Source organism: Carcharhinus amblyrhynchos, chromosome 23, assembly GCF_965287045.1.
Source record: "Carcharhinus amblyrhynchos chromosome 23, sCarAmb.v2.hapA, whole genome shotgun sequence".
Taxonomy (NCBI): Eukaryota; Metazoa; Chordata; class Chondrichthyes; order Carcharhiniformes; family Carcharhinidae; genus Carcharhinus; species Carcharhinus amblyrhynchos.
Genome location: NC_137346.1, coordinates 30,118,108 through 30,653,171, shown reverse-complemented (window position 1 = coordinate 30,653,171; position 535,064 = coordinate 30,118,108). Strand labels below are relative to the sequence as shown.

The following is a 535,064-nucleotide window of genomic DNA, read 5'->3' as shown; positions in this document are numbered from 1 at the left end:
GTGAAAAGGGGAAGGAAGGTGATGGAAAATCTCGTGTATGAAATCACCACACATTGTGGTACATTATTTTAATCGTGGAAATTGAACACGCAGTTAAAGTGCCAATATCACTTCTGGTGGAAAATATAGTAGAGACAATGCAAATTTGGATCAGACTGCAGTGAAGCGAGTCCACAAGCCATTTGGACTTCTACTGCAAATTAACATACTATTCAACCCATCTTATCTTGCCGCCTCTTTGAAAGAATTATCCCATTTCTTCCACTTTTCCTCATAGCTCTTAACATTTTTCCTTTTCAAATATATTTCCAGTTCTATCTAATAGAAGAATGAATTGTGTTTTCTTAGTCAGTGGTTCATTTGCATAACAAGGATTTTTAAACGTGTATCGAATTTTATTCTCGCTGAGATGTATATTTTTCTAAAAGTCCGCTCTCCTTTATGACTGTGTATCCAGCCTCTTCGATTAAACGTGCAGAGTAATTTTTCTCTACCTGTATGGTTTTATTGCCTGTACAAACAATGAATATTTAAGAGGTGGTTAATGATCCCATTTTCACATCTGAAAGTGCTGATCTGTTACTGCTCATCTAAACTGGGTCACTTTAATGCCTCATTATTCACTAACGACAATAGTCTAGCCATTGTAAATGTCAGATCTTTAAATGCTTGCCTATTACTGTGGGCAAAAAGCACTTCACAAAATCATTTTTTTTTTGCAACACAGCATATTTCATGATCTATTTCTTTTAGATTGGCCCTTATGTCATAAATATCAAACTAGCAGCATTTGCTGGAGTCCAAGTTGAGCAGCTATCAGACTATTTGAAAGAGCAGGAGTCCTGAACTCTGGGATCATCCCTAATATTCCATTTACATCACAATTATTCCCAGCTACTTTTTTTAGTGCCAGGCTGAGAATGTTATTAACATAATCATTCTCAAAGGCAGAATGGACCAATCAAATATACTCTGACTGACAGTATCAGGACCTCTGTTGCTGATACAAAGTAAAAAGTCTGACAACACCAGGTTTTAGTCCAACCTATTTATTTGATAATATACTCACAAGCTTTCGAGGGGACTGCCTCTTCGTCACCTGACGAAGAGGCAGTCCCCTCGAAAGCTTGTGAGTATATTATCAAATAAATAGGTTGGACTAAAACCTGGTGTTGTCAGACTTTTTACTGTGTTTACGCCAGTCCAACGCCGGCATACCCACATCATGGCTGATACAAACCCAGCCAATAGATGAAGGTAGCCCAAACCTGTGGCTATGTTCAGGAGCTCATTGCTGTCTGCATACTGGCCTCAAAAAGACATTCCCAACTACAGTGGAAAATTCAGTTGTTTCAATGTGAATCTGGTGAGCCTGGACTGTGCTCCTGCCCATCTTGTTCCCCTCAGGTTCCCGGGACCTCCTGTGACCCATATATCTTTTGTCCAATCTCTCCCAGCTCCCTTCCGCTCCAGCTATTCCACCCATTATATAATCCATCACACTTCTCCCTCTCTTCCACTCTAAACAAGAGTCATGCAGACTCAAAATGTTAACTCTGTTTCTTTCTGCACAGATGCTGTCAGGCCTGCTGAAATTTTCTCGTATTTTTTTTTATTACAGAATAAGCCTGTTGCTCCTGAGTATGTATTGTTTCAAACTTTCTCTCTGGAGGGAGAGAGAGCCTATCACATGACTGACTGATGTCAGTGATACGTCACCATTTAGCACATCCATCCTGTTAACCTTTATATTATACCTCACCCCAAGTATGCTACCTACGTTTTAACATCAATATGAAACTATGGACGAAAATTTCCTGGATATCTGTGAAGACCAAGAATGGAATGGCAAAAGAGGGTTGTCAGCACTTTCTCTGCTGTATTGTCCCAGAATTAGCCTGAAAAACATAAAGGGGTGGATTCCACAATGTAAAACAAGCAGGAGAGAGTCTAATTAAACTTGTCCTGCCAACAACTTAGTCCCTTAAAGATTGGGCTGCCATTTTTAAAGACCGTCCCAGCGCACAGTAGTTCACAAGGAAACTCCCCCCACCCCGCCCCACCACCCTAGCGCTGTACGGGCATTGCCCACTGGCTCTGATATCAGGTTTTTCTTCACTCTGCTGTGTTTCCGTTGATGGCACCAATGCATTTTTACATTGACGTCTCCATTGCTGTCATCATCTAGACGCTCCCTCTGATCTGTAGTTGTTTGGTGTGGTTCTTGGTTATTGAACAGAATGTATTCATACTCTGAAAGTTCCTTAATGCCGTTTATCGGTACTACATCTAAACAGGTTACAGAATTGACATGTTGCTCTGAACACTGTATGTTCCAGCATCTCTCTCTTTCGAGTCTAACGCTTGACAGACTGATCTCGGTGATACATCGTCATCTACATCATATATTAGCATATCCATCTGTTAATCCGTCATACTGCACTTAGGACAGTGTGACTGAATCCAGTTATGTCCTTCTGGCCCTCCCTGACACCCTGACATGCACACTTTCCAACCATTGCACTAACCCAGAGGGTTCTTGAGGTCAATTTTAGTGTTTCAGCTGATATGAAGCAGCTTGTTCTATACTGAGCTGGTTTTATAGTAGGAGGCCAGATTATTTCTGATAGTGGGTATGGCTGGAGCAAAGACCCTGCCTGTGTGTCCCTTAAACAAGAGACTATTGAAAATCTCAGCAACTGTTTCTACTTTATACCGTAAAAAACTGCCAGTTCCAGTATTTTCTGTTGATCTGCTGATATAGGAATAAATTCACCTAAAAGAAGCAGTAATTAATAGTCAGGTCAAACATATACCACCAATAAGCTGTTTAATACTCACTTTTAGAGCAGTTTCCCCCTCCAGTCAACACTGACTATCATATTTCTAATGAGGTTTGGTGACAATTTAGTGTCTGCAATTTCAGTTTGCTTTACCTCATTATATTTAGTGTACTGCAAAATGGCAGAGAATTAAATGGATGCTTAATTTTATAAATAAAATATGAATAAACGCTAGTCCCTTAAGAGAGATAAAAGTAAACACTGAAAAACCGAAATGAAAAATAGAAGCGACTGCTGTAGCTTCAAGTTTCTAGGTGTTCAGATCACAACAACCTGATCTGGTCCCTCCATGCAGATGCTATAGTTAAGAAAGCCCACCAACATCTGTTTCTCAGGAGGCTAAGGAAATTCAGCACGTCCGCTGCGACTCTCACCAACTTTTACAGATGCACCATAGAAAGCATCCTTTCTGCTTGTATCACAGCTTAGTATGGCTCCCGTTCTATCCAAGACCGTAAGAAACTACAAAGGATTGTGAACGTAGCCCAATCCATCACGCAAACCAGCCTCCCGTCCATTGACTCTGTCTATAATTCCTGCTGCCTTGGGAAAGCAGCCAGCGTGATCAAGAACGTCACGTACCCCGGACGTTCTCTATTCTACCTTCTTCCATCGGGGAAAAGACTTTTGAATGGACCCACTATATATTAAGCTGATCTTTCTCTACACCCTAGCTGTGACTGTAACACTACATTCTGCACCGTCTCCTTTCCTTCTGCCCTGCGTTCTCAATGAATGGTATGCTTTGTCTGTATGGCACACAAGAAACAATACTTTTCTCTGTATCCCAATATATGTGACAATCATAAATCAACTCAAATGCTCCCTTTTTCTCTGAAGCGCTGACCGATATTATAGATATTTCTGTCAAATCGCTCTGTACTTCCAAAGAGTGTTGCTCGGGACTGTATTTCTCCTGCTATTGCCTCATCACAATCCCCAAATTGCAGATTCCAAACTTACTATAGCGGGAAGGACTATCCTGAATCTTAAGTAAAGGGGTGTAATTGAAGCCAATTAGAAAACAAATTTCCACCTCCAGAGCTATTCACAGCTAGATCTGCCATGAAGACAGAATCCACTGAGGAGGTGTGAAAAGAAAGTCGTACATCTATATAGCACCTGTCACTTAGGGCATCCCAAAGAGGATTTCAAACAGTGAGGTACTTTCACAGAGTATTCGATGCTGTGACGTAGGAAGCCAGATATTGTGCAAGGTCCCACAAGCAGCAATGTGATAATGACCAGAAGACACGTCATTCAGTAAAGTTTGTTAAGGGATAAATGCAAGCTAGGACTCTCCAACTCCTCTTCAAACTAGTGCCGGGGGACCTGTCACGTCCACCTGAGAGGACGTAGCGGCCTTAACTTAATACCTTGTTCTGAAAGACGGTACCTCCTCAGGAGTGAGAGAAATGATACACAGTAACACACATTCAATTAGGAGCTCAAGGAAAAGACTCTGTTTTACTAAATACTGCAGCTCTGTTTAAATGTGTGCTATTTCAAGTGGGTGAATGGTATTGTTACTGTAATTTTAAATTTGCAGTTGAATCTCTGCACCTTCGTACATTCTATAATGGTGGAAAATATATTTTCACATCTGCCTGTGAAATGGGTGAGTGAATTGAAGTTTACTGGAATTATGATCATGAGTATAAAAATATGCTTCTCTGTGCTAAAGTATTGATTCTATAACAGGAATGTTGTATGTATGCTTTAGCTGTATATGAAAATACCCTATATCTGGGTTAAGTGGTCGGTTAACTGCGCAAATGATAGTTTTGATACTGTTAGCAGAGTATAAAATATTTAGAATAGTTCTTTTGCATGAAATATTTCTATGAGTATTAAGCATGCAGGCACTTTATAGCTGGTTTTTGTGAAGTGCCTTTGATCTCTGCTCAAAGGGATTTGGCCACCCTCCAAATGCAAAGAACGTGGATAACAAAGGAAAGAACAGACCTCAGATCTCGACAATTTGTCACAAAGCTAGATTAATTTTCCCACTTTGAAAATTGGGGCCATTGTAAACACTATAGAGATTGTGGTACATGTTTTATAGCACCTACTTCACCATCTGCGGGAGCGAAGAACATTAACGCCATGGAAGGAAGCCATTCGGCCTGTTTACCTGTGCCGATCAAAAAAAGAGCGATCCAATCTGATCCCAGTTCCTGTAACCCTATCGGCTACAGAATTTACATACTGTTTTAATCACAGTGAGATTTTCTGTCTCTACCACTGTTTCGGGCAGTGAGTTCTAGATCCTTCCTACCTTCTGGATAAAAGAATTTCTCCTCAATTCCCCTCTAACCCTTTGACGGATTGCTTTAAATCCAGCCCCTTCCCTATTATTGACTTCTCTGTTAAGGGACATAGGTCCTTCCTATCTGCCCCATCCAGGCCCCACATAATTTTATACACCTCAATTAAATCTGCCCTCTGCATTCTCTTTTCCAAACAAAACAGCACTTGTCTATCCAGTTTCTCCTTATTGCTATATTTCTCCAGTCCTGGCAATATCTTCGTGAATCTCTTTTGTACTCTCTCTAGTGCGATCGCACCTTTTCAGTAATGTGGTGACCCCTAATTTGTGCGTGCGTGTGTGTGTACGTACTTGTGCGTGACTCTTTTTATGGGCCTCGAGGGCGTAAAGTTGTCTCTCCGGCTGTGAAGACGTCCACTTTTGCATTATCAGAGGTTGCTCTCGTAGGTCCCTTACTAAATGGAATCGGGTATGAGGAAAAGAGGAGTTTCTTTAATTCTCTTTCGTGGAACTGCACGTGGCCCTTTTATTAGTTGCGTTGATTAGTCTCCAAGCATTGAAGCCCTCCTCTGCTTCTTGGCAGAAATATGGCAAACGGTGTATAATGTGGGAAAATCTGAGGTTAGCCGCTAAAGATAAACATTTATTTAAATGTAGAGAGACTAAAAAATGCTGTGGGGAGGTGATAACATAGTGGTATTGTCACTAGACTATTAATCCAGAACCTCAGCTTATGTTCTGAGGACCCAAGTTCGTATCCTGCCCCAGCAGATGGTGGAATTTGAATTCCACCAAATATTTGCATTAAGAAACTACTGATGACCGTGAAACCATTGTCAATCATCATAAAAACCCATCTGGTCCACTAATATCCTTCAGAGAAAGGAATCTGCTGTCCTTACCTTGTCTAGCCTACCTGTGACTCCAGAGCCACAGCAATGTGTTTAACCTCGGGCAACTGAGGATGGGCAATAAATGCTGGCCAGCCAATGACGCCCATGTCCCACAAATGAATAATAAAAAAGGTACAGAGAGATCTGGGTGACCACTTACATGAATTACAAAAGATTAGTATGAAAGTACAGCAAGTAATTAGGAAGGTGAATGTAATGTTGGCTTTTATTGTAAGGAAGAACAAAAGTAGAAGTCTTCCTACAAGTGTACAGGGCATTGATGAGACCACGGCTGGACACTTTTGGTATCCTTTTCTCAGCAGCAATATATTGGCATTGGAATCAGCTAGATGATTTTCAGTTGGTGAATTCCTGAGTTGAAGGGGTTGCCTCATGACGTTTGAGCAGCTTTAAAAGAAAAAGTGGTGATCTGATCACAACATTGGATCTCGAACTTGCGGACAGTTTCAGAATAAGGGATCCCATTTAAGATGGAATGAGGAGACGTTTCTTCTTTCAGATGGTCATTAAGTTTGGCATTATTTGCCCCAGAGAACAATGAAGGATGGATCGTTGAAAATATGCCAAGCTGAGCAAGGTAAATTTTCAATCTACAATAAGGGAGTTGAGGGTTGTGAGGGTAGCAGGCCACGGTTAGATCACCACAATTTTATTGAATAGCAGCAGACTTGAGGGGTCGAATGGCCTATTCCTGCTTCTATTTCCTATGCTCTTATTTGTCAGTAACATTATAGTAATGGGACGTAATCCATAATTCAAACCCTTCACACTTTTCCACTAAAGACTTGGTCATCACGATATGAAATCTAAAAGCAGTGGCACACTTGACTCCAATTACATGTTTAGAAATGTGTGAAAAATCACATTGCAACAGATAGGCACCACATCTCCAACTGTACGTGAGGAAGAAGATAACCAATGGAAAATTGTGAAGGACTTATGAAAATAACCAATTCATAATGATTAACCACGAGAAGCTGCCAGTAAATCAAAGCTGTCCAAACAATCAAAGTACTTTTTGAAACTGCATCTGTCTTTTTAATTTAATCGACTTAATTTCTGATGTCCAAAATAAAGTTTCGACATCATAAAACATTTAAACATCACATAATTCACTCTGATGTGACCAAAGCCACCTATGAAGTTGTATTTGTTTTACCCGAGTAGCTTCACTAATGTTTCACAGCAAGACTTCAGACTCTGCCTCTGGTTTTTTTTGCCTCAAGCAGTCGCTCTGTTAGCATTGGGAAAATAATGCAGTTTCGGCATGTGCGAGGTTTCACGCATTTCAATAACATCTGAGGTAAGCTGACTCACAACTGGGAAGGGTTTACCATCTGATGGAGCAAAAAGACTTCCGAGTTTCTGTTCAGTTTTGCCAAACTATTTAAAAACATAATTAAGGGTCGTGATTCTCCCATTCCGCAGCATCTGGTTCGTGCCCCACTTGCATCTCCCAGTGCCGGACTTCCGGCAGTGACTGCCTTTGGCCAGAAATAGGCAGGGAGTCACACAGATCATTTAAATGGCTGTTATTTTAAATGTCATTAGTGGGCCTGGGACTGAAGTCTCCGGACCCGCTTAAGTCTCCCACCCCGCCAGAGTGTTTCACTCCAGTGAGGATTACGTAAGAACATAAGAAATAGGAGTAGGCCGTCTAGCCCTTCGAGCCTGCCCCGCCATTCAATAAGATCATGGCTTATCTGAAGTGGATCAGTTCCACTTTCCTGCTTTCTCCCCATAACCCTTAATTCCCTTGTCTATCAGAAACCTATCTATCTGTGACTTAAATATATTTAGCGAGGCAGCCTCCACCACTTCAACGGGCAGAGAATGCCAGAGATTCACCACCCTTTGAGTGAAGAAGTTCCTCCTCAACTCCGTTCTAAACTGCACCACCACCTCCCCCCCGCTTATTTTGAGGATTACACCAGCTCCCCACTTTCAGGGAGTTAGCAGCTGGAGTGAAGGGCAGAGAATTGCCCCCACCTTGAGGGTTGGTCAGCAGGGGTGTGGTGCACCCTGGACATTGACCCACTGACAGTGCCAGTCTGGGCTCCTGGCACTGCTCATGGGACAAAGTGCCAATACCCATTGGGCATGGGGCAGTGCTAAGGGCGTAGAGTCTGTGGGGGGAGCAGGGCTGAGGAGGTGGGGTCGATGCGGACGAGACTAGGGGGTAATCAGTGAAGATGAGAGATTCTTGCTGCCGCTCGGCATAGGGATCAGTGGGGGGGAGGAGGGAAGCCAGTGACCAGAGCGGGCTGGGGGATGGGGGAAATCGTCTTTGTTGGGGGGGGGGGTGGGGTGGGGAGCAGTACTGTGGGGGACAGGGGGGTTGGGACTGCAGGGGGTAGTGATCGGGGTGGGCTGATGGGAGTTTGTGAGGCTAGGCCCAAGAATGGTGGGGGGGGGGGGGGGGGGGCAGGAGGCACGCGGGGAGGCTCGTGATCAGGCCATGTTGGGGGCAGAGACCAGGCATTTCAGGGACCACGGACTGGCCAGTGATTGAGCTGGCCAGCAATCAGGGGGCTGGCAGTACGGGGGCACTGTGCGTGCGCCAATCTCGGCACTGACAGGTTGGTGCATGCGCAGTAGCCTGCACAGCACACTGATTTCAATCTCTTCAACGGGGATAGACCCCATCCTCTGAAATTTAATGATATTCACAATGGTGGCCTCTGCAGTGCACAGAGTGTGGGAGATTCTTCTCTGAATTTCCATTGAAAAAAAAAACAGCATGAATTACTCCTGTTTTCACACAAATTTGACAGTTTGATTTTTTTTTGGGAGAATTCTGCCCCAGGTGTTGTCAAATCAAGTTCATTGTTGTTAGCGTAGTCTGATAGTACAAGTAAGATATGCTTACCCAATCAGCTAGAAGGAGAAAATCATAGAACTTAACAAAAGGATTTAACTCTGCTAATGATGTGTTTGTTGATGCTTGCTATTCAGCTGGAATTGTTTATTCACATTTTCTGACCTTTTACTGTTGTGGTTCAGAACAGAAACTCCAGAGTGTTTTTATGGAGCCTGCCTGGATCATATGTTTTGCACCTTGAATTTAGCTAGGATAAGTCTGATATGTTTCACCTCAGGTATAAGTCAATTGACCCACTAGGGAGTTCTTATCAAACAAAGTTTATTTAAGAATATAGTTAACATATAGTAAGAATATAAGCAATAAGTGCTATCAATTACAAACGAAACAGAACAACCACAATAATGTATTATCCGGAACAAATATATCCAAGATGTTCCAATCAAACCAATCCCACAAACACAACTCTTCCATAGGTTTAACACATCAAAGACTAATGCTCACGTGTTACTGGAACTGAGTCCTTTGGATGACTGCTGCTGTTCTCTCGATAGACTCAGAATAGTTTGAAGTCAGAACGGCTTCCCAGAACACCAGGGAGACACTCTGGTCAAGCCACCAACAGCAGATTTTCTATTGCGGGAAGGCAAGAAGCCTTGCTTTCAGCTAACCAGTAGAACTTCCAAAACCCAGGGAGAGAGAGAGAGAGCGGAAAAGGGATACTGCTTTCAGTCTGAAGTCCACTCCCTTCTAAACTAAAACTAAAGACTACTTAAAGCTGAAAATGAAAGAGCTCTTGCCACCTGACCTGCTAACCAGTTTTCACCCAAACGACGCAGAGCCGTAAAACAACTCAAAGTTAAAATAAACAAACCACATCTAAACCACTGAAGGAGCAATACAAAGACTCCTGCAGACAACTCAGCAGCAATGAGAGCTACAGAGGACATGATTTAAAAAAAACTCTCAAAGGTACACTAATGTCACATATCACAATCTTTCTTTAATGTTATGGACAAGTGTAGGATCAATTTAAATATCCCACATTTCTCCTCTCTCTACCCATCTATAAACCAAAAGGCATCTTTTGTTTTGGATTTCCCCCTTTATAAGTGACAATGAATGTTCCCCAACCCCTTAGTTTGGAGTGTTCTAAACCTCTGTGAATAACCCCACAGCAAACACGAGAGAAAAATAAGAGGGTTGGTTTATGTTACACACACAAATTGTGGGAAAGAGGTTTTGCACTCATACAGTAAGAGAGGGATAAAGGAAATAGAAACAGAAGACAGGAGTACGAGGAAGACATTTGGCCCTTTGAGCCTACTCTGCCATTCATTATGATCGTGGATGATCATCCAACTCAATAGCCTAATTCTGCTTTTCCCCCATAACCTTTGATCCCATCCTATATCAGCTGCCTCTTAAATGCGTTCAATGTTTTGGTATCAGCTACTTCCTGTGGTAATGAATTCCACAGGCTCGCCGCTCTTTGGGTGAAGAAATGTCTCCTCACCCTCCGTCCTCCTCACCTAGTCATCAATGGTCTACCCTGAATCCTCAGGCTGTGACCCCTGGTTCTGGACTCCCCTACCATCGGGAACATCCTGTCTGCGTCTATCCTGTCCAGACCTGTTAGAATTTTATAAGTCTCTGAGAATTGCCCCTCATTCGTCTGAACTCTAGGGAAATCAATACTAACCTCGTCAATCTTTCCTCATACGTCAGTCCCGCCATTCCCAGAATCAGCCTGGTAAACCTTCAGTGCACTTCCTCGAGAGCAACAACATCTTTCCTCAGAAAAAGAGATCAAAACTGCACACAATACTCTTGGTGTGGCCTCACCAAGGCCCTGCATAATTGCAACAGCACAGCCCTGCTCCTGTACTCGAAACCCCTCGCAACAAAGACCAAAATGCCATTTGCCTTCTTTATGCCTGCTACACCTGTCTGCTTACCTTCAGTGGTGCACTAGGACACCCTGGATCCCCTGCACACTCTCCTCTCCCGATTTATAGCCATTCAGGTAGAAATCTGCCTTCTTGTTTTTGCTTCCAAATTGAATAACCTTACAGTTGTCCATATTATACTGCATCTGCTATTGATTAGCCCACTCACCCAACCTGTCCAGATCATTCTGAAGGATCTTTGCATCCTCATCACAGTTCACCCTCCCACCCAACTTGGTATCATCTGCAAACTTTGAGATGTTACGTTTTGTCCCTCAAATCATTAATATATTTTCTGAATAGCTGGGGTCTCAGCACCAATCCCTGTGGCACCCTACTGGTTACTGCCTGCCAATTTGGAAAGCACCCATTAATTCCTACTCTTTGTTTCCTCTCTGCCAACCAGTTTTCTATCTATCTCAATACGCTTCCTTCAATCCCATGCGCTTTAATCTCGCACGATAATCTCTTGTGTGGAATTTTGTCAAATGCTTTCTGAAAGTCCAAATATATCACGTGACTGGTTCCCCCTTGTCAACTCTACTAGTTACATCTTCAAAGAAATCCAACAGATTTGTCAAACGTGATTTCTCCTTCATAATTCCATAAAGAAAGGGGTACAGATTAAGACCACAATAAAATATGTTATCATTTTATATGAGTCCAGAATGAGAATTCCAATGGCGTATTCCTTCCAGAAGTGAGGATTTCCACAATGGGAGAGAACATGTTTAGATGTATTAGACCTGAATATAGATTCAGAAGTTCCAATGTTCCAGTGGTTCACAGTGTAGTTGAGGGCCAGGCAATTTGCCTGGACAGAATTCTTTCTGCTGTTACCTGCCCGTTAGTTAAGTGGCAAACTGCCTGGTTCAGTTCCACATAGAAATATTAGAGGGTCTAACATCTAAAGAATGTCATGTGACATACCTCCCACTTCCAATTCTGTTTTTAGGACAAAGGATGTAATTGTTAAGGTTGGAAATCTTTCTTAGGGGGCCAGGGTCCCTGTTTTCTTTTTCAGACACACTGGGCAGGATTCTCTGATGTTGTACGTCCCATCACACTGCTCACGAGAATGGAGAATTTGGCACTCCCCACCTATCGAGACGAGTTGGAGCAGCAAAGAGTCTGAGCACCTGCGAATGGCAAAAAGATGTATGAATCGTGGAGCTGCCCGGGCACCTTGCACAGACCTGCAGAATCTGGGCTTTGTGGTCACACACAATCTGAACTTCCATCGAGTGAAACCCCTTCCTGTTCACAAAGGCTCCCAGCTGGCTGGCTGGCAGCTTGATGGCCTTGTGGGTGCAGTCAATGGCACTCTGGCTGCGGGAGAATCCTGTGACGGCTGTGGGTCCTCTCGCCACTCAGTCTGGCTGACCTGCTCCGTCCTGAAATGAATGAATCCTCTCACGTGCCTGAACAGGATATCAGTGACCAGCCTGACAGTTGTGTGCACTGACTGAACGATGCCACATAGGTCACCCACAGTGCCCTGAAGCAATCTGGAGGCGCAGAGGCTTAGTGCCACAGTGACCCTCAGAGCCACGGGCTTTATGTATCCACCCACACGATTGAAGGATATCTCCAGCCCAGTCATCTGGCAGATGCTCGTGATGGCTTTCGTTGAATCGTAGGATCTCTACAGTACAGAAGGAGGCCATTCGGCCTATCGAGTCTGCACTGACTGTAACGTCACCAAGGCGCTGTCCCCTTAACCCCATGCGTTTACCCTAGCTACTCCCCCGACACTAAGGGTCAATCAACCTCACATGTAGATCTTTGGGCTGTGGGAGGAAACTGGGACACCTGGAGGAAACCCACGCAGATGCAGGGAGAAAGTGCAAACTCCACACAGACAGTGATGTGAGGCCGGAATTGAACCCAGGTCCCTGGCGCCGTGAGGCAGCAACGCTAACCACTGTACCACCGTGCCGTCCCTTTCCTTGACAGCCAGAGCCTCCTTTGGAACTGGATCTCTGTCACGTCAAGGTCGTTTGATCGCTGCCTGTACACCCTGGCAGCTGGGTAGAGGCATCCTTTCTGGGGCAGGTCTCCTCTCCCTCTCTACTGCTCCTGATCATCCCTTGCCTGGACCTCTGTCGGTTTAGAAAGCCTGCCAGGCATCCTCACTCTTTGTTCCCTCTCCTCCTCAGAGGAGTAGGTGCCCCCTGCCGAGTAGACAGTACCCAACTGCGGGTTGACAAACTGAGCTGACCTGGGCCCAAAGGGTGCCGGAGGAACGCAAACCTCTGGTGCCAGAGGGCAGAAATGTTCGTGAGCTCCACACTGTAATGAACCCAACATAGAAATCACTCTCTCAATACTCGCAGTGTCTCCTCACTCCTACAAGTGCTGAACTCTTCAGCTAGAATTTGCAATAGGCCCCTTCATCCCATGCTTGCGTGCAAAAAGATCAAATTTGATTGGTCTGCCTGCCCGTGCAGCCCACGTGATGAGCTTAAAATTGCGTGGGCAAAGTAAAATCGGTTGGGGTTTCAAGCCCCTTAACTACCTCTATTACAATGGCTGGGCACGTTTTTCAAGGGCCTTTGTCGGCTGAGATATCTGTAAATGCACGATGTCAGAATTTGAGCCCAACATCATTACACGTGGTTTAACGGTTTTCTGGGTCAGCTGCTCGCTGGGCAGAGTTACGTTCTGCCCTGGCCGACACTTACCAACATCATAAAACAGACAGCCAATTATTATTGCTTGTAGGACCTTCCTGTGTGTAGATTGGTTGCCACATTTAGCAGCAGTGAATGCATTTGAAAGAACTTCATTGATTTTGAATATCCTAAGGTCATGAGCAGCACACACATATTTAGTCAAGTCTTTCCTTATGTACAATTTAATTAGCAACTAGAACAGAGGTCCAATTATCACAATTAATTCTGAAATCAATCAACCCTTGGTCACAGAGACATCTGCTTCCAGGGTTTCATTTTGAAATTGGAGAAGAAAATTTTAACACCAACTTTCTCAAACTCTAAATGACTGTTCATCAACCATGTAGGTTATGCTACTATTCTCTTATTCATTTTTAGACAAGAGAGTAATTAGCATGTCAATTGTAGACTGTTACTTGAAATTGTATGCAGCTGGAAAGTGTTTTAAAGTTTGTTAGTGTCACAAGTAGGCTTACATTAACACTGCAATGAAGTTACTGTGAAAATCCCCTCGTTACCATACTCCAGCACCAGTTTAGATATGCTGAGGGAGAATTTAGTATGACTGACGCACCTAACCAGCACGTTTTTTGGACTGTAGGAGGAAACTGGTGCTGTGAAGCAGCAATGCTAACTGTTGTACTACCGTGCCACCCGACATTTTCCCAACAAATTCTGGGCCATTGTGTTTTGTTTGATAATGATGCTGTCCAGTGAGATATTTTTAATGTTTAACAGCAACTATCTGATTTACTAACACACAAACATCATTTCCCTGATGCCCTCTACTTACCATTAAGCCTCTTATGTAATCCTAATGTGCCTAACGTACTGAGTATTAAGACTACATTGCTGTCCACACCAGTTGCTAAGTGCGCTCACTGTGCTCTGAACAATTCTTCACCTTGGAATATTCTGCTTTCTGCATATAACCTATGAAGTTAGAAATTATATTTATAATGTCTTCACCAAGGTCATTAATAAATAAAGGTTATAGGATCATTTCCAAGGGGTGAAACTGCTCACAACTTCTAATTAGTAATGTCATCAATGTCTACCTTCTGTTTCCTATTATCTAGCCAGCTAATTATCCAATTTGCAATCTTGGATCTTGAAAGCTTTCACTGTAGTCATATGTCTCCTGTGAAAGGCTTTGTCAAGGGCTTTCTGAAAGTCAAGATATATAATATTCACCATCTTACTCATCTGTAGATCTGCTGTTTCGTTGAAGAATTCCAACATATTTATTCGATACAACCTGCCTTACTAATGTTGCCTGGAACTTAATCATCATTCTTGTCGAGTGCGGTTGAGTTTATTTTATTAATGGACTCCTTTTTAATGTTTCACACCACAGGTGTCAAACAAAATTCTAATACATTTCCTCCTTTTAGGATATTTAGTTTTCAATCTCCTTTTCAGTCTTATTATCTAACACAGTTCCTGTCAAAGCGTGTGGAGATCTGTCACTTGCTGTCAAGCCTTTAATAATATGACTAAAAAACACACTTCGAGCTACTTGAGAGTAGTCCAGGTAAGCAGTGTCGTAATGATGAAAGTGATGCATTTCGCTTTACATTTATGTTTTTACGCCTGAGATTGATAATTCAGTGTGTGGAAGATCACAGGCATGTCTCCATTTTCTGTTCATGGCAGATTATCTTCCTTGTGCCACTACTGCTTGAAACTATGATAGTTGAAACATTTCTCCCAGTTTGATAAGCTTGCATATAATTCATACTTGCATTGAAATAAGCAATCCTGTTTCCTCTGTTCACTCTTCATTCTTCGTGAGCTCCTGTGGTCCATACATTTGAATTTGCTTTGATTCGGTTTATTGTCACATGTATTAGGACACATTGAAAAGTGTTTCTTGCGCGCTATACAGATTAAACGTACCATTCATAGAGTACACTAAGAAGTCTCATAACACCAGGTTAAAGTCCAGCAGGTTTATTTAGAATCACGAGCTTGCGGAGCACTGCTCTTTCTTCAGATGAACGGACAGTCACCTGAGGAAGGAGCAGTGCTCCGAAAGCTCATGATTCCAAATAAACCTGTTGGACTTTAACCTGGTGTTGTCTGACTTCTTACTGTGCCCATCCCAGTCCAATGCTGGCATCCCCATCATTCATAGAGTACGTAAGGGAGAAGGAAAGGAGAGGGTGCAGAATATAGTGTTGCAGTCACAGCTAAGGTGTAGAGAAAGATCAATTTAATATAAGGTCGGTCCGTTCGAAAGTTTGATGGCTGCAGGGAAGAAGCTGTTCTTAAGTCGGTTGGAACGTGACCTCAGACTTCTGTATTTTTTTCCCAATGGAAGAAAGTGGAAGAGAGAATGTCTGGGATGCGTGGGGTTGTTGAAATGTTAAAATCTCTGATTCTTTCCACTAGTTTACTTATTCCAGTGTTTACCCCGGTGCCCTTGTTTGCAAGATGGACAAAGGACAAGCACATGTAAAGGTTCAACAAGTTTATTAACAATAACACTACTAACCCTTAAATTACCCACATAAAGCAAGAGGATACCCCAAAATCAGATATACTACCCACAAAGATGGTTTGGTTAAACTGCAGGCTTGATTCTCTGAGTCCCTCTGGTCCGGCGTCACGAAGGTGAGTCTCGATGGCAGCTTCTTCCTTCCTTCTTCTCTGGTCAGTCTTCCGAATGGTCAAGGGTTGCCTCCTTCATCGAGTTTTCCCGAGTCTTCCCTGTAAGTGTGTTCCTTTATCCCCTGCCTGCTTGCCTTTCCAGAAACTTCTCTGGCTTCCAGCCAATTAGGTCCCAGGAGGGGGCTCCAATACCCAGTGGGTTTCTTGATGCCTGCCTGACAGGACACCAGGGTCCGCCCTCAGGTGTCCATCTCCATCCTGCTGCTTACATGTAACCTGTTACCAGATTAAGCCAACTGCAGGAACTCTTGGTGACAGAAAGCCTGGCCCGACCTGGGCTTCTAACAATAGGCCGGTGCATCTCAATGGGGTGCAGTGATCTCCTGCTAAGTATCAGCAAGGTGCAACGACCTTTGATAGGAGGTTGATGAGTCAGGCCCAGACAGGTTTGTGTATTGTACAACTGGCCTGCCTGAGGTTTGACTGTGTTTGATTTTTAATATGCCCAATTCTTTAATTTAGGATATCCAATTTTATCAGCCTTAAAACTAGGCCCTGTTTATGTTACAGGATCTTTAATTATGCTGGCTGCTTTTCCCAACGAGTGGGAAATGTAGACAGAGTCAATGCACGGGAGGCCGGTTCGCATGGTGGATTGAGCTACGTTCACAACTCTTTATAGTTTCTTGCTGTCCTGGGCAGAGCAGGAACCATACCAAGCTGTGATATATCTGGAAAGGATACTTTCTATGGTGCATCTGTAAAAATTGGTGAGAGTTGTAGCTGACATGCTGAATTTCCTTAACCTCCTGAAAAAGTTGAGGCTTTGGTGGGTTTTCTTAACTATAGTTTGAAAGCAGCATTGGAACCTGGAGAAATATTGAGGCATATCTTCCCCATTTCACTATTGTTTGAGAACAAGACACTGTAAATGTAAATACTCATACTCGCTTTTCCACTAATGTTAATGGATAATGAGAAAGAATTTAAATAACATTTTTGTAAACAATTAATTATTTTGAATATGTAATCACTGTGCCGGATAAAATGCAACAAGCAGTTTCTGCACTCTGCAAGATCCCACAAATAGCAACTGAGACAAAAGACAGAAGTACTTGCATTTGCACAGTGCTTCTCATGACCTTAAGATATCTCAAAGTGCTTTACAGCTAGTGGATTAGTTTTGAAGTGCTGTTACTATTACAATGCAAGATACCCAGTAGTCAACTTGGGCAAGTAAGTCAAAGGCAACTCAGCTAGTCCTGCTCCCTCATTTCTTCCCATAGCCCTGCAAATGTTTTCTCTTCTGATAATTGTCCAATTTTCTTTTGAAAACCATGATTGAATCTGCCTCCACTGCATTCTCAGGCAGTGCATTTGATCCTAAGCAGTTGCTGCATACAAGGTTTCTCCTCAAGTCGTTCTTGGTTCTTTTGCCATTGATCTCACGTTGGTGTACTCTGGTTCCTGACCCTTCCACCAATGAGAACAGTTTCTCCGTATTGACTCTGAACAGGCCCTACGTACTCTTGAACACCCAATCTCCTCTCAGCCTTCTCTATTGGAGAACAGTTCCAGCTTCTCCAGTCTATCCATGTCACTAAAGCCCCTGAGAAGATTGTCATAAATCTATTCCAAACTCTCTTTCATGTCTTCATATCCTTCCCAAGGTCCAGTGCCCTGAATTGGAAACAATACTCGAGTTAAAGAAAAAGCGAGGTTTTATAAAGGTTTGCCATAACTTGTTTTTTTGTACTCCATGCCTCTATTTACAAAGCCCAGGACCCCATCTGTCTTCCTCAACCTGTCCCACGACCTTAAGCATATACACTCCCAGGTCATAGAAACATCGAATCCCTCCAGTGCAGGAGGCGGCGGTTCAGCCCATCGATTCTGCACCGACGCCAATCCCATCCACTGGTTACCCTACCAATCTCCCTGAAACATTTAATATGGCCAGTCAACATAACCAGCACATCTTTGGACTGTGGGAGGAAACCAGGGCACCCAAGGAAACGCATGCAGACGCGGGGAGAACATGCAAACTACACACAGCCAGTGACCCAAGCCGGGAATTGAACCTGGGCCCCTGGCACTGTGAGGCAGCAGTGTTAACCTCTTTGCCACCATGTCACCCCTTGTTGAACAACGTAGGATAAAGGTCCCTCTGCTGTCATACTTTTTAGAATTATTTCCTTCTATTTCATATTGCCTCCCCTCATTCTTGCTAACATATTTCACTGCATACTTCTGCACGTTAAAATTCATCCACCATGTGTCTGCCCATTCCACACCCTCTGTATCCTTTTGAGATGTACCACTACCCTCTTCACAGTTCATAATGTCTTCAAGTTTTCCCTGATCTGCAAATTTCATTCCACACCCCTAGTCTAGGTCACTAATGTAATTCAATGAAATTAGTAACCCTGGACTGAGCACTGGAACTGCATATTCCAGTCCGAGAAACAACCATCACTCAGCCACCTTCATATCCATGTTGGTATTGCTTCTTTTATTCCACTGAGTTTAACTCTGCTGAAAATCCTGTAAAGTGGTGCTTTATCAAACACATTTTGCAGAAATCCATGTATACTACATCAACTGCACTCACCTCATCAATCCTCTCTACTAACTCATCAGAAATCTTGAGTAAAACAGTTTTACTTCTAAGAAACCTGTGATGGTTTCTCTTAATCAATCCACGTTTATCCAAAGCACTATTAATTTTGTCCAAGATTATAATTTCCGAAAGTTTTTGCCACCACTGACTGGTTGCAGTTTCTGACCATATCCTGAAACCCTTTTCTGAACAAATTTCCTATCCTCTGGACCAACCCTTGTATCTCAAGAAAGTTGGAAGATTATAGCCAGTCCATCTGTAACGTTTACCCTTTCTTCCCTCAGTGTTGTGTGATGCATCTCATCTGGTCCTGGGGACTTAACAACTTTAAGTGCAGCCAGCCTGTCTAATCCATCCATTTCATCAATTTATTTCAGTGTGTGAAATGTCTCACCCAATTCTTCTTCTGCTGCGACTCCTGCAGCCTTGATCCAAACACGTGTACAATACTTAACAACTACCTCAGCCACGCCTCTTGCTTCTTTGCACAAATCCCCATTTTATTCTCTAATTGATCCATCCCTCCTTTCTCTATTTCTTTGCATTCGGAGGGCTTTTGGATTTCCTTCATGTTAGTTACCAGCCTCTTCCTTTTGCTTCTCTTATTAGCTTTTTAACTTGCCCTCTGTGTTCAGTAAGGTTCTCACTTGTGTTCTTAACCTCGTTGTGATAATGATGAGAGAATCTGATTTTATTGCTGCTGTTTGAGGTAGAATTGTTTGTCGGGACAGCATGAGAACTCTCTGCTTTTTTACACATCATACAAAGGAATCATTTATATCTTTCTGAACAGTTGGCATCTAAATTTAGTATCTCATTTGAAAGTGAGCGTATCTCACAATACCGCTCCATCAGTGCTCAGCCTCAACATACAAATTCTCTGACTTAGAGTTGAGAAGGTGACTAGTAAATCAAATTGGCACTTAAGCTGGAAACGTGTAGAGCCCTGGAGCAAAGCAAAGCAGGGAAGATGTCATCAATGGGCTTGAAGAAATTAAAGAATAAGAGAATATGAAGATGGTTTTATAAAGAATGGTTACTGACTTGGTTGTTTTATTTTTCAGCACACAAGGGCCAAATTTTTCCAGCCCGATATGCTGATGGGATCTTCCAGTCCTGCCAGTAATGAGCCCTCATGTCCGTTCCCCAGAGGCAGAGGGCACGGGGCACAGAAAACCCCATAGATATCGGCAAGAGTATTCCAGCGCTGGCCATTAGCTGTCTCTGCCAAAATACATTGCGGGGGGGTGGGGATGCAGAAAGTCCTGTCTAAGGTATCTTATATTCATGTGATTGTTTCACCCTTCGTATTTGTTTAGTTAAATGTACAAAAACATATCGCATGATAAAAGATGGAGTCATGTAGCAACAACATTATATTTATATTGCACCTTTAATGTAATGTAAAAAGGTTAAGCACCAAGCTTCATCAAGACATACAAAGAAAGATGATCAAAAGCAGGTCAAAGAAGTGGATTTTAAGGCGCATCTTAGTGTAAGCCAGTAAGTTGGAAAAGAAGAAACGTTTAGGGAAGAAATTTCGGTGCCCAAGGCCGAGGCAGCAGAAGGCACATCTGCCAATGATAAAGTGATGAAAATCGGGAATGTACAAGAGGCCAGCATTGAAGCAGCCCAGAGATCTTGGGATGGCACAGTGGTTAGCACTGCTGCCTCACAAGGCCAGGGACCCAGATTCGATTCCCAGCTTGGATCACTGTCTGTGGAGTTTGCACATTCTCCCCGTGTCTGTGTGGGTTCCTCCGGGTGCTCCGGTTTCCTCCCACAGTCCAAAGACGTGCAGGTTAGGTGGATTGACCATGCTAAATTGTCCCTTAGTATCAGGGAGACTAGCAGGGTAAATGGAAATCGGGCCTGGGTGGAATTATGGTCAGTGCAGACTTGATGGGCCAAATGGCCTCCTTCTGCAGTGTAGTGATTCTATGACCTCAGAGGATTGTATGGCTGAAGGAGGTGACAGACATGAGGAGGAGTAAATCCATGAAGCGATTTGAAAATTTGGATGAGAAGTTGCCAACATGGTTAGGGAGCACAGGGGCAATGGGTGAATGGGACTTGAGGGAGAGTTAGTGTAACACACAACAATGTTTTGAATGAGCTCAAGTTTATTGAAGGTGGACGATGGGAGGTCCACCAGGAGAGCATTGGAATAGTCCTGCGCTTGCTGACCTGCATTGGCAACACTTCAGGCAACAACTTAGTTTTAAACTTCTCATCTATATTTTCAAATCGCTCCATAGCTTTTGCTCCTCTCTTTAAAGGTAACAAAGACATGAATGAGGGTTTCAGCAGCCAATGACCTGAGGCATAGTAGGAGTCATAGAATCCATCATATCCCTCCAGTGCAGAAGGAGGAGGCCATTCAGCCCATTGGGCCTGCACCAACAACAGTCCTACGCAGGTCCTATCCCATAAATCCATATATTTGCCCTGCTAATCCCCTTGACACTAATGGACAGTTTAGCATGGCCAATCCACCTAACTTGCACATCTTTGGACTGTGGAAAGAAACCAGAGCACCCGGAGGAAACCCACGCAGACACCGGGAGGACGTACAGACTCCACACAGACAATGACCCAAGCTGGGAATTGAACCCGGGTCCCTGGCGCTGAGACACAGCAGTGCTGACCGCTGGGCCACCATGCTGCATGGTGCTGAGTCAAGTGCTATTGCAGAGATGGAAACAGACAGTGTTGGTGATGGGGCAGATATGTGACCTGAAGCTCATCTCCGAATCAAAGGTTATAAGCAGCCTGGAATGGCTTCGTGACAGTCACCAGAGAAATGGATGAAGTCAGTGACAAGGGGGCAAAGTTTGTGGTAGGGGTGGAAGATGATGGGTTTTGGTCTTTCCAGCATTTAGTTGGAGGAAACTTCCCGATAGTAATGATGGTGGATACATGTTTATTTTCTTTATAAATCACTAATCCTAGGTTTAATGAGTAATTCACAAACGTACGCTGTGTGTCTCAGCTCTGCATCCTGTTTACCATTCACAAAGCATCCAAAGGCAGTGTATTGTGCGTGCGGAAACCAGTGACCCGAATCTCCGAGCTGTGGAAGGAATCCACGCGACTGCAAAAATGACCTTGTTGAGAAAGATTAATTAAGCATATGATTCGGATACCAATCCTGATCTGTGATAGACCAAACTCTCTCCCTCCTCCCCCCGCCCCCCCAGTTAAAATAACGAAAGCTTTTGTCATTCTGGACACAGCTTGATTCTTATTTTTCCATCAGTTTGATATGCAGAGGATTACACTGGAAGAACTGAAGCACATATTATTTCACGCATTTCGGGACCATTTGACAATGAAAGATATTGAGAATATCATCATAACAGAGGAGGAGAGTCTGAATGAAAGTTCAAGTAACTGTCATACCGAATTTGAAGGTAAGCCCATCACACACGCTGAATAAAGATTGAGTTTATTATTGTTTCTGAAGTTCACTGAATCACTCTCTGAAGAAATACAGAATCCAGATTAAGGGTGTTTCAGATTCTATTTAAAAGTATTAATTTAACTTTCTGCGATATCTGGGCAAAGTCAGTAATCATTGTTATTTTCTTCAGTGTGGCCAACAGCTGTCCTGTTTTATTTGATGCCGCAGAGAATGTCACATTTCAGATTGTTCCCCTTATTTCAGCCAGGCAAGACTGGTTTACTTCCCTGCCTGCTCAGTTCAACATAGATCACAAGCTAGGGAAATAACTTTATTGGCATCAGTAGCCAGTGATGTCCTGTGAGTGCAGCACGGTGGTTAGCACTGCTGCCTCAGGGTGTCAGGGGCCCGGGTTCGATTCCTAGCTTGGGTCACTTCTGTGCGGATTCTGTACATTCTCCCCGTGTCTGCGTGGGTTTCCTCCCACAGTCCAAAAAAATGTGCTGGTTAGGTGCATTGGCCATGCTAAATTCTCTGTGTACTTGAACAGGCGCCAGAGTTAGGCGACTAGAGGATTTTCACAGTAACTTCATTGCAGTGTTATTATAAGCCTACTTGTGATAATAATAAATATTATTCTTACCCCTTTGTGATTGTTGGGTGCAGATTGAACTTGGAATTTTTAAAAACCAGGAAATGCTGGAAGTACTCAGCAGATCAAGCAGCAGAAGGGGAGGTGATGGTTTAGTGGTAGTATCACTAAACTGTGAGTCCAGAAACTCAGCTAATGTTCTGGGGACCCATGGCAGGTGGTGGAATTTGAATTCAATAAAAAATATCTGGAATTTAGAATCTACTGGTGACCATGAAAACATTGATCGTTGGAAAAATCTATCTGGTTCACCGATATCCTTTAGGGAAGGAAATCTGCCGTCCTTACCTGGTCTGGCCTACCTATGACTCCAGAGCCACAGCAATGTGGTTGACTCTCAACTGCCCTCAGGCAACTAATGGGCAATAAATGCCGGACAGTCAGCAATGCTCATATCCAATGAATTAGCAAAACGAAAAAAGGAAGGATGAATGGAGCTAATGTCTCAGGTCATGGAAGGAAAATAGAAACGTAACAGGATTTGAGCAATGGAAAAGAGGGGAGGATGAAAAAAGGTTGGAGGGCAGGACAGATTAACTGACAAAAGATTTCTGGAAATAAAAAGGCAAAGAGAGTGGTAATTGTTGTAGTGAAGAAATAAAAGATTTGTCCAGAGTGGGCACAAATGGTAGAATAATGAATAGTGTCCAATAGTATAGTGGTGAGGAGATGGAGGTGAAATGGCAGCTGTTCCGTGTGCTCTGGTTTCCTCTGAAAGATGTGTTGGTTAGATGCATTGATCATGCTAAATTCTTCCTCAGAGTACCCAAATAGAGTGAGGCGACTGGGGGATTTTCACAGTAACTTCATTGCAGAGTTGGTGTAAGCCTATTTATGACACTAAGAAAGAAACTTTAAACTGTTACATCTCCTGTATTTCAGTGGAAAGGTGCTGTGGGAAGGGGGCAAAATGTTGGGATGGCTGAAGAGTGGCGCAAGATGTTATGAAGAGAACAGTTCTTCAGAATGCTGCCAGGGAATGGGAAGGTGTGTTTGGCCTCACACTGGCAGGAATGACAGAGAATGATCCTTTGAGTGTGGAGATTGGTGAGATGAAAGGTGATAATATGGAAAGCTATTGCGGTCCTGGGAGGGAAGGGGAAGGGTGAGAGCCTAAATGCAGGAATTAGGTCAGACCCACTGAGAGGCCTCTTAATTGTAGTGGAAGGGAATCCTTGTTAGGAAAAGTAGCGTGAGTGAAGACAATGGAAGACGTATCAAAGGGACTGGTATGGAAGATTACATCATTGGAAGGGTTGTGGCGGAGCTGGAGAGATTAGGAGAATGGAATGGAGTCCTTACAGGAAGCAAGGTCTGAGGAAGTGTAGTTGAGATAGCTGTGGGAGTTAGTGGTATTGTAATGAATATTATTTGATGGCCTAACCATAGAAATGAAAACAGAAAAGTTGCGGAAGGGATGGGAAGTGTGACAGTGTGAATGTGACAGTAGGATGGTAAATGGAAGCTACGTTGAGGAAGTTTTTGAGTTCGAGTTGAGATCAGGGAATGGCATTGACGCAGTTATCAATGTACAAGAGTTGGGGGAGGAAGCCTGAGCAAAACAAGAACAAGAAAAATGTTGTATATCTTTCAATAAGGCTGGCATAGCATGAACTCAAGAGGGTACCAATAACTATACCGCTAATTTGGAGGAAGCGAGATGAGATAAAGGAGGAATTTTTCAATTTGAAAACAAGTTCAGCCAGGCAGAGGAGGGTGATGACGGATTGGGACTGATTCAGAAAAGGAGCAGTGAGTTCTGAGACCTTCCCAATGGGAGATGGAGATGTGCAGAAAGGATCACCTCAGTGAAGTGGATGGCAGTTCTGACCAGGAAACTGGAAATTGTTGAAAAAAAGTGAAAGGTGTCAGAAGATTAAATGATGTAGGTGAGAGAGACAGGACAAGGAGAGAAAAAAATAATCAGGCTTTGAAGAAACAAGTTGAGTGTGACAGGTACAGACCGCTCAGCTTCAAACTGGAAAATTCCACCTGTGGTCAATGGACTTTTCCATGGTCTGCCCCTCACCCGGAGCAGGTGGAATGGGAAAATTTATCCCAACAAGTCCATAAGAACAGTTTGTGGATTTTGGGAAGAAGGTATGAGATGGTTGGAGAACAATGAGATGGGAAGCTGTGAAGGGAAGTTCTCCCGAGGTGATGGGGTCAGTGTAAATCCAGGAAATAATGGCTTGATCTTTTGTGGTGGGATTACGGTCCAGAGGGAAGTGAGAGGAAGTGTCACAGAGCTGGTGGTCAGCTTCTACTGGGCAGAGGTGGATAGGGCAGACACCAACAGCAGCACCTTTCTCAACAGGTTTATTAATAACGTCAGGTTTGGACCTGAGGGAACAGTGCAGTAAATTATCGTGTTATAACCGGATGAAGATGAAGTGAAATGACAGAACAGGGCGAGTTTTAAGATAGAGTGAGCTGGTGCTGATGGAGCGAGATGTTAAGAACGTGCATGTGGAGATGCATGGGCACAGGGTGAACCTAGTAAGCAGGGATATGGTGTGAATGGGAAAATGGAGTTGGCGCCAAAGGTCAGTCGTGATTGTTTTGAATGATGGAACAGGCTTGATGCGCCATATGGTCTATTCCTGCTCTGATTACCTGTGTTCTTGATCCCGTGTTGAAGCGTTTCTACACTTTGATACATGCTGGGTGAGAACATATTGCACCACTCCATATTGGTCAGGAATAGGATCATCATTCTCCTTAGTGTAGAGATTCGGGGCCTATGCATTCTCACTACTGAACTAGCTGAGATTAATAAACAGGGATTGGATCTGGAAAGAGCCCAGGGATTACTTTGCCACGAAAGATAGCTATAGCTATCTCTGCCGTACCATTCCCCTCCCTTTGCCCATGAGCTCCTCCTAAAGATCCCCCTGCTCTAACACTGAATTGCCCTTTTTCTCTGGTATCTATTTCCCCATGTGCCCCTCTGAGCTCACGTTTCCCATGAAATTCATCCCCTGCTCTATCAGCTCCATTTTCGGTAAACTGCGAATATGCCACCGTTCCTTCCTGACACCAGACCCACCCTGATTCTAGTTGATATTGTAAATGTTTTTTTCTCCTGAGGTTCTGGCTCCCTTCCAAATCCTCCCTCATTATCAACTTCTGCAATGAACGCATCCTCAACCCTACCTTGCAAACTACCACTTTACTCCAACATCCCTGTTCTTTTTGCATCTCAAATTATAGAGCCCCTACGGTGCAGAAGAGGCCACTCAGCCCATCAAGTCTGCATCGACTCTCCGACAGACCATCTTGTCCAGGCCCTCACCCCCACCCTATCCCCTTCACACCACACATTTCCCACGGGTTGATCCATCTAACTTACATATCTTATGACACAAAAGAGAAATTTAACATGGCCAATCCACTTAACCTGCACATTTTTGGAGTGTGGGAAGAAACTGGAGCACCCAGAGGAAACTCACGCAGACACGGGGAGAATGGTGACTATTTGTGTGCACTTTGCACAAAGACCAGAATCGAACCCGGGTCCCTGTGGATCCCGAGCCCACAGTGCTAGCCACTGTGTCACCCAACTATCCTGCAAGCCCATGTTTGATCTTTTGCAACAAGATTTCTCCTGTCGCAGCACTTCAACCAAGATCCCAATTTCACAGTGGCTCTCTCTTTATCCTTCTAAATCCATCTGGAGCCTTTCACTCAGTTGACCATACTCCATGGGCAACACGGTGGCACAGTGGTTAGCACTGCTGCCTCACAGCACCAAGGACCAGGGTTCAATTCTGGCTTGGAGTCACTGTGTTGAGTTTGCATGTTCTCCCCATGTCTGTGTGGGTCTCCTCTGGGTGCTCCAGTTTCCTCCCACAGTTCAAAGATGTGCAGGTTAAGTGGATTGGCCAAAGTAAAATTGCTCCATAGTGTCAGAGGATTAACAGGGTAAATATGTGGGATTAAGGAGGTAGGGCCTGGGTGGGTTGTGGTCGGTGCAGAGTCGATGGATGGAAAGGCCTCCTTCTGTAACGTAGGGATTTCATAGACATGAACTTAGAACACTACAGCACAAACAGGCCCTTCAGCCCTCAAGTTGCGCTGATCGTACCCCTACCTACCAGGCCTATGTATAACCCTCAATCCCATTAAATCCCACGTACTCATCCAGAAGTCTCTTAAAAGACCCCAACAAGTTTGCCTCTACCACAACTGATGGCAGCCGATTCCACTCACTCACCACCCTCTGAGTGAAAAACTTACCTGACACCTCCTCTTTAACTTATGATTCTATGACTCATTCACAATTTTTATCTGATTGAAGGACATAGGGAATTTTAATACTTTAAAGGTGCTATTTAAATGCATATTAAATAAGCAGCAAAGCTTTTCATGGTAACAAATACACACAATTACAAGCTGGGTTTTTGGGTAATGACCGCAGCATCTGCAGTTCAGGATATCGATGGAGTACTGTACTATTTAAATAGAATGTATTTTGGCATGGGGGCGAACTCCATTTTAAGATATTGACTTGGAATCCAGCTGTCATTTTATCACCAGCCACAAAGTATTAGCTCAGAGCACTTCAGTAAGCACAAAGGATACTGAAGGGATTGACTGAGACTCATATCTCCAAAGTGAACTACAAGAGGCACAGACAAAATGGATATAGAAAACGTGCTTTTCTGCATCAGCTGATCCTCTCGTAGCTCACCCTTTCACAAATAAATCTGGGGAAGATACTGATGAGTCACAAAATTAATTAATATTTCTGCCAGCAGCCCTTTGAGATTAAGTACGATTGCTGAAAAAAAGGTTCCTCAGTTATTCAGAACTGTCTGACGCACATTGCCTCCAGTTACAGGATCATGTTCATTCATGGCTTTAATACATACTGATGTTGTCAGTTATGTAATGCTGGATTTTGGAGTGATCTTTGTATTGTAGACTCAAGCACTTTTATGTTGGAGTGACTTTGAAAGCTTCTGCTGAAGGTTATCAAATCCCAACCTGACCAAGTTGAGGTAAACCAATCCAGGCAGGGACATTCGGTGAATTTTTTCGAAGATACAATGACAGCACTATTGATTTCAGTCCTGTCCGGACCCTGAGATGTTATAATCTGATTTAAAGTTTATTTATTAGCATCACAAGGAGGCTTACGTAAACACTGCAATGAAGGCACTGTGAAAATCCCCTTATTGCCACACTCCGGTGCCTGTTTGGGTACAGAGAGGGAGAATTTAGCATAGCCAATGCACTTAACGATGCACGTCTTTCGGACCGTGGGAGGAAACCGAAGCTCCAGGAGGAAACCCACACAGACACGGGGAGAATGTGCATACTCTGCACTGACAGTGACCCAAGCCGGGAATCGAACCTGGATCCCTGGCGCTGAGAGGCAGCAGTGTTAGCTACCATGCCACCCCAAGAGTAAGATCAAGTGACGTGGATTGGAATGCCAGATGGCTATCCTAGAATTTTCTTTCAAATTGACACAACAGCTTTATCTCCAGACTGATACCTCCCTTCGGAATTTAAATATCAGTAATCCCCAGCTCTGTTCCGCAAACGGATTCCTAAAAATACATGAAGCTGTATCTTTGCTGCCCTCACAGAGGAACAGAAAAATAGAAAGCTAAAGCTCATCAGATGCAAGAATGGCCGAGTCATTGGAGAAATCAATTGATGGGAGTCTGGAAACAGGCCAGTGATGTCCTGGCCAGGGAATTGTATGAGTAGACATAAAGAGAAGGGACAAAATAAAGCAGATAGAACACGAGGTGAAGAATTTACCAAGGACTTATCATATTTGGATATTGTTGTTTATCGTGTCATGCGTTTTATTTGAAGAAAACAATGCCTTTTTCTCCGGTGAGCTGTCTCTACCAAGGTGAACACAGAAAGATGCAACTGCTTGCCCATAACTGATTCCAATCAGCTACTCATTATACATGCACCTTGAATAGCGACTATCAGAATGCTATTCAAGCGTGTAAGGTGTCACAATCAAGCTGTTATTTTCTTGGTTCAGCATCCTACTTTAGTTCAAGCTCTCTCTCTCCATCCACTCAGGTTCACAGCACAAACAGTAGTTCCTAGAAGCAGGCCCAAGTTTCCTCTGATTCAAAACACACAACCTTATGGGTGCCATGCATGCCAGAATCATTGAATGTGGCCGTTTGACCCAAGGTGATGCCTGTACCAGCTTATTGCTGCAGCAATCCAAGAGTAATTAAGCTGATTTTCTTGTTTGCTCTAGCTCAAAGTTCCCCACTCCCTCAAATCAGTACTGACTGCTCCCCTTCATTGTGCAATAGTCTCTACATCAACTACTTCCTGTGACAAAGCATTTCCTGTTTGAAAAGCTCCTTGTATAAAGAGATGCTCCGTAAGCTCTCTGCTTATCATTCAAATTGACACCCCTTATCACTAAATGCCCTGCCAAAGAGGATGAGCCTTCTCTAATCAGCCAATTGTTCAGCCTTTTCACTAATCGTTTACACCTTTAAAAATCTCTTTAAATCTTCCCTTTGCCTTCCCTGCTCTTCTCACAACACCAGCTTCCATCTTGGATATGGACTGGTCGATATACCATTCAGTGAACTTTCTACAATCGAATCCTAAAGTGGCACAGCACTCTAAAGTCTGATTGCCGTGTACACACTTGTTACTCCTTATTATCAGACTATAATGCACCAGTCACCCATATGTATTGGTCACATGTGTCTGTCCACTTCGCAGGATGCATGGCACAGTGGTTAGCACTGTTGCTTCACAGCACCAGGGACTCAGGTTCAATTCCAGCCTTGGGTGACTGTATGTGTGGAGTTTGCATGTTTTCCCCACGTCTCCATAGGTTTGCTCTGTGTGCTCCAGTTTCCTCCCACAATCCGAAGATCGTAGAATAGAATCATAGAACCCCTACAGTACAGAAGGAGATCATTCGGCCAGTCGGGTCTGTACCGACCACAATCCCACCCAGGCTCTATTTCTGGTACTGCACACATTTACCCTGCTAATTGATTTGAATTGATTTATTATTGTCACATGTATTAGTATACAGTGAAAAGTATCCCCCGACACTAGGGTCAACTTAGCATGGCCAATTTATCTAACTTGCACATCTTTGGACATGAGCGATTTGGGTGGATTGGCCATGCTAAATTGCCTCTTAGTATACCAAGATGTAAATTAGAAGGATTAGCGGGGTAAACATGTAGGGTTACGGGGATAGGGCCTGGGTAAGATGCTCTGTCGGAGAGTCGGTGCAGACCCAATGGGTTGAAAGGCCTCCTTCTGCACTGTGGGGATTCTATGGTAAACCTCATGGTGTCATCCTTACAGTACATTAAGTTACAGGAATTATTAATTAGAAGCTAAGTAATAATGGCAAACAAACAACAGTACAGTTCTTGGCTTGCAAATCACTTTCATTGGTGGAACATCATTATTGTAGAAGGATTTCACAAAGCACTTCACCAAGATGCAATTAAACATGAGGAAGCTGAGACAAAGGATAAGTTTCAATGAGGGATGGCCAACAGTTGGCTCAAACGGGTTTAAAAATGATCCTCAGGGAGGAGAAGGAGGTGACAGATTGGAGGGGTTTGAGGAGGTAGTGCCAGAGAGGGGAGCGGATTAACTGATGGCTGTCAGGTTAGATTGAAGGGTTTGGATGGAAAAGGGAGAGGCAGAGGCAGAACAAGGCAGAATGCTGGAAGAGGTTACAGGGATAAGGCCGTACAATTTTGTTCCCAAAGCCAAAGGAGCAATTCAAAAAAATTTGGAAACAATTTTGTAGCATATTTTGCCCTGAAGGACGATATTACATACACTATAGTGATTCATCAAGTCTGAGATCGACTTCCACTCAGTACACACTGCCATCAATGGCCTCTGGCCGACTGAATCCCCATCTTAGCCAAGTGGCATTGAAGAGAATTTCAGCACACTGACTGCTACATTCTAAGAATCATCGAGTCCCTACAGTGCAGCAGGAAGCCATTCGGCCCATCAAGTCTGCACCAACTCTCGGACAATAATTTCACCTAGGCCCTATCTCCTTAACCCCACTTTATACCCTGTTAATCCCCCGAACATGCACATTCTTGGATTGTGGCAGGAAACCGGAGCACCTGGAGGAAACCCACACAGACATGTACAAGCTCCACACAGGTAGTCACCCAAGAATTGAACCCGGGTCCTTGGCACTGTGAGGCAGCAGTGCTAACCACTGTGCCACCATGCTGCACTTGAGCATCATCTACTCAGCACCTCATCTGGTGATACACGTACTTCCAAGGATACTGGTGAAGTTTTACGACTCAGTCCTGCCCAGAACATCCTTACTGTGTACAGTGAACTCAGTCCTAGCTAGTTCAAGGTGCACAGAACTGTTTTATGTGCCACCTCCTTGGTTTCACAGTACCACCCGTGCTGTCCTTTGTTCCAAAAGCCATAACACCAACATGTGAGCATTTACAGCTTGCAGTGGACATTGAACAGAGATGGATTCAGAATGCTACTCTTACCATCTGCCCTGCTACTCCAGAAGAGGCCTGGCAGTTCTTTTTCTGGTTAAGGGAGATGGTGAGGTTGGGAATGCCAGGGTGGTGTTAACTTTGCCAGAAGGTCAAAGTGGACCGGGCATGGCGAGAGTTTACTTGTGGGAATGGAAGGAGAGTGAACACTCCTCTTGAGCTTGAGGGAATAGTAAACGTACTGGGTAGCCAGCGGCAGTGCCTTTAATGGTCTGTCGGTTTTAAGTATGCTCTGTGTTGATCGGCACCTGGAAATTGCAATGGGTTTGTATCAGCAAAAGGCCCAAATGAAACACCCTAAGGGACAGGATTCCACACCTCCACAGTGAGTTTTCCAATGGCGGAGCAGGGTCGCCATTGCCTAGCATAATTCATACCTCTAAAAATCTCTTTAAATCTTCCCTTTGCCTTCCCGGCTCTTCACACTCTCCTCATAACACCTGTTTCCGTCTTGGATATCATACTGATCGATATACCAGTGACCTTTTTACAATGGAGTCCTAAAGTGACACAGTATTTCAGAGTCTGATTGCCTTGTACACAATTTTTACTCCTTATTATCAGACTATTAAGCAGCAGTGACCCAAATCTATTGACCGTGCGTGCATCTGTCCACTTCACAAGATGGGTGGCACAGTGGTTCGCACTGCTGTTTCACAGCACCAGGGACCCAAGTTCAATTCCAATCTTGGGTGACTGTGTGGAGTCTGCATGTTCTCCCCATGTCTCCATGGGTTTCCTCTGGGTGCTCCTGACATTGCCAGTGAACAATGCAAAATGCCTTGACATGAAAGCGGGGGAGGGGAAACCAGAAGATCCCATCATTGGCCAATGGCAAGCCATCTCTGCCACCTTAAAGCCACTGCAGAAAGTAGGGAGTGTGGGGCAGGGGGGGCGCGGGGTGCAGCCATTACAAAGACCTCATCAAAATGTTGGCAGCCTGGCCATTAGTGGGTAATTGGGTTTTAGTGTTGAGATAAAATTTTTAATCACATGATCCAAAAATCAGGGCGAATAATCAGCTGCTTATGTGTATTCATCGAATATTCAAATACATTTCTAATTTCATTCACAACAATAAAGGAAAATACACTTTTAAATCCTTTAACCACTAATTAGTCTTTTCCCTCAGCTCCCTGCTGATTTTCCTTTCTATTTTTCCCCGCATCTAACCCCCAAAGTCAGATTTATATATACCATCATTATTCTCCAAACTTTGATTTTAATTTGGTTTGATTTATTATTGTCACATGTATTAGTATACAATGAAAAATATTGTTTCTTGCGCGCTATACAGATAAAGCATACCATTCATAGAGAAGGAAAGGAGAGAGTGCAGAATGTAGTGTTACAGTCATAGCTAAAGTGTAGAGAAAGATCAAATTAATACAAGGTAAGTCCATTCAAAGCCTGATGGCAGCAGGGAAGAAACTGTTCGAGTCGATTGGCACGTAACCTCAGAGTTTTGTATCTTTTTCCTGATGGAAGGAGGTAGAAAAGAGAATGTCCAGAGTGCGTGGCATCCTTAATTATGCTGGCTGTTTTGCTGAGGCAGTGGGAAGTGTAGACAGAGTCAATGGATGGGAGGCTAGTTTGTGTGACTGACAGTTTAGTCATTTAAACCTCCTTCTCTGCTCACCTTTCTCCCACCACACTATTGCTTTACTTTCTCATTATAACCCCAAACTCCAGGATCTTTTATTTATGAACTGGTCTTTCGCATAGTGTACCCTTCAATGAATTAATTTATATAATATGTTATTTCACGGGGAGGTGATGACCTAGTGATATTATCGCTAGACTATTAATCCAGACAGAAGCTCAGCTAACGTTCTGGGGACCCGGGTTCGTATCCTGCCATGGCAGATGATGGAATTTGAATTCAATTCAAAAGAAATCTGGTGTTAAGAATCTATGATGACCATGAAATCATTGCCGACTGTTGGTAAAAACCCATCTGTTTCACAAATGTCCTTTAGGAAAGGAAATCTGCTAAATTTACTTGGTCTGGTCTACATGTGACTCCAGCGCCTCAGCAATGTGGTTGATTCTCAATTGCCCTCAGGCAACTAAACGGACAATAAATGCTAGTCAGCCAGTGACACATGTCCCATGAACAAATAAAAAAATGAGGAATGCTGGATTGCAACAACATTCCTAATGATACTGTCTTTTCACGTCTGCTGCACATTTCTGCCTTATCATTGGTTAAGAAGGAAGAGGAAATCATGCTCCTTTTTGTGCTGAAGATAAGTGGAACCTGGTACCCTTTGGGTGACAATACATTGACTTGATGGATATCAGCTCTGCAAGTCCCGAACTAAAATTAAATACCACTCTATTTATTTGTAACGTCCTTTTTCTGTAATAAGCCAGGATTTGTGTCTATTTTACAACAAAATAAAATACAATGCTCCTCCAACCCAGACACAGATTTAGTAAAATCAATGTCTATTCCTGTTTTAATAAACCTATTCCTTCTTATTAAATGGAGTCAGAAATTGACACTTCTTGAAAACCATGGTCTCTGTTTAAAATCATAGAATCCCTACAGTGCAGAATGAGGCCATTTGGCCCATCTCTCCAGTACCAACAACAATCCCACACTGGTCCCATCCCCTGTAATCCCACATATATACCTACCAATCCCCTTGACACTAAGGAGCAATTTACCATGGCCAATCCACCTAACCCATGCATCTTTGGAGTGTGGAAACAAACCGGAGGTCAGTGTTTAAGAAAGTTAATAGATTTGGATTGGGGAGCAATTCAAGTGGACTTTCTGGGTAGCCATTATTGTAGTTAATTGTAAACGTTCCGCACTGTTCCCTTTCTTGCTCTGTGTTTTAATGTTTCATTAAAATTGTGTTATTGAAATCATTTACAACAAGACTGATCCTTTCCTCATCAGGTTGCACTTCTTTCCTCACAATTTTCTCACCACATTTGTCCCTATTTATTTGGCATGAAGTTTTGCCGTATTAGTTTCTCTCCCTCAATAGAGCCAAACACACAAACTGAATGGCTTCTGTGTGGTACGTGAGGGTTTGGAATGGGTAGGACAAGTGAGTCTGGTTTCTTTTCCTTGTCAATGTTTTTATCAACTTCCTGCTCAGGGTGTTGGGTCCAGGCACATGCTGGTACTTCACCAAGAGACCATTCTTCATGGCAGACCCAGTGAGCATTGGCAGGCTATTTCAACCATAAATTATCATAATCATGCCAATGTCCACATTTGACATGCATGTCAGAATCATCAGATCATTATTTTGAGCAAAGCTGATTCTCCTCATTCTGACCTTCCAAGTCAGCAGGAAGTTTGGTCCCCAATGCACTGTGCAGAGTTTGCACAGTCTCCCTGTGTCTGCATGGGTTTCCTCCAGGTGCTTTGGTTTCCTCCCATAGTCCAAAGATGTGCAGATTAGGTGGATTGGCCATGCTAAATTGCCCCTTAGTGTCCCAAGATGCGCAGATTAGGTGGATTAGCGATGGTAAATGTGTAGGGTGATGGGGATAGGGTGGGCCTGGGTAAAATGCTCTGTTGGAGAGATGGTGCAGACTTGATGGGCTGAATGACCTCCTTCTGCACTGTTGGGATTCTATGGGGTTCTATGCACTGGGTTAGACCAGTGCAGAAATGGGGTGATCCTTCTGGTCTCTACAGACTAAGTTCTCTACAGCTGGACTGTGCGCTAGCAATGTGATTCACTCTAGGTGTAACTGCTTTCTCTAAAGGAACATTATTACTATTTGTAACTTAGTGTTGAAGTACAAAAGCCATTGGAGAACAACTGCTCCAGCTGATGACTTTGGTGCTGTCTTCTGACACTGGTGGAATAAACTGGATTCTTCACTTAAGCCCACTCTGTACCAAAAAGGATTGAGTGCAAATATGTGTTTTTTTCTTTATTCATTCGTGGCACATGGGTGTCGCTGGCTGGCCAGCATTTATTGTCAATCTCCAGTTGCCCAAGGACAGTCGATAGTTACCCACAGTGCTGTGTGGCTCTGGAGTCACAGGTAAGCCAGACCAGGTAAGGATGGCAGATTTCCTTTCTTAAAGGATATTCGTGAACAAGGTGGGGTTTTCCTGACAATCAATAACAGTTTCATGGTCATCAGTAGATTCTCAATTCCAGATATTTTTCATTGAATTCAAATCCCCCCCATTTGCCATGATGGGATTCGAACCTGTGTCCTCAGAACATGAGCTGAGTTTCTGGATTAATAGTCAAGCGACAATACCACTAGGCCATCACCTCCCCGCACAAACCTGCAGCTTTACTGACGCTGTGTTTATGTTGAAAACATGGCGTGTACCTCGTCTGGCCTAAAATATTGACTTTACAGTTTTATTCTTTCCTTTCGACAGTGCATTCGCAAAAGAAGAACAGACAGACATGCGTGAGGAAGAGCCTGATCTGCGCGTTTGGTGTGGCTTTCATCATCAGTGTCATGTTGATCGCAGCGAATCAGATTCTCAGGAATGGCATGGAGTAGCTTCCTAACCAACCAGCCGCCTGTTGGCATGAACTGGTCACGTATGACTCTCATTTCAGTGGGTGCACTACAATGGACTCCTGGTGAAGGAACACAGGGTGATGTAAATAAGAGTAGAATATATTTCTACCAGAGAACATGGAGCCCAAAATGGAAGTGATTCTTTTTAGGTTCACACAATTAGAATCCCATACACAAGGGATTTTTTTTTTAAAAAAAGGGCTGAATTATTAAAGGCTGCTTTTTATAACGTGACTGAGTACTGAAGTTCTGAATTACAGCTATGACTGCTAGCAACAACATGAGGGAGATAGAATGAATGATGATGATTTTGGATTTCCTTTTCTCCATCTGCTAATGTTAGTGAAACATTTGGCTTAACTCCAAACACTAATACTGATGTTGCTTTCCAACATTAGTCGGCAGAGGAAGACCAGACTCTGGAGGTTAACTTTTGTTAAGTGAGGGGTACTCAGTGAATCACTATCGGTTACACGTTCATTATTAGCGAATTATCACCAGGAGAAGTAGATCCTTCCCCAGCTTCTGGTGCTGTGGAGTCCACCCTGTTTGCGTTGACAAAGCCATAGATTCATGAACACGTAAGCACTGAAATAGCAGTTTGAGATTTCAATTGTACCTGTTTGACCAATGCTGATTAAACATAGAACTTAGAACAGGACAGTACAGGAACAGGCCTTTTGGCCCACAATGTTGTGCCAAACATGATGCCAAATTAAATGAATCCCTTCTGCCTACCTTTCATCCATATCCTTCTATTCCTTGCATATTCATGTGCTTATCTAAAAGCCCCTTAAACCATCCCCATCACAACTGCCTCCACCACCATACCTGGTGGCACGTTCCAGACACCTACTGCTCTCTGTGTAAAAAAAACGTGCCCCTCACATTTCCTTTGAACTTTCCCCCTCTAACCAGACTAACACTGGCCTCTGCTGGTGCAGAGTGGACAGCCTAATAATGGCTAAAAATAAAGATTAACTCAAAAAGGAGAGTTTATCTTTTAACCGTCTGCTGCAGTGCCAGTAGAATCCAGTGATCCTGGTGTTTCCACCAACATCAACATTCCCTGATTTACTTCACAGTGCTACGAATTACATCAGTGTTGTCATCAGTGACACAGCTAAGGAAAATTGCTTTCAAGTGTTCCTGATTAGAAGTAAACCTCCAGGGATACTAGGGAAGTATTAGTATTAACATTACTCATATACGTATTTATTGTATTAATCATCAAATACTCATTCATTCGTGTACAGATTGTCTGGTTTTGGCTTTTACCAGTCCTACCACTCCTTATTCTTCACCAATTACCAGCTTACCTATTTCAACAACTTCACTGTTTCACATTGCTGCCTTACACTCGCCCTTCTTGTTCATCACTGATTGATTTCTGTCTCTCACACACTGTTCCTCTCTGTTCTCTCTTTCTGAATTGCTGCTGCCTCTCATTGCTTTCTCTCACTCCCCTGTTGTCCCATGGCTGTTCTTCAGTGTTCTCCTGGGTTAATGAGGGCATTTGGTGGAGCATAACAGACGCATGGGATGAGTAGCTGGTCCTTCACTTTGTTTGCCCATCCTAAGCCACGTGACTCTTGGAATGTCTTTTATTATTTGTTTGAAGTTGAAACCTCCCTTCCTGTGGACGCAAGTGTGTAGGCCAGTAAGATATGGTGAGCCCAACTTAGGTGTTGCAAAAGTGGGCATATTATTGAACACAGCCTAGTTTTTCACCTGTTTAAGACACAGGTCTGTCACCTGGGACACTCTTTCAGCTCATTTTGCTGATTTAACATTTTTGAAACACAATAGGAACCAAAATACAAATCTGTCAACCGTACATTCATCAGGATGGAGGAAATGAAATATGACAGATTAGTGATTTTGCAAAAATGTAAAAAAATACAGAACCATAAAAATAAAACAACATCTGGACAACTTTGGCATTTTACAATTCACAAACTCAAATCAACAAAAACCGTTGTCAGACAGGGCCAACCCCACACTTCTCCCGCCCTAACTCCGAGTGTGAAATGTTTACAATGGTGCCTTCAGTTTTGCCTGAAGTGGATTTGAAAAGTGAATATCAGGGAACATTGGAAAGGGTCTCAATTGCGCTCTGTGCTTGTCATTGTCAAATCAGCCCCGCACAGCCCACTGAATAGCTGTGAAACGCAGATGCGGTGCTCTGCTGCAGGGTGCTGAGCTGCCCTGCTCTGTCATCCTCAAAAGGAACTTGCCATAGGAAGAAAGTGGCCACACTGGGAGCTAAATCAATGTCTTGGTGAAGTGCTCCACCTAGTGAGCAGCTGAGGATAAACACAGCTCATTCCTGACTCATGGACACCTGCAGTAGCTCTGGGACTGAAATGTGCAATCATTTTGCTTGGGAGGTGACTAATCAACTGCATGCCTTGATTTACAAACATTTCTTCATGGGATTGGGGGGGGGGGGGGGGGGGGGGCAGCATTTATTGCCAATCCCCCCGAGAGCATTTAAGAGTCAAACACATTCCGAAGTCACATATTAGGTCAAATCAGGTAAGGGCAACAGGCTTCCCTAAAGGACAATAGCGAACCAGATGGGTTTTAACGACAGTGTATCCATGATCATCATTAGATGTTTAATTCCAGATTTTTTATTGAAATCAAATCCAGGTCCCCTGAGCACCAGTCCAGTAACAATACCTCTGCCTCCATCACAAGTCAATTAAAATGCCAAAAGCAGATATCTTCATTACTGTATATTAAAACAGAACAAGGGTTGGATGACCTTGTTTCCCTCTTTTTCCAAATGTGCCACTTTTAGCTTCCAAACTCCACCCATGCCCCGTCATTCGCACAGACATGCATCCCAGGAATGTGCTGACATTATTCCATGAAGAGCCATTGAAAGAGGTGTAAAATGGCCAACAAGCTCTAAATCGTCAGCACTGGCAATTGCTCACAAGCCTCGTAGTTTATCAATGTATAAACTTGATGTGCAAAAGCAGGAGACTTTAAAATATAATGGTTGACTGCTGCAATAATGGTGATCTAGCACCTTCAGTAAAGGGATGCAATTAGTCTTCACCTCTCAAGCTGGACTCACTTGAGGTGCGGTCAGAAAATAAGATACCTTGGGACCATTTGTTTGACGCCATAACAAACACACAGCACCGCACTAGTGCCACTTATAAAAGAAGCAGAGAAGACTAGAAATGTTCAGCAGGTCCATATTCTCAAAGTACACATATAGGTTCCTTAATCACATTTGTGGAGAACCTTCCTTAAATTTAATACTCCCTTGAACTATTTTAATCATAACACCACCACAAGTTGTAAACTATCTTTCCAAGAGAGATTTTGATGCAGTGATCATTTGGAAAAACTACACAACAACTAGTGAAGGTGCAATAAGGTCATAAGGATGAAGCCCCAATTTTTGTGTCCAAGTTTGGCAAAAATATACAAAATGAAATTCTTTAAAGCCTTCCCTTTCCCTCCCAAAGCAGCCAACTTTACAGCCTGGATATTAATTAAGGACGGTATATAGTTGGGAAGGTGGAGTTTCAGAGGCTATGGAGTCTTAACTATGCAACGTCTGCCTTAACAGGGTCTCTGCACTGCTGTCAGTCTGATTGGCGCACTTGGTTTCCAGTAGGGTAGGGAACACTCTGGAATAGGCCACAGGGCCAGATAGATCCAAGACCCCAGGGGAAAAGGGATAGAGGCTATGGGTGGCTAGCAGTGGTAGGATTCTCACTTGATTCTTGTTTCAGGGCAGCATGGTGGCACAATGGTTAGCACTCCTGCCTCACAGTGCGAGGGACCTGGGTTCGATGGAGTTTGGGTGGAGTTTGCATTTTCTGCATGGGTTTCCTCCAGGTGCTCCGGTTTCCTCCCACAGTCCAAAAGACGTGCTGGTTAGGTGCAATTGCCATGCTAAGTTCTCCCTGAACAGGTGCTGGATTGTGGTGACTACGAGATTTACACAGTAACTTCATTGCAGTGTTAATGTAAGCCTACTTGTGACACTAATAAATAAACTTTAACTTCAATGATGTTCCTTCTCCTGAAGTTCAGTTATATCTGCCCTCTCCAGCTGTAAACTGTATTGATAAGGGCTGAGCCTTGGGCCTCTCTGACCTGTGTGCCTCAGTAACACACTAAGCAACAGATCTACAGCTTAGTGAATGGGGAGCTCTAAATAGGTTACCTTTAATAGACTCCTCAGAGGCAAGAAAAGATGTAAATGTATCTGAGTTGAGAGGAAATGTGCTGCACCTAACCAGCACGTCTTTTGGATCATGGGAGGAAACTGGAGCACCCAGAGGAACCCATGCAGACACGGGGAGAACATGCATACTCCACCCAAGCCAGGAATCGAACGCGAGTCCCTGGCACTGCTGAACGTCATATATGGAGGGACCAGTGTAACATTGCATTCTGATTTATGAACACTGCACATATGTCATGCATGGTGCGTCGTTCCATTCTCATCTACCCATTAGTTACTTCTCACCAAAAGAGTATTAATTTTGTCACTGTGTTGATGTGGACCATCACTGCATTATCTTACCAATTGTTTCATAGAAGCTGGTATTACCCAAACACTGAGTGATGCACGTTATTATTGTGGCACCTATTGCATTACACTATTTGAAATGTAGCAAAAAAAAACTCATCACTGTGAACTGAAGGTGGACTTTCATGTGTAGACCATCGATTCTGAGCTCCACAGTTCTCCAGAATGACTATAATTCAGAACTTCTGTGTGTCAGGATAGTTACAAAGTACTTCATTGTTTCGGTAAAAGAGAACTACAGGACAAACTAACGTACAATTACTGTAAATATTAAGTATATAGTAAATTTTGGCATGCTTTAATAAATGAATAACATGAGAAAATACTATTTATCGATTCTAACTTATATCCACATTCTCATAGCTACCAAAGTTTACCCCAATTTAATCACATACCTCTTGTAATGTGCAATTCCATCACTTTGAGCAATGAAAACATTTGTCTACTTCCCTTCAGTGTGGCCTGTTTCACTACAAGGCCTCTTCCAGTAAGAAAACAGTTAAAGCAACAACATTTATATTCTAATTTTGAAGTAAAATTTAAATTATTTTTGTATTATTTTGGATATGCTGCAGTCTCGCGATTGTAAAAGCTACATGTTCTTTACCAATGAATGAAGATAGCCATGCTTGTCCATGTTATAACCCATAGCGTTTTTCTTTTGTTTCGTTTTCTCCAACCCTCTCGCCTGTGACTGTACAACACAACAGCAAAGATGTTGTGTTACACAGATCTTGGGGCGGCGCGGTAACACAGTGGTTACACTACTGCTTCACGGCACCAGAGATCCAGGTTCGATTTGGTTTTGGGTGACTGTGTGGAGTTTGCACATTCTCCCCGTGTCTGCGTGGATTTCCTCCGGGTGCTTCAGTTTCCCCCCCACAGTCCAAAAGGTGTGTGGGTTAGTGTGCTTGGCCATGATAAATTGCCCCTAAATTATACATAACTAGGGTAAATATATGGGGTTACAGGGATAGGCCCAGGTTGGGATTGTTGTCAGTGCCGGCTCGATGGGCTGGATGACCTCTTTCTGAACTATAGGAATTCTATGATGTGCAGGTTAGGGTGAATTGACCATGATAGATGGGGGATTAGCAGGGTAAATACGTGGGGTTACATTGATAGGGCCTAGCTGCAATTGTTGTCAGTACAGGCTCGATGGGTTGAATGGCCTTTTCTGCACTGTAAGGATTCTATGACTAACAGGGAGAATTTCCATGGATGATTCTCCCCATGTCAATTCGGTGGAAACATCCAGTGTGTTTACAAATTGGGAGGACTCACCCGATACCCCACCCCAGCAAAAGAAGACAGTCAGCCCCACGACATCTTACTTCCTTTTTTCTCCTCCAAAGCATAGTCGCACCAAGCAGCCGGAACTCGTGCAGAGTAGTTTCTGTGACGAGGTGAAAGTGGCCCTCAGGAGGGCCAAAGTGGTTCGTTCAGAAAGCCGGTGACAAAAACTGAATATGATTTTGCGGCTCAGCACAGTAAGTTACACTTCCCATGCCTTTAGATCAGGTTTGACGCCCAGCTGTCTCACACGCTCAAAGGTTTCTCTCCTGAGTTTCACCCAGTCGCAGTGGCACCACTAGGTAACATCAGTTGTTGAATTGTAATTGGCGATAGAAAAAAAGTAAGTATAATTCCACTGCTCCAGTCCAGCTGTCTCACAGCTATTTGTTTTGGTGAATGGGTGAAGGGCAGGTTATTGATTCTTCATTGCTGTACCATTTTCAGTGACAGAGCCGGTGCTAAGATACAGAGCCAACACCTCGTATGGTGCCTCCACCCACCGCTTGTACCAAATATTGAGCAGTGCAAAACATTGGAATGTAGGTAACCCACAGGATTGCCAGCCATCCAGAATGTTCCCTGCAGTCAACATGACTTAAAAATCAACTTCCTGGATACTTTAGGAGTTCCAAAAAAAAAAAAATTGCTTTTTTAAGTTTAGATTTAAATAAATGGAGCCAATAGGTCATATAATCAATATTCTGATCTAGAGATGGCCATGTTACTGCCCTTCTGGAATCTCCTCACTGGTCCACAGGACAACTTCAGGAGGCCACCCAGTAACTGAGTACAATCATAGAATCCTTACAGTGCAGAAGGAAGCCATTCGGCCCAACAAGTCTGCACCAACCACAATCCCACCCAGGCCCCATCCCCATAACCCCATGCATTTACCCTAGTTAGTCCCGCTAACACTAAGGGGCAATTTAGTATGGCCAATCCACCTAACCCGCACATCTCTGGACTATGGGAGGAAACCCACGCACACACAGGACAACATGCAGACTCCGCAAAGACTGTAACCCAAGCCGGGAATCGAACTCGGGTATCTGGCATTGTGAGGCAGCAGTGCTAATCGCTGTGCCACCATGGTCCAGTTTAAGATAGCCTCCCCTGGAGCTGGCGCCAAATTACTTATCGGACCAGTGTTAAGGAAAAGTCTTAACTATGTTGCTGGGGGACAGACTAGATCTTTGGCAAGTTCAATACTGAGCTCATATAATTTAATGGAAGGGGTGTGTTGCACCATCAAAACTAGGACGTGGTCCTGTGATCAAATCATCAATGAGGATAGAGTCTTGCCTGTATTCATAGGAGATATGAAGGGAGAAGCCGGGTTACCACTGTTGAGTAACTCCAGTAGTTGGAGGTTTGGGAATAATGACAGAAGCAGAAGCTGCAGAGATGGGCTTTCATGGGTATCACAGGGGCCATTTTGGCTTTGTGCAATAATATGAAACGGGTGATTTTGAAGTAATCCTCTTTACATCGCTCCCTATTTTCAATTCGACTGAAGTCAGCCGATATTATACAATGGAGAGACTGTAACGCATGCAGCTGACTGGTTGGCAGAGTATGGCACAAAGTCCAAAATCCACCTCCCACTGTGTGCCCCTTGCTACGAGCACCCCATTTATAGTGGAGCGACAAGTTTATACAGGAACTCTGAATTTGTGACAACCAGTATTAAACGTTTGAGGTATGTAAGCTGTAAGCTGATTTTGTCCATCTGGTTAAGACTGATGGAAATAAAAATTCTTACTATTGACAACGAGCTGGGTTGCACGACAAGAGATTGAAAGCAGATTGGTGTGACTGGCTGATGTAACAGAAAAGCGTGTGGGCTTTCAGTGCACCGGGTCAGTGTGCAACCTGAATTGGAGCAATCCTCAGTAACAAACCTCGCAAGACAGGATTCAGGTCAGGCTTTGCTGACTTCAGGCCTCATCAGCAGCTGCCGTGTAAATCGAGTCTGCAAGCATGTGTTCAGCCCTGCTTAGACAGCCTATTAATCTGAAATTATCCGCAGCCCTTCAAAAAAATATAGAAAACTGAAAAAAATGTAGAATAATGTATGCAATTGGTTTCACCAGGAAATATCACTTCTCTCCCAGCAGACTATGCATGTCTCTCTATATTACTATCACATATGCTCCAGAGGATTCAAAAGCACTTGTAGACCGAATTAATTATGTCTTTTCAGAAGCAAAATGTCTTTCTGTGTACAGTCATTTTGAGAACATACTGATAGACCTAATTGTTATTTGAATTGACCTGCTGAGCATGCCAACTATATTGTACAAATCTGTAAAACAAATTTGTTTATGCATTTGTTCATTTTTTTTATTTTTACTAATATTTCTCAGGGTTTTGTCAAATTATTTATGTTAATAAAATATTCAGAAGCTTAATTTGTGTTCCAGATTGTTTGGAATTATTAAATCATTTTGTACACACACAAATAAGCTTTAGTGTTTTTTTTCCCTTCTGGTGAGTTTTGTCAATGTTATTCCAACACTGAGGTTGCACATATATTATGTATTTACATCTGTGCATACTTTTCTTTTTGTCCAATTTCTCTCCTCCTTTGTAGAATTTGGCCAATTTTCATGCGGGGACTTTGACTGTAAATGGGTTGTTCGGTTATGATGGGACATCACGATGACCCCCAATCCAGGCCTCATCCGATGCCTGTGGACATCAGTTGAAATGGTCAGAATTCTACCAACCCTCTGGAGACAGGTTTCGGGGCCGAAGACCTGGTCAGTGTCGGGAGGCAAGACTGATGGCCATGACATTACCTGCTGTTCACGACATGCTCCTGCTGCAGTGAGGTTGAAGAATTTGTCAAATCATCAGCAAACTCTCTGTTTGCTGCAGCAGGAAAAATCCTGCCAGCGTGAATGGTGGTAAGATTCTGGCCATCGAGATCTTCCCATTAACGCAGTCAACAGCGGTAATGGCAAGAGTACGGCTGCCTGCCAGTTGGAGGTGGACGGTTAATTAAAGGTACTTCGTAAGCCTGGTAATAGCTACTCTTTGCCCTATTGGCATTTGACCAACACCAGAAAGGCACCTCATCAAGGCAGCCTCCCTGCGACTTCACAACAATGGGGAGTTCCCTTCCTTCCTGTCTGCCCCATGGTCCATGGAGAGGTTCACCTCCCCACCATGACCCCGAAACCACTGCTGGTAAGTTCAACCCTTCAGCCACCTGCTTGGTCCCGCCACATCATTATTCTCATGTCAGCCTTTCAATGGTGTGTCCATATGGAGGCACCCTCCAGGGGCCAAAATATATATTTTTTTCCTCACAGGCTCTTCAAGATTTTTTTGCAGTTTACTTTGAGTATTTCAGAGGCTACTGTTTCATTCCCACAAACTCCTTTTTAGAGAACACAGCCACAAGGTATAATTACCTTGGGTATTTGTGTTGCATTTTCTTTTCGTATTTCCTTCCTTCTTAGAAGCTTACAAAATTCTAACAGGGTTAGACAGGATAGATTAAGAAACAATGTTCCTGATGGTGGGGGAATCCAGAACTAAGGGGGTCATAGTTTGAGGATATGGGGGGGTAAACATTTTAGGACTGAGGTGAGGAGAAATTTCTTCACCCAGAATAATGTGAATGTGTGGAATTCACTATCACAGAACGTAGTTGAGGCCAAAACATTGTCTGATTTCAAGATGTAGTTAGATATAGCTCTTAGGGCTAAAGGGACCAAGGGACATGGGGGGAAGGAGGGATCAGGATATTGAATTTGATGATCAGTCACAATCAAAATAAATGGCAGAGCAGACTCGAAGGGCTGAATGGCCCACTCCTGCTTCTAGTTTCTATGTTTAAGATTAGGTAGCACAAATATGAATGACTGTGTATGTATTATTAAATCTTTTAACTAGGAATTTGCTGAAACCCTCACTCATGCTTTCATTGCCTCTAGGTTTGATGATTCCTACACAATCTTGGTTAATTCTGTCCTTATTAATCTTGAGGTTGTCCGAAACTCCACTCTTTCTGCCTTAACTAGCACCAAGTTCTGTTCCTCTACCATCCTTGTACTCACTGACGCCCAATAAAATGAAGTCTTGATTGTAAATGTTTTATCCACATGTCCAAACCCCACCAGAGCCTCACCCTTTCCCATCACCCCCAACTTCACCAGCCTCCAAAATACCTTAGCCTGCTCTGAGCCCCCAATTTTAATTGCTCCACCATTGGTGACAATGCCTTCAATTTCCTATACACCAAGCTCTGGGATACCCTCCCTACATCTCACTGCTCCTTAACCTCACTTCCCTCCTCTCAGACACTTATTTCAGCAAGTTCTTTGGTTATTTGACCTACTGGACAGGATGTAGCGGCTACGCTTGCACAAAAATCCCACCCAAAGTCAACTGACCTTTTTGTGTGGTCAGCTCCCCACCCGCTCCGATTCTCATGGCGGGCAGGACAGGAAAATTTCCCCGCCATCTCCTTAGGTGGCTCAGTGTCATACTCTGTTTTAAAATTAACATTTTAAATATATGAAATGTTCCCATGAAGCAGCTTGGAATATTTCATTATATTAAAAGTGCAATAAAAATTTAAGTTGCAATTTCATTTACTCAGATTTAAGTGCCATTTTGGAGCGATTTTACTATTTTGATTCTAAGTGCTGAATCTGGCCACAATTCAGGTCTGACTGGGAAACCTGTTCTCAGGCACCCCCATATGCACTCAGCCTGAAGAAAAATTGCGAGCCTGAATCGCGCCATGGGCGGGGCTTATCACACCATGGGCGGGGCTTATCACGCCTGAAACACTGCTGCTCCAATTGGACCCTTCAACTGCACATGCACAGTAAAAACACAGTTGAAGGGTCCGATTGGAGCAACAGTGGAAAAATGCACCCCTGTCACATTGCTCCCGGGCCGCAAAAAGCAGATGAAGTGATTTTTGGTCAACTTTAGACAGATTAAAACCAGATGCAGGTCGTAACGTTACTCTGATAAGGCTGGGATCTGAGAGCTGTGATCTGAAGCTTCCTATGTTGGTCAGATAAGGAAAGTTGTTCACATTAACCCAGACAACGTGGCTTCAGTTTATATGGTTGCTATGTGTGGAACATGCAGTTTGAACTAAACACAATGATGTCATTCACAAGTAATTTCACCAGATGTTCAAGCCATGTAATTGGTTCCTGGTTACACAGATGGATGACAGAAGATTTTCTTGAAGCGAATGGAGGATTGTGGTAAAAGACATGCGCTGCCTTTGTTTTCCAGTGACACCTTGAAGAGACCAACCATCGCAAGAAGACCTGTACCCTGAAGGATACTTCAGAGAAGAAGCCTCGTTGCAGAATCTAGCTATCTCTTGGCCAATGTTTTTCTTTAACTGAAAATAGGTACAACCGAGTTTAACAGTTAAAGTTGATGTTCAGTTAAAGTTACAGTTGAGAGTTAAAGTTCAGTAAAGACTTAATGAGTTGCAACTGTTTATGTTTGAATTGGTACTAGAAGTGTTAAATAAAGAATTTTTTGAAAGACTGTCCTTGTTTGTCTCACTAAACTGAATGCTTGGAAGGTGTTTAAATTAAAAGCCGAGTAAAGTGGGAGTTGGAGTCGGAGAGAGAGCAAGGTTTTCCAGTCTCAATCCCAAGGAGATAAACCCCTCTTACTGTGGGTGCCCCTAGTCCAGCACAGAATGGACAGCAAGTGAATCCAATAATGTGAAGGCTCCTTTCAGAGCCACCCACAGAACCTGTGAAAGGGCTGGTTACTGTGGGCAAGAGTAAGAGACAGATTGTAACAATGGACTGATCTCATTCTGATCTCTTCATACTGTTTAGTTATCGATTGCATGCTGCTTCTGTCTGGTCCTCGATGTGGAGCTGCTGGATAATAAACCTGTTGGACTTTAACCTGGTGTTGTAGGACTTCTTATTTTGTCTGGTCTGCCGCAGCAGACCTCTCCTGAACTATTCCTGCTGCTTTCCATCATTGTAAGATCTGCCTGTGCACTAAGCACCTCCCTCACCCAAACCCCTACTCTGCCAACATGCTTCTTATTTAAATTTGTCCCCAAAACTATGTTAAAACTCAGAAAATTAGGTGACTATTGAAATAAAAACTAGATGCTGGAAACATTCAGCAGGCTAGTCTGAAATCTGGGGAAGAGTTTCAGATTGATGATCTTCCATCTGTAATGTCAATTAGTGTCTGTTTAGGACCCACCATTATCCATATTAGACCTATAGTGGAAAATCTAGACTCACAACTCATCATTAAAAAGTTCAAGGAAGCATCAAAACATCCATAAAACCTCCTTGATTTATGGTCATATAAAAGACACACTGTGATTGAAAATATAGGCAACTAATTGTGCTCTCTCTTTGATTTGTTCTGATGGTACTTTCATGGTCTTGTTACAAGACCCTGTTTGCTTCAACAAATCTCAGACTGTCTCATTGACACATTAGAAGAACTATACCTGTATAAGATGCTGTTTTAATAGACAATTCCAGAGATCCATCAATTTATATAGTGTTCACAGTATGCCCTAATAAATACCGTTTATTTTATCATTTTATTTAGATGATGAAGAGGTTTGCTAACTGTTTTTTGCTTACTTGGCAGGAGTCATTAACTACCATATAAAAGCTGATTAAAATGTTTTATCAGCAGTTAATGGCATGAGGTATTTTTATGCCTAAATGGTTGCTCAATGAGGCAGCATTGTTTGGGAAAAAGAATTCAACCCCAGGTTTCATACATTTGCCCCCCACGATGTTTCCAGCACTAATTTGCTGGTGCAATGGCGGTCGGCGATGTCCGGTTCAGTTAATGGGTGGGATGGTGGGGAGAGCAGCCAACCTCACAATAAGAATAGGCTCTGCTCCTCCCCCTGCTGGCGAGAATCATATCTGGGCTTTTTCTTAAGTAAGGGCGCAAGATTGCGACTGGGAGTTTGCCTAAAAAATTCAGTGCAACTGTTTCCTGTTTTCACGCTCGTTTGGCATATAGAATTTTTTTTGATAAGATCGCCCCCTTTGTCTCTGGAGGAGCAACAAGATCAAGAGCGATGGAATCTGTGATTAGAACTTTTGTTCGTCTGTCAAATTGGCCATCATGCCTGGGATGATTCCCACGGTTGTTGGGACAAGAAAACTTGGGCCCATCTCTCCCACAGACAGAGGTGATTTTTCTTTCATTAGTCATCCAGATGATTGAATTTTCCAAGGCTTTTTGGGGCTTTCAAGGATGGAAGAATACCCCTGTGTATTTTGAACTCCTGGTATACTCTCTCTCCCATTGCAGCTTCAGGACCAGCTATCATTATTGGCTACAATGCTGCTTGCCCTCTGATTGGTGAGACAGACAAGTTTATTTATTAATCACAAATAGGCTTACATTAACACTGCAATGAATTTACTGCAAAAATCCCCTCGTCACCACACTCTGGCACCTGTTCAGGTACACTGTTCCCACACTCCTAGCTTTGATAACTGCTTCCTTTTTCTGTTTGACTACGTTCACAATATCTCATTAACTTAAGGACGACACTTATCTTTATCCATTAGTACCTTAAAGTTTACTGTATTGTGGTCACTGTTCCTGAACTGCTCCCCTACTGAAACATCGACCACCTAGCTGGGCTCATTCCCCAATATCAGGTCCAGTATGGCCCATTCCCTAGTTGGAGTATCTACATACTGTTTCAAGAAGCCCACCTGGATGCTCCTTACAAACTCTGCCCCATCCACGCTCCCAGCACTAAGTGAGTGCCAGTCAATGTAGGGGAAATTAAAATTTCCCACCACAACAACCCTGTTACTTTTACACCTTGCCAAAATCTGCCTACACATTTGTTCCTCAATCTCCCGCTGGCAGTTTGGTGGCCTATATTAAACCCCCAACATTGTGACTATACCTTTCCTATTCCTGAGCTCTACCCATGCTGCATGAGCCCTCCATGGTGTCCCCCCAGAGTACAGCTATGATATTCTCCTTAACCAGTAGTACAACTCCCCACCCCTTTTACATCCCCCTCTATCCCGCCTGAAATATCTGTATCCTGGAATGTTAAGCTGCCAATCCTGTCCTTCCGTTAACCAAGTCTCTGTAATGGCAACAACTTTGTAGTTCCTGGTACTAATCCAAGCTCTAAGTTCATCTGCCTTACCTGTTACATGTCAGGCATTGAAACAAATGCACTTCAGTCCACCACATCCTCTCTCATTAGTAACCCCACCCTGCCCGAGGGCCCGATTTTACCATTTTCATTTGAAGAGTTGAATCTGAGCGTAGTTCAGATCCCATCTAGAAATCTGATTTCAAGTGCCCCCATACACACACAGCCCGAAAACAAATCACCAGTCCCATTCACACTGTGGGTAGAACTTAGCATGCCCAAAACGATCAGAGCTCTGAACCGCGCATGCACAGTTAGAAAATAATTTGAAAAAGCGCGAGAGTGTCAGATCACTCCCGGGCCACAGAAAACAGAGAAAGCAGTGTGGGAGCAAAAATCAGGAGCAATGGCCCCCACACACACATCACTGTCCCCCTTATCCACCCCCTCACACTACCCAGGCCGATCGCAACTCCCTTCCCCCAACAACCGATCACCCGCAGAGTGGCAGCAGACGCTCCTGCCTCTCCCCCCACTCCACCCAGAGATCCATCTGCACCCCCCCCTCCTCCCCACCAGTGAGCGATCAAGCCTCCTCCCCCCGCAACCAGAGATCTATCTTAGCCATCTCCCTCTTTTCACCCTCCACCAGAGCGTGGTCCGGCCTCACTCACTCTGTCCCCGGAGAACAATCTGGTCTCACTGCACCCCCCCCCTCTCCAAAGAGGGGGATCTGATACACCTCCTCCTCCTCACCAGAAAACGATCAGCCCTCCCCACTGCCAAACAATCGGGTCTCCCTCCGCCCCCGCCCCACCGGAGATATATCTGACCCACCTCCCCTTCTCTCCCCCACCAGAAAATGAAAAGGAATTACTTCTGGGTAGTGGTCACGTGGATTCATTGCTTCTGCTGCGACTTGGAACTATTCCTGCTTTTGCACTGCTGCTTCAGGCCTGTGTTCGCTGCTGTCAGGTCTCCAGGCCTGTGTCCCCGCTTGCGTCTGCTGCTCCCATGACGTTCTGGCATGGTAGGCTGGTGTGGATCAGATTGGTGCCAGCAGCCTACATGTGACAGGAGTCCCATGGCAAGGTGGCTGATCCTTAACTGGCCTTGGAAATGGCTGGGCAAGCTATTTAGATTGAGGGAAATAAATTTTGGTTTCGCCTGCAGTACTGAGGTACCAAAAATGTATAAAAAAGGATTCAAGTGGATTCGAGTACACCCGAATTTCTGTGCTCAATGTGGGGGAGATTGAGGTCTTCCTTATTAACCTGTGATCTGCTTTATTAGTGTTTAGAATGCTTGCATATCATTTTAATGTTAATGATTAAAATATTAATCTCACCTCCCATTTTTCTCACCTTACATATAAAATTACAGCCATTTGTCTAATTTAAAGTAATGTTGGGCTGATTTTGCGATACCTGTATAGCTGGGGGAGCCTTACACTGCTTGTACGGTCAACCATGTGATTTGGGTCATGGATGATGCCAGTAGCTGTCAGCTTGATCCTTATGATAGGTGCGGGGGATGGGGGTGTTCAAGGCTCACTTTAGGGCACATAAGTTAAGATAGTGCTTTAGAACTATACTGAGGCAATGCAATAGTATCTAAACATGCCCAGTTCAAACAAAGCATTTTTTGTTTTTATTTCAGATTTCCCATGGCTGGGTACTTTTCCTTAGTACCCAGACAAAGGATCCATTTAACTTTTCCTAGTGGATGTAAGAAGGTTCCATGGACCTGTTGAAGAGCAAATGGGCTTCTCCCAGTATCGTGGCCAACATTTATCCTTCAATCAACATTCAAAGATCACATGGTCATTTATCTCATTGCTATTGGTTGTGCACAAATTGCCTGGTCTGTTGCCCTCTGCACCAACAGTGGCCCTTCCTCAAAAGTAACACGCTGGCGGTTTGTGTTTGGGGATGCATTGAGGGTGTGAAGGGTGTTATACAAATGCAAATTCTTTTTGTCAAACCTATGTCTCAATAAAAGGGTTACAAAAATGAATACCTTTCCGTTTCCCATCCCTGATTCTTCCGACAAACTGAAAACCAAGGGCTGGAATTCTCCAGCCATTCACGGAATTCTCCAGTCCCGTCGGCAGCGCACCACCGTCCGCGGGTTTCCTGCTGGCGTCAGGTGACATCAATGGGAATTCCCATTGACAGCAGTGGGATCAGAGAATCCCGCCGCTAGCAAGTGATGCACCATCTCCTGCTGGCGGGAAACACGCAACTGGGAGCTGGAGAATGTTGGCCAAGAAGTTTATACCTTGCCATTTCCTTACATGTAGCATATTTTTCTCTTCTTCTCAAACATGGTCATTGACATCGCTAAAATGTGTTCTCACAATTTGGCTTTCCACATGGAACAAGAATATTTGGTCTCAAAGTATAAGTGGCACGTTAGGCAGAGTCTCATTGGGCAATAATCCACCTGCTGTGTATACAGTCCAAGGTTTCCAAATAAAAACAAGATTTTACTTGAATTAAGATGGTTGATAAATGTTCAGCCAATAAAATTAGAGGATAATGTTTCCATATTCATGATACTAATCCAATTTATATGAAGGAAGGACAGGCAGAATGGAGAGTAATGCCACAAAATTGTAAACATATGAAATAACATTGATGTTGTGCTTCATAGAAACATAGAAAATAGGAGCCGGAATAGGCCATTTGGCCCTTTGAGTCAATATGATAATTCAATATGATCCTGTAACTCAAGGCTACATTCCCACCCTCTCTCCATACTCATTCTTACCTATGGTCTCCAGGGATTTACCTATTTCCTTCTTAAATATATTCAATGACTTGACCTCCACAGCCTTCTGCAGTGGAGAATTTCACAGGTTCACCACCCTCTGAGTGAAGAAATTTCTCCTCTTCTCGGTCCTAAATGATCTACCCTGTATTCTGAGCCTGTGGCTCCTTATTCTGGACCTCCCTCCCAACCGGAAGAAACACCATCCTGTGTCCAGTCTGTCAGAATGTTACACATTTCAATGAGATCCCCTTTCATTCATTAAATTCTAGTGAATGCAGGTCGAGTCTGGTGAACTGGTGTGGCAACAATAATCTCTCCCTCAATGTCAACAAAATGAAGGAGATTGTCATTGACTTCAGGAAGCATGAAGGAAAACATGCCCCTGTCTACATCAACGGGGATGAAGTAGAAAGGGTCGAAAGCTTCAGGTTTTCAGGTGTCCAGATCACCAACAACTTGTCCTGCTTTCCCCCATGCCAACACTATAGTTAACAAAGCTCACCTTTGCCTCTACTTTCTCAGAAGACTAAGGAAATTTGGCGCGTCAGCTATGACTCTCACCAACTTTACAGATGCACCATAGAAAGCATTCTTTCTGGTTGTATCACAGCTTGGTATGGGTCCTGCTCTACCCAAGAAACTACAAAAGGTCGTGAATGTAGCCCAATCCATCACGCAAATCAGCCTCCCATCCATTGACTGTCTACACTTCTCACTGCCCTGGCAAAGCAGCCAGCATAATTAAGGGCACCCGGGACATTCTCTCTTCCACCTACTTCCATCAGGAAAAAGATGGAAAAGTCTGAGGTCACGTACCGACCAACCCAAGAACAGCTTCTTCCCTGCTGCTGTCAGACTTTTGAATGGACTTACCTTGCATTAAGTTGATCTTGCTCTACATCGTAACTATGACTGTAACACTACATTCTGCACTCCTTCTTTCTCTATGAATGGTATGCTTTGTTTGTATAGCATGCAAGAAACAATACTTTTCACTTAAAGTATTATTGTCACATGTATTAACATAATAAGTCAAATCAAAATCAAATCAAATCAGTTAACCCAATCCTTCCTTTTACAATAATCCTGCTATCCCAGGATTCAGGCTGGTGAACCTTAACTGTACTTTCTCAATGAGAGGTACATCTTTTCTTAGATAAGGAAACCAAAATTGCACACTATACTCAAGGTGTGGTCTCACCGAGGTTCTGTACGGCTGCAGTATGATATCCTTGCTCCTGTACTCAAGCCATTTTGCTATGGAGGCCAACTTCCCAATTGCCTTCCTAACTGCTTGCTATACCTGCTTTCAGTGACTAGTGTACAAGGACACCCAGGTCCCTTTGTACATTGACATTTCCCAATATATCACCATTTATATAATTCTCTGTTTCTCTGCCTGAAGTGGCTAACTTCACATTAATCCATGCTATATTGCATCTGCCATGTGTTTGCCCACTCACTCACCCTGCCTAAATCACCTTGAAGTCTCTTAACATTCTCCTCATCACTCACATAGAACACTATAGCACAGAAACAGGCCTTTCGGCCCTTCTTAGCTGTGCCAAACCATTTTTCTGCCTAGTCCCACTGACCTGCACCTGGACCGTATCCCTCCACACCCCTCTCATCCATGTACCTGCCCAAGTTTTTCTTAAATGTTAAAAGTGAGCCCACATTCACCACTTCATCTGGCAACATCCCCAACAAATTATGTGTCATCAGCAAATTTTGAAATATTATGTTTGATTTCTTCATCCAAGTCATTGATATCTATTGCGAATAGCTGGGGCCTAAGTTCTGATCCCTACAATACACCACTAGTCACTGTTTGCCACCTCGTAATAGACCCATTAATTCTTACCGTTTGTCTTCTGTCTGCTGTTCAGTTTTCAATCCATGCCAATATACTGCTACCAATCCCACATGCTTTAATTTTGCACACTAATCTTTTACATGGGTTTTATCAAAAGCTTTTTGAAAATCCAAGGATACGATGTCCACTGATTCGCCCTTACCTATTCTACTAGTTATGTCCTCCAGAATTCCAGCGACTTTGTCAAACATGATTTTCCCTTTGTAAATCCATGTTGACTTCTGTTTAATTCTCTTGCTATTTTCTAAGTGTCCCGTTATCACGTCCTTGATAATACACCCAATTTATGTTACCGAGTAACCAACATTAAATTGTATTTGCAGATTAATGGCCAATTTATTTGATTAATTTTTAAGAGAATCTCAGTTTTGTTTCAGAAAGAAATGCCTGAGGTTAATACATTTGTCTAATTGTAGTGGCAGGCAATGCATCCCATATGAATTCCAATGTGTGTCATAAAACACCAACACCTAATTATTGTGTGAAACAGCTCGTTTACCTGTATCCTGTTTAAAGGGAACAGGAGCTCCATCTGAAATTCTTGTTTTAATCAACCAAACATTATATGGGGCAATAAAAACATTAACGATCCAGCACTTTGCCCAACTGACATTATTCAGTTGCAAATCACCCCACTGAGTGTTGTCAAACTACCAAACAATGGACAGCATCTTAACTGAGCATCAATTGTCCCTGTCAAAGTCCATTTTGTAGTATAGAGGATTAAAAGTTATGATAATGGAATAGCGCTGGGTATCGTGGAGTAACAGTAAGATCAGCAGTCGTGTGCTCGAGTCTCTGTAGAGCAGATGGAATAGTCTGTACACAAAGGAGATGCGTTCACCTAGTAACTCATCATATGTATTGTGTATAAAGTGTCAATAGAGTCGTTTTATACCAGCCAGCCTGAGTTAGACTAGAGTTACTCATGATACAAGGAAAACCTTCCTGGTGTGGGTTAAGCCACAGAACAAACTGCAAAACATGGTGGCAGCCATCTAACAATGATTTGATGCCATCGACAGATCACTCACAAAGGGAACAAAACTTGTTCATAGCTAGAATCTGAAGACAAACCTTGGCAAGGTGTATGCTGAGAATTAGTAATGATGTCAGCCCCCGTTGAACAGTCTTTGCCCTTTTCCATCACCATTTGAGCTTTGGAGATATTCCAGCGAGCCATGTCATGCATTCTGGAAGGAAAACAGGGAGTAATTTGTCACATGTATAACGTGCTTATCAATAGAATCAGAAGACAAGATAATTATCAAAGCATTTGTGAGTTCTCAAAACATTACTATAGTCAAGTCTCACCTTGAATGGGAAATGTAAATTTATAAAAAACTACCAATGAATTATCAGGACGGATCATTCAACGAAAGAACATAATGGTCAATCCTTAAAAAGCAAAAGCCCTCTGACTTTACACAACGAAAGTTATAGAATCACAGAATCATATAGCGCAGAAGAGGCCCTTTGGCCCATCAAGTCTGCACCAGCAGACATATTAAAGTGTGGACTGATGTCCAGAGGTTTCTTGGAATGGTCACGCAGGTTGGCAAATTTAACTATCATCTTCAAAGGACCAGTGTAATGCAATGTGCACCACCTTCGCCAGTACAAAAGTATATCTGAGTTTCAGATGGCGCAACTATGATTCAATGGACGCCATACTGGTAATGTTCTAAGTCCAGTGTACAACTTCACTATAGTTGGAGTTGTTGAGACTATGAAATGAATCTGAGTAATTGATATCTAAATGTCATCACAGTGATAGGCTTTACTGATTCCCATGCTGTTCCACCACATGAATCAGAACTTGTTAAACACCACACAACCATTGACCTTAGACACTTGCCCAGAACAAATAAATCTGATCAGCATTAACATTATCTTCTGTCTTAAAACAAAATAAATCCCTTTGTTTGTCAAATCACACTCATGGGAGTCTCAGCGTAAATTGTAATCATCTTCCTTGCTTTCATTGTCAGAAGCTGCCATTAACGATGAGGTGAATCTGATTGCAGTTTCTGCTTGGCTGCTTTAACCATAATTGAGATACAACAAGTTAATTAAGTGTTCCATCACCCATGAAAAAGATTTCTGAAATGTCCCGGAGCATCTGCCATGGAGCTAATTGTAAAGGCTCGTGGCATTCCAGAGTGTAAATTGAGACTGGGTTAATGACAAGAAATCAACAATTGGCTTCACATCATCTCAGAGAGTCAATTGATATTGGGTTAATCAACAGCTTCAATGATTATTTCCAAGTACAATTATCCAGCAGCAGTGGAGTAGGTCCCCTCGAGTTTCTAATTATAGGAGGGCTGTGATACTAGGAGCCAGGTTCAGGGGTGGAAGGGAGGCAAGCAGGATCTCCCATCTGCCCTTTTAATATATGGTAAGGGATACTTTTTGGGCTGCTGGCACTTACCCACACGCAACTACTGCTCTAATGGGTGGGAGAAGGGAGCAGACATTTTGAAAGCAGATTAGAGATTCAGGAAGAAAGAGGATCGTGTTTCAAACTTTAGATAAATACACTGATAGATAAATGGATCCCAGAAGAATCCACAAGGAATTTACTGATTGCTTTTATCCAAAGTCCTGAACAACTTCGGCGCACAAAGTTGTGCCAAAGGGCCTGTATTGTGCTGTAGTTTTTTTCTATGTTTTGAAAAGCACTATTGGATCTATTTAAAGAATTCCCAAGATAAACCCAGAAAACCCTCTAGACATCTCCACACTGTGAAAAAAGGTAATGTTTATTTATTAGTCACAAGTAAGCTTACGTCAACACTACAATGAAGTCATCATGAAAATCCCCTAGTTGCCACAGTCTGGCACCTGTTTGGGTACACTGAGGAAAAATTTAACATGGCCAATACACCTAACCAGCATGTCTTTGGACTATAGGTGCAAAGTGGAGCATCCAGATGACATGGGGAGAATGTGCAGACTCCGCACAGACAGTGACCTAAGACCACAATTGAACTTGGTTCTTTGGCACTTTGAGGCAGCAGTGCTGACCACTGTGCTAACATGCCACCCTGAAGCAGGGGCAATGGCAATAGAGTTACCTGCTCTTAACTGAGCAGTGTCTGTCGGAAAGCAACTTAATAAAATTTATTTTCAGATTAATAATACAATAAATATCAGTAATCCTGACTGATGAATCATGACAGCACTGTGGCCTCAGAATCAGAAAGCTGGACCCAGGACTTGAGCACAACTCATGGCTGACACTCCATGACAATACTGAGAGAAATCTACACTGTCAGGAATTTATCTTTTGGGTTAAGATATAGAATTGATCTGGGCTATTAAAAAGTCCCGTATAAGTGCAAACACTTGCTTTAGCTTACAACACCAATGAAAGCTTGGTATTTGTTAGGAGATTTCTCAGTGACACTGCAGGGATAGACCACTTACAAAATTTCCAGGAATGTAAAAGCAATCCCAATTTTGGAGAATTGTTTTTTCCATGTGGATAATTTTCAGAGAAATAGAAGGCAACATCCAGGATGGAATATTTCTAAAACACAGCAAAGAGAATGAACTTTAACTGCATTTCTGTTTTCAACATTTCTCCGATTTTATTTTGTAACCTGTGTGTTTGTATTTTCTCTCATTTATTTTAGGTCACAGTTTCAATTTCTGTCTCGCTTTATGTTTTCTCCCCTTTTAATTCAATGCCTTCATCTTTATCTTCTGAAAGTGCCAATTAGACTTGCCCAGGTTTTGGGTTTCCTTTTCCTAAACCTCATTATGTTCCTACATGTTGTTCTTTAAATGAACTTTTAGTCCATCTTTGAGTGCCTAGTTGTGACTTTTGTCTGATAACTGTTCTCAGCAGCACCTTGGGACATTGATGATGGGTGGAATTGTTATCACAGACTGCTGGCTGAGGCTGGGGAAGGGGGTTTCTGACGTCGGGGCGGTGGGGAAACATATGACATAAGGAAGACTTTTGATTGTGTTATAATTTTGTAAATGAAGAGGTGAGAACCTCATTACATTACGGCGAGGACTGAGGAAAATAAGAAAGAGACCTGGCCAGCGAGATCCTCATTTTCCAAATTGTGCAAGATTTTGCGCCCACGTCACTATTTGCACTCATGGCGAACATGGGTGCAAAATCACCCCCAATATGAAATGGAAGCTGCTGCTGGGGCACAGTTCCACAGGTGCCATTTTCTCCCTGTGCAACCCTGAGGGTGCAATCAGGTGTATTGAGGGACATTCGAGGTGTATTTACTGCTAGATTTCATCATCTTGTACTTTCAATAAGACGTTATTAATTTCTATCCAATGATTGTCCTTCAATTTGTATGCTCAGGGCAGGCTGGCCCCTTTCTCTAGAACATTTAACACATATGATGTCAGAATACCTAATGTATTTGCAGGTGGTGACTGCCTTTTGGCTTTAGTCGATGCATATCCCAAATACTGGCATCTACTTTCTACACAACTGCCCAAAGTAGAGTTATTGAATGTATTAGCTGCATGTTTGTAACAATAATGAGCAATTCTATATTCTTGTCCTTTATCCATCTTTCCCTCTTTATGTCAGTCAGTCCTGGAATGATCTGCCCAATTTCATCTTCAAGGAACAGTGACATTCCAAAACACCAACCTATCTTTCTCTCCTGAGATGCTGTCGCACTTACTGTGTATACCCAGCCCTGAAACTTTCTGGAGGTGCCAAGTGACCTTTCCTTAGAGTAAAGATGGATGATGAAGACAACGCATGATGAGAAATCTAACAGGGTGTATTGCTCAATTATTTTAGCTGTCGGCACAGCACTGAGTTGTGGATGTGTCATCCTTGTGCTATCAGCAGAGCTCCTGAACATAAATGACCTGACCTGTGTGGAGTCAAGGACTTTTGTCATCACATTCCTAGAACACAAGCTGTAACAAAAAAATAGCCTGAATGTTTGTCTTCCTGTTTCTGGTTTTGAAAAGTTGATGATTCCTGCTCTATTTGATTCACTAGTAATACATCAGGAATGCTCTCCTTTCCAAATCAATCCTGAAGCTGTCTATTTCAATGATGCCTTACTGTATTCATTCTTCCTTCTTCTCCAGGTTATGACAATCTAATGCATTAGATCTTTGTAAAATTAAGCTCCGATTCACCCGATCACTTGCACTGATGCAAGACCTTGTCTAACTCACCGTTATCTGCCTTATTTACCAAGCTCTGAACAGTAGAGATAAAAATGAGCTTGTAGTGTGATAATTGCAGACTCATCTTCCTCCAATAATTAATGCTCTGCCCAATGATATTACAACTCCCAACAGCATTTTCTGACCTTGTCCCTAATCTCCACCTGTACTGATTTTCTTTCTTGACTTTGAGTCAAGATCCTTCCTCACTAAGGTCCTTATTGTCATGAAAGCAAGGAATTAAAATATTTTTATTTTGGTAATATCACTGTCATATTTCTTACATAGTGGAAGACAAGCAGTTGGGCATTGTAATGATGGTAACTGGAGAAAGAAACAGGGTGACCTGAAGTGCCTAAACCAACAGTAAGAAGTGGCTTTGATATGTTAATGAACCAAGTGATAATTCAATAGGAATTTTATATCAGTCATCAACAGGAGTAGTTTTGAAATGGGCTGTAGACATTCCCTTTGGAGATGTGCAAGTTGTAAAAGGTGGAAGGAAAGAAGGTAAAGATTGGGAAGTATACTTGCAAAATATAAGAGCTGAAGTAAAAAAAAAAGTTCAATCAATTCTGGGAAGAAAGCACTTCAGAAGAGTTTGGTTGAAACAATAGAGAGAACAAAGGAAAGGAACACATTTAAGGAAATACAGAAGGGTAATTGCTTAAATCTTCCAGAAAACAGCAGGACAGCTAGTTAGAACTCCCAGAAGACACTGTCAACAATGCCAAACTTGGGAACCATTTGCTGTCAGGGAAAAAGGTCATCCTAATGTGCTAAAAAAAATACTGGATTTCTATCAATTTAAAAATCTGTCATGATTGTTACTTAAATAGAAAAGGGGAAGCTTAGTTCTGAGAGTAGTTTAAGGTCAGATCTTTTTGTTTAGTTTAGTATTGAACAATTGTTTACTGTGTGAAGCTACTCTTGTGTTTTAGTGTAATTTTCTTTGTTTTTTTAAATAAACATGTACTTTACTGTTAACTAAACATGTACATTACTGTTACTAGAGAGGCGGTGCTCGACAGACTGGAGGGACTGATTGTGGACAAGTCCCCAGGACCGGATGGAATGCATCCGAGGGTTCTGAAAGAAATGGTGGAGGTGATAGTGGATGCCTTGGTGGTTATTTTCCAGACGTCGCTGGATTCCGGGGAAGTGCCGGAGGATTGGAAAACGGCTAATGTTATGCCGTTGTTTAAGAAGGGTGCCAGGCAAAAGGCGGGGAATTATAGGCCGGTTAGTTTAATGTCTGTGGTAGGTAAAATGTTAGAATCCATCGTTAAGGAGGAAATAGCGAGGCATCTTGAAGGGAACTGCTTGATAGAGCAGACGCAGCACGGTTTCACTAAAGGGAAGTCGTGTCTGACAAATTTACTGGAGTTCTATGAGGATGTGTCTAGGGCGGTGGATAGAGGAGAGCCGGTGGATGTGGTCTTTCTGGATTTTCAGAAGGCGTTTGACAAAGTACCTCACAAGAGGTTATTGCAGAAGGTCAAGGGACATGGAGTTGGGGGTAGGGTGTTAGCGTGGATAGAGGATTGGTTGTCAAATAGGAGGCAGAGACTGGGGGTCAACAGGTGCTATTCGGATTGGCGGATGGTGACTAGTGGAGTGCCCCAGGGGTCGGTGCTGGGGCCTCAGCTTTTTACCATTTATATAGATGATCTGGAGGAGGGAACCGAGTGTAGGGTGTCGAAATTTGCTGATGACACCAAGATTGGGGGAACGGCAAATTGTGCGGAGGGTATGGAGAGTCTGCAGAAGGATCTAGATAGGCTGGGTGAATGGGCCAGGAAATGGCAAATGGAATTTAATGTTGGCAAGTGTGAGGTGGTCCACTTTGGTAGGAATAATGGTAGGAAGGATTACTACTTACGTGGCGAAAAACTGCAGCAGGCGACGGTGCAGAGGGACCTCGGGGTCCTTGTGCATGAGTCGCAAAAACCCAGCTTGCAGGTGCAGCAGGTGGTCAGGAAGGCGAATGGGATGCTGGCCTTCATCGTGAGGGGGATTGAATATAAAAGTAGGGAGGTCTTGCTGCAGCTGTATAGGGCATTGGTGAGGCCGCAGCCGGAGTACTGTGTGCAGTTTTGGGCGCCGCACCTGCGCAAAGATATTTTGGCCTTGGAGGGAGTGCAGAGGAGGTTTACTAGGCTGATACCGGAGTTGAGGGGGTTGAGCTATGAGGAGAGGCTGAATAAACTAGGCTTGTACTCGTTAGAGTTTAGAAGAATGAGGGGAGATCTCATTGAGATGTATAAGATGATGAATGGGATGGAGAGGATAGAGGTGGAGACACTCTTCCCGCTCAGAAAAGACAGTAGGACTAGGGGGCACAGCCTCAAGATAAAGGGGGGGTGGTTTAGAATGGAGTTGAGGAGGAACTTCTTCACTCAAAGGGTGGTGAATCTCTGGAATTCTCTGCCCGTTGAAGTGGTGGAGGCTGCCTCGCTAAATATTTTTAAGATGCGGGTTGATGGGTTTTTGATAAGAGAGGGGATTAAGGGTTATGGGGAGAGGGTGGGACTGTGGAACTGAGCCACGACAGATCAGCCATGATCTTATTGAATGGCGGGGCAGGCTCGAAGGGCTAGATGGCCTACTCCTGCTCCTATTTCTTATGTTCTTATGTTTACTATAAAGTCATCACATAGTCAAGGACACAATTTCTTGATTTCAGAACCTTCCCTCATAATATACAAATTGCAAAACCACTTTGGCAGCTTTTTTAATTTGGGCAGGATGATAGTAAATATCAGCTAGGGTAGCGGAGATGGGTCGTGTTTCCCACTGCGGAGACCAATGGAAAACCATGCCATATCTTTTGACCCCAACCTTGTTAATTATGCATCTAGGGGTTTTTAGCACTGTATTCTGCGGCAGGGTGTATTTTATTACATAAGTCCCTTCATCATATCTGGATGCCATATCAAAAAGGCACCCAGCATCACTGTCCCACCATTAAAGAAGATGGACCTCCAGGAATACACTGGGGCTGGCAGATGGACCTCCTTGATGGCACTGAAAATAGAAGATCCATCTGATAGATACTCCCCCCACTCACTGCTGTGGTGGCTCACAGTCCATCCTGAACTCCAGACGCAGCCCCATACATTCTTCATGTATGTCCAAACTCCTGTACACCATGTTGTTCCAGATGTTTTCTGCACCAAGGTACTTTCCTGCTGGTTGCAGGAAAGATTCCATTTGGCCCTTCATCTGCATCCCATGAGCAAGTTCAAAAATCATAAATCAAAAACCCTACAGTGCAGGAAGAAGCCATTTAGCCCATCAAGTCTGCACTGACCACAATCCCACCCAGGCCCTATCTCCATATCCCTACATATTTACCCGCTAATCCCTCTAACCTACCCATCTCAGGACACTAAGGGACAATTTTAGTATGGCCAACCAATCTAATTGTAATTCAATTCCATGTGGGCCTCAACAGGTTTCTCCATCCTTCCTGTGGGAAACTCTCCACCCACCTGCCATCAAACCCACCAGCAGGAGCATTGGGGGATTCCACCCCTGTGTCTTGGGAATCACCATTACAAAAGAATTTTTCCTTGAGATTTCAGAACTTCAAATTGAGTTTAAAAATAAATTATTTTTGGGGTGTTTTACTGATGGAATAGAAAATTCATGAGTTAGCAAGAGAAACTTGCTCAGAATTCTACATGGAAACCTATTCCCAATGTTTTCAAAGCCCAGCACAAGCTCTTCATTGATTCAATTCCTTCCTGGTTACTATCTGAGGCTAAACCATGTTATCTAAAACTTTGGTGTCATATTTGGGCTTGAGCAGAGCTTCCCACCCATTCTCTGCCTCTGAGGACTATGGATATACAGTTGTTGAATATATTCAAGACTGAGAACTATAGAATTTTGGTTATCAACGGATAGGGGGAAATCAGACAGGAATGTATACCATCGACTATCCAAATCCTTTACTGGCCAATCTCTCATCTTTCACCCTCTGAGAACATCAGCCCATTCAAACTCTGCTACTCTGCACCAAGACCCACTTGACTCTCATGACCACTCTCAATGACTTACAGCAGCTTCCAGTGTCACAAAACTGAATATGTTTATCCTCATGAAAATTCCTCAATGTCTCACTCCTCGGTATCACTTAAACATTCTCCAGTCCTACAATCCCACCCTTCAAACTTAACCCTCCCCTGATCCTGGTTTCTTATGAAACCCCCTCACTTTGTTTCCCACTTGGTGGGCATGCCCTCAGTCCCCTACTTTAATTCCCTTCAATTCCAGGGCTTCTTTGCCCTGGAATTCTCTCCCTAAGCCCTTCCGTCTCTCCAGTTTCCACCATGCTTTTTAAAGCCCTTCGTAATATCTCTTTCAATTCAGCATCTAACCCATCATCGTGCTCCTGTTATAGTCTGAAGCATTTTTCTGTTTTTAAGGCATTTTCTCACCCCAAGTTTTTGCTATTGTTTAAACAAATTGTGTTCAAATGAATCATAGCAGGGAATGGGCAGGAGAGGAGTGAGGGTGGGGAAGGGGTGTACCAGGGAGGGTGAAAATTTCTAAAATCAGCAACAGAACTTCAATTCACCTATTGCCGGTTTCCACAGACACCCAAATGATATCCCGATGCTGCCAGCAACACTCTAATTGGACCCCAGCTTCAAATCCATGGCCTCATCCCTGATTTTACATTCACATTCTCTCTTCTGACTTCATATTCCCACTCTCACTTTGACCTTATATCCACGATCTTGCCCGGACTTTCTGGTCTCCCTCCCAAGTGCCCATAATCTCTCCCTCCTTTCCACTCCCTGACTACCAATACAAGTCTTTCCACATGGCAACAAGCTGATTTGCAAATGTCGATTGCATGGGAAATGCCATGGCAACTGCAGTATAACATGGATAAATGTGAGGTTATCCACTTTGGACAGAGAAGCGGAATGGTAGAGTATTGTTTAAATGATGATAGATTGGGAAATATTGATGTACAAAGGGACTTGTGTGTTCTTGTACACCAGACACTGAAAACAAGCATGCACGTACAGCAAGCAGTTAGGAAGAGTAATGTCCGAACTATGTTAGCAGTTGTGGGTTTTACATAGGAAGAAAATACTCAGTTTGCACATGTGGAATCAAACATGTTATTGGAAGAGATGTTCTCTGCTCTACACAGATCACAAAGCTGAAAGCAAAACAGCAGCCTCTGCAATCACCCAAATAGCCAGGTAGAATTCTCACCAAAAAGTTCTAAGTGCTGAATTTGCATTAAAACTGGAATAATTCCCGTTGTTTTTTTTTTAAAAATGTCAGCAGGACTTTCAAAATGAATCTCCCACACTCTGTGATGCACAGGGAGCCCGAGCTCTCTGTGAATCAGAATGAAAAGCTGTAGGTGAGGCCTATTCCCATTGGAGAAGCTGCAGCGTAATGCTGAGCGGGCTGTTGCGCATGTGCCGATCTGTCAGCGCCGAGATCAGGACAAGTGCAGTAGCCCCACACTGCTGGCCTCCCGATCGCTGGCCAGTCCTCTGACCCTGCATCGCTGGCCTCGTGAATCCCCTCCACCACCCAATCACTGGCCTTCTGGACATATCTGGGCCAGCCCCAACCACTCACCCACCCCAAACCCCCACTGGTCCATCTCCATCATCCCCCCTGCCCCAATCTCCTGATTCCCCCTCATCACCAGCAGCCCCTAACGTCCCTGCCCAACCCCCCACAGTCCCAATTCCCCTAGCAGGCCAAACCCACGTCCTTCCACCTTGATGACCCTCCCTTCCCTCCTTCTGTCTGCCCCCGATAGGCCCCACCCCCTCTCACCCCACCCCTTGGCACTCCCAATGTCTGGTGAGCAGTGCCAAGGTTCCCTTGGGCAGTGCTGGGGACAGGCTGGCATTGCCAGTCTGGCAATGCCCAGGGACAATCCCTTACCCCTGGTGTCCTGGGAGGCCTCCATGGATCCCCTTCACTTCAGCATTCTCGGGTCACCAGCTCCCCGTTAGTGGTGGGGGGAGGGGAGGTGGGAGCAGGGGGTAGATAAGCGGGTCCAGAGACATCAGTCTCAGGCCTGCTAATGGGATTGAAATTCAAATTTAAACATTTTAATCAGCTCCACACCAATTTCCAACATGGAGCTGACAATGGCAGAAATCCAGTGGCTGGAGACGTGCAGAGATCATGGCACCCGGTGAAAAGTCTGCCACACGGCCTCCGCTTATGTCTCCCAGCCTGGCTGCTGGAGCAGCAGGGTGGGCTGTGTGAATCACCCCCAGCATCATCATCTAATCATGAAATCAGCTCTTAAAGCAACCTGCAACTCTTTCAAATACGTAACATCCCTCCCCCTTTACTTCCATAGTCATGGCAACAAATCACTACGATCTTATACATGGGATCATAAATACTCGAGACACAGTACGATGCACCATTCACTACTGTACATAGTCAATAAGAAAGTCAATCAGGGATACATCTATGTCTCTTTGGTTTTATACAATGCTCTGGAACTTGAATATCCTTGATCCTGGAAGTATGATTTGGAACCTCAGTAGATACTTCCTGTCTTGGGACTGATTTTGTATCATTTTCACTCAGTGTAGTAGCAAAGACACAATCACTCAGTTTGAGGAAACTCAAATTCAACTAGTCTTCCGTAGTAATATTCACAACACTGGGAATAAAGATATTGGTACTTAGAGAGATGATTCTGAGAAACCATTTTGAGAAGACAACAATTGGCCAACATGGCGTGGCCAAACCAATCCATCCACTGCTTGAACCATGAAAGAAATTGGATCTATTTTTGCAAAAACTACAGCAAAAAACTACTATTGCAAAAGCTCATTTCTCACTCATGGCATAATTACACATTAACATTCCATCTCCTTATTGAAATAAGTGCTGGTTTTGCCCTCAGGTCTTGTCTAGCAACTTGAGGTTGTTGCTGACGCACTACTATCTCTGAAGTTTCTGGAGATAATAACAAATCATGTGTAGTTCTCAACTTTTTGTAATGCAGTAGCACTGCAGCAAAGATCCTCGGATAGCAACTTCCAAACCCATGACCACTTCCATCTAGAAGGACAAGGGCAGCAGATACACGGGAGCATCACCACCTGCAAGTCCCCCTCCAAGCCACTCACCATCCTGACTTGGAAATATATTGCCATTCCTTCGTAGTCACTGGGTCAAAATCCTGAAATTCCCTCCCTAATGTCATTGTGGCTCAACCCACAGCACGTGGACTGCATCGATTCAAGAAGGTAGCTCACCATCACCTTCCCAAGGGCAACGAGGCATGGGCAATAAATGCTGGCCAGCCAGTGATGCCCATCTACCATGAATGAGTAAAGAAAAAGGTTATCTTTGGGGAGTCGCACGAGTATGTTTCTATAAGATGCCAAAAGCTATTCACAAAGAGATAATGAACCTGGCTCTCCTACATGACTTCTGCCTCAGAGAGGACTCCACCCTCTGGGGTGATGATCCAACCTCAGTCCCAATTGGTCTGCCAAACCAGGTGACTCTTTGGTTTTTTGCCCTTAAAGGGGAAATTATCACAAATCACACTGGGTCACAGTCTCAGGATATGGGGTAGGCCACTTAGGGCTGAGATGAGGAGAAATTTCTCCTATCAGAGGATGGTGAACCTGTTAAATTCTCTCCCACAGCAGGCTGTGGAGGCCGAATCATTGAATATATTTAAGAAGCAAATAGATTTACTTCTAGACTCTAAAGGTAGCAAGGGGTCAGGGAAAAGCACTGGAGCATGGTGTTGAGATTGAGGATCAGCCACGATCATATTGAATGTGGGAGCAGTCTCAAGAGGGCTGAGTGACCTACACCTGCTCCTATTTTCTACGTTTCGAATCTTCCAACCTGGCCAGACAGCTTATAATGAGTTTCTGAATTTCAGCGTTTCCCAACTGCTAAGATTCCACCAATTCACCATCTCACTCTCCAGCTACCTGTAAATATTGTAACCATTAAACATATGACAGTTTTTGTATTGAAGGGGGATGTTCTCCCGGTGAATTGTCTCCGGTGCTGGCAGCGTGCAAGGGAATGCGAGAGTGCTCCCTCTGCTGAGAGTGCTGCAGTCTAACTTTTCACATCAAGTGTATGTTTTCTACTCAGCTCAACTCCATTGAAACCGATAATAGGCTTTGAGATGGTTCTAGGGCTCCATCTGCTGACACGTTGGCACCTTGGTCTGTGAGACACACATGCCTGTTGTTACAGACATAGATGTACTTAAACTAAGTTCGCTGTAACTCTTGCTAACTCTGTTGGTACAAAACAACATTCTATAATGATGGGTAACAGGTCCGAAAATCTGACCTGATAAGAATATCCACAGAATAATGATATCTCATTCATCCATTTGTGGGACGTGAGACGTGGGCATCGGTTGCTGGCCAGCATTTATTACCTATCCCTAGTTGCCCTTTGAAGTGGGAAATTCCTAACCAGTTAATAATGTTTTTAGACAGTATGCCTTAAGGCACTGACTAGACCACAGTAAAGAGATTCTTGAAACAAGTTACCAAGCTAACAAGAGTGACTGCAGTTAGTGAACCAAACAAGTGAATATAGTCTCAAAACATATATGCTGATATTTTAAATGTATTTTCAGTATTGTATGAATCACTATTCACTTCAGCCGAAAGCTAGTTACTGGAAAGCTTGATGGGAAAGGCGAATAATTCAGAGCCAAAGGCCTGGGAACCCCTGTAGTGAGCAAAATTTCTATCAAAGTTTCCAATGTGGCAACAGAGACGGCAACATTATGAACAGGTTGATTCATTGTCTAGCCTTTGGATAAGGATGTGCCTGGACGCAGGATCCCATGTTTATCCAGCGTGGCAATGATCCAGTGGGAACATCCACTCTTACCCCTGTAGCAGGCATCTAGGGTAACCAGGCAACAAGGAATGACTTTAGCCAAGATGGGAGTTAATGTCTGGATTAAATGGATGAATAAGATATCATTATACCAGACATAGAACGCAACTAGCTGAGGTTGATTATTATTGATGTGTGCATACTAAGGGTAATTGATTTTAAACGAATATAAGGCACGAATAATTGATAAGAAAAACTGCAAGTGATCTGTTTTTGATTGCAAATGTCAGATTCATCAGAGAAGATCAGTTTCTCTATTTCAGAGCTACTTAACCCTTTTGGTGATCTCCAAACATCTGCTTGTTGTCTTATTTCTTTTAAATAAATGTTATGTCTTTACCTGCCTAATGAGCTTTATATTATCTATTGTTAAGACAGTACCGGTCATCTCAATTAGCCCCACAGCACCCTTGGAGGGCAGTTGAGAGGCAACGACATTGCCGTGGCTCTAGACTCACATATAGGCCAGACCAGGCAAGGGTGGTAGATTTCCTTCCCTAGAGGAGATGATTAAACCAGATGGATTTTATGACAAATAACCATGTTTTCATGGTCTTGGTAGATTACTAACTCCAATTGGCTGGAGTCACTCCAAGAATAAACATCCGACCTAAGCACTACACAAGTTATTAAATTGTGCAATATTAGTTCTAAAACCTACGGCTATATAAAAAGGTGACTTCATCACAAGCAGGTCTGACAGCCACACCAGTTGACAGCCACACCAGTTGACAGCCACACCAGTTGACAGCCACACCAGTTGACAGCCACACCAGTTGACAGCCACACCAGTTGACAGCCACACCAGTTGACAGCCACACCAGTTGACAGCCACACCAGTTGACAGCCACACCAGTTGACAGCCACACCAGTTGACAGCCACACCAGTTGACAGCCACACCAGTTGACAGCCACACCAGTTGACAGCCACACCAGTTGACAGCCACACCAGTTGACAGCCACACCAGTTGACAGCCACACCAGTTGACAGCCACACCAGTTGACAGCCACACCAGTTGACAGCCACACCAGTTGACAGCCACACCAGTTGACAGCCACACCAGTTGACAGCCACACCAGTTGACAGCCACACCAGTTGACAGCCACACCAGTTGACAGCCACACCAGTTGACAGCCACACCAGTTGACAGCCACACCAGTTGACAGCCACACCAGTTGACAGCCACACCAGTTGACAGCCACACCAGTTGACAGCCACACCAGTTGACAGCCACACCAGTTGACAGCCACACCAGTTGACAGCCACACCAGTTGACAGCCACACCAGTTGACAGCCACACCAGTTGACAGCCACACCAGTTGACAGCCACACCAGTTGACAGCCACACCAGTTGACAGCCACACCAGTTGACAGCCACACCAGTTGACAGCCACACCAGTTGACAGCCACACCAGTTGACAGCCACACCAGTTGACAGCCACACCAGTTGACAGCCACACCAGTTGACAGCCACACCAGTTGACAGCCACACCAGTTGACAGCCACACCAGTTGACAGCCACACCAGTTGACAGCCACACCAGTTGACAGCCACACCAGTTGACAGCCACACCAGTTGACAGCCACACCAGTTGACAGCCACACCAGTTGACAGCCACACCAGTTGACAGCCACACCAGTTGACAGCCACACCAGTTGACAGCCACACCAGTTGACAGCCACACCAGTTGACAGCCACACCAGTTGACAGCCACACCAGTTGACAGCCACACCAGTTGACAGCCACACCAGTTGACAGCCACACCAGTTGACAGCCACACCAGTTGACAGCCACACCAGTTGACAGCCACACCAGTTGACAGCCACACCAGTTGACAGCCACACCAGTTGACAGCCACACCAGTTGACAGCCACACCAGTTGACAGCCACACCAGTTGACAGCCACACCAGTTGACAGCCACACCAGTTGACAGCCACACCAGTTGACAGCCACACCAGTTGACAGCCACACCAGTTGACAGCCACACCAGTTGACAGCCACACCAGTTGACAGCCACACCAGTTGACAGCCACACCAGTTGACAGCCACACCAGTTGACAGCCACACCAGTTGACAGCCACACCAGTTGACAGCCACACCAGTTGACAGCCACACCAGTTGACAGCCACACCAGTTGACAGCCACACCAGTTGACAGCCACACCAGTTGACAGCCACACCAGTTGACAGCCACACCAGTTGACAGCCACACCAGTTGACAGCCACACCAGTTGACAGCCACACCAGTTGACAGCCACACCAGTTGACAGCCACACCAGTTGACAGCCACACCAGTTGACAGCCACACCAGTTGACAGCCACACCAGTTGACAGCCACACCAGTTGACAGCCACACCAGTTGACAGCCACACCAGTTGACAGCCACACCAGTTGACAGCCACACCAGTTGACAGCCACACCAGTTGACAGCCACACCAGTTGACAGCCACACCAGTTGACAGCCACACCAGTTGACAGCCACACCAGTTGACAGCCACACCAGTTGACAGCCACACCAGTTGACAGCCACACCAGTTGACAGCCACACCAGTTGACAGCCACACCAGTTGACAGCCACACCAGTTGACAGCCACACCAGTTGACAGCCACACCAGTTGACAGCCACACCAGTTGACAGCCACACCAGTTGACAGCCACACCAGTTGACAGCCACACCAGTTGACAGCCACACCAGTTGACAGCCACACCAGTTGACAGCCACACCAGTTGACAGCCACACCAGTTGACAGCCACACCAGTTGACAGCCACACCAGTTGACAGCCACACCAGTTGACAGCCACACCAGTTGACAGCCACACCAGTTGACAGCCACACCAGTTGACAGCCACACCAGTTGACAGCCACACCAGTTGACAGCCACACCAGTTGACAGCCACACCAGTTGACAGCCACACCAGTTGACAGCCACACCAGTTGACAGCCACACCAGTTGACAGCCACACCAGTTGACAGCCACACCAGTTGACAGCCACACCAGTTGACAGCCACACCAGTTGACAGCCACACCAGTTGACAGCCACACCAGTTGACAGCCACACCAGTTGACAGCCACACCAGTTGACAGCCACACCAGTTGACAGCCACACCAGTTGACAGCCACACCAGTTGACAGCCACACCAGTTGACAGCCACACCAGTTGACAGCCACACCAGTTGACAGCCACACCAGTTGACAGCCACACCAGTTGACAGCCACACCAGTTGACAGCCACACCAGTTGACAGCCACACCAGTTGACAGCCACACCAGTTGACAGCCACACCAGTTGACAGCCACACCAGTTGACAGCCACACCAGTTGACAGCCACACCAGTTGACAGCCACACCAGTTGACAGCCACACCAGTTGACAGCCACACCAGTTGACAGCCACACCAGTTGACAGCCACACCAGTTGACAGCCACACCAGTTGACAGCCACACCAGTTGACAGCCACACCAGTTGACAGCCACACCAGTTGACAGCCACACCAGTTGACAGCCACACCAGTTGACAGCCACACCAGTTGACAGCCACACCAGTTGACAGCCACACCAGTTGACAGCCACACCAGTTGACAGCCACACCAGTTGACAGCCACACCAGTTGACAGCCACACCAGTTGACAGCCACACCAGTTGACAGCCACACCAGTTGACAGCCACACCAGTTGACAGCCACACCAGTTGACAGCCACACCAGTTGACAGCCACACCAGTTGACAGCCACACCAGTTGACAGCCACACCAGTTGACAGCCACACCAGTTGACAGCCACACCAGTTGACAGCCACACCAGTTGACAGCCACACCAGTTGACAGCCACACCAGTTGACAGCCACACCAGTTGACAGCCACACCAGTTGACAGCCACACCAGTTGACAGCCACACCAGTTGACAGCCACACCAGTTGACAGCCACACCAGTTGACAGCCACACCAGTTGACAGCCACACCAGTTGACAGCCACACCAGTTGACAGCCACACCAGTTGACAGCCACACCAGTTGACAGCCACACCAGTTGACAGCCACACCAGTTGACAGCCACACCAGTTGACAGCCACACCAGTTGACAGCCACACCAGTTGACAGCCACACCAGTTGACAGCCACACCAGTTGACAGCCACACCAGTTGACAGCCACACCAGTTGACAGCCACACCAGTTGACAGCCACACCAGTTGACAGCCACACCAGTTGACAGCCACACCAGTTGACAGCCACACCAGTTGACAGCCACACCAGTTGACAGCCACACCAGTTGACAGCCACACCAGTTGACAGCCACACCAGTTGACAGCCACACCAGTTGACAGCCACACCAGTTGACAGCCACACCAGTTGACAGCCACACCAGTTGACAGCCACACCAGTTGACAGCCACACCAGTTGACAGCCACACCAGTTGACAGCCACACCAGTTGACAGCCACACCAGTTGACAGCCACACCAGTTGACAGCCACACCAGTTGACAGCCACACCAGTTGACAGCCACACCAGTTGACAGCCACACCAGTTGACAGCCACACCAGTTGACAGCCACACCAGTTGACAGCCACACCAGTTGACAGCCACACCAGTTGACAGCCACACCAGTTGACAGCCACACCAGTTGACAGCCACACCAGTTGACAGCCACACCAGTTGACAGCCACACCAGTTGACAGCCACACCAGTTGACAGCCACACCAGTTGACAGCCACACCAGTTGACAGCCACACCAGTTGACAGCCACACCAGTTGACAGCCACACCAGTTGACAGCCACACCAGTTGACAGCCACACCAGTTGACAGCCACACCAGTTGACAGCCACACCAGTTGACAGCCACACCAGTTGACAGCCACACCAGTTGACAGCCACACCAGTTGACAGCCACACCAGTTGACAGCCACACCAGTTGACAGCCACACCAGTTGACAGCCACACCAGTTGACAGCCACACCAGTTGACAGCCACACCAGTTGACAGCCACACCAGTTGACAGCCACACCAGTTGACAGCCACACCAGTTGACAGCCACACCAGTTGACAGCCACACCAGTTGACAGCCACACCAGTTGACAGCCACACCAGTTGACAGCCACACCAGTTGACAGCCACACCAGTTGACAGCCACACCAGTTGACAGCCACACCAGTTGACAGCCACACCAGTTGACAGCCACACCAGTTGACAGCCACACCAGTTGACAGCCACACCAGTTGACAGCCACACCAGTTGACAGCCACACCAGTTGACAGCCACACCAGTTGACAGCCACACCAGTTGACAGCCACACCAGTTGACAGCCACACCAGTTGACAGCCACACCAGTTGACAGCCACACCAGTTGACAGCCACACCAGTTGACAGCCACACCAGTTGACAGCCACACCAGTTGACAGCCACACCAGTTGACAGCCACACCAGTTGACAGCCACACCAGTTGACAGCCACACCAGTTGACAGCCACACCAGTTGACAGCCACACCAGTTGACAGCCACACCAGTTGACAGCCACACCAGTTGACAGCCACACCAGTTGACAGCCACACCAGTTGACAGCCACACCAGTTGACAGCCACACCAGTTGACAGCCACACCAGTTGACAGCCACACCAGTTGACAGCCACACCAGTTGACAGCCACACCAGTTGACAGCCACACCAGTTGACAGCCACACCAGTTGACAGCCACACCAGTTGACAGCCACACCAGTTGACAGCCACACCAGTTGACAGCCACACCAGTTGACAGCCACACCAGTTGACAGCCACACCAGTTGACAGCCACACCAGTTGACAGCCACACCAGTTGACAGCCACACCAGTTGACAGCCACACCAGTTGACAGCCACACCAGTTGACAGCCACACCAGTTGACAGCCACACCAGTTGACAGCCACACCAGTTGACAGCCACACCAGTTGACAGCCACACCAGTTGACAGCCACACCAGTTGACAGCCACACCAGTTGACAGCCACACCAGTTGACAGCCACACCAGTTGACAGCCACACCAGTTGACAGCCACACCAGTTGACAGCCACACCAGTTGACAGCCACACCAGTTGACAGCCACACCAGTTGACAGCCACACCAGTTGACAGCCACACCAGTTGACAGCCACACCAGTTGACAGCCACACCAGTTGACAGCCACACCAGTTGACAGCCACACCAGTTGACAGCCACACCAGTTGACAGCCACACCAGTTGACAGCCACACCAGTTGACAGCCACACCAGTTGACAGCCACACCAGTTGACAGCCACACCAGTTGACAGCCACACCAGTTGACAGCCACACCAGTTGACAGCCACACCAGTTGACAGCCACACCAGTTGACAGCCACACCAGTTGACAGCCACACCAGTTGACAGCCACACCAGTTGACAGCCACACCAGTTGACAGCCACACCAGTTGACAGCCACACCAGTTGACAGCCACACCAGTTGACAGCCACACCAGTTGACAGCCACACCAGTTGACAGCCACACCAGTTGACAGCCACACCAGTTGACAGCCACACCAGTTGACAGCCACACCAGTTGACAGCCACACCAGTTGACAGCCACACCAGTTGACAGCCACACCAGTTGACAGCCACACCAGTTGACAGCCACACCAGTTGACAGCCACACCAGTTGACAGCCACACCAGTTGACAGCCACACCAGTTGACAGCCACACCAGTTGACAGCCACACCAGTTGACAGCCACACCAGTTGACAGCCACACCAGTTGACAGCCACACCAGTTGACAGCCACACCAGTTGACAGCCACACCAGTTGACAGCCACACCAGTTGACAGCCACACCAGTTGACAGCCACACCAGTTGACAGCCACACCAGTTGACAGCCACACCAGTTGACAGCCACACCAGTTGACAGCCACACCAGTTGACAGCCACACCAGTTGACAGCCACACCAGTTGACAGCCACACCAGTTGACAGCCACACCAGTTGACAGCCACACCAGTTGACAGCCACACCAGTTGACAGCCACACCAGTTGACAGCCACACCAGTTGACAGCCACACCAGTTGACAGCCACACCAGTTGACAGCCACACCAGTTGACAGCCACACCAGTTGACAGCCACACCAGTTGACAGCCACACCAGTTGACAGCCACACCAGTTGACAGCCACACCAGTTGACAGCCACACCAGTTGACAGCCACACCAGTTGACAGCCACACCAGTTGACAGCCACACCAGTTGACAGCCACACCAGTTGACAGCCACACCAGTTGACAGCCACACCAGTTGACAGCCACACCAGTTGACAGCCACACCAGTTGACAGCCACACCAGTTGACAGCCACACCAGTTGACAGCCACACCAGTTGACAGCCACACCAGTTGACAGCCACACCAGTTGACAGCCACACCAGTTGACAGCCACACCAGTTGACAGCCACACCAGTTGACAGCCACACCAGTTGACAGCCACACCAGTTGACAGCCACACCAGTTGACAGCCACACCAGTTGACAGCCACACCAGTTGACAGCCACACCAGTTGACAGCCACACCAGTTGACAGCCACACCAGTTGACAGCCACACCAGTTGACAGCCACACCAGTTGACAGCCACACCAGTTGACAGCCACACCAGTTGACAGCCACACCAGTTGACAGCCACACCAGTTGACAGCCACACCAGTTGACAGCCACACCAGTTGACAGCCACACCAGTTGACAGCCACACCAGTTGACAGCCACACCAGTTGACAGCCACACCAGTTGACAGCCACACCAGTTGACAGCCACACCAGTTGACAGCCACACCAGTTGACAGCCACACCAGTTGACAGCCACACCAGTTGACAGCCACACCAGTTGACAGCCACACCAGTTGACAGCCACACCAGTTGACAGCCACACCAGTTGACAGCCACACCAGTTGACAGCCACACCAGTTGACAGCCACACCAGTTGACAGCCACACCAGTTGACAGCCACACCAGTTGACAGCCACACCAGTTGACAGCCACACCAGTTGACAGCCACACCAGTTGACAGCCACACCAGTTGACAGCCACACCAGTTGACAGCCACACCAGTTGACAGCCACACCAGTTGACAGCCACACCAGTTGACAGCCACACCAGTTGACAGCCACACCAGTTGACAGCCACACCAGTTGACAGCCACACCAGTTGACAGCCACACCAGTTGACAGCCACACCAGTTGACAGCCACACCAGTTGACAGCCACACCAGTTGACAGCCACACCAGTTGACAGCCACACCAGTTGACAGCCACACCAGTTGACAGCCACACCAGTTGACAGCCACACCAGTTGACAGCCACACCAGTTGACAGCCACACCAGTTGACAGCCACACCAGTTGACAGCCACACCAGTTGACAGCCACACCAGTTGACAGCCACACCAGTTGACAGCCACACCAGTTGACAGCCACACCAGTTGACAGCCACACCAGTTGACAGCCACACCAGTTGACAGCCACACCAGTTGACAGCCACACCAGTTGACAGCCACACCAGTTGACAGCCACACCAGTTGACAGCCACACCAGTTGACAGCCACACCAGTTGACAGCCACACCAGTTGACAGCCACACCAGTTGACAGCCACACCAGTTGACAGCCACACCAGTTGACAGCCACACCAGTTGACAGCCACACCAGTTGACAGCCACACCAGTTGACAGCCACACCAGTTGACAGCCACACCAGTTGACAGCCACACCAGTTGACAGCCACACCAGTTGACAGCCACACCAGTTGACAGCCACACCAGTTGACAGCCACACCAGTTGACAGCCACACCAGTTGACAGCCACACCAGTTGACAGCCACACCAGTTGACAGCCACACCAGTTGACAGCCACACCAGTTGACAGCCACACCAGTTGACAGCCACACCAGTTGACAGCCACACCAGTTGACAGCCACACCAGTTGACAGCCACACCAGTTGACAGCCACACCAGTTGACAGCCACACCAGTTGACAGCCACACCAGTTGACAGCCACACCAGTTGACAGCCACACCAGTTGACAGCCACACCAGTTGACAGCCACACCAGTTGACAGCCACACCAGTTGACAGCCACACCAGTTGACAGCCACACCAGTTGACAGCCACACCAGTTGACAGCCACACCAGTTGACAGCCACACCAGTTGACAGCCACACCAGTTGACAGCCACACCAGTTGACAGCCACACCAGTTGACAGCCACACCAGTTGACAGCCACACCAGTTGACAGCCACACCAGTTGACAGCCACACCAGTTGACAGCCACACCAGTTGACAGCCACACCAGTTGACAGCCACACCAGTTGACAGCCACACCAGTTGACAGCCACACCAGTTGACAGCCACACCAGTTGACAGCCACACCAGTTGACAGCCACACCAGTTGACAGCCACACCACGCAACAAACCACGCGCGAGTCTCTATCCCGACCACAGAACCTCCTGTCCATGCCTCCGACCATTGAGTCCCTTATCTCTACCGTTCTCCTCTTCTTCCTCCCACCCTTTTGCATTGCAGAACCAGACTCAGTATCAGAGTTCAGGCAGTCGCACCTTGTCCCAGCTAAAGCATCCCCCACAACAGTATCCAATTCAGTATACCTGTTGTGGACGGGTATAGCCACAGGGGAACCCTGTTCTGCCTGTCCTTTCACTTTTCCATTTCCTCTCCTTACAGTAACCCAATTTCCTGTGCTCTGCTGCTTAAGTGTAACTACCTCCCTAAAGCTACTGTATATACACACTTCTCATTCTCCCAAAGTAGAAGTTCAAATTTATTGGGGAAAAAAAAGCCTTCACAGGGGTCACTGGGGCCTACTTCCTGTTTTACACTCCCAATTTGAAAAAAAAACCTCCAAAAAAAAAAGTAAGGTAAAATTCCCTTGTACCTTCAAGCTTCTTGTAATGAGTCTCCACTCCAACTTCTCCTCTGGAAACAATGAGGTTGAATCCTCTGAGGCAAGCTCCTTTTAAAGGGGAAATAAAACCTTCCCAGGGGTCACTGGGGCCTACTTCCTGTTTTACACTCCCAGTTTGAAAAAAAAACCTCCAAAAAAAAAGTAAGGTCAAATTTCCTTATACCTTCAAGCTTTTTGGAATGACTCTCCACTCCAACTTCTCCTGTGGAAACAATGAGTATTTCCAGTACTTTTTTGTTTTTATTTCTGTTTTCCAGCAGATGCAAAATTTTTTATTCAACTTATTTCTCTGTTGTCTTCTCCCCTTTGCCTTCTTAAAAACTACTTTTTGTTGTAGACAAATAGTTTTTATGCTTACCACTTGACAAATAAGGTAGATGCAAAATGGGCTAATTTTCCTGCTTAGATCACAAGTTTGGCTGTGCACTGGTTGGTCAGCTGATTGGCTCCAGAGTCTATGGGTGGAATTTAGCCTGAAAATGGGAGAGTCCCTGATCCAGTTTTTGGGTGTGTTTTCACTTAGTGATTGAAAATACAGGCTAGACTGTTTCCAGCTGCTGCATGCAGTGGGCTGGGCTTCATTCACCAGCCAGCCTATAGAATGAGCTAATGCGTGTGTGCAGACTTTTGATGCTGCACATGCATAATTTCAGTGGCAGGGATCTGACAGACAGAGGGAGAGCTGTCAGCCTCCTGCTGTTGGAGCCAGCCTAAACCAACACCTCCACCCACCTGCAATCCTGGGGGCCCACAGCCAATTGTGAGCCGCACAATGCATGGACACCTAGCCCAATGCCCCTTGCCATCCAAACTGTTTGCACCCCTCACCCCCCAGCCATTCAATCCCGTTACAGTGTGACGGTGGGCCCTCCCCCACTCTGATCTGGGAGAGGAGAACCTGGATGTAGCTTAAATAACATAAGAAACATAAGAAATAGGAGCAGGAGTTGGCCATCTAGCCCTTCGAGCCTGCCCCGCCATTCAATAAGATCATGGCTGATCTGTTGTGGCTCAGTTCCACTTTCCCACCCTCTCCCCATAACCCTTAATCCCCTCTCCTATCAAAAACCCATCAACCCGCGTCTTAAAAATATTTAGCGAGGTAGCCTCCACCACTTCAACGGGCAGAGAATTCCAGAGATTCACCACCCTTTGAGTGAAGAAGTTCCTCCTCAACTCTGTTCTAAACCGCTCCCCCCCCCCCCACTTTATCTTGAGGCTGTGCCCCCTAGTCCTTCTGTCTTTTTTGAGCGGGAAGAGTCTCTCCACCTCTATCCTATCCATCCCATTCATCATCTTATACGTCTCAATGAGATCTCCCCTCATTCTTCTAAACTCTAACGAGTACAAGCCTAATTTATTCAGCCTCTCCTCATCGCTCAATCCCCTCAACTCCGGCATCAGCCTAGTAAACCTCCTCTGCACTCCCTCCAAGGCCAAAATATCCTTGCGTAAGCACGGCGCCCAAAACTGCACACAGTACTCCAGCTGCGGCCTCACCAATGCCCTATACAGCTGCAGCAAGACCTCCCTACTTTTATATTCAATCCCCCTCGCTATGAAGGCCAGCATCCCATTCGCCTTCCTGACCACCTGCTGCACCTGCAAGCTGGGTTTTTGCGACTCATGCACAAGGACCCCGAGGTCCCTCTGCACCGTCGCCTGCTGCAGTTTTTCGCCACGTAAGTAATAGTCCTTCCTACCATTCTTCCTACCAAAGTGGACCACCTCGCACTTGCCAACATTAAATTCCATTTGCCATTTCCTGGCCCATTCGCCCAGCCTATCTAGATCCTTCTGCAGACTCTCCACACCCTCCGCACAATTTGCCGTTCCCCCAATCTTGGTGTCATCAGCAAATGTTCATTGTTTCCTTCCAAAGTTTTGTAAGTTGGCCATAGGGTCTTTAAGACTGTGCAGTGAAGAATAAGACAGGATGTGGCCGGCAGTCTTACAGTCCAGAAGAAACCCTTGTAGTTCCAGAGCAGGTTCAATTACTTCATCATTAGTGGCAAAGAGATGATCCCACAGAATGAACCCATATACTCATTGGCAATCTCTTCATTTCCCACATTCCTGCTTGTTCTTTTTGCTTTCCTGTGTATACCCCACGTCATTTACTTTGTACTTTCCAGTCTCTCCATTGTCCAGCCAATTAGCTGCCAATGCCTTCCATGACCAGCACCTATAGCTCATAACAGGAGGCAGATATCCACAGCAAGAGGAACAATAACTTCGAATCCCATTCTAGGAATAGATCTTCCAAGAGCAGCACAGTGGTTAGCACTGCTAACTCACAGCACCAGGAACTCGGATTCAATTCCAGCCTTGGATAACTGTCTTTGTGTAGTCTGCACATTCTCTCTGAGTGCACTGGGGTTTCCTACAGTTGGTCTGATTTCTTCCTACAGTCCAAAGATGTGTAGATTAGGTTAATTGGCCATGCTAAATGCATGGGATTATGGGGATGCGGTGGAGGGGCACAGCAGTGTGGGGTGCTCTTTCAGAGAGTCGGTGCAGACTCAATGGGCCAAATGGCCTCTTTTTGCACTGTAGAACTTCTATGATTTCCACAGAGACAGAAGAAAATGGCCTGTTCATTTATTTTCAAGCATTTATCCTTCCATTATTTCATATTGAATTATACAATCTCTGACAAACAATCTGGCATGCACCAGTAGCTCCATGCTAGCTATTTGTTGGAAGGCTATTTTTCAGTCGATATTTAAGAGGATAATCTCATTAATACTTTTTGAGGTCTTCAGGTCTGACAGAATAAGCTGGGTCAGAACTCTCATATCTCAATGAAAACACCTGGGCACCTAATCACTCAACCTTACATTGCCCAATGCTAATGCAGATCCAGCTACTCCATGAGGTCTAGACAGTCAGGTTAAGGCCAGGACACTGGGTTTTCTGCAAGATCCAACAGTGCAGGATCAGTTGGAGATAATTGAGGAGAAGTAAGAAGCATTCCTCTGGAGGGTGAGGCTGATAGACTTATAACTGCAGGGCATGGGAATCCTGATCTCTGGGTGCATCTATTCGCAGAATGTTGAAGTTGCAGCATGAGCTGAGAATTGAGTATTTTGGTCGTAACCCAGAAATTTGTACAAGATGGGCAGGATTTTGGTTGGGGAACAGAGGTTGTCAGGCCTGAAATTTCCCGAACCTGGCTGACACGTTCCAAATCCCAGCTAATTTTGATATCAGGTCAGAGGGCAAAACAGCCACCTATCCGCAAGTTGTGATTAGTCAAGAGGGCCTGTTAATCCCCCCTTTCACACACAGACTTGAATTTTCCAATTAGCAGGCAGGTTTCCAACAATGGCTGGCCTTTTGGCTAATGTAAAACATCAGGTCAAGCCCAAGATGGCTTACCTTGTCAGCTTGGATCTTGTTTGTCTCTCTTGTGAGACAAACCTCCCTGCCAAAAAAAAAAGACGAACAGATTATTCTGTTGATTATTTATCTGCAGATGGATCAGTCTCCTCTCCCCTGGGTTTTGTACTGTCCTGGGTAAACAAGGATCCTACCTGCAAACTCCCAGCTCCAGCTGCCTAAAGATCACTCAGCAGACTCCTACTGGGGCTGCTGTAACCAACCAGAGCCACTGCAATACAATGCTTCATTTACCATTCGCAAGTGAAGCAGCCACATCCAGTCTGAACATTCGGCAACATTGAAGACACATTGAGGACAATCATAAGGCCCCGTATACTTGTGCACCTCAAGTGTCAGCTACTGCATTAAAGACCCAAAAAAGCAGATATGGGGGAACAACCTTCTGCCTTGGCAAGACTGGTTTGTGTAAATGTGAATTGTCTTAGGCTGCACTCCCTTCTTAGCTATTTGGAAATTTTTTTATTACTCTTTTGTTTACACTTCAGCCCCATGTTCCTGATCTAAGGGCACCTGGTGTAGAAGGAGGCAGGGAAGGCAGAGGAGCTCCTCGTGAACCTGTTCCTGGGCCTTGCCAAACTTGCCATAAACAAGTCCAAGCAGCAAACTACCGAGGGGATCATCTGACCCAATTGTCTGCCCCTCTACCGCAGTTATATTCACGGCCAGGTGTCCTGGGAAAGGAGCATGCAGTGTCCATGGGCACCGTTAAGACCTTCCATGTTCGTTGGGCACTGCAGAGACTGGCGTACCATGTTGACTACGTTAATCACCTTTTGATTTCATGTTTTAAGTTTCATTCATGCTTTGTTTTTGTTTCGGGAAGTCCCCCTTTAGGAGGCTGCCTTTCTTGCTTTGTCCCTTAGTTTGTCTAATTTAGGTTATTTTGTTTTGTCAAAAAGAATGACAAGGCAGGCCTGCAGGCCCGCTCCCTGCACCACTGATTGTTGCGGTTTAAAATCTCGCGGAAGGCTTTCTTTAGCCACTGGGAGATTAATGCCTATTCCTGGATACTTCCGGTCATTCTAGGAGAGTTGGAAACCCTCCTCCCAGTCACCCCTCCCTTTAATCATGTGACTTGAATGTCTTTTAAATTGAACTTGAATTAGAATTCAGGTGTCCTGACTTTGGCCCTAACCGGATTCTGACTAGGAATGTGTGCATGAAATGAAAAATGAGGTGGAAACTATAAGCGAGCAGTTCTGCCTATTTGCTGTATGGGCAGCATGTGGTCACAGTGCCAGAGATCCGGGTTTGATTCCCAGCTTGGATCACTCACTGCCTGTGTGAGTTTGCACATACTCCCCATGTCTGCAGGGGGTTCCTCCGGGTGCTCCAGTTTTCTCCCATAGTCCAAAGGTATGTAGGTTAGGTACATCAGCCAGGCTAAGTTCTCCTTCAGTGTATCCAAACAGGCGCCGGAATGTGGCCACTAGGGGATTGTCACAGTACCTTCATCGCAGTGTGAATGTAAGCCTACTTGTGACTAATAAATAAACTTTACCTCTTCATCATGCTTTGCATATAAGTGGATATGGAGTGTCGTGTAGAAGAAAACCACCCCCCATCACATTTTTCCACACAAAACCTTGGTGCCAATGATGTCATGTGCAGTTTTGTAGCAAGTTTATACTTGCAGTGGTGCTTTGGAAAAATTTGCAGGACTTTTCACTTAATGTTTTCCAACTGTTTTGTATCTTTTAGTGGCTTTGCCACATCTTTATTTCACTTTTACAACACACACGGACAGTAAATGCAATACTGATACAAGGAAATTCCTGACAATGCTATTTAAAAATTTGTTCTGGTTTGCGGCTGATGTAGTCAGTTTACCTTCTGATCTATGGCATATAGGATTCCATTTCATTTAATTCTGTTTCATTGTTCCAATTTTTCCCTTTTGCAAAGAGATTATAGTGATAAGAGGATCGATGGTATCCAATGATGAGACATGACAAATGTTTAATCATTTGCATGGTTTTAGAATCATTTGTTTTTACCCAGGTCAGAGACAATGGTACTATAAAACAGTGAACACATTGAGAGCAGGTTTAGCACAGCCAGACACAATGCAGATCTCTCCATCGCTGCATTGTCAAGTATTGTAACCTTGATTGCAGATCAACCTAAAATGCATCAATGCTGTATTCCCATTCAATATGCCATTTTAGTTGATGTAAATCGTACCAGTCCTTGATGTTTAATGTGTGTCGAATGCGAAGGCAGTTTAGCACTTATGGATTCATGCACATCTGGATGACAACGGCAAAGCTCAGGAGCACACACAACCTTCAAAGTTTGAGGATCAACATGAAACCCAACATGAAACAAAAATGACAAATGGTTGTCGAGAAGTTATAGCTGTACTTATTTCATTTAGCTTCACGTATCAATGGTTAGCTTTGACCAATGCATTTTACAGTGTGTACTATTCCATTTTTAAACACAGAGAATATTTTAAGTTATTGTACAGATATTTCCGAACAGACCTTTCTTTTCCATCTGATAATATATAATGTTCAATAAAATTGTGTATTTGTTTAAAATCAGAAATAAAAATAAAATAAAAATCCACGTCTGAAAACATAATCCAGTTTGGATTTGCATTAATCACCCGAATGATGTTGGAGATTTAAGGCTGTTCCCATTTCCAAGTCTATAGCACGTGTTTTGAAGTTTTCAGTCTTTTGCAGCCCAAAGAAATCCAGCTTCCTTTGCAGCATCCCAACCCATGACTAGATAGCTTGCTTTAAGACATTTTTAATTGTCCATTTTTGTCCTGAGCATTGCTGTAAAACCAGCTCCATTCCAAAGTCAGTCTTTTTGCTATTCTCCACCTCCAAACAGCGGCCGGTTTCCAGGTTAAGGATCGATCCATTCTGAGGAGGCAAAAAATGAGTTTAGCTGGCTGTTGCAATAATCACTACATTTTAAAAAATAATAACATCTACTCAACTGATCTGGCGTGTGATCATTATCACCCTATCTGTCCTTCTGGTCACCTAAGGCCGTAAATTAGAGTGAATTGAAAGGTTTATTTTTATATGCTGGGAACGACTGGCTCAGGTCAAGTGTTGTATCGACATGCTGTAATTGGTTGGTCATTAGGTTACATTTTAGCTTCACTTGAAGCAACTTTTAAATGCTGCATCTCGGCCTTTTGGCTAAGATGCAAATGATATCAAGCCCTGGAGGAGGTGCAATGCCTACTCCGATCAGCTTGGGTCATGTAGATCAAGCCCAAGGCAGAGGTGAGAGCCCTGTCTTGTCAGTTTGGATTGGGAATGTTTCAACTTGTTGGGACTCCGAATTAGACTTGACTGGATTGAATTGGATTTAAAAAAAATGCTTGGAGCGTGCCCCTTACAACAGAGATTTCAACCGGTGAAACTCATTTCACTTCAAATCTCTGCAGTTATGAGGGAGAATGGACTTCTGATGCAGCCTCCATGTGAAAGTACATGAAGAAACTTCCAAGAGACAATGGGCAGGATTTTCCGGCCATGCTCGCCCCAAGGCCGGAAAATCCCATGAGGTCAACGGACCTTTGCATGGTCCTGTCCCGCCCGCTACAATTCTTGAATATTCTGCCCAAGGAGTCAGAATGACACCCCGACACTGGAGAGATTACACAGAGATTGTTTGCAGGGTACCTTTATTTAGTTCACAAGCATGAACACCGAGATTGCTGTCACCTATCATTTTAATTCTTCACTGCACTGCCACTCTGATCTCTGTCTTCAGCTCCCTAGCTTATTCCAATGACGTTCAATGGAAGCTTGAGGAACAGCACATTAGCTTTCAATTAGACACTTCAGGGTTCACCGCTGATATCAACAATTTCAGACCATAATCACTGCTCCCATGTGCTTGGCAGATGTTCTCAAGGTTTTCAAGGGAAGCACAAAGAGAGACAGGGCCTCGGTGCAACGAGGAATGGCTGTTAAGTCGGGAATTTGATACAGGCAGGAACAACTTGGTGCAGAAGTGAGGAAAGAAGAGCTCCTTTTTAATATCATTGTTTCGCCTCCAGTCGCTGGTGAGTGTTCATCTTTTGCCTCCAAACTAAGAGAATTTCTGTCACTTAAGCTGTATAAAATGATAACAAATTGCCTAATTAAACATATATGGTTAGATAGACATGGCAGGATTGGTGGTATGCCATGACTACATTATGCGGGAATCTCTGGAATGAACTGCTGTCTTGGTACATGTCAATGGCTTTAGGAACTTTGACTCAGTTTTGCTGAGCTGGAATATGAGTTGCAGACAGTGTGGATCATCAGAAGAGAGAAAAGGGTAAAATTAAGCAGAGTGGGACAGGAAATGGCAGAGAGTTTAACAATAATTGTGCTTCAATGAGTAAATTCATGCAGCAGATGGTAAAGAAGGCAAATGGTATGTTGACCTTCATAGTTAGAGATTTTGATTACGGGAGCAAGATGTCTTACTGCAATTATACAGGGCCTTGGTGAAGCCCCACATATTGTGTGCAGTGTTAGTCCCCTTATCTGAGGAAGGATGTTCTTAATGTAGAGGGAGTGCAGAGGTTTATCAGATTGATTCCTGGGATGACGGGACTGAGGAATGAGGAGAGATTGAGTCAGTTAGGATTATATTCACTGGAGTTTAGAAGAATGAGGGGGAATCTCAAAGAGACTTATAAAATGCTAAGGACTAGGCAGGATAGATATAGGAAGGATGTTCCTGATGGTGGGGTGTCCAGAAGCAGGGATTTTAGTCTAAGGAGAAGGGATAAACCCTTTTAGGACTGAGGTGAGGAGAAGCTTCTTCACCCAGAAAATGTTAAGCTTGTGGAATTCACATCAGAGGAAGCAGTTGAGGCCAAAACATTGTACATTTTCAAAAAGAAGTAAGATATAGCTCTTGGGATGAAGGGGATCAAAGGATATGGGGAGAAGGCAGGATCAGGCTTTTGAGTTGGATGAGCAGCCATGATCATAATGAATGGTGGAGCAGGCTCAAAGGGCCAAATATCCTACTCCTGTTCCCATTTTCTATGTTTCTATGCCGTGAATATTATTAAAGAACAAAATTAAAGGTTCTTTATCATGCAGACAGAACAGCAAAGCAGAAAAGACAGACCTGATAGTAAAGAATGACCATTAGGATATTCATGAGGAAGGATCTTGACTCAGAAGATGATGAAATAAAATATGTATTGGTGGAGATTGGGAATGGCAAGGATCATAAAACACAGGTGTGAGTCATTCATAGTCCCTTTAACAGTTGTTATACTATTGGATGCAGCATTTATCAGAGCCTGTAATAAAGGCAATGTAATAATTGTGAGGGACTATAATCTTCAAACAGAGTGGACTTCTAAAATTCTTGGGATGGGTTTCTATGATGAGTTTGTAGGGTATTTTTGTGATAATTTCCTAGAGAAATGCATTGTGGAATCAACTCGGTATCAAGTTATTTTAGATTTAGACTTAAGTAATAAGGCAGGGTTAAATAGTAACCTCATAGTAAAAGATCAGCTGGGAACTAGTGATAACATAACTGAATTCCATTTTATGTTTAAAAGTAATATTCTCCAATCATAAACAAAAACATTAAGCTTAGCAAAGCTGCTAACATAAAAGAACTGGCTAAGGTTGAATGGGTAAAGAGACTATAAGGTACTGTGGTAAATAAATAGTGGGAAACATTTAAAGAAACAAATCAAAATGTTCAGCAAAAATACATTCCAATGAAAACTAAAAATTCAACAAGAAGGATCAATCTGTGGATTGCTCAGGTAGTTCAGCAGAGCATTAGATTAAAAAAAATCACAATGTTGCCAAGTCTGAGGATTGAAAATATTTTAGACACCAGCAAAGGCCGACCAAAAAAGTTGATAAAACAAAATAAAACAATAGAGTTAAAAATTGAGGAAATTAGATCATTAATATCAGCATGGAAAAAGTACTGAAGAAAATTAAAGGACTAAATCTGACAAATCCCAGGACTTTGTGGCCAACATCCCAGCATTCTAGAAGAAATGGTTGCAAAGATGAATGCACTGACTATAATTTTCCAAAATTCCTCAGATTCCCCAATAGTCCCAGCAGATTGGAAGTTAGCAAATGTAACCTGGCTATTCAAGAAAACAGGAAAAGCAAAAAAGGGGAACTACAGGGATGCTGGCTTGATATCAGTCACTGGGAAAGTGCTGGGATCAGTTATGAGGGAGTCTTAACAACACAATTAGAAAATTACAATATGATCAGGCAAAGTCAACAGCCAGGATTCTCCAAGCCCACTGCATTGCTTGAACAGCGGAGGGGGTTGGGAGACATTGGGGGGGGGGGGGCGGTGTGTGTGGCTCTAGCAGGACTCATAACTTGCGTCTGGCTGATCATGAGTCCCCCAGGCCCTTCTTTCTTGCTTAATCAGAGGATTGGTTATTGGAGAGGAAGCATAGAAAAGGCATTTTCAAATTGGCAGTGAGTGGAATGCTACAAGAATCAGTGCTGGTGCATCAGCTACGTTAATGACTTAGCCAAAGAGGCAGAGAGTAATGCATCTACATTTGCTGATTATACAAAGCTAGGTGGAAATGCAAGCTGTGAGGAGGATGAAGAGAATTAGCAAAGAAATAAAGCCAGGCTAAGTGAGTAGGCAAGATGGAGTATAATGTGTGAAATGTGATGTTATTCGCTTTGGTCATGAGGAATGCCCTGGCATATTGGTCTAGTAGTACAGGATTAAATGAGTCTAGTTACAACTGTACAGTGCTTTTGAGACCACACCTGGAATGTATGTGTGCAAATTTGATCTCCATTGTTAGGGCAGGCCAGACTTGCATTGTGAGCAGTACAGTTATTGTTCATTAGATTGATCTCTGGGATGAAACAGTTGTCCTTTTTCTAATTATTTATTCTTTGGTGGGATGTGGGCATTGCTGGAAAAGACCTGTAATTTTGCTGGCCTAATTCCCTTGAACCGTGTCTCATATTAGGCCATTTCAGAGAGCAGTGAAGGATTAACTATATTATTGTGGGTCTGGAGTCACATGTAGGCCAGACAAGGTAAGTACAGCAGGTTTCTTACCCGAAAGGACGTTAGGGAACCAGATAGGTTTCAATGGTATTCAATGATAACTTCATGGTCACCATTACTGAAAGTAACTTTAATTCAAGAACTATTAAGTTTTGAACCCTTATCCCCATTAGCATAGGCCTCTAGGTTACTATTCCAGTGACATTATCACCAAGCCTTCATCCTCCCCCTGACCTGTCCCTTGAGGCAAGGCTTATAAATTGGGTTTATATTCTCTGAAGTTTACAAGAATGAGAGGCAACCTTATTGAAACGTATGAAGATGCTAAAGGGCTTTACAGATTAGACACTGAGATGTGATTCCCCCTGGCTGGGGAATTGGGAAATAAGCTGTTGTCTGTCTTGGGTTCATGAATCCTCTGGCCCAGATTTTCAAAGGGCCTATGGGGAAGGGGGTGGGGGTGGGGTTGTGGAGAGAAGGAGGGAATGGAAAATACTAATAGAGGCCCATTAAGCACCCTAAGGAACTTATTATGGGGACTGTCTGGTGCAGAATGTTTCTTTAAATCTTTTTTTTGGCAAACCTGAACAGTTTGGTGCATGTTAGTGCACAACTGTCAGATTAATTGTGGGGACATCTAAAGTTGCTTTGAAACTATGCAAGACTGAATTTTGATGCAGGTTCAAGCCTTGTGTCCACATCAAGCTTAAATAGCCACTTTCATTGCTTTTGCTAATATTGGGCCTTTAAGTGGCCTGTAACTCTCCCTGGTAATGCACAGGACAGCCCCCAACATGGCTGTTATGTACCTTTGCTGCTGCGCAGGCAGCTCCCACCTCCTGGAAGCGCTCAATGGCACAATTGGGTGTTGAGCTCACCTCCCATCCAATCAGGCCATTCAAATTTAAAAATAGCTCCACCAGAGTGACACTTGGGGTTTGGATCTGGAATTCACCAGCTCCCAATCCTGCTTTGCAAATCCAGTCCATTAACTTTATTTCCCTCTCCACAAGTGCTGACAGACCTACTGATTGCTTCCAGCATTTTCTACAAGCCCCTTCTACATGCCAGAATATCCATCTTATCTGTTCAGCTAATCGACACAATTTCCCTCATTCTAATTACACTCTGTTCCCTTGTCTCACTCGACCAAAAAAAAACAGGACTGGTTAACAAAAAAAAACACAACAGGTAAATGGCAGAGATATAATTCTTAATAACTTGTTAATACTGGAAAGAGCTTTGGTGGGGGAGACCCCAGAGCAAAATGTCTAACTGAAGACTTTTAACAACAATTTCCCACCCCCACCCCCCCCCAACCGAGAGCAGGGCCTTAATTCTCAGGCCATTCATGCCCCGCTGCCACTATAAGCGAGGGCGAGAATTTGGAACTCACCAAATCTCCGTTCACTGCAGCGGGACCGGAGAATCCTGCTGGCATGAACGGCCAGATAGCTCCAGGAAATAACAGATACACTCCCCATGCATGGGGATGCCCCTCCTGCCAGCTGGATATTCTGATCCAGCTGAAGACACTGGAATTATGAAGAGCCTGTCCTATTTTACTGCCCCTTAATCACTCCCTGCTCCTACCACAACAAGGCTGTTCATCTCTATCCATGGACTGATGCTGGAGGGATCTTTGTCAATCACCTCTGGTGCAGTTCCACATTTAGATGCAAACATTGAGAAAATTAGCCCCCCCACTGTGCCAGCCCCTGTCCTGATTGAACATAAAAGGTATTTGGGTCTGCACCTGAACTGCTGTAACCTGGAAGGCTATGGACCAGGCGCTGGAACGTGCAATTAAAATAAGGCACTAGATTCCTTTTCAGCTGACGCAGACACAATGGGCAGAATGGCCTCTTTCTGTGCTTTAACTTTTCTCCGCTTCTCAGATGTTGGTTATGAGGTTTAGCTTTTCAGTGGTTGAGGGAGGAAGTCCAAACACAGGGTTGCTTCAAACTAACCACTAACCTGCACAAAACGCCAGGACTTCTGGTAAACATTTTTCACTTTCTCACAATCTAGAAGCTGAGGAAATCGGCTTTTCTTGTTGTCCACCAGGCAGCGTGTATCTGGCAGCAGGATGGTAGACCCCAGGGATCCGAGGTACAGGTATCTATCTGTTGTGTACCTCACCAGCTGAAAAAGGAATCACATAAATGCTCATTTCAGTGGAAAAAGGAGGTTACAAAATAACCATTGCCTATCAACAATGTCCATTTCATCTCAACTGGATACTGAAACATAAAATTCCCCCCATTGCTCAGTGAGGCATTCCTGTTGTTTGCTTAACCACGTAAAGCAGGAATATCAGGGGAGTCGACTGCAACAGGGCCAGCTGCAGCAAAATGGCAATTGACCTCAATTCAAGTTGCAGGGATAGGAAGAGGAAAATAAATCACATTCCAACTTCATTGCTGTCTAATGATCCCTGCTGGAATCACACATTTTGGTTAAGGGAAGCATCAGGCTTGGCTGTGATAAGGCAGCAGCATTGAATAGTCTTTCGGTGCTCAATGCCAAGGTTTGCCTGCGAATAACAGTCACAGCCAAGGTACTGGAGAAAGCCCAGCCTGTGTGTAATAATGGGGGGGATTTTGTGCTCCTGTTTTCAGGAGGTGGGATTGGCAATGGAGGCAGACAATCCAGCTGGAGTCAAAACGGGTTTTACACTGTGCCGGTGTGTAACGGGCACCCTGACTTTGAACGTTGGGATTCCCATTTGAATATATTTAAATATAATTATCAGGCCTTGGGGAGATGATGACCTAGTGGTATTATCGTTAGAATATTATTCCAGAAACTCAGCTAATGTTCTGGGGACCAGGGTTCTCGAATCCCACTGGGCAGATGGTGGAATCTGAATTCAATAAAGAGTATCAGAAATTGAGAATCTACTGATGACCACGAAAGCATTGTTGGAAAAACCCACCTGGTTCACTAATGTCTTTTAGGGAAGGAAATCTGCCATCCTTACTTGATCTGGCCTACGTATGATTCCAGAGCCACAGCAATGTGGTTGACTCTCAACCGTCCTCCAAGGGAAACTAGGGACGGGAAATAAATGCTGGCCAGCCAGCGAAACCCATGTTCCAGGAATAAATAAAAAAAGAGGCCTATATGCTTGATCGTGACACGCCGGTTATATTGTCCATTCCCATTGGCATGAGGGTAACCTGACATGAATCGTGACTGGTGCTCTTTGATGTGCACCTGGCGAGCAGAACCCACCAGAGGTGCACAGGTAAGTACAGTCCCAGAGGAAGAGGGCCAGGCACAGTCCGGGCACAGTCCCTGACAATTCCGGGCATACTGTCAGTTGTCAATGCCCTGAGGGCAATTCCAGAAGGTTTGTTGTGTCGGAGAGGGGGCTATTTGTTGTGAAGGAAGTGGGTTGGGGGAGGTTCCATTGCCGGGGAGGTGTTATTCAATTCTACTTTTATCTTTACAGGATTAATTGGAGCCTGCCTCATCAATGCAATGTCACGGAACCTGCCCCACTGAGTAGCTAAGACACGGCTGAGGAAACCATCTATTGGGCCAATTGCTAACACATCATTCTTCTGCCTGTTGCACCACTCTGCAAAATAATGAGAAAAGAAGTAAGGTGGTGGCAGCTTCAGTCAAGGCATTTAAGGGGGCACTGGGTGGTGACTTTAATAGAAAGGATGTGCAGAGGTACAGGGAGAAGGGCAGGGGAATGACACTAAATCACAGTGTTCATTTGGAAAGCTGATGCTGGCACGCTGGGCTGAATGGCCTCCTTCTGCACTGTAACAATTCTGTAAAAGGGAACACTGGAGGCTGCTCAATAAAACACAGTACAAAACCCTTGTCAATGCTAAGTGCTACTGTCAGCCTGGACTCTTTGCTCTTGGCTTTGCTGCCTGCCCAGGGGTCTGGAGTTGCCCAGGCTCGATCAGCAAGTTGCATTAAGATGCCCATTTGGTACCAATGTGTTGCTGCTACCATTAAAGTGAGACTTGGTGCTGGAATTGGACTGGCACTCAGTAACATAGAAACTAGATGCACTGGATAAACATTCTTACCAATACAAAGTAAAACAACAACTCTATTTACAAGATCGATGAACAGCTAAAACAGTAAGTGAGCTGTATTTTTCCCTATTTCAGTTGATTTGTGTAAATACCTCGCTTCCTTTCTAAACCAGGTCCCTAAAGCTGAAGACCTGGCCGAGCTTCACCTGGACAAGTTGTTTTGGCATTTTAAAACACAGAGAAGACCATTGCCTCCTGGCTACAAAATTCACACATGCCCCTGCTTTGTTCTTGAGAAATACTGAGTTGAATCTGAACAAAAGACAGTTTCTGCCCTCCAGCTGTCAACCACAGAGGACCCTGTCCATTTTTCAAAGGTCTCAGAAATGACTGAGAATCAAAGCCTACCCCCAGGTATCTGACAGTTTTTGCTTCAGGGTCTCCCAGAAGCCTATATGTTATGATGTATGAACTGATTAGAAAATAATACTACAAATGGCAATGGGTACTTCTATGGGAAAACAGGTTGCATTTTTTAAATTCTCTCATGGGATGTGGGTCTCACTGGCGGGTCAGCATTTGTTACCCAATGACAGTAGGATAACATATCTGAGATTGAAAATAATACATCTTCCCCATCCCCTCGCCAGGATAATTAGTTGCTGAAATTTCTTGCTGACAAGGACACTTTAGGATCAGGAATTAACCCAACACCTGCTACTTTTGATTATGCAAGTTAAAATCCAGCACATAGCCAATAAAAACATCATGCTTAACATGAAAACAACACAAGCTGTGTTCAGTTAATATTTCATTATCACACATGTTGGGGGGGGGGAACCTTACCAAAGAATGGCAGTGTTGTTTCCAGCAAGAAAAGGGGCATGTTTATCTCCAGCGAAACATGTTGGCTTTCTCTCCAGTTTTTACCACACTCTGCCTAAAAAAAAATCAAGGGAGCGAGTTTCACACCGTCCTGCAAGGGGAAGTGCCTCAACACGCTGGCAAAACCCGGCTGCACTGAGATCGTGGCACCATCTTTAAAGGGCGCCCCGATCAGAACAGAAATAAAGCTTTCTTGCAGCCTACCATGGAGGTCTCGGGGGCTCCGCTCTCCACCCGCTCTCGGCATTTCTCTCACTTCAGCCCCCCCATCTACTGTCCCAATCATGGGCCCCTTCCACCCCTCTTCCGATCATCAGCTGCTTCCATCCCTTCTCCCCAACGCCCTGCAACTTCCACAGTCGGAGCTGGCACAAACTACCACCACCACCCCCAACGGGCATCCCCTGCTCCTCCGTCTGCTCCTGTCCCACAACCAAGTCTGAATAAACCCCACCCACTCACCCCTGCGAGGCTCCAAATGGGGCCTGCCCCATGGCAAGGTCGGCAGTGCCACGTTGGCATGAGCATGGTGCCAACCTGTGCCAAGGGGAAGTGCCAGGGAGCATTGCCAGACCATTTTTTTTCCAAAAATATACTTCATTCATAAAAATTTCAAATAAACCATTGCGAATCTACATGTCTTTGCATTGCCTACAGTGCAGAATTAAACCTTTTTACAGTTCTATACAAATTACAGTCATGACATTTCAAACCTGACACCTACATACATGACTCAAAAATTACTGTGTGCCGTTATTGCTCAGATTGGCACACAGGTACGCAGGTCGAGGGTGTTCTGCAGTTCCCGGGCCCTCGGTCTGCCTCTATTAAAAGGCCTTACAGTGTGGCCTTTCCCAAACCACCTTTTTTCCAAAAATATACTTCACTCAAAAATCTCAAGCAAACCATTGCAAATCTACATGTCTTTGAATTGCAAACAGTGCAGAATTAAAACTTTTTGCAGTTCTATACAAATTACCATTGCCTGGCTACGTCCCTCTCCCCGGAGCGTATACTCACCTTTGCACCAACCTCCCAAGGGAGACCCTCACAACAGGTTCACGTCTAGGTGAATCTGTTGTAAAAAGTGGTGATGTGATGTCACATGGGCACCCGCTGGATATTGTGGGGGGGGGGGGGGGGGGGGTTGCAGAGCGGAGGAGGAGGGAAGGGGCAGAGTGGTGTGAGCGAGGTCCTGGAGACAGTACTTGTTAATGATACTCTAATGTATTAAAATGAGCTTCCTGGGGTCCTGCGACATGTTTCACATTACTCCACCAACAAGGGGCCGGGAAGATTAGAACTCGGAAACTTGCTGGCGTGATTTGCGCTTGCTGGATTTTGACTGTGCTGCCATACCCCTAGACAGACAGTGCGAGATCAAAATCACCCCCACGTCCATCATCATGAAGTGCTTCAAAAGGTTAGTCATGATGCAAACCAATTTCACCCTCCCAAATGCCTGGATCCACTCCAGTTTGCCTACTGCCGCAACAGGTCCACAGCAGACGCCATCTTCCTGGTCCTGCACTCAACCCTGGAACACCTAGATAACATGGACACCTATGTCAGACTCCTATTTATTGACGACAGCTCAGCCTTCAACACCATTATTCCCACAAAACTCATCTCCAAACTCTGTGCCGGGGCCTTGGTTCCTCCCTCAGCAACTAGATCCTGAACTTCTTAACCCACAGACCACAATCAGTAAGGATAGGCAACAACACCTCCTCCATGATCATCCTCAACACCAGTGCCCCACAGGCTGTGTTCTCAGCCCCTTACAATACTCCTTATACACCTATGACCATGTGGCCAAATACCCTTCCGACTCGATTTTCAGGTTTGCTGATGACACCATCGTGGGTCAGATCTCAAACAATGATGAGACAGAGTACAGGAATGAGATAGAGAATCTGATGAACTGGTGCGGCAACAATAATCTCTCCCTCAATACCAACATAATGAAGGAGATTGTCATCGACTTCAGGAAGTGTAGTGGAGAACATGCCCCTGTCTACATCAGCAAGGACGAAGTAGAAAGGGTGGAAAGCTTCAAGTTTCTAAGTGTGCAGATCACCAACAAACTGGCCTGGTCCCCCCATGCCAATACTATAATTAAGAAAGCCCACCACGCCTCTACTTTCTCAGAAGACTAAGGAAATTTGGTATGTCAGCTGCGGCTCTGAACAACTTTTACAGATGCACCATAGAAAGCATTCTTCCCTGGTTGTATCACAGTTTGGTATGGCTCCTGCTCTGCCCAAGACTGCAAGAAACTACAAAAGCTCGTGAATGTAGCCCAATCCATCACGCAAACCAGCCTCCCTTCCATTGACTCTGTCTACACATCCTGCTGCCTCGGCAAAGCAGCCAGCCTAAATAAGGACCCCATGCACCCCCGACATTCTCTCTTCCACCTTCTTCTTTCAGGATCAAGATACAAAAGTCTGAGCTCACGTACCAACTCACTCAAGAACAGCTTCTTCCCTGCTGGTGTCAGACTTTTGAATGGATCTACCTTATAAGTTGATCTTTCTCTACACCCTAGCAATGACTATGACATTACATTCCACACTCTCTCCTTTCCTTCTCTATGAATGGTATGCTTTGTCTGTATAGCTGCAAGAAACAATAATTTTCACTGTATGTTAATACATGTGACAATAATAAATCAAATCAAAATCAAATCAAGACAACCATTTTGAGAACTTGACAGTTGATCTCTGTAGTGTGCACAAGTTGGCATTAGAGGGCAGCATTGGAGCATTTTACACGAAGGTAACAAAACTTCTGACTTCTGCAAAGCCTTACGCGGTAACCTCGAGAATTACATCTTGTTAGCCGATAAGTTACATTTTTGGCTGTGAAAGTACACCATGGGACAGGTTACTGCTGCGTCATTGACTTTTTTAAACTTGCACGATCATTTTAAAACACCCAAGTTGGGTGCTGCAGAATTTCCCTTGAACAGCATTTTCTGAGTTAGGACAAAAACGGTCTCAACTCCAAGACTGCTGGAATGTGAAGCGTTTGAGGATAGAGATGCAAGAATGAAGCCCACACCCCCTATGCATTATTCTGTAGCAGCTGCCATTACATCTTCCATTGATCTGATGCTATTAGGGTTTAGGGCACTCGGGGGGGGCGGAATCATGGGGGTGAAATCCAGCTTTAGTGCAGCAAGATCAGCCATTTTACATACCACCATTGGTTTACCTGGAAAGGAAGGCTGACTACACTACTCATTAGAAATACTTGTTTAAATAACATTTTTCACTACTGTCCTCTCCTTGGCGTATTCATAGTAATAACTTGTAATTCTACAGTATTCCTGAAGCACATATGGAATCATATATATCCTCCCAAACTTGAATTCTGATTTCCCTCTGATCCTTTATCGCGCAGATATTTGCAAGCAATTATTCTCACAAAATTGAGAGAAACTAGATATAGCTCTTGGGGTGAAAGGGGTCAAGGGACGGGGATGTGGGGTGGGGGGGGGGGCGCGGTGGGGGGGGATGCGGGGGGAGGAAGGGGGGAATCGGGATATTGAATTCGATGATCAGCCATGATCAAGATGAATAGTGTAGCATGCTCGAAGGGCTGAATGGCCTGCTGCTTGTTTTAGTTTCTACGAGAGACAGTCGAGTCTCTGAATGGACTGTCTGTTTTTGCCGCACTTAACAGCATGAAGCAGCAGTCGACAAATATATCACTCAGCTTTGCCTCTGAACTTTACTACTTCAGCTGAGACACAGGGGAGCAGCCATTGCCCAGCACTGAAGGTGGGTGATCTTTCTACCCTTTATTCCATTCAACTCTTTACATCAGAGTCCTCTTCTGTGTCCTGGATAATATTTATTCCTCAACTGGAATAATCTATCATTCAGCAAGCTATCCAACTCTTGACTTATTTTGTACACCTCTATCAGATCACCTCTAAGCCTATGCTACTCTGAAATAAGTAGACCCACGTCCTAGAGCCTGGGTAACTGAGGACCTATATCTAGGAATCATCCTTGTAGCTCACATCTGAACATTTTCAAAGCTACCAAATCATGCATCATGTTAGGGAATCGAAGCTTGACCCACTGCTCCAGGTATAGTCTGACCAATGACCTGTATTTCAGTGGCTTTAAGTATTCTGCGTAATCTGAGGTTGTGTAAGGCCCAATATGGATGCAAACTTTTTCTTCATAATCTTAATAGTTTTTCTTCGTGAGATAAATAAATCAATGCTAGTTGGGCCAGCACTGAACTGAGAAACCTTAATAAATTTACACTGTTGGTTAATATAACCATAGAATCCCTACTGTGCAAAAAGAGGCCATTTGGCCCATTGAGTCTGCACTGATTCTGCAAAAGAACATCTTACCTTGACCCCCAACCCCACCCCCCACCCCCCCCGCCGCCGCCCATCCCCATAACCCCACACACTTACTTTGGCTAATCCATTCAATCTACACATCTTGTAGATTGAATGGATTAGCCATAATCCATGGCTAAGGGGTAATTTAGCATGGTCAATCCACCTAACCCGCGTATCTTTGGACTGTGAGAGGAAACTTGGGGCACCTGAGGGAAACTCATGCAGACACAGGGAGAACGTGCAAATTCCACATTGTCACCCAAGGTTGGAATCCTGGTGCTGTGATGCAGCAGTGTTAGCCACTGAGCCACAAATTAAATCAATCTTAGATAAGATTGTCCAATGACCCATGTGTTGAGGTATAGCCTTAAATGTGGATTGTATTCAGTGCACAATTTTCAGGAACTGCCTTTTCGAAATATAATATATTAAAAGATTGCTAAGATGACTTCTGAGGGTCAGTTGGCTTACAACTTTTTCAGAGTCAGAAGAATCGCAAGTCTCCGGAAAGTTTCTAATTTAATGAGCACGGGTAGAATGCTTCCCTTGATTGAACTTACCAATATGAAACAATTTGTGGAATTCACACCTCCTACTGTTTGTGGACTTTTTCCACAATGTAATGACAGGTGACTGTATTCATTGCTTGTATGCTGATATCACCAGAACCCATTGAGGTCTTGCAGCCCTTGCAAAACCCCAGCCCAGGAGTTGATGGCCATGGAAGGAGTGTTATGATGCAGTTCAACAGGTTGGTAATTAGAAGCAGCCTGCTATACTTTGTAACTGAGTAAGGGGCCACACTGTTCAGAGGGAGGTGCCTGCAGGCCCATTAAGTTTACACAATTAGGTGTTAAGACAGAAAGGAAGTTGAGGTCAGCTGGGAGTAGGCTCATGTGGCACATGAACACCAATGTGCAATGTTGTGCTAAATGGCCTGCTTCTGTGCTGTAAACTCTATGTAACTGTGTATCACTAGATGTAATTTGTGAGGTCAGAATATATTATTATCCATTCGTGATTCCATGGCACAATTCTTCTGTAACATGGGGGTTGTGCGCTACAATGCAAATTGCAAATTGTAACTTTGAAAAGTAGACACTGGCTGAAGATTCCAGCAGCAGGTTGGAGAAACAGTAGGTAAGACAGCAAGTACTTGGCAGAGAAAGCTGGCTTTCTCCTTTCTCCAGAAGGTGCTCACTGTTTGTGGATTAACTTTCCAACACTGTTGGCTCCAGAATATCTTGACGTAAGTTCCCAGTATTCATTTGTGATCTTGGATGGTTAATATTGACTGGCAATTCCACTAAAAGGACATCTGAGCCAAATCTGCACTCCTGCCACCACCCCTCCATTTTCAACCAACATCCACATTTTCTTTTCAGCACTTAATGATTTAGGGTGATAACACTGAGCTGATGTTCCCCTCTCTGACCCTGGGGCATAGAGTTCAATTATAGATCCCCAACATGATATCTCTTGTTGAGATGAGCTGAATCAGTAATGTTTTGAGATTAAAGCAAAATACTGCGGATGCTGGAAAATCTCAGCAGGTCTGACTGCATCTGTGCAGAGAGAACAAAGCTGAATGTTTCGAGTCTGGGTCATTCAGACTCAAAACCTTGGTTCTACTATCTCTCCCCAGATGTTATTGGACCAGGTTTGACATTAAACCTACCTAGTGCAGTCCAGGGTAGCATATTTGACTATCTTGCCCATCTGAAATGTATTAACATTGAGGTAATGCCATTGAAGCACAGGAGGAAAATAGCAATTGTGTGCTTTATATTATTGCTCCTATATATCTCAAATAGCTACGAGAAGATTCTCTAATGGTTTCCATATCTAATGATATTCCCTGTTTATTTTCTCATATATGGCATCTACACAACAGTGGGGAAAAGTTTTTAGTTCCTGAAAACTGACGCAGGAATCATGATGCATGATTTTTGTTTTCTTCTAATGTAAGCAGCACAAAACTTTGTGCTTCCTGTTAATTTACATGCCAAGTTCTGTGCAGTCCAGCACTCTGAGTGGCTGCATAACTCAGCGGGGACCCACTTTATATGAAGTTAGTGCCACTTAACAGCAGCCTGTACCATTTAAAATCAGCCTGCACTTAAAAGGGAAGGTGCAGCAGGTGCTGGGTATCGTTGAAGGATGAAAAACATTGATTAATGGCATTGCAGGCCAGACACCATGTTCCACAAGGCCTTGGTGCAGGAGGTGGATGGGAAGGAAGACATCCTCTACCCACAGGGAGTCAGAAAACCCTTCAGGCAAACTTTGAGAAGGTAGTGGGAGCAGAGAGACATCACTGTCAATACAAGAAGTGCAAATCTAAGAATACAGTGCTGCAAGAAGTTTAACGACCTCACATGCAGTGACATCAAGGTCAGAGAATTCATCTTCATATGCCATAGCTTTACAGTTGAAGTAACAATCTCACAGGCTGCTCGATTCACCATTGCTCCCTTTGCTCACCTACCAACAATCCTCATCAATCACAACTCATACCTCACATTTGTAGTTCCACCTCACCTCTGTACACATACATCTCACAGCTTGCACACACTACCAGCTCACTGGCAACACTCCCTCTGTGCTGGTGCCTAACTGGGGGACAGCAGCACCGAGGGAATGGTGGCTAACTTCATGAAAAGGCTTGTGGACCCAGCCATGATTCAGTACCAGAGGGCAATGGCCTCAGCTTCCATTGCAACACAAACAGAATGCACTCGAAGTCACCCAACATCTGGGTGCCACATTGGAGTCTCAGGTTGAAGTCAGCCAAGTGTAACTTGCTGCTATGTAAACTCTGGCTGATGCCATTATAGCAGCAGCTACCAGAGCACAAAGAAGTTTGCAGAATGTCACAGTAGTTCAACAATCTGTCCCCCTACACATGGCTAGGAACAATAAGACATTGGTCGGGAGGAGAGGTAGTGGCACACGGGAACAAGAACCCGGTATCCTCGCTCAGGAAAACATCAGTTATTTTTCAGTGCTGTGGCTCTGACAATGCCCTTGCTGCTGCTGCTTGTCAGCCAACCAGCCCAGACCGCTGTTGCCACACTGAGATGAAGCAATCTGAAGCTTGGCCTTGCAGAGCCCGAGCTCACTGAAGCCATTCTGAAGGCCATGTGCCCACCTGCCTTGCTGCAGTCACTTGGTTAACATTTGGTTAATATGGGTTAACATTATGTTAACACTGGGTTAACATTGAGATAACACTGGGTTAACATTGAGATAACACTGGGTTAATATTGAGATAACACTGGGTTAACACTGGATGGACTGGATTAACAGAGGGATAACAGTGGGTTAATACTGTGTTAACACTGGGCTAACACTGAGATGGATTGGGTTAACACAGGGTTAACACCGGGATAGCATTGGGTTAACTCTGAGTTAACACTGGGTTGACACAGGGAGTTAACACTGAGTTAACACTTGATTAACACTGGGATAACATTAGGTTAACATTAGATTAACATTGGGATAGCATTGGGTTAACACTGAGATGATACTATGTAGCACTGGGACAGAGAAAGGAACATGGAAAAGAGGCAATTCTTTATTGGATGGTTTTATTTAGACGTTTGCTTTGGAATGTTTAATTTGTGGTGGTTTTATTTCAGTATTGTAGCCAATATACACCATGAGGGTGAGAGCAGAGAAATTGAGAGTTGTGGAATTATTATTAGGAAAAATACTGTGAATGCTGGAATCTGAAGCAAAAACAGAAAATGTTGGAAAATCTCAGCAGTTCTCACAGCATCTGTGGAAAGGGAATAGAGCTACTGTTTTGAGTTTGTTAAACAGCCTCGAAACTTTAGCTCTATTCTCTTTCTACAGACACTGTCAGACCTACTGAGATTTTCCAGCATTTTCTGTTTTTGGGTGCAATTATTTTGTTGGATGGGGAATTGGGCTGTGATTTCTGGTACTGTAGTCGGATCATGGACAGCCCAGCTAGAAAGAAGATGTGTTGGTAAACTCCTGCCTTGCTACACTCTCACTCCTCAATGGGTTGCTCTTTCCCTGATGGCAAGGGGTGCCCTCAAGACGACAAACTTGTTCAACATGCAACAGAGCAGGAGGAACATTAACACACGCTCTAGCAAGTACTGCAGGGCTGCACCAGAGTACTCTGGGCAGCAGAACCGTTGTTAAAGCACCCTATCACATTTCTTGTGGCAGCCTGGCTTTTGTTGCACATGTACTTGGAGGCTGCACATGAACTACATGGTCAGTAGTTAGCCCATGCCACCCATTTGTCACACTCTGGCTTGTTGTTGCTCACATGCAGATGGTAGAGAGACTGCTGCAGCATGAAGGCACCATGACTGTTACCAGGACTCCAAGCATCCGCCTGCATGATATTCTGAGGATGGCCACAAACCAGCTGGACATTGAGGGAAGGGAATCTCTTTTGGCTGTGGTACATCTCAATGTTCACTATGCTACATGCAAAGTGTCATGTATCTAATCAACGACACCCTGTACTACAGGAAGCCTTCAGTTCTCGAAAAGTCATGTGCTTGGTCCACCTAATGTTCTCTGTCCTGAGAAAATTAATAATATTCAGCTCGCTTTGCACACTGAGCCTCAGTGACTTCCCTTATGTGACAGTGGATGTGAAAATGTTGTAAATATCTTGAGGAAGGAACCAGATGAATAAAGGTTCACAGCACTGGCCACTTACACAGGCAATGATGTCCTCATCACGCTCTGTAGCTGCAGCAGGCAATTTCAGTAAAGACGTCCTCACTGAAGCAGAAACATCTGACAAACTGTTTCTCACTAAGGACAAGGCAGGAGAATTGTTCTTTGATAATCCTGGATGGATATGGCTGTTGCTGAGAGACTTTCCCCAACTCCTCCTCCTCCCTCTTCCAGCAGATTGTTTCACCTCTGTTCATTCTCCCTGTCATGCTGTAGGCCAAAGGAGACGCATCCTACTGCACCCATGTCCAAATCTCTTAACGTCAGGACCAAGGCCTTGAGAACCAGGGACAATGCTCCTTGTGGAGTCCAGCAACTTGAAACAGATGTACAAATTTCCAAATGCTTCAACACTACATGCCAGTGTCAGCACAACGACTGTTAAAAATAAAGCCTTGGTACCCTTCCCCTCCATTTTGTAGTTCTTGTGTTTAAAGACTTGAGATCATCATTTTGAAAAGGAACTATGCAAATTGCTAAAGCCATTTCACTTCCTGCCTCACATTCATTTAACTGTTAACTAGTTCATTAAGTGAACAGTATCGTTGTTATGCAGCACAGTAACTGAAAGCTTTGGGTGTGTGCGGCTACTCATTTATTTTTATTTCTACATCTGGGAACTGGCAGCTTTTGAACAGCATGAGCTCCGGTTCCAGCAGAACCTCCTGCAGCCACACATTTACAAAAAGCCCAAATGACTATCCGTGCCAACTAATCCACCAGCTTTTCAGAGGATTGTTTTATTGTTGAAATACCCTCGGCCTACAGCGCCCATGAAGAAAAAGCTGCACATATCGTGAAGGAAACTTAAATTTCCCTTGTGTTAAGTGCCAATCATAAAGGCCCTTACAGGGCTCATATGATGCTCACGTGTACAGAGAGTTAAGGGCAGCTTGAATTTCTTCTTTCACAGAGTTTTCAGGGGACGGCACTGGAAAGCAGGGGGTTTGTCCTGTTCCATGGAGAAGGCCTTATTAGGACCACCTCAGTCTTAGGGACAAATGTGCAGCCCAGGGTGGAATTTTCCATTGCACTAGAGTCCCTGTAATAACCCTTCCCCACTGCACATAGATGTTGGGGATAAACCCACCTTCTTCTGGTGGCCATTCCCAGAACAAATTAATGGTCGATATATCATTAATTGGCTGGAATTGGGCCTTCCGTACCCATCTTGGGAGCAAGTCCTGCCCCCTGGAATTTCTGGCCAGTCAAACAGTTGGAAATTCTCATGTGCTGGCAGTGCCACTGGGAGCAGTGGCCACAGATGGGACTGCAGCCAGTCCCAAATGGCGATTGGTGCTGGAGCCAGACATTGACCTAAGTGGGAAGAGGGGCACTATTGCTGGAGCCAGGCTGGCAGTCACTGATGAAGGTGACAAGGAGGATTGTTGGTGGGAACGAAACCTGCCCCTCTCTTACCCATCACCAACATTAGCAGTGACAGCTGTCAGGTTTCCCACTAAGTGCAGACTACTACGGGAAAATTTAATTGGGCACTTCAAGGCCTCATGGGTGGGTGAGCTGCCCAACAGCACGCCATCACATGTAACACTGCAGCAGAGGTGACAGAAATGGGATCCATGGCACTCTGCCAAATTTTACATCTCCTGTCTGCCCACCCAACTGGAAAGAGTACACTGCAGCTCAGTATCTTTCTCAGAATTCACTGGAGCGACAGCTTACCTGGTCAATACACCAACAACTACTTAGCTGTCTGAAAAAGCGGGAACGTCTCAGTACGAGAATTCTGGTTCCAAACTCTCATTACTGGCACACTAATCTCACATAACCTTATGGTCCCCTTCTGTAAACGATCCTCTATGAATGTATCATGTGCATAAGTAGAAGGGCGCCAATGAAATAAACATATTATCAACGCTAAGTTAGGGTGTAAATATGAGAAATGTATTAATGAAAAGTAAATGATACTTGAGTAGTCCAAGTTTGTTGTCATGGTACTTTCCCTTGGTGACAATTAATGGTGGGAGCCAGTGTCAGTGCTTCCTCCAGTTACTACTGTCGTAAGATGAAGCAACGATAAGGCAGCTGGTGACTGGGAATGACTACTTCTTCGCGAGCTCAGAAGACGTTCCTGCAAGTATATGCACTATTATTGCCGTCGTGGTAGCTGCTGTGATCCAACCATCCTTCTGACTCCTCACAAATCCACTGCGTGGAGCAACTAGATGGCAGGGAAGATGAGTCAATGTGACAGATTCTTTGCTCTGCCAAGCTACAGCTGCTGAATACCTTTCACCATCTGGGCGGGCATATTGTGGAGGTGATCTGAAGTTATAGAAGCCCTGTGCTTAGCCTTGTCCAGATGATTTTGCCACAAAACCAACTCCCTGTGCCTGGATGAGTTTCATGCAGATGCTCCAGTTTTCTCCCACAGTCCAAAGCTGTGCAGGATAGGTGGATTGGCTTTGCTAAATTGCCCATTAGTGTCAGGGGGATTAGCAAGGTAAGCAAATATGTGGGGTAAGGGGAATGGGTCTTGCGTGGGATTGTTGGTGGTGCAGGTTTAAGGGCCGAATGGCCTCCTTCTGCACTGTAGGGATTCTATGGTTCTATAACTCGAGAAGATTGGAGCCCAATGAATCCAGTAACATTAATTTGAAGCTTCTGAGGGAATTCACAGCTCTACTCAGAACCTCTGTGAAGGTGTGGGGCAAGGAACAGTACGTTCCCTATTGATTCTCCAGGTTGTCTTTGTAATTCCAAGCTGCAGTAAAATATAAGTGTGGTGAAATTCTTCCCCACTTGGTTGGCTGTCTTTGCCCACTCAGAATGAATTGGGAGAAAAATGGCTGAAATCACAGTTCCAAATGTATTCCAGACAAGAAAAAAAAATCCAGATTCCTTTTCTAAAATTCCATTGCACATAACTGAGCAAGTGAAGATGCCACAATGTGGCAATATTGCTGTGTTATCATAGTGCCTTTCATGACTTCAGCGTGTTTACAGCCAATGAAGTAGTTTTGAAATAGAGCTATTTTTGTAACATAAGAAACATGGCAGCCAGATAGCAGACTGCCAGCCCTCTCCCACAGTAATGATCAAATAATCTGTTTCAGTGATATTGGTTATTGGTCAGGAAGAACTCTGCAATCTCTTCTTCAAACCATGCCCTGAGATCTTTAGTATAACATCTTCTTCCGAATGGCACGGTAGCACAGTGGTTAGCACAGCTGCTTCACAGCTCCAGGGACCTGGGTTAGATTCCCAGCTCGGGTCACTGTGTGTGCGGAGTTTGCACATTCTCCTCGTGTCTGTGTGGGTTTCCTCCGGGTGCTCGGGTTTCCTCCCAAAGTCCAAAGATGTGCGGGTTAGGTTGATTGGCCATGCTAAAATTGCCCCTTAGTGTACTAGGATACATGGATTAGCGGATAAAATATGTAGGGATATGGGGGTAGGGTCTGGGTGGGATTGTGGTCAGTGCAGACTTGATGGACCGAAGGGCCTCTTTCTGCACTGTATGGTTCTATGCTTGTATGGTTCGATGGATGCACTTCAACAAGGCAGGAATCCCTCAGTATTGCGCTGTAGTGTCAGCCTGGGATGTGTGCTCAGGTTTCTAGATTGCAGCCACAGTTTGCCTTTGGAAGTGGAATCGTAGACTGTGCCCAGGTAACACGCAGCCCTGTCGTCTCACTCGGAAGGAGGCATCACCTGCTTTGCTAATCAAGCTGTTAAGCTCACGGGAGCCTCAGCTAAGTTGTAATCATCTTGCTATCCCCATTTGTCAGAGGCTGACATTAATGATGAGGTGACTCTGATTGCAGTTTCTGCTTGGCTGCTTTAACTGTAATTGAGATACAACAAGTTAATTAAGTGTTCCATCACCCGGGAAAGAAATTTCTGAAATGTCCTGGAGCAGCTGAAAGGAGCTAGTCGCAAGACTTGAATCATCCTGAGCATACACTGAAACCAGGTTAACATCATGGAGCCAACAGTTGGATTTGCATCATTCTTTAATTTGATTTGATTTATTATTGTCACATGTACTGAGATACAGTGAACAGTATTGTTTTTTGCGTGCTATACAAAGCATACTGTCCATAGAGAAGGGAAGGAGAGGGTGCAGAATATACTATTATAGTCATAGCTAGGGTGTAAACAATGATCAATTTAATTCGAGGCAAGTCCATTCAAAAGTTTGATGGCAGCAGGGAAGAAGCGGCTCTTGAGTTGGTTGGTACATGTCCTCAGACTTTTATATCTTTTTCCCAATGGAAAAAAGTGGAAGAGAGAATGTCCTGGGTGCTTGCAGTCCTTGATTATCAATGCCATTGATAATTGCTTCATAATACGTTTCCACACCAAAACTATTCAGCAAATAGTGTAGACTAGGTGGTCACATGGATACTGGGATGATGCAGGTCTGAGCAGGAGTTCTTCCCTGGGCGCAGCAGGCACACAGCATGTTTGAGCTGTTCACTATTATCAATAAACCGTTATGTTGTTAGTCCCTGGTCACTATTTACGGTAACCCAATACTTCCACTCAAAGCTTTTTGATTTGATTGATTTATTGTTGTCACATGTATTGGGCTGTAGTGAAAAGTATTATTATAATAGGGAAGAAGATGTTCTTGAGTCAGTTGATATGCATTCTCAGACCTTTGTATCTTTTTCCCAACGGAAGAATGTGAAAGAGAGAATATCCGGGGTACATGGGGTCCTTGATTATGTTGGCTGCTTTTCCGTGCATAACCAAGCAACCCGAGCAGCGGGATGTGTAAACAGCGTCAATGGATGGAGACTGGTTTGCATGATGGATTGGGCTTCATTTACAACACTTTGTAGTTTCTTGCCTCCTTGGTCAGAGAGCAGGACCCATACCAAGCTATGAAACATCCAGAAAGGATTTTTGGATTTAGGTTTGACCTTAGAAAGCTGGGACTTGAAGAGATAAGTATCAGTATTAAATACACATCTCCCATTTTGGATAGGCATGTGGAAGCCACTTCTAGAAAACTTTATCCAAGAGCTCAATCAGAACTTGTGCATTCTTGCAAAGTACAAACACTGTTCAGAATGTTAAGAAATTCAGTCTGTGATCGTTTTGATAGTTTACATGTATAACAAGGATCAAACTCACAGGAGCTCCAGACAACCAAAACATGAATCGATGAGCTTCCAGTCAGACAAGGATGAGGATAGCTGTTCTAGTGTTAAATTCCTGAAACATTTCCTCAAACCAAAAATGCCCTAATTGGTTTTTAAATTCCACAAATGCCTTCAATGCACAAACTACATAAAACTAATTGCTGATATTCAAAGTGAGAATTAAAGCAAACCAAATACATTATTGCTTTAAAAAGGCAAATGGGTTCTTGGCATTATACATAGAGCAATGAATATAAAAGCAAGAAACTGATGTGTAATTTGTACAAGACATTAGTTGGGCCACAGTTGGACGCTTCCCATTAAAAAAACGGGATATTAAAACCTCAGAATGGATACAATGAATATTCGCTGGAATAATACCGGGGGTGAGGGATTGCAGTTGTATATATAGGTTGTAAATGTGATGTTTTTCCCCACTGGGGCAGAGAAAATTAGTGGAAGTTCTAATAGAGTTTTCAAGATTATGAAATGTTTGTAAACCTAAACAATGGAACAGAGAGAGAGAGAGAGGGGGAGAGACAGCACCAAAAATTGCTGTCACTAGAGTAAGGATAAGAAGAGAGAGTGGGAAGAGGGTACAAGAACTGGGACAAGAGGTGGGGACGGAAGCAGGTGCAGGAATCGGGGGAGTTTCATAAATAAACACTTTGACCCTGGCTGAACCTATCCAAGTTTCCAGGGTCAACTTTTTTAAATACATTGGGTAAAATTTGTAGCAGCACAAACCTAACAGCAAATTGATGCTTGTTGGCTACTCTCAGAATCAATAGCGAATTGGACCTGTTAGATACAAACATTACAAAGAAACTTGCCTGCTTTGGGAGGGTGTTAGTGCTGCACCATCCTTTGATCTGAAGAGGTTGTCCTCTTCAAAACAGAAGCCTGTCTGGGTGATTCCCAGGAACATTTTGTCAGAGGAATTACGATCGTACTTCATTTGCATTCAATTTAAATTTTCCAACCTGTTTCTCTTGGATGCCTACAGTGCCGATGCCCCAGGAAATATGGGGTAAACATCAACCAACAAAGCTCACTGGATAAGAAGAGGCATTCAGCTCATGTTGCCTATGGCTGATCTTCACTGGAACGATCCAAAATGAAACATACTGTCTTGTTCTCTCCTTTCCTTGATGGTAAAACGTCTGACAACACCAGGTTTAAGTCCAACTGATTTATTTGATAGTAAACTGATTTATTTGATAGTTTACTATCAAATAAATCGGTTGGACTTAAACCTGGTGTTGTCAGACTTTTTACTGTGTTTACCCCAGTCCAACGCTGGCATATCCACATTATTCCTCTATGGTGTCAGCCATAGCTCAGTGTTGAATACTTGCCTCTGGGTCAGAAAGGTCTGGGTTCAGATCCTTGAGCACATGATCTAGATTGTACTCTAAAGTAGTACTAAGGAAGAGCTGCATTGTTGGAGTTGCTGTCTTTCAAGATGCGATGCTAAACTGAGGCCTATCTGTCAGTCGGGATGACAGAGAAGATCCCATGGTATTGTTATGAAGAAGCCCAGGAGAGTTATTCCAAGCTTCCCGATCAATATTTATATTTCAGCCAACATCACTAAAATTGATGACCTGGTGATGATCGCACTGCTATTTGGGGACACTGCTATGTGCTTACTGTATTACCTACATTAATACTGTCACAACATTATATAAACACAAGTTCATTCTCTTCATTCTCATAGACCTGCACCTTCCCCTCGACAGCAATCTATGTTTTCAGATCCTCGGAGAGGGTCCAGAGGAGGTTCATAGGAATGATCCCAGGAATGAAAGGAGCGTCTGAGGACTCTGGGTCTGTACTCGATGGAGTTTAGAAGGATGAGGAGGGGATCTCATTAAAACTTATAAAATAATGAAAGGCATGTATAGAGTGGGCATGGGAAAGATGTTTCCATTAGTGGGAAAGACTAGAACCCAAGGGCACAACCTCAGAATATGGGAACGACCCTTTAGAACTGAAATGAGGAAGAATTTCTTTAGCCATAGGGTAGTGAATCTGTGGAATTCATTGCCACAGAAGGGTATGGAGGCCAGATCATTGAATGCATTTAAGACAGATAAATATGTTCTTGATTGGCAAAGGGATCAAGGGTTATGGGGAAAAAGCAGGAGAATGGGGTTGAGAAACTTATCCACCATGATTGAATGGCAGGGCAGTCTCAGGGCTGAATAGCCTAATTCTGCTCCAATGGTTTTATGGTCTTACCTCCGATCCAACTTCAAATCCCTAAGCACTGGAAACTGAAGCACAGAGAGAAAAATTGGGTCCTTGTTTCTACAATATGAATTGATAAGGATGAGGGCCAGGAGCAAAACCTTGGAAAATACAAGAGATGGCAGCAGACACTTCAAGTCTATAAAATCTAATTATCTTGTCAAGAACATCTTTGACATCAATTCCCAATTATTTTATGTTTGTTTTATAACGTTTTTGCAAAATGGCAAATTTCTTACCTTGTTCATGGCTCTCATTAGGTCTTGATATCCCTCTTGGGAAGCAGGAACAAGATTACAAAATACTATGACTGGTCTATCGCATTCCCAACCAATTCCAACAGTCCCTCAGGTGATTGCCTTTGATGCGGAGAAGTATTATTAAATTCCAACAGAAATAGAACTACTCAGAAAGTAATATATTTTCTTCAAATTTAATCAAATAGATGTAAACTTTTTTTGTACTTAGTTCTCTCAGGTCAATCAAAAAGATACAATTATAGAATCATAACATGGTTACAGCACAGGAGACCATTTGTCCGGTCATGTCTGTGCTGCCCCGCTGAAGGGATAATTCACCTAATGCCACGGCCCGCTTTTTCTCATCGCCCTGTAATGTTTTCCCCTTCAGATAATAACCTGATTGCCCTTTGTAAGCCTCAGTTGATCCTGTGTCCACCACACTCTCGGGTAGTGCGTTCCAGATCCTAAGCACTCGCTGCATGAAAAAGCTTTTCCACATGGCTCAAACGCTTCTTTGATCAATTACGTTAGATTTCTGCCAACTGGTTCTCAATCGTAATACCAATGGGAATAGTTTCTCCTTATCTACTCTGTCCAGACCCACTCATGACTTTGTATACTTCTTTCAAACCTCCTCCAAGCCTTCTCTTCTCCAACCTCTCTAATCTTGCCACATAACTGAGGTTCCTGACTGCTGGAACCATTCTCTTCAATTTTAACTGCATTCCCTTAAATGCCTTTACATTCTTCCTAAATGTGGTGACCAGAACTGGATGCAGTCTTCCAGTTGAGGCTGATCTAATGTTTCATATAAGTTTAATGTAATTTCTTTGTTTACATAACTATTTGATTCCCTGAGTGATAAAGCCCAGGATGACCTATACTTTATTAACCGCGTTCTCAACCTGTCCTGCCACCTTTGATGATGTATGCACACGCACACCCAGGTCTCTTTGCCCCTGCACCTCCTTGAGAATTTTATCCTTTAAATCTCTCTACTTTCTCTCTACTTTCTTCCAACCAAAAATGAATCACTTCACACTTCTCTGTGTTAAATTTCATCTGCCACTTGTCCACCCATTACAACAATCTTCTATGTCTTTTAAAAACTCTGAACTATCCTCTTCATGGTTCACAATAATTCCAAGTTCAGTTTCATCCATAAACTTTAAAACTACCCACCATAAAGGTCATTAATATATAAAGAGCAGAGCTCCCAACACCAATCCTTGAGAAGGTCAACTGTAAACGATTGAAAAACAATTGCTTACTACTACTCTTTGTTTCCTAGTCACTCGGCTAAGTCTGCAACCATGTTGCTGCTGTCCCTGGTCCGCCATGAACTCAAACTTTGTTCGCAAGTCTGTTGTGTGGCACTTTATCAAATGTTTTTTGAAAGTTCATATAAAGCATTAGCCTCATCACCTCTCTACTATCTCATCAGAAAACTTGAGGAAGTTACTTAGACATGATTTTCCCTTGTCAAATCCATTCTTAAATGACTCACATTTTCCGGACTAACTATTGATTTGTCCAGATTTATCATTTCTGAAAGCTTCTCTAGCATCAAGGTTAAGCTGACTGGCCTGTATTGCTGAGCTAATCATTGCACTTTGCTTTGAATAACTTTTGCAATTTCCCAGTTGACTGGCACTCCTGAGTCATCCAGCCCTGGTACCTTAGCAGGTTTAACGACAGACAAACAATCCAATACCTCCTCCCTGTCTGCTTCGCGCTCCTCCCTGTCTGCTTCGCGCTCCTCCCTGTCTGCTTCGCGCTCCTCCCTGTCTGCTTCGCGCTCCTCCCTGTCTGCTTCGCGCTCCTCCCTGTCTGCTTCGCGCTCCTCCCTGTCTGCTTCGCGCTCCTTCCTGCCTCCTTCACCCTTCTCCTTTTCTGCTTCACAATCCTCCCAGTCAGTTACACAGTCTGTCTGTATTGCACACTCTCAATTCAATATTTACATATTTAACATAGGAAAATATTTCTTATTCAAACTAACCAAGTTCCTGAAGTGCAAACGCCATCACAGTGAGAGGCCTTTATCATTTCCCATGCTGTCGCACCTATATGGATCATAAATCCCTACAGTATAGTATAGTACAGCCCATCGAGTCTACACCAACTCTCTGATAGAGGGTCTCACTCAGACCCTATCCATGTAACCCCACATATTTATGCCGTGAATCCCCCTAACCTACACATCTTGGGACATTAGGGATCAATTTAACATGGCCAATCCACCTAACCTGCACATCTGTGAAGTGTGGGAGGAAACCAGAGCACCCAGGGAAATCCCGCTCAGACACGGGGAGAAAGTGTAAACTCCACACAGTCACCCAGAATTGAACCCAGATCCCTGGTGCCATGAGGCTGCAGTACTAACCACTGTGCCACCGTGGATATGCATTGGAAACAAGGGCCCAAGGAACCTGAGTATGGATGACTCTGTTGAGTCCTAAAATTACCTTCATTTTTAAAGTCGCATATCAGGTAAAGAAAGAAAACCCTTTCCAAATCAAGGAAATGGCAACAATAAAATATTTAATAAACTGATAACTCCGTGTCCAACCAAGCATAAAATGAACCTGCTGGCAGAAATTCTTTTCTCATTTGATTTCTTTTCAGTGTGGGTTGTAATTTTAGTTGTGGGTTTTTCTAATCTAAGTGATGTAAAAGTCCTGATGTGTTTGTCTTCCTCTGTTGAAGTCTCATTACCACAATTACAAACATAAAGTGCGGGATTCTCTGGCCGTGCTCACCTGAAAACCTGAGATTCCCACCCGACTTCAAGGGATCTTTACATGGTCCCTGGGTGTCGCTCCCCCCGCCCCCCCCCCCCCCCCCCCGCCCCCCCGTACTCCCATTCAACATTGGAATTCCAGCCAAATGGATTAGAAACAGTTTTCCGGTCTGTGACCATTCAGCCAGTGAAAGGGAACTGGGGGTGGGGAGAAGAAGAGAAGGGAAGGTTTGTGATAGGTTGGTAAGGAGGAAATGTTCGGAATACTCAGCGTTGTCTACAGTAAAAGAAACAGCAGCAACGTTTGAAGACGATAACCTGTCATCCACACATTTAACCACTGGAAATTGGCAGGAAATTGAGGAGCAAATATGTAAGGAGATTACAGATAGCTCCAAGAAAAATAGGGTGGTAATAGTCCTAGATTTTAACTTTCCCAACATTGACTGGGACAGCCATAGTATGAGAGGGTTGGATGGAGAGAAACCTGTTGAGTGTATTCATTTAGTATGTGGATGGCCCAACTAGAGAGGGGGCAAAACTTGACCTTTTCTTGGGAAATAAGGACGGGCAGGTGACAGAAGTGTTAGTGAGGGATCACTTTGGGAACAGTGACCATAGTTCTATTGGTCTTAAGATAGCTATGGAGAATGATAGGTCATTGGGGCAAGGCCAATTTTGATGGTATCAGGCAGGAACTTTCAAAAATTTATTGGGGGAGTCTGTGGGAAGGCAAAGGGGCTTGTGGTAAGTGGCAGGCTTTCAAAAGTGTATTAACCAGGATTCAGGGTAAACATATTCCTCTTTGAGTGAAGGGCAAGGCTGGCAGGAGTAGGGAACCCTGGATGACTTGGGGTATTGAGACCCTGGTCATGAAGAAGAAAGAGGCACATGACATGCACAGGCAGCTGGGATCAAGTGAATCCCTTGAAGAGTATAGGGGATGTAGGAGTAGAGTTAAGAGAGAAATCAGGAGGGCAGAAAGGGGACATGAGATTGTTTTGGCAGAGATGGCAAAGGAGAATCCAAAGAGCTTGTACAAATACATAAAGGACAAAAGAGTAACAAAAGAGAGAGTAGAGCCTCTTAACCATCAACAGGGTCATCTATGTGCGGATCCACAAGAGATGGGTGAGATCCTAAATGAATATTTCTCATCAGCATTTACTATTGAGAAAAGCATGGATGTTAGGGAACTTGGGGAAATAAATAGTGATGTCTTGAGGAATGTACATATTACAGAGAAGTCTTAAAGTGTGTCAAGGTAGATATATCCCCAGGACCTGATGAAGTGTATCCTAGAATATTGTGGGAGGCTAGGGAGGAAATTGCAGGTCCCCTAGCCGAGATATTTGAATCATCAATAGTCGCAGGTGCCTGAAGATTGGAAAGTGGCAAATGTTGTGCCTTTGTTTAAAAACAGCTGCAGGGAAAAGCCTGGGAATTACAGGCTAGTGAGCCTCATATCCGTGGTGGGTAAGTTGTTGGAAACTATTTTGAGAGACAGGATCTACGGGCATTTAGAAATACAAGGACTGATTAGGGACAGTCAGCATGGCTTTGTGAGTGGAAAATCATGTCTCACAAATTTAATTGAGTTTTTGAATGGGTAACCAAGAAGGTAGATGAGGGCAAGGAAGTTGATGTTGTCTACATGGACTTTAGCAAGACCTTTGACAAGGTACCACACAGTAGGTTGTTGCATAAGGTTAAGTCTCACGGGATCCAGGCTGAAGTATCTAAATGGATACAAAATTGGCTTCTTGACAGAAGCCAGAGGGTGGTTATAGAGGGTTGTTTTCAAACTGGAAGCTTGTGACCAGCAGTGTGCCTCAGAGATCAGTGCCGGATCCACTGTTATTTGTCATTTATATTAATGATTTGGATGAGAATATAGGAGGCATGGTTAGTAAGTTTACAGATGACACCAAAATTGGTGGCATGGTGGACAATGAAGAAAGTTATCTCCGATTGCCACGGGATCTTGATCAATTGGGCTAGTGGGCTGACAAATGGCAGATGGAGTTTATTTCGACAAATGTAAGATGATGCATTTTGGTAGACTGAACCAGGGCAGGACTTACTCAGTTAAGGGTAGGGCACTGGGGAGAGTTACAGAGCAAAGAGATCTAGGGGTACAGGTTCATAGCTCCTTGAAAGTGGAGTCACAGGTGGGCAGAGTGGTAAAGAAAGCATTCGGCATGCTTGGTTCCATCAGTCAGAACATTTAATATGGGAGTTGGGATGTCTTATTGAAGTTGTATAAGACATTGATAAGGCCACACTTGGAATACTGTGTGCAGTCCTGGTCAACCTATTATAGAAAGGATATTATTAAACTAGAAAGAGTGCAGAAAAGATTTACTAGGATACTACTGGGACTTGATGGTTTAAGTTATAAAGAGAGGCTGGATAGATGGGACATTTTTTCTCTGGAGCATAGGACGCTGAGGGGTGATCTTTTCAAGGTCAATAAAATAATGAGAGGCATAGATCAGCTAGATAGTCAATACTTTTTTCGCAAAGGTAAGGGAGTCTAAAACTAGTCAGCATAGGTTTAGGGTGAGAGGGGAGAGATACAAAAGTATCCAGAGGGTCAATTTTTTTCACACAGTGGGTGGTGAGTGTTTAGAACAAGCTGCCAGAGTAGTAACAGAGGCGGGCACAGTTTTGTCTTTTAAAAAGCATTTAAATAGTTACATGAACAAGGTGAAATAAGAGGGATATGGGTCCAATGCGGGACAAATAGAATTAGCTTAGGGATTTAAAAAAAGGGCGGTATGGACAAGGTGGGCCGAAGGGCTGTTTCCACGCTGTAAACCTTTATGTGCATCTCAATGTGCACTGGATGTGGAAGGTGCTGATGAGACGGACCTCATTTGATCTCACTGGGGTATACCAAACAGTGCTTCAGTAACATGTTTATGAAGGGGAGGAGCAGTGATGCACTACCTGCAGCTAATGTGCCCATTGTAGGTTAGAACTGGTTGTAGCCCTAAGGATTTCCTGGATCATTAATAATGGTCGAATTTATGGTGTTACCAGAATCAGGTTGTCCTTCTTGCCAGCAACCTTGAAAAAAATGGTATGGAAAGACAAATATCTCTTGTTTGTGTGCAGTGCAATATGTGTGATCTGTAACCTTTAGGTGGCTTCTGTGCAGCCATGGAAAGTATGTCTGAGGGATGTAGCATAAGCTTTTTCCACGGGTTAAAAGACTGTAAAAGATTAACAACAAAGAACAAAGAAAACTACAGCACAGGAACAGGCCTGTCGGCCCTCCAAGCCTGCACCGACCATGCTGCCCAATTGAACTAAAACCTCTTCCCTTACCTGGGACTATATCCCTCTATTCCCATCCTATTCATGTATTTGTGTTGATGCGCCTCAAAACTCACTATTGTATCTGCTTCCACTACCTCCCCTGGCAGCGAGTTCCAGGCACCCATCACCCTCTGTGTAAAAAAACTTGCCTCATTCATCTCCTTTAAACTTTGCCCCTCGCACCTTAAACCTATGCCCCCTAGTAATTGACTCTTTCACCCTGGGAAAAAGTTTCTGGCTATCCACTTTGTCCATGCCTCTCATAATCTTGTAGACTTCTATCAGGTCACCCCTCAACCTCCGTCGTTTCAGCGAGAACAAATGAAAATTAAGGCCCATTTATGACATGATATTATTAAACCAGAAAGAGTGCAGAAAAGATTTACTAGGATGCTCTCGGGACTTGATGGATTGAGTTATAAGGAGGCGGAATAGACTGGGACTTTTTTCTCTGGAGTGTAGGAGGCTGAGGGGTGATCTTATAGAGGTCAATAAAATAATGAGGGGCATAGACAAGGTAGATAGTCAATATCTTTTCCCAAAGGTAGGGGAGTCTAAAACGAGAGGGCATAGGTTTAAGGTGAGATGGGAGGGATACAAAAGTGTCCAGAGGGGCAATTTTTTCACTCAGAGGGTGGTGAGTGTCTGGAACAAATTGCCAGAGGTAGTAGTAGAGGCGGGTACAATTTTATCTTTTAAAAAGCATTTAGATAGTTACATGGGTATGATGGGTATAGAGGGATATGGGCCAAATGCAGGCAATTGGGATTAGCTTAGGGGGTTTTTAAAAAAAAGGGTGACATGGACAAATTGGGCTGAAAGAGCTATTTCCATGCTGTAAACCTCTATGACTCTATAACAGAGAAATGGTTGTAACTACTATTCAGTGCGGGTTCAATAGCTGAAGTGAATGCACACTATGATGCATTCAAATTAGGCTCCCACCCTTCTCTGGCATATTCTGCATTAGTCTGCTGGTGAGGTCAGCTCAAAATCAGGAAAGGCAATCTCACCAGCAAGAATCACGCTTTTCCGAGCTCACCACATTTTGCACCCATACAGCCATTCCCACAGAAAAGAGCTCAAGATCGTGCCCCATATTCTCTCAAGTTTAGAAGACTAAAATGGAATATGATCAAAATGTTAAAAGGAATAAGTAAGGAACACATGGATTCTTTCCATTGGTGAGGCTGGCACAGTGGTTAGCACTGCTGCCTCACATTGCTAGGGGCCCAGGTTCAATTCCTGACTTGGGTGATTGTGTGGAGTTTGCACATTCTCTCCGTGTCTGCATGGATTTCCTCCGGTTTCCTCCCACAGCCAAAGATGGGCAGAGTAGGTAGATTGGCAATAATAAATTGCCCCTTGATATCAAAAGATGTGGGAATTAGGGGGTAAATATGCGTGGATTCAGGGATAGGGCCTGGTACAATGCTGTGCTGGACGGTCAGTGCCTACTCAATGGGTGGGGATTTCTGTCCACACTCACTCCGAAATGAGAAAATCCTGCTTGAAGTCAATGGACTTCTCTATGGTTCGTCCTCACCTGCTCCGACTGGTGGTTAGCACTGCTGCCTCACAGCGCCAGGAATCCAAGTTCAATTCCCAGCTTGGGGTCACTGTCTGTGTGGAGTTTGCACATTCTCCCTGTGTCTGTGTGGGTTTCCTGCAGGTGCTCCAGTTTCCTCCCACAATTTGTAAGCCATGTTGGTTAGGTGCATTAACCCGAACAGGCGCAGACCATGGCGACTAGAGGAATTTCACCGTAACTTCATTGCAGTGTTAATGTAAGCCTCACTTGTGACTATTAAATAAACCTTTTGGAACTGTGGCAGGCGGGATGGTAAAATTCTCCCTGATAGGCACAATGATCTCCCTCCGTACTGTAGGGATTCCATGAAACCAAAGACATGAAGTCTGATCTCAAGTGACAACTAAATATATGAAGTGGGAGATTGGAATAAATGTTTTTGTGCAAAATGTCATTGAAATGCTTTGCCATAAATGATTGATGGTAAATCTATGACAAGTCTCAAAGATGCTTTGGGTATTCATGGAAAAAAGATTAAAATTAAAAGATGCAACAATAAAATGGGTACCTGTTAAATCAGTCCTCAAGTGGCCCTGAATTCAGCACACATGACATGGTTTAACGTCCCTGTGCTAAACTTTCGATATTAAAAAGTTGGCACAAGGAGTTATCTTGTGCATCAGAAGAGAAAATAATTAGGGAACCACAAATGGATTACAATTGCAAACATCTCTGGTGTAGCAATTACACTGCATGTTAATTTATCGCCATTTAATTTCAAATTAACTCTCAGTGTATTTATTCAATTGTTTTAATTGATATTAGAACCTTTTGCAATCCCATTCTGGCAATGGAATTACAGGTTCTTCTTGATTGCTCACTTCAAATAATAGCCTAGAGATATGATGCAGGACGCTGTGCATTCAAGGCGCATTTTTATTCTTTATTCATTCATGAAAGGTGGGCATCACTGGCAAGGTCAGCATTTACTGTCTATCGCTAATTTCCCTTGCAATGTGGTCTCTCTATGCTGACACTAAAATTAAGAAAGCCCACCAACACCTCCACTTTTGCAGAAGGCTAAGGAAATTCACATGTGCAATACGATTCTCAGCAGTTTTCATAGATGCACCATAGAAAGCATTCTTTATGGATACATTACAGCTTGTTATGGCTCCTGCTCTGACCAAACCCACAAGAAACTAAGGGTTGTGAATGTAGCCCAGTCCATCACACAAACCAGCCTCCCATCCACTGACTCCATCTACACTTGCTGCTGCCTCAGAGAAGCAGCCAGCATAATCAAGGACTCAACACACCCTGGACATACACACTTCTTTATTCTTCTGTCAGGAAAGGGATACGAAAGTCTCTTTTGACTTTTGTGGGTCAGAAGTCCTACAAAACTTTTGTAGGTCACATACCAACCAACTCAAGAACAGCTTCTTCCCTGCTGACTTCAAATTTTTAAATGGACCTACGATATACTGAGCTGATCTTCCTCTGCACACTAGCTACGACTGTTACACTATATTTTGCACTCTCTCCTTTCCTTCTCTCCTATGTATTCCATGAACAATATGTTTTGTCTGTATAGCGCACAAGAAACAATACTTTTCACTGTATCCTAATATATGTGATAATAATAAATCAAATCACATCAAAATCACTTGTTAAGAGTCAACCACATTGCTGGAGTCATATGTAGGCTAGACCGGATAAGTATGGCAGATTTCCTTCCCTAAAGAACATGAGTGAAACAGATGGGTTTTGACAACAATTGATGATAGTCGCCATTGTCACTGTTAATGAGACTAGCTTTACATTCCAAATTTTATGAATTGAATTAAAATTCCATCAGCTGCCGTATTGAATTTTGAAGCCATATCCCCAGAGCATTAGCCTAGTTATGTGCATTACTAGTCCCGTGACGTTCCCACTACTATCTCCTGTTGATTAAGGTACACAAAGGAAATAATGTCCAGTGCTGAGCTTGTTTGTTTTGTTGGACATTGCTTCATACAATAAATGTGGCTAAATTCTTCCATTTAGAAATGTGCAAGGACAGGAGTTCTGACCATCACTTCAAACCTCCCAGAACCTGTCTTATTTTTCTTCATTTTAATGTTGTCCGTGATCTTCTGGTACATTTATGCCTTTACGGGGACTCGTCACTGGTAAGCGTGAGGGAGATCAGTGCTACTGCAGGTGCAACTGGCTGATGAAGTTCCTCAAATGGACATGGCAACCATTTTGCGAGCCGGAGATGTCTGTCTGAGGCTTCTGTACCAGGACATGTTTGACAACTGCTCAGTAGTAGTTTAATACACCCATGCAAAGTACAGGAAGGAGCAGTTATTTAGCACTAAGGTAAGAAGCCCAAACAAAGGGATGGCCCAACATGATGGAAGAATGTGACTCAGTAAGCGATGCCAACCCCACCAACCATAACTACTCAGTGTTGCCAGAAGTTCAATGATCATGCAAGCTGAACCCCACGATAAATTGAGGGAACCACAGCTTGAACTAATTGTGGTAATAATTGCAAACATTTGTCACAGAATCAGTCACATTGCCTTCTCTGTGTTGAATATTATATACTAATGCCCTGTAACATATTTTTAAAATATTTTATTCCATTCTAGAAGTTACAAAGCCAATGTGCAGAGTTGACAGGGAAAGTCCTTCATTCACCTTTTTGCTCGCTTCAAAAAACAATTTAAATTGAATCTAATCATGATCTCCATAAAGAGACATACAGGTGAATGGTTCTCCCCAAAAAAATCCAAAGTGCTGAATTGGTGGGAAAAATGGTATAATTCACGACTGTTTTCTCAATGGGAGTTCACACTCGAATTTCCCACACTCTGCAATGCAGAGATCTCAATCGTGAACATCATTAAAAGCTTGGGGGGGGGGGAGGAGGACCCTCGCAGTACTGTCCCTCCCAACATTCCCACGGACCGATCACAGCCCCCACAAGCATTCCCAAGGTCAGCCCCGACCCACCCCCATCATGGAGCACCTCGATCTCCAGCGCCCCTACCCAGCAGTGAAAATCCACCCCTCTAACCCCTCTCCATCCTGGCAGACACCCTACCCCCAAGGGAGGCAGAAACCTCCTGGCAGAACAACCCCCCTGCCCGCTCCGATCTCTGGTCTCCCTGCAGCCCCGACTGATCCCCACGCAGAGTGGCAGCGGGACCCCTCACTCCCACTGATCGTCCTGCCCTCTAAGCCCTGCTCCTTTGCCCCACCCACAATAGGCCCTACCCCTTTGTCACTGCTCCATGCCTGATGCCTTGGGTAGTGCTGGAGGCACAGGCTGGTACTGCCAGGTGCCCATGCCCAGGGGGCATCACCCTCCCACTGCCCGACTCTTTGGGGGGCCCTGATTGCCCCTCTTCACTCCAGTGAGGTCTCCTGCTAGTTCCCCGAAAGTAGGGAGTTACTTTAAACCCCACCGGAGTGAAATTGTACTGGAGATGCTATTGAGCCTGGGAAATTCAGTCCTGGGCCCGGTAATCACATTTAAACAACACTAAAAATAGGTTAAAATTATTTACCTGGTCTTCCTGCTGGTTTCCTGCCTGTTTTCCAGTGGTGGGAGTGCATGCGTCAGGAACGCATGTGCAAATGCTGCAAATCAGCACATGCGTGTGTCTCCCGACCTGACCCACCAAAAAACTAGCGGGCTGGAATGGGACAATCGCCCCCACAAGATCCAAGGAAAGGCATCATACCCCATCTTGTACTGATGCTTGATTTTAGCCAAAAGGTCGAGAACTCCCTGAAATATATATAGTGTACCAAAATACCCTTCACAAGCTCCTTCTTCCCAGATTTCCCAATATGAAGGATAATAGGAAACAGCCTTCCCATTAGGGAAAATTTACTAATATCTAATGGGGTCTTACACTTTTTTTTCATAAAGGAGAAAATAGACCACAACCAAAGACAGGAATCTGCTACAGTTGGATGGACTCTGGTCTCATGTCCTTTAGAAGGGTAGGCACATGAACTCCTGGTGAAGTTCATTAAGAAATCAAGAAGTGAAAATGTAGAAAAGGGAATATGTGCTGCTAATTGATCACAAAACTTTATGAATTATGATATTCAATTCTAGGTGCTCAGATGTAATTCTGTCACTGCAATACACATTAGCCATTAAGTCATAACTTGTTCTGAAAATATACTGGCTACCGACCAGTTCATCTTATCATGCTATTTCCCTTCTTTTCCTGTCCTCCTAGGTGTGATACAGTGGCTGGCTGAATGACTGCAGCACAGGTGCCCCACACCTCCCCTCCAACCCTGCTCCAAGAACACCAACTGCCAAACCCATTCTTGTACCTCTAACTTATATGTAGCCTAAAGACAGTTTTCCAGGGGTAGCTTTGTCAGTAATACAGAAGAGATGGTGTCGTGCAAGCTGACATTGCCAACAGTATCTGGGATAGAACAATCATTGCTGCTGGAGAGATAGGAAGTAATTGTCCTTTAGCCGAGACCTCAGACTCAGATCTTAATGAGTTGAATATTTAAAAGAACAAGGATTGAATATTCATCTTGGAAGTGGGAGTTGGAAATCAGGAGATTTACCAAAGTTGCAATCCCACCTCCTGAACAGTAGTGTCAGTCATGCTATTTTCTTGGCAGTGTAGCAAGCATGAGATAGAGACAATGGCAAGCACAGATTAAAAAGACATTGGCCCAGTTTGGAGACAAATGTAAGGTTCTAAGCCCACGAAAACTTACTTCCCTCAACCCTATTACACCTATATCTCTCTCACCACATACTCCCCTCAGTTCCACACACCCCTATACCGACCTATGCATTGTTCACTATAAAAATAAGGAATGAGTTGTATAATAACATTGGGAAGCTCATACAAAGATTAGTTGGTTATATACTTCAAACTTCACCACAATGCTCTTTGCACCTCATAAATCACACTAAACAGACATTACTTGAATGTCCACTTATCAAATGCAATCACCTTAACAGCTCATTAATCTATCAAAATAACGAAGCTCACCTTCCCATTGACAGCATGTCAACAACCCTTGCTGAGCAGAATCTGTTAGTAACTTTGGAGTCAGCCAAATATTCATAATGGGATTCCACTGCACAACTTTATAATCAAAACTTTATAAACAAACTCTGCTGAGCTGAATCCATTAGTGGGGCTGGAACTCAGCCAAGCATTCATAAAAATATTCAATTGAATAACAGCATCATCAACACCATCCCCTGATCAAGATGAATGCATTAAAACCTTTGAAAATAGCCAGAAACTCAGCCAATCAGATGGCTGGGCTGAACTTCAAGGAAGAAAGTCAAAGGAGTAAAGACATTTCACAGCATTATATCTGGATTTTACTGCTGTACAATACAGAATAGCAGTTAGTCAATTGAATAATGTACTCTAATGTATCTGAAGATGTTTCCAGTTTCACAATATCGTGTACTCCCTTAACAGCTTGCCAAATATCAGAAGTGACTACTTGGCAAACATGTACTTAATGGTCATTTATCATTTCAAAACAAATCCTTATCATCACTCATTGTATTAAAATCATATGTAAGCTTATGATTAAGCATTTCATCATGACATGTGAAGCTGGCAGCATTTTTTGAACTTATCTTTCATACAGTTACTATTTCCAATCTATGATTCACAACACCTAATTTCCACTGTGTAACACATTGCTTTCCATAACTGGTCCCATTCCATAAAGATTGTGAAAGGCTTGAAATGACCACTTCTGCAATTGTGCCAAAAATATTAAGTCATCAGCATGTGGACTTGTGACTCTCCCTTTATCCCCCTCTGATGGAGGCATCAATAACAAGACAGGAATGCCAGAGTCAAATTCCAGTCGCCATTTTTAAAGTCTGTCTGATATGATTTGGCCTCGCATCAGGCCAGGAAAACCTGTGTGATTTCTTTCAGAGCATCAAATGTGAACATGGCCTTGAGAATATGCTGTCGGTGCTGTCTTAGTCACAGAAGTCACTGTCCATACCTGTAGTAACACGGTGGACATATGTACCACCACATGCAGTCAGTGCCATAGTTAACTGGGGAGATTCCCTTGTAAATGATAAAAATAGCAAAACTGCACCACAAAATCACCTCTGCTGGATGTGTAAATGGGGCTGGTCAGTATTCCTCAACCTAATTCCTCAACTTATCTAAGAACAAAGATGGTTTTTGCTAATACCAATCCTGAAAGTTACACTGGTTAAGGTTTTTTCAAAATGAAGAGTCATTCCAATAATACCGTGCTTGCTGTAGGGAGACCATTCAGGCTAATACAGAAGTTGGTCTATTAATGTCTAGTCAATTACATTGTTAAGGCTAAGAGAAACAGGTCTGGCTGTTAATAGCCTTTGAGCACATGAAAATAGGTGATAGTTGGGACACTGTGTTGAGTGGGAGAGGGGCCATTTGACTGAAGACAATCAATGATCTCAATAAACTAAGGTTCTGTGCTTTGGTTTTGGCTTTACCAGCTGGTTTGGACCTATTAATATGACCACTGACCAAGCTTCCTTTGAGCTCTGCTGCTGAAGGTGGCAAAATTATATTGCTTTGTTTTAATGACTAAATGACTACTATTGACCACTGTCAATTCTTGTCAATCCTTAACTATTTCACTAACATTGTATTCACTCAGCTTGCTGTGGAAGAAACACAAAGTAGAGCCATCTATTGGCAACATGAGCCTTGGTTCCATACAGTTAACCTACCTGAGGAGACATCCCGTGACATGGATACAAAATGGCTGTGTGGTTTTCTGGTGGACCCTGATCGAGGCAAAAATCTTTTGCCTTGTTGTTATGAACCTACATGGGGAACAAATTATTCCAGTGAGACAGAAAATAGGGAAAAAAAAATCAGCAAATAATAACTTAAATACAGCATGCACGGCAAGTCTTTGCCACAGAAATGTAAAGTTCTGGCATTTTGTAGTTCAAATGTTTGAGAACTGTCTAACCTGGTACTAGCAAAGCTAATTCGTAACGTATTGAGCTGATTCCATGCAACAATCATATACTCCCAGCATATCTTTGGCTTGGAGCCAGCAAATTGCTGGATTGGCCTATTGGAAAATCAGGCTAGCAGCTCAAATTTAAAGGAATAAGTTTAAGCTTAAGTTTATTTATTAGTGTCACGAGTAGGCTTACATTAACACTGCAATGAAGCTACTGTGAAAATCCCCGAGTCATCCCACTCCAGAGCTTGTTCAGGTACACTGAGGGAGATGGCAATCAGCACATCGTTTGGATTATGGGAGGAAACTGGATTACCTGGAGGAAATGCATGAGAAATGGGGAGAACGCGCAGACTCCAGGAATCAGACCGGGTCCCTGGCATTGTGAGGCAGCAGTACTAACAACTGTGCCACCATGCCACCCCCATAATTTCACTCCTAAGTGTCTACACAAGAGACCACATGGTTTCAGCTTTTACGACGATTCAAATAGGGTCTCAAATATTTTGCACTGATGTTGGGGAGAGGAGGAGAGGTGGACAGAGGCAGGATGCTTAAAGGAAACACTGGCAGTCAAAACTGAAGCTTAAAGGGCTTAAAATATACTGGAGTGCGGTTCGGTGGGTTCTGTCTGGTGAGGGTCGGGACGGGCAGTCGAGGCGACTGAAGGGCATATGGGAGGTGGCCAACAGTTGTGGGGGTCCCCTGGGATTTAGTGGGCAATGGGAATGTCCTGTGGGGCTGCAGGTGTGGAATGGGAAGTGTCCCCTGAGAGAAGTCAGGGAATCTTCTGGTATCTTGTAGGGAGGTGAGAGGAGTCCAGTGGAGAATTGTGTGTGTTTGTACAATAGCCACCCAGAAGGATAACTATTTAAATAGCACTTTCAGATGGTTCCTAGTGCAGGATAATTATCATCGGAGGCTTGCACTTTCTGCCATGCAATCCCCCTACCTGGGAGGGGGCGGTGGGGAGGATGCTCAGTACATCTTTGGTTTACCTCCCCAGTTACACTGCACCAGAGTTTGGAAGTTATGGCTCCGTGCAAAGCAATGGAGTCCAGAGTGACAGGATCCATAGTTTACAAATTCAATTGAGCAGAAAGACAGGAACTTCAGATGGAATGCATTCCTGCCAAGTTTCACCGACATGGGTTTTGACAGATGAATGTTGGCATATGTTCTGGTAGTTCCACTCTCTCCTCTTACATTTTGGAGTGGGGTGGAGTGGGGATGGTATCTGACAGGATCCTAGGCTCCCCAGAAACCTCACCACATATACCTCCTGCCTGATTATAAGTATGCCTTCAAGATACTGGCCATATGGGCTTATATGTGTGTCTAACCATGCCATGTCCAAACAGTTATCAGCCAGCGAGCAAGCGTCAGGAAAGTAGGTTAGAATTCAGATCTACAATCACGTGCTGCTGTATACTTCCACCTTGACAGATGGTCAAAGTAACCCTGCTGGGCCAGTGGCTCCTTCGATTGCTGCTAATATTTAAATCCTCCATCTGCAGGATTTGGGTGGGATCACAGCGAGGCCAGATAGCTGGAGGAAGCCCTACTCTGCCAGAATTTTTATGTATCATGATCTATTCAAGACTGATGAATGATGAAGGGATGAACACAAACAGAGGCACCTGTGCCCTCAAGAAAACCCTTTGATTTCACACAAAAATAAATCTCTTTTAATAAAGTTATTACCTCACCATAGGCCACAGTATTATTATATCTTCTCATCTCTGGATACACATTGTCCAGGTACCACTGGAAATTCTTGCACTTAAGATGCTTTCTCAATGCTACTCTTTCAGAAATATCACCAATATCAATCCCAGGATTCTGGAAAAGATGCATTAGAAATTACAGGTACTCGTTCTTCTTTTGCAAAATAGAAATAGCATTTGCAAGCGTGTATGCATCTATTCATAAACCTGCAGCATTCTGATCAGTGCATCTGCAGTAAAGCCTCTTACTTACCTTATGATAGGACATTATCAACAATGAGCAGTTTAAAAAATATATTGGAACACAAATTTCATATTTTATACTAGCCCATAGAATAAATATCAGACAAGATGTTTCTGCTCACGTTGATTTGGGAAAGTTCAATTGTCAAGTGTAGACTGCTACACGAGTATCATGGTGAATATATTTTTAAGATTGCCTTCAATTGGCATTTTATGTTGTTTTCAATTTATATTTTATGTTTTATTGAACATTACTACCATAAACTGCAACAAGCTGGAAATGTTGTATGGTGATTATAGTAGAGTGCTAGATATTAGAAGTGATACATTTGTAATTGTGCAGTCAGTGTTGAACAGTTGTTTAGAACAGATACAGTTATAATGCATGTTGTGCATCATAAAATGGTAATTATCTGCCATATTAATTCTGATGCAATGCACAGATCAGTGTTACCTTGCATAGGTCACTTGTATTATTCTGGATGTCTGCGACAGCGCCAGTTACCCGGGTTTGATTCCAGCCTTGGGTGACTGTCTATGTGGAGTCTGCACGTTCTCCCCGTGTCTGCATGGGTTTCTTCTGTGCTCCAGTTTCCTCCAACAGTCCAAAGGTGTGTTGGTTAGGTGGACTGGCCATGCTAAATTGCCTCTTTGTGTCCCAGGATGTGTAGGTTAGGGGGATTAGCAGGATAAATACATGGCGCTACAGGGATAGGGCCTGAGTAGGATCCTCTGTCCAAAAGTCAATGTAGCCGTGATGGTCTGAATCGCCTCCTTCTGCACTGTAGAGTTTCTATAATTCTATGACTTCACGTTTTTACGGATTAAACTGCATCTTGTCAGTCCAGCCTGGTTATGTTTTTCTGTAAGTCTCCCTTGTTCTTGCTGGAAGTTTGCTACTTTTAATCTACGCTGCTGGCTCCATCAACACCTCCCCCAACCTCCGCCCTCTGACTGGGACCCACTCGTTGGGTGATGCCATCAGGACTTTTGAAATGAGTGAGATGCCTCTGGATTTCAGGCATTTACAGCTTGCTCAAAGTATTCAAGCGAGGCCCAAGGCTCGGCTAAGATGCTTTGAAAGCACCTATTCATCGAGGCTGGTGTTCAATTAAATTGAGTTGACAAGAAAACGAGCTGACGAAAGTTAGGTCCTCACTTCAATTCACTGAGCAGAGCTGCATGCCAACAGCTGTGCCAGCAGGTGTGACTTGCACATTAGACTTCTTGGCACAGCTTTTGACATGGCTTCAACAAGGATACGAATTTCTACAGACTTGGGGCCTTGTACTGAGATGACAAGGATTGATTTATGTGGCGTATTCAAAAACGCCAAATGTTAGACAGGCAGGAGATACATTAATCTACCGTCAGACCACTATTACCACTGGGTATCAGTGAAGCCACTATGTTTTCAAAGGTTGTACTTAAAAGACTTTTGTGAAACATTTGTAACACTTCATGCATAAATTTAGTACAAAAATCGAAAGCTCTTTTTTGTTGGATAATCATGTTGCCTGACATGTGGCTGGTTTTTAATCATCGAGGTCTGATGTGGGGCACACATTGCAAATCATGTACTCGGACGGTGTGTCAATCTTCCAAGGTCTGCGGGGCGCACTGGAATTTTGAAAGGGGGGGGGAACTTAGAAATATAGAAGCTAGAAACAGGAGTAGGCCATTCGACCCTTTGATCCTGCTCTGCCATTCATTTTGATCATGACTGATAATCGAATACAATATCCTTATCCCCCCTTACCCCACATAGCCTCTGATCGCTGGTCTCCCTACCTCTGTCACTGATCCAGAATTGCAGCTGGACCCCTCGACCCCCACCTATCACCCCCAGAGGCCCCGCCACCCTCTGGCCTCGCCCTCTTGGCACTGCTCAATGCCCAGTGGGCAATGCCACTTTGCCCTTTGGGCAGTGCCAGGGGGCCAGGCTTGCATGGCCAGTATTGCGAATTTCAATTGGTCTGGTATGTGCGCTTTTTGAAGAGTTCCAATTTTCCATTACCTGCTGTGTCAAAAAGTGCTTCCTGATTTCGCCACTAGTCTATCGCTAATTTAAGATTAACGCTTCCTCTCCTTCCGAATACCCTAACCTGAGGATTAACTTACATGTCCACTCCCATTGAATGCTGTACCACTTTAAAGGGATTGATTAAATTAGTCCTCAGACGTCTAAACTTATGTGACTACATGCCATGTTAATGCAACTTGTCCTCATGACTATTTGAACTCCAGTAACATTGGATGGGATTTTCTGGCTTTTTCCATCATCAGGAGCTCCCAGTCCTGCTGAAGACGAGCCCCCATGGCAGATTCCCCGGTGGGGTGGCTGGCGAGCTACGCAAATGGCCATTCACTTTTCATGATTGGAAGACGCTGCCAGTGGCCAATGGCAAGCCATTTTCACTGCCAGAAAACCCAGCAGTGTGGTTAATTAGCATTCTAACACCTCCAAGAAAAATATATCATTTCTGACTGAAATAGGAGAGGGAAAAGGAAGGAACAATAGAATTAATGAAGGCATGGAAGGTAGCAGAAATGGTGGTGGATGATCGACTGAATACAGAGACTAATGGAGTGGTCAGTGAGGACAAAGGGAACACCATCATGGTCCTGGGAGGGAGAAGAAGGAATGAGAACTGAAGTGCATAAAATTTTACAGGCACAGTCAAAAGCCCCGTCACCAAAGTGGAGGAAAGGGTAAACCGCACTTGTGAATGAAAAGTCATTGACCTGAAATAGTAATTCTGTCCCCTGCCCTCCAGAAAGAGAGAGAGAGAGATCTGGATCTGCGGGTACAAGGGTGGGGAGGGGGGCACGTTCTAAGAGATAGTTGCTGTGTCCAATCTAACTGGATGTGAGTGATATTTTGCTGGGTCTAATTTAAATGATATTTGCCACGGCAAATTTAAGAGCTTTTTGCTGTAGTGATTTGAAAAGACATCTGCTGTATTGATTATGGGTGATATCTCCTGTGGCCAGTTTAAGTGACGTTTGCTGTTGTTAGTCTTTTTTTTTGTTGAAACATGCTGGAATATGATCTGGGGGTGGCGGGGAGGGGTGTTTGGTGCCAGTCCTGGTGCCAACAAACAGATAGTTTCTCTCTTCACAGAAGTTGCCAAACCTTTGAGTACTTTCAGCGTATCCTTTGTGAGGTTCAGTGCCTGGAACTGAATACCATAGCCCAGATAGGGTCTGATTACAGTTCTTTGGAACTGGAACATCGCTTCTGCCTCTTCCTATTCCAATCCCTTCCATTAGTCCTTTTGACTACATTTTGGACCTATGCACTAGCCGTTGGTGATTTCTGTACACGGAACTGTAATTCCCTCCATAGGTCTTGGTCTTTCACAATTGAAAACTGTTCACATTTGTCTTTCTCAGGTCCTGAGATTCTCAGAACCTCACCCATCCTGATACTGACCTTCATCTATCGTGCGTATGTTCCATGGCAACTTCCTGCTCCCAGCTACACAACTTACTATATGCCTTCTAATTTGCATACAATTCTCTATTCATTCATCCAGATCATTAATATTTATTGTGAAAAGCTGAGGCCCCTGTACAGATCCCTGGAGAACATCACTTCTCACATCCCCTACTCTTCTTAGTGGGATCTTGTTGTGCCCACTCAACGGAACTGCCTCATTTAATATTTCAGTTTATGAATATATTTGAAGGAAATCATTCATGGCAGCATGTCAAAATTTAATTAAAAACTGCCTGAAACTTTATAATGGGCACATCTTTGAAAAATTACGAGTGCGAATGACCTGCTGTTGGCAGTGAAACTCAACCGTCGCACTGTTCTTCACAGATAGGAATCATTCAGGATCAAAATTTTGATCATTTGCAGTGACTTTTCCCTTGTGATTTGTGGACTGAATCATTTGTGGACTGCAGCATTTCAAAACGCACTCAAAGTCAGCCAAAGATCTGAACTTAAGGTAACTCAGACTTGGGGCCCGATTTACCATTGTGTCGCGCCTGCTTTCAGGCACAAAAACATGGTAAAGTCGGGCGTGAGGCCATTAACATGATCCGCGGCCGCGGGGATGCCGACTTTACCGACACCCGGGAATGGCCATGATCCGATTCACACCCGAAACGGTTGCAATGGCGACTTAAGTGTATTTGCATGCATTTTAATTGAATTAATGAGCTGCCCGCCCAATTTTAATCAGCATTTCCCCCTTTACCACCGCGTTCGTGTGCCCAGATTCGGCGCAAAACAGACATGCTCGGCAAAAGTTTGTTTTGGGCGCTCCAGCTTCTGAAGAGGTAAGTTTAGTGCTTCCAACAGCTCCCTGACTCAGATCGGTGGTGGAATGGGGGAGGAGAGGTGGGTCAGATCATTCTCTGGTGAGGGGGTGGAGGGGGAGGCGGGCCAGGTGTATCCCTGGAGGATTGGGGGGAGGGAGAGGACAGATCGCTCACTGGTGAAGTGGGGGGAGGGGGGCAGGGGGAGGCCACGTTGTCGTCTGGTGGGGGAGGGGGGGGAAGGGGGAGCGGGTCCGATCATTCTCTGGTGGGGGTGGGGGAAGTTGGGCCTAATCATTCTCTGGAGTGGTGGGGGGGTGGAGGAGGAAGTGGGTCAGGTGTATTTCTGGTGGGAGGGATGGTAGGGAGAAGGGAGGCCAGATCGTTGTCTGGTGGTGAGGGGGAGGTGAGGGAAGCCCAATCATTCTCTGGAGGAGGGAGGCCAAATAGAACTCAAAGTGAGTGGGTGTGAGGGGGGCAGGGGAAGGGGAGGCATCTGCTACTCTACAGGCGATCAATGGGGGAAAAGGGAGCAGAGGGTCGCGATCGGTCTGGGTAATGGGAAAGGGTGGGTGGAAAAAGCAGACAGTTATGTTGTGGGGTTGGGGTGATGTCTGTGGGGGCCATCACTCTTGGGCCACTTTATCCGCTTCTTGTGGCCCGGGAGCGATGTGACAGTGGCGCGATTTTCATTTTTTTTCCTCATCGCGCATGCACAGTTCAGAGCTCCGATCATTTCAGGCACGCTAAGCCCGCCCACTGCACGATTCGGGCTCGCAAAATTTTTTTCAGGCTGAGTGCATATGGGGGCGCCGAAAGCAGATTTCCAAGTCAGGTCTGAATTGTGCCCAGGTTTAGAATGAAAATGATAAAATCAGGCCCTTAATGTTGTAACCATTCCTGCATCCGATTTTAAAGAGTCTACTTACATCCATGGGGATATTCCACGCAATATAAACATGGGATTTGTAATCATCCATCCATACTTCTGCCACCCGGAGTGAATTTCTTTTGGTGTAGAACCCAATATCATTGTTGTATGGTTTTTTCATGCGCTCTATGTGAGCCACCCTGGAGCAAGGGAGCACTTCCATACTTCCACCACACAGCCAGACCTAAAATAACAGATAAGGCAACAGGAGGTGAGTCAGAACTGCACAATCATTTCTTGCAGTTATGACAACAAATTCCTGCAAATTGTCAAACGTAAATTGGATCATTTCAAGCGTTGTAGATAAGCTCAGGAGACATCAAAATCACCCTGGTTACTAATGTCGAGACAATGAGGAAAATTTTGATACATCCAGCCATCCCCCACAGACAAGCAGTTAAAAAGAGGTGACACCATTTCCCAATTCCTTTGTGTTGACCTGCGATTTTACCACCGCCAGTTTCGGCAGTCGGTGAGGCATCCGCTGAACTCAGCTAGGAGCTTCCTGTATAAAATGCAAATCAGGGTCCCAGGGAGTTTGTCCAGCGCTGATGTTTTTATTGGGGCCTGAGTCAGGAAGTTATTGCTGCTTTCCCAACAAGTCCAAAACTAGACTGAAGAACGCAAGCCATGAGTGAAAAGATTTCCTTTATGGGGCAGCTGAAACAGGAAGTTTCTTGCAGGCCCTGCTAGGAAATTTGTGGTCTCTCCTGCCCCACACTTGGAAGCTAGTTGGTCGAAATGACTGCCTGGTCTTTGCCTACTTACCTGGAAAGGGCAGAATACTGAATGACATTTAAGTGAGGGCTAAGTGTTAAAATGATTGACATGACTGGATATTATTTGAGTGGCAGTTTTATGCCTCTGAGATACGATGAGAGAACACACCATGTGTGTGTGTGCAGGAGTTTTATTTGCAGGTTTACCTACTCACATGCAGGCAACAGATACAAAACACACATAATCCACACACGGAACAACTGAACAGCACAAACAGGAGACTGAGAACTGGGATAAATAGGAAGGTACACTAATTGAGCAGTGTCCTTCTAAGGATTTGAGTTGGGGCTTCAGTTATTCACTGCATTTGGGGATAGCATGGTGGCATAGTGGTTAGCACAGCTGCCTGATAGCACCAGGGACCCAGGTTGGATTCCTGGTTTGGGTCACTGTCTCTGTGGAGTTTGCATGTTCTCCCCGTGTCTACGTGGGCTTGCTCTCGTTTCCTCCCATAGTCTGAAAAATGTGCTGGTTGGGTGGACTGGCAATGCTAAATTCTCCCAAACAGATGTCGGGGTGTGGCGAATAGGGGATTTTTCACAGTAATTTCACTGCAATGTTAATGTAAGCCTACTTGTGACCAATAAATAAATTTTTCATTAAGACCTCAGATGATAGGGTGGCCCAATGGCTAGTATTGCTGCCTCACAGTGCCAGGGATCCCGGTTCAATTCTGGCATTGAGTGGCTGGCTGTGTGGAGTTTTCACATTCTTCCCATGTCTGGGTTTCCGCCAGATGCTGCAGTTCCCTCCCACAGTCCAAAGATGTGCAGGTTAGGTTGATTGGCCAAACTAAATTGCACATTAGTGTCCAAAGATATTTAGGTTAGTGAATTAGCCATGGTAAATGCATGGGGTTGCAGAGATGAGGTGGAGGAGAGGATCTCGGTGGGATCTAAGGGCTGAACAGCCTGTTTCTGCGCCGTAGGGATTCTACAGTTCTATAATAGAATCAAAAGCCACATATCTAAATTTACAAAGATAGGAAGACTGTATTGAGGAAGCAAGAAACTGCAAAGAGATATTAACAGATTGATACTTAAGTAAAAATAATGGCTCTTTTTAAAAAAAATCACAAGTCATTCCTTTGTTGATCTATTTGGTCATTCACTATCATAGTAAATACTGGATTTACAACTTCTTTACCACTCTGCTTTCCAACTGGAAAATAACTCTGCCACAATATATCCATAATTTCACCGCTGCTGGATCAACATTCTGGTGTCCCCTACCTAACTGCATCATTGTCTAAAGAACATAACAGTTCAAAGGCTGTCGCAGCTTTTCAGAACAACTAGGAATGGGCAATACACAAAATCTTGGGAAGTTACTTACATCCACTCCTCAAAACAGTCCTATAAAAAACGTCAATGGTGTGAATGATTTTTCATGTAATCTAGGAACAAAACTGATGCTTTCTCTGCAATTTGCCAAATAAAATGTTCCAACACTGGTTAAAGGCATGCTTTGACATTGCTGATGGTGACCAGATTTCTTGATGACTTCTAACCTTCTGGCAAATTTTCCAGCAACTGCACCACTTGCTCGCACTGACATTAGTCAGGTGTGATTACCGAAGCAAATGATTGCAACTGTAGAGACAAGCATCTCAGAAGGAAAATTAGTCATCCAGTGTAAGATGGAACAGAACAGAGAAAACTTTACCATCTTTGGTGACCTACACAGCAGTTGTTAAACAGCACAAACCAAACCATGGTTCTCCGCATTATGGTTCTTGGAAAGAATCTATTGCAGGCAGAGGATGTTGATTTGAGAAAGAGTTAAGGGAGCTTTCTACTGCACCCACTATACTGTTGCTGGGGTATTGGATGCTGTTACTGAATGCTCAATGTGGAAACACATTCAAATAGAGAAATGTCACCCAAATAAACATAAAAAGGACAATAAATAATAATATTGCATCACTCTTGCAGAATTAACATGAAGTTATTGCAGCTTGAAGTACATTACAATATTTATATAGAACCATTCAAATGATAAGGGCTACTTTCACAAAGAAGTGTAGTTACTGCTGTTTTTCAGGCAAATTATTGCCAACTTGAGTGCAACAAGAACTCTCACTCAGCAATGAGGTGAACATCCAGTTAATTTGTTAATCGTTGAGAGATGATTGTTGGCCAGGAGACTGGGAGGACTTTCACTTCTTCGATAAATTGCTAAGGGATCATCTATGGTCACCTGAATTTTAAGATAGAGCTCCAATGTAGTGTCACAGTGCATCAAATTCCACCTCCAAAAATGCAGCGCTCTACTGAACTGTCATCCTATAATGTGCTCTCAAATCTGAAGTGAAGCTGGAACCCACAATCTATTGACCCTTTGAAAAGAAATAAACTTCAGCAATCATCTAGGATTGTGATCAAGCATTTCCTAAGTCAGCTCCAATATATTTTACACCTAAGGAATGAGAGGGGGCAATCTCAGCACCTGAAGCGATGAATCAAAAGATGACTTAAAGGGGAAACCACTTTGATAGTAACAGATTTATAGCATTTGAAACTTATCTTCAAAATTACTGGACTGGATAAACACAACCTGTGGGACACAAAGGGATTAGTTCAATTTGCTATAGACCAGTGTAAATTATTGAATTGGATTATAGATTTACTCATCATAGCGGTCCAATCTTATCGTGTTTAATGAGATCAGAATACAGACATCACTGCCACAGCTTTGTGATGCCGATCACGCAAAACAATCACTTTTTCCCCTAGGAGTCACACGTGACATATCCATGATTCTGTGGTGAGATTAAAATGAACTCCTCATCCTGTTCTTAGTGATTTTTTCTTTGGTAGCCGGACATCTACCTTGGATTTCTTCATTAGGCCCTGACACTTTAATAAAATGATTGGCAAATAAGGAGTGGCATTCTCCCAAACAAAATTCTAATGTCGAATTCGCAACCTGTTGGTTTTTTCAGCGGGGGTTTCAAGAGAAATCTCCCATATTCTGTGCATTAGTATGAATATTAATAAAAAATCAGCGGATAGGACCTACTCCTGCTGGAGGGCTGGCAGCATGATGCTGAGCAGGTCACTGCACATGCACTGGTCTGTCAGCGCTGAGATTGGCACATGCACAGTAGCTGTACTCTGCTGGCCTCCTGATCGCTGGCCAGCACAACGATCCCACAGCACTGGCTCAGCGACCCACCCCACCTCCTAAACACTGGCCCGATCTCCCATTCCCACCCCCAACCCCATCGGCAGGCCAATCAACCACCCCCCTCGCATCCCGTGTCCAGCCCCAAGCCGACTGCAGAGTGGCAACGAGATTCCCCAGCCCAACGATCTCATCCCCAGAGGTGATGCCTCCTATAGACGCTGACCCAATTTGGCCCCGACCCCTGCCACTGCCCAATGCCTGGTGGGCAGCACCAAGATGCCCCATTGGGCAGTGCTAGGGGGCTGGGCTGGTTGTGCCAAGCTGACATTGCCCAGGGGAACACAACCATACTCCCAACTTCCAACAGGGTCAGGCCACCAACTCCCCACAAGTGGGGTGGGGGGAGACTCTAGCAGATCCAGAGACTTCAGACTTGGGTCTGCTAATTGCATTTAAATGACCATTTAAACAATTTATGGAACTCTGCACCAATTACTAGCACAGAGCTGATGGCGCTGGAAATCCGTGGCTGGAGACTCGGAGAAGCCATGGCGCCCAGTGAGCAGCCTGTTAAACAGCCTCCGCTTGAGTCTCCTGGCTGTGAAACTCACACACAAGGCATTTACTCCAGCAACAGACAATTAACATTTAATGCTAAGAATTCAATGTCACACAGCGGTTGGGGCAAACAGTTGGTTGTCTGATGTTGCATGTGGCTGTATGCCATTGTAATGTAAAGATGTTTGGCACAGCAAACGTTAACATGGGACTGGACAATAGCACCATCCACAGTATTATGCATAGATTCATATGGTAATAGACTGAGAGAACAGCCTACAGAGGATACTCTGGAAGCAGCCAACATTCATGGAAGTAGCACCATGCATGACAGCAGTAACCATGATCTGTAAATAGTTAAAGGCTAACAATAAAGGGTTCATATTTAAACAAACAAACCTTAAAATCTCCCTATTTTACGATATCTAGAGAACGCATATTACAACATTGTTATGAACGGTGGAATCTTCAAAAAGATATCACCTCAGTAGTGATATGAAAGGTGGCATTTTAAATGATGAACCCAGGACAGTGTCTCACAATATGAAAGGATAAAAGTAGCTGAAACCAGACCGGAAAGATGAGCACTCACAAAAAAAAATCAAAGATAAAGTTGAAGAAGCTTTGTGACGGACATAGAAGCTGTGGAATTCAGCAGAGGGGGAGGAAGTCCATTGCATGACCGCAATGTTCCGACTTCCAGAAGGAAGCCGAAAGCTACAAGAAACAGACTGAAGAGGTGAAGCAGCAGTTTTCGGAGGAAAATTCGAAGGAATTTAAAGGAAATGCGGGAACACTTTCCAAGCTGTGAGCAGATAATGAAGTCACCAGGAACATAATTACAGAACTGAAAGAATTTAAGGCTTTGCCAGAGACAGACAGAGACAAACAGTGAAACCAAAAAGGAGGGGAAGGCCAAAGCTCTATTGCAGACAGAGAAAGGACAGACAGGAAAATGTAAATCCACCAGGGAAGCACAAGGCACTAGAAGAAGAGAAAGCTGAGCTGAATGGAAAAATGATTTGAGGATAAAACAGAAACAAATCGTTGGCTGAGATTGGGAAGCAAGTGGAAATGAAAATTCCATCTGCAACATATCAACGCCCAACAAGGACATGGCAGACATCATGGAAAAATAAAATTTGAGTGCACTCAAAGAATGAACTGAGTTTACATTCCCTTCAGAAGGTACATGATGAAGCACAGTATCCAAAAAAAAAATCCTATGAGTGGTAAATAAAGAAAAATGCAGCTTGAAGGAGTGCAAAAAAGTGAATCAAATGGAGATAGCCCAGTACCAGAAACAGAGTACTGCTACCATTCCTCCAAACATAACAAACCAAGATACAGAAGAGCTGTCATGTCTCAAGACTGTCTTAATTTATGAAGTCAGCGACTTGAGATAGGGGAGCAGAGGTAACAAGTAAAGATTGTATTACAAATAATTGTGCTGGAAAGTTTTCTTTGGGGAAGAAAGCAGGGTGTTGCATGGTGTGTATCTGCCTTTATGCCATTGCAATGTAAAGGTACTCAGTAGAGCAAGAGCCAACTGGTCCTTGACTCCAGTTCTCCAAGGACTGGAGAATTAAATTGCCCATGGTATGACATACAGAGTTACATGGTAATAGACTGAGGGAATAGTCTAGAGAGAACACACTGATAGCAGCCATCTTCAAAAGAAGCAGAACCATGCATTACAGTAGTAATTTGGATCTATAGATAGTTGAAATGTTAATGTAAACAGCTCATCTTTAAACATTCAAACGCCTGGATCTCATCTTGAGACATTTAAAGAATGCATATTACAACACAATTCAGGCTCTCATATTTCTTTTCAAATGAAGACTGTCACATTTAAAATTAAATCCAAACTTCATTTACCACAAAGAACAACTGGAGTCAAGCCAATTTGCGACTATTGATTTCAATTATTGCTTTTCGCAACTAATGCCTAATTTGCCATACTCGGGTCAGCTTAAATTACAGATAAATAAACTAAACATCAAAATGTTTTCCACTTGAATCATTCCAATCAGATAATGTGGAGAACTTACTCCACCCCCTCACAGCAAACACTTTAGTAACAAGAGCCTTCATTAAGAACCAGTGAAGTGGTTCAAAGAGATGTGCCCAAGAGTAGGAGTCTGAAAGTCGAGTTTTATGCAGTGTCCTTAAAAGACAAGGCTTGCTTTTTCCAGTCCATCACTTTGTTTAATGATCTGCAGAGCCTGTGCAAATGTGAGAATGAGAATTCGAATGGGGAGCTTCCTATTTGGGAAGTCAATGATATTGTTTTCGAACAAAACTTATCACTCATTTAACATAGGAATGTAATTGCTATTACTGTGCGATACACTGAAAAAATATACAGAGGTACTTTGGCTCTTTTTGACGCAAAACCAGGATGGATTGGGGTGGGCACAATTTTTGTCCTGCTGCCATCCTGATTTTTGGTAACAACAATTCTGGGTGGTAGGAGTAGGATCATTTAAAAAAAACTAATGCTGCAATTGTGTTTGAGGTCGTTATACTATTGTATTAATCATAATGTTATGGACAGGAGGGGTGGGTTAATTTAAACAACCCTGATTCCTCCTCTCATTACCCATCCATAAACAGAAAAGTGATTTTTCATTTCCCCCTTTGTAAGTGGTGGTGTATTTTTCCCAATCGATCAATTAGGAGTGATTGGGTCCTTTATGAATAACCCAGTAACAAACCTGAGATAACCCAGCAATAAACCTGGGTGACACAGTGACACATTGGTCAGCCTTGCTGCCTCACAGCGCCAGGGACCTGGGTTCAGTTCCTGGCTTGGGTCACTGTCTGTGTGGAGTTTGCACATTCTCCGTGTGTCAGCATGGCTTTCTTCCAACTGCTCTGGTTTCCTCCCACAATCCAAAGATGTGCAGGTTAGGTGGATTGGCCTTGTTAAATTGCCCCTTAGTGTCAGGGGGACTACCTTGGGTAAATAGGGTTAGGGCCTGTGTGGGATTGTGGTTGGTGCAGATTTGATGGGTCAAATGGCCTTCTTCTGTCGGAGTCTATAGGATAAAATAATAAATCAATTTGTTTTACACATGCACAAGACACAGAAAGGGATTTTGCAAAATCCATCCCTTTTGCACATACAATTAGCGAGGGATAACGGAAAGAAAGTAGTAGAAGGTAAGTGATAAAAATAAGAATTATGGGCCCATAACTTGGATACCCCAAAGGTAAGGATTCCCAGGTAAGGATTTACCAGCAATTATCCAGAAGTGCTAACTTCCTTTGGACAACTGCGCTGGGCACCATTCAACAAAGTGATTTAAATCACTACCATAGGATAGTTGTGCCAGTTTTATACCAACTGTTACTCTGAAAGAGTTAAAAATTTCAAATTTCTGAGAACTATCCAGTGGAAAGTTCCATCAGTAGGACATTCACAACTACCACACATCACATTGTTTTCTAGGATTCATTGGAGCCCTAGTTGGACAATTGAAATGTTCGGTTAGATTAGGTTACATTCCTGCTTCTCCTGGCTTGTAAGTGTCATGTCCTGTTAACCTCTGTGATAACTATTTCCATGCACCCAAAGGCACTGACCATCCAAGATGGGATCAATAACACAATAACATAGCTTCTTTATTCAAAGATGGTTCAGCCATGTACAGACAGGCCTGCATTGCTCAGGTTTCTTCTTCAGATTGCCAGTGTACAGAAGTTACACAGTATGTAACATTGCATCCCTTGCGCTACTGTACATTGGAAACAACCATGTATTTAAGGTGTACCATGATAACAAACAGTGCTGCTTCTACTTTCCTTGCCTCCCTTTAGCTGTTGGGTTTCCTGGCACCTCGAAAACCTGGCTAGCTATTGTCAAAATGGTTCATATTTGAGCTGCCAGATCACCCTTTATTCGGCCTCCAAGTGAGCCCAGATATGGATAGGTTAGACATACCTTCAGGTCAAGTTTGAAATATTTTAAATTTTATCCTCTGACCTGACTCCAATCCATCCATGTTCTGGGGTTTAAATACATCCCTCTCTCGATGGTGATAGATTTCCAGTAACTTCCCCACAATTGATATTGAATGATTTGTTGCCTCCTTCCCCCTCTCCTCAAACGAAGGAGTAACATTTACAATTTTCCATTCTGACGAGAAATTTCAAGAGCGTTGGAAAATATGGACTGATGCACCTACGATTTTCTTACCATTCTTTTAGTCCCGTGGAATGGAAACTATCCATTGCTGCCTAACACAGCATTATTTTCTCATGGTATTTTCACCCTTTCTTCCAGTGCGAAAGTGAATACAAACTACACATTTCTGTCATTTCCTTAGTGTCTATTATATTGTTTTACACCTGTATTTAATGGTGTGTTAGCACGGAATAAAGAACCTTTATCATTTCTGCTCAGGACCCAAATATTTCTGGTCAAACAGCATTTGGTTTATTTTAGATTCACAACCAAAATTCAGCAGCTTTATCTCACCAAGAGTTTAAAGGAGTGGATAATACAATAACTGGAAAACTGTTTGCTTTGTACATTACGATTTTGTCTGCAAAATGACTAAAATGAAGAAGACAATTAAATTATATCTATTGCATTTGTACGCAATTATATTGTCTGACAATAACAATATAATGAATTCATTCCCATGACATGCATTTCAATGCAATGGATTCCACGCTTGAACAGTAATGTATTTGTGAAAAATATTGGGAACTTAAAGTTAAACTTTGTTAGAGGCTCTTCAGCACTTCTTTAAAAAATTGTTTATTCACAGGATGCGGGCATTGCTGGCGAAGTCATTGTTTATTGCCCAGCCTTGGTTATCCTTGAGACGTGGTGGTGAGCTGCCGTCTTGGATCGCTGCAGTCCACGTGATGTAGATACACTCACAGTGCTTCAGGTTTCAGGTTTTTGACCCAGTGACAGTGAAGGAATGTCAATATGGTTTCAAGTCAGGACGCTGTGTGGCTCAGAGTGGAACTTGCAGCTGGTGATGTTCTAAAGCATGTGCTGCTCTTGTGCTTCTTGGTGGTAGAGATTGCAGGCTTGGAAGATACTATCAAAGGGGCCTTGGGTGAGTTGCTGCAGTGCATTTGCAGATGGTACACATTGCTGGCACTGTGAGTTGGTGGAGAAAGTGAATGGTTGAGGCGATGGTTGGGATGCCAATCAAATGGACTGCTTTGTCCTGGATGGTGTCGAATTTCTTCAGTGTCGTTGGAGCTGCACTCATCCAAGCAAGTGGAGAGTATTCCATCATACTCCTGGCTTGTGCCTTGTGGATGGTGGAGGCTTTGGTGAGACAGGAGGTAAGTTACTCGCTGCTGAACTCCTAGCCTCTAATTCGCTCTTGTAGCCACAGTGTTTATATGGCATGTCCAGTTTAGTTTCTGGTCGATGGTAATCCCCAAGATGATGATAGTGGGGGCTCATTGAATGTGAAGGGGAGATCGCTGTTATTGGAGATGGTCATTGCCTGACACTTGTGCGGCTTAAAAATTACTTGTCACTTGTCAGCCCAAGCCTGGATGTTGCTCAAATCTTGCTGCATGTGGAGACAGATTTGTTTCAATATATGAGGAGTTTCAAATGGTGCTGAACGTTGTGCAATCATCAATGAACTTCCCCACTTTTGAGATAATGATGGAAGGAAAGTCAATGAAGATGGTTGGGCTGAGGACACTACCCTGAGGAGCACCTACAATGATGTCCTCAGATGACTGACTTCTAAATACCACAGTTATTTTCCTTTGTGCTGGATATATCTACAACCACTAGAGAGGTACCCCTGATTCCCACTGACTTCAAGTTTGCTAAGCTCCCTGATGCCATCATCAGTTAAATGCTGCCTTGATGTTAAGAGCACTCCCACCTCACCAGTTGAATTCAACTGTTTTATCCATGTTTGGGCTAAGGCTGTAATGAGGTCAGGAGCCGAGTGGTCCTGGTGGAACCCAATCTGAGCATCAGTGATCAGGATATTGCTAAGTGCTCCTTAATGGCACTGTCAACAACACCTACCATCAGTTTGCTGGGTAGATTAATGGGTTGGTAATTGGCCAGATTGGACTTGTCATGCTTTTTTGTGGGCATATCATATCTGGACAGTTTTTCACATTGTGACATTGATGCCACTGTTGTAACTCTACTGGAATAGATTGGCAAAGGGCGTAGCTAGGTCTGGAGCTCAAGTCTGCAATATTATTGCCAGAATATTGTTAGGGCCCATAGCCTTTGCAGTATCCGATAACTTCAGTCATTTTTTGATATTACATGGAGTAAACTGAATTGGCTGAAGATGCTGGAGACTCAGGAGGAAACTGACATGGATCTTCTACTATTCACTTCCAACTGAAAATGTTTTCAAATATTTCGAGCCTTGTTTGCTGCACAGTGCTTGGCTTTCCTACTGAAGATGAGGATATTTGTGGAGATGGCTCCAATATTGAGTTGCATAATTGCCCACCCATCATTCGCAACTGGATATGACAGAATTATGGAACTTAGGTCTGCTCAGTTGCTTATAGGATTTCTTAGCTCTGTCAATTACATGCTTCTTCTGCTGTTCAGCATGCAAGTAGTCCTGTGTTGTAGCTTCAGCAGATTGACACCTCATTTTTAGGTTAGCATGGTGGTGCTGCTGCTGGCATACTCTCCTGCACTCTTCGTTGAAGCATCCCCCCCCGCCCCCACCCCCAATTTGATGGTAATGGTAGAGTGGGGGATATTGGTGACCATGACATTACAGGTTGTGGTTGTATCTAATTCAGCTGCTGCTGCTAATGGCCCAGACCCTCACAGTGTACAGTTTTGAGTTGCTAGATCTATTTGAAATTTACTCCATTTAGAATGGTGGCAGTGCCACACAATATCCTCAATGTGAAGTGGGACTATGTCTTCACAAGGACTGTGCAGTGGTTATTCCTCCCAATCCTCTCATGGACAGATGCATTGATGACAGGTAGAATAGTGAGCATGAACTCAAGTAAGTTTTTCCCTTTTGTTGATTCTCTCACCACCTGCTAAAGACACAGGGTGGGATTTTCTGGCTGTGTTCACCCCAAAATGGGAAAATCCCGCCCAAGATCAATGGACTTTTGCATGGTCCGCCCCCCACTCACTACAAGTCCTGCGACAGCCAGGCGAGAAAAATCCCCCCCCAATCCGGTCTAGCAGATATGTACTTTAGGATTCAGCCAGCTCCATCAATAATGGCACTGCCGAGCCACTCTTGGTGATGGACATTGAAGTCCCTCACCCAGCATACATTCTGTGGCCTCGCCACTCTTGGTTCTTCTTGCAAGTGCTTGCTAATTCATTACTATGGCAGTGGGCAGAGGCAGGAGGTGGCAATTAGCATGGAGTCTGGAGTTGAGGGCTCCCAGAGAAACTCCCATACAACATACACCTGCCTCATCACCTCTGCTGGGTCTGTCCTGCCATCAGAACAGGATATCTTCAGGAATGGTGATGCTGGTGTCTGATAATTATCTGTATATGATCCAGTGAGTATGACTAAGTCAGACTGTTGCCTGGCTAGCCTGTGAGACAACTCTCCCAATTTCAGCACAAACCCCAGATGTTAATAAGGAGGACATTGCAGAGTCAATGGCACTGAGGTTGCTATTTCTGGTGCTTAGGTCAGTGCTGGGTGGTCCATCCAGTTTTATTCTTTTTTAAAACTTTGTCATGCTTTGATAGATTTTGTGGCTTGCTGGGCGATTTCAAGCCATTTTTTTATTTTGATCCCAGTTCCCGCCACCTAATTGATTGTATTCCTATACAATTTCCTGTTTCAACATTTTCTTGGATGTGTTGGGGTCGATTTCAGGAAGGGAACTCCACCCTGGTTCATTAGGGAATGCAGAGACATAGCTAGATAGCAGAATTAATAGCAATACATATCTTGGTGCTGAAACGTGGACCCCTTGCAGAGTAAGATTTAATTTGGAGATGTTAAACCAGACACTAAGGGCAGAATCTTACCACCGTTCACACCGACGGGATTTTCCCATTCCACTGCAGTAAATGGAAATTTGGCTGGACGCTTATTTCCCCGATCTCGCTGCAGCGGAAGCATGGTGTGACTGGCAGATAAGATCCCGTCCTCAGGGTTAGACTCATTTAAAATACAAACAGGGATGCAAGAAGAGAAGCAAAATAACAATCTCTCTCAAAACTCGGAGTGCTAGAAGGGGTTATATTTACAGGGCCACAAAATGTCTGGAAATTTACAATGGATGCACATTAATATTTAGTAGATCTCATCTCTGTATGTTAACAGCTAATCAGGAGCTATTAATATGTACCTTAAACCTATTGAAAACGGGATTCTGCCATGTACCATCAATGAATGCATAATGGTAAATGACACCCGAGCATTGTACATGCTTCAATGTAAAAGTCACACTACACAACCTCGGTAATGGCCTTTCTCTGCAGGGGTGGTTCTTTCTGAGAGTTCACGGCTCTCATTTAACGATATTAAAATCTGCTGTAATTCTGCTGTCAGTGTCATCTTGTTTTCTTTGTTTCTCCAGGCCACCCTCAATTTGGCAAGAGCAGCCCTCTCTAAATTATAAACACTAATAGATTTTCCCCACAACAGATCTGTTTGCTTTCACGAACTTGGAAGAATTGTTTCAGGAGTCAGAAATCTTTTATAGCTGAAATTCTCTCCTTTTGCAGTTGCACTTGCTTCTGTTGGCTTGTTGGGATTAACGCAACTTTGTTCCACAAGTCTTGCAAACGTAAAATAAGTGACAGCAGGATGAATTTCTGATTGCAACCTTGGTGCCTGCCACCTGGGCACAAGCTCAGTTACGCTCCTATTACTTTTCTGGTAACCTCTGTTCTCTCTTCAATTTTCCTGTTGCACAAATTGGCTTTCTCTCCACAGTTTCTGCTGCCTCTTTGTTTGCCTTCTGGTTTACCTCCTTCCCTGCTGTGATTCACTGCCAATTCTCTTTGTTTCTCTTCCATTCCTCACTGCAGTCTCCTTATGCTGAATTCGCATGATTGGGTACAGCAAGACATTATTGAAGATGTCCGTTGGGATGCTCCACCATGTTCCAAGTCATACAATGGATTGGGAAGCCATTGTGGTAATTTGGAAGTGAAATGGAAAGTTCATGGGGGAGACTGGCAGCAATTAAAATCTCTTATTGTCGCTATTGTGGTCTGTACGTCAGGGATACGCATAGATGGCACTCTCACCAGGATCGATGTGAGAACAGGAGGTTTATTGTAATGTTTTTAAAATGGCCGTTTTCTTATGCAGACTGCTCGTTTCAGCTTCTCTGTGATTAACAGCACACAGCACCGTGTAAGTTGTCAACAGACACACACAATCAAACACTGAACAACTGAACACAGCAGTTTCCATATAATACAATGGGTTCCAACAAAATAACAATTTCAGTTTATCTTCCTCAGATGGCTGAAACAATTTAAAAGATGGCGTACTGATGATTTAAGAGCTCAGAGATAACAGAATAGTACAGCTTGAGAACTGTATGTACTGAGGAGCATCTGGAGAGGAAAAATCAGATGGTGAATCACCCCAGGCTGGCCTTGCGCTCTATTAGCCTGAAAATGGTCTGTGGTGGTGGAGAAAACTTAAACATAAAATGAAATAAAAGAACAAAAATATGTTTAAAAATATGTAAGCAAAAAAATTCTCCACTTTTCCTCAAAATCAGTTCCTGGAACTACAAGGACCAATTTATTAATGTTTCGGTATTTTGTTATATTTGGAATTGTTGCTGAAAAACCCACAGTGGGGACAGGGGCTGCACGATGGCACATTGGTTAGCATTGCTGCCTCACCGCACCAAGGACCCGTGTTCTATTCTTGGCTTCGGTCATTGTCTGCGCAAAGTGTGCTTGTTCTCCTTGTGTCTGCGTGTGTTTCCTTCCACTGTCCAAAAGATGTGCTGGTTAGGTGCATTGGCCATGCTAAATTCTCTCTCAGTTTACCCCAACAGGTGCTGGAATGTGGCGACTAGGGGATTTTCAAGTAACTTCATGGCAGTGTTGATGTAAGACTACATGTGACACTAATAAATAAACTTAAACATAAGAAACCTAACTATTTCTCGCTATCCATATTATTCAATGGTGCAGAGGTAGTCACCCAACATACCGTACGTGAGTGGTTGTCCATCATCCCGGTGAGGGCACAGCCATCCTGTGTGATTCCTCACAACACTAATTATTACCCGACTGTTGTTTAATGATCCGGTTCTGGCACAATGGCTGCGGTGATGGATGGACACAGACAGATCTGTATACTGCGGGGGAGAAACAACAGCTGGCCAGCATCAGCCACCAGAGCGATTTTGTACATGTAAATAGAAGATGCTTTTGTAAAACAACAGGAATTTTGGAGGATTAATGTTTTGGGCACAGTAAGTATTTTGCCATTAAAAATTAAGCCACATCTTCCTGGTAACAGAACCGTCTTCAATCTAACTGGGAATAGACATACAGCTAAACAGTTCAACAACTGAACTTTGTTGACATGTTTTTGAGTATCTGAGAGAACAATACAGTCTAAAAATTACTATTGGTGAAACCAGCAATGAACACTTAGCATAACTGGGAACTCATGCCAACGCTACTTCGATGCAACCAAGAACTTATAGTTAAAATAGAAAATACAGGAATATCATAACATGCTTAAGCAATCATCTGCTAATATCAACAATATCAATTTTAAGGCTTATGTTTATAGTATTTTTAAATAACTATTCTCTTGATACTACACTCTGACAGATTTGAGTTTATCACTCATCAATAACGAGGTGGTAGCATAGTGGTATAGTCTCTGGACTGGTAATCCAGAGACCCTGGGTAATGCTCTGGGGACCCCCCCCAATTCAAATCACATCATGGCAGATAGTGAAAATTGAAGTTGATTAAAAATCTGGAATTAAAATGACCGAGAAGCCATTGTCGTAAAAACCCATCTGGTCAGCCTACATGGCGGCAAGGTAGCATATTGGTTAGCATTGCTGCCTCACAGCGCCAGGGATTAATTTCCGGCTTGGGTCACTGTCCGTGTGGAGCTTGTACATTCTCCTTGTGTCTGCATGGGTTTCTTCCCAGTGCTCCGGTTTCCTCCCACATTCTGAAAGATGTGCTGGCTAGGTGCATTGACCCAAACTGGTGCTGGAGTGCAGCGACTAGGGGAATTTCACAATAACTTCATTGCTGTGTTAATGTAAGCCTTACTTGTGACTAATAAATAAACTTTATGTGACTCTTAAATGCCCCCAAAATGCAAGCCATGAAACTCAAGAGCAATTAGAGATTAGCAATAAATGCTCACCCAGCCAGTGCTGCCTAAATCCCATAATAAAAAAATCTATTCATCTATCTTACCATCTATTTTCAAATACCATTCATACTATAGGAGTAAACATCTTTAGGTCATTGCTTGGACATGTCCCTCTCCCCCGGGGGCTATACTCAAATTTACAATGCCGGGAGACTCCCAAGACAGGTTCATGTTTAGTTGAATCCAGTGAGGGGGTTAGTCCCAGAGAGGAAGCCAGCTCATCACTATGCTAATGTATTTAAATGAGCTTTCTGCAGTTCTGCGATGTGTTGCACGCCACTCCACCAGTGAGGGGCCAGTAAGATCGGAACTCGGAAACTCGCTGGCATGAATCACGCTCTCAGGATTTTGATCACATGCCGCCACTCCTGCAGACGAAGATTGAGGTCTCAAAATCCCCCCCCCGAGGATGCTGAGGACAGATTTAAATGAGGCATGTAAAGTTATAATGGGGAGAGATAGAATAGGGAGGAAGAACAAATTACCATTAGCAGACAGGTCAATAAAGAGGGAGCATAGATTTGAAATGATTGGTGAAAGGATTAGAGAGGTGTTGATAAGTCATTGTTTTTACCCAGAGGGTGTAGCTTCCGAATCTCAAAACCTGATCACATTTTAAAAATATTTGGCAGAGACTTCTTATACTTGGGATATCATAACCTGCAAGGCAAATAACGCTTCTATAGCTGACATGAATGTGACAGCCTGAATGGTTTCCTTCTGCGCCATAAATCTTTCTATGTTTCCAAAGTCTCCAGGTTCAACTCACCCTTTAACCAGCTCTACCAACTCTATAGAGTCCCTTTCCACCCCTGCCATCTAAGCACCAATCCTTACATTCCTATTACATCACCTTGGTTCCCCAAGCCAATATCCCCAGTACCCCTTCCCCTCCCAAGTCAATCTCTAACTCCTTAATCTCTCTGTCTCCATTCACCCCATCCAGGTCTCAGTTTAAATCTCCAAACCACTAGCACCCCCAAGCCCCATCCCCTTCCCCTCCAAGCTGAGTCTCAAACTCAGTCTCCCATGCCTGTACCTCCATGCCCCTTCTCCCTCTTTCCTATTTACCTCAATGAGTGCTAGTTCTCTGTGCCTGAGAAGGGGAGCTGCATAGCAGAGCTACCAGCCATCCAATGCCTTAAGGGATCCATAATTTCGAGGGCAGCCTGTGGGAAACTGGGCCTGGGAGTTTTCATTAATTTCAGAGGGACAAATGGGATTAGTTCAGTTTATGAAACATGGTCAGCATGGACAAGCTGGGCCGAACGGTTTGTTTCTGTCCTGTATATCTCTATGACTGCAAGTCTGTGAAAAGTCCAGTAGAGATATGATAACGTTGTGGCTCCACAAATTGTAGGTTTTGTTTGCTTTGTTCGCACCCTCTGCTGCAACTCGTATGGTCACCAACAATCCCGTTCCCCACTTCCCGCTCCCATGTTGAAGTGTCCCTTGCTTTATTTCCTAAGAGTTGGTCACATTGGTGCAGAGTGGATGCAGGGGTAACATCATTGGTTGGCAAGTAATGACACTGAGTGGATGGTGTCACAGGGAGGGGGAATAATGTCACAGACTGAGAGATAATATAATGGAATTCGGGACTGATGTGGCAAGCACAGCAGAAGCTCGAACGTTGCAGCAGCACATCCTGCTCCATGGGCCAGCCAAGAACACAACAGCAGAGGGAGCCCTATATCAGTTTAGAACAGACTACGAACACATAGCTCGTGCTTAAAAAATCCAACTGAAATAGAAAATGCAACTCTGTTGCAGACACACACAAGACTGATTTCAGGGACTGTCCTGTAGCACTGTACTGTCATCATAATACCTACTTAAACTAGTGAGATGCTTCCAGTTCGAGGTGCAAGTCCAAATGGACAGTGAAGACTGACACCTTGGATAAAAACAATTTCATGGAAACTGCTTGGCTACTAATGAGGAAGCAGTTCTCCATCCACTCATCTCCCCTCATTGTAGGGGCACCAACACCATGTATCCACAGTGATACCGGCCAAAATCTACTACAAAGGCATTGAGTAGCAATACTATTGGAAGTAGAATCTGTCCTCATTCTTCCAAGGTATTAATGCACATTCTTGCAATGATGTTTCTGATTGACCATGATAAAAAAAATAATTGATAATGCTTGACAATAGTTGAAGGAATGTCAATGAGTCTTCTGATCAGACAGCATGCAAACTTTGAGTTGTCTGTCAGTACCATGAATGTAACCTTTAGCCAGTGCTACACGGGCCCCTGATTGGTTGCATGTCTAAGCAGGGGTACAAAATTGAGAGAGGCAAACACCATTTAAAGTCAGCTTGCACTACTTTAAACCACTTGGTTCCTCTTTATGGGGAGGTACTTTTCAACAGGAGTGGCTGCTGGAAGCATCTGGAGAACAGTGTGTGAGAGATGGAACAAAAGGGCACAAAGTCCTCCAATATAGCACTGAAGACCCCGTTTCAGAAGCTGGACAAAGGGAAAGAAAAGGAGATCAGACCACCCTTCAGACATTGCAAAGATGGTGGCAGCAGATAGCCATCAAGGTCAATGTCAACAGTGTAGTGCCAACCACTCAGATGAAATGCCACAAGAAGTTTAACGACCTCATATAAGTGATTAAGGTCAGTGAATGCATTTTTAAATGCCATATCCTTGCAAATAAACCACTGACCTCTCACACTGCTCAATTAGACACAGCACCTTCATTCACCTACCAACAATCTTGACTAAGCATGGATCATTTCCCAGAGCTTCACCTCACATTCAAACTGTTGCAAGCTTTAGAGCCAAATTTCAGAGATTAACACACTGTCAGCTCTTTAACCATGGCAGGGGCATCACCCAAACATGTTGCACTATACTCACTGTATGCTATTGAATGCTCCCACTTCCCAGAGTTGCATTTTCGGGATATCTGGGAACCTTTGGTAAGGTGGGTGATTGTGGGATAGAGTCCCACAGTTTCCCTGCTACCACCTCCTCACTTCCCACCTCCTACCACACCACCCCCCCCACCCTGTCAAAGTCTTGGACAGAGTGACTTTCCTGCTCAAATGCCAACTGAAGCTCTTAAGTGGATAATTAATGTTCATCTAAGGGCCCCAACCCATGTAGGGAGACTGTTAAGCAAACTCTATTGGGACGAGGAGAGTCCATCGTTCAAGACACCCGATATCTGATTGAAGGACCCAGTATCGAGAGGAACCCCACTGGCCTTACCTCTGACCCCATCCATCCCTGTGTCACTGCCTCAGTGACATTGAGAGTGGCTCTCTGAGGTCATGAAGTGTATAGGACCGCCTGCAAAGAGGTGTTCTCTCCCTGTCCCTCTCTCTCATTGGGCAGTTTGCGTCTTCTGTGCCACGTCTGCTCATTTTGAAATAGCTCATTTGAAAATAGCCAGTTTTGCCAGTGTTATATCATTACGGGAGAAATTCAAAACTGATCAGTTTGCATCAGCAACCTCAGATAGGTAAATGAGGAGGAAAGTTGATTCAAATCTAATATGTCTCCCTAATTCTGGCCAGTTCAGACAACATTTTTAAAACAAAGACAGAGGCTGTGAGACTGGGAATTTATTGTGATTGTGTGGAATTAAAAAAGGGCATAATCATCAGATGGAAGAGTTGACATAGATTTTGGTTTATTTTCTCATTTTACTCTGAATCTTTCTTACACGTCTTCACACCTTCTCCTGGCTGAGACCCTTTCCTCTAGCCTACACATTCTGCGTGTGGCCCATTCCACACAACTTGCTTGTTACGCTGCTCTTAATACCCAACATTAAATTTTGACTCCTGTTCCCTGCATGTCACATTTTAATCCCTGTGTCCAAATCCTTTTGCTGCTCTGAGGCTCTGTACCCCTCTAACCTCCGCAATTACCACTTCCCCCGCCCCCCTCCTCCTCCTCAGCCGCTCCCACCATTCTGGTGACTCTATCCTCTTGTGCATTCTTCATCCTTTTACCTACCGTTAGTGGCCATGCCTTCAGTCACTAAGCTCAGCACTCTAATTTCCTCCTGAACTCCTCTCCCTCCACTTTCATGCTCTCCATAAATTCTGTCTGACTGACTAAACTGTTGGCACAGCATCTATTTTTTGACTGCGCCTCCATGACACCCTGAGGCATAAGTATTGAGGCTGCAGTGCTAACAAAATAAGAGGCGTAATTAATTCATGAGAAGGTCAAAGAAAGCAGCAAAAGGGATATTGAGAACATGGAGGGTTATGCTGAAGAGCAAAGGGTGGAATTCAGTGCCAGGAAACGTGACGCGATACATTTTGATGAAGATAAACAGTAGTAAGTACACTCCGAATGGCAATTATACAGAAGAAGGGGGACTTTGGGGTTCAGGTTCATTAAAGACTGCATGCCAGGGGGATAAGGCCAAAATAAAAACTAGTGGGGCTTTACAGACCTGCAACATCGGTTTACCAACATACTGCCTGGAATGTGGAAACACAAATATTGCAGCGTGACCTTGTCTTCAGCACCCATCAAAGAGAAGCCAGAAGCTGGACTCTGCTATCGCTTGTCTGCAGATTCATGAATTTCCTTTCATCCTTTTCTGCCACTTCTTAATCTCCTACAAAGCTAACCTTAGCAAAGGCAGCTGCTAGGCTGAGATGGCATTTATCACTGATGAGAAGCTTTTCTGACTCCATTCCTTCAAAATATGACTGGCACAAAATTTTCCATTAGTGCTGTCATCCCAAGACTTATCTCCAGTTATGAATAAATGCGGTTGGACTGGAAAAATAATGTGTTACCTACAGCAGCGAGTCAGGCAGCTCTCAAGAACTGAAAACCAGATGAAAACTGATTTACACCAGCAAGTGAAATGTTGCTCCAACAGGACAACATTTCCCTCAGCATTGCTTGGGAGTGTCAGCTTAGATTTAGAAGCTAACGGGCTGGGTTTTATGTAACTTGGTGGTGAATGGCAGTCTGTTTTAGAAGTAAGTGGCTTGCCAACTCCCACTCCTGCCTTTAAAAGTCAGCCCATATAATACAAAGCACCCAAATAATGGCTGGCCAGCGGGACCTTAACTGGGCTGCATGCCCAATGAGCTGATAGTCCCGACATAAGGGTGACAGGCTGTGACCAAGAAAGAGGTCAAGGCCACTCATTTAAAGGGATCCTTGGCATGGGGCTGTGCCAGCTGCACCAGGGGTCATGGTTTCCAGAGAATCTAAAGTCCTTTTGAGAATCGAAATAATCTGAGCCACTGCAAGAGGTGAGAGTAAGATGTTAACTATGTGTGTCTGTTTTGGCAGCATTTGTTAAACTATGACTATCAGAGAGGGTGTACACTGGAGAGATCCACATGATCAGTCAAGGCATTTAGAAACATAGAAACACTGACAATAGGTGCAGGAGTAGGCCATTCAGCCCTTCGAACCCGCACCCACCATTAAAATATGATCATGGTTGATCATACACTTTCAGTATTCCAATCCTACTTTCTCTCCATATCCCTTGATCCCTTTAGCCACAAGGGCCATGTCCAGCTTCCAGCTGAACATCTCTAACAAACTGGCCCCAACAGCTTTCTGTGGTAGAGAATTCCACAGGTTCACAACTCTCTTGAGTGAAGAAGTTCTTCCTCATCTCAGTCCTGAATGGCTCACCTCTTATTCTTAGACTGTGACCATGGGTTCTGCACTTCCCCAACATCAGGAACATTCTTCCCACATCTAGCCTATCCAGTGCCATCAGGATTCCATATGTTTCTAAGAGACCGCCTCTAATTCTTCTAAATTCCAGTAAGTATAAGCTCAGTCGATCCAGTCTTTCTTCATATGTCAGTCCTGCCACTCCAGGAAGCGGTCTGGTGAACCTTTGCTCGACTCCCTCAAGAGCAAGAATGCCCTTCTTCAGTCTAGGAGACCAACAATGTACACAATACTCAAGCTGTGGCCTCACCAGGACCCTGTGTAACTGCAGCAAGACATCCTTACTCCTATGCTCAAATCCTCTTGGTCTGAAGGCCAACATGCCACTAGCTTTCCTCACCACCTGCTGTATCTGCATGCCAAACTTCAGTGACAATTCCACCATGACACCCAGGGCAAGTTGCATTTCCCCTTTTCTAAAACTGCAACCATTCAGATAATAATCCTCCTTCCTGCTTTTGCCACCAAAGTGGATAACCTCACATTTATCCATATTATATTGCATTTACCAAGTTTTTGCCCCCTATCTAAGTCACCCTGCAGCCGCTTAGCACCTTCTTCACAGCACACACTACCACCCAGCTTAGTGTCGTTTGCAAATTTGGAGATTTTTCATTCAAGTCCTTTGTCCAAATCGTTAGCGTATATTGCGAACAACTGGGGTCCCAGCACTGAACCCTGCGATACCCCACTAAACCTCATCTTCAGCAAACCATTGATCTACTCAATAAGGGATCGGCATGGGCCATAGCTCTAGTGGTAATGGTACTCAGTTTCTATCCAAGCAATTCCAACTGATATTCTGAGCCACCTTTCAAAGACAACCTTTATCCCCAAGCAGCCAATCTTTCAACAAATCTGGTCTGTTAAAAAACCCAAGCATCAGAAAGTGCCAGAAGATGTAAGAGTCATAGCTGCTCCCTGGGTACTTTGCACACAACTGTACGAAACATTATTGGTGGTTGCCGATCTGGACACTGATGGAGTGATACTTCTTTCTGTTCCTAAAACACCCCTGGCTGCCCTGCTGGTGCTTTCTTGGCGACATAGATGCAATCAATAACACGTTGCATCCTTGAGAAACGTAGCCATTGCTGCAAACCCTCTGGCTCTTCCCACAGAGGAGGTATCTTCAAGAGAATATATGATGCCCATATTAGACTGAGCAACAATGATATAGTGATGGTCGAATACAGGGTTAACAAATATGTTTTCACTATAATGAAGTACACATTGATAAAGTTCAGAGGTTCATGTATAGTAAAGATTTCCCAGAGAAATGCCTGTCAGCAGCCCCTTCACCTAAAGTCAGACACAAACCCACCTCCAGTCTTCACAGTGATAATGAAGAAAATGAGGTTCCCTCCTAATGGGTTTCTGTGCAGTCACCAAATTATGGCTTTGGAGGAGTAATATTATAGTCATTTGGACTGCTAACGAGCTTAAGGAGACATTAATTTTCAATTTAAAGTGAGAGACGAGCTCCCAATTTTGGAGTCCACCCTCATCCATCCCATTACTGCAAAACTGAAATAATGATATTGGGAATATGGATGTAAAATTCAGACCCAAGTTTCTATGGCAGGAGTTGAACCCAACCCTTTTGGCTCAGAAGCACACTGGGGGTCAGTTTAACTCAGTTGGCTGGGCAGGTGGTTAGTGATGCAGAGCCAACAGCGTGGGCTCAATTCCTGTATTGGTTGAGATTATTCATGAAAGCCCTGCTTTCTCAACCATATCATTTTCCTGAGGTGTGGTGATCCTCAGGTTAAATCATCACCCATCAACTGCCCTCTTAGAGGGGAGAGCAGTCTGTGGTCATTTGGGACTATACCTTCACCTTTTACCATTGCCAAACTAACTTGTGCCCAAATGAATAGAGCTGGCATCAAACTTTGAAAATTTTAAATTATTGATTAATATGTTAAAGTTTGTGTTTGCATCATAAAAATGCGAAAGGTATAACATACACAGATAAACAGGGTTCTTTATTCACCTAATGTATCAGGTTTAATGATCCAATATATAACTTTGTTTTCCGCTGGTAGACCTGTTTTTTTTAGCTGCACTGCATCCATCTCCAATGACTGATTCGAGCAACTGGTGTAGTGGAAACTACAATAAATAATCCTCATACTGAATTAAGTATGAAATTGCAGGAGTTGGTGATTTATGTTATTTACTTAGAGCAATAAGCTTCTCTTATACTGAAAATGATCAATTCATCTCTCTTGATCTAAAAAAACCCTACATTTCAAAACATAAGTCAATGTCCATACACATGGTAATGAGAGAACATGTCCTCTACCTGCTCTTGCTGTTGTCACTTTGCTGTTCCTCTCTGTTCATCTACAGCTGTCTGTTTCTCTTTCTTTAACTCCCTCTCCTGGCAGACAAACAGCTTGCTGATGAAAATTTAAGGAGGGATAGCATTAAAGGTTCCAGGAGTTAAAATCTCTCCGATAGGAAAAAATGCTGTGCCCCACCATTATCTGCTCAATTGTGCATCATCATTGGCCTGTTTCCCCACTTTCACCAGGCTGAGAACGAGTAGTGTGGTTGAAAGGTCACATGCAGCACGCAGATGAGTTTCTGAGAGCTGCTACCCCACTGTGAAAGCTCCTTCCTAGGAGCATAAAGTCAGGAAATAACATCGCAAAATCACATATAACCAATTGCAATTCTATTTATTTTGCAGAACCTCAAGAGTGAGCAATTCCTCATTGTCTTCCCTGTAAAAATCTACAGGCTTTAAAACAAAAAGCAAGCTTTGCATCTTTTAGGTTGACAATTTAACACAATTCTCTTTCATTCAGAATGTTGGTTTTCTTCTGCCCAAATAGCACTGCAAATAGAATGCAGAGAATGGGCAGATCTGGACAAAAGCGTCCCCCACTAACTTCAGATTTCTGAACTGCCACTGAGATGGATCATTATCCTTCACACATTTTGTGCAAAAGGATCATTCTTTGTTCAGTAGAATTAATATATTTCAAATGTAACTGTTAATATTTGACAGTTGGCAATAGTCCAGTGCCCCAATGTCCCCCATCCTTCGAGTTTTTGAAATATAGCTTATGCAGACCAAGTTAAACAACCATGGGTTCACAGCTGATTAACTTAATCATCCGAACATGCCAAGAACCAGAACTGTTTTCTCACCACCCAATACTAGGCGCTGGCTGCACTCTGCTCCTGTACCGCTTAGCTGTCATATGTCAACTGAAATAGAAGGGATCATATCACGATCAAATTGGTGCCAAATTCCTATTTCCCGATGCCATCCTTCATGTGCTTCCTTGTCATGTCACCCTATTCTTCCATCTGCTGGTTGGCAATGCTCTGATGTACCAGTTCATTCCAAACATGTCCTCAGCTAGATGCTGTTGCCCAAGCCATGACACCTCAGCAACAACTCATACACAAGGATTGGTACTTTTAAATTCACAGGAGGGCCACCCTCAATTCACAATTAAATATCCATTTCTCACAAGACTTCTGAAGGTTCCAGATACGAAATCCTGCAAGGAAACAAAGATTTGACTTCCTCTCTCACCCCTTGGGGCTTAATCTTTTAATGGTGTTGCTGCCTTTAAGGATCATTCTGTTCCTGTGCCCAATATTGCGCCTCTAGCAGGATTCAATGCCCACTATCTCCATGGTGATGAGGGCTGGCAGGAAGTTAACTGAAAAAATAGTAATAACTTTCTTTCATAAAGCACCACATCATCATCCCTCCAGATATTCAAAATGCTTTTGAAATGCAAAATGCACCAAAGGAACACCTTTTCAATACAATAACCATTGCCCTTTAGCAAAGCAAGCAATTTTCACACAGCAAAGGTTCACATATTGCAAATGAATGAACAAGCAGTTGATGTGTTTTTGGTGGTGTTGGTTGAGGAGTTAATATCTGCCAGGACATCAGGAGAACCTCTTTTTATCTATTTTTTATTCACGTCACAAGTAAGCTTACATTAACACTGCAATGAAGTTGCTGTGAAAACTCCCTAGTTGCCTCACTCCTGCGCCTGTTTGGGTACACCAAGGGGCAATACAGCATGGGCCCAACCAGCACATCTTTGGACTATGGAAGGAAACCGGAGCACCTGGAAGAAACCCACACCGGCCTGGGGAGAACATGCAGACTCCGCACAGACAGTGATCCAAGCCGGGAATCGAAACCGTGTCCCTGGCACTGTGAGGCAACAGTGCTAACCACTATGCCAAGTTCTTCATCAAATAATGTTATAGGATCATCAAAGCCCAGAAATAAACCCAAGAGATTTGTTATGCTGCAGATCCCTGATCTATTTGAGAACAAAATTTCGGCTGACAGTCCAGTGCGGTACTTAAAGGGTGCTGCATTGTTGCTGGTGCCACCTTGCAGATGAGACATTAAAAACAGTTTGCTCTCTCGGGTAGATGGTAAAGAACCTAGGATTTACTGGAGATGAGTAGAGGACTTCTGGTACATTTGCCATTTCACCTATATAGTGAACCAAAACCAGTCTCTTAATTGTTTAATTCATTTTCTTTTCATCTTTTTCAGAGATGTCCTCTTGTTTCACACATTCTGTTATTTGGAAATCACTATAAATTACTGATGAGCAATGCAACTTAAAAGGAACAGACTGTATCCATCAGAAGATAACAAGAGTTTAGCAAATGTTAAAATTTGCCTGTTGTTTTAGCTTCCAAATCATCTCAGATAATTGGAGCATAAATAATACAGTCTAACGGAATGCATTATTTGACATTAACAACATGCCAGTTATAATTTATTTATATATATTTAGAACACGCTCAGCAGTTAATATTAAGATTTTAATAATTGAAACAACAACTATATTATTTATAATCGGCAGATAGGGAGTATTTCTGTAGCTGAAGCGTTGCAGTATATTTAGATCTGTTTGCTGTTTTATTCAGGCAATTTCTTGCCCAGAAGTGTACACTGATCAGCAGAATAGTAGGTTATCTTACAGTACTGTATCCCCTATTCCATCATCACCCCACGAAACCCATGTCTATTCCTCACATCATTGCTGTATCTACTGTAAATATACCTTCTTATGACCTGAATGCGACTTTGTATACGCACATGGGGCATTTCATAGACTTGCAGATACAGAGACCCTTGAAATGTGATTTGTACACTATGCTGAAAATATGGAGGTTTCATTCTCTGGGATTCTCCGTGTTTACACTCAAGAAACATTCTCAGCTTATTTCTGGAGCTGAAGATCAGCAGGAGTGAAGTTTGAACCTGATGCATACAAGCACAAAAACTTTAAGGTAACTCTCCAGGGCCTTCCTGAGAGAAAGATTACAAGGCTTAAGGTGCACAAATAGTTCAAAAATTCTGACTCAGTATTCTCTGAAAATCAAGTCCCAGCGTTCAGCAAAGTCAAGCTATCAGCATGCACCACAACACATTCAAATTGTTTTCTGCATATGGGTACAGCAAGAACATTATACCATAGAAGGAGCAATCCATTATCCACCCTCCTTATAGTGGAGCCACCTGGCCAAGCAGCTAAGGTGAGAGCAACTTTGGTTATCCCATACAAGAATTACTAACAGATCACAAGTAGGTCATCGATATAACCTACCTCGAGATCTGCTATTGCTTCTCCCACCATTTTCCATTTGCCTCCCATTTAGCCTTTTCACTGAAGTTACACAGAACCAAATAATCCTTTGGAGCGTAAAAGAGTTTGTTGTTTTTAAAACAAAAGTATCACATGAATATCCTTTTTGGGAGCTGCAATCCACCGCCAAATGAGATACTGGCTTCGATTGTGTGCCCACAGGAAAACTTATGCTGGGAATTGCTAATTGCTGTTGTAATGTGACTTTAAGGGACAACAGCATGACATCACTAGAAGGGAAGTGTGTCGTGTGATCTTAGTTTCACTTTTGCTTTCTGAACAGAGCACACGCATATAGCTCTTCTGCTGATGTCTTCAAGCTTTCTGGCCATGTATATCTGTTCTCATGTGCCTCGTTTTAAGAAATGAACTCACAACACATTTACATAGTCCCTTATGAGTGATTAGCACCTTTATATCCGAATAACAATGCAAGTGGTTCCATGTCGAAACTAACCCACAGGACATAAAGCTGACAACAAATACTGTCAGCTCAGGTTACGAGAGTAATTTTCAGCATAACTCTGGCTAGCTGAATAGCGCAGGCAGAAAACAGTTTGAAGGGTTTTTTTCTATTCTTTCATGGAGAAGGATAGAAATGGCAGTATTTCCAGTGGTTTACTTCCATTGAGACCAAACATCAGGAGCACAGAACAGCATGTTGTGGAAACACAAGCCGCGATTCTCCCATCCTGCTGCGCCAGGAGAATCGTGCGTTCATTCAAGGGGTTCCCGCGAATGTTCACACTGCGCTTGTGTCTCCCAACACTGGATTTTCGACGCAGTCTTCCCTGTGCTGGAAATAGATGGGAAGATGCGGAAATGATTTAAATAATCATTTCCCTGCAATTTAAATGAGATTAGCAGGCCCAGACCTGAATTCTCCGGGCCTGCTAGCCTCTCCCACCTCGCGAGAATGTTTTACTCCAGTGGGGATTACACTAGCTCCCCATTTTCGGGGAATTAGCAGCCCGATCCTGCTGGAGTGAAGGGAGGGCAATTGGGGCCACCCCAGCAGCCAGGCAGTGGGGGTTGGTGCCCCCTAGGTATGGGTGGCACCTTGGCAGTGCCAGCCTGGACCGCTGACATTATCCAAGGAGCAAAGTGCTAGTGTCAAGGGGGCACCTTGGCACTGCCCACTGAGCATAGGATAGTGTCAAGTGGGCAGGGCAAATGGGGGTGGGGCCTAGGGGCAATTGGTGGGGTGGGGATCACGGTACTATTCTGCCACTGGGATCGATGGATCAGGAGGAAGGCCAGCAACTGGGGGACTGAGGCATAGTCTGCCAGGCTGGAGATGTCTGTTTGGGGGAGGGTGGGGGGGGGTGCCTGCCTGCAGAATATAAGGTTACAATTAGACGTTCGTGTTTGTAGAAAAAAAGTCCCAAAGTTTTGTGAAAAGAGTTGACATTTCACACTGTGCACTGCAGGAGTTGGGGGGGGGGGGTGGTTTGGCAGTGTTGGGGGGGGAAGAGTGGGGCTGGAGATTGGGCGGTGATCAAGATGGCCAGGAAATAGTTGGCTGACAGTTCAGGGCCACTGCACAGGCCTAGAAGCCCACTGGTTTCAACCTCTCAAGCAGGAATATGCCCAGCCCTCTGAAATCTATTGATAGTCATGCAGATGGCCTCTGCAGTGCACAGAGTGTGGGAGATTCTAGTCTGAACTCCCACTGAAAAAACGCCAGAGTGAATTACTTCAGTTTTCCTGTGAATTCAACACTTTGAATTTTTTTTGACAGAATTCTGCCCACAGCCTTTGATTTATTGCCCATTAGGATATGATGTAGCATGTTCCCTCCTTTTAAGGTTGACTGTGAAAGACAGTCCGCTTATCAATTCTTGTGTAGTGTTTCTTCAGAGCCCGTTAGTTATTATCAGGCTCACATGGGGCAATTTTAACTAGGTGCGATTCATTGACCTGATACCCATTCTTTATCGGTGCTGATTTTATTCTACTGAAGTCAGTTTTTTATAAAATCGGGTGGAGACTAAAATAGAAACCTTGCCCAAATTCAGCAGACAGGTGACTGTAAGCAGACTTCATAGATTCTGATTGATTGAATCCACAGCTTATTTTTGTCCATTTGCATGAGGAACACAACCTCTAGCTCATTGTAGCTCTAGATCCATTTGTAGGTGATCTATTTGAAACTGTTCACTCCTTCAAAATAAGGGGCCACTCATTTAAAACAGAGATTCTTTCAGAGGGTCATAAGTATTTGGAACTCTCCTCCTCCAAAGGCATGGGAAGAAGAGTCTTGAATATTTTTACGGCAGAGCTTGATAGATTCTTGATTAACAAGGGGATGATAGGTTATCGGGGTAGGTATGAGAGTGAGAATGAGATCAACCATGGTCTTATTAAATGACAGAACAGGTTCAAAGAGCCGAGTGATCTGCTCCTGTTCCTAATTCATATATTTGTAAATAAAACCTAATACGGATCCACAATGTGTGCAGCCTGAAGATACACTGACTGAAACTCCATCCTGACAACCTGGCCCTTCTCCCTGCTAAGTATATATTTGTTCCTTGGTTCTCCCAGTTTGGGTCACACCAAAACCTCAAAAGAGGGTGGATGCAAGATCACGTTGCAAAACCTTTGCTTTCACTTTTGCCAAATTGAAAATCTCAATGAAAAAAGATGCTTTTGTGCTCGTGAATATCCATGTTTATCTCTCTTTCCCCCAGTATGACTTGGTTTAACTCACCCCTCTATCTGCAGGCTTGCAGGAGCTAATAGTTAAATATTTAAATTCCCTGGTGTGCCCCACAGTTTGAGAAGCACTGCTGTGCACAGCAAGAAAAATGTATGAACAGATATCTACACATGCAGCTGGACAGCATTTACGGAATGTATATCTACATGTGACGAATGGCTGAAATGTAAATTTAAATGTATATCAGGTGAAAAGTGGACACCTGTGTATCTGTACATGCAAATAGAATACATTTGCAATAAAATGTCTTGGCGCATTTCCTTTAAATTTAATTCACAAATAAGAATCTGAGTTGCTGTAGAATTGCAAACCAAAAATAATTAGTTGCAAGAGTTCAAAGCATCCATATGAAGTATTGGGTGGAATGTTCCCTGCTGGATTAAGAGAATTTAATAAACTTGCTGTCAAGTCTCATCTGAAATCTGATTTGATGCCTCGACTTTGGGAAGATGTTTGATAACTTAACAGATTGAGGTTGATGGAAGTCTTTTCGAAAGTAATGATCAGGCTAGTTTTTGCTTCTTAATCACGGTATCACTGAGATTAATCAATTCACTCAGAACAGGCTGAAGTCAAAGCTGGGATTTTCACGCTCTACATAGCTCCTCTTTGCACAGGCTGGCTATCAGTTACCAGCTAAGCCACTATGAGAAATTTGGGAAAAAAATTGTTATTTGTTATTACCACCCTGTCTTGAGCTAATGAGCGGGTTAGGTGGATTGGCCATGCTAAATTGCCTCTTAGTGTCAGGGGGACCAGCTTAGGGTAAATGCATGGGGTTATGTGGATTGGGCCTGGGTGATTGTGGTTGGTGCAGGCTTGATGGGCCAAATTGCCTCCTTCTGCACTGTAGGATTCTACCTATCTATCCATCAGTCCGTCCACTTCAAATTTCTTGCCATTTTATGCCAGTTTACCAATTTTCAGTGAATTGCTGCTAAGCTTGAAACTCAACCCTTTCACATTATATCCCATCTTAACCTGCATTGAGATTCAAATGCCTCCATAAAGCAAGTGAGGGCTTCATATATTGATTCAACTCAAGGTCACGGTATGTTTGCAGAACCCAAGGTCATTTTACAGAGCCTGCACATATGGGAAGAAGTGCTATAGTTTTACTGTCAGGCTATAGCAGTTTTGCACCAAGAAGTAATACTCCAAGAAAAGAGCTGACGTTTCAAGTCTCGATGATTCTTTGGCAAAGCCCTGACAAAGCTTTGTCAGCTTTGACAAAGAGTCATCTGGCCTCGAAACATCAGCTCTTTTCTCTCCTTACAGATGCTGCCAGACCTGCTGAGATTTTCCAGCGTTTTCTCTTTTGGTTTCGGATTCCAGCATCCGCAATAATTTGCTTTTATCCAGTGACATATCTTCCTGCCTTCCTTTAGTGCCAGCTTGCAGTTTCTGACCTCCAGAGGTTCTTCACTCACTCACCAGCTAAGTTCATCTGTCCATCTTGAGTGGGCAGCTGGCCAGTGAAATAAGTAACGGAAAACCCAGAGATCAAAAACATAAACCAGCAACTTTAACAAAGGCTATTTAAATGTCTGGGTTAACATCTCAATTAGATGAGGAAAAAGCATGTGTTTTTTTTTATTACCCTAGGCCTTCATTCAGCTTGATGACTTTGCTAAGTCCACCACTGCACATAAGCATCTGAAAACCAGCTTCACTGACAGAGATTCTGCATCAGATTTACTCGATACACCGGGGATTCCCATCATGGTACAACACGGAGCTGGTAGCTGAAGTAATGCGACAAGGGTTCTCTGTTCATTACTTGGGTGTGATCCCAATTTCAATAAGTTAATAGGACAGATGAATATACACACTTCAATACATGAAGCTGGGTCTCTCCTCAGGGTATTCTGAGAGGCAAATGTCCAAAAGAATAAGAATTAAAGGAAAAAGTAAAAGATGTCCAAAAGCAAAATAAAGCAGTAAAGTCAGTTAATGGGTGGAATTCTCCCATTTTCAGGCAAAGTGCCCAAGCTGGCAGGAAAATGGGAATGGTCCTCAATGGCACTGGCAGCATCTGTCAAGTGGGATTAACCGACCTGAAAGATGTTAATGAGCTCACCTCAGGGAACCCGCCAACCAGCCCCGCTGTTCAGTGATTGGCTTCCCTTTTTAAAGGGGACCACAATCTTCATTCTCGGAGACAGATTCCATTCCACCCCCCAACAAAAAAAGTTGAAATGGTGCTCTCGCACTGACCAGGGGAGCACCAGCAACCTCTCACTAGGGGGGCATCCTCCCCAGCACCCACAAATAATGGATAACCCCACCCTCAACACCATGCAGAGATAAGGGTGACCCGATTCCAGCCCCCCCCACCCAGACTTTCACCCTTAGACATCCATTCCAGCCCCCTTCCCCCGAGACACCCCCACTCAGGTCCCTTTCCCTCCCTCAGACCCCCACCACTCATCCTTCCTTTCCCCTCAAACTCTCACCCCCACCCCACCCCCCCCCCACTTCCCCTCAGACCCCCACTCAGGCCCCACTTCAAGCCACACACCCTGGCAATGCCAATGGTGAACTGCCCCCTGGCATCCCGGCTCTGACATTCTGGCCTGGAGCCTTTGTCTTGGGGGGAATTGAAGAGATATTGCCGTTTGCCCTTCTGCCGCTGCAAGGCTACAGAGGAAAGGTGGCCCAAGAGCTCTGGGGGTTGGGTTAGCTCAGGTTGAAGGCAATGGGCTGACCTCAGCACTGTCCCCCAGGATAGGGGATCTCAAGGCTGGACTGCCCCTGCTAACCCAGGCAGACCTGAAGATTACCCTGGCATGGTGATTTCAGGCAGCCCTGTGATCAATATCTGTATTCCTGCCTATCAGCTCTGAAAGTTTGTGGTGGCCAGGCCACTTCATGCCCCTCGGTCACCTGGCAGGATTTTAAATAAAGACGCTTTTGAAGAAACCACAGTTGTCAATCAGGCTTAGAGTCTTTGTAACTTTTGCGGTTAGGAACAATGGGGGTACTTGAGATGCATTCGAGCATGACGAGAAATGAAAATAAACACAGCTGGCTGGAGGCTGAGTTGAAATTCATTAAGCTGTCAATGGGAGCCTTTTTCAATGTGCTGCACATTGGAATTGACAGTGATCAAAGGTTTCTAATGGAATGGAGAGGGTTTCAAAGGTTTCGGCTTGCCACAAAATATCAGAAACTTCAAATCAAAGCTGTGTCAATATAGCGGTGCTGAGTACAGCTGAGCAGAATGGAACCCCCGCCGAACCTCTCACCCTATATGAAATTGACATCTCTCTGTCAGAGGACTTCAGAAGGGTCTGCTCTCATCTGCAGCTCCTACCAGGGAGAAAGAGAAATTTCTTACGCAGAATGTGATGCTAAAATGATGTAGAAGCCTGCCAGACGACCATGGAGATATAAGTAACCTATTACTTCATAATTTCCTTTGCAGTTTCTACTGGGGGGTGGGGGGGGCGGTGTGGGGTGCATGGCAGGGAGCTGGTGAATGTGCTCCCAATAATTATCAGACTATGGGCAGAAATCCGATCAGGGCCAGGGGGGCTGGTGACTGGTTTGGCGAATCCTGATTGCCTTGATGCCCATTGGGAACCCTGATTTTTGGCTGATGCCCCATTCAACGGGGCACCACGATTCCCGTGGGCTGAGGCTGGAGAATCCAGCATGATATTTCTTTCCTTTTTTTTGCAAAACCAAATCAAGCGAAAGCAATTGGAATCTATGACAATGGGTTAAAATTTTTTTCCAGAAAAGAGCTGATTTTAAGAGATGGCATGACAATGCTGTGTGCCTGAATGAGAAGCAGAGTGACACTCCATGGGTGGGATTTTCCAGCTGCACTCTCCCCGAAACCGGGAAATCCCATCCGACCTTTTCACGGTCCACCCCTCGCCCACTACAATTCCGTGGTGGGCGGAGAGGGAAAATTCACCCCCTTGTCTTGTTTTCCAAAATATGGCACAGATTAAGAATATATAAATGTAGCAGACTTCAGACCCAAATTTACGGACCATTCCCACCAGTAGACCAGAGTGGCCCAAGCAGACAAGGCAGGAAAATTGGGCAAGAATTTGTTGTTTCACCATCCTGGCAGGCAACCGGGGTACTGGTAAAGGGGGGAGGTTTGCCACAACGAGATAGTAGGGGAGGTGATGCTGTGCGAGCGCAGAGGACTATTGTGGGAAACAAGAAATCCATCCCCCTCAATTTCTATTTTCTGGCACTCTGCTTTTTCCTGGTCTTGACACTGGAAGATGTGCTGTGAGCTGGAAAACAAAATCTCCTCGGTATGTGTCAAAGCATACTGATGAAGCTTTTCAGATACTCTCCTTTGGGCCAGCAGCAGTTATGAAATTAAATATATGGAAATTAGATAATTAGTAGTTTCCACGTTCAACCAATTATCAAGACTAATTTCCACAGCTTAGAAAGCGCTCTATAAGGCCACCCGTTCAGTACAGATTTAATCTTTGAACTGAAGCAACTTCATACATTTGGGAAAAGTTAATTGATGGAAGCCATAGAAACACACAGCCAATTACGATGGGCCTGAATAAGGGCTGAAATAATTGTGATCATATATTTTGATAAGGCATTTCGAGCGAACAAGTGATTTTAAGAATTCATACAGACCAAATTAACTATTATATTCCAAGGATACTGCAAAAATTATGATTGTAGCTCTTAATAATTCCTTGTTAGAAATCTGGGCTGGCTGTAGATCTTGTTTTGCTATCAGTGGTGCTAATCACTCTTGTAAATCATTTCTGCAATTTATATTCAGGAAGATGCCTTGATATCCAGTATCCAATCATGCAATATGCCTTATGACCTGACTTGGACATTAGGTTGTTTGCGAGTATTTCTGCGTATTTCCATAAACTTTCAATGGGTAAGCAGAATTACTTCAGTGAAATGAAGTCAGATTGGTTACTTTACTCTAGCAGTGAGTGATCACTCCAACTGCTGCTTAAAATCAAAACACAACCTTTCTAAGTTCAGAACTCTTCTCAAAGACAAGGAGCATAATGAAAATACATCATACGATCTTTATCGGCGCGCTCACTTAACTTCCCCTAATATAACCTTTTGGTCATGGCTTCATGGAATCATAGTATCCCTACAGTGCAGGAGGAGGCCATTCAGCCCATCAATCCTGCACTGACAACTATCCCACTCAGGGCCTATCCCCGTAACTGCACGTATTTACTCTACTAATTCTCCTCAGAGTATTGCAGCATGGCCAATCAACCTAATCCGTAGACTGTGGGAGGAAACCGGAACAGCCGGGGAAAAACCACGCAGACACAGGCAGAACGTGCAAACCCCACACCGACAGTCACCCAAGGCCAGAATTAAACCTGGCACTGTGAGGCAGCAGTGCCACTGTGCTGCTTCAGCTGAGCAAAATGAGCTTTCACTGGATAAGGCATTAATGCCAGATCCGGGCGATTAAATTTTCATGCCTTTTCCCATTGCTTCTCTGCACACATTCACAGGAAGTAACGCTTGACGCCTCTGACTCCTTCTTCATCCAGGGATTAGCCAACAGACTTGTTAACCAAATCAACTATCTCTTCTCCTAGGAGTACATTATGAGCAGACACTAGGTTCACATGGCTAGAGTGACCCTCACTATTATAGAAGTGGATGTTTACAAGAGATAAGAGATTAGCTGCAGTCCCCTTTAGAAAATCCTCAAACTCTTTTCACCTTACTGTGGCTGCAAATTCACTTTGTTTTTAATTATTTTTAAAAAGTTTAAAGTTTTTATTTATTAGTCACAAGTGAGGCTTACATTAACACTGCAATGAAACTACTATGAAAATCCCCTTGCTGCCACAGTCCGATGCCTGTTTGGGTCAATGCACCTAACCAGCACATCTTTCAGATTGTGGGAGGAAACCGGAGCACCCGGAGGAAATCCACAAAAACACGGGGAGAACATGCAAACTCCACACATATAGTGACCCAAGCTGTGAATCGAACCCGGGTCCCTGGCGCTGTGAAGCAGCGGTGCTAACCACTGTGCTAGTATACGTCATTCCAAATCCCTCCCAGGCAAAAACAGTCCAAAAATTTTGGAAATGTGACAACCTTTAACATTGGCCTTGTCAGCAAATGACAGTTGACTCTCATCTGCATATCTGAAAGTAAGTTAATTGCTCCTTCATTTTCAAATCAGCTAAGAAGCAAATTATTTGATCTGCACAAAATTAGCAAGCAATCCTAAAGTTGTCATGACAAGAAGCAGAAGATTAGAAATTGTAATTTTCTTTCTTGTCATTCATGATATCTTTGCTAGGGTTATTTCATGAACAAGCACATCCATTTTACATATGCTGTTACAGATTCACAATGTGAATCCCAGTGGAACGACAGTATTAATGTCAAAACACCGCCTGAGGCCAATATTCCTTTTTTCTTCCTTCTTCTTTGATCTTTATTGTTTCAATGAAAGAAACATTACTAGGCTATGTTCCATTGGAATGGTAACAATACTGAACCTCAGTTAAGTAGTCATTCTTTGTGCATCAGCCTGGTCAGTAAGTGTTAACTCACCACCACATCATCTTGTTTTGATATAATGCTTTTAATGTACAGAAAGTCACAAGGTACTTCAACAAACAGAAGTGAGGTAAATGCCCTTTACATACCTGCCTCTGATGGTATTATACCACGGGCATGAGGTACCCCACTAGGGGTACTTCTTTCAGCTTCTGATGGTGTTATACCAGAGACATGGTGGGGTACTTATTTTGGCCTGGATGTGGGCTCAGCAAGGGGTGTCTGCGTGGTTGTGGGGGGTGGGAGCTCCTGTTTGAGAACCCTGTACCCAGGAGAAGCTTTCCCCAAGTTGGTGGCTACATCCACCTGTTCAAACCCCTGGCCTCATGAACTGTAGCTCCCCTCACCCCTCGCCAGGACCGGCCTGACTGGCCCAGCCTCCATGTGGACTGTAGAGGCAGCGCTCCAAAAGCTAGTGGCTTGTGCTACCAAATAAACCTGTTGGACTTTAACCTGGTGTTGTGAGACTTCTTACTGTGTTTACCCCAGTCCGACTTCTCTACATCATGACTGTTGCATTAACAGTGGTGGCCAACACAGCCTGGTGGCACTGCTGAGACTGGAAGGCCACCAGTCATCTGATGGGCCAGCAGTTCTCTTAAGTGGGACATCCTTCCAGATACACGTTCTGGCTATAAAGGGGCTGGATAGGAACAGGACTCCTAAAATGCAATGTTTCTCTGTTGCACCGAAACAGAGTGGAGTTGGGTTGGAACATCTATCCAACTAAATTATAAACCTAGCCTTTCTGCTCATGTATATAAACTGGTTTTATAGCTGAAGAATTTTCCAGATTAGCCTAATGCCATCAGCAGGCTTCACTTATATTTTCCATTGGCACAATAAAGTTGGAAAATACTCTCTCAAGAACATAAGAAATAGGAGCAAAAATAGACCATAAAATGCTTCAGGCAGTTCCTGCCATTCAGTACGAACTTGGCTCATTTCTGTCTCAACTTCACCTTCCTGCCTACTCCTCAAAACCTTTGGTTCCCTGAGAGATCAAAGCTCTGTCTCTCTCAGCCTTAAAGGTCATCTGGTATTGCTAACGGCACTGGCACGGCGTCAGATGGCTTTGTTGCCATTGGCATACCTTGTGAAGCAAATGTCTGTCTCTTTATAATGTGAGCAAGAATTTGGACTGACATTGTGCACGTACCTCAGGGGAAAAGACACATCAGTGCAGTGAGCTGTCTGTGCAGCAGCCCTTCGATCTATGTTTTAGTCATACCGGTTGGAGCTGCAGCTGATAGGAGCCCAGTTGGTGTTATTGCAAACATCACTTTTAACTAAACGATATGACAATTTAAATTAATACATAACTGAATGTGGTAGGAGGGATTTGCAGAATCTCTCTGAAAAATTCCTGACTATCTGAACTGACAACTGTGTGGAAAGAGAGAGGATCAAGCTTTGTAAGCATACTTGCTTAATATCTTGCCATTGCTGGAATAAAATTTAATGTATTCTTTAGCTGCTTGGATCACAGAAACAAGACCAAATGTTTCAGCTCCAACAGTGTTTGAATTAGAAAAAATGATTGCACCTAGAAATTTTCATGAAATGAATCATACAGAATACTGCTTGAGGCAATAAAGTTAACTCTCCTGAAAATGAAACAGCTTCTATGTCAAAGAATTTTGCACTGATGTTTTGGTAGTGCTTAGCATTTCAAGATCTGCTCCTTGGGTGAACGTACATTCTGAGACATCAGTGGTGTCTGCGAAATGTAATTAGGACAAACTGAAATTAAATCATTTCTAAACTTAAATAATATTTTAACATTATTTTCTCCCCTTGCGATTGTATCCGAAGTCAGACACCATTTACTAGTTGATTCAACTGGACTTGCCAATACTACTTCTGTTCCTGCTCAAAGTTTGAGACAATGGAGATTGCAGATGATGTACCAAGAGGAACTGTGTCCACGAGTCCATCTGCTACAACTCTGTGAAACTCCACTTGTTCATCGGTCCTTCTTAAATAACCATTGCACTGCAGTTAAACAATATCGACCAATTCTCATCTCGGTTTTTGCGGGGGAGCCGATCAGTACAGCAGGCTGAAAGATCTGGCTCAGAATGTACTGCCCTGTTACCACCGATGTCTGTTCGCTGTGATCCTGGAGCAGGCTGGGAAATGAATGAGTAGTGCTCCTGTTCAACCCCAGTAGAACCCTCTTCCAATATGCAGATCAGGCTGCTCTGATACAATTAAGGCCCTTACACAAGCTTGTCCCCTACTGGTGAAGCACACACCGTTCATCCAAGTGGAAATGAGCCAGTAGTTCTTAAAGGGACTACAACAGGATGTTGAGAGTGTAATGATTTGCCAGTGATTTTTCTGTGACCAGAAGTATTGGGGTTTGGGGGTGGGGGTGGGGGCGTGGGACATGGAATACTCTCCACCTGCCTGGAAGAGTGCAGCTTCAACAACACTCAAAAGATTGACCATTCAGGTCAATGCAGCTCACTCAATTGACACCCCTCAGTGGCACCAGTGTGCACCATCTCAGTGCACCAAGGCTCCTTTGATAGCGCCTTTTAAACCTGTGACATCCACCATGTTGAAGAATAAAGGCAGTGGGTTTTTGGGAACAACACAACCTTCAAGTTCCTCTTTCACCCACTCACCATCCTGATTTTGAAAGATATCGCCATTCTTTCACCGCCACTGAGTAAAGCTCCTGGAATTCCCTCCCTAGCAGCACTTCAGATGTACCAACACCACACGGACAGCATTAGTTCAGAAAAGCAGCTCATCACCACTTTCTCAAGGCCAGTTAGACGTGGACAATAATGCTGGCCGTGACAGCCATGCGTGCATGCTGTGAACTAAAGCAATGATTTTTTTTTAATCTAATAAGTTGTAACTACTGCAGAAATTTGCCATTAAGTTGCTGCAGTCATTTACTTCCCATTAAATTGCTGTGGAGATATTTAAAGTGTTGTTATATTTACATCAGAAAATTAAAAATATGTAAGCAATAACATGCATCAAAATAACTACTCTGAATATACATGCTCCATATTTAGATAAAAATGCACACATGTAAGAAAAGCAAAACCTTTGGGACTGAACAAAATGAACTCTTTAGAAACAGTTTCAATTCAATGGGAACATCAAAGAGAATCATAAAGAATTTTAATGAAACAAGGAGATATTCAGCGAGTCAGGCAGCAAGGAGAGAAACAGAGTTTTTTGACAAGTTGCGACCCTGATGTGAGAACTTTACATAAGCCTTGAGCCCAGCAGTGACCAAGAGCAGCCCATCTTCATGACCTTCCAGGGGTGGACAATTGAAAGGCTGCCTCCATGAACCCCGCCCAATTAAATTGGTGGACAGGCTGCACAGGTGAGAAAATACAAGAACACAAGAAGTAGGAAGGAGGAAGAGGAGTCGACCATTGATCCTGCTCCACCAATCCAAATGATCGTGGCTAATCTTGGTTTATGGTGTTTTCGTAGAATCCTACAGTACAGGAGGCCATTTGGCCCATCGTGTCTGCACCAACCACAATCCGACTCAGACCCCAACTCCATTACCCCAGGTATTTACCCTACCTAGTCCCCTGGTACTAAAGGGCAATTTGGCATGGCCAATCTATCTCATCTGTGCATCTTTCAACTTACTTGGACTGTGGGCTTTGGTTTTACCAGGTGTTCATTTGGTCTCTTATCATAGTCATGGTGGGAGATTGGTAAAACCACTGGGGAGATCAAAAACCTCTTTCTTTATAAATTATATATATTATACTCTAGATGAGACCATTTTCTGGGGCACATAGAGCCTCTGGCAGCACAGAAGATGGGAATGATGGGAATACAGCACTTGGTATGGACAAGGTGTGAGCTTTAGCATATTGATTGAGTCATAATCTGTGGAGAGTAGCGTGAGTGGGAGGACGGCTAAGGGACCATTTGAGATGATGAGCTTCCATATGATGAGGGCATGCAGAAGAGTACTGAAATGATAGGAGAGAGGAAAGAGTTCTTGATGGCAGAGTGGACATAAGGAAGCAAATATACCTTGGGTTCAAACTCATCAAGATTCTGGCCCTTCTGGCTCAGTCTAAGTGGAGCCAGGGTGAGCAATGACTCAAGACCATTGGAGCCGATATAGAAGATGTAAACTGATGCACCATCAAGCGAGAAGATGGGTTTGACTTATCCAGGTTTTACTGTCAGATAGACAATGCTTACCTTTCTGTCCTTACAGAGATCTATTAGAAACATTTCTCAAGATTCTTTCATTGGAGCTAGAGGCTCTTCACCCAGCCTTCCCCTCTCCTTGCAGTCCTGCCTGCCTCACTGTGATAACACCATGGAAAATTCACAGGTATTCAAAGAAACAATTGGATGCAGATGCTACTTTTGTTGAATGCAATGCAAAACAATAATGCTGGAAATTTTCCATTCTGCTACCATAAAACCTCAGGGAGTATGTGTCAACTTCAGTGGAGGTGGAATATGACCAGTATTGGATTGATCAATCACTCGTCTCAATTTTCCTTCCCACTGACTTCAAAGGGTTCACAAGCCAGCAAGGGCTTTGCTGTTTGGCCCATCTCCAAATTCTACAGAATGCGACACTGGTTTAAACATTGAACAGAGTGTAAATGCCCAACAAGTGAAATTGGTAAACCATCCTGAATGCAACCTTTTCATTGATGACTGAGCTCCTTACGACAACCACTCTCAAAAGAAAAGATGGGCCATTCAGCCCTGCTCCACCTATCAATGGCTGATGTGACTATGATATGGAGATGCCGGCTTTGGACTGGGGTGAGCACAGTAAGAAGTCTCACACCAGATAAAAGTCCAACAGGTGGCTCCCACTCACCTGATGGAGGAGCAGCACTCCAAAAGCTCATGATTCCAAATAAACCTGTTGGACTTTAACCTGGTGTTGTGAGTCTTCTTACTGTTGTGGTTGTGGCAAGAACTCCACTTTCCTACCCTTGGTAACAACTGCACAGGTTAGACGTGAAGACTTTTTTGTCAAAATCCCTGGAGAACTGAATTACAATGCATCACCATTATATGCTATTAATGATACACACAAACCTGCCAGCATTTTATCTACTCATCATGCAGTGGATAATTGTCCTTATAAAAGTGCAAATCATACTATACCTCTACGTTACATTAATTCAAAAATGGACAATCTGTTGTTGCTACATTTGAGGCACAAACTGGACACATACACACCAAGACAATATCCCAAAACACATTCCATGGACCAGTGTGAGAGTGTGGAAGTACGATGGGGAAGGATTTCATTACTGTTGTGACTATTGTGTTGTTATGATGTCATGCCTAATCACTTATAATGGATTCATTTATTGAGACTCATTACATGAGAACAATTACACATAGGACTGAATTTTACCCTAGGTGTGCCTTGCCAAGTCAGTGAGGCTAGAAGTGGATGCAAACCATGTTCCCAGCCAAAATCTTCTTCACGTAATATTAGATTGGATGATCGAATAAGACCTGCCCAGTGTGAAACATGTCTGCTGATTGGATGTTTGGTATAGACGGATGGGGCAGGGTGGTGGGAACGTTTCAGAAGCTGAGTCTAATGGGGACCCAACAGAGGGTTTAAAAGCTGCAGACTCCACTCCCTGATGTCATGGGGAGGATGGCGTAGCTGTCTGGAAGGAATCAACTAACTGTCCTGTTGTGCAGTCCTAGCCACAGTATCTGACAGCCATGGAAGATAGGAGGGCATGTCTGGTGGGCACTCTGCCCGCATCCTGTCCCCCCCCCATTTCTCAGGTGAGTGTCTGGGAGTCCTGAAGGAGGAGGTCAGTGCCAGCAATGGCATTCCCATGTCCAGGCAGGCAAGAGAAGGCCACCCCACCTGACCAAAAAGACATGAGCAGAAGCTCTTTGCTCATTTACATCAACATAACCATTTATTTAAGCGGGCTGAGTTGGCTTGATGGTTGCAAAAGTTGACGGATGAAGAACAGGATTGTAATGGTATTGTGTTGAGTTATGTTGGAGCTTTCAGTTGGTCAAGCAGATAATGATTACCTATAAAGGAGAGAGAGCCATCTGGATGAGGAAGCATCAGTTCCTTGGAGGCCTAACTGAAAGTGTGCATTATCAAGGTCTCCTTGGTTTCCCTGCCTCCCTGAAGGTTCCTCTTGTCTATCTCTATGTCTTCATCCTGTACCTCCCCTAGCTCTTGATCACACCCCTGGAATCATCTTCCCTGGCATGTGGAGCTGTCTCGTTTTCATCAGTCTGCATTGGATCTCCCGCTCTTGCCACAGCCAGATTGTGTACAGTGCAGCAGGCAATGACTATAAAGGAGACACACTCTGAAGGATACTGCAATGCTTCCCCTGATTAATCTAGGCATCTGAAATACATCTGGAATGTCCCATTGGTGCTTGATCCCCAGGGAAGGCTCCCCAGTGGCCTGCAAAGTGGCTAATTGGTGGCACGATGGTTGGCACTGCTACCTCACAGTGTCAGGGACCTGGGTTCAATTCTGGTCTTGGGTGAATGTCTGCGTGGAGTTTGCACGTACCCCATGTGTCTGCGTGGGTTTCCTCTGGTGATCCGGTTTCCATTCCATGTAGTCCAAAGATGTTCAGGTTAGTTGGATTAGCCATGCTAAATCGCTCCTTAGTTTCCCAAGATGTGTAGGTCAGATGGATTAGTCATGGGAAATGTATGGGGGTATCGGGATAGGGTGGGGGAAAGAGCTTGGGTAAGATATTCCATCAGAGAGTATCAGTACAGACCTGATGGGCCGAATTGCCTCCTTCTGCACTGTAGGTATTCTATAATGTGGTGGTCTTGCCCAAAAAGAGGCAATGAGGGGATCTCACCAGCTGTCATTCTGGTGGCTGAGACCCCTGTCACTACCAAAAAGTTCAGCTCTCAGTGCTTTTAGTAAAGCAATAGAAATCCAACAGATTTGAGCTGTACATCAGACTTGGCCTCCTCCCACCCCTACTATTCAAATTCTTTCAATGAAAACTCAGTGTTACATTTTTCAGTTTGAAACAAATTGGTCTTGAAATTTGGCAGCCTCCATTTTTGAACATGCTATCTGCAGAGTAATAATAGTCCAAGCTCAAATGAGGAGGTCTGAGAAGCCCAGGAGTTTGGGCCTGCCTCTAAGCTTATTGTTGGGATTGCTGTTGGAGAGACCTGGGAAATTGGGAGTGAAGTAAAGGAACAGAAGCAGTGGTGACTATGTTGAGGACCCATTTGATTTTCTATTCCTTGCTGCCTAGCTTTGGTCTTCCCCAAGATGAAAAGTTGCAGAAGGTAATGGGATTTATGCTTACTTCGAATTGAGTGAAGGAAGTTTCTTATTTGACCTTTAATAAAAGGGTGCTTGGCACATCACATACCTGAACTGTGTGCGCGTGGCATGGGTGCCATTTTGGATACAAAATAACACTGGATACACAGGCTTTGCACAGAGCTAGATTACTAAGCCGTGTTTTGAATGATTTCCTCGTTGGTTGATTGCTTATTCTCTATCTGACAACACTGAACATTATCCCTGAGGTTTGAACAAGTAGAAAAAACAATCTCATAAAAGGGAGCTCAGCATTGATCACACTGGCTTACCTTGGTATCTCTGCCTCATTTAATTGGAGCGAATAACCAATGTCTGTCTTCTAACATGCTGTTATCCACATAATTGATTCTGACTAAATACTCTGGTGTACAGGGAGTGAAGTGGTATCAGCATGCCTATTCCAGCTGAAAGTACACAACTACAGCTGTCGGAAACAGAGATCAATATTTCCATCATTGCCTCAATGTTGTTAAGAAGATGCAAGCCGATGTGTTTTTTTGTGGTAGATGAATGGTTCACTTCCAGTGGTCAAAATCTCTTGTTGGCCTGTGAAGATGCCACTTCAGTAAGAAGTCTCACAACACCAGGTTAAAGTCCAACAGATTTATTTGGTAGCAAACGCTATTAGCTTTAGGAGAGCTGCTCTTTCGTCAGGTGAGTGGGAGATCTGTTCACAAACAGGGCATATAAAGGGTCTTTATATGCCCTGTTTGTGAACAGATCTCCCACTCACCTGATGAAGGAGCAGCACTCTGAAAGCTAGTGGCGTTTGCTACCAAATAAATCTGTTGGACTTTAACCTGGTGTTGTGAGACTTCTTACTGCGTTTACCCCAGTCCAACACCAGCATCTCCACATCAAGACTGTCACTTGCCAGCAAGTACCAAGACAGGCTGCGTCTTAAATCTTAGGCTCAGCATGCATGCATAATATTGGGCAGACGAGGGCAGTTCAATTTGCCATTGGCTGTTCATACCAGGATGGGGTGAGAGAAGGAAGACAGCATTGGGAGGCCATGGCCCAGTGGTATTATTGCTAGACTATTAATCCAAAAACTCAGCTAATGTTCTGGGGACCCAGGTTCGAATCCCGCCACGGCAGATGGTAGGATTTGAATTCAACTTAAAAAAAAGTATCTGGAATTAAGAATCTGCTGATGACCATGAAACCATTGTTGATTTCTGGAAAAACACATCTGGTTCACTGATGCCCTTAGGGAAGGAACTCTGCCATCTTTACTGGGTCTGGCCTATATGTGATTCCAGAGGCACAGCAATGTGGTGGACTCTTAACTGCCCTCTAAACAAGGCTGGGGATGGGCAATAAATGCTGGCCAGCCAGTGATGCCCATGTCTCATGAATGATTAAAAAAAAAGTTGGGTTGGGAGAATCCAGTGCCGCTGTAGCATTTATAGTCTTGCAGCAACTTAAAGGGGCAGTCAAAAAATCTGAGTAGGGAGCTGGTGTCACACATTAGCACCCCCTTTTTGGACTAGTTACATTCACTTTATGGCAGTTTATCATCCATACTGGGTCAGCAAATCAACCCGGCTGTCGCCACGCCACTTCAGTGAGTGAAAGAAGGAGCAAATAGAGAGAGAAGGAACAGCCAGTTCTGCACTTCAGGAAAGGATCCGACTTCATACTCCCCTACTTCCTTGAAACTTTCTCCCTAACAGGACTGTAGATGCAGCTACACCACACGGACTGCAGAGGTTCCAAAAGGCAGTTCACCACTACTTTCTCGAGGGTGATTAGGGATGGGCAATAAATACTGCCCTAGCTAATGATTCCCACATCAATGAACAGTTAAAAAAAAGACACTCTCCAAGGCTTTTTTGACATCCTTCCTAAAGTGAGGTGGCCAATATTTTCTGAAGGTTTATACTTCATCTCTATTTACAAATCCGAGAATCCCATCTGCTTGCTTAACAACCTATAAGCTTGTCCTGTAACCTTCAAGGATTACGTATGCTCCTTTGCCTCCCTGTTGTTGCACCCCTTTTAAAATCATACCATTTAGTTTGTATTGCCTCTCCTCGTTTCTCTTACCAAAATGAATCACTTCACACTTCTCTGAATTAATTTCATCCACCATATGTGTGCCCATTCCACCAGTCTGTCTATAGCTTCCTGAAGTCTGTCACTGTTCTATTGATTTCACCATCTGCTACAGTTCCAAGATTTATTTTTATGCAATCTGTTAAAATAATGCCCTGTACGGCCAAATCCAGGTCATTAATGTGTGTCAAAAAGTACGATGATCCCAATAATAACTTTGTGCAATTCCACTGCACAATCCCCTGCAGGCTGAAAAAAATAACTGCTCGCCATTATTCTCTGCTTTTTGGCTGTCTGTACTCATTCAGCCACTGCTCTTTGATCCAATGGGCTTCAATATTTGCTAACGAGTCTATTATGTGGTACTATATACACAACATCAATCTCACTATCCTCGTCAATCATCTGTCACTTCATCAAACAATTCAATCAAACATGATTTATCCATTCCAGGTTCACATCTGTTTTTACTTAATAAACCTATAATTTTCCCAAGTGTGAACTAATTTTGATCAGGTTATCGTCTGAAAAAAGAATCCTCACCACCAATTTACGACTGACTGGCCTATAGTTGCTAGTTTTATCCATCCCCACACTCCCCCCCCACCCGAACAATTACTGTTATTCTGTTGAAGGAGGTTTGGATGAATGTGGCCAGAGCCCCTGAACATTCCACCCTTACTTCCCTCAGCAGCCAGTGACAAGTGCTGGTAATACTGTCCCTTCAGAAAGCATAAGTTTGCAAAATGGGCAAATAATTGGCAAATGAAGTTCAAAACTGGTAAACCTGAAGTAGCACATTTTGGTAGAAAGATTAGGAAGGTGACTTGTTACTTGGGAAGCGTAGCTCTAGAGGAGGTGGAGTAAAAATGGGATCTCTGAACACAAATGCATCCATCATTAAAAGTTTGGCGCAAGACCATAAAAAAATTCAGTATTATTTTTAGAGGGACAGAACAGGAAATTAGACAAGTTATTCTAAACCCGTATGGAACCTGCACGCATCTCTGGTGGAACATAATTAAAAGTATACAGAGGCATTGGAGAGATTGCAGAGATATACAAAATTGATAAACAGTGTTCTTGGGTATGTATCTATCAGGAAAGGATTGAAAGAGTGGATCTCTTTTCTCTTGCGCAAAAAAGGTTGAGTGGCGACCAAATAGAAGTCCTTAAAATAGTTTTTGACAGAGAGATTACAGAGAGAATGTTTTGGCTTGTGGGCTGGAATGTAACTGGAGGCCATCAATTTCAGACCGTCACCAGAAAATTGAAAAGGGAATTCAAAAGAAACTTTTTTATCTGAAGAGTGACGAGAATGTGGAACTCGCTACCACAGGGAGTGGCTGAAATGAATAGCGTAGATGCATTTAGGGGGAAGTAGACAAACATATGAGAGGAAGAAGGGAAAGTTTAAAGTTTATTTAGGCTTACATTACCATTGTAATGAAGCTATTGTGAAAATCCCCGAGTCGCCACTAAGGCATCTGTTTGGTACACTGAGGGAGAACTAAGCATGGCCAATGCACCTGACCAGGACAGTGGGAGGAAACTGGAGCACCTGGAGCAAACCCACACAGGGAGAACGTGCAAACTCCACACAGACAGTGACCCAAGCTGAGAATCAAACCCGGGTCCCTGGCGCTGTGAGGCACCAGTGCTCCCCACTGTGCCACAGTGCCATGGGAAAAGATGGTTACGATGATGGATTATTTCTATGAGGATGATGAAACATAGAAGAGGCTCAGTTGGAGCTTAAACACCAGCATGGACTGGTTGGGCTGAATGGCCTGTTTATGTGCCATGTATCTGATGTAATCCAATGAATCTTCCACTGAAGTTATGGCGGATGAATAGGGGAACCCTCTCAGACGTTCACTGCTGGATTTTCCAGATCTCTCTATCTTGATCCTGTCGTGACTGCCTCTTTGTTATCTTAGGAAAGAGGAGGGGCTCTGCACCACTGAATAAAGTTGCTTCAAAGGAATGATGAGGGCTGAATAGCAGCTTTATTACCTTGAAACCATGCAGCAAGCCAAATATTTTATTGCTGTTCTCTCCTGGTAGTGTTTGGATTCTGTGTAATTACTTTCTTTGTAAATAAATTAAGATAATAGTCATTTACTGAATTCATAAATGAGGCTGTGCAGCTTGTCCACACATTTCAGAATACTGTGATACAAGTGTTACTGTTAGTCCTGTGGCACTATTCCATTCACTCCACACAAAGGCTGCATATACAATTCATGGGAAGAGCTGGCCTTGTAAAAATTCTCTTTTATGTTCTGAGCCACATCTTTGTATTGTTCCAAGAAAACACACTCCAGTACACTGTCTATCTCATACTCCATACATTGTCCCATTCTGCAGTTTTCTCCTATGAATTCCTGTCATATCCAAACTCATCTCTTCAATAGCTTGCTGTTCAACCAACCACAAAAATACTTCCTGACATATCAACAGTTCCCATTGTTATCAGACATCCACTGGCTTCTCCACAAAAAGCGGACAAACAACCCATCCATTCTTTCCAGCTACGTCTCTAACTTCCCTTTACTTTTCATTGCCCCAAATACCATTGGCATTCAGTTGTCTGCCCATCTCTCCCAATCATTTCTACTCTGCTTAGCATTCTGGCCAATATCTTAAATGGCATCTTCTATGTCCACTTCACAATGTAAGAACAAAAATCAAGTATGAGGAGTGCTGCACTGTCAGATGTGCTGTTTCTCAGGTGAAATGCTAAATCAAGACCCTGAGCTTCTCTCTCAGGTGGACATAAAGGATTTCATGGCACAATATAAAAAGGAGAACGGGAGTTTTCCCCAGTGTCTTGGTCAATATTTATCCTGTAAGCACACACCACAAAAACAGATTACTTGGTCATTACAGCACTGTTCATAGCGGGAGCTCGCTGTGCACAAATTGGCTGCCATGTTTTCTACATTACAATAGTGACTACACTTCAGAAATAATTCATTGGGTATGAAGTATTTTGACAAGTTTCACCATTGTGAAAGATGTTATATAACTGCAAGTCTTTCTTTCTTTCAACTAATCGTCCTGGTCCTCATCAACCGTGCATCACTGTCAACCGTATTACAACTCTCCATCATTTCTACCCCCTTGTCCAACTCCACACACTGTCCATAAATGGTTCCACATCTACTGCTCCAATAGTCGTTTGTTTCCAGCATTGGACTTTTTTTTCTCTGTCTAAAGTCACTTCAAGAACTCAATTTTTCTATGTGCTTGCTGTTCTGCCATGTTCCATCATCAATAAATAATTTGTCTAAAATTCAATCACTCGCATTCTGCACCAAACTAAGTTTCACTTGTCCATCTCCCCATCCTTACTAACCTATACTGGCTCCTGTTCCTCAATTCATTGAAACTTATAACCCTTGTCCTTTTCACAGTTGCTTCAAAGTCTAATTATCCTACTTCTACATCTCTTATAAGATTACGTCCTCTCTCACATCACTGCACAAGTTCTTCAGGGTAGTATCCTAGGCCTAAACATTTTCAGCTATGTAATCAATGACCACTCCTCCAACATAAAGTCAGAAAAGTGGGGATGTTTGCTGATGATTGAACAGTGTTCAGTTCCTGTCACAACTCCACATATATGAAGCAGTCTATGCTTACACTTAGCAAGCCTTAGGTAACATTTAACCTTGGACTGTTAAGTAGAAGGAACAATCATGTCACACAAGTGCACAGACCATCGCCAACAAGAGAGATTCTAATCATTTTCCCTTGATAGTCAATGGCATAATCATTCATGAATGCCCCAACATCAGCATTAACTGTTTGTTAATGTTGACCAGAAATTTAACTGACCCAGCAGACAAATTATGTAAATACTGTGGCTACAAGAGCAGGTCATTGGCTGTGAATTCTGCAGAGCGTATTCACCTCCTGACTCCCCAAGGCCTGTCTGCTATCTACAAGGCACAACTCAGAGGTTTAATGGAATTCTTCCCACTTGCCTGGATGACTGCAGCCCCAAGAAGTTCAACAGCATCAGGAAATCACAGTCCACTTACTTGTGCTGTTGGTCAAAGATGCCTCTGAGACCAGTTGTGAGTCAAAGCTTTTGAATAAAAGCTTATTCAAAAGCTTTTGGGAGATACACCTGGTGCCTAACAGTGGTTCCCTCAGGCTTCTCTCCGAACACAAATTAAGAGCACATATTTATACCTCCCCCAGCACAAACGTGTTTTCCCATTCTTGGCAGCTTCCCAGGCTATGGCTTGTCCTCCATCACGTGAACATGGCTGCCTCAGTGGTTTCTTCATGGTTATTTCAAGGCCACAATTGTCCTACATTGGTGTGATTAGTTATTAGCTAACATACTGACCGGCACAAACAAGCTAACTGCACACAAGGTAACGGGGCCAGTACGACAACTTTATGTTCATAGGAACCTGTATAGCAAATAATATATCAATACATAATACATAAATAGTACAAAACAAATATATATGAAGGCGTGCATGTAAGCTCCACCATGTTAGACAGAAGTGCATAATATTAAAAACACAAAAATAGATACGAGCTGGGTCAGCTACATTTCTGAACACAATTAGCTGGGAAAATCATAAACTTGTGTACAACAGCAGGAATAGCTGCTTTCTTATCTGTCTGGGATACATGAAAACAAGTCTTACAATACTTATTTACGAATCTCCAAGTATTACAAAGTTAATTAACCCATTCCCTACTTCACTTGATACTCCAGCTATGACCTTAAATGATCAGCACCTCCACTACCAATGCTCAGTAGCAGCAATGTGCACCATCGGAAGGATGGACTGCATCAACTCCCCGAGGCTCCTATGACACCAACTTCTAAGCTCACAATCTTTGTCACCTAGAAGAACAAGGACAGCAGGTACATGGGAACACCACATCTGCAAGCTCCACCCTCCTGTCCTCCGTTTTAGTCTTCTGGCAAATTCCACCGTACTCAGTTTACTGTAACATGAGATGTTTCAAATTTGTCAGCCCTGCTTTCTGCCTCTATGTAACTCTATGGACAACATTTTATGGCCTCGCTCGGGTGAGACCGGAAATTCCTGCCTATGATCAATGGAGATTTCTGTTGTCAGACCCTCACCTGCACCGATTCCGTGGCGGGCAAGGTGGTAGAGTTCCGGACTATGACTTCAAAAACCTTCTAATAACCCAGTCTTAAAGCCAAAATTTCAATCATCGCTCCTGACTCTTCAATTATGGTTTTGTACCCATTTGGTTTCACTTTTCCCTCTGTGAAAAGCTAGAGAACATTTTTCTCCAATTACATGTTGCTGTTGGGAACGTGGGTTGGGAATTGTAACAGGGCTAATTGTACATCTTTTATTGGACAAAATGCATGTTAATCAGAAAGCAATTTCAAGGGTCAAATCAATTTAAAATTGAATAAAGTCAGAAGCAGGCATCAACCTGATTTCAATTTAGATAAAGGATGCAATGTTATGACCTTGTTTTAAAAGCTCAGCAGAACTGAAATAATGATTTGTTCTATGAATGTTTTTTTAAATTAGCATAATATGATATTTGAATAATTATTGAATATATGCAATTTTTGCTGTTTGTTTAAGTTGTCTGCCTGCAAAGATGGGGGAAGATGGTAGTGAGATGAAAGAAGTATCCCAGATCACTGTTGCCAAAGATCTAGGATTAACATTTAATGCAATGGCCGTTCAGCGTATTATGGCCGGCATTCTCTGATCTCGTTTGCCCACCATTGCTGCCAGTCAGAATGGAAAACTTGATGCTCAGCCCAAACTCCATTCATTACAGCAGGACTGGAGAATCCCATCTGGATAAGGTCAGAGAATTCTGGCCAATGTGCTAAATGACTGAAGGAACTCAAAAGCACGTACCATCATTAAAAAACCATTTCTCCTTTTATACCCTGTACTTTCAGCTGATCAAACCTTTCCGTCAAGATAATGTTCGTTGTATTGTTTTGTAGATAAATAACATTTGCACTTCTAAAAGCAAGCTGTATGGATAATTAGCAAGGAGATGGTTACAATAATGGCAGAGCTATCGTCTAAAATGCCGCTTTACACTGAATCTGAAATGGAAGAAAATAAATATAAACATGGTCTTAATATAATCAAATGCCAGTCCTGGAACATGGCAGGAGAGCTTCTTCATCAAATTGGAATTCATTGAAAAAATAAAATTTGCATTGGTCCCATTTCAGTTTGTAATGCATTAAGCATTATTAATTTGGAAGTATAGAACTATAATTAAAATAGATGTATTCAGTTCCTGTGAAGATCAGATTGTTTACAGGCTTTCACTGTTTATTATCAAATTGTAGTGATCTGTGTCCAACCTGCCACAGGGATTCAGCAGTGAGTGTTCCATGATGTCATGGCAGTTGGATGTATTGACTGTCTCCCCGCATTTCAGAGTTTCCCCAGTTGACAGGTTGGTGTTTGTATATCTCTCTTTAATTAAAGTCAACAGAAATGAGGTAAGGAACAAAAAGCAACCCAGCTGCTTACCTCTGCCAGCAGCATCTGAGCTGGAGTTCTGAGCGTTTGAAACACTGACAGAGGATTGAATGGATAATCAAAGGGACAGGGGACTCCACCTGCCACATTCACTCATAACATGCAGATGTGAAGGCACTTGGAGCATTATCTTCATGCAATTAAGGATGCTACAGCTTATCATTTAAAAATAAATGTTTTTCAATTGTCTGTACTCCAGTTAAGTAAATCAAGACCAAATAGCCAACTTGGTGTAATGTCTCAAGGGCTATCTGAGATTATTTTGGCTTTGTTTCTTTAATACTTCAATCTACATTTGGTTATTATGAGAGGCGCTTGGAGCCAATTGGATCAAACGTGCCTGTTTTCCTCTTCGCTCTTCAAGAGGAGGCAGTGGTGTAAGTGGAACTGTCACTGGACTAGTAATCCAGAGACCCAGCACATCCTGATGGAGACCCGGGTTTGAAGCCTACCACGTCAGTAAAAATCTGAAATTAAAAGTCTCAAGATGACCATGAAACCCATCTGGTTTGCTAATGAGGAAATCTGTCTGGTCTGACTCCAGGCCCACAGTAATGCAGTTAACAGCAACAAATGCTGGCCTTGTTAGTGACACATCCCATGAAAGAATTTTTAAAAATAACAAGAGCAAACATTATTTATATGCTACAAAAACAGGAAATGCTGGAGAATCTCAGCAGGTCTGACAGCATTTGTGGAGAGAGAGTAGAAACATTTATATGGTGTCTGTACAATATTAACAGGTGAAGGAAGCATGGGATTTTTATAAAGTCACAGTTGGAATAACACAGTATTGCAGTAGAGCTGTTAGGTTGAAAGATGTTACATATTTAAGTGGTTGCATGATTGCTTTAAGAACTGGTCACATGATTTGATGGTGATGTCACTGGGGTGTTTTATAGGCTCCTGTTTTAGTATCACTTCCTACTCCTTATAGGCAATAGCTCTTACATTAAACCTTGTTGTTGTTACTTCGAATCTACATATGCAAACTGCATCTTTTTACTTTTGTTTAGAACCTACAGCCGTGAAGGTAACAGCGGATCAAAGGCCATTATTCAAGCAGTCCAATTTCCTCCTGCCAGCACCCTCATTAATGTTGATTTTTGTCCTGTAATTTATACGTCAATCCTCCGACTCCACCATGAGAAAGAGGGAGGACAACATGCCTGTTGGAGAATTAAATAAACATTTTTTTTTAGAACTGGAAGGACTTGGACTGAACCCACGACCACGTGATTGTAGCGTGGATGTAGAATTTCACTCTATTTGGTTCCACTCAGTTATGTTGAATTGAGATGTAATTAAGAATGTCATTCATCCTGAAAATCAGAAACCAATGGTCACGCTGAATCAATGGAATGGGACAAGTTAAAACGAAAAGTGCCAGCACCAGGTTCGACATATCATAAACTATAACAAATTGAATCAGAAAGTGAGGAAGTCTGGGAATGTCTCTCCACTGTGCTTTGCAGCCCACAAATGTCAGCTTCTTCACTGCAATGAGTGGACATTCAAGGCTGGACAATGCAAGAGTGGAAATATATGTATAGTAATGACTCAGACTCGGATATATTGGGAAGATCAAAGAAACTCAGAAATATAGCATTGAGGAAGATAGTAACAGAGTTCAGGTGGACTCAGGAGAAATGGGCAAGCACATGGCAGATAGAATTAAATGCAAATGTGAGTGATTCATTTTAATAGGAGGAATGAAGAGATTTTATGTAAATAAGATGGTTCCATTCTAAAAAGGAATATAAAGACCTGGGGATATATGAAGATAGATCTCGAAGGTGGCAAGACAAGTTTAGGAGATTGTTAGAAAGGCATATGGAGTTCATATAGAGATAGGGGTTCGAAATTTTAAATTTTTTTAACCTTCAAATGCCACCATTAGGCACTTTATATTCAAATGCAGATGTGTTTATAATACAATGATTCATCTTAGAGATATGCTCTGCGAGGTTGAGTTGTTGCATACATTAAGCAGCAATGTGCAATTGTTTGCATGCATTATAGTACTTTTCCATTGGAAAAAATATCTGAATGTATTAAAGAAGTTAAAACAGTTATGCCACATTTTTGTGCTGAGTTAATTGAATGGGCTAGGTGCCTATTGTTTAAAGAAAACTTGCTTTTGAAAGTAGAAATAATGATCAGTACCGGCTGCCCTTTTGCCTTGGTTGATAGGCACTCTACTTTGAAATGGAAATGGATAATTGTTCCATTAGTAGGGCTACAAGACTTTGGGTAGAATCATTTCAGCAGTTGGATGATGTATGGTATTAGTTGAGTAAAGTGGCATCTGACCAGCCAATGGTACTGGCAGCTTTTCACACCATGTTGTGTGGCACTTTGTATGAAGAATGCAAAGGTACAGGTTTCATGTCTGATCATTGGCGGGCATCCTCTGATTCACCCTCCCTTCCATTTCACTTTGGTGCTTCAAATATTTGGACACCATGTTTAAAGCCACCCCTGCACACAGTTAGCACTCTTCAAGTCAGAAGAAGTCATCAGGAAGTCATGGCTGACAAACCTGGGAAGCAGACTATCTGGGGTTCCCTTCCCTTCCATCTCTTGTCCCCAGCACCACATGGATGCCACAAAAAAGCTGCTGTGCAGACTTCCCTGTAAACCCCTTCCCCCCACTCCCCCTGAAGATGCAGAGTCACTTGGCAAGCAATGTGCCAGACTGAGTCAACTCATCTCCAAGCTCATCTCAGAGATCTGTTTGCCAGGTGCACGCCTTTTGAATCCAGTCAAACATAACATCACCCTGACATCACTCTACTGTGGGGCGGCATGTTGGCACAATATTAGCATTGCTGCCTCACAGCGCCAGGGACCCAGGTTCACTTCCTGGTTTGGGTCACTGTCTGTGCAGAGTCTGCACGTTCTCCCCATGTCTGTGTGGGTTCCTACCGGGTGCTCCGGTTTCCTCCCACAGTCTGAAATAAGTGCTGGATAGGTGTGTTGGCTGTGCTAAACTCTCCCTTAGTGTACCCAAGCAGGCACTAGAGTGTGGCGACTCTGGGATTTTCACAGTACCTTCATTGCAGTGTTAATGTAAGCCTACTTCTGACAGTAATAAATAAGTTCAAACTTAAGTATGATGTGGGGTTATGATTCTGTCATATGGAACTGATAATGAGATGTAAATATATTGTAATTAGATTCCCGACATTGGACGGGGGAGAAAACGTCATTGACAAGGGAAGCAGCAATCACATCCTGCGTTTATGCCACCAGAAAATATATCCAGGGCCATCTCCTGATATTTTCCAGTTGCTCTGCCAAACATGTCCATCATGAACAAGAACAGAAAATCTTGGCTCTGTTATCACAGCTGTATCCATTAAGAATGTTTGTCCGGGTTTCAACAGCTTCAGCTCAGTAGGTGGTCTTATTCATCTGGGACCTACTGAAACTTTAACAAGGCTATAATAACGGAATATGTCTCTGGTGTGGTTTCTTGTTTATTCACAACCTAATTAAACCCTTTCTCTTGGGCTTTTTAGGTCTATATTCCATGATAGTGGCTGAAATTTTCTGGTTCTTCCCAACCAGCAAAATCTTCTGGTCTCACCGATGGCAATCCCTTGCGGTGCGTTCCCCAACAGCAGAGGGTGCGGGGGCACGGAGAACCCCGCAGACATTAGTGGGAGCAGAGGATACTGCTGCTGGCCAATAGCACGTCAGCCTCGGTCACTGAAAAATAAGGGGAGGGGGTTTTGGGCTAGTGAAATATCCCACCCTGAGAGCTTGAATTCAAGGATTCTTAAGATTCTTACAGGTTTAATGATTTTCAATTATATTTAAAATAATTCCCATTGTGAAAGGATGGCTCGTGAGAACTGTTCATACTGCATACTGGATGAGTAACTATGGAGGATACATGAGAGGCATGGGTATGCTGCAGTTTGGCAGGGGGGAATGTCAGCTGACATAGGGTGGGGTGGAACGTTGAGGAGGTATGGGGTAGAATGGGGTGATATTAAGGAATATGGGGAGCCATGGCTGGCATGGAGGTGAGTGTTGGTTCAGTGGGCCTTTATGTGATGTTAGAGTTGGGCTCCTGTGTTGGAGAAGTAAGGTGGGCCTTCTAATTGGCCCACCTCCGTATTCACAAACCTCATGAGCTCCATTGCAGCTTGTAAGATGCATTGCGAGCTCGATCTCTGTGTGAAAAATTCTTCACAGAGTCACCTGTGAGTCAGGTGTGCATCTTTCACACCATGAAGCTGCACAAGTCAAGTCTTCCTGAGCCCAGGCAAAAACTGACCCATAATGAACCAAGGTAAGGAGGTTATGCTGACTATTTATAAAGGACTAGTTAGGCTTCAGCTAGAGTACTGTGGCCAATTTGGGCTTTAGGAAAAATGGCAAGGCCATAAAAAAGACGCAGAGGAAATTCTATTGGACAATGGTATCTGGGCTGCAAGACTGCATGTTATTTTAACTCCAGACAACAATGTACTTTTGTTTTCATTTTTCTTTAAGTGTTATGTTATGGTTTCATAGAATTATTGAATAATACAGCATCACCGGAAGCTACAGTGGGAATTTTCCCGTCCTGTCCGCCAAGGGAATTGTAGCGGGCAGGGAGACGGACCATGCAAATGTCCGTTGCCCTCAGGTGGGACTTTCCAGTTTTGGGGCGAGCATGGAAATCCCGCCCTTTGTGTCAATTCTTCGAAAGAGCTATTCGATCAGTCCCATTCCTCCGCTATTTCCTCATCACCCTACAGAGACATCAGTAACTAGATAAGATAAATTAAAAGGAAGATTTGATCGAAGTGTTGAAAATCACAGAATCATAGAATCCCTACAGTGCAGAAGTAGGCCATTCAGCCAATCAAGTCTGCACCAACTCTCCGAAAGAGCATCCCACCCTATTCTCGTAACCCCGTGTATCCAACCCTGTAATCCTATGTATCTTGCAATACTGAGGAGCAATTTACCGGGGCCATTCCACTTAACCTGCATATCTTTGGATTGTGGGAGGAAACTGGAACACAAGGAAGAAACTCCACACAGACCCAAGACTGGAACTGAACCAGGGTCCCTGGTGCTGTGAGGCAGCAGTGCTAACCCCTGTGCCACCATGCTGCCCAAAAGTCATGAATAATTTTGTCAGAGCAAGTAAATAAAGAAAAACAGTTTCCAGTGGCAGAATGGTCAAGAATCAGAGAACACGGATTTAACCTAATTGGTAAAAGCACAAGAGAAACCACAACCCAAAGAAAATGCCCAGTGAGTTGTGACAGTCTGAAATGTATTGCCTGAAAGGGGAGAAGGAAGATAATTCAACAGCAATTTTCAAAAGGGAATTGGATAAAAATGTTTTCAGGACTATGATGAAAGAGCAGAGGAGTGGAACTAATTGGAAAGCTCTTTCAAAGAACTGGCACATATCCTCCAGATATACTGTATCAATCTGTGAAACTGTTATCACAATTAAAGGAAACTGATTGTTGTGTGGAGCTTAAATAGAGCACGGTTAGAATTTTTCCTATAATTCTTACTGCATTGTACTACTTTCAGAAAGTAAACAAGAGAATCCATCTTCGAGGGATGTGGAAAGTAAAAAGGGCAGAATTTTGCCATTTCTTTGGCAAAGTGTCATCTCCAATGGGAAAAGCAGAGGGTAGCTTGCCAACTGTGCTGATGGGTTTTCCCACCACATTTTTCAACACTTTGTCAAAAGAAATAAAAGGAGCAGGACCCAGGATGCCACGTGGAACTAAACCAGGGCACCCCGATGTAGGTTAATATTGAAACAACCCCCTCCTCATGCAAACCACCCCCCCCCCCACCCCGCTCCCACAGTAAACACCCCAACTCCCCAGACCTATCCTCTAGCACTCTTCCCCAACAGATCAGCCCCAACAACACAATCATCTAGCTCCACCCCCGGCACTGCTCGTACTAGGGGGCAATGCTGGGGGAAGTGCTGGGGCAGAGTCCAGACCTGACGCCCTCCCGCTAGGGGGCTGTTCTCATCTGTGCGCCTCGGCCAGATTCTGCTCACTAGGTGCATGTGATTCAAGTCAACGTGCCCACATGCCAACGTGAATGGACAATTTAACATGGGAGGACCAGGTGCTGATACTGATCTATAAATTGATGCAAATGGGAATCGAGACATTTAAAATCATTGGTGGGAAGTCAGGCACAATTGATTGGGGAAATCCCAGCAGTGTAAAACCTGTTTTGGCATTCTCTTACCCCCTCTGCTATTCCAACCCCCTGAAAACTGGAGTGGATAATCACCTCCCTACAGAGTTCTGAGCAAATAGTATCCTGGGAGTTGAGGATACACCAAGATAGCCATTAATAGAGTATTGGTGTATCCACTGTGCCTGATTGTTCTAGATCATTTCTATGCTTTTGGGGCGCTCTTGGTGCCATGATATACATGGGGCAGCACAGTGGCAGGCACTGGTGTCTCACTGCCAGCTTGGGTCACTGTCTGTGGAGTTTGCACATTCTCCCTGTGTCTGCGTGGGTTTCCTCCGGGTGCTTCTGTTTTTTCCCACAGTCCAAAAATGTGCAGGTCAGGTGCACTGGCCATGCTAAACTGCCCCTTAGACCCCTGGGATCTGTAGATTAGAGGGATTAATAGGGTAAATATGTGGGGTTATGGGGATAGGGCCTGAGTGGGAATTGTTGTCGGTGCAGACCCGACGGGCCAAATGGTCTCCTTCTGCACTGTAAGGTTTCTATGATTCCTATGATTTTCTATCTGAGAATATTGTACAGCCTTGGAAGCCAGAGGAGAGGCCTGCCTGGAAAATGAGACACAGGAGGCCAGCAAATATGACAAGAGTGACGGAGAAGAAATACTTAAAAATCTACAAATAACCTCCACTGAATAATGTCCCATCATGTGCTGCGTAGGTTCCACAGACTGGAATTCACTCCACCTACCGCTCCTTCTATATGGCAAGTTATTGTTTCTGATCCCTATTACAAATATAATTTATGATCTAATTATGAGTTAAACCTTGTTGGTTTACAGGTTGTCAGCAAGAGTTCATTAAACTTTGACCAATGACAGCTTTGGAGGCTGTATGATGCAGATGGACTAAATTAGGAGGATGTTTCTATGCACTGGATGCTGTAGCTACACTGGAGTATGTTAAGATCATTGGGGTGCAGAATGTGCTTTGCATTATTGACCCATATTTCTATCAGCAAATTCAACAACTGTTTACTTGATAATCAGTCTTAATACCTCTCTTGCTAAGGGACAAATAGACTAATAATAATAGAAGGGAAATCACTGAAGTATCAGATCTATAGGCGTTTAAATTAGTTGAACTGACCTATTAATCTCTGGAACTAACCAATAAAGGTATATCTATTTGTCTGGCTTACTGTTGCACACAAATAATTAATTCTGCTCTGAAAGGATTGAGTTGGTTTCAGTGTTTTCTATGTTGCCTACATACATGCCATGCTTAATGCTTGACCTGACTATATAGTTCTTGAAGTTATTTCCAGTTACAAGCTCAATGTTTGTACTATTAACATTGATTTAAAATATTAAATGCAATTATGCAGACATCAAATACAAAATATGCAAGCGTTCTTCAGTGGGGTGGCACGGCGGCACAGTGGTTAGCACTGCTGCCTCACAGCGCCAGGGACCTGGGTTCGATTCCCGGCTTGGGTCATCGTCTATGCGGAGTTTGCACATTCTCCGCCTGTTTGCGTGTGTTCCCTCCAGTTGCTCTGGTTTCCTCCCACAGTTCAAAAGGCATGCTCTTAGGTGCTCAATTGCCACGCTAAATTCTCCCTCAATGTTCCTAAATAGGCTTCAGAGTGAGGTGACTAGGGGATTTTCACAGTAACTTCGTTGCACTGTTAATGTCAGCCTACTTGTGACACTAATAAAGAAACTAAACTAAAATTCTCCACTTTGAAAATAGGGAATACAGAAATGTCAATCCAATATCAGGCTAATCAGGGATCCAAAGGACTCTCAGTCCTAATGCAATAATTGATGGTGGGTTTTATATATAGACTGTTAGGGTATTAAACAGTGCCAAGTTTGAACGTTCATGTTATTGAGATATTGCTAGTGTGGTGAGTTGACTGGCTCTTAAGATTCCTTGGGAGTTGTCCAGATCTCCAATCACAACTTCAGCACAAACTCAACAGAACTAGAGGATAAGCACCATGAATCACCATTTATCAGCCATTTACAATGCTCTGCCAAACCCCTACTAAGATTACAGTGAGAGATTGGTACAATTCTCATGGAAATTTGGCCCACTGTTCTTCCAGGTGTCCTTTATTCTCACAACACAGGCGAAAGAGAGAACAGGCTGAAACTGAAAAGTCTCTCTCATCACTAAATGAGAAAGGTTGGCTCATGAGTATACCTTCAGGTAAAAAGAGCTTGCATTTATGTACTTTCACCTGCTTAAGACACCTTAATATGCAACACAGCGTATATATTTTTTTTGAAGAGTGGCCACTTCTCTCATTTAGTCAAATACAGCAGTCAAATTGTAGGGGACAATGAAATGCGAACAGAAAATTAGATCAATAGGTAAATATGATGCTTTACTAGAAGGGTAAATGTTGACACAGGCAGCAGGAGAACTCTTGCAGCTTTACATGAGAACATTTCATTCAGCCTTGAATATGTTTAATGATTCAGCCTCCACTGCCTTCTTGGCAGAGATTTCCAAAAACTAACGAGAAGAAAAACCTAATCAACATTCTCTGGACTGCCTCCAATGCCAAGTATATTCCTCCATAAAGAAGGCAAACAAAACAGTACACAGTACAAGGTGTGATCTCACAACGCCCTATAGCAAGACTTTCCTGTTTTAATATTTGCCTTCCTAATTACAATGGCTGTACGTGCATGCTAACATTATTGTGATTCATGTATGTGGACACCTAGATCCCTATGCATGACAAGCTTTTGCGATATCATTTCACTTCAATTTTATTCTGCTTTCCTATTGCTCTTATCAAAGTGGATAACATCACATTTTAGTTTTAAGTTTATTTATTAGTGTCACAAGTAGGCTTACATTAACACTACGATGAAAATCCCCAAGTCACCATATTCTGGCATCTGTTCGGGTACACAGAGGGAGAACTTAGCATGGCCAATGCACCTAACCAGCATGACTTTCGGACTGTGGGAGGAAAGCCACACAGACAAGGGGACAACAGTGCAAACTCAGCACAGATAGTAATCCAAGCTGGGAATCAAACCTGGGTCCTTAGCACTGTGAGATAGCATTGCTAACCACTGTGCCACTGACATTCTACTCTATCGGCTAAATTTTTGCCCACTCACTACTTGCTTTCCTACCCATCATCAACAAACTCAGCTACAATACAGTCACACTTCAACCAAGTGATTATTACAGACAGAAAATAATTGAAGCCACAATGCTGATCCCTCCGGCACACCACCAACCTGAAAATGACCCATTTTCCCCAACTCTCCTTTTAGTTCGCCAATCCTTCATCCATGCTAAGAATATTATCCCCAATACCATGAGCCCTTATCTTATGTTGTAACCTTTAATGTAGCAAGTTATCGAATTAATAAACTTTGGAAATCCAAATACACAAATTACATCAACTATCTTTGCTTCGTTCACCCTTCTTGTTGCACACTGCCCTGGGAACTCTCATATCCACATATAAGGCACAAATGTTTCTAGCCTACCATCTCATCTAAAAGTATTAATTAAATACTCCCCGAATACTAGATCTAGCCCTAGAGCACCCTGAACACACAGCATTCTGACTCAAGGATGTTTGTGTAAAGTTGAGCCAAGCTGAGTCCTCAAAAGTCAACTGTGAACTAAAAATCTTTGTAATCCATTAACATCAATCTGAAATGCCCAGGCCTGTGTTTTTGTGGAATCAAAATGACTTTGGAGCTATAGAAAAATGTCGGTCAAGACCTGATTCGGGGATTTCCCGACCTGAACTACCTACGTCAGTAACAAAAATTCCAGTCCTCAGTTTCTGAATTGCACATCCATCCAAAAAATAACGAAGTTCCACGGTCCGGTCGTGACTATTTGCTGCAGCCATAAGTCAGATTTGCTGAGCACTTGGCTCACTTTAACAGAAGAGGATCAATAATAATATTCAAGCAGCCTGGGATAGGTGTAGATGCTACTTTTTGCCTGCCATCAATGTGCTTTGATGATTTAATCAGCAAATTACAGCACAGATATTGAACATTGTTCTTTCAAGAAATACTTCAGGCTCTTATTAATGAATTTGCACAAAAATGATCTCCTAACCTGAGATGATTTGTGTTGATCAATTTAATTGCAATGTCGGAACAATGGAAACAGTATTGTAGATTCGCAATTTACACTCACTGACACAGCTGGGCATCATAAAGTAGCCGAAGTCTTTAGATAACTATGTGACTTTGAGAAAGGATTAGTTGGCAATTTAATTGTGAGAGAACCCTTGGGGATGAGTGACTATAATATGATAGATTCTTTGTCAAAGTGATGCAGTTGACTCTGAGGCCAGGGTCCCGCATCTCAATAGCAGTAACTATGATGGTATGAGACACAAATTGGTCATGATGGATTAGGGAACATTAGTTTCCTGATCCATCATGAAGTAGTGGGAAGTTGTGCGTGGAGCCTGAAGAGATAGAAGAGGCACTAACTTTTCGTCAGTATTCACGCAGGAAAAAGTCAATATAGTCGAGGAGAGTACTGAGATACAAGCTTTTAGACTAGACGGGATTGAGATGAATAGGGAGGAGGTGTTAGCAATTCTTGATAGTATGAAAAAAGATAAGTCCCCTGGGCCAGATGGGATTTATCCTAGGATTCTCTGGGAGGCTAGGGAGGAGATTGCAGAACGTTTGGCTTTGATCTTTGTGTCGTCATTGGCTACAGGTGTAGTGCCGGAAGACTGGAGGATAGCAAATGTTGTCCCCTTGTTCAAGAAGGGGAGTAGAGACCATCCTGGAAATTATAGACCGGTGAGTCCTACTTCTGTTGTGGGCAAAGTTTTGGAAAGGATTATAAGAAATAGGATTTATAATCATCTAGAGAGAAATAATTTGATTAAGGATAGTCAACATGGTTTTGTGAAGGGTAGGTCGTGCCTCACAAACCTTATTGAATTCTTTGAGAAGGCGACCAAAGAAGTGGATAAGGGTAAAGCAGTTGATGTGGTGTATATGGATTTCAGCAAAACGTTTGATAAGGTTCCCCATGGTAAGCTACTGCAGAAAATATGGATGCATGGGATTGAAGGTGATTTAGCGGTTTGGATCAGGAATTGGCTAGCTGATAGAAGGTGGTGGTTGATGGGAAATATTCAACCTGGAGTTCAGTTACTAGTGGTGTACCGCAGGGATCTGTTTTGGGGCCACTGCTGTTTATCATGTTTATAAATGACCTAGATAAGGGTGTAGAAGGATGGGTTAGTAAATTTGCAGATGACACGAAAGTCGGAGGAGTTGTAGACAGTGAGGATGGATGTTACAGTTTGCAGAGGGACATAGATAAGCTGCAGAGCTGGGCTGAGAGGTGGCAAATGGAGTTTAATGCGGAAAAGTGTGAGGTGATTCACTTTGGAAGGAGTAACAGTATTACAGAGTATTGGGCTGATGGCAAGACTCTTGGTAGTGTGGATGAGCAGAGAGATCTCGGTGTACATGTGCATAGATCTCTGAAAGTTGGCACCCAGGTGGATAGGGTTGTTAAGAAGGCGTACAGTGTGTTAGCTTTTATTGGTAGAGGGATTGAATTTTGGAGCCGTGAGATCATGCTGCAGCTGTGCAAAACTCTAGTGCAGCTGCACTTGGAGTATTGTGTACAGTTCTGGTCACCGCCTTATAAGAAAGATGTGGACGCATTGGAGGGGGTGCAGAGGAGATTTACCAGGATGTTGCCTGGTATGGTGGGAGGGTCTTATGAGGAAAGGCTGAGGGACTTGAGGTTGTTTTCGTTAGAGAGAAGAAGGTTAAGAGGTGACTTAATTGAGGTATACAAGATGATCAGAGGATTAGATAGGATAGATAGTGAGAGCCTTTTTCCTCGTACGGTGATTGCTAACATGAGGGGACATAGCTTTAAATTGAGGGGTGATAAATATAGGACGGATGTCAGAGGTAGGTTGTTTATTCAGAAGGTAGTAAGGGCATGGAATGCCCTGCCTGCAGCAGTAGTGGACTCGCCAACTTTAAGGGCATTCAGATGTTCATTGGATAGGCATATGGATAATATTGGAATAGTTTAGGTTAGAGGGTCATTAGATTGGTTCCACTGGTCGGCACAACATTGAGGGCCGAAGGGCCCGTACTGCGCAGTAGTGTTCTATTACTAAAAGGAAAGATCATGGCAGGCATTTAAGTAATGAATAGCTGAACTCAAGAAGTTGTTTATTCCTGTTTGTTGAAAGAATGGTAAAGAAATCGTGGCAAAATTATGGCTTACAAGAGAAATTAAAGACTTCATCAGATTCAAGGAAGAAACATATAAATTGGCAAGAAAAGGCAATAGACCTGAGGATTAGGAGCAATTTAAAATTCAGCAAAGGAGAACCTAGGGATTGATTTAGAAGGGGAAAATGGAGTATGAAAGTAAGTTAGTGGGAAACATAAAAATGAACTGTAAAAGTTTCCATAGGTACGTAAAGAGAAGAAGATTGATAAAAACGAACATAGGCCCAATACTGTCAGAGACAGTACTTAGGGAACAAATAAATGGCCGAGGAACTAAAATTCGTACTTAAATTCGTACTCTTAAAAACCCTTTGACACGGCTGTGCAAGTCTCTTAGTTCAAGGGAAATTAGGAATGAACAACAAGTGCTGACCTTACCAGCAGTGTCCACCTTCTTATGAAAGAATGAATAATTAAAAATAAGGAAAAGAGAACAAATTTCTCAAAAAATGTATGGTTTCTATTATTATCACAAGCTTTGTTACAACATATACTGCAACGGAAATATTTTAAGACCATTTGCTGTAAAATTACCAATTGCTACAACTATTCTACTCATGCTACAGACTGCTCATTATGAACCAGAAATGTACATGTTAAGGAACAAATATTTAACACCTTTTGATTCCATTTTATTTTCCAATCTTCTAGTGAAGGGATTACCACACTATCACTTAAATTAGCAGAGAACATTCATCTGAAGGCAATAGGGATTTATCTACTGATAGCGACAAAAGCAAATTTCTCAGTGGTATCATCTGGAATCTATCAAAAGCTGACTGCCTTTTCGGATAAGACAGTTGGAGCGATCTTACCAGAAAATGGCAGTGTTGTTTCGAGTGAGCAAACCAACAAGATTCTCTTTAGAGAAACATTGATCTTCTCTCCAGATATTGCAACATTCTGCCAAAATAAATCAAGAGGACATGTCTCAGGCTGCCATGATGGGTTGGGGGGGCAGGGGGGGGGGGGAATGGGGGGCAGTGCTCAACATGCTGCCAAAACCTGGCTGCATTGAGACTTGGGTGCCATCTTTAAAGGGCGCCACAATCAGAACAGCATGGAGGTCTCCGGGGTTCCCCTGTGTGACGGTTTACTGCCTGGCCATGTCCCTCTCCCCCAGGTCCTATACTTACTTCTACAACCTCAGGGTACTGCCATAACAGGTATATTTCTACGTGGACACGAACCTGGTTATGTCGTCAGCAAGGGGTGACGAAAATCATAAGTCTTGATCTTGACGGCGAGATTCATTTCATTTAGCTCTTGCCAGATATTGAACTCCCTCTGCCGATCCCATGGTCAGTGAACATGGTTTCAAGATTCCACCCAATATTTTATCAATTACCACTGAGGCTGGTCAGGGTTTAACTTCACAGCAACTGAAGTGCTACACTGCTCTGAAGATCACAGACAAATACATGCAATCACTCCAAAACATGGGGAAACCATTGATGGATTATAAAGTTAAATAATTTATGAGGATTAGTTTAAATTTTGCCCCAAAAGGCAGCTTTGCAAATTTCGGACAAAAGGTTCAGAAATGTACATTTTTCAATGAAACCTATTACATTGTGGATGAGGTGACAGATATACATTGCACTCTGTGGGGGTGGAGGGGGGATTAATTTAAATAACACTAATTTTGCCTCTCACTACTTGTCCATACCTGAAAGGTTTTTTTTGTTTTACTTGCGCCTTTTCAAAAATGGCATATTTCCTCAACCCTTAGTTTTGCTGTGATCTGATTTCCTATGGCTAACCTCACGGCAAACTTGAGTTAGGATGAACTCAAAGGGTTAGTTTATTTGCACACTTCACACACGGAAGGAGGGTTGCAATGTTGCAGCTTGTGCATTCATACCATAAAAGAGGGACAGGGAAAGTAAAGGTTAATGGGACAAAGACCACACAGAAAGGAAGTAGTGCTTCAGGTGGGATCTAGAGGCTAATGAGGTATTCCTTCACTGTGGTCAGTGGGCTGAAAACTGATGCCTCTACCACCTCCATATACGCACCACTTTCTGTATGCTGCACTTCTCATTGGGGCGCCACTCAAACAGTGTCCTTTGAGGCCAACAGAGTTCCCTCCTGATCCTCAACACTCTGGGCTGGAGTGGCTTATTTACTGCAATGCAAAAAAAATGTCGGTCTCCAGGCCAAAGGTGGTGTAGAGAGATGGGAAGAGAATGGTGCTGGTAGTGGGGGTGTGGGTGCTTTCCTATCTGGGTCATCCTGTTTATCTTTCCAATGTTCACGGGGATGGTTTGGAAAAGGTCTGCCTGAGCTTCCAGATCGATGGGCAAGATCATATCTGACCGCTGTTGCTGCCCCATTCCTGATTGAGGATTCTCTGCTCCCCTAAGTGCATCCACAGATTGAAGGGCAAGCAATTTTTGAATTCCTCCAGCAATATTGACTCCTACAACCTCTCACAAGTGCGTGGGATTCTTAGGGCATTTACGTATTGGTCAAATGCTATCTGCTTCAACTGTTCAAACTTGATGTAAATACATGTGAGTTTCTTATATGGGTTCCAGAATTCTGGCAATATGTCTCCAGGACTAACATTTAAGCTCTCAGGATGGCATTGTACTCATAACTGATGGACACATCAGGGGGCAGCATAGAGCAGACATCTCAAGCAACTGCCCTTGAAGTAAAAATCTCCACGACTCCGGTGGTCATTTTAGCTGTCCTGTTACTTTCCCAAAAGTAGCAAAAAAACCCCTCACACTACTCCAAATTTATGAATTCTCTCAAAGTCCTTCACACTTGAGAGACTTAGAGACTGGTTCTGGGTTAAGAAGATAGGGGATGCTACTCAGTAGAGAGAGATTGTCCCTCACAGCTTCCATTTAAGAACATAAGAACATAAGAAATAGGAGCAGGAGTAGGCCATTTAGCCCTTCGAGCCTGCCCCGCCATTCAATAAGATCATGGCTGATCTGAAGTGGATCAGTTCCACTTTCCCGCTTTCTCCCCAAAACCCTTAATTCCCTTGTTATCTGAAACCTATCTACCCGTGACTTAATTATATTCAGTGAGGTAGCCTCCACCACTTCATCGGGCAGAGAATTCCAGAGATTCACCACCCTTTGAGTGAAGAAGCTCCTCCTCAACTCCGTTCTAAACTGTCCCCACACCGCCTCTCCCCCTTATTTTGAGGCTGTGCCCTCTCGTTCTGCTATCCTTTCTAAGCGGGAAGAATCTCTCCACCTCTACCCTATCTCGCCCCTTCATTATCTTGCAAGTCTCTATAAGATCCCCCCTCAGCCTTCTAAACTCTAACGAGTACAGACCCAGTCTATTCAATCTCTCTTCATGAGCTAACCCCCTCCTCCGGTATCAGCCTGGTGAACCTTCTCTGTACTCCCAAGGCCAACATATTCTTTCGCAAATGTGGGGACCAAAACTGCACACAGTACTCCAGTTGTGGCCTCACCAGTGCCCTGTACCGTTGCAGTAAGACCTCCCTGCTTTTATATTCTATCCCCCTCGCTATAAAGGCCAACATTCCATTCGCCTTCTTGATCACCTGCTGCACCTGCAGACTGGGTTTTTGCGATTCGTGCACAAAGACCCCCAGGTCCCTCTGCACCGTAGCATGCTGCAACTTTTCACCCTTTAAATAATAATCCCTCCTACTATTATTTCTACCAAAGTGGATAACCTCACATTTGCTAATGTTACACTCCATCTGCCAGGTCCTCGCCTACACACTCAGCCTATTCAGGTCTCTCTGCAGGCTTTCCGCGCCTTCCACATCTTTTGTCTCATCTCTCTCTCTCTCTCTCCCTTTGAGCTGCATGTCCATTTCCAGAGCTGGAAATTCTCCTTTCCTTAGGTTCTCTCTCTCTTTCCTTCTCTGAAATTCTAGCTTCAGTGTGAGCTTTCTGGGCTTGGGCGTAGCCAGGGGAAGAGATTAGGAGTCATGGTTGAGCTCTACATCTAAGTACCCTGTCAGTAACGCAAAATCCAAATGGTCAGCTCATTTCTCTTCACTTTACTGAGCAATTTTAACACGACCGCCCTAGCTACAGCTTTCAGTTGCTCTGTGCCAAGGGCTGCTAATTTTTCACAGTACAAGTTTCCTTGCTGGACCCATATCTGGGCAGGAAATGTTGGCATTTTCTCAGTGTGAGGGAAAAGGAATTTGCTGTGGTAAGCTGCAGTGGTTTAAAATTCATTCCAGCCATTGAGATATTTCCCGTTTGGTTCGCTATTAGCTCTTTTATATCAGATTTGGCTTGTGTCTTACCTTGGATTCTGGTCAAACTCAAATATCTGATCCTGAATCTGAGCACAAAATTTTTGTTTTGGACAGGAGGGCAGTTAATTTGAAAAGCACTAATTTGTCCTCTCACCAAGCATCTGTAAATCAAAAGGTGTTTTTTTTTTGTTCCCCACGTTGTAAGCAGTGGTGTATTTTTCAAAACTCAAGGTTTTGGCATGATCTAATTTCTATTAACACCCCCACAGCAAGCTCAAGATAAGATGAACACAAAGGGTTAATTTATTTGCCCATTGTCACAACACGGGAGGAAGGTCACAATGTTGCCAGCGATGCATTCATACAGGTAAAAGAGGGATAGCGAAAACAAAGATTGACAGTGATAAGCTTGGTCTCTAACTTCCTGGCTCCCCAGCATCAGATTCGGGGAGGTCCCCAAAGCTTTCATGTGGAATCTGTCTCAGAGGTTCTCAGATATACATTTGCACTACAAATGTCCTGAAGCGTTAGATTCCCCAGGATAACTGTGTTGCGTTCTGAACTTTCCGACAGCAATTTAAATCACTAACTTTGGATGGTTCTACCAGAGTTACGCTAATAATTACTCTGAAAAAGTTAGAAGTAAAAACACTTCTAACTTCAGCCAAACTATTTTAAACACACAGATCAATTCTGCATGGGACTCCTCTCTCCCCCTGCAACACTGTCGGCCCCATAGGGAACACCCCCCTCACCCCCACCCTACACCACACCTCCACATTATTCCCAAACCACACCCCATCCACGTGATTCCCTATCCTCCTCAACTGATTCTTCAGCTCAACTCGACCTGGTTAGATCCCCCCAACCTTGTCCCGACTTGTCCCTGCATCCCCCCATCCGGGTATGCCCTGACTATCCATCCCATCTCCTCCCCAATACTGCTATCCCATTCTGGCTGCATCCCCTCCACCCGGTCTCAACCCAGTCACCTATCCATCCCCCCTCACCCACAGCACCCCCAGCTTTCCTAAGTAACTCAACTGGATTCCCTCCTATGCCCCCATCTCCCCAGCACGATCTTGATTTGAATCCCACTCTCATGACCAAACCCATCTGGACAACCCCTCCTATAATGTCTTGACCCACATGACCCCACCTCCTACATCAGCTGGCAGGACTCATCTGCTTGACCAGACATGATGCCCCTGACTCAACTTAACCTGACCTGACCCCACCAGCCTGACCCAATATCTGAACTCTCCCCCATTCATCTGATGTCTGACCTACCCCCCACCAAGCAACACTCCCACCCACTGACCGCCCCTGATGCCCATCCACTTCCCCCCACCCCACCCATATCTGACATCCCAAATCCTATCCACTTACTCAAGACAATCTTCCTGACCTGTTATTTTCAATGGGCCATTTGAACTTGCCTGCTTTACAGCAGCAATTGAGGCTGGACTATGGCACTGGGCCCAGGGCTGCACTACATTGCCTGAATCTCACCTGGCCTAAGCCTGAAAGGTTGACCGAGACAAGCATTGATGAAATTTGGCACAAGTGAATCGGTACAGAATGGCATCCTATGCTGACTGCTGCTCCGAGGAAGTTATAACCTGAAGTATTGTTTCATATGGATTCCAGAGCCAAGGTTCAAAGTCTAATGAGATCCTTCAACATGGAGGTCGACGGGCTAAAAAATTGATGCTGGTTAATTCACTTTTCTGGTAGAGTTGTCCACACATGGTGAGATAGGCATATAGAGATGAATCATTCTTGTAGGCGATGGTATAGAATTTCCAATAGAAGCAGTGTAGATGGGGCAAACCTGGGCCAGAGGCTCCTTTTCTGTGAGGCTGCTTATAGGATGCTAAACAGCAGATTGAGTTTTCAGTTCCACAAGGCATTATTAATGATTCCACAGCCAGAAGTCCATGCCATATGACTCCCAAGTCTCAACTTGAGCTTTGTAAAGAGATGTGCCTCCGTTGTCTGGATCCACGAGATTGTTAAATGTCTCAACAATTAAGGATCGAGAGGAAGGTTGCAGATGAGTAGACTCTGGTTGGCCAGTCTAGGTTATAAAATGCAGTGGTCTTTGTATGTCTCTCTTTGAATTTGGTCTGTGCAGCCCACAGGGAAATCATTAATGAGGCATACATTTCTCCGATGCGGCGAGGTAGCTCAGTTTGTTCAGGCGTCACCGACAGAGATATTTTAGAAGGTCTTTGTCCAGTTTTTAAAATTTTAGAAACAAGCATGGGATACCAATGCACGCTTCATAAAAATATACAGTGTGAGAAGTTAGTCTCCTCACTTATATAAGATAATACCATAAAAAGATAATTTTTTTAGGTCATGCTTTGTAATCTGTTGTTTTTCTGTTTGTTCAAACATTATTAAAGGAATACATTTTGACAGCATGAACGGGGAGGTGGCAGGTACATTAAATGGCAAAATTTAAAATTGAAGAGCGGGGACTTGATGCGCAACTAGTTCAGCCATTAAAGGGGGCATTGGAAGTAACAAACAAAGACAGTCCAAATGGAGTCTTTGGGGTAGAAACTTGTTCAGATAATGGCTACATAGACTCAAATTAAATCCCCCAGGACAAGCAGGGGTGCTAACAACATAACTCTGCAGCTTTCTTCACTGCCATAATTGAAAGAATACAGCAGGTTAGGTGTAAGGATTCGCATTCTAATCAGTAATCTCTAAACTGTCTGTGCTTTATATGCTCTGTCTGAGGCCAGAACTCTCCATTCACCTGACGAAGGGACTAACCCCGAAAGCTTGTGAGTCTATTATCAAATAAATCAGTTGGACTAAAACCTGGTGTTGTAGACTTTTTACTATAATTGAAAGACACACTCAAACTGTGTGGAATGCAGCCCACTGTACTGCCTGCCTAACTGGCTATTGGAGATAAGTCTACGGAGTGCTATTCAGGCAAATATCACTCCATTTGATTTTGTATTCGAAGGCATAAATAAATGTAAGGCAGTTGAAGTACTATGCATGGTTCTCAGGACTCCAGCGTAAGAGCAATGGGAGTGGAGCAATCTACATTCACAGGGATGAAGGGTTAGCTTATGAAGAGATATTTGAGAAGCAAGTCTTTGCTCACTGGATCACAAGAGGCAGGAGTGGCCTGATTGATTCTTCAAACTTATGAAAGGTTACCATCAATGTAGATAGCCCTCGGTTGTTTCACTGATTCGTGAGAAACCAATGAGACTTTTTAAAGATCATAAGTGTTAAGGGGTTAGTTATAATTAAATAATATTGCATATCATAGTTACAAGAAATTTTCTTCAAACACAAGAGTGGATAGAATGGTAGAATTCTCTGTCACAAGCTGTTGTTGAAGTAGTCTATAAATTATTCCAAAAGGGAATTAGGTGGTTGCTGAAAAGGAGGAATATTGAAGTGTTTGGGAAGTGAGCAGGAGAGTTTTGCAGGTGCATTAGACTCGAGAACTCTTAGAATGAAAGAGCTGCACCAATCTGATGGACCTGTTTCTGTGGTTATGGCATTCTGAGTTGTAATCAACAGGCCACTGGTGCCTTATGAATTTTCAACAGCAAAATAAGAGTTCATAGAAGATGGTTAGGTAAACTGCCAATTCATCCTTGTCCATGGATTGCAAGCTTTTCAGTTAAGTAAATCCAAATCAGTTTACAAGCTACAAGGGAAAAAAAAATCAACTTTCTTAATAGTGCATAAGCAACATTTTCAAAAGAGGACACCGACTAACCTTAATCCCCAGTTCTATGTTTTCCCCGCCATAAACATCCATCCCAGGGTCCAACAGGCCGATTTCACCAAAAAACAATCTATTCACCACAAACGAACATCCAATCATGGCCGGAGTCCTGAAAAAGAGCAAGAGATATATTATTCTTTGAGGAAGACCAGAAAGACCGCCCTAGAAATTGCAGCCTGACATTTGTCCTCACGTTTAAGGAAGGTTGTAGTGAACCAACTTAAGGAACGTAAATTCAGCAGAGCAAGTCAGTAAGACATTCTGGGTGGAAGTCAACGCTGACAAAGCTTTTTGAGAAAATGTGAGCTTCTGAATGAAGAAATGTTCACGGATACTGCTTAAATTCAGTACCTCTGCAGAGAAATTTAGGCCATCACTCAGAAAGGATCAAAACAGGTGGGTAGTTGGCAAAGTGGATTGGCAACTGGTTGGAATATAGGAGACAGGGTGATTAGGATGAAACCGTGTTGGAGTGACAGAAAGTGGCAAATGGAGATCTAAGGGATCAGTGTTGAGGTCTTTTGAACTGTAAACCAATGCTTATAAAGTGGAAATATGGATAAAACCGTCAATTGAGAGAGAGCAGGTTGATCAGAGGCAGAGTGATCTCAACAGATGGGGAAGCTGGACTTGCTGGGGGAAACTTTAATTCATTGTTGACAGCATAAAAATGTAGGACAAGGAAAGATTGAACTTGGGGGTCTATAAACAACACAAGAAAAGGATTTTAAGGCATTGGGAGATAATAACTGAAACTATCTGTATTGTATTATAAGTAGGGCTAATAGGGTATTGGAACATGCACAGAAAGTGCAGGAAAATCTCACCAGGTCCGACAGCATTCGTGGAGACAGAATAGGGCCAACATTTAATAGAGTTAATGTTTTGAGACTTGAAAGGTTGGCTCTATTCTCTGTCCACAGATGTTCCAGCATTTTCTGTTTTTGTTTCAGATTCCAGCATCCACTGTCATTTGCTTTTATAATAGGATATTGGGTTGCATGGTGAATTGAACAAAATGCAAATTGCAGGATGTGATGCTGAGCCTATGCAAGGCATTTGACCATCCATGTCTACAGTAGTGTGTGCAACTCTGGTTGCCATATAGTGGTAAAAAGGTCCAACACATAAGTTGTAAGGAGAGGCTACAGAGCCTGCCCCTTTGCATCAGAGCAATGGCCAAGTTTAATTCAGAGATATTGTTTATCCTGCACCCAAGAGAAATAAATCACATTGAGGTCCTACTGAGCTGCCTCCACATATGCATTCAAGTCACGCGAGTGTTGTGGTAATGGGTTTTGATAGCTGTTTGTCTGCAAGTTAGTGAATGAAGGACTACAATGACAGGAATGGACTCCAGCAGCTTATCACAAATGCAGCAGTCCTCCTTTCATTCCATTTCATCTCGTGACAACAAATAAGCATTTTTGTCAAGGATAGAATACTTGCTGGACTCTTTCCTGCTGACGGCAGCACACAAAGGGTTAAAATTAATTTTACTTATTTGTGTCACAAGTAGGCTTACATTAAGAACATAAGAAATAGGAGCAGGAGTAGGCCATCTAGCCCTTCGAGCCTGCCCCACCATTCAATAAGATCATGGCTGATCTGAGGTGGCTCAGTTCCACTTTCCCACTTTCTCCCCATAACGCTTAATTCCCTTGTCTGTCAAAAACCTATCTATCCGTGTCTTAAATATATTTAGCGAGGTAGCCTCCACCACTTCAACGGGCAGAGAATTCCAGAGATTCACCACCCTTTGAGTAAAGAAGTTCCTCCTCAACTCCGTTCTAAACTGCACCCCCCTTATCTTGAGGCTGTGCCCCCTAGTCCTGCTGTCCTTTCTGAGTGGGAATAATCTCTCTACCTCTACCCTATCCATCCCTTTCATTATCTTATACGTCTCTATAAGATCCCCCCTCATCCTTCTAAACGCCAACGAGTACAGACCCAGTCAATTTAGTCTCTCTTCATAGTCTAACCCCCTCATCTCCGGTATCAGCCTAGTGAACCTCCTCTGCACTCCCTCCAAGGCCAAAATATCCTTGCTCAAGTTCGGCGACCAAAACTGCACACAGTACTCCAGCTGCAGCCTCACCAATGCCCTGTACAGTTGCAGCAAGATCTCCCGGCTTTTATATTCTATCCCCCTCGCTATAAAGGCCAGCATACCATTCGCCTTCTTGATCACCTGCTGCACCTGCAGACTGGGTTTTTGCGACTCATGCACAAGGACCCCCAGGTCCCTCTGCACCATAGAATGCTGCAGCTTTTCACCCTTTAAATAGTAATCCCTCCTACTATCATTCCTGCCAAAGTGGATAACCTCACACTTGCTAACATTATACTCCATCTGCCAGGTCCTCGCCCACTCGCTTAGCCTATCCAGATCCCTCTGCAGACTTTCCACACCCTCCGCACAATTTCCTTTTCCACTCATCTTTGTGTCATCAGCAAATTTCGTCACCCTACACTCAGCCCCCTCCTCCAGATCATCTATATAAATGGTAAATAGCTGAGGCCCCAGCACTGATCCCTGCGGCACTCCACTAGTTACCAATCGCCAATCAGAATAGCACCCATTGATACCAACTCTCTGCCTCCTATTAGACAACCAATCCTCTATCCACGCTAACACCTTACCCCCAACTCCATGCCCCCTAACCTCCTGAAGCAATCTTTTGTGCGGCACCTTATCAAATGCCTTTTGAAAATCGAGAAACACCACATCCACCGGTTCCCCTCTGTCTATCGCACTAGTCACATCCTCACAGAATTCCAACAAGTTTGTCAACACGATGAATAAATTCGTCAACACGACAATAAATTTGTCATTAACTCTGCAATGAAGTTATTGTGAAAATCCCCTATTCGCCACACTCCAGTGCCTGTTTGGGTACACTGAGGGAGAATTTAGTATGGCCAATGTACTTAACCAGCATGTCTTTCAGACTGTGCGAGGAAATTGGGGCACCCAGAGGAAACCCACGCAGACACAGGGAGAACGTGCAGACTCTGCACAGACACCCAAGCTGGGAATTGAACCCAGGGCCCTGGCGCTGTGAGGCAGCAGTGCTAACCAATGCGCTGGCTGTTTCCACAAGTTGTAGAGAGTATATGTCATGGATTGTATATTGAAAGCATTGATACACATGGTTCACTTGCTATCATTGTCCTTGGATGGAGATTCATCTTGCAAAGCTTTTGCAAACAAATCAATAGGTTTCTGAGAAGAGAATTAAGATTCCATTCAATTACAAGAATCATGCGAATGGCTCACTATCTAAATCAATTAAGAAATACAAGCTCCAATTTTTACCCAACCCACCGAATGGGTCGTTTTGACTTCGAAGCCTGTTTTACAACCCACCTCATTAGCTCTTCTGTGACTTTATACTTTATGACACTAGCAGGACTGTTGAAATACATTTTTAAATTAACATGGCGAATATAGTTTCAACTCAGTCAAGAGTTTCAAATAGGCTTCTTGCAATATTCTAACTACCCACAGAGTCCTGGGCCTGTGATATGGAGCGAAAACCCATTTAATGTAATTGGATACAGTTTCAGACAAAGTCTCACCCTGACTGCAAAATCTTTTTCATTAAAACCTGAGGAAAATGTGGCACTTCAGTAAGAAATACATAAATCCCTGAGCCAAAACCTAATGGAAAATTCAGCCACTTTCCAGCTCCATTTGAAAAAAAAGCTCACTGAAAATCCCAAAGGTCAGTTTTTAAAGGGTAGAGCTTGGTGGCTTGAAGCAAATTACTTAAACTACTTACATGCTGGAAATTACTTCTCCTTAGGATGTTACATTAAATACAGCCAGAGAGTGGCTAATTTTTTTTCCTCTGTGTATAAATGCTGAAGATTTATTACCTGGTGCCACTAATGTACCACCAAACTGCAGAACATTAGACTGTTTCGTGCTGAGTTCAGTAACTACCGAGGAACTGCAAAAACACTGGCAAAGATTAAATATGACCATGCGCCATTTCGCTCTTGGGCATTATGCTACTGTTATATTGCACATCCCAACTTATTGCTTCTTGATATTCCTTGAAGTACTGCTTAATATTTCAAAAGCCATGAAAGTATTAGTTCATGGCAATGTTGCTCCACATTTAACAAAGGCCACATCAAGGGTTGCATCCAGCTATGCTCCAGGATGCTGTTCTGTGGAATGATAGGAGTCACAAGGCACAGCTCTGCAATTGTGATAGCTCACAAACTAACCTCAATTTCAATCACATGACAGCCAGAGACTGTCAAGTGTACTTTTCAATGTCGCTATGGACAACGGGAAAGTTCCTGCCTCCTGGGTGATTGAGTTAACCAAGGGATTAGAATAACCCCAATTGCCAATTCTAAGGGGCGACCTTCCCTAAAAATTTCTCAGAGTCGAATTTGTGTAAAAACCGGAGTAAATCAGTGGGAGTTTCAAAATGAATCTCCCACACTCTGTGCACTGCAGAGTGCCTCAGCATGAACCCCACTGAAAATCAATCTACCAGCCTCCCACTAGAGAGGCTGGCAGCATAGAACATAGAAAAAAACTACAGCACAAACAGGCCCTTCGGCCCACAAGTTGTGCTGATCATATCGCTACCTACTAGGCTTACCTATAACCCTCAATCCTATTAAGTCCCATGTACTCATTCAGAAGCCTCTTAAAAGACCCTATCGAATTTGCCTCCACCACCACCGACGACAGCCAATTCCATGCACCCACTACCCCCTGAGTGAAAAACTTACCCCTGACATCTCCTCTGTACCTGCTCCCCATCAGCTTAAAACTGTGCCTCTCATAGCAACCATTTCAGCCCTGGGGAAAAGCCTCTGAGAATCCACCCGATCAATACCTCTCAACATCTTATACACCGCTATCAGGTCACCTCTCATCCTTTGTCTCTCCAAGGAGAAAAGACCGAGCTCCCTCAACCCATCCTCATAAGGCATGCCGCCTAATCCAGGCAACATCCTTGTAAATCTCCTCTGCACCCTTTCAATAGCTTCCACATCTTTCTTGTAATGAGGCGACCAGAACGGAGCACAGTACTCCAAGTGGGGTCTGACTAGGGTCTTATAAAGCTGAAGCATTATCTCCTGACTTCTAAACTCAATCCCTCGATTGATGAAGGCCACTACACCATACGCCTTCTTAACCACATCCTCCACCTGCGAGGCCGATTTAAGAGTCCTGTGGACCCGGACCCCAAAGTTCTTCTGATCCTCTACACTGCTAAGAGTCTTACCCTTGATATTATACTCCTTCATCCCATTTGACCTGCCAAAATGGACCATTACACATTTATCTGGGTTGAAGTCCATCTGCCACTTCTTCGTCCAGTCTTGCATCCTATCTATGTCACGCTACAACTTCTGATTTCCCTCCAAACTATCCACAACACCACCAAACTTCGTTTCATCGGCAAACTTACCAACCCATCCCTCCACTTCCTCATCAAGGTCATTTATGAAAATTACAAACAGCAAGGGTCCAAGAACAGATCCCTGGGGCACTCCACCAGTGACCGACCTTCATGCCGAGAAAGACCCATCTACAGCCGCTCTCTGCGGGCGAGATCCTTGGATCCCACGCCCTCTCACTTTCTCAAGAAGTTTTGCATGGGAGACCTTATCGAACACCTTGCTGAAGTCCACATAAACCACATCTACCACTTTTCCTTTGTCAATGTGTTTAGTCACATTTTCAAAGAACTCAATCAGTATTGAGTGTTCAGCGAGACACTGTACACGCTCTGTCAGACCGAGATCGGCGCAGTAGCCCACACTGCCAGCCTCCCAATCGCTGGCCAGCCCTGTGGCCCCCACATTGCTAGCTGTGCGATTCCCCCCACGCCTGATTGCTGACGCCCTGATGTGTCTGGGCCAGCTTTGTCCTCCCCCGCCACCTTTGATCTCCACCTCCCCTCCCACAGTCCCAATCTCCCAATTCCCCCCCTCACTGGCAGCCCCAATCCCCTACCCGCAGTCCTAACTACTCTCTCCCTGCAGCCCTGACCCACCCTCCCCCAGCAGGCTGACCCCTCCAACCTGATTCCCAGCTCCAATTGGTGACCTCCCTCTCTCTGTCACTCAGCCCAAATGTAGATTGGCAGCGGAACCCCATTAAGCCCCAGCCTTTTGACAATGCCCGATGCCTGGTGGGTAGTGCCAATGTGCCTCCTGGGCATTAACACTTTGCCTTTTGGGCAGTACCAAGGTGCCCAGGCTGGCATTGTCAAGCTGGCAATGCCCAGGGGCACCACCCTGCTGCCCGGCCCTCTGGGGAGAGTCTCGAATGCCCCCCACCCCCCCCCCCCCCACTCATTCTGGCGGGGTCGGGCCGCCAGCTCCCCACAAGTGTGGAGCTATAGTAAACCAAACCGGAGTGAACCACCCCTGGCAGGGTTTAGGGTGGGTGGGTGGGGGAGGGGGGATTGCTAGCCAGAAATTTCAGTCTTGGAGACCCATGGAGGCCATAGTGTCCAGCAGGAAGCCCATGAAATAGCCTACACTCGAGTCTCCCAACCCGCTGCATAACAAAAGCACCACAGTGGGCTGGGAGAATCGCAACTCCCCCCAAGACTCTAGCACGTTACTGCACATCATCAAGTTATTGAGTCCACCACAATGAAATTCTTCACACAAGCCAACTACTTGAATTCCATTCTCCTCATCAGTTTTAAAATTTAGATTTGCTTTTTTCAAGCAACATGAACCTATTTAAAACAAGTTACGTAGGCAATTCTAACCCTGACCAGCCATTCTGAGGCCTCATGCAACCAGAGAGCTGAGAGCACCAGCTCTTAGCCTTGGTACAGCGTGCTAACTATCGGAGGGTGAGAATACAGCTAGTGTACTATGATAAGTCAATTGACAGTCAGAGTTTGGGGTGCAGAGGAATTCCTATGATTGCCTAAATGGTGCTGGTAGACCAGCAGCTCTCAAACTGTCGTAGCCCCAATTGCATTTTCAGAAACAATGAAGGGGCTCGTGAGTCAAATGTATCCACACAACTTAGTATGTCCACGGGCTGGATTTTGCAGATCTATTCGCTGCTGGGATCATCCAGTCCCAGAGAAGTCAATGGGCTAGCGTTACGGCAAGACCCACCACGGCACAGCTGGAAAATTCAGGTCCATGTTGATGGCATTTCGAATCTACAGCTGCCAAAATTGTTAAAGGCATATCGGTGAAATTCAGAGACTAACACAATTAATATTGTAGATTTTAGTTACCAGTTATTTTCTCTGACTGACTACTGACTCATGGCATTGTTACATAAATGTTTCTGGATGGACATCCCTGGGGTGAGCAAGCTGGTTGTGGGTTGGCTGTTTATACAAACACAAACTGAGTTGATTAAACCCACACACTTGCAGAAAGAAGGAATTATTTTCAAATTAATGATCCAAACGCAACGCTACAAAGACTGAATCAGTAGATAATCAAAAATAGAGGCAATTACTTTAGAAATAGAAGAAATAGGAGCTATAGATTAAGATTTAATCATATTCTAACTATGGAGAGGATCACGCAGACAAATCTCCTCAAGAATTTATGCACAATTTCAATCCTAAAAACACTGTTGATTATTCTGCATTATCCTTGAATGTGGGGAATCTGACCCCACACAAACTATCCCAAACTATCCCTGGTCATTATTTAAAAACTCAGCGACCAAAGTGAATGAGTACATCACTATAGTAACTGACTTCATTAGTAAGTGTGTGGAAGACTGTGTGCCAAAAAAACAAATCTATGTGTTTCCCAACTGGAAGCTATGGATGAACAGATATATCCACTGCTTGTTAAAGTCCAGGTTGAGGCATTCAAGTCAGGTGACCCTGAATGTTTCAAAAAAATCCAAAAATCCTCCTAGTGAGCTCAACACATTCTATGTCCAGTTTGAGCAGAGAACAGCAAGAGCACACCTTCCACCGTGGAAGCTTCAGTTGAACTGGTATCCGAGATCACCATTGCAGACATCAAATCAACCTTAATGAAAGGTTAACCCACAGAAAGCATCTGGCCTGGATAGAGTACCCAGACGAGCACTTAGATCCTGCCCAGACCAACTGATGGGGGTGTTCACAGACATCTTTAACTTCTCTATATACCAAAATGAGGTCCCTAATTACTTCAAGCAGCCAACCATCGTCCCTGTATCAAAGAAAAGCCAGGTAGCATGCCTTAATGACTATCGTTCAGTGACTCTGACATCCATCATTATGAAGTGCTTCAAAAAGCTAGTCATGGCACAAAACAATTCTGGCCTCCCAGATTGCCTGGATCCACTACAGTTCCCCTATCGCCACAGTAGGTCCACAGCAGATGCCATCTCTCTTGCCCTACAATCAGCCCTGGCACACTTGGATAACAAAGTCAGACTCCTATTTATTGATTACTGCTTAGCCTTCTTCCTACAAAACTCATCTCCAAACTCCATGGCCTGGGGCTCAGTTCCTTCCTCTGCGACTGGATCCTAGACTTTGTAACCCACAGACCGCAAACAGTAAGGATAGGCAATGACACCTCCTCCACGATCATCCTCAACACTGTTGCCCCACAAGACTGTGTCCTCACCTCCTTACTATACTCTTCATACACCTATGACTGTATGGCCAAATTCCCCTCCAACTGATTTTCAGGTTTGTTGATGACACCATTGTAATGGGTTGGATCTCAAACAATATTCAGACGGAGTACAGGGAAGAGACACAAAATTTGGTGAACTGGTGCTGTGATAATAATCTCTCCCTCGACGTCAGTAAAATGAAGGAGGTAGTCATTGACTTCAGGAAGCGGAGAGGACATGCCACTCTCTACATCAACTGGGATGAAGTGGGAATGGTTGGGAGCTTCAGATTTCTAGGTGTCCAGATCACCAGCAACCTGTCCTGGTCTCTCCATGCTGACTCTAGTTAAGAAAGCCCACCAACGTCTCTACTTTCTCAGGAAGTTAAGGAAAATTGTCCATTACGACTCTCAACAACTTTAACAGGTGCACCATAGAAAGCATTCTTTCTCATTATATCACAGCCCGGTATGGCTCCTGCTCTGTCCTAGCATGCAAAATACTACAATGGCTAGAGAACAAAGCCCAGTCTATCACTCAAACCAGCCTCCCATCCATTTCTGTCCTTACAGATGCTGCCAGACCTGCTGAGATTTTCCAGCATTTTCTCTCTTGCTTTTCTCCCACCTATTGATTCTGTCTACACTTCCCATTGCTTTGGAAAAACAGCTAGCATAATCAAGGACCCCATGCATCCCGGACATACTCTCTTCCATCTTCTTCTGTCAGGAAAAAGATACAAAAGTCTGAGGTCACGTACCAACTGACTCAAGAACAGCTTCTTCCCTACTGCCACCAGACTTTTGAATGGACCTACCTCATATTAAGTTGATCTTTCTCTACACCCTAGCTATGACTGTAAACTACATTTTACACTCTCCTTTCCTTATCTATATGTCGTATGCTTTGTCTGTATTGCATGCAAGAAACAACATTTTTCATGTGTACTAATACATGTAACAATAATAAATCACATCAAGTCCAATCAAAAACAGACCAATGATTATTTCTGTGCCTTCACTTCCTTCAGTGTTTTCAAATGTCTATATTCAGTGCAATCACTGCATCAGTGATTGCATTATGCAGTGATTGGGCCAATCTAGAAGAAGAGCTCATAGTTTTAGGATAAGGGGTGGCAGATTTAAAATAGAGATGAGAAACTACTTCTCTCAAAGGGTCATGAATCTGTGGAATTCACTACCCTAGAATGTGGTGGACGCTGGGGCATTGAGTGAATTTGAGGAGATAGGCAGATTTTTAATTAGTAATGGGTTGAAGGGTTATGGAGAACAAGCAGGAAAGTGGAGTTGAGATGGAGAGAAGATCAGCCATGATTTTATTGAATGACGGAGCAGGCTCGAGGGGCTGGATTGCCTACTCCTGCTCCTAGCTCTTATGTTCTAATTGCCATAGCCTACCAACTGCTCAGTACATCACATCCCACCCGCTCACCTTCCAAAAACTGGCACCAATCACAACCTATAATTCACATTCATAGCTTTACCTCACTCTCTCATACTTCCACTATAGCAAGTTTTCAACCCACAATCACAGCTTTCACACACTGTTAACTATTAACCATGGCAGCCACATCAACCAAACACACATTGACATATTTCCCTCGTGCCTGCTGGACTAAGTTATAATGGATGAGACAGCTCTTAACTAGTTTGGGACAGACTGTGTGGCATTACCTCTGCATCACTGGTGAGGCCTCAACTGCAACAAGACCAATGGCAGTGTTGCGCCAACAGAAGATGAGGGAAAGCTCATATCTCAGTACATCCCATTGTCCCTCATTCTGCAGTCCCTTCTGATTTACAAGCTGCTGATTGTTAAGCATGTACCTCCTGCTTTCTTCCCCTTCCCTCTCCAGAACCTGACCCTTAGGCCCTACTCCTTTCAAAAAACTGGCTGAAAAAGCAATAATCTGGTAATTATCTCAAGTGGCCCACAACTACTGGTCTCCAGGTTAGCGGAGATGGGATGTACATTGATGATGAATGTCAGACCATGTGGAAGTTTGGACAACAGACATATGCGGAAATTGCTCGGGAAGCGTAAACTTCCAATAGGCTGACTCCCTGCTGCCTGGGACCCTGAATGAATATCTCCAACCCTGAGCTCAGGGCAGACACTTCCACATATCTACTATTTTTACCGCCTTTACATGGCAGCTTAATTTCTCTCCCAGTTACCACAACTGAGGAATTATTAGCAGATATTTCCTCTCCCGTTACCCTCCACAAGCAGAATGCCACCCATAGCACCAAAGAACTGGAACTAAATATTAAACAATTTCTAACAAATGTGCAATTTAATTAGAAAATAGATTCTACAGCCTGTTTGAGAGAAGCTTATGGATCTTTTTGCATTATGATCTCGAATACATTCCAGGAACCGTACACGCTGCAAACTTCCAGATTCATGGAATTTAGCTGCATGTTTATCCTGGAAATGTTAGTTTAAAAGCTGGGGTGGAATTTTCTGGCCTTTCTGGCCAGCAGGATTTTCCAATCTCACTGAAGCTGCTGGGTGTTTGAACGGCTCCCTGCATTTTAAGGCCCATCCCCACCATGATTGGGTCATAAAATCCTCCCCCCACCCCTCACTCCTGTCTATACTACCAGAGGACATTACCAACAAGCAGACTAACACCATCACCAAAATTGCATCCAGCATAGCTCATACTAAAGGTTTCTCCACGTGCCACAGCTTCTTGGGTTGTTCTGAAAAAGAACAGCAGCATAGCAGCAAAGAACTGAAACTAAATATTAAACAATTTCTGATAAATGTGCAATTTAATTGGAAAGTAGATCCAACAGCCTGTTTGAAAGAAGCATATGGATATTTTTACATTATGAATTTAAATGCATTCTGGGAACCGTGTGCACTGCACACTTTCAGATTAGCCAACAGAATTATATTTTCCACAGGGGGATCTCTTTTTCTGCAGGGTTGCTAAAGAAGAGGATAGAAGAACTGTTAATCCCCAAATCTGTTTTATAGGATCAATGGTGTTTTATTACTGAGCTATAAAATTCCGTGAAAGAAAACACTGGGTTATCTTAAGAGTTTGGGACATTAGTAACATTTATAAGGCATTTGGACAGATACATGGATAGGAAAGCATTAGAGGGATATGGGGCAAATGCAAGCAAGTGGGATGGACTTTTTGGTCAGCATGGACCAGCTGGGGCTAAAGGGCCTGACTCTGTGCCGTTCATTCTGTAATTCTATGACTCTAGTTGTCAGCCATTCACTTGAGCATGTAGGCACTGAGGGGCATGCCTTTCATCACATTTTTCATGTGACTGACAGTCGTAACATATTCAATGTACTTTCTGTGTGGTGTTTACACATTCTCCCTGTGTCTGCATGGTTTTCCTCCGGGTGCTCCGGTTTCCCCCCACTGTCCAAAGGTGTGCGGGTTAGGTGGATTGGCCATGCTAAATTTCCCCTTAGTGTCAGGGGGAATTAGCTAGGGTAAATGCATGAGGTTGTGGGGATAGGGCCTGGGAGGAATTGTAGTTGGTGCAGAGTCGATGGTGAAATGGTCTTCTGCATTATAGGGATTCTGTGATTCTATGATTCTGGTTCAAGAAATTAAATAAGTTGTGCCAATTGGAACAAAATAACATTATAGTTTCATGAAAACTGGAAATTCTGTAGTCATCGAGATTTCATTCAACTTTCACGCTGCATATCATCCCATAAAATGAAATTGAAGATGAAAAGGGAGCCATGCAATTTGCATTTATACAAGAATCTTCAATGCAAAGCTATGTCACAAGGTGGCCCATAAGAGGTTTAATGTGGTCCATCAGGGTGTGGAACGAGTTCAATTGGGTTCTTGGTAATTAATTAGGATATAGCGATTCTGACAAGGATCCGACGTCCTAGATGGTGGAAGAAAGAGAACTGAAAGGCATATCCCATAGCCCCTTCCACGCTCAAGTGAATGGCAGACAACTCTCAACATAACCCATTATCATAGTTTTACATAAGTTATCTTATGCAGATTTCTATCGCTCAGGAACAAAATATCTATGATCCTATAAAATAGAATTGGAGGTTAACGATTCTTCTATCTTCCTCCATAGCAACCTGACTGGAAAACGCTTGTACAAGGTAATGGGAGAGGAGGTGCCCTGCTAGCAATATCTTACTTGGGGTAACTGGGAGATATAATTAAGCTGCTGTGTAAAAGCGGTAGAAATATTAAGTATATGGAAGAGATAATACTTAAAAATAAGGAGACAGACTTCCCTATCCCTATATATGGCGTTATTGAATTGGGGCAATCTTCCCCAACGAATTCCTGCTTTCACCTTGTTCATGATCCACAATTCCAGGGTTCTGGGCTCCAGTTTTGGATTGAATGTGAACTGAGTGATTGCAAATTATTTGCTCCAATTGCTTATCAGGACAATAAGATTTTATATTATTGAATGAAAATATCTTAAGCCAAGTGAAAGGCAAAGCACATAAGTGAGTTTTGTTCATGATAGTCAACAGATCCTGTGGGCATATTAAGAGTATAGATTGAAAAGTAATTATCAGCACTTAACTTGATGAAATTCTAAGATGTATACAGATGCATTCCCCAACCTGCCCACTAAATTTAAAATTGTATTTAGAAAATTATTTCCACTTTTGGGCTTTAAAAAATAAAATGCTGCCAGTCTGAATAAATTTGTATCATAAATCTTTACTCACTGAAGTTCAATGGTGTTGGGTTGAATGCAAATTAAGTATACACTTAAATTGATGCAACAAAATACAACACAGTTCCAAACAAAAGTAGGGCAGCTGAATTAACACTTGTGTAAATTTAGGAAGTCTCAATTTAGATAATGTTTCCATCAGCAGGAAACCAAGGTTCAGCAATTAAGTTGCTTCTTGACGGAACCCAGAGTTGGGCTACAGAATATGAATGCACTCTACCATATTTATGTTTCAACTACACAGTGGCAGCAGTATGTACCATATATAAAATGCACTGCAGCAAGTTGCCAAAACTCATTTGGCAGTGCCATCCAAACCCACAACCTCTACCAACTAGAAGGACAAAGGCAGCAGATGCATGGGAACATCACATCCTGCAAGTTCCTCGTCCATGCCACACGCCTACTTGACTTGGCATTGTGTTGTTGTCTCTTCACTGCCACAGGGTCAAAATTGTGCAGTTCCCTCTCTAACGGTGGTGTGGATATACCTATAATCACATGGGCAACAGCTATTCAAGAAGGTGCCTCACCATCCATCTTAAGGGCAACTTGCAATGGGCAAAAAATGCTAACCTAGCCAGACATCCCACAAAAGTATTATAAACAATCTGTTCAACTTTCCAAATTGGGCATGACATTTTGGCTACTGCGCAGAATGCCACCATCATTATGTTAGGAGGAAGTGTCACCTCTAGGTCTATACCTGTTTTCCTGTCACTGCCCTCTGAACATGACATCGGCAGGACCGGAGGGAGCAGCACAACCAGCATCCAATACATAAAGGATTTTTCTTGTCATAGCTCGTCCAGTGAGTTTAACTAAACTTTGCCGTACGAGACAGATGCATCAATATAAAGCGAGCTGAAAGGCTACCAGAGCACACTCAAAAGCATAAAGACCAAGTCCGGAATGTTCTGTCATTCACACTGACGGGATTTTCCCATCCCACCACACTGAATGAGTGGTTTGGCTGGGTGCCAATTTCTCCAACCTTGCTGGAGTGGGAGCGTGGTGTGAGCGGTTGGTAAGATTGCATCCTTAGATTTTTAATAGGGGATTGGTTTTCACTTATAGGAAATGCTCATCAGTGTTGAAAAGCAGTAAAGTCCCTTATTTAAAAGAAACAGCTGAAAAATTACAATGGCCAGCAGTTCAATAATCATTCAATAAACATATACAACACTCATTTTCAAATGTAAAGCCCTATTGAACAGCAGCTATTTTCATATACTATATCTGTAAGAAATGTTTCTACCTGAAAGGTGAAGGGAAAACTCTATTTACCTGATTCTAGGGACTGGGTTGGTCCAAAAGCCATGGGGAACACAAAATTCAGGAATTCCGTGTGTCAGTGACATCACTGCAATAGGTGTGTGAGGGGGGTGGGGGTCCTCCATAGGTGGAGTGTGGGCCAATCTAGCAGGGGATCAATTGGGGAGGGCAATCGGCATGGGCCAGGATGAGAAACAGGTTGAACGGGGGCCTTAACCAGTGGGTCAACCAACTGGGCTGCTGATACTGTGGAAGGAGGAGGGTGGGGCAGGGAACTCAGTGACCTGTGGTGAGAGACACTGTAAGAAGTCTCAAGTCCAACAGGTTTATTTGGTAGCAAAAGCCACTAGTTTTCGGAGTGTTGCTCCTTCGTCAAGTGAGTGGGAGTTCTGTTCACAAACAGGGCATATAAAGACACAAATTCAATTTACAAAATAATGGTTCTTACAACTTGGCCAATGTTGTCTACCTGATACGCTGCAGGAAAGGATGTCCCGATTCATGATACACTAGGGAGACTATGCAGACGCTACGACAACGGATGAATGAACACCACTCGATAATCACCAGGCAAGAGTGTTCTCTTCCTGTTGGGGGACACTTCAGCGGTCACAGGCATTCGGTTTCTGATCTTCAGGTAAGCGTTCTCCAAGGCGGCCTTCACGACACACGACAACACAGAGTCGCTAAGCAGAGACTGATAGCCAAGTTCATACATGAGGACGGCCTCTACCGGGATCTTGGGTTCATGTCACACTATCTGTAATCCCCATGACTTGCCTAGGCTTGCAAAATCTCAACAACTGTCCTGGCTGGAGACAATACACATCTCTTTAACCTGTGCTTAACTGTCTCTCCACTCACATTGTCTGTACCTTTAAGACTTGATTACTTGTAAAGACTCGCATTCCAACCATTATTTTGTAAATTGAGTTTGTGTCTTTATATGCCCTGTGTGTGAACAGAATTCCCACTTATCTGACGAAGGAACAGTGCCCCGAAAGCTAGTGGCTTTTGCTACCAAATAAACCTGTTGGACTTTAACCTGGTGTTGTGAGACTTCTTACTGTGTTTATCCCACTCCAATGCCAGCATCTCCACATCATGAAAGACAATCACAAGCCTAAGGATGCAGGAGCCTTGGCGGGGGCTTTGATAATGGCATGTCTCAGTGGTAGGGTGGATGGAGGAAATGGTGTATATAAAGGAGTTTGGAGACTAAATAGTGGGGCGAGGGGTAATTGCAAGTCTGGGTAAAGGATTGTTGGGGGTCTGCTGGGAATTGGAGATCCAGGGTCTCGTTTGGAATTGGAGGGCTTGGGTTGTGGGATAGGGTATAAGGTGATAGGGATAGGGGCTTTGCCCAATCATAGAGGCTTGCTTCTCAGGTAGGCACCTAGATCCAGGATACAGGTGTGATTGGAAGTACTTGAGATGTGGGGAATACTTCCTGGATCCAGCAATTCCTTGCCTGGATGAAGCTACTGGGTTTCCCATTACTCTCAAACCTAGTCAGCAGCAGCTAAAGTTGAAAACTAGCATGGCAAAGATACTCACTATTGGATTCAAAGTTCCAACCCATTTCCCTCAGGCCAGCTGGCCATTTGCCTAATTTCTGGCTTCAGTTAAAGCTGGGTATGGGTGAACGAGAGGCAAAGTCTACAGATTTTGCAGACTTTTAGCATTCCCAGCCTACCCAACTCCCTTATTGTTTAGGTTACAGTACAGCCTATGAGCTTGGATTCTCTCTGCCCCCGTTGCTACCTGCTCCACTAAGTATATCCAACATCTTCCGCAAATAAATAACATCTGTCTTTGGGCTTCTCTTCAGATAAGACTGGGATCTGATGCTGGGTAAAAATAAATGCAGAGAGCTAACTCTACATAGTTGAGTCGGATGTTGTCATTGAGGTCCCCTTGACGTCTCAGAGCTCTGATACAAATACCTGAATTATTTTAGTGATCTGGAGTATCACCAATTTCACACAGGCCAGTGATATCAAAAAAATCCTGCAACATACTCAGCACAGCATTCAGCAATCTACCACTTCCGAGCGCCCTAATCTAATTTACCGCATAAGAGCCTTTAAGAGTCAAATGCTGACTGTAGGACTTGAAACAAAAATTGAAATTGAATGACCTTTAATAGCAATAGGCCAGATAGATCTGGCAAAGAATAAAGAGGGTATACTTATGCTTGTTATTTTTTTAAAGGAACAATGTGACTGAATTTATATATTATATGAGATCACTGTTGTGCAAACCAGTTTAAAATGAAATTTTGAAGTGACATTTTGAAGATGAAACATAGAATGGAATAGTCTGGGTTTATGCAAAAAAAATTAACAGTGCTTTGCTTCATGATCCACAGATTTGAGTCCCTGGGCTGACTGATGAGGACGGGCATTGCATTAGAATCAGAAATCCTAAATAAAATGTTCCTGTACACAGAGATAATGTTATTTTGGATGTCCTGCCCATTCTGCTCCCTGCACCTTCAGCTATGAAACCACGGCAACACAGATTACTCTCATTTTTCATTTACTGAACAAAAAAAAATGTTCCACGACAGATCAATGCAGGGCTCCGGATTTTAAGCTTTGAAACTCGATCTCAAGAAATGTCCAGCCAAATCATAAAAACGCTCAGCTTTAAATGTCCTTGGAAAGAAAGTCAGCTTTAATTTAGGAATCGAAGCTTTGCTGCTCATGCATTTCTAATGGCCACTGGTGTATTTTAAACACTGATTGAATAAAGCACACGTCTTGGCTTCAAACCAGTTCCCGATATGTGTCTCACCAAATCTCCCATCAACTGATGGTCAATTATTTTCAATGCGACATCACACAACCTCTCTCAGACCTCATTTCATAACTTGCCTAAATGCTTACATTTTCAGTAGTTCACAGCACATAGCTCCAAAAAAGCTAAACAATCTAAAACGAAAGTCCAGCGCTATTTCAATGTCACTAATGCACCAGAAATGGCAATTAAATTCACCTCATAAGTTTTTCCCAGGGGTGACATGATGGGGCAGTGCAGATTCTCAGTCTGCAAGTTACTGCCAATAAGGTGCTACCAACCTCACCATATCCAGCTGCGCACGAAATCCCACGAGCTGCATGGCCTTCTCCTTGACGTGGCAGCCTGGCTTGCCTGTGGAAGATGTACGGCAATATGTCTTACAAGACAATCCCGCAATTGAGGGTAAGAAGTATATACCAAGGCAACAAGTGTGAAGAAGGTGTAAGCTGTTACTTAGCAACCTGGGGCCACCTTCAAGTTAGGAAGACTGTTTGAGTTTGTTTCTTAACTGGGTCCAAGGCAGTTGAAGCTTAGCAACTAGAGATGAGACAGCTCTCACAGCTCTGCCAGAAGCAGAGGCAAAACAATGGACTAAATGGGGAGAAAGCAAACCGCAGAAACCGAAAAACAGCTAGTTCTAGAAATCAAGGGATGGAAAGAGAAGTCCCCTTAAGATTAAAGTCAAAGGGACAAAAGGAACTGGAATGTCCTGTTCATTCAAATTCAAGTAAAAGGCAGAGAAAGGACTCTGAGTTAAAGAAACAGCTCCAAGAACCAGATTTAAAGTGAACAACCAGAGGTAAATCAAAAGTTTGAGGACATTTTACTACAGCTTGTAAAGCAATAGAATTCTACTGGCACGGGTGGATGCCTGAGAGATTGCATGGAAGCTTGAAATGCATGAGGATTTCGATGTAGAGGAATACTGAAAGGAGAGTTGGAAATCCTGGAAGTGGATTCTTGCTACAAACTGCTGAGGGAAAGTGTTGTTTAGAAGAAGATTCTCAGGAGGTCTTTTTGAGAGTGGAGTTTGAAAACACTCATGTGACAATCATCTGGGTGGAGTTGAGGAGAAATCCACATAAGCGCAATTGGATTTCAGAGTGGGGTGTGTTAGACCACACTTAGCCTGTTGGTTTACAGCTACTACATATTTACTGAGAACATTATAGTGTAAGATAGATTTTATAACCTGTGTTATCCTTAAAAGCGGTGTACATTTGATACTAAAATAACTAAGAGTGAAGTAGCACTGTATTATAGTCAGACTTTTCATGTTTAATAAAAGTTTCTTTTCTGTTCTTAAAAGCTTATTGGCAGTCCAGTAACTCTGTTCATCCACATTTTCTAGAAGAAAAGTAAATGCTACTTTTGAGCTGCGGTCCCATTCTGAGACCTTCCTATCCAGTAGCAACAACAACTCAGATCATAACAATGGGTATGAACATCAGAATCACAAGTGTGGTGCTCTTCACTATCAAAGAGCTCACTGATATTCACTGCATTGAATCTTATGCTCACTGGCTTGCAGAATTGCAAGTGGGAGGGTATAAAGTTCTGCAGTTATCCTTGCCACCATCTTCCCACCCTTCTTGATCTCGCCAGAGTAAGGGGAGTGGGTGGATCTTTACAGGGTGAAGGGAGGGGGTGGATAAGGCATAGGATGGTATACATTCAGCCCAGTTGAAGGTACTCAGGGCTGTTTCCCATCTAACCACAATTTTCAGGCTGGCAGGGAGAACTCAAGGACTTGGGGGAGGCTAGGCAGGTGGTCTGCCCAGGTCCTGGGGTAGGAAGAAGGGGGTGCCTCCCTCACATGTCCCCGTTCCTAATCACGGACTCTGCCCCTGCAGAGTCCACCTTCTCCCAGCCTCTGCAACCTACCCTCACCCAACAACCACAGCCCCCTTGCCCAGCCCAGTTCCCCATCACCCCAACATTCTGGAGCCTCCTTCCCAGGAACTGGCAAGAGACCCCAATACTCTACATCTGATGTGAACTCTAGCTCTTCTTTGATGAGACTGGATGTAGTTCCAGCAGTGGCCATTGCTCCTGGTGGCACTGCTCGAACTAAAGAGCAACCAGCAAGTCTCTGAGGCAGAGATTCCTCTACAGGTAGAGGTAGAAGGCCGGCTTCTAGCCAATTAATGCTCCTCAAAGCATTAAATAACTGCAGTGCAGTATTCAGAAGTGAAAAAGGGTTTTCTTTTTACTTATTCATTCATGAAAAGGAGGCATCAATAGCTAGGCCAACATTTATTGCCCATTCCTATTTGTCCTTGAGAATGTGGTGATGAGCCGCCTTCTTGCACTGTTGCAGCACAGGTTCCATGTGGTGTAGGTACATTCTCAGTGCCGTTGGGGAATGAGTGCCAGAAAGTTAATCCAGCAACAGCAAAGGAACAGCAATAATTTCCAACTCAGGATGGCGTGCGGCTAGAGGAGAATTTGCAGGTGGTGGTGTTGTTCTAGAGGGTAGAGATCACTGATTTGGAAGGTATTGTCTGAGGGGCCTTGATGCATTGCTGCAGTGCATCTTGTAAATGGTACACACTGCTGCTACCAAGCATTGGTGGTGGAGGGGGTGAATGCTTAAGGTGATGGATGCTACTACCCACCGACATTTTAGGCCATCTGTACAATCCTGCCGAATTTCTTGGGTCAAAACTGGAAAAATGCCGAGTTGGTTCCTGTCGTGGAAGTGAGAAAACCCAGGTGGGCAGTGTGGAGATGTTGGTACTAAACACACACCTCTCCCCCATACCCCACCTCACTTCCAGAACCTCCTCAGGAAAGTTACGATTCCACTGTCTGGGCTCACACACCACGTGCATCCTTTGTATGAAAAACTAGGATTTCCCCCGAGCCCACGGTGTCTTATCCCGTGGCATTGCCCAGGGAAAACAAACGAATGGCAGGAAAAGATATTTCATATCTGACAAGATTCCTGGGGAGGTTTCTGAAATAACCATGGTGCAAGAGGCAAATGGTGAACAAATCTAAACATCTAACAGGATGTTCACTGTCAGCATAACAAATTCTAACAGCGCACATCCTGTCTGATGCTCATTGCTGACCTTTATTCCATTAAATCTAATTTATGCATGCTTATGTGCAGACACCAGTGAAGGGCACGATTACAGCAGCACCCATATATTACCAGCGCTGACAGCATTGGGATTAAGATCCTATTTATAGGTTTTATGATTCGCAATTGAAGTTCCCAGTGTACTGGTTTTGTACTAAATATCAAACATTAGTGCAGGACAATTCCGCATTTTAAGAGGGACTTAATTTCTGGTTAGCACAGGCTGAGTATTAATCACCTCAGTGCATGCATTGTCGGCAGGGCAGTGAACTATTACCACAGATCCAACACAGCCCATGTGTGTTGATTAATAAGATTCAGATTAACTGTTGGCACAGCCACACCCATTATTGTTTAGACTAGGCAACTGGTAAAGTAACAGCATTTACACTAGTGTTAGTTCTTCAACTGAAGCAACCTGCTCAAATGCTATGTGCCCACCTTTATTCCATTTAGGGTCACATATTGCAATATTTGAAATCTCTTTATCTTGTCCAAATAAACATTGTACAATTGACAGAATCAGAGAGCAAGAGTTGTTAATCAAGCAATATTTTCCCTGGGGTGCAGCTGTTTCAACAAACTAATGGATGCTTGAGCTGTCAGTCATGCTTTATTATACATTCTTGGATGAGAGCCCATTTTGCCATTACACTTTTGGAATTATTTTTCTAAACATTTCCATCTTACTGCACCTACATTGGTAAGGCTCCTTGAAACATATCACCTCCAATGCACCTTGGCTGCCTCCTCCAATTTCCCTTCTACTGCCTAAATCGGACTCCCAACCACAAAGTATGCTTGGCAACTACATGAGAGGCACTGTAAAATAATAAATAGTTGTTTAGGTAGGATGTTCCTCAGACTATGATCTGCAAAACTCCTCCATCTTCTACAAGTTGACAATTCATTCTGATCCCTGATTATCTTTTAAATAAGAAATGGGATTGAATCTGCCTTAGGGGCTAAGAGGGTAAATGTTGTACCTGCTTTGACACTGAGCCATTTAGTCCATGGAAGATCCCAAGTTTCAGCTCTGGTCTTTGCTGAGCTAGCTGCACTTAAAGCAAAGGTAATAAAGGCAATAGCAGGCTTTGGTGTCCAGGGCGAAGGAAATTGGTGGGGTGGGAGGGGAAATGTGGGGTGGAGAATGTGGGGGCAGGTACGGGAACAGCCAAGGACCTTTCATTCCTGATCACTATCCACTGTAGAGGTAGGGTTCAGGTTAAAATCAAATAAAAATTAGATACCATTATGGACAGATTGTACATTAGAACTCAGCAAAGACCAGAGCTAAAAGTTAGAAAGACCAAATAAGATAAAGATTTCTGCTCTCAGGTCAGGTGTACTGAGATGGGAGAATTCCCAGTTCTCTGAACTTCAACTTAGTTAAATAGCCTCCCTGAGGTCAGATTTTCATTCTGGGATGGGATGGGCTGGACTGAACATGGGACCCACTGTCCCAAGGGCACAGACTGGTGGGCAAGGCAGTGCACTGTGCGGGATGTCCTGTCTCTGGGCTCTGGCACTACACTGAGTTAATTTTTTAAAAAATTAATAAAACAATAAACACTCTCCGGCAATCAGTCCTCAATCCCGTTCTTCCTTTCCACACACTCCTCATGCCCCATCCATGCTAACATATGCAACCTCATGCATTGCACTCATCACCTTAGCTCCTCATACATCCTATGCTAATCCATACTTTATCACCCAACCTCTATGGGCTTCACATCCCTATGCTAATCCATATCCTAGCGATCCCTCATAGCCTCATATAGCCTTGGCCCATTATAGCCCAAATGCCATCTGAGTGCCAACTTATGTCCCCACTCATTACTCTTTGCCTTTATCCCCTCCATGCCAACTCACCTAGTATCCATTAACAGCTCATTGACAGCTTTGACAGATCCTTGACAGCTTGGCAGCACATTGGCAACTTGACAGTTCTTTGCCAGTTCCTTCAAAGCTTGACAGCTCCTTGTCTGTTCTAATGACTTTATATGTTTATTATGCACAACCATATTTACTTTTATCAACCACAAAGGATGCCCTACTTCTCCGAAATGGTGCCTTACCTCTTCCAAGGGGTAGCAAAGATGTCTCAAAACCAGAGCCAAAAAGGTGCCATACCTCCCAAAGGGGCACCATGGCTACCCATACAAATCCACCAAGTCTAGACCTCCTCTTACCTGGTCTAATCTGCACATTCCATGTTTCATAAGCCTGGCCAACCAATATTCTGTTTCACTGGAGGCAATTAGTGATTGAAATGCCCAGCTGCATCCATAAAGCATGAATGTGGGGACCTCCTTCCGACTGTAGAACCGCACCCAGGAAAATGGAACTTGCCACGTTCAGGGATGAGATTTAAGATTCTCAGCCATTTCAGAAATTTTTCGCCGCAACACGCAAAAATGTGGGCCTGCATTATGTAAATCTGTGCTCAGCTACGATGCAACAAACAGCTTGGTCTGAAGTAACTGATCTGTGAAATTTTTAAAGTAAGCAATGATCTGACTGTTGCATTTATTCTTCATTGCATCCCTTTTCAAGCGTAGTTGAAGTATGATGTGATTCAACTGAGCAGACGCCTGGATGTGCGAATAGGACCTGTGCCAGTGAAAGCCCCTCAGGTATTTACCAAATTTATTCAAACATACTGAGCAAATCCTGAATGGCACCTGGGAAGACAGGAAGCTGTTTATCTGCAGACTTGCGATTAACGAGATGGAAGATGCAGAAACCACTTTGTGAGAAGGTATTACACTAATAGCTGCACTCAATTTCAACCATTTGATGCATCTGTTAGTACGAGATATCCTACAGCAATCAATAGCATTGTGGAATATTACCATATCTGTGCAAATTAGAAAAATAATGACAAACTAGAGTCACTTTCAGAAATGAGTCCTTAAGTTAGATCAGCAAATTGCTGTTGAAATAGCAAGAACATTGTTTTTATTCATTCATGTGATGTAGCAGTCGCTGGCTGGGCCAGCGTTTATTACCCTTTTCTGAGGGCATTTAAGAGTCAACTGCAATGCTGTGGATCTGGAGTTATATGTAGGCCAGACCAGGCCAGGATAACAGATTTCCTTCCCTAAAGGACGTCAGTGGATCAGATGGGTTTTTACAGCAATCGTTTCATGTCATCGTTAGATTTCTAATTCCAGATTTTTTTATTCAATTCATATTTCACCATCTGCCATGGCAGGTTTTGAAGTCAGGTTCCTAGAGTATTACCTGGGTTTCTGGATTACCAGTTCAGTGACAATACCACAATGCCACTGCCACTGTCACCATTACACCTGTCTTAAAGCAGTTAGGTAGCCAGATCGGCAATAGTGGACTGAACACAATCATTCCTGTTTAGTTTTCTGACTCTTCAAAGTTCCTTACACTGTTAGATAATTCATGCAAATATCTACCAAATAGTTCTTTTTTTAAAAAAAACAAAAAATGGTGGAAAATCTCAGCAGGTTTGGCAGCATCCGTGGAGAGAGAACAGAGCTAATGTTTGAGAAACATTGGCTCTGTGCTCTCTCCACAGATGCTGCCAAAACCTGCCGAGATTTTTCAGCATTTTCTGTTTTCATTTCAGATTCCAGCATCTGCAGTAATTTACTTCTTTAGCTCTTTTTAAAAATTAATGCAGGGGTGGCATGGTGGCACAGTGGTTAGCACTACTCCTTCACAGCAGCAGGAACACAGGTTTGATTCCTGGCTTGGGTCACTATCAGTGTGAAGTTTGCACATTCTTCCTGCGTCTGAATGGGTTTCCTCTGAGTGCTCCAGTTTCCTCCCACAGTCTGAAAGATGTGCTGGTTGGGTGCATTGACCCAAACAGGCGCCAGACTGTGGCAACTAGGGGAATTTCACAGTAACTTCACTGCAGTGTTAATATAAGCCTTACTTGTGATTAATAAATAAACTTTATAAACTAAAATTAATTCACAGAGTATGGGATCTCTGGCTAGGCCACCCTTTATTGCCCAACCCTAATTGCTCTTGAGAAGGTGGTGTTGAGCTGCCTTCTTGAGCTGCTGCAGCCCCTGTGGTGTAGGTATACCCACACTGCTGTTAGAAAGGGACTTCCAGAACTTTGACTCAGTGAACAGAAGAGGAATGGTGATATAGCTCCAAGTTGGGACGGTGCGCTGTTGGAAGAAATTTTGCAGGTGGTGATGTTCCCATGTAACCGTGGCCCTTGTCCTTTGAGAGGGATGAAGTCACTGTTTTGGAAGCTGATGTCTAAAGAGCCTTGGTATGTTCCTGCAATGCATCCTGTAAACACTATGGTCACAGTGCGATAGTGCTGGAAAGAGTGAATGTTTGTAAATGGGGTGTAAATCAAGTGGGCAACTTTGTCCTGAATGGTGTTGAGCCTCTTGAGTGTTGTTGGAGCTGCATTCATCCAGGCAAGTGAACTATATTCCATCACACTCCTGATTTGTGCCTTGTCAATGGTGATCAGGTTTTGGGGCATCAGGAGTTGAGTTACTCTCCACAGGGTTCCGAGCTTCTGACCTGTTCTTGAAGGCACAGTGGTGATATGGTCCAGTTCAGTTTATGATCAATGAAAACAACCAGGATGAATATATATAGATATATTCCAGACAGTGCAAGTTCAAAAACCTAAGACAGTATTTGTATAATACAGGATCTTATTTTAACTTAGAAGTATTCAAATGTTGGACTTAAGCTCTAACCTAGTGCAGCCTCATCAGAACTCATTAAAGGGCTTCATGTTAAAGAGAGGCTTTTGCACAAATATCCATTCAATTCAGGGATAAAAGTCTCAAGTGACCCAGCACCCATAATCTTTTGAGGAAATATCATTTGTGTGAAGAAATGCTTCCGAATTTCACTCTTAAATGGCCCAGGTCTGATTTTAACTTTCTCACAGGGTTAGCCATAGTTGCAGGCTTTGAACAAGGAAATATCAATCTCATAGAATCATGGGAATAGAATCCCTACAATGCAGAAGGAGGTCTTTAGGCTCATCGAGTCTGTACCAACAACAATCCCTCTCAGGCCTTATCCCCATAACCCCACTTTTTTATCCTGCCAATCTCCCTGACACTAAGAGGCAATTTAGCATGGCCAACCAACGCATCTTTTTACTGTCAAATGATGATTTTCCCAGTGCTTCATCATTCCGCACTCTTATGAAAGCCAACTCTGCTATGATTGTTTGATGAGCTGATGTGATAGGTTTGGCCAATCTGGAATTAACAGTGTGGAATTTCAGCTGATCACATATCATTCTGAGGGATTTTCCATTCTGCTGGGGTTGATGACTTCAAAATCACTGGAATTTTGTGTCATCTGAATTTGACTCATTATAATTTCACTGTGTTCTCCCTTGTTCTAGATTCCTTCCCAATGGATTATAACTTCACAAAATCTACTCTATAGAACCCCCTCATCATTTCTTTGGGTAACAATTTCAGCCAAGCTAAGAAGCAAGCTTACCAGGACAATCTCTGGTCTGCTGACCTGGCTCCTGAAAAAAAACATGAAAAGATCCTATTTTAAATTCTCTGATTGGAATTACGGATTCAAGAGAGGCCTGATAGTGGCAAGATACAGCAAGTGCCTCCCTTTAAAAAGTAAGCACTGTGAAATTACAAGGTGGGACAGTTTACTCAATCAAGTTGAATGAAAGAATACTGAATGAAATGAAAAAGTAAGGTGAAGGTTAATGAAATAAAAGATCCTTGTGGTACTTATGGGGCAGAAGGCAGCCTGCAAACCAATAGACACAAAAGGCTCAAGTATCATCTGGAAGGAAACCTCAGCACACTCTCTTTGAGGGTGCCGGTGATTCTATGCATCCTGGTCCAAGGAACACTGGCTTGAATTTTTTGGCTGCTGAGATCTCGCTTGCCACCATTCAAGGAGTCAGCAGGGAATTCATTCCTGTCAAATCTAAGTGCCCCACAGCCATTTGATGCTCGAAGGGGAACTACGTGGCTGTGGGGCACTGGAGGCAGAGGCAATTTCAAGGGGTCCGAGGCGGAGAGGGTAAGGAAGACCTGAGGGAGTTGGAGGTGGTAATTGAGGTAACAAGCAAGAGGACATGGTTGGGGGGAGGAGGTCCAGACACGACCGGACCTTAAGAAGTGGATGGGAGGCATGCCTGACTTCAGAAGGAAGTTTCTGAAGTGACCCCACCCCATCACACCCCATCCAAGATGTAACTCTTTTGATTTTCAGCCTTCTCCATGCAAGTTCAAGAATTGAGGCTGGAAACGGCCTTGAAGTGGCCAGTTAGAGCCTCAATCTGAGAAAGGGCAGGCATGCCATTCAAGTCCTTGCCTACTGCAGTGAAAGATCACAGTGTGATTAGGGGAGGCAGGAAACCAAAGGGAATTTAAGTTCTGGCCACTAGACTTGGCCAGGCTGAAGAGCAAAGCCATCGGGAGGTCTTTTAATCTGTCCACCCTGTGCAGCACGCAACCCAAAATAAACTTTATCAGGACCTCTGCTGGCAAAAAAACAAAAAGAGAAATGTATTTGGGGGTGATCATTGATGACATCCTGAAGACCAGCAATCACATTACTTGATGTATGTTATTACAGAGGTAAACTGCTGTGCTGAACTACAACAATTGAGGTTATCCCAGGGCTATGGGAATACTGCTGGTGGAGTGGTTGATGACTTCAAAATAACTGGAATTTTGTGCCATCTGAACTTGACTCATTGTGATTTCACCATATTCTCCTGTGTTCTAGATTCCTTCCCGAAGATTATCGATTCTTCGTTATACAAACTGATAGTAAATAAGGTCAAACAGCTTTGATTATCCAAACTCATAGCCTATCCTCATTTTTCTCTGCTGTCAGAATCTTGACAATGGCCTTTGGATTATGGCCAATTTGACCACAATGACCACAGCAACAGACAAAGATACGCCAGACTAACTCTACGTTACATACACAGTACACTTTGTAAGTCTGTGTCACAAAACGGGTTAAGATGAATTAGCAGAAAATCAATCTCCTACATTTCACTTAGCTTTGTACTGAACATTATTTCAGATCAGATCATAAAGGGTAATCACTCAACAACCACAATTTAATCTCAGGTCAAACAAAACATGGCAAGCAAAGGCTTAATAATAGGGTGCAATAAAACTGTTTCAATAATCCAAAACCAGGAATGTAAAGGAAAAAAAAATTTTATGCAAGTTTCTATATTGGCAAATTATTGGAGTTTGTTTTCATTCATGAGACATGGGTGTCACTGGCTGGCCAGCATTTATTGCCCATTCCTAGTTGCCCGAGGGCAGTTGAGACTCGACTACATTTTATTGAATTCAAATTCCACAACCTGGATGGCAGGATTTGAACCTGACTCCCCAGAACATTAGCTGGGTTTCTGGATTAATAATCTAGCAATAATACCACTAGGCCATCGCCTCCCCTGTGGAATGGAAATGTGTAAACTCAAAAATATAAAGGAGGCTAAATTGGACAAGAGCAATTTACATTTAGACGGTACCTTTAACACAATAAGATGTTCCATGATGCTTTACAGAGGTGCAATACAATAACATTTGACACTTAACCACATAGGACGTATCAGGACAAATGACTAAAGCTTGAGTAAAGAGGTGGGATATATAGAAATTTCCCAAAGGAGGCAGGAGTAGTAAAGAGGCAGCTAGATTTTAGGGGAGAATTCTAGAGTTTAGGGCCCAAGCCACCAGTGATGCAGTGATTGAAATTCGGAATTCTCAAGAGGGCAGAAGTCTAGAGGCGGTTGTACAGTAGGAGGCAATTACAGAAGTAAGGAGGATGCTGCCAATGGACGGTTTTGAAAACATGTAGGGTGAAGTTCTTGAAGCTTCCTCTCAGTGTTTTTGTTGGTGGCGGGAGGAGGCACACCATTCATTTGCAGCAGTGTTTTCTGGTCCCACCACAGTCAGAGTTTCCACTGAAGCCACCCCATACCACCTGGAAACCAACGGCAGGGACTGTACCGCTGGTGGTTCCGGAGGGTCCCACCAGCATGAACGGCCAGAAAATTCTCACCTTTAACTCTTGTATCTCTCCACAGATGCTTCTGGACCTACTGAGTTTTTGAAAACCCAGAGACAATGGAGGGATGAAGTATTGTCAGTGTACATGTGGAAACTGGGACCATGATCTAAGGTGATACTGCCAAGGATAAATCAGGGGAGTAAGGAGGGGCACAAGAGCTGTTGGTGCAGGAATAAGAGGAGGAGTCATTGCAGGCGATTCTCAAGATAGAACTGCATGGATAAACATGATTTGGCAGTTTAAAGCCTTCTGGGAACAGCCATAAGATTATCTCCTTCTCTTTCCATAGATGCTGACTGACCAGGTAACTAAGTCCAGCTTTATCTGTTTTCATTTCTGATTTCCAAATCTAAAGTATTTTGCTTCTGTAGATAATCTTCAGTGACTTATCATCAGTGATTTCAGCATCTACCCACTGAACATAAGGCAGAGGGAAGAAAACAGTGGAAATATCTCAGTGAGAAATTTGGAGTGATATTTGGATGGGTGATAAAAAAGGTCGAGGTTAAATGAGTAATGAAGGATAGCCAGAGGAAAGGGAGGTGGGGGTCATGATGCATGCTACACCAGTTAATCTAATGTAAAGTGTGCCAAAAAAAAGAATTTATGGAGTTGGAGTCATGTGCCCACAGTGTCTGAGTGTAGTTCAAGTGGACGCAACTTTTCCATATTGAAGAGAGTTCAGTGCATGTCCTCTGTCCATCCTTTGTTTATAATTTAGATCTTTAGATAGCAATGGCAAAATATTCTGACTATTTAACCCAAGACAGTCTAGAATGAGTCTCTAAGCAGTTTCTAAATCCCTACTCCACGTACAACATAACCGACATGCAAGTTACCACCTCAGGTTCTCACACCATTTTCTCACCAGTCAGCCCAGGGCCTGACTCCAGATTTAAACAGCAACTTTAATGGTGCAATGGAGTGGAAATTGTTTCACAGTCACTGACAAGATATAATATGAAGTCACCCAGATTTTGGGTTTTATGTCCAAATCTATGTACAGTTCAATACAATAGGAGTGATCAAGTTTGTAATCCATGTGAGAGCGGTCCTCACACATCTTTCTCACAATCTGAGATGGCGCAGTCATCCTCTGGAAAATCCCAGCTGTAACCCCACATTACAGTCTTGTACACCACATATTGGTCAACTACACAAAGTGGCTGTCTGCTACTTACGGTTAATTGCATTGATTACGAATGTCTAACGTATAATTTGAGCATACGGAACAATGACTTATATTCATGTAGCAAATCTGTTGAGGAGAAAACAAACCTATTCGGGGGCTGGTTCGAGGTTTCATCAATGGGTCTGAGATGTTAGAAGGCTTTGAAAGATTGTGCAAGAACTGAGAAACAAAGGTATCAGCAAAGGAGTTCCAGAGAATGGGGACTAACTGATTGCTCTGCTATTGCTAATGGACAAGAGAGATGGGAACACACAGAAAGCCAGAGTCATGGGACTAGAATAGTGTTGTAGAAAGATGGCTGTGTTTGCTGCCAATAGCATACATGTACAGTTGTTTGCCATCTTTATGGCGCAGCAATGTGCAGCAGCACACATGCTCAATGAACACTGGCTCTATTACAGGACCGGCAGCAGATATCTTCAGGGGTCCCAAAGTTTTATTTGATTTTCTTAACATTTTTAATGTTTTTCTTTCTCTTGTTCTTTTGGGAAGGCAACTTTCTTCCAATAAACCAACTTGTCATAGCGGTAATGGGTGGCATGACATGGTGGTACAGTGGTTAGCATTGCTGCCTCACAGCACCAGGGATACGGGTTTGAATGCAGTTTTAGTTCACCATTCTGTGCGGAGTTTGCACCTTCTCCAAGTGCTCCAGTTTCCTTCCACAGTCCGAAAGACATGCTGGTTAGGTGCATGGTCATGTTAAATTCTCCCTCAGTGTACTCAAACAGGTGCTGGAGTGTGGCCACTCAGGGATTTTCATAGTAACTTCATTGCAGTGGCTAATGTAAGCTTATTTGTGACGCTAATACATAAGCTTAAACTGGTGTGGAAGTGATGCCATGCAATTAAGCCTGTCTTCCATCACCTGCCTGCTCTGTTGCTGTGTAAATGTGCTGTGCGGGACAAACAAGACCCAGGGCTGCAAACAGAACTGCAGCTATCACTGGGTGCATCAGAAGCTTCCCCATGCTGATCTACGCCCTGCCTGTACCCCTGTAGGGCTGAGAAATTGGGTGAAGAGGTTACAACTGGCACTAGGTCTTCAGCATCTGAAAATGTAGAATTCTGCTCATGTACATATCAGGGATCGGAGGCCATCTTGCATTGGCAGGAGCACAGTGTAGACAGACTGCATCGATAAACATAAAAGTATAGGGAGGATACAGTTCTGTGTAGCACTGGACCCTTACGGCTGATTTGCATGTGCTTGGTGTTCATTGAGCTGATTGACAATCAGCAGCTCTGCTCTGTAGATCATACATGTTGCGGTAGCTTACTGTGACAATGCGGTCAATTATGAAAAGCTAAGAGTTCTAATGACCCCAAACATCATTAGAAACATCTCTCTGTGCTCACACACTTCAATCCTCAGATAAAGAGCATGCAATTAAATACGCAGCATGAAGGGCGGAATTTTACCAGCATGTCTGGCCAAGGTTTGTACAATCCCACCGGAGGCCAATGGAGAATGCCGTTCTCCGAGAATCGCCCGCCCTGGAATTGGGTTGGGAATGCCAGTAAAATTCTGGCTGTAGATCTATCACCGTATTCCCTCAAAACAACATGCCTTAGTCATGGCTTTTACTGAGTCAGAGACGTCTGACTTGTCAGATGAATTCCTTATCTAACATTTAGTTTTAGGCAGCAGTCTAGATGAACCACGCAAGTCGTGGTTGGCCTGGGGGATTCTGCTTCTGAATATTTGTTAAGTGTTTCAGACTTCATGGAAGAATAAATAGAACAGGGCCTTAGGCCAAACTGAGAATTTCCCTCCAAAACTTTGCTCAGTCAGAAGCATTTGTTTATGCCAAAGGCAGTCTCTATGTCATTCTGCATCTGTCAACATCAGCCTTGCATTGTACATATGATTTATTTGTATGTTTAGGGCTTAAGAAATCTTCAATCCAGCATTCAACACAACTTACGTTTTATAAATCAAGAAATTTGTGCTATTTTGTTTATACTGTCTATTAAAAAAAAAGCTGCATTCTTCTAAATGAAAAGAAATACTTGTATTTATATAGCACCATTCGCAACCTCATGATCCCACAAAATGTTTTAGATCCAATTAAATACTTTTGAAGTGCAGTCATAGAATCATACAATCCCTACAGTGCAGAAGGAGGCCATTTGGCCCACTGAGTCTGCATCAACAACTATCTCACTCAGGTCCTATCCCCTTAACCCCAAGCATTTACCCTGCTAATCCCCCTGACACCAATAGGCATTTTAATATGGCCAATCATCCTGACCCGCATATCTTTGGACTGTGGGAGGAAACCGGAGCATCTGGAGGAAAACCACTCAGACATGGGGAGAAAGAACAAACTCCACACAGACAGTCAGTCGAGGCCAGAATTGAACCCGGGTGCCTGGTGCTGTGAGGCAGTGGATGTAACCACTGAGCCACACTCATGTCATAATGTAGGGAACACGGCAGCAAAATAGCACACAACGTTCCACAACAATAATAATTGACCAGATAATCTAAAATAAAACTAAATAGGGGATAAAAACAAATGTGTTCCATTTGTGAGTGCTGATCTTTAATGTACCAGTGTTATCTCCCAGGCTCGAGTCTAATCCTTTCTCCCCACTCTCACCTCAGAAGGTAAGCTCCATGAGTGAGCCCATGCTCCTGATATTGACTGCTGTTCAAATCATATGAGAAGTCATGTGGAGTTTAGTCAGCACCTTGTTGCCAAATTTTATGAAGGTTGATGCCAATTCTTAAATAATTTCAAAGGTTGGATAACATCAGCCATACCAAACGGTGCATCAATAACCATATTATTCAACACAAGCAAAAGAAACTGGCAATGCATCAGACAATATTTTAACAAACAACAATTCTGGAAATTGCTTGCCAAGTCTTGAATCAAACAAGATCTGTGGAGTTTTTTTTTACAGGGTTTGAGATGAAACTTGCTCCTCTGTGAATGCAGAATACAGTTTTATTACACAAAATTGGAAAGGCTCATTTAATTCACCACCATGCGACAAGTAAGATGAATCGATCTGCAGACACAAACAAAACACACTGTTCATCATGATCATAATCCCTTCGAAGAGCAGGCTTCGGCTTTCAAAGGCGGCTGAACAACATCACAGATTTTACTAGGTATTGATGCAAAGGCAAATGAATTGCCATGTGGGATATTTGATAAGGATTGCAAATATGCATTCCTAGAATCATAGAATCCTACAGTGCAGAAAGAGGCCATTCAGCCCATCTAGTCTGCACCGATCACAATTTCACCCAGGCCCGTCCCCAGCACCCTATGTATTTACCCTAGCTAGCCCCTAACACCATGGGGCAATTTAGCTTGGCTAATCCACCTGACCTGCATATATCTGGACTATGGAAGGGAATCAGAGCACCTGGAGGAAACTCATGGGGAGAATGAGCAAACTTCACACAGTCACCCGAGGCTGGAATCGAACCCAGGTCCCTAGCACTGTGAGAATGACACAGGGAGAATGTGCAAACTCCACACAGATAGTGATCCAAGCTGGGACTCGAACCTAGGACCCTGGCTCTGTGAGTCAGCAGTGCTAACTACTGGACCACTGTGCCACCCTTTAACATACCGTCCTGCTCTGGGTTTCATCCAGGATTCACAATTGTTCCATTCACACCTGGTGTAAAACAACCTTCTAACCGACCAGATCTGATCAAGAGCACGTGCTCATCTTCTCACAGCTATCTTAAATTAGTATGTCAATGAAACCCTATTTCAGACATCTCACCGACCATGGGACCTCCATCTTGCGTGTGGAATTTTAAAATTGTCTGAAAACATACTTAAGATTTCAGATTAAGAAGCTTAAGTGTTATATTTAAATCCCTGGTCTCCTTGTTCCTCAAGTATGACCTTCACAGCTGTTCAATTATGAATCAGATCAAAGAATTGCATAGCTTAGTGACGTCAGTATCAATTAAATGGGAAGAGATGCCAAACTTAACAGTACTCTGGAACCAGACACTTCCACATCCTGCCCCTACCATTACCCTTTCCCTGGATAAGCAAATCTTAATGCAGCCATGATCCCAAATAAATCTGTTGGATTTTAACCTGTTGTTGTGAGACTTCTTATGTGCTCACCCCAGTCCAACGCTGCCATCTCCACATCATGGCTAAATTATCCAACTGATAATCTGACATCCAGTACTGGATGAGCACAAATCTCCCCCAAATAAATACTGCATGGACTGAAACTGTTGTTTGAAGTCTCCACTCCAAACTCTACTCCCTCGATTATCGCAGTATTCTACACTTCAGAAATGTTTCATTGGCCATAAAGAAATGTCCAGTGGTTGTGAAAGACAATATATAAATGAAAGTTTTTCTTTCTTTCTGCGATAAGGTTTGGCCCTGATTTTTGTCAGGATGGAGAAGCTTCCCATCATGTCGGAAGGCTTGGAAATGGACAAAAATGCAAAGATCCAACATTGAACACAGCTTCTTTCACAGGGGTGGGAGGGGACTCAAGACTGGGGTTCACACATGCGCACTTTAGGGAGGTAGCTGGCCATTTTAATCATTAGCCATCTCCCATAAAGAAGAATTTTGGTAAGCTAGGAGAGTGAAACTCAATGTGTGCAGATTAGACCGTGTCAGAGACAGTCTGAATTTGCCGGATTCGTTTGATTGCTAGGAGAGGTAAAGTACACTCTTGGATGTGATCTTGGGACATCTGGTGTACTCATCCACTGGGCGAGGCACCACAGCCCCCAGTTTCTTGCCCACCCACACCACCTCCCTGCCCCACCCCGCTTCCCCCGCCGTCTCCACTCCCCCCACCTCCCCCCGCCCCCGCCCAAACAAACATACTTTCACTCGGAGACAGCTTTCCGCTTATCTCTCATGTAAGAGTTTGTAGAAGATGTTGGCTCCACTAATGGAGTGACTGATAATGAACTGGAAAGAATACCAAGTGCAGACTTACAAACTTGCCTGAAGTGAATTTGTTTGGCCTCCTGCTTGAATGTTCATCATATTAAAATTGTAACTTAATTCCATTTGAATCCATCCAGAGAATCGCAAAACTCTATTTGTCCTCTGCCTTCCCCCACCATCAATTTTCAAAATGGAAAGCCATGTAACAAAGTGGCAATTGATAGTAAATTGATTACAGTAATTCTAAAAGGCTTTCAGAGATTACTTAAAGAACTGCATCAGGAGAAATCAGATAAATTAGACTGTGGAAACTAAGCCCCCCAGAAACACAGGCAAGATGGGATCAATAGGTTACTCCTATGTTCCATTCATTATGTTCCTAAAACACAAGTCCTCTGTCATCTAACCACTACTTCTTGATTTCTTAATTAATTTCATCGCTGCTTGTGGAATCTTGTTATTTATTTTATTTATCAGTGTCACGAGTAGGCTTACGTTAACCCTGCAATGAAGTTATGGTGAAAAATCTACCAGCCACCACACTCCAGCGCTGATTCGGGTACACTGAGGGAGAATTTAGCATGGCTAATGCACCGAACCCACATATTTTTGGACTGTGGGAGAAACCAGAGCACCCGGAAGAAACTGACACAGACAAGGGGAGAATGTGCAGACTCCGCACAGACAGTGACCCAAGGCAGGAATCAAACACAGGTCCCTGGCGCTGTGATGCAGCAGTGCTAACCACTGTGCTATCGTATATATTTTCTGACGCAACATTAACCTCTTCATTTTAACTGAGTTTATTGTGCGGAAAGATTTTGAGCTATTTAAGGGAGAGATAAGTGCTTCCTTCTTTTACCTTGTCTCCTTTGAATTATGGGCCTTCCGTCCTGCGTCATGTTTTCTCAGTTACACACCATCAGCTCAAGCTGATCTATCGAACCAACTAGCCTGACGTCCCAGTAACAGTGGCGTGTGAACATAGAATGGTGCATGAGCTGGTACTACAAACCTAAAGATGTTAAGAATTGAACAAAAGGTGAATAGAAATTAAATAGGAAGAGATCATTTGCAATCAGCATTAAATTTGAGGGGCATTACATTCTGTTGGATTGCATCATCCAGAATCCATGGCTCTGATTTTACCATCTGGCCCTGACCATCGATGGGCACACCAAGCCAGTAAAAATCAGTGAAAGCTGAGAAATCAGGATCACGCCCAATTTGTCGCCCTCACAATTTTACAAGAGCCAGAGTTCCAGCCCTGAAGCCTCTCGACGGAAAGGGGCGAGAGGCTGAATAAATTATGGTAATTCAGCCTAATGTTCAATTCCATGGTACTGGCGACATCGGGACACAATCGTTCAAGCTCGTTTCTCTTTATGCCCGTGCCAGGAGAGGTTCTCTCCAGCAGAAAAATACCACCTTCCCACAAATGGGGAACAGTCGCCGGTAGAACTGGAGGCCATTGAGGTGACCCAGGCAGGCCAAGGGCAAGGGGCAGTGTCCTTTGGCAGTGCTAGCCTGGCACCTCAGTAATGCCAACTGGCCAATGCCATGGTGGGACCTATCGGGAGTGGGAGCTATGGGGGACACACCAAATGGGGGCAGGGACTCTGGCGGGGTCGGGGGGGGGGAGATGGCGGTTGGGCCTGAAAGGGCAGCCAGATTGGGAGAAAACTACCCCGCTACTCTGTATTGCAATCGGATTGGGGGGAGAGGGGAGCGATCAGTCTGGACTTGAGGGGACGTGGGCGGGAGCTACACATCCGTGCGGAGTGGGGCTCGGACATGGCAGCTCTCTCTCTCTTTCTCTGCCTTTCAGACCTCTGCTGTTGGAATTGCACATGTGCAGAATCAGAAGTCTGCACATGCGTCATAACTCCCTCTGCAGTTGCTATTGAGCATATGTAGACACAGAGGTCTGCACATGCACAATACTTTCCTCTGTTGGTTGGCTGCCAGATTAAGCCCAGCCCATTACCTGCAGCAGCTAGAAATGGTCTAGCTATTATTTTCAATGTCTAAGTCCATGAGATTGGGCATAAAAACCTGCCCAAAATACGGATCTGGATTTCTTCCATTTTCACGCCAGCTGGACACTTAGAATCATTCTCGTAAAATTCTGCCCTGTGATTCACTTCGAGCACTTGTCAGCTCTTGGGATATGAAGAAGTGAGGAAGAAGGTGCTTTAAAAGGGAGAGTAGATAGAGAACAGAATCTTTACCTTCTCTGCCTGGCTGGATATGGAACAGCACTGTATTCAGCCTATGTAATTCAAGGTTTCATGACAATAGAGGCACACTTTGTTTTTAATGTAAAATTATTAGAAGCTACAGAAAAACATTTATAAAAAGATTTATAATTCTAGGCTAATAAAAGCAACTGAAATATTCTCCAGCAGAGGGAAATGAAATCATCTAAAGCATCTCCAGGGATTTAGATCTATACCACAGCAAATTGACTTCCGAACAGACGGAATCTTTTCCCTAATGTATAAATAATCAATTTAGACCAATAATAATTGGATTCACCAACTTTCATTATTCAACGACTTTCACTGACATTACTGACTTTGACACCTTTGAGGTTTTATTAAGTTGCTTGTTTTACGTTAACTGCTTGTTGTCTTTTCAGAATAGTGTTACCATTCATAGAAAACTAGAATGACACATCACAGAAAGATGCCATTCGGCCCATTGTGAAGATACTGATACTGGCAAAGAGCAATTCAGTTACTTCCTACTACCTGACTCTTTCCCCATATCCCTGTTTGATGAATAAGAAGGAATTACTGAAATGTGCATCATATTTACTGACATGCCTTGACTTAAAACGAAAGAAATGTCTTTTTTATGTCGATATTGAAATCCACTTTAACTCTCACATGGCTGAGCATCATGTTAGAATCATCTGACAATTAAAGGTGCACAAATTGACACATGCCAACCTCAAAACCTGGCAAAATATTGGCCAACAGCCTCAGGAAAGGAAGTAAAATATCCAGGAATATCTGATGTCTCAAAAGTAGCTCTGGTTGCAATTGAACATAAGAACATAAGAAATAGGAGCAGGAGTAGGCCATCTAGCCCTTCAAGCCTGCCCCGCCATTCAATAAGATCATGGCTGATCTGAAGTGGCTCAGTTCCACTTTCCCCCTTTTTCCCCATAACCCTTAATCCCCTTGCCTACCAAAAACCTATCTACCCGCGTCTTAAATATATTTAGCGAGGTAGCCTCCACCACTTCACCGGGCAGAGAATTCCAGAGATTCACCACCCTTTGAGTGGAGAAATTCCTCCTCAACTCTGTTCTAAACTGCTCCCCCCTTATCTTGAGGATGTGCCCCCTAGTCCTACTGTCCTTTCTGAGCGGGAAGAACCTCTCCACCTCTACCCTATCCATCCCTTTCATCATCTTATACATCTCAATGAGATCTCCCCTCATCCTTCTAAACTCTAACGAGTACAAGCCCAGTCTATTCAGCCTCTCCTCATAGCTCAACCCCCTCAACTCCGGTATCAGCCTAGTGAACCTCCTTTGCACTCCCTCCAAGGCCAAAATATATTTGCGCAGGTGCAGCGACCAAAACTGCACACAGTACTCCAGCTGCGGCCTCACCAGTGCCCTGTACAGTTGCGGCAAGACCTCTCTACTTTTATATTCAATCCCCCTCGCTATGAAGGCCAGTATCCCATTTGCCTTCCGGACCACCTGCTGCACCTGTAGGCTGGGTTTTTGCGACTCATGCGCAAGGACCCCCAGGTCCCTCTGCACCGTAGCATGCTGCAGCTTTTCACCCTGTAAGTAGTAGTCCTTCCTACCATTATTCCTACCAAAGTGGATAACCTCACAGTTGCCAACATTGTATTCCATCTGCCAGGTCCTCGCCCACTCGCCCAGCCTATCTAGATCCCTCTGCAGACTTTCCACACCCTCCGCACAACTTGCCATTCCACTTATCTTTGTGTCATCAGCAAATTTCGACACCTTACACTCGGTTCCCTCCTCCAGATCATCTATATAAATGGTAAATAGCTGAAGCCCCAGCACCAATCCCTGGGGCACTCCACTAGTCACCAACCACCAATCTGAACAGCACCCATTGACACCCACTCTCTGCCTCCTATGTGACAGCCAATCCCCTATCCACGCTAACACCCTACCCCCAACTCCGTGCCCCCTAACCTTCTGTAACAACCTTTTGTGCGGCACCTTATCAAACGCCTTCTGAAAATCGAGAAACACCACATCCACTGGTTCCCCTCTATCCACCGCACTGGACACATCCTCATAGAATTCCAATAAATTCGTCAGACACGACTTCCCCTTAATGAAACCGTGCTGCGTCTACTCCATCAAACAATTCTTCTCGAGATGCCTCGCTATTTTCTCCTTGATGACGGATTCAAGCATTTTTCCTACAACAGACGTTAAACTAACCAGCCTATAATTCCCTGCCTTTTGCATGCTACCCTTTTTAAACTGCGGCGTAACATTAGCCGTTTTCCAATCTTCCGGCACTTTCCTGGAATCCAGCGAGGTTTGGAAAATAATCACCAAGGCATCCACTATCACCTCCGCCATTTCCTTCAGAACCCTTGGATGCATTCCATCCGGTCCTGGGGACTTGTCCACCATCAGTCCCTCTAGTCTGTCGAGCACTGCCTCTCTAGTAACAATGATCTCATTCAAGCCCTCCACTCCTACCATCTTTCCATCGTTAACACCCAGCAAACTATTCACGTCCTCCTCCGTGAAGACCGAAGCAAAAAACTTATTCAAGGCCTCAGCCATTTCCTCATCCCCCACCACTAAATCCCCCCTCTCATCCTCTAAGGGTCCAAAATTCACCCTAGCCAGCCTTCTCCTTTTTATATATTTAAAGAAACTCTTACTATCCTTTTTTATATTTAGCGCTAGCCTAGATTCATAGTCTATCCTTCCTTTCTTTATCAACTTCTTCGCCATTCTTTGTTGATATTTAAACCTCTCCCAATCCTCTTCTCGCCCACTACTCTTAGCCACTCTAAACGCATCAGCTTTTAATTTAATACTCTCCTTTATCTCCTTCATTATCCACGGCTGATTATCTCTCCCCCGACGATCCTTTTTTACCATTGGAATAAATTTCTGCTGAGCACCAAGAAAGATCTCCTTAAAGATCCTCCACTGTTCCTCAGCAGACCTACCTCCCAATCTGCTCCCCCAATCTACATTCGCCAATTCCTCTCTCATCAACAGCATACAGCATATGCAACAGCATAGATCCTTGGATTTTAAGGTTAGTCTTAAAACACTCAGCGAATTACCACACAGTAAACCATGCAAGTTTACAGTGCAGATGAAGTCAATTTGGCAGATTTCACCCATGCTTGTCCTTAACTTGAGAAATTCCAAACTCTACTCTTCTTCAAAGATCCAATGAAAAGGTGCAATGGTCCCTGCCTCAACCATTCCCTGTGGCGAAGCAACCCTCGCTGTAAAGAAATCTTTCAGAAACTTTCTCCTCAGCCCAAATCCTCTGCACCTTGCTTCTTTAGACTTTTGCCCAATGTCCCTTCATAAGAAAGTGCTACAGGCCTTTTTATGACTTTGTTTATGTGCATCTGTATGTTCAGTTAATTTTACGTTTGAACCTCTAGGCTTGGCACTCATTCATATCCTTCTTTTCTTTTCACTGACTGCATATTCCCATCGCTTGCTTTTTACTCCCAAAACAGGTTGGTTCTCACTTATCAACATTAAATTGTACTTGCACCCGTCTGCTCATTTCACAACATCTACATCTTCCTTAAATCCTTTCCAGTTCTCTTTGCCATTTTCTAAATCACTATTTCTATGGTGCAAACTTTTTCCCTCACACATCAACGTTCAAAACATCAAAGTAAACTGAGCAGGAAAAGCATCCCAATGGGGAGAAAAATCAGGCAGGGCGTAAAACAGTCAGTTAATCCCATCCGATCATCTTCCCACTGGGCAGACTATGTCAAAACTACACCTCCCCCACCCCCCGCCTCATTAGAAAGATCTCTTGCAATTTGGACGAACTTGGTGTGCCAGACATAAAACTATAAATTCATTTTTAAGTTGAATGTCTTCAAGGTTGGGTGGCCTTTCAACACTGATGCACAGGTGGTGAGACTTAAGGTCATAATGTAAAGGATAAGCATGTAAAACAGGTAGAGTAAATTTAAATAATCTGCTGATTATTGTAATTACATAATACACCTAGGAATTCTTCTCACATTTCTGAAACAGCTAATGAACCACTTGACCTCTATAAATTTCAAAAGAATAAAATGATCCAACAATGAAATTTGACCCCTTAGTTTTATTAAATAGGCTCTACAGTTGCCCCACGAACACAGTTGAGAGAGATGGGAGCGCATTTTTGCTATGGCTGGACAATTGCCTAACACTGTTATCAACTCTGACAATAATTCACCAACAGCTTAAAGTGTGTGTCTTCCAGTCAAAGAACAGGCAGGAGATCCAAAAGAGCGTGCAAAATCTAAGGAGAAATGCAAAGTAAAGGCAAAAATATTACCATAAATTTGAAGTGTGTGACATATATCATGAGAGAATTTTTAATGGTAAAAGAATGTGTGAAAAATGGTGCACTGAATGAGGATTTGATTGGATATTAGAAATAAGAATAGCAGGATTGTGGAAGTTAGGCAACATACACCATGGTGGAACGATGACAACACAGAAAGAGGTCATTCAGCTTATCAAGGAAATCAGTGGTTAGTACGGCTGCTTCACAGCGCTACAGACCCAGATTCAATTCCAGCTTTGATGCCTATCCGTGCAGAGTCTGCACGTCTCCACTTTCGACACCCCCCCCCGCCCCCCCACTGTGTGGGTTTCCTCTGGGTGCTCCAGTTTCTTCCCACATCCAAAGGTGTGTGGGTTAGATGGATTAGCCATGCTAAATGTACAGGGTTACAAGAACAGGCCAGCAAGGGCCAGGGCAAGATGCTCTTTTGGAGAATTGATACAGGGCTATTGGGCTGAATGGCCTCCTGTACTGTAAGGATTCTATGATTCTCAGCTAATCTAAACACCCACCAGTACTTACCCAATAACCCTGCAATATTTTCTCTTCAGCTAGTTATCCAGTTCCCTTTTGAAAGTTACAATTGAGCCTGCCACCACCACATTCTCAGGCAGTGCATTCCAGATCCTAACAACTCGCTGTGTAAAAAGAGGTTTCCTCATGTTGCCTCTGGTTCTTTTGTCAATCTCCTTAAATTGGTGCCCTCTGGCTTTTGACCCATTTGCCAATGGCAACAACTTCTCCCTATCTACATTCAAACCTCTCATGATTTTGAATATTTATATCAAATCTGGTGTGCAATGCCACTTTGTCAATCTATCCAGATAACCACTTTCAGCAATCTTTTTTGAACTCATTCCACCAATCTTACATCCTTCTTAAAATGTGGTGTTCAGAATTTGACACAGTATGTAACTGAGATTGAATTAGTGTTTTATGAAGGTTCCCTGTTTTTGTACTCGATAAGCAGGATTTTCCCACCCTCCGTGATGTGTTGTCTTGGTGGAGGCAGATCACCAGTGGCTCCTGGCAGGATTTTCTGGTCCCACTGATACCTACAGCATTTTGCATGACTTACCCATCCTACCACTGTGGAGCCCGCCCCAACAGGGCCAGAAGATCTTGCAGCAGGAAGGCCCAGAAAGTCCCAATTAATAAAGCCCAAGATCTTGTTAACCAAGATCTGGAAATAAACCTGTAATTCCAGAAGTAAAATGGCATATTCCCACCACAACTCACAACTGGTACAGGCAAACTCACTGGGGTCTTTTAAAAGACTTCTGGATGAGTATATGGGATCTAATGGCATTGGAAGTTACAGATAGTTCTATGGCTTGGTAGGTGTAGATGTGATCGGTGCAACTTGTGGGCCAAGGGCCTGTTTGTGCTGTAGTGTTCTATGTTCTACGTAACTCAGACTCCTTGCGAGGACCATTTGGTTCAGTTGGCTGGAAGTTTGGTATGGATCAGATTGGTTCAAACAGCACAGGGTTCAATTCCTGGATCAGTGGATTCAGGTCTGCCTCCTTCTCCCATCCATGGTGGAACTCATAGCGCTGTAAGTTAAACCTGCCTCTGGGCAGAGAACAAAAGAAGAAGCTCATCAAGTAGCTCCTCCGTCACAATGACTTTGGCAGTGGTAAACAGATGCAAAGTCATTGTTGAGTAAAATGACCAGCTGTTTTTGATGAGACTCTCAGCCTCACTATTTCCAAAGTTTGTGCTGCTGTATATGTACTACATGCTAACCACGAGAACCACACTGGGTGGGAGAAGATTCTTTTACTGTTAGTTCTCAGGATAGTGACACTTTCAAGGATACATTTATTGCTCATTCACAGTTGCTGTAAGAAAGTGATGAATCTTCACCTCAAACAAATGCCATCCTTGTGGTGACGGTGCAAGGTGGAGAACTCCAGGATATTGATCAGTAAGAAAGAAGTAATCAAGATAATGCTTGACTTGGAAATGATGTTTTAGTAAAATCCTTTCTGTAGAAAGCAGAATGAAGAAATGATTCTCCAGCCTTGATTCATGATACAATTGGGAGAAACACAAAGGGAAACTGAGTAAACAATGTGGTCTTTGCAATCACCTGCACTGACTATAGGCTACAATGTAGATATCCTGAAGCAGTATTTCGGATCCATTTTTTATTCATTAATGAGATCTAAACATCTCTGGTAAGGCCAGCATTTGTTGTCCATTCCTAATTCTCCTTGAACCTCTGCAATTGTTTGTCGTGTAGGTACACCCACAGTGCTGGGGAGGGAATTCCAGGATTTTGTACCAATGACAGTGAAGCAGTGGAAATAAAGAGTGTGATCTTATTGGCCATTCACCTCCCGCTCCTGCCTCACTGAGGATGGAGAAATTGGCACCCAGTTAAATCTCCATTCACCCCGCAGTGGGACTACAAAATCTCACTGGTGTGAATGGCTGTAAGATTCAGGCTGAAGTTCTAAGTCAGGGAAGTGTGTGACTTAAGCAGCATTTTGTAAGTTTCGAGGAAGCCTCCAAGATTATGACCATTTCAACACCTTTCACATCCAGACTTGGTTCACCCACACCCTACTGCAAAGATCATACAATCAGGAGTGGGCCATTCGAACCTGCTCCACCATTCTATAAGGTCTGATTGTGGCCTTGTCTCCACTTTTCTGCCTGTCCTAATGATTGGACAAAAGCTGTCAATGCTAAAACAACTTGGCTGGCAGCCAGAGTCATCCACCAACAGGCTCTTTGTAGCTGGTTGTTTGCTTTCAGGTCTCTGTACTCTTTTCCTTGGAGAATAACACGGAACATTTGAAGGGTTTGCAAATTGATTAACATGATAGACAGTTCATGATGTGGAAAAACACAACTTCCATGGCCATTAAATCCTGGAACTTGAACCTGGGGTTTTCTTTCTCAGAATGAAACCAGTGAAGCCACAATCAAGCCTTCAATGAAATAGCACATTCACATAATGCATTAATAGTCTTCACTTAATATACACTCATGTGATCTGTAGTGCGTTCACAAACATTAACCATTTGATTCAAAATTAACTGTCGCTGTCTTTGATCCTACATCATTTGAAGCAAGCTCTCCAGACACAGCTGAAATGATGTGCAACTAAGTTGTATTCCCAAGACAGAATGATCAATGTGTGCAGCGAGTATTTCTAACTCACTGCTTCTCTTGGTGACAGCACAGTTGTATTCTGTAATACCTAACTGCGTGCTCCTTCTAGATGTCAGGAATGGTTCAGTGGCCGGTTGCAGTGGGAGGACTGAAATGCCGCCTGCATCTTTGCCTTGACCATGAGATATCCCTCCAACTGTTTCCACCACACGTGTACTTGTGGAGGCCTGTGGATGGGGTGGTCCAGAGTGTGGAACCACCCTGGAATACCACCAGAGTTGTTTCAACTCTGCAGCCATAACTCCATCACAGCCTGGTGGAAACCTTGTCATTTCTGTTTCTCAGCAGGGATTCTGTCACACACCTTGCCAAATTGCATTGGCAGAGGGGTAACAGCTACGAGAAAACTCTAGGCCATTTGACTAGCCAGTCAAAAGCTCGAACACAAATAAAAACATTGAGGATATTCATTAAAAAAACACCATGCATTGTCCTACTGAGTCCTATCTCCCAGAAATCAGGAATGGACAAAATCAATTTTGTTGGCGCAGTCAAGAATATCTGGATATGCTGTGGGTAGAAATGAATAACAAGGATGTCAAAAATGTTTGCAAAATCATATATTACTCTGTTTCAAGTTTTAGATCCAACAAAGTGCTGGTGTGGACTTCTTCCGGTTTTCAACTACATCCTTGCAACTTTATTCACCACTGCAGTAAAGCTTCCAATCTGGTCTTTTCCAATCTATGCAACATATAATAGAAATGTGACAACCTTAATTTGATTTAAAAAAAACAATACTTCCTCCTGAGTTATAGATTTTAAAATTGGATTAGATTTCTTGACAGCCAGAGGATTTCTAATTTAGCAAATGACAAATGACAGCTGATCTCTGCACATTAAGCTTTCAGAGTATAATTGGGACTCGGCAAATGAAACTGACGCACTGAGAGTGACACTCTCCAACACAACATGCTTGATAAAGCAGTAAGACAAGGGACGGAGTTTTCCTGTCCAACCTGCCATGGGAATAAAAGCAGGCAGGACACAGACCATGCAAAGGTCCGTTGACCTTGAGCGGGATTTTCTGGACTTGGGCTGAGCACAGCCAGAAAATCCCACCCAAGGGGTAGGGCTGGTATATATCATTGAAGGACAAAACAAGCACTGCAACTTCATAGAACACAATCATTGAATTGAATCACACAGCACAATAGGAGACCATTTGTTCCATCCTCTTTGTGTTGGCTCTTTGAAAGAGCCATCCAATTGGTCGCACCCCCTTGTTCTTTCTCCATAACTCCATAAATATTTCCCTATTCCTGTATACATTCAATTCCTTTGTGAAAGTTATCATTAAATCTGTTTCCATCATCCTTGCTGATAGCATGTGCCAAGTCATAAAGACCAGCAGCGTCAAACAAATTCTCCTCAATGACCTTTGGGCTTTTCTTTCCAATTACCTTAAGTCATCTTGATTATCAGCCCTCCTGCCAATGATGTAACCTTTTTTTCATAACCCTTATCAACTTGCCCTGCCACCTTTAACAACTAGTGTGCATATGTGATCAGACTTCTCCGTCCCCACACTCCAGGTAAAATTCTAACATTTAAGACATATCTCTCCTCCTCATTTCTCCTGCCAAATTGCAGCTTGTCCCACTTACCTGCAGTAAATTTAATCATTCAATTAGATACTGCTGCAAGTATCCTATTACTAAAGTATTTGCAGTTAGAGCAGATCTGACAAGTGCCCTTGTTCACTAATTTGCTTCTCATATGAACATGCAGACAGAAAACGATACACACTAGGAACAGGAGTAGGCCACTCAGGCCCTCCAGCCGCCTCCGCTATTCAACAAGATCATGGCCGATCTGACTGTAGGCCTTTGCTTCACAGCCTTGATATCATTTCACCCTCTCGCTTATTAAAAACCCTATCTCCCTCTGCCTTTAAAATATTCAAAGACTGATTTCACTGCTTTATGAGGGTTCCAGGGATTCATAACTCTGAATGCAAGAGAAAAAGTCCTCAACTCTGCCTTAATTGGGAGACCCTTTATTATTAAATAGTGACTCCTAGTTCTAGATTCTCCCTCAAGGCCAATTCTCCCAAAAAAAAGTTCTAAGTGCTGAATTCGCAGGAAAATTGATGTAAATCATGTGGATGTGGTCTTTCTTGATTTTCAGAAGGCGTTTGACAAGGTGCCTCACAAGAGGTTATTGCAGAAGGTCAGGGGGCATGGAGTTGGGGGTAGGGTGTTAGCGTGGATAGGGGATTGGCTGTCAAATAGGAGGCAGAGAGTGGGGGTCAATGGGTGCTATTCAGATTGGCGGTTGGTGACTAGTGGAGTGCCCCAGGGGCCGGTGCTGGGGCCTCAGCTATTTACCATTTCTATAGATGATCTGGAGGAGGGAACCGAGTGTATGGTGTCGAAATTTGCTGATGATACCAAGATTGGTAGAACGGCAAATTGTGCGGAGGGTGTGGAGAGTCTGCAGAAGGATCTAGATAGGCTGGGCGAATGGGCCAGGAAATGGCAAATGGAATTTAATGTTGGCAAATGTGAGGTTGTCCACTTTGGTAGGAATAATGGTAGGAAGGACTATTACTTACGTGGCGAAAATCTGCAGCATGCGACGGTGCAGAGGGACCTCGGGGTCCTTGTGCATGAGTCGCAAAAACCCAGCCTGCAGGTGCAGCAGGTGATCAGGAAGGCAACTGGGATGCTGGCCTTCATAGCGAGGGGGATTGAATATAAAAGTAGGGAGGTTTTGCTGCAGCTGTATAGGGCATTGGTGAGGCCGCAGCTGGAGTACTGTGTGCAGTTTTGGTCGCCGCACTTACGCAAGGATATTTTGGCCTTGGAGGGAGTGCAAAGGAGGTTTACTCGGCTGATTCCGGAGTTGAGGGGGTTGAACTATGAGGAGAGGCTGAATAAACTAGGCTTGTACTCGTTAGAGTTTAGAAGAATGAGGGAAGATCTCATTGAGACGTATAAGATGATGAATGGGATGGATAGGATAGAGGTGGAGAGACTCTTCCCGCTCAGAAAGGACAGTAGGACTAGAGGGCACAGCCTCAGGATAAAGGGGGGGCAGTTTAGAACAGAGTTGAGGAGGAACTTCTTCACTCAAAGGGTGGTGAATCTCTGGAATTCTCTGCCCGTTGAAGTGGTGGAGGCTGCCTCGCTCGATATTTTTAAGACGCGGGTTGATAGGTTTTTGATAGGCAAGGGGATTAAGGGTTATGGGGAGAGGGCAGGAATGTGGAACTCAACCACGACAGATCAGCCATGATCTTATTGAATGGCGGGGCAGGCTCGAGGGGCTAGATGGCCGACTCCTGCTCCTATTTCTTATGTTCTTGTGCTTTTTCAGTGGGAGTTCAACTCAAAACTCCCACACTTTGTGCAATGCAGAGGTCACAATCGTGAATATCATTAAAACCTTGGGGGCAGGGCCTATTCACATCGGAGTCTGACAGTTCCGGGCATGCACAGTGACCCTAAATTGTTAGCCTGCAGTTTGCTGGCCAAAGATTAAGCTGGCAAGCCTGGGACCCCCACAAAGGAGACCCCACCCCCCAGCACCCTCCATGGCCTGATCGCGGCCCACATGACTATTCCTGGGCCAGCCCTGAACTCCCCCCATCTGGAGTACCCCGATCTCCAGCCCTCCCTCCCCAAGCAGTGACAAATTCCCCTCCCGCTCGCAGATCCCACCGGCAGACTCCCACCTACTGGAGGCAGACCCCCCCCACCAGTAGAGGCCCCCCACCTCCACTCCAGCCAGCCCCAACCAATCCCCATGCAGAGTGGCAGCAGGAATTCCTACCCCTACGGCTTGCCTGCTAGGTCCCGCCCCCTACTGGCCATGCCGCCCAATCCCCCCCCTCTTGGCACTGCCCCAGGTCTGGTGGATGTGGGCTCTTTGCCTCTTGGGCAGTGCTAAGGTGCACAGGTTGGCACTGCCAGGGTGCCCATGCCAAGGGGGCACACCATCCCCTTGCTACTCCACCCCTGGGGTGGGGGGTGGGGCAATGCTTCCCCTTCACTCCAGCAGGGATTCCCACTACTTCCTCGCAAGTGGAGTGCAAGTCTGAACCCCACTGAAGTGAAGTTGTACAGATGGGGTGGGAGATGCTAACGGGCCCACAGACATCAGTCCTGGATATCCAGCGCTTGGAGATGTGTGTACAATGGGAACGCATGTGGGAATCCCGCAAATGGCACACATATGATTCACCTGGCTCTTTGCATTAAAATATTAGTGAGCCACGCTGGGAGAAATGCCCCCATCCTTTCCACATCTCAATATAGATCACTGTCTCTTCTTTTCCCATACTCAGAAGCAGACGAGATTTACTACCATTTGGGAGCTATATATGTCGTGACAAACTTTAAGAGGCAAAAGAACTGGAAGTGGCCACATCCTGATTCATTGGCACCTACTCTGTCCTAGAATTAGAGTTTTGGTCTGGCCTTTCAAATATATCGCTGGACTGTTAACCTATCCTTTTAAAATTGTGGGACAACTCAATAAATTGGGCGAAAGAAATTTGCCTGATGGTCGCCATCCTGGTTCATCCTGGAATTTGTTTGGTTACCAGTTGCAGACCAGCCACAGTTGTACCACTGCCTCATACAATCTCAGGACACAGAGTTCAACTTTAGCAGAGTGTAGGACAGGTGCCACCATTACACAGTCTGACCAGTTTAACTAGTTGTTGAAGCCCAAGGAATGAAAAAAAAATCAGTCAGAGGTTATAGTGAGTATCTGATCCGATTTTGTTTTGCCCCTCATTCCCCTGTCCCCAACTAAAGTAAAATGCTTCCCTCTTACCCGTGGTGGGGGGGATGCGGTGTGGGTGATGTGCTGCAGGTGATGTGGTGCGGGCAATGTGGTGGACGAGGTGTGGTGCGGGCGATGTGGTGGACGAGGTGTGGTGCGGGCAATGTGGTGGAGGAGGTGTGGTGGAGGAGGTGTGGTGGAGGAGGTGTGGTGGAGGAGGTGTGGTGGAGGAGGTGTGGTGGAGGAGGTGTGGTGGAGGAGGTGTGGTGGAGGAGGTGTGGTGGAGGAGGTGTGGTGGAGGAGGTGTGGTGGAGGAGGTGTGGTGGAGGAGGTGTGGTGGAGGAGGTGTGGTGGAGGAGGTGTGGTGGAGGAGGTGTGGTGGAGGAGGTGTGGTGGAGGAGGTGTGGTGGAGGAGGTGTGGTGGAGGAGGTGTGGTGGAGGAGGTGTGGTGGGGTGATGTGGTGGAGGAGGTGTGATGGGGTGATGTGGTGGAGGAGGTGTGATGGGGTGATGTGGTGGAGGAGGTGTGATGGGGTGATGTGGTGGAGGAGGTGTGATGGGGTGATGTGGTGGAGGAGGTGTGATGGGGTGATGTGCTGGAGGAGGTGTGATGGGGTGATGTGGTGATGTGGTGGAGGAGGTGTGATGGGGTGATGTGGTGGAGGAGGTGTGATGGGGTGATGTGGTGGAGGAGGTGTGATGGGGTGATGTGGTGGAGGAGGTGTGATGGGGTGATGTGGTGGAGGAGGTGTGATGGGGTGATGTGGTGGAGGAGGTGTGATGGGGTGATGTGGTGGAGGAGGTGTGATGGGGTGATGTGGTGGAGGAGGTGTGATGGGGTGATGTGCTGGAGGAGGTGTGATGGGGTGATGTGCTGGAGGAGGTGTGATGGGGTGATGTGGTGGAGGAGGTGTGATGGGGTGATGTGGTGGAGGAGGTGTGATGGGGTGATGTGCTGGAGGAGGTGTGATGGGGTGATGTGGTGGAGGAGGTGTGATGGGGTGATGTGGTGGAGGAGGTGTGATGGGGTGATGTGGTGGAGGTGGTGTGATGGGGTGATGTGGTGGAGGTGGTGTGATGGGGTGATGTGGTGGAGGTGGTGTGATGGGGTGATGTGGTGGAGGTGGTGTGATGGGGTGATGTGGTGGAGGAGGTGTGATGGGGTGATGTGGTGGAGGAGGTGTGATGGGGTGATGTGGTGGAGGAGGTGTGATGGGGTGATGTGGTGGAGGAGGTGTGATGGGGTGATGTGGTGGAGGAGGTGTGATGGGGTGATGTGCTGGAGGAGGTGTGATGGGGTGATGTGGTGGAGGAGGTGTGATGGGGTGATGTGGTGGAGGAGGTGTGATGGGGTGATGTGGTGGAGGTGGTGTGATGGGGTGATGTGGTGGAGGTGGTGTGATGGGGTGATGTGGTGGAGGTGGTGTGATGGGGTGATGTGGTGGAGGTGGTGTGATGGGGTGATGTGGTGGAGGAGGTGTGATGGGGTGATGTGGTGGGGGTGATATGTTGGAGGAGATGCTCATTTGCCTCCATCATCACTTCCACTGCAGTGATAATGATGGAATTAAACCTTAATAACACCGAGTGTCAGCAGCACCACTATTCTTAGTGTCTAAGATTGCTATAATTTATGCGAACCAGAGACAAAATAATTACTCAATATAAATGAGGGTCACACTTGCTTGAGGTGCAATCTCATTTGGTTCAGCAAAATGAGTCTCAGAATGTTCAGTCTGATTTCTGCTGTACTTTAGGAACGATTCCGTAAATTGCATTTCACAAGCATGTTTACAGCTTACACGACATGAACTGGGAGATTAATGTAAAAACTGTTTCCTTTAAGTCCTGAACTGTCAAGAGCGGTCACAGGAATCGTCCTCCCGGCAGCGGTGATGGGCAACTGCTCCACATCTTTTTAAATTACTGATCAATGTCCCTCTGATAGCGTTTTGCAGGAAAACAAAATTAAATACATAGCGAACAACAAATGCACAACTGCTGGACCATTCTGCCAGAGTGAAAATAACTCCGAGCATCTTTCACACTCCTCATCAAACAGTCAAACCACTAATTCTCAGAATCTGATAATATTGAAGTTGGAATCTATATACTTAATCCTGTGGGCTAATAGCTGTATTAGTAATTTCATTATTCTCCATTATCATAAAGTCAGCTACTTGGCACAGAAAACTGAAAGGTAGCACTCAATTGCTGAAAATTATGTTGCCCAGTATGATTGTACCAGCAATTCATACATCTGCATTATACCCTCATGCCTAATCTTTCAATCGAGATGTTAATGTAAGTGGGTTACCCTTTTTAAAAGAATATCAGAGAATTTTAAATGAAGCTGCTAAGCATTCAGAGAGCAATTCCCAAGTGCATCGTAATGTCAGATGCAGACATTTATATTTTTAATACCCAGTTGAGGATAATAAAGCGCATTATGAGATTTGATGTGTCCTCAACTGAAAGAGAGGACAAGTTAAAAATCTTAATAAAAATAAAGGTGAAAAGCATGAACCCAATAGGCAACTGAAGCCTCCACCATGATGAGCCTCCCAAAAACTTGCCTGGCCTCCAGCGGTTCCTGTGGATCTGGAAGACTGGCATCCCTCACTTTGGCCCCAAACATAACGGTATCGCTCAGCGGGCAGCTTTAAACTATGGCTGCCTGTCCTCTCTACCACTCAACTATCACTCAGGTCTCAAGCGAGTCTCTCAGCCCCAGCACAGCCTGTGTGCCGCTCATAAAATGGAGAAAATACTTGACAATTAGCAGTTGAAAGGTCTTAATTACCTAGCCATCGCTGAGGTGTTTGCTACTGATCTGCCCTATCGCCTGCACCTTATAAAATTGATTGTCTGAAGAAGGACATTGGGGAGCGGGTCCACTGCAGCCAACACCATTTTCCAGCAGGACATAACCACCTGTTTTCTGCTGCCATGGGAACGGTGAAGTTCTGGTCTTCAAATTTTGTCAGCAATCCTTTTCATTCTGTTTTCAGCTCTTTAAAATGTTTAGTATTATCATCACATTTTCTCATAAACTTTACAAATAAATTATTCGTGGGCAGTTTTATCTTACAGCTATAGACTGAGCATGCTTAGAAGGTGCAAAGAGTTATTGAGCTTAGTATCAGAATCCATACATTCAACTCCAGCACCCTTTGAACTTTGGTGTACAATCAAACTACAAGAAGGAATAAGGGACCCAGCGCCCTTCAAATATTTTTTGTCAAAAGTTTCCTTCAGAACTGCATTTATTTTCTGTGCAGCAACACTCAGTCTGAATGCTCCAAGCAATGGAATCATTGGCTCGACACCAGGAGGGCTTGTAGTAGACTGAGAGCATCGTCAGATCTTGTTGGCCATGCAAAGAGCCTTCATAACACAGTTCAGCGGGCTGATAATCAGCTCGAGAATCCTTAGCCCCACTATTCCCCAAAGGGAAAAAATGTGTGCGTGCAAAGATACCGTAAAAAAAAAATGTCTAGCTGTCCCTATGCTGGGAAATTGGGCGCTTGAAGGAAATAAACTCACAAGATTGAGTACGTGAATGGAACTAAGTGGATTGTTTCATGGAGAGTTGACATGGGCCAAGTGGCCTCGTCCTGTGCTGTAAATAACTCTAATACTGAACTCTAGAATAATAGGTGGTGGTATTTATTTTTATACTCAGTTGGTGTGCCTGAGTATCTAATTAAGATCATGGAAATGCAAACAGTCTTCTAATAACGATTTGTTCATTTTCTTGGGATGAAGTAAGACTATTATTCCATATATAATTTCTAATAGTGGACCAATGGAACAGGCTGTTGGCTTGTATGGTGAGTGTTGATTTGCTGATTCCTGCCATTGACAGCTTGGGCTTCCTTCTGGCTGGGTTGGAGATCACCTTTTACAGAAGGTAGATAATGTTCTTCAGGGTCAAGCTGATTTTCTGGACTAGCTTTGATCACTGACGTGTGTTTCCAGATATTCTTCCCCCTCTCATCGACTTGGATTTTAATCTTTTTTTGCCTCTCCAAGAAGATCATAAAGGCCCAAATCTTCTGGTCTCCAGAATGTCAGTGACCAGGTTACAACCCACTGAGGGAATTATCGAGGAACATTAAACTTGCAAATGAATAATTCCTCTGTTCTCAGGATTCTCCATGAGTACTTTGGATAGTGACCCAGGAAACGTTAGGCAGAAAATTCCTAGTCTAACTCCTGGTAACCACAGAACTGACATTCCAAATATCACATTCACCCATCAATCCCTTCTGATTAGTCCTTGATCTCCAATTACTTCATGATTATCTGCTGATCCAATCTAACTGACTACCTTTTCAGACCCCAACTGACCATCCCCTGAATTCCAAACTATCCACTGACCAACACCTGACCTGATCTAACCATCCCTTCTGACCAAGATAACCCCAAGCACCCACTACCCTTCCCAACCTGGCTACCTCTTCGACCAGACTTGACTACTCCAACCTGACTACCTCTCCTGACCTGACCTGACCACCCTGGCCCACCTACCCAAATGCCACCCTACCCATGCACCACCCTATCCACCTACTGCCTCACCCACCTACCACTTAAGCCACTAACCTCAGCCACCCTACCCAATCATCCACTTATCTTACCAACCCTACCATTTTATCCATTCACTAACATTCACACTGCACATTTCAACTTGGTACGTGGAAGCTACTGCTGGAAAAAAGATCATGTCCAGCCTCCTCCCCCAGTGCTACAGGACTTTGATGGACGTCTCTGGATGGACTGTGTGTTCTGTATGTCTGGAGAAGCCAAACGTGGAAAAACCAACCAGAAATACATAGTTATTTTGTGACACAGAGAAGTACAGTCAGACAGGCAATCCAACATCTCCCTAACAAATATCCCCCATGTATCATCCCACGGCACATCTCCCACATACCTCCGATCAGAAACCAACTTGAGAAAGGCAATAGGAGCTGAGAAAATTCAGTACACAATCTAGATTTTGTAAGAAGCATTATTTTGTAACTGGTAATGTATCATTTTTATTGTAAATACTCTACACAAAACATACTCAATGATAGTTTGTCCCCCAGAGCAGACTGCATTAACATGGCAATTGCAACTCACTTTCTTTATAGCCTCAAAACAGGGATGTTTGTTTGCGAAATGATGCTGAATTTAGGAAAAATTTGTTTGCTTTGTGGAAGCAAATCCATCAAGAACTGTGCCACTAATCTGTCGAACAGAATAAATTATACTAAACCAAAAACCAGGACTGGATTTTGGCTACTGTGGTGGGCAGTTCCTTTTGGGAACTTCCCAACTCACCAGATCTGCCTCAGTAAAATATGCCTCCAAACACTCTGGGGGGAAAGGAGGATGTGTGAGTGTGGGGTGAGGTTGGGTCATCAAGCACAGATGGGAGTAAAGACAGCCACAAGGCAGGCAATTGCTGAGGAAGTCTGATTTCAAATCCCACCTCAGTCCTCTGGGGCTTGGTCCTCTAATCCTCAACGCACTGTTCCTCTACTCCCACTTTCCCATGACCCCTCATACCCTCCATGCCAACTAGATGAAAACTTATGCTTCCAACATCCCCTTGGCCCTTCAGGTTTGAAATCCACTGGTCACTCTCTGACCCTTGCAAAATGACCCATTTATTCCTACTCCTTGTTTTCTGTCTGCCAACCAGTTTTCTATCCATTTCAGTACATTACCCCCAGCCCAGATTGCCAATTATTCCCTTCTCAATAGAGTCTAGGATGGCTTGTTCTCTAGTTGGTTCCTCAGATCAAAGTTCCATTAATACAGCCACATTGTCTCTGCCTTAACTAACTTACATTTCCCACAGATTTAAATTACATAATCAGCAGAAAATATTCCAATGTCTTGGGTTGCCCATTACTTTCCTGACTGGATAATGGGCTGGATGAGGAGGGTAGGAAAAACTGAGCAGCATAGTATTCAATAAGGCCTGAGCAAATGATGGTAGAGCTAAATGAAGGCAGATTCAAACTCAGGCTGGTGCTGGGCAGAACTGAGAAAGTATATTAGTTATAGTGACATTGAGTTGAAGGAAACTTCAACTCTTCCAGATGTCAAACAGCAGCCTAAGCCACCATAGTACAAACTTCAAGATAATTGCATTATTAAAATATTGCAATCAATGAAGAGCAAAATCAGACAGGGTGTACAATTGACGGTCGACCTAATCCCACCAGTTTCCTATCAAGCGCCTGAGGTTAAAACTGCTGCTCACATATATCATAGATCATTGCCTTTGCAAGTTAGTTAATTATTACAAATAATGCTGCACCCAAATTCTTGAAAGAGGAAATTCTGTGGCTGGGGCATAAAATTTGAATGGCAATTTAGTGCTCAGAGAGTTAATACATGCGGCACACAGGCTTGGACCAAAATCAATATAAAAAGCTCGAGCAAATGAGACCGTTAATTCAGCTTGTCATCTGGTTGACATCTGCAATGCCGTCGACATTCTTCACTCTTTATTCATCTTCATTGGGATTGCATTCAATCTTTTGGCAGCAAATTACATCTGATGATAATTGCCTTTGGTTTACTTTTCAGTATTTCAAGGCAACCCACTTGGGACTTTGTTCTTGCAAGAATAATTTTGAGAAAATATGTAACAATGTAAAATTTGTAATAGCAAAATTCTAACTTGTGTCCAAGAATATCCCCCACTTGTTGGATCACAAGCTTGTTGAGGAAGCGAGGAGTATGGTGTTTTTCCAAGAAGACTGTGAAATAGCAGCAGATGTGTTCCTTTACTGTTTATGGTCTTAGCTATGGGTAGATGTTATTGGCTGAATTCTCCCCCAAATCAGAATGGCCTGGTCTGATTAGAGGTAATCTCTTCACAAGGGGGCCCAGTCTTGAATTCAGTGGACTGCAGTCATGAACTCAAAATAGGGTGCCCTGAGCTACAGAAAAAGGGAGAGAGAGCCAGAGTTGTAGCTGGCCTAGTTGGGTTTCCACACTCTGGAAGAGTACAGCTACTCCTCCCATGCACTCACACCAAAACGGAGGAATTCACCTGTTTTTTTATTCATTTGTGGGACATGTGCATCACTGGCTGGCCAGCATTTATTGCCCATCCCTAGTCGTCCTTGAACTAAGTTGCTTGCCAGGCCATTTCAGAGGTTATTTAGGAGTCAACTACATTACTGTGGCTCTGGAGTCAGGCCAGGTAAGATCAGCAGATTACCTTCCCAAAAGGACATCAGTGAACCAGATAGGTTTTTTACAATAATTGACAATGGTTTCATGGTCATCAGCAGATTCTTAATCCCAGATATTTTTACTGAATCCAAATCTTGCTGTAGCGGGACTCGAACCTGAGTCTCCAGAACATTAGCTGAGTTTCTGGATTAATAGTCGTACAATACTATCACTGGGTCACCACCTCCCCTTAAGGATCCTGAACAACTGCTCCATCACCCACCAGATGCTGGTGGGGTTGTGTGCACTCAGCATCTGCACCCCAGGTTCCCATCTGCTTCACAGGATTCTGATTATCATTTTACCTGGCCTAACCAGCTGACTGACAGTAGTGCTCTGGCCTCTGAGCAATTGGCCTGGGGAAATACTTCCACTGGAGGCCACAATGATAGCTGCATTGGGAAAAGGGATAGCAGTAGTATATTATTGTCCTGTTTCCACTGGGTAGGAGGCCTGAGCAAATGCCTCTGTCCTTTTGGAGCAGTAGTTCATGGTGGACATTCAGAGGATGAGAAACAAGTTCAAGAGAAACCTTTAGAACATAATGCATGTGCTTAGTATCAACAATATGCTTCACTACAACTCCAATTAATGTTCAATATTCTGTTGCAATGCATCTTCATACTGATCTGACATGACAACTTTGCTCAGCTAACATTTTTAACGTGATAGTCATAAAGCATGTTCAATAACATCATTAAATACAGCACTATCCCCTTGACAGCCAGTGAGATTAGAGCCTAGCAACATGCCACAGAAATGCTGATCGCCTGACTGCTTCCCTCCGCACTGTTTGATATTCTGCTCATTGAATGCGTGTAGCTGAGAGAAAGACATCCAAGGCAATCAGAGACAAAGACAGACTGAAGGCTAATTTCACGTTACATCTTGAGCTGAAGTAGAATTTTAGGTGATCCTACGACATATGGGAAATATTCTGCAATGATCCAATCAACTATGCGACCCACATAACCCTTTACTTAGCCTTGGGTCATTTGGCAGCTAACCATCATATGTACACCACAGTGACCCATTCTTCTTCTTAATTATCAGATGATGATGGTAACAGAAAATTTAATGTAATGCCAACCCTTTCATCATTGACCGTAGCACATTTATGGAGTGTATTCCTGTTTTTATACATTGTTTTTAAATATGTATACTTTTCAAGAAAGAGGTGATTGCTTCAAGGAAAATATCTGCTGTACTGGTTAAAATTAGGGTTTATATTTAAATGGCAAAGAAGTGATTTTAAAGGGAATTGGAGAAGGAGTGAATCACTACGATCCATTTTACATGAACACAGAAAGCTAAAATTTACGGCCAATTCCTGAAGACAGGTCTGTGCCTACAGTAGTTTGAAAGCAACATCCATCAAAATCTATATTCAAACATTCAGAGTAGAGGAAATTGTAGCACAACCATCAGTCTATACAAAACCAAGTGACGAAAGCAAAGTTAAGGCCAGGCAACAGTCACAACTACAACCCCACTAATATAACAAGGATTCATGAAACCCTCAGCAAAATACAAATAACAGCACTGCAATACAAGTCTCAGTAATTCAGCAAATACCATTGCAATTGTACATCAAACCTTTTGAGAGACTTCTCTTCTTGTTGACTGCACTACTTATATATCCTTAGCAGCCACATTCTTATTAGTCTCATGATCTTAAAATATTTCCCTTCCTGGTCATCCATTTTTCACTGCTGCACTATAGGATGTAAATCAAACTGTTCTGTCCGCCTACACTTAAATTGCTAGTGGATTCTCCCATATTACAATATGATTATGGGAAACACGCACATGCATTGTGTCCCTTTCCTTTGATGAAAATTACTTGCGGCCCATTTGATAACATGAACAGATGATCAATATAAATGTTCTTACACTCTATGGCAGGAGCTTTTTTGAGTTCCTCTGTAGCTGTGAAGTAAAGTGGCACAAGCTTTAATGTTGTACATAATTTGAACACATATTATAAATTCATATGACATTACTTGATGCCTTTTTAATAGGAGCATTAATCAATGTGAAGTAAATGAGTTGGTGTTTCCACAAAATAGCAGAAAAAAGTATCATTCAAATGAGCATCTGCAGGTTAAACAAAACAAAAAAAAAGGACTGAATTGGATATGAATGCCATTGCACCATCACACTCTGGATTTAACTGGCTTTCAAATGCCATCTGTGTGCAGTTTGCACATTCTCCCCATTTCTGCGTGGGTCTCCTCCGGGTGCTCCAGTTTCTTTCCACAATCCAAAGACGTGTGGGATAAATGAATTGGTCGTGATAAATTGCCCTTTAGAGTCAGGGAGACTAGCAGGGTAAACACATAGGGCTAGGGGGATAGGGCCTGGTGGGATTGTAGCAGTGCAGGCTTGATGGGCCAAATGCCCTCCTCCTGCACTGTAGAGATTCTATGATTCTAAACACACAACAACTTTGCACTGCTCACCCAGTCTGCTGGTTCTGCCGTCCTGTGTAACTGCAATATATATTACCAAGTGAAATACTGTTATTGAGGTCACTGTTTGAACAAAGGGTGATGAGAGTTGTAGCAATGTGAAATGCTGTGCCCGAATATTAACCCAGCCCTGGATGGAGTTTAACAGAATGTAGGTATTCCTGATTCCGAATCTGCTCGAACAGATGTCAGGTCCTGAGGCAGTGTTTTATTGGCAACAGCCAATTACGAAACTTCTATGAGAGGTGGTGTCCAGTTGATGATGGACTGTCTCTCCGAATTTCTGCCCAATCAGAGGGCTGGTGGCTCACAGGCGAAATCAATAGAAGCAGCCACTGAGAATGTGGGAGCAAGAAATGGGTGCCTTCATGCTGAAGCACCCTCAAAGGCAAGGCAATTTATGTTATTTACTGTTCCAGGGCTCAAGAGGCAGACCTGGTGAATTTTGGAGGCAGAGGTGGTGGTTCACACACCAACGTCAGTGCTGCAGTTGAAAGGACATCCACAGCTTCCAAGGGGTTCATCCATGGTCATTGGATCAGCCATTAAGTAGGAGCCAGCCCCTGGAAACCTGCTAGAAGGGAGGCATGGTTTAGTTGGCAGTCTCCCCACATGGCCTGACCCCAGTACATAGAACATAGAACATTACAGCGCAGTACAGGCCCTTTGGCCCTCGATGTTGCGCCGACCAGTGGAACCAATCTAATGACCCTCTAACCTAAACTATTCCCATGTTATCCATATGCCTATCCACTGACCATTTGAACGCCCTTAAAGTTGGCGAGTCCACAACTGCTGCAGGCAGGGCACTCCGCGGCCTTACTACCCTCTGAGTAAAGAACCTACCTCTGACATCTGTCCTATAATTACCACCGCTTAATTTAAAGCTATGTCCCCTTGTGTTAGCCATCACCATCCGAGGTAAAAGGCTCTCACTGTCCACCCTATCCAATCCTTTGATCATCTTGTATGCCTCAATCGGGTCACCTCGTAACCTTCTTCTCTCCAATGAAAATAACCTCAAGTCCCTCAGCCTTTCCACATAAGACTTTCCCACCATACCAGGCAACATCCTGGTAATCCTCCTCTGCACCCTTTCCAATGCCTCCACATCTTTCTTATAATGCGGCAACCAGAACTGTACGCAATACTCCAAGTGCGGCCGCACCAGAGTTTTGTACAGTTGTAACATGACCTCACGGCTCCGAAATTCAATCCCTCTACCAATAAAAGCTAACACACCGTACACCTTCTTAACAACCTTATCAACCTGGATGCCAACTTTCAGGGAGCTCTGCACATGTACCCCGAGAGCTCTTTGCTCGTCAACACTACTAAGAGTCCTTCCATTAGCCCTATATTCTGTACTCCTATTATTCTTACCAAACTGAATCACCTCATACTTTTCCGTATTAAACTCCATCTGCCACATCTCGGCCCAGCTCTGCAGCTTATCTATGTCCCTCTGCAAACTGTAACATCCATCCTCACTGTTTACAACTCCTCCGACTTTGGTGTCGTCAGCAAATTTACTAATCCATCCTTCTACACCCTCATCTAGGTCATTTATAAAAATGACAAACAGCAGTGGCCCCAAAACAGATCCTTGAGGTACACCACTTGTAACTGAACTCCAGGTTGAATATTTCCCTTCAACCATCACCCTCTGACTTCTATCAGCTAGCCAATTCCTGATCCAAACTGCTAAATCATCCTCAATCCCATGCATCTGCATTTTCTGCAATAGCCTACCAGGGGGAACCTTATCAAATGCTTTGCTAAAATCCATATATACCACGTCAACTGCCTTACCCTTATCCACCTCTTTGGTCACCTTTTCAAAAAACTCGATAAGGTTTGTGAGGCACGACCCACCCTTCACAAAACTATGTTGACTATCCCTAATCAATTTATTTCCCTCTAGATGATTATAAATCCTATCCCTTATAATTCTTTCCAAAACTTTGCCCACAACAGAAGTAAGGCTCACTGGTCTATAATTCCCAGGGTGGTCTCTACTCCCCTTCTTGAACAAGGGGACAACATTTGCTATCCTCCAGTCTTCCGGCACTATACCTGAAGCCAATGACGACAGTAAGATGCTAGTTGCAGATGTGAGTTTAAAGCAGGCCCTGGACTGGGCCCGCTGAACTGTAATCCCAAGCAGGACAGTAGTGGTTACATTTTGCATTCTGTAATAAACTATGTTACTTTCGTTTAATTGGCCACCCAGCTCCAGTTTGAGGACAACCACTCTGCTCAAGCTCTTGTTACTGAGAATATCCTTTGGTCCTGAGAAGACATCATGGCCCCCTCCCACCTGTAGATTCTTGATCAGTAAGAAAAGGTGGGAAAGTGGAGTTGAGGATTTGCATATTGGATTAGTCATGATCTCACTGAGTGGTGGAGCGGACTCAATGGGCCAAATAGCCTACTTCTGCTCCTACATCTTATGGATTACCAGCGCACCTCCACAGGGCTGGTAAGATCCTAGCCTCTACATAATAATTTGGTGTAGGTTTCATGTACAAGAAGTTCAATGTTTCCCTGCACGTCAACCAGCAGTGAAAGCTCTACATCACAGGAAACAGTAAGATTGTATTCAAGGACCAAAAGCTACAGCAGTGAGGGTGATGTGATTTTTTTTTCTGTCCACATACAATCCATTGCATTCACAAAGCAAAACCTTTGTGATGATTTGGATAAAACTGCAATTATCTCCAAGCTGAAATGCTGGCATGCTTACAGTAGTACCTCTCATCTTCACCGGTTACACTTTACCCACGCTATTACAAGGTTATCAGGAGACTTGCATTCAAGCATTTTCACATTATAAAGAAGCTATATAACATACAATGGAATGTAATGCAAAAACAAAAAATCAGTAAGTAATTGTGATAACCCCCACAAGGTCCAAGGGGAATTACTGATAGATCTCCCTGTGGGGCTTGTTGAGTACGAGTTCTCTTAGTAACAGGCAGTGGTCTGGGCCTGCTGAACTGTAATTCCAGGCAGGAATAGTGTGTGTGCACTACAGTAGTGGTTTTGCTTTACATCCTGTAATAAACTATGTTCCTTCTTGAGTCATTACATTGATGATAAGGAACAAGCAAACTTTCAGACAGTCTTAACTTTCAACGAACCCAGTAAGACAGTGATGGGGAGATAGTGAAAATACTGCTATTTGGGAAACTGAAAGCTTATGATGCAGATGTGGAGGATTGGCCTTGTACACCAAAACAATAAAATATTTCTTCCAGGCAAACGGGATTGAAATGGGCGACCGACAAACAGTCATCTTCCTGACTGCTTATGGAGCTCCAACTTTCTACATTGTAAAAAGCTTAACCTGAACAACAGTCCCAGATTCAAAATCTTCTTATGAATTGGTAGATATGGTATCAGATCACTACAACCCTAAACCATCTGTTATGTTGCAATGCAAGTGTTAAACATGGCAACTAGACTCCCTGGGGAGCCAGACACTGATTTTTTGACAAGACTGCAGAAATTGGCGGAACACTATAAGTGTGGGCCAGCATTTCCAGAAATACAAAGAGATCATTCAGTATGTGGAATTAATAATATTATACTAAAAGGAAGCTAGTAGTTGAAACAACTCTGAACCTCAAGAGACATTACATTCTGCACTCTCCTTTCCTTCCCTATGTATGGCATGCTTTGTCAGTATAATGCACATAATATTCTTCATTGTATTCTAATACATGTGACAATAATCAAATCAAAGAAAACCATAGAACTTGCCCTTTCCTCAAAAACACAGAACAAGGGGCTCAGGAGCTTCAAGGTACCATCCTCAACTTTGTGCAACCCCTGTACCATAGAACCAAGTCTCCAATGGGTACTGCTCATGTCTCCAAAAGAGAGCGATTGGAGTCAGAGGGAGTGAAAGGCCAGAACTTGATGGGAAGTCTCTCCACAATACAGTGAGGAGTAAGCACATCTGTGCTGTACTTGTAGCCATAGGGTTCGCCCCAGGCAAAGCTACCGAAATAGACAAAACACATACTGCCCAGTTCAAAGGGTGAAGCCATCTCAGCACAGGGCTTAACAAATAAACGATTCTGAGGATGAGGCAGTGATGCAGCTAAATGTCATCACCACACTCAAAGTGACTCCAATCAAGATTAAACTTAGACATGGAAATAGACACAGGAGCAGTGAAATAGATGGGTAAAAACAGAGCTGGAGGTTGAGTGGTTTGGGAAAAAAGAAATAAGTAAAAAAAAGCTTTACTGTTGCCTGGCAATATTGATCCAAAGACTGAAAAAGGTAGCAGTGGAAAGAGAAAGAGTGCAGTGAGTGTGAGAGAGGGAAGACAGGGTTTAAGCTTTCAGAGAAATAAACTGCAAGGCTACTGGAACAATAGTTAACTAATGTAAATCTGGAAGTCCAATATCCTGTCAGCAGTTACAATTCCTTCATTGTATTGCAAACCTCAATGCCACCTGTATTTTACCCACTAGAGCAAGTTAAAGGCTGCCTACTGGTCTGTTAAGGTTATCCACTCATGGCAAGGTTCACAACTCTGATCCGGAGCTGGCAGCAGTGTTGCTACAGAGAATATTGTAGAGCACACCATCAATATTTGCTAGCAAAGCTTCTGCTGCTTGAACCTCTCTGGAACAGCCCCGCAGCTAAGTGAGTTTCTAGATTTACATTGGAATGCTGCATGCCACACAACCTGGCCACTCTGAGGACAAATCCCTTTTTATCATCTGGTTGGTGAGAAGCTAAGGGACATGACGAAAAGGAAGACAACAAGAAGGAAGTGGAGGATGATGAAGAAATGCAACCAGCAGTAGAAAAACAGGAAGAGAAGAGGAGTTACAGTGTGAATTGTCTCTTTCTGTCCACGATCCAAGTGGTGCATAAGAACAGAAGAACTTAAGAAATATTACTAGGAGCAAACTATCCAGCCCATCAAACTTGCTCTGACATTCAACATGATCACTGCTGATCTTAGGCTTCGACTCTACTCTCCCGCCAGTCCTCATTTCCCACGTTCCCCTGAGAGGCCAAAGATCTGTCTATCCACATAAGAACATAAGAAATAGGAGGAGTAGGCCATCTAGCCCTTCGAGCCTGCCCCGCCATTCAATAAGATCATGGCTGATCTGTCGTGGCTCAGTTCCACATTTCCCGCCCTCTCCCCATAACCCTTAATCCCCTCGCTTATCAAAAACCCATCAACCCGCGTCTTAAAAATATTTAGCGAGGCAGCCTCCACCACCTCAACGGGTAGAGAATTCCAGAGATTCACCACCCTTTGAGTGAAGAAGTTCCTCCTCAACTCCGTTCTAAACCGCCCCCCTTTTATCTTGAGGCTGTGCCCCCTAGTCCTACTGTCCTTTCTGAGCGGGAAGAGTCTCTCCACCTCTATCCTATCCATCCCATTCATCATCTTATACGTCTCATTGAGATCTCCCCTCATCCTTCTAAACTCTAACGAGTACAAGCCTAGTTTATTCAGCCTCTCCTCATAGCTCAACCCCCTCAACTCCGGAATCAGCCTAGTAAACCTCCTCTGCACTCCCTCCAAGGCCAAAATATCCTTGCGTAAGTACGGCGACCAAAACTGCACACAGTACTCCAGCTGCGGCCTCACCAATGCCCTATACAGCCGCAGCAAGGCCTCCCTACTTTTATATTCAATCCCCCTCGCTATGAAGGCCAGCATCCCATTTGCCTTCCTGACCACCTGCTGCACCTGCAGGCTGGGTTTTTGCGGCTCATGCACAAGGACCCCGAGGTCCCTCCGCACCGTCGCCTGCTGCAGTTTTTCGCCACGTAAGTAATAGTCCTTCCTACCATTATTCCTACCAAAGTGGACCACCTCGCACTTGCCAACATTAAATTCCATTTGCCATTTCCTGGCCCATTCGCCCAGCCTATCTAGATCCTTCTGCAGACTCTCCACACACTCCGTGCAATTTGCCGTTCCGCCAATCTTGGTGTCATCAGCAAATTTCGACACCATATACTCGGTTCCCTCCTCCAGATCATCTATATAAACGGTAAATAGCTGAGGCCCCAGCACCGACCCCTGGGGCACTCCACTAGTCATCATCCGCCAATCCGAATAGCACCCATTAACCCCACTCTCTGCCTCCTATTTGACAACCAATCCTCTATCCACGCTAACACCCTACCCCCAACTCCATGCCCCCTTACCTTCTGCAATAACCTCTTGTGAGGTACCTTGTCAAACGCCTTCTGAAAATCAAGAAAGACCACATCCACCGGCTCTCCTCTATCCACCGCCCTAGACACATCCTCATAGAACTCCAGTAAATTTGTCAGACATGACTTCCCCTTAACGAAACCGTGCTGCGTCTGCTCTATCAAGCAATTCCCCTCAAGATGCCCCGCTATTTCCTCCTTGATGATGGATTCTAACATTTTACCTACAACAGACGTTAAACTAACCGGCCTATAATTCCCTGCCTTTTGCCTGGCACCCTTCTTAAACAACGGCGTAACATTAGCCGCTTTCCAATCTTCCGGCACTTCCCCGGAATCCAGCGACGTCTGGAAAATAACCACCAAGGTATCCACTATTCACCTCCGCCATTTCTTTCAGAACCCTCGGATGCATTCCATCCGGCCCTGGGGACTTGTCCACAATCAGTCCCTCCAGTCTGTCGAGCACCGCCTCTCTAGTAACAATAATGTCATTGAGACCCTCCAGTCCTACCACCTTTCCATCGCTAACACCCGGCAAATTATTCATGTCTTCCTCCGTGAAGACCGAAACAAAAAAGTTATTCAAGACCCCAGCCATTTCCCCATCCCCTACCACTAAGTCCCCCCTCTCATCCTCTAAGGGTCCAACGTTCACCCTAGCCAGCCTCTTCCTTTTTATATATTTATAAAAACTCTTGCTATCCTTTTTTATATTAGGCGCTAGCCCAGCTTCATAGTTTCCCCTACCCTTCTTTACCAACTTCTCTGCCAATCTTTGTTGACATTTAAACGTCTCCCAATCTTCTTCTCGCCCACTACTCTTAGCTACTCTAAACGCCTCCGCTTTTAATTTAACACTTTCCTTCACCTCCTTTGCTATCCACGGCTTATTACCTCTCATCCTCCTTAAATACATCCAACGATGGAGCATCCACAACCCACTAGGGTGGAAAATTCCAAAGATTCACAACCCTTGGACTGAAAACATTTCTCCTTGTCGCAGTTTCTAATGATCATTCTCTTCATCATGAGACTGTGCTCCATGTTCCCGGTTCCTCAGCCAGAAGAAAGGAGCTCTTCATGTCAATCCTGTGGAGCCTCTTACACATATTATCTGCTGAGTTTCTATAAATTACAAAACTGATCCATAGGACATGAAATGTTCTGGGAAACGCAGAATATAAAAGGTGCTATGAATGGATTTTGATCTTCAACATTTGGGCAACAGTCTAGTGCAGCAAAAGGCACCAAAACTGGTACAAAAATTGAGTGAAGACAATCAAGTTCCAATCTAAACACGGGTAACTTCATCTCTCATTACATGTCCAAAGAAACAACTGAAGTTTCTCAACTGCATGGATGAAACTTTGAAAGGGCTTCTGTTGAAATACGTCTTCAAAATATTGAAATTTCATATCAACCATGCTGTCACATAGGGGGCTTCCATTTTGTTAATTTGTATCCTTACTGACCTCATTTTTGCAACCTCCGTCAACAGATTGGAATATGAGTCCAAAAACAAACAGACCCAGCCACTTTCCAACCCTATGAAGCATAAGCTTTATAAAAGATGTTGACAGATTTGAAATCTCAGGAGTTCAATTAAGTTCACAAATCATGTATTATCACGTCCAGGTTCCATTGACAAATGACTCGCTGACTTCCCGATCCTCTGGCCTTGTGAGAGCCAAGCCTTTGTCAAATTATCATCTCTGACTTTCCAATCATTTAAACAGGTCAATTATTTTAAGATGTTCTCTCTGGAGTATTCTTCAGTTCATTTGTTTACTGTGTCTTATATGCCTAAAGTGTTTCCTCCACAGGGTTCATTTAAACATTGCAAATGCCTATCTGCCAAAGCAAATTTGTGAAGCCCAATAAAACAAAGATGTATGGGTTTATATTCGAACAACAGAGTGAAGAGTGGTTAACAGAAGTTTTCTTGACTGACTAGAGTAAGTTATAACTCTCTCCATTAGGTGCAACCCTCCCAATTCTTCACTCCGCTTTCTTTTACAGAGCTTAATAGATTGAAAAGGGATAGATCGGTTAACCTTTGGGGTATAAATCTTTAGCCAACATGCTTTATAATTCTATCTTTGTGGAGTTTGCACATTCTCCCCTTGTCTGCGTGGGTTTCTACTAGTTTTCGTCCCACAGTCCAAAGATAGATTAGGTTGATTAGCCATGCAAAATTGTCTCTTTGTGTCAGAAGATTAGCAAAGTAAATATCTGGGGTTACAGGGACAGGGTCTGGGTGGGATTGTTGTTCTTGCAAGCTTGATGGGTCAAATGGCCTCCTGCACTTTAGGAATTCTATGATTCTATGATAATTCGTAAAACATTTTACAACAATGTCCCCTTCAATAAAGCTCAAGAAGGAGAGGTACACAACTGGTGTCCAATGCACTACCGCTAGTATTGCACCCAATGGCAAACATTATAATCCACTCCAATCAGTCCAGAAAACTTTTGTTAACCATTCTTCTCTTTATTGCTCTTCAGCCAATATTTTATTCAAGCAACTACATTCCCTTTAATACTGCTTTTATTTTATCGACATGCCTTCAATGTCTGGCCTTATCACATTTCTTTTGAAAAAGCTTAAACGTAATATCCACAGATTTATTTCAATAATACCCTCTTGTACATCTCAGTCATTTCCTCAAAGAGCTGCTTTAAATTTGTCAGAATAATTTTCCTTTTACAAAAACATGATGATAGTTCTGAATTAGCCGGTGCCTTTCTAGCTTAGTTTTATGCCATGGCTATGGCTTCCAGAAGCTGATTTATTACTCTTGCTAGTCCAATTGATCTATATTTTTTGGTTTTAATCTTCCTTTTTGAAAAGAGGTGTTACTTTGGCAACCCTCCAGTCCTCCAAGACACCGTTTATGTGCAAGACCATTTGAAAGATTGTTGTTAAAATGTCCACTATTTTGGCGTTGAATTCTCTAAGCATTGACATGAATATGATATTATGTTTGAAGTGTCACCATTATTTCACTACTACTTCCTTTTGTACAACTTTCTTCTAAAAAGGTAGGCAAAGGAGCTAGAGTAGAGCTTGATGGACTAGACTTTGATCTTTACCATGTAGCTGAAAGTGTGACAGAGTGCATCATCTGTCCTTCCAATGGATGATAATCAGACGGGTTCCATTAATGGTCAATGGTTTGAGTTAGCAGATTATCTCAGGCAGTGAAGATAAACATGTACTGCCAATGCAATTTATGCCTGGCATTTCTCCACCATTTTTTATTTGCTTACCAAGGGTCTGAAACAGCATTGTTCTAAACACAACAAAAAAGGACAACTGACCTGATTGGCAACGTGGGATCTGCTGTATCCCACCATTCTTTGGGAGGACTAATGTACATGCACCAGAGCTCCCAGGTGTAACCATGGGCACAGTTCTCATAACGCTGGACCTCAAAGGTTTTGTGCTTGATATTGTCAATCGAAGGAAGTATAATTCGCTTTCTGTCATCTTTAATTCTGGTCAGGACTGGCTCAACCCTGGAAAGAAATGGAAATATATTAAAACATTGTTAACTTTTAGAAAATGTTAGTATTCCAGAACTGCAGCCATAGCCAGAATGATACTGAAGTACATCTACATCTACAAGTTATTAGTTGAGATGCTCTGGTGGAAACACAATTGTTCCAATTATTTTATTATCCCATGATGGCTGAAAGCATACTCCCTACATAAAAAGATTATACAATTTAAATTATTAATTCATTGTCACGAGGCAAAGCTTTTTTATTTTTGAAAAAGACTTCTCTATTTTCAACTGACAGAAAATTTTGCAATTTGAAATGAGACAGAACAAACTACTTAAAATACAAATCTATCTTCTAAGGTGGCAGCGAAAAAAGCAAACAAGACACCCCAGGGGACTGTGAAGAGAGGAACACTACCTATAATTCAAAGGGCCATTGAAACTTATCACTGCCTAAGGACATGCGAATGTGTGTTAAAATGCTGGATGTTGAAACAATGGCTGCCACAGACAGGTGCACCCAAAACCCCTTGAAAGTACACAATGGGTGAAGTATAACAGACCAGGCTGCGGACACTGCAGAGAGATTGCAAGTGACGCAGGGAGAGTCAAAAAAGTTTTCAAATCAAGAAATCAGCTGAAAAGGTGGGCTGTCTACCTCCCTTTTGGAACAAGTATATTCCCAGTTACAAAAGCCAAAGTTACTGGAAATCTACCACTGAACTGAAATCTCATAATAACTGCACCACCTTCTACACCTGACCGTATCCATAAAACCACCTAATTCAAATCAGCCGCAATGTTTGAATGCATGTGTATGTGTGCACCCAGATGATCGCAAGAGGTTCTAATGCTTGCTGTTGTGTTTTTATTGTTTTTTTCTATATTTTTGTGGTTAAAAAATTTGCTTTTTCTTTAAATCAAGAAATTGGGAGGCTCCTTACTGCCCACTGTATAAAAAGTTACATTTATTTGGAATCAGAAAGGGCACATCCTTATGAAAACAGAGCTTAAGCCTTTGATGTGACTGATTGAGGAAGGTGAATAGAGAGATGTGCAAGTTCACTCCTCACCTAGTTACAACAACTGTTTGAGTACCACTGCAGTAAAGGGGGAAAAAAAAACACTGCTTATATTTAACTTGCATCACCTTAATTTTGGCTTTCAGAGAAGACCTTCCTCCCAAAATTATAGGAACACAAATTTAGGGGAAAATGTTCAACTTCCACCTTAAATAAACACAAAGTCAGTGGAGCAATTAGGTGATCATCCAAAGCCATTCAGGAGGCCCTTGTTTAAGTATCCCTGTACAGCTGACCAGGTGTCAGGGAGTAGTAAATTCTTGTCGGAGCAACTGGGTGCTCAGGTATGGTGTAGGAGTGCAGGGGCTGGGAGTGACAAAGGAAGCAATCATACCCTCCATCATGTTGTGTGGTACTAACATGATGTTAAATGGCATTGACTTTGAACAGATCTAGCAACTCAAAACTGGATATCCCTGGGACACTGTGGGCCATCAGTGGCAGCACAATTGCATACAACCATTATCTGCAACCTCATGCTTTGGCACATCCTCCACTCTACCATTACCATGGAGCCAGGTGTTCAACCCTGATTCAATGAAGTGTTCAGGAAGGCATGCCAGCAGCAGGCCTGAAAATAAAGTGTCGATCTGGTGAAGTTACAAAGAAGGACTACTTGCATGCCAACCTTGAAAGCAGACTCCAAAAAACAGAACTAAGTGATCCCATAACCAACAAAGCAGAAGAAGCTCTGCAATCATGTCACATCCAGTCGTGAATGGCAATGGATAATCAAGCAACTCACTGAAGGAGGAGGTTCCACAAACGTCCTCATCCTCAGTGATAGAGGAGGCCAGCACATCAGTGCAAAAGATAAGGTTGCAGTATTCGTAACAATCTTCAGTCAGAAGTGCTGAGTAAGTGATCCATCTCAGTCTCCTCTGGAGATAGATGCCAGTGTTCAACCAGTTTGATTCACTCCATATGATATTGAGAAATTGCTGAAGGTACTGGATACAGCAAAGGCTATGGGTGCTGACAATATTCCAGCAACAGTACCAAAGACTTGTCCTCCAGAGCCTGCCGGGCCCCTAGCCAAGCCGATTCAGTACAGCTACATCACTGGCATCTTCCCGGCAATGTGGAAAATTACCCAAATACAAATCCTACACTGAGCAAGTCTACATTACCATTTGTGTAAGATCATAGCCAATGATTCAGTTGTTGACCTTAAGCACAAGTGTTGCATGATATTTTTGCTCCTCATTGTAGAATGCAGTTATATCTTACTCTACAAGTGAAATAATTGAAGTATGTTAGTTTTACTCTAGCAAAGCACCCAGCTAATAGTTTCCAAATGGTCCTTAGTAAAGCATTTAAACTATACCACAAAATGAGCTTCATTTAATCAGAAAAATACATCTCCATTTTTCTGAGCTATTTTCAACATGTTGAAAGAGCTATTTTGCATAATCTTATTACACACTGAATAACTCTTCAAGATCAAATTTGAAACGGTCAAAAATCAATAAATATCATTAGCCCAGCTGTGCTACAATGTATTTTGCACTTTGTATTACTTTGTTAAGGGAGGTCAAATTGTCTTCGATTTATACAAATCACACTGTGCAACCCTGCCATCTTTTATTTTGCAGGCATGATGTGCTCCAGGTACTTGGTATTGAGAAAAACAGACTGCAAAAAGACAGCGAAAATCCTAGAATCTTTGGCACTGGACCCCGTAGCATGATACCGACCACTATCTCAGCATAATCTTAACCCAGCACGAGCTAGAAAAGGCTATCTGACAGCTAACGAACAAGAAGCCAGATGAAACAGATGGAATCCCCACTGGAATATTAAAAGATGGCGGAGAAATATGACTGGCGCAAATATGTGACTTCATTTCCCTTATCTGGGAAGAGGAGAACATGCCAGGGAGCTCAGAGATGCCACAACCGTGAACATCTTCAAAAAAAATGGTAACAAGTCCAACCACAGAAACTACAGAGGAACTTCCCTGCTGTCAACCACAGGACAAGTCAGTGAAAGAATCCTCCTTAATCACCTTCTCCCTGTAGCTCCTCCAAGAGCCCCAAGTGGATTCTTCCTACGAAGGAACACTACATAATCTTCATCATGCAATGACATTTTGGGGGTGGGTGATGGTCGGACATTGGGGATGGGGGTTTTGGACATCAGTGAAGTATGGGCCAGTTTGGGGTGTGGCACAGTCTCCCAGGAGTTGGGTGTGTCCCATTCAGGACTTGGTCTAGATCTTTAAGATAGATAATAATTCAGTTATAACTGCTTTTATTTTGCAGAACTGCAGAACCACACAAAGTTGGTGACTTAATCTGAGCACAGTGCAATTGTCCAGGAGAAGAAAGCCCTTCTGGACAATTACTAGGAAAATTCTTACCTCAGAACTTCCAAATGGGATTCCCAGCACATCTTTGGGGTGGCCCCCAAATCCTACATTGGGGAGACAGGAAGTTATTAGACCATTGTTTCTGGTTCAGTTACCTAGTTTTCCCTGTTTGCTACTGGCCTGTTTAGAAATTGTAAATACACAGCCACTGGTTTACCATCCTTTCTGTTAACGGGTACAAAACCATGGGGGAGAACATTACAACTAGGAGATTGGATAGTTGGGAAGGCCAAAACGTACAGTAGGTGGATGCCTTAACAAAGGCCGTTTCACACTATCACCAGTGTCAAAATTATCCAGTCCACTCATACACAGTTCTGAGATCGACACTATTCTGAACGTTGACCAGTTATTCCGGCTGCAGGAGCCTATCATCAAATCCATCCTTAACTCTCTTGCTTGCTCAGCTACTTTTAGAATAGTAGCCATGTTTTGTCATTCATTTGTATTTTTGCAAGTAACGTACAAGTCATCTGGCTCCCAGTTAACTCTTTTTGATCTGGAGTGGGATTGATTTATGGGGTCAAGTTTATTTGAAATTGCATGACAGTCAACACATAAACATTCAGTGAATAGCAATTTTTTTTCTTGTAAAATTAAATTCAGGGTGAAGTCTAAGTTTACAGATGTTTTTGACCAGATACCTTTGCATTGTTTGGTATAGCAATTCCGATCATGGATTTCTAACCACAAGTTACAGTTATAATATCAAATTATATAACACCAATCAGAATAAGCAAAATTGACTGCAATGAGTGTAATGCGATAGCAATGAGATAATACACAATGGAGTGCCATAACCTTAAACTGCTGTAAACCAATGTTTCCATTTTCCCCCTCAATTAATAGCAGACTCTCAAGTATATACTGCAGTCTATGAACTGGTACTTAGAACAACAGCTAATTCATTTGAAGGATATACAGGGGATTACCTTCTCCAAAGGGTGAAAACAGGTGGGAAATGGGTGCTAGACAAATAAGAACTGGCTGTTTGAAATTCTGAATTTAGCATTCAATTTTTGGGCTAATTGGCATTATGATTTGAACCTGTCTGACAGCCGCGGGTTTAGTACGAAAACATTAATATGATGTAATTTGAGTCATATATCTTTCTGCACTCACCCTCTACCACTAATAATGCAATAGCTCATATTTTGCAGTTCAGCAAGGATTTTATTATAAAGTTTCCTGATTTTGCCAATCTGACAGCCAGTTGGAACAAATCTGGTTAGTTTTCAATAAGTGCTCCCCTTTTATGCCCTGATGAATGGTCATCCTGACTCGAAACATTGGCTCTCTTCTCTCTCCACAGATGCTGTCAGACCTGCTGAGATTTTCCAGCACTTACTGTTTTTGTTCCCCTACAAGACCATGAGACATAGGAGTAGAATTGGGCCATTTGGCCCATTGAGTTTGCTCTGCCATTCAATCATGACTGATATTTTTCTCATCCCCATTCTCCTACCATAACTCTTGCTCCCCTTAGTAATCAAAACCTATTTATTTCTGTCTTGAAGCCACTCAGTGACCTGGCCTCTACAGCTTTCTGCAGCAAAGAGGTCAACAGATTCACCACTCGCTGGCTGAAGAATGATGAACTTGGTACAGCAAGAATAGGAAACATCGACACTGTCCACATTTTCCCTGTCTTCAATGTGTACCTCTGCTTGACTCATCAGGGAATTGGGGGCAGCTGCGAAACAATCTATGTCCAGTTAGATCTCAAAATAAAGGAGAGGCTTAATGAAGAGAAAGCATGTGGGGAAAAGAGTGTTTTGGAATGTAGTATTGACAATTGAGCTTGGAATTTTCTAATTCAAAAGAAAGGCTGTGATGCTGACAGTTAAAAGTTGCTAACAGGTTCCAGGTTTATTCCCAGTTTTTACCAAGCCAGCCAGGGGAACACTTCCGACACACTCAGAGTTGTTTGAAAGCTATGAAAAGAGGGATAAAGAGTGAGCCAAAGATTTATTCCTGCTTGATGCTTTTGCTGTCAAAACATAGCTTTTTAAGGAATCTTATGAAACAGCCGACATATCGGTCTCATCACAGGCTGCAGCTTAATGCTTATGCAAACAAGGAGAGGTGACAAAGAGGAAGAACTGAATTATGTCCCATTGACAGAATGCCCATATGAAGTGTTTCACAGGATGCCTGTTCCTTTCAATTGCATCTTTCTCATAAAAAGCCTCCTTTTGCAGTGTGAGTGACTGAAAGGTCTCTCTTCAGCATGAACAAGCTTGGGTTTAATTATATCTGTAGATAACCAAACGTAATGTTCAGTCAGACAGAGGCAGATTTATTAAGAAACACACCGGGTGAGATTCTCCGGCCTCCCAGCCACCCATTTCTCAGAGGTGGGAGGCGGCATGCCTTTCGTGGATGGCAGGATTTTCTGGTCCCACCACAATCAATGGGATTTCCCATTGAAGCCAAATCATAAAAAAGAATCCTGCTTGCGTGAAGGGTCAGAGAATCTTGCCTAGTATCTAGGCACAGGGCTCCAACCAATGGGAGTGGCTCCATGCCAGCCAGTGTCAGTGGGCATCAAGCAGAGTCTGATAACTTTGCATTTGTTGATAGGCTCCACAGAGAGTGACATCAGACTCTGATTAGTCAAGTCTCCTTAGGGCAGGAAAAGAGACTGGCTTGAATGCTGAGGTGCGGGCACATAAGGAATGAGAGTCAACTAGGCTAACAAGGGGAGAGGTGAGGCAGAAGATCCTGGGCAGATTTTCTCTCCACATTTGCCCCAAGGCCAAAAAGTCCCGCCCAGCATCAACGGACCTTCCTGTCCTGCCCATTATGATTCCAATGGCGGGCGGGACAGGAAAATTCCACCCCTGTGTTTTATTTTTGCAGAAAAAGACAGCGCAACTGGTTTCCGCAGCCAGGGCTGAGGGCAGGCCAGCCAGCAACAGGGAGGTGAGGCACGAGATACCAGGCGAAAGCCACAAGCCGAGGTGAACCAGCCAGCCAGCAGCTGCTGAGCAGCGAGTGAGCAAGCAAGAGGCGACGTGACCCAGTCAGGACTGAGATCAGGTTTTTCAAAATGGACTATTGTTGATCTGATATGATGGCTGCAACTGGTCACATGCTGATAGTACTAACCACCATTGCTCTTAAGAGTGGCCTTCAGAAAGTCTCTTTGAGGACAAAGAATGGAATCCTGTGGACAGAGCCATTGATAGTGGACTTGGACTCACTGGGCACTCCATTCAAGTGAATGTACGGCAGTAGCTGCTTTGATTCTGTGAGAAGGAGTAAGGAAGTTAACATCTGAAACTCAGTAAGAGTCTGTCAAATATACTGAATGGCAGTGTATGTTTCTTGTTGATTGGATTATTTGCTCCTGTGCTGACTGGCTCATTCTGGTCTAATCAGTTTATGTATTTTTTGTGCCTTCCACCTTTGTGTTCTGTGGGACAAGGGTGGGCAGAGTCGGGAGGTTGTGACATCAAGGGGGTGTGTGCAGAAATGGAAGTGTAAATCTGCCTCTGTAGTCAGAGCATTTAAAGGCTCTCCTGTCTGTGTGAACTCTCTGGTGTATAAGGTTTTCAAGTTACTGGCTGCGAAATTCAATGAGCCACTCATCATTTTCAAGCACCAAACAGGTTCCCAAGCCTCCATTATGGCAGACGTTAAACGCACACTTTTCCAAGTTGGAAGTGTGCTGCTTGCCATCTTGCCACAGGCAGGATGTCAGCATATACAGGACGACATCTGAAAAGGCACTGGAGTACATGATCCATTGCAAATCACTACTTGCCACATCAGCACCACTTTAATCAAAGCCTCATCCAGCAGGCCCATCAACCGTCTCTATCACACCCTACCACCAAAATCTGCTTACATTCCTTCCTTATTGAATGTGTTATCAGCTACCCAATCTTCTGGTCAGCAAGATCACTGAGAATAAGCAACAGATGTCCACAGTGCACCAGCATGTTTAAATAAGGTCAAAGTTCCACTATTGGGTGTATCCCAGGCAGACCCATCCAGGAAAAGAGATGAGTTTTCATTGTAAACCATGCCCCCACTTTCTACATTATATGCAAATTTTGTGATTCCTCCCCTATCCCCAAGTATAGATCACTTATATTTACGTTAAGTCATGGTATTAATACTGAGACTCCAGGAGAACCAATGTTTATTTTCTCTTGTCCAAAAATAGCCCTAACATATTTTTGTCCTGTTTCTGTCTATTAAGTAACTTCCCAGCCATGTTGCCTCATTTCCTTTGATATTTCACTCCCTAATTTTATTAATTAATCTTCTTTGCAGCAAAAAAATAAGAGCTGGAAAGCAGCTAGTCATGATTTTTGAGAGGCTATTAATCTAATCCTCTCTCTACTGGCTTCGTGCCCTGAACTTCCATGGCCCTTTTCTCAATGGGCTCAAGGTGAAATATTGGTTACCTCCCACTTCTTATTCACATGTATAATCATAGAATCTTTATCGTGCAGAAGGAGGCCATTTGGCCCATCGAGCCTGCACTGAATGCAATCCCACCCAGACCCTATTCCCATAACCCTCATATTTATCTGGCTAATCCCCCTAACACTAGTGTTAATTTAACACGGCCAATCAACCTAAACTGCACATCTTTGGACTGTGGGAGGAAACCGAAGCACCCGGAGGAAACCCACGTAGACAAGGGAAGAATGTACAAATTCCACACAGACAGTGACCTGACGCTGGAATTGTACCCACGTTCCTACACTGAGGCAGCAGTGCTAACCATGGTGCCACCATGCCGACCAAATGTTGTAGGCATCCTTTTCCTGCCTGCAAATTGGAAGATGGCTTAAACTGTATAGAGGAATGGCAGAAAAATAATTGTGCCACACAGGTATCTCGGCCATCAGCTACTTTCTGGAAATAAACATAACGCATTCAGATTCCTGCGCTCAACGCATATTCGGTGCCTGTCATTTCTAATAAGCACACCATCAACACTTTGATATGGAAAATACACTGTGCACAGGATCAACATGAGCGTGTCTATGCATTTAGAGAGATGAATAACTAATAGAACACACTGCATTCCTCTTCAGTGAGAATGTGAACTGCATTTAACATAGTTTCAAGCCAACATTTCACCACGGAGCTACATTTGGCTTGGCAAACTTGCAGTCGCACAAATCTCTCCTGCTAATACTTCCTGGTTTTAGTCACAGATAAGACAGCATTCACTTGTTCAATATGCCACCTCCAGTGATGCATTTCTTCGGCTGTTCTTTATTAAAGAGTTATACACCCCACCTCTAAAATGAGCTACCCTTTTCAATCAGTATTCCTGCAACAGAACCACTGAAGTTCTACAAATCTTATCTAATTTCATCCATTCCCCTTTTCATTACAGGACTATTTTAAAGGCAGCAAACAGCTCCTTAAGAGCTTCTTGCTTAATAGTCTGCAATTTAGCCCCAAGGGTCATCTAGACTTGAAACGTTGGATTCTATTGTCTCTCCACAGATGCTGTCAACCTGCTGAGATTTTCCATCCTTTTCCGTTTCTGTTTCAGATTCCAGCATCCGCAGTATTTTGCCTTTATCCAAGTAAAGACTGACGCTGCTTGCTTCCTTCACCAACTGGTAATTAAGATCATAACATGTGAAAGGAAAATGCAGCATATCACTTGTGCCCCAAGTCCTAAATATAATCCAGTGACATAAATTCAAATCTCATCATAGCACCTTGAGACTTTGGGTTGAGTTTAATGTCAATAGATGAGGTAAAACAAGCAAAGAACAATACAGCACAGGAACAGGCCCACTGGCTCGCCAAGTCCATGCTGATTATGATGCCCTAGCTAAACTAAAAAAACCACTGCCCTGACTCAGTCCATATCATTCTATTCCCTCCCTATTTATGAATCTATCCAGATGCTTCTTCAATGCTGCTAACATACCTGCTTCCAACACTTCCTCTGACAGTGTGTTCCAGGCACCCACCACTCGCTGTGTGAAAAACTTCCCCATGCATCTCTCTTAAGCTTGCCTCCTCTCACCTTAATGAGGATGCAAGGGATCCTTAAAATTTTAACACTGAAACATCTACATTGTTGATATCAGCTCGTTCACGCAGTGGACCTACTTTTAGGACTCAGTGTGGGGAGTAATAGTGCTTTTTCTCACAGTAAGGTTTAAGTAATTATACGTTCAGGACATCACCCTGTCTGAGTATTTTGATGGCTGTTACACAGATTTTCTAAACAGTTCTGGGATGTTGTTCATGATATCACAGGGCTTGACAGCCTGACCTTTATTTTTCACCACTGAGGATTATTTAAGCCAGTGAAACAAAAACAATCCTCTTTTACTGGTTAAAAAGGAGGATCATCAAGGAGATAAATGTAAATGTGATCATTACTTCCCTCCAGATGCATCCCCAGGAGTTGCTTGTTTCTGAAAAGTTCTTGTGTTTCTACTTAGCTTCTTCTTCCATTGCTGCTGCTGATCTTCCAGAAAAAATTGGCTCTATGTTCAATCTAAAAATTAATCAAGGCTTTGACAGTAACACTGGGATCAGAATATGCAACATTCTAGCAAACCCCATTGCAAACTGAAAGAACAGCACCTCATCTTCCGAATGGGCACTTTACACCTTTCTGAACTGAACACTGAGTTCAACAACTTCAGGGATGAACTCTCCCCTCCACCTTCACTCCATTTCCATTTATGTTATTCCATTTCATTTCATCTCATTCATCCATTTTGTCATCCTTCTTTTTCACTTCTATGTTTTCACTTCTCCATTCCAGGTCTCCTTCTTTCCAAACCCCACCCCCAACTCCTTTAGTGCAACTGCCACATGCCTAAGGCAACCTTTACCCTCTGTTCTGACATTCTCGCATTGTGATGACTTAATGGACACTTGTAGCACCCTCTTGGCCTTTTGTATCCTCATTTACATTCCTTTTATCCCATTCCAACCCACACCCTCCCCACCCCCACCAACCCTCATTGTAGAAATCTCTGCTGATTTTCTTTGCTCTTAGCTCTGATGAACTTTGGCTCTATTCTCTCCTTACAGATGCTGTCAAACGGTCCGAGATTTTACAACATTTTCCATTTTTGTTTCCAGCATCTGCAGCATTTTGCTTTTAAGCTAGAAGTCTCCCTGACTAATGCCACCAAACACAACCACTGCACTGATTTGGAGAAATGTGAAGAGATGAAAATGTTCTGGATAAAGTTAATGTTGTATTTGTACGCTCAATCTTGAACAAAAAGCAACGCCTGGAATATGTCCAAAATATTATCTCACTTCTGACAACATTCTTCTAAAGGTGTTCCAATTCAGTTTAAAATTGCACAACATTTTCTCAAAATGCAATTATAGTTTCAAATTGACTGTCATACAAATGCAGCACTTTATCGAAGATCTGGTTTGGTACAGGTTTTTTTCAATCTTTAGTTCTTACAGAAGGGGGTAAAAACCAAATTCAACCACAGCAGAAGATTTTAGATCACTTGTTACCGTATTAGAGTTTTGTTAATTTCTCTAAAATATGAATGTCAGAGATAAGAACCAAGCCACTAACTTTAAATACAATCATTATTCCATGGATATGTTCTATCGTCAGCTCCTTTGAAAGACAATAATTTTAAATGAATTAAGGTCCAGTCATAATTTTGAAGTTACATTTAGACCATCATTTCAGAGCAATAGATCTATCTGGATCTATGCAGGAATCTGTCTTGAACATTTAAAAAAGGACAGTTAAGTGGGTGACAAAAGGATAACTTCGTATAAGGTCATTAATTATATTCTACTTGGGAAAAACTAGGCTTTTGACTTTTTACAAACTCAACTACTGCTGGGGTTCTACTATCGTTCAGGTATTCTACCAATGCAGTGCTATCTGTGGCTCAGTTGGTAGCGTTCCCACTTCTTGAGTTGGAAGATTGCGGTCGCATGCCCTACAGCAGAGAAATCTCGGCCAACACTCCAATGCAGTACGGAAGGAGTGCTAGATGGCTGGAAGGGGAGTCTATTGGATGGCATGAGGATGGTATGAGTGCTACGAAATGACAGAGGAACATCCTCCTCACAAATGTCTCATGCAGCCACCACCTCAATTCCAGCAGCCATCAAAGATGAAGCCAAGTATTAGGCTCCAATATCATTTATTTACAGAATGTAAATAAGGAACTCCTTCCTTCATCCTGACTCATTGTTTCTTAATTCCATGGTCCTTTCAGCTTTTGCAGGAGTTGCTGATGGCTTTCAATGCTTTCCAGAAGATTTCCAAAGTTTTGTTTCCCTACAATGTTCCTTTATAATTGTCTCCACCCACTTACATTGGGGCTGTGTACAACTTTCCTCCTCTGCCATTGAACTTAGCGTAGATCAATCCAAGTTTGGACCTGGAATTGTGAATAATTATGCAAATGAGGTTAGACCTGAAAACTGACTGCTATTCGTATTTGTGACTTACTGAAACTCAAAAACATTGCAAATCAAGTTACAATAGTTTTTCACCTGAAGGACAAAGCTGCCTCTCTAAGTGCAGCAGGTACTTTTAACAGACGCTTCCCACATTCACAAGGGAAAAGCTGTTACAGCAATTCCATCTTGGAGTGGAGGGAAACGGCAAACAGGAAACAGTCTTTCAGGTTTTCATATGATTATTGCACTGTTAGAAAGACAGACCAATCTAAATAATCAACTAACCAGCTTAAAGTCAGCTGACATGTGTCTGAGGAACTAGTGGGATTGCCCAAGCTGTCAGCATGGGCAAGAATGCATGGGAGAGGGTCCTTTTCTCATGGCTGCAACCTCTACCTTGGAAAGTATAAGAAGAAGGACTCAATCAAGAGCAAGTATTCTAATGAATATAAAATGCAGGCGTAATGGAAAAAGCTACTTAAGAGACAAAGTCCATTAGCAGCACCATGTTGAACGGGTAGCGAGGGAATTGCAAATCTTCATCATGAGTTGAATCAAGCATGAAAATTTCTCCACAGTGGGATGCTGGGGCAGAACCATAATCCACTTAGAAGTGATGTGATGCCATATTTGCTGTTTTCCAATGGTCTAATCTTTGACAAAGGCAGCACCCGAACCAGCACACTGCCAAATGACCATTTTAAATAAAGAAAGATGTGCCTTTAGTGTTGTACTTTTCACGCTTCCTGATAAATGTAGCACTTTTGAAATGTTCCAGTGACCTTACGAGGGTAAAAATGTGAAAATAGAGTAAATGCAGATTTAAATTGATTTCTAGATAGTAATCCAAACAGCATAGAATTCTCTAGTTCTGATGAGAATGTGAATTTTCAGCAGAGTATTATTTTGCGCAGTATTAATGTGACTGACTGGTGTTACAGGGATAAAATTTACCTGAGGCACATACATTTTCAAACCTATACTCTGAAAATGTTGCGTGTCAAAGTAATGCCTCCTAATGCACCTTCAGTGTGACTTGATACCTCTCTCATCATCAAAAAGACTGAATCTGATTTCACTCTATTGGAATGCGTACATGCAAAGGTGGTGAGAATTTTTTCAAAAGTTCTCCATGCTTGTTATATATTTCAAAGGGTTGCAGGTTGCTTTAAGAACTGATCACTTGATTTGATGGTGATGTCATTCGGATGCTGTTTTACTTTCAGTTTGTACTCTGTGCAGTAAAGAGAACACTTTTTTCAATGAAATCTGTTGTTGTTCATTTGAATCTGTGTGTGCAAACCATGTTCTTTTCTTTTTGTTAAGACCCACAACCCCTAACATAGTTAGGGCATTACAATTCTCTGGAATTAACTCTTTAATGTCCTAAACATGTTCAGGGTTATGGGTTTTAAGCACAAAGAGAAAGGATATAGTTTGCATACGCAGATTTAAATACAACAGGTTTATTCTAAGAGTGTTTGACTGTATAAAGTAGAAAATGAAACTAAACATCAGCCCGTGAAACACCCTAATGACATCACCATCAAATAATGCGATCAGTTCTTAAAGTAATCATGTAACCATTTAAGTATATAATAAACTCATTCTGCAATACAGACAATTAAAATAGGATACAGTCCCTAGAATCCATAGAATCCTGACAGTGCAAAAGGAGGCCATTTGGCCCATCGAGTCTACACCATCCAAAATCCCACCAAGCCCCTATCCCCTTAACCCTACTTACCTCCTAACACTAAGGGACAATTTTTTTTAGCATGGCCAATCAATCTAACCTGCACATCTTTAGAGCATGGGAGGAATCCAGAGCACCCGAAGTAAACCCATGCAGACATGGGGAGAATGTGTAAACTCCACACAGACAGTGTCCCAAGCTGGGAATCGAACCTGAGTCCCTGGCACTGAGAGTAGCAGTGCCATCGTGCTGCCCTGATTTCATGTCACTCACTTGATGCAAAGGGAGAACTCTGGCTGTTTACTCCACTTGGTCAAGTTACCAAAAGGGTCAAACTCTGGCAAGAAAAGTGAACACAGTAAGAAGTCTCACAACACCAGGTTAAAATCCAACAGGTTTATTTGGTAGTATGCGCCACTAGCTTTCGGGGTTTGCTCCTTCATCACCTGACGAAGGGGCAAACCCTGAAAGGTAGTGACGTTTACTATCAAATAAACCTGTTAGATTTTAACCTGGTGTTGTGAGACTTCTTACTGTGTTTACCCCAGTCCAATGCCAACGTCTCCACATCAAGCAAAGTGAACTCAGTGATTGAATCATGTCTTATTTCACTGAAATGTTTTTTTAGTTGCACAGTAATATGACAGCCAACCCTTGGTAGAATCTTTGCGTAAAATTTCGGTCTGTCTAAAGATGCCCAGCAGTTTCTGAGATATTAAGGCAACTTCTCACCTGCTTATCCCTTAACTATCACACGTGAAAAATCCATCAATACAATTCTATTACAGATTTGGTTGGAATCTTTTAAATTATTGCACAGTCACATCCATTGTGGCTCAAAATTATTGGTCTGTAACTGTGGACCGCAAATCAGTTACTATTACCAGCTCATCCAGTATGACAGACAAGCTGAAAATGAACAAAAAATAGATCAGTTAATGATATTTCTGATCCAGGATGTTTGATGAATAATCTTGTTTTAAAACATCTTGAAATTACCCATTGATCAGCAGTGCATGAGTGCATACAATGCAACGGCAGCACAAATGAAAATGACTGCAGTATGAAAAGATTTTCTGTGATATTATTACCACATGAAAATGGAAAAGTAATTGATTATAAACAACCCCATTGCCATTTGCTGTATGTTCCGTTTAATTTACTGGTAGTGCATTAAATTAACTGGTCAATCTGCTGCAGCAATCTACACAGGGAGTCAAGGCAGTATTCAGGCCAGGAGGGGTTAGAGGGCAGTGAGGATGACTGGATCTAGCTAGGGAGGGGAAAGGAGCAGGCACAGAGGAGAGGGAGAAGTGGGGCAGGGGAGGTTAGAGCAAGGAAGAGAGAGAGAGCAGTGGAAACAGGGAAAGGATAAAGCCAAAAATGGGACAAGGTGGACTGGAGAGGTGGGTGGAGGGACAGGAAGAGGAGTTGCTGAGGAAGAAGTAGAAAGAGAATAGATGAAGAGTAAGAAGATTGGGGAGATGTGGCAGGGGGCAGTTTAATAGAATGAAAGAGAGAGACAATGGTGCGGAAGATAGAAAGTGGAGGAGGATGAGGTAGGGAAAGGAGGAAGATGGATTGAGGAACAGGGAGGGCATGGAGAAAGGATGAGATGTTTAGATAATCAGTGATGGTCGGATTCAGTTTCGCAGGGTTCCTTTTCAATACTAAGTGGAAATGGGACAGTTTAATTGGAATGTTTATTTGGGTCAATGAGGAGAGTGGGAGGATTAAAACAGGTTGATTTATTTGCCAGTAATTTTGATAAATTGATAGTGTTGGGGGATGAGGATTGATTAGTTGAATAGAGAAACCAGCTGATATAGCAAGAAGATCAGATGCAGGCAGGTGTTTTGGAAGCATTGGACGAATAGAGGCAAATGGGAGAAAGAATCATCAGGAGCTCTGACGAAGGGTCAACCAGACTCAGAAGATTAGCTCTGTTCTCCCTCCTCAGAAAGCCCACCAACACCTCTACTTTCTCAGGAGACTGAGGAGATTTGGCATCCCCACGACAACTCACCAACTGCTACAGATGCACGGTAGAAAGCATTCTTTCTGGTTGTATCACAGCTTGGTATGGTTCCTGCTCTGTCCAGGACTGTAAGAAACTACAGAGGGTTGTGAATGAAGCCCAGTCCATCACTTAAATCAGCCTCCCATTCATCGACTCTGTCTACACTTTCCACTGCCTTGGCAAAGCAGCCAGCATAATCAACGATCCCACGCACCCAGACATACTCTCTTTCACCTTCTTCTTTTGGGAAAAAAACATACAAAAGTCTGAGGACATGTACCAACCGACTCAAAAAAAAACTTCTTCTCTGTTGCCATCAGACTTTTGAATGGACCTACCTCTCATTAAGTTGATCTTTCTCTACACCCTAGCTATGACTGCAACACTACATTCTGCATTGTCTCCTTTCCTTCCCTATGTATGGTATGCTTTGTCTGTATAGCGCACAAAAAACAATACTTTTCACTGTACATGACATGTGACAATAATAAATCAAAGCAAAATCAGACGCTGTGAGATCTGCTGAGATTTTCCAGCATTTTCTGTTTTTATTTCAAATTCCAGCATCCACGGTAATTTACTTTTATCAGGAGAATGGACAGGGGTCATTGCATAGATGGAAAGGGAGGCGGGAGGGGGAGTTGTGATGACATGCGAAGGAATCAGGAGGTGTTGCCAAGTTAGCTTTTTTCTTTTTAAACTTTACAACTTACCTACCATACCTGTTGACCAAGACATACTTAGCCTGCTGTAGAGCAACACTTAGTGGTCAGATCCTGCAACTGCTTCAAGACCAGGTTTTGTTTTTAAGCTTTTAATTGGTTAGCTCTGCAAATTGCCACCTCAGCATAAAACTGGTGTTGCATGTTGGCTGCCCATTATAGAAATTACCTGGCTTCTGTTTCCATTGATTTAGAGGAAAATAAAAGTCAGCTGTTTCTATAACAGGCAAAGCCCAATTGGCAAATTGAAGATCTATCCCTATAAACTGTGATGCTGTTTGAGTGGCTAGCATTGAGTGACACTTAATACTGAAAACCGCTAACATAGCAGCACCCAACAGGCAGAAGGGATGAATACTGTCAAATGTCTATACTTTGATTTTTAAAATGCTATTTATTTATATGGCGTGTTTCACAGCCATAGCATGTCCCAAAGCCCTTTATGGCAATAAAGTACTTCTGAGGTAGACTCATTGTTGTGGTGTGAGGAAATGCAGATGAAACTCAAGCATCACATACTCTAGCTTTTCCACCACAGCAGCCAACTGCGTTATAAATAAAGTCTGATGCCAATCTTGACGAGGCAGATTGTTCCAAGCATTTCTGAGTCCTTACATGCCAATTCTACACTCCCAGTGAGGATAAGGAAGCACATGAAACGCATTGTCCATAATCTTCCATTCATTAAAATAGTAATAAATAAATGGAAGGATGTGCAATCCTGATGTATTTTTATGACAATACCCACAGGAAGCATAGGAGAGAAAAATCAGACTTAAACTCCGCTATATCCATTCTTAAATGATTGCTCACTAATTTACACTCTCTGCATCTGCTATTCTCATCAATTCCAAATAATATTGCGGTCTACATTATCCATGCCAGTGAATACTTTGTACATTGCAATGAGCTTCCATTTCTGGACCTCAAGCATCATAATGTGTACCATTAAATTTATTGAATCGTTTCTCGTAGCTCATCCAGTCGCCACATGTGATTTCTTTGACTGTTCGCCCCTTGAACCCTAGGGAAACAAGTTATGGAGACGACATGAGAAGTGCTTTGTTGGAACGAATCAGAAAAAAAACACTCTGCAGCAGAAAATGAGAGGAACCATTAACATAAAATCATAGAACCATACATAACCTGTATAACAGGGAAGGGCATCTATGACTCACTAATCTTGTGTCAGCCCTAGCTCTGCAAATTAAGCCATCTATTTCTTCACTCTTTCTCTGTATCCTATTATACTTTGATTTTGAATAATGTTTTACTCTCTGCTTTAATAAGTGTTTTAGTACAGCATTCTGTGTTCTAATAGCCCAATTATGTAAAAAAATGCTTCTAATTTCTCTCTGGTTCATCAATCTAAATCTTGTTATTACTGATTCACCAACGAGCAGAAACAACCTTAGGGTCTTTATCACCTCAGAATAGTTCATAACTTTGACAACCTTCATTAGGTCTCCTTAACTTTGGCTGTTTTTAATTTTATACAACGTTGATTTTAATTGCTCCACCACTGACCGTGCCTCAGCTGCCAAGGCCCTAAAACTCTGAAATGACTCCTCTAAATCACCCTTCCTCCTCCTTCTCCAATTTTGACACTCCATCAAAGCTTATTTCTTCGAGCAAGATTTAAGTCATCTGATCTAATAGTTCAATATGTGGCCCAGTGTCGATTTAGTTTGATAACTGTGCCTGTGAAACATCTTGAGAGATTTTATGATGTTAAATGATTTGATTTGGTTTTCTTATTGTCACATGTATTATTATGCAGTGAATAGTATTGTTTCTTGTGCGCTATACAGGCAAAGCATACCATATATAGGGAAGGAAAGGAGATAATGCAGAAGTAGTGTTACAGTCAAAGCTAGGGTGTAGAGAAAGATCAAATTAATGCAAGGTAGGTCCATTTAAAAGTCTAATGGCAACAGAGAAGAAGCTGTTTTTGAGTTGGTTGGTAGGTGATCTCAGACTTCTGTGTCTTTTTCCTGATGGAAGAAGGTGGAAGAGACTGTGTCCAGGGTGCATGGGGTTCTTCAGTATACTGGCTGCTTTTCCAAGACAGAGGAAAGTGTAGACAGTGTCAATGGCTGGGAAGCTGGTTTGAGTGGTGAACTGGGCTACATCCACAACATTTTGTAATTTCTTGCAGTCTTGGGCACAGCAAGAGCCATACCAAACTGTGAAACAAACAGAAAGAATGGCTTCTACGGTGCATCTGTGGAAGTCAGTGAGAGTTGTAGCAGACATACCATATATTTCCTTAGTCTCCTGAGAAAGTAGAGATGTTGTACTTTCTTCTGAGAAAATAAATGCGCTAACTGAACGCAAGCTCTCATTGTTCCAGTTGGGGGGAGAGTGGTCAATTTTCCAGCCAATGAAAGTTCCATTACCTGAAGAATAATCTACAACCGAGGAGGAAAAATTCAAATATTAAGAAATCAACATAGAAAAGAGCATGTTGGAGGTTGCACTGAGTGATGATGCTTGCCAGAAAATTGTACTGTTTTGTTGAATCAGTTGTTGCGTTCAGAATTCCACACAGCTTAGAGAACGACATCATTTCAAATGAGAAGAAAACCCAAGAAAGCGAAATGATGTCTTTCATTACACGCATCAGTTTGTTTTGCTCCTTTAGATAGTTATCATCCTTTTTTACAATTGTTTTGTATTCCCATGTGGAAAGAGTCAGAGTTTGATTTATCCATGAAAATCCAATGCCCTGTTTAGATTCCGCTGTTCCTACATTTTTGTGATTTCAGTTGCTAGATTAGAATTATTTAACTCAAGATGTAAAGAGAAGCCACAATGCCATAACTGGCACCAAATATGCACCACATTAGTAAAAACCACCAGTGAATTACAATCCCCATAACCAAGCATAAGAATGCCAAAGTCCATTACTAAGAACAACTTATGAAGACGATACCTCCACTGACTGATCGAAACGTAAGGTTGAAAATATCAAGATTCAAGTATAGCTTGCCTGAAACTCAATGACCAAACGTTTTTCATTCCTTCATGGCATTTGGGCATTGCAGGCTAGACTTTCCCTAACTGCTCTTGAGAGGGTGCTGGTGAGCTACCTTCTTGAGCCACTGGAGTCCATTTGGTCTAGGTACACCCACAGTGTTTTTAGGGGGGGAGTTCCAAGATTTTGATCCAACGGAATTGAAGGAATGACGTTAGCATTGTGTGGTTCCAAGACACAGAACCACAAGAGAAGACATATTTGACTCCTGCTTATTTAAATGGAAGTCAAGGATACTGGTGTCCAAAGTTGCAGGACAAAGTCAGAATGCTCTAGGACTAAAACTTAGAATGTGAAATATAAGCAGCTCAAGGTTAGCTGAGGTTGGTGTAAAAAGAAACTTTGAATCTGAGAAAAGGTTTAAAGGTGGCTGCAAATTAGTTGTTTACGAGGATTGATGAGATAAAATTGGACTTGGTTTTGGATGCTCATAGGGCTATGAGATCATCATTATTACTTACCCACTTCCCTTCTGTGATAAAGTTTCTCCGGAGCATTACTGAGATTCCCAGTGAGCATATTTTAGTTGGACCATATGATGGCAGAGGAACAGGAGAAGGTGGAGTCTGTAGAAGATGGCATTTGAGAATAACGTTCCCTTCAAGACATTACGGTGCACTCCAGAAACAATACACAGATTCAAGAATAGTGCTGTCTCCAGCTCGCAGTATTATTATGATGAGGTAAGAAGGGGTGAATTGGGTCACCTCTCAGGACACATTAGCCTCGCTTAGTTTTAAGTTTCTTTTCCACTAGGATATGCTCTTTAGATCAGAATGCATTAAACTTGTTACTCTATGAGCACTAAGGAGACAACTGAATGAGGTTTCCTTGAGTCAAAGGAAGTGACAGACACACACACACACACCAGAAATAAGCAGAGTTAGGAGTTCAATTAAAAAAAGCTAAAAGAATATACTGGTAAGTAGCCTTTGATCATCCCCAAGGTGTTGCTTTCAAATGCTGTAACTGATTTAGGTTACCTGATTTCTTGGATGCAGTCAGATTCCATTCACTCGCAGTTTTCTGTAGAGTTGGCTTCATGAACCAAGCGATACACTCAGCCCAACAGTGAGAGAGGGAAAGAGTGCGGCCTTCAGGCTGTTTCCTCTGCTTTCTTGACACTAGCTGTGTCACTTACAATCTCTCTCAAGTGGCTGGGCAACCTTGCCCTGAAATATTGGTTATTTCCAAGAGATTTGAGTGTCTGTCTGTGGTAGTCACTGTTTTGGTGTCCAGAACTTTGGTTCTTTAATGTCTCTTCTTCAAAGAGTTATGAGTTTTCATGGATGTCTGTATTATAAGAAATGTCTTTCTCTTCACATTCTCCTGAGGATGATTTGTTTGTTTCTCACCTTCACATTGGAACGTGGCCTTGCAATTTTAAGCAGTTTGTCCTGTCTCAATGTAAATTGCAAAATTTCCAGCCAGTTGAAAATTGAACTATTATATTTTCAAAAATAATGGAGCAGAGTCTTGTGACAGAATGTTACTGAAAACATGGAATGTTAAAGGCCGTATTTTGATTGACAAATAATTGAAGCACAATATTCCTGCCTCGTCCAAGAGAACTGCCAATGGTTATTTACAAGTTGCCCTCAGAAGTACTGGCACGTCCAACACTGCCAAGAATTAGCAACCACTAATCCTAGTTCAATAGTGCAGTTTAGCTGCAGGGAATTTTCAAGACCTTAATGTTTCAGGAGTGAAAGCAAGAACATCCACTGTCTCAAAATGTTAGGAAAGATTTGCTTTCACGGAGCTCAGGAAATCCAACACATGTCAAGCTCAAATCTTGTGATACAGTCTCTCCACAGGGTGCTCTCACTGCTGTACTCCAGGATCACACTATCACTTTTGCAATGCTATGTTGTCCTCCAGCAAATTGTATCAACAGCCGGGGAATAGGTCTCCTTGTTTTCACTTCCCTGTGGGGAGTTGTTTAGCTTCCAGTCAACATAGCTGGTCTATGTACAGGATCTTGGCATTGTCAAGTTGAACAAAGCTCTCCCATCACAAGGACTGGGACTTTTAAATAAAATTTCAATCAAACTAATTTCAGAAATGGAGAGGGTAGCTAGTATTAACTCTCCAAAGACTCTGTGATTACCCATCCTTGGGAATTTCTGTATTAGTAATGACAGTAGTGGATGATTACTTTAAAACATATGCAAACAAGAATGCACATTGTCATCTGCTATGGTTTAACAGTGCTACAGACTAGGGGATGACATTTTACACGCCATATCGACCACATAGTCCACTTACTACCTCAATCTGCACAAATGATGCAAATGCTGTTTCAGAACATCAAACGTGTCATGTTATTATAATGATATAGTATGTTGTCTTTTTTACTAAGCAAGACACAAAGCCCCAATTACTCATACGGGACTGGGTAAACACATTACCTTCATTTATTAAGACCAGGAGAAGAGTTATATTTAAGTATAAAGCTTGAAGACATGTGCGTATGTGCTCTGCTCAAAGCAAAAGTGAGGCTAAGACTTCACCACAGGACACATTTGCCTTCTGATTATGTCATACTGCTACACCATAAAGACATTAAAGCATCCTCTTTTCATCTTACAAATACTTTTCCCATTTTCAGAGACATATGACTACTTACGGTACATGTTTGTGTTTAATTACCTTTACATAAACGTACAGAACTGATCAATCTATGAATCTCTAAAGCAGAGTCTACTGTTACACCCAGATCTTTTGATGGTAATCTCGTCTTGAGGTTTCTTTAATTGCTCAAAGTTATCTGTGGGATTGTCATTCTTGAGTATTCTTCCTGTTTGCATTTGGATCTTGTCCTAGATGCAATAGGACTATAGGCTAGTTGAGGAGCTGGAGTGGATCTGATTTGTCCCTGGTTATGCCTCACTTGCACATTTGTGTATAATAACCTCATAGTATCTTGGTTCTGAACAGGTTACGTCCTTCATCACATATTTATCATGATCTCTCTAGGCACATCAAATAAACTGAAAATAGTACTTGGAGTGCACTCAATAGCTGTGCTTGATGTATTATGCAACTGTCAAATAATGGAGACTCGGTAAAGTGGTTGTTGATGACGATGAAGACAGTGCCATGGAAATGAAATTGAATGGATGAGATTTTGGACCATCAGTAATAGGGTCTTCATTTGGAATCAACGATTGTTAGTGTTGACTAAGCAAATGCTCTTGATATGCTTTGCATGTCTTCTTGTTAACAACTTCAATGACATTGTTCATATCTGGCTAACGGATTGTCTCTGTCATGGATCTACTTGTCCAATATATGCTCAACTTATGAAGTTGTTGGAAGAATATCAGGCTACAAAAATTCTAATATGATAGCCAGCCTATGTTCAAAAAATATTCCCTATAAGATGCCAAACTCATCCTGGTAAGGTCAAAATGGTCTCATCTCAAAATGGACACGCTGAATTAAATCAGGCCTTTCTACAAGAATGGTTTTTCACAGTTTCTCTAATGTCAATTGTTTGATATTTCTTCCTGTAGCTGCATTGCACAAAGTGTACCAGGTCAATTTGGAGCACATCTTTCAATTTAATGTTAATTCACTCGTCTTGTAGATCTAAGGATATATCGTTTGTTTTCAGCAATCTGCTGGGTTTATCTGGAATGAGCATCAAGTTATCTGTCTTGTACCTAATCTCACAGCCATTACATTGAAGCTTTATCAAGACATTACAGTCAAAAGATGTTCTTTTGCCAAATCATCTCAATTGGCTTGTGGTCAGTCTTACCACAAATCATTTGTGGGGGCACAATAGCACAGCGGTTAGCACTGTTGCCTCACAGCACCAGTGATCCGGGTTCAATTCCAGCCTTGGATGAATGTCCATCTGGAGTTTGCACATTTTCCCTCTATGTGCATGGGTTTCCTTCGGGTGCTCCTGTCTCCTCCCACAGTCCAAAGATGTGCAGGTTAGGTGGATTAGCCATGCTAAATTGCCCCTTAGTGTCCCAAGATGTGCAGGTTAGATAAATCTGCTATGGTAAAAGCGTGGGGTTATGCAGATAGGGTGGGGGAGAGGATCTGGGTCAGATGCTCTTCAGAGAGCCGGTGCGGACTTGATGGCCCGAATGACCTCCTCTGCACTGTAGGGATTCTATGATTCTGAATAGATTGGTATGAAAACACATGATTCCAAGTGCAAAAGCTAATGTTTCTTGATTGATGTTGGAGTAGTTGGATTATATTATCAACGGATATTTTAAAGCATTTGCATTTTGGTAACATGCATGCTCAAAAGCTTTCCATAAGACATCTTTCTGCAGGGTAGCTGTCTCCTTAGATTGTAAAATTGTAATGTTGATGCTTTTGATAATTACCTCTTCAGTGCTTCAATGAAGCACTGATGGTCTTCATGTCACAGGAAATGCACATCTTTTCGCAACAATTCCATTAACGTCTTAGAGCAAAAATGGGAATGTTATGAAGATAAGAAATTAAACAAACAATCTTCACAAATCGTCCTTATCTTGAGGAGATTGTCTGGCCTTAATATCCTTTAATTTACTTGGATCGGGATATATATCAGCAGTATAAGAACAGACTGAAGAAATTTATCTGCTGCATGTTGATGACGCATTTCAGACACTTGAGCACCAAGTGCTCCTTACATGCTGCTTGCATCGGTAAGTGCAGATTATAATCATGTTCTTGTTTTTGTTCTTCCAGCAACGACTGTGTAATTGGTGAAACAGATGCACCCTGGTGCAGTGCATGTAATATGATCTAATGTGAACTTGAAAGACATCCTGACTAACAAATAGCATAAAAGGAAGCTGCTGAAAAATAATATTGTCTGAATGAGGTACGAATGTAATAAGCTCTTGGGGCCTCTCTGCAAGATGTACTGATCAGTAATCATGCTTTGCAGCAAGCTTTCAGAAGAATTTTGCTCCTGGAAATCTTGGATTTAACTCTTCCAATGTGGGTATTTTGTAAGAATAATGTTTCAAAGCTACATTTGTGGATTGAGGCATGCACGCAATGTTCCATCATTTTTTATGACACATATAATTGGGTTGCACTAATCTGTACACTCTTGTACTCAATAATGGTGCTGTTTATCTCCATGTTGCCTAGTTCACTCGTCAATTTGACTGTTTAAGTGGATGCTGCGTTTACGTGCTGGTTCAATGGACGGAATTACATTCACGCGAAATGTCATGTTGCAGCTCCCTTGAAATTGCCGATTTGGTCAAAATATTCTGGTTATTTCAATGTTAGGTTGTGAACTGAGGTCGTAGGAGTAGTTTCTAAGGTTGATCTGCCTTATGAGCGCTGACTGATTCCATGGATTGGTACTAGTGTGAGATCCTGGCGTACTAGTCAACCTGTTGGTCAACTGGTGGGCCTTTAATCTCCACGATGTAGAACATCTGGGTCATCCAGGAGGACTAACTGTACTTGCACACCACAGCTATGGATCATGCACATGGAATTAGTCAAACGTTGTATGCTGATAGTTTCACGGTAGTAGGTTTCACCATAGCCATCCAAATCTGTGAACAGATGTCATTTGGACTCTGCAGAGATATTGGGAGCGATTTTCTCAGGAAATAACTAAGTGCCCAAACAGGTGGGAAAAAGTGAGATTTTCCCATTTGTTATTTGGGCGCACCTACCTTCTTCTACAAGAATTTGAACTTGCAGCATTCCGTGCTTCACAGAGTCCACCGGGGGATTTACACTGGTAAAGGGGGGGTGGTGGAGCTTAATCATGCCCAAGAGGTTGTCATTAGCATGCTGAGCAGGCCACTGCACATGCGCCAATCTGTCAGTGTCAGTCGAATTTGCGTAAAGACTGGAGTAAATCATGCTGGTTTTATGTGCGGGAATTTAAAAATGAATCTCTCAGACTCTGTGCACTGTTGAGAGCCCTAGCGTGAATCCCGTTGAAAATCAGGGGGTGCGGCGCATGGGAGGGCCACTGCGTGATCTGTCAGTGCCGAGATCGACGCATGTGCAGTGGCCCCGCACTGCCTGCCTCCCACTGGCCAGCTCCACGACCCCACATTGCAGGCTGTGCAATACCATCCTGCCCACCCCCACCCAATGACCTGATCGCTGGTTTCCAGGCATGTCTGAACCCAGCCTCAGCAACAAACCCCCCGCCCTCAATCCCTCCCCCCATGGCAGCCCTGAACCACCTCCCCCACACTGCCAACCCCTTCTCCACAATGCCGAGCCCGACCCACCACCCCCACCACAGTCCCGACACCCATCCCCTCCCCCCCCCAACAAACTGCCTCCCACCCAGATGGCCAGCCCCGATCGCTGGCCTCCCATCCTCCCCCACCAATCCCAACTGCAGACTGCTGTAAGGCCCCCATCCCACCAATCACCACCTATAGAGGCCCTGCCCCACATTCAACCCCGCCACTTTGGCATTGCTCCATGCATAGTGGGCAGTGCCAATGTGCGCTCATGCATTGGCACTTTGCCCCTTGGGCAGTGCCAGAGGACCCTGGCTGGCACATTAGTAACCCGCGCCCCCCCCCCAGCACCCAACCCTCTGGAGGACTTCGATTGAGCAGGATTTTTCAGCCACATTGACCCCAAAACCATAAAATCCCGCTTGAGGTCAACTGAGCTTTCCATAGTCTGCCTCTCACCCACTCCGATTCCTGTGGCAGGCAGAACAGGAAAATTCGCCCCATAGGGTACAAAGGTGAGGAATTCAAACTCATATAAAGCAAAGATCTGGCCTCAACTAGGTATTGCATCCAACTCTGGGCATCTCACTTCAGGAAGGTTATGAGGGTACCAGAGAGAATTCAAGAAAGATTCACAAGAATGGTTCCAGGGATGAGGAACTGCAGTTACATAGAAAGATTGGAGAAGTTTAGGCTGTTGTCATTGGAGAAGAGAAGGTTGAGAAGGAGTTTGATAGAGAAAGTCAAAATCATGTGGAGAGAGATAGGAAGAAACTGTTCCCATAATGAAAGGATCAAGAACACAGGGTGCAGATTTAAGGTCATCATCAAAAGACGCATTAGAGGCACGCAAAGGTTTTTCACGCAGCATATTTCGTTAAAAAATGTCTTCCAAACTATTTGTTTTGCCTCGAGATATTTATCTACAAAAGCTTGGAAACTGCATAAATAACATACCTAATAAATAATATATCTTTTATGAGATGGCTTTCCTTTATGAAAATTTATGCTATTTAAAGATATTTATGTTGATAAACACATTATCAGAATGATTAAATAGCATTTCTGTGTGTGCATTCTTGGCACAGTCTGGGAGTGCTCATTAGGCAACTGCAGACTGAATTGTGACAGGTTTTTCATCATCTTGACATGGGATGCTATTCCAGGTCAGGAACTTGGATTGGTTGTGGCAGGACATTGGGTGCAATCCTCCCAGAAGCAGCCAATTAAGAAGATACCGCTGGGGGCCCCAACAAATTAAGGGCAGTGGGCAGAACAGGAAGATGGAAGGCTCAATAAGACAGCCTGTACTGATATCTAGGCAACAACCTCACGAGGAGACATGGGTGCTGTTGGAGAAGAGGGAGAGCTTGGGGCTACTACAAGATGGAGACGTTTAATGCAGGCTCTCCAGCTGAAATTAAAGGAGGCGCAGTACTGTGAAGGACCACAGTGAAGCAATAGCCCCTCCGGAAGGTTGCATGTGGCCATATCAGGCCCCTGTGGCCCCCCCCCATACAACCATTTAATGCAAGTCACAGTGGCCGGTTGACCTACCAGCTGCATCAAGGAGATCTGCCCTTGGCAGGAGGGTGTGAAGAAGCAGTGACGAGGAGTATGGAGTAGTGGGAAGAGGGAAGGAGGGAAGGTGTTGGAACAGGAGGCTGATGAAACAAGTGGTTGCAACCTGACGGTTCCTGTAATGACTCAAGACGGCCGACTGGAAAGTAACATTATTACAGAATGCAAAGAAAAACCACTACTGTGGTGTACACACATTAGTCTCTGCCTGGGACAACAGTTCAGTAGGCCCACTTCTGGGCCTGCCTGAAAATGATTCAGGTAATGAGTTCCAGCTGGCCAGGCCACTGCCTGTTACCAGGGGAACTCGGACTCAATAAGCCCCACAGGGAGATCAGTGATTCCCCCTGGTGGTTATCACAGTTCTAACATAACCAGGTGTTGTTAGGGTCTCATTCGCCTGTTTCCCAGTCCTGCCAGATCCCAGAGACCTTGAATAAGCTCTCTCCCTCCCAATGTTCAAAAATTCCATCTTCATTCCAAATGAAGCCCAGAACCACACTGCCCACTCACATAAACAATGATTCCTTTGTACCTAATATAATCTGTATACCAGATGTAAAGGAATCTGAAATCTCTATACCAGATTTCCTAGTGCTCTCAAGATCAAGGGACACTCTCCTGATAATCCTTGATCCCAGGACTTGCCTTAATGCTCCCAGAACCTTCTTCTTTAGCATTCCTGGGATTCATCCTCATCCCAGGTGCTGGGTCCACTTATAAAATACTATTCAGACCCTGGGCCTCTGATGTCAATTCTGACAAACTTAATTCCCAGGGTCTATCGACCAATGATAAAAAATTAATATTGTTGATAATACAATTTCTCTTATTGTTGGGTCAGACAGTGAGGGCAGTGGTGATTGTTCATGTTGTAGCCAACCCTTGGAACGAGGACAGATAGAAGCCAAGACTTATCACTGCTAGCATTCAAAAATCTGCAACTCACTATACGCTTTACTACAGATCTGTCAGCACTGAATACAATAAACACTGAAAGTTGTTGAGTTATGGAGTGAACACTGTCTACGTCAATGAGCTAATCTAACTGTGGGTCTGCAAATAACTTTTCTTCAGCTAGTTCAACATGATATTATGTTGTCATGTTACAGTTAAATGATAGACTTAATATAAAGTTAAACATAAAGGCAGTAGACACTTGTCAGTGATGGACAGAATTTTATAAACTAGCATTTTTGATGTGTGACCCTGATGAAAGAATGTGAGGTAGATAGCACAAAGAATACACCATATATAAATGGAGCTAGGAGATATGCAGAGAGCCTGGAAAATTGTAAGGGAAGGCATGGTGGGTGTGGCATGACAGTTGTCTTTCCATCACAATACCATTTTACCAGCCTCCTGCCTAAAGGTCAATTGAGTTACTTGAGTGGACAATGATTGGTCTCTTCTCAGTAGTACTGATGTTTTACCAGCAGCAGGTGAGCCTCCCACTGCCTGGTGAACCCTCGTGGCCTCCTTTCAAGCTCAGATGGAAGGGAAGCTCCTGTATGAACACTGTGGCACATGGCCCTGCTGGAAAATGACTCCTTCCTTGGCTACTTGCACCCATACTCTTTCACTGCCTCCACCAACAGATAAACTTTTAAGTTTATCACTACCTAGCAGTGAGTCGGACTGCTCAAAGGGAAATGTTTTCCATGTTGAATAAGTATACAGTACGCAGGTCACTTCCAGACAAGACTTGGAGCAATCTGGTACTGTCATAAATGATGGACATGGTTTTATGTGGAAAGACTTCGTAACTAGCACCTAACCTGAAATCCTACTACTCCAGGAGATTGGAGCAGTCAGCATATTCAGTCTATCTTCCATAACGTAGAAAGAGTAGATGGGGACATGGGGAAGAACTTTTTTATACAAAGGGTGTTGATGGGTGTCTGGAATTCACTGCCCAAGTTGATGGTGGAGGCAGAGACCCTAAACTCTTTTAAAAAGTACCTAGGCCTGCATCTTAAGTGCTGCAATCTACAGAGACATGGGTCGGGTGCAGGAAGGTGGCATTAGAAAGAGCACCTGCATATCCTTGGATTGGCATGGACAAGACAGGCCAAATGGCCTTCTTCTGTGCTGCACCTTTTCTATGGTTGTAGCAACTTGACCAAGGAATCTTGAGCCACTTTGTTCTGTCTACCAAAGATACTCTGGTACCTTTGGATTAAAATGAGAGAGCGAGCTTTAAAGATGATTAGTGGAGCATTCCAGGATCCACATACATTTATTAGTTTGAAAGCATTCTAGGTATTCTTAGTGGCATTTACTACACCCAATAGTTCAAAGTTAATAAAGTGACTCTGGTAGAAGTTACAGGCTAAAGCCCAACACAAAAATCCACCAAGATTCTGCTGTTCTTCAGCTCTACATTCAGCAGGACAGCTGCAGAACCTTGCTGATGTTGGTGAGAGGCACAGTTGCAGAAATCTTTCCCAACTCTTGGAGTTTCTGACATGCTTTGTAAGGGTAGGGCCATCACTTGGTGTCCAGGTGGTATAGCCAGAGCTGGAAAATCCCAACAGGCCCAAGTTCTCATCAGCCTGGCTCAGTCAAGACCTAGCACAACCCTGGAGACCAGAATGGTGAGTGGATTGAAACTGAGAAGCCTCGATGGCCATAAGCGGTCCAATGGAAGCCACCTGAACTCCTGAAGGGCTGATCCTGCAAATTTAAGCAGCCACTGGAGGCCACTGCCAAGGATGCTTTTGGGTGAGACAGCGGGATTAAGTCCAAGGATTTGAGAGCAATTGCTTAATTTAGTTTTAATATGCTTTTGGGGATAAATATCATTTGTAATCCAAAAGCTCACTTTGTTGCTGATTTTTGTCAGATAAGATTGAAAGTTTTTATCAGAACATTTATCAGATGGGAAACGTGATGTTTTATGTGTTGTGGAGACAACCGACTGCAAAAGTAGCAAAAACTACCCTGAGGTTCAAGTGAAGCAATCAACAGAAAACGTCCATAGCAATTTTCCAGACTGGAGAGATTCATGGGGGCTATCAGTGAGTATCGGTTCACTTTAATTAGCTTTGTGGTCAGATATAGGATTAACATAATGTCAGCAAGCCATCATAGGCAACAGATCTTAGTGAAAAAGCTCAAAGCACACTGAATCAACACTGATCCATTTTAAGTCAAACTGGGAAAACAGATGTAATATACATCTGTGAAGCAGGAAGAAACAGATGCTGGGGGGAGAAAGGTCCTCACACATTTGCCAATGTGATACCTTGGAAAGCTTCAATTATCATGCCATGGGTGGCGCATTACTTTGTCAACTGAGAAGGAAAATTGATCAATTTCGATGAGAGCTCTGAAAACCATTCTCCCTGATTGCTCAGCAGAAGCCATTAACCTACAATCTCTGAAATGTTTTTTTTGAAATTAAAGTACAAGCGCCACCATACATTTTATATAATTTGCTGAAATATGTAGGCCAGTGGCTTATTGTGGTGAAGATCTAACTGACAAGTAATTTTTGCTCGGATAAAGAAATAGCAAAGTTTCTTTTTATCTTGATGTTGAGGAGTTGCCAGAAACGATTGTTCTCCTCACACTTTAATTACCTTGTACATGACTGAAAATTTAAACACAGATTCAAGGTGTTTCATTAAGGATGGCTGGGAAATTAAAGTTGTTACTCCACACAGGCAACTGGCTATTTCAAGTCTAGTTATGAACACTGCAATTTAGGACAAGCCAGGCTAATTAACAACATAGACCCCTTAATGAAAAGGCAGATTGCATTTACAGAGGAATAAAAGATCCCTCTGCATCCTTCCCACACATATGGGCTGGGATTTAATGGAGCCTGTCAGAGCAGGTGAGGTGTTTGGCAGGCATGCATCATTGTGGGGGAGGCCATAAAGCCCATTCTCACTGGCAAGAAAACTGATGTGGAGATGCGAGGAAAACTGACACCATTTAGTCGCCGACAGGTCTAGGTCAAGATGGGGAAACCTGCCCACAGGCTCATCAGGCAAGATATTGAGCCACTTAAAAGCCATTATCCCCAAGCCCAATGAGATTTAGTGGTGGCTCAGCAATTCGCCCAGTGCAGTCTCCTGTGCCGCTTGAAGAGCACACAGCAAACCCTCTCAGGTTTGCAAATGGCCTCACAGGGAAGCCCCTCTTTCAAAAGACAATTAGTGCTCAATTCGGGAAGGAAATGCAAGCTGAGAGCAGCATGCCCTTCCCCCCCACCACCCTGCAACTTCCCAACCTTCTTTTACATCTAACCACCCTTCCCCACCTCATTGGAAAACCCCTCACCACTACTTTCAACCCAGCCACATTATGGTGGTCCTGGTGAAGGCTTCACTGTAATAGCAGCTGCAGCCAATGCTCTCAGTGGCACTGCCTGTAAATTACAGCTGCCAATCTTTGACAGCTCTTGGGGGCAGGATTTCAACCCTACAGGTGACTTAATCCAATGAGAGACCCGCTGCTGTCCACTTAGTCGCCTGATTGCATTTTAATAGCCACAGGTGACACTGGTTTTCCAACATGTTCTCTCATCGATGGGCTGAACACATGACACTTGGGGCCTGATTTTATTGTCACATTGCGCCCGTTTTAGGGCACGAAAACTTGGTAAAGTCGGGCACGAGGAGAGTAGCACGATTCACGCCCACCTCCGTGCTGGTTCCCCTTTTACCAAGGCCTGAAAGTGGCCACGATCGGGACTGTACCCAAAACAGGCGTGACAGCAATTTAAATGTATTTGCATGCATTTAAATTAACTTAATGGGCTACTCGCCCAATTTTACTGGCAGTTTCCCCTTTATCATCATGTTCACCCATTCGGAATTGACGCAAAACGTACATATAAACCCGATTTGGGCACTCAGTCAGTGAGGGTTAGTGAGAAGGTAAGTGCCGAGCATCCGACGGCCTTCTGTTGGTTGGTTGGTTGGTTGGTTGTGGGGGGGGAGGGGGGAGAAGGTGGGGAAGTGGTGTCTGCTGCCACTCTGCCTGTGATCAGCCGGAGGGAAAGAGGGGTCTGCTGCAACTCTGCTCGAGATGAGTCGGGGGGGTGAGGGGAGGTCTGCTGCATTCTGCGACAGATCAGTCTTGGGGGGCGGGGGGGGGGGGGGGGGGGGCGTGCAGGGTGGTGGTGTAGAATGGGGGTCCGCTGCCACTCTGCCTGTGATCAGTAGAGGGGGAAAAGGGGGAAGTCCGCTGCGACCCTGCCTGAGATCAGTGGGGGGAGGAGGAGCGACATCTGTTGCTCATCTGCCTGAGATCAGTGGGGGGGAGGAGCGGGGTCTGCGGCCACCCTGAGATCAGAGGGGGGCAAGTGGGGTCCGTAGCCAGTCTGCCTGAGACAGTGGAGGGGGGCGGGGGGGGTGGTGAGCGGGGTCTACTGCCACTCTGCCTGTGATCAGTGGGGAGAAAGGAGGAAGGGGCTGGCGATTGGTCTGGGTGGCGGGGGGGGTAAGAGGGTCAATGATGTTGTGGGGGGTGAGGCAATGTCTGTGGGGGCTGTAGGAGGGAGGTATTATCTGGTACAGCAGGGATGCCGCAGGGGAGCAGCATTCTATCATTCTCTTTCTGTGCGTGCGCAGTTGGAGGGACCGATGGGAGCTGCAGGTTTTGGATGCGGTAAGCCCCGCCCAGAGGCTTGTGCAGCGGAATTCAGACCCACTGATATTTTTTCAGGCAAATTGCATATGGGGGCGGCTCAGAACAGGTCTGAAAGCCAGATCTGAAACGCTCTCAGTTTGAAGTCCGCTCAGCACGTAGAATCAAAATGGTAAAATAGGGCCCTTAGAGTAAATTCCGCCCATGATCTTCAATGTTTCTGCAAACTTTTTTTTGCCATTTTGATTAGTTTATCAATGTGAGGGACGTCATGAGATACAATACTTCCCAATCCAGTCTGCTTACCCTTGGATTCTCACAAAGATCTATCCTTGGTCCCCTCCTTTTCCTCACCTGCATGTTGTCACTCAGCAACACCATCACAAAGTCAGATTCCACATCAAGAAAGACTTGCATGGATAATACCCCAGTACCATGCACTACATATTAGAAATATATGGGAGGACATGCAGCAGGTTTACCAGGATGATAGGTGGATTTCAAGAATTAAATTACAAGAAGAGATTACACAAGATAGAATTGTATTTTCTGGAATTTATGAGGCTAGGGAATGATTTGTTTGATGTTTTCAAGGTATTAAGGAGAACAGATATGGTCAATAGAGGAAAGCTATTTCAACTGTTTACTATTTACTGTCTACCTCAAACTCCTTAATATTGTCCATCCCCATCATCGCTTCAGCTCATCTATTCATGGAACCCTCACCAATACTTTTGTTCCCACTATTCCAATCCTCTCTTGGCTGACCTTCCATTCAGCAGGCTTCATTAACTTGGTCTCCTGTTCCATCCCGAGTTGCTTTTCCTCCTGAGAGGCCCTGACCTCTACTGGACTTACTGGTCATTTTACCACCTTGATAGAGGACTGATTACTGAGTCACCCTTTTTATCCTCTTGGTCATTCCAATTTAGCCACCACCACTTGTCTGCAGGTGGAGATTGTACATGGTAAAACGGAGGGCCTCCCAGCAGGAGGAAAACACAGCCACCATTCTCCCTTGGGAAGGTGTACTAACAGTGGAGCCACCACTCAACAACCAATGAAGGGGCAGCAAGCCTGGCCTCATTATACAGCACTCAACTTCTCTTTCTAAAACTTCCAATTTCTTTATTAGAACAGAAAGTTTACAGTTACATCTGAAGAGTAGCTATCATGGTGCACTGTAGTTCATATTCCTTATCCTTTCTCCTTGTGTGCCATAAAGCACTGATGCAAGATGGATATGGGGGGGGGGGGGGGTGCAGTGGAGGACAAAGTAATATCTGATTGCACTATTTCCCACTATATCTCTAGCAAAGCACCAACTCTTACACTCACCCTGGGAAGTTCTGGAAGTGAGAACAAACAAAATGAATGGAGTGTTACACAGGAAAAGGGAGTGTGCGAACAGCTGCTGGTTCAAAAGCAGAGCGGAAGATGGCAACAGAAGAAAGCAGGAACCTATTTTAGGATGTGGGCATTGCTGGCATGGCCAGCATTCATCGAGAATCTCTAATTACACTTGAGAAAGTGAAAGAACAACTTTTGCAAACTGCTGCAGACCAAGCAATGTAGATGCCCACAACATCATTGGGGAGGATAGAGAGAATAAAGCCATCCCACAAACCAACAGATCTGACCTAAGCTCCGCAGTCCTGCTACACCTAATTGTGAATGGTAGTGGGCAATTAAACTCACTAGAGAAGAAGGTTCCATAAACGTCCCCATTCTCAGTGATGGAGCAACCCAGCACATCAGTGCAAAAGATAAGGCTGAAGCAACAATCTTCAGCCAGAAGTGCCGAGTGGATGATCCATCTTTAGAGGTCACCAGCATCATAGATGTCAGTTTTCAATCAACTGGATTTACTCCACATGATATTAAGCAATGCCTAAAGGCACTGAATAGGTTCTGACAATATTCTAGCAGTAATACTCAGACTTGTGCTCCAGAACTAGCCATGCCCCTAGTTAAGTCATTCCGGTACAGTTACAACACTGGCGTCTACCCAGCAATGTGGAAAATTGTTCAGGTATGTCCTGCACACAAGAAGCAGGACAAATCCAACCCCATCAATCTACTCTTGACCATAGATAAAGTGATGCAAGGTATCATTAACAGCAATATCAAGCAACACTTGATGAGGTCCTGCAGCAGCAGTTTAGGGAGTTAGGTAGAAAGTTAAAAAGCAAGACCTCGAGGGTTATCATTTCAGGATTACTCCCTGTGCCACGTGCCAGTGAGGCTAGAAATAGGAAGATAGTACAGCTCAACACGTGGCTAAACAGCTGGTATAGGAGGGAGGGTTTCAGATATCTGGACCATTGGGATCTCTTCCGGAGCAGGTGGGACCTGTACAAGGAGGACGGGTTACACCTAAACTAAAAGGACATGAATATTCTGGACAGAAGGTTTGCTCATGTCACATGGGAGGATTTAAACTAGTTTGGTAGGGGATGGGAACTAAAACAAAACTGAATTAACAGGAGGGGAACTAGAGAGTAGAGCCAGTAAGACTCAGAAAAAGTGCAGGCAGGGTGTGGTTCTTGATCAGAGGGTCTGGTGGACTGAAGTGCATTTATTTCAATGCAAGAAGTGCAACAGGTAAGACAGATGAACTTAGTACTTGGAACTATGATGTTGTTGCTATTACAGAGTTTTGGTTAAGGGAAGGACAGCTTAACATTCCAGGATACAGATAATTCAGGCGGGATAGAGGGGGATGTAAAAGGGGTGGGGGAGTTGCACTACTGGTTAAGGAGAAAATCACAGCTGTACTGCAGAAGGACACCTCGGAGGGCTCATACAGCAACAAGGGTAGAGCTCAGGAATAGAAAGGATGTAGTCACAATGTTGGGGGTTTACTCTAGGCTGCCCAAGAGCCAGCGAGAGATAGAGGAACAGATCTGTAGGGGGACTTTAACAAGGTGTAAAAATAACAGGGTTGTTGTGGTGGGAGATTTTAACTTCCCCTATATTGACTGGGACTCACTTAGTGCTCGAGGCATGGATGGGGCACAGTTTGTAAGGAACAACCAGAAGGGCTTCTTGAAGCAGGACATAAATAGTCCAACTCGGGAAAGGGCCACACTGGACCTGTTATTGTGGAATGAGTCTGGCCAGGTGGTTGACATTTCAGTAGGGGAGCAGTTCGGGAACAGTGACCACAATTCAGTAAGCCTTAAGTTACTGACAGATAAAGATAAGTGTCATCCTCAAGTGAAGGTGCTAAATCGGGGGAAGGTTAATTACAACAATATTAGGCAGGAATTGAAGAATGTAGATTGGGGGCAGATGTTTGAGGACAAATCCACATCTGGCATGTGGGAGGTTTCCAAATGTAAGCTAATAGGGGTTCAGAACCAGCATATTCCTGTAAGGATGAAAGATAAGTATGGCAAGTTTTGGGAATCTTTGATAAACAGAGATATTATGAACCTAGTCAAAGAGAAAAAGGAAGCATTTGTCTAAGCTAGGAGTCTGGGAACACATGAAGCAAGTGTAGAATACAAGGAAAGTAGAAAGAAACTTAAGCAAGCAGGGTAAAGCAGTCATGAAAAATCATTGGCTGGCCGGATTAAGAAAAATCCCAAAGCTTTTTATACATATATAAAGGGGGGTAGCCAGGGAGAGGGTTGGCCCACTCAAGGACAAGAGAGGGAATCCATGTGTGGAGTCAGAGGAAATGAGCAAGATATTAAATGAGTATTTTGCATCAGATTGACCAAAGAGATGGACTTGATGGATAATGAATCTGAAAAAGATAGTGTAGATAGTTTGGGTGATGTTGAGATTAAAAAGGAGGTATTGGGGTTCTTGGGAAGCATTAAGGTAGACAAGTCCCCAGGGTCTGATGGGATATACCCCAGAATACTGAAAGAAGCAAGGGAGGAAATTGCTGGGTCTTTGAGAGAAATCTTTGCATCTTCACTGGCTACAGGCAAGATCCCAGAGGATTGGAGAATAGCCTATGTTGTTCCTTTATTTAAGAAGGGTAGCAAGAATAATCCAGGTAATTGCAGGCCAGTAAGCCTGACATCAGTGGTAGGGGAATTGTTGGAGAGGATTCTTTGACAAAGGATTTATTCTCAATTGGAAATAAGTGGACATATTAGCGAGAGGCAACATGGTTTTGTGAAGGGGAGGTCGTGCCTCACTGACTTGATTGAGTCTTTCGAGGAAGTGATGGAGATCATTGATGAGGTTAGGGCAGTGAATGTTGTCTTCATGGACTTCAGTAAGGCCTTTGACAAGGTCCCTCATGGCAGGCTGGTGCAAAAAGTGAAGTCGCTTGGGATCAGAGGCGAGCTGGCAAGGTGGATACAGAACTGGCTTCATCAGAGAAGACAGAGGTTAACAGTGGAAGGGTGTGTTTCTGAATGGAGGACTGTGACAAGTGGTGTTCCTCAGGGATCAGTGCTGGGACCTTTGTTGTTTGTAATATATATAAATGATTTGGAGGAAAGTGTAACTGGTTTGATTAGTAAGTTTGCTGATGACACAAAGGTTAATGGATTTGCGGATAGCGATGAGGACCATCAGAGGATACAGATAGATCGGTTGGAGACTTGGGCGGAGAGATGGCAGATGAAGTTTAATTCAGACAAATGTGAGGTTATGCATTTTGGAAGATCTAATACAGATAGGAAATATACAATAAATGGCAGAACCCTTTACAGTATTGATAGGCAGAGGGATCTGGGTGTACAGGTACACAGGTTACTGAAAGTGGCAACGCAAACGGAGAAGGTAGTCAAGAAGGCATGCGGCATGCTTGCGGCCTGTGTCTTGAGTTTTAAAATTGGCAAGTCATGTTACAGCTTTAGTTAGGCTGCACTTGGAATATAGTGTTCAATTCTGATTGCCTCACTACCAGAAGGATGTAGAGTCTTTGGATAGGGTACAGAAAAGGTTTGCTAGGTTGTTGCCTGGCATGGAGGGCATTAGCTGTTTGGAGAGGTTGGAGAAACTTGGTTTGTTCTCACTGGAATGAAAGAGGTTGATAGGTGACCTGATAGAAGTCAACAAGATTATGACGGCCATGTACAGAGTGGATAGTCAGAAGCTTTTTTCCCCAGGGTGGAAGAGTCAATTACTAGGGGGCACTGGTTTAAGGTGTGAGGGGCAAGGTTTAAAGGAGATGTACGAGGCAAGTTTTTTTACACAGAGGGTGGTGGGTGCCTGGAAGGGGGGGTAGTGGAAGCAGATATGAGAGTGACATTTACGGGACGTCTTGACAAAAACATGAATAGGATGGGAATAGAGGGATACGATCCCCGGAAGTTTAGGGGGTTTTAGTTCAGTCGGGCAGCATGGTTGAACGACCAAAGGGCCTGTTCCTGTGCTGTAATTTTCTTTACACTTGTTCTTTGTTCTTTTTATTCTGAAGCAATCCATGTCCAAATGCAGCAAGACCCTGGACAAGATCCAGGCATGAACTGACAAGTGGCAAGTAACATTGATGCCTCAGAAGTGCCAGGCAATCACTATCTCCAACAAGAAATAACCTACGAATCTAATCACCACTTCCTTGACAGTCAGTGGTATCATTGTCACTGGATCCCCCACTAACAACATCCTTGGGGTTGCCATTGACCAAAAACTGAACTTGATAGCCATTTAAATACTTTGGTTACCTGAGCAGGTCAGAAACAAGGAATCCTGTGGTGAGGAATTCACTTCCTGATTCCCAAGACCTGTCCACCATCTGCTAGGCATAAACCAGGATGTGGTGGAATATTCTCCACTTGCTTGAATGGGTGCAACTCTAACAATACTGAAGAAGCTTGACACTATCCAGAACAAAGCAGCCGGCTTGGTTGCTATCCCTTACACGAACATTCAATCCCTCCATCACCAACAAACAGTGTGTACCATCTGCAAGATGCACCACTTGCACTAGGAACTCATCAAGGTTCCTTAGGCAGCACTTTCCAAACTCACACCCACTAGAAGGACAAGGGCAGCAGATACCTAGGAACACATCACCTGGAAGTTCTCTTCCCAAGTCACTCATCATCCTGACTTGGAAACACATCACTATTCCTTCACTGTCACAGTGTCAAATTCCTGGAACTCCCTCCCTAACAGCACTATGCATGTATCTACATCTCAGGGACTGCAGTGATTAAGAAGGCAGCTCATTACCACTTTCTCAAGGGCAACCAGGGATGGGCAAATAAATGCTAGCCTAGCCAGTGACACCCACATCCGGTAAATGAATTTTTAAAAATATAGTGATCACATTTAGAGTATTACATCGTTTAGCACATAGGTAGGAACGTAGTCAGACAATGTTTTCATTGTGGTGTTCAGCACGTGACAGGATATACAACATTTGCTTTGGACATGTGAAGATGTCAGAAGACTTTTCATGCATTGAACAACTGGACTAATTCTAAGAAACTGTAGAATGGTTCTAGCAGTTGACAAAGTGGTACACCAGCGACATTTTCAAACTCTTCCCGATCCCATACATTGCTTTTTGAGAGTTGTTCACACATTTACTGGCTGGCCCATGTTAGTTGTTTATTGTGTGACAATGTTAAGACCATAAGATATAGGAGCAGAGTTAGGCCATTCAGCTCATCTAGTCTGCTCTGCTATTCAATCAAGGCTGATAAGTTTCTCAACTCCATTTTCCCGCTTTTTCCCCATAATCTTTGATCCCTGTACCAATCAAGAACCTATCTATCATATTGTTCAACATGCATTAAACAATGGCTGGCTTATATTGTAGGGTGCCCTTAGGTTTATCAAAGCATCTAAGCTATGCCTGTGGTTAATTCAATTATAGCTCTCATAGTTCCCATGCTCAGCTGGTACACAGACTGAACAGAAATGCTGTAAGTTTGGGCCGTTGTCTAAAGTTGCCATTCTAAAGCCAATCTTGTACTTCTCTTCATGGCCTAGTAATGATGCACAATGGATTACATTAAAATAAAGGCATCACAACTGCTACTGGGGATAATCTTGTGCAGATGGTTACAGATTAACTACTTGAACAAGTAGTGTCGCTTGCGATTCACAAGTACACCACTACTTAGTGCAAAGCCCAAAGGATGACTTCCGTCCCATCCCAACCGTAAAGTGGATTGAAATGCTTTGCAATATTAAAGGATAAATGCAATTAGTTTTATCTCTAAGAGGCTCAGACTGCAACTTTCACTGATGCTCTCAAAAATGTTCATTTCTCTTGTGTATTCATTACTCTTCCAGTAATTAGAACCAATAAATAATGGAACAGAGATTAAAATATGCTGAAATCTAATTTTTTTTATAGCATGTTTGGACAAAACTATCAGCATTATCTTTCCATCTTTCTGCTCTGAACCACATAACATTTGAATTTCTTGTGGCACATGGATTTAAAAACACAATGGAATGCTTCAAAGCTAAAAGAGCTTTGGACTCCATAAAGACATTTTCCATCAGCTGAATCATTAGTGATGTGTGGTCAAGATGCAGTCATTCTGTTCACTGCCCACATTGTGCTGGAAACAAGCCTCATTTTTAAAAATGCACTGAAATCTTCTTAGGGATGTGGGTGTTGCTGATATGGTCGCACTTATTGATTTTGATTTGCTTTATTTTTGTCACATGTATTCATTAACATGAAAAGCATTGTTTCTTGTGCACTATATTGATAAAGCATACTGTTCACAGCGAAGGAAAGGAGAGGGTGCAGGGTGTACTGTTACAGACATAGCTAGGGTGTAGAGAAAGATCAGTTTAATGCAAGGTTGGTCCATTCAAAATTTTGACAGCAGCAGGGAAGAAGCTGTCCTTGAATCTGTTGGTCCATGACCTCAAGCTTTTGTATCTTTTTCTCAACAGAAGGAAGTGGAAGAGAATATTGTGCCTGAGAAGATGATGGTAAGCTACCTTTTTGAACTGCTCTATTGCTCCCGTGGTGCTGTTATGGAAGGTGTTCCAGGATTTTGACTCAGTAATGATATATTTCCAAGTCAGGATGAGTGTCACCTGAAGGGGAATTTGCAGCTGGTGGTATTCTCAAGCACATACTACTCTCATTGTCTAGGCAAATGATGGGTTTCAGATTCAGGGTTTGGAAGCTTCTGCCAAAGAAGATTTGAAAGTTGCTGCAATGCACCATATAAGTAGCACTACAGCCACATTACACCACTATTGGGGTGAGTGAAAGTTTAAGTTGTTGGATGCATTGACAGTCAAGAGGATTGCTTTGTGCTGGTTAGTGTCGAGCTTCTCAAGTGTTACTGGTACATTTGTCGAGTGAATAATGCTTGCCACTTATCAGCCCAAACCTGGATTTTATCCAGGTTTTGGTGTATATTGACACACACCACTTCAGTCCAATGCCAGCACCTCCGCTTCATACTTCATTAAGAAGCAATTGCCAATGGAATTAAACATGGTGTAAGCATCAGACAACATCTGCAATTCTGACCTCTCGGCAGAGTAAAGAACATTGCTGAAGCAGCCAAAAGTGGTTGGAGCGAGGATACTGCACTGAGGAACTCCTGCAGTGATGTCCTCTCTGATGAGATCACTCTCCAACCTTCGTTTGTGCTAGGTATGACTCCAAGCAGTGGAAAGTTTACCCTTTTATTCCCACTGGCTTCAATTTTATTGGATTTCTTAGTGTCATACTTAGTCAAATTTATCTCAATGTCTGAATTTTGGATCTTGAGGGGATTCTCTGGTCACCCCGCCATGTTTTTCTCAAGGTTGGAGGTGGTGTGCAGTTCTCAGGTGGCAGGAGCTTCTGGTCCCACTGCTGTCAATGGAATTTCCAATTAACTACACCCCACACCGCCAGGAAACCCATGGCAGGGTGCGCCATCAGTGGACTCAGTTCCTGCCGGAGAATTCCAGCCTTTTTGTCTTTGTTTGGGTTATGTTTAAAATTAGCTCCAGAGGTAAATGATCAAAGTGGAACCCAAAATGAGTGGGTTATTGTTGAGTAAGTTCACTGGATAACACCGATAGTGACCTGTTCTATAACTTTGTTGATGATTGAGAGTATGCTGATGGGGATAATTGGTCAGACTGCATTTGTCCTGCTCTCTTGAACAGGGCATAACTGGATAATTTTCCACTTAGTCAGATAGATGCAATGTGTCAGTATTTTATATAGCTGGACCAGAACAGCTTAGTTAGAGGTGCAACAGGGTTCTGGTATGTAAGTCATCAACAATGTAATATGATACATTATGAGGGTTATTGCTTTTGCTGTACTCAACTGCTCCTTGATATCACAGTGAGGGGATCCAGTTGGCTGATGATTGTCATCTGTGATGTTAGAAACGTCAGGAGGCACTGAAATGGGTCATATCAATACCTCTGCAAGATGGCTGCAAATGCTTCAACTTGTCTTTTGCATCTGCAATGGGTTCCAGTGTTTTTGAGATGGATATGTTAATAACTTCTTCTCCCATGAGTTATTTAATTAGCCACCATTTTTCATGACTGCATGCGATTGGGCTGAAGAGCCTTGATCTGATAAATTGATTGTGGAATTGCTTAGTCCTGACTTACAGCGTACTGCTTCATGTCTTAAGCTTGCACATAGTCTTGGTTTGTAGCTTCACAAAGTTGGCATTTCATTTTCAGGCCATTAGGTTAGATATGGTGGTGCACTGCAAATCTGCTGCTGATGGCTTACGGTACTATGTCTGATATTAGATTTCTATAGTGGATTTACTTAGTTACTATGTTCAAATTCACAAACTGCCATAGTGGGATTGAAAGTTGCTGGTTTACGCAGCTAGTAATTTCACCACTATGCTACAGTAACTATTATAAAAACCACAGGAGTTACGTCAAGAGAGAAAATGCCAATAAATATCCCTTTTATCCAACCGCTATAGGTAGGCTTTGTCTAACATATACTACTAGGGGCAGATTTGCTTCCTCATGTTCCAAGCATTCTTCATGGAATAGCCATGCTCATCACAAAACTGGCATAAGCTTTTCAGAATATTGTGTACAGCTATAGTCCATAGAGGCAATTAGTGTTTCTATCCATCTATCTTTTACAACCAGGTATTAAAAATGAAAATCTGACCATGAAACTAATATTACTCTAAGTTTCTCCTGCTATTTGAAGACTAGTTCTACAATTACAACCAAATTATACAGGGTAATTTGAAAGTTGTAATGAATGGAAAATCTTGAACGTTGAACATGTTCTTGCGGCCAAATTCCTGATGCAGTCAGTTCTGTATCACAAGGGCAAATACTGCCAAGTTGACACATAATTGCTAGGATTTAATGACTACACAGCCACTTGTGAAATGTCAGCTTTTGGACATCAACCCTTAATTTCTTGAAACAGACCCAGGGAAGGTCATCCTCTGATGACTTCTAAGGATGTGGGGGACACTTGCTCAAAAGTAATGACACAGATGAATCAGGCCACAACAAGGGGCAAAACAACCATTGTAGTTCACTTCCAGAAGAATAGGATTGAAAAGCAGGAAGATTATCTCAGAATGACACTGAACTTTGTTTCGACCTCACTCAGGGTAATGTAGGGAGTATGGTCTCTATATTATGAAAAGAGTATTGAGGCATCAGACAAAAGATTCACAGGCAGAATCTGACAGAATCCATTTATCAGGGAAGGATGGGCAGCTTGGAGTTTTTTTCTTAAGAAAGGAGAAAGTAGAGTAACCTGAACGACATCCTTTAAGTTAATAAAAGGGTTGACAGACATGGAAAAATTTTCCCACCTGGGGAAATTTGAAATTGAAGGCCATAACTAGGTTATTGCTGGGGATGGTTTAAATTAATCTAGCGAGGGGTGGGGGGGAGGCTGCTCAAAAATGGTAGAAACAAGCAGGAATATGATCAGAGGACAAAGAGATAAAATTAGAAACATCTCAAAGTTTGCAGAAGCCAGACTGAGGAAAATAGCAAAAGTGACAAAGGAGATATTAAACTGTATCCACATCAATGTTCATAGTGTAACTAATAAGATTGATGAGCTGCGGGCCAAACTGCCACAAGGGATTATGACGTGGTTGCATTAACAAAAACATAGCCGAAACAAGACTAGGGATGGTTCTTAATATCCCAGTTACTGTTATAGATAAGCAGCAGTGAGATCAGGAAGCCAAAGATAAGGGAGCTTAGGGTTGGGGTGCCAAGGAATAGGACCAGGCGAGCCAAGGGCCAGAGAACAAGGCCTGTGAGTGATCACAGACTGTGTGTGAGGGGAGAGAGAGGGATAGTGTGAGCGGAAGAGATAATGTGAGAGGGAGAAGGAAGGATAGTGTGAAAGGGGGAGGGAGGGTGTGATAATGTGTAGAGGGAGAGGGAGGGATAGCGTGTGGAAGAGAGGGAGGGATAGCGTGTGGAAGAGAGGGAGGGATAGCGTGTGGAAGAGAGGGAGGGATAGCGTGTGGAAGAGAGGGAGGGATAGCGTGTGGAAGAGAGGGAGGGATAGCGTGTGGAAGAGAGGGAGGGATAGCGTGTGGAAGAGAGGGAGGGATAGCGTGTGGAAGAGAGGGAGGGATAGCGTGTGGAAGAGAGGGAGGGATAGCGTGTGGAAGAGAGGGAGGGATAGCGTGTGGAAGAGAGGGAGGGATAGCGTGTGGAAGAGAGGGAGGGATAGCGTGTGGAAGAGAGGGAGGGATAGCGTGTGGAAGAGAGGGAGGGATAGCGTGTGGAAGAGAGGGAGGGATAGCGTGTGGAAGAGAGGGAGGGATAGTGTGTGAGGGAAAAAGAGGGATAGTGTGTGGGGGAGAGGCAGTGATAGTCTGAGAGGGAGGGAGCAATAGTCTGAGAGGGAGGGGGGGATAATGTGTGGGGCAAAGAGAGGGTTAGTCTGAGGGGGAAAGGGAGCAATAGTGTGTGGGGGACAGGGAGCAATAGTCTGAGGGGGGAGAGAGGGATAGTCACAGAGAGAGGGAACAACAGTGAGGGGAGGAAAGGAAGGGATAATCTGACGGGAAGAGGGAGCAACAGCGTGAGGGAGAGAGAGAGCGATTGTGTGTTGGGAGGAGACAGCAATAATGTGTGGAGGAGAGGGAGGGATAGTGTGAGGGGGAATGGGAGTGATAGTATATGGGGGAGAGCAAAGGATATCTGAGGGGGAGAGGGAGTGACAGTGCATGGGAGAAAGGGAGGGATGGTGTGTGGGAGAGGGGGAGCGATAGTTTGTGGGGTGGGGGAGGGAACGAGACCGTGTGGGGAAGAGGGAGCAATATTGTGTGGAGGGAGAGGGTGCGATTATGTGGACGGAGAGGGTGTGATTATGTGTGGGGAGAGAGGGAGCAATATTGGGTGGAGGGAGAGGGTGCGATTATGTGTGGGGGAGAGAGAGTGATGGTCTGAGGGGGAGAGGGAGTGATATTGTGTGTGGAGGGGAGGGAACGATAGTGTGTGGGAGAAAGGGAGTGATAATGTGAGGGGGAGAGGGAGCGATAGTGTGTGGGGGGAGTGGGAACGATAGTGTGCGAGGGGAGAGGGAGCAATAGTAGAACATAGAACACTACAGCACAAACAGGCCCTTCGGCCCACAAGTTGCGCCAATCATATCCCTACCTACCAGGCCTATCTATAACCCTCAATCCCATTAAATCCCATATACAAAGTGTGTGGGGGGAGGGATATATAGCATGTGAGGGGGAGGGGGAGCAATAGTGTGTGGGGGAGAGGAAGCCATAGTCATAGAGTGATAGAATCCTACAGTGCAGAAAAAGGCCATTCAGCCCATTGAGTCTGCATCAACCACAATCCCAACCAGGTATATCCCCATATCCCTACATATTTACCTACTGATCCCGGGACACTAAGGTGCAATTTAGAATAACCAATCAACCTATCCCATACATCTTTGGACTGTGGGAGGAGGGAGAGGGAGGGATAGTGTGTGGGGGTTGAGGGAGGGATAGTGAGTGGGGGTAGAGGGATGGATAGCATGTGGGGACAGAGGTATGGATAGTGTGAGGAGGGAGAGGGAATTATAGTGTGTGGAGGAGGGAGCAATAGTGTATGGGGAAGAGGAAGCAATAGTGTCTGGGAGGAGAGGGAGGGATAGCGTGTGAGGGGAGTGGGAGTAGTATTGTTTGTGGGGAGAGGGAGCGATAGTGTGTTGGGGAGAGGAAGCCATGGTCATAGAGTGATAGAATCCTACAGTGCAGAAAGAAGCCATTCAGCCCATTGAGTTTGCACCAACCACAATCCCACCCAGGCGTTATCCCCATATCTTGACATATTTACCAACTAATCCCGCTCACCTATGCCTCCCAGGACACTAAGGGGTAATTTAGGATGGCCAATCGACCTAGCCCACACATCTTTGGACTGTCGGAGGAAACCGGAGCACCCGGAGGAAACCCACGCAGACACAGGGGGAATGTGCAAACTCCACACAGACAGTGACCCAAACTGAGATTCGAACCCAGGTCCCTGGAGCTGCGAAGCAGCAGTGCTAACCACTGTGCTGCCCTAGTGCTGCGACAGTATGTGGGGAGAGAGGGATGGATAGTGTAAGGGGGGAGAGGGAGCGACAGTGTGTGTGGGGGAGGGAGCAATAGTCTGTGGGGAAGAGGGACAGATAGTGTGTAGGGGAAGAGGGTGCGATAGTATGTGGGGGAGAGGGATGTATAGCTTGTGGGGAGAGAGAAAGAGCGATAGTGTGTGAGGAGAGAGGGATAGATAGTGCAAGGAGAGAGAGAGAGCAATAGTATGTGGGGGGGAGGGATAGTATGTGGGGAAGAGGAAGGGATAGGTGTGGGGGAGAGAGAGAGAAAGTGAGCGGTGTTCGATCAAAACTTCTCATTATTTTGATAACCTTTCATTAGGTCACCTTTTCTGACCCAGGGAGAATCATCCAATATTCTTCCAACCTCTCTTCATAACTGAAGTCCCTCATCACTGATAACATTCTGATGACATTCTGATGACCTTCCTCTGTATCCTTTATAAGCACTTTATATTTTTTCTGAAAAATGATGTGCAGAATGGTCCACAATACTCCAGGTGAGAACATACCAACATTTCATAAAGATTTAATGGCACAGCGACACAGGTGGAACAGTAGTTAGCACAGCTGCCTCACAGCACCAGGTATCCGAGTTCAATTCTGGCCTCGGGTCACTGTCTGTGAGGAGTTTGCACATTCTCCCCGTGTCTGCATGGGTTTCCTCCGGGTGCTCCAGTTTTCTCCCACACTCCAAAGATGTGCAAGCTAGGTTGATTGGCCATGATAAATTGCCCCTTCGTTTCGGAGGACTAGCAGGTTGAATATGTCGGGGATAGGGCATGGGTAGTATTATGGTCAGTGCAGACTCGATGGGCCAAATGGCTACTTTCTGCACTATAGGAATTCTAACAATTTCTCTTTGTGTTTATTTCACCCAATTCACAAATGTGCCTCTTAACTATTTTGTCAATTGGTCTCACTGCCTTTAAGAATTTGTGTATATGGATGGCAACATTTCTCTGCTAATCTACACTTTTTAAAATCATCCCATTTATAGTATGCAGTCTTTCCATTTCAGTGATCCCAGAGGCAATCACTTCACACTCATCTACTGAACTCCATCTGTCATTCTTCTGTCTCTTTCACCATCCTGTCTATGTCATCCTGCTGTCTATAACTATCCTGATCACAATCAACTATTTTGTGTCCATCCACAAACTTTATATTGCTGCTCCCTATACCTGAGACCAGGTGGTTTATAAAAATTTAAAAGAGTAATGGACTCAAAACTGACGCTAGGTGAACAATACTGCAGATCACCTCCGGATCGAAAACACATCAATCCTTCTGTTTCCTGTCACTTAGCCTGTTTCATATCAATAATGCCACTTAATTCCATCAGCTTCCTTCATCTTAATCGATCTCTGTTTCACTTCAAGAAGTCTCACAACATCAGGTTAAAGTCCAACAGGTTTATTTGGAATGAGGAAGCGATAGCGTGTGGGGGAGAGGGAGCGATAGCGTGTGGGGGAGAGGGAGCGATGGCGTGTGGGGGAGAGGGAGCGATGGCGTGTGGGGGAGAGGGAGCGATGGCGTGTGGGGGAGAGGGAGCGATAGCGTGTGGGGGAGAGGGAGCGATAGCGTGTGGGGGAGAGGGAGCGATAGCGTGTGGGGGAGAGGGAGCGATGGCGTGTGGGGGAGAGGGAGCGATGGCGTGTGGGGGAGAGGGAGCGATGGCGTGTGGGGGAGAGGGAGCGATGGCGTGTGGGGGAGAGGGAGCGATGGCGTGTGGGGGAGAGGGAGCGATGGCGTGTGGGGGAGAGGGAGCGATGGCGTGTGGGGGAGAGGGAGCGATGGCGTGTGGGGGAGAGGGAGCGATAGCGTGTGGGGGAGAGGGAGCGATAGCGTGTGGGGGAGAGGGAGCGATAGCGTGTGGGGGAGAGGGAGCGATAGCGTGTGGGGGAGAGGGAGCGATAGCGTGTGGAGAGAGAGAAAGCAGTAGTGTGTGAGGGGAGGGGGATGGATAGTGCAAGGAGGAAGAAGAATCAATAGTGTGTGGGGGGAGAGGGAGGGATACTGTGTCAGGGAGAGGGAGGGATAGTGTGTTGGGGAGAGGGAAGAAGCAGTGCTGTTCCTTCATCACTTTGGTGAAGGCCTTCTGAAAGTCCACATATACATCTGCTGCTCGACCCTAATCAACCTGCCCCGTGACTTTACCAAAGAATCGACACATGATTTGCCATTGTCTCTTCTGGATTAACCCATTCCTTTCCAAATGAAAGCTTATTTTATCTCTGATTACAGTTTTCAAGAACATACCCATCAATGTTTGTGTGACTGATTTCTTTGTTTATCCCTCTCCTCTTCCTTGAATAGTAGTCTGACATTAGCAACCCTCCAGCTCTATAGCACTGATCCGATATCCAATGAAGATTGAAAGATTGTGATTAATGCCTCTCCAATTCTACCTATGCTTATTTCAGTAACCAAGCATGTATTCCTTTTGGACAGATAACTAAGTTCAGCAATGGTCATTTGTTTAATATGTATCCTGGACAAGGGAAGTTAATGTAAGCACCACTAATTTCTCCTCCCAAAACCCATTTGTGAACAGCAAGGTGTTTTGACTTATTTCCCTCTATAGAAGCAATGTCGTATTTCCCAACCCCTCAGTTTTGGTGGAAAACATTTTTTTAATAATATCCTCACAGCAAATCTATTTTTACATGCTCAAATCACAAAAAAAAAATGTTTTGCAATGCCCACCCTCACATTCAGGTAGTACAGATGTGAGCGGAGAAAATTAAAAAAATACAGCAAAGGAACATTAAAGAGAAAATAAATGTTGTCTCATGGGGGTTTTGGAGTCCAGAATCAAAGTCAAATGAGGTATTCCTTCACAGAGATCACTGGGTTGAAAACAGATGCTGGATAATTCACTATTCTGGTGGTGTTGGATTTACATGATGAGACAGGCATGCAAAGATGGATCAGTCTTGTAGGTGATAGTACAGAATTTCCAGCAGATGCTGTGTAGTTGGGGGAGGAGAGGGGCTCTTCTGTAGAGCTCCTTGTCTGAGAGGCTGCTAGTCAGATAGTAAATAGCTATGTGGTTCAGCAAGGCAATGTTATTTGTTCCACATACAGAGACTCATGTCACACATAAGTCATGGATTTAAAATAAACAGTAGAAGATCTAGAGTGAAGATAAGTAGAGTTCTTTTTCACTAAAAGTTGTCAGGATCTAAAAAGCTACATCTGAAAAGATGATGGAAGCTCATTTTTAAAGTAAATTATGAAGATGGGAAACTCACAGAGTTATGAACCAAACATGGGGTTGTGAAATTAAGTACAGCCAATCTTTCAAATATCGCGCACAAGCATGACAAGACACTTGATGTAAATGGGTTCTGATTGATATTAATCGACTTTTTTTGCTCTAACTGCCAGATTGTGCTAAACATTTATCACTGAACACTTGCAGGTAGAAATTCTTTTGATTCACTGCAACAATGCAGTGCAGTGGACATGAATAAAGGGAAAAAAAAATCACTGTTCATAGAATTGGTAGGAACAAAAAGTAGGAGAGATGTAAACATGAACCGTTCTCATCCACTTCACACCATCAAAGTCAGGGGCCGGAATCCCCTGCTAGCAAACAACGCGCCACCTCCCACCGGTGGGAAACACACCTCGGAGGCTGGAGAATCTTGCCCCAGATCTAGTCTAATTTTTGCTTGGTGCATTCATACTGAGCTTGCCACATTTTCTGCTGCTCTTATGCTTCAATATATGACTCTAACATATTATATAAAATATGTATTTAAAATTTCATCAGGTGGACATTTAATACTTCACTTGAGTATTGTTGAAATAAAGAGACATACTGATGAAGCTTTTCATCTTGTACTGACATGTTCTGTATAAATTCAAACCAGGCAGATCAAAAGCTTGGCAGTTAACTGTTCCCTGCTGCATTCTCCATGGCAATGCCTCTACCAATCAGAGTCCACTCATCAACCACCCTCATGCAGTGTAAATTGCTGTTCCTATTACAATTCATGGGAATCTGTTATGATGAATGCCAGATGAAAAAATTCAAAAACATGTTTTTTTTCAGCAATACCCAAGATCTGTACTAACAAATGAATGTTTATATTTTACGTTATAAATTCCTTAGCTGGACATGCGCACGTGTTGAATGATTTTGAAACAGACACTTTTGCAGAGCAATGGACATCAGCTGTCAGCAGTTACTATGTTGCATTTGTGAAGAACACAAGCTATTTTTTATGGGGACACTGGGGGCGGAATTTTCCCATCCTGCCTCCCCATGGGAATTGTAATGGGCAAAACAAGACCATGGGGAAAAAGTCCATTGACCTTGGGTGGGATTTTCCGGTCTTGAGGCAAGCATGGCCGGAGAACCCCGCCCTGAGTCGACGGAGCACTCAGGAAGAATGATCATCTGATCCAGCTCCTCAATGTAAAAATGGTGTTGGATTTAATCCTGTTACAGGAGCAATAGCCTTGCTCCACCTCTCTTTGTTCTGAAACTTCTCTCATCAAAGCTGTTTTGAGAAACTCATCAGAAGGTCTCACTGCTACAAGCTGAGAATTCTTAAAAGAAAGTTCCTAATCAATCAACCACGATTGCAGACTAACAGCTTCACTGTGGAAAGGGACCCTTCAGCTGTAAATGTGCCCCTAGACAATCCGTTAATATTTATTTTCTGACTTATTACTTGGTCAAGTTTTTACTCTGCAGAGTTTTTTTTAGCATGCTTGGAATGGGGAGTGGTGGTGTCACGGACGTGGGGGTTTGATGTGGTGTGCTGCATTGTGTGTGCTGTTTTTGCATTCGTGGGTAGCTGGACATATTTGTACATTTCAAAACTTTTAATAATTTCTCCATCTCTACCCAATTATATTTCAGCAATAAAAATAACTCTTGACTTGCTAACTTAAAGAACCTGGTTGGCGTATTTCTTGTACCAAACTACATATACAGTTAAATATATATTTGATGAGCAACATTGCCTTTTTGAACATCAAACTCTGTTATAAGCAGCTCAGGAGTGGAACAGAGAGGAGTCAGTTCACCCTTGTTAACTGGTCAGTATGGTATTTCTAGGTTCTGATGAATCAATTGGTTATTTCGGACATAAAGTAATTATTCTGGGAAATCTTCGTTTAGTGAATACACCAATAGGAAGCTAACAAACGCAGGTTACACTGATACCATTCGCTCACAACGTCTTAGGCAGTCTCAAAGGGCTGTCTAACTCGGAACAGTCAATATCAAAAGATGCAAAATGAGATAAGGGTGAAAATTTATTAAGTGTTGGTTGATGTCACAAGGAATTGGCAAATACATTTCCACCAGACCGGAAAAAAACTTTTTTATAAAAGCAAAATAACAAATTTAGATAACTATAGACATTTAACTTTGCTCCCAATAACTGGTAAATATTGAAACTGATCACCTGGAGTGTTCACCATGTCTCAGCTGGTAGCATTCTTGCCTCTGGGTTCCAAGATTCTGGGCAAGACCCACTCCAGGACTTGAGTACAAAAGTCAAAGTTGACTCTCCAGCGCAGTACTGAGGGAGGGCTGTGCATTCTGAGGTGCCATTTTTTTGGATGAGATGTTAAACCAAGGCCCCATCTGCTCTCTCAAGTGGCAGTATTCTGACGAAAAGCCAAGGGTTTTCCTTGGTCTCCTGGACAATATTTACCTTTCGATCAACATTGTAACAATAGATTATCTGGGCATTATCACTTTGCTATTTGCAGGAGTTTACATGATCATTACTGGCTAGTGGCTTAGCAACTTCCACTGAATACTGTCTGGAGTCATGGGAGTCAAGGCCATAATAAAACCCCTTGTGGAATTCCAGGGTTACTGAGTTTGGAGCAGTTGTGCAACATACTGAGAAACTTAGCGATTTTCACACTTACTATCCCCATTTATATTATGCTCTTTCAGTTGAGTGCAATGAAATACGTTCATGAAAAAATTAAATTTCTCCCACTTTCCTACTTTACAACAGTGACTGCACTTAAAAAGGTACTTCAAATTGGCTGTAAAGTACTTTGAAACATTGGATGGCTTGGAAAAGTGATATATGGATGCAAGTCTTTATTTTATTATTAGGAATATCTAAAGGCAACCCCATTTGAAACGAAGTGGAAAATCAAGAAAAATCAGAAGATGCACCATTGGCACTACTATGCACTCTCAGGGCCCAATTTTACCATTTGGAGTCTAAGGGCCGGATCCGGGCGTAATACAGATCCAAGCCAGGAATCCTCTTTGCAGCGCGCTCATACACTTTTTTGCCAGCTCTGGTCTGATTCGCGCTGTGGACAGGGCTTAGCACTACCGGAACGATCGGAGCTCTGAACTGCGCATGCGCAGTTAGAAAACAATTGGAAAAGGCGTGCTTGTGTCAGATCGCTTCTGAGCCGGGAGGGGGCAGGTGGATCTCTGTTGGGGAGGAGGCAGATAGATCTCTAGTGGGGACGGCAGGGGGGTTCGCTGCCACTCTGTGGGTGATCGGTGGAGGGGGGAGGGGACAGAAGTGGCAGTCAGTCTGGGTAGTTGGGGGTGGGTGGGGGGGGCAGGGAGAGGGGTGATTTTTAGCTCTCAAGGATCTACTTCCATTCTTTTTTTTTCCTAGCCCAGAACTGTACTTCATGGTGAGGGTTTTCTCTGGAGATCTGCCCTCAAGTGCAAGCTAGGCAAATCTTCCAACAACATTTCAAATCTGCACCATTTGATCCTTTCAGTCCAAGTGCAAGTTCCTACACACATTCCTCTTTCGTGGTTGCTCCCTTGTTGCTCTCTCTCCCTGACAAGTCCACCCGTCCCCACCAACTACCCAGACCAACTGTCACCCCTGCCCTACTCCTCCCCCCACCAATCGCCCACAGAGTGGCAGTGGACCCCCCTGCTCCCCCCACCAGCGATCCATCTGCCTTCCCAACAGAGATCCATCTGCCCTCCCCCCGAGATGCATCTTACCCACCTCCCAGCCCCCAGACATCTGGCTCACTCCCCCGACAACAATCTGGCCTCACTTCCCCCCCCCCTTTCCAGAGGATGGTCTGGCCTCACTCCCCCTCCCCTCCAGAGGGGCACCTGACCCATCTCCTCCCTTCCCCACCACCAGACAACGATCAGCCCTCTCCTCCACCCCACCAGACAATGATCAGCCCTCCTCCCTACCATGAATGATACATCTGGCCTGCCCTGTCTCCCCCCCACAAATATGGGGGAAAGTGCTCTTTTTGTCAATTTCGGGAAACCTGGAAAATTTCTCCGACACGTGCATTCATGCGCTCATACACACACACACACACACACACACACACACACACACACACACACACACACACACACACACACACACACACACACACACACACACACGGTGACACAGTGGTTAGCACTGCTGCTCCATAGTGCCAGGGACTCAGGTTTGATTCCCAGTTTAGGTCACTGTTTGTGTGGAGTTTGCACATTCTCCTCATATTTGTGTGGGTTTCCTCCGGGTACTCCGGTTTCCTTCCACAGTCTGAAAATATGCATGGTTAGGTTGATAGTGTCAGGAGCTCAGTAGGGTTAATAGGTAGAGTTATGGGGACAGGGGCTGAATGAGATTGTGGTCGGTGCAGGCTCGATGGGCTGAATGGCTCCTTCTGCACTGTAGGGATTCTATGAAGAGCTACAGACGGTTAAGGCAATTGCCCTGAAGGGTCTAGTGAACCCCAACACAAAGTGGAGGAACAGTACCTCATCTTCCAATGGGGCACTTTCATAGCCCGCGTGTTCCGGGTTTCTCCCACAGTCTGAAAGATGGGCTGGTTAGGTGCATTGGCCATGCTAAATTCTCCCTCCCTATACAAAAAGGCATCGGATTGTAGCGACTGGGGGATTTTCACAGTAACGTCATTGCAGTGTTATTGTAAGCATACTTGTGACACTAATAAATAAACTTTAAACTTTAACACACTAGGTCAGAAACAGCCATTTCCATCCATCAAACTGAACCCAATGGTCAATCTTCACGTTCCACTCTGTTCCTCTCAACAGTTTGCCAAAATTTATCCATCAGCTTTTTAAAGTTCAAAATGTTCTCTACTACTTTCACTACTTTCTCATATATAATACAGCAGTGAGAAGTTAAATATTAATTATATATTCACTTGTCCTTACTTAAGTTTGGATTCCTATCCCTTCCTTAGGGTTAGTGTTAATTTTGAGCATTTTTCTGGAATGCAGTTTGCCAATGGCTTTTGAGGATTTGAATATCTTGGTGATGGCACCTATAAATTGTCTCTTATTTCCCAAACATTCCTTGCCTTAGACTTTTCCAGCCTCAGCTATGCACCAATCCTATTTATTCAGCTTTGTGTTGTTTTTTTTGGGGCTCTCTTCAATGTCGGGATGTTTTACTCTGTGACCCAATAAGACATGGACATTATAGTCTAGGTGGGATAGAGTAAGGTTCTTAGAAAGTATCTATCATTACCTGGGTTTGTGGTCCACTATTGAAGCCATACACTTTCTATGTGGTATAATGTCCCTAGACTCCAGCTCATATTGGGTTGTTCTGAATCAGTAATTTCTAGATCTTCACGGTCCAAATATGACTCACAACCATTAACAATAGTTTGTTATTGTAACAAATAGCTCCCTCATTGCAAGGAAGAGCTGATACTAACAAGTAAAGCCATGGAAAACCCTCAGGCTTTTATTTATCTTTCTAATTCGGCCATGCGCCCTTATGAAGGTTGGGAAGGTGTTCATTTTAAAAGGAATATCTGAATTCCATGTAACTGAAGAGTGATGTTATTTCATGAAAAGTCTGTAGTGCTCACTGTTGTTTGGACATCTACTTACCACCCTGCGCTAAACTCCACATGGGCATCAAAGAAGCCTGTGATTAATGCTGTTGCAGCTTTCCATCCCTGGACTCGGGCTCGTATCAGGCCTTCACGCTTTTCATTCCTCACCACCTTTACCAGACCAGGGTAGCGCTTGTGGACATATTCTTCCAAGGGAGCCTTTAGTTCTTCTGTAACATGGTAAAAGCAGAAAGCAGCCAAAATCAGTGGAGAGCAATTAGTACAGGATTGTTTTAAATGCTGGAATTTACTCAATGCCAGATAGACTGTAACTGTTAGACTGCACCATTATCGCACTGGAAATTTGCACCGTTCACCATGGATATCTCAATTCATAACATAGTATCAGTAGTTGAACTTCCAAGAAACTTGGCTGCAATAATGGTGCAACTGTGCAGAAGCATTCTGCAGACTCAGGGAGGCTTTTCTCTTTCAAATTGCCCTGCCGCATTGATAACTGACATCTTTATTCTACCTTGGCAATAGGATGGCAAAGCAAGTGAAACCTGTGAAGCAGATGGGAGGGTAAGAAGAATTAACTTCTCAGAGAAGGACCACATTGCTCTTTTGGACACGATCTAAAAGATGAGGCATCCTGCAAGTCTAGCAAAGCAGTCAGCCATGCTCTTTGAAGTGAGATGGTACTGCCACTCTCATCCAATGTTCTCACTGTCAGGTAAGCAGACCAGTACAGGAAAAGAATCGACAATCTTACCAAGTGAGGTTAAGCACTCATATTGCTTTTTCTTCCTTCCTTTTCCACCCACTACGGACTTCACCCTAATAAGGGAATATGCACACTAATTTTACCCTACAGAATGGTGAGGGAATGAATGCTATATATTCATCCGAGCACACAGAATCCAGATGCAAAGTGCCATAAATACATTCCTCCAGTCAAACAGCTCATTTCATCTCTGTCTTTACATTCAACACACATTCCTCCACTGCTAGCCACATCCTTATTAAATCACTTTGCTGCAGAATAAGTTGGTCACAGCATAGGACACAAGGGATTGGACAGGGCTTTCCAAAACTTTAATTCCCTGATCCCTTGAGAGGAGAAGGCCATGGGGCTCCCAAACAGTTGCTCTAATGCTTCTTTCACACACCTCCAGAACACACAGATGGGCACAATATCAGGCAGGCCTGGAACACATGCAGTTTTTCGACCGCATGCTTTGAAGCTTACTGTACCGTCGTCACTGTTGTCATCCACAAGGATAATCTCTTTCAGAAGATGGGCTGGCGTGTGATTCACTGCACTGTGCACAGAGCGGAGGATGACAGACAGAGCTTCATTCACAAAGATGAAAATGAGGGAAATCTGTGGCAGGTTCTTGGGGTAGCTCAACTCTTTGCATCTGAGGAACAGAAAATGTAAGTTAGGCTCCTTGATCTTTTAGTAGCATCACCCGCAAAGTCATACAGATCTCGACTCTATAAATATAATGTTACACAACAAGCAAACGAATTTGCATTTCGCAAGCTACAACCTTCCTGATGATTTTTACTTTGCAGCATTATTATCTAGATTGTAACATTTCTATGTTGCAAGCTGTGAAGGGTGTCATTATTCCGTCAGCCGGTTTGCATTCATGTGAATTACATTACAGGTAAGTAAAAGATTCAACATGAAAAGATTTTGAAAATTCATTGCCACTCACTCTGAGGGATGACTCATATTGATTTGATCTTTGGATCGAGATAAAGCTAACAGAAAAACAACCATTCATATCATTTCCATATTGTTATGGAGTTGGCAGTGGGGAAAAGGCTGAGGAAAGGAGAGGGAAGGTAGCTAAGCTCAGCAAAATATCAGCTGGTGGGATGCCTTAAAGGTTCAAGACATTTACTGAATGCATGACTATATCCCAAAAGAATTTTATGGTTTTAATAAAGCAAGGCATTTCATTTTATTCTGAACATGATTCCAAGTGATGGGCAGCTTCACAGGATGGTGTCATTTATGAAGCATTATTATTGCTCATCTGTCAGAAGTGCAAGGTTCACAATGAATGGCTGTAGACATAAGTACACAGTGCACATTGTACATTTTTATGATAACTTGGGTGATTTTTTTTAACTTAATCGAAAATTTCTGCATTACAGTGGGGTGCAAAATCAGACGTACTTTTCACGGCAGCACAGCCACAGGACGTAGACAACTGCACAAAAAGAATATTTTGCTGAGAAGAATCCGCATGAGATATAAATTGAAACAAAAATGACCTACAAAAGTTGGGCTTTAATTTAAATCTGCAAGCTACTGGTGCAGAGTTTGTGATTTGACACCATTTTTAATTCCTCGTGATTGCCAAACACCTAAACAGTGGAGCATATCATTTAGAAGGCTGCAATTAGCCTCTATGAAATGATTTTTCCCAACCCCATGGAGAAGGGTTTGGAGGGGTAGGGGGAGGCTGGGGAGCACAAGGCAGATGCACAGAGGCCCAAGATGTGTTATCCTCCACCCTGAGATATTTCTTATTTCAACTGAAGGAGGCCCAAGTGAGTGCCTCTATTGTGAGGAGCCTTCCAGGTTGCCCTCCTCTCCAGGAACATTTACCTCTAAGTCTGCCAGCCAAACATTGCTACAGGTCTTTCCATTGAGCCTCCTGCTTCCTTGCTCCATCCGCTGCCCTTAATTGGATGGGTCTGAATTTCTTATTGACTATCTCTTGGAAGATCGTGACCAAAGTTCCTGCAGAGCCGTTTCCAAGTCCCCAACCTGGAATTGAGGATGGTGTCGGAATTGTGATCTGCCTGGAAAATTTTGATTCCTTTTCATTCCCCCTCAAAAACACAAACACACGTTTGCGCGCACACACACACACACACACACACACACACACACACACACACACACACACACACACACACGAACCCATTTCATTTACAATGAGCATTCTCTGGGGCACTTCAATCTTGCACCCAACTTCAAATTACATGGGAAAAAGAAATAAACATAAATTTTATCTCAAAAAAATTTTGCTAACACTTGCAACTACTTCACCTTGCTTTTCTAGAAAGAATATCTTTTTTACAACTTTTTTTCTATATTTTTCTTATTCATTTGTGGGACATGGATGTCGCTGGCTGGTCAGCATTTATTACTCATCCATAGTTGCCCTTAAGAAGGTGTGGTGAGCTGCCTTCTTGAATCGCTACAGTCCATGTGCTGTGGGTTGACCCACGATGTCATGAGGGAGGGAATTCCAGGATTTTGACCCAGTGACTGCGAAGGAAAGGCAACATTCAAAGTCAAGATGCTGAGTAGTTTGAAGGTGGTGGTGTTCCATCTATCCATTCCCTTATCCTTCTAGATGGAAGTGGTTATGGGTGTTGTCTAAGGACCTTTTGGTGAATTGCTGCATCTTGTAGATAGTGCTGTTACTGTATATCAGTGGTGGAGGGAGGAGGTGTTTGTCGATGTGGTGCCAATCAAGTGGCTGCTTTGTCCTGGATAGTGTCAAGCTTCTTGAGTGTTGTTGAAGGTACACCCATCCAGCCAAGTGGGGAATATTCCATCACGCTCTTGACTTGTGTCTTGTAGAGGGTGGATAGGCTTTGGGGAGTCAGGAGGTGAGTTATTTGCCGCAGTATTCCTAGTTTCTGACCTGCTCTTGTAGCCACCGTGTTTATGTCGTGAGTTTCTGGTCAATGGTAACCCAAAGGATATTGACAGTGGGGATTCAGTGATGGTAATACAATTGAATGTCAAGGGTCAGTGGTTAAAGTGTCCCTTATTGGTGATAGTCAATCTTGTATTTGTGTGGCGCAAATATTATTTGCCACTTATCAGCCCAAGCCTGAATATTGTCCAGATCTTGTTGCATTTGAACATGGATTGCTTCAACATCCGAGGAGTCAGGAATGGTGTTAAACATTGTGCCATCATCAGCGAACATCCCCACTTCAGACCTTATGAAAAAGGAAAGTCATTGATGAAACAGCTGAAGATGGCTGGCTTAGGGTACTAGGCTGAGGGACTCCTGCAGAGATGTCCTGGAGCTGAGATGACTGACCCTTCACAACCACAACTATCTTCCTATGTACCAGGTATGACTCCAACCAGAGTAGAGTTTGCCCCGATACCCATTGATTCCAGTTTTGTGTGGGCTCCTTGATGCCACACTCAGTCGAATACACCCACGATGTCAAAGACTATCACTCTCACCTCAACTCTGCAATTAAATTCTTTTGTCCATGTTTGAATCGAGGCTGTAATGGGGTCAGGAGCTGAGTGTCCCTGGTGAAACCCAAACTGGATGTCGTTGAGCAGGTTATTGCTGAGTAGGTGCTGCCTGATAGCACTGTCAATGACATTGGACACAGCTATATCTACAGGTTTCAAAAGGAGACAAACAAGAAATCTGTCGCTATGGAAAAAATATCTTTTACCATAGCTTTCATTGTTCAATGACAATGATACATCAGACCAAGAATATAGTTTATTGAAAGTTTTAACTGAAACTGAGACAAATTTACAAGCCATATTAATTCTTAAACTGCAGTGGAGATTGTCGTGGTGCCTGCATGGATCTATTAAGCTGAGTTGTCAACATAGACTACTTCTTGTCATTCCAGAAGTGCTTAGAGGTTTTTTTAACATTGGGACATTATGCAAAGTAGGCTATGTCAAATTGCTTGCTAATTATGCTTCCTACACAAAGTTTCCTTATATTCACTTCAATCAAGAGGAAAATTGGGACCAGCGTATAACTAAGTGTGAGATTTTTGTAGAAATCAGCAAAGGCCAATAACAGGTGGGAAAAGCAGCTTTGAAGCCATGAAAAGCAATGGCAGCTTTCTCCGCCATTTCTCCAAAAAAAAGGAGCAAATCCCATAAGTGTCACTGGCAGGGCGGCCTCTGATTTGCCTAACCCACCAGCAACTTAGTAACTTGAGGATTGAGGTCCCATTTTTAAAGGCTATCCCAGCACAAAAGGAGTTCACCCTGCAACCACTGCCATCCTCCAGACCTGCCTCTCAAACAATGGATCTTCAGAGCTCCCCTGGCAGGACTGTTCACCTTGGGAGACCAGTCGGGTTTCACATTGTTCTGCCATCATGCCATGGATGAATTTTCTGATGGGGGAGGGATGATTCAGGCACAGGGGACTGATAATGATATGTTAACAAATGCAAACGATGTTCCCAATGTTGGAAAATGCATCCTGTCACCCACAATCACGTTATGCATTTACATCAATCTGAAACACGATTTGGCTACTCCCATTGCCAAATCCGTCTGAGGTGACCAGGAACGGAAAACTTTGGCCTAGCTCTATAATCAGTCGCCTGTACGGATGTCAAAAGTTATCATACTCATTCAGTCGGAAAACTCCCCGATACAGTATGGCCAAACTTTAACTATATTGTTACAGACTATCAATATACTGCCAATGTTTTTAACATTTCTGCCTTATTAATCTTTTTAAACTGTCACAACATGAGTTTGAATGATTTATGTAGATTTCAAGTGGAGGAACATATAACTGCATTCTAATTTTTATTGGGTGAACTATCCACTCTATGAGGAGGGAAGAGTTATAATAATATTGTATGAAAAATTGTAAATGTTCCTTTATACTAAACATCTTGTTCTGCATACACTGCTTACTAATAACATTGGACAAAGCCCTACTAGAGCATCTTAAAGGAGGACACTACCAATAGAATGGTAGCAAGACTGTTGATTTGGTTTTGATTTGATTTGATTTCATTTCATTTATTATTGCCACATGTTTTGGGATACAGCGAAAAGTCTTGTTTCTTGCACGATATATAGACAAAACATACTGTTCGTAGAGTACTTAGGAGAGAAGGAAAGGCGAGGGTGCACACTGTGGTGTTATAGATGTAGCTGGAGTGCAGAGAAAGATCTACTTAATACAAGGTGGGTCCATGCAAAAGTTTGATGGCAGCAGGGAAGAAGCTATTCTTAAGTCAGTTGGTACGTGATCTCAGACTTTTGCATCTTTTTCCTGATGGAAGAAGGTAGAAGAGAGTATGTCCGGGGAGTGTGGGTCCATGCTAACTAAAGTCAACATCAGTAAATTTAAGTCATAATTGCCAAATTCAGGTTGATAATAGTGAATCACAGGCAGTGCCTGCCAACTTGTGGAGTGTTTTTTGGTATAGCAGTGGTCCATTGTCTCTGGGCACATGGTAAAGCTTCAAACGTGGGCAATCGGCTGAAAACATATTCAGTCAACGCCAGTGTTTCACACCAGTTTGAATATGGGAGTTTCTGCATTATCAATTGAGCATTAGGTCAAATGGCTTCACATGGTTGCTCCATCCCAGAGACGGAAGATGGAATTCTGCAAGTGAGCGGGGTATTGTTGTATTTAACGTTTTTATATATGAATGAAAGTAATTCCTTTTCATTTTGGACTTGGTTTTCAGAATAAATTCCAGATAAGAATTTCACTGCAATATTTTGTCAACTTTCATCCAAGTGATGACTCGGTTTGAAACAGCCAGCACTGTAACAAATATTATTTAAACATGATATTCTAAACTTTGTGAGCAAAACTCCTATGGGTCATCATCAGGTGATGTGTCCTTAATTTCCAGTCCTTGCACTGACCCTGCCTGATTGACTTTTAGTCAACATGTTCACATAACATGAATGAGCTCCCAGGTCATCCTGAATTTGGCACTGGTAGCTATTTCAAAGTAGCAGAAAATCACATGTAATTTTCAAAACCACTTACTATTCTTTAACGTGCTAGATTTTCCATTTCTTAACACACTCATTCTGCATCTTCAAGACCCTCAATCCTACAGTGATGATACTGTGCCTCAAGAAATATATTTATATCATGTTTCTTGTAAAGAGTATGTTCAGAATTCACCCTACCGTTTTGTAGGGTGAATGGTTTATCTCGGAAAACCTTTGAACTTGTAGTCGGGAGCACAAAATGAGAACTCATTTTAGACACTGATGCAGAGCTAATGCATTTGTGTTTGTGTAGGTTCCCCCACCCCTCCCCGGGGTTTCAGAGTAGAGTTTAATTACGTTTATAGACGGGACAGAATCATGTGTTTAATGAGAGGAGATAAGCTTGTAAGAAAGAAATACTGGGGGTGATTCTCCTATCGCGACCCACAACTTTTCTGGCGGTTCATATCGAGAGATGCGGTCAGCCATTTTGTGGCATTGCACATGCGTTCCCAATGCATGCGCGTCTCCCAGAGCCAGAGAACAGGTGCGGCCGGGACCATGCTGGAAACCAGCAGGAAGAGAGGTATGTGATTTTAATCTGTTTTAAATGTATTTTTAATCTATTTTAAATAGATTTAATGGTAGTTGCCAGGCCCAGTAGCATCTCCCACCCCGCCAGCAGTATTTCATGCCGGTGGGATTTAGAGTGGCTCCCCACTTTCGGGGAACTAGTGGGAGATTCTGCCAGAGTGAAGGCAGGGCAATCGGGGCCCCCCAAGGGGCTGGGCGGTGGGGGTGGGGGATGGGGGGGGTGGTGCACCCTGGGCATGGGCACTCTGGCAGCGCTAGTCTGTGCTCCCGACATTCCCCAAGGGGCAAAATGCCCATGCCCAGTGAGGCACCTTGGCATTGCCTAGTGGGCATCAGGCAGTGCCAAAGGGGCAGGGCCTAGGGGGCAATCAGTGGGGGTAGGGGGGTCCCCCCTGCCATTCTGCATGGGGATCGGTCTGAACTGGAGGGAGGCCAGCGATCAGGATGGCTGGAGGGGGGGGGGGCATTGTGCTCTGCTGGAGTGGGGCTCTGTCAGAGGAGGAGCCTGCCTCCAGGGGAGGGGTGTGAGGTAAGAGCTGGCCCGGGAATTGTTGTGTGGGGGAGGGTCTGCTGTAGTGGTGGGGGAGTGAGGGGACTTGCTGCCTGGGGTGCCAGAAGAAATCACTGGCTTGCTCTCTTTCTCTCTCTGAAAAGGCCTCTCTGAGATCTCCAAAGTCACAGCAAGTATGCCTGTTTTTTCCTAACTAATTTTAAAGAAGGGGTTTAAGAGGAATATTGTTTGAATTGGAACTCATAATGACAGGTTAGCAGTTAAGACTTGTACCTTGCCATGTTTAAGTTTTGTTCAATTGTTAAAGGTTTAGCTAATTCATTTACTACAGTTACCGTGTTGTTAAATAAAGTTTGTTTGATAAAAACTTTCCAGTTTGTCAGTAGAATCACATTTGGATTGAAAGTTATCCTCACGCTGGTGCCAAAATATAAAAATTGTTGGGATTGAAGCTGGCTTCATAATGTACCTTAGGATTTCGGATCTGGTACCTTAACATTAGCCTTTTTATTTATTTATGGGATGTGGGCATTGCTGACTGGGCCAGCATTTATTGCCCATCCCTGATTGCCTTTGAACTAAGTCACTTCATAGTTAACAATCTCAATCCTAGCCCTTGCAACATCACACATTTTAAGTTTATTCCATTAAATAAATGTATTGAAAGCAACAAAAAAAATGTAGTAAATCCAGAAAATATATGCAAGTATTCGCATTAGTAATTCTGCTACCAAATTGAATTGCATTTTTAAGCCAACCCTTTGTCAAAGAAAAAAACCTTTGAAATGTTCTTCTTGAATTTCTTGCCATTATGGGAGTTTTTTTAAAATATAAACAATTCCTTGCAAATGTCAAACCCATTTTTTCTCTCCCTAAAGAATGTCAAAGCATTTCAGTTTGTTCTTGCAACTATTCTCAAACTGACTCAATGGCAAGAGAATCACTCATTTCATATCCCAAAAATGAGCTACCAGGACATCCTAGGATACAAATACCCCACCACTCAAATCTAGTTACATACAAAATCCAGCAATCATTGCTTACGTTTACTGGAACATATTGCAGGGATACGCAGGATCCACCAAAGCTTGCAGATTTTTAGACAAATAGTGTTTCCAATTTTTCACGGCGATTATAACAAAGTATTGTCCTATGTGCTACAACTCCAACCTTCCCAAGTTGACGATGAATCAGACTGTTTGGTATTATTTGAAAGGTTTAATATGAAATGAGATGCAAGGGGTCCTTTCATTAAGAAATGCAGCAGGCTGTCAATTAGAAGACATTTATTGACTGATCCTCCAACTCCATTCTCAGGTACTATCACTAACTGAAGGGAAAGCACATAGAAAGTTCTGGTATTCAAGTTCATGAGCCTCTTTTCAACACCTAGAGGTACTTTATTTATAATTAGTAAAAGGATAAATAAAAATATTATTTTTTAAAATTCAGACATTTACTTTATATATATTCATGCCTCCAGATTAAAATTTTAAAGCTGAGTATTTTTGCAACTAGCTTACAATCATTCATTATTACTAGCTCAGAAGCAAATCAAAATATACACAGAAAGTGCTGCCTCAGTGCAGTGGTGATACTATGATTGCTCTTTGACATTGTCTTGGTATCTGAGAGCCTGATGAACTGCTAGATGAGCTTTCACTATACTGTCAAGTCAACTCACTTATCGTGCTCCCAGAAGAGAAGATGCTGGAAAATCTCAGCAGGTCTGGCATCATTAGTAAGGAGAGAAAAGAGCTGACATTTCGAATCCAGATGATCCTTTGTCAAAGCATCATGTGGACTTGAAACGCCAGCTCTTTTCTCTCCTTACAGATGCTGCCAGACCTGCTGAGATTTTCCAGCATTTTCTCTTCTGGTTTCAGATTCCAGCATATGCAGTAGTTTGTTTTTATTGTGCTCCCATGCAATGTGCCTGAAGGGAATGTAAGAGTGTCAGGAGGTGGGTTATATGGAGTTAGTGGTTCTTAAAGGGGTCACTCTTAAAAATGTCTTGTTACTCAGAGGAAGAAATGGTTTAATCAAGGCTACAAGATAGCAACTTGGCAGTTTTCCCAGAATGCTGTTATTACGTACCTTTGGAGAAAGGGGCGGACCTGTGGGAAGCCAGCAGTGGACAAATAAAGCCTCAGAAACAAGGCCTCAAGAACGTACCTTCAGGGAGAGAAGCAGAAAGGTCCAGGAATGCAGAGTTTGAAAATTAAAGTGAACAGTAATATCACAGGAAAGTCATAGGTTGATTGGCTGGTGAGTATTACTGCTTAGGAAATAAGTCTAAACAACTGAGAGTTTAAAAAATGTTAATAACAAGCAACAAGGAGTAATCGATGAGTCTTCTCCTCTATTTTAAAGGTGTATTAAGCATTAGTAGGGCTATCATTGTAAATAGGGTTTGCCAATACTAGTAAGATGTATTAATATTGATAAAGCTTCATTAGTATTGGTTAATGTTTATTAACAGTAACAAGGTTATCAGTTAATAAACAGAGAAATGGCAGGGTTGTGTGTCGTCAGTTGCAGCAACCTGAGCTTTGCATTTCAGAACTTAAACAATAGCTGGTGTCACTGCGGTTCATCCATGAGATTGAGAGATTCACGGATAGCACTATTATAGATGTGGTCATCCTGCAGTTTACGAGTATGCAGGAAGCGAGGGAATGGGTGACCACTCGATAGTCAAAAAGGAACAGGGAGGTAGTACAGGGGTCCACTGAGTGCATTCCACTCTCCAACCAATATCCAGTTCTAAAACTGATGAGAACAATGGTTCACCTGAGGAATGCGCCCAGGGCCACAATCGGCACACCTCTACAGGAGACTATGAGGAAGACAAGAAGAGCAATGCTAATAAGTAATTTGAAGGTTAGGGTCTTCTGAAATGGTATAAATTACATAGGCAGAAAGAAGAATATGGCTTTGCAATAAGAATTTAGGGAGCTAGGTAGAAAATTAGCAAGCAGAACCGCCAAAGTAGTAATTTCCAGATGACTCCAAGCACCATGGGCAAGTGAGTATAAAAATAGGAGGATAAAGACCATAAGATATCGGAGCAGAAGTGGGTCATTCGGCTCATTCAGTCTCCTTCATCATTCAATGCTATCATAGCTGATCTGATATGATCATCCTTGACTCAACTGGGTGGCACAGTGGTTAGCGCTGCTGCCTTACAGCGCTAGGGATCTGGGTTCAATCCGGCCTTTGGAGACTGTCTTTGTGGAGTTTACACTCTCTCCATGTGTCTGCGTGGGTTTCCTCTGGTTGTTCCGGTTTCCTCCCACAATCCAATATCGTGCAGTTAGGTGGATTAACCACACTAAATTGCCCCTTAGTGTCCCAAAATGTGTCAACCAGGTGGATTAGCGGTATAAATATGTGGGGTTAGAATATAGGGCAGGGGGTGGATAAGATGTTCTGTCGGAGAGTCAGTGCTGACTTGATGGGCCAAATGGCCTTTCTTCTGCACTGTAGGGATTCTATGATAACTCTACTTTCTCACCTTATTACCCTTGATTCCCTTACTGATTAAAAATCTATCAGCCTTAACATATTTAATGAATGCATACCGAGAAAGGTGGCCCAGGATGGAAGGCTTGGAATGTTGGGACTGGCTTGGGGAAATGAGACCTGTATAGGCCAGACACGTTGCACCTAAGTAAAGCTTGTGGGGCATTTTGCTAGTTCGATTGGGGAGAGTTTAAAGTAATTTGGCATTCGTGTATGGGAACCAGAGGATAATATCAGACAGGTACACCAGGTTGCACTGACCATTAAGAGAAACAATAACACTAGAGTAAGGAACAGGAAGCTAATAGGTGGTGTCAGCGGAAGGGATAAAGTAATAGAATCCAAATTAGTGTTTCAGTGCCAATACATGAGTGCCAAGAATGTGGGTAATAAGATTGGTGAGTGACAGGCATAGACTGACATATGGAAATATGGGCCTGAACTTTACGTTAGGGACACGACTGAAGTTGGCGCATGCGGGAGTGGATGTGAAACCCATTTCTGCCTGAGATCGTGTTGTAAGCACCATACAACACTGGCTGGCCAGTTAATATCCACCCAGGGGAAAATGAGCTCTATGAAATTCCGAGTGTGGCTGGGGAGGGAGGGTACCAAGGAAAGGCAATGTGCGGGCTGGAACTTCCATTGGGGCTTCAGCTGTCTGAGGCAGCTGTGGACCTGTGAAAAATAAATAATCGCTGGAAAAACTACGTCGAGTGTCTGGAAAGCGCAATTGTACAAAGACCTCAGTCCCCAGACACATTGGTTAATTTTTAAATTGGCTTCTTGTCGGTGAGTGCACTTTTGACTTGCGTGCCTGCCTGCTGATTGTTATATCAGCGAGGGTGGGATCAGGCTGGGACATGCGCCCGATGAATTCTCACCTGATTTTACACACTTCTGGGTCAGGCATGTGCCTGGATTTTACGCGCAAAATTCTGGCCATGGTATCGTGACTATAGCTGAAACCTGGCTTACTAGAGGGCAGGATCAGGTATTAAGTAAATATTTGAGGAGTCAAATAGTAAATATAAAGGGGAAGGGTGGCAGTATTGATCAAGGAGAGCTGCCAGTCCTGTCCCTCCCACAATCATATCTGTGATAGCAATAGTATCATGTTCCATGTGACAATCAACATCCCCAACTCCTCTGCCTTACTCGCAAATCTCCTTGCATTAAAATAAATACCATTCAGCCTTGCTCTTTTGTCTTATCTTGTCAATAATCACTCTGCCTTCCAGACTAACTAGTTTTTCTTCTGTATTTGGCTGTGCACCACCCCCTACTCTGCCTCCATGCCATATTGCATCCCCCTTCCAAATTAGTTTAAACATAGCCCCACCCCCAACAACTGCACCAACAGCAGCAGCAAACGCAGCGCAAGGATGTTAGTCCCATTCCGGTTCAGGCACAACCTGTTTCTTGTGCAGGTCCCATCTTCCACAAAAATAGACCCAGTGATCCAGGATACCAGTCCTCCTTCCTACACCATCTCTTCAGCCATGTACTGACCTGCTCTTTCCTCCTGATCCATACACACTAGCACCTGGCACTGGGAACAATCCAGAGGTTACAACTTTTAAGGTCCTGGTTTTCACTCAGCTACCTAACTCCTTCAATTCCTGTTACAAGACCTCGTCCTTCTTTCCACTCATGTCTTTGGCACCAACATGAATCACTATCTCTGTCTGTTTGGCCTCCTTCTTCAGAATACCCTGCAGCCATTCAGTGAAATCCTTGACTTTGACACCAAGCAGGCAACACACCACCATGAAGTCACGTTTCTGGCTACAGAAATGCCTGACTGCATCCCTCACTATTGAGTCTCCTATTACTATTGCTCTTTCACCTAACTTTTCCCACTTGTGCAACTGAACCACTCACAATGCCGTGAACTTGGCTCTAGCTGACTCCCTAGAAGAACTGTCACTCTCATCATTTTTCAAAAAAGAATAACAGTTCTTGAGTGAAATGCCCTCTGAGTCCTTACTAACTACCTGTCTGTCTCCTTCTTCTGACTGGTGGTCACCCATTCCCCCTCTGACTGCACTAATGAAGCTGTGGGGAGACCACATCTAAATACATGCAATGCATGTAAATGTCAACCTGGCAGATACACCTCAGCATCTCGAGCTGGTGCGCAAGCTCCAAACCCGGAACTCTTTCGGACTATGAGAGGAAACCACAGCACCCGGAGGAAGCCCACCCAGACACAGGGAGAACGTGCAAACTCTGCCCAGGTAGCGACTCAAGCCGAGAATCAAACCTGGGTCCATGGAGCTGTGACGCAGCAGTGATAACCACTATGTCACCATGCTGCCCTATTGTTGTTGATTGTTGTTGATATAGCAAAAGCAATACCATAATAGTCACACCCGGGCACAAAAGAAATCATAACGTAAACTTGTCCATGAACTAATGTTGAAGAGTTAAAACTGCGAAGTTGTGTCATGTTCCTGTGACAATATTACACACAGGGTTAAATAATGGAATACTCCATGTCATCATCAGGACCTCATAGACAACCAATCATGTTAGAATACTGCGTAGTGCACTGCTATCATGTTCTATGTAAGGCTCTGCTGGTGAAGAGGGGCCTTTCAAAATCAATCTCATAATTTTGATTCTGTCAACAGCTCCAAGAATTGGTTTGGATATAATGAGGAGCTCCTTCAGCTTTGGGACTAAACAATCCTCAAAATGTCAAAATAATTCCAAATTAATTGTAGAAAAGATGCTGGAAACCAACCCTGCGCATTCAAGATGTCATGAACATTACCATGATGCGTTGTGAAGTAGCTCAAACAGGGAATGGATCCAATGTCAAGTCAGAAGCTTTTAAAACCCATGTGCAAATTTATTTTTAACATTTTCTCTTATACTGTTTCTTATTTGTAAGTAACAAATGTAGCATTAAGATTATTCTGAAGTAGGGAGATATATGATCATTTCTGATATACCAATAACTATACCAGTGTATCTATGCACTCTCCCTATCCATCACACATCAGGGATCCCACTCTGCTGATTGGTTTATGAACTGGGTGGAGAGGTGAGGAACTAATTGGAACTCTAACAGAAGATACTGAGGAAAATCTATTGATTAAAAATGTCTGAATTGCAGCAACTGAATCAAAGTATGTTTTCAGCTGCCATTTTCTTCTCGAGATCAGCGATCGCCAAACTCCGATCCACATGCGGCCCGCTGCAGCCCATGGGCCATAGTTTGGAGACCCCTGCTCCAGATAGCCAACTACACACAGATAAGAAACATCTGTAGCTTATCAGAGTCTAATCTTGTGCAGCTATGGAAAATCTTCTAGCATGCAATGTTATATTTGCTCGTGTAATCTGTACAATCCAAAAGCTAGTCCTTCCTTAGGCTAGAACAGTAATTACTCAACATTTGTTCCCAGCTTTTAGATAATCATAGTTTAACTTCAGCAACAGGCTAGTTTAAGCAGAGGGATGCTGAAAATGAAACCAATGGCCAGAAAGAAAGACACACCCAGGCACACTCAAGTGGATGTGAGCACAAGCGACGAGTACAGGAAGTGGGGGAAAACCAAGTAGAAATGGAAATGTGAGAAAGTGGCAATGGGGAAAAGATCCCAGTGTGCCATCTGCCAGAATAAAACAGGGTCACACAGAGGCTAACAGTATTGTTCTGTTCAGGGATCCCCATCACCAACACCAACCTGTTGTTTCCACCCCACCTCTTCTGCCCCTCCTTCCCCACAACCAATCCCTGCAGTTGCATGAGAAGGTGACAATTTTGCAACTTTAGGGGTTTAGGTGCCCGCTGGCCCAAAACTCCAGCAGGGTCAGTGCAAAGAACACAGCAAGCATGCCTGGCAGGATGATGGTCTTTAGATTTTTGTAACCATTCTTTGAAAGCAAATTGATGTTGGCAGGAATCACTGCCCTCAGAGCTCTCTACAACAATGGTAAAGCAACACCTTGCTAATGACTAAAGAAGAACATTTTAAATAAAAGGAATTTAACAAAATAGATATTAATAAAAGCAAGGAAGTGACAATCTGCCTTCCACAATGAGTAAAGCCGTGAATAAACATTTTGGAAAAAATAGTTTTTTGCTCATTAACTGAAATGTGCAGGAATCACAAAGAATTGTTCAAAATGCTTTGAATAGCTCAGTGTGCGAGGCATTAGCAAAATGCAACATGTACAACTTAGCTTTCCATTAATGTGCACAAGAAAATGACACACACCATTTAATGCTCTTGAAGTCACCTTCAAAGGAAACTAGTGGCAGCAGCACGTCATCATCTGTGAGCTGCTTAAAACAGAGAGCATCACATCCACAGAAAATAATTGTTGGATCAAAGTCAAAGTGACCTTGATATAAGCTCTTCCTCGCCTGCTGTTTTTCTTGCAAAATGTTTACTACTTTTTCAGAGCTTGTTCGGATATTGCCACATTTCCCGCAACATATTTACGCACACATTAGTTGCATCAAATCACTGTTAGCATTCAAATTTCCTGTAAATCAGCATTATGATCATAAAATTTAACGTGCAAATTCTAGTGTGCATGATAATGCTTTATAGACTGTACCTCTAAATTTGGGTAAGGGTTGTATTTTATATATCACTAACTCCTCCATCAAAGGAATAAGACAGTGAATTCTTTCTATTCATGGTATCAATATTGTTCCCAGTGGACTGATCAGCAAGATGTCCCTTCCCCTTTTTGGAAAAATACTTATTTCATTGGGTGAATTACAACTTCTTGCATCCAAGCTCGTCAAAGTGTTGTGCTACTCTTAGTTTAAACCTACTCTGTTTTTAGCCAGCTTTACAATCAGGATAGGCAGCCAAGGCTTTCCAGCCACCAGTCAGTTCCACTTGGGACACTTATTTTCCTGCTGCTCTCGTGGAATGTACAACACAGCTGACCAAAAGAGGGTGTCCTCCAGGGAAAGAATGATTCTAACAATTCCTCCTGTTCAACTTGTGCCTTCCTCCAATTCCATCACTTGTTGATCAGTTATGCTTTATTTAACCAGACAGTTTGTGGACACTGGGTGGATAACTGGTGGCAACACTGCCCCAGGGATTTTCGTTAATGGGATGAAGCCCTGCTATTAGGATCCTGGCTCCTATGAAGTGAACTCCTCCCAGAGGTCTTGGTGCAGGCAGAAAACCTATTTCCATGAGCTGCCAGCTGAGGGCCTGCAGTTCTCTAGTACCAGCAGTGCAACTGGAAGTGGTGGCCATTTCTGTAATGTATATAGAGATGCAGCCTGCCCCTTTAAGAGCACAGGTCAGGTGACCCCCTGGGTATTTGTTCCACCAAGTGTGGGACCTGTTGGGCAGTCTTAGGCCCGAATGCGAATAAGTGCACAGCTTCAATAAACAACACCCAGTGTTGAAATATTCAAGCCTACCTTGTGATTCTTCATGCCATTTAGTCCACAGGGGCGTACATAATAACTTCTACTACTGCAGTGCAGCCTATACCAGCGACCAAAAGTGGAATCACAGGCAACTGTGCGTTAATGGTGGAGAAAATTAATGTTGAGGGTAGTGGATGGGGTGCCAAACAAGTTGGATGCTGTGTCCTGAATGTTTCTGAGCTTCTGTGTTGTTGGAGCTGTACTCAGACAAGCAAGCGGAGAGTGTTCCATTATTCTCCTGACTTATGGGCAGGTTTTGGGGAGTCAGAAGGTGAGATACTCACCACAGAATTCCCAGACTCTGGTCTGCTTTTGTAGCCACAATATTTATATGAGTGAACCAGTTCAGTTTCTAGTCATTAATAACCCCCAGGATGTTGATTGTAGGGGATTCAGTAATGTGACTGAATGCCAAGGGGAGCTGGTTGGATTCTCTCTTACATGGTAACGGTCATTGTCTGGCACTTGTGAGTCACAGATGTTACTTCCACTTGTTAGCCCAAGCCAGAATGTTGTCCAGGTGCAGGATTTTCCAGCTATGTTTGCCCCAAAACCAGAAAATCCCACCCCAGGGCAATAGACCTTTGCATGGTCCGTAGCCCCCACCTGCTACAATTCACCTGGTGGGTGGTACGGGAAAATTTCCCCACCCCCAGGTTTTGCTACATATGGACAAGGGCTGTTTAATATCTGAGAAGTTGCGAATGAATGGGGTAGGTTAACTGAGGCCAGACAGCGAGGACCGAAGGGTATTGACATAAAGGGCACAAAAGGCTCTTACTCTCTGGGTCCCTATCATTCTTACCAGTGGTTGCCTTCCTAAGGGTTAGAAGAGCCTCAGTTGGCCTCTGGTGTGGTAGAAGATCCTCAAACCTTCCTCTGCCAGGCTTAGTTGGAGGGAGGTGGAATGGATGTCCACTCCACAGCCACCCGGCCAATCACACAATCCCACCTCTGACGATGGCTCCAGGATTGAAATCCACCCATTGTCGTTGTGTACTTAGATTAAAGGAAAGACACAGAACAGAGAAAAGCAGAAAATCTACCAGAAGTTTGAAGCAATGGTTGAAGAGCAAGGCATTTAGAAGGTTTTGAATGCTTGCAGTAGGAAAGTAAGACTGAAGGGCTTGAAGCATAATTTTCAGGGCACTGGTTGGCAAACTGGAAGTGTAGCCTTAGATGGTGGAGCAGTAATTATGCAACACCAGAAGAATGGAGGATGCAGCTATCTATATATGGCTGGAAAAGGTCCTTCGGACAGATGGAAGGCATGGATAGATTTGAAGATAGTGATGGGATTTTGTAATCAATTTGCTGCATTCTCTACATATATGAAGTACATGTGTAATAGTCCAATGTTACAGAGCTCAGTTCAAGGTGGAATGGAATGCCAACTTCCTCAGCACAGCGAGCCTGAGAATGTAACTAAGGAGGTTGGATTGATAGAGTCAAGGCAGCAGTGCTATTAATGGCAGCAGCAAAAAAAGGACTGCTTAATTTTTTTCCAATGTAAATAATAAATTATCCAACACATGATGCCAGAGAGGCAGTCAGTCAACTGATCAGCTCGATATCAGTTCAAAATTAGAGGTGAAAAGCTAATGGAACAACACTTGGCCAGTGAGCTCAGGCTGTTGTTGGAAATTTGTATGCCGTGTTTGCCAAGTCCCAGTTTACACTAGGATGGAGCAGCAACTTTGACAATTAAGCACCTACCTAAACATGGAAGAGAATAAACCATATGGTGTTTGTACCAAGCACAAATATTTACCAGAATAGCATCAGCAGTCAAGTCAAAGTAAACAGGAGACTTTGGTGTGATCAAATTGAAGTAAAGATTATGAAGGAAAATGTCAAACATTTAGCCAAGCAAATTCCTAACTTTGAGAAAGGGTTCAAATATCGGGGAGCATGAATTCAATTCAGGGAGTAAGAAAAGAAGTTGGAAAACTTTTTCCACCTCCACTGGTCTAGACTTGTGGGATAATATTCATGGGAGAGATCACTGAAGTGAAAATGATTTGAACAGAAAGTTGCATACATTTCCAATATCATAAACGATTAAGTAGGGTGATCAAGAGTAAGCCATTGGATGAACTCATTGGCATGACACATTACTGTAGCAATGTAACCAGACAAGCCAAGGAAGGTAGCCTCATTTCTGCTTCAATCTTTTAAACTGAATGTCAAAAGATAAAAATGTTTTATCCTTTACAGTTTGCTAAGAGCACTGCTACCTCATTGAAGACTATATCCTAAATCTATTAGAAGCAGCAAGCTGAGATATTCATCAATGAACACATTTAAATTTTATTGGTGACCTGAAAGACTCCATGGTACACATCTAAGCAGTCAATGTTTGGCCACTTTTGGAACTGAGACAGGTTGAGCAGGTCAGGTTCATCCCAATAATATAATTACCTTCTATAAAGATGGCAGGGTGGCACAGTGGTTAGCTCACAGCGTCCAGGACCCAGGTTCAATTCCAGCCTTGGACAACTGTGTAGAGTTTGCACGTTCTCCCTGTGTCTGCATGGGTTTCCTCCCACAGTCCAAAGATGTGCAGGTTACGTGGATTGGTATGCTGGAATGCACCTTAATGTCTCAAGATATATGTTAGGGGGATTAGCAACATCAAATAGATGAGGTTACAGAGTTAAGACCTGGGTAAGAGCTGATGCAGATTTGATGGGCTGAATGACCTCCCTCTGCACTGTAGGGATTCAATGAACCCAGATCCTTTCCCTGTCACTAAAATTTCTTTGGTTCAATCAATTCAATTTTACGTGTGTTCCCTTCCGCATTTTCCCCCTTCTCAACTGGTCTATTGAGCTCATTTGTGATTTTAAATACATGTTTACCCAACTTTTTCCACCACATTTAATTCATATTACTGGAAGCCCCCACAGAATTTGCTAGAGGAAATGACTACCTATCAATAAAAGCACAACTTTTCATCCACATAAAACCATAAAATTTTGGAGTGCAGCACATCAAACCTGATTTTCCAAAATGGAATTCCAGTAAAACAGGACCCTTGCAGTGCCGAAGGAGGCCATTCAACCTATCGATTCTGCACTAACTCCCTGAAAGAGTATCTTACCCAGGCTCTCTCCCCCACCTTACCTCCATAACCCCATACATGTACCATGGCTACTCCATCGAACCAACACATGTTGGGGCACGAAGGGGCAATCCCCCTAACCTGCACATCTTTGGACTGTGGGAGGAAACCCACACAGACACAGGGAGAACGTGCAAACTCCACACAGACAGACACCCAAGGCCAGAATTGAACCCATGTCCCTGGTGCTGTGAGGCAGCAGCGCTAACTACCGCATCACTCAAAATATTATACTCCATTTAGCTGAACTTAAGTGAAAAACATTTGGACTAACGCCACCCAGAGGGTGTAATTTTTTTCAGAAGACCAGTTAAGTGCAGAAGAATAAAAGTTAAACCCAAACTGAAATTCGGAGACGCTACAAATTTTAATCTCAGAGTCATTTCCTGAGTTTTGCTGCGTAAAAATTGTTCATAAATGTATAAATCTGGTCCAAGCAACAGCAGCTTTACCAGTTGATCACATTTTCTGTGTCTTATTTGCTGCGTGCTGCATAGAGACCAGACTATATTGCAGGTGTTTTTTGTTTAACTTTTCTTGGATAAGAAGTACTTTTGATTTGCAGAAAAATTAAGTTGCAGCACAAGTGAGTGGAGATTCATAATCTGTGGACTGCCTCAGGATATGCACTGATAAATTGATATGCAATCATACTGGGTAAATAGGAGTACAGCAGCCAACCTGTACACCTCTGTAGTTTGGGAACAGCTTGTATCCTGGTAGAATATACTGAAGGAGCATCAGTATCCCACTTTGTGATTGTGGCCCAATGTCAGAATCAGTCAGATAGGAATTCGGTACTCTCAGAGCACAGTTTGTCTTCCACATAACCTGCAGCAGTTTTCTGGATTCAATTATCCAATCTGAACGTGTAGATGCAGTGCTAGTATTGTTGGATTCACTAATTTATCAAGAGGGGCTGGGAAGAATTCCAAGGATTTGTAAGAAGATAGTGCTGGACTCCAGATAGTCATAAATTACACGGTTTTCACCTCGAGCGGAAATTTACCTGCATAAAAATGTATTCATTTTAAATAAACATTTTCTTTATTATCCAAAAGAACCACCAAACAGAACTGAATCTCTTTCATATGCAATTTATCCAGTGTACAATCTTGGTCAGCGAGGCACAGTTTGAATACTCAGCAAAATTTCTGGAAGCAGATAAGCCGGGAGTTATTTATACAGAGTACTTTGACAGATGATCAGTAATTCTATAAACATTTATATTCCCGTACACATTTGAAAAAGGGAAATGCAATCCAGGAACCTTGAGATTTCAAATTATCCTCCCACCTATTAACTGTATTCAATGTCTACTGGACAGGCAGTTTGCAAATATTATCCATTCTACCCATGTGCAGATGAAAGAGCTACTTGCCTGTTCCAGCACCGAAGTGAGGGTGGTGCTCATGGACAGAGAACTTGGCAACCTCGTGGGATTTCCTAAGATTACGCATTCTGTGTTCACAATGAGCTGCAGCGAAACTGGACCTGCTGGTTGGAGCCTTTCGAATCCATCTGACTCTTCTTCAGAGCTGGAAATGGATGGCTGCTAATGCAGGGACCTTTATGTCCAGGCCTTGGACAAAACTTTACAAGAATGATTCTAATGTCCAGCTAGCGTGAATATGGAAAAGTTGCAAATCCGTTCTTTCGGGCGTGTTTTACACCCAATCTTGTGTATATCGTGAATGGAAAAATCGGCAAGACCATTTCTAGCTGCTACAGGCAGTGGATGGGGCTAAATTTGCCAGCCAGCCTGCAGAGGGAGCTATTGCGCACGCACAGACCTCTGTGTCTGCACATGCACAACAGCAAAGGGAGCTGTTGCACACGTGTAGGCCTCTGTGTCTACACGTGCACAAGAGCAACTGCACAGATCTGACAGAGAAAAAGCTATTAGGCCTCTGCTGTTGCAGCCAGCCTGAACAAAGACCTCCACCCTGCCTGGAAATGTAACCCTCAATACCGCCCCCTCCTTGCTGTCCAGACTAATCGTGCACCCCTCACCTCCCCAGCCATTGTCTGGAAAGTGGCAGTGGCCCTCTCCTCCTCCTATGATTGGGCTGCCCCTTCAGGCCTTGCGCCCATAAGCCCTGCCCCCTGGCAAGCTGACCAGTGTGGAAGGCAAGAAGCTCAATGCTTTGACCTGTCCCTGCAACATGCTAAGTGGAGATGATCTGCAACATGCAACAGAGACAAAAAGAAAGCCAATCAGAAGCCAACATTGAAAGTTTCAGAAGGTGCAAGAAAGCTCAGGACCACCTTCCCAAGGGCAATTAGGTCTGGGCAAGAAATGTTAGCCTTGCAAGCCATTCCCAAATCCCACAAACAAATAAAAGACATGCCCTGTGCCTATGTGCCAGCAGCCCTGCGGTCTTCTCCAATTCCGTGGTAAGAGGGTATTGAAATGTCCAGAGCACACAGGACACCACAAAGACATAAATTACTGAAGCTCCCCCACAGATTAAAATAAGTCTCAATGGAGCCTTAAAGAACAACGAGGATTGATGCAAAACCAGCAATAAGGACAACATTTCCTGATATTTTTTAACTGCACCTTTGTTGATTGTAACAGGAACAGAATTTCAAGACAAAGGCCCACAATTTCTGATCTCCATGGAGGTCGTATCCAATCGATGGGCTAACCAATCCCCTGGAGGCCCTCATGCTAGCACTGAATTGCCCAGAAAGTTTAAACTTCCAATGGACTGTTATCTTGCATGAGGGTAATGCTGAAACTCTAATTTAAATCAGAGACTTTGGATGGTTCCGAATTTTTCACCGAATAGCTACCCATGAAAATTAAAAATTAAAAACTCCTTCTAACGCCTGGGTAACTATAATATTGACCCTCCCGAATCCCACTGGATCCCTCACCAACTATCACCGCCTATCCAACAAGCTGTAACTGGTTTGCTATCCCTTAGTCAGCAATTTCACAATGTTGCTTACAAATTTCCCAAGCTTCATTTTATGCTGCAACTGCAACCTCCTCTTGCCTGGCATCCAAACTGGAAACAACTGCTTTCACTCTTCAGAACCGTATCAAGACCAATTCCTTCCAAATCATATTCCTTCTAAATCCCTATCTCTAATTGCTCAATGCCCATTCCTCCACAAAGGGCACTGGGAGATGTTATTTTTGTTGCTGCAGAAGATGTATTACTGATTCTGGTGATGAGCTTACAGAGACCGGTGGAGCAAGTGGAAAGCCACTTTCAAGAAGCTTCTCATTTTCTGGATTCATCCATTACATACTGCGTACTCGTATGAGAAGTGACAAATGAGTTAAACATTGTGGTGACTTTTAGAATCACTGCCAATGTCTGGCTTCGGTAGACAGCAGCTAGTGGTGGCTGGCAGTGCCCACCAAACATGCCAATGGTGCCCACTGGACACCCCCCCATAATGGCCACCAGGCACACTGACAATGGAGCTTAAGAGGAGGCTCTTTGGGGTTCTATGCAGGGGGCCTCTGCAGTGGGTGTGGGGGTGGAGGGGAGTTGGCTATGCAGTGGGGAGAGAAGGAATCATGCAGGGGTAGATCATTTGGAGAGTCAGTCAGTCAGGAAGTGTATCAGGTGTGTCCCAATATTGGGATGGGGATACATGCCACTGATGGGGGGAGTCGAGGGGAGGGTGCAATGTCTGTGGGTGAGGGAGGAGGTCTCCCATTGAGAGATTGGGGCCTCCTTGTGAAATGGCACCCGAGTGCACTGAAGCCAAGCTCAGTGGTTTGTTTAGGTCCCATCTCCCCCACAAGTACTAGCACAAAACTCCCAACATTCCAGAAAAGTGACTGAGTTTGGGAGGATTGTGATGGGAAACACACGAAAGACCGTGCAGATTGCTCCATTATTCTTGCCGTTATAACACTTAGGCCAGAATTCACCAGCTGTTCACGCTCCGCTGCCAACAAGAACAGATAACTTGGCGCTCAGGCAAATATCCGCTCACTGCAGCGAGACTAGAGAATCATGCCGGTGTGAAGGGCCAGAAAATCCTGCCGTTATCTTTTTTTTGGGAGAATTCTGCCCTTATGTCTGTAGCTTCAGTCTTCAGCTGTAACACATATTCAAACCCTATTGTAATTTTGTGCTTGTCCCATGAGTTTTTCAATTTGTCTGTATTCTTCATATTTCCCACTTAGTTCTCTGAGACATGCTTTGTTTCAGTGCTAACCTAAAGCTTCTGTCTTTTTCTTTGACAGAAGAAATCCGCTTGTTCTCTCCAAAGATGCTGCCTAACCTGCAGTAAGTTTCCAGTATGTTGCCTTTGTGTTGACGATGTCTCACATTCTAACGGCTACTCCCAATCCGCTCACTTTAATTTTTTCTCCCCTCACCGTCATCCAAAAGAAATCTAACAAGCTTCATAAACAATTTCTGTGAACTGCAATACTAATTTGGCACAGTGAAAATAAATACACAGCAATGGTAACCTAACAGCATGCGCGGTTTCAATTAGGCTGGAGCTGTCCTTTAAGTTCTTTCATGTGATGACTTTCTTTCCAAAAGAATATTTTGATTTAATGAACTGTTTTGTTTCCTGATGGGGGCAGCTGTTATTCACACAGTATGAAGGAAGACCGTACACACTGAACAAGACGACAGAACAGGAAATGAATGAAAAGAGAAAGACTGATTAACATCACTAAGTAGATTGTCTGGTTATTATCTCGCTGATTCGTTTGGGTCTTGCTGTGCACAAATGGGCCGCTACCTTACGACAGCGCCTATACTTCAATAGAGCCACATCAGTTAGGAAGTGCTTTGGGACAGCTTGAGATTGTAGAAGACACTTTATAAATGCAAGCCTTTCCTACATCGACAAAAAAAAAATCAATCCAAGATCCTTACACAATCTTGCCTCTCAATTACAAACATAATTAAATAAACCTTAATGTTCCTGGTGAGCAACTTGCTAATTACTAGCGGCTGTTACTTGCTAATCATATTAATGTAAGGGAAGTGACACAAGTAATAACATCAAAATTCATCCATTCACACCTAAATGATTGACCAGGATGAATTCTTTGGGGCAGAAGACAAAACAAAAATTGCAAAGCATTCGACGGAATTGAATGTAAACCCCTTTTTAATAAGGTCAGTCCCACAGGAACGCTTAAATGCCTAAGCCTCAACTACTCGATGGCGAACAGGTGCCACTAATTGTGAAATGAGGTAGCTTAAGAGGAATCAAGGGCTTATCCTGATCCAAGGCTAGTTTCAAAGCAACTAAGCGGGTAGGCTCCTGGGAGCCAAGCATCAAAAACATTAAAGTGCTGTGAGCTGCAAAGAAGACAACAGCAGACAAGGTTTAAACATTACAAAAGGAACAGTGCCAGAGGGAAATCATACAGCAAGTCGCAGGCCACAACCAATGTAAATGCATGAACAAGTACTGACTAGTTATCAAAGCTTCAGATCAAACAAACCTGAAGACCAAAGGTAAGCTTGAAAGGAACTGACTGCAGGAACTCTGGCAGTACACAAAGAAAATTGTGATGACCCTCAGTATCCCTTAACAAGTGTCAGTTAGGCTTCCCTTTCTTGACTTCTATACAATAATCAATACTGCACTGAAAATGGAATATATGTGCATAGGGTTGTGAGAGACCAATGATGATGGCACAGTTGAATAGCCAAGTAAGATTGACCAACTTGGTGCACACCTGAAGAATGACCGTAGCAGCGAAATACTGAAGCCTCCACTGCAGCTTGGATTCAATGAAGAACTAGCATTAGGAGGGATAAATTATGAGGGATTGCTGCATAAATTTGGCTCGTCTTCCCTTAAGTTTAGAAAATTGAAAGATGATTGCAGTGAAGTAGTAAAAGAACCTAACAAGAAAGGAAGACACAAGGAAATTATTTCTTCAGATGGGAAGGGAATCAAGGACATAATCTTAAAATTGGAGATAGGCCATTTAGATAGGAAGGGCTTTTCTACACAAATGGTAACAGAAATTTAGAATCCCTTTCCCCACCCCCCAAAGCCCATGAGCGCTAGCCCAACTAAAGTTTTCAAAACTGGGATAAATCGATTCTTAGTAGATAAAGGTACTTGGAGATACATAATTAACGGAGTGTCAAAGGAGTTGAGGCACAGTCACTGGCTAGCTGGTTGGCAGAAGGGACGCAAGGGGCTGAATGGTCTATTCTCATTCTGTTCCTAATAAAGCCAGATGTTGGAAAACATGTGCTGGTTTCTTTATCTAATGTCTATTTCTAAAAAGAAATCAAATTTAACATCCAAAGATTATGTAACGAGAAGTTATTTGGTCTGGGTTCTCATTCAAACTGCTTTTATGCTCTTCACGAAATGTGAGATGACAGTTCTTCTTCCTGACGCAGAGGCCTTTGCATTGGCTGAGACGCAAAGGTAATCTTTATAAGTTTCACCAAAACGTGACAGAAAAACTGGCTTTCCCAGAAACACAGTAAGAAGTCTCACAACACCAGGTTGAAGTCCAACGGGCTTACTTGAGAGCAAATGCCACTAGCTTTCGGAGCGCTGCTCCTTTGTCAGGTGAGTGGGGATTTCCCAGAAATCACGGACCTTCGCAGCTCATGGAAGGTGTTTCTTCTGGCAATTAGCTGCTGGTACAGAATCCACACTTTGGAACTGGCAGCAATAATATGTGCTTTCCATATATTGACGGGGTCCAAGGGTGAGCCCTGAGTTGGACATTGCAGAGTTTGAATTTAAGAGGGAGGTATTATTGCCAATTTAATATAATTTAACTATATAAAGCTTGGTGCAAAAAAAAAGCCAGCTACGTCCTTTAAGTTTGCAAGAGCTTCATTGCTAAAATTCACTCATATAAAGATGTAGAAATTATTAACAAAAGGATGAAAATGTCCAAATATCCACTAATGTGAAAACAATACAATCCACATCCCTACTTTAGGTAACACATCATTTAAAAAAAAGCAGGTATGCTCCAGTGAATGTTTCAAAACAAGACTCAAAGACCTCAGGGATAATTTAACCTACCTTCTCTGGCAGGAGATTCACAGGTGGAATGACAGTTTTACATCCCATCCAATAATATTTACGAGTCTATCCCAATAAAGAATAAAATTGGGCAGAGGGTTGAGCTAGCATTACACCCAAACAGTTTCAAGATGGCTGGGTTAAACTTGCATCTAAGCTCTTTCTATATTAATTTCCTCAGCAAAATGCAATCATGGGGGTGATCCTCCAGGGCACTAGCCTCAGCCAGAATTCCCAATGGCCCAATGAATCAGATGGGAGGGCCAAATCGAGATTCTCACTGGGCATCCAACCGGTTGCAAATAGCTCAGCTCACTGCGTCTGCCTCAGTCAGGATCTTGCCCATAGCGGGTGACAACTGCTTTAAATACTCTAAACTACAATTATTGGGTTTGAGGCCAGATGCTCCAGCCATCCCCAAGCAGAAAATCCAGCGGGTACCAATCTCTTCTAGAGTTGTCAAGCAGGAACCAGGTACCGTGGACACCAAATGGGGCCCAAGAAGGAAGTACTGCCCAGTGACACCCCCCGACACTGCCTGGCTGCAGAGCGACGGTCCCTCAAGGGAACTGGGGGTTGGGAAGGGCTGAGGTTGGGGGGGGGGGGTGGGGGGCGCGAGGCGGGAATTAAATTTGGGGCTTTCCTTTGGGATAGGGATCTTATGGTTGCACTTCTCCTTCCTGCCCAGGGAAATATGGAAATCACTCTTAGGCTGGTGATTTCAGGCAATGCTCTGATTAAATCTTTATTATTGCCTGTGTTCTATAAAGCCTTTGAAGTGGCCTGGTCACTTTGAAATCCATGCCACCGAACACCTGGAATCCTACAAAAATTACAGCATTACTCCATTCTACAATAGTGATTGCCTTTGGTTGATTTCAGAAGTGCCAGGTGTTACCAGATATCTTTGAAGCACTTTTATTGACTGTTTCACTGCTAGAGGTGGACAGACCCTTCCTGCTCAGAAAGGACAGTAGGACTAGGGGGCACAGCCTCAAGATAAAGGGGGGGGTGGTTTAGAACGGAGTTGAGGAGGAACTTCTTCACTCAAAGGGTGGTGAATCTCTGGAATTCTCTGTCTGTTGAGGTGGTGGAAGCAGCCTCGCTAAATATTTTTAAGACGCGGGTTGTTGGGTTTTTGATAAGCGAGGGGATTAAGGGTTATGGGGAGAGGGCGGGAATGTGGAACTGAGCCACGACAGATCAACCATGATCTTACTGAATGGCGGGGCAGGCTCGAAGGGCTAGATGGCCTACTCCTGCTCCTAATTCTTATGTTCTTATGTTCTTATAGTCCCTTGCTCTCTCTCATAAGCCTCAGGTGCTCTGAAGCACTCGGATTGACAGGAAATTTGAATTTCACTAGGGCAGTTCCTCTTTCCAGCTTGAATAGGCCCCAGCTGCTCTGAAAACTCTTAGAACTGTTTTGACTGAACAGCTCCAGAACAGATCAAAGAGAGGGTTACTGAGGTTCATTTGCATAAGGAACTGATGTTCCATTAGCTGCTAAAAGCTTTTCTGACTAACAGCTCCAGGGCAGATCAAATAGTTCATTGTTGATACAATTAGTTCATGTTCCATTATGCCTGACGTGCTTCCTCTTTTGAGCTCCCGTGGTTTCTAACGTCAGATTTTTTTTAAATGGGCCTTCCTTTTGATCTTCACCTACTGGTGACAGCAGTTGCTGGTTCTACCTATAGTTTTAGTTTTAAATGGTCTTCACTTTGATCTGTAGAGCTTCCTCAAAAGCACAGTCTGATTCCTTCTTTTTTTGCAAAGCAGGTCTTTTTCAATTTCTAATGTCAGAACAGCATGCCTGCACTGGAGGTTGTTTTCAGCCATAGAAGAAGCTGGCACAACTCAGAGATTGACCTCTAAGGTGTTCTCAAGGAGGAGCTACAAGCGGCCACTGTTTATTTCTCTGTTAGGGCCATGCCAGGGGCGCTCGGAGGCCTTTGAGGGGGAAAAGCGGAGGGGTGCTGAAGGGACCTAAACAGGGCGGGGCCTCTGCTGCTTCCATATTGGCAGCAGGGGGAGGGGGGTTAAGCCCTTTGCCTGAAGGAGGTGGTGACCGCTGACTGGGGACTGGGACATGCAGGGGAAGGGGAGGTGGGGGGGGGTGTTGGGTCATCCTGCATGGTGTGTGGAGAGTAATCTGAATATTTAGTGGCCGGGGGTGGGGGTGGGGGCCTTGAGGATGCTCTCCTTGTCTGCAAGGTATTGCAATGTCTGAGGGGGCGGTGGGGGGATGCCTGGCTTTGTGCTTGGAGATCTTGCCAACGTGTTTCATGTTGAGGATATTTTTTGCAACCAAAGAGTGGTTGAATCTCACCTGGTTAGCATTGCCAGCAGCAGAGGAAAACTCTCCAGTTTTCCCATTGGCAGCACTTAAAGAATGATGGCCCACGTACTGTAACAGCTCACAAACTTCTGTCTAGAACTTTACATGTAAGACATCTTTTTATGAGATTGATGCAAGGTAGTAATTCTATCTACTACATACTAAGATAGAGAGAAAAATGGTTAGATGGAGCCAGGATGAATTTCAGAAATGGCAATCATGCAGAATTTGCAGAATTCTTTGAGAAGATAGTAGACATGGTAAATGGAAGAAATATAGCAGAGGTAGTGGACATGGACTTGATGATGACACAGAAGATTACCAGAAACTATTGAAGGGTATGAAATTAGGAGTAGCATAGCAAACTGGAGTATAAATTGTTCAGAATGGGTAAAACAGAATAGGGGTTATGGGCAGTTTTTCAGTGGTTCAAAGTAGATCATGTCCCACAGGGCTCAGTTCTGGTACTACTCCTGTTCAACAATGTGAATATAGGTCTGGAGGCAAACTATTAAATTATGTAGATGATACAAAATAAGGAAGACCACAGGAAGTTGCAAAGCGATATTGATAAGATATGGGAATGGGTGAAAAGTGGCAGCTGGAATGGCACTAACTGCAAATGACCCAATTTGGCACCAAATGTGACAACAGTATGGCAAAGGACTTGGTGCTATGAAAGAACTGAGGGGTTTAGAGTCAGAGGTATACTTGACATAAAAGGCCTCTCATGTTGATGAAGCGATACAAAAAGGTCTTGGAATTCTGTCATTAAAAGTATACAATATTAAAGCCAAAACAGGTGAGCCTAAGGCTCTGCACAGTATTGGGTTCAACAATGTCAGACAGAAATTAGTGCTTTAGAAAAAGTTCAGCAGAGATTCACTAGGATAGATACTCTAATGAGAAAACAGAAATAAAAAGTAGCAAAATGAAGTCCTTTCTTATTGTAAAACCAAAACAGAATACAAGCACAAAAGCAAAATACTGGAAATCTGGAATAAAAAGAAAAAATGCTGGAAATGCTTAGTATTTCTGGACAGAGAAATAAAGTCAATACTTGAGGTTGTTGACCTTTCGTCAGAATTCCTCTGATGAGACGTCATTGGCCTGAATTGCCTCTCTCCATAAATGTTATCAGATCTGATGGATATTTCCAGCATTTTCTTTTCATTACAGATTGCAAAGCAATCTGTTAGAACTCTTTAACATTGTATAAGAAAATGGCAGGAAAGACAGAAACAGACGGTTTTATGTAGCTGAGGTGTTGAGAACAAGGCACCAAAGATACAAGATTAATATAAACATTTGAGAGGAAAGAAAACAGGAAAGGATTCTTCATACAGACTGTTATGATTATATGGAACTCACTTCCAGGCTGTTGTAATATGCCTTCAAGAGACTAAAACGATATTGTGCCTTTTGAAATGTATTTATACCATCTTTCTTGTAAAGGGAATATTTTAAATTTCAGCTCTGATTATAGTGCTGCTTTGTCTGCTCCAGACAATCCATCTGCTGAGAATGCAGAAGAATAATTGCTCCTAGTTGTTGGGGTGTTTGTTTTAATCTGAGTTAATGCAATCTCGTACATTTTTGTGTTGTCCCCTGTAGTTTCAGAGTAACGTTTAACTAGGTTGATTCACAAAAGTGCATCATGTGCTAATGAGAGGGGCTAAGCTCACAGAGAAAAAGCAGGCGGTTTCTGTTTACATTGGGAATGAGCAAGAGTTCTTTTCTCTCTCTCTCTCTCTTTGGAGACTGAAGTCTGGGACCTGCTAGGAAATAGGTATCTTTCTCCAGAGGTGTTCTCAAGTTTTGGTGATTAGCAGCCCGCATACCAGCACATAAGCCTGTTGTTTGTTAACTGAGTTTGAAGATGATTATCCATTTGAGGGATATTGCTTAAATTGGAACTAATGGAGATAGGCTAGCAGTTAAAAATTGTATCTTGTCATGTTTAAATATTTCAATTGACAGAAGTTATGTTTTCTTTTGCCAGAGTTAAACTGTATTGTTAAACAAAGTTTGTTTCAATTAAAACTTCCAGGTGTGTCAAGAGAATCGCACCTGAAGTGGAAGATCTTATCCTCATACGAAGGCCAAAATCAAAATAGTTGGGGTCCAGTCTAACTTCACAATATTCCTTGGTGTTTCTGATCTGGTCCCTAACAAGATAGCAGACAGACATCACTAGAAGGGAAAAGTGCCACATCATCTACTCTTGGTTTTATTTATGCTTTAAGCAGAGCACACACACTGCTTCAAGTTTTATATCTATGCATAAATCTTCTCACGTGTCTAATCTCAATAAATTATCTCAGAATGTGTTTACCTAATCCCTTACAAATGATTGATGCCTTGTTTCTTGTAAAGTAAATGACCACAAATTATTATATCATTATAACATGACATGGTGCTCAGTAATGGGCAAACAGCTTGGCAAGTACCAACACAACATGGCATGAGGAGACCCTTGACATTTGGTCAGACCACAGTAAAGCAGGACAGCGGCATGGTGGCACAGTGGTTAGCACTGCTGCCTCACAGTGCCAGGGACCCAGGTTCGATTCCCAGTTTGGGTCACTGTGCAAATTCTGCATGGTTTCCTCCCAGTGCTCCGGTTTCCTCCCACAGTCCAAAAGACATGCTAGTTAGGCGCATTGACCATGATAAATTCTACCTCAGGTAACCTGAACAAGAGTGTGGCGACCAGGAGATTTTCACAGTAACTTCATTGCCATGGTAATATAAGCCTACTTGTGACACTAATAAATAAACTTTTAAATTTTAAGCCGCAGCATTGGAAAATGCAGTGTGATTGCTGGGAAGAAAAGTTTTGAAGGCACAGTCCCAAGTTGGTGCTCAAGAAAAGAACTGGTAAGTGGATGTGACCCCTCATGGTGAGACTGTACTGCAATCATGGTGAGTGGGACAATGCATCAAGACAATCAGCACTTTGTTAGCTCAGTCAGGACAGGTGAGTGACCAGGGCTGGATTGATAGTGAATGAGGGAGGTTCAAACAAAACAGAAAAAACAATCAAAACCAGCACAAAAATCAGGCTAGAGATGGTTGCAATTATACCAGGTGGCTTTGCGAGTTACTGAACAGTACAGTGAATAAAAAGCAAAGACGCGATTATTTCATGGTGCTTTCCCATCACAACCATCTTTCTGGGAGGAGCTTGGGAAATGCACACAAAACCGAATTCAGGGATAGACATCCCAGGTTCCATAGAAGGAAGAAGGTCAAAGAGATATTGTCGGAATGTCCACAAAATTCCCCAGTTTGACTTGGGGTGCAACTGACCCGCCATTCAAATTCAAGCAGCGAACAAACCTATGGTTTCTTGATTCAGGTGTGTTTGAGACAAACAAGCCAAAAAAATTGATCTAGCAATTGGGAATAAAGGCCAAATAAATCAGGGTTAACTGAACAAAAGCTAATAGACCCATAAAGATATGTGGGGTGATTCTCCCAGCCCGCCTCGCTGCTCGGGTAGTGCGGTGACCCGGGAGGCATCAGCAGCAGTCATTTCGCAGGATTCACGCTGGGCACGATGGCCTCTACACATCTCCCAAAGGATGTTTTTCAGCATCATCAGCTCCGTACCGGAAATTGGAGCTCAGCTGATCATATGGAAATGTCATGGAACTTGATCTTTCTATATGGCAAGCAGGCTTGGAACAATATTCTCCAGTGATTCCCTCCAGCAATGTTTAATCTACACTCCACTAATGAGGAACAAGCACCCGACCAGGCACTGCCCCACTGGCAGTGCCCAAGAGGCAAACTGCCACTGGACATCTTGGCACTGCCCACTGGACACTAGGCAATGCCAAGGAGGCGGGGGACCCACTGCCACTCTGCAAAAGGATCGATAAGGGAGGGAGGGAGTGACGTGATCGGGACTGTCAGGGAGGGGATCGGGGTTGGCCATCAGGATCAGGCAGGGTAGGACTGTCAGGTGGTTGGGGAGATCGGGGCTGGCTAGCTGGCCTCTATCCCCCGCATTGAGGCTGGCCCAGTGAGGTCAGGGAAACAGTGACTGGGGTATGGGGTGAGGGGGAGTCAGAAAGCCAGTGATCAGGGGGTTGCAGGGAAGGCTAGCGATCAAGAAAGCCAGCGATCGGGAGGCTGGCAATGGGGGGAGGGGGGGGCCAATCTCTGCTCTGAAAGATTGCTGCTTGCACAGTGGCCCACTCAGCGCTATGCTGCCTGCCTCTCACGCAGGAACAGGCCACGTCCTCTACTTTCCAGAGTGAACCCCACAGAGGCACTCTGCGGTGCTCAGAGTTTCGTTGATTCACTTTAATAAGTACCTCAAAAAAAAAGGCTAGAATTACTCCTATTTGTCTGCATGTTGGAAACTTAGAAGTTTTTTTGGGAGAATCCTGGCCATGGACTACATTGGAAGACCAGTTCACAATAATTAAATTTTTGTATTTATCAGCTAGGGTTCATGTCATTTCGACAACAGCCTAGAGAATCCATTGGCCATATAAGCAGCAGATGAAGAGAAAGGGTGAGATTTTTCAAATGCACAGCCTGCAGACTAAGCTGGTTACCCTAGCCACTACCATGGAAGCATTCCAGAAAAACCAACTAGACAAGCCCAAAATGCATCATTGTTCCAACTCCTCATGCATTATCAAGGACAAGATCCCAAATATAACCAGGAACGACATCAGAGGATGACATGTGAAAAACAAATTACTGCGGATGCTAGAATCTGAAACCAAAAGTGAAATGCTGGAAAATAAGTTTTGACATAGAGTCATTTGGACTTGAAACATCAGCTCTTTCCTCGCTTTACAGATGCTGCCACACCTGTTGAGATTTTCCGACATTTTCTCTTTTGGTTTCAAAGAATAACAGCCCTACAGATTACTGTGAACAGTTAAAGAAATCTCCAGACAAGGTTACCATTACAAGCTCTGAGAGGACCAAAAGATTATGTTTGCACCATAGAGACTCATAGTTTCATCAGTGTTATATACTTATGTAATGGCAACTTGACATGAACATGAATTGTAGTTATACTTTTTCGGAAGTCGGGGTGCGGGGGAAGTATCTTTAAAAAGAAATGTTGTAATACACCTTTAGGGGATGACAGCATAAAATCACTGAAAGGGAAATACACCACATGATCCAGTCTTAGTTTCAATTTTGCTCTGAACAGAGCACACACACACAGCTTGTGCTGCTTTCAATCTTTATACTGATGTATAACTGTTCTCACGTACCTAGTTCTTAATAAATGAAACAGTAACGTGGTTACCAAATCCCTTATGAGCAAATGATGCCTTATGCCTTGTTCGGTAAATAAGCCCAAGTCGTTCCATCATTATAATAACAACACAAGTTTCATGTTTCAGGCAGAAACTGTGTCAACACATAACACTAGATTGGATAAAAAGGCAAAGGAATGGAGGTTGAAAAGCTTTGGGATCATCATCGGTAAAGTAATTAGAATGATTTGCTCACCTGGAGGATAAACATTGGCTTGGACTGGTTAGTATTATAATTTTTACATACAAATCTGGGAATTTTATCCTGATACATTTAGAAGTACTTTTAAGATGGTACTAATATTGACATTTCTGTCTCTGTTGTACAGTCATTTTGATCTAAGTATGAATTAGACTGTGCACTTTAGTTTGTGTATTAGCTAGCTTGGTAGCTGTCCAGATCTCATGGCTGCAAATACTAGAAAGTGAAACTAGCTGGATCCCAGACAATGTATGTTTACCTTCTCATTAGTATTCCAAGGGGTCTTTATGATATTGTGCTCTGACCTTACCAAAACAAAGAGAATCTGTGCTCTTAGCAGATGTCAAAATAGCAGTGTTGCATTGATTAAGACTGATTGAATGCACACTGCTCAAAAGAATCAAGGGTTTAGAGCAAATGCATCTTCCAGTTTTCTTCAGATTTTATTGTAGTTCTGAAGGCTACTTCAGGTTAAAGAGCTCAGTGAGCATTTGGTTTACATATTACCTTAATTAGCCTACATCATCAAAATAGACAGTAACAAGAACTTGAATGAATAATGGCTCCATTAAAGAATGAATTTGGTGTTATAAATGCATGTTCATTTTCTTTAAAAAGAAAATAGTGTCTTTAATATCCTCAAACTATCCCAGAGTATTTCATTCCCAATTAACTACTTTTGATTTGCAGCCACTGTGTTTGTAGCTATATATAACACAATGTGGTTGATTCTCAGCTGCCCTCAGACAACTAGGGATGGGCAATGAATGCTGGCCAGCCAGCAACACCCTGTCCCATGAATGAATTTTTAAAAAAAATTGCTACTTGGATTATATACTTAATAATGTTGCTCCTGTAAATCGTTTAAATGCAAATACAATTGAACAGGTATTTCGGATTTTAGGAATCCAGTTTAACGTGCAATATTTGTTAACATCTGATTGACTGAAGGTATTATGGGAATGCTACGCAAATTGTAGTAAACAAGCTATTGCGGCCAAGCCAACCATGCTGTCCTGTTATTGCTGCAAGACTGGAAATGATTTAGATTGAAAGGTACGTGCTTCACTTATGGGACTTCAACAGGGCATCTGAATGAGAAAATTGTGTTGTAAATTAAACATTCCAAGGTACAAAAGATTTTGAGACAATAAATAGTAAATGGTTGTCTCTGAGTTAGTAACAAGGAGCCACACACAAGAATTAGCACTAATGGATTAAGGGAGCAGTTAGAAGATTTTCTTTCACGTAGAAGATGAACAGTACTGAATATTTTACCGCAGCAGAGGTTATAATACCATTGAACACGGAATCAGAGAAATGATTGGAAATGAAGAATAAGGAAGGATAAAAGGGAAAGGACAGTCGAATGAAATTAGCTTAGATTGCTCCAGTTGGTGAGCTGGCAGTGACACAGGCAGAATTGACTGCATGACCCTTTCATGTGCTGTAATTTCTGTGATTCTACAAAAGGGAGAACAGGGAGCAATATAATCTTAAATTTCAACTGATGTGCACGCTAACATTCTCAGCCCCAGCTGCAGACAGTACTGAATTTCTCAATTAACAGCACCAAGATCAGTATCCAGGATCAAGAAGCATGCCTGTTCAATATAATGAAAGGCGGCATTAACAAGCCCAGTGGTTATGGCACTGGATTTGCAACCCAATGGTTGTGAATTTAAGCCCCGCAGGAAATGACCATGAAAGCTGCCAGCTTCTTATAAGAAGGGGAAGTGATGGCCTAGTAACATTATCGCTAGACTGTTAATCCAGAAACTCACCTGGGGTCCTGGGGTTTAAACCCCACCACGGCAGATGGTGGAATTTGAATTTAATTAAAAATATCAGGAATTAAGAATCTACTGATGACCATGAAACCATTGTCGGAAAAACCCATCTGGTTCACTAATGTCCTTTAGGAAAGGAAATCTGACGTCCTTACCCAGCCTGGCCTACATATGACTCCAGAGCCACAGCAACATGGTTAACTTTAAACTGCCCTTGGGCAACTTGTGATGGGCAATAAATGCTGGCCAGCTAGCAATGCCCATGTCCCACCAATTAATTTAAAAAAAATACCCACCAGGAGAGAGACTTCCACCCCAACTTGATCTGACCTTCAAGTGGTTCCAGTGAAACACAACATAGGAGTATAGAAACTGTTAGATAAAAAAAAGGCCATGTCCATCCAGATCACCCTCTACCACCCTAGTATTTGCCTCGTGCGACAATAGTGGAATTTTGATTAATCACAGCAATCAATCTCTTTTAACGAAGAATAGACCAGTATTTTCCACATCCCAAAAACAAATAAAAACGCACAGTTTTACACGTCTGAAACCGAACATGCCAGATCTTCATGTTGTGATCTTACTTTGAGTTAGAATTTCTCAAAGTTGATAAAATACATCTATTTTTAAGAATGCCTATTGGGAAGGGCTACTTTTTTTATTGAATTAATAGTTTTTACCATTTATAAGAACATAGGAACATAAGAACTAGGAACAGAAGTAGGCCATCTAGCCCCTCGAGCCTGCTCCGCCATTCAATAAGATCATGACTGATCTTTTCGAGGACTCAGCTCCACTTACCCATCTGCTCACCATAACCCTTGATTCCTTTCCTATTAAAAAATTTATCTACCCTCACCGTAAAAAAATCCAAAAAGTTAGCCTCAGCTGCTTCACTGCACAGGGAATTCCACAGATTCACATCCTTTTGGGTGAAGAAGTTCTTCCTCAACCCTGTCCTATATCTGCTCCACCTTATTTTGAGGCCATGCCCCCTAGTTCTAGTTTCATCTGCCAGTGGAAACAACCCTCCTGCTTTTATTTCATCCATTCCTTCCATAATTTTATATGTTTCTGTAAGATCTTCCCTCATTTTTCTGAATTCCAATGAGTATAGTCCCAGCCTACTCAGTCTCTCTTCATAAGCCAATCTTCTCAACTCCAGGATCAACCTCGTGAATCTCCTCTGTACCCTCTACAATACCACTATATCCTTTCTCAAGTAAGGAGACCAAAGCTGTACACGGTACCCCAGGTGTGACCTCATCTTATACAGGTGCAACAAGCCTCCCTGTTTTTAAACTCCAGCCGTCTAGCAATGAAGGACAAATTCCATTTGCCTTCTTAATTATCTGCTGCACCTGCAAACCGACATTTTGTGATTTATGCACAAGGACATCCAGGACCCTCTGCACAGTGGAATGCTGCAATTTTTTACCATTTAAATAATAGTCCATTTTGCTGTTCTACCAAAATGGATGACCTCACATTTACCAATATTGTAATCCATCTGCCAGATACTTGCCCACTCACTTAGACTATATCCCTTTGCAAACTTTCAGTGTCCCCTGCACACTTTGCTTTACCACTTATCTTAGTGTCATCTACAAATTTTGACACACTACACTAGGTCCCCAACTCCAAAGCATCTATGCAAATTGTAAACAAGTGTGGTCCCAACACTGATCCATGAGGCACACCACTAATCACTGATTGTCAACCAGAAAAACACCCATTTACTCCCAGATTCTGCTTTCTGTTGGTTTACAAATCCTCTAGTTTCCCACTAATCTTTGCCAATTTGTATTCATTTTCTTTCAAATTGATACTCTCCTTTATTGCTTAGACAATCATGGCTGATTATCTCTTTTTCTACAGCTCTTTCTTATCTTGAGATCAAACCTATTTTAAGAGAATGAAGTGAAAAATATTAAAACCATCTCAGAATATTTTAACAACTCTATTTCCTTAAAATTCAGAAGGAACATCATGTCTAACCTCATCTTTCCCTACAACCCTTCAAAGCTTGGCTGCTCCTCCAATTCTGGCCATTTGTGCATCCCTAATTTTCACTGCTCCACCTCTGGTAGACACACATTCAGCTGCTTGGGTCTTAAACTCTGGAATTCCCTCCCTAACCTTCTCTAACTCCTTCTCCTCACATAAGACATTCCTTAAAATCTTCCTGTTTGACCAGGCTTTTTAGTTACCTATCCTAACATCTCTTTATCCGGTTCAGTCTCAAATGTTGGATGCTAATGCTTCAATGAAGCTCCTTTGGCTGTTTTATTATGTTAAGAGCACTGTACATTAAAGGGGCATATTGTAGTCCACGATAAAGTGGGGTGGAACAAATCTATAGGCAATTTATGGAAAGATGCAACAACTATATAGCAGTGATAATGGAGAACTTTGATTATCCTAGTATAAACTGGGATTGTACCAGTGTAAAGGGCAAGGAGGTGAATTGCTGGAATGTGTGGAAGAGCACTGTTTTGATCGGTGTGTTTCCAGATCAGGAAGGGAGGGAGTTGTGCAAGTGGAGTATGTTTTATTGGGGAAGCACTTAGGGAAGTGTGATCATAAAAGCATCAGGTTTAGAATGGTTATAGAAAAGACAAGAAACAATCAAGCATGATAATACTTCATCGGAGAAACATTAACATCACTAAGTTGAACAGAAAAGTTTAAAGTTTATTTGTTAAAGTCACAAATAGGCTTATATTAACATTGTAATGAAGTTACTGTAAAAATCCTGTAGTCGCCACACTCTAGCGCCTGTTCAGGTGCACCTAACCAGCACATCTTTTGGATTGTAGGAGGAAACTGGAGCACCCGGAGGAAACACACGCAGACATGGGGAGAATGTGCAGACACCGCATAAACAGTGACCCAAGCCAGGAATCAAACCTGGACTCTGGCACTGAGGCAGCAATGCTAACCATTGTGCCACCGTGCTGCCTATATCTGGCACAGGTGAAATGGACAATGGCAGGTCCAAATGGGTGCAGAATAGATACGTTCCCATGAGAAGGAAATGCAGTTTATCCTAAAAGATAGTGAGAGTACATGGATAAGTTTGTAAATGAAATTTAAAACTACACAGAAAAAAAAGAGGCTTCTGACAATTGTTTGGTAATGAAGTTTGGCAGAGAATCAGGTTTGATATAGAAAGTGCAGAGAAGATCTAAAGAAAGGAAATAAAAAAGGCAAAGAGGAAGTATGAGAATACATTAGCAGCTAACGTTAAAGGGAACACCAACATCAATATGATAGTCATGGAAAGATGGGGAGGATTAGGGAGCAAAAAAAACCAGTTTATTTGTGGAATCAGGAGGCATGACAGAAATATTAAATAAGTACTTTGAATCTGTCTTCATTAGAGAAGACAATGCTGTCAATCTTGTAATAAATGAAGATGAAGATGAAGATGTGATATTGGATTGGATAAAAATAGATAAAGAACAGGTACTGAAAAGTAGACAGTCACCTGGTTTAAATGTGAAACAATGTAGGTTGCTGATAGAAGTAAGGATAAAAATGTCGGAAGCTCTGGCTATAATTCCTCAATCTTCTTTAGAGATAGCAGTGATACCAGAAGACTGGAGCATCTAAAATGTTACATCCCTGTTTAAAAAGGAGATAAGTACACCTAGCAACTACAGGCCAGTCAACCTTAAATTCAGTGATGGAGAAACGCTTAGATATTTGGAAAAGCCTGAGCTAATTAATGGGAGCCAGGGCAGATTTGTTAAAGACAAATCATGTTTGACCAACATGACTGAGTTCTTTGATGAAGTAACGGGGAGAGGTTTTGGGGGCTGTGCATTTGATGATTAACACATTGACTTTCAAATGGCATTTAATAAAGTCCAACATGATAGATTTGTTGAAGCCACTAGAATGAAACTACGTACAAATAAGGAGATAGTGAAAAACTTAAGGAGGTCTCTGCTGTGTGTAGTCCCGATGAATTGTATCACCAGGCAGTAAATATTGTCGGTGCATCCATGAGTAATTTGATCCCCATAATTCCAAACAGAATCTGAAGGCCAATCTGTCACAAGTAACTTTTTATGTGCTTGAACAAATTGAATGTGATTGACACAAAGTGTAATGGTAAACTTTACAAGTTCACACTCACAGCAGGTTCTCAGGGCCCTATTTTACCATTTTGATTCTAAGTGTTGAATCTGGGAGTGATTCATACCCGAATTGCAAACCTGTTCTCCCCTGCCTGAAAAAAATCAGCAATTCTGAATCATGCTGCAGAAGCCTGTGGACGAGGCTCATCATACCCGAAACCCTGCAGCTCTGATCGGTGCCTCCAATTGCACACACGCGGTAAAAAGAAATTTGAAAAACACTCCCCTGCCATAGCTTTGTGTGGCCCAGGAGCGATTGCCCCCACAGACATTGCCCCACCCCCACAACATAACTGTCCCCCTTATCTACCCACCCCCTGCTATCCAGACTGACTGCGACACCCTGCCCTCCCTTCCCTTCCCCAATCAACTGCATGCAGAGAAGCAGCAGACCACCCCCTCCAACCCCTTCAAGTCACCGCTCGAGATCCATCAGGCCTGCTTTCCTCCTCCCCCCCCAACCAGTGATCCATCCAGCCCACCACCCCCCCCTCCCCTCAAAAACAGTGATCCATCTGGCCCGCCTCATCCTCTTCCCCTCCCCCCCAGTGATTCATCTGGCCCACTTCTCTCCTCCTCCCCCCCTTACCCACCCCCAACAGCGAATGATCTGGCCCACCTCCTCCCCCCGACCCAGACATCCATCTGACCAGCTCTCTCCTTCTCTGCCCCCTGCCACCAGTCCGTCTTTTTCCTCCCCTGCCACCCTCCAACCAGAGATCCATCTGGCCGTCCTCCCTACCAGGGAATGATCTGGCCCGCCTCCTTCCTCCTCCCAACCAGAGATCCATCTGACCTCCCTCCTCTTCCTTCACGCCCCACCCCATCAGAAAACAATCTGACCTGCCTCCCTTCCCCCAACCTACCCACCACCAATCTGTGTCAGAGAGTCACTGGAAGCTCTGAACTTACCTCCTCAGAAGCTGGAGGATTTGAAACAGACTTTTGCGGACCATGTCTGTTTTGAGCTGAATCTGGAAAGGCGAATGCAGTGGTAAAGGGGGAAATGCAGGTAAGTTTGGGCATCCAAACCAGTGCGATACTCGGACTTGACTATTTTCATCTGGGAAAAAGCCACCTTAAAGTGGTATGTGGAATCAAAATAGGCCTTCACCTTTACTGCACAGGATGTCAGAAGAGGGTACTTCTTTCTCTCAGTTTACAAGTCCCCAAAAACCTTTGTCCCTTAATCTAACTTTCAACTCTGTCATTTTGCAAAGTGATGATTTCCATGTCATGTCCACTGCTTTGTTCGAACACCTGCTAAAATGTTGTTGTCAGCTCCCAAAGTCCACTTGAAGAAAAGGATGGAATAAACAATGATTTGTTCCAGCTTGACTAGCTCCTGAAATTGTCCCTGAATTTGTTTTCCAATTTGTTCAGGTGGTCACAGGATTTGTTTGGATGGAATCCTTTGTCTGTGTTTGTCCTTTTGCTGGATTTTCTTAAGATTTAGGAAATGCTCAGTAATCTTGTTCTTCAACTGAGAGGCTCAGTTTCAACCTGAATGCATTCGCATGTGACAAGCATTCATGTTTGACAAGTTTCTGTCCTCCTCCTGCAATTCACAGTTCAGCTCAGTCAATTTTGCACTTACGTCTATAAGAAATGCCACGTCTGGCAACTACATATTATCTGACAGCTGACTGCGCACCCCATTTCTTGATTTAAGAAAGGTGACAATTTCGCGGAGCAGATCTGAAAGCCTCTGGAGGAAGTTTCCTCCACTTAATCACCTCACATCTGCATGAAGGATTAGCTCACTATAGGTGGCATCAGGCTCATTGAGTAATGATGTGAACAAGAGATGTTGCAGAACTCTGACACAAATTTAGTTGATGATCTGAACAACAACTGTCATTACATGAGAAAAATCAATAATCTTGCTCGCTTGTTGGATAACACAGTGGTAACTGACAAAGGAAGAGAATTCAGGATCATTTCTGCAAAGTGCAACACAACTCACATTGACCATAGGGCATGACTGAAATCAATTTCTTGATCGGAATGTTTTTCCCAGTCACATCTTTTGAATTGGTTATAGACTTCCTCACCTCTTGTCCTCTCTGAGTGGCAAAAGAGTGAGAAAGACCTCCTTTATCGTTGAGTCTTTGAATGTCATGCAAACAAAAACCTTCAGCTCAGCCTTATCCATCATGTCCACTGATTCATCAAACCGCAAGGAGAAACATTCACAGCCTGAAAAGTCCTGGTGCAGTGCTGAGACAGATCCTCAGACAACAATTCCATCTTTCTGCCTACTGTTAAAGTGCCAAGTCCTTGAACAAAGTGTCAGCAGCAATCTCATAGCCTCCTTGATAACTTCACCATTGGTGAATGGTTTCTTATGTTTTGCCAGCGGATGGCTAATGCGAAAAGACACCTCTTTGCCAGACTTGCCTTTAACCGTAGATTTTGAAAAGAGTGACTGTTGAGCTTTCAAAATTCCCTTTAAACTCTAAACACTGTTTAAAGGGAAATTTTTTTGAAACGTTGCATGCATTGTCTTGTGATGCCTTTCCAAATTGCCTCTTTTACTCAAGGCTACACTGTTGACAAGTGAGGCAGGTGGCTTTCTCTTTGATATTCATAAAAAGAAATTCATTTGCCTATTCCTGGTGGTAAAGGTAGGTTTCAGCCCCCTGTGAGCATCTTGTTACCCGAGTCTTGAGGATTTTTGGCACGCTTCAGCAGGCAATGAGGAGATTCACTCATCATCACAAGAACCCAAAGTTTCACATGCTTTTGACACAGTTCAGCAAACAATGACAATCAACTCAAACTCTGGAATCGATTATCCATCATGATTTACTATTTGAAGGCCATGGGCATTATAATATGGTAAAAAGTCTGACAACACCAGGTTTAAGTCCAACCGATTTATTTGATAGTAAACTCTCAAGCTTTCGAGGTTAAGGTCTTCTTCAGGTGAATGGAGACTTCTGGCCTCAGGAGAGCATATAAAGCACAGACAGTTTACAGATTACTGATTAGAATGCGAATCTTTACACCTAACTTGCTGTACAAGTCCTAAAGTGGCTGACAATGTGAGTGGAAGGAGCACTGATCACAGGTTAAAGAGATGTGCATTGTCTCCAGACAGTACAGTAAGTGAGGTTTTGCAAACCCAGGCAAGTCATGGGGGTTACAGATAGTGCGACATGAACCCAAGATCCCTGTTGAGACCGTCCTCATGTGTGCGGAACTTGGCTATCAGTCTCTGCTCAGCGATTCAGTTGGGGAGACCATGCAGACGCTACGACAACGGATGAATGAACATCGCTCGACAATCACCAGGCAAGACTGTTCCCTTCCTGTCGGCGAACACTTCAGTGGTCACGGGCATTCAGCCTCTGACCTTCGGGTAAGCATTCTCCAAGGCGGCCTTCACGACACACGACAGCGCAGAGTCGCTGAGCAGAGACTGATAGCCAAGTTCCGCACACGAGGACGGTCTCAACAGGGATCTTGGGTTCATGTCACACTATCTGTAACCCCCGTGACTTGCCTGGGTTTGCAAAACCTCACTTACTGTACTGTCTGGAGACAATACACATCTCTTTAAACTGTGATCAGTGCTCCTTCCACTCACATTGTCGGCCACTTTAGGACTTGAACAGCAGGTTAGGTGTAAAGATACACATTCTAATCAGTAATCTCTAAACTGTCTGTGCTTTATATGCTCTCCTGAGGCCAGAAGTATCCATTCACCTGAAGAAGAGCTTAACCTCGAAAGCTTGAGAGTTTACTATCAAATAAATCGGTTGGACTTAAACCTGGTGTTGTCAGACTTTTTACTATGTCTACCCCAGTCCAACGCCAGCATATCCACATCATTATAATATGTACATTTCCCACTCTATCCAAAAGCCATGATATCTTTTGGGGAAGGCAAAAATGGATAAAAGCTCAAACCAAATGGGGGTGAAGAAATCTGGAAAAATCTGACCACCTTGGGTATATTTGTAAAGTTACCCATACCGCTTTAAAGAACAACAGTGGCATACTTTGTGTATTCACAAGGGATGTAAAATAAAAAACATTATGAAAACATTTCCTCATACTGCAAAACATACACATTAACGCACAGTGAACTGAAATTCTGCTTATGCATTTGCATGAAATCCTTTTTCTGTCAATTATACTCCCTCCACTTTTGTCAAGAACGCACTGGCCCAGGTTTCACATTAAGAATAAAGGTGAAGCTAATGTAAAGAAAATCAGATAGCAACTTTTGGCATTTGCTGTTAGAGATAAACTGCTCCTCCACAAGTTAGACTGAGCAGTGAAACGAATGTGATGATGTGAAATTAAGATGCCTACTCATTAGTTTCCCTCCAAACACACCAGAAAAAGTTGGGGTTGGTGCATTCAAGAGTAAAATAATTTTAATAGCATGGTAGATGGTCATTTCTACCAAACAACCTCTCCAAAAAATGATTCCTTGTTTAGAAGTATGGAGTTTCATTCCTTTAAATGTTAATTTTTGTCAGGGATTTGAAGAAAAATTAAAATTTTGCTTTACTTTGCCTCTCTCTTCTATATCTCTCATTTAATCCTATCTGTCTTTTCCAATCTTGATTTTGCTCTCTGAATTTAAATCTAATTTACATTTATATTTCTTGCTTTATACTTCCGGGAATCGACTCTGAACTGGGGATTTTACTGACTCTTGGGCAATAGGCTGGGAGGTGGGTGGGGCTGGTAAAATTCCAGGCAGTCTTGTTGAGATGTTTCTCTGGTGCATTCCTGTTGTTGGGGATGTTTCTCCCTTCATGTTCAGGTGCCACCTGTCTCATCAGCAGCCCCCTGGTGGCACTGCTGAAGCTCCATAGCTTCCAGCTCTTTGATTGGACCAGTAGCATCAGACCCGGCAGTGGCTAATTAAGAGGCAACCTCTGGGAAGATTGCTGATGTGGTCCTGCTGCCTGCCCATGTGAGCTTGGGTGTCCACATATGGTCCCAAAGATGGGATACCCCCTGCTAAGGATATCCCAGCTTGAGAGTCATAGTGAAAGTTCTTCAATCTGAGGTTTTGCAGAAGCTTACTTGTTTCTTTACCCACTCAAGAAACAACAGATAATCCATAGGGGTTGCCCCACTCACACTGAAACAAGTCTCTTCTCAAAGCCCACAAACATTTTGAGGGCAGCTGTTAGCAAGGTGGATAGTGAGCCCAATTGCTTCATGCTGGTTGCTGTCTACACTTCCCCCTGCCTCAGGAAAGCAGTCAGCATAATTAAAAACCCGGATATTCTCTCGGACACAGACCCCGGACATTCTCTCTTCCAGCTTCTTCCATCAGGAAAAAGATACAAAAGTCTGAGGTCACGTACCAACCTACTCAATAACGGCTTCTTCCCTGCTGCTGCTGACCATTAAGTTGATCTTTCTCTACAGCCTAACTATGACTGTAACAGTACATTCTGCACTCTCTTCTCAATGAATGGTATGTTTTGTCTGTATAGTGAGCAAGAAACAATACTTTTCACTGTATGATAATACATGTGACAATAATAAATCAAATCAAAGGTTGTTAAGTACAAACTGGAGTATGGTTCAACATGACAGGCCAGGTTGTAGCACTCTACCCAGCTGGTAATTATTAATTTGTAAGTATTGACAATAAGTGCCCACACACTCTTTAACTGAGTAGGGCATTAGAGTTGAGATCAATCCTAGCTTTATCCAAAGACTTCAAACAGGGAAAATTCTCTGGCAATCAGGAGCAAGCTTTCTGCTAATTTTCATATCTTTAAAGAAATTTTGTTTTATTTTCCCCAAATGAATCCATCCATGCATCAAAATGAAAACAAGGATATTACCAGCCCTTTGGATTTAGGCAGGTAGGTGGGAAAGCTGGGAAGATGGTGCAGGAAGGCTGCCTATCAGCTTCCGCCATTTTCTCCAGAAGTAGGAAAGGTAGTGGATGGCCCTTCTGCTTTAAGCCCAATTGAGTTACATAAGTCTGCTTCCCATCTTAGTTGGCACTTAACCAATAGCACCAGGACCCCTCTACTGCACGGGGAGACCGCCAAGTACACCATGGCAGCCTCCTAGCTGGCTCCTGAGAGAAAGCATACTTTTGAGTGCTCCTGATAAAGAAAGGGCACCTTAGCAATGGTACCATCCACTCTCACCATACTCCTCCTTAGCCTACTTAACTGCTTCTGAGAATGCAGGCCCACGGATCTGTGCTCTTTTTCCAGGTGTAGCCCCAGCAGTGGCAATCAAACCTTCCAATTTTGCTCTATCTACTTTATTGGTTATGTCCTCCAAGAAAGTCAATCAATTTGTTCAGCAGAATTTCCCTTCAGCACTGTAGGAATTCTATGGTTGTACATTTTAATAAAATTGCCTTTTTTTTAAACTTCTGAGAAAATAGACCCCAAATGTGCTCAGCCTCTAATCAGAGAGCAAAGTCCTTATCCTAAAGACCAACTTAATGAACCTTTTGCTATGCCACCTGCAATGCAAGTAGATGTTATCTTCAATGTGGAGACTAAAACTGCACATTGTACTCCAGATGTGGTCTCACTAAAACCCTGAACAACTATCGCAAGACCACTTTATTCCTGTACTCCAATTCCTTTGAAATAAAGGCCAACATGCCACTTGCCTTCCTAACTGCTTGTTGTGTCACTATGTTAACATCTTGTGTTCCTTGCACGAGCACACCAAGTCTCTCTGATCAATCAATTTAAAAGTTTCTCTCCTTTTAAAAATATTCAACTTTTCTATTCTTTCGAACAAAATGAATAACTTTGCACTTCCTTACATTATAATCCATCTGCCATCTTATTGCCCACTTACTTTATCTGTCTATATCTCTTTGTAGTATCTCTGTATCCACAGCTAATCTTTGAATCTAGCTTTGTATCATCAACAAACTAAGATACATTATCCTCCGTCTCTTCATCTAAGCTATTAATATAGATTGTAAATAGCTGAGGCCACATCACTGATCCTTGTGGTATTCCACCATTCACTATCTGCCAAACTGAAAAAAGTTCCATTTATGCCCATTCTCTTAACCAATCCTCTTTCTATGCTAATATTTTACCTCCATGAGCATTTATCTTACCTATTAACCTTCTGTGCGACACCTTATCAAAAGCCTTCTAGAAATCTAGTTGTACAGCTACCAGTTCCCCTTTATCTACTTTACTAGCTACATCCTCCAAGAAAGTCATTACATTTGTTAAGCAGAATTTCCCTTCAGTAAAACTGTTATTTTGTTCTAATCATATTATGCTTTTCAAACTGCATTGTTAATAATTCCTCAATAATAGATTCCACCATTTTCCAAACAACTGATACTAGGTTAACTGGCCTGTTGTTCCTTGTTTCCTTTCCCTCTCTTATCCTGCTAAGCAGTGTAAAATTTGCCAACTTCCAATCTGCCGGGACTGATCTCAAATCCAATGAGTTATGGAAAACTATAATGCATCCATTATCTCTGCAGCTATCACCTTTAGAGCCGTTGGGTGTACATCACATTGCTTAAAGGCACAGTATTATCATATGCCCAATGTATTTTAGTCATGTTTCTCTGCAGGACATTTTCGACACCATGTTGTCTGCAGCAGGTGTTCTCTAATTGTTACTGAAGTAATATAATGGACATCGTGCAGATTTTAATCTGAACTAATGCAGGGTCCTATGGTTTTTAGCGTACTATAGGACTGCAGAGAGGAGCTTGATTGACAGATCAGGTGATATGCCTGGGGACAGCTTTTTTTTACAAAGCATTCCAAGTTTTTAGCTTCGGTTTTCAATTGCTGCTAGAAGCTGGTAGAAGAAGGCAGTGTCTCTGACCCTCTCCTTCCAGAGGCTTTCTGAAAGTTCCAAGACTGGGACTAGGATGGCTGATCCAGTAATCAAAGGGCCAATTCACAGCAGATGTTAAAAAGCTGCAAATCTAGTAATTACGTGAGCATTCTTGTTTCTGTGCTAAGTCTGAAGGAGGGTGGATGTCTGTGGGATGGTGTTTGACTTGGAACAACATAGATAGCTAGCTGTTAAGGATTATACTGTGTCATGTTTAAATCTTGTAACTGGTAAAAGTTATGCAAATTCATTTTGGTATATTTTAACTGTGTTCTTAAATAAACTTTGTTTGATAAAAGCTTCCGAGTGGCTACTTTGAATCATACCTGGAGTGAAACACCTTAAGCTCACCCATGCCAAAATGAAATGTAAAACTTAGGATCTAGGCTAACTTCACAAAACACCTTGGTGTTTCTGGCCTCGTCATACATAACACAGGCCATGGAGAGTTTGTTGCATTTTAGTTTCTCCAATTTTTTTTTCCAATTGCTCATTCTTTTCAGCCTGTAGTTTACATTTATTATCTAAAGGGTTGGGGGGGGGGGCGGTTGGGGGGTGCCATGGGTGGCAACCTGATGACAATATTCCCCTTTGCACATGTTTGCCAAGTTGTCACTTACCTATTCGGTCGATAGTCTGGAATCGATCGATCCAGTGAAATCTTGTTACTCAGATACGTATTGTACCCATATTTTTCATATGCTCCTGCAGCTTCTCTTTCTTCTTCAGTAGTGAGTGTAGCAGGCAATCCTCCCTGCCCTCGTCCACCAAAGCCTTCAATAAGCCCCAGCGATTTTGACAAGCCTAAAGTGGGAGTCAACATAGCACAGAACATGATGAAAAAAATGGGGCATTACAAGCAAACAAATTACAAGTCTTACGTCCTATATTTCAGTCTTCCTAGCTTATTTTACTTAAAAAAAATCCCCAAGCATAAGATTGTGAATGTGATGCATGAGTGTTTAATACAGATCCAAGTCAAAAAGGAAAATTAAACCCATCCAAATTCTGGACTGTTGCGTGTCTGAAACATTACATCAGCATGGTTTAACAAGAACAAAAATGTGCTAAGTGAAACAACGTCCTAATTTCACTTGTACTACAGGTTTCATGGGGGAGAAACTGGAACTTGCTATGCTCATTTTCTAGATGTAGAACAGTTGTAAAGTTCTAAGTATACCTAGGGATTGCTCTAGGGGATAGTCATGCATTTCCTGCAGCTGCCTAAGACATTTCTTAAGCCCCTTTCTCATATTAATCAAGGGGCTAATGCCTTGAGGCCTTGCGTAGAAATTTGCTGGAGGCCCTCACCAAAAACACAAGTAGCTTAATCTTAAACGCAGCTTCATGTGGAGCAGATTCTCTCCTCGGCTCCACATCATCACCGTGGGCTGCAGCTGGCCTGCACTTGTTCTTCTGCTCTCCAATTCAAGAGCTGTCTACCTGACGGCCTAAAATGCCAGTGAGACAATTAGGGCAAATTGGTCTTCTTCAAATTGGTGAGCTGCCTCTGGACCTCTGATTAGCAGCTGCAGCTTGGTGGAATAAACGCCAAAGATGCCTGAAGTTCAGGGCCCAATTTCACCCAAGCTGCGGGTCTCCATTTTTAAGACAGGCTGACACAAAATTCTAGCTCAAGACACCAATTTTAATGCTCCTAAGTGGCTGCTGTTAAAAACGCAGGTTAGTCATTTTACTTTGTGTAAATCTTACCACGATTTAACACTTCAATCACATAACAGCAAATCTGACAGAAGCAGATTTGTTCCATGCACAATTTTACTCGGTCTTTCATTTCTACTACACCGAATTTTGTTTCCTTTAAATCAGAGGTAGCTGAATCCCCTCTCTAATCTGACCTGGAGTCTCTCAACACCAATTACACAATATGACCTATGGTCTGTTACAATGCATCATCAGCCTGAGTTTGAAGGCTGGCAATATCATGAGTCAGTTCACTTGAATAATTACAACATCTAGAATATTTCTTAACATAAGTATTTGGTTTTATAAACACAACACAATACTTAATGACGAATTTATTTTGAATTGGGTGATTTCTTGTTACTGGACGTCTGTATTGAACAGTATTGAATTTCACAACACCCCGTTAAAGTCTAACAGGTTTATTTGGAATCACAAACTTTTGGAGTGTTACTCCTTCCTCATTCACCTGAGGAAGGAGCAGCGCTCCAAAAGCTCATCATTCTAAATAAACCTTTGGACTTTGACCTGGTGTTATGAGATTCTTACTGTGCCCGCCCCAGTCTAATGCCAGCATCTCCACATCCTGAATAGTACTGCTCAGGATGAGAATCTGACATTTTTTTAAATTGAGTCTTTTCCTTTTTCCTTGCCTTTTTGCAATGCTTTCCACGTAACCCACAAAAAGCAATGTAGTTAGTCACAGAGATGATTTGCAAATCCCAACACCACCTCTTGCTCAAGAGAAAGCCTTCAGCACTGAGGGACATCTTGCATTTTTCTATTGCTTGGCAGATCCTGACATTATGACCTAGTCTAACGAAACAATGAGAAATAACTGAAGCAACGTGATTGAAAATTGCTGATCGAATCAAGGCCAATTAGTCAATAGCGCAACTGTTGGACAACTGAGGGCCAACACTAATTCTTGTAGATATAATTTTGGAGATATTTGAAAGTGCATGTATATTTTAGCATATATATTTGTTTTCTCTGTCAGCCTTTAAACAACAAAATAACTGTTACTGTGCCTTAGAGCTGACATAAGTCTGTGCAATCAATGTGTAAATTGCTCAAGGATGTGTTCTCACTCCAAGTTTAGCGTCAGTCCAATCAATGCTGAATTTATGGACTGTAAGTCAAAGGTGTCAAAGCTAAGGCTGTACTTATGATGTGAACGTACCCTGAGCATTTAACAGAAAAACATTTGCTTGCCCCTTTTAACGTGATAATGAAGAAGCTTGAAAAGTCAGCAGATTTAACTAAGGTTAATTTGTAAAAATATTCTGCAGCAAATAGAAAGTCAAATTCCTAAAACACTATTTCTGGTAGTAAAATCCTATTTCTTTTATTTGTTCCCTCTTCATTCCATCACTTCCAACACAAGGACATACTTATACTATCAAACAGTGCCATGCAAAGAGTGTAGCAGCTTCGACTGCAATGTGATAGGATATATTAATATAATCACCAATCTTCTATCTAGTGAGCATCTGATCCCTCAGATCATCACCCCAAGATAAGATGCAAGCTGCATCATGCACCACCCACTTCCCCCCCCACCCACCCACAATAGCCGCAACAGGTTCCTCCTTGTCCTCTCCTGCCACCAGATGAATCTGCTAACTCATACTCTCTGTCCTTCATTGCACATTTCCCCTTTAAATTACTATCAAAACTCTCTGAGGTGGATGTATCTGAGCTGGCATTCATGATAGAATAGTGACGAGTGTTGGATGAATGCAAATTGCCCTGCATTATATCCTGTTGTTATAATGTGTGCTGTGCTCTGCTCACAGGCCAAATTGAAACCAAGACTGGATTACATGACACATGTCCCTTCCAGTGATGGCATGCTGCTAACTCTTAAAGGCATATTACAGCTTGAGTTCTTCTCGATCTCCTTCAAAGAAAGAAAAGAAACAGAGATTACATTTGATTTCCTCATGAGAGACCTTCAAGTTCAGGGACAGGCAATGCTGTCCTGGTGCAGTAAAACCAGAACCACTGTTTCACATATTCTACACAAACCTACTGTGTCTCCTACTGACCCTGGGCTATAATGCAAGTACAGTTCATTGAAATTAATGCTCAGTCTTGACAGTGGGCAGCTTATAAGAAGTTCCAGCAATAGTATCACATGAGGAAATGTATTGTCCAACACCAATGACTCACTCACTCTTAAAGCTAACATTCAATGAAGGGATGAAAACATTCAAAGGAGAACCAGTGGTGCGAAGTATCCCATTAGTGAAATGGCACTGAAGGTTCAGCTCGACAACTGGTATTTATATATTGCATTTAATATACAAAACATTCCAAGGAGTGTTCTAAAACAAAATTTGACAGAGTACCAAAGGAGATGTGAGGTGGGAATAGCAAATGCTTGGTCAAAGAGGTAGGTGTTTCAGAACAGAGAAGAGAAATAAAGAGGCGAGAAGTGTTGGGAGGTAACTTAGGAACTATGTAACAGAACTCACGGCCACCATCGGTAGAGGAATTATACTCAGGAATGGCCAGGAAGCCAAAATTAAAGGGACACAAATATCTGGGCTGCGGACCTGACGATTTGACATAGGGAGGGGGGTGAGGCCATGGAGGGATTTGCAAGCAAGGATAAGAAATTTAACATCAAGACAGTTCTTGACCAGGAGGTAGGTCAACAATTGAGCTACGGGGTAAGAGTAGAACTGGACTTGGTGTGCGCTAGGACCCATGCAGCAGAGTTTTGAATGACCTCAAGTCTAGAGGGGATAGAAGATCAGAGTTCAGCCAGCTGTGTGTTCGAATTGTCAAGTCTGGGGGTAATGAAAATAGAAGTCTGACAGAGAATAGTGACTCTCTTTTGATGTGTGGTCCATCTTACAATAAGGGACAACAGCAGAACAGGACGGTGATAAGATGAGTGAGTGATGTTCCATCTGTGGCTGAAACCTGGAAGCAAGCCCAGAAGAATTTTGCTGAGTTATGCAAGGTTACTGAGGCAAACCATCCTAATGCATAGCTGAATTTTATAATGTTGTATTACAATGCCTCTTAACTGCACTTGGTTGCAGAGGGAGAATGCACTTTATGCATTATACTATTGATGTATAAATTGCCAATGAGCTCTCTATGTGAAATGGTCTTTAAGTGACTGCTCTTTATACATGTGTATTTTCACAGTGGACGTGCAGGAAATATAATGCAGTAAAAACAAGGAAGTAGATTTCCATCTGAAATCTACTGGGTGTTAAGATTCTTTGAGAGAGAGGCAGAGAGGAAACCTCTCTGACGGGGTGACGGTAATGCACCCCTTGCCGACACCACTAGATTTTCTTTACATTTTCTGCAATAGAAATAAAAGGAAATGGATTTTGTTTCCAGCACATAAGCAGCAGCAACAGCTTAAAGGCAATCTTATTTCTGCAGCAAGTTGGAAGGCTGTTGTAATGTCTGATTCTTTGGAAGACAGAAGTCCCAAATTGGCAGACTCTTCAACTGATCTGTTACTTGAAATATTTGAAATAAGAAAGACATTTTTGTGACTGCAAAAAAAAGGATAGCGCAGTCTTTGTGGAAGAAGTTGGCCCTAATATAGAGTGTCTCTGAAGAGTTGGTCACTCAATATGAGCAGATTTTCATGGTCTCACCAGGATATCCAAAGTATAACGAGAACATCAATATCTTTGCCACCCAATGTTTCAGATCATGCACTAATTTGTGGAAATGTTTATGAGAAGACATGTGACTCTTCACAGCCTTTTCCGTGGCCCTGAAGCATTCTTTCACTCACAGCCTAAAGCAGCAAAGATGTGAAAACCTCACTTATCTAGTTGCTAACTTCCTGCACCTGTTCTCATCTCCATTTTGGAATGCTTACTCAGATCTGAGTTGCATTCTGTATGACAGGAAGAAAAACATCTTCATACTTTCCATTTTCTTTTTGAAAGGAGAAAGCTGAAGCGCAATGTTTATTCTGAAACCCTTCTAATCTTGCCTCCTTTCCACACTCCTAAAAGGAACCCCAGCGCTAAAAACAAAATCCTCAGCTTCACATCCATCAAGCGTTTCAGGTCTTAGCTTCACAAACAGTTCTCATCAATCTGCAGAATGCTTGATGGCCTTCTTCCAAAGAAAGGAAGTTTATCAAGCTGATGATTGACAACCATGAGGCTCAACTTGGAGATCCAGATTTTGAGTATGACTAATAATTGGGTACAGCAGAATGATTATTCAGCCCCAACTACACAAGAGCCAATGACTACATGGATTCGCATCCGTAATCCGCACCATCCCCCACCTCACGCCCCTCTTCAGAGGATTGGTTACTAGCAGTATAATTTCTAGCCCTCCAATGACACCCAGTTCCCAAAATGCACCATGAGTGACACAAGTAGCCAGCAGTGGCCTCCAACTGAAAGACTCTTCCACTGATTCAGTGATATTTGGCATGATCAGTGGCAGATGGTCTCAGTGGTTATTGAGTAAGTGTAATTGTCAGGATCAGTAGTCTGAGCATTTTCACCTTCCTATATTGATGCAACCTTACAGCAGGTTGCATCAGTAAAGGAAGGTCCTGTTACTGACTTGCCTGTTATTAGATAAAATAAGTGGTTCAGGCTGACCAGAAAAATTTTGTAACACACATTAACACCAATGACATTATTCAATGGACTTGGTATGATGCTGCAAAATATGTATTAACATTATCAACTGTGCCAAACTTTAAAAAACGCCAGTATTGAATACTGTATGTTAAGTATGCTTGGTTTGGAGAGCTACCTCAAAACAAGTTTTGCTATATTTTGAATAATTCTACGATCTCCTTCCTGCCCCTGAACGCAGCAGGGATCTTTCCTTCCTGTTGCACTTTAATGGCCTTTCCCACCATCGTCTACTGTACATGCAGTCAAATTAAGGGCTGCAGGATAGTTATTAGGTACCATTCTATATCCTCCTGGACACTTAAAATTGTCGAACTCCTTCTACTCTGTTTGCCAAAGAAAACTATGCATTACCCAGACTGGAGGAAGATTTCATTCTCCTACCTCTTGAAAAGGTGAATTAGGAGATCTCCTTTCACAGGGAACGAGAAATAGTTAATTAGGAGAACTTGCCAGAACTGAAATTGACATTGCGTGTGTGCATAATGGGCAGACAAGTTCGGAAAGAAATAACTTGGCAAACTTTAATAAACATCTTTAATCTAATATGGTGCATGGTTACATTGAGAGTTTTGGTTCAAACAACATCTGGAAAAGTGTAAAATTAATCATTTTAAGTGAAGATCACCATATATTTCTCAAATATAAAGAACACATATTCATCGCTTTTCTGAATTGTTACCAACTAATCTTACCAAACAGGTTAGCAGCTGATTTAGGATTTTAAAAATGGGGTATTCTATTGTATGGTGGGGGAGTAGTTAGTACAGTTGGATAGAAGGCAAGCACGTGGATCAGATTAAGACCAACAACACAGGGTTTGATCCCAGTTGTGGTAGAGGTAGATCTTCACCCTGTCTGCCGTGAAAAATCATAGCATTTGGCCTTGATTTGGTGAATAATTAGCAAGGACCTGTGTTTGAGCACAGCGCTAAATAAAAACCTTTCATAAGCTCTATTGCAAACTTTTTAAAGATATTACTTTCTTATCCAATTTGATTATGAGAGAACAAAATCAATCCACTTTCAGACATCATTTTTCTAATTGTGAAAATTGGTTTTGAGTTGCTGATGAATACAAAGAGCTAAAATTTCCTGGAAGGTGGTGGCAGGGTTGAAGCTGGGAAGTTGGGAAAATAGAAGGGAGCCACCTCAAGACAGCTGCCTGATTCATTCTCGCCGCTGAAGAACTTTTTCAGGGACAGGCTGGGAAGTGGATCAGTTGTCTGTTCCATGGGGCTGGCAGCCTATCTGCATTGTTAAGGCTCCAAATCAGAGGCAGTTCTGTGCATTTGTTGGTATTTTGCGAGCTGCAAGGGGCTCTCGCCAACTCTCCAGTTGCCGCCTCCATTCCTGGAACACCTAGATAACAAGGACACCTTTGTCAGATTCCTATTTGTTGACTACAGCTCAGCTTTCAACACTATTATTTCCATGAAATTCATCTCCAAACTCCATGGCAAGGACCACGGCACCTCCCTCAGCAAGTGGATCCTGAACTTTTTAACTCACAGACGACCACAATCAGTAAAGATAGGCAACAAAACCTCCGTCATGATCGTCCTCAGTACCAGTGCCACACAAGGCTGTGTTCTCAGCCCTCTACTATATTTCTTACACACCTATGACTGCGTGGCCAAATTCCCCTCCAATTTGATTTTCAGGTTTGCTGACGACATCACTGTAGTGGGTTGGATCGCAAACAATGACGAGACAGAGTGCAGGAATGAGATAGAGAATCTAGTGAACTGGTGCAGCTACAATAATCTCTCTCTCAATGCCAACAAAACAAAAGGAGGTTGTCATCAACTTCAGGAAGTGTAAAAGAGAACATGTCCCTGTCTACGTCAATGGGGACGAAGTAGAAAGGGTCAAGCGCTTCAAGTTATTAGGTGCCCAGATCACCAACAACTGTCCTGGTCCCCCCATGCCAACACTATAGCTAAGAAAGCCCACCAATGCCTCTACTTTCTCAGATGCCTAAGGAAATTTGGCATGCCAGCTACGAATCTCACCAACTTTTACAGATGCACCATAGAAAGCATTCTTTCTGGTTATATCACAGCTTGATATGGCTCCCGCTCTGCCCAAGACGACAAGGAACTACAAAAAGTTGTGAATGAAGCCCAATACATCATGCAAACCAGCCTCCCATCCATACTCTCTGTCTACATTGCCCACTGCCTTGGCAAAGCAGCCAGCAAACACCCCGGACATTCTCTCTTCCACTTTCTGCCATCAGGAAAAAGATACAAAAGTCTGAGGTCACATGCCAACCGACTCAAGAACAGCTTCTTCCCTGCTGCTGTCAGATATTTGAATGGACCTAACTCGCATTAAGTTGACCTTTCTCTACAGCCAAGCTATGACTGTAACACTACATTCTGTACTGTCTCATTTCCTTCTCTATGAATAGTATGCTTTGTCTGTACAGCGCAAGAAACAATATTTTTCACTGTATGTTAACACGTGACAATAATAAATCAATCAAATCAAATCTCGCCTACATTTCTGCTGAGAGTACAGTATCCTGTATAAATGTGAAGTGGGGTTTTCAGTTGTGTTAAAAAGTTAATAAGGAATATGTTTTCTGTAGAAAAATGACTCCAAAGAAGAGTCAAATTGGACATGAAATATTGGCTGGAATTCTCTGGCCGTTCTCATCCAACTGCTGCTGCCAGTGATAGATGAAGCATTTGGCGCTCAGCTAAATTCTGTTGACTGCAGCAGGACCAGAGAATCCCACCCATTGTTTCTCTGTCCACAAATGCTGCCAGACACACTGAGATTTTCCTTAGATTCTGTTTTTAATTCAGATCACTAGCATCCATAGTATTTTGCTTTTCATTTAGGTTATACTTTTACAGTAGTTTAAGTAATTCAGTTGCCTACCAAGTAATGTTTACGCTATTGTTTTGAGTGTGCTTGTCACAGTAGAAGTTGGAATATACAGAAATCGTGTGTGATCCTTCAAGTTGGTCTCTGTTAAATTTGTATTTTTTTTTAAGTTATTGCAATACTCCCAGTCATCTGCTTTACAGAAAATACAAAAATCTTGAAATCACCTTTGACACAGGGAAAAAAGTGTCAGCGTTGAAACTAAGTGAAATTGTTCGCTGCAAAGTTAATTTGTTTCCAAGGTAATCATTTCCATTACTAATATCAAAACTTTTAGAACCAGATTTTCATTCTCAGTGAATCCCTAGCTCTGCAAACCCAACCTTTAAAACTGAGCACCTGTGGTTCCAATCTTTGTTAAAAGTCAAGCCCCCTGCTGCAATAATGGGTGCAGGAGTAGGCTCAGTATAAGGCTCTATGCTCCAGCACTTTGTTTAATTTATTTTTAAAAATTATTAGAGCTAAAAACAACACTCCAGCCTTCACCTCTGACACGCTCCCTATGCTCCAGCCAGGCCAACATATACCAATTCATGACCCTTACTGTGGTCCCTCATTTGCCCTATACAAACAAATGCCTGTCTACTGACCCCAACCCCTCAGATCATTATGGCAACCCACTTCCCTCTATCCACCCCCAGGGCCCCTCGTACATCCTATACTAATCCACGCCTCTCTACCACTCCCCTGTGAGCCCCCATACCCCCTCTTAGCCCCCATGCCAACATACCAATTCATGCCAACCCACACCCTCACCCATCATGTTTTGACATTACTTTGACCAGGGTATCTAAACTACTACCCACCATGGACAAATCTAAAGAGCCATACTGACATAAAATAATGTTATGTGTCCATTGATGACATCACTATTTTAAACAAAATCATCCACGGATTAAGAACAGCATTCGATGCATAGAAATTCCTTTAATTAATCTCTTATGAAATAAAGTTCTACGTTATAACCGCTTGGAGGTGTCGATCCAACTGCTCACTTAACAGGCATCCAACCATAATAATGTTAGTTTGTAAAATCAATCATTGCAGTACAAATCCTCTAATGATAATCCTCAGGTTTAGGACGACTAACAGACTGACACAGTCAGATCACAAGGCTGTGCTCCTGCTCCCGGCTTACAAGCAAAAACTGAAATGGGGGAATCTGTTAAAGGAACTCGTGCAATGTTGGTGTGAGAAATCGGATGATCTCCTACGGGACTGCTTTGAGTCAGTGGACTGGTCAATATTTAAAAACTCAGCGACCAACCTGAACGAGTAAGCCACGACAGTAACTGACTTCATTAGCAAGTGTGTGGAAGACTGTGTGCCAAAGAAGCAAACCTGTGTGTTTCCCAACCGGAAACCATAGATGAACAGGGATAGCCACCGTTTGCTGCAGTCTATGTCTGAGGCTTTCAACTCAGGTGACGCTGATCTGTAAAAACAAATCCAGGTATCACTTACGGTGAGCCATCAAAGATGCCAAAAGACAGTACCAAACCAAGCTAGAGTCCCAGACTATCCACATGGACTCCCATTGACAATGGAAAAGTCTGCAAGATGAAGGCATACAGAATCACAGGCACCAATGCAACCCTCACTGATGAGCTCAATGCATTTTATGCCTGTTTTGAGCAAGAGGTCAGCAACAGCACGTCCTCCACCCAGGAAGCCTCAGCCAAATCTGTATCCGAGGTCACCAGACATCAGATCAGCCTTCTTGTAAGTCAAACCGTGGAAAGTGACTGGCCTAGATGAGTACCTAGAATGGCACTTAGATCTTGCGTGGACCAGCTGGTGAGGGTATTCGCAGACATCTTTAACCTCTCTTCACATCAACTGAAGTTCCTAATTTGCTTCAAGAAGATGAACATCATCTGTGATCCAAAGAAAAGGCAGGTAGTGTGCCTTTATGACTATTGTCCAATGGTTCTGATATCCATCATTATGCTTCGAAGGGTTCATCATGGTACAAATCAATTCCAGACTCCTAAATGCCTGGATCCACTACAGTTTGCTTTCTGCCGCAACAGGTCCAGAGCAGACACCATTTCCCAGACACTGCACTCAACCCTGAAACATCTGGATAACAAAGACAGCTATATCAGACTCCTACTTACTGACTACAGCTCAGCCTTCAAAACCATTATTCCTACAAAGCCCATCTCCAAATACCACGGCCTAGGACTCTGCTCCTCCCTTTGCGGCTGAATTCCAGACTTCCTCACCCACAGACCACAATCAGTAAGGATTGGGACCACCGTAGTGGGTCAGATCTCAAACAATGATGAAACAGAGCATAGGAAAGAGATAGGAAATCTGGTGACTGGTGTGATGACAATCTCTCCCTCAATGCCAATGAAACGAAGGACATAGTAATTGGCTTCAGGAAGCGTAGTAGAGGACATCAACGGTGACGAAGTGGAAATGGTCGAGAGCTTCAAATTTCTAGGTGTCCAGTTCACCAACAACCTGTCTTGGTCCCTCATTTATATTAGTGATTTGGATGAGAATATAGGAGGCATGGTTAGTAAATTTGCAGATGACACCAAGATTGGTGGTATAGTGGATAGTGAAGAAAGTTATCTGCGATTGCAATGGGATCTTGATTAATTGGGCCATTGGGCTGACGAATGGCAGATGGAGTTTAATTTAGATAAATGCGAGGTGATGCATTTTGGTAGATTGAAGCAGGGCAGGACTTACTCTGTTAATGGTAGGGTATTGGGGAGAATTGCAGAATAAAGAGATCTAGGGGTACTTGTTCATAGCTCCTTGAAAGTGGAGTCACAGATGGACAGAGTGGTGAAGAAGACATTCAGCATGCTTGGTTTCATTGGTCAGAACATTGAATACAGGAGTTGGCACATCTTGTTGAAGTTGTACAAGATATTGTAAGGCCACACTTGGAATACTGTTATAGAACGGATATTACTAAACTAGAACGAGCGCAGAAAATATTTACTAGGATGCTACCGGGACTTGACGGTTTGAGTTATAAGGAGAGGCTGAATAGACTGGGACATTTTTCTGTCCCAGTAGGAGGCTGAGGGGTGATCTTATAGAGATCTATAAAATAATGAGAGTCATAGATCAGTGAGATAGCCATCTTTTCCCAAAGGTATTTTTTCTGGTTGTATCACAGCTTGGTATGGTCCCTGCTCTTCCCAAAATATCAAGAAACTACAAAGGTTCGTTCATGAAGTCCAGTCCATCACGCAAACCAGCCACCCATCTACTGACTCTGTCTATACTTTCCATACTGTCTATACTTTTCCTTGGAAAAGCAACCTGCATTATCAAGGACCCCATATACTACAGACATTCTCTCTTCCACCTTCTTCCACCAGGAAAAAGATACAAAAATCTCAGGTCACGTACCATCCGACTCAAGAACAGCTTCTCCCCTGCTGCCATCAGAGTTTTGAATGGACCTATCGCGTATTAAGTTGATCTTTTTCTACTCCCTAGTTATGACTGTAACACTACATTCTGCACCCTTTCCTTTCTTTCTCTATAAATGGTATGCTTTGTCTGTATAGTGCGCAAGAATCAATACTTTTCACCGTACACTAATACGATAATAAATCTATCAAATCAAAAACCTGACATATAAAACATGGATTTTTTTGAATTCCAGATTTTTTTCTAAATGTAAAGGCATTGACAGCTTTGACAGTACCAATGAGTTTTGAAAGTTCTCTGACAGATTTGAAAATTCGTTATCAGCTTGACAGTTCATTATCAGATTGACAGTTCTTTGATAGCTTTGAGAGTTCTTTGACAGCGTGACATTTCTTTGACAGATTGACAGTTCTGTGACAGCTTTGCAGGTCCAATGGGTTTATGCACTTTTCACACAGAATCATGTATACTTTTAACATCCAAAATGGTGCCTTACCTTGCCCAAATGTGTCCTGCGACTATATTCAAAAGGACACCTTAACTCTGCAATGATACACTGACTATCAAAATGAATCCACCAAGTTCAAACCAGCTAACACCTGGTCTAATCTGCACACATGAGTTTTCACGCTTTGGATACTAAAATTCTACTTCAGTGTAAACAGTTGATACCTTTAATGGCCAGCTGCCTCCTTAAAACCCATATGCACAAACTCTGGCCTCAACTCCAAAGCCTCCAGCAAAAATAGGAAATGCAATCAGGGCGGGACTTGGTGTTTTCAGCCTTTTCCACTATTTTTACCATGGCAGCCTCGCCATCCTGATCTGAATGTGGCTACAATGATGCCTTTGAACAAAATCTTTTCCTTACCTGAAAGAGATGAGCCATCCAAAAGTTTACACATCTGACAGTGCAGCACTCCCTCTGTACTGCACTGAAGTGTCAGTCAAGATTATGTGTTCATGTGACATGAGAACTAACCCACAATCTTCTGACTCAGACACTTACACTACCACTGACCCAAAGCTCACACTGAAGGTGGACATATCAGAACTAACGACATTGACCATTCTTAAACATAGCTATATTGGGATTTTGAGAGTTGAATGCAATAACTGAGTCCATTTAAACAGCTAATATTTTATTTTCCCAATAATTCTATTAGGTTGTGGGTAGGATGGTTGTCCAAGATTAGGCTGAAATTAGAAGAAATAATAAAACAACTAGAACTGTTTCTGGAGACATAAAGACATAGCCTTAAAATAATTCAAAGGAATACAAATAATAAGGCTTGTATCATATACAACATGTAGTGATGAGAAACTTGAGTGGGCTGCATGAGTTACCCTCCTTCATCTCAATGAGCTGCAAGATTGAAATCAGGTTTGTTAACTAACCATGACCCCATGATTAAGATCAGATACATTTAATACACAACAAATCTTTCATAAGTTGTAGAAATCTTTAATCATTTACATACTAGTTTAGTCACAAGTAGGCTTACATTAACACTGCAATGAAGTTACTGTGAAAATCCCCTAATTTCCACATTCTGCTGCCTGTTTGGGTACACTGAGGGAGAATTTAGCATGACCACTGCACTTAACCAGTATATCTCTCAGTCTGTGGGAGGAAACTGAAGCACTCAGAGGAAACCCATGCAGACACGAGGAGAACGTGCAGACACCACACAGATAGTAACCCAAGCAGTGAATCAAACCTGGGTCCCTGGCACTTTGAGGCAGCTGTGTTAACCACTGTGCCACCTTGTTGAAGACTTGGTCAAAATTTAAGGCAATGACAAACATTTGGAACAAAATGTGACCAGCCGTGAATATAATGCCAACAGTGTGCTTTAGATTGATTCATTGATCTCTTGTTACTATTGGCAACACTTAAGAGGTACCATAACTTTCACAGGCACAAAGATATAGTGCTGCATACCTGCTGAGGACCATTATGTCTCTGCTTTCCATTTATCTCTTACAAAAGCATATGTACTTTGCGATTTTCTCTTGCCGGCAAATAAAGATATCCTACCAATTATGCCTTCTCCAGGGAATAAATAATTTTAAAATGAGCTCAATTCACTTCCACTCCAGAATTAAAACTGCATTTAGAGATGATTAACTGAAGCCTGAAACAACCAACTCTGCTGGAGCTTTTTGTTAACTCGAACCAGAATCGCAGTCATTATTAACAAGAACCTACTTGTCCATGGAAATTATAACCAATTAAAATTAGGAATTGAATTATAATTAAAACTACACCTTTGAGAGGAATTCCTTTTAATTAATGTCCTGATGTTTGCAGGTGTACACACCAGGGAACAGGCGCACCTGACCGTTGTTAAGGGCTGAGAGTCTAGTGGTGGGAGCTGGTGCCAATAGGAACATGCCAACTGCAGAGGATGCAGAAATCCAGCATCATTGTTAAGTGCCTGATTTACACTTTACCCCAGCTTTTTCAACAGCACTGATATGAGTGTGTTTGGGAGGTTTGTGTCACTATGTCAGTGGTGGGGAACCAGTGACCTAGGGGCCATAATCAACCCATCAGAGTTCTGTGTGCAACCCATGAGATATTTTGTTGACCACTGCCCATTTGCAGGGTTGCGATGTTCTGCTGATTTCCATACACATGGGGGCAGCACAGTGACACAGTGGTTAGCACTGCTGCCTCATAGCGCTAGCGATATAGGTTCGATTCCTGACTTGGGTCACTATCTATGTGGAGTCTGCATGTTCTCCCTGCATCTGCATGGGTTTCCTCTGGGTGCTGCGATTTTCTCCCACAGTCCAAAAGACGTGCCGATTAGCATCAAGATGAATGATAAGAGTCTAATCTTGAGTCTGGCTAGAAGGACAGGAGGAAATTATTTTGTAGTGATAGTTTCAGGAAAATTGATCTAAACAGAGCAGGGGAGAAAGGAATAAGGCTGTACTAATAGGAATAAAAGAGGAAGGATGGCAGGAGGTTCGTGTGGAGCAGAAGCACCAGCACGGATCAGTTAGACCCAATGGATCTGTTTCTGTGCTTTGTTTGTTCTATTGGAGTTTATGAGGTTTAGTATTTTAATGCATTGAGTAGTTTGCTAGGTTGGAGAGAATGGGGAATGAATACATCTGATTTCTACGTTGAATAAAGGGAAAAGGGATACTTCTAGACCAAACTACATGCATATTTGATGGAATGAATAATCATTCACCCAAAAACCAACTCCAATACTGAAAGGTGGATTCAAAGAATTTTAATTTTAAACTTGTGGAATATAACCTTCAAATTCTTCCTCAAGTTCAATCTGCACAAAGTTGGAATCGATGATATTAATTCAGGCCTAAACTACAGAGCAATAAACTTTTGAAATGTGACATGGTGGAAGGATTTGGAATGATAAGCGAGTCACTGGAATCCATCACAATCGTGTATTCTACAAAGGAAAAGAGCTTTTTTTCCATTAAAAGCGCGAGTAGGAGTCCTAGGTGGGAATTCTAAAATGCATTTGTTTAATCACACTTAAGGAATCTGTGATATGATTAAACAGAATTCAGATAGTCTGAGGATAAAACGAAGACGGGAAATGCAATAAGTGTATAATAATGATACGATCTGTTGGATTTGAGAGTAAAGGCTTAGTAAACTCCCCCCCCACTGACCTCAGCAATCCAACAGATCACCACATCACAGCAGCTGGCCAACTGCCCAGCCACAAGTAGCAGAACGTCAGCGTGGCAGTAAAATTAGAGTGAGGCACAAAGTTGAAATTCTCGCAAGCAGGCTCATGTGGAGCAGAAACACCAGCACGGAGCAGTTGGACTGAATGGACCTGATTCGGTGCTTTGTTTGTTCCAACAGATTTTATAGGGTTTGGTGTTTCAGTGCACCGAATCTTCTAGAATGTTGAGGCACTGCTTGTTTCTGACAGTGCTCGTTAACTAAAAGGCATATCGAAAGCTGAAATACAGAATGAAAAATCAAGCTGACTGTTGCTTAAGGCTGAAAGTTAACTTGGGCTGGATTTAATCCAGAGAGTGTTGAACAATGACAACAAGAGATGCCACGGACATAATAATTTGGGGAATGGTGCTACTTGTATATACACAACGTAGTGGGTGGCTTTTGAAAGGATTCAGCTGCAGCAATAATTGCATGGCTCAGTTAATGTGCAGGTTATTTCTCTGATGATTCTATTCCTTCTTTCTTCTCTGGTATTGTCTCACTTCCTCTTCTGAAGATGCTGACTTTTGGTGGGGTATGGTACCAAATGCATTGGTTAATACTCTTCCAAAAGCCAACCTGTGAGTGTTGGAAGATTATTTTGGCTATTATTATTATTTTGTTGTTACTGAGTCAATCTTCCTCCCCATTCAACACCCATATATAATCAAGAAAGCTGGCTGATAGTCCCCCTCTCTCACTCAAGCCAAGGATTGCTCTGTCCAATTGTGGCATTGGATTTGCTACCACTAATCAGCTAACTGGAAATGGAGACTCTGTTGGACAACTTTATGTACATTTCAGTCCATGATAACTTTGCTACAAATTGCTCGTTAAATATATCAGGAAAGACCCCTACCAAAGTACACCTCGCACCTAGACCACAATGGAAAAATAAGATTCAAGGTGTCAAAGATTGAAGGAAGCACTCTTCTGAAGTAACAATATGGCTAACAACAATCACTACAATCAATAACTTGTAGTGAGATAGAATTCTGCCCCAGAACTCCTAAGTCAAAATCTGGTCTATGATTAATTCTTATATTTTGCCAAAGTTTAAATTTAACCATTTTCTCCAAATCAAGAAAATACTATGCCTTCCAAGTTATTATGAATGGCAAATATATTTCTCACGTTAACTCACGAATACTTGAGACCGCCCCATGCATTCTGCAAACAAGCTTGCCTTTCATGTAAATGCAGATTTCCACTCAAGACGATTACGATTGGGAAGACATTGCCATGACATTTCCAGCTACTAAGCATTCCTTTAATGTGATCCAATTGGTGGTTCCGGTGTATGCAGATAATTGAACCTAAGAAAATAGTAACATAAGAGCAGGACTAAACCATACTACTCCTCAAAGCTGGTCCATCATTCCATATATGATATGATCATGGCTAACTTTCAGGTCAACTTCCACTTCCTGCCTGTTTCTCTAGATCCCTTCATTCCTGATGGTCAAAAAACAAAGTTAATAAGCTAATGAAACAAATAGTTTACACATATGCGGATGCAACAAGAGAATTAAACAAGTAATCATGATTTTGGACTGCGTCTGTTTCAATGCGAGGAGTGTGACGGGTAAAACGGATGAGCTTAGGGCCTTGCTGTTTGTGAGGAAGTTAGATGTGGTGGCAGTAATGGAGACGTGGTTAAAGGAAGGGTAGGACTGGCAACTGAATGTTCCTGGGTATCAGTGTTTTAGGTGTGACAGAGGAGGGTTGAAGAGAGCTGGTGGGGTGGCACTGTTAGTAAAGGAGCACATCACAGCAGTGCAGAGGGAGGATAATATGGAGGAGTTAGGGATTGAGTCGCTGTGGGTGGAGTTGAGGAATAAAAAGGGAGAGATTACGATGCTAGGGGTATACTATAGGCCACCCAACAGCCCAAGGTCAGTGGAGGGAGGTATTTGCAGAGGCATTTTAGATAGGTGCAGAAAGAATAAGGTGGTTGTAGTGGGTGACTTTAATCTTCCTGGAGTGGATTGGAAGGTGCCTAGAGCTGGGGGTACAGATGGGGAGGAGTTTGTAAAATGTGTGTTGGAAGGGTCCTTGGAGCAGTATGTAACTAGCCCGACTAGGGAGGGGGCTATACTGGATTTAGTGTTGGGTAATGAGCCGGGGCAGGTGGTTGAGGTTGAGGTAGGCGAACATGTGGCTAACAGTGACAACAAGTCCGTCTACTTTAAGGACAAAAATGGAAAGGGATGAGTGCCGTCTGAAGGGTAGGGTGCTGAACTGGGGGAAGGCGAGCTATAGCCGGATTAGGAGGGAGCTGAAGGACTCTGACTGAGAGGGGTTGTTAGCTGGCAAGTCCACGGTGGGTAAGTGGGAGGCTTTCAAGGGCAAACTGATAATGTTGCAGGAAAGGCATGTGCCGGCAAAGAGGAAGGATGGGAAAGGCAGGATTAGAGAGCCGTGGATTACAGGGGGTACCGAAGACTTGGTCAGGAAGAAGAGGGAGGCATATGTTAGGTTGAAACAACTGGGAACGGAGAGAGCGCTGGAGGAATATAGAGAGAGTAGGAGGGAGCTTAAAAGGGGAGTTAGAAGGGCAAAAAGAGGGCATGAAATGGCTTTGGCTGATAGGATTAAGGAAAATCCAAAGGCATTTTACTCTTATATTAGGAGGAAGAGAGTGGTTAGAGGGAAAATTGGTTCTCTTAGGGACAAAGGAGGGGAGCTATGCATCGAGTCTGAGGGAATGGGGGAGATCCTGAATGAATACTTTGCGTTGGTATTCACGAAAGAGAGGGGTTTGGTGTCGTGTAAAGTCTTGGAGGGAGCTGTAGATCAGTGGAAGGAAATATCCATTACGAGGGAGGAAGCGCTAGGGTTTTTAGGTAGCATAAAAATGGATAAAGCTCCGGGGCCTGACGGTATTTATCCCAGGCTGCTTAGGGAGGTGAGAGATGAAATTGCTGGGCCTCTGACGCAAATCTTTGTCTCTTCTTTGGACACAGGTGAGGTCCCAGAGGACTGGAGGGTAGCTAATGTGGTACCGCTGTTTAAAAAGGGTAGTAGAGATAACCCTGGTAATTATAGGCCAGTGAGTTTGACATCGGTGGTAGGAAAATTACTGGAAAAATTTCTTAGGGATAGGATGTTTGAGCATTTGGAGCGTTGCGATCTGATTAGGGATACGCAACATGGCTTTATTCAGGGGAGGCCTTGCCTTACGACTCTGGTAGAATTTTTTGAGGAGGTGACAAAAACGGTTGACGATGGGCGAGCCGTTGATATCATCTGTATGGATTTCAGTAAGGCGTTTGACAAAGTCCCTCACGGTTGGCTGGTAGAAAAGGTTAAGGCACATGGGATACAAGGACAGGTAGCTAGATGGATTGAAAACTGGCTGGGCAATAGGAGACAGAGAGTAGTAGTGGAAGGGTCCTTTTCTGGCTGGAGGTCAGTCACCAGTGGTGTACTGCAGGGCTCAGTACTGGGACCTCTCCTCTTTGTAGTATACATAAACAACTTGGAAGAGGGCATACGTGGTGTGATCAGCAAGTTTGCAGATGACACCAAGATGGCAGGATTGGCAGATACTGAGGAAGACTGTCAGGTGACACAGCAGGATATAGATAGGTTGGTATATTGGGCAGATGGAATTTAATCCTGACAAATGCGAGGTAATGCATTTTGGAAGGAATAATGCAGGGAGGAGTTACATGATAAAAGGTAGACCGATTAAGAGTATAGAAATACAGAGGGACCTGGGAGTGCAGGTGCACAAGTCTCTGAAGGTGTCAACACAGGTAGAGAAGGTTGTGAAGAAAGTTTACGGAATGCTAGCCTTTATAGGAAGGGGTATAGAGTATAAGAGCTGTCGTCTAATGCTTCAGTTGTACAGAACGTTGGTTAGGCCGCATTTGGAGTACTGCGTCCAGTTCTGGTCACCTTACTACCAGAAGGACGTGGAGACCCTGGAGAGGGTGCAGAGGAGGTTTACCAGGATGTTGCCTGGCATGGAAGGACTGAGTTATGAGGAAAGGTTGGAAAAACTGGGGCTCTTCTCCTTGGAAAGACGGAGATTAAGGGGGGATCTGATAGAGGTGCATAAAATAATGAAGGGAATAGATAGAGTCAACAGTGGTAGGCTTTTCCCCAGATTGGGGACAAGTATTACGAGAGGTCACGATCTAAGGGTGAGGGGGGAGAAGTATAATTTGGATACTAGAGGAAGGTTTTTCACGCAGAGGGTCGTGGGGGTATGGAACGTGCTACCATGTAAGGTGGTGGAGGCAGGCACGTTGGACTTGTTTAAGGTTTACTTAGGTAGACACATGAGCGAAACAGGATTGGAGGGTTATAGTAGACGGTATTAAAAAGGGTCAGAGCCTCGGAACGACACTGGAAATGTAGTATTACATGTTAATGTTTTTGTCTCTTTTAATCCACAGGTGTCGGTCCACCTTGCTGTCAAACGAGGGGCATGCACACGGTGGGTTGTGCGTGGGCTGCTCTTGGAGGTTTTGAGAGTGGCCTAGTACTTCGTGTCGTGGTGTCTGCTTAATCCTGGACCAGCAGACGGGCACCACAACAGCTCAGTGACTATCACTGCTAGCTGTGCAGATACATGGATTTGGGCCTGTGTCTGTGGGAGCTTGCGCATTCTCCCTGTGGTTGCGTGGGTTTCCTCCGGGTGCTCCGGTTTCCTCCCACACCCCAAAGATGTGCTCTTAGGCTGATTGGTGTACCAATTTAACCCTACACTATTCTCCCCTGAATCTGGCTACATTAGGGGTACCATTCACATACACACAGGGCAGGGTAGGTGTAGGAAAATGCTTTGTTGAAATGGCGGCGCGGGCTCGTTGGGCCAAAGGGCCTGTTTCCCGTGCTGCGTTGTTCTTTGTTCTTTGTTAAGACATATATGCTGATATTTTAAATTTATTTTAAGCATTGAATGAATTGTTATCTATTTCAGCCAAAAGCAACTTGACTGCAAGGTATCATGGTAAAGGTGAAGAGCTCAAAGCCAAACGCCTGGGAACCTTGGTAATTCACAAAACTCATTTCAGAAAGTTTCCATAATGTGGAAATGCTGGTGTTGGCTTGGGATGGGCACAGTGAGAAGATTCACAACATCAGGTTTCTCACTCATCTGAGGAAGGAGCACTGCTCCAAAAGCTTGCGATTCCAAATAAAATTGTTGGACTTTAACCTGGTATTGAGAGAAATTTTCTAGTGAGAGAACACATTTTGCAACTTTATGTCTCGACATAGAATAGATATGCACCTGGACACAGGAACACGTAACTATCCAGTTTGGCAACAAGCCAGTGGAAATATTCACTTTGTCCCCCAAGATGAGCGTCCACAGTTACATAACAACAGGGAAGTGAGTTCAGCCAAGATGGGAATCAGCGTCTGGGTTAAATGGGCGAATGAGATATCATTATGCGGGACGGTAATATTTGATTGGCTGAGTTATTTGTCAGGAATTACTATTGATGTATGTTTACTAAATGTCATTGATTTTAAACTAATATGAGGCGGTAATGATCAATTAGAAAATCTATAATTGATCTGTTTCTGATTGTATACATTCGATTCATCGGAGTGAATCCTCGTGAGTTTTGTATTGTCTGTAGTTAAAGACAGTACCAGCCATCTCAATTCAACCTACAACAGCAACATTTTAAAATATATTCTACATTTCCATTCTTACCACAAACTGGATAACCTTGTGCTCCACTTGTCATCTTGTTGGCCACCCACTTAGTCCATCCATTCACATCTCTTTGCAGCTTCTTTGTGTCCTCTGCAATATTTACATTCCCAGCTAGCTTTGTAACTTCCACAAACTTGATGCATTACTCTTGGTCTCTTTGTCCATTGCACTTAAACCAAGATATTTATTACAATAGACACTGTATAATAGGTCTTAGCACAACTGAATCCATTCTCCCTGTCAAATCTTTTTCCTTACAGCGCTCCCAAACAAGATCTACTTTCACATATGGGGCCAAACTGAACTATATTAGCCTGTTCCTCACTTCAGCAACACTGCGTGTGTTATTCTCCCAAGCCCCACTGGCAAGATCAATGGCGGGTTTGGGGGAGGGAGAATATGGAAGGCCCAAAAATTGATGTTACACTGGCATGAATTTACAGCAAGATTTTCTGCTGGTGCCTACCATGGTGGGTCAGAAAACTAGCAAGAACCTCATTTAATGTGATCCAAATGAAAGTTTCGTTCCCCCACACCAGATTCTCCATAATCCCAGCAGGGAAAAATGCCAACGTGAAACATGTTGAGAACAATGTGGCATGCAGATGTCTGGATTCACCTGAACAATGCCTGGGCCTGCCTCCAGAGTTCAGGATGCAGGCTCCATGCAACCCAGGACTTTGAGCACCACAGCACAAAGGGAGTATGTGTAGGTGGATCTTCCAGATTAGGTGTCCTGGAGGAAGGCGGGGGGGGTCATCTTCCAGCCTCAGAATGTTCCTGAAGATCCATCTTTGTTCGGAGGGCCATCTTCCAGTCACTGAGTTTTTCAGGAGATCTATCTTCATTTTCACCTTCTTTCTTCAATAGCGGGTGAGTGATGTTGGATGCCTTTTCCATATGGCACCCAGACACGACAGTAGACTATGCATCATCCAGGCTGGTCCCACGTTGTGAAACACCCGAGTACATAATTAATTAAATCGGAGCCAGAAGATTTGGCATTGTTTTCTCAGCAGCCTCTGTGCCAGGTAACATTCAACGTTCCCTTCCTGCCACGGGACTTAAGTCTCAAAATGGGAGAATTCTGCCCATTGTTTAAGTTTCCATCACATTTCAAAGACTCAACACTTTGTTTTAAATTTAAAAATGAACAAAAGAAACATGACAGAACAGCTTATTCATGGACGAGTAATTATAAAGCACTGCTTCACTTCAAACCAAGGTATAGCATTGACTCCCAATATCAACTGTCGTTATTTAAGGGCGGAAAATTTAACCCCATACAGGAGCAGGCACAGAGGGAGGCAGGAACGGAAATTTATGCCATCGCCCAGTGTGTGTGCTTGCTGCACCATCACTTTCCCAGGCAATTTTTCCAGAGACGACACGCAGCAAGTAAGGCTGCGCGGCTGCAAGTAGCAGACAGCCATTTGAATTTTTAAAGGCCTATTCAGACTTATTGTCAGAGGCCATCTTGGAATTTTCCCATCAGCCTCTCTGGGTTCCCAGGCTACTGGTGATTGGACAAGTTGATTAAACTTGTCCAATCGCCTCTCACCCAGAAGGCAAGAACAGTCAAAACGGGGAAGAAAGACGACTGGTCTGAACTGTTTTTTTCCTTCTGGGCAGTGGTCCAGCACTCCAGACAGACTCTGAGGCCATCAAAGGGCTCTCCCCTTCACAATAGTGGCCTGGCTACTAATTATACTTTTAAATTCAAAAGTTTAAAAAGTTGGAGAAAGGTCACTTCAAAATGTAGGTGATTCTTTTTCTCTCTGTTGAAGTACAGACTCCATCGCCTTCTGAGTTGGAAGCCTGCCACAGGCCGTCCAGCTTTGAGAACCTGCCAACCATCCCTAAATTGGACGATGAGCCCATCCACTGACCATTAATTGCCCAATTTGGGAAATTCAGTGCTGTGTGGCTGTTTCTGACATTTTGGGGTTGTGATGTTCCCCCCAACCCCACCTCCCCCTCCCCCTCAACCTCACTCCCCCTGTTGACCCCAATGTTGGGGTCCCAATCCAAAGGGAAATATCCTGCCCTAAAGCTTTTCGCCGGTTCCATGTCACTGGATTTGGCTGGCTTGCCAAGCACAACAACAAGCAGCGGAAGAGTTGGTGTGGTGGTTTAACCTCAGGATCACAGTAGAGTATCCTGAGCTGTCAGATCACACAGCAGCATCAAGCAGATTGCAGTTCACACCTGGCTTGTGATTCGAAGAGGCAAACCACAGGCCAGCGCAGCGCTGCAAAAACTGGGTGAGGTAACTACCTCGGAAAATTGTTTTTGTTTATGCTCAACTTTAACAGGTTAAAAAATCTTTAATCTTTCTTACCCACACAGATACCAACCATTGATGTTTCACATTGACAATCAATGCTTCTGCATTTTTGTCGTCGGAGACACTGGCCAAAATTCTCTGGCCCCCACAGTAGGTGAGAATGGAGATGAGCAAGCCTCAGAATTTGGAAGGTTGGCATCAGCACTGATACCTTCCTGCCTACACAGGAAAGCCCATCATTAACCTTTACACCCCTTCTCTACTTGAGTCCTTCAGTGGCCAATTAATGACCATGTAAAGGCCTTTCCTGCTCTGCAGCAACCTTCACAGCTTCAGGTGGGCCTGCACAACTGGAAACATTGTGGTACACGTTAGTTGAAAGGAGAAGGGGGGGGGGGGGGGGGGGTCATCAATCCACACTAATCTGTGCATGGTCAATGGAATGGACAAGTGACAGTAAACAGCTACACTCTGCCCTTGCTTATGCCCCCCCTCTCAAGACCGTTTCTCCCCCCCCGCCCCAACAAACAACATTTACATTTCTCCAAGGTATGTTTCTCTGACAGCAATCTCCTCTGGTCTCTAATTGATTGGTCAGCAGCTCTTGGCAGGAGGGAAGTCATCTTCTGGGCTCCTGAGTCTGGAGGAAGGCCCGCCACCATCCACTTGGCTGCCTGATGGGCGGGGCTAATGGCACAACTCCCTCCTCAGAGTCAGGATGGATGTCTCCCCGCCTTTTCAGGCAGTGAACGAGACACCAGTCGAGATCGGAGAATTCCACCCACCATTGCTTCAAGTCACCCCAGAATTTCTGAAAATCTCTTGCACGCACATGTGGATTTTCACAGTGGTGCTAAGCTTGGCTGTGAAACTTCAATACCTGCCGGTTACTCAGCTACCTCTGCCTGACGTTCGGCAGCAGACTCTGATTTGTCATGACTTGTTATACCTATGGCACATTTCAAAACGCAATGTTGCCTAAGTCTAATACTCGGAAGGTGAGCTCAGCTGCATGACTCCACCCCTCTCTGTCCAGTTTGTAAAAGTGCTGGATATATTAGCTAATTTAACTCACAGCAGAACTAGTTTTTGCCACCATAGGCAAAGCTGTCAGGCATTAATTTTCAGAGAAAAAGGATTAACTTTAAAGTGTGATCCAGAAATGTTAGTGAAAATCTTGGAAGCCCCACTTAATAAAACAGAACTGATAAAGGTATTCAGTTGCTGCAAAACAGCAGCCTTCATCAAAGGTCTGAAGTGGGAGCTGTCATTGAACCGTTGGTTACTACTTGAATTGTCAGCAATTCGGGATCATTTCAGCTTCTTTGGTGCAGGTCAGGAATACAAAGCTTCAAAAAGCATTTTAATTCCATCAGCATACTGCAGGCAAATTGAGACTGTAACAAAATATTCATAGCTTGGAATAATCAAAGGGGCTGCAGTGCATCAGAACATATATTCCAAGCACAAACATCGACCCAACAGTCTCACTTAGGCAGGTCCAGGTGCAAATTCTGGGTCCAAATTTAATTCCCTATGAGTGGGTGGGTTTTGAATTGATTAAAATCGGGCTCCATGTGGCCTGAAAGCGAAGGGTAGCTGCAGAGAAATGGCATCAAACTACAATGCACCACACCCAGCCTTGCCCAAAATGAATTCAGAATGAGGAGAAGACCAAGCAGGGTGGCAGAGCGCACAAGGATGTCGTAGCCAAGTGATGTCCAATTCAATGTTCATGCAGATATGTTAATTGCACAAGATCTTTCTTACATTTACAAGTTCCACTAATTAATGACCACTGCAGCGCAGCCTAAATACAGGTGATCCAGGTATTACTTTCTACAGTTGATGCAGTACAACTCATCCATAACCATAGCCATACTGGGCAGGGTGAGCTGCAACTTCCATCACAATCAGTTCTACAGCAGAGGCAGTGCCACTGACTCTGTACTTTATGTTTCATGGGTCTGATTTTACCATTTTCATTCTAAGTGCTGAATCTGGGCACAATTCAGATCCAACTTGGAAAACTGTTCTCAGGTGCCCCACAGCCTGAAAAAATATCGCATGTCTGAATTGTGCTGTGGGCAGGGCTAATCGCGCCCGAAACACTGCAGCTCCGATCAGAGCACTGAACTGCGCGTGATGAAAAAAATTTGAAGAACGCCCCCCTGTCACATTGCTGCTGGGAGTGAAAAGCAGGAGCAGTGGCCTGTACAGACACCGCTCCATCCCTACAGCATAACTGGCTCCCTTATCCACCCACCTCCCTGTTAGCCAGACCGATCGTGACCTTCTGCCCCTCTTCTCCCACCGCTGATCGCTCACAGAATGGCAGGGGTTCCCCCTCTTCGCCCCACCAGAGATCCATCTGGTCTCCCTCTCCCCCCACCAGACAGCAATCAGGCCACCCTCCTCCCTCTGCCACCACCAGAGATACATCTGATCCGCCTCCTTCCTCCCCGCCATAGAATGATCTGGTCTCCACCCTCCCCTCCACCCTCACCAGAGAGCAATCTGATCAGCTCCCTCCTCTTCCCCCTCCCCCCCACCAGAAATATATCTGATCCGCCTCCCTCCTCCCTCCACCTCCCACACCAGAGAATGATCTAGCCTCCCTCCTCCTCCACCACAACCCCCCCCCAACCTGAGAATGGTTTGGCTTTCCTCCTCCTCCTCCCCCCCACCAGAGAATGATCTGCACCCGCCCCCCCCCCCCACAACCCCCCACCAGAGAATGATCTGCCCCCCCCCCCCCCCACCAGAGAATAATCTGGCCTCCCTCCTCCCACACCAGAGAATGATCTGCACCCCGCCACCTCCCCACCTGCCCTCCCCCCACCCCCCCGGATCTGAGTCAGAGAGCTGTCGGAAGCTTTGAACTACCTCCTCAGAAGCTGAAGTGCCCGAAACAGACCCTTGCCAAGCATGTCTGTTTCAGCCAAATCTGAACAGAATGCGATGGTAAAGAGGGAAATGCTGGTAAAGTTGGACGGGCAGCCTATTAATTCAAATTAAATGCATACAAATGCAGTTAAATCGTCATTGTACCCATTTCAGGCGCAGTTCAGATCACAGCCATTTTCGGGCCTTGGTAAATTGGGCCTCTGCACAGATGTGGGCATGAATCGCACTAATCGCCTCACACCCAACTTTACCAAGTTGGGCAATGGTAAAATCAGGACCAGTGGGTTTTTCATTGATCCCAATGAATTATTTTTCTCTACATTGGTTCCGGTATATTCCAACAGCATACACTTAGGTCTGTCTTTTTTGGGGAACGTTATGGTCAAACTAACAGAATTTTAGTAGTGAGATGGAAAATTTTCTATTTTGGTTACTCAAAGTCGGCAGTAAACATTTCAGACTGGAAAGAGCTAAATGCACAGTAAAGCTCCCTCTACCCTGCCCAATGTTCCAATCTCAGAAAATTGCAGACTCTTCGAGAAGAATGCATCATCTGTGACTGAATAAGGAGACTGGGGACAGCATCGAACAGAAAGAAACGGGCAAAGATTAGTGATAGGTCAGAAGATTGGTCAAATTTTAAGAACCAGCGAAGAATTGGTGGCACAGTGGTTAGCACTGCTGCCTTACATCACCAAGAAACCAGGTTAAGTTCCCGGCTTGGGTCACTGACTGTACGTTCTCCGTGTGTCCACGTGGGTTTCCTCCCACTGTCTGAATGATGTGCTGGTTAGGTGCATTGGCCATACTAAATTCTCCCTTAGTGTATCCGAAAAGGCAGCGGAGTGTGGTGACTAGGCGATTTTCATAGTAACTTCATTGCAATGTCAATGTAAACCTACTTGGACTGCTGCCCTACATGGCCTCCACTTGGGTCTCCCAAAGCAGTGCAGCAGGCTGGGAGAATCGCCCCTACAACTTTGACAGTGAGAATTGGAAAGCAGTATTCAGATTTAAATGCAGAGAGATTGCAGAATTCAGTAGTACAGAGAAATTTGAATGCCCTGGCACATGAATCACAAAAAGTTTATACATAAGCCCCACAAGTGATTAGGATGGCAAATAGAACATTGTCGCTGGCAAGGCGGATAGAATAGAAAAGGAGGAAAGTTTTACTGCTGCTTTATAGCGCATTGGTGAGAGCACACCTGGAATACTTTGCACAATTTTGGTCCCCTTATCTGAAAGAAGGTATAATTAAATTTAAAGCAGTTCAGAGAAGATGCATTCAACTCATTCATGACAGACTTATGACGAAAAGCTGAACAGACTGAGTTTATGGCTATTGGAGTTTAGAAGAATGAGAGGTGATCTTATTGAAACAAATAAGTTCCTGAGGGAACTTGACAGGGTGAATAACAGGAGCATGAACCATTTGCGGTAGAGAGGACACAGTTTAAGAATAAAAGGTACGCAATTTGAGGCGAGGATAATTTTTTTTCTCTTGAGGTGGTCAATACGTGGAATTATTTTCTCCAGAGTGCAGTGGAGGCTGGGTCACTGAATTTATTCAAGACAGAGTTGGACTGATTTTTGATAGTCTAGATGTCAAGAGTTATGGGGACAGACTGCAAAATGGAGTGGAGACCACATCCTGTTCAGCCACGATTTTATTGAATGACTGAACAGGCTGAAAAAGCTGACTGGCCTTCTCCTGCTCCTAAATCCAGTGTTCCTAGAAAAGAGCCCCCCACCCGACCTCTTTGCTGCACCAGTAGCATAATTTTTCATTTTTCAGCCATCTCAAAGAAATAATGGCAAACCATTAGAGTGACGCTACCCATCCCAGTTTCACATTGGATTAGCTAAGAAAGGTAGTTTATAATGTTAACAAATCCCCAGGCTGAACGTTTAGAAATAGATGACACTTTATTTACTGCACGTAACCACAAATATGCAAACAACCCATAATACTTTTTATAAACTACTTCCTGCACTTTGAGTGTGTTTATTATTGTATTAACGTTCCACAAATCAAAGTATATAAATAAGGGAATTTCAATAATGATATCTGCTTAATTTGCCTCCTTCACAATTCCTAATCCAAAAAATTAACATTGTGTTGTATTTTGACAACACTTCAATAAAGTGCTGATCTTCTGGCAAATAATCATGGTTGTTATTAGATTTCAAAGTTCAACATTCCACATTTTTCACTCTTAGCAGCATTAGTTTTCTAAACAAGCTGTTTCAAATTAAAGATACAAAATCTATTGTAATCGCTATTAGAAAACAAGAAAATGAAATGGAAGACGTAGTGGACTGCTTCCAAATTCTCTAACATTGAATCACTTAATGAGAAAATGGTGTTCTCCTTAAATTGCGCAATGTAATCTACAGGCACAACCAGCTATAACTGGAATAGTTGAGCCAACGTAAGTTTTTTTTTAATTATTGGGATGTTGAGATTGGGATATGGGGTGTTGGTTGGGCTAGAGCTTATTACCCATCACCAATTGCCCTTGAGAAAATGGTGTGAGCTGCCTTCTTGAACGGCAGTAAGAAGTCTCACAACACCAGGTTCACGACCAACAGGTTTATTTGGTAGCAAAAGCCACTAGCTTTCGGAGCACTGCCCCTTCTTCAGGTGAGTGGGAGTTCTATTCACAAACAGGGCATATAAAGACACAAACTCAATTTACAAAATAATGGTTGGAATGCACGTCTTTACAGATAATCATGTCTTAAAGGTACAAGCAATGTGAGTGGAGAGAGGATTAAGCACAGGTTAAAGAGATGCGTATTATCTCCAGACAGGACCGTTAGAGATGTTGCAAGTCCAGGCAAGTCGGGGGGGTTACAGATAGCGTGACATGAACCCAAGATCCCAGTTGAGGCCATATGTGTGCGGAACTCGGCTATCAATCTCTGCTCAGCGAATCTGCGTTGTCGTGTCTCATGAAAGAATGTCCGAGGCATAGTACATTGGGGAAACCATGCAGACGCTACGACAATGGATGAATGAACACTGCTCGACAGTCACCAGGCAAGACTGTTCTCTTCCTGTTGACGAACACTTCAGTGGTCACGGGCATTCGGCCTCTGATCTTCAGATAAGCGTTCTCCAAAGTGGCCTTCATGACACATGACACTGCAGAGTCGCTGAGCAGAGACTGATAGCCAAGTTCTGCACACGAGGACAGCCTCATCCTGCACACGAGGACAGCCTCATCCGAGGTCTTGAGTTCATGTCACACGTCTGTAATCCCCCCCCGACTTTCTTGGGCTTGCAAAATTTCACTAACTGCCCTGTCTGGAGACAACACGCATCTCTTTAACCTGTGCTTAACCCTCTCTCCACTCACATTGTCTGTATCTTTAAGACTTGATTACCAGTAAAGACTCGCATTCCAACCATTACTTTGTAAATTGAGTTTATGTCTTTATATGTCCTGTTTGTGAACAGAACTCCCACTCACCTGACGAAGGGGCAGCGCTCCAAAAGGTAGTGACTTTTGCTACCAAATAAACCTGTTGGACTTTAACCTGGTGTTGTGAGACTTCTTATTGTGTTTACCCCAACCCAATGCCAGCATCTCCACTTCTTGAACTGCTGCAGGGCATGATGTAGGTACAGCCACAGTGCACTTAGGGAGGGAGTTCCAGGGTTTTGCCCCACTGCAGTAAAGGAAAAATTGTTCCAAGTCAGGATAGTGTGTGGCTTGGAAGGGGACCTGCAGATGGTGGTGTTCCCATGAATTTGCTGCCTGTTTCCTTCTAGCTACCAGAGGTCATGGGTTTGGAAGGTGCTAAGGAACCTCAGTGATTTGCTGCAGTGCACCTTGTAGATGGTATACATTGTGTGTCAATGGTGGGGGGGAGTAACTGTTTGAGGTGGTGGATGTGGTACCAATCAAATCAGCTGCTTTGTTTTGATGGTGTCCAGCATCTCAAGTGTTAATGGAGCTGCACCAATCATTCAAGTGGAAAGTATTCCTTTACACTCCTGACTTGTCCTTTCTAGATGGTGGACAGAATTTGGGGATCAGGGGTAAGTTACTTTCTGCAGAATTCTCAGCCTCTAATGTCCTATTATAGCCACAGTTTTTATTGGCCTAGTCCAGTTCAGTTTCTGATCAATGACAACTACCTGGATGTTGAGAATGGGGGGATTCAGCAATGATAATGCTATTGAATGTCAAGGGGAGATGGTTAAATTCTCTCTTGTTGAAGATACTCATTACCCATCACTTGTGCGGTCTGAACATTACTGCTACTTATTAGCCCAAACATTCAGACCTTGCTGCATTTGGACACGGATTGCTTCAATACCTGAGGAGTTACAGATGGTACTGAATATCGTGCAATCAGCAGCAAACATCCCCACTTCTGACCTTACAATAGAGGGAAAATATTGACTGGAATTTTCCAGCTGTTCACGCTTAGAGGATCTTCTGATTCTGTGCACCCCCGCTTGGGTTTCCTAGTGGGGTAGGATGGAGTCAATGTGAAATCTCTGACTGCAGCGGGACTAGAAGTTCTCGTCAACAGCCAATGATAGGCCACCTCCTGCCGTGTGAAACGTGCCACAAGGAGGCCAGAGAATCCCACCCGTTGAGCCTGGGACACTTCCCTGAGGAACTCCTGCAATCGTGTCCCAGGACTGAGGTGATTGGCCTCAACAACCAACTTCCTTTGTGCTAGGCATGACTCCAAACAGTGGAGCATTTTCCACTATTCCCACTGATTACATATGTGCCAGGGCTCCTCAATTCCACAATACTGCCTTGGTACCAAGGGCAGTTCCTCTCACTTCGTACCTTGAGTTCAACTCTTTTGTCCACGTTTCGATCAAGGCTTAATGAGGTCAACAGCTGGGTAGTCCTGGCAGACCACAAGCAGAGAACATCAGTGAGTAGGATATTGTTGAGTAAGTGCCTCTTGACAGCACTCTCAACAACAGATTCCATCATATTGCTGATGATCGAAAGTAGACTGATGGGGTGACAATTGGACAGGTTGGAAACTGTCCTGCTTTTTGCAGCAATTGTTTACAAAAGTCTTCCAGTTCAATAGGTTCCAAACCTATTACAATAACAATTGAGAAGTAACACACAGACGATGCTAGGAATACTCAATGGGTCAATTTGCCATTGGGTTCTGACAAAATGTCATCAGCATGAAACTATTAACTCTCTTTCTCTTTCCACAAATGCCGCCAAACCCGTTTGGTTTTTCCAGCAATTTCTGTGTTTCATTCAGATATCTAGCATCCCTGATGCTTTGATTTTATATTCGGAATAATGTCAACCCTGCCCAGCTCAGCAGGTTAATATTTCAGGAATGACCTTCCACTAACAGACAAAGCCAATTTAGGGAAGCATTTTTGCATGTGTGAGGACTGTTGAAGAGCTGGGGCTCAGATGTGCTTATTCATTTTACAAGTTGCAGTTAATAGTCTTTCTAGAATACTGTGAACAGATTTTTAAATGCCAGAAAGAAGTGTAAAAGGATACATGATGTAGAAATGTTGCCTCAGTTATGGATTGGATAACCAAAGAACGTTTCAAACACATTTCCATGTGACCTCCAATATTTGCATTTTTCTGACTATAATTAACAAATCTAACTTCTATTCCATAACAAGACAACTTTAATGCCACTGCCTGTCATTTTAACCAATTGCGTATTAATTGCTGTGTAATTAATTTTAATTATTTGTGGTGAGGGGTGTCTTCAGAAATCCTTAACTAATTCAGAGCAAAAACTTTCTTCCGTGAAAGCTGGCCATTTACTGCCTGATAAGAGTGGGCTATTCTAAATGTGCTTAGGTAATTTTGAACTCATTGGTCACGTACCAGAAATATATTCTTCTTTCAGTAAGAAAGAAATATACTAAGATTTCCTTAAATGGCATTGTGGGTACCATTTGACATTTCCGATCCTGAACATCAATAAGAATGACTTTGCTGTCTCAGCAACTTCAGTGCTGTGTTTCCTCCAAGGAATTACAAAAATCTCTCTAAGCCAAAAATACATTTTATTACAAAAGCAACAGGCTTTTTCAAGAAACATGCTTGTAAGCCTGCACCTGGATATGGATTTATTTTTAATTATGTCATTGTAAGTCAAAGGAGGGCAGGAAAATTATACTATTTTTAGAAATGAAATGAATGGGTTTAAAAAAAAAACTGAAGTTACAGGTAATGGAATGTCACTAATGCTTCACTCCTTTTAATAACCCGAAAAGCGCAGGAACATGAGCTATCCTTAGTCTTCAAACAGCTTGGATGTTTCATTCATCAAAGGAAGGGCAAGACAAGCTGGGAAGTCTTATCTTCATTTCTTTTTTCCTTTCAGTGTAGTGCTGGACTTTGTCTGATTGACCTCACTAACAGTCAATGTAATTGTGCTCACAACACTGAACTTTACAACCCATTTCCTGAAATGATACACCCCATCCATCATGGTGGCAAACTTCTCAATGTACATTTGCTACTACATTGTTGAAGGAATGGGTGCTGATTTCCTGTGATGCCTGTGTAAAAATTAAATAATTACAAAAGTCGCTTGAATTACTTCTGAAATGATCCTTCAGTTTAAAGCTTCATAAATTGAATTGTTTTACAGAGTGGTAATGCAATTTTAAAAATGTTAATGTACATTAGTCTCCCCTATAATTCTCTCCACTAATGGTTTTCTGAATATAAAGATTTTTAAATGTTCTGTGCAATAGATTTTCATCTCCACTGCCTGGGCAGTAATCTGGCACAGCAGGATTGACGGCACTTCATACAATTTTCATTTTATTCATCCTAACACTGAACTCAGCAACGATAATGCACAAAGACTACAAACAGTTTGCAGTTCCCTCATGATTCTGTTTGAGTCAGTAGGTTTTTGGTTCAAAACCCACTTCAGGTACTCCAACATATCGACTCAGCTTACATATCAGCACAGCACTGAGCAACGTGGAAAATTTGGTCCAATGATACCCCTTGGGGTGCACTTTGGCTTGTCTTTTAACATTTTGGACCACAATTATCAATCATTAATTGAAATCTTCCAACACTGGAGAATTAGGTAGTAAGCCATTTAGTAATGTTGCTTGAAAGTAAAATGATCATTGTTTCAACTTCTGTGGATTCTAAAGAATCATCCAATTCCACAAGCGCATCCAAAAATGGCATTGAACATGCTTCTGAACTCCCCAAGATGTTACAAGTCAGATGCTGATCATTAGAATGACCATATGCAGAGGCTTGCGATTGTTGAATTTCTTGGTTACAACACAGAAGTGAAGCTGATGCAATTGGACATTTGAAATATTTTCAAGAGTCACCTGAAAATCTATTTAATACTCTAAGTAGCCGGCATGTCCCCTGCTCTCCGATTTTATCCTGCTTCTCAGCCAGTCACCATGAACCAGTAATATGTTTGGTCTAACCTGCCCACTGACTTTCTCTTGCTCCTGTTGGGAATGGAGTCTCAAAGCTCTCGATCCTCCCCTGTTGAGATCCATAACTCTGTGTGGGAATCTGAGCTAAAATGTCTTAATGTTACCAAACGTTGAAAAGAGAGAGTTCAAATATCAACACACTGCACCACTGAATATCCTACAAAACATATTTAAACATGGATTGGGGAAGCAGCATGATGGCTAGCATTGCTACCTCTCAGCGCCAGGGACCCTGGTTCGATTCCAGCTTTGGGTGACTGTTTGTGTGGAGTTTGGATATTCTCCCTATGTCTGCATGGTTTTCCTCCAGGTGTTCCGGTTTCCTCCCATACTCCAAGAATGTAGGGTTAAATGGATTAAATTGCCCCTTAGTATCCCAAGATGTTCAGGTTAGGGGGATTAGTAGGATAAATGTATGTGGCTACATGGTTAGGGTGGGGAGTGGGCCTGGGTAAGATCGTCTTGTGGAGAGACTGTGCAGACTCAATGGGCCGAATGGTCTCCTTCTGCACTGTAGCAACTCTATGATAACAGAATGCTGTGTACAATTTAGGAGCTGGAGTAGACCATTCTATAACAACACCTCCCCCCCCCCCTCTCCTCCCCCTTACCAAGTCTGTTCCATCATTTGATAACATCAGGTTGCTCTGGTAGTGGCCACAACTTTCCTGTCTATCCAAAGCTCTCTTTGCCTCCCGAGTCAGCTAAGCAGCTTTCCACCTCAGCCTTGAAAATATTTAATGACCCTGTCTCTACTGATCTATGGGGAAGTGAATTCCACTAACGAGACACTGAGAGAAAACAATTCTACTCATCTTCATCTTAAATGGGAGAATCCTTATTTTAAATTGTGTTCCCTAGTTATTTTCTGTTCCACCCTGTTAAGACCCCTTCAGGATCTTACATGTTTCAATAGGATTAGCTTGCATTCTTCCAAACTCCAGTGGATGCAGGCACAACCTGTCCAAACTTTCCTTATCTGTGAGCCCCTTCATCCCAGCAATTAGTTGACTGAAACTTCCTCTAAACTACTTCTAATGCAATTGCATCCTTCCTTAAGTAAGGAGGCCAAAACTGTGCAGTGTTCCAGATGTATGCTCACCAATGTCTTATGCAATGGCAGCAAAAACTTCCCTGCTTTTATATTCCATTCCCCTTGCAATAAGCTACAACATCCCATTTGCCTTCCAAATCATTCACTGTGCTTCATACAAACTTTTTACAACAAAGTCCTGTGAGCACATTTTACAATTTAAGGCAATATTGTAATGTTCCATGTGGATTGAATTGAACTGAGCTAAGTGACATGAACAATTGTGCCATTCAGTATAACTGCTTGAGGTTATGACTCTGTTAACGCTGCACATTGCAAAGTGCCTTCGTTATAATTTGTTGGTTGAAAGGAAAACCACTAATTGTCAACTGATGGAGATTACTCCCATAGATTCCATTCAATACAATCCCATTTATCTACCACACAGGGACAAATGGAATTAATCAATCTTGGATTTATCTCAGGCAATAAGCATGTTTCCTGCAATCCCATTGGCTCCTCACTTCAACTTGATTAATAACACAAAACAAATGCATACATTGTAAAAATTAATTTCTATCATTTACCATTACTGCATAACCTCAAAAGTCTTACTTTCAATCTATGAATGGACCTACGTTATATTAAGTTGATCTTTCTCTACAGCTATGACTTTAACACTTTGTTCTGCACCTTCTTCTTTCCTTCTCCCCTATGTACTCTACGAATGGTATGTTTTGCCTGTATAGCGCACAAGAAACAATACTTTGCACTACATCCCAATACATGTGACCATAATAAATAAAATCAAATGTAAAAATGTAGCATATTTAATTACTATTAAAAAGTCTTTCTAATTTAAAATACTAGACAGGGGTTGGGGGGGACCCCTCAATTAAAGCATATTATTCAAAATTCAACATGATTTTTTAAACATTTCTACATGTTCTTTTTACATTTCCACAAAATATTATTTTGTATATTGCAGTTAACCTTTCCTTCAAATGTCATAGTTGTCAAGTCAGGACAGCATTGAGAAATTTGATTATATGCTATCAGTATAACATTACTCTTTAAATATTTGGCATGATACATTAAAAATGATTTACTGAAAAAGAAAAGCAATGTGTTTTTAAATATATACAAGGTACTACAGAAGACATTGGCCTATTCAAAGAAAATAGGGTACTTCAAAACAAAAGATAAAATACATGGTTCTCAATAGCAGAAGAGTGGTGATGAAGATTCCAGTTGACAGGCCCAATATATAGCACAGCAAGGCAGTGAAACCAAAGTCCAATTGAACCACTCTGTTGAATTCCTGATTCCATCTATAGGGAGGCACTGAACAGAAGCCATGCGTCTCCCTGCAGAGGAAAGAAAAGTCAAAGGAAGAATCTCCACTGGGTTGAGTTTGCTAATCTACACGTGATCAACCAGCAATGACACTAATGAGGATGTGGGAGCTTGTCAGGCCTCAAGTTCAAGGACACCCAGAAAAATACAAAAAGTTGAAAAAAATGAGTGATTGCTCCTGTAATAGGGTGCTTCTTAAATTCCATCCAATGTGTAAACTTTAAAACTGAGAGGTGTCTTTTGCTATGGATGCTAGTGCTGATTGGAGAATTTGACGTGAAGCTGACCTCATTTATGGCGCTCATGATTTTGTCACCATGAAAATCTATGGATTGGATTTTTCAACCGGTGGCTAATGAAAGACACCAACCATTCCTCAGGCTTGCCATTGTGCATGGACTCTGTGATTTTAGACTGGAACTTAGTGCAAATTAGATGGTCATTTTGGCGCAATGTCCTCTACAGGGTATCTATGACAGGACATCATACAGTACAACCATTTTAATGAATTGTAAGTGACTAGTACGGAGTCAGAGCTTGGGCATGTTCATTAGAAAATTGAACGCAATGTCCAATCACGTACAGAAAATGAGATCAATAGAGATAAAGGAAATAGAAAAAGAAACCTTTTGTTACTAAAGAATCTCCACCCACAGTTAATGTTTGAAGGACTGTGTCTGCACACCTGTTAATTTTCAGGATTATTGATAGTATTTAAGCCTGATCATATCTTTAAAAATGTACTTTGACTGGAATGAAGAAGCCTAACCTTTTCATGTGTATAATCACTTCAGGAACTTATGCCATTCCATGTAGTTTACATTGTGCAATTCCCCCCACTCAGTAACCAAGGGTCCCTGGAAGCAAATGATCCTACCAGCAGACTGAACTAAGAATTCATAGAGTCCCCCTTGAGGAACATCAGTGTCCCCAATACCAGCAGCCTTCTGGCAATAGGATACCATAGAACCATAGAATTCCTACAGTGCAGCAGAAGGCCATTTGGCCCATTGAGTCTGCACTGACTCTCCGCAAGTGCATCTTATCTAGGCCCAACACCCCCGCTGCCCTAGAACCATAACCTCACATGTTTACCATGGTTAATCCACCCAACATACACATCTTTGGACACTAAGGGGCAATTTAGCATGGCCAATCACCCTAACTTGCACAGCTTTGGACTTGGATAGGAAACCAGATTACCTGAAAGAAATGCATACAGACACGAGGAGAACGTGCAAACTTCACATAGACAGTTACTTAAGACCAGAATTGAACCCAGGTCCCTGGTGCTTTTTGGCTGCAGCACTAACCACTGTGACACCATGCCACCCAGGGTATGCTCTCTGAATCTACATTATTTCTTGAGGATCTGTCACCTACAAAGCGAAACCTCATGAACAAAGGTGATCCCCACCACCATTTCGGCAGCAAAATCTGGCTCTATATCTGAAGATTGGAAATGCATGAATGAGGTTTCAGGAGTGAAAACTTAAAAATGTTAATGCATATCCCTGACACAAGGAACATATAATCTGATTGCTAACAATTGTTTTGCTCCCATTATCTGATTTAAATACATTTTAAAAAAGTGATGAATATGCAAAACTGTGAACCACTTTGTATTTTCTGCTTCATTCACTAATCAAATTTAAATAAAATCAATGCAACTATTTGGATAAGTGCAGAACATTTTTGTTTGCGTCAGAGATTTGGATTTAAAAATCATAATTAGAAGATGCAATTTGAGTGGGAACGTCACAGACAGCATACCTGATTGTGAATTTCACAGCACCAGACCTCAAAATGACATTGCAAAATCTGAAAATTACTCCAGCTCAAACATATATTTCATTCATTCTCAAAATTCAGTCATTGCAAGAAAAGCCAGCATTTATTTCCTTTCCATAGTTCTTTATCAAAAGCTGGTGCTGGGTTTTCTTTTGAACTGCAGCCATCCTTTTAGTGAACGTGTGTTGTTTTGTATGGAGTTCCAGTATTTTGACTCTATATTGATGAAGGAATTGCAACATATCTTCAAGTCAGGATCGTGTATGACTTGCAGCAATGATGTTCCTGTGCAGATGGGATAGTGAATCTGTGAATTCTTTACTGCAGAGGACTATAGAGGCTAGGTCATTCAGTTCAAGGCTGAGATAGATAGATTTTTAATTAGTAAAGGAATAAAGGGTGAGAGGAATAAAGCAGGAAAGTGGAGTTAAGGATTATCATATCAGATCAGTCGTAACAGAGCAGACGTTATAGTCCAAATGGCATACTTCTGTTCCTAAACCTTGTGATCGTTTGGTCATCTGATGCCATCGTCCTTTTGGAACCTGGGTGATGGAGGTCATGTGTTTAGGACATGCTGCTGAAGTAACTCTGATGAGTTGCTGCAGTGCATCACTCAGATGGGGCAATCTGCAGCCACGTTGCATTAGTAGTGGATGATATGGGTGTTTTGGTTAGGGGCTGAAGTGCGTCTATCAAAAGGGAAGATTGGGCCGCAGTTCAATCTCCCATCTGAAGAGCAGCACCTCCAACGCTGTAGCACTCCCTCAGTATTGCGAGTTTAGATCATGTACTCGCATCTCATGAGTGAGCTTGCACCCCCAACCCTTTTGAATCAGAAGCAAAAGCAATACCATTGAATCAAAAGGTCTAAAGAATGCAAAGGTGACAGTTTATCACAAAACAATTAGTGTACAGTGATGCTGTGAGTTCCAAGCCCTTCTAGACTGTCTCTTGTCAACTGCAGTATGACTCCATCTTTATTCCTTTGGGCATAGAACAACTATAAATACGATCTGTTACTGAAAACAATGCCTATCTTCTGGCCACGCTGCACAGGTCTTTTTTTCAATAGCGAGGTACTGAGAATGTTATAGAAATTATTCGTTATACTGAGGAAGCTAATTCTGTTCACATCTCTTAATTCAAGTTGCTGAATTCAAATGATCTCTTAATTTAGTTTTTCTCTGTCACGAGTGGATTGCATTTAACTTTTAACAATGTTGGTCTTCAAATGGGATCACTGGATACATACAGAAGGCTCTGGGCTGTGCTCTTTTCTGCTCCCCCTAACTTTAATTATTCATCAGGATTTAATATTTCTGAAGAATAACTTCAGGTTACAACTCAACTTCAAAGGCTAAGTTATCGAGTACTCCCTCTCTCGCTGTAAGAAGCTGTGAGCTGCAGAATGAGCTGTTAGCAGAAGGGCAAAAAGGGAACTAGCGAAGAGTTCAAGTGTAGAGGCAGCTGGAAGGTGCAAGAGCGGGAAAACAATTCTCAGTAAGTTATACCCTGCATTGCAAGCTACTCTGTCCCACGTTAATACAGTTTTAGATTAAATCCCATTCCCCATTTAGTGAAGATGGGGGCAATCATTTAGAAACAGGGATCCATATTTATTGGGATATGTTGGAGTAGAAACACTGACCTGTGCATTTACCACTCCCAGGACGTCCCAAAGCATTTTGACAGCCATTGAAATAGTTTCCAATTGCATTGCAAGTTTAGAACAGTGCACACAGCGAGGTCCCAGGAACAGCAAATGACAATGAGCAGATTGTCAGCTTTGCTGATGGTGGTGCAGATATTAGTATTACCCAGGATGGTGTAACGTTTTATCGGAAAGGGGGAAAAAGCTGGGAGCGTCTGTCTGCAATTTGTGCCTCTCATAAGTAGGAACTGTACTTCCCAGACTTTGTGAATTGCAGAGAGGGGAGGGGGTGGTTTGGAAGCTGCAGAAATGAGTTGCCTAACTAAAGTTTAAAGTTTTTAAAGTTTATTTATTAGTGTCACAAGTAGGCTTGCATTAACATTGCAATGAAGAAAATCCTAGTCACCACACTCTGGTGCCTGTTCAGGTACGCTGAGGCAGAATTTAGCATGGCCAATGCACCAAACCAGCACACTTTTGGACTGTGGGAGGAAACCACAGCACCCAGAGAAAACCCACGCCGACACAGGGCGAATGTGCAGACTCTACAGACAGTGACCCCAGGCAGGAATTGAACCCGGGTCCCCGTGCTGTGAGGCAGCAATGGCTAACCATTATGGGTGAGATTGGAGATGGAGCTGGACGTTTGCTCTGGGAGTTGAACCTGACTGCCCCCTCTTCCCACCCACCCCCAACACACACACACACACACCCAGACCACAAACACCCTGCAGTCCTTACCATTCAGCTGGCGGTAGACGATGTCCTCCAAGAGGGAGAGCCTCTTCAGCACTGCCTGTTGGACAGGAGCAGAGCCCCGGGCTGTCAGGTTGGTGGGGTCGCTCCTGCCGTGGTGGGCGGCGTGTGCCAACTCCCGGCCCTTGAGGGGCACCCTGCACCTGGCCAGGAAGAGGAGGAAGCCCACCACCGCCACCAGGTTCAGCATCAGCAGCCCCTTCACCCGGCGGAGGGAAGCCATGGAGGCGGGAAGGTGGGGTGGGGTGGGGTGGGGTCACACGAGAGTCCGGCCTTCTGGCCACCTGCCCGGCCGATGGACAGACCAAAGTGAAGCGGGCTCCGTTCAAAGCTGAGGCGAACTCCAATTGGCGAATCCTTCCATCTTCGGGAGCAGAAAGGCGGACAACTTAACTCCAAACAAACACAATGTCAAGCCCGGTGAGGGGAGGAGGAGGAGGGGGGTGGACTTCAGCCACAGGTGCTTCATTTAAAAACCCCCACCGGGACTCTCCCCACGCCACAACATGGTGCAAAAAAAAACCCAAACAAACTCAGCTTGTTTTCAAAGCAAAAAATCTCAAGACAGTCTGAGGGCAGCCCAGGGATGCTGCTGGCAGCTGAATGGTCCAGGAATGCGGAGCAGGGAAAGGCTTCCACTCCCCCCGCCTGACAACATCATATTCTGTTTTCTTTTTTGGTGAAGTTGGTTCCCCCACCTCGGTTGTGGAAAATAAAAGTGACCAATTCGGAGGTAGTGGCGGGAGAGAGAGAGAGACTGCGGCGGAGAAGTGGCTGCTAGCGGGCACTCTCTGCCCTGCCAAACCCCCAGCCCGGCAGACACAAATCCATGTGTGTCCTCTCTCCTGCTCACACACCAGGCTGGGCTGCCGAGCAAGGAGCCAGGCTCCAGAAGGGGGGGGGGGGGGTAGAAGATGCGTGTCAACACGCCTCTCTCCTCTTCTTTCTTCTTCTTCGATTCTTCCTCTTTCCCCCTCCACTCCAGAGCTCAGACTGAGGAGATCAGAAGGGAAGAGTGTTCATGGTGCAGGGCCAGCCTGCCAGACAGCTGCACCGCTCCCTCCTCACTCTCAGCCACAGTGCAGGCAAGGGAAGCTTGGGGGTGGTGGAGGGGGAGACACTGACACCCGGGGTGGGGAGAGGCAGCTCGCTTCCAAGCCCCCCGTCCTCAGCCTTGCCCATTCCCTTACGATGTGGGTGAGTAGGGAGTAATAGCCGGAACGGATTGCGAACGGGGCTGCGGAATCAAATCCCGAGTGGAGGTCGGGAGACGTACGAATATAACGATCTCGCAGCCACCGTTAAGACGCCCCCCAAGCTCTTGGCACCCTCTCCTTTTCTATGAGCACGCAAGAAACCATGCCGTATACCAATATACAATAAATCAAAACAATTCTTGACAGCTGCTGCGACATTTCCGAGTGTAAACATAGAAACTGGAAGCAGAGTAGGCCATTCGGCCCTTCGAGCCTGCTCCCTTGGCTGATCATCCAGTTCATTCCTTCCCTCCCCTTCCCTCGCCTTTGATCCCTTTAGCTCCTGGAGCTATATCTAATTTCTTTTTGAAATGAGAGGTTTTGGCCTCAACTACATTCTGTGGTAGTGAATTCCACACATTCCTCACCTCAAATTATGACCCCCTAGTTCTGGACTCCTCCAGCATTGGAACACTCTTTCTGAATTTACCCTACCTAACCCAGTTAGAATTCCAATTTCCAAGTGTACCAATGTAGAGACATTTGAAAGTTTATACATTAGTGTTTCAAGTAGGCTTACATTAACACTGCAATGAAGTTATTGTGAAAATCTCCTAGCTGCCACACTCCACCGCCTGTATGGGTACACTGACGGAGAATTTACCATATCCAATGCACTTAATCAGCACATCTTTCAAATTGTGGGAGGAAACCAGAACACCTGGAGGAAATTCATGCAGACACAGGAGACTGTGCAGACACTGACCCAAGTCGAGAACCGAACCGGAGTCCCTGGCAATATAACATAGCAGTGCGAAGCACTGTGCCATCTTGCCACCCTGTGACTGATGCACAATAAGATCCCACAGAGATAAAGGCAAAATACTGCGGATGCTGGAATCAGAAACAAAAACAGAAAATGCTGGAAAATCTCAGCATGTCTGTGGAGAGAGAATCGAGCCAACATTTCGAGTCAGGGTGACCTTGATCAAAGCTGGTGAGATGATGATCAGATAATCAGCCTGTGGGGAGGAGATAAATATTGATCAGGCCACCAGACAGAACTCCCTGTCCATTTGGAATAGCACCAAGGGGATCTATTAGGTCTGCCCAGAGAGCAGATCTTCTGATCCCGCCAATGTCCATAGCTCCTATCAAGTACTGGCAGCCACACACAACAGCATGCACCAAAAGCCTACCATGTACATCAAAAAGTGTTGTAACATTAAAATCTTAAAAGAGATTCACTCAACAGATCCTGCTGACAAACCCAAGCTGTAACACAAACATCTACTGTCCTGTCTGTCTTTCTATGCGCTCCCTAAGCTTACATATCTCAAGACACATAATGAAGGGAAATATAAGAACATAGGAGCAGATGTAAGCCATTTGGTCAATTCAGTCTGCACCACCATTTAATTAGATCACTTTTACCTCAATGCCATTTTACTCTGCCATCCCCACAATCCTTGGTGTCGTTAGTATCCAGAAATCTATTAATTTCTGTCTTGAACATGCTCAGTGATTGAGATTCCACATCTCTTTGGGATAGAGAATTCCAAAGATTCACCACCCTCTGAGTGAAGAAATTCCTCCTCATCTCAGTCCCAAACAGCCTGTCCCTTATTCTGAGACTGTATCCCCTGGTTCTTGATGCCCCCCCACCTCCAGGAAGAGGAAATACCCTAACTACATCTGTCATGCCCCGTAAGAATTTTGAAAGTTTCAGTGAGATCTCTTCTCATTCTTCAGAATCCTAAACCATAGAGGCCCAGTTTCCCCAATATTTCCCCATAAGACAATCCTACTATCCAGAAATTAGTCTGGTGAACTCCCATTGCTTTCCCTCTATTGCTATGACTAGCCCCAAGCTGGGTTCCCCAAAGCTGTTGACTCGGACGGGACCTTTGATTTGTCACCATCTGGCTAGGATACATCTAAAAATGATTACAAACCTGGGCAAGGAGGGATGACTGCTTCCATTTTTTAAAATTCATTTGTGGGACATGTCTTTATAGAACCCACCGTCTTCTGGTAGCAACAGAAGTTTAATCTAACAAAGTTCCTTTATCTTGGATACATACTCCAGACCCAATAGTTATTTTAAAAAGGGACCAATTTAACCAGGCATTCTTGAGTTAAGATAGAGTTATTAACTGCTAAAAAAGTAAGGAGAAATGGTAAAACACATGTATCTATATTCATACAGATTAGAATTAAGAATTGAGCCCAGTAGTAAGTAAATATAAATAAAATGTTTTATAAACAGTCCTTGACTTGCAAGGAGTAGATGATGAAGTTTTGTGGCTGCTACAAATTGATTCCAGTATTGTTGACATCTGCTGGTAAACAGTTGATTCTTCGATTCAAATATATTGTGGTTTGTAGACATTTCAGTACTCTTTTCAGCTGCAATCCTTTTTTGCTGGCTGGCTCATAAGAACGAGGAGCATGAGAAGGCAATTTAACCCCTCAAGCCTGTTCCACTATTTAATGTGATTATGGCTGATCTCATCTTGGCCTCAATTCCACTTCCCTGCCCATTCACCATAGCCCATCAAGCCTTTACTAATTAAACATCTGTCCACTCTTCTTTAAATTTGCACAATGTCCTGGCATCCATCACACTTTGGGGTAGTGAATTCCAGACTAATGATCCTTTCAAAGAAGTAATTTTTCCTCATTTCTGTTTGAAATCTGCCACACCTTATCCTAAAATTATGAACTTTTGTTCTAAATTGCCCGACAAAGGGAAATATCCTCTCCATATCTACTTTGTCAATTGCCCTTGTCATTCTGTACACTTCAATTAGTTCTCCTCTCATTCTTCTAAACTCCAGAGAGTATAGGTCTAACCCGCCCAATCTCACTTCATAAGACAAACCCCTCGGGGGCGATCCTCCCATCCTGTTGCTCTAATTTTTTTTAGTGCAGTGGGCCAGAAGATGCTTGCATCGGCTGATTTGCAGGGTTCGTGCATGCATTCCCGCCCCGATAGTATCTCCCAGTGCCGGATTTCCAGCAGCGTCACACCCACGCTGGAAATTGGCAGGGAGGCACAAGGACCATTTAAATGGTGATTTTAATGTAATTTAAATGTAAATAATAAACCCGGGACTGATACCTCAGGGCTAACTAGCATTTCTCCTCTTGCCAGAGTGGCTCACTCCATCGGCAATTACAGTGGCTCCCCGTTAACGGGGAACTAGCAGCCTGACACCACTGTAATGAAGAGGTGGTAATCGGGGCCTCCAGAGGGTTAGGTGGTGGGTGAGTGCCCCTTGGGCATTGGCACCTTGGCAGTGCCAGCCTGGGCCACCTGGCACTGCCTGAGGAGCAATGTGCCAATACCCTTGGGCAGCTTGGCACTGCCCATCAGGCAGGATGCGAGGCCTAGGGGAGTGGAGATCTCATAGGGGCGGGACAATCAGTGGGGGTTGCGGGGGGGTGGGGGGGGTCCTGTTGCCATTCTGCAAACAGGATTGGTGGGGTAAGATGGAAGGCCGAGAGCAGGGTGGGCTGGGGTGAGTGGTGGTGAGGGGGGGGTCAGTGTGCTGGGGGGGAATCGGTGGGGAGGGCTGGAGATTGCAACGGGCCAGGAGGGGGGAGGTTAGGGCTGGGCCTGGGAATGGTCAGGCGGCCAGTGATTGGGCCGTGGGGGGGTGGAGAGTCAGCATTGCGGATATAACGGGGCTGGTCAGCAATCAAGCTGGCCAGCAATCAGGAGGCCATCAGTGCAGGGCCACTGCGCATGCACCAATCCTAGTGCTGACAGATTGGCACATGCACAATAGCCCATTCAGCACACTGATTTCAGCCTCTCCAGCAGGGATAGGGCTCTGCCCCCTGAAATTTAATTATATTCACGCTCGTGGCCTCAGCAGTGCACAGAGTGTGGGAGATTCTTCTCTGAACTCCCATTGAAAAAAAACAGTGTGAATTGCTCCAATTTTCATGCAAATTCGACACTTAGAATTTTTTTTGTGAGAATTTCACCCTTAGACTTTTTTGGAGGAACTCCGGCCCCCAGCTCTGGATTCAACCTCGTGAATCTCCTCTGATATTGCCTTCAATGTAGCTACAGTGGAAGGCTCAATACCCATGGGCACCTTGGCTCTGCCCATCGAGCAGGGCCAATGGGATGCGGGGCCTAGGGCGATGGGGGTCTCATAGAAGCGGGGCAATGGGTAACAGTGGGGGGTCCTGTTGCTACTCTGCAGTGAGAATCGGTGGGGGAAGGAGGGAGGCCGAGGTCAGGGTGGGCTGGGGTGAGTTGTTGGGGGGGGGGGTGAGGGGGAGGGGTAAGCCTGTAGATGGCTAACCCAAAAATTCAGCTAATGTTCTGGGAACTGGGGTTCGAATCCTCCATGGCAGCTGGTGGAATTTGAATTCAATAAAAAAAACTTTAAATACTGATGACCTTGAAACCATTGGCAATTGTCAGAAAAACCCATCTGGTTCACTAAATCCCTTTAGGAGAGGAAACCTGTTGTCTGGCTTACATATGATTCCAGAGCCACAGCTCTGTGCATTCAGGTACAAAGTTAATTTTATTATCCAATTTTCCTTGGTGCAATATGAATTTCATATTATCTGTAACTATCTTTCCAACTGGACTCCACCAGTCGATCTAAGGAGGCAATTACACGGTGGGGGGGGGGGGGGGGGGGGGTGGAAACGACAGTGCTTTCAGATGAAATAGCCATTGTGTTTCTTTGTCTTTATCGAGGGTGACAATTAATTTTTGGATCCTTTAGATGTATGTTGTCTGGAAACATAGGGAGGGCTTCACATGCCACTGAGAGACAATTCCTTTCAATGACTATTCCATTCTCAGCCACCTTTGGATGTCAATGCTTCCCAATCTCTCTCCCCATTTAAGAAATATTCCACCTCTCTGTTTTTTTCTACTAAAGTGGATAATTTCACACTTATTCACATTGTATTCTATCTGCCCATTCATTTAGTCTGCCCAAGTCCCCTTGGAGCCTCTTAGTGTTCTCTCCACAACTCACACTCCCATTTAGTTTTGTGGCAACAACAAATTTAGAAATATTACATTTAATCCCCACATGCAAATCATTTATATAAATCATGAACAGCTGTGGTCCCAGCACTGATCCTTGTGGTAACCCACAAGTAACAGGCTGCCATCCTGAGAATGATCTATTTATTCTTACTCCCCATATTCCGTTTGTTATCTAGTTCTCAATCTGTACCAATCCGATGTGTTCTTTTTGTTTACTAACCTTTGTGGGATCTTATCAATAGTCTTTTGAACATCTAAATCACCCACATCTACTTCCTCTCCTTTATCTATGCTACAGGTAACATCCTCAAAAAACTTTGTCAAACGTGATTTCACTTTCGTAACCCCCTGTTGACTCTGTCCAATCATATTGTTACTTTCCAAATGCCCGCTTATAATGCACCCTTTACAATAGATTCTAATACTTTTCCTTCAACTGACATCAAACTAACAGCTCCGTGGTTCTCTGCCTTCTCTCTCCCTCCCTTCTTAATTGGTGGGATTACATTTGCTTCTTTCCAGTCTGCAGAAGCCTTTCCAAAATCCAGAATTTTGAAAGGTAACCACCAAGGCATCAATTATCTCAGTAGCCACCCTGTTCGTCACTCTGGGATGTAGCTCATCATGTCCAGAGTATTATCCACCTTCAATCCAAATAATTTTACAAATTTTACCATTTTACTAATAATAATTTCTTTCAATTTCTTATTTTTACAAGCCCTTTGGTTCGCTAATTTTCTGGGAGATTTTCAGGATCTTCCTTCATGAGGAAACAGAAATTAATTGTTAAGGTTCTTCACCATGATATCATTCAGCATGATTAACTCCTCTATCTCTGCCTGGAATGATATCATTCAGCATGATAAACTCCTCTGTCTCTGTCTGGAATGGACCCACATTTGTCCTTGCTATTCTTTTCCTTTCCTATAACAAAGGAAGCTTTTGCAGCCCCTCTTTGTTTCTCACTGTCTTGCATTCATATTTGCTTTTCCTTTTTTTAGTCAATTTTTTGGTCCTCCTTTGCGGGATTCTAAATTGCTCCCAGTCCTCGGGCTTTTTCTGGCAACTTTAAAAATCCCCACCTTTGATCTAATGCAACCTTTAAGTCCTTTTGTAGGCGCATTTGTTTCACCCTTCCTGTTGTATTTTTGTGTCTTAGAGGACATTTGTTGTAGGCCATATAATATTTCTTTAAATACTTGCCATTGCCTGTCCACCATCATTTTCTTTTTATATTCATTCATGAGAGATGGGCATCGTTGACTGGGCTAGCATTTATTGTCCGCACCGAGGACATTTAAGAATCAGCCACGTTGCTGGGGATCTGAAGTCACATGCAGGCCAGATCAGGTAAGATTTTGGCAGATTTTCTTCCCTAAAGAACATGAGTGAACCAGATGGGTTTTTCCGACAATCGACAATGGTCATCAGTAGATTCTTAACTCCAGATATTTCTTAATAGAATTCAAATTCCGCCATCTGCCATGGAAACATTCAAACCCAGGTTCCCAGAACATTAGCTGAATTTCTGGATTAATAGCCTCCCTCTTTGGACAACTGGTGCAGTATTATCTATGCCTCATTTCCTTGTGAATTTTGAAGAATTCCATGCCATTTCTGGAACAATCATAGCTGGTACCCAGATGCATTAGGTATTGCTTTTAGTTTCAAGAATACACCTGCAGACAACACATGCTGTTAACTGGTAAGTCTTTGATAGAGATTCACTAAACAGAAATTCCACTTCCTGAGCCCCCCACATTCAGCTTAAGTGTTGTAAGTTATCAGAAAATCACTAATAGATGCGCCTCGGCTTTTTTTCTACATCACAGAGCAGTGACCACGAAACCAGGGTGATAGTTGTTCAAAGATGTATCATGAAACCAGTGTTCCAACATCAAGCTAATTCCTATGAATGTAGGCTCAGAGGAGCGGCAGTATTGGATCAGAATTACAAAAAGCCCCTCAAAGAAGAATACAACTTTTTCATCAATATTTCAATTATCAGCACAGTTACAGTAATCTTGGAGGATGCAGCGTGAGTTTGTGGAGGTGGAATCTGATGAGTCACAGTGCAGTCGTGAGGAGGAACAAGTGATGGTGCCAGAAGAGGAACCTTTCCTCTCTACTTTGAGAAATACTGTGGGGCAGAGAAGTCAGAGAGCTGGTCATACTCCTGTTGCTATTCAATGGGGAAAAAAATGAACAGATGTCTCTACTTAGCAATGTATTGTTAACAATCAACTGTTCAGTCAGTCTCCTTCCTTTCATGATACATAATGACGCATTTCAAGTAAGCATAAGACAATAGCTGGTGGATTGTATGGAAGCGACCTTATTGTTCTATAGCATAGCTATTTGGTTCAGCTGTTCATGGAGAGTTCAGTTTCTGTATCTTTCAGGCCCTCCAAGGTATCATTGAAAAACATGTTCCTCAGTTTTATTTACATCAAAGACAGATGTCACATGACTTAATGAATCCTGAATCCTTTGAAAGATGTTGAACAACATAAGTAGTTATAGTTGTTTACTTCAAAAATTCTTCACACAACAAAAACATCTTGATTTAGCTTTTCTCAAATCTTTTGAGTAGTTTGTTAAGCATATCTACCTATACAATAGATAATTGACTCCTCTGCCTACGTTTATTACCCTGGTCACTAAAAGTTAGACTTGAATTATGTGTGGTCAATGTTGCTCATTGCCTTGCTCAAGGTGCAAAACTTCAAAGTGTTGATACTCAAAGAGACTTGGGTGTCTTCGTACAAGGAATATAGAAAGTAAGCATGCAGGTGTGGCAAGCAATAAGGGAGGCATTTGCATGTTGCCTTTATTGAGAGAGAATTGAGGGTTAGTTTTGCAATAGTCGTACAGGATATTGGTGAGACCACATCTGGAACACTGTGCAGTTTTTGTCTCCATATTTAAGGAAGGATCATTGAATCAATTGAATTCCTGCAGTGCCAAAGGAGGCCATTCAGCCCATTGAGTCTGCATCGACTCTTTGGCACAGTAGCTGCCCTCCCCTATCCCACCCTATCTCCGTAATCCCACACATTTACCATAGCGAATTCCCCTAACCTATGAATCTAGGGATACTAAGGGACAATTTAGCGTGGTCAATCCACCTAACCTGCACATCTGTACCTCAAAAACTGGTGCAGTGACAATAATTTCTCCCTCAATGTCAAAAAAATGAAGGAGATTGCCATCAATTTCAGAAAGCAAAGAGGAGAACATCCCCCTGTCTATGTCAACAGGGTCTAAGTAGAAAGGGTTGAGCTTTTAGGGTCCAGATCACCAACAACCTGTCCTCGTCCCCCCATGCCAACACAATAGTTAAGAAAGTCCACCAAAGCCTCTACTTTCTCAGAAGACTAAGGAAATTTGGCATATCAGCTACGACTCTCACCAACTTTTGCAGATGCACTGTAGAAAGCATTCTTTCTGGTTGTATCACAGCTTGGTATGGCTCCTGTTCTGCCCAAGACACAAGAAACTACAAAAAGTAGTGAATGTAGCCCAATCCATCACGCAAACCAGCCTCCCATCCATTGACTCTCTCTACACTTCCCGCTGCATTGGCAAAGCAGGCAGCATAATTAAGGACACCATGAACTCCGGACATTCTCTCTTCCACCTTCTTCGGGAAAAAGATACAAAAGTCTGAGGTCAACCGACAAGAACAGCTTCTTCCCTGCTGCTATCAGACTTTTGAATGGACCTATCCTGCATCCTGGCAATAACTGTAATGCTAATTCTGCATTCTTTCGTTTCCTCCTCTATAAACGGTATGCTTTGTTTGTATAGCGCACAAGAAACAATACTTTTCACTGTATACTAATACATGTGACAATAATAAATCAAAGCAAATCAAATCAAATCTTTTGGACTGTGGGAGGAAACCGGAGCACCCACAGCAAAACTGTGCAGACACAGGGAGAATGTCCAAATGCCACACAGATGGTGGCCCAAAGTCCAAATTGAACCAGGGTCGCTGGTGCTGGGAGCTAACCACTGTGCCACATTGTTACCCATGCACTTGGGGAAGAGGTTCTGAAAAGATTCACTCACTATTCTTCCCTGGGATGAGGGGGTTGTCTTATGATGAGATGCTGAGTAAACTGGGCATATATGCTCTGGAGCTTAGAAGTATGAGAGGTGATACCATTAAATATAGAATACAAATATAGAACCTTACAATGCAGAAGGAGTTCAATCAGCCCATCGAGTTTGCACTGACCATAAACCCACCCAGGGCCTATCCCCATATACCATGCATTTACCCTAGCTAGTCGTCTAATATTAAGGGGCAATTTAGCACAGCCAATTAACTTAACCTGCACATCTTTGGACTGTAGGAGGAAACAGGAGCACCCGGAGGAAACCCACACAGACACAGGGAGAATGTGCAAACACTACATAGACAGTGACCCAAGCCGGGAATCAAACACAAGTCCCTGGCACTGTGAGGCAGCAGTGCCGACCACTGTGCCACGATGCCACCTTAAAATGTGTAAGATCCTGAAGGAGCGTGATAGGGTGAACACTGAGACATTGGGGCCAATTTTCCCGTTCCGCCCACCACAGGAATCATAGCAACCAAGGGGCAGACCATGGAAAGGTCCATTGATCTGGGTCGGATTTTCCAGTTTTAGGGCAAATGCGGCTGGAAAAATCCCGCTGGCTGGGAAATCTAAAACACGGGACACAGTGTCAGGATAAGGGACTGATCATTTCAGACTGAGATGAGAAGAATTGCTTCACTCACTCATTGTGAGCCTTTGGAATTCTGTGCCTCAGAGGGTCGTGGATGCTCCACTGTTGAAACATTTAAGACTGGAATAGACAGATTTTTGTCTCTTAAGAAATCAAGGGGTATGGGAAGTGGACGGCGTGGAAGCTCAAAATCAGTAATGAGCCTATTGAATTGCAGAGCAGGCTCAATTGGCCGTATGGTCTACTTCTGCTCCAATCTCTTGTGTATTTGTAAGTATGCCTTGAAGCATCGAGTATGCAAATATGTGATCATTACTCTGATGCTAACTGTGCATTCATCCTGCAAAGATTGCCTATAATTCTTTACACATTATGGGGAAAATCTAATGGAATCATGCCAATTAAAACTTCAGAAACTTAGAAACCACTTGACCTTTAAGTGTGCCACGGATTGTCCTCCAAGGGCATCAGTTTTGACTTGGGTTGCAAAATTCAAAATCTGATATAGCAGAAACTGCAGAAGATAGTAATAAATATAACATGCTATAACACAGAGTGTTCAAAAAAGATAGACAGAAATGATGAGATTGCCCTTTATGTCAGGGACGTGTTTGATATCAAAGAAGTTGTTTATGTGGAGGTTGGAGATTTACACAATGCACTTTTTCCATTCAACTGAATGATTTTCCCTCCAAAAACCTGAAGTGCCCAATGGGCCGGAAAACTGGAGATTTGCCCACCTGCTTTTTGGGTGAAGATAGTCAATTAGATTTCCGGCACTCTGTGCTTCACGGAGTCTGCTGGGTGTTTACATTGGTAGTGAGTAGGGAGGTGGAAACCTAATCCTGCCTGGGAGATTGGCATCAGTGCACTGAGTAGTCCACTGCGCATGTGCTGATCTCCTACTGGGATCTCCAACGCCAGCCTCCCGATCACCATCCTCCGATGGCTTCCCCGACCCCAACCAATCGCTGGCCCCAACAACACCCCCAATGTCCAGCCTGACCCTTCCACCCCCCATTGGCCAGCCCCAATTGCCCCCTCCATGGCCAGCTTGACTCACCCCTCCATCGTGACTAGCCCCGATCTCCCCCCTCCTTCCCACACTGATTACTGTGCAGAATGTGCAGTGGTCCCACCACCGATCAGCTTGCCCTCAGTCTGACCCTGCCACCCAGAAGGCCCCACCCTCTTGGCACTGTCAAGATGGAGCCACACTCTCTTCAATATACAAAAATCATAAATAAGAAGAGGCCTTCATTGGGCAGCTTTTGGCTATATTTGAAGCTAGGCAGATGTAGAGGGCCTCAAAGATTGCTTGGAGTGCCGGTTTTCCAATGAGTCTCCGACAATAGACCATTACTTATCTGAAATGGCTTCCTACTTCTTGGAGGCAAGTAACTCTGCTGCCACTCCCATTCTGGGAGAATGACTTAGGGTAGGTTGGAGCTGGAGAACTGGCATGCCACAAACCAGGTGAAATACCACACCCTCTCACCCCATTCGTGCCCCTAGTGGCTGAACTATGAATTTCCCTTTTGCGAAAAGAAATTCAGCTAAGAATATGTCCAGCACAATAATTAAGGCATTTTGCTTTAGAAAAGATAGAAAGGGTCAGTATGAATAACATCGTTAATGGATGATTTCAATTAACTAAATTTAAATTGGAAAATTCAAATGGGTAAGAATCAGAATTGGCAAAATTAATCCACATCTTCAGGACCCAGTGCATTGGTGAATCCAGGATAGGTGTTGTATATTTAGTATATTGGATCCAGTTAATTTTATTTATTAGTCACCAGTGGGCTTACAGTAACACTGCAATGAAGCTACCGTGAAAATGCCCTAGTTGCCATACTCTGGCACCTGTTGGGGTACACTGAGAGAGAATTTATCATGGCCAGTAACCTAACTAGCATGTCTTTTGGTATGTGGGAGGAAACCCCACACAGACTTGGGGAGAACGTGCAGACTCTGCATAGACAGTGACCCAATTTGGGAATTGTACCCAGGTTCCTAGCACTGTGAAGCAGCAGTGCATTGTGCCACCATGCCACCTTTGCAGAGATGACACTATTTTCTACATACGTAACTTTTTTTTCCACAATACTTTGTAACATCTTATGGTCCATGCTTCTAACTCTAGCTTCCTGCCCTTCCAAAGTTTGTTTACTTTTCTCTGAGTCCACACCCAGGCTAATCAACCACACTGAGCAGAGTTCATAGTTAGCAGACATAGGTGATTGGACACAGAATAATTGATGACCTCAATACACAGTGCTCATGATGATCTAGTTTTCATAAATGACCCAGGCAAGAAGTAGAAATTCTGACAACCAGGAGAATCAGCAAGCACAAATGATAAGTTTGTTAGCTAAAATTTAATAACATTTTTGTTATCTGAGATTTAATAATACTAAAACCCAGGAGCATACTGTTTAAAATAAATGAAGAAACAATTGAAGCAAATTGATTGAGGACAGCTGTTCAACAATACTTCAGTGAAAACAAGTGAAACTCAATAAAAGCACTCTGACTAGAAATATACATTTAGTATCAGAAATTTCAAGCAAAACAAACACAACATTAAATGGATTAACAAGCAAATAAAAAGTTGAAATATGAAAGAAAGCTGAGATGAATATAAGATGTGGAGTTGCTGATGTTGGACTGGGGTAGGCACAGTATGTAGTTTCACAACACTAGGAAAGTCCAACAGGTTTATTTGGTAGCACAAGCTTTCAGAGTGCTGCCCCTTCATCAAGTGAGTGCAGGATTTGGTTCACAAATATAGACACAAACTCAATTACAAGATAATAGTTGAAATGCGAGTCTTAATAGGTAATCAAGTCTTTACAGGCGCAGACAATCTGAGTGGAGAGAGGTTAAGCACAGGTTAAAGAGGTGTGAATTGTCTCCAGCCAAGAAAGTTAATGAGATTTTGCAAGCTCAGGCAAGTCATGGCGGTTACAGATAGTGCGACATGAACCCAAGATTCTGATTGAGGCCGTCCCCACGTGTGCGGAACTTGGCTATCAGTTTCTGCTCAGCGACTCTGTGTTGTGTGTCGTGAAGGTCGCCTTGGAGCACGCTTACCCAAAGATCAGACGCTGAATTCACTTGACTGCTGACGTGTTCCCCAACAGAAAGGGAACATTCCTTCCTAGTAATTGTTGAGTGCTGTCCATTCATCCGTTGTCGTAGCGTCTGCATGGGCTCGCTAACATACCATGCCTCAGGACATCCTTTCCTGCAGTATATCAGGGAGACAATGTTGGCCGAGTCACAAGAGTATGTGCCGTGTACCTGGTGGATGGTGTTCTTACGTGAGATAATGGCATCCATGTCATGTGAGTCCAAAGGCTTCTTCACCGCACAGGACCTTCAGCCAGTGCTATACACTAGATATATTGATGACATTTTCTTCCTTTGGACTCTTGGCAAACAATCACTGAAACAACTACATGATGATATCAACAAGTTCCATCCCACCATCAGACTCACCATGGACTCTCCAGAACTGGTTGCATTCTCCGACATACGCATCTCCATCAAGGATGGTCACCTCAGCACTTCGCTGTACCACAAGCTCACAGATATCCTCACGATGCTTCACTTCTCCAGCTTCCACCCCAAGCACATTAAAGAAGTCTTCCCCTGTGGACAAGCCCTCCATATTCACAGGATCTGCTCAGTGAGGAGGATCGCAACAGACACCCACAGATGCTGAAAGATGCCCTTATAAGAACAGGTGCTCAACTCATCGATCCCGACACACCACAGTAAAAAATCACACCGACCTTCTCAGAAGACAAACATGGGACGCGGTGGACAGGGTACCCTTCATGATCCCGTTCTTCCCCAGAGTGGAGAAGCTATGACATCTTTTCTGGTGCTTTCAACATGTCATCGATGGAGATGAACATTTCACCAAGACCATCCCCACACCCCCACTACTTGCCTTAAAAAACCATGCAACCTCAAACAGACCATTGTATGCAGCAAACTATGATGTGGAGATACCGGCCTTGGAGTGAGATAAGCACAGTAAGAAGTCTCACAACACTCAGGTTAAAGTCCAACAGGTTTATTTGGCAGCACTAGCTTTCGGAGTGCTGCTCCTTCATCAGGTGAGTGGGATTTCAATTCACAAACAGGGCATATAAAGACACAAACTCAATTTACAAAATAATGGTTGAAATGCGAGTCTTTATAGGTAATCAAGTCTTAAAGGTACAGACAATGTGAGTGGAGAAAGGGTTAAGCACAGGTTAAAGAGATGTGTATTGTCTCCAGCCAGGACAGTGAGATTTTGCAAGTCCAGGCAAGTTGTGAGGGTGACATGAACCCGAGATCCCAGTTTAGACTGTCCTTATGTGTGCAGAACTTGGCTATCAGTCTCTGCTCAGTGACTCTGCGTTGTTGTGTGTCGTGAAGGCCATCTTGGAGAACACTTACCCAAAGATCAGCTGCCGAACGCCCGTGACCACTGAAGTGTTCCCCAACAGGAAGAGAACAGTCTTGCCTGGTGATTGTCGAGTGGTGTTCATTCATTCATTGTTGTAGCGCCTGCATGTTCTCCCCAGTGCACCATGCCTCAGGACATCCTTTCCTGCAGCATATCAGGTAGACAGCATTGGCCAAATCGCAAGAGTATGTACTGTGTACCTGGTGGATGGTGTTCTCACATAAGATGATGACATCTGTGTCGATGATCCAGCACGGCTTGCAGAGGTTGCTGTGGCAAGGTTGTGTGATGTCGTGGTCACTGTTCTCCTGAAAGCTGGGTAGTTTGCTGCAGACAATGGTCTGTTTGAGGTTGTGCAGTTGTTTGAAGGCAAGAAGTGGGGATGACCTTGGCGAGATGTTCATCTTCATCGATGACATGTTGAAGTCTCCGGAGAAGATGTCGTAGCTTCTCCGCTCCGGGGAATACTGGATGAAGAAGGGTACTCTGTCCACTGTGTCCCATGTTTGTCTTCTGAAGAGGTTGGTTGGAGATGCCGGTGTTAGACTGGGGTAGACAGACACCGAAAGATGCCCTCATAAGAACAGGATACGGCACTCAACTCATCAATCAACAGTTCTGATGTGCAACGGCGAAAAACCGCAGTCAAAATGCTGAAACCCTGTTGTTGTGCTATTCGAAAAGAGTGTTTACACGTGCACACCAATTACTTTTTACCTTGACTTCATTCAAATGGCCCCCGTGTACTGGCAATGCTAAGTTGAGATGAAAAAATAATCACAGTTAAAAAAAAAATTCACAATCTAAAGGAAACTGCAAACCTGCCAGAGGGAAGGAAATGAGCTGTGGCAATATTTCATCCACCCACTGGCTCTTTAACCCAGTATTCAGTAGACCATATCTGAGCCATCACGTATTAAAATGTCGGATGCAAGAGCGAATTCAATATGGAAAGTACAAATTGTGTGGAAAACTGAATGGGCAAACTGGATTTAAACCTGATCTCAAGAGTCCTTCCACATCATCACTCTGAATGTGTCATTTATGAAACTGCCAACCAGCTGCAATTGCATTATGTCAGTCAATTTGATCAATAACTAAAGAGCATCCAGCTCACATCACAGGCTGTTTAATTAATTCTTTAACAACATTTTGAAAGGAAAGAAGCAGGCTAAACAATTCCAAATTGTATTGATGCAAGGCATCAGCCCAAACACTGATGTGCGCATTGTGCGATTAGACTTGATTCTGAAAGCACCACAATTATTTACTTGCTTCAGGGAAAGGAGTTAAGATTATATAATTTATACCAATTGTATAAATTAAAACATCTCCACCACTTCCACCAAATTACCCGCAGTTTTAAAATTAAAATGGCATTAAGATTCTTTTTAAAACTTACACGCACTGTAAACTTCAAAATAAATTGTCACAGGTCAGGATTTTTCACCCCCACCATGCTCTCCAATGGTGAGTTTCTCATGGTGGACACAGCCCGTCATTGTTTGCTGGTGGGATCTTCCAGTCCTGCCAAAGTCAATGGCGATTGGCATCACTTGCCAGCCACATCGCTGCAGAATCCATCGTGTGGGGTCACCTTCTGTAGCTGTAAGGGGCAGAAAATCCCACCCGCAATGTATGCCCCAGAACACTGTAAATTGTTTCTTTAAATAAGTGTGTCAGAATCATAATTTTAATCTTCACTGTGTTGGATTGATTTTGTATCCAGCATTAATCAGATGGCCAGTGGTCGGTGCTAGTTAGTGGTGATTAGTTACTCTGAATCACATTTTAATGCTGCCAGTTTCTAAACAGGCTTCTGAACAGCAGTTTATGATCCCTCGCTGTGCCAGTTGATTTTCATGCAAGTGTAGCAACACCTTAAAAGGGGAGGTCAAAATGTTGGGTGGCAACCCTCCTGGATTGTCCTGGTGTCTCTTGGAATTTGATTCATCTCCAGGATTCTGCTCTGGGTATTCTGTCATTTTCCAAGAGATGTCCTGGGACTACATGCTGAGAGATGATTTTTTTAACTGTGATTATTTTTTCATCTCAACTTAGCATTGCCAGTACACGGGGACCATTTGAATGAAGTCAAGGTAAAAAGTAATTGGTGTGCACATGTAAACACTCTTTTCGAATAGCACAACAGGGTTTCAGCATTTCAACTGCGGTTTTTCGCCGTTGCACATCAGAACTGTTGATTGATGAGTTGAGTGCCGTATCCTGTTCTTATGAGGGCATCTTTCGGTGTCTGTCTACCCCAGCATGGGGGGTAAATTTGCAAAGGCTATGTAGGGAGGTTTAAACTGATTCGGGGCGGGGGGTGGGATCCTGAGTAGAAGGGGTGAAAGTGAGGGGGGCATAGATGGGGACTGCAATGCACGGCATCGTGGGAGTGGGGCGGAGCAGGGTTTGAAATGCGTATACTTTAATGCGAGGAGTATTCGCAATAAAGTGGATGAACTTGCAGCGTGGATCAGTACCTGGGACTTTGATGTTGTGGCCATTTCAGAGACATGGATAGAGCAGCGTCAGGAATGGTTGTTGCAGGTCCCGGGGTTCAAATGCTTTAGTCGGAGTAGAGAAGGAGGTAGAAGGGGGGGAGGAGTAGCATTATTAGTCAAGGACTGTATCACAGTAAAAAGTCTGACAACACCAGGTTTTAGTCCAACCTATTTATTTGATAATATACTCGCAAGCTTTCGAGGGGTTACCCTCTTCGTCAGGTGAATGGGTGTCAGAGAGGAAGTTTGATGAGGACTTGTCTGTTGAGGTAGTATGGGCAGAGATTAGAAATAGGAGAGGAGAGATCACCCTGTTGGGAGTCTTTTATAGACCTCCTAAAAGTTCTAGAGAGGTTGAGGAAAGGATTGCGGAGACGATCCTGGTTAGGAGTGAAAGTAATAGGGTAATTGTTATGGGGGACTTTAACTTTACTAATATTGATTGGAATTGCTATAGCTCTAGCTCGTTAGAGGGGTCTGTTTTTGTACAAAGCGTGCAGGAAGGTTTTTTGACTCAGTATGTAGATTGGCCAACTAGAGGTGAGGCTATATTGGATTTGGTGCTGGGAAATGAGCCAGACCAGGTGCTAGACTTGGAAGTTGGTGTGCATTTTGGTGATAGTGACCACAATTCGGTTACGTTCACCTTAGTGATGGAAAGGGATAGGCATGAACCTCGGGTCAGTAGTTTTAGCTGGGGGAAGGGTAATTATGAGGCTATTAGGAGAGAATTAGGAAGCCTAGGTTGGACTAGGAGATTACAGGGACTGGGAACGTCCGAAATGTGGAGTTTTTTCATGGAGCAGCTACTGTGAGTCTGTGATAGGTATGTCCCTGTCAGGCAAGGAGGAATTGGTAGGGCTAGGGAACCGTGGTGCACTAAAAAAGTTGATTCGTTGGTTAAAAAGAAAAAGGAGGCTTATGTTCAGCTGAGACTTGAGGGCTCAGGTAGTGCACTAGAAAGCTTTAGATTGGCTAGGAGGGAGTTGAAGAGTGAGTTAAGAAGGGCTAAAAGAGGACATGAGAAGACTTTGGCTGATAGGATTAAGGAGAATCCTAAGGCGTTCTATAGGTATGTTAAGAACAGAAGGTTGGTTAGGGCAAGATTAGGGCCAGTTACAGACAGCAGAGGGAAGTTGTGTGTGGAACCGGAAGAGATTGGAGAGGCATTGAACCAATATTTCTCTTCGGTGTTCACTCAGGGGGACATGAATATAGCTGAGGAGGACACTGGGTTGCAGGGGTGTAAAATAGACAGTATTGCAGTTGATAAGGGGGATGTGCTGGATATTCTTGAGGGTTTGAAAATAGATAAGTCCCCTGGTCCGGATGGGATTTACCCTAGGATTCTCTGGGAGGCAAGAGAGGTGATTGCAGAGCCTCTGGCTCTGATCTTCAGGTCGTCGTTGGTCTCTGGTATAGTACCGGAAGATTGGAGGATGGCGAATGTTGTCCCATTGTTTAAGAAGGGGAACAGAGACTTCCCCGGGAATTATAGACCGGTGAGTCTTACTTCTGTTGTGGGCAACGTTTTAGAAAAAATTATTAGGGATAGGATTTATAGTTATTTGGAGAGTAATGAATTGATTGGAGATAGTCAGCATGGTTTTGTAGCGGGTAGGTCGTGCCTTACTAACCTTATTGAGAAAGTGACCAAAGAGGTGGATGGGGGTAAGGCAGTTGACGTGGTATAAATGGATTTTAGTAAGGCGTTTGATAAGGTTCACCATGGTAGGCTTCTGCAGAAAATGCAGATGTATGGGATTGAGGGTAATCTAGGAAATTGGATCAGGAATTGGCTAGCAGATAGGAGACAGAGGGTGGTGATTCATGGTAAATATTCGTCATGGAGTTCAGTTACGAGTGGTGTGCCGCAGGGATCTGTTTTGGGGCCACTGCTGTTTGTAATTTTTATTAATGATCTGGATGAGTGTATAGTTGGGTGGATTAGTAAATTTGCTGATGACACCAAAGTCGGAGGTGTGGTAGATTGTGAGGAAGGGTGTCATAGTTTGCAGGGAGACTTAGACAGGTTGCAGAGCTGGGCCGAGAGGTGGCGGATGGAGTTTAATGCGGAGAAGTGTGAGGTGATTCACTTTGGTAGGAATAACAGATGTGTCGAGTATAGGGCTAACGGGAGGACTTTGAATAGTGTGGATGAACAGAGGGATCTAGGTGTATGTGTACATAGATCCCTGAAAGTTGGGAATCAAGTAGATAAGGTTGTTAAGAAGGCATACGGTGTCTTGGCGTTTATTGGTAGGGGGATTGAATTTAGGAGTCGCAGCGTCATGTTGCAACTGTACACAACTCTGGTGCGGCCGCACTTGGAGTACTGTGTGCAGTTCTGGTCCCCACATTACAGGAAGGATGTGGAGGCTTTGGAGAGGGTGCAGAGGAGGTTTACCAGGATGTTGCCTGGTATGGAGGGGAGGTCCTATGAGGAGAGACTGAGGGATTTGGGGTTGTTTTTGCTGGAAAGAAGGTGGCTAAGAGGGGATCTTATTGAAACATATAAGATGATTAGAGGTTTAGATAGGGTGGATAGTGATAGCCTTTTTCCTCGGATGGAGAAAGCTAGCACGAGGGGGCATGGCTTTAAATTAAGGGGGTAGTTATAGGACGGATGTCAGGGGTATGTTCTTTACCCAGAGGGTGGTGAGGGATTGGAATGCCCTGCCTGCTGCAGTTGTAAATGCGCCTAGTTTGGGGGCGTTTAAGAGATCCGTGGATAGGTTTATGGACGAAAAGGGATTGGTTTAGGTTAGTGGGTCATTGTTTTTTAACTGGTCGGCGCAACATCGTGGGCCGAAGGGCCAGTTCTGCGCTGTAGTGTTCTATGTTCTATGTTCTAGATGCACCAAAGCTTAGGGTAGCTGCTGAAAGGTGCAATGGGGGAAGGTGCAATGGCCCTTCAGCTAGAGTATCCCCAAGGGGTGAAAGACCTCTTGGGCTATGTGTTTGATCTCTAATGAGGATGGTAAATATGAACTGTAATTGTAATGAGTAACATACAGTATTTGACGATTTGGTTTTCACCTTATGTCACATCAACTTTGAATCTACTTTGATAGATTTTATGAATAAAGTATATTTTGGGGGTGGGGGGGAAGACAGATATTCCAGGAGAGAAATCATACAGAGCAAAAAGATCAAATATTTGTAAACTTTAATGTTCAGCACACACAAATAACTGATGAAAAGCCATCAGACTCTTTTCCTCCTGAGAGATACTGCTCAGTATTTCCAATATCTTGTGTTTTTACTTCAGATTTCCAACATTCACAGTATTTTGCTTCTGTATTAAGGTACTTTTTTAAAGTTGTGTTAGGAAGTCAGCAAATAACTACATTGGGATTTATCTAGGTTAGCTGCAGAAGAGGATAAAGAAATAGCCGATGAGCTAAATGGATATTTGAATAAGTTTTCTCTTCTGAAGATGACTCAGTGACCCTGGTAATAAAAGTTTGATATGCAGCTAAAATTGCTACACTAGAAATTACTTCTGAAGTGGCTTTCAAACTGTACACATTTACAATGCATAAGGTTCTGGACTCATCATGTTTGCATTACTTCTTAAACAGAGCAATCCAAACAATCCCCAATGTCCTTGTTTCACCTTCTGTAAGTTACCTGGTTTCAAAAATTCACTACAACTTCCTTTAAAGATTCAGCGGTCTCCACGTCACTTTCATTACTTTTTTAATCGACATGTCAATAATTCTCTGTGTCTCACCAGCTTCACTTTTTAAAGGCAATTTCAAATTGTTTTCGCTGACTCCCTAACAAGGAGAAATACTCTGTCCCTATCTGTCCTAAGAACAATATTTTTGTCATTTTAAAATCTTTATAATAGGGTACTTGAAATTAGAAGTTTAGGACAGAGTGCCATTGTTTAATATTGGGTGAATGGAACTAGTGATTCACAAGGGGCTTATTGCTGGGGTCTTCTGATCCTTTTCTTCAGGTCTCTCCACCCTTTTGTGCTTTGAAGAATTGTATACTGCTGATCCTCCATCTCCTACATTAGATCAGTGACTGTAGTTCAGAAGTTGACTGTAAAGAACAGCGGGATGACCTGAGACCATGAAAGACACCAATATAAATGCAAATCTTTTCCAGGTCTACACGCTTCACCCAATGGCCAAATGCAACACAAAAATCTCTGACACTTGAGTTTCCTCATTTTCTACTGTTTCTACTCATAGACCGAATATAATGGTGTGCTAAACACCATGTCACCAGGTGCCAGGGATAGTTATTTATCACTGGCCAACACCCTAAGTAAGAATGGTAATAATACATCTGAGTACAGTCAGAAAGCTTCAAATTCAGAAACCCACTTGAAAAATAGTTACTGTTTGCCACTTTGAAAAGACCATAAGATATAGGAGCGGAATCAGGCCATTCGGCCAATCAAGTCTGCTCCACCTTTCAATCGTGGCTGATAGGTTTCTCAACCCATTCTCCTGCCTTTTTCCCGTAACCATTGATCCCTTTACCAATCAAGAACCTATCTATCTTTGTCTTAAATACACTCAATGTACACAGACTTCTGTGGCAATGAAACCCATAGATTTGCCACCTTCTGTCTAAAGAAATTCCTCCTCATGTCAGTTTTAAAGAGTCATCCCTTTATTCTGAGGCTGTGCCCTTGGATCCTGGTCTCTCGTACTAATGGAAACATCCATTCTATCTAAGCCTTTCGTTATTCAGTAAGTTTCAATGAGATTCCCCCAAAAAGGGTACAACTGCTTCTTTACGGTGCCCCTGTTTGATAAGGGTTTGATCAGGGGCCCCTGATTTAACCATATGTCTCTGAGCAACCCCCAGCCCCTACTGGAAGTAGTGAGGCATTGCACCCAGATGTTTCTATCATCATTGTGTCATGTTTGAACAACATTTAATAGAAACACCTGATTCAGGAGGCTAAAGGAAATATCAGGTTAGCGTGAAGAATCATGTCTTTCTTCAGCCCAATTGTACTTTGCAATTGGGCTCAAAGCAAACTTCAATTATCAAACCTTTGGGTGTGTGTGGAGTTCTTTGAAAGGCTGCTGAGTGAAGAGGATGTTCCTGCTTAAGGAGACAAAGTACTGATTAGTTATGACTGTGAGTAGTTATGAGCTCCCACAGTATCCTGGAGCTTGGCTTGATTTCTTCTGATAGAGAGACAGGGGGACTTTTGCAGACAATTCTCTGAATTGGCTGCATTAATTCTTTCATCCTGCTTCATTCCTCTCTTGGCAGATTGCATGGTTAGAGGATGTGTGTATTTACACCCTGTCTGAACAGGATAGGCTTGATGGGCCTTGTCTGGCCTTTCCATTCAATGGTTGATTGTGAACAATGTACAATAAGGTTAAAATGTCAAATCTCCTTCATTTTGTACTGCAAACCCTATGATATTATTCAGCATTAATAGATTAAAAGTTACATTTCAAGATCAGTTATACTTGCATCTTTCACAACTTAATTGAAATTTTTTTTTTGCTAATTGCAACAGACATTCTTTAAAAGGGAAAATAACTTTTCTTTTTGTCCCACTATTGTTTGCTTTACTTTCCTCTCTTTATGTATCCCCAAAAAATGGCGATAAGTTCAAGAAATGTACAAGAGTCCCCTGAGATAACCATAATTTAGTATTTGATCCATTTGAGGTGATTTTCAAAATGTTTACCAGTCTTGGAGAAATAATCACACTAAATAATGAACACTCAGCTCTTAAATAAACTCTGTTAAGTATTTGTTTGATAATTTTATTTAGTTTCCTCTATTCAAGCAATAGCTATACTTCATTGGTTATACAGCACTCTGAGATGTCCAGTGGTTGTGAAAGTTGATATATAAATGCAAGTCTTTTTTGATTGAAAATAAATAGGATGAATGTTATACATAAATGTGTATTTAATTACCAGGTATTTAATATTGAATGCAGAATGGTTTGAAGGCTAATGTCAATGTGCCTTTTATTCAAAAGACACAGCTGCAAATATTTTGAACATCAGGGTAATGTCAGCTGCTTCATAATGACCTTTCTCTCCCTCATAAGGTTGGACGTAAAGATGTCCACTGAAGATTGCAGTGTTCAGTTCCATTTACAATTCCTCAATTAAACAGTTCATGGCCACAAATAGCAAGACCGAGGTAACATTGAGGCGCGTGCTGATAAGTTCCAGGCATTAACCATCTCCAAGAAGATAGAATCTGACATCTTTTTCTTAGCATTCAATGGCATTACCATCATCAAATTTCCAACCATTAACATGCTAGGGGCCAGAACCTAACTGGAACAGTACATAAGTACCATGGCTACAAAGGCAGATCAGAGGATGGGCATCCTGTGTGAGTAACTAAACTCCTCACTACCTAAAGTCTTTTCAACATCTACACAGCATAAATCAGGAAGAAAATACTCATCACTTGCATGAATCTCTGTGGTTCCAACAACACTCGAGAAGTTCAACACCATCCAGAACAAAACATCCAGTTGATTGGTACTACACCGACCCAGGGCTGACACAAGCTTTTTTTTTTATTCATTTGTGGGACATAGACATCGCTGACCAGCAAGCCATTGCCCAATCCTGCGTTGTCTGAAGGCAGTTGAGAATCAACCACATTGCTGTGGTTCTGGAGTCACATGTAAGCAAAACGGGTAAGGATGGCAGATTTCCTTTCCTAAAAGACATTATTGAACTAGGTGGGTTTTTCTGACAATCAACAATGGTTTCATGGTCATCAGTAGATTCTTAATTCCAAATATCTTTTTTTCAATTATTGAATTTGAATTCCATCATCTGCTGTGGCTGGATTTGAACCCAGTTTCAGGATTAATAATCCAGTGATAATATTACTAGGCCATCACCTCTCCTTTGTTGTCCTAGGCAAAGCTTCAGTCTAGTGACTTCCTGCTCTCTTCCCTATCTTTGGGAAATGAATTATCCTTGGGTAGTGTTCAGGTCTCAGCCACCCACTGTTCTGCATCATCATTTTCCATTCAAGTATTGTTGCAATTCAACACCCAATTCACCAGACAGCTTTCTAATTGGCTGAAAACAAGGAAAGGCTATTCTTGGATAATCTTCACCAGATCAAATTCCCAAAGAGGATCTGGGCACTGGGGTTTTCTCTCTCCTTACTGACAATGTTCCAAACCTGGGAACAACTTCCTCCCCTTGGGTGGTAACTCAGTCTCTGTTGAAAGCTGCTGATAGCAACACCAATCTTCACAATGAGACACGTAACATGCTATCGCACTCTTGTATTCATATCAGAATGCTTTTAATGAGTGGCATAGTGGCACAGTGGTTAGCACTGCTACCTCCCAGCACCAGGGACCTGGGTTTGATTTTCAGCTTGGGTCACTATCTGCATGTTCTCTCCATGTTGGCGTGGGTTTCCACCAGGTGCTCTGGTTCCCCCCCACAGTCCAAAAGACATGCTGGTTAGGTGCATTGGCCATACTAAATCGTCCTTCAGTGTAGTCCCTAGTCGAGTGTGGCGACTAGGGGATTTTCACATAACTTCATTGTAGTGTTAATATAAGCCTACTTGTGACACCAATAAATAAACTTAATGATCAATGAATTGCTTATAGCTTGCTGAAGTAATGCAGACAAATTAAATAGATCGCCTGTTCATTAATGATCCTTTAAAACACAGGCTCAGCTTAAACTTTCTAACAGCTGTGTATTTCTGCATTGATGCTTTGAGTTTTTTTTATCACCATGCTTCTGTTTTGTTCCAACAATATGATTTGGGCATGATTTAACACACATAATAATTACCTTTCAGAGAGCAAATTGTCTTCCTATAAAGGATGGCACATCAACTTATTCCAATGGTTTTTCTCAGAGTCAAGACCGAGATTTCAATAATTATCCTTCTGACTTAAAAAGTACTCAGGTTTACTCCAAAAGATTATCTTGTGGAGCCAATATTTAATTTCCCTGGCGGGTGACCTGTAACAAACCTATTGTTTCAAAATGATTTTGTTTAATGATTGAGATTGATGGATGGAAAAGGCGGAGTTGTGATATGAGTGAATGATTGTTAAGTCGTGGGGAGGGGCATTATTCCGGTGCTTAGTGTAAACTCACAGTCCAACATTTCTATTTTTACAACAATTTGTAATTGTGATTTTAACAGGGATGGAAGTATTTACTAGTCTGGAATAATAAGATGAAACTATCAAAAATAAAATATCCAACCTTGGGTTTATTGGATTACATTTTCCTGATAAATGTGAGAAATGATTGTGCCCTCAGAACTCCAGGCAACACTATTATTCTTCAGGTTAATAGTTGAAAGTTTAAAAGTCACTTATTCGAAAAAGAGGAATCAAATGAAACAAGTGTTGATAGATCTAGTGTATTATATAAGACATAGAGCAAATGCCTCTGACCTATATTGTGTCTTTATTATCACAGTTTACTTTCTAGACGCAGGCAGTGCTGCGAGAACTTAGTGTGAATGGGAAACTCCCCGGACATCATTTGACCCTCACAATGTGTAAATCAGTAGACATGGAGAATTTCAAAGTAAATTGGTTGTAATGTTAGGCATGTTAATTTCTTAAGACTGCACAGCATGCAAATCATGCCATGTAACATTTAATTTAATTGCTGAGTTGTCTCTGAAGTGACTGACTAATTCATAACATTCAGAACTTCCTTTTTTCTGTATTTGAATAATCCAGGGTCCAGTGCCTTTGCTGGTTTCACAGAGCCCATCCCCTCGTCCATCTATAGGTTGGGCTGAAAGGGCCCTTCATGTTTTTAACAATGTGACCTTCATGATTCTGAACAGAATGGCGGGTGGAAGCACAAGATTGGTTATAACCTGGCAAAAGAAGTTGGGTACCAACTTTGGGCACTGCGCTGTCTGTCAGTCCCTCGGCCAATGCTGTCTACCTGCAGAAAAGGATGTCCAGAGGTATGGTACATTGGGGAGACCGTGCAGCCGCTACGACAATGGATGAATGAACACTGCTCGACAATCACCAGGCAAGAGTGTTCTCTTCCTGTTGGGGAACACTTCAACGGTCTCTGATCTTCAGTGACCTTCACAACACATGACAGCACAGAGTCACTGAGCAGAGACTCATAGCCAAGTTCTGCACACATGAGGACAGCCTCAAACAGAATCTTGGGTTCATGTCACACTATCTGTAACCCCCATGACTTGCCTGGACTTGCAAAATCTCACTAGCTGTCCTGCCTGGAGACAATACACATCTCTTTAACCTGTGCTTAACCCTCTCTCCACTCATATTGTCTGTACCTTTAAGATTTGATTACCTGTAAAGACTCTCATTCCAATCGTTATTTTGTAAATTGAGTTTGTGTCTTTATATGCCCTGTTTGTGAATAGAACTCCCATTCACCTAACGAAAGGGCAGTGCTCCGAAAGCTAGTGGTGTTTGCTACCAAATAAACCTGTTGGACTTTAACCTGGTGTTGTGAGACTTCTTATTGTGTCAGTCCCTCTGACAGGTGTCGCCTGCAATGTTGTTGACTCTCAACTGCCTCAGGGATGGGCAGTAAATGCTGACCAGCCAGCAACGCCCATGTCCCATGAATGAATTAAAGAAAGCTCAACCAGGCCAGGCCACACAACGTCAGACTCTTTTCCACAAAAGTAGTCAGGTCTGTCACTCTTTCCTTCTCATAAATGAGCATCATTTCCTCTAATCTCAACTCTGCAGTCAGGTCCCACTCTCAGCAACTGATAAGTGGGAAGAGTTGCTTTTAACCTTAAGCAGCGTCATGTGTTTCCAACTAGCTTTCAATTCCAATTACTTTTAAAAGCTGGCAGTATTTTAACCCCTCTCACCCTGCTGCCCTCTGGCCCCACCCCCCCCCAATTTTATATCGTAAGCAAGTGCCAAATTCACTTAGTCCTGGCACCAATTCTGCATCAACGACCTTAATATTCACCCCCTACTCCAATTTTCACATTACTTCATTGTAGTGTTAATATACGCCTACTTATGACAGTAATAAATAAACGTTAACTTTAAAATAAAACTTTAAAACTTTAACACAGTGGCGGCAGTATGCATGGCTTTCCTCCGGGTGCTCCAAAGATGTGTGGGTTAGATTGATTAATCCTTTGTGTCAAGGGCTTTAGCAGGGTAAATAGGTAGGGTTATGAGATAGTGCTGGGTGGGATTGCTGTTGGTGCAGGCTCAATTAGCCTAATTGACTTTTATGATTCTATGAGTTTTAATCTCAAGTACACTAGTACAAGTATGACAATGTTCCTCAAATTACAACCGCAATTCTCCCATCGCGACCCGTAACTTTCACCAGACTGGTGATCACTAGACTTGTACTGGGATTTGCACTTGTGCCGCGAACACATGCCCATCTCCCAGCACCGGTGAATGGTTGCTGGTCAGACCATGCTGGAAACCGGCGGGAAGGTAGGTACATCATTTGAGTCTTTTTAAAATATATTTTAAATATGTTTACCAGTTCATTATCGGGAACTTTCAGTTCCCAATTGAATCTCCCACCCTGCCAGGAGTACTTCATTCCGGCAGGGTTTACACTGGCTCCCATGTTCAGGGAACTAGCAGGAGACCCCACCGAAATGAAGGGGTGGCAATTGGGACCCCGGGGGGCAGGCACTGCCCAAGGGGCAAAGTGCCATGTTCTGGGGGCACCTTGGAACTGCCTATCAAGAGTCAGGCCTATTGTGGGCAGGGCTTAGGGTGATCAGTGGAGGTAGGGAGTCCTGCTGCCACTCTGCATGCATGGCGATCAGACTGGGATGGAAGGAGGCAGTGATTGGGGCGGGCTGGGGAGGGAGTGGTGGGCTGCGGGGGGGATCCTGTCTCCAGGGAGGAGCCTGATCCCCGAGGGCGGTCTGTGGATGGGGGGGGGGGGGTGTGCCGAGGCGAGGGAGGTGGGGGATTGCCACTGCGGGTGAGCTGTGCATCGGGAGACTCTGGGTTGGGGGTGGGATGTGGGAAGAGTCATGGGTGGTCCGGAAATTTTGGTGGGGGGGTCATGATCGGACTGTGGAAGGGGCTGGAGGGGCAGCACCGTGGGGCTGCTGGGCTGGCCAGCGATCGGGGAGACTGACAGATCGGAGCCACTGCGCATGTGCAGAATTTTAGAACTGTCAGACTCTGCCGCAAATAGGAACCTCTGCAGTGCACAGAACGCCAAAATTCAGGTGCGAAGCTGAACTGACAAAACAGTCAGGATCGAGAACAGTTTTCCCACCAATTCAGCACTTTTGGGAGAATCACGGCCTACATCTCGATTAACAATGGTGCATTTTAAGTTTATATAATGCTCTGTATGACTGGCCTTTACCATTTCCATTAAAAAGTCCTCAAATTGGAAATTACAGCTTCTGCCTCCCCATCTTTAATTTTAATCTTTTGTAGGATCTTGGCATCCCTAATTCTTTGTTGGCCATACCTAATTAACTTTGACTAAGTGGTTTTTAAGCTATTTCATTGGGCAGTTAAAAGTCAAACACATTGCCGTGATCCTGGAGTCACATGTAGACCAGACCATGATAGGATGGCAGATTTCCTTGCCTCATGTGACATTGGTTAAACAGATATGACAACCAATGATAGTTTCATGGTCACCATTACTGAGGTTAGCTTTTGATTGCAGACTTTTTTTAATTAATGAATTAGGTTTAATCCCCATCAGTTCCAGGATGGGATTTGAACCTTTGTCCCCAGATGACTAGCCCACTGACGTTGCCTTGCACCCTGAACTCCAACTCCTGCTGCAAGTAATCAATTCAGCTTCTCCTGGAGCACTGAGAGGAGAAAGGATGGTCAATAATGTCCATTGACTTTTCTTCCACTTATGTTCTTTCCATTCTGTCTTCCAATGAACGTTGACCACTTAGGGGCAAGATTCTCCAGCCCTGTGTTTCCCGCTGGCGGGAGGTGGCACGCTGTTTGCTGACAGTAATATTCTCTGGTCCTGCTGCTGTCAATGGGAATTCCCATTGATATCACTCCACGCTCACACGGGCGAGGATGCATTGCCAGCAGGACCAGAGAATCCCACTGGCGTGAATGGTTGGAGAATTCTGGCCTATAATTTCTTGATTTTTACACTTGTAAAGTCAAAGTAAGTCCCCATCTTTTCAAAAACAAAAATTGAAAAAAAAACAGGTCTAGGTTTATGCTCCACTGGCAACTTTGTATGTAACCTAGAGTGGTTTACTGACCTGTCACTGTTATTGCCATCAATCGCGATGCAGCAATATGAGCTGTCTGAAGGCAGCAAAACTTGCAAGAGTTATTGAGCAATAGTATTAATATATGAACATGTAGATGCAGCTGTATAGGCAAAGGAAACCAATTGCTACAAATGCAATTCATTGTGAATAATCAATAAACATGAATTCTCATCCTACAGCAGTTAGGACATCAGTGACGAGATGGATAGTTTTTGTCAATCTGTGCTTGCCGAGATACAGTTTTGGAGCTCGGAACAGCCTTTGCATAATACATTTGCCTGGAAGATCACTGCCATGTGATATGTTCAAGGACGCCTCAGTAAATAAGGATGAAGGACCTCAGGTGTGTGAGGAGACTAGAGATGTTGAGATTTTTCTCTTTGGCATGCCGAAGTTAAGGGGGAGATTTAATAAAGGGGTGTTAATGAGGAGCAAATGGAGAGAAACTGATTTCCCTGGCATGTTTTGTTAAGAAGAGCTGGAAATGACAGCAGCAAAATGCAGCTGCTGGCCGGAAAAAATGGGAGCTGTGGTTACTGTCTGATCAATAAGTGAGATTCTGTCCTCCAACCTTCCGCTGTAATAGACACTTGGATGTTATTGAGTGAAAGGTGGAAGTCCTACCTACAACCACCTAATGCTCATTGAAGCATGAAATGGGACCATGCAGAGATGGCATGGTTTCTTCAGATGACGGGAAGAGAGACCTCACTATCTGAAAATGAGTCTACCATTTTTAATAATTTTATATCCTTATTTGGGTGGGTTTTTAGCGCAATATGGACTAACCCCTCTGTCGTTAAACTGAAGAAAGCCTGCCAGACTGTGTTCCTTGCAATCAGCTTGTAAAGGGTTAAGTACAGACACTGAATTGATACCTTATTCCTTATAAAAAATACCCGTTAGGATCCACAAAGTAATGAGAAAATTGCTGAGATATGATGTGTGTCCTCACTGGTAAGAATGCCATTCAAATAAAGTCCAAGTCTGAAGATGGTTCAGGATACCTGACCTTAGCATGGACACATAACTAGCTAGCTCTGCAAACTTCAGTTTGTAAAATAACTGACAGTAATTCTCATTGCTGGCCATAGCATTTTGGATTTATTCTCAAGGCAGGTTAGGTGGTGAAAATCCCCCTTTTGATTGCTTCCCATTCCTGTCAGGCAAACAGTGAAAGACTGCAGATGCTGGAATCTGAAACGCAAACCGAAAATGCTGGAAAATCTCAGCAGGTCTGACAGCATCTAAGCAGAGAGAAAAGAGGCTTGATATATGTTCTCACTGGTTATAATAGCACCTACATTCAAATGAGGGCCAAGTCTGAAGATGGTTCAGCCCACCTGATGTTAGCTTGGACAGATGACTGGCTAGCCCTGCAACCTTCACTCTCGTTTTGGGCGCACCTCAAAAAATCACCACCTACACTTTGGGTCAGTGTATAAACACTGCTTTGAACCTGCTGGTGAAACTCACTGCCACAATGAGTGTATACAATTTTCATTCCACCAGCAGTTGTGCTGACTAGACAGGCATCAGTGTCCTCCAAATCTTGCATGGTTTCATAGTCTAAATTCCTGAGATGACCACCTGGTCCTCCAGCTGAAGGCTTGCTCTCATTGCATGGTCACTAGTTCCAGGACAGTAACACCTGTTAAAGGCTTTCTTTGCAAAGGAAATAGCCATAGCTTGATTATAACCTTGCAGCAAAAAGCAAAGCCTATTCAATTTTGCACAATATGATGTAATGGAAAATAACCTCTTATTTGAAAATAGAAAAGTGAAGTACTTTTCATCCAGTTAGTTTTAATTGTGGACAAGGTTGATTCTAATTTTACTGTCCTCACAGCTACTGGTCAACAGGTCTGCCTGTCGTAGCAATTATTTCATGATCTTACTTTACTGATTAGTTTTAATAGTAGTTGAAGCAAACAGTGTGAGACTGTTGAGGCCAACAGTTCAAACCCCTGGAGCCTCCTCGCACAGACACTTCTATTGACATAAATTTATTGGTATTCATACCCACACACAACAATATTGAATTGAATCATGTTCATATATTAAACTGTAAAATAATTGACAGTAATCCTCATTGCTGACCATAGTACTCCTCTTCATATTGGATTTATTCTCAAGGCAGGTTGGGTGGTGAAAATCTCCCTTTTGATTGCTTCTCATTCCTGTCAGATTAACAGTGAAACACTGCAGATGTTGGAATCTGAAACACAAACCGAAAATGTTGGAAAATCTCAGCAGGCCTGACAGCATCTGTGGAGAGAGACTCGATATATGTTCTCACTGGTTACAATAGCATCTACGTTGAAATGAGATCCCAGTCTGAAGATGGTTCAGCCCACCTGATGTTAGCTTGGGCAGGTGACTGTCTTGCTCTGCAAACTTCACTCTCATTGTGGGCACAACTCAAAAAATCGCTGCCTACACTTCATGCCAGTGTACAAACACTGCTTTGAACCAGCTGATAGTGAAACTCACTGTCACAATGAACGTATACAATTTTCATTCCACCAGCAGTTGTGCAGACCAGACAGGCATCAGCGTCCTCCACATCTTGCATTGTTAAGGAAATGTTAGCTCTGTTCTCTCTCCACAGATGCTGCCAGACCTGCTGAGATTTTCCAGCATTTCCTGTAGGATTAATGTTGGGTTGCCCAACTAAATCCACAGAGTCTGGTTTTTCATTTTCTTACACCATCTAGTATAATCTGAGGAGTTGCGTCAGTGTGTTGGTCTCTTTATCTCTCACGCCTTCCATTAAAAGTCCAGATTGCGCATTGTAAATCTGGATTAACACTCCGAGCACTACTTGGATACTTATAGAGGGGATAACGCATTAATCAGCATCATTATTACATGTTTTGCCTGATTACTTGCTTTGCTCTATACTGCTTGTACCTGTGAGTTCAGTAATTAAACAAGGCAGAAAAAAAATCACCTCTATTTACCACACAATCAATGAACTAAGGGTGAGCTCATCTCACATGTTAGGTAGGAAGCAGTGAGCAGCCTGCTAACCATATCCAAATAAGAAGAAACGCTTTCAAGAGTAGCACAATCTCTTTTGGTGGTGGATCCTATCAATAGCTTGCTTTGACTGATGGATGCTATTCTCTTTTGAAAGATAAAAGCAATTAATTGTACTTTATGTACAAATGGACTAGTTGGAATACACTATAACCTATCACAAACAGTGAGTTACTATTTTAATGGCAATATTAATTGATCAGTTGTTTTCTGCAAACTGGATTATCAGTGGGTTTACCAATTATTTCTCCCAGTCCATTTGTTTTTTTTCCATTTCAGCAGTTGGAGTCTTACATACCAGACTCTTGGCCCAGTATCTGATAACCTGATACTTTGCTTCATATTTTGCTTTTTGGATGTCTGCCTCCTAAAACTTGGACTTGGCTTTTTTGTCAATATTATTATTATAATACGAATAAAATTTCCAGAAGGCCATTCCAGAATCCTTAAGGACAATTAATTGGTTTGGTGTTATGAGCTGAAGCTGGAGGCATTAATGTCTCCTTTGCCATGTTGGTTAGTCAAGACTTTTCCTGGAAGATCCTTCTTTCTTCATGTAATCAGCAAGGATCGTCGCTTTTGGTTGACTGGTGACCTAGTGATGAACCCTTCTGAAAACACTTGGGATCAAACAAAAGGGCTGGCTGTAGCAATGGTATTTTGGAGTTACGGACAACAGCAGAGCTTCATTTCCCTCCTGAAGGTTGAAGACACAAGTATGCAGCAAGAATCAGACAAGCTTTAATTTCTGTGCTCTGAACTTCTGCTCGATTTAAGCTAAGCAGTGCTTTGTCAATAAAAACATATATTTCGCTGCCATTGCTGTTGGTATGTTTATGACTAATGCATAGCGGGCTATTTATAACAAGGCTGGCGACAGAAAAGTTGTATGCTAATAATTTTGCTTATGTCCAATTCCTCTTATGAGAAAGCTGTTCTTCAATTGAACGGTTGTGGTTATGTAATTTATATATCCATTTTTATTGGCGATCCAATTAACTATTTTTCAAAAGAAGGTACATCATTCAAATTTTCATTTCCCCAATTGATGCAATCGCAATTCCAAATACCACTTCAATCTGAGAAAACCATTGATATATGCTTGTTCCAATTAAATACATTCCTCGTAACATCTTCTCATTGTAAAGCAACTAATCACTTTGCACCTTTATTTCTGTACCTAAGAATAATCTTGTTATAATTCATTCACTTGACGTCCCCTCCCATTCTCACTTTAATCATACTGTTTCTGGTCTCCTCAACTGCTCGTGCCAACTTTAATATAAGTTTATGTAGCAGCATCTACATAGCAGGATGCTAAATTGCTGCTTAGTGTCCAAAGATGCGTTGGTTACATGGATTAGCCACTAGAAATATGTTAGATTATGGGGTTAGGGCAGGGAAGAGGCCTAGGTCAGGTATTCTGTCAAAGAGTCAGTGCAGATTTGATGGGCCGAATGGCTTCTTCTGCACTGTAGGGATTCTGAGTATCTCACTTTTCACAAACGTACAAACTAAGAAAAGCAGTAGGCCCCGTGGCCTCTTTGAGCTTGCTCTGCCTTTCAATAAGATCATGGCTGATCTGATTTGAACCTCAGCTTCACATTCCTGCCTACCCAAATTGGCCTTTCATCCCATTGTTTATCAAGATTCTATCTATCATCTCCTTAAAGATATTCAAGGACTCTGCCTCAACCATCTTTTGAGGAAGAGAATTCACTTAAGTACTTGTTAGCTCCATAGTCATAACAGAAGACTTTAACAACTTCAGTGGTCTCTTTTCATTCCTTCAACAAGTGATATTTGACCGATTTTCAGCTCTGATGAAGGATTATCCTGACTCAAAACCTTGGCTCTATTCTCTCCCCAGAGATGCTGTCAGACCTGCTGAGACCTTCCAGTATTTTTTGTTTTTGTTTCAAATTCCAGCATCCTGCCTGGATTTGACTAATTGTGCTGCCTCTCCATTTTGATGTGGAGATGCCAGCACTGGACTGGGTTGTCACAATAAGAAGTCTCACAACACCAGGTTAAAGTCCAACAGGCTTATTTGGAATCATGAGCTTTTGGAGCACTGCTCCGTCTTCAGATGAGTCCCTGACTGTCTCCATTTTGAAGCCACTTCCAACACCCGATATTGTCTTTTCTTTTCAGCACTGTCTCTCGAATATTAGTTTGCCTGACCAATGTTCGAGAGGGTTGCCATCCGAGCTTTCAAACATCTGTTTGGCAGGTGATCAGGTCGCTGTGAAAGCTAAAGTCCTTCACTGTTATTCTTCATTCCTCCGCCACCACCACATATTTCCCATTGCTGGTGAGGTGTGGCTCCTGAACAGCTGCTGCAATGTCGGATTTTACAGCCCGCAGCCAAGTGCGCTGCAGTCAAAGCTTTCTGAGCAAGCATGTTACATGTGCCAGAAAAAGATTGGAGCGTATCTGTGGCTTCTGTGGATTCACCTTTGGAGAAGAGAGGCACCTTGCCAGGAGTGCTTATTTATAAGATTTACGTTTTAAAATTTAATTCAGGAACGCTCATCCTGTAAATGATGAAAAATCAATGCCAGAAATCTCTGTTAGTTGCAGAGTGCTAGCATTGTTGAAAACAATCTGTAATGAAGTGAAGGTGCTGGAAGCAGACTTCAAGCTTCCTGACTTCACAACTGATTTAAGTATTGACCTCAAATGTTGTCTTTTTTTAATCATAAACGCTCCTTCCAGCAAATGGTCCTTTTCAATTTCCAATGGATGAGAAGTTGAAGGAGTGATCTGGTCAGCAATATGGTTCAATAATACTTTATTTACAAAGATAGCTCAGTGGAGGCTGGCACAGAAGGTGAAGGGTGTCAGCCTCGGAACCTGATAATACTGTGCTACAGCCTAATGAAATTGAGCTCAAGGAGCACGGAGGCACAGTGGTTAGCACTGCTGCCTCACAGCACCAGGAACCCGGGTTTGATTCCAGCTCGGGTGACTATCAAAGTGGAGTTTGCACATTCTTCCCCGTGTCTGTGTGGATTTTCTCTGGGTGCTCCGGTTTCCTCCCACTCTCCAAAGATGTGCAGGTTAGGTTGATTGGCCATGATAAATTGCCCCTTAGTAGCAGGGGGTTAGCAGGGTAAATATGTGGGGTTATGGGGATAGGGCCTGGGTGGGTTTGTGTCGGTGCAGGCTCGATGGGCCAAATGGTCTCCTTCTGCACTCTGGATTATGTATGTAGAATGAAGTGGCTGCAATCAGTAATTGGATTATTGTCAATGAATTAAGAGATTTAAGGACAGAATTTGCAACATATGTACTGTTGACAGGAAATAAAATTGATAGGTGCTGTTCCACCAATCTCTTCAGTGCCACCAGAAGTTCCACCAGGCATATAAAATGTGAAATAAATCAAAACTGAGCGTATTATGGATGGCAGAGTGGTTGGCAATGGTGCCTCACAGTGCCAGGGACCTGGGTTCAATTCCTAGCTTGTGTCACTGTGCGGAGTTTGCATGTTCTCTCCGTCTGCATGGGTTTCCTCCGGGTGCTGTGATTTTCTCCCACATTCTGAAAGATGTGCAGGTTAGGTGCATTGACCTGAACAGTGTGGAGTGTGGTGACTAGGGGATTTTCACAGTAACTTCTTTACGGTGTTAATGTAAGCCTACTTGTGACGCTAATAAATAAACGTCATCCTTTTTCTCTTATTTTAAAATGGACTTCTGCTGAACCAAATGTCAGTTGCTACAGATCACACGACTCATAGGACTGGCCATCTACCCAGGAAGATTCCAACAGATGTTTCAAGAACAAAACATTTCCCCTCTCATCCTTGTGGAATCTCACACCCCATTGTGAGGATATTGCAATCGCAAAACCAAGGGAATGGAAGACATTGAACCTCATTAATCTTGCAGCGGGGTTAACAGACCCATCACATACCTGGGACTACCGATACATTTCAACAGGGGACCATTGAGAGGAAGGTAGGCATCATTTGCACCTTTATAAGCTTACACCTCTAGCAGAGTCACAGTCTCCACCCAGACAATGGCTCTCAGAATGGTGACTTCTTCAGAGGCTAAATCTAGGAAATTATAAGACATAAAACAAAAGCTAGGCCAAAATAACAGATAAACATCCTTTTGAAATCATTGTGGAGGAGGGAGGTTACATAATTCAAATGGCCATTTTGAAATCCCAATATTCAGTGAGAACTGAGAGAAACACAGTATCCGGATTAAGCACCAACCAGAAAGAACCCCAGCAGGTTTCCTGGCTGCCCATGCAGCTGGCCACCATCTTTCAACTCCTCCAAACTTATTCCACATTAAAAGCATTCAGCCATTACCTGCTCAGCAGTCTATGTAGAGAAATATCATCACCATTCACTTTAAAAGACTTTTGCACTGCTGTCTGTCTAACCAGGGAATCATCTTAGAATAGAACCATGGAATCTCTAAGGAGCAGAAGGAGGTCATTCGGTCCATTGAGTCTGCACCAACCCTCTGACAGGTTATCTTACGCAGACCTCCTTGCCACCCAATCCCTGTAATCCGCACATTCACCAAGGCCAGTCCACCTACCTTGTACATCTTTGGAGTGTGGGGGGAACTGGGGCACCCAGAGGAAACCCTCGCAGACACAAGGAGAATGTGCAAACTCCACAAGACTGGAATTAAACCCAGGTTCTTGATGCTGTGAGGCAGCAGTGCTAAGCACCGTACCACTGCGGCATGTTCGGAACTGAATTCCTCCACAAACTCTTTGACTTGTTTGGTGGAGGAAATTGCGTGAACTACTATTCATTTTTGTGGATCTTTTATAACTTTTTTTCGATTCTCCTTAGAGAGAGTGTGTGTGTGTGTGTGTGTGTGAGAGTGCGTGCGAGTGCGAGCGCGAGCGAGTGCGAGTGAGTGTGAGTGCGAGTGCGTGTGAGTGTGTGTGTGAAAGTGTGTACATCATTGCCCCCACCCACCTTTCAACATTGAATAAATGAACGTCCTGAGTTAACCATGAAGAATGTGTACTGCACATTACTTAGAAGATTGGATGACACAAACTGAGGGTTGGAGAAAAGCTGCCACAGCCTAGTTTTAAAACAGTTAAAAAAATGTCTGGCTGTGGGCAGATGGTGAGAGGATAAAGAAGTTCAGTTTGCCTGCCTCTTCTATCTGTAACATTGCCCAACTAAGGGTGAATGTCTTGAAATGGGCCAAAACGATATACTGTGCAACAGACGCCGTGGCAATTGTGCCAACACAATGTTGAGCGTTATGTATAATAGTGTGTTTCTGGCTGTCAGCATTTCTAAGGCTTTAAGAGGGGGATAATTGCCTGGTTAAAAGCAATTGATTGCACCAGGTAAAACAGAAAACTTATATTTACTTTAGCTCATTTTGCTTCTATCCAGGCCTCTGCCTCACATTTCACTTTGGCAGGGATTACAACTAATTACCTGTATCAGAAGGCTTAGAGATGTCAGAAGCAAAACCAGAAGCCTGGCAACATTATGCCAACTAATCTTGACCATGTGATGGAGCGGATAGTGTGTGATTGAATGGAACTATAAATTCTGAGATATAAGGAAATCCATAATTACGCAGTTATAAGATTTAACAAGGTGATGATTTTCCTATGAAGTAGGAATTAAACATTAAAAGCAAAGTTATTCTGCTGGACAAAGTTTCAAAATTTTTAAAAACATGCCTGGGCATCATTGTGCATTCAAAGGCAACATTCTGTGACACAGAAGATGATGTATATTGTAATGTCCTAACTGCGTTAGGTCTTGTGGGTTTTAAATAAAAAAGAAAAAGATGTGGTTTGCACATGGAGATTCAAGTAATGACAGCAGGTTTATTGTAGGAGCTGTTGCTCCTACACAAAATGAAACGAAACAGGAGCTTGTGAAACACCCCAATAAGATCACCATCAAATCATGAGGGCGGCTCTTAAAGCAATCATTCAGCCACTTAAAACATATAACATATATCCTCTAGCACAAGGCAGTCCTGGGAAAACAGCAACTGGTCTCTACCTCAACCAGGCCATGATAAATTATAAATACCATAGTCGAACAATGAATAACCTTAGGGATGGGCTGAAATAACTTGTCAACTGGATCCTGGAAACTGAGTGTAGTGAGCAACACCTGTATCTTTCAATACCTTGTTTGTTTGAAGGATGTTGATGAAAGCAAAAGATGCTGGTTGGGATTTTCCGGCCACGCTCACCCCAAAACTCGAAAATCCCACCTGAGGTCAACGGACCTTTGCGTGATATAAATATTGAAACTCTACAGTAGAATTTTTATATTTATTGGATTAATGACAGCAACTCTCCAGGTAAAGGCATAGCTGCTCTAATGTAGCATTGATAGTTTTTAAGTGGAACAGAGAATCTTACTAGAGTAACTTTCTACTCAGGGATTTAAGGTAGGTGTTGTTTTAAATATTGATGAATCTCATAAATATCTCTCTGCGGCACTGATAAGACTTACATTTTCTATTAGAACCAAGATTATATGTTCTTTCCCTATAACTATCAAAGTTGTGATTACCATGAACTGCATCTTCAGTTCTTTAATAAACTTTTATATCATTTAGAAGTTACAGTCCAATATAGACTTCTGTATTCAAGCTTGAAAACCCATCTTTGTACACATTTCAGTGTGAGGTACACCAGGACACATACATTGTTGAGGAGAGATGCCCAGATCCTTACAACATTGGGATTTTTATTGCCCACAACATCCGAGCTCCCCAGTATCGGTTTTGGGGTAACACCAAAGATTCATTGGAGAATCTCATTCAGAAGTTTTCAGATAAGGGTTTATTCAACAATTATCCAGAAGGGCGAGCTTCCACTCGATAATTGCCCTGCTCTGGGAACCATCCCACAAAGCAATTTAAGTCACTAACTACAGATGATTCTGGCAGCTTTACAATCATAATTACTCTGAAAGAGTTAGAAAAAAACACTTCTAACTTCAGAGTAACTATTTTAAAGACTCAGGCTGATCCCCAACTAAGCATCCCACCTCCAAGACATTCCCACCCTATCTCCCCACTCACACAGGATCTTCCATCCTGCCCTTTGACTTCCCCCTCATCCCCACAAACCTAACCCGGCCCCAAGCCCTCACCTGCAATGCAACACCACCCCCCCCACCGCCAATGTTCGATTCTGACACACCCCCACCGATGTCCAAACACCCCATCCCTGAATATCACACCCTCCCCAATATCCAACTCCCTCCCCCCATTGATGTCTGAAACACGTAACTGGTCCGGATTCTTATGCAAAACATAACAGGCTGCAAGGTGAAGGCAAATAAAATTGTCAGTTCCAATGCACCCCTCCCCAATGAGCTCAACACATTCTATGCTCGTTTTGAGCAAGAAGTCAGTGAGAGCGCACCCCTCCATCCCAGAAGTCTCGGACAAGCCTGTATCCGAGGTCATTATTGCTGGCGTCAGAGCAGCCATCTCAAAAGTCAACCCACGGAAAGCGACTGGCCCAGATGGGATACTTGGACGAGCACTCAGGTCCTACGCTGACCAGCTGGCTGGGGTATTTGCAGACATCTTCAACCTCTCTTTATACCAACCTGAGGTCCTTACCTGTTTCAAGAAGATGACTCCATCATCCCGGTACCAAAGAAAATCCAAGCAGCGTGCCTTAATGACTATCATCTGGTGGCTCTGATGCTCATCATTACAAAGTCTTTCAAAAAGTTAATCATAGCATAAATCAATTCCGCCCTCTCAGATGTCTGGATCCATTACAGTTCGCCTGTCACCGCAACAGGTCCACAGCAGACACCATCTCCCTGGTGCTACACTCAACCCTGGAACACCTCGATAACAAAGACAATTATGTCAGACTCCTATTCATAGGCTACAGTTCAGCCTTTAACATCATCATTCCTATGAGACTTATCTGTAAACTTCATGGCCTGCAACTGGATCCTAGACTTCCTAACCCACAGACCACAGTCAGTAAGGATAGGCAACAACACCTCCTCCACGATTATCCTCAACACCTGTGCTCCACAAGGCTGTGTCCTCAGCCCCTCATATAGGGAGTATATGCTCCTTATATACCTCTGACTGTATGGCTAAATTTCCCTCCAACTCAATTATCAAGTTTGCTGATGACACCACCGTAATGGGTCAGATCGCAAACAATGACGAGACAGAATACAGGAATGAGGTAGAGAATCTGATGAACTAGTGTGACAACAATAATCCTTCCCTCAATGTCAACATAATGAAGGAGATAGTCATTGACTTCAGGAAGCAGAGTGGAGGGCATGTCCCTGGCTACACCTATGACAACAAAGTAGAAATGGTTGAGAGCTTCATGTTTTCAGGTGTCCAGATCACCAACAACCTGTCCTGGTTCCTTCATGCTGACACAAAAGTTAAGAAAGCCCATCAACGCCTCTATTTTCTGAGGAGATTAAGAACATTTCGTATGTCCACTACATCTCTCACCAGCTTCTACAGATGCATAATAGAAAGCATTCTTTTCAGTTGTATCACAGTTTGGTATGGCTCCTGCTCTATCCAAGACCGCAATAAACTACAAAGGGTCATGAACAAAGCCCAGTCCATCACTCAAACCAGCCTCCCATCCATTGATATTGTCAACACTTCCTACTGCCTCAGAAAAGCAGCCAGCATAATAAAGGACCCCATGCAATCCAGACATACTCTTCTTCCATTGTGAGAAAGATATAAAAGTCTGAGGACACGTATGAACTGACTCAAAAACAGCTTCTTCCCTGTTGCCATCAGACTTTTGAATGGACCTATCTCGCATCAAGTTGATCTACACCCTACCTATGACTGTAACACTACATTCTGCACTCTCTCTTTTCCTTCTCTATGACCGATGTGCCTTGTCTGTAGAGCGGGCAAGAAACAATACTTTTTACCATATAATGATAGATGTGACAATAATAAATCAAATCAAATTGCCCCATGTCTGGATCACTACTGGTGTCCAAACTCCAACTGCCATATCCCATTCATTTACTTTAGGAATTTGCTTTCTCTCTTTCAATGGGACATTTAAACTTACCCTTTATGGCAGCTAAAATTCGGCATGTCCTCCGCTCCTTTTGCATTTTGCTCTGGAGCCATGGATATACTTCACTTCATCAATGTCACCTAGCCTGAATCATGAAGGTCAGGTAAAACAGGCGCTTTACAATCTAAGCACAGGTAAGTCAGTACAGAATGGTAATCTGCCACTGATTGCCAATCTGAGAATGTTACGGGCCAGAATCCAGTTAAACCGTGTTACAAAGACTATCTGGGGAACGGTAATATCCTCCTTTCCTTCAGGACATTAATATTAGCACATTCAGTACATTATATTAACCTGCTCTTCCTGGATAATATTTTCACATTGTTAATATCACCTGGAACAACAAACTTGAACCCAAAGTGACAGCATCTTGCTGAGGTGGATTCCTGAAGAAATTTCTGGGGCAGTAGAAACAAAGTTAGCTATGGGTGCTCCTGGATTCTATAACACCTGTTACTGACAAAAATAACTTTTTCTATGTTATCCTTTTCAGGGTGTGAATCATAATGTTTGACATCCATGGGAGTTTATTTCTATCTCTTAGTAGGTGGAACATGCTCCAGGCTAATTGACTTCACTACAATGTATTCGAAACTAATCAACACTCCAAAAACTCTTAGCAAATCCAATTTGTTGACAGCTAATTTAATATCTTTGGATGATACTCTGAACATACTAAATCCCACTCCAGTGGCTTGTCTCCATGAACATTGAAGCCATTTGGTTAACATCAGCCTGCCATTGCCAAGATAGCGTGGAGCCCTGGATCTGACAATGATCCTATTTGTGCTGTTTAACTGACTGGAAGATGCGTTCGATTCACATCAGAATAATAGTAATGTTAAACAAGACCATCAGCAAATGTGAACTAGAAATCAGGTGAGTTGAACATTCAGACAACTAGACAGTGATAATTTATCTGCACATGGATCACAAAGGGTTAATTTGAGAATCATAGAATCCCTGCAGTGCAGAAGGAGGCCATTCAGCCCATTGAGTCTGCACTGACCACAAACCCACCCAGCCCTATTTACATCACCCACATATTTACCCTGCTAATCCCCTGACACTAGGGTCAGTTTATCTTGGCCAACTAACCAAACCCGCACAGGCAAGGAGAGAACATGCAGACTTCACGCAGACAGTGACCCAGGGCTGGAATTGAACCCGGGTCCCTGGTGCTGTGGGGCAGCAGTGCTAACCACTGTGCCATTGTGCTGCTTAAGGGAATATTTCATCATTTAAATGACAGACCCCTTTCCCGTACTGTTCTTTGAGATCACTTCAGATGGCATATATAGTGGAGTCTGCTTTATTATATCCCTGAGATATGTTTTTCTTCTGGCTCGTCAGGGTAACAGCAAAAATTCCACAGACCATCCTAAATTAACATCTCTTGGAAGCACTTTGAAATGAAATATTCATTTCAACAGTCAATTTTATTAATAGAAATTTGGAATCAAGAAGATCTATTTTTCCGTTGCCTGGTCCACAATCTTGGCTCCCGATCCAAGATTATTGTCAGACTGATACTTTCCATCTCTGTTCAACATCAGATACAACCAGATTCTATAGCACAGGAGGAGGTCATCCAGCTTTTGGTCTTTGTTCCTTTGCTCCTGCAATTCAAAGCTAACCTCATTTCTTTGCACCTTTCTCTTAACTCTTCCTTTGACTGAGACTGGCTTCACCACCTCAAAATTTAGCCTCCATTGAATTCATAGGAGTGGCAATTTAGCAGGTACCAAGCCTAATTAGAATGTTCTATTTTGGTCACCGTGACAATTTGCCTTTGATAACTTTCCCTTTGAAGCTCTACACAGTACAACACATTTGTGGCATCTATCCCCAGGAAGTTGAACACTTCAGTTGAAAATAGATCTATTTCTGGGCCTATTCTTGCCCATCAACTCCATCATTTCAGCACAAATGTTGAACAATTTTATTTCTGTGTCATTGATGGTAGAAGTTGTACTTATCTTACAAAGTAGTGCAGACGTTTGAGATTGCTGGTATTGAAGCTACTGGTACAGCCAAAAAATCATTTTCCTCTGATACCTTCAGACATGGGAAGATGAACACACATTGCTATATTATATTCTGCTCTTTTGTGTGGATGATGAAAGAGATGATGACAAAGCTGAATCTATTTAGTCGGACGTAAGGGATAAATGAAACTGTCAATCCACCAGGAGCTTGTTGCAGGCTGCTAAACAGAAAAAGAAGCAGATTGAAAAAGAGGTATTAAGGATGATTTTCATTTCCCAGGAGGTTAAACATACCCAGGCCCAGAAATCTGGCAAAATGGGGAAAGGATTTTCAGGAGTCTGGCCTGAACTGGAGATAGTGTTAACTTTCCTTCTTCACTGTCTGTTTTCTACACTTGCTCCAGTGGCACAGTGGTTAGCACTGAGGTCATAGATCCGGGTTCAATTCCCAGCTTGGATCACTGCCTGTGCAGGGTCTGCATATTTTGTGTCTTACATGGGTTTCTTCCGGGTGCTCAGGTTTCCTCCCACAGTCTGAAAGATGTACTGGTTAGTTGCATTGGCTATGCTAAATTCTCCCTTCATGTACCCAAACAGGCACCAGAGTGTGTGGCAACTAGGGGATTTTCACAGTAACTTCGTTGCATTGTTAATGTAAGCCTACTTGTGACACTAATAAATACATAAACTTGATGGGGCCCCTGGCAACAGAGTGTTCTGAAATGATGGCGATGAATCCTGCCCTCTATCCACTCCTCCCCCCGCTCCAACCCTGGCTGGACAGACCATGTCCTGGAGGACTCCTGAGTTGGTTTGTGCCCTGATCCTCTGGTTACCATTCTCCATCAGCAGCCAAAAAACACCCAACACAAATTCACAGTTATCAGTCTCCAAAGCCTGAGGCTGGCCCTTTATGATTCATGGCTGTACAGTTGCAGCAATCTCTGATTCGCTGCTCTGGTTTAGCACCTGGCTGGAAAATTGGCTCCGTGGAACTGACAACATGAACAAGACAAGTTTGCGATTACAGGATACAAAATTTGCCCTGAATAAAGCAAATGTTACAATGCCTTAACAGTTTCTCAAAAGAGCTCAGCTTTCTCAGTCGCGTTCTGATTCTGGAGAGACGACTGCAATTGGTAGAAGAGGTAGCTATATATAATGGAGAACAGGAACATGGGTAGGATCTTACCGCAGGTTTGTCAGGCTATTGTGTCGGTACATGTTAACATCTTTTGGAACCACATGAATTTCATGGAGGCCATTCAACCCATCATTGTGCCTGTGCTGCTATTTGTTGATGTAATCCAGAATTGCCCCCCTCTCTTCCAATAACTTTATATTACCCTCTGCTTCAAGCATAGATCCATTTTTCCCTTAAAAGATAAAATGTCTTCCATCTCCCACTTCTCAGCTGTTCCTTGCAGCAAGCTCTTCATGCTCCAGTGACTTTCCACATACTGAAGGTTCTCCTAATCTCGCTCCTTGCTTTTCTGATGGTAATTTTAAATTGATGCCTTGACCCTGATTCCCCAGCTAGAGAGGATAGCCTTCAGTCACTCTACCAAAATTCATCACGAACTTTGAAAATCTCTATTCAATCTATTCTTTGTTTTCACTGTGCAAGTGGTGCAAATAGTCTCAGTATTTCAAGCCTCTGTTCATCATACAGTTTCTCAGTCCTGATATCTGCTTGATGAAACTGTGCTGTACACTTGAATGCTCTTTCTGAAAATGTGATGCTCAAAACTGTTCACTGTAGTCCTTGATTTAACTATTATCTCTCAGAAGTGTATCAATATTTTTCTCTCCTGTGTTCCATGCACTATTTAGAAAACCATTGGCCTTTTTTATGGATTCTACTTTCAAGTGAATATATATTTGAGCCTAGGTGCTTTCATTCATCAGTATTACGTAGACTAAATTTTCATCCAGTCAAGATGATTTGGGAACCCTTTAAAAGTGGCGAGCAGGTCCCAGTTCCAGGATTTCAACCCCAACTCTCGGGTTTCCAATTTTCAGGATTCCTTTTTAATGGCGGTTTGGGATCACAAAACTGCACCCTGTGTCCTCAACCTGGCCAACTCTAGGATTGTCATGTCCTAACCACAGCGTGCAGTGGAAGCCATTTGGCTCATCATGTCTATACTAGTTCTGCAAATGAACATTATGACTTAGTGCATTCCCTGTCTTTTCTCTGTTCATCTGCATATTATTTCTATTCAAGAAGCCATCTAATGCTCTCTTGAATGTCTCAATTGAAACTCCCTCCATGCAGTGCATTCCAGACCTGAACCACTTGCTGTATGAGAAATACTTTTCACACATCACATTTATCTCTGCAATTTAGATTGAGTCGGGTCAGCTTTCCAAAGAGCTGTGGATCATGGCATGAACCATAGCTAGCATGAGGGAATATTTTGAAAGGTAATTTCCAAATATCCTTCTTATGCACCTCAATGCCAAACAACCCCCAAGGCTCCTTGTAACCCCATGTAAAGCTATGGCACTTGCATGCCCATTCACCTATGTACATTATGTAGAACCAATGAACCCAATAGCAACAGTTGGATGCATAAAATAGCTTTAAAAATATAATTGATTACTTAGCACTTTCTTCGAAAAAACTTAATTTTACTACAGTTCAATAAAAGTGTAATCATGAAACATAGAACAGTACAGCACAGTACAGGTTCTTCGGCCCTCAATGTTGTGCCGAGCTACGTCCGAACCCAAGATCAAGTTATCCCACTCCCTATAATTCTGGTGTGCTCCCTGTGCCTATCCAATAACCATTTGAAAGTTCCTAAAGTGTCTGACTCCACTATCACAGCAGGCAGTGCATTCCACACCCCAACCACTCTCTGAGTAAAGAATCTACCTCGGACATCCCTCCTATATCTCCCACCATGAACCTTATAGTTATGCCCCCCAGTAACAGCTACATCCACCTGAGGGAATAGTCTCTGCACGTCCACTCTATCTGTCCCCCTCATCATCTTATAGACCTTATTAAGTTGCCTCTCATCCTCCTTCGCTCTAAAGAAAAAAGCCTCAGGTCCCTCAACCTTTCCTCAGGCAGCATCCTGGTAAATCTCCTCTGCACTCTCTCCAATGCTTCCACATCATTCTTATAGTGAGGTGACCAGAACTGCACACAATATTCTAAATGTGGTCCCACCAAGATCCTGTATAGTTGCAGCATAACCTCAAACCCCCTGCTAATAAACACTAACACACTATAAGCCTTCTTCACAGCTCTATCCACTTGACTGGCAACCTTCAAAGATTGTGGATATGAACCCTAAGATCTCTCTGTTTCTCCACATTCCTCAGAACCCTACCGTTGACCCTGTAATCCGCATTCAAATTAGTCCTACCAAAATGAATCACCTCACACTTATCAGTTAAACTCCATCTGCCACTTTTCTGCCCAGCTCTGCATCCTACCAGTCTCTTTGCAGCCTACAAGAGCCTTCCACCTCATCCACTACTCCACCAATCTTGGTGTCATCAGCAAATTTACTAACCCACCCTTCAGCTCCCTCTTCCAAGTCATTGATAAAAATCACAAATAGCAGAGGACCCAGCACTGATCCCTGTGGTACACCACTGGTAACTGGCCTCCAGTCTGAAAATTTTCCCTCCACCATCACCCTCTGTCTTCTATGAGACAGCCAGTTACTTATCCAATAGGCCAAATTTCCTTCTGTCCCACACCTCCTTACTTTCTTCACGAGCCTACCATGGGAAACCTTATCAAACGCCTTACTAAAATCCATATATATGACATCAACTGCTCTATCTTCATCTACACAATTCGTTACCTCCTCAAAAAATTCAATCAAATTTATAAGGCAAGACTTACCCATCACGAAACCGTGCTGACTATCCCGGATTAAGCTGCATCTTTCCAAACGGTCATAAATCTTATCCCTCAGGACCCTTTCCATTAGCTTACTGACTATCAAAGTAAGACTAACTGGCCTACAATCACCAGGATCATTCCTATTTCCTTTTTTGAAGAGAGGAACAACATTTGCCACTCGCCAGTCCTCTGGCACAATCCCTGTGTAAAAAGTCTGACAACACCAGGTTTTAGTCCAACCTATTTATTTGATAATATACTCACAAGCTTTCGGGGTTAACCCCAAAAGCTTGTGAGTATATTATCAAATAAATAGGTTGGACTAAAACCTGGTGTTGTCAGACTTTTTACTGTGTTTACGCCAGTCCAACGCCGGCATACCCACATCATGACAATCCCTGTGGACAGTGAGGATCCAAAGATCAAAGCTAAAGGCTCCACAATTTCCCTTGCCTCCCAAAGTATCCTAGGATGTATCCCATCTTGTCCAGGGGACATCCAGACATTCAAAGTATCAGCAGCTGAAACTAAGAGCCCTTGAAAACTCTTTATGTTGTGTAAACAAACATTGTGAAATTGACAGCTTGAATCGGAGTCGGAGCTGTCAATCAAGCACTGATTTTCCTTGAGGTCGGATGTTTCAACAGGATAATGGATTCTTGGGCTCTCAACCAAGACTCATTAAAGCCTCTGCATCTATCTTGCCTCTGAACTTTTCCTGGGTTGATTGGCTCAACTGCAACTTATATGTGTCCTCCCAGTGAGGATAATCCTGAAAATCCTGTCCTTTTGTAAAAAAAATTTTTCTATATCCCCAGTTTACTGTTCACATGCAGTGCAGTGGGAAGTTGCAAGAAATCCTCCCCCAGGACTTGAATGTAGAATAAATTAACCCACTGAGTTACTCATAACTTGAGCCTGCTGAGAGTTATTAATAAATTGGACCACACAAACCAAAGAATTGTAAAGCACATCACCACATACCTTAAAAATAATTCAAAACACTTCCTGCTTAAATTGCTGAGACAGAAGAATTTCAGTTTGTCTGTCTCTCTCTCTCCTGTCCAAAACAGTTGATAAAAAGAGGTATACAGCCGCAGCAAGACCTCCCTACTCTTATATTCAATCCCCCTCGCTATGAAGGCCAGCATCCCATTAGCCTTCCTGACCACCTGCTGCACCTGCAAGCTGGGTTTTTGCGACTCATGCACAAGGACCCCGAGGTCCCTCTGCACTGTCGCCTGCTGCAGTTTTTCTCCACGTAAGTAATAATCCTTCCTACCATTATTCCTACCAAAGTGGACCACCTCGCACTTGCCAACATTAAATTCCATTTGCCAGTTCCTGGTCCATTCGCCCAGCCTATCTAGATCCTTCTGCAGACACTCCACACCCTCCACGCAATTTGCCGTTCCACCAATCTTGGTGTCATCAGCAAATTTTGACACCATACACTCGGTTCCCTCCTCCAGTTCATCTATATAAATGGTAAATAGCTGAGGCCCCAGCACCGACCCCTGAGGCACTGAGGCCGCAGCTGGAGTACTGTGTGCAGTTTTGGGCGCCGTACTTACGCAAGGATATTTTGGCCTTGGAGGGAGTGCAGAGGAGGTTTACTAGGCTGATGCCGGAGTTGAGGGGGTTGAGCTATGAGGAGAGGCTGAATAAACTAGGCTTGTACTCGTTAGAGTTTAGAAGAATGAGGGGAGATCTCATTGAGACGTATAAGATGATGAATGGGATGGATAGGATAGAGGTGGAGAGACTCTTTCTGCTCAGAAAGGACAGTAGGACTAGGGGGCACAGCCTCAAGATAAAGGGGGCGCGGTTTAGAACGGAGTTGAGGAAGAACTTCTTCACTTAAAGGGTGGTGAATCTCTGGAATTCTCTGCCCGTTGAAGTGGTGGAGGCTACCTCACTAAATATTTTTAAGACGCGGGTTGATGGGTTTTTGATAAGAGAGGGGATTAAGGGTTATGGGGAGAGGGCGGGAATGTGGAACTGAGCCACGACAGATCAGCCATGATCTTATTGAATGGTGGGGCAGGCTCGAAGGGCCAGATGGCCTACTCCTGCTCCTATTTCTTATGTTCTTATGTTCTTAGTTGTTGCGGGGTTCTCTGGAGGCTGGATATCACCAAAAACTTCAGCCAATACAAGAACTCATGAAAGCCGATGTCCCGGTTAAAGATATTTATTAACCAATCATCGCTGAGAGAATGAGCATTGGGCAGTCCAATGCCCTACTACTAGAGAAGGCCTTCACATTCTAACACTACTCTGAGGTTACCATGCATCAGACAGGTCAATTATACATTTCTCAAGTTTACATTTCCTGCCTTCCATTAGTCATGAAATAGTCATTTTCAATACAAATTAATCATTGTTAATACCTTCATATACTTTAGCCAATTGCCTCTTACCCTCTGATCTCATTGGATTTCATTGGCCCGTGGAATCCAGGTGCTGCCTCCCTCTATTGCTTGGCAACCCCAATGCTGAGCTGTAAAGTTCAATCTGTCAGAAGATGTTTAACAACAGACCGATGTACATTCTTAGACCTGCCTTATCCGGACAATGTAAACAACCCAATCATAAAGGGCTCTGAGAAACTTACTGCTAGTAACTTTTATTGATAAGAATTTGCACATTCTGTAGTTTAATTGTCTGAAAGAATGTGGTTCATCTCAATCTGTGTCTTATCCCATTAGCCTTTGCTTTTTGCTAAAGTGTACAGATTTCTTTAATACACAGCTAAAATACATTTTTAAGGATCCAAAATACATGTTTAAATCAGAAATACTTGTTCAAATCTCATACTTAGTTAAATCTCTTAGTGTATTCATATGTGTATTTATGTAGACCATTCCCCTGTTAGCTTGTAAGTCTGATCTAAGGTAATTTCACTTATTGTTAGGATTTTGTTAGTAACTTAACTCCCTGACTATTTGAAATTTCTGTAACCTACTAAGACTTTCCCCAGTAACTGGCCAGGAATATAAATCCGGATTTCAAGGGGTTTTAAAAAAGCTGTAATAATGGAAGAGATTCACTAAGCCAAACCAAAAGCAGAAAAAGCTGAAGCATCTCAATAGGTCTGACAGCATCTGTGGTGAGAGAATTGAGCCAACTTTTCGAGTCTGGATGACCTTTCGTCAGAGGTGAAGGCAAAGAAAATCAGACAAGATTTATACTCGGAGGGTGGGGGTGGGGGTGGGGAGGGGGATGCTGTAATTGGACAAAAGGAATGTGAATGGTGATGACAAAGGCTGAGAAAGGTGCTAAAAGCATCCATTAAGTGATTGGGATGTGTGAAATGGTAGAACAAAGATACAGATTGTTCAGAGACTAACTAAAGAGTGTAGTCGTTGGCCCTGGATGAGAGGGGACTGAGGATGGGAGATTGGAGACAAGATAGAGAGTCTTTCTCAGTCTTTACCAAAACCATTTATGTTCCCTTTGTCCAATTACAGAGCCCCTGCCCTCAGCCACCTCATCGTTATAGTATAAATCTTTTCTGATTTTCTTTGCTTTTAGCCCTGAGTAAGAGTCATTCTGACTCAAAATGTTGGCTCCATTCTCTCTCCACAGATACTGTCAAACCTGCTGAGTTTCTGTTTTAGTTTCAGATTACAGCATCCGCAGTATTTTGCCTTTACCCCTAATGCAAATGTTGGTCCCCAGAGACAGGAAAAATTGTTATGGGGAATGAGGAAATGACAGACATTGAAAAAATATTTTGTGCCTTTCTTCACGGAACAAGACACAAATTATATACCAGAAATAGAGGGTTATCTAGAGGTTAATAAGAGTAAGGAAAGTTAGAAAGTAACATCAGAAAGAGAAAAAGTACTGGAGGGACTTAAGGGACTAAAATCTGACATGCTCCAGGACCTGATGGCCTACATCTGAAGGCTCTAAAAGAAATAGCTGCAGAGATACTGGATATGCTGGCTATGATTTTTCAAAATTTCTGAGATTCTGAAATGGTTCCAGAAGAATTGAAGATAGAAAATGTAGCAAATGTAACTGGTGGCTTTGTCCTGAATGATGCTAAACTTGTTGAGTGTTGTTGGAGCTACACTCATCCAGGCAAGTTGGAGCTAAACTCACCAGGCAAGTGGAAAGTATTCCAGCACACCCCTGACTTGCATCTTGTGGATGGTGCTGAGGCTTTGAGGAGTCAGGAAGTTAGTAACTTGCTGCAGAATTCGCAGCCTTGGAACCTGACGATACTGTGCCATAGCCTAAGGTAACTGAGCTCAAGGCACACAGTGGTGCAGTGGTTAGCATGGCTGCCGCACAGTGCCAGGGATCCTGGACCAATTCCAGCTTGGGTGACTGTCTGTGTGGAGTTTGCACGTTCTCCCAGTGACTGCGAGTACTTGTTCCAGGTGCTCAGTTTCCTCCCACAGTTCAAAAGACATGCTGGTTAGGTGCATTGGCCATGCTAAAGTCTCCCTTAGTGTACCAAAACAGGTGCCGGAGTGTGGCGACGCGGGGATTTTCACAATAACTTCATTGCAGTGTTAATGTAAGCCTACTTATGACACTAAGAAATAAATAAGAACATAAGAAATAGGAGCAGGAGTAGGCCATCTAGCCCTTCGAGCCTGCCCCGCCATTCAATAAGATCATGGCTGATCTGTCATGTCTCCGTTCCACATTCCCGCCCTCTCCCCATAACCCTTAATCCCCTCGCTTATCAAAAACCCATCAACCCGCGTCTTAAAAATATTTAGCGAGGCAGCCTCCACCACCTCAACGGGCAGAGAATTCCAGAGATTCACCACCCTTTGAGTGAAGAAGTTCCTCCTCAACTCCGTTCTAAACCACCCCCCCTTTATCTTGAGGCTGTGCCCCCTAGTCCTACTGTCCTTTCTGAGCAGAAAGAGTCTCTCCACCTCTATCCTATCCATCCCATTCATCATCTTATATGTCTCAATGAGATGTCCCCTCATTCTTCAAATGTTAAACATCTTCCCACAGATTCCTATTACCTATACCTCAGTAAGTCCAAAGAAAATATATTGAATATTTCTGCTTATAGGGCTCAAAATGTATCTACCTCTGTGCAGCTAAAAGTAGAGGGAAAGGTTAAAGTTATACATGAGTAAAATCCTTCCTTACATTTCCCTCAGGCTTGTTTCTCCACAGATGGAAGAGGCAGCAGAAGCTATGTCCCAATGCATTCCTCTCGTGATGAGCTGTTGACCCTCTGAGCTCAGAAAGCACTGTAATGTTTGGATAACAACTTTCCCACCTTTCTGACAAATTCCATGTAAGCTCTTTTCTGATTTAAGATCACCGTAGGGAGAAGGTATTTAAATTAAACAGAGGAAATGAGAACTGAAATTAGGAAGTACAATTTTCATTTAAATATCACACTGCTTTTAAATATTAATTATTTACCTTATGCCAAGGTCATAGATGTTACAGCTGGGATTTGGGAGTTATTTTATGCAGAAGGCAGGATAGGAAACTGAGAGATGAAGGATTCCCTTTTCATTACATTCTTTGCCAAACTGCGCATGCACACACACACACACACACACACACAAACACACACATGCGTACACACACATACACATGCATATTCTTTTTCACTAAATGCGCTAGGTGCTTTAAAAAAAGCAAGAAATCTCGCATGTATGATGGGTCAAATGGCCTCCTTCTGTGCTGTATGAGCCTACAGTCTCAGGACTGGCTGTGATGAAGCTTTATACATTGCTTTGCAATTCTGCTGGGCTTATTACAGTTGAATTGCGGATACTCCTTCATAAACTCAGGGGTATAGTGCTGTCAGACCTCCAACCAGGGCTTGGGAGAGTGGGGATGCAGACAGTTCGAAATATTGAGCAGCCAGAGCTTAGGACTTGACAGACTGGCTTTAAAAATTATTTGAACCTGGTCTGTCAGGTCAATTCCACTCATTTTGGTATTGCTGCTGGGAGATTGGATGGTGGGGCTGGGGGTGCAGGGAATGGGGGAGTGTTGGGTTACTTTGGGAGTGGGGCAAGGGTGTTGGGAGGGAGGAGAATGAAGAGAAAGTTGGCGTGGTGATGAGATGGTGTAGGAGTAGGAATTATTATAATGAACCCAATCAGATGAACTAAATGATTTCTGTAATTTTTCGCAAAAGCATTGATGGTTTTTTTTAAAAGCTGGAATTGTTTCTTTGCTTCTGGAAGAGTACACAGCGATAACTTGGAAGATTGTTAGAATCAGTTTGTCCTTTTAAACACATTTTAAACTACAGATGAGCAATCCCCAGGAGTTAATTATCTTTCAGTCTACTGGGCCGATTATTTACTGGTGAGCCACTGAGCCTTTATGTTGAATTTTCTCAGGCTGTTAAACCAAGCAGGAATCCGCAAAGATTCCGACTGTCCCCTTTTCCCAATTTCAATTTACAACCAGGTGCATTAGAGGAAAAGTTCCACCAAGTCCCAAACCAGACAAACCACACGAACAAAAACTGTAATGCAGGACACAAAAAATTGTTGTTCTGATGTCATTGTCATTATTAATACAAATTTTATTAATATAAATAAAACAAGCCTCAACGTCAAAAACAATTCCTGTGCCCACTGCCATGTCTTGTTAACTGAGCAATATCCAAATGGAGGGAAAACTATGATAATTAAAATCTGTAATTGTCCAACCTGAGCATCAAAAATACAAATGTTGATGATCAGGGACCTGACTGCAGTTTACATTTTTAAAGTAAATAGCAAAATGTTAATTGCCAAAAGAAAATACAGATGATGGTGCCAAATATTAAACCGTTTGTACATGTCCTGAAGGTGGCAGGAGGAAGATGCAGCTGCTTAACCCAATGTTTGAATCAGTTTCCCTGTATTTTTTGTGGGTTCTTTCCTGGCCAATTTTACACTCTGGTCCAAAAGTTAGATGAGCTCTGGAATTGGCCAGGCATTTTTATTAGCATTCTGATTGGTGAAGAAGTTTCACAGGGCAGGATCAGTTCAGCAGGGCAATGGATCTCACTCCCCATGTATTTGATGACAGAAAGAACAATAACAGTTCAATGGAACTGCTTCACTTTCTCTCCTAACACTACCATCAAAGCAATAAGTGATTAACAGGGAAAGCTTGTGCAGATAGGGTTTTGAACAAGAAAATGGATTTACCACCTTGTTTCCTGGGTTCTGAGTCCTGTATCAGATGAAAAAACTGCACTCACTGTGTATGAGGGAGTGGGGATCACCTTTCATTAATATTGCATTTTCTTGCTGTGATAACCCCCTTGAGTTCCATGGGGAATCTCTAATTAATTTCGCTATGGGGCTCATTGAAAATGAGTTCCTCGATAACAGACAATGGCTTGCCCAGGTGGAACTTGTCATCCGCTCCCTTTACAAAGCAGATACCAGGAAGGATCTACAAAACTATTGTTCTGGTTGTGACTTACGTATGTATGCCATGGATAGTGGCTTTAACTTATGTTTAACAATAAATACCCCCCCGTACCTTTCCAGTCATGCTTCATCCGAAAGACATGCTGGTTAGGTGCATTGGCCATGCTAAATTCTCCCTCCGTGTACTCAAACAGGCACCAGAGTGTAGTAACTCAGGGTTTTTCACAGTAACTTCATTGCAGTGTTAATCTAAGCCTACTTGTGACACTAATAAATAAACTTTAAACTTTTTATGAGTTATTACAATTGCATTTACAGTCTCTTCCCACCCTTCTTGATGACACTATTAGGGTAACCTTCAGCTTCTTTCTTCATCATGTGTTTATCAAGTTCCTTGAATGTATCTATATTAGAATCATAGAATGGTTACAGCACAGAGGAAGCCTCTCAGCACATTGTCTCCATGTCAGTCCGCTGCAACACCAACTCAGCTAATCCCCCTCCTCCACCTTTTCCCTGTGGCCCTGTAAAACATTTTCTCTTCAGCTAATTATGCAGTTCCCTTTTGAAAATTGCAATTGAGCCTGACCCTATCATCTCTTCAGACATTGCATTCCACATCCAAACCATTTGTTGCTAAAAGACATTTTCCCTCATGTCACCTTTGATTCTTTAGTTAATCACATTAGGGTTCTCAACCTTCTGCCAATGGGAGCAGTCTTTCTCCATATATTCTATACAGACCCCTTATTATTTTGACCATTAGGTGACTAACGAACCTCCTCTAAACCATCTCTTTTCTAAGGCAAATAATCCCAGCTTCATCAATGTGTACACATAACTGAAGTCTCTCATCCCCGAAACGGTTCCTGTAAATCTTTTCTGCACCCTTTCGAAAATATTCGCATTCTTCCCATTGCAGCTGAACCAGCGTTTTATGAAGATTTGTAACATACTTGCTATCGTGCTCGCTGCCCCAAGTTATAAAACGCAGGATTCATAAAATTTATTGACTGATTTCTCAACCAACCTTCAATGATTTATGCACATATACACCCAGCTTCCTCTTGTCGTGCATTTCCTTTAAAATTGCACCCTTGGTTTTATGTAACCTCTCCTCATTCTTCCAACAAAATGTATTGCTTTTCATTTCTCTACAATAAACTTCACCTGCCATGTGTCTGCCCATTCCACCAGTCTATCTATAACCTCTTGAAGTCCATCAATTGCCTTCTCACAGTTCACAATACTTCTAAATCTTGCATCATCTTCAAAGTCGAACTTGTGCCCTGTACATCCAGATCTAGATTATAAATATAAATGAAGAAAAACAGTTGTCCCTTTGTATTCCATCCCCCTGTCAGAAGTCAGTAAAGTTTACTGTAAATCATGGGGCAAATTTTCCCATTCTGCCCATCATGGGAATCATATCTGGCAAGGGGCGGACCACAAAAAGGTCTGTTGACCTTGGGTAGGATTTTTCAGTTTCGGAGTGAGCACAGCCAGGAAATCCTACCCCATATTTTTAATAGGCTTGAATTAAATAATTAAACTGTTGCATAACGAAATCCCAACTACCTGAAAGACTAATGATTCAAAATACCACATGGTTTGAAATAAAATGCCAGCCAGCACTTATATTTTTCACTTAAAAAGGTATAGTTTTACTTATGTTTGGGGACTCAAATGACTAATACATAGGAAAACAATATAATAGTAAATTTAGAAATGATATGGCCAACACGTTCTCTTAGCACCATAAAATTTGGCACTACAACCCTGGTCAGGATAAGCTTGTGAATGTATTTATTGAAAGTGCATTTCATGGATTCCGGAACCTATAAGAAACTTGTTAACTCTCCAGAAATATTCTGCCTCTTGATCGTGAACAACTAGCTGCCTTAAGGCCAATGTTTGAGTCATAAATGTGTTGACACCAAGTAGGTTACAAATGCTGTAGGGCATGCTATCATGATAGGATTAAATATATTATAAACATGAATATTTCATTCCTAATGAGTTATGGAGTACAAATACTGATTGACAAAATTTATATTCTTTGGCATTTAATGAACGAACATTCACTGCTCCCTGATATTTGGAAGCAGAAATTATTATTATGGCACATTTATGCACTTGTGTGAAATTCCTCTGAGGAGCAATGATGGCATTAACTTGTTTATTGTATTGATCCGCAGACCTTTATTAAAATAGCCAATATTGGAGCATAGGAACAGGAATAAGCCATAAAGCCCCATGGCTGGAATGTTACAGCCATTCATGCCAGTGGGATTTTCTCATCCCATCGCAGTGAACAGAGATTTGGCTGGATGCCAAATTCTCTCACCTCTCACTGCTGCAGGAGCATGACATGAACAACCATTAAGATCGCACCCCTCGAGCCTGTTCTGCCATTCAATTAGATCATAGCTGATCTGCTCCTTAACTCCCTTTGAGCCATAACCTTTAACATCCTTGCCTTGTTGCTAACTGAAGTAGGCCCAGGAGTCAATAATCAATTAGACATGTGAACTGAAGCTTTAAACAAATGAGCTTTAGTCAACCACTTTAAGCATTTCCATGCTCCACTATGTGAATTATGGTTTCTTTTTTGAATAATTGAAGTTAAAATGTATTTATTAGTCACAAGTAAGGCTTATGTTACCACTGCAATGAAGTTACTGTGAAATTCCCCTAGTCGCCACAGTCCGGTGCCTGTTCAGGTCAATGCACCTAATCAGCACATCTTTTAGACTGTGGGAGGAAACCGGAGCAAGTGGAGGAAACCCACGCAGACACAGGGAGAATGTGCAAACTCCACACAGAGAGTGACACAAGCTAGGAATCAAACCTGGTGCCCAAGAAAACTTACATGGTCCCTGGCAAATTTGGAAACACGAGGCTCAGTGTCATTCTGAGATGACATTTCATTAATAGTTCCAGTGTTGGAACCCCCTTGTTGCAAGCAGAGAAAGGATAGCAGGACACCTAGAAAGGATAGCAGGACTAGAGGACACAGCCTCAAGATAAGGGGGAGGGGCAGTTTAGATCAGAGTTGAGGAGGAACTTCTTCACTCAAAGGGTGGCGAATCTCTGGAATTCTCTGCCCATTGAAGTGGTGGAGGCTACGTTGCTAAATATAAATTAAGTCAGGGGTAGATAGGTTTTTGATCGATAGGGGAATTAAGGGTTATGGGGAGAAAGCGGGAAAGTGGAACTGATCCACTTCAGATCAGCCATGATCTTATTGAATGGCGGGGCAGGCGCAAAGGGCTAGATGGCCTACTCCTGCCCCTATTTCTTATGTCCTTATATGGTAGCTAAGAAGGAAGTGGGAGATTTGTTTGACAAGGTTCTTTCTAACAGGTTCTTTACACCAGACTTGAAAGTTCCGACGGCTCCTCAGCTCATCCGTTTGATGCTGGGTGGTAAGGCACAGTTCTGATGTGGCTAATACCGTAAGATTAGTGAAGGTTTGAAATTCAGCACTTGTGACGAAGGTTCCATTTTCATGTACAATGACTTCAAGTAATCTGTGAGTTGAAAAGTATTGGTGTAACCTTTTCATGGTAGCGTGCAACATAGGTACCATTTAGATCACGAATAAAAACATTGTGCCCAGGATGGACCATAGCCGATATGGATCCATACTCATCGCTGATCAGGCTATTTCCAAGGGTGCTGTGGAGTTGCAGCATGCAGCTTTTGTTGCAGTTGGCATTGTTGATAATGCTTGACTACCACTGTTATCAGCATCACTACTAGGCCGCCACACATAACTCCTGGCAAACAACTTCATCTTAGAAATGCCAAGATGAGCACTGTGTCAGAGCAGCTCTCTGCCCAGAACAGGAAAGACTACTCTTGCTCCCCAGAGTATGATGCCATCCTGACAACTCAATTCATTATTGCAGGTGAAGAATGATTTCATTTCCTCTGAAACTGGCTCATTTATCCACTCTGTAAGTATCTTGTCTTTCACTTTGAACAGAAACAATCTTGATGGTCCAGTTCCTGATCTGCTTCGCACAGACTGATAAGGTGTCAAAATAATGTAATACCAATACAATTTCTTGGGCCACAGGAGTATATGTGACAGTTTTTTGCATGGGTAAGTGGCTAAAGACATTCCCTATGTGTATCCCAGGTCAGTGTTTCAAAGTATATTCATAGACAGATAGAATGAATGCCCTTTGCTAAGTTCCTGTCAAGGATATTGGTGGGATAGCTTTGTCCTCTTTGAAGAGATCAAAAGCAGATTGTGGTCAGAAAAGATAGTAAGTATCTACCATGTAGGCTTTCTTTTCTATTGTGGATGTCGCTGGCTGGGCCAGCATTTATTGCCCATTCCTAGTTGCCCTTGAACTGAGTGGCTTGTTAGATCATTTCAGAGCAGAGAGAATGCAACAGTCAGCCATATTGCTGTAAGTCTGGAATGAGATGTAAGCCAGACTAGGTGAGGACAGCTCTTTTCCTTCCCTAAGGGACTCCAGTGAAGCTGATGGATTATTATGCCTATCGACAATTATTTCATGGTCATTAGAATTTTAATTCCAGATTTTTTTTATTGAATACACATTTTACCATCTGCCATGGTGTGATTCAAATCTGGATCCCCAGAACATTATCCTGGGACTCTGGATTATTCGTTCAATACTAATACTACTGCGCCACTGCATGGAATTTCTTGACATTGACAGACACCAGTCTCAAAATGCTACTATTGACGACAGGGTTGGGCAAGAGCAGCCTTCTACAAACTACGGCGGTGAGTGTTTGACAACAAAAACCTCTGCAAGTCAACAAAACAGCTTGTGTACAGCTGTCATCACCACACTACTGCAGTGAGACCTGGACTGTGTATCAGCGACACACATGAGGGCTGGAGAAATGTAATCAGCAATGCCTCCACAGCATCCTCCAATTTCCAGGACAGGACCGTTGAACAAATATTAATGCCCTTCTTGAAACCAGCTCCACAGCATCTGCAGAAAACCATCAAGCATTCAAACAAAACTTCTACAAAGTTCAGTGGACTGGACACTAAGTAGCTGAAATCTGTAAGTTGCTGTCAGTTCCCAGTTTCTCAATCCTCAAATAGCCAGAGTTCTAGGGAAGGTCAAAGAAAATGTTTCAAGGACACTCAGGAACTCTCATTGGAGAAAATGCATTTTGTTTTCTTGTGTGATGAGCTACGTTGAGTTTATAGATTTCAGTTGATTAAGATCTTCTGTGTGGCACAGTGGTTAGCACTGCTGCCTCACAGCGTCAAGGACCCAGGTTCAATTCCAGCCTCAGATGACTGTGTGGAGTCTGCACGATGTCCCTGTTTCTGTGTGTTTTTCCTCTGGGTGCTCCGGTTTCCTCCCACAGTCCAAAAATCATAGAATCCCTACCGTGCAGAAGGAGACCATTAAGTCTGCACTGACAACTATCCCATCCAGGCCTCATCCCTGTAACCCCACATATTTACCCAATTAATCCCCATGACCCCCTTCTGCAGGGTTTCTATAATTCCTCTTGGTAATTGCATGTTGATTTTCAACATTTTCAATCTTGATCATGGCTTGCTGCTGTCCTTGTGGAGATGATCCTTCTTGTTTAACTTTGATGTTTCCAAAAATTCAATTTCAGTTTACAGTGCGTCAGTTTTAACAGATTTTTCACAAAATTATCACAAACTTCCCTTCTCAATCGACTTCTGAAATAGAGGGTTGGATTTTACCATGGGTTTTAGGATGCTGTCATCATTACCAGATGGAGATCCCAGTGCTTGCACTTTCCAGCCATGGAGACAGCTCTGATTTTATTGGAAATAGCTTCATAATTGGCAACTTTAATCCCATTGTCCATTTAAGAATGGTGGACGGGCTTCTGATGCTGTCTCCCAAACCAGAAAGCTGGCAGCTCTTAAGCCTCAGTGTACCCACCGTCCCCCATGTTGGGCCATGGAGCCTCCAGCTTGGATGGCTCCCTGGGCTGTTGCCATGATGTGGTGGCCAACTGCACTGCCACCAGCAAAATGGCAGCAGCCCACTTATTGGCTCCTATTTAGAGTCTTAACTGTAACAATTGGTTACCCACCTCCAAAGGGGTCTGGTGTACAGCCTGGCACTAGAAAACGTCCCAATGGAGCTCCTTATCTTTTCGTTTCTGCTTTCCAGCACTGGCAGTTTTATTCGCAACCCATTTATGAATTGCGGTCAATGAAAAAAATAAAACCCTAGGGCCAACAAGGGTGAAATATATCTTGGAAAGTTCCTCCCCGATTTCCCCCACCCCTTAGCACACAGAAATCACGTCATGGGGATCACATGAGTTAAGGATTACAAAGGTTTATAAAATAAACTCGATCAGTTAGTACCCACCACACCAGACTTCTACAGCCTTACTACTCTCTTGGAAAAGACAAATAATCTCATATCCATATTATGTTTGTATAGTGCACAAGAAACAATACTTTTCACTGTATCCCAACGCATGTGACAATAGTAAATCAAATTAAATCAAATCACTACTCTCCCACAGTAGATTAACAATCCCACATTTGAGCTGTGCCCAAAGGATGCCCTTGCCAAAAAATCAGTGCAAAGATTTGGACATTTCAAATGTGAATAAGGGAACATTGCTCATGCGATGGGTGATGTGATGCACAAAGCACAAAGTGCGGGTAATTGAAAATGTGAACAAGGAATTTACAAAAAGTGGTTATTTACTGAATGTCCAAGCCATAGCAATGGCTTGAGATGGTACAGAGTATTACTCTTAATCCAGCGATTTTTCTTTTGCTCAGTTCAGCGTTATAGAGCACTGACTGATCTATCAGTCCTCCAGATCTTGAGTGTGCATTTACCTGCTCAATATAAATTTGTAATTTGCCCAGAAAAGCCTTCCTTTACTGCCTTCAGGCTGCCTGTCTTTATGCTGCGAGTTTCCTCAACTTTAAACTAATTTTCTCTGTTGAACACATTGGCGCCTGGCAAAGGAATTTCAGCCTTTAAAACAAGCAAGCGCACTTTAAACAACCTCCCAGCAAACTGGCACAGACAGCAGAAGGAAATCAATTTATTTCCTGTAAAGTGGCAAAAGCAGGTGAAATAGTAAATGACAAGGAACACAGACACCAGGATAGGAATGTCAATGCAGGGGAGGATTTCTGCACACTTTCTTTCGCCATTTCTCTAGGGTATTTGCCAAATAAGTAGATGGGAAATCATGAGTACATTGCAGAAATGTTTTCTTCGCTGTGGTGTTGTTATATTGAAAATCTCATTGTAATTAAGTCCTTGGAGCTCAGACAGTGGGGAGACCAAGGCACATGTGCCAGAGAATTGAGGTTCAAACTGCAGGCGTGGTGGAGCCGGAGATTGGCAAATGCAATGGGCACGGCATCCAGCATTTTGTGCAGACTGGGAGCACCCATAAGACGTCTAACTCAGAGATATAGAGAAGGAGGACGCCCTGGAGGGATGTGGCATATTTTTATCCCTCTCAGTAGTAGACAAAGAAAGAGGGAACTCGCACAGAACTGGGGACTGAATTAAGGGGTGAATTTTGCTGTTCACAGGAAGTGGGTGAGTGATGGTAGTGGTACAACCCCAGGAGATTCCACCATGTCCTTCCAACAGGGAATTTTATCAACAGTGCAACTGGAATCTGACAGGCTCCCCGCCCCAGAGGAGGTGGACAGTCAATTTTCAAATGTAAGGGCCCAGTTGGTGGCCATTCTATATTGCCATCGACATATTGCCAATTGTGAATCGAACGTCACTACTTCCCATTGCAGGAGGAGGCTGCAAGCTAAATGGAGGTGGTCTCCCAATGGCAGACCATGATGGGAGAGGGCTGTGAGAACCATAAGACCATAAGACAAAGGAGCAGAATTAGGCCACTCGGCCAATCGAATCTGCTCCACAATTTAATCATGGCTGATATTTTTCTTGTCCCCATTCTCCTGCCTTTTCCCCATAACCCCTGATCCCCTTATTAATCAAGAACCATCTACCTCCGTCTAAAGCCACTCAATGACCTGGCCTTCACAACCTTCTATGGCAAAGAGTTCCACAGATTCACCACTCTCTAGCTGAAGAAATTCCTCCTCACCATTGTTTTAAATAATCGAGGTTGTGCTCTCCGGTTCTAGTTTTTCCTACGAGTGGAAACATCCTCTCTACATCCATTCTATCCCAGCCTTGCAGTATCCTGTAAGTTTCAATAAGGTCCGCCCTCATCCTTCTAAATTCCAACAAGTACAGATCCAGAGTCCTCAACCGTTCCTCATGTGACAAGCTCTTCATTCCAGGGATCGTCCTTGTGAACCTCCTCTGGACCTCTTTCAAAGGCAAAACATCCTTCCTTAGATATGGGGCCCAAAACTGCTCACAATACTCCAAATGGGGTCTGACCAGAGCCTTATGCAGCCTCAGAAGTATATTTCTGCTCTTGTATTCCAGCCCCCTGAACATAAATGTTAATATTATATTTGCTTTCCTAACTACCTACTGAACCTGCCTGTTAACTTTATCCAAGGAAAAGCATCCCCTGTCACTTGGAGGGCTTTGCCTCCAATACTTAGCCTTCAATTTTTAATAATTCCACCCCGCCCCCCCCGCCCCCCGGCTCAGCAGTGGCCACTGTGGAAAGTAAGTTACTGCAACTATGGCACACAGCTCTGTCAGCAAGAATGGGAAGTGCTTATGTGCAGACAATACCTTTGTGAGGTCAACAGATGCTTATTCAGAGAAGTGATTAATCTCACCTTGTGTCAGTTTCTGAAACACTAGCTGGAATTTTATCAGCACGCCTGCCTCAATTCTGGGAGCGGTGAGGCTCTGAGAACATTATTCTTGTTGGTTTCGGGCAGGATCGTACAAAACCCAGGCGGACATGCCAGTAAAATTCCACCTATTATGCTACCTGCCACTGCCATGGCCATACGAATCAAAGGTAAGTACAAGAACTCATACCAAAAACAAGGTATGGCAACATATCACGCTAATGATGGATTAGAAGGAGATGGTTTTCTATTGACTAAGAAATGACAAAAATGATTGGCGGACTATGTTTGTAAATTAAGGATTAGAAAGTTGTTCATTTCTCATTTGCTGTAATGAACTATAACAGTAATACACCTGTATGAATTGATAGAATACCAAGCTGTGTCCCACTGTATATGTATTCTCCTCATGCACAAGTAATAAAGTTTGGAAGATTGAGTACTCTTAGTGCCATAGCATTGATTGTACCCAAGTCGATGACAGCTCCACTCAGTGGTGTTTCTGGGCAGTCAGTCCTCTGATTGTCTCTGCAGATCTCAGGGACAGATTACCACCCTTAACAAGAACAGCAGTCTCAGTGACAACCACTTAGTTCTCTGCTGTCCATAAAATCCAGAGGAAGGTCCCACCATCTTTCCGTGCATTTCCTCCTGATATCAGAATATCTGTTCGATTGATAATATTCTGCCCAAAGTATCTCTGACATGAATATACTGACTTCAGTTCATTGATGACTGACTAACAAGAAGATTGAGAATCGTGAATATCAAGATTGCCATGTTGCCATTTGCCATGTTGAAATCGTATCACTTTTGTCTTCCGGGGCCTTTACGCATAGTTTAAAGTTTATTCATTAGTGTCACAAGTAGGCTTACATTAACACTGCAATGAAATTACTGTGAAAGTCCCTTAGTCGCCACACTCCAGCACCTGTCTGGGTACATTGAGGGAGAATTTAACATGGCCAATGCACCTAACTAGCATGTTTTTCAGATTGTGGGAGGAAACCAGATCACCCGGAGGAAACCCACGTGGACACAGGGAGAACGTGCAGACTCTGCACAGATAGTCACCCAAGCTGGGAATTGAACCCAAGTCCCTGTGCTGTGAGGCAGCAATGTGAACCACAGTGCCACCATGCCACCCTACAGCATGCATTGCAGGGCATCTATGAGGACATTTTCTTAGAGGAGCTTATTCCTCCTGAAGGAAGTAAGCTGCATCTCCTGTGGGATGTATGTGGTGAGGGACTCTAGTAGTGTTTCAGGTGATTTTACTTGTAGGAAGTGCGTTAGATTGCAGCTTCTGGAGGAGCGTGTAAAGGAGCTGGAGGTGGAATTAGAGGAGCTCCGCATAATTCGGGAGGCGGAGGAGGACATCGATAGGAGTTATAAGAAGATAGTCACTCCTAGAAATGAGTCTTGGGTCACTGCCAGGAAGAGGGGAAAGAAGCAATTGGGGGGACAATCCCCTGGGGCTGTTCCCCTCTAAAATAGGTTTTCGGTCCTGGAGGCTACAGTTGAGGAGGAATCAACTGGGGATAACCGAAGGGAGCAGGTCTCTGGGGGTGAGCCTAGTGTGAAAGCTCAGGTGGTTAGGGGATGTAAAAGATTGGGCCTTGTGATTGGGGACTCTACAGTTAAGGGGACGGATAGGAGAGTCGGAAGTAATGGTAGGGACTCGGGGCTGGTGTGTTGCCTACCAGGGGCTGGGGTCCAGGATGTATCGGAAAGGGTATTCAGGACTCTTAGGGGAGAGGGAGATCAACCCCAAGTTATAGTTCATGTGGGGACGCATGACAGAGGGAGGTTAAGGGAAGGGGATATTAAGCAGAGATTTATGGAGTTGGGGTGGAAACTAAAGGCCAAGTCTGATAGAGTGGTTATCTCCGGACTCTTGCCTGTGCCACGGGATAGTTTAGAGAGGAATAGAGAGAGGGAAAGTTTGAACTCGTGACTGAGGGGATGGTGCAGGAGGGAGGGGTTCAGGTACTTGAGCAATTGGGGCTCGTTCTGGGGAAGCTGGGACCTCTGTAAGAGTGATGGTCTACACCTGAATCAGAGGGGAACCAATATCCTGGGGGGTAAATTTGCTAAGGCTATGCAGGGAGGTTTAAACTGATTCGGAGGGGGGGGTGGGATCCTGAGAAGAGGGGGTGAAAGTGAGGGGGACATAGATGGGGACTGCAATGCACGGCATCGTGGGGCTGGGGCGGAGCAGGGTTTGAAATGCGTATACTTTAATGCGAGGAGTATTCGCAATAAAGTGGATGAACTTGCAGCGTGGATCAGTACCTGGGACTTTGATGTTGTGGCCATTTCAGAGACATGGATAGAGCAGGGTCAGGAATGGTTGTTGCAGGTCCCGGGGTTCAAATGCTTTAGTCGGAGTAGAGAAGGAGGTAGAAGGGGGGAGGGGTAGCATTATTGGTCAAGGACTGTATCACAGTGTCAAAGAGGAAGTTTGATGAGGACTTGTCTGTTGAGGTAGTATGGGCGGAGATTAGAAATAGGAGAGGAGAGGTCACCCTGTTGGGAGTCTTTTATAGACCTCCTAAAAGTTCCAGAGAGGTTGAGGAAAGGATTGCGGAGACGATCCTGGTTAGGAGTGAAAGTAATAGGGTAATTGTTATGGGGGACTTTAACTTTACTAATATTGATTGGAATTGCTATAGCTCTAGCTCGTTAGAGGGGTCAGTTTTTGTACAAAGCGTGCAGGAGGGTTTTTTGAGTCAGTATGTAGATAAGCCAACGAGAGGTGAGGCTACATTGGATTTGGTGCTGGGAAATGAGCCAGACCAGGTGCTAGACTTGGAAGTTGGTGTGCATTTTGGTGATAGTGACCACAATTCGGTTACGTTCACCTTAGTGATGGAAAGGGATAGGCAAGAACCTCAGGCCAGTAGTTTTAGCTGGGGGAAGGGTAATTATGAGGCCATTAGGAGAGAATTAGGAAGCATAGGTTGGACTAGGAGATTACAGGGACTGGGAATGTCCGAAATGTGGAGTTTTTTCAATAAGCAGCTACTGTGAGTCTGTGATAGGTATGTCCCTGTCAGGCAAGGAGGAATTGGTAGGGCTAGGGAACCGTGGTGCACTAAAAAAGTTGATTCGTTGGTTAAAAAGAAAAAGGAGGCTTATGTTCGGATGAGACTTGAGGGCTCGGGTAGTGCACTAGAAAACTTTAGATTGGCTAGGAGGGAGTTGAAGAGTGAGTTAAGAAGGGCTAAAAGAGGACATGAGAAGACTTTGGCTGATAGGATTAAGGAGAATCCTAAGGCGTTCTATAGGTATGTCAAGAACAGAAAGTTGGTTAGGGCAAGATTAGGGCCAGTTATAGACAGCAGAGGGAAGTTATGTGTGGAACCGGAAGAGATTGGAGAGGCATTGAACCAATATTTCTCTTCGGTGTTCATGCAGGGGGACAAGAATATAGCTGAGGAGGACACAGGGTTGCAGGGGAGTAGAATAGACAGTATTACAGTTGATAAGGAGGATGTGCTGAATATTCTTGAGGGATTGAAGATACATAAGTCCCCTGGTCCGGATGGGATTTACCCTAGGATTCTCTGGGAGGCAAGAGAAGTGATTGCAGAGCCTCTGGCTCTGATCTTCAGGTCGTCGTTGGCCTCTGGTATAGTACCGGAAGATTGGAGGTTAGCGAATGTTGTCCCATTGTTTAAGAAGGGGAACAGAGACTTCCCCGGGAATTATAGACCGGTGAGTCTCACTTCTGTTGTGGGCAAGGTTTTAGAAAAAATTATTAGGGATAGGATTTATAGTTATTTGGAGAGTAATGAATTGATTGGAGATAGTCAGCATGGTTTTGTAGCGGGTAGGTCATGCCTTACTAACCTTATTGAGTTTTTTTGAAAAAGTGACCAAAGAGGTGGATGGGGGTAGGCAGTTGACGTGGCATATATGGATTTTAGTAAGGCGTTTGATAAGGTTCACCATGGTAGGCTTCTGCAGAAAATGCAGATGTAGGGGATTGAGGGTAATCTAGGAAATTGGATCAGGAATTGGCTAGCAGATAGGAGACAGAGGGTGGTGGTTGATGGTAAATATTCGTCATGGAGTTCAGTTACGAGTGGTGTGCCTCAGGGATCTGTTTTGGGGCCACTGCTGTTTGTAATTTTTATTAATGATCTGGATGAGGGTATAGTTGGGTGGATTAGTAAATTTGCTGATGACACCAAAGTCGGAGGTGTGGTAGATTGTGAGGAACGGTGTCATAGTTTGCAGGGAGACTTAGACAGGTTGCAGAGCTGGGCCAAGAGGTGGCGGATGGAGTTTAATGCGGAGAAGTGTGAGGTAATTCACTTTGGTAGGAATAACAGATGTGTTGAGTATAGGGCTAACGGGAGGACTTTGAATAGTGTGGATGAACAGAGGGATCTAGGTGTATGTGTACATCGATCCCTGAAAGTTGGGAATCAAGTAGATAGGGTTGTTAAGAAGGCATACGGTGTCTTGGCGTTTATTGGTAGGGGGATTGAATTTAGGAGTCGCAGCGTCATGTTGCAACTGTACACAACTCTGGTGCGGCCGCACTTGGAGTACTATGTGCAGTTCTGGTCCCCACATTACAGGAAGGATGTGGAGGCTTTGGAGAGGGTGCAGAGGAGGTTTACCAGGATGTTGCCTGGTATGGAGGGGAGGTCCTATGAGGAGAGACTGAGGGGTTTGGGGTTGTTTTCGCTGGAAAAAAGGCGGCTAAGAGGGGATCTTATTGAAACATATAAGATGATTAGAGGTTTAGATAGGGTGGACAGTGATAGCCTTTTTCCTTGGATGGAGAAAGCTAGCACGAGGGGGCATGGCTTTAAATTAAGGGGGGGTAGTTATAGGACGGATGTCAGGGGTAGGTTCTTTACCCAGAGGGTGGTGAGGGATTGGAATGCCCTGCCTGCTGCGGTTGTAAATGCACCTAGTTTGGGGGCGTTTAAGGATCTGTGGATAGGTTTATGGACGAAAAGGGATTGATTTAGGTTAGAGGGTCATTGTTTTTTTAACTGGTCGGCGCAACATCGTGGGCCGAAGGGCCTGTTCTGCGCTGTAGTGTTCTATGTTCTATGTTCTATGAAGTGCATGTAGATTTATGCATCAGTGCAAATACTCACAGTTTTGTGAGTTTAGTTTGAGAGTTGGTTGGTATTCACCAGGCCAATTTTCACCTCTTGAGTGAAGGTAAGCAATCAGTGGTATCAGAAACAGTGCAGACAATCATGGGACATGGTAGGGCTAGCATTTGCTGCCCATCCTGAATGGCCTTTAAACTGAGTTAGGCCATTTCAGAGGGCAGGTAAGAGTCACACGTAGGCCGGACCAGGGACGATGGTAGACTTCTCTCTGTAAGTGACATTTATGAAGCAGATGGATTTTTACAACAAATAACAAGTTTCATGGACACCATAACTGAGACTAGCTTTCAACTGCAGAATGATGAATTAAATTTAAATTACACCAATTAAAGGGGGGAAGGGGAGGTAACCCTCTGCTCTGTTGGGCATCGCCACACCACCCCAGGGGCTATTGTGCAGGAGGTAAATGCTAGATGCAACTTATCAAGGTACTAACGGATGTACCACAAATACTCATAACATAATAACGACAAGGATGAAGGAGTCGATTGCTATTGCCTTAGTGGCACGAGGAATTGTAAGAACGTTTGATATGGAGGGACAACACCGCCATGAAGTCACAAGCAAGGTTTTTAAATGACTCTGTGCAGGCTATCCTTGTATGTTAACTTGTCTCTTGTCTAAAACAGGATGACAGGTACATTATTGCTCACCTTCCAGCCTTCTGCCCAGCAAACAGGTATGAGTCTTGTGATGTTCTTAAGTTTGGCTTTCAGTGCAAATTCTCACACTTTGAGCTTGCACTGAACTGCTATTAACAGGTTCTGCTATCTAACCTTTATCCTACTATCGACACCTTCTCCAGTCCTTAACATTATCATTAACACCACGATGGCACAGTGGGTAGTACTGTTGCCTCACAGCACCAGGGACCCAGGTTCGATTCCCGGGTCACTGTAGTGAGGAATCTGCACATTCTTCCTGTTTCCCATGCAGTGGGTTCTGCGTACTCCCGTTTCCTCCCACAGCCTGAAAGACGTACTGGTTTGGTGCATTGGCCCTGCCAAATTCTCCCTCACAACCAAACCCGAACAAGCGCTGGAGTGTGGCAACTAGGGGATTTTCACAGTTACTTCATTGAAGTGTTAATATAAGCCTACTTATGCTGCTAATATATAAACGTAAAACTTAAACCTAACATGTCCTCTGTGTTGTGCCCGAAACATATTTTGCTCCTGTATCTCCCCTCGTTCTCATCTAACCCTGGCCTTCGCAGAATCATAGAATCCTATAGTGCAGAACGAGGCCATTCGCCCTATTGAGTCTGCACTGACCACAAACCCACTGAGGCCTGATCCCCATGCATTTACTCTAACTAGTCCCCCTGGCACAAAGGGGCAACTTAGCATGGCTAATTCACCTAACCCGCACATCTTTCGACTGTGGGAGAAACCCACACAGACACATGAACAATGTCCAGATTCCACACAAACAGTGACCCAAGGTGGGAATCGAATCCAGGTCCCTGGCGCTGTGAGGCAGCAGTGCTAATCATTGTGCCACTATGCCGCATTCTAGGGAATTTTCACAGTTACTTCATTGCAGTGTTACTGTAAGCCTACTTGAGACACTAATAAATACTTAAACTATTTTGCTCCACCTCCTGTACCCTCTCTTAAACAATATAAAACAGGCCATATTTCTCCCTCTCTTAAACTATGAAGACTTATGCAGACTTGAAACGGTAACTCTGTTTCTCTCTCAACAAATGCTGCCAGAGCTGCTGAGTTTTGCCAACAAATTCTGTTTTTATTTGATTATATATGAGTGATTTGGTGCTGCCCATGAGGGGGTTGATGAAGAAAGGGGACGCAGTAGTAGGAACACCCTTTAGAGCACTCCCATTTCTCAGCTATTGCCCCTCTGCTGCCCTCTGCCATCTGCCTGGCATCCTGATCCTGGGTCTGACCCTGCACAGGTGCAAAAGGAGTGATTAGTTTTCAGTTGCAGACGCCGCAAGCCAAAAAGCGCTTCAGCAGCCAGAGCAGGGGCCTGAGCAGTCTGTCGCGACATCTGCAGAAGCCACATGGGATACACCACTTAGAAATAATAGGAAGCATAAATAGAAGAAAATGTAATTCACTAAGGACATGCAAAAGAGTGACTGACAAAATACTAGATCATTAACTTTCCCTTTTATAAAACATCATCCCAAATTCACACAACTGCCACATCTTGTCCATTCTGAGGGTTAATCTGTCCTTTCACTTGTTACTTGATGAATGCGAATATGTGGATGAATTAGTTGAAGGAATATTTAGCCAAAATGCGGTGGGGGTGGAGTGGAGTTGGTAGCGGATTAGTGTCAGAGGTCTTGTCACACTTATTGTCACGCTTCTGTCCTTCATTGGTACTTTCCCCATAGGTAGCAGAAGCCAAGTTTGAAGCGGCTATCTCCTGTCGGTTACATTTCAGTCTTTAACTCTGCTTCTTGAAATGAATAAGCCTCTGATGTTTGACAGACAGCACGGTCACACAGTGGTTAGTACTGCTGCCTCACACCACCAGGGACCCCGGGTTTGATTCTCAACTCGGGTCACTGTTTGCATGGAGTTTGCACATTCTCCCTGAGTCTGTGTGGTTTCCCTCTGAGTGCTCTGGTTTCCTCCCACAGTCCAAAGATGTGGGGGGGTTAGATTGATTGGCCATGTTAAATTGTCCTTAGTGTCAGGAGGATTAGGAGGGCAAATACATAGAGTTATGGGGATAGGGCCTGTGTGGAATTGTGATCGGTGCAGACTTGATGGGCCAAATGGCCTCCTTCTGTACTGCAGGGATTCTATGAGTAGACATTCTGGTGAAAGTATCTCCTCATCTGATTTAGTGTCTAATTTAACATTCCAATGAAGCACCTTGGGCCATTTTACTACATTATAGGCAATATATAAATGCAACTTGTTGCTGCTGGGACAGCCCCAGCTTTATTTGTATTAATTTGTGGGATAAGGGCGTCACTGGCTAGCCATCATTTTCTGCCCATCCCTAGTTGCCTAAGGGCAGTTGAGAGTTAATCACATTGCTGTCGTTCTAGAGTCACATGGAGGCCAGACCAGGTAAGGACAGCAGATTTCCTTCCTTAAAGGTCTTTAATGAACCAGATATGTTTTTCCAGCGATCGACAATGGTTTCACGGTCATCAGTAGATCCTTAATTCCAAATATTTTTGATTGAATTCAAATTCCACAAAGTGATGTGGTGGGATTCGAACCCAGGTTCCCAGAACATGAGCTGAGTTTTTGGATTAATAGACATGCAATAATACCACCAGGCCATTGCCTCACTGCTCCTCCGTCCTACATATGTGTTGATCCCACTGCCGCACATCAGTAGTGATAGTCTTTATCTTCTGATATGCTGTCAAATCCATTTGGGGTATCCGCTGTTCCTCTGCTGTTCTTGTCAGTTTGAAATCCTTAAAAGCTTTAGAAAAAGAAAACAAAAGCAGTCTCTGCCAAATATTCACCAGAGGGAACTGAGATAATGGCTGTGAGGAGTAAGTGAGGTCTTATATTCAGATGAAAGGATGACTCGTTTAAACACCCACCCAAACTGCAGTTCCATCTCACTCCTGTTTCCCTGATCAGTTTGCTTCGCCATGTGAAATGTATGTTGTTCAATTTGGAGCCAAGTCCAACACAATTTTAAAGCACCTCATTAACGTCTCCAAAGGATGTTAATTACACTAATGATTAGGCAGTAGTCAATTAGGAATTGTCCAACTTCAGCAATTAGGTTCCTCATTGCCAATTAAACGTGCTCCTCTTAAATCCAGAAGTCAACAAGTTGTTGGGTGAGGTTCCACTCTACAAACACACGCAGTCTTCATTCCCAGTCCCTCAAACCAGTCTCAATTTATCCAATCATTGGATTAACATTCCTCCATTGAGTCTAAACCTGGGAGTGGATGAATTTAATTCCTGTCGCTTGTAAAACGGTGAATGGGATGAATGAACAACGATATTCAACAACAGGGAACCTACACTTTAGCGGAGACGATGCTGTAATGGTATTATCGTGAGTCTATTAATCCAGAAACTCAGCTAATGTTCTGGGAACCCAAGATCAAATCCCACCATGGCAGATGGTGGAATTTGAATTCAATAAAAATATCTGGAATTAAGAATCTACTGATAACAATGAAACAATTGTCGATTGTCGGAAAAACCCATCTGTTCACTAATGCAATTTAGAGAATGGAAATTTGCTGTCCTTATCTGGTCTGATCTACACGTGACTCCAGAGCTGCAGCAACGTGGTTCAGTCTTAACACTCCCTCAAGGGCAATCAGGGATGGGCGATAAATGCTGGCCAGGCAGTGACACCCATGTCCCATAAAATAATTTTAAAACTTTACAAGGGAAATGGGATCAAAGGTTGTGGGGAAGAAGCAGGACTAGGCTATTGAGTTGGACGATCAGCCATGATTGTAACGAATGGTGGAGCAGGCTCGAAAGGTTAAATGGCTTCCTCCTGTTCCTGTCTTCTATGTTTCTGTGTTTCTAAATACAATAATATTTGCAGACATGTGATCCACATTCCTCAGTGATGCAAAATTGTCAACATGAACATGCAAACATACAAATTAGAAATAGGGGCAATCCATTCAGCTCTTCAAACTTGCTTCCCTATTCAATCGGATCAAGGCTGATCTGATTGTGGCCTCAACTTCACTTTCCTGCCGACGCTACATACTCTTTGATTTCCTTGTTAGTCAAGAATCTACCTACCTCTGCCTTAAAATTATCTCATGATCCTGCTTCTATCGCCCTCCAGGGAAGAGAGTTCCAGAGGTAAATGAGAAAAAAAAATTCTCATTGTTATGATGGGGCAAGTGGTAAGTGTCATGTAAACCAAATTCCAAAGGCAAACTTGGCAAGCTGTCACAATTAGTTTCTATTTGTATTTAACTATGGGAAGCTATGAATATTAAGATTAGGAACCACAAATCCCAGAAACATTTTTGGAGATTCTAAATATTAAATTAAAACATTTATACAAAAGAAAAGAAAATCAAAACACACAAGTTTACATTTATAAATTAGTCTTACAGAATATTCACCCAGTGATTTCCAACTTGGTTATACTCACAAATTAATACTCCTTTTGGCAATAATCCTGGAGATATAAAAATCCAGGAACTCTAACAGAATCTTAAAATGCATTCCCTTTGCACGAAACATTGACGGCACAGTGGCACAGTGGTTAGCACTGCTGCTTCACAGTGCCAGGGACCTGGGTTTGATTCCTGGCTTGGGTCACTGTCTGTGTGGAGTTTGCACATTCTCACTGTGTCTGCATGGATTTCTTCCAGGTGCTCCAGTTTCTTCACACAGTCCAAAGATGTGTAGGTTAGGTTGATTGTCCATGCTAAATTGATCATAGTGTCAGAGGTTAGCAGAGTAAATGTGTGGGGTTATAGGAATAGGGAATAGGGTGGGATTATGGTCAGTGCAGACTCAATGGGCCAAATGGCTTCCTTCTGCACTGTAGGAATTAGTCATAGAGGTTTATAGCATGGAAACAGGCCCTTCAGCCCAACTTGTCCATATCACCCATTTTTTTTAAACCCCAAAGCTAATCCCAATTACCCACATTTGGTCCATATCCCTCTATACCCCATTGTACCCATGTAACTATCTAAATGCTTTTCAAAAGACAAAATTGTACCCGTCTCTACTACTACCTCTGACAGCTTGTTCCAGAACCTACCACCCTCTGTGTGAAAAAATTGTCCCTCTGAACACTTTTGTATCACTCTCTTCTCACCTTAAACCTATGACCCCCCCTAACTTTGGGAAAAGATATTGACTATCTAGCTGCTCTGTGCCCCTCATTATTTTATAGATCTCTATAAGACCACCCCTCAGCATCCTACGCTCCAGAGAAAAATGTCCCAGTCTATCCAGCCTCTCCTTATAACTCAATCCATCAAGTCCTGGTAGCATCCTAGTAAATCTTTTCTGTACTCTTTCTAGTTTAATAATATCCTTTCTATAATAGGGTGACCAGAATTGCACACAGTATTCCAAGTGTGGTCTTACCAATGGCTTGTACAACTTCAACAAGACATTTCAACTCCTGTGTTCAATGTTCTGACCAATGAAACCAAGCATGCAAAATGCCTTCTTCACCGCTCTGTCCACCTGTGACTCCACTTTCAAGAAGCTATGAACATGTACCCCTAGATCTCTTTGTTCTACAACTCTCCCCAACACCCTACCATTAACTGAGTAATCCTGCCCTGGTTCAATCTACCAAAATGCATCACCTCGCATTTGTCTAAACTAAACTTCATCTGCCATTCATCAGCCCGCTGGCCCAATTGATCAAGATTCCCTTATGAGAAATATTCATTTAGGACCTCACCTATCTCTCGTGGATCCGCACATAGGTGACCTCGTTGATTCTTAAGAGGCCCTACTCTCTCTCTTGTTACTCTATTGGAGATAACTTTCTTCACTGTCCATTATGCCACCAATCTTAGTGTCATTTGCAAACTTATTAACCTATATTCCTATATTTTCATCCAAATCATTAATATAAATGACAAATAACATGGACCCATCACTGATTCCTGAAGCACACCGCCAGCCAGAGGCCTCTAGTTTGAAAAACAACTCTCTACAACCACCCTTTGGCTTCTGTTAAGAAGCCAATTTTGTATCCATTTAGATAACTCATCTTGGATCCCATGAGACTTAACCTTATGCAACAATCTGCCATACGGTACCTTGTCAAAGACCTTTCTAAAGTCCATGTAAACAACATCAACTGCACTGCTCTCATCTACCTTCTTGGTTACCCCTTCAAAAAACTCAAATTTGTGAAACACAATTTTCCATTCGTAAAGCCATGCTGATTGTCCCTAATCAGTACTTGCATCTCTAAATGCCTGTAGATCCTGTCTCTCAAAATATCTTCCAACAATTTTCCTACCACAAATGTGAGGCTCACTAGCCTGTAGTTCCCAGGTTTTTCCCTACAGCCCTTTTTAAACAAAGATACAATATTTCCCACTCTCCAATCTTCAGGCACCTCACCCGTGACTATCGATGATTCAAATATCTTGGCTAGGGGACGTGCAATTTCCTCCCTAGTCTCCCACAATGTCCTGGGATACACTTCATCAGGTCCCGGGGATTTATCTACCTTGGTGCACTTTAAGACTTCCAGCCCCTCCTTCTCTGTAATATGTACATTCCTCAAGACATCACTATTTATTTCTCCAAGTTCCCTAATATTAATGCTTTCTTCATCAGTAAATAATGATGAGAAATATTCATTTAGGATCTCACCCATCTCTTGTGGATCTGCACATAGATGATCTTGTTGACCCTTAAGAGGGCCTACTCTCTCCCTTGTTACTCTATTGTCCTTTATGTATTTGTAGAAGCCCTTTGGATTCTCCTTTGCCTTATCTGCCAAAATAATCTCATGTCCCCTTTATGCCCTCCTGATTTCTCTCTTCACTCTTCTCCTACAACCCCTAGACTCTTCAAGGGATTCATTTGATCCCAGCTGCCTATGCATGTCATGTACCTCTCTTCTTCTTGACCAGGGTCTCAATATCCCAAGTCATCCAGGGTTCCCTACTCCTGCCAGCTTTGCCCTTCACTCAAAGAGGAATGTTTTTACCCTGAACTCTGGTTAACACACTTTTGAAAGCATGCCACTTACCCAATGTCCCTTTGCCTTTCCACAGACTCCCCAATTAACTTTTGAAAGTTCCTGCCTAACACCATCAAAATTGGCCTTGCCCCAATTTAGAATTTTAACTTTTGGGCCAGACCTATCATTCTCCATGGCTATCTTAAACCCAATAGAATTATGGTCACTGTTCCCAAAGTGATCCCTTACCAACACTTCTGTCACGTGCCTTTCCTTATTTCCCAAGAGGACGTCAAGTTTTGCCCTCTAGTTGGGCCATCCACATACTGAATGAGAAACTCCTCTGAATACACTCGACAAATTTCTCTCCATCCAACCCTCTAATACTATGGCTGTCCCAGTCAATGTTGGGAAAGTTAAAATCTCTGACTATTACAGCCCTATTTTTCTTGGAGCGATCTTTAATCTCCTTACATATTTGCTCCTCAATTTCCCACAGACTATTTGGGGGCCTATAGTACAACCCCAGTGAAGTGATTTCCCCTTCTTATTTCTCAGTTCTACCCACATAGGCTCAGTGGCCAAACCCTCAGATATATCCCTTCTTAATATGGCCATGATGCTTTCCCTAATCAAAAGTGCAACTCCCCCTCCTCTCTTACCTCCTGTTCTATCTTTCCTATAGCATCTGTACCCTGTCCCTCCCTCAGCCATGTTTCAGTAATTCCTATAATATCCCAGTCCCACATACCCATCCACGCCCTGAGTTCATCTGCCCTCCCCGTCAGACCTCTTGCATTGAAATAAATGCAATTTTTTCTGACTTCTCTTGCTCTCTGTCTTGCTTTTGCCTGATCTCTCTGGTACTAGGATTACTGACACTGCCTTTCTACTTAATGTGCTCTCTTTAATTTCTGTGCTGTCTTCAAACTTCTCTTCTGTCTCCCTACTGCTTTGGATCCCACCCCTCTACCAAACTAGTTTAAACCCTCTTGAGTGGCTCTAGCAAATCTCCCCGCCAGGATGTTAACCCCCCTCCAGTTCAGGTGTAATCCATCCCTCTTGAACAGGTCAGCTCTTCCCCAGAAAAGATCCCAATGACTTAAAAATATAAATCCCTGCCCCCTGCACCGGTTCTCAAGCCAGGCATTCATCTGCCTAAGCCTCCTATTCATACTCTCACTATCATTTGGCAACGGTAGCAGTCCTGAAATTACTACCTTTGAGGTCCCGCATTTTAATCTTCTACCTAACTTTCACACCAATCTCTAAGCCACATATTTAGCACTCTAATCTTAGTTACCCTATGCCAACTTGCTCAGGGGTCAGGTAATAATTCAGAGCTCATTACCTTGGAGGATCTGCTTTTTAATTCCCTCAGCAGAACCTCTTTCCTCTAAGAGAGATTATAATGGATATATAACTTCACTGGCGGTTCAAACTCTCAGCCTGTGGACAGCTATACGTAGGTAATCTTGAGAGATACAGCTGAATGTCTTAAAGACCATGTGATTCCAGCCCTCATCCTGAAAATGTGTGGCTTGGGAGACTGATACCTTGGCTATCGGTGAATTCCTAAGAGCCATGCGTGGTTCAACTGATGAATCCACAGCAACTCAAACTTGAAAAGTGCATCTCAGAGACCAATACTGTTGCTTACTGCAAGTCCACTGGGACAAAATATCACTGGATTTGTTCCCATTTAATTTGGATCTAGCTGCTCAATAAAAGAACGTGCTTCTTCCCACACACAATCATCCAAACAGAATCACCACAGAGATTCTGGAATACCATTTGAATGCCTATGCTTGAAAAGAGAATGCTTAGAGGCAAATGGTGTATTTTTCCAAAAGAAAAAGGTGACTCGTTTCCAGGATCTAACAGAAAGGTTCAGAAATGGGACCCCGCCCTGATGAGCTCAATGCAGTCCATGCCCATTTTGAGCAAGAGGTCAGCGTGAGCATGCCCTCCACTCTCGAAGCCCTGGATGAACCTGTATCTGGGGTCACCATTGCAGATGTCAGAGCAGCTTTCTCAAAGGTCAGCCCACAGAAAGTGACTGGCCCGGATGTTGCCCAGTCTGTACCCAGACGAGCGCTCAGATCCTGCACAGACCAGCTGACGGAGGTATTTACAGACATCTTCAACCCCTCTTTACAACAATCTGAGGTCTCTATCTGCTTCAAGAAAATGACCATCATCCTCGTACCTAAGAAAAGCCAAGTTGTGTGCCTTAATGACCGATCGTCCAGTGGCTCTGACATACATCAGCATGAAGTGTTTCAAAAAGCAAGTCATGGCATGAATCAATTCCAGTGTCCTGGACTGTCTGGATCCATTACAATTTGCCAAGTGCCCCAACAAGACCACAACAGATGCCATCTCCCTGGCCCTGCACTCAACCCTGAAACACCTAGATAATTATGTCAAGCTCCTATTTATTGATTACAACTCAGCCTTCAACGCCATTAATTCCATGAAACTCATCTCCAAAATCCGTGGCCTGGGCCACGGCTCCTCCCTCTGACTGGATCCTGAACTTCCTAACCCACAGACCACAATCAGTAAGGATAGTCAATATCACCTCCTCCATGATCATCCTCAACATTAGTGTCCCCAACTATGCTCCTTATACACCTATGATTGTGTGGCCAAAGTCCCCTCCAATTTGATTTTCAAGTTTGCTGATGCTACCACCATAGTGGATCGGATCTCAAACTATGATGAGACAAAGTACAGGAATGAGATGGAGAATCTGGTGAACTGGTATGGCAAGAATAATCTCTTCCTCAATGTCAACAAAATGAAAGAGATTGTCATCAGCTTTAGAAAATGTAGAGGAAAACACGCTCCTGTCTACTTCAAAAGGGACGAAGTAGAAAGGGTTGAAAGCTTCAAGTTCTTAGGTGTCTAGATCACCAGCAACCTGTCCTGGTCTCCCCATGCCAACACTATAGTCATAAAAGCCCACCAACACCTCTACTCTCTCAGAAAACAAAAGAAATTTGGCATGTCAGCTATGACTCTCACCAAATTTTATAGATGCACCATAAAAAAGCATTCTTTCTGATTGTATCACAGCTTGGTATAGCTCTTGCTCTGCCCAAGACCACAAGAAACTACAAAAGCTCATGAATGTAGCCCAATCCGCCACGCAAACCAGCCTCCCATCCATTGACTCTGTCTACACTTCCCGCTGCCTTGGCAAACCAGCCACCATAATTAATGACCCCACACAGCCTAGGCATTCTCTCTTCCAAATGTTCCACTGGGAAAAAGGTACAGAAATCTGAGGTCATGTACCAACCGACTCAACAACAGTTTCTTCCCTGCTGCCATCAGACTTTTGAATGGACTTCCACCTTGCATTAAGTTGATCTTTCTCTATGCCCTAGCTATGACTGTAACACTACATTCTGTATTTTCTTGTTTCCTTGTCTATGGGTGTGTCGGTCCCCCTTGTTGTCAAACGAGGGGCATGCACACGGTGGGTCGTGCGTGGGCTGCTCTTGGATGTTTCGAGAGTGGCCTAGTACTTCGCATCGTTGTGTCTGCTTAAACCTGGACCAGCAGATGGGCACCACAACAGCTCAGTGACTATCACTGCTAGCTATGCAGATACATGGATTTGGGCCAGTGTCTGTGGGAGTTTGCACACTCTCCCTGTGGTTGCGTGGGTTTCCTCCGGGTGCTCCGGTTTCCTCCCACACCCCAAAGATGTGCTCTTCGGCTGTTTGGTGTACCAAATTGACCCTACACTATTCTCCCCTGAATCTGGTTACAATAGGGGTACCATTCGCATACACACGGGGCAAGGTAGATGTAGGAAAATGCTTTGTTAAGATGGCGGCGTGGGCTCATTGGGCCGAAGGGTCTGTTTCCCATGCTGGGGTGTTCTTTGTTCTTTGTCTGTATAGCATGCAAGAAACAATACTTTTCCCTGTGCGCTAATACATGTGACAATAATAAATTAAATCAAAATCAAAAATCAAACCTATTCCTAGAGTTTGTCTTGAAACAGTGAATTCACTGGCTTCAGTTGGTCCCTACATTAACTGCAATCATTAATCGTTGCAAATTGCAGCTACATGACCGTTTGCTGTTTTCTAAATCGTTACTTCATTTTTTTGTTCTCCCTTCTCTCCCCAGTTCCTTTGCTGAAAACATGCTCACTGGAAATGTTATGTTTCAGGTTGGAAACTCCAGATTGTTTTATGGAGCCTGCCTGAATCATAAGTTTTGCATCTTGAATTTGGCTAGGATAATCATGATAGGTTTCACTTCAGGTATGATTCCACGAGGGAGCTTTTATCAAACAAAATTTATTTAAGAATATAATTAACATGTACAGTAGGAAAATTAGCAAGAACTTTTATCAATTACAAACAAGAAACAAAACAACCACTATAATATATAAATCCTAATAAATATCTCTAATGTGTTGCAATTAAAACCAAAACCCATCGACAAAAAAAAATACTTTTCATAGGTTTAACACAGAATGGATTACTACTCACGTTCTAAAGGAAATTTGAGTCCCCTGGCTGAAGTCTGCAGGTCTCTGGATTCACTCCAAACAGTTTGAAGAGAGCTTCCCGAAGCACCAGAAAGAGACTCTGGTCCAGCCGCCAGGAGCAGCAGATTTTCACCCTTCAGGAAACCAACAGAATTTTTAAGACAACAGGGCGAGAGGGAAAACACTTCTTTTTAGCTTGCTCTCCCTTCTAAAACCCAAATCAAACCTACAGCTCCAAACTGAAGCTAAAAATGAAAATCCCTGTCAGCTGGGCTGCCCACAATTTTTTCCCCTTCCAACAATGACATCACCTAAGGTTATGAACATGAATCAAAGAAAAACTGTTGAAGGTACACTAACATCACAGGAGTGAGAGCCAGGCAAAGTGTGGTCAACAAAACCACACTGTTGCTTCTGTAGTATCTATAGCATATAGCTGATATTGGCTTCTCAAAGAATCAATTGTCTACTCAACATTCTGGGGCAACTTAATCTTAGATAACAGAATCGTGCACAAGTACAGCTTTGCAAAGCTAGTTTTTAAAACTTGGAAAATTGTCTCATGTTTGTAGTTGATTATTACCTCTCTGCAGAAAAATATCTACTGCGTTATTAGTCGCAAATAGAATTGGGACAACATTCCTGAAAGCGTACATTAACTTGTTTTAGGAATAGCAAAGATGGTTGTTGCCAGCAGGACTTTTCACTCAACGCTGAGCAGCCTTGGTAAAATTGATATTAGATGCTAAAAGCATGGGTATAATCCATGTCTCGACAGTGTTCAGACCTGAGAGTGTTATTCCAGCTGTGTATGTAAACAATTCATCAGGGCCACTTTCACTTAATGAATCTATTCCAGGCAAGTAAGGGCAAACTCTGAATAAAGATATTGAAGCCTAAGCATTCAATTTAAATGGATCTTTATACAATTGCAATTTATGCAAAGCTAGAATCTAACAGTTATTTTAATCATTAAAATACAAAAGCTGGATTTGAGATAAAAATTCATTTAAATTCCTTCTTCGATTAAATATAGGAAAAGACTAAATTATCAAACTTTTAACAAAATCGTAGCAAAATGTGGCTTTCAAATGCAGATTTGTGGGAACACAACTTCAATAGTGGCAATAAAAGCTGTAATAACTTCGACCCAGAACCACTACATTGGGGACAATTGGTAATTTCTTAATGTCTGTGGAATCTAGAATTGTTTCTAAGGCAGTTTGAAAATGATTTTTATGGGACTGCATCAATTATAAAATGAACAATTGTACATTTCTTAAATAATTAAAGTGTGCTTATGTGAGCTGGTGACCCTTGACTTGAAAATAGTATCGACGCGATCGAAGTTAAGACCAGAAACCATGTGCTGAAAGACACAAAGGAGAGCTACAAGCAAGGGAGTTGGAGGGTGAAGGCCCGGATGCAGCCACTAAGAGGAAAAAAAGCCTCCTCAGACAATATTTTCCAAACCCATGGCCCCTACCATCTAGAAGGAGATGGGCAGCTTATACGACCATCTGGAAGTTCCCCTCCAAGTCATACACCATCCTGACAGGGAGATATATCTTCGTGCCTTCACTGTCGCTGGGTCAAAATCTTAGAATTCCCACCTTCACAGCACACCAGGTGCACCTGCACCACATGGAGTGCAGCTGTTCATGAAGGCAGTTCACCACTACTTTCTAAAGAAAACTAAGGATGGGCAAAATATGCTGGTCTAGCGACATTCGTATCCCATGGATAAATTTAACAAAAGGAACAGAATTCTTTTGTGTGGAAGAAGCAAATCACTCCCAGGAAGAGGTCAGTTTTTCTGTTTAGCAGAAAATAAATCAAGAGCTCTTAAAGACAAAGAACAGTACAGCACAGGTAAGGCCCTTCAGCCCGCCAAATCTATGTTGACAAAGATGTCTCTCTAATCTACTATTTTCATGCCTCTAAATGGTCCATATCTCTCTATTTCTAACCGTTCCATTATTCATCCAGGTGCATCTTGAATGTTATTATAGAATCTGCTTCCACCACCTCCTCTGGCAGCACATTCCCACATTCACTACCCTCTGTGTGAAAAACCTGCCCCTTACATCTCTTTTAAACATCCCCCCTCTCACTTTCAACCTACACCCCTGAGTAATTGATCCTTCGAACCTGGGAAAAAGACTCTGACTATCCACTCTATCCAAGCCTGACATAATCTCATAAACCTCTTATCAGGTCTCCCCTCATTCTCCAATGTTGCAATGAAACCAATCTAAGTTTGTTCAACCTTTCTTCATAGTCCATATCTTCCAAACCAGGCAACGCCTCGGTAAATCACTTCTGTACCCTTTCCGATGCATCAATATCCTTCTGGTGGTGTGGTGACCAGAATTGTATACAATACTCCAAATATGGCCTAACCAAAGTCTTATACAGCTGCAACATGATTTTCCAATTCCTATACTCAATTCCCAACTGATGAAGGCCAGTATGCCAAACACCTTTTTGCCATCTTCAGAAAACTATGGATCTGCACACCTCAATCCCTCTCTATGTTAATATTTCTAAAGGTTCTACCATTTACTGAATACTTTCCTTCTGCAACATATCTTCCAAATTGCATCACCTCACATTTGTCTGGGCTAAATTCCACGCCATCTTTCAGCCCAGGTCTCTAGCCAATTTATATCCTGCGATATACTCTAACAAACTCCACACAACCGCTACTCCTCCAATTTTTGTATTATCTGCAAATTTACTAATCAGACCACCTACATTTTTCTCCAAATTGTTTGTATATATCACAAGCAACAGAGGCCCCAGCACTGATCCTTGTGCAACACCACTTCTCACAGACCTCCAGCTACTCTCTGCTTTCTATGCCCAAGCCAGTTTTGTATTCATCTTACCAGCTCACTTCGGATCCCATATGACTTCACTTTCTGTATCAACCTGCTATGAGGAACCTTATTAAAGGCTTTAGTAAAGTCCATCTATACTACATCTACTGCCTTGCCCTGGTCAATTTTTCTTGTCACTTCCTCAAAGAACTCAATCAAGTTTGTGAGATGCCACCTCCCCTTCACAAAACCATACTCACTTATAAGGCTATTGTCTTCCAGATCTGAGTGTATCCTGTCCCTAAGAATCTTCTCCAATAATTTCCCTACCACTGATGTAGGGCTCACAGGTCTGTAATTTCCCAGATTGTCTTTTCTGCCCTTCCCAAACAGAGGAACAATGTTAGCTACTCTCCAATCCTCTGGTTCCTTGCCTGTTGCTAAAGAGGATACAAAGATTTTGGCCAAAGCCACAAGCAGTTTGTTCCTTCGCCTCTCTCAGTATTCTGGGATAGACCCTATCTGGCCCAGGGGACTTGTCCACCTTAATGTTTTTTCAAAACCTCCAGTACCTCCTCCCTTTTTACCTCAATATATCCTAGAATGTCAACATCTGCCTTTCTACACTCATCATCCACCACATCCCTCTCCTTTGTGAATACTGATGCAAAGTACTCATTAAGGAACCCACCCACCTCATCTGGCTCCACACACAAAATTCCCTCCACTGTCTTTAAGTGGATCCCCACTTTCCTTCGCTACCCTCTAACTCCTTATAGATGCATAAAAAGCCTTGGGATTCTACTTAATCCTGCTTGCCAAGGACATTTCATGGTCCCTTTTAGCCTTCCTAAGTCCCTGTTTAAGGTTTGAACTGGCAAGAGATCTAAAACCTGGAAAGCTGCATAAACAGCTCAGAGATGCCAAACAGCCAAGTATTTTCCCAGAAGTGGCCAACCATGAACCTCATGGGGGTTTTTGTTTGCTTCTGCTTTAGTTGTATTGGCATCACAGACTAATATCTGTATTCCACCAATATTTATATGGGCAGCACCAACTAAACCCAGCATGACCTGCTGAAATGGTAGCTCTGAAAATGAAAACTTTTAAATGCAAATAGTCTAAAAGTAGTCCGGAAGATTTTGAGTGATGGGGTTCTGATTATATCCTTTGTTCCATTATCCTTGGCAAGAAAGATTGTTGCTGTAGTGTCTTGAAAACAAATGGTCGTTGTAGGTTGTGTGGATGGCTGCCTTGTGATTTGTCATTGCTGGAGAACACCAGCTACTTGTTTCTGTCAATTGCCAGTGGTCCATTCCATTCCATATTTTATTGATTTGTCAGTTGAAAAGGAATTGTGGACAGATGTATCAACAGCATAGCCATGACCCACGGGGGGGGCGGAGCTGGGAAGGTGGGTGGGTGGGGAGGGAAGCATTTGTAGAAATGAGCCTTTCTGATGATAATTGCCCCTGTGAGACTTGGAGATGAAAGCTGCTGTTGAAGAGGACTCCTGACCTACGATGCGAAAAGAAAGAGCAGCATATTGTGGAACCGTGTAACTATGCGGTGCTACGTTTGTGTGGGGAGTGATTCTGATGTTTGTTGTTACATAAGGCTTATGTGGGGAGAGTTGGCTGGATTCATCGACTTCCTCAATTGGCCACGCGTGAATCCTGATGCCCGCTGAATGGGGTGTTGGCCAAAAATTGTGATTCCCAACGGGCATGGGGGCTCTCAGGATTCAACCAACGCACCCCCGCCAGCCCCTATTGGGCTCATGTCCAGAGCGGGCAGCAACCCAACTACCATGCAAATACCTTCATCTCCATGTCATGAGTGGGATTGACCCTGATGCAGCAGCCACGTGATGTTCACACCCTCATTATCAGAAGTCAGGCAGGATAGTTTGGTGTTGCTCTCGAAAAGTGGGGAGCTGGTGGCAAGGCATCTGAGGGGAAGCTCAGAGATAAGTGGTCATTTTGAAACTTTTTTGTCCTGCTTGGGGGAGGCCCATCCATCCCAATGGAGGCAACTGGGGTTTGAGTTGGAGGGAAGGGGGTGACCTCTGGAATGGGAAGCCTTGCCTGACTGCTTCCATTGGCTCTTTGAAGTGATACAGCTAACCTGATCCATGTCAGTTTCAGGCTTCCCAGTGTTAAAGAGTTGTTTCCTCTCTGTGTTGGATCTCAGCTCTGAACTTCTGGATCTATGGAACCTCACACTGAGGACAATCCAGACCCCTGCATACCTGGACCTGTGAACCTCTCACAGTCTGGCATAGTCCTGTCCTCGTGCAGAAACCACCAACCCAGGCAGCCCTGTCCTAGCTCCCTTCACATATACGCAGCAAGTGTCGCTGACCCAGAACCTCTCTGTCTTCAAACCCTCCATGAGCGCTGGATGTTGGCACACCTCATGAAATTCTCTTCATTTACCGTCCCGCATCAGATTGGGGTGGGAATGAGAAAGGTGAATGTACACAAGGGTCAGTTGCCCCAGTAATAGCTGAAAGAATTGATGCCAGGTAGCTCATAATCACAGAAACAGCCACAGCGCTGAGACACAGGGGAAGCTCCATAAAAATGATATCCGCTGCCCCTGCATGCCAGCTGCTCTCTCATGTCTCACCTTTATCCCACTAGGTGATATTAACACTCTTAGAATCACTCACACTCATTGGATCTCACCAAAGCTCTCGATTGAAACTTGGATACGAAATCAGCACCAGTGTAACCCAGTGCAGCACAGCATCTCCCTAGTTAGCTGTATTTTTAAAAGAGTTTCAGAGGGTACCTCCAGCTTGGTGTGACCTTTCTTTCAGTTCCCTACATCACTCCTACTTATAATGGTGGGCATGCCAATCTGTCATTGCTTGAAGACCTTCTGTTGGTCCACCAGCCTTGGGAAACCATCCATTCTCCTTACCTGGGTGACCACCACGTACACTGGCCACTAATTGGCCTGTTCATCAAAAATTAGATTGGGCATGGGAGTCAGCATCTGGAAATTCATCCGATGTTGGTGACCCTAGATCAAAAAATAAACATCAGGAATCATTGCTGGGCCCACTTTTATTTTCTGTATTATAAAGTTAGTGACTTGGCGATAGGGAAATTTTACTGACCGTACAAAATTGATGACTTTGGTGAGCAACGAGAAGGACATCGGCAGGTTAGTTAAAGGATGCGTATGGTTCATGGAAAGATACAAGATGTTTGCTTTTAAACCTCCAGGGACATAGTAGGAGTTGGGAAAATTCCCAGCTTGGCCTTCCTAGCTTGGAAGAAAGTGTCAAAGAAGGCATGATTTTCATTGTGAGACGGGGGAATGAGGATGGCAGTTGGGCCAGCCAGTCCCAGGAAAGTTTGCAAGCAGCTGAATAGATGTAAAGGCATATATACTGAGGCTTGGTAGAGAACCCAGAAATCCATAATCCACTTTAAAAACCTAAGCACAGTAAAACATTGCTGATAGACAACTCTGACTCTCTGATCCATGCTGTCAGTTTCACAATATTTATTTATACAACATACAGAGTTTCAAGAACTTATGGTTTCAGCTATCAATACGGATGTTGACATATTTATTGGGCTGCATTAAAATTGAGGGTTATTTTTAAGAAAGTGGAAAGTTATCAATGACATGCTAAAAGTGTTTATGCATGCTGCTGTCACTATTGGGTTAATTAGTTCTACAAATTGTATAGTAGATGAACGGACATGGACTTTGCATATGGGCATGACCTTACCTTTCAGGGTGGATTCAGGAAACAGGCTTCCCTCCAAAATTAAAGACTGAGTGGGAGTTGATCCAGCATAGTGCAATAGATCTGCTCACATGTTGGTTCAGGGACACCATGTCCTGGAAGGATAAAACGCCAAAAGCTCTCTGGGAGCTTATCTGGCTCAGCTACACATACAGCCATGTCCTCAGAGGGGTTTGTTTTTGCAGTGAGGGTAAGCTCACCTCACACTTGGTTCAATGTAAAATTATTTTCTGTGATTGGCACATATTCTTCTAAAATTAATGTGGAATTTAATTGCATTATAATCATGATTTGCCAGTGGATCTTTTACTATAATTTGAGTAATTAACCTTCCCTCACTATACAATACTAGATCTAAAATAGCTTCATCCTGAGTTGGTTCCACAACTGGCTCCAGGAAATTGTCACGAAAGCATTCTATAAATCCACCTGAGAGGCCACCTTTGCTAATTAGATTGGTCCAGTCCACAACTATTATATTGTCTTTGTTGCAAACACCAATTAATTCTTGATTAATGCTCTGTCCAACATTATGACAACCGATAAGGCACCTTGTCACACAGAGTATTGTGAAGGGTTGATATTGTGATGCATGCCATAGTTCAACAGTTCAGAATCTTGCACTGGAAGAAATCCAGCTGCTTTGTAAGAGTTAACAGCCTGCTCATACTGATGGTCCAGCGAAGGGTGCATCTGTGTCTCATTTGACAGCCACTGTCCCCATTTCAGCCTGAAAGGAGCTGCTGGCCTAAGAGTTGAGAGCCATTTTACAATTGCAGTGAAGTGCAGTGACACTTTCAGCTTTTACCATCTTTGAAACTGTCAGTGATTCTCACTCTTCCCCAGTTGTTGAAGTCCTCGAAGATTAAAAATTAATTAGAAATCACTGAATCGTGTGAAATCCTAATTTAAACGATGGCATTCTCATTGCAAGAACATTTTAAAATGTTACACTTTGTTGGACAAGGTGTAACCAGGCTTTAAAAGGCATAACTAAGTCATAATTACAGCTGCACACCCTTACCAGCCTTGAAAACTAATTTTATATTTGTCAAATGTCAATATGGTCCAAATCCATTATTTGAAATTCCATAGCTTTTTAAACAGCTAAAATTAATTAACTGTAATGAATTGAAGTTTTATATTTTAGATGCTACCATATGCGTGTCCCAATCTTTAGTTTGCTTTTTGTTTGGAAAATTCAGAATTGTGAGTTGAAAAAAATCTGCTTGCCACTTGCTGGACTCCTGTCTGAGAAATTCTTCAGTGCGACTGGCTGCTTAGCCTGTTGACATTTGAGGGTCACGATATAAACCCAGGTGCCAGAATGAAATTAACATTGGGAAAGGTGAAATTCACATTATAGTCCTTCTTAGATCTTTGTGGGCAATTTTTTTCAAGATCAGTGGTGACTGACATCACTTTACTTCTGCTTACAAATTGGACTTTTATGATTTTTACTTACAATGGCAACGTAAAGCCTCTACGGCAGCATCATAAAGGCAATGCAGTCTTCTTACTTTTGTTGCTGACTTTTAAGACATGTGCGTCTTAACCTATAAATAAAGTGGAATAGATACCTGCATGTGGATTCCAGACGATACATATGATGACTAAATAGCTGACCTCCTACTGCTGCTTCTCCTCAAATTTCTTCCTTCTTCTTTGTAGAAAACATAAAGCAAAGTCATTAAACCCTCACCTGTGGTGAGCACTCAGTGGCGGAAAAGTGTAAGTTTAGATCCAAGCCCCAAAAATAAGCCAAGCCATTGTTCTCCTGAAAAGGTGCAGCAACCGGAATTTCTTCACAACATTCCCATTAAATCCACTTCCAGTTGTGAAGAGATACTCAGAAATTCTCAACAACAACAACAACAAAAAGACAGTGGTCTCAAGCTTCAGGGGGGTTCATCAGGATTACCATGGCCAAGACTTATCAGCTCACATCTCCACCATGCCGGCTTTGACTCCTTCACGCTGTCTGAGAGAGATTACCCCTGGACAGAGTCCGCTTCCTCCTTTAAAGGTGCCACTTTGCCCTGTAAGCAAAGAAGTAGAGTTGGGTTTATTGGAATTTTGAAGGGAATGTAGAAGTGTAACAGCCATGTGCTTGCTCTACATCTGTTGTGTGAGTAAATGAACATGCATTGTCCAGCTTATTTGTTTGGTAATTATGTTTTGTGGGGCTGTGTGTAAACATTGCCAGTTTATATTGGCAGGAATGAAGTATAGAGAGCTTTGTGTGCAGCTCCAATCAGAGAAAACTGTTACTGATCGGCACAATTTGCCTGTTTACTTCGTAATGATGCAGCACTGGTATCATTAACTTGATAGACTGTTGAATTTTAACCTCATCTGCACCCACATCTTCTGGATGGTTGGGACTACAATTCTGCTTTTAGCCCTTTCTTCACAAACATCCCAAATACTTCCATGAACAGAATACTGTACAAATAGACAATGCTTGGAACTGTTCGCTTTGGAGAGAAGGCGACATAAAGGAGATTTGGTACTGGCATAGGAAGTCATATAGCCAAATTTGAGGATGATACAAAGTTAGATGGCATTGTCGACAGTATAAAGTAAAGCAAAGTTTATTTATTAGTCACAAGTAGGCTTACAGTAACATTGCAATGAAGTTACTGTGAAAATCCCCTAGATGCCACACTCCAGCACCTGTTCAGGTACACTGAGGGAGAATTTACGGCCAATGCACCTAACCAGCACATCTTTCAAACTTTGTGAGGAAACCGGAGCACCCGAAGGAAACCCGGGCAGACTCCACAGAGACAGTGACCCAAGCCAGGAATTGAAGCTGGGTCCCTGGCGCTATGAGGCAACTGTGCTAATAACTGTGCCACCCAGTGTAAATGACAGCATAAAATTATAAAGAGACATTGATAGACAAAGTGAATGGGCAAAACTTTGGCAGAGGGATTTCATTGTAAGCAAGTGTGATGTTCTCAATTTTGGATCAAAAAGGATAAATTAGAGTACTTTCCAGATGGTATGAAGTTAAATACGTAGATGTCCAAAGAGACTTGAGGGTTCAGGTGCATAGATAATTAAAATGTCATGAACAGGTGCAGAAAAAAATCAAGAAGGCCAGTGGAATTCTAGCCTTTCTATCAAGAGGACTGGAATATAAGGATGCAGAAATTATGCTACAGCTATACAAAACCCTGGTTAGACCATACTTAGAGTATTGTGAGCAGATCTGGGCTCCAAACCTTACAAAGGATACACTGGCCTTGGAGGGTTGCAACATGGACTTACAAGAAGGGTGAGGAGCGATTATACAAATAAGACCTGTTTCCTCTAGACTTTAGAAGGCTAAGGGATGATCTGACTGAAGTCTTCACAATGTTAACAATAAAAGACAGGGTAAAGATAAACTATTTCCACTGGTTGGAGATTCTAGAACCAAGGGGAAAAGTCTAAAAGTTAGGGGCAGACTGTTCAGGAGAGATATGAGGAAGCATTTCTATGCACAAAGGGTGGTAGAGATTTGGAATTCTCTTCCATAAATGGCAGTTGAAGCTAAATCAGTTGCTAATTTTAAATCTGAGATAGACACATTTTTGTTAAGCAAAAATATTAAGGGATAGGGGCCAAAGGCAAATACATGGAGTTAGGGCATAGATCAACCATGATCTCATTGAATGGCGGAGCAGACTTGAGCAGCTCAATGGCCTACTCATGTTCCTATCTTCCTATGGTGAAGATTCTCAAAATCATGAGTGGGAAGGAGAGAATCAATAGGGAGAAACTGCTCCTGCTTGCTAAAGGATCAAGAATGAAAGGGTACAGATTTAAAGTGATTTGCAAAGGAAGCAAATGTGATGTGAGATAATATATTTACAAACAACAATGTGTTTGGGTCTGGAAGGAGGTGGAGCAGGTGGTGGACAGAGGTTCAATGGAGGCATTCAAGGTGGCATGGAGATGATTATTTGAATAGAAACAATGTTCAGGGGTAGGGGAAAAGGCAGAGGAATGGCATTAAGCCATGATGCTCGTTTGAGAACGGATGCAGATGCAATGTGCTAAATGGCCTCCCTTTGTGCCATAACAATTCTGTGAAACATCAAGGCCTAGTCTAAACCCCCTTTCCCCAAAATAACACCCAACTAACTGAAGGGAGTGTTCTCCCAACCCCAGCATAATGTTAACAGCCTCGGAAAATTTGCCCAGAAGAGCAAGGATCTCATTTGAATGGTAGTGCCACATTCTTGTGATGCCATCAGTGTACGGACACAGTTTTAACCATGTCCTGAATGAAGTTTAAGTGGTCTCCAGCCCAGCAGCAATAGCTGGTGCAGTAAAGATCGTGGCACAGGGAAGTCCTTTCACTTTTTCTAAAAATCTTCCTTGTGGGCTAACTGAAGTACGAGGACACCTCTAGACTCTACGGCCTCGCTCACATGAGATTGGAAATCCCTGCCCGAAGTCAATAGTCATTTCCATTGCCCACCCATTGCCTGCTTCAATTCATGGTGGCAGAATTCCAGCATATGACTCTTGGCTAGTTGAGGCAACTTGACTCTCACCTGGACCAGGAATCACATCCTCATTTGTGCTTAGCTTGCCAAGGATCATTTCCATGGCTCTCTTGAAGTGCTGATGCGGAGATGCCGGCGTTGGACTGGGGTAAGCTCAGTAAGAAGTCTCACAACACCAGGTTAAAGTCCAACAGATTTATTTGGTAGCACCGATTTATTTGTGGCTTGTGCTACAAAATAAACCTGTTGGACTTTAACCTGATGTTGTGAGACTTCTCTTTGGAAGCGACCAGACCATTCCTCTCCCATGAATTACCCACCAGGTTTTCCTCTACTCCTCCAACTGTGATATCTAACCAGGAGTCACAGTCAGGAGTACGCAAGCAGGATGCAGGAGTTAAAATCTCCTGGGATCAAATGATCCAAGGGACCAATTGGATTGGCACGGAATTAAAGACCGATGCATACAAAGAGGCTAAAAATAGTGGGGAATCAGAAGATTGGGAAAGATTTAAAAAACAACAAAGGATGACTAAGAAAGTGATAAGGAAAGGAAAGATAGAGTATGAAGCTAAACTAACTCTAAATATAAAAAAAAGTAAAAGTTTTTACAAATATATAAAGAAGAGGAGACTGGCTAGAGTGAATGTTGGACCCTTGGAGGACGAGAGGGGAGATTTAACGATGGGTAATGAGGAAACGGCTGAGACTTTAAATAAGGTTTTTGTGTCGGTCTTCATGGAGGAGGACACAAATAGCCGACCGAATATTAAAGATAGAGGGATGGTAGGAGATGAGGTCCTTAATGCAATTACTGTTACTGGAGAGGTAGTGCTTGGTAGACTAGCGGGACTGAAGGTAGACAAGTCCCCGGGACCGGATGGAATGCATCCCAGGGTTCTGAAAGAAATGGCAGAAATAATAGCAGATGCCTTAGTAAATATTTATCAAAATTCGCTGGACACTGGGGAAGTGCTGGCAGATTGGAAAACAGCTAATGTTACACCGCTGTTTAAAAAAGGTAGCAGACAAAAGGCAGGGAACTACAGGCTGGTTAGTTTAATGTCCGTAGTTGGGAAAATGCTAGAATCCATCATCAAAGAAGAAATAGCAGGATACCTAGAAAAGAACGGTTTGATCAAGCAGACGCAGCACGGATTCATGAAGGGGAAGTCGTGTTTAACGAATTTACTGGATTTTTATGAAGATGTGACTAGTGTGGTAGACAGAGGGGAACCGGTGGATGTGGTGTTTTTAGATTTCCAGAAGGCGTTCGATAAGGTGCCTCACAAAAGGTTGCTGCAGAAGGTTAGGATACACAGAGTTGGGGGTAAAGTGTTAGCATGGATTGAGGATTGGTTATCTAACAGGAAGCAGAGAGTTGGAATCAATGGGTGCTTTTCTGGTTGGCAGTTGGTGACTATTGGAGTGCCGCAGGGATCGGTGCTGGGGCCTCAACTGTTTACCATATACATAGGCGATCTGGAGGAGGGGGCTGAGTGTAGGGTAACAAAATTTGCTGATGACATGAAGTTGAGTGGAAAAGCGAATTGCATGGAGGACGCAGAAAGTCGGCAGAGAGATCTGGATAGGCTGAGTGAGTGGGCGAGGACCTGGCAGAGTATAACGTTAGCAAATGTGAGGTTATCCACTTTGGTAGAAATAATAGTAGGAGGGAATATTATTTAAAGGGTGAAAAGCTGCAGCATGCTACTGTGCAGAGGGACCTGGGGGTCCTTGTGCGCGAATCGCAAAATCTCAGTCTGCAGGTGCAGCAGGTGATCAAGAAGGCGAATGGAATTTTGGCCTTTGTCGCGAGGGGGATAGAATATATAGATCAGGGAGGTCTTGCTGCAACTGTACGAGGCACTGGTGAGGCCACAACTGGAGTACTGTGTGCAGTTTTGGTCCCCTTATTCGCGAAAGGATATATTGGCTTTGGAGGGAGTACAGAGAAGGTTCACCAGGCTGATACTGGAGATGAGGGGGTTCGCTTATGAGAAGAGATTGAATAGACTGGGCCTGTACTCGTTGGAGTTTAGAAGGCTGAGGGGGGATCTTATAGAGACTTACAAGATAATGAAGGGGCGAGATAGGGTAGAGGTGGAGAGATTCTTTCCGCTTAGAAAGGAAAACAGAACTGGAGGGCACAGCCTCAAAATAAGGGGAGGGAGCAGTTTAGAACGGTGTTGAGGAGGAACTTCTTCACTCAAAGGGTGGTGAATCTCTGGAATTCTCTGCCCGTTGAAGTGGTGGAGGCTACCTCGTTAAATGTATTTAAGTCACGGGTAGATAGATTTCTGATAGACAAGGGAATTAAGGGTTATGGGGAGAGAGCAGGAAAGAGGAACTGATCCACTTCAGATCAGCCATGATCTTATTGAATGGCGGGGCAGGCTCGAAGGGCTAGATGGCCTACTCCTGCTCCTATTTCTTATGTTCTTATGTAACTTGGCACTGACTGAAAATAGATAATTATTTTTCCAGTTGAGTGTTTTTTTTTACAGAACAAGTATGAGTTAAAAATAATGAGTCTTTTTTAAGACACAGCTTGAAATATGGTTAAAATAGAGCTGAGCATCTCAACTCATTTTATGAATGTTGCTAATTAGAGCAGATAATTAGCATATGTTAAATTATCACGCGTCCCTGCACGTCCTCCATCTGACAAACAATGGCAATGTAAGTGGACAGTACAGGAGTGTATCACTCTGGGAGCAACGAGTCTCACAGTGAAATTATGCTCCACTGATTTTGAATTAAGCGCAAATTAAAATTATCTTTTAAATGCAGCTATCTACAGACAAAATGTCATGGCTGAGATGATTCTCATCCCCATTCTCCTGCCTTCTTCCCTAACCCTTGATCCTCTTATTAATCAAGAACCTATCCATCTCTGTCTTAAAGACACTCAGTAGCCTGGTCTCCACAGGCATCTGTGGCAGAGTTCCACAGATACACCACTCTGTGCCCTCGAGTTGTAGTGTCTCCCATTACAGGAAACATCCTCTCCACGTCCACTCTATCTAGGTCTGTCAGTATTTTGTAAGCTTCAATCAGATGCCCCCTCATCCAACTAAACTCTACTGTGTATAGACCAAGAATTCTCAACCGCTCCTCGTATGACAAATCCTTCGTTCCCGGGATCATTCTTGTGAACCTCCTCTGGAACGCCAGCACATCCTTCCAAATGGGGTCTGACCAGAACCTAATACAGCTTCAGCAATGCATCAACGCTCTTGTAATCTAACCCTCCAGAAATGAATGCTAACATTGAATTTGCCTTCCTAACTGCCACCTGAACATACATGTTAACCTTGGGAGAGGCCTGAACCAAGTCCCATATGTATGCATTTAAAAAGTGCATCTTCTTGAAAAAACAGATCAACTTAAAATATTGCAATGCCTAAGGCCTTAGATTCCCACATTTCCCTGTGGAATTAATTCAGACATCCAGAGGTGAAAGTAAAAATTGGAACTTTCTCCCCGAGTCCTCCAGGCTATGTACATCATCCAACCAAGAGACAGTAGTGTGTCACCCAGAGATACCAGCATCTTCTTCCACATCACGTCAGGTGTCCAGGCCAAAATCACCTTTGTACCAGCTTACTGTCTGAAACTGGATCCTGTTTTTCTCACATTACAATAGTAATGCCTCTTCAATAGAGCGCTGATCCTTGTTCTGCTATTAACACACTCTTTTTGTCACTGAGAGCAGTTTCTTTAGTATAATCCACCTGCTCCACATCCTCTTAAACATTATAAAATTTATCATAGTTTTAACTCCAAAGAAGAGTTATACAGACTCAGGACATTTATTCTGCTTCTCTCACAACAGATGCTGCCAGACCTGTTGAATTTTTTTCAGCATTTTGCTTTTTATTTCAGAAGTACCTAATTGGCTCCAGCTCACTTAAGGACACCTAGAGGTTGTAAAAGGTGCTATGCAAATGCAAATTATGCTACTTTTTATAAAACCAGTATCAGTTTTATTCACTGCTAAGAATCACATGGCAGCAGCTTGAGAACAGGCCTCCCTCTGTTATTATCTTTCTTCACACCACTCATACGCTAACTGATAGAGAGCTTCTACTCAGCCTTCCCCCATAGCAGTGCAATGTAGATGCGTAACTCAGTGAAGTCTAAGATCAGGCACGTAGCCTTTCAATCATTGCTGCATGTTGCACCAGTGATGTTTGTAAATGTACAGCAATGATTGGGTTCAGTGAAATGACACAGAGTATTTACCTGTAATGTGTTAAGGAAAGGAGAGTAATGAGGCCAGGGAAGAATAAAGCAGACAACAAGAACCTCTTTCGTTTAACAATTAGATGGACATTACCAAAGAAATTACCTACTGCTTCACTGAACCAAAAATCAAGTCATAGTCATCGAAATGGACAGATTGAAGCTACAAAGTTGACTTGAAGCCACTTTTCCGACTTGAAACATACATAGGAAAAAATATTTATTTTTCAAGGGATAATGAAGTCCGTCTGGCAGAATCAGACCTATCAATGCGGAACATTGGCTTTGGCCTGCAAAAACAAATGAGGCATTTAATCTGAAAGAAGGCTCCCAAATAACGTAACTTGTGATCTGGTCCTTGAAGCTGTCTTTAGGTGGCCGCTTACAAAACGTGTGCAGCAGCACACATCATATAAACATAAAGGGCACATCTTCAGGCAAGATCTCCCAATTTTCCTATCAGAAATGCACTCAGTAAAATTAAAGTTCATTTATTAGTCACAAGTAAGCTTACATTCACACTGCAATGAACTTACTGTGAAAGTCCCCCAGTCGCCACAGTCCGGCACCTGTACGGGTACACAGAGGGAAGATTTAGCATGGTCAACCAGGACTGTGGGAGCACCCGGAGAAAATCCACGCAGATGCAGGGAGAACGTGCAAACAGACAGCGACCCAAGCCGGGAATCGAATCCAGATCCCTGGTGCTGTGAGGCAGCAATGCTAACCACTATGCCACCGTGCTGCCCCCCAATATCAGACATCAACCACTCAGTGAGTGTATTCATAAAGTTGTATGGAACCTTGAACAAAACAGGTAGTCTCATTTTTTAAGTGAGAGGATGTGTTTCCTGGGCCAGGTGATAACTTAAGCAAGTCCCTTCGCTCCAAATACCTTATCCACCCAGTAATAAGTAAGAATTTAATTGTTTACCTATTGCTGGACTTCTTTTTTCAGGGTTAATGGTGCTGCCACGGAAGAGATCTGTCATCCTGGTCCTCCTGCATTCTTTGACATCAGGAAACATTGATTGCAATGTCAGCGCATGGTAATTGTGCAGGCAGCAGCTTTTACTTGACAAGAAAGTAATGGATGGTCATCTTTGACAATGAAAAGCTAACAATTAATGAAATGCTTGCAAACTATGTTCCTGTTATACGTATGTAGCACTCTCCTTTTGGAGTTTTTGTGGGAAGTGGAACCAAAGAATAAATTAGTGTTTGATTCCAGCCTTGGGTCACTGTCTGTGTGGAGTTTGCACTTTCTCCCCATGTCTGCGTGGGTTTCTTCCGGGTGCTCCAGTTTCCTCCCACAGTCCAAAGATGTGTAGTTTAGGTGGATTAGCCATGCTAAATTGACTTTAGTGCAGGGGGATTAGCAGAGTAAATGTGTGGGATTACGGGTATAGGGCCTGGGTGGGATTGTGGTCGGTGCAGACTTGATGGGCCAAATGGCCTCCTTCTGTACTGTGGAGATTCAATGATTCTAATGGATGCGAGGTCTGTTTGCATTAAAGCTGGGCTACTGAACTCATGTGGCAATGAGCAAGGATTTATTCGCATCTTCCTAAGAGTGTCCATAGACAACAGTCTTCACAGGGTCCACCTTACCAAGAAAACTGTGACAACTTTTAGAGTCTCCGAACATCGATCCTGTCGACAATGTTAACAATGGGGACAGTCTCGCCAGTGGCTGTGAAGATGATCACAACACTTAATTTTTGTGACTTTCTGGGACTTTCCTGTCCTTCCTGCTGGCGGAATCTTCCAGTCCTGCCAGAGGCGATTCCCCCTGTGGCAGGTTCCACAAAGGCGGGGTGGCCAAGCCGTACAAAATGTTAGGCATTGCCGGGCCTGGAAGATCCTGCCAGTGGCCAATAATGAGCCACCATCGCTGCCGGAAAACGCTGCAGGGGGAATGGGAGGCTGAAAAATCCTGGCCCATCTCCTTTCAAAATTTAACATTTGCTCCTAACCCGCACATTTTGGAGTGTGGGAAACCAGATCACCCAGAGGAAACCCACGCAGACACGGAGAGAACGTACAGAGTTTGCACGGACAGTGACTCAAGCTGGGAATCAAACCCAGGTCCCTGGCACAGTGCCACCGTGATGCCCATCTTGGTTATACTCCTTGGTTATACTCCTCTGTATTCCCAAACTAAAGTTATCTAGTTACTTAAAAAAATGATATTTTCTGTCCAAGAGACTTATTTCCAGCTTCATGATTTTGAGTAAATTTTTGTTCAACATTTGTCATTGGCGGTGCTTATGTAAACATTCGGAATGGAATTTGCAACGTAAGCAATTAGTGCTCATCCTGATGTAGTTGGAGAACTCTGGCCATTGGGTAGCCAGGTACAATGTAGTTCTGCCCATTACCTGACCCCTGTACCTGAATTCATTACACATGCTGTTTAGTTTATTAGCATTCAACCTCTCCTTCACAAATCATAATAATTTGAACATTTCTCTTTCTTATTTTTATGCTTAGTATCCTTGAAGATCAACTTTCCATGCCTGTGAAGGGACCAGGTACACTTTGATGAGGTCTTATTCTCTTATACAGAGAGAGATAGGTTGTTGATCAATAAGAGGATCAAGGGTTATGGTGAGAAGACAGGAGAATGGGGATGAGAATCATATCAGCCATGGTTGAACAGCAGAGCTGACTTGATGGGCCAAATGGCCTAATTCTGCTCCTTCATCTTATGGTTTCCTTGCCCCACAGAAAATGCTTCTGTTCTACTCTTTGAGCTCCAGGAAGCTTTGGATGTTCTTTTACATTACTTGTTTACCCAACTGAATATTTTCCAGTCTGGCCCTTAAACTCCAACCTAAGTGGTATTCCAATGATTCACCCTCTATCTCCATAAGAGGGACATTCGCTGCTTCCTATTCTGCCTCAGCCACGGTGGGATTTTAATTCCTCATCCTTTTTTGCTTCAACTATGGATGCTAATTTCATTGAATCCTTTTGGCCCTACCCGTATCCTGCTAATTAGAGTTTCTCCCCACTCCTGAATATCTTTGTGCCATCTGGCCATAGCTCCAGCCACGTTTTCATCACGCTGCCAAAGAAATTGCAATGCCTCTCTCCAGCTACAACCTGCTTCTAATTGGTCTCTTGAAATATCTACATTTGACAAGTGTTGTGTTTTGTGCTTTGGGGATGTGCAGGGCTGAAACGTCAGTTTCTATATCGAAATAGAAGCTTTATTAACTGTAAAAACATCTGCACTCACATGCTTCCTGTTCCTTGCTCCAGTTTAGTTTCTGTTCCTCTCTGAAACCACACCTGGGCCTTGACCAATGGCACAGAAAACAGTCAATAGACACAAACAATCAAAAATAAACAACTGACTTCCAATTCTCTTCCCACACTTAGTGTTTCACTAAGATAGACTTTTATCTGTTTCCGTAGTGAGTAATCCCCAGAACTAGTCTGTTGTCAGGGACTTACAGATTGAGGGCGCCACTCCACACCAAGCATGGCTGCCAGGTGACACTCCCACTCTTGGCATGGTTGGAAGGAATTACAGGTTGACACATGCTTGATCACATTATGAATGCACCTTCCTTGGCCATCAAGCTCTTGGCTGGGACTTAAATCCGGAACTTCTGGCTCAGGGGTAGGGGTAGACCCATTGCTCCATTAGACCACCGGGCAATTAAACACTATCCCTTTTCCACTTGTACAATAAAAAGACCTTATTTCAAATGAAACCATCCTAAATGACAACTGTGTGTCTACATCAGCTTTTTTTTTAGCAGTTCTGAATCAGTTTGAGAAATTGGGCTGGGAAGTGGGGGTGATTCTCCTAGCCCACCGCACTGCTCTAGCTGGGAGACTCAAGCAGAAGCCATGTAACAGTCTCCCGACTGGGCATAATGGCCTCCACGCGGCTCCAGCCATCGGATTTCAGGCGCAATTAGCTCCGCGCCAGGAGCTGTATAATTTACTTAAATGTAGATTTCAATGTCGTTAGTGGGTCCGGGACTGAAGTATCTGGACCACCGTCACCACCATCGACCACCTGCCTTCCCCCGAGGAATGTTTCACTCAACGGGGTTTCAACAGCTCTCCACTAGCAAGAAACTGGCAGCCTGACCCATTGGAGTGAAGAGGGATCACCCAGCAGTTCGGTGGTAAGGAAAGGAGCAGCTTAGCAACGCTGGTCTGGCCCCCCCAGGACTGCCCAAGGGGCAAAGTGGCAATGCTCAGAGGTGCTTTGGCTCTGCCCACCAGGCATTGAGCAGAAAATGTACCCTCATAATTGCTCTGGGTGTGATCAGTGGGGCGGGGGGGGCACTCTCGGGCTTGGTGACAGAGGGAGGGGAGGCTAGCAATCAAGGCTGGACATTGGTGTTGTGGGGGATGGGGGGTGGGGTTGGCCTCCCTGGAGGGATTGGGGCTACCGATGGGGGTGCTTTCAGTTGGAGGATTGAGAGATCGGGACTGCCAGAGAGATGGCAGGGGCGGGGGGAAAATCAAGACTGGCCCAGACTATTGGGTGGTTGGGGGTGTGGGGTAGCGTGGCTAGTGTTGGGGGTGGGGTCGTGGGGCTGGCCAGTGATTGAGCTGGTCAGCGACCAGGAAGCCAGCAGTGCAGGGTTACTGAGCTTGCACCAATTCCGACAGTGACAGATCACCTTATGCGCAGTGGCCCGCTCAGCACTGCCGGCCTCTCCAGAGTGTGGGAGACTCGTTTTGCAAATCCTGCTGAGAAAAACCAGTGGGACTTACTCCTGTTTTAACACAAATTTTTTGGGTGAATCTTTGCGAAATGTATGTTGTTGATGACAGCACTGGGATGTATGAACTTGGGGCTATGATTCTGTGTGATCAATGATCAACATTGCAGCCACTCATCGGAAAAGGAAATATATCCTCATAATTACAGTCCCTGAAATATCCTGGTCTGCTCGCTATCGAGCATCTCACGTCCCACTTTGTGTTGGCATCCAACAGATATATAGATTCAAAGCAATTGCATGCTTTAGTACTGATAGAGATAATGCAAGTTTATGGTCGTGATTTGACTTGGCCATTTGATGCAAACCAGATCTCCAAATTCAAATCCTGTCCACTTGTTGACGTGCGTTTTGCTTTACCTTGTTGTTTTGTTAATTCTTTTATTTTGGCTCTTATTATTCCAGTTGGATGGCAATTCTGGCTGAAGAATGGTCAGTGGCAGCAAAATGTGTGATCGGTCATAGGTTCAGCCAATGTCTTTCTGGTCAGAGAGTGTGGGGTGATATGTGGGAAGCAGGATCTGAATGGAATGTTCAAATACTTTTCCCTTTGACATACTGGGCGATTTTACAGCCTCGCTCGCCCTGAAACCGGAAAATCCCGCCCAAGGTCAACGGACATTTCTATGGTCCACCCCCTCGCCTGCTCCAATTCCTGTGGTGGATGGGGCAGTAAAATTCTGGCCACTATGTCTCAGACTATCTGTTCGATCCAACATTCAATTTCCAGTTATAGCATGATGTCAGATTGCGGTGAATTCCATAGCTTGCTAAGAACTCCGTGATCAGACTGGAAACAAACTGCAGTCTATTATCTGTAACAATAATCTCTGGCGAACCCTATTTTGTAAACAACCTGTCTGGAATGTTAATGACTGAAGTTGCTATGGTATTTGTTGCAGTGATTTCCGGCTATTTGCTACATAGATCGCGAACAACAAGCAGAAAAATGTTAATTCCTAGGGGCTGTTTGCACTTCTTCAAAAATATCGACTTGGAGTTGTTGCCATGGTTTTGTTGGCCTTGGGGTTAGTTGCAGAAGTATGGGACATGGTTTAATGAGTGGATGTTGTGTAGGCGGTGTCTGTCTCTTTAAGCAGAAGTGGTGTCACCTAAGTGGAGGGACCAATGGGAACTGGGAATGAGTGAGCACCCCAAAGGGTGAAGTCCTCTCTCGGGCAGACTATATCTGGCAGCCATGTAGTAAACATGTAAAAGCTGGAGAGCTTTCCAGGCAGCCTAGAGCTAAAGCCTCCTGTACATAGTTTCTCATTGTCAATAAATACTTTTGTTCCTAATGAAGTCTGCAGCCTCTTGGCGATATCTCAAGTGAGCCGGTATTATTACATATTGAAGCTGAGACAGATAGATTAAGATGTCACTGCTTACCTGTATCACGTTAGGTGAAGAGGGATACTCAGTTGTGTGCCTGTTTTTGGGTGAATAGATTCAGAGAGAGTTGATCAGGCAGTGCCAGACCCCAAGGGACAGAAGTTATACATCCGGTGTGGCCAGGTTTGGAAAGAGATAGAAAATTGAAATGAAGAAAAATCAGGCTTTAGGAGTAAGAAAAGTAAAATTTAACTTTCAGGTTTTTTTCTGGAAGGGAGGGAGAAAGGCATAGGAAACAGAGCAGCTTTAAAGTTACAAGGAAGAACAAAGAAAAATACAGCACAAGAAACGGAGTTGAGGAGGAACTTCTTCACTCAAAGGGTGGTGAATCTCTGGAATTCTCTGCCCGTTGAAGTGGTGGAGGCTGCCTCGCTAAATATTTTTAAGAAGCAGGTTGATGGGTTCTTGATAAGAGAGGGGATTAAGGGTTATGGGGAGAGGGCGGGAAAGTGGAACTGAGCCACGACAGATCAGCCATGATCTTATTGAATGGCGGGGCAGGCTCGAAGGGCTAGATGGCCTACTCCTGCTCCTATTTCTTATGTTCTTATGTTCTTATGTAACAGGCTCTTCGCTGCCCCCCCCCCCCCCCCCCCCAAGCCCATGCTGATCATGATGCCCTAACTAAACTGAAAACAAATCTTCTGCTCTTACTTGGTGCATATCCTTCCATTCTCCCCTATTCATGTACCCATCCAGGGGCCTCATTGACATTGCTAATGTGCCTGCTTCCACCACCTCCTCAGGCAGTGCCTTCTAGGCACCCACCACTCTGTGAGTGAAAAACTTACCCCACCCATCTCCCTTAAACTTTTCCCCTCTCACCTTGAACCCGTGGCCTCCTGTAATTGACATTTCCACCTTTGGAAAAAGTCTCTGACTATCCACCCTGTCTATGCGTCCAGTAATTTTGTAGACCTCTGTCAGGTCTCCCTTCAGTAAGAAGTCTCACAACTCTAGGTTAAAGTACGACAGGTTTATTTGGTAGTGTGAGTTTTTTTGGAGTGCTGCTCCTTCATCATAGATGACTCACCTGATGGAGGAACAGCACTCCAAAAACTTGTGCTACCAGATAAACCTGTTGGACTTTAACCTGGTATTGTGAGACTTCTTATTGTACCCGCCCCAGTCCAACACCGGCATCTCCACCTCAGGTCTCCTCTCAGCCTCTGTCTTTCCAGTGAAAATAACGCTTGTTTATTCAACCTCTCCTCAAAGTCAACACCCTCGAGACCAAGCAACATCCTGGTGAACCTTCTTTGCTCTCTCTCCAAAGTTTCCACATCCTTCCGGTAGTGTAATGACCAGAACTGCATACAATACTCCAAATGCGGCCTAACCAAGCTGCAGCATGATTTCTGAACTCTTGCATTCAGTGCCGCAGTTGATGAAGGTAAGTGTGCCATATGCTTTCTTAATCACCTTGGCCACCTGTGTTGTCACTTTGAGGGAACTGTGGATGTGTATGTTAATATTCCGAATGGTTCTGCCATTTACAGTATAATTCAAACATAAATTTGATCCTCCAAAATGCATCACCTCGCATTTGTTTGGATTAAACTCCATCTGCCATTTTGGTGCCCAAATCTCCAATCTATCTATATCCTGTTGTATCCTCTGACAATCCCCAGCACTGTCAGCAACTCCACTAATCTTCATATCATCTGCAAATTTACTAATCAAACCCCCCACATTTTCCTCCGGATCATTTATATATACTACAAACAACAGAGATCCCAGCGGAACACCACTAGCTACAGATCTCCATCCTAAAAAGCACCTTTCCAACATTGTCTTCTATAACCAAGCCAGTTCTATATCCTCTTAGCCAGCCCACCCTGAATCCCATGTAATTTTAGTTTTTGTACCAGTCTGCCATGCGGGACCTTGTCAAATGCCTTACTCAAGTCCATCAAAATGATATCCACAGCCCTTCCCTTCAATTATCCTTGTCACCTCTTCAAAAAAACTCAGAAATAGGAAGCAGATAATTTCCGCAATTAGATAAGGTTAGAGGCTAAAAAAAGAGGAAAGGGGGAAATGCCCCAGCAACTGCAGAACTTATTCCAGGGACAAGGGAAAGTGAAAAGACTGAGATTTGCAAGACTCATGATCTGAACAGGATAAGCAGGTAGTGTGGGCAGTGAAGATTTAAATTTTGGAGATGCAAAGTCCCGTATTGGCTAAAAATAAGAGAAAATAAACTGAGGTTTTTAAAAAAGGATAATGGTTCTGATCGATGGCAAGGGAGCCACTACTGAAATTAACAAGAAAAGGCTTCAGGAGCAGGAGGGAAAAATGGGCTCTCCAGCCAGCCAGAAGGAATACGAAATTATAGATATCATTCTGGAAAACTTCTAACAGAAAAGAAAAAGAGAGAAATTAATAATCTAAAGAAGGGTCCAAAAAGGAGCTGTAGTTACCCACCAAAAATCCAAAAGCACAGGAAAAGCCCAGAGAGAGACAGCAGCTATTGACAGTTAAGAAAAGGAAAGTTGACAGTCTTAAACTTGTACTATATCTAATGCAACAACCACAAGAAGGGACAAAGTACAAGGAACAAGAAAATCCGAGATGATCCTGGATAGACAGCAATTCTAAAAACAGGATTCATGAGCAATGCACGACCTCAGAGAAGGAAATTAAGACCTCATGTAAGAGGCAATGCTGGAGCTCAGAGGAGGTAATAATCCCGCAAGGAAGAGGCAATGCCAGACTCAGATTAGACAGTAAAAGACAGCTGGGAGTGGGATATTGAGAAAGCCAAGATGGGGGAGCACTGGATGCCCACAGACAAGAGGACACAGAGGAGTCCTGGAAAAGGGCAATGGAAGACCCTTACTGACTAAATAAAGAACTGAAGGCAGCAAGATTCAGTTGCATCTCATCCTTTTGTATGGTAATGAGAAGCTCCTTGAAAGTTTTAGCAATGGATTGCAAGCAGACAATAAGGCTGTAATCAGTCAGAAAATAAGGCCAGCCACAAAAGAACTACAGATGAAAAAGAATTGGATAAATTTGACTGATAACTATAGCAAATGGAAAATAAGGTGAAAGCGATCATCATCTAATTAAGTGGTCAGCTATCGCAGAGCAAGGAGAAAAACAAGGACAATGAAAAGGTAATAGTAACTAAGAAATATCTTACGAGCGGTAAGCAACAATACAACATTCACCAACAAGTGGCAAAGGAACTAGAGTTAGAGCAGGAAGCTGTGGATAAAAGGTGAAACAGCAGAGAAAAAAAGCACAAACAGAACTCACCAGAGGTCAGAATATGGAACTCGAGAAGAGATAAGGAAATCCCATGTAATGGTGATCACAGTTTTGAATTATATGAGAGATCTTCTAGTCTCAGAGCGAAATACATCAAGGATTTGATTCATACCGTTCATGTACGACATCCTACATCATCTGCTGCAAGGGCCACCATTCACTAGAGCCATTTTTGGAAATCCTTTAGAGATCTGGGGTGGCAAGGTGGCACTGTGGTTAGTACTGCTGCCTCACAGTGCCAGGGACCCAGGTTCAATTCCCGGCTTGGATCATTGTCTGTATGACATTCGCATGTTCTCCCCGTGTCAGTGTGTTTTTCCTTTGGGTACTCTGGCTTCCTCCTACAGTAAAAAGTCTGACAACAGGTTTAAGTCCAACCGATTTATTTGATAGTAAACTCACAGGCTTTTGGAGTTTGTCCCTTTGTCAGGTGAATGGAGAGTTCTGGCCTCAGACAGAGCATACAAAGCACAGACAGTTTACAGATTACTGATTAGAATGCTAATCTTTCTAAAAATCGATTCTAATCAGTAATCTGTAGACTGTCTGTGCTTTGTGTGCTCTGTCTGAGGCCAGAACTCTCCATTCACATGACGAAGGGACAAACCCCGAAAGCTTGTGAGTTTACAATCAAATAAATCGTTTGGACTTAAACCTGGTGTTGTCAGACTTTTTACTGTGTTTACCCCAGTCCAACGCCGGCATATCCACATCATTCCTCCTACAATCCAAAGGTGCATGGGTTAGGTGGATTGGCCATGCTAAATTGCCCCTTAGTGTTAGGGGGACTAGCTAGGGCAATTGCATAGGGTCATGGGGATAGGGCCTGGGTGGAATTGCGGTCGGTGCAAACTCGATGGGCTGAATGGCCTCCTTCTGCACTGTAGGATTCTATACTTCTATCCAGTCAAATGTTTGAACTACCAGTCATGTAAAATATATAAACGAGCTGGAGAAATTGGCATTCTGCGGAGAGGCAGAAACTGTCTGGTGTTTGAGGACCTGCCAATGCACAGACTCAAAGAGAGAACACAACAGTTGGAATCAGTAAGCAACTCGGGAGATTTGTCTAATAAATATAACAGAAGAACAGCTTAATCAGCTCTCAGCTGAGCGAGAGACTGGGAAAGCAACAGTTGGGGAATAAAACTGAGTTGGAACAAATTTAAAAACCAGCTGAAGACTGCGATTGCTACAGGGAACTGAGGGGCCACTTCAAAGTGTCTGTTCATCTAAGAGCACTTCAGAGGGATATCAAGAAAAAAAGGAAAGGAATTATCGAAAGATAAACAACTGGAGGAGATGGAGCTGGAATGGGCTCACACCAAACTACAACAAGTGAAGATGGTGCGCGAAAAACTTAGGGCAGAGGAGGAAGCAGGGGCCTGGAATAAAGAACTAAAGTCTAAAATAAAGTCTAAGCAGAAGATTGGTTCATGCAGAAAATGATAGGAAGAGATTGGTAAATTAATCTGCTCAGTTGAAGGAGATGTATAAGAGAGAAACAAAGCAGCAATTCAGGCAGAGAAGGAAACTGCCAGAACAGGATGCTGAAATAGTTACATTCATATAAATGCACAAAAATCAATATGAGAACATGGTCAATGGACAACATGCTGAATAGAAATGCTGGGAAGTTAAGAAACTTTATCACATGACCTAAGTACTGGAAAAAGAGTACCATGGCTATTTCCTTCACAAGTGACAAATCGAGATTGCACAAGAACTGTCAAGACATAAGACTGTTATATTGTAATGACAGTACCTGGATGCATTGTAGAGTTGACAGAAAAAAGGATCATCAAAGGATTGGAGTGTGACACCATCCACCGACTAATGTATGTAGTCCGTGGTCAGTGCACAGTCTAAAATAGAACTCAGAAAACAGCAAGCCTGTACAGAAGAGTCCCATGCAAAACGATATTTGGAATTGTTCATAGTTGATGCTTTCTAGAAGTTGTATGTCAAATGCAAGCCTCAAGATCCCTGCACTGAACAATCACTATATTAATTTAAAAATGCCTAATTTGTGTGTGCAATGTTGCTTAGAATGAGAGTTGAGTCGTTCGACTTTGAAGTTTGTATTCAAAAGTTAAAGGGGGAAGGATGTTGTGTGTCTATCAGCAGAAGTGGTCACTTGACTGGACGGAGCAATAGGAACTGGAAGTGAGTGATCACCCCATACGGGTGAAGTCCAGCACAGTGACGCACAGTACTTCACAGTGCCAGGAACCTGGGTTCAATTCTCAGCTTGGGTCACTGTCTGTGTTGTATTTGCACATTCTCCCCATGTCTGCGTGGGTTTCCTCCGGATGCTCCAGTGTCCTCCCACAGTCTGAAAGACATGCTGGTTAGGGGAATTGACCCGAACAGGTGCTGGAATATGGTGACTAAGGGGAATTTCACAGTAACTTCATTGCAGTGTTAATGTAAGCCTTACTTGCGACGAATAAATATTAAAACTTTCCTTTCTCGGTTAGAGTACATCTAGCAGCTGTGTAATAGGAGTGTAAAGGCTGCAAGCTCTGTACATTGTTCTCTATCGTTATCAATAAATACCTTTGGTACCTAACAAAGTCTGCAGCATCTTGATGATGTCCACTGTGCCACACTAATATAGTGTAGAAGCTATTCTGTTTCTAACGATCTCTTCTGTGAAGTGATCTCTTGCTGGGCCACCAGAATGCTTCATTGGATCATTGTTTCATCTTAACAAGGGCCGGATGTCCTCATGCATACATTGTAGCCCATATTTCTATAGCCTTTTGGAATGACTGCCTGAGTTTCATGTGTAATACAGTTGTCTTCAAACAACATGAGCTCATTACGTACTCTGTAGTATAAGGCTAACTCTGCCTGTATTTCACAAGGCTGTTCAGTTTTTTAGTAGTGGCTTACTTTCTGCAGCACAGTGGTTGTCATCCATTCTGTCTTCAACTCCTCTTGCATAACACGATTCATGGTTGCACAGGAAAACACCATGGGGTCTTTAAAGTTTCAAGTTGCTTTACTACTGCTAGCGTTGTCCATGGCGGTCATATAGAAACATAGAAACCCTACAGTACAGAAAGAGGCAATTCAGCCCATTGAGCCTGCATTGACCATAATTCCACTCAGGCCCCAACCCTGCATCCCCACATATTTACCCACTAATCCCTCTAACCTACACATCTAGACACTAAGGGCAATTTTTTTAGCATGGCCAACCTAACCCGCACCTCTTTGGATATAGTCAAACATGACAGCTACTCAGTTGTGTGAAGCTGAGAGTTTCTCAACCTCAAAGCTTTACTGATGAAGAAAATTGAACTATCTGTAAATGGATAGAGATTGATGATTAGATCCTGATGTGGCTAACAATGTAGTCAATGCTTCGTGATAAGTGCAGAGAGTGAACTTTCTACCACACAAATACATGACAACGTTCACAAATGTAGATGCACTCTTGAACCAGCTGCTCTCCAGTTGAGTATTTGCCTTCAATTTCCCCTAAAGGGTGTGACGCATGAGTGATTGGTCATTCACATCCTTCAATGTACTCCAATCACATTCCCTGATACTCCTGTCCTGATGTACATTTCATGATTGGACTGAAATGCACAGCACTCAGCCAGATGTTATCTTCACCTTCAACATTTAACATACTTTTTGATGTGCTGCTGTCCATTCTCAAAAAGACACCATGAACTCAATGTGCTTAGGAATGAATTTAAGATACCAAGGAAGATGTCAACTCTTCCATGTTAGGCAATGTCAGAACTGAATGAGTGGCTTTGACATTATCGTGTGCAGGCTTTACTCCAGATGTTGTCACTCTATACCCTAAAAAAGACAATGCTGACACCACTAACATGCAATTTTCCTCATTAAGCATTTCATTGCGCTGCGAGGGTCAAGTGAGCAGTATTGATAATCACTGGTTATGTTCTGCCTTTCCACAGACAACAGCATTGCCAAATAGGCTGAGTGACCCTCTGACCTTAGTCCATAGGGCACTCTGCAATGCAATGAAACACACCTTTGTGAGTAATTAAAGCTGTCAGATGTTGGCTTCGCTCTGCTAGCGGTATCTGAAGCTATCGCAGTCACATTTCAAGCTTTGTGAAAACTGTGCAGTCATGAAATTATGCTGCTATTTCTTGGAGAATAGGAAGTGGATCCTTGTCCGGAATTATTTTGTGAACCACCTATCCACAGTCTAAGCTCACCAGTTTTGCATCATGCAATCATTTTCTGGCCATTCTGAGGACAAAAACGCCTTACAGTGCTTCCTTGGAATGACAAACTATCTTTCCAAGTTCTTTCCTTGTTTCAGTGAGGTCACTGGGTCTCTTTGTCAGCTCCTTCAACAAGCTGTCGACTGGTGATGGGAACGTCATACAGTTACATTTAACCATTTCCTCCAACACTGCAATATACCAATGTACGAGTCCCTGTACTCCTATCAGCAGATGCCTCCCAGCATGGACTTGGCACAGTCTGTATCCAGAATGGCAGAGGAGTAGCATTCACATAAAGGCCCTCACTGGCACTGAGCTCGTTATGTCCAAATTAAGAAGGAACTCCTCGTCCTCGTCTTCGCTTGTCAGAAATTTCATGACTTCATATGCGTTCACTCTGAAACTGATCATCAACCACTGCTTGCTGTTCTTAAAAAGCCTCTTCAAACTGTGTCTACGTGACTACAGTGCACGATGCAACAGCGTTACAATCTCAGTGTTGTCTACAAGTGCTGTGAGGAGTTGTCTACAAGTGTGGTGAGGAGTTGTCCACAAGGCTGGTGAGTTGTACTTGCCAATGCTCTTTCCAGAGCCTTGCTATTGAACACTGACCAGACAGATTGTGAGCAGGACAATGACATCATAACCATACAGGTCCTTTCATTTCACCAAATTGAGGAACTTAAGGATGTCTTACAAGTGGATCACATTCAGGCAACTGCACAAAGGCAATATGAAAGACTGACCCAAATGCTCAAGGAACCACCCCACGCGCTCTATACATTTTTTCCAGGCACAAGGAGCTAACTAGACAGTATAGGTTGATACTGCATCACTACTCTCTAGAGATAGTACACTAGCAACTCCATCCATTGGTGCCACCCAGGTACAGGGCAAAGGAATCCCTTTATTGGTCATTGATATAGAGAGGGAAGTATCCAGGTGCATGCTATGCAACGCACTTAAGCCACATCAAACCAAAGAACCACTTCACTGCCATGAGGTCCTGGATCTCCCATGGTCCTTCATGGCATCTGATATGTTTGAACGGAGCATTAAGCAGCACTTGCTCCTAGTCAACATGTACTCTGGTTGGTGGTACAGAGTCATGCCCCACAGCCAAACAACTGTATGGTTTCTTTGGACGGTGCTCAGGATGTACGAAACCGGTGTCACCTGTGGCAGGTATCTGAATTATTACCATCAACCACCACCGTAGCCTATGCACTAGGGGAGGCAATGGTCTAATGGTATTATCGTTATACTATTAATCCAGAAACTCAGCTAATGTCCTGAGGACCCGGGTTCGAATGCCGCCATGGCAGATACTGGAATTTTAATTCAGCAAAAGCTATCTGGAATTAAGAATCTACTGATAGCCATGAAACCATTGTCAATTGTCAAACAAAAAAAGATCTGGTTCACTAACGTCCTTTTGGGAAGGAAATCTGCCGTCCTTATCCGGTCTGGTCTACATGTGACTCCAGAGCCACCGCAATGTGGTTGACTCTCAACTGCCCTCTGAAATGGCGTAGTGAGGTACTCAGTTCATGGGCAACTAGGGATGGGCAATAAATGCTGGCCAGCCAGCGACAACCATGTACACTAATGAATATTCATTATTCATCCAGAAAATCCAGAATGTCCACACCAATGGAAATGGGGGCCTCGCCAAAGGTCGACAAGTAAACCCTGCAAGCCTTGGGGTACATGCAAGGAGACCTGATGCCATTCACACTGAAGACATCAATCAAAGGGCATCTCAAGCATGGCCAACTGGTACAATCATTCACCCAGGGCACCAATCAAGCCCAAGCTTCAAGAGCCATGCGATGAACTTATCCAGGAATGGGCTTTGTTTTAAAGGGAGGGTTGAGACGTGAAGGGCAATGTGTCAATCAGTATTTTGCAACTTTAGTTATGTATTGTTAGCCCAGTCTAATTTTGTGTGTGCAAATAGTTTGTACTTTATAACTGTTTTCCTACATTGTGACACCTCAGTACGACCGGTTGTTCCAATTTAAATGGGGAAGGTGTAATCTGAGTGGTCACGTGGATGTTGGGATGGCGCAGGTACAAAAGGGGTCACATGTTGGGAGCACAGGCGTTCTCCTGGAGTGTGGGCAGAGATACAGCATGTAAGAGTTGCTCAGCTACTGTTAATAAACATCTACTGTTAATCTCTGTTTGCAAGTTATTAAAATACAATACATCTAAGTTCCCAAAACTGGATTAATTGAGTCATTGTAAGCTTGGACAATGACTGTCACAGGAATGAGAGAAAGTTGCAAAAAGTAACAACAGTAGAGTTTATTGCTCAATAAACTTCATTTGCTCCAACAATGATGTGAAGTAACACTGAGATGCCCATGATCTTGACTATTTCTTAAAATGATTGAAAGTACTGTACCATCCATGATTGTATACACATGTTGTACCTCACTCTCAGGAACAAACCAATGCTTGAGTCAAACTGATGACATCTGATTTTTTGGTGACTTGCACACCTTCAAATAGGAATTATATTTTTTTCCTTGAGATGCACATGGCATTGAGAATTGATGGGTCCTTCCACAATTTGGGCACATTTTAGAAATTATCTGACCACGATGGACTCTGGCAAAATGTATACCGATTAGGTTTACACATTTCTTTGACCTGAAGCATTTTCAGAGAGCACTTGCTGCTTTATCAAACACAGACCTGTTTTCTGAGAGCTTCTTGGATATTTGCTGGCCTTCTGCTCCCAGTCAAAGTACAACTATCTCCTGCTTAAGTCATTGCTGCATCTGGATTGCCCAGCCCGTAGCGAGTAATGAGGTCTTGAAGAATGGAATCTATTAATCCTACAGTAAGGATGGATCTCTGGGTAAAGAAAGCAAAGATTCTGGATCCGGTAAATCTATTCTCCATCACATCAATTGTTGTGTTTTAGAGAAATCCAGAGATGAAATGATCGTATTCAGGGACTTTCTCGCCTTCCCATCAGCAGATCTTCAAAGGCGACCCCCAGCAGTGAGTCCTCGGTGGTGGGATGAGCAATCCGAGCAAAATATCATAGACATCAGCAGGACTGGAAGATTTCACCAGCAGTCAATGGCATCTCCACTGCCGGCATACACACCACATGGGAGTTGGGGAAACCTCCTGTCCTATGTCCAAATAAGAGGTTTATTTACTTCTAAAATGGCTGCACTCACATACTTCCAGCTTCTTGTTTCAGTTTAGCTTCTGTTCCTCACCTTAATCACACCCAACCTTGATTAACATTACAGGGAACAACCAACAGTCGATACCCAACAACTGAATTCTGCTGCTGAGAGTCTCAAGTTGAACTCACTGTGCTTTTGACTGGAGGGAGCTTTGCTGCCTGATATACATTTCTTGTACTCGTGGGCTGACGCTCCAAGTTAACCCTCGCCAAGTTAAACCTCTTCGCTGAAAAAGACAAGCCTTTGACTCCATATCTACAACACCCAAGAGAATTCAGGGTGGAAGGGTTGTCCTCTCAGTGCAGCTAGGGATCAATGTTGGGGCTCCTGCTGTTTTTTATCCCTGCTTCCCATCTTTCCTCCTTTCTTCTCCAAAATATTCATTGTATAGTTTTGGTATGTATTTATCTTCTGTCATTCCCATGCCTTAATCCTTTAGAGAGATCAATTGAAATATATAAATCTTTTTGTATTTTAGAGACTATGGTGTTTTGCCATTCCCATGAGTATATAAACTGAACCCCATAGAGGATTCAATTGTTTTTCCTGAGGCGAGGTTCATGTTAAGTTTAAAAACTAAAATCTTAGCCGTTTGTCTAAACCCAAGGCCAGATCATTCAGGATGGGTGGAAAGCAGAAAAAAAACAGCAGGAGCCCCAACACTGATTCCTAGCTGCACTGAGAGGACAACCTTTCCATCCCAAATTCTATCTCCTTCTACCTAATTGCTATTATAACTATGCTAGGGGGTTACCCCCATCACATTGCTTTTCTGTTTAAATAATTCTCTAACTTTCTCCCTGTCAACTTGTTCTCAACGTATCCCTAAATTTAATCTTTTTCCCCAAAATATTCATTGCGTAGTTTTGGCGTGTATTTATCTTGTAGCATTGCCATGCCTTAATCCTTTCTAGAGATCACTCTTGACCTATTTACAGAGAATGTCCTGTTATTATCCTAAATATGTGAAGTTTTTGTCACTCTCTTTTGGCCTTGTTTTCTTAATCTCCTTTAGCTGCTTTCCATAATCATCAGTCTTCACCTTGGCATAAGCCTTCTCATTTTCTTTATAACTGTTCCAACCTCATAGGTCACAGTTACATCGTCACAGAAATTCATCTGTTGCCTTTAAGGATATACTTGCTTTGCAACTGACTAACTCCCCTCTTGAACATCATTCACTGTTGCTTTATAAAACTGACAAATAATTTGAGCCATGTTCAAATCAATTGTCTGCTCATCCCCTGATCTGCAACCTTCTCGTTTGCGACATAAGTCTGGCAATGATTCCAATCAGGTTATGGTTACTACTAGATGTTTTTTCCTACCAGCAATCAAATCTGTTACTTGTGTACATTGGCCTCCTTGTCTGCCTAATATCTCTGTGATTAGGAAGTGCCAATTTCTCTCTTGTTAAGTCTGGCGTGGTGCTTTATGAAGCGATCTTGCCAGCATGCAATCAATCTTTTTAATTTTTGTCAGCAAAAGAGAAAAATCTCAGCAGGTCTGGCAGCATCTGTAAGGAAAGAGCTGACATTTCGAGTCCAGACAATCCTTTGTCAAAGGTAAAAGGCAGTGAAAGTAGGAAACTGTTCTCTACCTTTTACTCCTTTATTGTCTTTCTTCATTTTTCTTCCCCTCATTTTATCCCCATTCCTTACTTTTACTCCCCTCTTTTCTCTATTTTATCTCTCTCCCACCCATTCCCCCCACCCCCCAGCCACTCACCCACATCTTCAACTGACACAGTTTCTGATTTCAGCTTCTCTGCTATTTGGCCATTCACACTTTTTATTCTATCGACTGCCATTAGCAGCCTTTCCTTTTGTTTTTGTGGCTATGATTCATCTTTTATTTCCTTACCCTGCAGTATAAATATCTCCCACTTTCTATGCCTTTCAGCTTTGACAAAGGATCACCTGGACTCCAAACATCAGCTCTTTTCTCTCCTTAGAGATGCTGCCAGACTGGCTGAGATTTTCCAACATTTTCTCATTTGGTTTCAGATTCCAGCATCTGCAGAAATTTGCTTTTATCCTTTTTTAATTTTTGCAACCCTTTCTATTTGTGCTGTTATATTGTCCCAAATACATAAACTGCACAATTTCCCATGATACTATATTATGCCTCCAACCTTCCTTAATCAATATGCACCAATATGCTTCCATTAAATCATAGCTAGGTGGTTTGAAGTATTCCCAACAGTACTTTGGCATCCATCCCTGTTTCACAATGAATCCTCCTGCTAATGAACTCATTTAGATTCTCTCCCTTCATGACCATGATTGTGTATGTTATCAATACTTCCTCCTCTTGTTCTCCATTCTTTCTAAAGATCCTGGTAAATATTTTTAGCTTCAAGCTTTCCCCAGGTTACAGCCAGATCTCTGTAATTGCTATAATGTCATACTATGCAACTGGATTTGTGCACCTGGTTCCTTGATTTTGTATTCGATACCCTTTCATCTAATAAAATGAATAGCAACAGGCAATATTACGATTGGGTAATTAGTAATGAAAGCACTATCAATTTTTAAAAGCCTGTATATGATTGTGGTGAAACAGATTAGGACATATTTCCATAATATATTATGCATAGTACAGATATGTTATCCATGATTGTTGACAGTATGGGATGCTTTGCCACGGGGAATAGTTCAGGCTGAGACCTTTATATTTAAGAGAACAGCAGCTCCATATCTGAAGCAAAGGGAGATACTGGATTGTGGGGGACTAAGCAGGGAAGTGGGATTCATTTTAATTGCTTCAGCGAAGAAAACAGCATAGACACAATGGAATGAATTACCTTCTTCAGCACTCGGGTCTCCTTTGATATGAAGATCACTTGCTTGCTTGGCAGCTTTCCACCTATTGACCCTCTTGTCCATACCTATATATTATCATGCTTCCCTCTGCCATACCTGCTACCCTCCACTATCGCCAATTAAATCTCACCCCATACTACTGGTTTCAAAACTTTGAGTTG

General features: G+C 43.5%; 2 protein-coding genes across 2 annotated transcripts in view; one reads left to right on the top strand and one right to left on the bottom strand.

Annotated features, from left to right (window-relative positions):
* LOC145357251 (calcium-binding protein 8) overlaps window positions 1-36,711 on the top strand; it is a 330,782-nt gene extending 294,071 nt beyond the window's left edge. The window contains exons 5-6 of the mRNA XM_080210426.1: window positions 21,964-22,117; window positions 35,654-36,711. Of these exons, the coding sequence (XP_080066552.1) occupies window positions 21,964-22,117; window positions 35,654-35,781 (282 nt within the window). The 3' untranslated portion in view covers window positions 35,782-36,711. The remainder of the gene's footprint in view (window positions 1-21,963; window positions 22,118-35,653) is intronic.
* Window positions 36,712-83,502: 46,791 nt separating this feature from the next.
* galnt17 (polypeptide N-acetylgalactosaminyltransferase 17) lies at window positions 83,503-419,517 on the bottom strand. The gene is made up of 11 exons (XM_080210644.1): window positions 418,326-419,517; window positions 377,667-377,850; window positions 329,788-329,954; window positions 328,586-328,760; window positions 273,384-273,581; window positions 205,018-205,135; window positions 132,198-132,383; window positions 126,731-126,868; window positions 124,782-124,877; window positions 90,812-90,979; window positions 83,503-84,705 (listed from the first exon to the last, which is right to left on the bottom strand). The coding sequence occupies exons 1-11, from the start codon at window positions 418,561-418,563 to the stop codon at window positions 84,562-84,564; spliced, it is 1,812 nt and encodes a 603-aa protein (XP_080066770.1). The 5' UTR covers window positions 418,564-419,517; the 3' UTR covers window positions 83,503-84,561.
* Between the last annotated feature and the right edge of the window lie 115,547 nt (window positions 419,518-535,064).

What these genes read in the sequence shown, in the direction of transcription:
- galnt17 (XM_080210644.1), bottom strand. Translation starts at nt 418,563, where the DNA reads ATGGCTTCCCTCCGCCGGGTGAAGGGGCTGCTGATGCTGAACCTGGTG. An exon ending in CGTGGAATATCCCCATGGAT is followed by an intron (nt 126,869 to 132,197) that starts GTAAGTAGACTC and finishes CATCTTTTCCAG; the next exon opens with AATCCTGGGATTGATATTGG. An exon ending in AGTCCTGGCGTTTTGTGCAG is followed by an intron (nt 84,706 to 90,811) that starts GTTAGTGGTTAG and finishes TTGCCTCCTCAG; the next exon opens with AATGGATCGATCCTTAACCT.